This window comes from Thermobia domestica, chromosome 11, assembly GCF_964235325.1.
Source record: "Thermobia domestica chromosome 11, izTheDome1.hap1.1, whole genome shotgun sequence".
Lineage (NCBI taxonomy): Eukaryota > Metazoa > Arthropoda > Insecta > Zygentoma > Lepismatidae > Thermobia > Thermobia domestica.
This window is the reverse complement of record NC_137464.1, coordinates 57,899,421-58,476,136: the sequence shown is the minus strand read 5'-3', so window position 1 is coordinate 58,476,136 and position 576,716 is coordinate 57,899,421. Positions and strand designations below refer to the sequence as shown.

Here is a 576,716-nt window from a genome sequence, read left to right as displayed (position 1 = left end):
GGTTGGCTGGATTGTACTTTAGTATCACTTTCAGCAGCGAGGCTATATGAGACGTTGATTTAAAGCTTAAAGAGAGAATCGAACCATATGAGTACGCACTGGGAATCGAACCCGTCTCTCGTACACGAACTATATAGTATATTCTGAAATGACTTTTCTCATTTACATAATCCCAAGTTGCTACATACAAAGAAAAGCTTTATGCGTATGTCGCCACTATTGCCAGTAGTAAACTTTTCAGAGCACCCAGTTTATTCCAATAGATGTGCTGTCAACCCCACAGTTGATATCTGAATTAATACCATTCCTTTTCCTAATTACAATATTGATGGCCACATTGTTTCAAAATATATCTCACCGAAAAATGAATTTTCCGAAAATGAAAAATGAAAAATTTTATAGAAGACAAAAAGTGAATTAAATTTCCAAACAAGAAAAACGAAAAATTTAAAAATTTAATTTTCGAAAATCGAACATTTTTCTGGAAAAGACCATTCGTGAAAGACAGTGGATAGATATCTATGTAGTTCATTAAGTTAAACACACACCATTCAAAAGTGACCTAGTAAAACTTTTTTTTACATATACGGTGATCATAATTTCAAGAGTTAAAAACACTTTTTTTATAGTTATTTTCTGATTCAGTTCACAGTGAAATGGTAGTACGAAATGAAAATATGAAACAAAGTTGTGTTTATTGTATATTTGAAGACGTAATAAAAAGTATTCATTAATTAACGTTTTGCCTGACTCTATGGCCTATGGAATTCGGAGGTTCAATGCCGCATCCAGAAAAACTCGCCCTTGACGTCTGTTCTTAGCCAACTACATCCTGTTTCTACATTGTATTCCTATTTTTGAAGAGATCCATCTTAACATTGATCTCCCATCTGCGCCTAGGTCTTTCTATCTAACTAATTCTATGGCCTATGGAACCCGGAGGTGCAATGCCGCGTTGACAAAAGCTCTCCACTGGCATCTATCCTTAGCCAACTGGATCCAGTTTCTACTTTGTATTCCTATTTCTGAGAGATTCATTGTAATATTGTCCTCCCTTCTGCGCCCAGGTCTTCCTAATGGTCGTTTTCCGATTGGTCTTCCAGTTAAAACATTGAAAGCGTCCCTACTTTCTTCCATTGTTGCTGCATGACCTATCCACCTGAGCCTCCTAAACTTGATCTCCCTAACAGTGTTTGGTAAACGATAAACTATGCAGTTTCTCGTTATGAGGCTTGTGCTATTCCTCGTTCCTGTTCCTCTTGGATCCTAATACTCGTCCCAGGATTTTATTCTCAGACACTTTCAGTTTGCGTTTCTCCCTCTTAGTTAGCGACGATGCTTCACAACCATACAGCACAACAGCCATGATATCGTTTTATATATTCTAAGCTTCAAATTTCTCAACAGAATTCTCGACAACAAAATATTTTGGACTGAATAATAGTATTAATTAATATTTAGTAATTATATTAAATCAAAACTTGTTTTGTAGTGACAGGAAAGATCTACGCTTAAGTACTGTCGCGAGTTTATTAAATATTAAAATTGTTTTACTTAAGTTGAATGATCTAATCATATTTACATTTCTATTGCATTCAAGAAGTCAGATTTACTAATTCATCACAGCTATACTTCTTAAATTTTCACCATGTGAGTAAAACATACTTCATGGCCGTAGTAGTGAACCTTTTCCTCTCATCTGTCAACTATGAAGACGTAACCGTGAAGGGTATTTTGTGTTGGCTGAGCGACATTAAGGGATTCTTAAAATAGCATCAATTGTCCAAGATCTTAAAACATAAAAACAAACAAACAAAAAAAGACCAGCATTTTCTCCTCATGTTTGTTTGTTTCAAACTTATTTAGCACGAATGAATTAATACTGATATGAAGTATTTCATTAAATAATGAACTATTATCTACATCAGCATTTTAATTTATTTATTTATTTTTATCTATTTAACACTGTTTTTAGCTGCTTGCAATCTACCAACTTGGGTGGTTCTCTTAATAACATCAAAGACATACTGTATATTGAGGTAAAGAAAGAATTTTATCAATCAGTTCTGCGAAACTGAGAAATTTTAAAAATCGGTTCGAGCTAACCAGTGCGAGCCGACTGAATGACCCTATTGATTATAGATAGTATATATATGTACGTCGGGTACTCATATATCAACTAAATTTTATTTCAAATATCCGCACTGCTTAAAATTTAAGGTTTTGCCCTTCCATTTTTAACACTTAAAAATTCACACTAAATTTAGTAGAGAATACTCCTTGAGGTCCATTTTCCTCAACACGAATAAGTTATATGTCAATATCCAAGAAATGTTTTTATATACTGTATACTATAAGTTATCAAAATTATATTTATTAACAGATTCCAATAAATGAAGTGGACACTGAGGATAACCCATATGATTTTACTCGCTTCCCAGCCTTCCAGAAAACCAACCGCTATGGGGAAGATATATATCTTACAACTGTTTACACAGTTGATCCAAGTAAGTATCATTATTAGCACATTCTTCTGAAATAAATTGTCGTGTATATGAAAGACTTTTCGGTTTATATTCACCCGATTTAGCAGCACTGCTATCGCCTGTGCAAGTGGATTCTTAGTTTGCAAGTATCAGAGTATCATGGTGGTATTAGTAAAATGCTATCGAAAGTGAAAAGTTTTCGAAGCTCTACCTCATAGCTCTTTTCCAGGCATACGTTTTGCACAATCGAATAATGAAACAGCGTCGAGAAAATTTTAATCATCGGAGTGAATACAGTTGTAGTACGGATATAGTGACGATATAAAACCAAAAATTAGGTACATGCAGAAACATTCGCCAAGAAAAAAGGTTTCAATGTGAGGTAACCAGCCAAAACGTTACTTGGTGTGATTCGTGCAGTTCAACTGACCACGCCACATTGCTGGACGTACGACAAATTGCCTCAAAATGTACGAAAGTTATTTCGAGGCATGTCAAAATGGAAGATGGTTATCATATCGGATTAGATATACATTCAGACGCATGTTTGTAACATTCGGACAATTACGAACCGTGACATTGCTTGCAAGGGATGTACCGAGATTTACCGTCAGGCGCAGAAGTTTCTCGCTTAGAACCGCGATTGCTGCCGGATACAGTTACCAGTGGAATTTGGAGCTACATGAAAGTGAACAAAAACGTGCAGGTGAATGCTGTCTATTTCCAGGGATTCACCATGACTCCAATCTATCGGAAAGATATACATCGTTCATACATATGCAACAAGAACTAGGTGCGGAGTCACATTAACAAAATATCTACTCAAACTCTCGGTATCCATCATGGCATGGAATAGCAAACGAAAATCAGTGTTATTTTGTTTCCCAATATTCCTGTCAAAAATACTGACTCCAACTCAATGAATTTTCTCCTACTTGGCAGGGCATTTTTTAAGCTACCTTTTTGTATTCAAATGGATACCCAGGCCCAGCAGTTTGTGTACACAGTGCACTTCATAAATCTTTAAATTACTGGAAGAGTACTTGAACAATAAATTACTTGAATTGCTGTAAATTTAAAGCACTTTAGTTTTGCTTTAATATACTTTAATATGCTTTAATATACATACTTCAATATACTTTAGTTTTGTGACTACATGTTTTAGCTTGTATTCTGTGGATAGGTATAAAATTGGAGAGCTTCATTCTTGAAATTTCAGCTATTCCTCTTTTTTCTTTCGTTTCACGTACTCATTTGTTCACCTCTAGATGCTAGCACTTTCATTCTACTCTAATACAGAGAAAGTTACAGAATAGAATAGACCGACTAAAGAGGCAGAAAGGTTGAAGCCGACCTCTCACATCAGCAACGATCCAAATGACGTTTGGATTATACACCTTTTGAATAGTCTCTGAGAGAAAATAACAGAAGAAAACAACTTGCTATTTGGATATTTAATTTTTATTAAATGGAATTTTTACTTATCCTTAGTTTACAATACTGTTTTGGTTCTTTACAATTAAGACTCATTATTTCTGATAAAATATTGAGAATAGAACATTTACAACACTTTTGGGGAACAGTTTGCGTTGTGACGATAGCCACTTAGATCAAAATCGACAATATGTAGAGCAAGAAGGGGCAGCTGATTCAGTGCTGACGGTGATGGTTTTTTAGTGAAAATCTCTCATGCCAAATGATTAATGTAGCTACGTGAAGTCAAATCTAGGATCGTCGTCTATCTATAAGGTAGGCCCACGTGTTACAACATATTTGAGGCTAAGCTAACCTGCCTGTTGGAGAGGAGGTTATTGTCAAGTATTGAAGAGGAGGAAGTAGAGCGACAGAATTAGTTAGGTTTGCCATGTTTGTTTTGGTTTCTGCATATATGTTTTCTGGGGACAATTGAATATCGGGTTTCCTAGCATCTATTTCCGTTTTATTGAGAAGAGTCGATCACAGACAATTTTTCCTTTAAAGTCAGATTGTCTTTTATTCTTTACCATAACGTGATTGTTTCACACATCCTACCATCACACCGATCTACTATGCACTAATTGTTGATATTCATTTGATACGACGCATATTATGTTATAAACTTTGATAAAACAATTTTAATTTTTTGCTTAGATTGGGTCATTTTGAGTGCATACATAATTTTGAAGTTGTTATTTTAGAAGCCTGTTGAGGCTATTCCTGAGCTACGCTCTTGCATTCGTATTGGTTCGCTTTCCAGAAATTCCCAATTCTCGTTATCGCCGAATTCCAGTCTTCTCAAAGATTGTTCTCTTTAACCTAACCTGTTTTATCCTGACCAAACATTTCCTGGCAATCAAACATTTCGTGTCTCTTATGGACAATATCGGTAACTGATATTTGTTCACGCATTTTTTCTGACGCAATTAATAAATGGAACAAACTTGTAAGAAAGTACGGGAATGTCCATAAAGTACAAAGCGCTATTTTTAACAACTTTTTAAAACCCAATTTGTTGAACAGTTACCTTCAGTGGCGGATTTACGCCGGGGGAAGGGCTGAGCCCTCCAAAATTTTAGGATTTGTATAGAAAACGAATCAAATGTTACTCATGACCTTCAAGCCCCTCTCCTTAAAATTAAAAATTTCTAAACACAAAGTATTCCTAAAGAGAAGCCCGTACTAAAATATTTTTTCTAAATCTGTCGCTGGTTACCTTCGTGCCCGTCCCCTTTTTTCCCTTATACTCAGATGTTAGAATCTCTAATACTCAGATTATAATCACTATCAATTTTCCCGTTTTTTCTTCAGCGCGAGTTTTTCTTAAATATTGCCAGAAAATTTTCCTTTTCTCTGGTAATTTTACGATCGAGATGCTACAAAATGATTGAAAGTTTGTGACAGTTAAATTGTTTTAAAAAAAATCCCTTATGTCACAAAGCGTAACAAATTGTAAACCTTTCTCATGCTCTGTAGCGTTAGATAATTAATGGACTGGCCTAATAGTATCTAATACCGAAATCTGCAATATACCGCATGCATTCTATTTTCATAGGAAAAGTAGGGTTACATACAATGATCCTGTATTGATTGCGATATGTTGAATCGCAAATGAAACGGTTAGCAGAAGTCTGACAAATACGTCATTTCGAATGTCATTATTTCAAAAGTGTACATTATACAAAAATGCACTTTAAAAACTCTGACATGTGTGTCAAAGGCCCTTTTGTGCCTGGATACCCAGTAGCGATTTCTTAAAAAACGCACTGCTACTTGGACAAGTGAATTAACACCTTCAACTTTGCCTCACTATCGTATGGAAAACATACGGGAAGGAATACAACAGAATTCATACTCCTGAGCTCCAATGTATAATAATTACTGTAGTTTACTGTAATGGAAATTTCCATGTCGAGAGATAGTTTGCAACCTGGTGATCCAATAGAAAAAACGTTGATAGCAGCTTCTCACAGGGTCAGTCGCTTTGATAATTAATTGAACATTAACTGAACAACTTCTGAACTTAGGTCGAATTTATTGAGTGAGTGAGATACGTTATTTCCTAATGCCAACAATGTATGAGACATAGTATAGTGGTTAATGTGCAAGTCAATTCAAGTTTTATACGACGCAAGCGCCCTAACCGAGAATTAAGGCTGGTATTAAGCCAGTGATTCTCAACCGCTGTGTCGCCTCATACTGTTATTCTTGCTGTTCCGTAGGATGTCACATATTTTCTTAACATTTAGAAATCATGAACCATTTAATTAATTAAATTCAATTTTGATACAGTCGATCCTTCCAGCTGCAGCAGCAATGCTCAGTACTACATTGAGTGACTATTTTATAGAAGCTTATAGTTTTACACTATTACAATTTATTTTATTAATAAAATAGCAAACAAGTGGATAGTGATGTCATTAACATACATTAAAGTGTTTCATCAGTGAAGAAAGGTTGAGAAACAGTCTAATAACTATCAGACTGTACATATTAGCCATTTGGCCATAAAAGAAACATTTTAGTGACTATCACATTACCTCTTAATAATATTAGGAACAATGTCTTATGATACAGCTATTAGTTCTAAATTTTATGAAAACACCACTATTAACTTGAATGTTGTCACTTTTTTTTAGGCATTATTGCAAATGGCGGTAGAACTGCCGCTCAGTTTCAAGACGAAGGTACAGGCACTGGAGTTTACATTCAAAATGGAAATTCATCATCTATAATAAAAGCAGGTCCAGAAAATGATCCTTTATGGCTTCCGGAAAAGTGTGTTCCAATGATGGGTGAGTAATATTATATAACATTTGGAATTCAGGTTATTGGCGAGGATATTGGAACCGACAGACCACGAAACTGTGTTAAGTGCCAGAGGAGAGAATATAGTGCAGAAACAGTGCCTCCCATAGATTTCACATCCCAAACAAATTTTCTGTGAGAGATTCCTGCAAACTTTCTCAGTCTATAATGAATAGACTTTTAAAAAAAGCTAAGATTTTTCATTGCACTCCAAAGACTTTGTCCCCCGTTATGAGTGCCCTTGCTAGATGCGAAGTGTTAGCCTTACTCTTATGGATAAAAATTCGATTTTCATTTAGTGAAAACTCTTCATTTCAATATTACCAGGCCTAAATTTGATGGTCAATAACTCAAGAATTAATAGCATACATACCATAATATTTTTCGAACGTACTAAGTTGCACAAGACCTACCATCATCCCAAATTTGGTCAGGATCAGATTAGTATCGACGATAACTTACCATACATAATACATTTTCACTAAATTCAATCCCAACTTTGATGGTCAATAATTCAGAATTGACAGGACTACACATCATAAAATTGCATATTAATATTAAGTTCTTTCACCATGTCAAATTTGGTGAAGATAGGGTGATTTTCGTCGGTTACGTAGGATATCGGCATATTGAAAAATTGCTTTGATACGGTGATAGGGCAATCTAGCACTAGGGATTCGGTTTTCTTTCACAACTAATTCATTATAAAATTCCTGTTATATACAATATAACACAAAGTCATTATAAGTGTAGTTCGAAGATCAATACAATGTTCTATAAGTAGTTCGGATAAAAATAAGTGTCTCAAGGCCCAGGTAGCCAAGGAAAGGATTTCCGCAGTGTTCCAGGCACGACAAGCGGAAGGGGTTTAGAATTTCTCAGTATTCCAGGTAAGCAGGGAGAGGTTGGTGTCCCGCAGATCTCCAGGGAAACTCAGACGCTTTGGTTGGTTAGAACTCTCAGAGTTCCACGCAATCTAAGACAGCAGGAATGACCAGCCGAAACTGATGTCGATTAAGACTTTATACAGAGTGTTTTTACCTTCTCCTGGGCAGCGCTGGCGTTGGTGTTCCTCTTCTGTCACCTGATCTGATATTGAAGATGATGCCTGTCGTCTGCTTCTTGTAGTAATTGTAGTAGAAGGCAAGTTTACAAATATCGACCACGTGTAAGATACTAATATATATATATATATATATACAGGATGAGTCAAAAGTCCTTGGACACCTGCATAAGTTTGAAAATCCACGGGAAAAGTAAAAAGTGATGATGGGAACAGAGGTTTGATGAGGGACCGCAATTTTTGTAGTGGCTGCCATCTTTAAATTCGCCATTTTGGATTCAAGTCAATTTTTTAAATGGGAAGAGGGTGTATGACACACCAAATAACACTAGCTTGAGCTCAGGAGTTTAGTGGTGTAATTTGTTTTTTCTATCTTGTACAGTTTAGAAGTTATTAATGTTCAAAGGTGGGAAATTACGTTGATACTGACCCAGTTCTCTCTTTGTTCCAGGTGATCTCAAATGGGTCTGACACGTGAACAGAAGATTGAAATCATCCTTATATCATGGGAATGCAGCTACTGAACAATAGCAGCTGACTACAACAGACGGCACCCAGACAGGGAACCGGTATCGCACAGCACAGCTCACGTGATCACCAAATTCCGGGAGACGGACTCTGTTCAAGATAGGGCACGTTGTGGGCAACCAAAGATTGCCACCAATGAGGAAACTGCAACGGCGGTTGTTGCATCGTTTGTGAAAAGTCCTAAACGAAGTACCCGCCGTGTGTCCCTAGCATGTGCAATAAGCCAATCCTCCGTTGTCCGGATATTGCACGCCAATCAGTGGCATCCTTACAAGCTGCACATGCAACATAAACTGAACGAGGATGACCCTGATCGTCGGTTGGAGTTCTGCATGTGGGCTACTGAACAACACGAACTGGATGCTGCGTTTGCCAAGGGCATATTGTTCAGCGACGAGGTGTATTTCACTTTGAACGGGGAGGTTAATCGAAATAATTGTCGATACTGGTGTAACGCAATATCCGAACTGGGTGACCCGAATCGAGAACATAGTCCAGCGAAGGTGATGGTGTTGTGTGGTATATGGGACACCCGCATCATTGGGCCATTTTTCATTTACAACACCTTAACTGCACCACAGTATCTGATGCTGCTGCAGGACCTTGCGTTCCCTGCCACACTGAACGCTGACGGCATTTTCTCATCTTATTTTCAGCACGATGGAGCCCCTCCACACTATAGACTTGGTGTTCGTGAATGGTTGGATGAACAACTGCCAGGGAAGTGGATTAATCGCCGTGGTCCCGTGGAGTGGCCGCCCAGATTCCCTGACTTAACGCCTCTTGATTTTTATCTATGGGGACATCTTAAGCGGATAGTGTATGCTGAGACAATCCGTGATTTGAGACACCTGGAGGAACGCATCCAACAAGCCTGTGACCAAATTTCAGGAGACATTCTCCTCCGTGTGCAGTCAGAGTGCTTCTACTTCACTTGGAAGTTAGAAAATATGTAACACACAGTACCATTATGTTCGTCCGAATCTCTCATTTATGTTCTATATAGGAAAAATGTAGATTGTTAAATAGCAGGTAGTACATATGTTTATTGTTGCTTGATTTCTCTTATTAATATCACACATAATCCTAAAGGTGACGTATATTCTTCTTTCAAACATCAAGTGCCATTGACACTCAACATATTGCAATAATAATAATAATAATAATAATAATAATAATAATAATAATAATAATAATAATAATAATAATAATAATAATAATAATAATAATAATAATAATAAATCGAACATTCTCTGGAAAGTAGAAATTTCTCTGTAAAAAAATTGCTTTGTGAGAGTTTTCAAAAAATAGCATTGTTCACAACTTAATGACACCTTACATTTTATTTATTTATTTATTTGGTAATTATAGGTTCCCATTACTACTACAATGTGACAAGTCAACTGGATTGTAAAGATTTCCGGCCAATCTTCCTTCTCCACCAAAATAACCAAATAAGTGGATTTGGTTACCAAACAATTGGCAAGGTTACAACTAAGGCTAGAGCATGGTTTGAAGCTATTCCAGTGCCAATTGTTCCAATTTCCGTAAGTACCACTAAAGTATTAAATGTATATAATTAGAAGATCGTCTTCTAGTTAAAAAAATCCACAATAGAATTAGCGTTTACCGAAAAAAATATTAAATATGGGACATACATACTGATCCACATATCTAGTTAAGTTAAACAGAATGAATACAGGTGAGTGGAAAACATAACCCTTAATTTTCGAGAATTTAGAAGGTTTAATTGAATGGGTGAGTTGAAAAAGGAACATATTCCAAAAACCTCAACTTTCAAACACTGGGTGGAAACATGAACACATTCCAGAAATATCTTCGATTTTTCACACATACGTTCCCGTAGACTTCAGTAAAGAGGACCTAAAATTAATGAATGTGTTCCTTGTTCTTCTCAAGCGGTGTAGATACATATAAAATGAATGTAAACATCCCAGTTTAGCTTGCCTATTTTCTGGAATGTGTACCTTTTTCAACTCAGTCATTCAATTGAGGATGAAAATTACACTGAACAACCAGACCAACAACTGATTGGACAATCCAACAATCAAACAGAAAGCATTACCCACCGACCAATCACAGCCAGATTTTAGGCTGTGAACTGATTGGATAATCCATCACCCAATCAGAGCCCCCTTGTCCACTCCAGGTAGTAGGCCTATATTACACAATCCCTTTACATAATCAGTTCATACTGGCCCTGAAGATGGGAACAATGTCTGGTCTCGAAACGTTGGACAATAAACACTTCATCTGGTTGATATCCCGACAGCATATATTTGTATTTTTATGATATGTTTGTTTACTTGAAAGTTGATTCAGATTGAGAATCATGCCAATTATTGAAGTGAAACTAATCGATACTAATCTATAATCCCCATCAAGATCTTCATTATGGTATTAGCAAGACTGAGAGTACATAGCATTCTTAATGACAAATATATCACAAAATTATCATTAAATCTTAGAATTTTATTTTCTGCTTAACAAAAGTAATGTCCAAAGTTGATTCGTATATCAGTCGATCAAGCTGAATGAAGCAGCGATTTAGCAGAATGAAACAGGTTAAGATTTCCATGCAATGTTTTCGAAAAAGTCGAATAAACGTTTCTTTTTATGGCCCTAAAAGGTATGGTTTTCTTTGCCAATTAATTGGGGTTATTAATTCATGTACTGGATATATAAAAAGATACACTGTTAACTAACAATCTGTATCTATCATGGTTTCTGCTCTCCTAACGGAGACTCTCATACTCCACGCAATGACAGATATACTCTTGACAATTGTTACGTTACTTACTACTTGTAAAATTAAGATATTATCAATTCGTATCAGTGTCCCTTTAAAAAGTGCTGGGCACTGTAGCATAACTTTCCATATATAGTACAGTAACCAGATTTACAATTAAAAAAGGAAGAAGAAGAAGAAGAAGCACACAGCCAACTAGCACAACTTCACAGTCAGCTTAAGTACAATCATTATTTTGCCATTATTGATGTCTGTAAAGAAGAAGCCTTCAGCTTTTCAAAATAGCCAGTTCTTATTTATTTATGTTTATTATACGTAGTAATTTTAATTGTTAAATAATTTTTTAACCTTTAGCATAAGCTCGAGTTTAACATAAGAGGCATCGATTGTGATCTCCATCAGGATCCTGCCGCCTGTAGTCGAACAATTTGTCCATGTCGACCAGATGCCGCCGTCGGATTACTGGCGCCGGACACAGGCGTCTTTCCGCGCGATTTTCGACCGCGACGAATAATTGCCTTGCCGAGCAGCCAGCAAACAGCCGTAAAGGCGCAAAATGAACCGGCGTCACCGTCGAAAAGTGGCCGGCATAAGGAGTCGGCAGTGGGTCGGAAAGAGATCTTTCCGACTGTTTTGCCGACTCTGACGGTCGACAACAATCGGCAAAGAGTCGGCAAAGAGCATTTTATTTTACGATTTTGACCACTTGCCGCCTCGGCAAAACGTCGGCAACTGTGAACAAGTAGATCATTGTGACGGCGGCAATCCCTCTTTCCTGATAGGGATGTAGAATTACTATATTTTTGATGAGTTAATTTCTTGTAGGAGAGTTGTTTTTTTTTTCTTAAAATATTGTTGAAATTCCTACAAGATAATACTACAGGGTGGACCAAAAGTGTGGAAACACGCAAATAAAATCCAACCCGTTCAGAATTGGAATAAAAAGAAAAATGTGATGATGACAGACGAGAAGAAAATCTTTTTGAAACATATGGCACCATCGACCGCCATCTTGAAATGACGGGAACTTTTTTAAAATGGGAACTCTATCGTGTGATACATCAAAGACTAAAAATTTTCCAGCAATCCAGTGGTGAAATGTTTTTGACTCTACGACCAACCGTTGCAAAGTTTTAACCGATTTTCTTTTGTTTCAGGTGGCGTAACACGGAATAATGCTAATAAGAAATGAGCGTATAGAGATCGTGTTGATCTCAGAAGAGCGCAGCAGCGAACAGATCTCAGACGATTTTAACGCTCGTCATCCAGAACGGGAGTCCATTTCCCATAGTGCAGTTGTGGAAAGCTATAGCGAAATTTAAGGAAACCGGGTCGGTGGAAAACAAACCAAAGCAGGTAGTCGTCGCACAGCTACAGCTACGTACACACAAACGAAGGAACATCAACTGGTGTGTTGGCATCATTCACGAAAAGTCCCACCCGCAGTATCCGTCGTCTGGTGTATCCCGTACGTCTATTCTCCAAAAGGTATTTTTGCATAAATGGTATCCATACAAGATACAGCTATTCCAACATATAACCGAGAGCTGATCCAGACCGGGGTCGAATTCTGTGAGTGAGCCACACAACAAATCAGACAGAATTCTCGATTCGCATATGACGTGGTGTTCTCGGATGAGGCCAATTCTTTTGTGTTGTGCAAGGTGAACAAGCAAAATCACCGATATTGGTGTGATATAATCCACACTGATACGTCGATTCTCGGGTCATCAGACTCTCGGTGTGATAAAGTGATGGTGTAGTGCGGTGTGTGGAGTACCCATGGGGTGGACCCATTCTTTATCGAGGGCAATTTAAATGCAATTACCTACCGTAACATACTTGAAGAGGAGATCTTGCTGTGTGTCGCATTAGAATATCTCTCTTTCCGTTTGTTCTATCAACATGACGGGGCACCACTTTATTTCGGATTATGTGCTCGTGAGCACTTCGATGAATTCCCACAGAAATGGATAGGCTGGAGAGGACCTGCGGAATGGCTACCGCGTTCCACACACCTCACTCCATTGGATTTTTTCTGTGGGCCTACGTGAAACCTGTTGCGTATGATACCAAGATAAGGGACATTAACTAACTTCAACGCAGGATTATTAGCGCGTATGCCAGCATTCCTGAGGACATGCTGGGCAGGGTAATGGATGACTGGTAGCAGCGGATACATTTAACGATTGCTCATTAGAGACAGCACATTGAACAATTGCTGTAACATTGGTCAGTAGGCCACACGTTGCCTGCAGTGTTATCTCCATGTAAGTGCAAAAAATCGGTTAAAAATTTGCAATGGTTGGCCGTAGAGCCAAAAACAATTCATCACTGGATTCCTGGGGGGAAAAATCAGTCCTATTTAATGTATCACACGATAGAGTTCCAATTTTAAAATGTTCCGCTATTTCAAGACGGCAGATTTAAAAATGGCGACGGCCCTGCAATGTGTCTCAAAAGATTTTCCCCCATCGCCTGTTAGGAATATTATCACATTTTTCCTTTTCCCAAATTCTGAGCGGTTTGGATTTTATTTGGTGTTATACATTTTTGGACCACCCTGTATATAGTAAACTATGAGAAAGCAACCAAAAACAAGATGCTTTTCTTAAAAAAAAAAAAGATAGAGAGAAAGAAAGAAAGACATTTTCTGCTACGTTTGTTGATTTTTCGTTCTTCAAAAAGGGATAATTCCGTTAAAAACAGGACGCCTTGTTACTCTAATGTAAACTTCCTTTTCAGACGTATTTCCATATAAGGGATCTTAACACATAGGTTTCAAAGCATGTCTGCCTAGCCATTAAAAAACAAGAGTACAGCGTTCTTTTTATTTTATGTTAGGACTTCATTGTTCTTTCACAACAATTAAACAATGCGAAACATGGATCTTTAATTACAGGTGAGATATGAACGAAAATACAGACAATGAATCTAACGTGCTCTCCATCACCATAATATACAACCCTACCTCAGGTACCAGTCAACAGCTTCTAAAATGAGTTTCGTCGTGGCTAAGCAAGTAGTATAGGTGCCTTTGACGTTGGAGATCAGGGTTCAATACCGGGTGGGAGCTTATGAGGTTCGGATTCCATGTTAAGCTATAGGTCCACGTTTCATATAGCCTTTCTGCTAAAAGGGACGTTTAAAATGATTGAATGCTTAAAGATTTCTTAAGCGGCTGCAATCTGTGGAAATATAAATAAATGTTTAATGACAAGTAACATTAACATTATTACAGCATTAAAATACATAAAACATGCATTAGAGATTTTATGATGCATTTATTGACAAGAGATTCTCTATAAGTATGTTATACTACTAATATTCACTGTCATTAAAACATCAAAAACAGAATAGTTCATTGTACGAATGAGAATATTGAGTATACTTGTATACGAACTCAATCAGATTTTCATAAAAATAATTTTTGTCATCGTATTTCATTGCAGTAGTTTAAATCCAAGTACAACTTTACGAACATTCCTGTTGTCATCAATATGACGAAAGCAATAAGGCTTGTGACTTGAGAACGGTACAAGCGCCGTTCAGCTAATTATGGAAAGATGACAATTAAGAATACTTCAGGTCATGATATACGTACCAAAACCATGGATTGTTTAGCGCACGAGACAAGATTTGAGGCAGTCTCGTCTCGAAATTGTGCTGTAAAAGTGATGTCTTGACTCGAAAAATGTATTCTTCTCTATTGGAATAGCTGTGTCTCGACTCGAATTTTGTCAGGAAAATTCTGTCTCGACTCGTCTCGTGCGCATCCCTATTTAGCTAAATCGACGCTCCAGTATTGCCTACCAGTTTTCGATGAAGTAGACATTGCAACACGATAAAGAAAATTTAAAACTAAATTTCTAATAAATTTCTTGCTTAGCTCAACTTTATGCTTGGTCCGTTGGTTGGCCGCACGTATCATTATTTAAATATCTACCTTTCTAACATAAAAAAGTCAAACTGATAATGCATAGAAGACTTCAGATTACATTTATGTTTCCAAATGAAGCTGATTAAATTCTGTGATAAATAATCATAATTTTATTATTTTCTTCCAGTTAACTTTCTATGACTTCCCTACATGCCTTCCAACATGGGGCCAAGAGCATGGTGTCATATCTCTCCATGTTTACTTTCAAGATGATCCTTGGGCCATCACATGTCCCCTGCTGACATTGTAGAACTCATTATTTTATGAATAATAAATAAGTAGTACAGAGCAGTATTTTCTTTAAGTCACCACCGAACTACAAACTACGCAAATGGAATGGTGTATAATTTCTGTATTTGATACTTCTAACGAACACTATTATACAGGAGTACGTGTATAATATTACCACTACACAGTAAAAAATGGTTGTGTTAATTCAACTCAAATTTAACACAGAGCAGTGGTTCCAGCGTGACTACCACTATACGGTGTTAATTCAACACATACCCCGCGGTGTTGGCGTTTAACACAGGGGGTGTGTTACGGTTTTAACACACAATCGGTGTTGAGCGGTGTTAAATTCGGACCTGTGTTAGCATTTTCGATGTTGATTCGACCATGACAGGGTGTGTAGTGTGGGGAAAAGTGTTGAGTGTTACTTATGGCAGTGTTGCACCAACACGAAGAAAGTAACACAGTGTGTAGAGTGTAGTGTGTAAATTATTTAGTGTTAATATTACACCTTGTCAAGTATCAATATAACACAGTCCCTGTGTTATTTCAACACAATTTCCTTATAATTTCAACACACAATTTGTGTCATAATTTAAGGTCAAAGCCACATAAGTAACACCGTTTTTGTGTAATTCAACACTCCCTGTGTTAAAATTCAAGGTCAGACCACCAGAATAACACCGTTTTTGGTGTTAGTTCGACTCCACTTTTGTGTTTCTACGACACCTATTTTGACCTTGAAATAACGCAGTGTGCTGTGTTGATGTAATTATTTTTCTGTATTGGAAAAGCTTATGGTGTGCATTCTCACAATTACCAAAGATTCTAATCTTAAAATAAGAATAGTAAACTACAGAACACTTCCTTTAGAAAATCTTCATAAACTTTTTTGTTGTCCTCCCCAACATTAATTGTGAAGTATTTTTTGATAGTGCGAAACACAACCTTCAGCAACATGTTATTCAAGAATGATAAGAAACTCTTACCTATATCCAGTGGCGTATTTAGGGGGCTTCCGGGCATAAGTCCCCCGAAATCTTACTTACTATAGTAAAGTATATGAAATATCTTGTAGAATTTTCATATTTTCAGGCAAAGCCCCCCCCCCCGAAATTTAGCGAAGCCCCCCCCCCGAAACAAAATCGTAAATACGCCACTGACTATATCCTTACAGTATGTTTGCCTCTTAGTCGTGCTTCTACTTGTTTTCAGCCATTTTTGAAACACAGTCCTCAGTATTGACTGGTGAGCTCTAGTGCAGTGTAGAGTAGAAGTGACACAGTAATACGGCATTGTTTCTCACTGTTGACAATTTTCTTCAGAAACATTATGTAAAAGAATTGAGAACACATTGGCGGTTTGCATGTTGAAATTTTGCGAATACATGCATTTGTTTATGTATTTCTTTCTACTGTGTTTGTCTGCAGCTTCAGTACATAAGCCTTTATAATTAGATGCCTAACATACTTGGCAATCACGCAGAAAACAACACCGAAGATTCTACACTTGTGTTAATTTAACACACAGGCGTGTGTCATTTCAACTACCGGCATTTGACACCCAACTCCAAATGGAGAGTGAGTTGTTCTAACCACCTGCTTGTGTTATATTTTAACACAATCGTGTTAACACATAGGCATGTCGTTGAAATAACACAACGATTTTTTACGGTGCAGGTATTGGACAAAACCCGTTTGATTAGCATGAGTGCTATGTAAGATACGATTGAGAAAATAGTTTAACACATTGCCACAGTAGAAAACAAAATCACTTATAGTATCTTCGTGTTTTATTGCAGAAACGAAACAAAAACTTGCAAAACCAAAGCGATCCTTTGTAAGTAAGTGGGAAAAAAACATTGCCTTTTGCTAATCTTATTATTTAAACGAAAGCTATTCGTCATGAACAAACATAGGTTGCTATCAAAATAATGGAGACACTTTAGTGATATCCATTAGCGATGACTTGTAAGTTCAGCTACCATTTTATGAGGGACGAGGGTCAGCGGTATAAGGGCAGATACCGAGAGATGTAAAAATAGCCCAAAATGATCGAAATGTCAAATTCATAGTTTTCGCGGTTAGTTGAAATGAATGGTGATATTCCCACAGACGTTGACTTCCAAACACAGCCCGCATGCGAAAAAGAATGAGTATGTTCAGCTAGTATAAATAATATTTAATTTGTTTATATATAATACATATGCGTTTTCAAAAAGTCAGGAATTTTTACGTAGATTTTAAAAGGAAAACAGTAGAATCATATTATTAAAGTTGCAGTGCATTTCAAAGAAAGTAGAAAAATAATCCTCTATTTACATCAATACGGGTTAAATAAATAAATAAAGATGCCATAGGTATTCAAACGGAACTTACCTGATTAATACAACATTGGTTCACCTTTTGTCAGTAGTATAGTTTCTACTCATCATGGAATTGAGGTATATAAGGAAGAACAAGAACACGTTCTTCATGCACTGAAACATTCAATTGCGTCAGTGGTGATAAAACAGGAAAATATCCACTTGATTCGCTTCTCTCAACCTGACCGTGCATGTCTCTAGTTGACCGACATGACGCGAGAGAGGTAGCTCTCTATGGTTTCTATCATAGTATCTGTAAATTACTATTATGGTTCACCTGTATTGATTTACGATTTACTTTAAGGGAATAAATGAAGGCATCGATATGCGGTAAATGGACACCTCGTGCGTTAACGCCCCAACAGTAGCGAGTAGACAACTGCAGTTTCCTGCTCACCCATCACAGGCATGAGCCATTTTTGAACACAATGACGATAGGGGATGAAAAGTGGGCCATCTACCATAATATTATACCCAAGTTTCAGTGTGTACCTAAACGAGAGGACACAGGAACTATGCCAAAACATGACCTCCACCCTTAAGAAGTGATATCTATCGGAAGTGGTAAACACCATTTCGATTAGCATTTTTTTTTTTTTAACAGAGGTTGCTGCTTCACGCATTTGTAATTGGAATAGAATAGAGAAATTTAGAAATTGGACTAATTCAATATCTTTTTTAGGATTAAAGATGGCGACTATTTTCGAAAATTGCATCTCTAGACTGAAATATCGTTAATATTGTCTAAGTACATTATGTTTGGACTCGTTCACATGTTTTTTGACTCCTAGAACACAAATTTGTTGAATTAAGCACCAGATATCAATACAGACCAGGATAGTATAATTTTATTCTAAAATGACATACAATTTAATGCAAGATTAAAGATTGACGAGGGAGAAAAAGCAAAATCTTGACCTGTGGAATAATTACTAAATTATATTCCAGTGTTGTTTCTATGAAACTACTTATGATTTCTTCAGGGAATCTTTCAACTGTGTACCTTAGAACACTGCGTTAGAGAGGGAAAATAACGCATTCACTTTATTTACGCTAGTTTACTTTAGTAAGTCACAGCTGCATGTCTTTGTGTATAAATGTATTCAAAAATATTATGGTTATTATAAAAGTCCTGGAATAGCTACGTAATCTAATCGCATAACCTATATGAAGAAACATCAAATATGTGCCAACTAACTGTACACCGAAGAATCATAGAAAGTATTGTGTATCCTTCAAATTTAAAGCGTGGCGTTTTCACTCTTGGAGCATACGATGACAATTGATCGTTATCGAGTAGCTCCACCTTGAAGCGCTCTTCCCATGTTTTCCAGATGACAAGTTTTGAAGAACCTTTTATAGATGAGTATGACAACTTCGTTGATGGATGTAAATAAATGTGTGCATTCAATACTTGAACTCCCCGATAGCTGAACTCCTTCAAATAGAACCGATTGACAACAGGGTGCCTTCTCATCGGTCTACTCTTTTCATAATAGAAGGAGTAATTAGAATATAATAGATAATATAATCATTAAGATGAATACGGAGAATTAAACCTTTTGTGGGCATAATATGGAATATGTCAAAATATAACACTTTCTTCGTGTGCTACGTGCATGACATTGCTCAACTTAGTTAAATTGAATTCTACTTAAGTATTATGAGTGTTCTGCCACTGTGTTTGCTATAACTTAAGTTATATAATAAATTAGTTTTAAATTTTTACAAGAAGTAGAGAAAAATCACAAGAGTTAGCTTCTTGCTCTTCTTAAAATCATGCACTCTAGGCTGTTTCTCTACGTTCGACCATCTCGCAACGGCTTTGCATGCTATTATCGTGTTCTAGAGTACAGGATTGAGCTGTCATATTGAAACGAAATTTTATCTTCCACGTTTATGCCTTTTAGGCTAAAAGAGACAGATGACTGTTATTTAGTTTTTTTTCTTTGAATAGCACTTTACGTCTTTCCCAGAAGTGACACTATATTGGACATGGCCCTACAGCTCAACTGGGGATCCTGGGGAACTTCGAATCCATGTTTCCCGCACTACAAGTCCGTACGCTAACCATGTAGTCATAAGGGAACTTAATTAGTAAAGGTGAATCATCATTAATGAAGGGGTGGAATGACAATGTGGAAGGAAACAGGACGGTCCACAAGAAAACTCATGTTCATGATGTTATCTACCACAAACTAATACAGCCTGAGATCAAAACTAGGCCCTCTCGCGTCAGAAATAAGCGCGCTACTACTCAACAGCCATGCCCCTTTTTTGTCAGAATGAATAATCAAGATAAGAAAATATATTTTTTACTTTCTTTTCTTTTTCTTTTTCCTTTTTTTTTCTAATTGTCTCACATCCATAGTTTCTAGTGATGAGACAACCTTACAACAACTCCAGTACTAACTCTCAGTTCATTTGGTTGATGTGGAGTTTAACACCAAGATAAATGAGGCGTGGATCTTAAATTTAGTATAGAATCCGAATCACATGAGCAAGAACCGCAAAGCGAACATATATGTCTATCGCTTTCAATTCATGCACGCTATCCACATAGCCAGCGAAGAGCTCAGTACATACTTACGGTGTACGACAGAAGCTGCGTCATCATTTGACATATTTAAGGTTATCCCATGGATTGCCAAACAAGATTTAAGAAACGCAGCTGATGGTAAGTCATAAAAAAAAAATGCTTTGTAAAAACATGTTTCCCGCTTATCAGAACTTTCCAGTTATTCGGGGAAAGAAAATATGTATTCTATATCAGTTATGAAAAAGTTTTCTCAGTAGTACATGGCCAACATGCGTGCAGAATACGTGCAAAACACAATAAAAGGTTTTCGAAGAGTAGATAAGCAAACGTTAAATAACACTTTCTTTTATTATCATTGGTAATTCGAGGTTAGTACACAGCGGAAGAATCCACATGGTTCTAAAGTATTTATTGATTTTTAAACACAATTTATTTCTGTTATAAGAACGTAAAAATATAGAATGTTGTGGGTCGTTATAGTTAATACAGTGTTATTAATAACAGTGAATCTAATAGTATGTGGTATGTCCTTTTCTGTATTAAAATGTTGATTACTTTAACTAAGATATTAAAAGTCCGTAGTCAATTATGATTGTTTCATGCGAAAAGTTTAAGTATTGAAGGCAGAAACGGAATCGCCATTAGAATTTTGAAAACCAAAGCGAACACATACGTCCGCGATGATAATGAAACAATCCTTTCTTCCTGCCATTTTCAAAAATGAGTTTTAGGCGATAGTGCCTCATATATCCAGAAATACTGTAGTATATCATAGCATGCAGGTAAGGTGCAGTGGTTCTATGAAAAGGGTGGTGGTATATGGAAGTATACGGTGCATACTCACCTAATATTTTTACAGTCTAACTTCCATTCACTATAAATTTAAGGTATAAAAAATAGAATATGTGGGGCTCAAAAGCAAAAAGCGCTGAGTCCATAATAATAATAATAATAATAATAATAATAATAATAATAATAATAATAATAATAATAATAATAATAATAATAATAATAATAATAATAATAATAACAATTCAGGAGAGCAGAAAAACTAATAAACGGACTTAACTAAACTGTTATATAATAATTAAAGTACTACAAGTTGAGATTGCATGATTATAAAAATCAGTTTTTCAGTTATTGTTAAAAACATTTTGGATAAAGTGCATTTTGATGTGAACATACCGAAAATGATATATCTGAGACTCCATAAATGAAATACAAAAATACATTTGAGCATATTTTATTTACAATGGTACACACAAGAGTGTATGAGTAACGTAGAAGTGTAATTCTCTCCCTGTATGCGAATATTAAAGGGTTATGCGCTATAAAATGAACATACATAAAGGGGCCAATAGAGAATCAATGGTTTGTGCAAACATCATGTTTGTGCAAACACCATGTTCGCGCAAACACTCGGTCATACACGGTTGAACTGTTTGCACAAACTTCAGTTCAGTTTTGAGCTTGATCGCGTAAACATGTCCACTGAAGCAGTTTGTTTAGCGATAGTAATTACCTGTGCTTTGGAACCGGAAAGACCTTCGAAACCCAAAAGGAAGAAGAGGTGTAGGTGATAGAGTGATTCAAAAAACGGTTTAAGTTTAGTTATCAAAAATTTAATGGCCGAACCTGAGATAAGTTCGACTGTGGACAATAAAAAATATTTACGAATGGATACAACTACATTTGCTGAAATACTGGAAAATTGATTTTATTCCTCACTGACTCTCTATCCGCCTTCTGATTTATTTCCTTCATTTTATCCACCAATTTCTCGTATGCCGCATTTTTCAGATTCATGTTTTTATAATCTTCAGTCTTTACCTTCCACAGTTCAGGTACATTTCGATAAAGTTCAATAAATTCTCGCCAGAATTCGTGATTTCTATTCATTGACACCATAGCGCAAGAAATAAGCGTCTGTACGATAGACCTACTACTCGAAATTAAACCTCGTGTTTGCACAAACATGCCCATACATGGTCCACGTGATTGCGCAAATATCATGTTCATATAAAGAATTTTCGAACGAGTTCGATGTGAAAAAAGTTTGCACAAACGTTTGCGCAAACAGTTCATACAGCACTATACATGGTCAAACTGTTTGTGTGTATGGGCCCTGTAATATAAATTGAAAACATTGAACTTTTGCTATAAGAATACACATTCACATTAATATGCTCTCAATTTCGTGTTGTGTTCATACGATATTCACTTCCTCTTCCATGCAGTCGCATTCAGACACACTTTCGTTTTCAATACAACGTACAGGCTATGCATGCAGTGCGTCAATATAGAACTGCAGCACAGGTTCTCGTCTCCAGTGATCTCCGAATCGTTTCCTCAGAAGATTTGCAACGTCAGCTTTATTTGCATCTGATATTTTCCAGGGGTAATGCTGGGGCATCTAGTACGCTGGCAGTCTTCATCCCTCGTTTCAGTGATGACACATACTGTTTTGAAGGGTCGTCAAAATTGTATATTGGTTTCATTTTGAAAACAACCCTGGGACATAATTGGTGCAAAGCTTTCTTCAGGAACACACGTTTCATATCACTGATATATATATATATATATATATATATATATTTGTAAGGAATTGCCTAACGCTTTCATATCCCACAAATGCCAGTCGAAGCCTAAAGCTTTCACAGTCCCAATTTCGCGGTATATTACAGTGTAACTATCAGGATTCGAAATTTCGGAATGTTTTCGAAAAGATGTTTCTAACACTCCAAACAATCGATCGGCGGGGAGATAGAAATGACCTTGCACTGGAAAGTGCATAGTAATGTTCTTGAGAGAAGATCTTTGCAGCAATCTCAGATTAAGGTATGTACAACATGTGTTTTTCTTTTTATCCCCGGGCCGTCGGAAGAAATCGAATGGACTTTGCCGTCGAATGGAAGTCGAACCGTCAAAATATCGCCGTACACACGCCAAGTGATGTCAACAACGTTGCTAACCACAATGGACTAATTCATACTGATAACAGGCGAAACAATTTGTGACCTGATGTGACTATACTTGTTGCATTGTCAAATAGCGCGTTCTGTTCCGGACAATACTGTGGATATAGCGCCTTTGCGTCAAATGCAGGATTTCAAGGAGGTTTTACATAGGGCCTAGTGACATAGCAACTTTTGAACAGAATGGGTAGCACAGATCGCTTCAGCACTGGCGTTTTATAGAAAATCCACATACAAAAGCATTTCGTTCGCGGATGGACTTAGTGCGTTTTGATTCGGAACTCCTCATATATACGATTTGGCGTGGGAGACCCGGGTTCGATTCCCGGCGGGAACTCATTTGGTTCGGATTCCACGTTAATCAGTAGGTCCACGTCTCATATAGCCTCGCTGCTGAAAGGGACCCTAAACTTAAATCAACTCAACTCCTCATATATACGAAGGTTGATATACGCTAAATCTTTCAAAATGGTTGAGTGTAAGTAACGAAAAGTTCTAGTTTTACATATTAGTGGATGGTACAGATATTGGGAATGCGCTTTGAAAAGAGGAGGTGCAACTATTGTATGGCACCATACTAACTGGTCAAAGGGAGGGGGCGTTATATAATTTATAAATGTCTGTTGGTATTATATCTATAACCACACCTTTTTTTTTTTAAATTATAACATAAAGCAACTTTGAAGTCAACATACCTCAAGCAAAACTACTGTTTTAGTTTGATGTGTGATTACGCAGGATAGGCGCCCCGATCCGACATTATAGCTCTAACTTCAAGATTTTCCAATGTTATGCATGACTTGAAAAATTACCAGTAAAAGATTTAGAATAGACGCGAGTTATCTTGTATATTATTTCAGAAAAATAATGCAAATACAAGTGATATTTATTTATTTTTTTAATTTTCGTTATTAAATAGATACTTTTGGAGGGGGCGCTACAAAAGGGGAACTTGTATGGCTGCCCGGACGTACGGTCCACCTAGTATGCAATATATATGTATTCATATCAAAATATAAATGAATAATCCGGGGATAAATAAGTAAATAAACTGCATTTTTCACGAGGAACAATGATGCTCATATAAACAAAATATTTGTAGGCGATAAAGTATTACGATTCAGTGAACTAGTATGAAAATCCTGTTTTCTTTACTTAATTCAACTCAACATGGATGACGTAAGCTGGATTTCTTTAAAGAACGACTTGAAAGTATTAAATATCTTACCACTATTATATATATAGAAGGAACCATGATGAAGTATTCGGTAACCTATCTCCCTAACGATAATAGGTTCGATGATCGGTAAGGATGGAAACTCTTTTGATCTTCTCCTTCTAATATGTCTCAAGGTTTCACTCAGTCTTTGCAAAATAGATACCTTTTCAAGAGGCAAAGGTTGTATTAGTTGAGTTTTATGTATTTACTGAAGTGCTACTAAGGATAAATAAATGCAGTATACAAACCGTAAATTTAAAACAACCGACGGCTTGATGGAAGTTTTCGAAATTCTCACTCCTGAAGCTGAATAACTTATATTAATATTTGAAATTCTTCAAATTCAACAAATGTTCAATATCTGACTTTTCTTAAGATGAATGTATAAAATTCAGTGTAAGTAATTTTAATTAAAAATAAACGAATAGTACATGTTTTAGCCTATATGATATTCTGATTCGTGTTTTACGTGCAATCCAAAACGGAAAATTACAAAAATTTTGAAACTTGCTACTTTTAATTCAGAAACTGTCCAATGTGAGGATTTGCTTAACTTGGTAAAGTGAAATAATGTATATAAACTCTTCATTAAAATTAGTAAATACGTAGGAGCGTTTTAGAAAATTCCGCATCTAAAAGAAGAAATTAGAACAATTTTTAGAATATTAAAATTTTCGGTATTGTATATGTTAATCACACTTTATTTTTCCTGTGCGGACAAACAGGGACATCTGATAGTGTGTGAGTATTGGTTACTATAAACATAATATATTTAAATGAACTTTACAGACGTATTGAACAGCAACAAAACATAATAAACTCGATGGGAAAAGATGCTGTGAACCTATTTGATTTAAATAAGTTTACAAAATGGTGATTCTTAGAATTCTACATATCCTTTGTTTGTATATAATGTAAACTTTATTTGTTTTGTGTACAATTTCTATACAAAATGGAATAAGATTTGAATATCTAAAAGTCATCCTGTGATTATGCGGCAAATAGCCTACAAATGTAAGACAGGAATCTCGCCGGATATTCATTTTCCGGGACATGTGGACATATGAACATCCTGCTATCCTAAAGTTGGTGTTTCTGGAACATCTAAAGGATCTCTCTGTGATAGATAGGGAAAATGTTCGGAAAGATAATATTTGTACCGTAATAACATGCTTATTTCAAATGTCACATATAAAATCACGAGTATTGGCCCTATGGTTCAGATAATAAAAATCTGCCATTCACTTTGCACGAATTCAATGTAGGTAATGGTTTCTAATCGATGTATCACGACACATTATCCTGTTACGCACTCCCATAGGGTGTATCGCGCAATTTTAGAGTCAAAGAAAACCATGAAGTATTTAATAATAATTAGTTAAAATCAATTTTGAGACATATCGTATCAATCAATACCTTCAGCAGCAAGAATAATGCTCAGTACTACAGCAGAGGATTAATATTAGAATTTATGTTGTGAACCTGGGTTTTCTATTATCAAAATTGTGTAGGATGTAACTATTAGAGACTTTTAGGTAACCCAGATTACACCTGTTAGTATCTGAAACTAACAGTACATTTTAGCGCACTTGATGGGCAAGCGAGAGGTGTTGATGATTTTGGGGATGTCCATCACTGTTTGTTTAACGGTCAAACAGAATCGTGATAGAAATAAAAAAAGAAAAAGAAAACAAGTCATTGAATTAGTAGGTGTGCATTCATAATAAACTGAATTTAGTGAATATTGTGTTGTTTGTGTAGCATGTCTGAATGATATTATTTTGAATATGTGTTTCAGGCTTTAAATTGATGTAGATTGGTTGATAGGTACACTCATGTCCAAAATGATTTTCGCTTATCTATATCTGTCTTCTTGTAAGAATATAATTCGATAACGATTTGGCAGGGTGCTTTAAATTCTGATGCTATGTGCATAATCCGGAAATGTATACTTGTGGTAAATTTCGTAGGAAAAGAATTATAAATACGAAAATTAAATTGTGTAATAGAAAATGTTGCTAAATGGAAAAGAAAATTCGGTTTTCGTTTTATTGTTCTTATTTACTGCTCTTTTGACATGAAATTTGCTACATACATGTCTTTGCCGATTATACACATACTAACATTATAAGAAATACCGGGCGAATTCGTTATCAAATTATATTCCTACAACAACATATTTATAGATATGCGACAATAATTTTGAACATAAGTGTACATACTTTCACGGTCGTGTAGATCATCTGATGATGGAAACAACGCATTCAGCTTCAGCTTTCTCCAAAGTAAAATCTTGGACTTGTAATACATTGAAGATTACAGTATTCTACTAGTTCGTAAATCGAAGTTTCTCTATGTATTTCTGAAATAAGTAACTTTGTGATCTCTGATCCTCTCTCTTCCTCATTACATTTTCCACTCCTAATTCAAAAAGAAACCTGAAGATTATATACTACTGGAAAGTGCTGAATTGTTGTAATACAGTTTCCATAATCTGGTTGAAAATTTACACGTACTCTTAAGATCATTTGATGAAATCTTGATCAACCAAAAAACTCTCTGACATCATCCATTATGTCATCACACCAAAATGAAATATCTTTCAACATGCTGTCCGACGGTTGTGTTGTTGTTTACAAACAGATTGTACAATTGTAACCAGACGGTTACAGTCTATCTACCATCATATATTTTTTTTTTTAATCCTGGACTATATACCGATAACTTTTGGAACGCACTGCATAATATTAGAATGAGTAATTATCTTTTACTGTATGCATTTTCTCTAAACCACATATAAAATCTATCTTTCGATCTAACTAATAATATTTTGGCGATTATTAGGTTTGTAGGTTGATAGGAAATAATTTCTTTTTATTTATTCATTTCTTTATAACTCTTTCCCATATATGGGATTCTGATTTGTGCATTAATAAATATACATTATTATTTCCAGGTAGTTCACATTTTAGGAATTGAATAAAATCCCTCCAAATTTTTTACCAATTCCAAATCAGATAGGACCCTCAAGGCTCCTCTCAGCCCGATTAGATACCCATATCCTGACCACAACCAGTTTTATCCGGTTTTAACTATTTTTTATTCGATTTCGTATAACGTCGAGCGAAAATTCTGTGCCGTGATTCGTAATTGGACCAGACCTCAGTGTTTTGGCCTATCTCTACATCGCCTTTTTGCAAACACATTTTGAGGAGTGAACATGTCGCAGTTACGAGTTGTGAAAGTTTTGACGAGAATCGACTGAAATATATCAGAATAAGGTAATAATTATCCGAAATATGATATAGAAAATTACAATATGCCATAATAAGATAGAACAATTGAGAAAACAGCTTAAATAAGTACAGGAAGAATAGAAAAATATGAACGCTTATGCAGTCATCACCATGTTTAGGGAGATTAGCATCACAGGACAGGTGCTAAGTGAAAAGTGAAGTCGATTTCAATTTTGGTGAACAGTCAAGCAGAAATTTGGAGATTCGATTCCCCCTTAACATATTCCCTTACCTTTTACAGATCAGTAATTCTATAACCTGTCCATTAAATAGTTAGCCAATTAGTGTAGTATCTTTGTGTTTTATTTTAGGGCATGGCGGTATAGAGGTACATTATTTTCGTTCGTTTTAATCTAATTTCAAAACCTCAAGAGTAAATTTGTCGTAGGGAACTCCTGCCTACTTTGGCTTGCTTATTTTCTCACTTAAGTAAAATGGGTTCAAGAAAGAGATTGAAGGCCCCTTTCCATCCGAGGGGGAACTTCCTAATCCTCTTCTGGTTTAATTTAATTCAGTACAAAATGTAAAACTTTACAGTGCAAAGATTGAATAATTTTTCTGCTTCCCCGTCTTCCATTAGAGCCAGTGAAAGTAAGGTCAATTAACTGAATTTTCAATGCATATTCAGTACAAATGCTTAGGTATCTGTTTATGTTGATGTGTATGTAACATGTAATCATATGTGTACTTAGTGCATGTGATGTTTATTTAGTGAGAGTGGTATGTGTGAGTATATTTTTATTAGTGCTATGATGATAATTTGTTTTGTGATATACACATTTCATCTCTGCGTGTAAGATAGTATTAGCACGTGAGTTTATATAGTTCTATTTTATATCTAGTTGAATATTTACCCATATCTAGAAACTCGGTTTCTTCGTATGAAATGCTGAGAGTGATAATTCTATGATTATGCGCCTCCGTAATGTACTGAGGAACATTCTTTATCATAGCTAGTGTTCTTTCCTTTTGACCGGTAGTGGGCGTGGACGGATGTCCACCTAATGACTTTCTCATGCCTCTTTTCTTCTGAAATTACTAACAATTTCCGGAACAAATTACATGCTTTCAGTAAGAAACATTATTGCTTCAGCGTATGAGTTTTCGGATCCCACTAATAACCTTACTCATGACTTTTATTTTTGTAAACAAAAGCAATTCAGAGGTGAAAATTTGTAAATTGTGCTTTGTGGGCCCACAAATAATCGAATGTTTTATCGTGTTATGGAGTTTTTTTTCTGCAACCTGTATTATATGACTTAAAATTTATATAATTTTCGTTTAACAGTAGCTATTAGTTGTTTATGTCTAAACATATCTGCACACCCCGCGTTCAAGCCTGGTTGCTACCCTCCAGACCAAAGTCTCAAATCTTTAGTGGTTGATGAACATATAAAGATATGTTCTTGTGTCGTTACTCGTTTCGTTTGGTCGGGTATACTTTTGTATTTGATGTATGGAAATAATTTTGAAATATTGTGTGAACTGGGCACGTAGCGGCAAAATTGTTTAATATGGTTGAATATATTGAAATATGGATATTTTATGAATGTATGCATTACTATGATGAGACACAATTTAGTATTATAATACATCGTTTCAATGTGAGTGATGGGTTTCGTCGTTTACCCTAGTTAGCTTCAACCCGACAAGTGCATTTTGCTGCCGTATCTACGAAATGTTGATAGATGTAAATAAGAATGTTTGGAGTATACAACTGTTGTGAATAATTGTTGTTCTTTTATTATTTTTGTTATACTATGTTATATGTGTCTAATCCTTATGTACCAACATTAACTGCATGTTTGGTGTAGTAGGTAGGCAGGTTATCGTGAAGTGTGTCTGAACCTTTATACGTCCAACTATCATACTGTAAAACCTGAATTCTTCTAAACTATTTAACTCTCCATCTCTTTTGTGATCGCGGAATCTCCATACCATAATTACTTTTCTTGTGTGCAAACTGAAGCTAATAGTGAATACATTTAATGATAGCAGTGAATAACGTTTAATAATACAGTTACACAATCTTCAAAATATACTATTGGTGACATTTTCCTCGCTGCTTCATATCTTATTGCATATTAGATCGTTCTTCAACCCTAAATGGAATTATCATCCTCAGTGTTTATATAGATCAGTGACCGTCTGAATTAATCATTATTTCAGAATAAACTAAATAACGAACTAATCTTGGAAAAATAGAATTTTAACATGTGACAACGGTAATTTTGCGTACCCGGTATTTGACTATTTTGACTATTACGATATCTATATCTAAATACCTATGTATTATGGACAAGTAGTAATGTTAATTTTATGAAGTTAAGATACTGAACAAGTTCAATTTGGTGACACTCAAATCGTGTGTGGACACTGTGATCAGTGAAAGTGTGAACACGATCTAGATATGAGTAAATTAGCAGAATCTGCGAGATAATTAGACTCGTTTTGAGATTTCTGTTACTCACTAATCTATATATATATAATATTGAAAATCACTATGTTTGTGACTCTAAATCTCCTGAACCGCCCTACCGATGTCCATCAAATTTGTTAACATGGATGAGGTTCAAAGCTGGTCTGGATTTAGGCTATTCACTTTGATGGTAGAGCTGAGGGTTGGGGGAAGGGATGGGATATAAAAAATAAATAAAACTTAATAACTCCTAAACCACTTGATCGATCTTCATCAAATTTTCAACATAGATGAGGTTTAAGTCTGGTATCGTTTTTATGATTTAAATTTGACGTAGCAACATAGGGAGGAGAAGGAGGGAGAGATATATAAAAATCAATTTATATAAGACTGAAAGTGACTATTTTTGTAACTTAATAACTCTCGAACTATCCGACCGCTCTCATTCAAATTTTCAAGACACATGAGATTTAGAACATTTTTCTAATTTCATTTTAACGGTAGATCTTAGGGGTTTAGGAAGGGGAGGGGGACGTATAAGTAAAAACTAATAAAACCAATCACCAAACCAATCTCGCTCAAATTTTCAACATATATGAGGGTTGGGCCTCGGGTGTTTTTTATCGTTTCACTTTGATGAGCCAACGCATTGGATAGAATGGGGGAGATATATGTAAAAAAAAAATGACTGCCTTTGTGATTTCATCACTCTTGAACCACCCGACCGATCTCAATCAAATTCTCAACATACATGAGTTTAGGGGCAGGAATTACTTTAGGTTGTTTACTTTAACGATGCAACTTAGAGGAGGGGGAGGGGCAGAGAAATTTAAAAATGATTAAAAATGACCGATATTAGTGTTGAATCCATAGTTTTCGGGGTCGATGAGAGAAACAGCAGGGGCGTAAATAAGGGCCCCACAGACACCGCATTGCAGGGGGCCTCAAGCAATCGGGAGGCCCCAAATCGTGAAGAAGCACGTAGAGAAGGGGCCCCGCTCCACGCTGTCTGCGGGAGGGCTCCCAAGCCTTTAGTTACGCCACTGAGAAACAGTGACACTTCTGATGCTGTTTCAATTCAAGTTCAGCCCTGATAGTTGGGGAGGGGAAGGAACAGCGTAGGGGATGGGCATAAACCTTTAAAAATGATCGAAAATGACTAATATTAGTGTCGAATCCATAGATTTAGTAGTAACTGAGATTAACAGCGACAATTGTGATGCCGTGTGCCGCAGTACGGAGGAAGTGGAGGGGGAGCTATATATAATAATGATCGAAAATGACCAATATTAGTGTCTAATCCATGGTTTTCGGGATCAATCAGATGAACAGTAATATTTCCGATCCGGTTTAAATCCAAAATAAGCCCCGCTATTTGGGGAAGGGGAGAGAAAGATACATAAAAATGATCGAATATGGCCACTATCAGTGTCGAATTTATAGTTTCTGGGTCCCTTAAATGAACAGTGATACTTTCGATCCCGTTTGAATCCAAATTCAAACTCGCAACTTGGGAGAGGGAGGAAGAGATATTTAAAAAAAATCAACGAAAATGACCGATATTACTGCTGAATTCACATTTTGGGGGGTCGCTGAAATGAATGGTGACACTTCCGATGCAATGGCTCGCAGCATGGGTGAAGGGATATATATATATATATATATATATATATATATATATATATATATATATATATATATAAATGGTCAATTTGACCGATATTAGTGTTGAATCTATAGTTCTTGCGGTCGCCGAGATGAACAGTGACGCTTCTGATGCTGTTTAAATCCTTTTCCAGCCTCGACACTTGGGGGATGAGGAGTGACATACATTGAAATGATCGAAAATGAGCAATATCAGTGCGTATTTAAATTAGTTATTTCAACACAGCGAAGCGGGTAATTAATATATATGCTAGTAATAACTAAACCCTTTAGTAGGGGGAGCGGTGGCTCAGTGGTACAGAAATTTATCAAATTTCAGATACATACGTTAAGAAACTACAGTCAGTGATTGGATGGTTTATTTGGACAGGATGCTATTTTAGAAATGCAAAAGAAGTTATAAGGAATGATTATAACGTAGGAGGGTTAAAACTAATTAATATAGATCTTAAATGTAAAGCTTTACTTCTCATGCGTTCCTACACCTTGTTTCACCTTGATGAAACACATACAAGTCAATGGATACGTTGCTGGACCCCACAATTACTTGCCCCAATTCCACCAAATTATGATTACATAAAACACAGTCCAAAATACATGCAAAACATTATACTTGAATGGAGTTATATACCAACGGAAGTGCCTGGAACCTATCAGACTTCAAAAATGTTATATAAGTTTCTACTTCTGTATTGGACAGATCTACTACCAAACATGTATCAAGGGTAGTCACTAAAAATCCATGTAGACATTGGTCCCAAATATGGTCAAATTTGCATTGTACCTTTTTGACATCTCAGGTGAAAAGTTTTTGGTATATCATTATACATGATTTATTCCCGACAAACAAACTCCTATCCGAGATACAACGTTCCGAATCAAGTGCCTGTGGAAAATGTGGAGATGACGATACATTGATACATAGATTTACAACGTGTACTACCGCTAAGGATATTTGGATACAACTTGTAACGATGATAGCTTTAATATGTCGTACATCCCCCAATGCTATTTTGCCTGACAAGTACTTTCCGAAATCTAAAAATAACGCTGTAACATGGCTACGAGATAATAGCCAATACTCTTTGGTATATTGATAACTATAGATCTTTCCCCACAATGGAAGATTACATGGGTTTTTTGAGAACAAGATGGAAGACGTGCCAGTTTCTGGAGGAAAACAAAACGTTTGAAAACTTTCTTAAGATGGTATTGAACAAGTAGGATAACACTATCACTTTATTTATTCACTTTGATGATTAGATCTGTCTGTTTTCCATTGTAAACCTACTGTGTAATAACATGTATATAGGAAAGGAAAGTAAAGTGACTATTTAAAAAAAAGTGGTAGAGGTCCCTGGTGCTTGAGGTCCCTGGTGCTTGAGGTCCCTGGTTCGATCCCAGCTCGCGCCGTGTGGACTTTGTGGTGGACAAACATCGTGCTCATGAGTTTTCTCGGGGTTCTCCCGTTTCCTCCACTTTCTTTATTCCACTATTTCATTAATTTCTCATCATCACCGTCTCCTTTAGCCTAACCGGCATAATCTTGGGACGTAAAACTTAAAGATTTCATTTTTATAAACCCTTTAGTGGTCTTGACTTAATAGCTTCCTAATTATTTGTATAAACAGCCGCGAGAATTAGCCTCTCTTAATGTGAATATGATATATGAACATTCAGCTACCTTTAGTAGCTTAACATTATAACATTGCCATTTTGCATATGATTGACTTATGCTTAATAGAAATTCTGATGAGAAGTTTTAGAGAATGAAATATGTCTAAATAACTTATTCAAATTGTTACATTATATATTTGACTATATATTTCGATATTGTAACTAAACCACTTTGTAATTATATAAATGTATTTACTTTCCTTGTATTTTCTTTTGTTACTTTTCCAGTACTAAATGTAATGAAATTGAACGAAATGTAGTTAATTGATTTTCCTTTCTGAAGTAATAAGCAACCTAGCTTAAATGTTTCCATCTTGTTTGATATGGTATGAATATGTGAACAAGTGAATGATTATTTTAGTTGTTAGTAGAGAAACCTACTGCATAAGGTAAAATATTGGTGCTTATTCTACTGCATGGATATTTACAAAAATTGTGATTGTTACTAATGCATGACATGGGTCATAGGGAATGTAAATATTTCCATTTAATCAGTTATGTCTCTACGAGGCAAGCAAGAACAATGGAAAAGAACTATTGGTAGTATTGCCCAAGAAACGAAAAATGTGTCGTCTCATCTCGATTCTCGTCTCAAAAGAAGATAAGAAACACATTCTTAAAATTCGAGACGAGATGACAAACTTCTCCGCCCTTGTTTGCTGTACTAGTTTATCGAAGCTTTAGATCTCAAAGACTATTTCATTTAGTGTTACGTAATTCATGATAAAAATATATACAGAGTATTACAATATTTTGAGAACAGATTCTTCACACCAAAATAACAAAAAAGTTAATATGGACCTGCGGTCGGAAGTGCATAGTTTCATAGTTATAAGGTGACGAAAACATGAAAAAATGAACTTTAAGGGTCTATAGTTCCACTGATTGTAGGCAGGTCAAGACATCACTGAAAGACTAATATGTGAGTTATCCAATTAGCTATCTTTCATAACCTCCGGTACTTGCACAAACATCTTTAGAGAGGCTGTTTTGGAGTACTTGATCACTTTCCACCCACGTCTCTAAAAATTGGTGTTCAAATACCAGAGCATTCTTAAACATGGATATTTTTGTAGTTCACATACCAGTTTCTCAGTGATGTCTTGACCCGACTACGATATGTGCCATAGTAGTAGAGCTATGAACTTTTAAAGTTCGCTTGTTTCACGTTTTCGGCACCCATAACTCCGAAACAATCCATTTTTGAATACGGGTCTATATGAGCTTTTTTCTTATTTTGATGTCAGGAATCTGTTCCCAAAATGTTGTTAAACACTTTTGTAACACCCTGTATATATATAAATTGATAAATTGATTTACGAAAACTTTGAAGAGCTTTTATCAACATTTGAAGATACACAAGTCATTATACAATACACTCTAATAATAAATATGGTTTAAATGATTTTATACACCTCATCTCCTTCTTCGCGAATCTCTCGTCATGATGGAAGGATTTTGATAGCTTCTAGATGGGGTCAAGAAGAAAGTCAGGCATAAGTTTAAATTTAGAAAACGAGACGAGACGAGACGAGAAAACTCAAGAGAATCAAGATGAGGAGAATTCGTCAAAAAATTACGAGTCGGGGAGAAAGCCTTCTTCCTTGTCTCGCTTCGTTTCGCTAGCAAGACAATCTCTGGAATCACCTTCAAAAGAAACTTATCACTAGAGCCCGGAAATTGAGGAAAAATCCTCTTTTGTACGAGTGCCCGAAGACGAGGCTTAACATAATATGTGTTCATTTTCTGTCATTGTAGGCTAGAAAATAGTTGATTTTATTTGTCCTTTTTTGCGTTTTTCGGCGTTTTGTGTTTATTGGTCTTTTCTAAGCTTTTCACAAGTCTTAACATCTTTTTTTTTTTCACTTCATCTTTCGACAATAAATTTACTGGCCATTAACTCGAATCACCACCACATCATCTTTTCTTCAGTAAAGAAAATTCAAAAGATAAGACATTCTTGAATAAACGGACTGATAAGACCAGATCTGCAACACTCACAAGTCAGATAAAGAGGCGTAACAATGTCCTCGAGCAAGGGGGTTGAGAGTGCGGACGTTTTCTCATTTTACTTTGTACTTCAGTTTGTGGAAGAAGGACAGGCTGTTAACCTACCAGAAGCTTGCATTTCTTGAGAATTACATTCATTAAATTTGTAATTCTACCTAAACTGGGTCTTATTTTTACGTCCTTTTTTCCAGTTTTTAGGTCCTTTTTCAGATATTTTTATGACTTTTTATAGGTCCTTTTTAGGCAATTTTTAGGTCTTCAAGTTCCGAGTCCTATTAATCACTCTACCTCCTGCTATGCAGGCTTAGTGGTCTCATCTGACGTAGTTATGTTAGGGTAAGTTGGCTAGAACTTACATTGGGTAAAACACTAAGAGAGACTGGTAGGTGTCATGAATTCAAGTTGATCTATATTGAGTCACATGGCTCACTGTAAAGTCGATGTTCCACAGTAATCGTATTGGCTAGCAAGAAATTACATTTAGTTTCTTACATCAGAGGTCATTACGTTTTAGTTCAACTTACCCTCCAATCGTTTTCTGATTTTGGTTGAAGGGTGAACATATTTTGTCCCTGCAGGTAACGAATTCTGGATTCACGCATAATCATTAGAATAACAGGAATATTGTTGCAAATAGCCTCGGTACTGATGTCCCTATTAAACTTTAACAAATCAATTAATCATTAATAGGAATATTTATAAATAAAGGATAAATTCAATCCATATAACTAGATAAATGTCGGTATATGTACATTATCGTTGAACTCAGTTGTGTTAGCACAGATAGTTCAAGCATTGAAAACATTGACAAAATATGCTTCGCTGTGTGCGTGCCATGTGTATGTTTGTGTTTCTACATATGCTATGAGTCAGATTGCTCTTTGTTCTTTCTGGTTTATTTTTAGTTGTGCAATCCCACAGATATATCATAATAAAAAATGATGCAACTATTGTTCTCCCTGTCGATACTTGTTTGGATAGTTACGTATAATTGTTATTCTATGAAGATATACCAATACCAGTAGCAGCAGTTATTTGTTGACATTTCTGTACGGAACATATGCTCATGATTAGTCACAATCTGCCAAACACTCGAAAGCTAATGATGTAAGGCAAATACGAATTCTCAAAACGATCACAAAATCTTTAATGTAGTTTTATATAGTTTCTATTTTACGAACTATACAACAAAAGTAATAATCCTTAAGTTTACCCTATGGGCCCTTTAGGATATTTTAGTACTGCTGCTGGTCTCTTGGCTTTGATTTGTGTAATTTTACTTGTACTTCGAGATCCAGCAACTCCAGGTAAGTATTAATTCTTCCATATTTGCTTATTAGGTTATTTCTTTACACTTCATGAAGTGTTCTAGCTAATCATAATGTAAAGCAAAAACAATTAAGAAAATAAATCAGATGGTATCTGCAAATTATTGTTAAATAAACATGAAGATGTTTGAGGAGAAGCTAAGAAAATAATATAAAATTGAAGCACAAACCAGAAAAACCAGTGATGATTGGAATGGTGTGTACGTCAAATGTACGAGGAGCAGTCAAAAACTTCCCGAAATTCTGTTGTAGCTCTCTAATACCACAATATAAGTACGCACTTACTTAATCGCCCTCTAAGTTGGCATACTTGTTCCATCGCTTCTGCGATTGGTAGAAATGCCGACTAAGGTCTTTTTTGGTATCTTCCGAAGTTCAGCCGTCGAGTTAGTTTTGATCCCTTCTACGTTGGCGAAACGGAGAAGGCCCATTTTTACCTTTGGAAAGAGCCAAACATCCGATGGTGCTAAACTGCTTTTAAGGTTATCAACTCTCTGCATCAGATTTTCCTCAATTTGCACATGAACTTGATGTTTACTCGTTGCTCGATCTGTGCAATTGCCCCAAATGACCACCCACTCCTCCGTTCAGCTACACTACTACCTGTTAAGACGTGTTCGCACTTGTTAAATTCCGAATTAGGCAAACTAGAGACTGTATTGCCCAATATTCATTGTGACTGCATCAGAGATGCCAGAACTACAACAACATTCCGATAAATGTTTGGCTTCTCCTCGTATGTATAAAAAAGAAGAATGGCGAAAGAAGCAGTTAGAAAAACGAAGAGTCTAGTTTGTGGGTTCCTGAATAAAGAGTTACATTGTACTCTACTCGTATATAGAACAGAAATGTGGACATTCGCCAAAATCAATCAAAAGAGACTGGAGGGGTTCGAAATGTGTATGTGGAGAAGAATAAAGGAAGTTATTTGGGATGAACGGATAATTAATGGAGAACTATTAGAAACAATAGGGGAGAAAAGAACAATTTCAGATGAAATTTCAAAAAAAAAAAAGAAAAAGAAAAACAAACTGGTTGGAACATTGGTTGTTTGTTTTTTTATTTTATTTTTTATTTTTATTTTTATTTTATTTTATTCAACACAACAGGCTCTAGGCCCAGTTACAGTGTTGTTCCTTACAAATACATTTACCCTTAGTTATATATATATTTAAACAAGGTTACACATTTATATATTTTCATTATTACATATTTTTAAGGCTATTCTTGTATACTGTCTCCGACATTCCAAAAACATCTATAGAAGTTATCCTTTCAATTGCATTGAAGGAAGCACTCATTCTCCATATAGGAGACTTAGCGAGGATATTTGTTCTTGCCTTTCTGCAGTAAAATGTACTGCTATTTCCTACGCTGGTCTTACCTGATGGGACATGCATTTGAACCTTCGAAGTAAGACTGGGACAGTCAATTTTACCATGTAGTAATTTGTATAAAAATAAAAGATCTGTATGTTCTCTCCGTTGTTTCAACGTGTTCATATTGAAGTTTTGTACTATTTCTGAATATGACTCGTATTTTGGATACATACCAGTTTTTCTATAAGCAAGTAATCTCAAGAATTTTGATTGTATTCTTTCAATCATATCTATGTGTTTTTGTGCTTTTGGTGACCAAGACAGAGTCGCATATTCTAATTGCGATCTCACAAAACAAAAGTAGAGTTTCATTAACGTAGCATCGTTTTGAAACTCCTTACCTATTCTCATAACAAAGCCAAGATTTCTGTATGAATTATTAACAATTGTTTCAATATGATGAGTAAAACTTAATTTAGAATCAAATAGCACTCCTAGATCTTTAATTAAAGTAGGTGTCTCTAAAATAGTTCCTTCAATAGAATAGTCATATTTAATGCTGTTTTCTTTGCGGGTAAAGGAAAGAGTTTTGCATTTATTTATGTTCAACTTAAACTTGTTATTGTCACACCAGTTCCTTATATTACATAAGTCTATTTGTAGTTTTGCACAGTCTTCAAGCGAATTAATTTTGGAGAATATTTTAAGGTCGTCAGCGAATAGAAGAGTGTTAGAATAATGAATATAAGACGGTAGCTCATTTATCACTAATAGAAATAAGAGTGGACCAATATTTGAACCTTGAGGAACTCCTGATAAGGCTGTGAATTTTTTAGATACATATCATTTGTAAATGACGGCCTGTTGACGATTTTGCAGATAGGATGCGAAAAAACTTTTTGCTTGCATAGAGAAATTATAAATCGTTAGTTTTTGCAACAGTACATCATGGTCTACCAAATCAAAGGCTTTTGAAAAGTCAGTATAGATCACATCCACTTGACCCCCTCTATCCAATTCATTTGCAATAAAAACTGTAATAATGGCTAAATTAATAGATGTTGATCTATTCTTTAAGAAGCCATGCTGATATACTGACATGAGTGGTTTTACATGACACATTATCCTCTTAAATATTACTTGCTCAAAGACCTTGGCAAATGCTGATAAAATAGAAATAAGCCTAAAATTCTGTATATTCTACGCATCACAAGATTTAGGGATAGGACAAACTATGGCCTCTTTCCACTTGTCCGGAAACACGCTTGTTTTTAATGACATATTTATAATTGTATGTAGAGGATGCTTAAGAATGTCTATACAACCCTTAAGAATGTACGGTGGTATACCATCCGATCCGCACGATCTTTTGGGTTTCAACATTCTTATGGCTTCCTCAACATCCTCTAGAGCGATTTCATTTAAGAAAAAACATATCTAATGTTTCGTAAGCTGTCCCATCAGGCATGAATCCATTTGTATCATAATGCGCTCTGTCATTACTATAAACCGAATTAAAATAGCTAGCAAATTCCTCTGCAATATCATTATTGTTTCTCAGTTCCTTACCATTATATGTAAGGAACCCTGTAGAAAGATGCCTATTTTTACTTTTTATAAAATTCCAGAATTGACTAGGATCCCTCTCTACCATGTGTTCCCATTCAAAAATGAAAGATTTATACGCTACCGCTATTTCTGTTTTCAATTCTTTCCGGAGTTTACAAAATTCCCATTTGTGAAACAAAACATCACCCATACCGCTTCTCCATTTTTTATGGTGATACGACTTACATTTAATTTTTTTTAATAATATTGGACGTAAACCAACAGGGATAATTTTTGTTCAAAAATTTCTTAGAGGGAACACTTACATGTATCGCATTATAGTTGTGAAGATTAACTGAGGTTCGTGATGACGAAAAACTTCTTGGCTTCCTGCAAGTGACCTGCCAGTACTGGAAGGATACCTATGATGATGAGTATATGTTTCCTTTTAATCAGCTATGATCCAAGATTTTGTTATCGAGTTACCTTTTTTAATATATATATATATATATATATATATATATATATATATATATATATATATATATATATATATATATATATATATATATATATATATATATATGTTCGACAAATTTTCAGTGAAAAATGTCGTTTCTGAAACTAGGTTAGAGGACAGTTCTTTTTTTATCTTGGTGTCAAAAACCACTTCCCAAACGTTATAGCTGTTTAGAAACACCGTAAATATACAGGGTGGATTATTTATCATTAAATTATATTGTAACTTCTAAATTAATAATTAAAGAAACACTGAAATTTTGTACTATGCAAACATCGACATGAGGTCAGTGTTTGAAATACTGTCGGCAGTACAACCAGATTTGCAGTGTTGCCTACCCAATAAACTGTTTTATTTTTAGATGTGGTACTATCTCAGATTATTAAGTATTTCAAATCTACACGTGAATGGAACCATACAACATTTCATTTAGTCTTTAATGTTACAAACTATGGATGCTATACTGTCACAAATATCCAAATTTTCAATTCCTCTACAACAGTTATAATACAAGTGAGGGGGGCACGGAAATGCACATTAAAAATGCATTAGTGTTAAACGTAGTAATCATGATATGAGGAAGTGCCTTTAAATAGGAACAAAAATAAAATACTTTAGATAGGCATTGCATCCAATCACTTAGACGATTTCCAAAGACGTAAAGATCATAATGGTATTTATATCATTATAATGTATCAAACCGTTCCGGAGATATGAGAAAAACCTAAATAATAATTGCAATAGTGTTTAACTCTTTAGCTACGAAAGTCGACTTTAGTTGATCTGAGAAGTTTTGCCTTTCGACGTTAATACCCAACGTCTATTTTTGTTTATACTTGGCTGCGATAGTCCATTTCAGTCGCTTGTTGTATACAGAACATGTGCTAATGACAATGCTTTGCAGTATGCAAACGACAGAAAGAAAGCAAACAATATTTTACTGTCTAGACTGTCCTGAGAAATCAGTTCAGTGTGTTTCACCATGTTTCAAATAATAACACACTAAGAAATATTACTGAAAGCACTATGAATATTACTGATTGTAAGGTAATATTGTACACGTATACTTGTTGCCTGTGATACCACATAGTCATGTATAGATATTGTGTATTTCAAATATGACGTTTTAGCACTAATGTTACGCAATATTGTATAATTTTGCATTTTGTCAATTTCAAACATCCACAACATGTTATATTTTAATATGAAGGGATAAAAGTGAGAAGGAATGCGGGGGACAACGTCGACATCGAAAATACATGTACGACATCCCCCACTTCCTAAAAAAATTACAATGGGCAAAGGTAGGCAGGGGAAACGGCGTGACACCATGCCGCTACCTACCGTCCCCCTACCTTTTCAGATCCACTTTTACCCTTGGCTATATGTCATGTGTTATATAGTCATTTATTGGAAAATACAATGACTGAACTTGACATGTTCAGTCGTTTATACAATTTATGCATTTGTAATAGAGTCTTTAAAACAAAATTTCACGGAAATATGAAAATTTGCTTTTTTGCTGCTTAATTGCCCCTTTTCCAGGAACCACCCGAAAATGTAATTCCGCAGTGAAAATAATATCGGCTATCACAGAGGGGAGAAGGAGAAGCAATTACTCCCTCCTGTATTTTCAAGAGGGTGTTGGTTCTTCGAAATACATTAGAGAAACATATTAGATTAGCTTTCTTACCCAATGCATATTTAAAATCAAATTAATAAATTATGCAGCGTGCGTTAATGATGATTGATTAACACAATGTGTATGCAGGCTTGTGAATTTCGTTCGTGTCGGCCTTTTGCCCCACCCATCCCTCCCCTTAAAAAAATCTACGTACATTTCGTTTTGTGGAAATTTTAGAAAATGAATGTTGTTTTCTGTTGGTTGTATAACATTACAGCAATGATTTTTACTAGTTGTAATTGCGACCCTAATAAGTGCATGCTATCCAGCAGTATTGGAAACTTTACCAACATGTATTGAGGTAATTGATTTTGTGGGTTATTGAGTCAATTAAACTATTAGGGAGAACAACTGTTAAAGTTTGAAACTCGGCTATCCTTATTCTTAATTGTGAGATCCTTCATTTGCGTGACATAATTGTTTTAAGTTTACAACTATTTATGGTAAAAAACAGCTATTTTAATAATTTAATTTTTTTAAAAAAAATCTATATTCTCTTATAAATAAGTCTACTATGAAATATCTGAGATTAAGACTATCATACTACTATAATTCCGTATATGTAGTTATTCTGTTATAATTGAGCTTTCCACATTTCCAATAACAAGAATTATATTCAATTTCGCCGACAGTAGTCGTTTCACACAACGTTAATATCTCTAAAACGGATACCAATAGAAGATTCGTAGATACCAATTAAAAAAAACGAATGCTTTTCTTTTTTTTCTTTTCAGGGGGAAGGACCATTCATTAAAATCCAAAAATGAAAAGTTTAACAAATATTACAAAATTAAATAGAAGTTCATAAACTAGTGTTTTTATTTAAACGATTTGTTCTTAACTTTTTTTAAGTCATAGAAATGTATCACGTTTAATCTCTCTCTCTGTTCCCCGAAAAAGGTACTAGAATATACAAATAACAGAACACGTATAGTGCGGTAACCATTCGTAGAAGCTGCTTGTGTGTCTATCGTCTATTTTTATATTTATAACTATAATAAGTTATCTATAGTTTCAGTACCAATAGTATAAATGTATAAATTAGTATGTAGCTATTTAAACTAACGCTTGATTGATTAAAAACTTGTTTACTTTTACCGTGTTATTCCTTTTCATTTCAGAGTTCAAAAGAAATGGAATACGAGGTACGTATTTCTTGTAATTTCGCTAAGAGTAGTATGGAAGAATAAAACAATTGACTAAAAAGATGTTCAACATATTTTCAAAATGTCAGTGATAGAACTTGAATCTACCAAGGCATGGATATGTCAAATGTATATCGCATATGGCTATACACATATTAGTCTTGTAAGAAAGGACCCCTTGACACAAAGGAGCTCAAAATTGATTTGTCGTGGTTTCTAACCATTATTTGCCGGTGTTTATGTTTTACACGCTGTCCAAAATCCAGCTTCCTAGGCTGAGCCCAAGGTACCTAAAAAAAATCCATTCGTCACATGTAGTCTCCCATATACTCCATTACAAAATATTTTGATATTTTGCCCCTGTCTGCCATGATAATTACTTTATTTCGGAAACTATATTTTTCCATGATGTGTCAGCCCTATACCTTTCTATAGCACCAGACTTTTGCAATAATTCGACACTTCAATTTTGAGCTCCTTGTGTCAAGGGGTCCTTTTATTAATTTTGATATTAATTTAAAAAAAATAAATCTTTATGATAGAAAATAACCTCTTGTGCTGAAATCAGTGATGCTAACATCCAACGTTTTCACTAACACTAGCGGTCTTCAAATTGCTTTAAGCGGAGAAAATTGGTCTCCAGCAGTGTTGAATTCAGACATTTTCACCCCCGGGGGGGGTGAACTCCTCGGGGAGAAGGGTTGTTTTTCTATATTTTTGCAAGAAAGCAGCATATTTAACAATTCCATTCACATGCACATCTTACCTAATATTGAGACTAATTGCTGATAAATATTCAATGTGAGATTATAATTAAAAAAAACAACAATTGTTTAATTTTATCTAAAACATTAAATAAAGACCGGCAAAAATATTTTAGACTAAACTTTAACTGCTATTTACAGTAGATTTTTGTTATTATTTCCTATGTTCAATAGTTACTGTTTGTTACTAATGTAGAAGTTTTCAAAAAGGTTTAAATTAACGCAAATATTTTTTTGTCCTAAAACAAACATACATAGGAATATCTTAACAAAAAGTTATCATTCTTTCTCACACTTCTGATTCTAAATCAAGCATATTAGCCTTGGTTTCTTCATTGCATACACATCAATAGTTTAGTTTACGAAATCTTCAGTAGGACTGTCTTCAGTAGGATTTTCCACGACTTTGTGCCGTGTCGTGGAAAATCAGCACTTGGGGCGAGAGTATAGCCCCGTACGTGTGAGTGAGGTCGACAGACCAGCCGCGAAGGTGAGAAAATTTAAAAAAGTAAACCCTGCTTTTCCTTGATTTTGAGCACTTTTTATTACTTTTTTTCCTTTCATTTTATTTATGTGCACATGCCCACATGTGCATATGTGTTTCATTCCTCTCTTTTTTCTTTCCTTCTTTTCTTTTCTTTTTCCCTCCCGAATTCTTCGCCCCTTACTTCGGCGCCCGGGGCCGTTGCCCCTCCCCCATTGCACGGCACTGAGCAGGATCTTCGTCACCTTCAATAGCAATCTTTCACTTATATACTACTATTATATTGATAAATTCTATATAAATCTCTAACCCAGGAGAGATAACTGTTCCTCCCTGATCCCTCTGAATCTCACCCTTTAACTCACTTATTTTTAGTTAAAGAAAGGTGTGTTTACTTTAACAATCGTAAAACATATTTACGTCTGTTACTTCCGATGCAAGAAATGGAATTTAGGCGCTCTATTTCAAATAATGCAAGAACTGTACATTTTCAAGAACTGAAGGAAGTCTGCTGACATCAGAGATCATATGGAATGATCAAAGCCCTATCTTTCCTTTCCTATCTCAATCTGTGCTAGTGCTACCTACAGTACTAATATACAATATAGGGCGAGAGTATAGTACCTACTAAAATACAAACCTTTCTTCAACAGTTGACAATTTCATGTTCTGCCAAACTCGGTCATAGCGTTAAGAAATACAGGTTTTATTTACTATTTTGGTATTCTATCTTAGATGTTAATTGTTTAATATTTATATAGAATGGGTCTGTGTCATTTATATGTATATTGAGAGATCGGATTTCGTCTGCACGTGCACGGAAAGAAAAGCAAATAATTGGGTGAAGTAATTTCTACATTTTGTGACTGAAATTTTGGAATTTTCTTCGGGGGGGGGATGAATTTTCTTCGGGGGTAGATATTCCCCCCGGGCTACCCCTGAATTCATCCCTGGTCTCCAGTAGGTTTAGGATTATCAATCATTCTCCTTTACTCCGGCTTATCTTGTTTCAAAAACCCTAAATTGGTCTTTTAATTTAAGGAAAATGGGAAAATGTTATTTCAGTGGTTTGGAGTTAACTGCTTTCAATTCAATATATATATATGATATAGGAATTATTTCACAACATTGAAGTGGAATTTTTAAATTTAATATACAAGTTTGTGCTTTTAGATTAAAGGGGGCGGACGATTTATTAAAAGGGGATGATTTTGAAATTAAATGTTTGTGCTCTCTCACCGGGAATGGAATACGAGACCTTGTTAGTAAAGGAACACGGACTCACTAGATCAGCGGGGAGCGCAAATGATACTATTGTTGAAATTTTAAGGAAATACAAATGTTCAACAGTAAGCATGAAGAAAGAAAACAATATTTTCATAATTTATCCAGTTGTATGGATCATTGAACTCGTGGTAATTCAACTCCTTCGTGTTCTAAAAGCCCCATAATTTGATGTACTGGATTAAGTGTTTCTGTACCTAGATTTAAATCCTGGGCACACCCAACAAATTTTCCTGCGTAAAAGAGTGTAATCTGGCAGAATAGTATAATTTCCTTTTGTAACGAAATGTCACAAATATCATTTGATATTTGCACCAGTTAATACGAAGACGAAGTAAATAGAGTTTCTCATCTAGTGCTACTTACCAGTTATAAATACTATATGTATCAGTTTGTTTCTATGCATTTCCATATACTAAAATACGACGATTCGACGTATATTCTAATAATTAATTCGACAGAAACAAGGCACACTAGACCAGCTAGCATTTTCAACACCAAAATAGACCAGCCTCGTTTGGTCTACTATGGCACATCTATAGGAAAAACGGATAAATGAATATGGCAAACTATACTACATGTACCAGCTTCCGTATTATTCAAAGCCAAACTAGTTTACTTTGCCAGGACAAACTTTAGCATATTGCACGTACTTTGGCATAGTTAACTCAATGTCGGTAAAAATGGTAGGTGGTCTAGTCTGCCATGTTAGTATCTTGGCATATGTAACCATGATTGTTTGTTTCTTTACCATAGTAAGATTTTCACAGACATTCCGTCCCGAGCAACCAGAAGATGATGCATTTTATGTCATTCCACTTACAAGAGAGGAAGCAAAGTCATCTGGTGAATGGGTAATTCATGACTCTCCTATCGACAACGGAGATTATCTAGGGAATCCAGCAACACTGCCAAACGATAACAGATTTGCTGTACTTTATGATGATAATGGATACGTTTGTGGTTTACAAATAGGAGTAAGTATCATATAACGTGCCATAGGTTTTGGAACGTATGCGCTATGGTAACATTGTTGCAAGATTTCGCTAATGGCTTTATAAAATACTGCGCCGTCGTCAAGTTGAACAACCCAAACTTTGATTGCGTATATCTTTTGAACAAGAACGATAAAGACCTGAGACTTGAAACAATGTAAGCGTGTTTTATGTATTATTTTCGAGATCATGACCAGTGTTGGAATTTGTAACGTTTGTGTGTAGTACAGAAACAAAGTACCGAAAGTGTAAAATAAAAAAAAAATTAAAAAAAAAAACATTTAATTGGCTTGCATTAAATAGCCTTTTTGGATGGCAACACTGCATCAACTTTGAGAATTTTTCGTACCAATGGATAAATTCTGATGCATACTGCACATATGCACAGGGATTCACCCGCAGGAAATCAGTTTTCTGCAACTGAATATATTGATTGTCTTCATTTTGTACATTTTTCATTTTATACTTTTGGTATTTTCTTTCGTTACTACACAAACACGTTACTAATTCCAACATTGATCATGATCTCGAAAATATTTGCATAGAACACGCTTACATTTGTTTTAAATCTTAGGTCTTTATCGTTCTTAGTTCAAAAGATATACCGAGTCAAACTTTGGGTTGCACAACTGTAAGGACACACTGTATCGCTAGGGCTAAAAGAAATCACTGCTGCATAATGGACTGATAAAAATATTTTGAAAACATGCACATTTTATTACTATATATTTTAACAAGGATAAATAAGAAACAATTAATAACCAATATATACTGTATGTATACTATATAACACTTCATAAATTCCTAATTTGATTCCGAAATATGATTTAGTTTGTGTCTACTGAAAGTGGATTTCCTATACTTTCCCAACTTCTCATAATTTTAAGGATATAATTTTGGTATAGGTTGTTCCCAATAGATTAACATTAGCCTGAAGGGCCAAAAGAAATAAGAGTATTTGTGCCCAAATGCACATCGATATTCCACAAAGTTCAATTGAAATGGGTTGCTATCACTGTTAAACGGAAGCAAAAATAAAAATAATAATAATAAAAAGTAATAATAAAATAGGAACAAATACTAACTAAATCTCTAGAATACAGATTCTACATTTGTTCACAAATACTACAAACCCCTTTTCTCACTTGTCATGCTTTACATTATGTTACCACTGATTCAACGATTTTTAACACAGATTTCAGAAGACATTCAACTATGTAGTTATTAATGCAATTAATTTTCTTCAAATACACGACTTACAGCGCGAGAACACTTCATGTAACATAATATAGATGGCAGCACCACTTAGAAGTTGCATCAGCTGAAATGCAATTTTGTCATCACACACAACAGGCTTGCTGAACAAGATTTTTTTTTTCTTTTTGAGTATAATGTTACAGTTTCAAGATTTAAAACAGGTTGTTTATTCACCTTTTTTTAAATTTATTTATTTCGTTGAGAAGTAGTCAATCTGGAGTGCAGATAATTTAAATCTTTCCTTCCATAGCACAAAGTGGTTTCAGCTCTGTAACCCGTGCCTTTTTCTTTTTGAATATTACGTTACCTTACAAATTATGAGAAGGTTATGTATAGTTTGTTACTCTCTATTCAAACAGCCCTTAACATGTTGAGACAACCCAGAAACACAAACGGTGTGCTGGAGCATCCCCGTAGTTGTACCGGATATCGGATTACCATAAGTTATTTCTGTTTCATTTGTGAAACAATAATTGCATTTTGTGTAAATATCATAAATATACTGTAGTCGTTGTGTTCTTTTGTAGGCCTATGTGATAATGTAACTTTCGTAAATATAGATAGATATATAATTGCATTTTGTAATATTATGTTGGGTGCAGTGCTTTGGCATCCAAGATATGTATTAACGTCAACAATATTATCCTTGTGTATCCTAGAGTTAACCGTTACTTTAGAAAATCGAATAAATATTATCATTGACAATTCAGTAGTTGAGTAAGAAATCTGAAAGTTCAGGAGAAAAATAGATAATTTTCCTTAGTAGTACATATTGCTATTAACCCCTTTCTGCATGATTTTTTCTTTTAGCGAAAAAAAAATAGTATTAAAAATCCTCATATGGGAACTTGAAAAATGAATTAAAACTTAAATTTTAGATTTTTCACTTAATTCCGACAAGAAATAAGTAAGTGCCATAATGACACATTTACAACTCACAAAGAACATGCCAGATAGCACCAAAATATCTTATTCATAAACGTCTATATTTCACACAGCAGACAAAATAGTCATTTGGTGCCTTTGATAAATCACAAAAAAGCTAAAGTGAAAAAAGGGTATGTGCCATATATGACACGGCATGCGGTAAGGGGTTAAAGAGATGATGAGTAATGGAACGTCATAAGCACCAGGAAAACCTCACACTTCCAGCTCTTGTCAATAACAATGAGGAATGTTGCTCAGTGGTAGAGCGTTCACCTCTAGTGCTTGGGGTCCCGGATTCGATCCCAGCCCCCGCCAAGTGAACTTTGTGGTGGACAAACACCGTGTGCTTGGGTTTTCTCGGGGTTCTCCCGATTCCTCCCACATTCTTCATTCCACCATTTCATTCATCACTCATCATCACCGTCTCCTTTAGCCTAACCGGCATAATCGTGGGATGTAAAACTCAAAGATTTCATTTTCATTTTCCGCCACGTTCAATGTTGCCAGGCATTTCTTCTACAAGTCGAACAACATCCTCAATCCTTGAACATAATCCTTGAACATCCTCAAGCCCTGATGAGTCCTCGATTACACATTATACACCCAAAGCAAAACAAAAGTCCAGCTTATGGAAACACGCTAATCACCGCTTCTTAAAAATATTCAGACTTTCGGTTTCTCAGTGAAATTAATGTTAATTTTGCTTTTTTGATATTCTTGGAATAGTAGGCCTAATACTGCATTGTGTTTCAGGTAACCAAACTGTAAATGGAGATCATTATGCTAATCTTTCAAGTTATTTTTAAGTGGTTTTGAGGAGAAGAATGCGCAAAACGATGTAACTATTTTATGAAGAATGGTTGTTACTATGATAATAACACTAAGCCATATGTCATAAGGCAGGTTACGGAAGCTTTAGGCAAAAATGGTGAGCATCCGCTAGGCCATCATCCATACACTCCAGACCTTGAATCCTACAGTTTGTATATACTGTATATATATATTGTCGACTCTTAAGAAGGACTTACACATAAAGAAAGTAAGCACGAACTAGGAAGTGAAACCTGCCACTTCCACTACGTTCCACCGCCTCCCAGAAAATAGTCTGCAACATGTGTTTGAGAATTATATAGAGTATAAAGTACCGGTATGCTATTTCGAAAAGGTATCCATGCAAATCCTCCTGCTGGCCCGGACTCTAAATAATATTGTCAGTCCATGAACTTTCGGAACAATAGTTGTATAATAGAACTTAGTCATATTTCTATGATTTCACAATTAAATCATACCATACACACGGTTTTACAAGATTAAAACAGAACTTAGAATTTCTTAACTAGCTGATTTCGAGGGTAGTGTAGTATAACTAAAATTTAACATGTAATATTAAACTATATACTAATTAATGTTTCTAACAACAGATAGCAGTGAGTGAGGTGGACATTGAAGAGAACCCATACGAGTATGACCGCGTTCCAATATATCGGAAGGTCAACCGCTACGGAGAAGAAGTTTATCTCTCAACTGTATACACAGTAGATCCAAGTACGTCTCATTATTGTCATTACTATAATAATAATAATAATAATAATAATAATAATAATAATAATAATAATAATAATAATAATAATAATAATTTTGACACTGTAGTTATGAGTCCTGGTCTGTCAAATGGAGAATATTCAACATAATCATCTTTTTGATTGACAGTGTTAATATTTCTGGTATTTTTTTTTTATCCATTCAGCCTACTAAGTGTTATATTAGCCAGTATGTTTGAAGCTGGATGATGTGTGATAACAACATGAACCCTGTTGCCGTTGTGGTCTTTCTAGAGGATAAATGAACTAGATTTCTATTAAATTAATTCTCAATTGTCTCATAGGGAACGTCAATTGTCTTCTTACCAAAAATTGAACCTTGATTATTATCAGAAGCATTCGCACAATCACGTACCAAGTTGGTCAGGGTGGGAAGGTATATGCTTATTAAAATGAGTGTTCAAGAAATTCTTATAGTTTTCTACGTTACAAGCAAATAATAATAATAATAGGCTTATTAATAATAATAATGTTAGAATTGTAACAATTTCAGTATTTCCAGTCATTGTTTGTCCAAAAGGAGATGACAGTCTTTTCTCTTTTCTTTTACTTTTTGACTACTTCGTTATTTCTTCTCCTTATGACTTAACAACAATTCATTGGGTAGCGCAAAAAGGATTGGATCTACAGTACTAACAAGCAAGGACTTTCAAGTGTCACATTCCGATTTGCTTGAAATTCCTGGAGTGAATAAAGGAATCAAAAGTAGGACATATGTGTGTTTTTTTTCATATCGGCTAACGTGGGGGATGAAGGGGGTAAACACTCCCCTAAAGTGCGAACATAGGGCAATATGACATTTTAGCAAGGCCATAATTAGCAACGCACAACGAGAACTTGCTTGAAACTCCTGCAGCGAATAAAGGAACCAAAAGTAGGACATACGTGTTCTTTTATATCACCGGACGTGAAGAATGAAATGGTAAACACCCTCCTAAAGTGCGAACATAGGGCAATATTATACATTTTAGCAAGGCCATAACTTGCAACGCACAATGGGAATTTGCTTGAAACTCCTGCAGTGAATAAAGGAATCAAAAGTAGGAAATAAGTGTTTTTTTTATATCGACCAACGTGGGGGACGAAGGAATAGACACTCCCCTAAACTGTGAACATACCCAACACTACACCTGTTAAGACCATAACAAGTTAGTTTTAAAACAGCTATAAGTTTGGTCACTTTACGTGAAATAATATTGAGCGCGCACTTAAATGCTCACAATCATGTTTTTGAGGCCGTAAATTAAGCGAGATTATGCTCCTGACTTGCCTGGAGAGCCCGCCACTGCAGATCTACTCTACATATGTCATGCAGCGGTAAATGTGCACCGACGTTGGTTTCAAAGTTTTGAAGCACGGTGAGCAACACCTCACCCAACTGTCTTTGCGTGTTCCACCTCAAGAGACTCGCTTTTCCCACGGGTACGACTGTTTCCGAGACGTTACATTCAGGACATCATTTGGTTCCATGACATCCTTATCCAAATCCCTCCTTAGCTTCCACCTTGACCGATAAGAAAAAATTAGGATTCCTTTATTCACTGCAGGAGTTTCAAAAAAATTCCCATTGTTCGTTGCTAGTTATGGCTTTGCTAAAATGTGTCATTACCCTATGTTTGCAGTTTAGAGGGGTGTTTACCCGTTCATTCCTCACGTTGGCCGATATAATAAAACACTTGTGTTCTACTTTTGATTCTTTTATTCACTCCAGGAGTTTCAGTCAAATCAGAGTGTGACTTGAAAACCTTTGCTTGTAATTTTCTTTCTTTCTTTCTTTCTTTCTTTCTTTCTTTCTTTCTTTCTTTCTTTCTTTCTTTTTTTTCTTTTCTTTTCTTTTATTTTTTTGAAATTCAAGTGCTTTGTCAGAAATATTTAGTATATTGTGCTAATCGGGCTTGTGCAATACTTTCCTTTATCTTTTCATAAATATTCCACTTGTTTCTGTGTTTTGCATGCAGCCATGAGTTATATTCACTTAATCCTTTGACAGAGTTTGATATATACCAATTTGTTATGTCATGTTCACTTGACCTCTATTTATATATATATATATATATATATATATATATATATATATATATATATATATATATATATAGATAGATAGATAGATAGATAGATAGATAGATAGATATGCTATTAATATATAGTCATTCCTTAACTAAAACTTACTTTTCAAATTTTAAGGGACGCATGAAGCAAAGCAAGCAGTAAATTTTATCTGTGATGCGAATGCAAGTTCATGATATCACGTTTAAATTGCTCTTTCGGACTGATGCACATTCGTTTCTTTCCTTTTCATACAAGTGACCAATAAATCTTTCTAACGAAAGTCTAACTACATTTATTAGGTTCACAGTACATGAATACAGAATAGAAAATAACTCTTATTTGCTTCTACCAAACCTCCTAACCTATAAATAAAGCTCTAAATATCAGAAAGTTTTATCTTCCAGAAAGGGATCCTTTTCGAGGGAAATTTCACGAATTATCTCATTTTCTTCTTTTTTTTTGGGGGGGGGGAAGATGTCACACACTCTAGGATCTGGTTCAATTTAAAAATTTATTTCACTCTTAATTGAATAAATTATCATCCATTATACTCGGATGAATAGTGCTAAAGCAGTAGATACTTAACTGAAAGTCTAAATTTTCTATTAAAAATACCACTCGTCAAAAGATTAACAGAATTATGTATTCATTTTGTAATCAATTTTCAGAAGCTGTTCGCAACATATTATTTTGTGCTAATTATCCAATGTATTTTAAAAATTCTTTTGGTTTCCATGTAAGTTATTAGGGAAATTTACTTTTCATAACAACAATATTTATTTGCTGAGAAAATATTAATGTAGGGTGAACTCGAGTTCTTCCTCCCTAAAATTAGGTCAATTCCCTTTCCCTACTGTTAGTATATTCGCTGCGCGCCAGCGTTAGTACTAAGCACTAGGCTACAACGAAACACCAAAGTCAAAGACTGTAGTTTATTTTTGAATTTTCATATTTCCACAAAACACAATAATTAACAAAGATAGACATTATTTCTCAACCCATTTCTAGGATTAGAATTAGGAGTTATTATCTAGGCATTTTGTATCCACGGACTTTTAATCCCATCACATATGTGGTATAACGTCTCTCAGCGATCATAGTACCTGGGAAAGTGTGAAAGAACCAGCCCGACATCTTGCTGTTAGCTACGACCCCAACATTTGAATGGAGTAAATAATGAAGATTTCTAGGGAGAGATAGGAAAATATGATACTACGTTCTTGTGTCACTATCGAACTTTTTTCGATTTCACAATTATAAAAGCTAAAGTAGTATGTAGTAGTAATTATATTCTGATTTAATTAGTTTAAAAGAAATATTAATAATAAACAGTTTCTGTTCTGCAAAACATCATTCTGCTCTTCACAGCAAACTCAAAATGTCGTCATCCTATGCAATTTGAAAAACTAGAAAAACATGGAATTTTTTCAACCGCTTTTTAATAATTTGTAAAAGATTAGAAGCAACCTTTACTGCTTTAAGTGAGATTACAGAATTATATACTGTTTTAGTCAAAGCAAACTGTGACGAAATGAACACCTAAAATAAGAAGAACAAGTTGCATGTGTGAAATTAGATTATCTAATGTATTTTTTTTTCTCCTCATAGACACCTTTCAGAAATCTCCTGCCTTAAACAATTTAGAAAGTCAATTGGTCTTTGTTGATACTTCGTTTATTTTAGATATTTTAAAAGGAAAAGCACATTTCGTAACTTTGTTTCACTGAAAACGTAATATCAATAGAAAATAATTTCAATGGAAATATCGATATGGTAGTTTTGAAGTAAGCATATATGAAGTAAACACTTGAGCATGTCAACAGATCACAAGACAATATATATAGAAATGTTGCATGTAACACGTTAATTCATCATATTTAGTAGTAACCACGATAATATCCGTACGGATGAAAATGCACGAACTGTTGACATAATCATCAGATGCTTACTTTCGGGTGATCGTTGAAGAGAAAACATCTTAGACGTTGTTACAGATTTACACTTTGTATGACAGGTACATGAAGAAAGTAAATATCTTTAAATGTTCGTTTGTTTGTATTCTGTGGTCCACGGCATACATTATACCATTGAAAGAAACAGAAGCAAATTTTGCACTTTAGATTATTAAAAAAAATATATAAAGTTTTCTTTATATACATGAACCAACAAGTAAGTGTTAGGATTGGGGAAGAACTGACGGAAGAGAGTACAATTGGAAGGGGAGTTTGACAAGGATGCTGCCTATCGCCAATACTATTTAATGTCTATCTAGAAGACATAGTGAAAAAGAGTTTAAATGATGATGATGGCATTTTGGTAGGAGGTAGAATGATTAGATGCATAAGATTTGCAGACATGGCGCTTGTTGCAGAATCTGAAAAGAAAATCAATAAAATATTAGAAAAAATTAGAAAGAGCTTTGAAGAATATGGGATGAAAATAAATGTTAGAAAGACAAAAGCCATGGTGATTGGAACGAAGGGGTCTATGTCAAATATAAAAGTAGGAGGGGAGAAAACAGAACAAGTAAATAGTTTTCGATATCTGGGTAGTATTCTTAGTAATAACATGAAGTGCAAACGTGAAATAAAAACAAGGATAGGAATGGCGAAAGAAGCCTTTAGGAGGAAGAAAAGTCTGTTTTCTGGGACCTTGAAGAAAGAGTTGAGAAAAAGACTCATAAAATGCTTCGTGTGGAGTGTTGTACTGTATGGGGCGGAAACGTGGACATTACGTAAAGTTGATGAAAATCGACTGGAAACCTTCGAAATGTGGGTGTGGAGAAGAATGGAAAGAATTAGTTGGGTCGAGCGCAAAACGAATGAGAGAGTGTTAGAAATGGTGGGTGAGAAAAGAACACTTTTAGATATTATTAGGAAGAGGGAGAGAAACTGGTTGGGACATTGCCTAAGAAGAGATTGTATCATGAGGGACGTCCTAGAGGGTATGGTGTCGGGAAAGAGAGGGAGGGGGCGAAGGAGACTACAATTAATGGATGATATAGAAACAGGAAGATCATACGCGAAGACGAAGAAGTTAGCGGAGGACCGTGGAGTATGGAAGCTTCTCAGCTGCGGCAAGTGACCTGCCAATAAAGGCAGAATACCTATGATGATGATTATTATTTATTTATTTTCCTTTTATATTTCCAAAAGGAAATCGAAATTTGTAATTTACTTGTAAATGGTCTTACAAAGTCTGTTCAAAAGTTATAAATCAATTTTTGATAAGATAATTAGATATCATTGGGGCTGCAGTGGCTCAGTGGTAGAACGTTCACCTCTAGTGCATGGAGTCCCGGTTCAATTCCAGCTTGCCCCAAGTAAGCTTTGTGTTGGACAAACATTGTGTGTGTCGGTTTTCTCGGGTTTGTCCCGTTTCCTGCCACTTTCTACATTCCACCCTTTCATTAATTTCTTATCATCACCGTCTCATTTAGCCTAGTCGGTATAACCGTGTGATGTAAACTTAAAGACTTCGTTTTTTTTTTGTTTTTTTTTTAAGATTTCAATTAGATATTATTGCTGTCCCAAAATTCAGTAAAGTTAGCTTACCTGAATATAACTATTCTCGAAAATTTCAATAAAGATTATATTGGCATTCTAAGTTTTTCCTATTTTATTCGAAGATAATGAAGGTAGGTGGAGTAAGTTGTATTCGTTCGAACATTTTCCTTAAAAACTGCATTAACAACTCTATATATGTTATAACTCATTGTTGAAGTAAAACCCCTATAATATGTAATTATGTATAAGTAATTTTGCACAGAACGAAAAATAGAAAGAAAATAAATTAAATAGGAGAACAGAAAAAAAATAAGAAAAATTGTGTGTGTGTGTGAGAGAGAGGGAGAGAAATTGTAATCTATCTGACTAAGCTTCGTTAATATAATATTTAATCCCTTCTGTCCCTATGTGCACATTTGTGCACCTGATCGTTTCGTTAATCCTGCTCGATTAATTCCTGGCGTACACACGCGTGGACGTCTGAACACCACATAGATTCTTTTCCGGTAAGCTCAAGTGCCTTTCCACTGTCTTTCAATTGGTTTTAGATGGCAAGTGTTGGTGAAACACAGACTTTTGTAAGTTGGAAAAGCAAATATCATTTTCGCCCAAATATATTATTGCTACCATCAAGGTATTTTTGTTATAAACAATTAAAGTTTCAGAGACTTGTTGGCAATTATTAGCTTCGCTTTATCTCTGGAGAACAAAAAATAATGAGAGCTTATTTTTTAATGTCCGCAATTGTGTACACTGGTTTTATATTAAATAATTGTTTCTCTATATTATTTCGTATACTTTTCTAGGTTTGTTTTGCTACAAAATTGTACATTTTAGAAACGAAACACGATATAAATGCATTGAAAGAAGTTAAATATCTATTTTTAATGATAGCATTATTTCATTTTCATTATTATAAAGTATAGGAGAATTTGTAACTATAATAATTTCTACTATTTGTGGTAATCATTGATGTAACAAATATTGCAAGCATATAGTCAATGGTTTCGTTCTTTTCCTTCTTAGGAGAGCTAACCTCAGAAGATATTCTAGATTTGCTTTAGGATTGAGATATCGACGATCTAGATAACTATCCAGATTTTATGGATAATGGCTCCAGTAACTCTAGCAATGAAGATAGTGATGGCAGTGTTGCAACAGACGAAAATGGCAAGCAATAAATTGCTGTACTCTTTATCTTTTCTAAAGAACTGAATTACATACAGGAGGTTATTTGGCCAATCAGAGGCGGGTCCATTTAGTTGTAGTGCGACACGTTCAAATTTGAATTTTAACTACCTCAGAATTTTGTCCAATTTTTGTTCAACCATGAAAAACTTTTGGTACAATCCTAATAAACGACGGAGGACCATTTCAAAATGTGGCCACTTCAATTATCTATAATGCGACATCTTCTAAATAAACAAACTTGTGATTGGCCAAATAACTTTGTGTAGATAATTCAATTTTTTAGAATAGATAACTAGTGCAATTTATTGTTTACCATTTTCGTCTCTTGCGACACCGCCGTCGCTATCTTCACTGCTAGAGTTATTGGAGTCATCATCCTTAAAATCTGGATTATTATCTGAATCGTCGATATCTAAACTTTAAAACAAATTTAAAACATCTTCTGTGATTAGCTCTTCTAAGAATGAAAAGAACGAAAACATTGACTATATGTTTGTTTTTGAAAAGTAGAGATGAAAATTGCTTTTATGTGTTCCACAAAAATAAGAAAATGGATATTCAGAAACACAACAAACAATTTGATGTCACGTTATGTTCTCAAGAAAGGAAAAAAATGTAAAGAAAACTTTACTAAATAAAATAGTATAGTATTCCGTTCATGTTATTTTGAGTATATAAATGTAGCTGTTGTTTTATTGTGTCACAACAATGTAATAATATATCAGAAGAAAGGTGTAGTATAGCAAGAAACGGAATAAAATGTATCATAATTGTTCACAAATATTTATATATGCAATTGCTTGTTACGGAACCAATGGGCATAAACGTGGACATAGTATTTTCTTGTAAAGCAATAAACAAATTCAAATTCTGAAAAATAAATTGAAAACTATGATTCCAAATGATGCAGCATACAAACAATTTGAAAAATGGTTTTAAAAGGTTGGTAGTCTGGGACCGAATTATCTTGAAGCTGACAGTGAATCGCAGTTGAGTTTGAATGTTAGTGTGGTGTACTGGATTCTACCTTTCATTTTAATGCAAAATATAACAATTTAAAAATAATTGTATGCATTAGATCGATTTTACATTTTTCTCTTTATGTAGGTATTATTACCCGTGGCGGAAGAAGTGCAGCTGATTTTGAGGCACAAGGCGCTGGTACAGGATTATACATTCAGAACGGTACTACTTCCTCTATTGTAGAAGTAGATTATTCCTCCAGTGGTGATCCTTTATGGATTCCAGAAAAATGCATTACAATGATGGGTGAGTGGTCTTCATGAAATTTTGTACAAATATAATGTAAAAAGGAAAATATTAAGCAAGATAATAATAAAAATCATAATCTTTATTAACTTGCTGAGAACAGCTATAAGCAAAATACAGCAATTACAAGTGTTAATGGTATAATTCAATATTATTAACAATAGGAATAAACTTAAAAAGACAGAAAACACAATGCTAATTAGATATAAAATGATCACTTAAAGATTATCTGATTTTGGGCATCTTTGTTTACTACTGGTATACCGTGTCGTATCATACCGGCCCAATTCAACGTCTGCCCAATGAAAGAATGAGCTAAAACTGTGTTTGTACTGGTACAGAATTAAAAACGCCCTATCCATTTTAATGAAAAATATAAAAAAGTTATTTTTTTCTACCATATGTTCGTGAATTATCCAATTGCAGGAGTTTATCCAGGTGTCACCTACCACATTACATAAGCGTTGCAATATGGTATTGTGACTCTCCTGCACACCATGTGGATCCCAAAATGGAGGTACATGTGATATATATACGAATTACTGCTTCTTGTTCAGTAATTATTTTCTCAAACAACTTTGAGACTTCAATCCACTTTCAAATACTAATATTTTTCTAACCCTAGGGTTTCTGTAAACATTTTTTTGTCTCAAATTACATTTTATATTGTATTCTTTAAGGACTAATGTTGTCTCATTGCAAATTACAGACATTACCTTATTTTTAATACTAGGCTCAAACACAATATATTGATAAATCCCATTTTTCTTTAAATGTTCCGCACTCACTAGGCTTATCTATATTTGGTTCCTTTTTCAAATTTTTGCAAATCTACATAAATGCCACGTAACTTTAAATCAAAATAATCCTAATTAATACTATTACAAGCCGGAGTTCTGAACGAATAGAATGCACTTGTTCTATCTACTCACAAGGGAGGGTCACGAAGTGGCTATGCTGAGATCCGAACAAGACAATTGTGTTTGAATTTGACATGTTATAGCTAGACGAATCCCAAAGTTATGTGTCACCGGGCGGCATATCGTGAGTTACAACATATTTTGTAATGTAAAAACTACAAATTTGGCAGAATAGTTTGAACTGAGTAATTTGTTCGGAAACGGTTGGGTAAATGGAAAACTCAGCGAACACGTATTCCACCAAGTTCAAGGCCATTTTAGGATAACAAGTTCGCCCCACGGTCCCCCGCAGGATCCCAGACGGGATCAAACTCAAAATTTTCAAATGGTAAGGGGGGTTAAGTAGCACACAGTTTGAAAGCTGTTGTAAAATGAAAGAAAATGGGGCAAGTCTTGACTCTCTATGACAATCCTATACAAAATGGCGGTGGGTCAAAATGTAAACAAAAATTTAATTGGAAAGTCCATGGCCACCCCTATAAATCGGAAACTGTGAAACAAATGTGAAAACAAGAAAGGACATGTGGCATTATTTTCAAAGTACAACGATTTAAGTTAAAACGTATCATCCCAGGGCGCCTACAGGGTCCCAGATGGTGTGCAACTAAAATGTTTCAAATGACAAGGGGGATTAAGTAGCAAATCGTTTGAAAGCTCTGTCAAATGAAAGAAGATGAAGCAAGTTTCGACTTTTTACAATAATCCTGTGCAAAATGGAGGCTGGTCAAAATGTAAACACAAACTTAATTGAAAAGTCTGTCATTCATAACAGTACAAATCTAAATCTCTACTTTTCTCTATTATGTATTTAAAAATAACAGGAAGATTAAACAACAATTGAATTTCGATTTACTTTAACTATTATTTCATTCCGTAACAACACATACATGTTTTGTTCCTAATGCACGTTCGCTACGTTCTCTCGATATCATTTATGTGAATATAATGAATATAGGACGAACACACAACTCTGACTTCCTATTCATACTGTTAAACGAAAGTTGAATACCTTCGGGTATTTTTCTAACTTTATCATAAGTGTTTCATACATAAAGGACTTTCTGCACCAATCAGATTGGGGGCTTTATTGTAACGTATTGATGATGGTTGCATTTGTATGCCATTCGTTGGTTTGATCGCCATATTTCAAGCAAACAATATATATATATATATATATATATATATATATATATATATATATATATATATAAAGTTCATTTATAACATTGGCGAGCAGTACCGAACCATGTGTAAGTCATTTCAGTACGTCGAGCTACGTCAAACTTTGTTGGTTTGGTCACAATATTCCAAGAAACAGCATATTTATATAGAAACTCATTTATATTTTGTGTATATCTACTATTGACAATAAACGTAAATACCACATTTCTCTTCTCCAATACCAGCGGATTGAGCGGCATTTTGAACTCAAGATGTCGCGTTTTTGAAAATTTCGCATCTTTTCGTCACCTACTGATCAACATGCATGTCAAATTTGGTTTTCCTAGCTTCAGCAGATTGGTATGCCTATCCTTTCGACATAGGTTTTAAGCGGCTTTCTTGGATACCTTTTGACCAGCAGCCATTTTGTTCAGGTTTGTCGTAGAGAGTCTAGACTTGCTCTATCTTCTTTCATTTAACAACAGCTTTTAAACGATGTGCTACTTAACTCCCTTCGCCATTTGAAACTTTTCATTTGGACCCTGTCTGGAACCCTATGGAGACCGTGGGGCAAACTTTTCTACCTCAAAAGGTGTACCCTTGAAAATGGTGGGATATGTGTTCGCCGAATTTTCCATTTACTCAACCGTTTCCGAACAAATGACTCGGTTTAAACTATTCTGCCAGGTAACTTTTTGTAGCTTTTACATTACAAAATGTGTTGTAACTCACGATATTCCGCACGGTGCCACATGTAACTTTGGAATTCGTTTACTTATAACATATCAAATGGAAACACAATTGTTTCGTTCGCATCTCAGCAGAGCCACTTCGTGACCCCCCCCCCTCCTTGTCAGAATTAAGCACACTGTAGTTTCATTAAGAAATTATAGTCACAATACACACTAGTAGTATTATTTCGCTTTCCAGATCAAATTTGTAGCTCGGAACTCAACATTTGGAACTGTCCAATTTTCGATTGTCTCCTCTATTTATATTACACTTTCTCGATGCGTAGAACATAATCGAAAACCCTGGATATTACTCGATTTTTTTTTAGATAATCAATCACGCAGCACAACTTTTCCAGAATATGTTCTAATTCTGCTATTCGCTACAAGATGACGTTGTACACTTCAACTAACAAAGCATAAGACGTTTTGCTTAATTCCGCCGCTCTCCACAAAGTGTATTATAGGCTAGCTAGATCTTTGACCTTGGGACTTAGTAGAGAAGTCAATGTGGCCGTAGGCTAAAAAGTTTGTAGACCTCTGTCCCAGAGGTACAATTTTGTATTAACTAACGAACACTATGGCCTATGGAACCCGGAGATTCAATACCGTGTTCACAAAATCTCTCCATTGACTTCTATCCTTAGACAACTGTATCCAGTTTCTACTTTGTATTCCTATTTTTGCGAAATCCATCTTACCATTGTACTCCCATCTGTGCTTAGGTCTTCCTAATGATCATGTTCCAATTAGATTTCCAGTTAAAACTTTGAAAGTTTTCTTACTTTGTTTCATTCTGGCTACATGACCTGCCCACTTGAGCCTCCTAGATTTGATGACTTTAACAATGTTTGGTAAACAATATAAATTGTGTATTACTTGGAAAATTTCAAATAGCCCTTATAAGGAATTGATATTCATAATTTAAAAGTTTTGGATTGTACCAATGTGTATCCTCTATCCTGAGATCTTCCGTTTCACTCATTTGTTGTGTTGAAACCGTAATGACAAGGTTTGTTGTTGGGTTTCAAGAAACGACCATAGGATGAAACTTCAGACAACTACTGTATGAAGAAAACTTCCAAAAGGAAACTATGCAATCAACTTTCTACGTACAGAAATCGATTAAAGGGATTTAGTAATTTACATATTCCTTGGCTCGTTTCTTATTTGTTGTTAGCTTACATGTAAAAAAATGTAAAGTACTTAAGAATGTTAGAATTATACAGATTACATGTAAACAAACATTCTAACAGAAATAATTGTAGTGTCTCCTATGTTGTTTGTCAACGTTGGCAAGAGTCAAGAATTGGTATCAATTATGTTATTACTATTATTATTAGTAGTAGTAGTATTTAATCTCATTACTGTGTAATCAATGTCATCACATTTATTAACCAGATACATATATACGAGTACTTTTGTAAGAATTGTTGATAAGTTCTAAATTACATTACGGATCCATTATTTGGATCAGCTTATTACGAACACTTTTGAACACAATTGTTCGAAACTATTTTTTATTAAAATCTTATGTTTTTAAGTTAGGTTTAGGTTATTATTCTAAGACATCGGACTGGAAATAAAAGTTCCAATATACAGTACAAGGCTAATATCTTATTCTATTCAAGTGATAGATACATGGTTTAACTTCATGACTTGTAATAAACTTCTGTACGGATTAGAACTATATTCCACTTCACTACTCAATGATATTTAAGAACTGGTGCTGTTTAAATGATTAGAATTTTTCTTTATCTGCATTCATTTTATATCTAATTATCATTGTGTTTTCTGTCTTTTTAAGTTTATTCCTATTGTTAATAATATTGAATTATAACATTAACACTTGTAATTGCTGTATTTTGCTTATAGCTGTTCTCAGCAAGTTAATAAAGATTATGATTTTTATTATTATCATCGCTTGAAATTCTTAATCTATTTTCGCAGCGTGATCCCCAGAAAATTATTTTTTCTTTCTTTCTTTAGTTTGACAGTCAATATGATAAAAAAAGAGTATATCTAGTTTTACTTGAAAGTTTAAATAACTATTTGTTACAAACCTACTTTGGTTACGATTTCTCTAAATCTTAAGATTAATTACTGAAAAATATCTAAGCTACGCCACAATCGGGATTTTCTCCGCAAAGTAATAAAAGGTTAAAAATAATTTACTGAAAAAAAATTCACATAGGTATATGCGTCTATTTAATCTAGTTTTATAGCTGAATTTTATAGCTATAGTTTCTGAGTTAAGTGGGAATGCAATGTTTCCTTTTTACCACCGGCTAGGTGAGGCGTACGTACACCATTTGATGAAAATGAAACAAAACGGCCGTATGTGAAATTGCAAACTGAACTTTGCAAACAGAAAGATCACATCCTAGATTTTCGATTAAAAAAAAATATATTGGTAAAGCTAGTTCATCTTTGATGCAATGTCACTCACCGTAATACGCTTGTTTTCCCGTATATCAATTAATCAAATCTTGCACTGTTGTTCTCCGTGACTGCAAAGACAGAGCGTCCTGGGCGTCGCGGATCTTCAACACTTGTTATACCCTGCTTGAATTTATCTGTACACTCGTACACTTGTGTTAGACTCAAACAACTTTTACCATATTGCACTGCCCTCGATTTGTTTCAACTTTTCAGCTAACAGAAATCTAATTGCTCCGCTCAGTACCGGATCTAGAAAATTAGCCCCTCCTCTAGATTCAATTCCTTTTTATAATAAATACATTTTAGTGAAATATTCCTAGTGTTCTATTTGCTACGGAACAGAGATTCTATACGTACGTTTTACAAGAAATCCTTCCTCCTCGACTTCATCTCCGTAAACTCCCATATAAGATCTCTCTTCTCAATGGTTGAAGACTCTCATGGTTGATTGCTAACATTCCCATGTCGCTCATTCTTTTCTGTGTCATTGAACACCTTAAATAGCTCTTGATCTTCTTTAAGACTGAGAACGGCCTTTCAGCGGAAGCCACAATCACGGATCAAGTCAGGAATAAATAAATAAATAAATAAATAAATAAAAAAGAGTCAAAACTTCAGGATAGCTTGGAGCAATAGTATTAAACTCACATATAGTAATACCGCCAATTGAAGCCAAAGTAATACTGCCAGTGTTGATCTTTGAAATACGGTTTTTAAGTCCAGTGCGAAGGAAAATTAATTCCAATGGTATAGCGACAGGCCAATGTCTTGCTAGTACTTCTTTTGTAGTTTTTCAGCCTTGACTAACATTTTTGGTCTGAAAGGTTCACAACTACTATCGGGAATAAGATTGAAAATTCATCAACAGTTGTCTGTAACGATGTAAAATGGTTCCCTATTTCATTGTACATGATATCTAGAAGTCTATTGTAAACATTAACCCTGAAACAAGCATCTGTGTCCGAAAACCTATGATCTACCAGTTCATCGAAGGTTTTTTTTTTTTTTTTTTAACTTTGGGTTGCCTTTTTTCTACGAACACAGGGTTGACTTTTCACTTCGCAGCAACAGCGTAGTCTCTTATTTTATCTGATGGTATTCTTCGCTTTTTAGGGAGACCCTGGTTCGATTCCTCAAAACCAACTCAACTCTTCTCTCACTTTCTTAAATTCTTTCGGCTCTCTTCAAGAGTGCGTAAAGCTTTCTCAAGGTCTATTTGTTTAGTTTTGATAAGTTGTGATGCGACATTCAGTTGGGAAAACATTTTTGACAGCACCACAGTCAGAAACACAAAATGGAAGAAACAATTACTTTTGCCACTCATTCTGCTTCTGGTACCTCGTTAGCCTTCCTACTTGTCAGTGAAAGTTTTCGGAGAGTTTTTATTACACCAGCATACCTCAACTTGATAGCTACAATGGACTGATACCGTGAGGCCCATCTGATTTGATTGAGTTTTTCCAAAGTGACATCTGATTCTCCTGTCAATGATGACAGAATATCGCACCTATTTATACTTTGACCAGAAAATATATTCAAATCCTGGAGCATTTTGAAGTAACTGGCAACTTCTTTTACACCTTTGACGGCATCATTAATAACAAGGTTTAGAATATGTACCGCGCAATGAATATACGAGAAGTCAAAAATTAAAGGGACTTTTGAGAAAAGGTACATTTATTCTAATGACAGAAAACTGAAATATACATTATTTTGCTAATCTTCCTGCACTTCAACGCACTCTTACCGGCATTTCACGTTTCTCTGATTAAGTCGGAAAAAAATAAAGTTTTTCGGTTGCACCTGTAACCAATCTTGCACCGCATAAATGACTTCTGCATCGATTGCAAATCATCAGCCCTTGAGCGCTTCTTTCAATGGTCCAAACATTTGCAAATCGCTTGGAGCCAAGTGTGAACTGTAGTGTGGGTGTTCCAGCAAGTCGAATCCCAACTCCTTTATTGTTTTGACCTCCGTTTGGCAGAATGTGGCCGAGCGTTATCTTGATGCAGGATGGCATATTTTTGCAGTTTTTCATTATTCCAGTTTCGTATCTGATTGCAGGTTTCAGTTTAGTTAGCAACACATCACAATAGTTCTCACAGTTCACAGTTTCGTGCGAGAGTTTGCGAAAGTCCCTACTCCGCGTATATAGCTCGTTTCTCAATTTTTCGAAATCTCTTCTGAACACTTGAGCAAGCACCACTCATCACAACACCGCCATCATATCCCTGCCCTCTGCATTTCTTCACAGACAATCCCAATTTCTCCAAATGACTTAACACTAGAGTTGCAAGTCCGGATGCAGTTGGATTTCTTATATGTAAAAATCCTTTAAAAAAAAAAACACTTCTTCAATTTCGACTTATCTAGAAACTCCGTTTTGTAAGCTATCGTTTACTTCTGTAAAATTTACATAACGAATAATGAAATTCATGTGATCTTTCTTTGATAAATCTTGAGTCGTATTAATGATTAATGAGAAAAATGGCATTCTTTTATTTCTTTCAACAAGTTAGCTTCTAAGTTTGAAGACAGGCAATGGATGATTTGATTTTAAATATCGTGGCTGAGATACTTAATGTGTCCTTTGAAGTAAGAGACATCTCGTGCGTCGTAGTCAGTCCTCGTAGCTCATTACTTGGTTCAAGTAATTAAACTATTGTGAGAATATCATTCTTTTTGAAGTATTTTAAAAATTAGTATTTACAGGCAAGGTCCAGGGGACCCTTTAGGATCCTGGTCTTCCCCGCAATGCGGGGTCTTGCGGTTTATAGATCCAGGACTGACTCCGCTTCTTCAAGTTGGTACTCACCTCCAAGAATGCCGCCATCTTGTTCCACTGATTCTCAGCATACCGTTCGCTAAGCAGGTGTGTCAGATCTAACTGTTCTGGGACACCACCAAACAAAAGTATCGAAGGTTAATGTGTTTATTATACTTTTCCTACTATTTATTGAACGGATCTTGTATAAATGCTTGAAATTCAAGTTCTTTCTTTCATTCATAATACAAGAGAGTTCTTCAGTTTGATATTATTTATGACTTGTACTCATTACAGGCTGGCATTATTATTACAACATGTCAAAAGAATTGGACTGTAAAACATTGCATCCCATCTTTATTCTGCATCAAAACGAGATTTTAACTGGATTTGGTCTGCAGACTTTTGGAAGAGTTACTGCCAGAGGAAGAAGATGGTATGAAGATATCCCAATAGAGGCAATAGAGGCAAGTAAAAGTGAAACAAAATATATGGCTGAAAACTTCAGGTCTAGCTGAAAGACTTGTACAGAGGCTTTCCTCATATTTTTGTTAAGTAGATTTATTTATTGTACACTGTTAAAAGAACGCATAAAATCCAGTAACACTTCCAAAAACTTAATGGAGGAGGAACTGAAATTGTCACTTTGATAAATATGGAATGTTGTAAGCAATATATTCAGACTTATTGGAAATCTTCTAAGATGTTCTTGTCTTTGTGTGTGTGTGTGTCCCACTGTAAAGAAGGCAAAATATCTCAAGAACTACTTGAAAGACTACAATCAATTTTCATTAGGAAATAAAGGGTCAAAAGTTAGAAACAGAATTCCTTAATGGAGGTAATATTCTAGCATGAATGGTAGAACTCAATACCGGCATATTTGACTTTATCACAGCACATTCCTTCATGAAAGTGTTCATAAAAGATTTTAACTAAAAATAAATCAAATATCCAGACTTCCCTGAAAACATATAGGTTAACACGTCCCGCCATTGATATACACACACATACAGTTTGGGAAGTCGGCGCCGTTGATCCCAGTTCGTTATATCTAATATGTATCAAGTGGGGACAAAGGGAAGTGTTTAGGGTATTATCGAGGCAGATGGGCACTTACAGTATAAACAACAGGTGAGTTGACAAGTGGGATAAACACACGTGGAAGGGTAATTAAGTTCAGGCAGGTAGCCGATTGAACAGGCGTAGGCCCGAAAAAGAAAGATACAGGTGGCTTCCCAAACAGACACGAAGTATTAGACCTTTCTCTTTCGAGTATATATTTCAATGTTATGAAGATATTTCTTTCAGTTAGTATTTGATGAAGATAACGTTAAGTTGTCGAAACCGTAACATTGCATTTTAGTTTTAATAAATAAGTCGGTTAGAAAAGTTTTAGTTATTCTTGAGATAGCAATAAGCGTCTTTTCTTGGAATTGATTCAGCGCTCTAGGAATAGGTACCGTCTTCTCCCTTAACTCTCTATTCAAACAGGAAGTAGCAGAAACCAACTATTTTTGATTTTAACATTGATCGCTATAGTGTAAAAACGGTTATAGATAGCAAGAATCGGTTTTCTGCAATCAATAAAGTGCCCCAAGAATGTATTCATATCTAAGTTGTCTACTAAAATCGAAAATGGTGGTAATCTACTGCTACATTCGCTTTCAATTTAATTATCAATATATTACATTATGCAAGGCAAACTTCTTTATATGGCGTGCATATGACACAGCTACTTGTTTCTCACAACTCTCATTTTACGTGCATGAGTGACAAATGAAGCATTCCACCGAATAATGCTGTATAGCACATTTTAGTAAATTCGGTAAAAAAGAATAGGGGGAAACTGTACTATGCATGCGTATACAGCAATGTTCTGCTCAGAGTTTGCCAGCACACTAGTGCCTTGTCCTGTACAATGGAGAAATGTGTCTTCTAGTGTATGTCAGCCATATTCTGTGCACCATGACTTCACTAGTAACTTAGTCAATTCCAAAATGTGCTATACAGCGTTATTCGTTGGAATCCTTCAAATGTCCACATGAGAAGAAAAGATAAGGTGAAAAATGATGGTGTTAGTATTTTGTTATTTCCCTTCAAAAATAGTGTGTTCTCTTTGCCCAAAGATGGCAGTGGAATATTATTTTTGTAAACAGTCGTAGTTTCCAACTACCACTCCCAAACACAACCGTTAGAAAAGGGAGAAGGGGAGTGTGTCCTCACCGAAGGAACAGAAGTAAACAGAGTAGATTACAGTGCGCGAGTGGCTATGTGTAGTGGGTAAAATTAATATTTCAATATTGACATAAACAACCTAATTTAGCACTGAGTACATCACAATACAACTGTTTAACAAGCGCAATCAAGGTGTATGCTTGGACGGAATTAAATACAGAGAGTTCGAATACATTATGTGGGTATTAGATACATTCTTTTAGTGTTATAAGCAAAGAAACAAACAAACGAGCAAGTGAACAATAGATTCAAGTTATAGATTACATTTAGTGAACATTGTTGTTAATTGTTGAACCTACCAGTTCAAAATTTGAGTTTGTCCGTAAAGGTTCATAGTTTAGTGCGGGAAAAACATTGTTTAATTGCACGAGTATGGTGTTAAAATGTGCGTGAACATCTCAGGATTGCGATAGTGAAATCCGCGTCTCTAATAATTTTTCGGAAACTGATTTAACTCTTATTTGATGTTTTTTCTACTCGTAACATCGGTTCAAACACGTTACTTCCAACAATGATAGTGAATTAGTTGGATATCAATTTTTAAATTTAAAATTTATTTATGAATTGTTGAACAATTTCAAACATGAATGTTTGTTTACCTTACCAACCATTTGCTAAATATGTCGACCGGACACGATAGTAGTGCAATGTCCACAAACGTGGATGACTCTGTGTTGCTGAACGATAGTGATGATCCGAGCATTAACATTTTAAATACTGCCGGTGCATCTATTTATCATGATTCAGTGTGTTCCCATTGCAACAAACAGTTACTTAATGCAAGAGGTCTAGCAATCCACAACAGTAAGTGCCATCGTACTAGTACTAAAGCTAAACCTACATCGTCCACTCTCACTTCCATTTCCTCACCTTCTTCACATAGTTCTATCTTGCGCAACTGCAATGATAGTCCCAACGAGATGTCGATCGAAGACTGCAACACGCTCCTCGGAAAACTCAAATCCATTACTCCTATTCTACGTAGAGTACCTCGAGGAGCTAGACCGGCGATGGCTGACTCCCTCTGTCAAGTTCTACAGAATATTGTATCTTCTAATAGCCTGTAATCGTGGAAGGAGCTCTTCTTCTTCCCATAAGTAACTCTTTGTTCACCAACAAGAACTAACAAAGTGTCTAATATCACTACATGGGTGAAACAAAGAATCACTAGTTGGACTAATTCTCGCTGCGATGCCCTTCTTTATCGCCACCAACGACCCTCCAAACCTCGCCAATCAACAGATGCAATCACCTTCAACACGAAGAGTATAGAGAACAAACTTTCCGACGGCGATGTCCATGGAGCAGTCAGACTCCTCATATCTGATGACACTTTGGCGCTTCCGAATGCTACAGTGCTAGAAGCTTTACGCAACAAACATCCTACACACAGTCACACCTTTACACCTCCTGCACTCATCGAAAACGCTCCAGCCGTCCCTAGTGTTTCTGTCAAGGAAGTCCAGAGAGCTCTTCGATCCTTTCCTTCCGGCTCCGCAGGAGGTATAGACAGTTTACGGCCTTCCATCCTCAAGGATCTTCTGCTATACCAGAACATTGACTCTAGAGACCGTCTGTTGAACACTATCAGTGATTTTCTTCAAATAATCCTCACTGGAAACGTACCTAAAGAAATCAGGCCAATATTTTTCGGAGGGTCGCTTATAGCATTGAGGAAGAAATGTGGTGATATACACCCCATCGCTGTCGGTAACGTTTGGAGACGGTTATCAGCTAAAATAATATGTCAAAGAATTAGGGAACCGTTATCTAACTTTTTATCACCACACCAGTTGGGAGTGTGCATTCCACATGGCTCAGAGGTTGCAGCCCATGTAGCCCGACTATATTATTCTCATCCCCACAACCAAGAAAAAAATTTCTTGAAACTTGATTTCCGGAATGCATTCAACGAAATCAACAGAGACTCAATGCTTACAGCTGTAAAAACGCACTTCCCTTATATATACGCTTTCATACATCAGTGCTATTCACAGCCTAGTCACCTATTCTTTGGTGAAAACATCATCCTCTCCCAGCGAGGTGTTCAACAAGGCGACCCTCTAGGACCTGCTTTATTTGCGTTGACACTTCAATCTATTGTCAGCAACATCAATACTGAGTTAAACATTTGGTATCTCGACGATGGAACTATAGCTGGAGACAAGGAAGATGTCCTGGAAGCTTTGACAAAGATTCATAATCAATCTCGCGAGATTGGATTAAATCTCAATTTCAGCAAGTGTGAAGTTGGTTTCTTGGGATTCTCAAACGAACAGGCTAACACCCTGTACACCCTTCTCAACGAAGTCGCACCTGGAATTCAACTTATATCACCAGACAGAGCCTCCCTTTTAGGTACAGCACTAAACACTGACACTCGACGTATAGTATTACTAGACAAAATATCCAAATTAGATTTCTTTTTCACTCGCCTATCTAAGATTTCTGCACACTCAGCTGTCTATCTCTTACGGGCCTCATTAGCAATACCTAGACTGTTATATTTCCTTCGTAGTTCTCCATCCTGGCGCGAGACAGATCTTCTTAATCAATACGATAATTCCATCCAACTTGGCCAAGAATCTCTTCTCAACTGCTCTCTTACGGATAGGTCATGGCTACAGGCATCTCTCCCAGTGGATCACGGAGGTCTAAGTATTCGCCTATCCCTTGATTTGGCCACTCCATCTTTCCTTTCTTCCATTCATAGCTCTATGCCATTGATCACTTCTCTTCTTCGCCAGGATATTCATCAAGATTCTGAAGCTGAGATTAATGATTGTATCTCCCAGTGGAGATCGTGCGGCGGACTTGCTCTACCTGATTTTGATAAGAGAAGTTTACAATCTTCATGGGACGCTCCTCTTATAAACTCCAGATATTCTTCTCTTCTTCAATCCTCCACCAATCCTGAGGATAAGGCACGTCTTCTAGCTACTTCATCCCCTGAAGTAGGTGCCTGGGTACAGGCTATTCCATTTCCATCCCTAGGGCTGCATCTTCCAGACGAAAGTTATCCCTTGTGTGTTACGTTTGGGAGCAGATGTCTACGAACAACACCGGTGCCTTGCTTGCGGAAGTTTAGTGGATAAGAAAGGTATACATGGCCTCTCATGTCTCCACAGTGCTGGTAGATACTCTTGCCACTCAGATGTCAATGACCTCATCATGAGAGCCCTCATCTCTTCTGGAACGCCTTCTGTGAGAGCCAATGGGGTGTAGTCGTTCTGACGGCAAGAGACCTGATGGAATGTTTTTGGTGCCATGGAAACGAGGGAAGGCTTTAATATGGGATTTCACTTGTGCCGATACTCTAGCCCCCTCTAATATTCCTACTTCTTCCACAAAAGCTGGGATGACGGCAACTCGTAGAGAATCTGAAAAGAGACGAAAATATAACAACCTCCTGGACAAATACCACTTCATCACCATCACCATCGAAACTTGTGGGTCCTGGGGTCATGAAGGACTAAATTTTATTAAAGAAATTGGGCGCCGAATAACTCTCAAAACAGGCGACACTCGAGCTTCAGCCTTTCTTATACAGAGATTAAGTATGGCTGTGCAAAGAGGGAACGTAGCAGCGATGCTAGGAACGCTTCCACCGGGAAAGGCACTGGAAGAAATCTTCGTTCTGTAACCACTCTCCTCTCACTAAACTCACGCAATTTCTGCCTGAATATTATATTCCAAATAAAAAATATTATTATTTTAGAACTTTGGATTCTTATATCAACTCTACACTGATATTGTTGGAGAATATGAAGTAACCTGAAGTTTAACAAAGTCAAAATTTTCAGTAATAGCTTAAGTTGAATTTAGGCCTAAATGGATTTTGGTGCCGTGTCTGTCGTAGTTATTCAGACTAATGTTATGTAAAGATATAATAAGGCATATGTCGCAGATCACAGCAACATGATATGGTACAATCAGAACAAGTTAACTAGAAAACTTCCAATTCCTACATTGCATCTTACTCCCAAATAATGTTTGAATAGCAGGAATTATATAATGTAATAAGTACGTAATAAAATAAAATATATAGCAAGAAACAGAAAAAAATTAGTGAACTATATTATTCTACAATTAATATTCATATATTTGATTAATTGGTTTATATCTGTTACTCAACGTATGTAATAAATTATATTATTATTGAATGCGAATACGATCATTATTCAACTCGCGTATCCGTGGATGAACCTCATAGGAAATACAGTTCTGTTTATAAACTAGCAGTGGTCCTCCAACATAACAAACAGATGCCTAATAAAAATATAAACGCTGAACTCTCGAAGAATAACACAATACTCCATTACAATTTTTTAACTATAGCCATCACTTCTTTTTTCAGGCAACATTATATGAGTACCCAGATTGCATGCCGAAGTTTTACAAAGAAGTTGGTCTCATATCAGTCCATGTCTATTTCCAAGATGATCCATGGACCATCAAATGTCCTTCATAGTGAATTCAATGTTACGTTTCATAAAACGTGAAAAAGTTTCTTACCTGCAACTGCCAAAAAAATGTAATTCTCAACATATACAGTTATGGTGTTGTATATCTTCTAAATAAATAAATAAATAAGCAACAGAATTTCAGATACACGTTTTGTGCCCTTCTTTATGTTAATATGTCTGTCAAATACTTAAAAGACATGTCAGTGCTTTCGTTATTGATCACACTAGTTAACAAATTTAAACTTTTTGTTTGTTACATGAGAAAAATCACCTGATCTTAAAGGAACTTTTTGCACTGAATTCGAATATGCACTCGGTTTCTCTCCATCACGTACAGTTTTCCCGTAACAGAGGGATTTTCGGGAAATTCCCTCAAAAATTTCCCTTTTTCAGATATTTTATTCCCCTAGCTCCTGTCCCCTTACATATAGTAACATAGAAATTATACCTAAGTATACCTTGATTTATATTTAATAAACCCTAAAAGTTTCGTAAAAATCGCTTTGTTCTTTCTAGAGAAATAAATATATTTGTATGTATACTGTGTGCACTGTTTATTGCACCTGATAGTAATGCTTTCAGATCTCCTGAGTTGGGGTAAAAACGATTTGCTTTATTACTACAAACACAGACATAAAAATGAATATTTACAATAGTCAACAACACACTTGTATTGCTCTCTGTAAATACTTCCAACGTATATTTTTTTAAACGTACAGTATATGTATATCTTAATACATATATATACAATTCTCCAAGTTTTTTAGTTTTGTTCATGAAATGGTTATCAATATTTGTTATCAAATGTAACAGAATGCAAAAGAAAGAAAGAATGGAATACAGACTCATTGTTGACAACAATGAACTAATGCAGTCTGAATTTTCCACTACGGTATCGTTTCCCCCTCCCCCCGCGCATTTCTTTCTTTCTTGTGTTCTTGACACCTGGTGAGGGAGTTTTATACATTTTTATATTGACGTGTGGTTTAACACTACTTCACTTTCAAAGTTGTCTTTGCTGCTAAGAGTGCTTTCATGTTTGATCTTAACGGCATTATACCCAACTAAGACCAGAAGTTTAGTTTGTGATCAGTACAATGGCGTCAAGAGGACGGCGTTCGTGTGTTAACTCACCAAATAGTTTTTGTTATGTGTATGGCCAGTTTGTAGTTAAAGGACAGTGTAGATCCATTACGCCATCGGTGAAACTAGAATATTATAAATATTTCGGATGTCGTGTGGGAGATCAGGACAAAACTTGGGCACCCAACATAATTTGTGCGTCGTGCTACGTCACTTTACTTGCATGGGCCAAAGGGAAACGGAGGTTCATGAAATTTGCTGTACCAATGGTGTGGAGAGAACCCACCAACCATCTGGATGATTGTTATTTTTGTCTCACAGTAGTTAAGGGACATTCTAAAAAAAGCAAATACACAATAAGTTATCCCAACGTTAAATCCGCAATTAGACCTATTCCGCACGGGGATGAACTTCCACTTCCCGAGCCCCCTACCAACTGGGAAGAGATATGGCCAAAAGACTCTGATGATGATCATGACCTTGATGAACCATCGACATCAACATGTACATCCAAGGATCCAACGTTCATCCCTGACTGTGTTCGCGAGCCACATTTTATCCGGCAATGTGAACTTAATGACCTAGTCCGTGATTTGCACCTGACAAAACAAGAGGCGGAACTTCTGGGATCAAGGCTCCAGCAGTGGAACTTATTGGATGCAGAAACGAACATATCAGTGTACAGGAAAAGGCATGTTCAATTTTCAAGCTATTTCTCAATGCAAGATAATGTGTGCGTATGTACGGATATAAATGGGTTGATGGCGGAGCTAGGAATTCCTTACGTTCCAGAAGAATGGAGGTTATTTATCGACGCGTCAAAGGTCAGCCTTAAATCTGTCCTTTTACATAATGGAAATAAAAAAAACCTTCTATACCACTTGCGCACTCAGTGAAGATTAAGGAATCCTATGACACCACGTCAACTTTGCTAAATCTTATAAATTACAAGGACCATTGTTGGCAAATATGTTGTGATCTCAAGGTAGTTGGTATTTTATTAGGACTGCAGTGCGGTTACACGAAGTACCAATGTTTTTTATGTTTATGGGATAGCCGAGCTGATGACAAACATTATGAAGTGAAGGAATGGGAACCTAGAGTGAATTACGTACCTGGAGAATGCAACGTCAAATACGCTCCTTTGGTAGATCCTAATAAGATATTACTACCGCCACTTCATATCAAGTTAGGACTTATGAAAAACTTTGTCAAAGCCATGGACACATCTGGTGAAGGTTTCAAGTATTTGCGAGATAAGTTCCCTAACCTGAGTGATGCTAAGATTTCAGCGGGAGTGTTTATTGGTCCCCAAATTAGGAAATTAATGCTTGATGATAGCTTTGACAGCAAGTTAAACAGTGCTGAGCTAGCTGCTTGGACAGCATTTAAGTGTGTTGTGCGCAACTTTCTGGGCAATAACAAAGCTGAGAGTTACACAGAAATCGTACAGGACATGATACAGAAATACAAAGAGTTGGGTTGTAGGATGTCTTTAAAAATCCACTTTTTGCACTCCCACCTCAGCTTCTTTCCTGCTAACCTAGGTGCTCTCAGCGATGAACAGGGGGAAAGATTCCACCAAGATATAATGGCAATGGAGAAAAGGTACCAGGGACGATGGGATCCTTCAATGATGGGGGACTATTGTTGGGGTCTTGTTAGAGAATGCAACATTTCTTACAAAAGAAGCAAGTAGTGTACGTTTTTGTAACCCAATGGAAGTTTCATATATTGTGATAGTTTTGATTGTCTTTTCATGACCTTTTGGTACATTTGTATTATTGTTTATTGTAAATTGTCACACTTGTAAATTATATTGTATTATATTTTATATATGTGTTTGTGGTAATAAAGCAAAACGTTTTACCTCAACTTAAGAGATCTGAAAGCATTACTATAAGGTGCAATAAACAGTACACACAGTATACATACAAACATATTTATTTCTCTAGAAAGAATAAAGCGATTATTACGAAACTTGGAGGGTTTGTTAAATATGAATCAAAGTATACTTAGGTATAATTTCTATGTTAGTATATGCAAGGGGACAAGATCTTGGAGTGTAAAATAAACGAAAAGGGAAATTTTTGAGGGATTTTCCCGAAAATCCCTCTGTTACGGGAAAATCGTACGTGATGGAGAAAAACCGAGTGCATATTCGAATTCAGCGCAAAAAGTTCCTTTAAGAATAGGTATTTCCTTTTATGTAACAAAACCTTTGTTAACTAGTGTCATCCATAGATGTGGAAATTCCAGTTTCCCGTCAGTTTAGTGTATTTTTAAAAGATGTCTAGCAGGTAGAAGAATAAGACAGTTCTTAGGAAATATATGACAAATAAATCTTTAAACATTTGATTTTAATATAAATATTATTTTCATTGGTAATGTTGGGTATAACTGGTACACTTCTGGTCACAAAAACCTAGATTCCTTCTAGAGGCTAAGTCTGAAAAAATGACTCCAGATCCTTACAAATTACCTTTAGATCTGGATCATTTTTCTTGCACTTTTACCACTGTCAGGAGTTGAAATTGAACGATAATATGCATATGAAAATTTCGTAATAGATAAACAAAAAAGTTACAATAAATGAAACTACAGTAATTTTAATTACTAAGTTTGATACATTATTTATATTTGTAGTCTAAAATGATAAAGAAAGCGATCAAATTAGGTAAATTATCATAACTACAAACAGACTACAATGATTAACCATTTACTTCAATCGATTTGCTAATTCGAGTGTCCTCAAAACACACCTAAGTTCATTGGCCAGAACGCAGGATTAATTTATGAAAAACATATAAAAATTAGCAATGTAAAGCAAGAATATTTGAAAACATTCTGTTGTTTTCTGATATAGTATGTGACTCATCCGAGCCAATTCTCGTATAGAAGGCTGAGAGAAAATTCGTCTTTGATCATGAAAGGATTCGAGAATTCAAGAAACAAAGTAAAATCACATGGACACGTGAAATTTGGGAGAAACATAGGATTGACGTTAAAAATAAAATTCGAAAAAGAAGTTAAACATTTTCCTCTCCAGTGCACAAAATTTGAAGAGAAAAACAAACGTAAGTCGTGAAGGGGAATAAGGGAGTCGCTGTATATTAAATCTTCAATCAGGTAATATAGTAAATATGAAACAAAAATGAATGAATTTTGGAATTTTTGCTTTGTATATATTTTCGTGATTGGTTAATTAATATCGGACTTCGGAAGAGAAGCATCAAAATAATCTAATGGCCGTGTCTATAGCGACAACTCCCAGTCACGACTCATCTTCAGGTTTATTAGAAATAGGAAAGCAAAAGTGAGAAAGAAGAAGAAGGTAGGAGAAAAGAAGAAAGGAAGAAGGAACTAGAGATGAAGGATTACTGAATAATAACGGGAATATGGAAAAGAAACTTGAAAAGTTATTGAAAAGGTGATTCATATCCGAATTTTGTATTTGAGAATCAATTCTGAATTGATTCTGAAGACACATGCTCCTCATACTACCCTGACCTGGATCCAGACAACTGCACATGTGGGAGTTGCTCTGACCCAGCCCAAGTGACGAGAAGTTTTAATTTAATAGTTTGCCTGTTATTTCCAAATCTTAAATAATCTTTATCCAGTATCTGAATTTCCATAGTGGAGATCGAACACACGTCTGAATTAGCCAAGGAAAGAAAAGAATCAAAGTGATTTACATATATTTCACAAATAGAAGTTTTCGGAATTTTTTGAACACATTGTCGTTATTCAAGCTTATCCTGTTGTTTAGGCTTTCCTTTCAGAGCCGATTTAGAATAACTTAGATTTAGTTATCTTTCATGACCTCGGTCATGCACCAATACACATATAGTATTACATATATATTATAAACACTATCGGCGTAAATCAATATTAAAGCCTACCACTTAAAACTAAATTTGTCATTTATTCACACACACCCACATACATACAGGACAATGTATTGATATACTGTAAATAAATCAGTTGAAAAGAAACTATCATTTAACTACAGTTGGTCGACATTTATTACATCCATTAAGAATTTAAATACAAAGCAAATGTTTATGACATGCAATTGAAAACAAACATAAAAGTATAATTCCACATAGCATCTTGAATTACATCAATATGAACTTGATCTTGACAGAAAAATAAGAGAAATACAAATAAAAAAATAAATTTTGATAAAATAAAATGTACATTTGAATAAATCTAGTTACATTTTATAATATTTCATATAAAAGAAAAAAAACTTAAGATGGTGGATAAATGAGTCCATATCTCATATGAAAGGAAAAAACTAAACTTAAAAGATGATAAAAAACGAGTCTCTTCTCGTACTTTCAGACGACCTTTTATATCGCACGTTCGTAAGGTACCCTTTTGGTGTTCATGTACTTAAATTCACTTTATTTAGATGTACACACATGAGATCATATTTATATATCGTGAACAACACATATTCAGGCTGTAGACGTAATTGTTTATACATTTTTCCAATTTCTGGAATTAAGTGAACAAAGTTTTGTCACTAATTTCACGGCGACTACGTCACTCATCTTGGCATTCCATTTATTATCTCGTTCATTTATTAGCTTTAAATCACTATCACCTTGAATCATATTAGGTGCACACATTTATAGTTATATTCGCACAATGTATAGAAAAAGGAGAATTTTCTAGGTTCAAAGAGGTTTTGCTTTTATATCAAGACGACAATTGCTGAAGTGGAAAACTGTTCAGGTTTGAGGATTCGTATATGATGGATGAAATTGAAATGTAATTGCACAGGAGGACTTCAGGTTTATGGACTTGAGGGTAAATTTAATGATAAATTAGGGTTACGATGACCTGCTTTAATATCATGCTATATGCAGTTAGTATAATAACAGACAATGTTGATATTTAGATATGTTAATTGATCATATTATAAAGATTAAAGAGAATATCTAACATGCGGCGGTATACTTTAAATTCACATTTTATATTCGTCGAATATTTCGAAACTAAGGCAACAAACAACCATTCGGGGCAGGTACCAAGACCCTTTACACATATTTATCTACTCAATTCAGCGTTATACATTTTACTTGAATATCACATTTATATTCAACACGTATTTATATCTCAACACACATATACTCAATTATCATTTAACCTTTCAAATCAACGACCCCGATCAATAAAATTCCAAGGTTGCAACACTTCACATAAGAAAAATCCGACAATACAACTGATTAACTGCGCATAATAATGACACTTTATGTTCTCAAACATTTTTTTAAAAAAAGTGGACATTTAATGTACAAGGCATTTAATGTAAACACTGAAATTATATATATAAATGGCTAAAAATGTTAGTAATACTTATGGGCCCAAATATCTATACAACATTCACCTCTGTGGTTATTAGTGGAAGCAAAAGTAGAAATACTAATAGTAGCACGGAGAATTTGAAATGGATAACGATAAGGGAAACGAAAGCAAAAATTGAATCGTATACCGAACTATCGCTCGCTATTCCGGTGGGTCGAATTGTGATGGAAAACGGTCCTTTGATTTTTGACATCAACAAATACCTAAACGAATTGTGCCTCGCAACATCTCAGTCAGAAACTCAAGTTCAAATGATACATGTTAAATGGTTGATATTTGTCAAGTTCAAAACTTGGAGGGAAGGTTGAAAAATAAAAATAGTTCTTGAAGAAGAGAATAGCGAGATAGATAGAGAAGAGAAAAGAAAAAGCGGCGCCAAAGGAAAATACACTAGTACACAAAATACTACAAACATAAGTGGTCGAATTTAGGCATATGACCATCCACAGCCAAATATACTTTTAAGGGAGAAAGATAAAACTTACATATTGTCACATCACTTAAGATAACGATTAAAAATCTAGTATTTCCTGTAGATACGTAAGCCTGAGATTTGGCACAAATGTAAATTTTGCGATATTTAAGTAAAGGAGTTTTAAGTAAAGGAGAGAGTCCAAAAACTCGATATGTCTTCCACGATAGGGGAAAGTTAGGGTCAAAAATGAAAAATTACATATTGTTACGTCACTTCCGAAAACGATTCGAAACCTACAGGATACCTACTTCTTGCAAACATGCAAACTTTAGATTTAGCAGAAATGAAAGACATACGCTTCAAGCGCAGTAAAAATAAAATTCAAAAATTTCGATATTTCCTCTCCAGAGTGAGGGATTCAAAGCCAAGAAGAAAATTAAATACGTATTAAAGTCACATATAAATCACTTGTGAATATGTATACAATATTTCCTCTAAAAGAAGAATTTGAAATTCTACGGAAAAGTAAGTATTTGGTATAAGTAAACATAGAACTTATAAAATTATTAATTGTACTAGTTCAGAGAGAATAATGTGGGAGCAGGTACGTTAAAATTGCACTGAGTTGCTGTCACTGGTAAACACTGAAAACTTGTAAGATACTACTTATAAACGAGAAAATCTTGAACTTAACAGAGAAAAATAAGAATTCAATATTTATCACTATCATTATTTAATATACTTATCATCTGTCTAACTACTGCTTTAGATACGTGGTAAATAAGTGCAGATGTTTTTCAGAAAGTTGTATTATCCCACTAAAAGAATAAATTTGAAAAATAGAGCCAAGTTATCGTACATTCCCCACTTTGTTAGCCATGAAAAGGAATAGAGATCTAAAACCATGACAAGTTCTAATGAAACTTGGAAACCGGAATAAGAAATTTGCAACTTCAGTGCTGAGGAGAACTTGCTAAGCAAAAGCCTCTCGAGGCCAGACTGTATAGAGATTGTTTTCAGTACAAAGGTTGAAAATTTAATTTTCTGAATATCAATTTTTCATAGAAATTGACATTGTTTGAGAATACTTTCAATTCTGTGAAAGATAATATAAAGAATGGTATGGGCTACGGTGAATTTCGAACTGAATATGTAAATATGAAAGAAATCTCTGATGCATCTTTTCCCTTGTTTTTAACGAAAAATAATGAAATGAAATCCTTAAATTTTAAGTCCCACAGTTATGCCGGTGAGACTAAAGGAAACGGTGATGATGAAAAATGAATGAAATGGTGGAAAAAAGAAGGAGGGAGGAAACGGAAGAATCCTGAGAAAACCCACGCACACGGTGTTTGTTCACCATAAAGTTCACTTGGAACGAGCTGAGATCGACCCGAGGTCCCCATGCACCAGAGGTGAACGCTCTATCACTGAACCACCGCGACCCTTTTTTAATGAAGATTTTATTTTCCGTTTCATCTCTCAGTTTTCCGGAATTCATGACATGAGGCGCCTAGTATCAAGATCTGCCACTCCATTTCTCTTAGTTTCTAGTAATCTCGCAAAACGTGCAGTGAAGCTCCACAGACACGCATTCAAAGTCCCATATTTGAACTAGTTTTTTAGTACGAAGTATTAAGCTTTTAAACAAAATTCTGTTTCCATGGAATTCCTTTAGATCAAAGATATAACAAGATATAACTCAATTTCTGTCAAAAAAAAAAATGAATTGGCGGCTTTTTTGATAGTAGGCGCCTCAGATACACCATTCTTGGCAAAAATTTTGAACGGACGCTTCATCCCGTTAGCGTACGTATTTCCTAAAATCATTCTTTTATCCATTGCTTTTGTGACAAAGTTAGTATCAAGTAAAAATTAAACGCTTCTATCTATATCGATATATAGCCTGAAAGATGAGTGAATTACTACTACTCTTTTATAATAGCATAGATAGATTGTAATTCCGATCCCTTCTCTTCTATTGCAATCAAATATCAAGGAAACACGAGTCTCATTATTTTAAATGATAAGTCCAAATATCAAATTTATTCTCTAACCTCCAGTTTCCGAGTTGTGGACTCTTATTGCAATATTTATATTTCCCATCTTTATTTTTTCTTCCTATCTTTGTTTGTCCCGTTCTAGGTCAAATAAAAAATAAACGCTCAAACATGTATCTTAGATGAGAGGTCGAAGTTCCGAATTTTATGTATCTAACCTTCAGCGATTCCAAGATATGGATTTCTTATAACAATTGTAATTAGGTCAAATGTCGGAAAAACGCTGAAACACGTATTATTATTATTATTATTATTATTATTATTATTATTATTATTATTATTATTATTATTATTATTATTATTATTATTATTATTATAAGAAGCCCATATACCAAAATTTCATGTATCTAACCTACAGAGATTCCGAGATATGGATATATTAGTGTAATAATTGGCGGCCCTCTTCCTCCCTTTTGTTGTGAAATTTCCGAAAATCTTTTCTTACTCATGAACCCTATCTACTGAAAAAAAATCAAATTTGTTGCTTGAGCAGTTTGACCTGGGTGTTGATGAGCCAGTTATTCATAACTTCTTTTATACATGGTGGATTATTTATCTTGATACGCGCTTGTAACTTTCAAAGTAACAGACAAAAATCGGCGGAATTTTGTACCATACAACTATCGGCAAAGCATATTGTCTGTGATACTCCCTGATAACACAAAGTTAACAGTGTTGAGAATTTGATATCGAGTGGTATTTTTCTTCAAACAGCGCTACGTAATGTTATTGCATATTTCAAATCTACATCGAATCTACAAAAGAGTTACATATATAATTTCCAATAAACATAAAAACCATAATGCCATTTACAGCAATTTAGTATCTTAAACCACTCCGAAGATACAAAGAAAATAGTACAATCTGATATATTGCTTAGTTGTGGGAACTTTCTAGACCCTTTTTTTAATTCACTTTGTTTCTATAACATTGCAACAATTCTTAGTTTGGTAGGTGAAATTACGATAGATTCTCTAAATTACATAATTTTAGCTGTGATTCAAACTCTAAAAGTGCTTACTATATCTCTAGAACTCTTTGAGATATGAAATTACTGTAAACTTCACTGTGATCCTCTCATGTATTCAGACTCATTTATCAAATTCGGTAAAGTACTTATCTAAGCAGTTTTTCGAAATAAAGACTTTTGAAAACAGTCAAATTTTCAAGCCCTCGTAATTTTGTTTGTATTCATTCGAGATCTTAATATCATGATCAATATTATGTATTAGACATGAAACTACTGAGGAAAATCAGAAACTAATGTTACAAGGCCGATGTTTCTGAAGTTTCGTCTGTTATAGAGGAATGAGGAGGTTGCAGTAATTTTAATACATAGAGTTGGCAACTGTGCAGAGTTTCAGCTACCCGCCACCTATGGCGCTAGTTGAAGGTAACACAAATGGCGGAACATGTAGCCGCAGCTGAAATTCACCGACAGCTGGTAGAGATTTGGCGAGAAATTTCCCGAAAAACGGGAAATTCTTAGAATTGATGGGAATGTGGGAAATTCTGGTTGAAAATGGGAAATTTTGTCGATTTTTTTCTTTTCATGTCGTCTCTTTCTCACTCCTTATTTTCATCTCTTTGTATATACATGGAATAATACATGGATTGGAAGCTTCTTTGAAGGTCAAAAGAACAAGAACAGCAAGGGAGGTTTATAAACTGAACCAAATGGAACTGATTGTTAATAGTGCTAATATCCATTTTCTGCAAGAAGATAGAAGGGAAGGAGTGTTTATGGTCCTTCGCTTATTATATTTATGGCCAGTCATTCATTGAATGTTAGGGTAAAGTGAGGAGAAGGATGGAAGGATATAATAATACTTACTTGGAAGTAGCACACACACTCACACACACACAAATATGTATATTTATACCAAATAAATACAGTTAAAAGTAGAAGGATGGCCCTATCTCTTCTCGCAGGAAAGGATGTACTTCTGATTGATTGTTCAGAGTTATTTGATTTTAATTTGAAGTTATTAATATAATGATTAATGATTGATATTCTTTCTTGGCGGGAAATTTTGCAACCCATCGGGAAATTTTCAGGGCTTTGAGCGGGAAGTCTGTTATACTGAATCTGACAACACTGGGAGAGACTGCAATGTTTGCGCTGGTAGAGAAAAACGTCACCGGCGAGGAGCGAAGTGGCCGACCCAGCACAGCATCAACAGATTTGAAACACAGCTTGCATGTAGAAGCTAATTAGGATAACAGATGGATGACGTAATAGCATCTGATTAATGACAGAATTGGGAATGTCGTTCCGAAGCGTTCAGCTTCGCTTGTGACGAACAAGTGAAATACTTCGTGACAACGTGGTTGAACACGAAAGTACAGGATTTTTACCATTAGAGAATTTTCAAACTCATCCCACGATGACACAAGGGCCTTAACCGATATGGAAACTCTGTCGTAAAATAACCTAATGTATCTACTATCTGTTAACTGTGTTGGTTGTATGAGATACTATTTACACGTTTTTTCTACAGGCTTTGTAACCTTATTTTCTGATCACCCCTCGCACTATGGATGTGCATTGTCTCGTCTGCCTCATTTGCTTTTAGTACTGTTGTTGGAGTCACCAAAATTTGGTTGTTTATGATACTGTAGAGTCTTTAGTTTGCAATATTGAATGTTGAGTTGAGTTGAATTTCAGTTTAGCGTCGCTTTCAGCAGCGAGGCTATGTGAGACGTGGACCTACTAATTAACTTGGAATCGGAACCACATGAGCTCCCGCCGGGTATCAAACCCGCGTCTCCCGCGCCAAGGACGCGTATGCTAACCGCTTAGCCATGGAGGAGGAATGTATGTTGAGTGTGGTATCTACGTTTTATTTTAACATGTAGGTTTAAAATATGTGATAACCTCTAGTAATATCATTAAAATAAACTTTATGTTGGGTCGACAACATTGTTAACCTTGTTGTACCACAGAGTGTCACAAACAATGTCAAACAATGTCCCCTACTTACATTTGAATTATATAAAATTTCAGAGTTTTTTGACCATTAGTTTAAAGTTGCAAGTGTGTGTTCAGATAAACAGTCCACCCTGTATACAGATATTATTTGCTAATATGATACAATCTTCTTTGTCAGTCAAGTAGCAGTAATGGGTCGTAATCAGTAAATCAATTTTCATTCTGTCTCTCATACAAATTGGAAAGAAAATAATAAAAGTTAATGACATAGTCTTTCAGTTGACATTGTCTTGTAACGTTATTCGCAGTAGGAAGCTGTTTCTATCCCCACTCCATTCAGATACACACGCACACACACACAAACACAAATTCTCGTAAGTGAACTCACATGACTGTACATTAGACGGTAGGGAGAGAGGTCAATTACAACGGATGTTCACATCGCAGTACCATGTTATCCTTAATTCTGGTCAGTGTAGCAGTATTTCTTGCGATTCCAGATGGAACCAGTTGTGGTAAGTTTTGATTTATTATTAGTAATAGCATTAAATAAGAGTAAATGAATTGTTTGGGTGTCTGTATGTTGAAATACTTAACCAAGAAATATAATTTGTACAACTATTTATTGCACTTGGCCATATCTCGTTCAGGTTTTCAGTAAACCATGTCATGCAGTGGGTCAAACAAGACTTGAGATTATAGCTTGTGCGCTGTTACGTTTTCTTTCTAGGTCAAGGTTTCCACATAACACTGTTGTCAGATCAGAATTTCCCTTTTAGTGTAATAAGCCGTACTGTGCATTGTAGAAGTGAGCCATAATTTGTGTTTTCCTACATAATCGCCATTTCGGTCGATGCATTTTTGTAGCTGCTGTGACAGTTTTTATATGTCCATGTTATACCATCTGGCCAGGCCCGTAGCCAGCCCAAAAATGTAGGGGGGCCCGGCTGAAGTTAGGGGGGGTCCCGATCCAACCATATTATAGTTCATTTGCAAGCCTACCGTGAAAACTTTAGGGGGCCAGCAAAAATTTCGAGGGGAAGGCCGCCCTAGACTTCCCCTGGATATGGGCCTGCAGCTGGTTACATGTGTTTGAGGAGGCGTTGATCCTTATTTGTCACTTTGTCATCAAGCCCATTCCAGGCAAATGTTCTTTCAACTTTGGAAACTGGATTGCTCAACTTTCGTGACTGTCTTATCGAAAATTGACGATTTCCCTTTTCTTTCTTCGTCGTGAATTTCAATACGACGAGCTGCGAACTCCCTGCGCTACTTGCGGAAGTGAACAACTCGTCATACACTTCGTCAACTGCCGATGAGTTTCAATCAGTTCAACGCCTTTTGCGTTCAAAAACCCGAACAACTTCGTGTACTTCGCACTTCGTACTTCCCGCTTTTTTCTAGTAATCTCGCCAGGCAATAGTGCCACCTGGAAGCTCCATATAAATGGCGGCCAAGAAAAGACTTTGCACCCCAGTAGAGTGCACGCAGGCTTGTTTCAAAGTGGGGGAACCAAGAAACACAATAGCTTAACCAATTGCGATACCAACATACAACAATACATATTTACCTTCATATATATATATAACAACTGTCTCCTTCTATTGTCTCTGGTGCGAGGGCCCTCTGGTTCATTCACTGCCCAAGTAAGTTCGTGATGAGCAACATCGTGTCTGTGGGTTTTCCTGGGGTACTTCTATTTCCTCCCGCGTTTTCATTCCACCAATTCTTCCATCATCATTCATTTGCCTTAATTACCCGTCTCCGTTAGCCTCAAGGAATAATAGTAAGACGTTAAATTGTATTTCTTTTCTTTTATTGCCGTTTGGAGTCCATGGGAAAGTTAAAACCGGAAGTGGAAATTGTAGTAGATTTCTACCACTTCCGGCTGAAAAAGATGAGGAGAGTTGAAGAAGAAACTTATTCTTGCGGTACTGATCAGGAATGTGTGTGAACCGTGACAGTTAGATATTTATGAAAATTGGTACCCTGACTAATTATAGATCGCTAATGATCGTGCTGATAGTCACTCGGTGCAGAAATGCGTTGCTTACCCGCTACGTATAATATATATATACCAAGCAGTAACCGGGTGAGGCTGTGCCGAATTATTCCCCCCAGAAAAAGGCAGAAAATGAAAAAAGTTTTGCATGTAACCTGATACATACGGGAAGGGGCCACGTGACCAAGAACAGGTAATAATGTCACACAAGTAGTGTTGTCATCCCAACATAAACTTATAAGTGATCAAATAGAACGTATGCCATTTTATGACATTAAAACAATTGGCATAAAATGTGAAAGAAAATAATCAAAATATGGGTTACCATTGTTCCCAAATAAGGGAGATATGAGGTTCTAAAGTTGATAAATTATGGGGTCCGTACAAAGAAACGCACAAATATACAACAACAAGAAGACTGCGGAAGGAACATATGTACAGGAGTAAACCACAGCATGCACTGCATCCAGTGACTAACGGGCTTGATCGAGTCGTATCAACTGTACGGCTAGGGCGAGAAATGTACTTACTTTGCCATACTATATGAGGCTTCTCTGTTGTAGGTATTGGCGTATTATGTTAAAATATTTTGTACCTGCATATTACTGGTAATCTGAATGCACTGTGTTTTGTATTCATCGTTGTCTCACATGCTAATATTTCCTATACTCTCGACTGACACATATCAAGACATTAATTGTTACGAATTGATTCTGAAGTACTTTCTTGTCATTGATTTGTTACCTTTGTAACACAGCTTTTCCATATTCTTTTCAGGCTCTATACAGTCGTTTCTGTGCTTTCGAAGGAACGCATGATTTTATGCAGTGTTCCAACCACACGGCAGTTCGTTTTACAGCTCTCGGAAACGGTTCATGATATCGATACCACATATCGAGTCCTCGCGGGTGAATCGAGCAGTGCTAGAATCCCATCGCTTCCGGTAACGATAGAAGAGTAAAGTTGGCGACATAACCGATCTTTGCGGTACTGAATTCATACCAGATAACTGCTTCTTTCTATGTATTATCGTTTATTCTTCACTACGGCGATCAATGTCAAAACCGAAATCTTATATTTTATTAGAACCAGTTTGAAATGGAAAATGAGATAAAACTTTCAGTTTTACGCCCCATGATTATGCCGTGTAAGCTAAAGGAGACGACGATTATGTGAATAAATGAAATCATGGAATGAAGAAAGTGAGAGGAAATAGGAAGTCCATGTAAATGATTTTATTCACTACATAGATCCCTTGACACGAGCTGAGATTGAACCAATAATCCCATGCATCAGAGCTGAATGCTCCATCGCTGAGCCACCGCAGCCTTTCTTTCGGTTTGAAAAGAGGGTCGAAGGTCAAGATGCCAATTAGTCTTTGAATTCTGAATCCATATTAAAATTATAAAGGTAACCAAGAAAGTTATGTCTCTTTTTGTGGAGGTCTGTGTTCCATTGACCCTCACAGCGTGAGTTGAATGCGAATGGAGAAAAGGCGACGGCCAGTTCTTGGTGTGGATATATCCAACATACTACCTGATTTTGACAGTTCAGTTACACCGTGAACTTGCGTAAGGACAGAGTGAACATGGGACTTCCACAGAGCGTCATACGGACGTGTATGCTGTACAAGTTCAAACTGAGGTAAAACGCCGCTGAAGCGGGTCGGAAGATATGCCAGACCTTTGGTGAGGGTATCGTGACTACGTGGACAGTGCAACGCTAGTTTAACAAGTTTAAAGAACGGAGACGAAATACTCGAAGACGGAACACGTACCGGCAAACCAATACATGTACAAAATATATATAATGTGTGTGTGTGTTGTGTATTGATACTTTGTTTCTCAGTTACTACTGGCCAATCTGTATCAAATTTACTCGGCAAATAGCCCAGAATCCAAGGAATAAATTTAGCTATGTTTAGAGACAGGTTCAACTACGTAGCATTTTATTTCTCGGACTACTAGCTAAAGCTGAAGAAAATGTTATAGCAAGTAGTGCATCATATAACAAATGATGCTTGCAACATTTGATGGAGGACTTCGGCCACGGACAGGCTCAACTTGGCTCGGTTTAACTTTCATATGATAGCAGAATAAAATATATCGACAACAAAAGATGGAGAACGAACAACGTAATTTTAAATGTAATAACAAATTATTTTTACCAGCTATCTGGAAACCTACACATAGGAGTTTATCATCAAGCGTGTATTTTTGTTTAATTCGATATGATCTATTGGTTTGAGCAATGTTATATTTAAACAAAAATTAAAGTTTAGTAGTTAACCATAATTGTAAGCTATATCTCATTATTAGAGCAACCCACATTTTGCTTTATTTTTTATTTAATTATGCTTTATTTTTTCCAAATTATGTTTTATTATGCTTTATTGTTAATTTCAATCATTGTTTTACATTAATCGTGCATAATGTAGAATATTTACTCTACATTAAATAATCTAAATATCTTGATCTATTTATTAATATTTTATGAAGCAATTTCTTTCATATTAAATGAACTTTCTATTTGATGCACTGTAAAGAGATACGCTTTGCTCGAATCAGTTTTTTTCACTTGTGTGCACCTTAGAGGTGCATATATACAGAAAGGTGCATAAAAAGTACAGAAAGTGCTCAAGTTCGAGAGGTACATATAATAATATAGTGTGGAGTTTTTGTGTACTATTCGTTGTTGGTGGATTTTTTTTTTTTTGCTCCACACCAAAGGATTACACCGAAAAATTTACAGAAATAAAAATAAGCTTTTCAGTGTTGCATTGTTATGTTCTCAATGATTTTGCACTGTAAATATTTTTAAAAAAAATATATTAATATAGTACATGTTAAACTTGCAGTTAAATAGAATTTCCAAGATTATGCTATATGTTTTAAATTATGCTTTATGCTTGCTTTTTCTAAAATTATGCTTTTAAAATTAGTTTCTTTTGGACTCTTAGATAACCACAACCATGTTCAAGGTACCAACCATATGTGTAAATTGCTATTATGCTTTTTATGCTTTTGGGTTGCTCTACTCATTATATATAATGCATATTATTTCCTTGCTAGTATCACAATAAAGAACTTAATTAGAGCATACTTTAATTAGAGTATACTTAATATGAGTTTCATCTTAATACGTGGCAATTTCTAGATTTACGAGAAAAAATAAAATAAATTAATAAACCAGAAGTAGTTTCCTTTACATTCTCCAAACTGTTCATGAGAATTTACACTCTAACTCATATCATTTTGTTCAGGACAATGAGTTAAATCAATTGATTGAGTTGAATTGATTTTGAGTTTAACGTTCTGTTCAGGAGCGAGGCTATATCAGACGTCGACCTACTGATTAACGTGGAATCCAAATCACATAAGCTCCCGCTGGGAATCGAACCCGGGTCTCACACACCAAAGGCGCGTACACTAACCGCTTAGCCACGAAGGAGCACTTTTATCAATTGATATGTGTCTCATTTATAGTTTTTATTGTTAGAGATTAATTATTTTTGCGAATTTTATTTAGTTTATTTTCAAAATTAGTCCTCTTTTTCCGTTCACAGAACGATGTTACTTTGTGCAATATTTTCCACTCTCTATTTGTTTATATCCATGTAAAGGCAAGAATATGGTCTTAGCTTTTATGAGTAATGCTATTTTCTATGATATATTAGATCATTTCTAGACATAGAAGAAGAAATCCTGAGTAAATAAGTTACTCACTGATCAATACCCAAGTCAGAGTGCTTAAGCTAGAAACTTGAAATTTGACAGTGACGTAACTTACAACTAAAATTATTTTCTTTTTTCGAAATTCGATGAATAGAGGCGATGATACTTTGAGATCTCTCAATGTCTCAAAGGTTGAATAAATAGACCGGAATTTTTTAAAAAAAAAGGGTAGGCTTATAATTGTTATAATAGGATGGACATATCTCGAAATCCTTTAAGCTTAGAAACATAATATTTCGTATTTTCAATTTCTAATTAAAATAATTAAACATTATTTTTTATCATTTTTAAAAAAAATTCCTTTACAAGGTAAGAAAAACACGGGAAGAGGAAAAGGTTGAAGCTGCAATTGTTAAAATAAGATCACCATATATCAAAGTCTCTTAAGATTAGAGACATGAAATTTGGAATTAAGAATTTTCATTTAAAATAATTAAAGACAAGTTTAAGAGTGCGTCGGTGGGTCAGTGGGTCAAGTTTTCCAACTGGGTCAGTGGGTCGTGGGTCAACAGCATGTGACCCACTGTGACCCACCACCCACCGTGACCCAATGCGACCCACCACCCTCCATGACCCACTGCGACCCACGGACTCAGTATGATCTACCGACCCACTCTGCTCACTGCATTGTAGACAGTATCTTCTGAAGACCGGTAAATTTGTCTTCATTTTACTTTCAAGACCTTCATTTCCCTTCCTTTTCCATTTGTTTCTGTTTACTTACCTGAGGTGAGTATATTTGGATATTGATATTTTTAATTGTAATAATAGCAATAGGACTTATACTACTACTTGGCCTTCGAGACTTGTGAGTTTTTAGGGGAGCTAACTACTGGAAAAAATACATTTTTGAATAAGTGTAATATATAAATTATTATATAAAAAATTGAATGTAACTATGTGTGCCTGATCATCACGGTCAAATTGCAAAGTCAAATGAAATTACTTTTGGTAAATTGTTAGGCCTTAATCCAAACTGGGATGTTATATTGCTTTCATTATAATGCATAATATCCTAAGGAGGTAGTGAGGACCCAAATTGTTGCGAAAAAAAAATAGTATCTCGCACGCCGTTAAACTTACGGATCTGAAATTCAGTGTATTGAAAATAAACAGAATGTGTCCTAGCATTTTTTTAAATTCTCCTTTATGGGGGGGAGGCACTTTCTATATATGGAAAATTGGTAGTGAGTTGGTTTGTAAAAATGATCGATGTTATTTAAGAAAATAAATCAGGAACAAAAAATACAGTGCTTCACTTCATATATCCATTGCTTTCTACTATAATAATTGCTGAAGCTTATGCTTATTATATGGAGCGCTTACAGCACAGGACAATCAACCCATAAAGTTGTGAGAAAAATAGGCATAAAATTTGTACTGTAATCTTAATTACACGGAAATTTTAAGTTTGGATTCTACGCATAATTATATGGAAAATTTTACACTTTTTCCCCTTTACGTTGGTCTACTTACCTTGATTTGGAACTTTCAAATTTCATCATTTTTTCCACTGAAAAGTATCGATAATTCAACAAGGAAATATACTATGATAATTTAATTGAAATTCATCGTAATTTGGCAGATGGCAAACATCAGTGTGGTAATTGAAGGGGAAGAAGGAGGGAAATTCTATTTACCTCTGAACACTTTCCAGGAACCTCGTTCCCTTTCGCTTTCTAGACGGGGGAGGGAACTTGGTAATGGCATCAAACCTTCATGTGTAATTACAAAAATTAAATTTATAAACAAATAAGAAATCATCAGTTTATCAGGCTTTAATTGATAATTTATTCACAAGATTCCCTATCGAAGGCGTGGTAGATGAAGTTTCTGTTCTCCATGAGTCGACATTGCCAACTGTCATGGTCGATATGGAAAAGGTGTTGTATGGTGATAGAGAGATGATACTTCTTGCTGAGTATTTCAAAACTGACCAAGAAAAATCGTTATCAGACTTAAGTCTAACAAGCAGATTGTCGATGAGGAGATGCAGAAGTTTCTACGTCGGATAGAAGTATTATCAATTTGCACGACAGAATGCGAACCGGGATTTCCCCTTATGAATTTACAGATGACTGATATTAAAAATAGACTAACAAGGGAGAATTGATATCGAGTTACAACGTTGTGCATACATCAATCGAAAGCATTAATGATGCTGATTAAGAATCTGTAATAAAAAGTTTCCACATAAATGTATTGAAGGAGTTATGTCGATTTGTCACTTTTCACATTTTGCGAGATTTTGTTGTTTTGAAATTAATTAAGTAGGTAAAAACAAAACGATGAACTCAACTCACAGAGCTTGCTACCTTCTAAAGCTAATCATCTATGTGAAATGCATAGTGAGAAAGCATCATAAGCCACATTGCACGCATAATAAAGTCCCTGTGTGGTACTGCCATCTATGCGGTAAAGTGCGCAACAACTTCGATTCTCCCATGCCTAGCTTCGGACTGTAAACACACGCGAACAGTTGTCAGTGTGCTCTCGCTGAGGTAAGAAGGTGCTTGTTTTGATGTGTACTCAAATGTTGTTCATTTGTTACGTCAAGGTGCAAAATGCCGCAAATGAATATTGCCAACGTCTTGACAATTGTAACTGAACAAGTCAGCGACTATGTCCAGCGGAATCGGATCAAATCTGTTGAACAAACGTCAAGTGAAATTGACTTCGCATCCGCCATTAGTGACATGATTATTGAAGGCTGTGAAAAAGGCAATGTCATTTCAGAAACTTTGGTTTTGACAGACTTTCGCGTGATTGACGGTGATGCACCAGTGGCACATTTACATACATCACGAAGGAGCTGTTCGATTTTGGATGAAGACCGTGATTATGAACCATCGACATAAGCAGGTCGTCCGAAAAATTTAGACACTCGGAAATACACAGACGACGAGATGAGGATGGTTCTTGATTGTGTATGGACACCGCGAGGCAAATGCAGAAAAATCACTGCCATCCGTAAGAAAAACTCTTGGGCACCAGACTAGCCTGTCATTCGTGCGTGGAAAAGGCAATTCGCATCTGGTGGGAATAGAGAATTGACGACACGTTTGCCGATTTCAACGCAACTGCTGCGGCTGGGCATCCAATTCACGACGACGACATACATATCTGGGCGATGAAAAATGCAGCCAAACTTGATTTCGCTCATTCGTTCGAGGCTTCGTCTTGGTGGGTACAGCAGCTTAAAAAAAGCCCGTGGAATCACGAGTCGCGTGACGAAGCCCTGCTTCGAAGATCAGGAGCTTTTGAAAACGGAAGCTGACAAATTTGCGACCCGCATCAGCAACACAATCAATGAAAAACGCATCGCTGCCGCAAACGTTTTGAACGCCGATCAGAGTGGTGTTCAATATGAAATGACAGGAAATCGCACTCTGGCGTTCAAAGGGCAAGATAGAGTTGAAAAAGTTGTGCAGTCAACAAATGCTACAACCCACTCTTTCACTATGTTGCCAATAGTCGCGATGAGCGGAGTTGTTCATGACAAAGTGATGGTAACACTCCAAGAGTCTAGCGGAAAATTTGGGCCAAGGGTGTGGGAAACAATGATCAAACCCGAAAATCTAGTGCTTGATGTCTCGAAAAGTGGCATCATGACAAGTGACGGCCGCGACAAGTTTGTTAAAGACTTGCTGTCTGCAGCGATTTCACCGAACGCAGAAAATATCGTTCTACTTGACCATTGGGGTCCGTTTACAGACCACACGCGAATTGCCGCGTGTTTGCCAAATGGCGCAATGGTGAAGGTTGAGAATATGCCGAAAAATTGTACGCGATTCTGTCAGCCGTTAGACGTTTATGGGTTTGGTGTTTGGAAACATTATTTGAAGAAACTTGAACACTATGTGAAACTCGAACTTGACGGGTATAAAATATTTCAAAGAGACCAGCGCATTATATTTGCTTCGATTCTACACAATCAGATGAGTTAGCCAAGATACATTGGGTTGTATCAATATGCATTTATTAAAGCTGGTTATAAGACTGGTGAATATCCTGCTTTTGATTCGCCAAGCAAATTTGGTTTCAGGTTTGGTGTCGCCAACTCTAAGCATTGTGAGAAACTTGTGAGAATCCGTTGCTCTTGGTACAAAGACATTTTTTGCTTGAACCATTTTCTTGTTGATAACCCTGAGTATGTGCTGAAATATCATTACTGCACATCTATGTCAATTAATACATTTGATTCTGTTATGCTCCAAACGTTATGTTTTCTCAAATATGCGTAACGAAAACATTTCCAGACGATTTCTAGTGCGTGAATTAGTCGTTTGTATGAGTTTGGTAGCTATTGGAATTGAAATAATATGAAAAAGTGCGAAAACTGTGAAAAGTGCCAAATCGACATAACTCCTTCAATACATTTATGTGGAAACTTTTTATTACAGATTCTTAATCAACATCATTAGTGCTTTCGATTGATGTATGCACAACGTTCCAACTCGATATCAATTCTCCCTTCATTCCCTTGTAAGTGCTCAAACATTGTCTAACTTGTTGTTCATCAATGTTAATGTTCACCGGTAGACAAGCTCAAAGTAGACGAGCTAGTTATTGCTTGGCTGAAGGATGGACATCATTCCGCTGCGGATGATTTACAACGAAAAAGTTACCAACAGGAAATAAACCCGATTTCAGATTTGTTTTAAGGTGGCAAATTACGATTTATGGAAAATGTATACTTATATTACTAATGGCTTATTTGTGTTATTTAATTTTGTACCTAATTTTTAGTAAGTCTCTTCTTTGCTTTAAGTAAACTACTTTGAATAAATATTCATAGTAATTGCAATTATGCATATTTGTAACTTAAATTTAACGTTGTGTTTTAGTGATTACACAAATTACAATTATGAGCATACTTTATGGAGATGCTCTCACATAGGGTACCCGATCACCTTTATACACTATGAAAAACTGATTTTTCAAGTCTTTTGTGAGAAAAATACTGTGAACTGAGAAATCATAACCTTTTCCATATTGTACAGGGGTATTTTCCTGCGAATAGAAGTTTCTTTTGGAATGCGTTCAGAAATTAATATTTGCAAGAATACTCTCTTAGTACAAGTATACAGTATTTTAGGCACACACTAATTTCCCCTCACCTCGGACTGTTTCAATTTCCTCACTGAAAAACACTTTACCATATTATATCGTAAAGGTCAGATCCACCGTTATTGTAACAGAGTGGTGCTTGAGCGATTGACTAGAAATTCAAACTCCGATTAGTGACAATTTCACAGTCTTGTTTTATTACAAGTGTAAACTCTTTAGTCAGTACAGAAGAGGCCGTGGATCGTGTTCAGAGTTGATGACGATGGATTTTGGTGAGTCAGAGTAGGTCACAGTGGATGAGAAAGGTTCATGGGTGGTGGGTGGTGGGTCACGGTGGATCAGGTGGGTCAAGGTGGATGATGGTCAGAGTGGGTCATGGTGGGTGGTGGGTCACAGTGGGTCGTGGGTCAGAGTGGGTCACTGTGGGTGGTGGGTCAGTGGGTCGTGAGTCAAGTTTTCATTGACCCACGCCAACTCTGCTCCCTATAAGTACGAAACGGTTGTGATTGGGGTTTTTTCCCGACTATAGATTTTCGTGGTCACTAACACAAATCAATTGACCATAGTCAAGTTCCACATTTCGTGTAACACCAGAAAAAGGTCCCTTGTCAGTATATAAAAATGGCTTCTAGGTTGTCAGTCTCATCATTTCGAGAAAACATGAGAATCATTTGAAATGATTTTTTTTTTAACACGTTTAGCACATGAGCCGACATGGATGTTTGTCGTTTCACTTTGGTTCAAATGCGTATTCTAATGGGGAAAGGGGTTTAATGTGACCGAAAACTGGAAGTCAAATGGTTTCATACAGAGATCAGAAGTCTAGAAATTCAAGCTACAGTGGTCATATGTGAGTTGCTGCAGGGGTAAAATGGATTCGAAGGTAGGGAGGCGGTACTTAGCGGCATAAAGTCACGCCGTCCTCCTGCCTATCTTTGACCATTGTAATTTTTTGGGGAACTGAAGCGACGCCGTACAATTTTCTGGAGGAGGGTACGGCGTATCCCCGCGTTCCCCCGCACTTTTACCTCTGAGTTACTGGAAAAGCTGTCACTTCATACAGTTTCATCACGTCTTGTTTCACCAAAACAGTTCAACAAGAAATCGGAACTAAATGATCTACTTGGAATCGAATTTGGGTCTCTGATAAGAAAAGCGGATGGCGTAATCATATACACAACAAACAATTTTATACTACTGTCAAGATAGTTACATTGTCGGAGAGAAGTACAAGCTTGAAATTTAAGAGCAAAATAACTTTATTCGCTGTTATAATTAACACGAAAGTAGAGTTTTTGTGATCTTAAGCGGATTTTCGGGAATTAGAAACCATTATGCCAGATATTAGAGTTTATCTGCGATAACTTAGCTTTATCTGCCCATTTGCAGAGCTAAAACGACACATTTAAGAGAAAGGATATAATAATCCCACTGTTTATCACTTCAAGAGACTTCAAGATATTTACTAATTACTATATACCAAGGAAGTTAGTATATGCATTTTTGGCACGGAAGGCCCGGGTTCCAATTCCCGACGAAAGCTCATGTAATTCAGATACCACGTTAAGCTTGCAACGTGCTGTGCTGTTAATAAACTCCGTCATAGGCCGCTGGTTGATTACACCAGAACAAGTAATGAATATTAAGAGCCTAAACATTAGACCCCAAACGGAAAAAGATATTGCGAATTAATTCTTATATATACATACATATATATATATATAAAGCAAAAATACAATAACTAATTAAGAAAGACCCAAAGAACCTTAGTTCTACGAACTTACGACGCTAGTCTGGCAGAAATATTTCTATATTACCATTAATTATCAGGTAATCTATAACTCCGTCAATGAAAGATTTCACATAGGATTTTCAAAACAACGCCGATAACGTTTGGGAGGTGATTCCTGACACCAAAATAAGACAAAAGTATATATCAATCTGGGTGCGCAAATGCTTCCTTTCGGAGTTACAGGCTGCCGAAAACAAAAAAATGAAGTTTAAAGGTCCATAGCTTCTAAACTATGGGACTTATACAAGTTTCAGAATCCTGCGCTATTCACGCAACAATTTTTTAGATGGAGTTTGGCTACGAACATATAATTTGAAGTACTCACCAGCTATCTCTATAAAAATGGTTGCGTGAATACCGCAGGATTCTGAAACATGGATATTTAGATAGGCCACATGATAGTTCCTAAGTAAAGTCTTTACCTGATTACGGTAAGTCCCATAGTTTTCGAGCTATGGACCTTTAAAGTTCACTTTTTCATATTTTCGGCAATTTATAACTCCGAAAGGAAGCATTTGTGCAGCCAGCTTGATCTATACTTTTTTGTTTTATTTTGGTATCAGGAATCACCTCCCAAACGTTGTCGGTGTTGTTTTGAAACACCCTTTATATATATATTTAATATTTTATAACAATAAATTAGGAAAACTATGAGAAATGAGAACTTAGTCTGAACAAAAATCACAAAGTGTGTTGTGGGTTACTTCAATTAACCAATCAGGCAATGCAAAGTTAATATCAAAAACAGTTAAATGTACTATTTCTAAAAGCAAGAAAAATTTCCACGAATAATTTTACAATTCTTAACTGAAAGAACATTTTTATCCAAATAGACTTCTAATAATGCGTAAATCCAACATATATACAGTTTAACCTCGTTAATCCTAATATTTGTATGGTCGAGCAGTTCGGATTATCAAAGCGTTCGGATTACTAAAGAACGTTAAAAGAATCACTCGAAACAAGCTTAAAATAGGTACATAAATTTACTGACAGTAGTTATCACTGCCCATCATTTCTCTGTAGAAAAATGTAGCCTTTTCTGCGATAATGTCGCCAATTAGCATGTTATTTTTGGCTCTCTGCTGCACTATCCATGTGTAAAGTGCTTGTTCAACATCCACATTTTCAGCCGTTCTCAAAGTGTGCCGCTTCCCCGGACCGCATTTCGTACGAGAACAGTAAAAGATTATCTTCTCTCTCTTTCTTTTAATGACAAACGTTGTCGGTTTTGTTAAACCTCTTCATTGCCCAGTCCCTTAATAATCTTGTACTTGTCTTTTAAAGTTAGAGTAACATGTTTCCTTTTCGACGACTTCTTGGCAACGCATGCATGAGTGCGCAAATACAGTACGTACTCTACTACATACTGTACACTCTTTAAAATGGACTGACCTGACTAATCCCGATAGCTTTGTGTATATTTGTTTACGGTTGCATTGTTGTGACATGAAAATCTAAACGTACAGTACGTATGTACAAACGACGACTGAAGGCCGTTCGGAGTGCCTTGCGTGCGAATTAACGAGTTTTTACTGTATATATTTACACAACGTATATGAAATGCTGAGATACTACTCATACAATAGCAACTTCCATATTCGCCTAAAATAATAATTATACCAGACTGCATTCACCTCACTTACGGAAATTATACTGCACTTCTAAGTAATGGACACTTTTAATTACACAAAAAATGAATAACCACATTTCTTGAAAACACTAAATCTTCGATAACTGAAGACCAATATATACTTCACAATTCGAGTTACAATTATATATTATTTGAAATATCAACAGGAACGTAGAACTTCCAGATATATATGTTGCCCATTTTCACACTTTGTTTCGAATGGCTTCTCCGTCTGTAAGTCGCGCATTAGAACAACCAGGTTCAATTTTTTTCCAGAAGAAGTGCTATAATAAACCAGTGATTTTGGCGGTTACACTTCCCTCCTCCAGGTTACACTTCCTAAAATCTGACTTTTTAAAAATATAAAGTGGCAAAGTTACCACGCAAGATGCTGTAGATACACGTCACGTAGCCTCGCTGCTGAAAGAGACACTAAACCCCCAATCCAGCAAGCTTATCAACTTTGAACTTATCTATGATGCGCCCTATATTTTTTTCCTTTTTTAAGCATGTTAACCATCTACGCCATAATTGTGTTTTAACCCATTTATTTACATGACAAAGTCTTCTGTTTTTCTCTTTGAAATGAAATAGGAATTTAATGATTTGATTTTACTGATTTCGTCTGTAAAATCCCGTATTCCTTAATTTTCTATCTAGTATGTGTATACGCCTTTTTCTGCAGATTGCTCATTTGGAGATTTCAAGCTTTTTTGAAAATACTTCGGGAGGAGCTTAGGCCCCTTCAAACCGTTTTTCCGCAGAAAGGAAAAAATACTGGTCACTTTATTTTGTGTCTAGTATCTACCTGCAAAATTTCGTTGAAATCGGCATGCAACACTTTACGGATGTTCCATGTTAGTCAAAACTCATTATAAATGAAATTTCTAGTTTCACGTCCCATGATTATGTCATTTATTCTAAAGGAGATGGCTGATTAATGAAACTAAATATTATTTTAAAAATGGTAGATTGAGAATATAGGAGAACTCCGCGAAACTAACGAACACGAATATTGTCTACCGTCTGTTCGGTTTGTGTTGCCGAAAGAACTAGAGAACCCTCGTATCAGAGATAAGCATTCTACCACTGATCCATCGTGTAACTCTTGAAACTGCATTATTATTATTATTAATATTAATATTATTATTATTATTATTATTATTATTATTATTATTATTATTATTATTATTATTATTATTATTATTATTATTATTATTATTATTATATTATGAATGCTGCCGTTTGGCAGGTGCTGGGACTAATCATTTTTTTCTTTTGGTCAGGAAATATTTCTTCAGAGTTTCTCAATCTTCAGTTTCCTCTTTTAACTCCCAGTATTTTGTTCTATTTTTCGAATAATCAATCAAAAATTGTGTTTCTCTTCTTCCAATTCGTCGTTTTCCTTCCATCTTACCCTCTATAGCGGTTGGAAAAGTCAATTTCCTCGCAAACTGTGCCCAATCTAGTTAGCCTTTCTACGAAAGATGCTAGCTAAAAGTATTTTCTTCTCTCCTTTCCGTTTTGAAATATCTTTGTTACTCTCTCTGTCTATTTTGTCTCCTCCATCTTCCTTCAGCACCACATTTCGAAGCTCTCTAAATATCTCTTCTCTAATTTCTGTAAAGTCCAAGTTCTGAACCATTCAATTCAATACTCTATTAATAACACTTGACCTACTTCTTCCTTAGTCTACTATTAATTCTGCTAGTTAAGAGTGTTGTTATCTTGTTGAATTCTTCTTTGGCTACAATAATTCTTGATCTGATATCTATCATACAGTAAGCGTCCCTTGTCAAAATACTTCCAGGGTATTTGAAATGATCGATCTCTTCAATCTCTCTTTGTTCTATTCAGACCCTTAAGGGCGTGTTTCCACGGGATATTCTCATGACTTTCGCCTTTTCAATGTTGATTTCCATTACATATTGTTTCCCAGTGTCAGCTATTCTGTTCTACATTTCCTGTAGTCCTCCCTCGGGTCTATCTATAATAACCGTGTCATCTACATATCTCACCGTGCTGATGACCTGTACCCGAATTTTGAAATTTCCAACTTCCGTTAGTGCTTCGCTCATTAAGCATTAACTGTAAACTTTGAATAACAAACAGGATTTCATACCGCATCCTTATCTGTCTCCTCGCCCAATCTCCACTGTTGGTTTCTCTTTAGTTCAGGAGCAACTTTACTCTTTGTCATTTGTACATGTTGTGAATGACTCGACGGTCTCTCCAGTTGACATTGATTAAAAAAAAATTACCGCTGTATTTTTTTTAAATGTACCAATAATAAGTAAAGATAGAGTAAGTTCATGGTATTAGAAGTCGGAAATTCAATCTTCAAAATTTGAGTGTTAAAGCATAATTCGTGTTTTTGGCCATCTTTTGAAATTTTAGGCCCTTTGTGTGAACTGATGATAAAATATGGGATTTTATTAAATATTTTCCCCTTTATTTGTATGCGAATAAGGTATTTTCCCACAGTATTAGAATTTAATATTCGAATATTCACTTTTTTCGAGTCACTCTAAGCTTGGTGCACTGGTAACGTTGCTTTCTAATTCAACGTAGGGCGTCTTACTATTGTGGAGTCCAAACAGATAGGGCTATTGGAAAAAAATACCATTTTAGATTAAAAGTAATCTATTTCCAAGAACTTTTTCCTTTTTCGATTTTTCTTATCTTTTACTCACAGTGGAGTTGACCTATGCCCCCTGGAATGATTACAATCATAAGAACATAATTTTATACATCTGGTAGTAAGTACATACATTTCGAAATATTCCAATTATTTTTGTTGCTCTTTCGTAATGCCCTATGGTTTCGTGCAAGATAGTACACTATTCCAGAATAATAATTTGACGGGTTACGAAGGACACTATTCAAGATAAACAAAATTATGACGAATAAAAATGTTAAAACTGCAAGTTTTTATTTGCTTTGTCACTCACATTTTTGAATGGGAAAAGATTAAAATATAATTCAGGAAGAAGGAAAGAGAGAAAGAAAGGAAAAAGACATTGCAATGGTTCACTTACGTAAGAATACATGATTCATAGAGATAAATGAAGAAATCAGCTCTTGATTCAAGGTCGTGTTACGTAACAATATCTATTGTTATTTTAAATAATAAGAATAGAAACCCTATTTCATTTAAAACACACACACATACATACATACATACATACATACATACACACACACACACACATATATATATATATATATATATATATATTGCGTATATGCATAATGTTACGTTGTTTTCTAGCATTTATCATAAAAACAAGAATTGTCGAATCATATTCAATACATTACTTCCCAAAAGATCTATTGTTAACCTTATATTAGACGTCGGCAAATAATTATATTATTAAAACATAAGTGGATGTTCAAATATATACTTTAAAAAAAATACGTAGTCCCTGCTTAGCCAGATTGATAGCACGTTCACTTCGGTGTGCGAGGTCGCTAGTTCTATTACTTGTAGAAACACTAACATCTTTCGGTGTTGACGCGGTATCATGGTTCAATATTGGAGAGAAAAATAATAATTAATTTAGTTCGATAAACTAGATCAGAGCATTTCTTTAAGGCATACCACATAATGGTGATAAGAATTAGAAAAGTTAGAAACAGCACAGCGACCGGATTCCAGGGTTAAGCTGATATGACAGTAAATTCTTATTACGTACATACAACAATTTTGGATGCTAAAGACATTGAAAACCAAACTAGACTGCACGCATAGAAGTTGGAAGTTCAACTAGACTTGCTTCTATCTCAGTACTACGAATTTTGCTATGTTCTGAAGCACGATATAGCAAGTTTCTACTATACTGGGTTTGATCAGGTTTCTCTCTTCTTTGTACATTTATAATTCACTCAATTATTCCGTAATCATTTTTACAAATCGTTAAGTCTAAATTAATCTAAAGGGTCTAATTTCTGCATTTTAAGATTTTCTTTTCTTTAACCCCTTACCGCATGCCGTGCCATATATGGCACATAACCTTTTTTCACTTTAACTTTTTTGTGATTTATCAAAGGCATCAAATGACTGTTTTGTATGCTGTGTGAAATATTGACGTGTATGAATAAGAGATTTTGGTGTCATCTAGCACGTTCTTTGTGAGTTGTGTCATATATGGCACTTACTTATTTCTCGTCGGAATTAAGTGAAAAATCTAAAATTCAAGTTTTAATTAATTTTTCAAGTTGCCATATTAGGATTTTCCATGCTGATTATTTTGTTTCGCTAAAAGAAAAAAATCATGCAGAAAGGGATTAATGAGTTTGGTTTACCGAAACTCCTTTATATACAGTATTTGAGCTGACTGCCCGCGTATCAGTCCGTACGGGAGACAAGAAATCCCAGGAACTACTTATGAATTACTATTAAGCTTGACTAAGATATAGAGAGTCAAAAGTTACGTACCTTCTATGGATATATTCCAAAAGTTAGTTCTTCCAAGTTAGTTGGATATGTTCCAAACAATAGTTTTTTGGTATATTCAAAAGTCACAAGTTAGGAATCTTCTTTGGTACTTTCTTGGAGATATTCACCTCCAAGAAATGAACCATTTTCGTTTTCAACGTTGATCACTAGAAAGTAAAAAAGATAACAGATAGTGAGACGTGATTTTCTGTAATCAATTAATCATACCAAAAATATATTCCATCGTCACTCTAACTACCTCTGCTAAAACCGGAACTGGTAAAAATTCACTACCACTTTTGGTGTCATTATTGAGAAAATATCACGTCTTAGAAACCAAACTCTTTCACGTCATGTACACGTGGCTTTGCCTGTTGTTTTAATTCCTTCTTACGATTTCCAGTAAGTGTATAGAAGAATTGTTAGCTGTATTTACTGATATGAATCGAATTCTTGTAACGTATATCTATTAATTTTATTCACTTTTTTTTTTTAATTTCAGAGCCCCGATGGAATGATTTGAGAGGTAAGTATTAATATTTTTTTCCCCTCATATTACATAGAAAGAATATGGTGGTTATGGCGTATACGGCGTATCGAAACACTCAGGCGTGCTACACATCTCCAAGACTAACAAATTATCAGGATTATAATCTCTTTTACATGAAATATTTAGATGAAAATAGGCAGTGACGTACGGAAGAAGAAGGGGGTTTGGGTCTTATACCCTTCTGAATAAGTATATTGAAATATGTATACAAACACGATTGGATTTAGGAGGGGTGCACCGGTGTACGTGCACCCCACTTCGTTGTAAATATATACTATCAAAAATGAGAAGCTAACAGTAAAAATAGCAACACTTTCATAAGGATTCTGTAAGTTACAAGTATTTATCATATTCTAAGTGTCTATGATTAAAGAAATTCCTAACTTAAAGCAGCGAGCTAATTATATACTGAAAATTATACCGATACAAAGCAGGCGTGCCTCAGTTAGTAAAGCGTTTAAAAAGCGTTTAATTTAAAAAGTCGTGAGTTTGATTCCCGAGACCAGACACTGAGCAATTCCTCGTCCACACCACAGGTGTCCGTAGGCATTACAAAATTCAAATTTAATTCACATGTACTGGTAGTTATTGGTGCACTCACCCGTCATAAAATTCTGGATCCAGCCCTGTATACAAACATGTGAAATTATATGAACTTCGTAACTTTCGAACCCTCCTATGACAAACTTCTGCTTACACCACTTAGTAAGATCGTTTCTCAATACTTAGTTAGATTATTTATCGTGATATGTTTGTTTTGGAATTCTTTTCTACAAATATGCTGACTTCTAACAAGTTATTTGAAATGATGAATCAAATGTTATAGTATTTGGAAGCAACGAAGGTGTTTCAAAATTAAATATCTTACGTATTTCATTTTCAATATATCCTTTTAAAATTCAACTCCTGCAGAAGATCACAATCTTTGTTTCTTTTAAAATGCATCGTCTATCAACGATGATAATACCAGGAAAGATTTAAAATTTACTGATGTGACAAATTTAATAACAACCTACAAACAACAGAATTATTGGAAATTCACCAATAGAGATATGTTCATCATTACTATCAGATAGTCGACAACTTTTCAAAGATATGTAATGTTATAATTCTACGTCTTATTTAATAATAATAAACAGGATATGGAGTATTAATCTAGGCACTTATCCTTAGATCATTAATTTATTTCTGATAAATTAAGGATAAGCCTATCATCAAAACAATGGATATTCAATATCTACTTTCTTTTGTTTTATAAAACATTACCGTTGCAAACTTGTTATCACTAGAAAGAGGCAAAATATGAAATTTCATATTTTAAACCATGTCATGTAGGGCAATGAGAAGAATCGTAATGTTTAATGACAGATCGGATCAAAATAGGATGTTTCAAATTTTTATATTTCGCAATATTTTGACAATGTTCATATTTAGTAAAAATATTAATATTTATTCATGTTTTGTGTGTATCCTATGTCTAAATTGGATCTGTTATTTTGTTGAACCCAGTAACCCTACATCACCTTCAAGATTAAAAGCACTTATCCTCCTCATCCACAAGACTTTGTTCCTTTCTTACCAGATCAATAGTGGTGAAATGAAATCCATAACTCAGTTATGCTTACTGGTAGAGGAAACTCCCTCCCCTGGCGAGTGTAATTCTCCCAACATTACCAGTGTTGCTAGTGGTATTTGAAAGCAAGACCATAGTCGCTTTCGGTACCCGAAGGCGTTCTGACCGTTGCATGTCTTCTGCCCTTTGTGAAGTTTACCCGTTGTGGTTTTAGCTCTAATGATTCTCTACTCGTAGTGATTCCCATAAAACCATTAGTCAGAACATAAAGGTGGAGGAATTCGTGTCTCTATCTAAATCAGTTACAAAAATAGCAAAAGCAAACAAAATGAGATATTGTTTGAATTTACTTTTCTTAACCTTCAACTAAAACCAAGCGATACTCCATAATAATAATAATAATAATAATAATAATAATAATAATAATAATAATAATAATAATAATAATAATAATAATAATAATAATAATAATAATAATAATAATAATTTAGATTAAAAAGTAAATATTTTAGATATATTTGAGATTTGAGAAAAGTAACATTTTCTTATAATTTCTAATTTGTGATTTGTAATCTGTCAAATAAACGCCGAGCAGCATGTTAAAGGAAATAGAATCATTGCTTGTGTGGAGTATGATCGGAAATGTCTCATTTGCTTTATGTTCTACATTTCTTTTTTCTTTATTTCTTCTGTGATTGCGAAAATTCTATAATGATGCTTTTTACCATCTTTCAGAGAGTTTCATTTCGATGTCCATGATTTTTGCATTGATTTACGCATGATAAGTGTTCTATTGGTACTTTATATAATTTTAATTCATGTAAAATGTATGTACGTTTCAAGCCAGATCTGACAAAAAAAATTCCTAAATTTTCTCATACCCGTGCACAACTCTGACCTAAATGGGTGACCTTGTGTTAATTGCTCAAATTATGGTAATTCAAGTCAATACATTATTAGCAAAGAAGAATTAGGCATTAATTATTATTGAAAAGCTGAGAACAACATTTTTTAAATACGATGTTGTTAGTACTAAAACAGTAAACCATATCTAATTGTATCACAGAAAAACTATAGGGCCTTATTTAGAGTCGGTCTGACGTGTTATTAATGTTATACTAAAGAGTACGATTAACATATGTTTCCTGCAGTAGTCAGACCTTTAGTATGACGCTATACATACGTCAAAACAACTCTACATGATGCCCATAGTTAATTACCAAGGTTAGAGAATGCAATGCAACATAGTCACAACTTACATATTTATAAGTTACTCGAGTAATGTAACGTCAAACCATAATTATAGTTCCATTAATTATTAAATATTTAAATGCAGTAATGATTAATACTTTTTGTTAGAAAGTGTATTTATTCCATTCAATATAACTGATTTTGTGCCTTGAACAAAATCCCTTGAGCAGTTATTTAGGGAAAAGGCCACGACGACATTCTTCTTATGAGGAATAGCCATGAAATTCAGCAACAGAGAATTGCCACAACGGGGAATAGCCACAGAGCAGTTCCGACATTGCAAGGTACAGAATCTTAGAGTATTACCAAAACCCAACAGAATCCACGATCCATAAACCTCTTTTTTCCAGGTAGGAGCTACAACACAAGCCTTACCTATGTCAGATAAGGACTGAGACACTACCTACAGTACTAGAATCAATGAATCGTGAAGTCTATTCAGTTGGGAATGAGACGAATCTCTCCTGACTCGGGAGGATGTTTCTTCGTCTTTAGCTGACCTTATTTTATGAGAGAGGCAGACAATGAAAGCGTAGAATTAACTTGTTATCCCCAATATATTTAACTTTAAAATATCTACTTCACTATATCTAACAAGGAATGGAGTTATATGATGTTAACAGAAAATTGGAGGAACTGAAATATTGGCAGTTGAGCATTGCGAGACGTGTATCACTTTGTTTTATTCTAACTGTACATATGTTACTATATTTTTAATGTATATTAAGGTCAATTGCTTATCGTAAACTTTTATTATTGAAATTTGACCAAGTACCCACTTTTCGGGCGAAAAGAATAAGGCAAATGCGGGTTCTATATCAAAAAGTTTAAAGTTTAAAGCTTAGGCTTCAAGGGTACGTATTTCAAATAATCCCTTCTTATCTCTTGCTTCTGTAACAAAAGAAGTGTACTGTCAAATTTCGTGTTTATGCCTATAAATTGAGCGATGATGAAAGGTCACTTCTACTCTTTTATGCAAATGGTGTAAACTATAGTTAATGGTGTAAACTTACACCTGATATGTGTTTAAAAGGTAAATGAAACAGCGACATAATTGTTATATGATATATAATATCATGTAGTTCTTATTTTAGGAAGTACATAATTAAAATTTTACATTTTCTCATATCTTGAACTTCTAATTTTCATATATTCTTTTTTCATAATTTCTCTCTCTTTAGTTATCACTAACCTAAAATCCACTATTACTGCTACTACTGCTAGTGGTGCTAATAATAATAATAATAATAATAATAATAATAATAATAATAATAATAATAATAATAATAATAATAATAATAATAACTACGCAATTTTGTTATCATAAACTGAGACAAATAGCCATGATACTGACTTCCCCATTAATATACTCAATCAATCAATTTATTTATCGATCATAAACCTTAAAATTGAGCAAAGCAAACGTATCAGATCAATTTTTGTTCAATTTATTACGTACTTCAATAAGTTGCACAGGTGAGGTAAATACAGACCTTGTTTATAACAGTCCGTAGCAGAAATGCGAGTTACCAAAGAGAACCACGTACTACATAATCGACTAACTACACGTTATTGAATATCTCTTTTAAGGTCCAACTTCAAAGTCACTATTGCAGTCAGTGATTAGTAGAGGAACCCACCTATTTTTCATAATTATACTTTATCGTTTTGCAAATTATGTTACACTTAAATTTGTTTTTACATAAATAATCGAACGAAAATATTACATTCCGGTTCTAAATACTTTATTTTCTACTCATTTATTAATACTGTACTTTTTATAAATAACTGTTTTATCATACTAATAAACGGATATAAAAGTTTATTAATATCATTTTTATTGTGACAGTAAAATAAATGTGTAAAATAGTATAAAGCCACACATGTATACACTGCAATAATAACAAATCTAATCATCCATATTACTCTCAATTTCTTTTATGTGTACCACACGAAGAAATTGATTATTTTAAGTTTTAGGTAAGTCTGAAGATTTATCTTCTCTCAAGGACGATCCCAAGTCCGAACGAAATGAAATGAAATCTCACAACTATGCTATCTACAAAGAGATTCCAACATTGCTATCATTGCTAGAAGCATTTCTCGGAAGACTGCTTTGTTATATCTTCATGTTATCCTTTATGTTCAGGATGGTGTCAAATCATTTCTCTTTTAAAGTAGATTTTAGTGTAGGAAACGGGAAAATCTCAGATAAATATGAGGAATGTTGTGCGATTAGTGTATTGTTTCTAGCCAAGGAGTCTGATACCACTTTAGAAGTGTAACTCGGAGCATTATCATGGTGCCAACTCAATTTCCAGATAACTAATTGAACGGTTATTTACGAGGAGTTGCGTAATCTTATGACACAGCCGTGTAAACATCTTTATTAAGAGTTGTGGAACAAATGTGGAACATGTGGAACATGTGGCCATGTGGAACAAATTCGTGATACACCGGTCCGAGAATGTGAAAAATCAAAGTAAGTACCAGCTTCATCTGAGATTGGATTGGTCTGGTCCTTTTGTTTCTCGGGAATCCATGTGACTGTCATGAGGACGACATTACGTTGGTTACGATCTTGTACAAATTAACTCATGATTAATTTTCTGTAATGATACTGTCAAGAAGTTTGGAATCATTTCCATCTGTTTCCTCCTGATGGGACAGGAGTGTTCTATAACCTTGGGCACGAAATTCGCCGATTGGCACCATGTCCGTAGGTCTTCGTGTAAGATTTGGAGGCAGAAATCGTTGGAAAAGTTCATCTTTCCGGAATCTCACGGATAATCAATCAAACGATCTGAAAGGATTTGAATCATTGTGTCACAATTGCATTGACCTGAGCCATGTTCTCTTCACTCCAGCTCACTCACGTGTTCGACAACGAGGATTATGCTTCTCGGACATTCTTCCAGCTTGGAAATGAGCAAATCACTGAAAAGTCGTTACACGACTTATTGATGAATCTTTAAATGCTACTTGAAGCATTTCTTATGTCTCTGTATCCGTTCTGCAAAGTTAAATCAATATTACACGGAGATTCGTAGTTGATTTTGCTTAGATACATTCTGGTGAATGATATCGCTGTAGCATCATCATGAGATACTGCTACATGTACTTTCGATTATAATTCCTAGCTATAACTAATACTTTTCATAAAAGAAAAGAAAGAATATGGAAATTAAACAAACAACACTCGTATATCAGCTTGAACATATCTAAAACACTATATTTTCATTTATATCTGTACTGTAAATTTAATCATCAATTTAATTTTTCAGTAAAATATTCTGAATCAAGGAGCGGTGGATTTTTCCGCATCCCACGTACGAAGAATAATGTAAAGTCACTTGGTGAATGGACAGTTTACAACAGATCACTAGACAATGGAGATTATTTGGGAAATCCAGTCACTCTCCCCAATGATAACAGGTTTGCAGTTCTCTTCGATGATAAAGGATATGTTTGTGGAATTCAAATTGGGGTGAGTAACTTACCGCTTTTCTAACTATTTTTTTTAAATATCCAAATTTAATTGTTTTGTGGATTCATTCTACAAATCTCTGGTATTAAAACATGTTCATTATACATCTACAATTCATCACTCACGCATAAACGAAAGCAAGTAATATAGTATTGATGCTGTTTACCAACTGAGCTCATTCGTGGCTAAACGGTTAGCATACGCGCTTTCGGTGTAGGAGACCCGGGTTTGATTCCCGGCGGGAGTTCATGTGGTTTGGATTCCACTTAATCTGTAGGTCCACGTATCATATAGCCCCGATGCTGCGGGACGTTAAACTCAAAATCAACTCAACTCAACTGTTTACCAACTTTCCACCATGGGAATCATTCTACATTGATATACTTCAAGTGATTCCAGCACCGTCACCACCGGAAGACTGATTGAAATTGTAAAATTGAATCGATAATTATAGAAAGAATCTGAATCACATTTACAATGAAATTAGTTTATGAATATTTTCTAATTTGTTACGAGTAAACATAGTTTTCTGTATAGAAAAAAAAATAGGATCGAAGATTTTACAACATTGTAAACGCAGTGTTGAGTTATAAGTTGAACGTAGAGGGAGATAATATTGATAAGTTTTAAGTAGTTTTTTTTCTTTAATATCACTCCTGAACATAATCTTCCTCCACAAAAGAAATGAATGCTAGGCCCGTCGCAGTTCCATCTCCTGAACTCGCAAATGTAACCAGAATCTTTCCATCGGTCAAGGTTTCGTTGTGACATTCATTTTTTTAAATTTTCACTCTTATGCACAAAATGGACCGTATTTTCTTGAAATAGGCATGTATTTGGAGCAGCATAACTCAGCTGTTTATTAACGTAGAATGATTATTGAGATATCAGAACATTGTGCTGAGATAAGACGTTTATCTGGTATGAAGTTTGTTGTCGATGGTCCAATAGGAAGGTGGGGAGTCGTTGAATTTCGGTAAAATATTGTGAAAATTGTATATTTTTAATTGGCAATTCCCCAGCCCCTTGCCGCGCCTTAGCAACGGCGTCAAAATATGAAATTAGGCGCTTATGGGACCAGCGCCGTAACTTAGATTTTTTCTGGGAGAAAGCATTAATACGCGTATTTGGGTATTTTCTAATTCTTGTTTTTCTAATTCTTGGGCCCCCTCTTTTCATCTTTCTCTTACTCTTTATGGGTCCCCCGGAGCCTGTGGGCCGGTTCCATACATAACAAATTAATTAAGGGGACAATATTATCAAATCTCAAAGCCATACGAATAAATATTTTTTCTAAGGCTCTTAATACTAGACATTTTTTACTGAAATAGACCCAAAACTCATTTTTGTTTTATTTACCTTTGGTGTGCTGTTTTGTTTACGTAATGTAGTGAACCTGTTTGATCCTTCATTTATAATTTCTTGTTCGTATCGTATATGGAGTAAGAAAATTTTGTTTTAAAATGGGCCCTCTTGATTCGCAGGGGGCTTCCCTGGGGGGCAGTTGCCCCACTTGGCCCCCACAAGTTACGACCCTGTATGGGACACACATGTCATGCATGTCCCCTGCGAATTCTACATACCGAGAGTATCCTTGTTGCATTAAACTAATGGCCAAAACGTTGTTCATTATCGGTGTATGCTTGACAACATTGTAAATGTGAATCAAGTTAGACGTGTTTAGCAGGCAGCTTGTGTTGTTCGTGTACAGAACCAGTGAGTATTTTATTCTGTATAAATAAAGTATACTTTATTTTGTTTCTTGTGTTTCTCATAATGCCGAAAGAATGTTTGAATCATGCGGACCATTTCTGCTACATTTGTGGTTAACTAACCTTTAAATCTCATAGGTGAAATGTTACGCCACTTTTACAGAAGTGTTACGAGTTTTATTTAGGCTGTGAAGCTGGTGATTTGGATAAAGCATGTGCTCCGATTGTATGTTATGTGTTATATGTGAAGTTTCTCACAGAATGGATAAATAGCACACATCATATGCCTTCTTGTATTCTCATGATCTGGAGGGGACAAAAAAACATTCCAGTGATTGCTATTTTTAACAAACAATAAATGGAATCACATCTAAAAGTAACCATAACTAACTAACTCTATGGCCTATGGAACCCGGAGGTTCAATGCCGCGTTCACAAAAGCTCTCCACTGACTTCTATCCTTAGCTAACTGCATCCAGTTTCTACTTGGTATTCCTATCTCTGCGAGATCCATCTTAATATTGTCCTCCCATCTGCGCCTAGGTCTTCCTAATGGTCGTTTTCCGATTGGTCTTCCAATCAAGACTTTGAAAGCGTTTCAACTTTCTTCCATTCTAGCTACATGACCCGCCCACCTAAGCCTCCTAGACTTCACGACCCTAACAATGTTGGGTAAACCATATAAATTATATAGTTCCTCATTATGAACTTTCCGCCATTCCCCATTCCCGTTCCTCTTGGGTCCGAATATTCGTCTCAGGATCTTGTTCTCAAATACTTTCAGTCTATGTTCTTCCCTCAGAGTAAGTGACCATGTTTCGCAGCCATACAAAACAACAGGCATGATTATCGTTTTATATATTTTAAGCTTCAAAATCCTCGACAGAATTCGCGACGATAAGAGATTTTGAACCGAATAGTAACACGAATTCTCTGCTTTAAGTCGACATTTAATTTCTTCGTGAATATGATTTTCCTCTGTTAATATGGATCCTAGATATTTGAAACTATCCACTTTATCAAAAGTACTGTTTAATATTTTAACACATCCATAATTTGCTGTATTCCGGTCCCGACGCAATTCCATGTATTTAGTTTCATCTGCAGTTACTTCTAAACCCATGTCCCTGCAAGCGTTTAATAAGATCTCTGCATTTCTTTCTATTGTTCTCCTATCATCCCTTATTAAATTTACATCATCAGCATATGCCATAACCTGGTGAATACCGTTCAACTCTAGGCCCAGGTTGCTATCTTTGATTTTCCTTATCGCGTATTCCAGAACGAAGTTAAATAATAATGGCGACAACGCATCTCCTTGTTTCAGGCCATTTTCGACGTGAAAGCTCGTGGACAAAAATTTGCCTACCCGGACTTTACTTTGGGACTCATTTAAACATACCTTAATTAATCTAATTAGCTTTCTCGGTATTCCAAGTTCTGTAAGAACGTTGTATAATGTTTCTCTCCTAACCGAGTCGTACGCCTTTCTAAAATCAATAAATAGTTGATGTATCGGGGTATTGTATTCCCACTTTTTTTCGAGTATTTGGCGAATTGTAAATATTTGGTCAATAGTTGAACGATTCCGTCTAAATCCGCATTGATAATCTCCTATAATTTCATCTGCGTATGGGGCCAGTCTTGCTAATAGAATATTTGAAAGGATTTTATAGGATGTTGACAGAAGAGAAATGCCTCGATAATTATTACAGTCAGTGTTGTCGCCTTACTTGTGAATTGGAACAATGATTGATTCTTTCCACTCTTGTGGCAATTCTTACTTGTTCCAGATAAGGAGAATGAGTTTGTGTATCTTGTTCCACAATTTTTCGCTTCCAGCTAAGATTAACTCAGCCGGAATTTCATCTACACCCGGAGATTTGTGTTTCTTTAATTTCTTTATAGCAGTTTCTACTTCTATTCGCTTGGGTTCTGGAATATACGGTTCTGCGGTGTGTATCTCCTTTTCTCCAAGCACACTAGTTTTCGGTTGCGTGTTAAGCAAATCGTCAAAGAAGTCTTTCCATCTATTTAAGATGCTATCCGTGTCAGTGAGAACTGTACCGTCAGATTTCTTTAATATATAAGTCCGAGGTTGATAGCCTTTCTTAAATTCGTTGATTCCCTTATACATGTCCCGGATGTTTTTATTTTTACTATTATCTTCAAGTTCCTTAATTTTGGCTTTCAGAAAATTGCGTTTCTTTGTTCTAAAAGTTTTGGAAGTTTCCCGCCTGATATCTGCAAAATTTTGTGTAGTTATTTCATTCGGATTTTGTAGCGAACGTAATTTTGCCTGTTTTCTCTTCTCTGCTAGTTTTATGCATTCCTGGTCGAACCATGGTTTGTTCCTACGTATTTCCGTATGTCCCAATTTTTCTTTTGCTGAAATTTTAATGCTATCTCTAATTTCAATCCAGGTATCCTCAACACTAGTGCACTCCGAATCTTCTAAAGCCGAGAATCTATTCGAAACTTCAATCTGGTATTTCTCTCTTACCTGGTTCTCTTCTAATTTCTTTAAATTGAATCTCTCCGTTTTCGGACAATGAATATTACCTTTATTCAACGATAACCTCTCTCGTATTATCGCTGCTACCAGGTAGTGGTCAGTGTCACAATCAGCCCCTCTAAGCGACCGGACATCAATTATGCTAGATTGCCTTCTTCTATCTACTAAAACGTGATCAATTTGATTATGTGTTTTTCCGTCTGGTGATGTCCAAGTGTATTTATGAATGTCGCGATGTGGGAATTTTGTACTCTTCACGATTAGGTTTTTGGATGTTGCAAAATTCACGAGTCTAACACCGTTGTCATTACTTTCCTTATGCAGACTTTCGTTCCCTATAATCGGTTTAAAAATATTCTCTCGTCCTACCTTCGCATTGAAATCCCCTAGTAGAATTTTCATATGGTATCGCGGGAGTTGGTCAAATATCCGTTCCACTTCTTCGTAAAAACTGTCTTTTATATCGTCATCCTTATCTTGTTGGTGCATGTACATTTAAAACAATAATATCACAAGTAACCATAATATTCATATATCCAAATTTGCCATCATTATTATGCTAACAAGTATCATGTGCCAAAATGATCAGACTTCGTGACCTTAATTGATGACTGACTCCGATACAATCCATACTGCGGAAGAAAGGCAAGATAAAAGTGATCTTACATTCGATGCTTCTTCATCAAAATCCCACATACTAGACCTAACTCAAGAAAACCTCAATTAACTTGTTTGGGATTTACTTGTCTAAACAGCAAGTAGAACTTTTATTTTCGAGGGTCAAACGTTGGAATCTATTACAAAAAGATATAAGGATATGCGTATATATTAATAACAATACTGATTTGGAAAGACTATTTCTCAATAGAGAGTGATGTAGTGTTTTGTAATAATGTAACTGCAGTTCTCGAAGCCGAACTTTTAGGTTCGATGCTCAAACGTTAGAATTTACTACACAAAGATACAGGGATATGCATACATACTAGTCACAATACTGATTTTAAAAGATTATTTCTCAACAAGGAATGATGTAGTGTTTTGTAATAATGTTACTACAGTTCTCGAGACTTGGACTTGAATACAAGTCACATGAATGGATATTGTTCATAGACTCTTCGAAAATTAGTTTGAAGGCGGTATTTCTGCATAATGGTAATGAAATTCCTGTGGTCCATGCAGCTGACATTTGCGGGACCCTTTTAGTTGTGGTGCGACATCTTCAAATTTAAATTTTTACTAGCCCAGAATTGTGTAATATTTTTATACCTTCTTTAATAAAAAATAATAATTTTGTGCCATTCAAATAAACCAAAGAGGGACACTTCAAAATTTGGAAGGTTCATTTAGTTGTCCTCATATTCGAATTTTGATCTACTCAGAAGTTTGTACTATTAGAGAGTTCCGATAAATCTGGAAAATCAGGGCATGACAGGAAGCTTGATGTTTGTCAGAGAAAGTCAGAGAAATTATTGAAAAGTTCTATAATGTGAGGGAAATAATTTATAAGGTCTTTAATATCAGGTTACAAAGTAGTTGATCTCTAAAATATAGGCACCTTTGCAGTAATAAAGTTATTTGGTATTTAAAGATAATTCAACACAACAATATAGTTATAGACGCATTAAGTTATACAAAGGTGTGCTGCGCCATGATTTCTGGTAAAGTTAACTCTGAAATCAGTTGAGCTACAGCATCTTGAATCCCTTAATGTAGATATTTTTAACTGACTTCAATAAGGAGAAGGTTTACAATTTAATCCGTTTACATATATATATATATATATATATATATATACAACATGAGACAAATGTACCTTGTAAGTAAATAAACATGTATTATAAAGGTTATAACTATTAAATTATTAGAAATAAGTTGGGTGTGTGTTTGTACTGAAAACTACTCCAGAGCAATATGTCAGATGACCCCATTCCTATTAAAAATTTTGGACCTGAATGCAATATGTATGTCCTCAACATAGCCGCCTTGATGGCGCTATACAATAGAGATGCTGTAATATCTCCATTACCCTATCTAAAATATGATGGCATTTCTTTTAGTCGTTCCAAACTTACAAGGTACCTTTGTCTGATATTACATACTGAACATGCATGCAAAAAGTGGTAGCTTGAAGTACCGTTTAATATTATTTAATTAAGCTACTTTTTCTCGTGACTTACTTTGGTCAAATATGGAACAATTTTAGATGATGAGGCTCAAAACACTTAGAAGTCGTAAAAGAAGGACCTAATATATACAATCATTGTCAAAAGTCTGAATACACTACTGAGTTTGAGAATTTTACAAAAAGAAAATGCATGTACCCATACAAAAAACCCAGTTTGTTGGACTTTTTCTGTAAAACAAATATTGCTCATATGAAGAAATTACAACGTAAGTTCCCGCTTCCACTGAGACAAATTTATTAAGTATGTTTGCACTCATTGAAATAACAACCCTAGAATTGAAAAGAGTTTTACAACTTGTAGGCATTTGTTTCATTGATTTATTGGACGTTTAAAACTATGCGACTCCAATAGCTCTGAAGAACCCTCCACAGACCTTCAATATTATCTTGCTTCTATTTACGAACTGTCCTGTCAAGTTTATCTTAAAAGAGCTCGATGGGTAACAAATCTGCTGATTGTGACGTCCATTCTATATTTGTATGTGTTGTAAGTGTCCTCTTTGCATAAGAGATAAGTACTGTAAGAATATTTAGCATGGTAATTCTTCTGTAGTACAAAGTTGCTGCCGCAAATTCACGTTCTTGATGGAATTCCATGCCTCACTTAAACATTCTAAAACACGTTTTTGTCCATTACCCCATTAATTGGAATTACATTATCAACTTGGTAATCTGTAGATCATCCCCAAACAGCGACACTACCATCTCCGTGTCCTGCTGTAGGTATTACACAGTCAGGCTAAAAGCGCTTTTCGGCACAACAACGCACAATCTATCGTTGGAAGGCGAAAAATTGGAATTTAGATTCGTGGGTCCAGATTGCCCTCTTACTTGTTCATCGTTCCAATCTTTATTTTGTTTTATTTATTTATTTATTTATTTTGGCACAGGAGTACCTTTTGTAATGTTTCCTGCTAGAAGGAATGGTTTGTTTACTGGAACCCTACTCTAAGACCATAGATTTGGTGGTGTTGGGTGACCATCCTATTTAATACCGATTGGAAATGGCTCTTCCAAACTTCTATTGGTTCTTCCGGTTAACTTCTATTCCGTTTGCTTGGTTTTTCCAGCGAACTTGTCCTTAAGAGAAGTTGTTATTTCAGAACGATCAATGCGTTTTCATGTAATATTTATACCACATTGTGACTATCTTTCAAGAATCCGACACACTGCTTCACCCGATCACTGATTTTTCCCAGAAAAGCAGATGATATACCTGGCGGCGCGGAAGCAATTGTCGGCAGCGAAAGAGTTGACTCTTTTGGACATACTGTAACTATTATAACAGGCCTTGTTTCCATATTGTGAAACTGAAACAGAATAACACACTGAGCAAGGCTAAGTGATATGTTAAAAAAAAATCATGTAACAATTTCAACACAATAACTATATCTTCATGAGACTTCCACTCCTTCCAATCACAGAAGGAATTGAAGTTTGATGAAGACACAGTTATTATGTTGAGGCTGTTACGTGATTGTTTGTTTCTTTTTACATATTATCACATAGCCTTGCTCAGTGTGTTATTATCTTTTGGACATGTTCAAATACCGCACAATTGCTTTTATACCACCAAATATTTGGTATGGTTTATAAAATTATGTATGCATGTATTATTGTATTACAATAATAATTTCACGACTTTACAACAGTACAGCGTGCAATAGCAGTTTTGTCCCTCTTTTGGACTATGTAGATAGGGTCCGTCTCAATTAGTTCGTATAATCAGCGCTTTATGTATATTTGTGTTTGTTTTCCTCTTTGGAATCTAGTAGACCCCTACACACACACACACACACACACACACACATATATATATATATATATATATATATATATATATATATATATATATATTAAGCTCTTCACTTACCTTTATCAGCGTTGTGCTTAATGAATTAAAGCAGTCGTTTCTGCCTCAGACAATAAAATATCTTCTTTTATTTTGATCTTCCTTTCTTTCAGTCTCTCCCTCTCTCTTTCTCTGTCTGTTTCTAATTTTTGTCTTTATTGATCCTCACTAGCTTGGGGTGGGGGCTATGTTTACATTTTTATCAGCGTGGTACCTAAACTTTAGTCCAAACTGTTATTAATTTGTTTATTTTACTTTGATTTTGTATTATATATAATTGTTTTCCAGATCCCAGTAAAAGATATAGATATACCGAAAAATCCATACCGTTTCAACGATCATGATATTTACCAAAAAGTTAATCGTTTCGGAGAAGATACCTACATCGTCACACTCTATACAGTGGATCCTAGTAAGTATTGTAGTGTTAATGTAAATCAATATCGCAATGCGTTATTGAATATACATATTATTAATCAATTTTAAAGGAGTACTTAGTTGGAAAATTTCACTAAAATTTGCTACGTAGACTAATTTAGTTTTTCAAAAATAAGTTTAAAGTGTAAACATGTTTTCATAACTTAACTTCAAAATTAGAATATATATTCTGCTCTAATGCTGTATGTATGCTCTAATTAACAAGAAATATGTAATGTTAATCCTCCTTCTATTCTAGATGTAATTAAAGCTGGTGGCCGTTCTGAAAAGCAGTTTGCGTCCGAAGGTACCGGAACAGGACTTTACATTCAAAAGCGTAGTTCGAACAACATCGTGAAAGTAGAACTCCCTCCAAACGGAGATAGGAATTGGATTAAACAAAGATGTATTCCGAAAATGGGTAAGTTACTTTCTTAATTATGACCCAAATTTTCCTTTTATAACTTAAAGTTTTGGTATTGAGTGTGATGAATGAAACATGCTGCTTTGACCAGAGGAAAATTGTAAGTGGTAGTGCTTTATTGCATCTCAATATGAATGGACAGCTCTTGTCCCTTTCCAATTGACTTTTAGGACGCCTGAGATGGCTTACGAGCTAAAATAAAGTAAATGACACCTTTTCCATGAACCTACACTACTGAAGAGGGTGCCGCATCAGCTTCATTCACTCATACACAAGAATTGTGCAACAAAAAGCATTTGGTAACTGATATCACAACGGGGTAATCGTGTTACAAATGTTTACTTTTAAATATATCCTTTCCTTAAAGTCCATTACCCTTATATATTTCTATGTACCTTTAGATGGTGTATTCAGTCACAAATCAACTAAAACTGGATTACTATCCATTTTTCTCTTACATTCATCAGCAAATAGTATGTATGTTCGTATACCCGACATGAGTTCTTTTAGATTATAGGGTAGAGGATTTTATCTTTGTGCATGATACTCACTTCTTGACTTTACATCCCTGTTTCGAGAAAGCAATACTTTACTCACTCAGTAGTTTTGGCCTCCAACACCCTCCCATCCCGTTACGACCTAAATTCAAACTTCATTCTTGTATATATATCATGCACTTTTAATCGCTGTTTTAGTTATAACTGATATAAATGTTTCAAGATTTTTTTCTCGTCCTTTCCTAAAACTTCAATGGCACATTTTGCACGATGGGTCCATTTTAAGCACTCCTAGCGCCAAAAAAATGTTCTTTTCAAGTTAAAGAAAAGTGGATAAAAATTGGTTGACTAGTAGATAAGTTAAGAATGCATGTGTGTATTCTTGCTTGTGGCTCTATCCTCTACATATTTAAAACTGCTTTACTTGGATACCATACGAGAGCTTCGTTAATTATGAGGTTAATGTTTACAATAACTACTATATTACTTGCAATGAACGGTAATAATATATTTGTTCGAATAACCAATACTGCCTATATGCGTAGACATCCTTTAGTTCATATTTTGTTTATATTTTCAATGTAACGAATGGTAGCTTTTATAAACTATATTTAATGACTAAAGTAACGTAAATTGTCCTTTTTTGGTAATCGTGCTTTATCTTTTTTGCAACTTATACTTTAATTTGTTTTCAACAAAAAATGGTTTCCACAAATGATTTTAGTTATTTTATAAGTCACCCTTCCTTTCGTATCCATAAACTGAAATCAAATAGGCTTACTATTTATAATAAATAATATAATAAGTTGTTCTTCTGACAATAAAGAAAAACATTTAAGACATTATAAAGTTTTAAAAGTACACACTAACGCTATGCTTAAGAATGACAATGTAGTCATATATGTATCCCAGTCTCTTCATCTGCACTAAAAAGGTTGGATAATTGCAAGTTGAACGCGGGTCTCAAGATTGTCTTTTCTCAGGCACCACATTTTGGAATTTACACTTCAATTGAACGTAGAAAATCCTATCTCACCTGAAGTAGATGTTGTATTGTCTGATGCAAAGTGGGTACTGATCTTGAAACCGTAAAGAGATTTTAATTGTTATGCTTTTTCTCACAGAACAGTAGTTATATTTTTAATTTTCTAAGCTAGGAATTCCTTTGTATGTGTTTAAGAAAACGATTCTTTACTCTATGAAATGTTCAATGTTGAAATGCTTGGATTTACTTCGTTGCTAGAAATAAAATTGGAGTAATAAGTTCAATGCATGGCTACAATAATTATACTAACAATTAAATAGACAATTAATGTTCCAAGAAGTAAGCTTTACTTTATATACTTTGAATTTTATGCTTTATTTTTTAAAAATTATGTTTTTAGTTTTACCTAGGCCTTACATACATACGTACACACACACACACACACACACACACATATATATATATATATATATATATATATATATATATATATATATATATATATATATATATATATATATATATACAAAAATCGTGTTCAGGGTAACAATTAATCTTTACATTATTGCTATAGCATTTTTGCTTTCTGTGTTTGCTCTTTAAACAGCAGTAAATGAATGAAAACTATTCTTATATATATTCATTGTTTCCATGGATATAGGGCTATTACCATCCATCCATTTATTTTAATATGTATAAATCAATGTAAATAAATCAACACCATGTGAATTCTAGGTGGGTATCGTGAGATTCTAGATATAGCACTACGTTGGTAAACATTTCTTACTCATACATCTAGAAGACCATGACTCCAATGCCAAACCTACTCATTAGTTACAATAAGCAATCCAATTTAAATTCGATAGTGTTTCCATTCAACAGATCATTGACAAGTAATGTGTTCTACTAATAGATACTAACAACGAAAAGAAGTAATAGTGAAAAACCATAAATACCCAGAGTAAAGGAGAGGAAAGTACTCGAAAATAGATTTTTAAAATAAAACACTTTGGTACAAAAGTATGCGATCAAACGGATCAAATTAACGAGGAAAGTTAATAAGGAAACATTCACTGTATATGTGAATCACTGAGCATATGTAGTGCGGATAATCAGATAGCGGTTGTTAACTTAGGCCGAATACACGACCTGTCTACGACTTGCATGTTGAATGCATAAAATGTTTCTGAAAATTTCTGGAAGAAATATACTTCAAAACGTTAAAGTAGGCTAATAAAAAAAACTAAGTCCCAGTAATGTAGACAATAATTCTGATTATATTAGCTTTGCGTATTATACGACTCAAATCCAAGATTTATCAATTTAAGCTGCATTAAGAGTGACAATTGAAATTTAAACTGTAAAGGTTTTAACAAAGTTGGAAAGGTAGTAGGTTTTCCTTAGTTCAACAGTTTACCCAACTAGCTACATAAGGTATGTTTTGTATCAAAGTTTTTACATATCCTATTTATGTTTTAAAAAATTTAAAACGTAACTACATTACTATTAGAAATGTTTCTTTGAGCAGAATGACTTGTACCTTCTTCCAGTACATCACAGTTTCTGTAGATTCACATTGAAACTTCTTGACACTATTTTAAATATTCTATATTCTTACTTTTGAGGGTTTTGATAAATACGAGGAGGTTTTGATGGTGAATTTCAGAAGGATCATGAACATATAACTTAGTTCCTGAAATAATACCTGCGAATTATATATATATATATATAGTGAGATTTTAAAGCTGAAACTTAACCTAAATATATTCATATGTATTTCAAAGTTTATAAAATCATAATGTAATAACATGATCAAATTATTTAAGGTTGTTATTCGGCATGATTGATGTACAATGATGAAAGAAATTCATTCTCTTTGTGATTTCGCAGGAACTCATTATTATTATAACATGACGAAGAACCTTAGATGCGAAGATCTGCAACCAATATTTCTGTTATTTGATGACAATAAGTTGATAGGTTTTGGTTTTCAAACTTTTGGATCAGTTACTCCTCGAGGAAAGGATTGGTTTGAAGTTATCCCACAAGCAGGGATAAGTGTAAGTACAGTAAAACCAATATACACTAAGAGATTTTATGTTACCTTCGGTTAGCTTGTGTAGCATAAGTAAAGTCAAGTTGCCAGTTGTAAGTCTATTGTTTTGGAAATTGAATTTTAAAAAATCAGCAAAATGTCTCCGATAAAGGATACATTTCTTTCCTGAAAAACTAACAATTAATATGATTTGCGTATTTAAACAGTTTCTTTGAGGGAATTGAAAGTAAACAAAATAGTCGGATCGGACATAAAATTTAAAAGTTTTTCTATTATAGCATTAAAACAATAAACATTTTATATAAAATGTAACATTAGGAGCATAAATAATAAACATGTCCACTGTCATACGATGAATGTTTTAATCCGTTATTGTATGATATCTTCTAATTTCAGAAGAAATTTTCGTAAACTATTCGGACAATTTAATAGTAAAATAACCATGACTTCAAGCAAAGAATGCTCTACCATAGATCAATTAGGCTAACTGAATGATAGATATATAGTGTGTCTTATGCTATATTTTGTAGACTTATTTTCTTTTCTTGGAATTTATAACTAAAATAGTTAAGCTCCGTGCTAAGGTATCTCATTCTATAAATCTCAGCCTAAGTGAAATGGATACTAGGAGATGCCTGGCCGTAAAATGGGTCGAGCAAGTCTTGAACCCTTGATATGTTCCGAATCGAGAGCTGATCTTTATTTTTATACGGTGTTAACTTCTCTGTGTCAACCTACCTACGTGGTAATGATCTCTCCTTCTTCACATGTTTTGACCTGCCTCCCGTTCTTCAATCATTTCCGACCTACCTATATGGTAGTGGTCTCTCGTTCTTCACCCACTTCCGACCTACTCACATAGTAATGACTCCCCCCTTCTTCACGTACTTCCGACCTATCCACATGATAGAGACGTCTTCTTATGCACATATTTAAGATCTATTTACGTGGTAACGATTTCTCCTTCTTCACATGCTTCTGATCTGCTTATATGGTAGTGACTTCCTTTTCTCTACTTGTTAGCGATCTACTTGAATGATAGTGACTTCATCCTAATTCATATGCTACCAACCTATCTACCTGATAGTGACTTACCTTCTTCATATGCCTCCGATATACTTACCTGTTAGTGATTTCCCTTTCCCCACATGCGTTTAGTCTGCTTACATTGTAGTATTTTCTTCTTATCAACTTACCACCGACCTACTTAGATGGTATGTTTCTTACATCACTACGTCATAATGATTTTGAAATTCTCTATTAACTTCTAAATTATTTAACATACTCGGGTCGGAATTACTTCACCTTAAAGAGGATTGTTCGAGAATGTGAGTAAAGGGCACACAATTGAAATATCTTCCGTCCGTACGAGCAAGCGGTGATGTAAACCCGCTTTAATACTTTTTGTTTGTTTGTTTGAAAAAGTACTATTTTCTGGTTGTTCCATATAAATTTCATGAAGATTTAACTATTGTCTTCCAAGGTAGAGCATGAAACTTCTAAAGGGTGACAATGTTCATACCATAATTATGTACATGATTACGCATAGTTTCGATGTAGGTGCACCAATTTTGTTGATTTAGTTTTTATTTGAAAAAGCATGTTCTCGTGCTGCTTTCATATAAATTTCATTAGGATTTGATAATAGTCATTATAGATATACCATAAAACTCCCCAACGGTTGATAGTGTTAATATCGTAATTAACTTACTTCATTGTGTGCATGCTCACACATACCTACAATGACCATGAAACTTCTTAACAGCTAATAGCCTTAATACTGCGTGTATATTTACGTATAACTTCTTATTGTATAGACCGACTAATATATATATTTGGTCACTCATGTTTTCTCAGTTGACACATTTTATAGGAAGTTAGTGCCCTATCTTTAGTTTCGGAAGCTAAATACACTAATGAGGCTACGAAAAAGTAGAAAAATTAAACACACTTTTGGTAATGTAAACTATTGTCAAAAAGAATAAGCTAAAGTCACGGAAAACAGTTTTGTGGGAACCCTGTCTAGTAACTAACAAATTATTGGGATATATACGAACTGTAAATATACTTATAAAACTTTTGACGTTTTAGATATGTAAGGGAATGTAACAAAATTAATAATATATAATTAAACAAGTATTAGAAAAGAGCGTTCCATTAAAAATAATGAATGTAGAAATTAGGCTGTCGTACAGTATGCTTATTAAAAATAACTGAATATCACATAAACAGTTTAAGTGTTTAATAGTTAAATAATATTGCATAATTACTGTAGTTTAAGTCTGAAGCATTAAATCATATAATTACATATGGCGAGGATTTAACTTCGGACCTTCATTGTTTCGTATCTGACCTATTAACAAGAAGAAATTCAATGTACAAAATATCCTACGTTCAGATGTTCAATTACATATGATTTGTAGGAAACAGAATGTATTAAATTGCAAGAACTACACTTAAACCTTATTTATCACTAGTTGATATATATTCATTCTTCGCACGAGGGCTGTATTTGGAAGTCAACGTCTATGGGAGTATCACTATTCATTTCAGCGACCGCGAAAACTATAGATTTGACACTAATATCGGTCATTTTGAACTATTTTTACATGTCTCGGTATCCCTACCCCGCTGACCCCAGGCTCGCATACAATGGTAGCTGAATTTGCAAGTCATTGCTAATGGAAGTATTACCATTGATCTCAGCGACCGCCAAAAATATGGATTTGACACTAATATCGGTCATTTTGGATTACTTTTACATGTCTTGGTATCCCCCTCCCCGGTGATATCTGGTCCGCAGCAGAATAGGGTGATTTTGGAAGTTAATGCGATCAAAGTTTCACCATTGATCTCAACGACCGCAAAAACTATGAATTCTGCCATTTTCTACTACTTTTAGGTGTCGAGGTAAACGCCCCCCTGAGAAAATGGTTCGAATTTTTTAAAAAACGTTTCGTTTTGGTCTGGGGCCTGGACCAAGGTATCCGTGACCAAAATTTGGTAACGTTCGGTTAACTTGTCTGGTCCCCAGGAGCGTCCCGGTAAACGCCCCCCTGAGACTCCCCTTGTTCGAAATTTAAAAAAAAAAAGCTTCGTCTTGTTCTGGAGCCTGAACCAATTTACCCGTGACCCAAATTTGGTAACTCTCGGTCCACGGTCCCCAGGCCGCACATAGGAGACAGATCTACACACACACACACACACACACAAACTCTTTATTTTATTTATATTAGATTGGAGTATATTGTGAACTACCTAGTGGTTAGCGGTTAGCGTACGCACTTTTGGGCTGGAAAACTGGAGTAAGGTTCCCAGTGGAAGCTTATGTGGTTGGACCTAAGTTGAGCTGTAGGTCTACGTCTCATATAGCCTCGCTGCTGAAAGGGAAGCTAAACTAAAACAAATCAAATCAATGCAGTATTGTGTAATGACTAACCTATAACTAAACGTTAATAAATAATATTTCATTGTATTTACAATCAATTTATCATTCATAGCTTTTTGACGGTGAATCACGTACTAGTAAAACAGTGTTTGAAGGGCGAGCTAGCATTTCACCACGAGACGCTTGAAATTTCTTGTTTTATCTCCAATATGAAAATATACTTCTTGTCTAGAGTACAATGCTATCTGTGTTAGTTTTAAATATGAATTTAATAGTGTTGGTAGAACAACTGGAATAGCAGCTAGCATGTTATGTAGTACAGTAATATCTCATATGATCATAATTTTCCTTTCAAACTTATCGTAGTCTTGTAACCATTGTGTAACGAACAAGCTTTTCATTGGTAGTTAGATTGGCATGGGTCTTGTTTTTCAAGCCATGTTCATTACATTATATAGCTATTTCATTAGATGTAAAGAAATCACCACATGAAAGTTTGATTCTGTTGATTTTCGCAGCCTCTATTTTTGTGTATTGGTGAAGTATAGATCTCGCTATGAATAATAGAAGTTTGATATTTTCAGCATCGTATCTGTATGATACGTGAAATCTTAATGTGAAATTTAAACTGCATGAATTTTCACAGGTGATTGAATCATATAGTCAAATATCTGTTCATGTTCATATGGTAAGAATATATGTTTAGAAAATTTGTTTGTGATCACCTATCGTAGTCGATTTATTCAATTTATTTATGACACGTCATTACTACTTACAATAGCTCTCTTTTCTCTTCTAGTTAACTCTCAAGGAATATCCAACTTGCATAAAGTCTATAACGAAGAAGATTGGCCTTGTCTCTCTTCATGTGTATTTCAGAGAGGAACCTTGGAAGATAAGCTGTTCCGTGATGCAGCTATTAGGTCTCTGGTTCAATTATCATTTTGGTTAAACAGGGAGATATTGTATAGAATATACTACACACTACTATATATAAACACAATGCAAATGTGTTTAAATAATGTACTATAACGTCATCGACATTATTAATCCAAATAGTTCCAGCTCAATTCACAGAAGAAAGCAGAAATCCATGATAAACAATAACTTTACGTCCATTTATGTGGAATGAAACCAATTTATTTATCTCAGGTAAAAAAATATATACTATGTAAAATTACATGATTATACTCACAAAATGAGTTATATTGTAAAGTAAAATATACTATGTAACATCACGCAATTACATCTTCAAATCTAGTTATTATATTGTAAATACGTTATTTCCTTTATTACTTATACTTCTGAATATGTAAAATTCAAAAAGGTATCTCATATTGTAATCCAATATGCTATGTTTCAATTTCGCTTATAAAGCAAAAGTCAAGAATTTGCAATGAGATACGTTTCGAGCTCAAATATAGGAACTGTAGAAAAGTGCTCACAAAAATTGATAAAGCAATGACTTTAAAATGCGATAGTATCATTTAAGTTTCTTAGGTTGTTTTGTTTATATATTCGACGTCTGTTAAAATATTTAATAGGGTAACGTTTTACTTGAAGTACTTCAAAACTGAAATAAAGGTAAATGTAACTGATAAATGTATACATTTTGGTTAATTCAACTAGGGGTCATTAGTAAGAAGATTCTAATATGTAAAGATTCTTTATAGAAAATAAAAAGATAATTTAAAATTAGTTGGTTCCTCAATTCTATACACACTAATCCGTTTCCTCACCATAATATTCCATTGAAACATTGCTGTTATTTTGGGAAGTTTGTCTCAAAATTTGAGGGTAAAATTCTGCCACAGAGAGATATGTAGAGGTTAAAAATTTATACGAGGAATTCCTTGACGAGGAAATATTCATTTCTTTTCCATATCTCAAGTTTTAAGCTCTACACGTCTTTCTGGTTACGAGTTCCCTCTTATTGAAGAGTCCGTATTTTTACTTAAGTCCTTTCATTAAATTCCCCAGCTCACTTTTCCCGAATATTGAAGAAGTCGAAGGGTAATACTAGGATTTTCCTCCACATTTGTTTGGTAAATAACTAATACTAACATACACTACAGGTGTTTATTGCATGGCAGCAGCGCTGGTCCAAGAGTATTACTTTGTATTGTAATCATATTGAATGTTATTCAAGTGCTACCGAATACAAGTGTACGGTATTTTCCTCCTTTCTTGAAATAGCAGTCTTAGTGTCAGCCCTCAATGAACATTCTCCATATGTATCTATGTTCCAGCATAACTCTGGAACGTATAGAGTAATTTGAACCAAACTTGGTACTTATATGACTAACTGTAACAATCTGGATAAAATGCTGTGGGGGTAAGATATCTGCTGCAGTGTTTCTTCTAGACATGTTTTTTGGGGGTTACTGCCCCCGGAGCTCTGAGAGTGCCCCCCCCTGAAAAGACCAAAATAATATATCTATAATACAATAATAAATAGGATAGTACAAGCAGTGATCCACGGGAATACTAAGTGTGCCCCCCGGAATATTGTTTCTGAAAGAAACATTTATCTGCTGTACTGCACGGTAAGGGACGACATATGAATCGACCGACATTAGTGTCGTATCATAGTTAGGGGGCACAGTGGATCAGTTGTAGAGCTCTTTCTCTGGTGCACAGGGTTCGATCCACTGCCAAGTGAGTTTGTGATGGACACCATTATGTCCGTGGGTTTTCTCGTTGTTCTCTCGTTTCCTCCCACACTCAAATTCCACCAAATTCTTCTATCATCATTTATTTGCCTAATTCATTGTCTCCTTTAGCTTAAAGATATAATCCTGGGACCTTAATCTGAAATATTCCACTCTATTTCATATCCATAGCTTCCGGGGTCACTGAGATGAATAATGACACTCGGAATGGTGTTTAAGTCTAAATTCAGCCCATTTATGTAAGAGCTAAACAAATAAAATGACCTAGTCCGAGTCGAATCCATAGTCTTTGGGATTACCAAGCTGTTTCGGGGACGTATAAGCCCAACATTAGTTACACAGAACGAATAGATCTCTGTAGAACTTCTGGGAATTCGTAGAAACGAACAGAACTCTGAACAAGTGGGCACGTGTTCCAAGCCTTTTCAACATTTTGGGTTTTAAGGGAGAAAATATACTTAAAAAAACAAATATTTTGAAATCAATCTGTTGTTCGTTATCGCATCACGGAAAAATGGTTGAAATGAATATTGGAACATAGTTATACTTACCTCAATTTGAATTTTTGTCATATCAGTTCGAATAAGGGGCATTAGTGGAGCTCAATATTTATAGAAAAGTAGAATATCTTATGAAATTGCATTATTACACCTGTTTTTAAATGCGTATCCTAAGGGGCAAAGAGGTTTCAAGAAATTTTTCCAAACCTATTCTCTCCGTGAGAAGAACGGGCATGTCAGCTACAATCCACTTCTATAAACATATATACCGATATATTGGTGTGTGTAAACTCTAGTATAACTCAGGAGTGCCTTTAGCAATTTAAACCAAACTTGGAGCGCTGTAAGCTGCAATCTGAAAAAAGGACTGTGGAATAAGGCTCCCCTAGTAGTGCTAGTGAGTGTTTAAAAGAGAGTAAACATTAAAGTTTAAAGGTTGAAATTATATGACATAATGAATAGGTGAGAAAATTCCTGTAATAGATCAGTCAAGAGATCTCACTTGCACTATCAATCTAGTGCAAGTTTGTAAAACACACATTTTCGGTTCCAAACAACACGTTTGCTAAGTAAAGAAAGCATAAGGCGGTGTATGTTTCACTTCATTTTCATGTAAATAAGTTTCCTTCTCTCGCTTATTTTTTGATTTAGTAATTGATTTATTTGCTTCTTAAGGCTCTCTCTTTCAGAAATTTAAACAAAAATTAGAATTATGTCTTTCGTTGTAATACCGCGTTTATAAGACAATGCAAAACATAACTGTTGTAAGTTCTACATGCACTTCACGACTTGGGAACCCAGCGGAAACAAATGTACAACAAATACTGGCGGCAATATACGTCATCCTTAACTTGTCCATTCAACAGTGGTCTTGGCCTAATGTTTTCTATGGCTTATATTTCCACCAGATGAGGTACACTAATATTTGTTGCGTATGGCCACAGCATAGACAACTTCATCTTATTTTTATTCAAGAGGGTATCTGAAGAGAATAGAGGAATCAAAATGGGTTTCTAACATTACACTTTCATTGAAATGCGCATTAAATTCGGGAAGGTGAGCAATGGTTGGTGAAAGCAAAATAAAAAAAAAATAAATAAAAAGTTAGATCTGTCACCTTAGTGAATAATCCTGTGTTCTATTTGAAATTGAACATTTATACATAACGAATACCGTAAACGCGGGCTACTTGAGCCCTCCAGGTTAACTTGAGCCCAAAACGGAAAAATGTTGTTTAATTCTCTGTGGACTCTCAACATCAGTAGAACTACGTAGTTCAGTGCTTGGCTGGCAGGCAACAGTACTAGGCAGACCCGCGTGGGAGTCTAGGAAGGTTTGGAAGTCACTGCTAGTGGCAGGATTGGTTATGCAATCTATAACAAAGTTTGTTGTGGATTCCACGCTGCACACTTTCGTCTGGACAGATGTAAGGAATAGCCTAAAACTTTAGATAAGTGTATACATTTCATATTTAGTTTAGTATCAAAGCCAATTGAGGACTGTTCATGTCCTAAATAATTCATTAATTGAATAATTTGTGGTTAAGTGCAACTGGTACACATTATCTGCAAACGCGGGTTACTTGAGCCCATAGGTTCAAGTAATCTGTAACCATGTCTTGCTATTCAGTGCAAAAATTGGTTTGGGCTCAAGATGCCTATAACAAATATGTCACTATTTAAATGTGTATACTTTATGTTAATTATATTATACCAAGAGGAAAGAACTCCAAGTGCCACCTGAATAGAGTGTAAGTGTGACTGCTTTTGGCTTTACCAATAATACCAGTGCTTCTGTGGACAACACCAAACACCAGGAAAAACGCCATAAAAGGAGATCGTCTTCAAAAACAAACAAGACCATTCGAAAACGAAAGCAAACAGTGGAAGACACCACATCAGAAGATGATGCATTCAGCTTGAGATCAGGGGGTGACAGTGACATTAGCATCGACAATCCTGATGAGGAACATGTAGGACACTTAACTATGAATTGTGGCCAGACCGAAACCAAACCAATATCAACCTTGGCACCTGTAATGAAACATGACCTCGATAGAGGCAATTTTGTTCCGGTAAAATGGAATGGAAAGGAATATACAGAAATCGTTCTCGCTATCGAAGCAGGTGTTCGAGTCGACTGCATAGAACCTATACGAAAGGCTTGGAGGTGGCCCAAGACAAATGATGTGGTAATAAAAATAGAACCCCAAAAACAGATCAAAACAGGTTTGTTTACTTTAACTGGACTGTAAACACTGTTATATGCCTACTAATGTTTGTACAATATCTCACAAATTGTGTTCAATATTACTTTTTAAAATTGAACTGCTTAGAGGATAAAGGTGTTATGTTACATTTTTCGAAATGTTGCATTCTTGCTGTTCATGCACGTGTTATATGCTACTCATACTACCTAACACATTATTTGGTGAGTCCTTGTCCTAGTGCAGATACTTAGAAACGATGAAAGTGGTATGTTAACGTACCTAGTTGTGAAAGTCAATTTTCCCATCATATTCAATTTGTTACATACCACCTTTATCCTCCAAGCGCTTCAATTCATGTTTGTCATTGAAATCAACGTTTGGGTGTCTGTAGGTGTGCAGAAATTATGTTGATCTAATAACCATCAACCTATTTGCTCCCAAACTGCCTTCAAATGGTAGTATCTATTCGACTTACAGTTTGGGCTCATGTAACCAAACCGTAAGATTAACTTGAGCCCAGATAAAAAAAAACACAAATATAAAATATTTACTACTTCACAAACATTGCGAATTGTACGTTAACCTATCCATAATAAACAGTAGTTTCACAATATAAGGTCATTATGTTGAAGAAAAATCTATTGTGCACAATTTACACAAATTTAAGTGAGAAGTTTCAAAATCTGGGCTCAAGTAGCCCGCGTTTACGGTACATTTATAACTTTACCCCTTAACATGCTGTACCCAGGACCCATTGTTTGGTTGTCATTGGTACTGTAGTAGTCTCATGCAATTTGGACTCTATAAACTGGCACACGTCGCTGGTTAGTTCTTTCATGCCTCTTGGTGGATGTTTAGCACGAGTATCAAATAGTATGGTAATCCATCAATTTAATGGTGCTAATCAAAAGATACTGGTTAATTTCTACCTAAACATAATCTTAGCGCCACTTCAGATGAAATTGGGTTATTAAGTAGAATGTGTTTGATCGAAGCAAAGGAGAGTATATAAGTAGTTTTATTTCTGAAATTTACCTACAGATGACAGGGAAACTTGTTTGGTATGTATCATTACACTGAACCGTATGGAAATATGTTAATGTTTTCCAGTTTACTCGAAAATTTGAAAATATGACATACAATTGTGTTCGCCCGGGTAGCTCATATAGTCGGAGGAACATGAAGGTGTCTCTTTACGCTTTCTTGTGAGATTGCTTAATGAAAAAAAAAATAATTATAAAATTAAGAGGAATCGAATGTTGAAGGTTGTGTAAGATCAAATGCTGCATAAACATTCTAGAGGAAAGTATGTATATGAGAGCCTGTTGACTTACATAATTCAGCCGACATTGAGTATGTTTTATTATTGAATGTATACGAAAGTACAGTTTCTTTCATGGTGAAACTTCAAGGACATATCTGTTACTCCTGTACAAATTATTACTAGAAGATTGAAGGTTTAATAAAATACAAAATATAACATCGTTAACTTTTCTAATATAGCCAAACAAAATATCAGAGAGAGCTGTGTGAATTTTCTTCTACATGGGGGAAATTTCGTCCCGTTTAGGAGCGACAGAGTATCGAAAGCATGGGAACATGAACTTCAGAGGCCAACAGCTTAAAAACAATATATCGTAGAGAATGCGGTTAAAAACGTCACTTAGAGAGTCATACCTAGTCTATTGAAAAATGTATGTTTGAAAATGCAGCTACGTGTGGCACGGGATTAACAACCCTGTGACACTTCTTTCCTTTACAGCATGTCCGGGAATACCTTCGTTCCTTTGGGGAATCCCGTGCGCACGCATAACTACGTTTTCAAACATGCTTTTGTCAATAGAGTAGGTATGACTTTCTAAGTGACGTTTTTAACCACACTCTCCACGATGTATTGTTTTTAAGCTGTTGGCCTCTGAAGTTCATGTTCCCATGCTTTCGACACTCTGTCACTCCTAAACGGGACGAAATCTCCCCCATGTTCACTAGGACTTTTTTGCTTCTTTTTAGATGTACTATCATCCGTCCAAGTTTGTCTACGTAGTTACCGTTCACCCTGTATATTACCACAACTAATGTCAAGTTAAAATTCATCCCAAGTATCAAATTCAGCTCATCTCAGTTTGCTCAAAAACAGTAGATGCATCTCATTTCATTAAAACCATTAAGCTCATATTGAAGAGAAAATTTACAAGCAAATAAACAAGCATGGAATGTTTGATAATATGGTGCGGGAATATCGGTGAGTTTTCTGCAACTAATTTTGATTTTATGGTTAAAAAACGGTTTTAAATTACGTAATCTTTTGGATTGATTATAATTTTACGAACTAGAAGAATAAGTAATTAGGAAACGAATTTCTGTTTCTGTCGTCGTTCGACAACGATGTTGCGTGTGTGTGTGTGTGTTTTATCTCCTTCTGCTTTGAGTAGTAAACAATGTGTATGCGCCATCTTAAGGTGCGGAGGCTGACCCTCAAGACTCGTCAAAATAGATATTTCTGGTTTAGATATGGCATTTGCCCAGCGCGAAACAAATAATTTGTCCTTTGATTGGGACATATTTGTTGTGAATCTTCTGTCTTACACGTGAATGACTGGGCACACTTCATGTCTCAATGGATAGATTAGATCGGTTTGAGAAGCATTTAATTGAAGACTTGACCGGTTTTCACTAGTAAACACTAACTTGATTTCGACCATTTATCATTATGTATGTGGAAAATAACAACATATAACAACAGAAATAAGTCGATGATTTTGAACATCACTCGATGAACCATACAACGATACTTTTTTCTTTCTTTCTTTTCAGTTTGTTATTTTGCAGTAAAGCTACTTCTAAAATAAAGAAAATATATAGTTGTAGGAACTATGTACAATATAGGTTAAACTTTATTAATACCATTCCTATTATCTTGTCAGTGTCATCGTTATTTTATACGTATTTAAGAACAGAATAATACGATACAATTAAATTAAATATAGAACAATAATAATGATAATTATTATATGTTATCATCCATTACAGTCAAGTCACATACTTTGTGAATTCTTTATTAAGTTTGAATGCTGCTTCAATGAACTTCAGTAGTGTAATGTATTATGAAAAGTATAATTACTATATCTTTTTTTCTGATGCGTAATTGTGAACAACTATAAATTCAATGACTATTTATCATATTTATGTTTTGTAAATAATAATAATAATAATAATAATGAAACTACGGGTTAAAATAATGCTCATATGTTTCTTTCTTTATTTGCGTAGTTGCAACTATTGCATCCTATAACTGGATAAATATACTATTACCTGGTATTAGAGAATGCAAAAAGTTGTGTTTGTGATTATAACTTTCAGTTTATTAAAGTGTGGTCAGATCACCTTATTTCATTACCATTGCCGTAACCATGCCTGTTGTTCTATATGGTGGCGAAACATGGCCGCTTACTCTGAGGGAAGAACGTAGACTGAAGTGTTTGAGAACAAGATCTTGACACGCATATTCGAACCCAAGAGGAACGAGAATGGGGAATGGCGGAAACTTTATAACGAGGAACTACATAATTTAAACCATTTACCAAACATTGTTAGGATCATCAAATTTACGAAGCTCAGATGGGCAGGTCATGTAGCCAGAATGTAAGAAGATAGAAACGCTTTTCAAAGTTCTAACTGGAAGTTCAATTGGAAAACGACCATCAGGAAGACGTAGGTGCAGATGGGAGAACAATATTAAGATGGGTCTCGCAGAAATAGGAAATAGAAACTGGATTCAATTGGCTAAGAATAGAAATCAGTGGAGAGCTTTCGTGAACGTGGCATTGAACCTCCGAGTTCCATACGCCATAGAGTTAGTTAGTAAATTTTGTTTATATATTTTTACACCGGAGTTTGCTAATTTCCAGCTGCAGTATTTCCTATATAGGTTTACAATACAGGACCAACGTCATATACTCTTAGTAATACTGTTTCATCAAAGACTGACACATTAGGGTGATGATATAAATCTCAGCGTATTAGAGTGCATATTGATGGGGTACTGATGTCAGGGACTGATGCCAATGACAAAAATTTATCCCTCGTAGAAAAGAAACTTTTCGTCCCTTTCAGGGATACTTTTTTCTCTCCAGAGTCCTTTTTCTGAAAGGTCACGAAGGTAGAAATAAAGAACAACTTTTGTTTCGTATAACAAACTAAAAGGACTTTTAATATATTTTGTTAAAACAGTTTATGAAATATCCAGCTTCTCAGCCTATTCTTAGTCGTTCAAATTACACATAATCTATTTATGCGTAAATAGAGCACGCTAAAAAGACTCGGAGAAATGGAAAGGAGACCAAATGCGATCGTTACAATTTCTCGAAAAGCATTATAGTATGCTGTGTCAGTGCTATAACATTCACTAAAACTGGTGAAGATTAGTTTCACCTAAAAGTATCTCTACGTATATTTGTAACATGTATACTTGTAATATTATTACAATTATTATAATTATTATATACATATAATGGTAATGCTAATAATAATAACAGTAATACATTTAATTATACTTGATTATAGCATATACAGGACATGAAGTTACTTTTAATAGGCCAACTTTACTATGAGAGCAGATACGAAGAAATTTAAATTTAAAGACAGCAAAGTTGTTGGTAATGATAGATTTTCAACCTAAAAGTTTGGTATTTATCAAACTGTGGCTCTGCACTGGTAGTCATTCCAATGGTAATTGGAAAAGCAACGTTGTCAGCCATTGTGTTGCAATAACAGCATTAATTTACACAATAATTGAACGGAAAGCAAGCAAACAAATCTTCAAGGTTAAATTTCGTTAAAGTTGAAAATTGGTTGAAAACCAAAAAGTACTCATGCTTTCGTGAAACGATAGTGCTATTACTACGTATTACTGCAATTATTATCTTCTCTTGCCACATATTACTATTAAAGGTATTACTTCAACTAATAGTAATATTAAAAGCCTCGTACCCTTACTACGGGCTTTACTATCTCGTACTGGAATGCCACTAAGCAAGAAATAATACAGTGACGTCCACAGTATTTCTATGGAATCGAATCATTAGATGATCAGTAGAAAAGCTGTGTAGTTGCAGATAGCGACTAATATTATTTAAGGGCTTTGTAGTTTTAATTTTAATTTTTAATTTTTTTAATTATTTATTTATGTATTTGCCTATAAAATGTCTCATTTGAGGTGAAGATTTCGCTCAAACCGACCTAATATTTTTATGTAAAACTAACACGACAATATTTAATATGTTAATTTATCTATAGAATTCTATTAAATTAAGTACTTCCTACCTAAGCACTAATGAATAGTGGCTTTATTTATCAGTATTAAATGGTGTCCATTACCTTAAAAGATTAGGTACATTCTGGATTTTCGAGATTCCACGTTGATCTGTTTTCATAAAAATATATTGTTTTTACTTGAGTGTAAGAGCCCATTTTTCAAACTTTTTGACCTTTTTTTTTTTTTTTTTTTTGGAAAGCACTTATAATCGCCCTGTTGCTGTTTAATTGTCGATTTTTTTTTAAAAAAAAAAGTTGCTTTATTGTTGCTGTTTTTAAATTTATTTTTACGATAAACGTTCATAGCTTACAACAACAATACTTTTACATGAGAATCAGCGTACAAAAATTGAGTAATTAGTAACTACATTTACTGGTACCTATGTATTATACAACGACATGCGATGATCTACATGCTGCAGTATTATAAAAAAATAACCAACTACTCCATAACAATCATCGGAATGTTTCAATTTTCTAAGTCATCAGGTATTGTGAACCTGATGAGTGACATAGAGGTACTACCTAACTCTTTGGACACGAATATGAGTTCTTAAATCCGTATATTCATTCTCAATCAGTATACTAATCATCATGGGTATTACAGGGGTGTCCACAAAGGGGGGCTATGACGACGCAAACTGCGTCATTGTAATATTTGGGGGGGGGGGTAAAAATCTATATAAATATATTTGAGGGGGTGTAAAAATTAATCGAAAATATTTTTTCATGGAAGAATACCTACGGATAGACAGTTGAAGGGGGATGCGTTATGGACATGAGGGGGTGGGCACCACTGGGTATTATGTCATTATTATATCCTTGCCGCAATTGAGAAGTCATTTTCATCCTCCACGGACTTCCGCTAACCTCTTCGTTTTCACATACGATTTTTCTGTTTTGACATTGTCTATCAAATGTAGCGTCCTTCATCCTCTTCCTCTCCCTCCTACTACCATACCCCCCTAACACATTCCTCAGGACACAGTTCCTTCTCAACCAATGTTCCGAACAGTTTACCTTCCTCTTCTTAATAGTGTCTAAAATTGCTCTTTATTCAATCACCATTTCTAACACTCTTTCATTCATTTCCTGCTCAACCCACCTAATCCTCTCCATCCTTCCCCATACCCACATTTAAAAACTTCCAGTCGTCTTTATCACCTTTTGCGTAACGTTCATGTTCCTGTCTTCTGTAGTACAATACTTCACATGATGGATTTTATGATTCTTTTCTCAACTCTATTCAAGGTACCACAAAATAGTATTTTCTTCTTCCTAAAGGCTTCTTCCACCATTCCTATACTTGCTTTTATTTTTCGTTCGCATTTCATATAATCAGTAATAATACCACCCAGATATCGAAAACTAGTCACCTGTTCTATTGTCTTTTATTTCTATAGTTGACACTGACCGCTTAGTTTGAATCACCATGCAAGGTACAGCTCGCAGCAAAAAAACCTGCAACATGAGCATGTAAGTCTATTGCGAAACTGCGCCTAATAGTCCAGGGAACCAACATAACGTCTAAGTGGCATGAATCACACCAGGAGAAACCTTGGCGTCCTCCCCTGCACACTTATTTCGCTGCAAAAGACTTCATTGTTTCACAATAAACTTACACGCTAATGTTGCAGGTTTTTTGCTGCAGACTGTACAAGGAGGCTCAGTCGTAGAACACTTATCTCTTATGTGTGTGGTCCGTGGTTCGATCACCGTCAAAGTAAGTTTGTGGTGGACAAGATCGTACTCGTAGGTTTTCTCTGGATAGTCCAGTTTTCTTCCACATTCTCATTCCATTAATTATCCCATCATCTTTCATTTGCCTTAATCATTCGCCTCTCTTATCCTAAGTTTATAAACATAGAATCGTGCGTCATTAAACTGAAACATTTCATTTTATTTTCAATAATTTATGAACTCTGTGATTTCGATTTGTTGCCTGTTGACCGTCTTTGTAAAGTGAGAATTTTATGTTTCTTTTGAGGTCTTTATGTAGGTTAAATGAGTCAAATACAGCACCTCACTGAAAATCCATAATATGTTATTGTTCTTTTCTCACTGAACTAAGATGAGGAAGTAATATGGCGTAGAATATTGTATTGTGTCTAAAGATGATACAGATAGTAACGTTTGTTTGGATAACTAATCTAATGATATGATTTTCTTCAATTCACTCACTTTATTTTACTGTTTAAAAAAATCTCATAATCGATCTTTATGAGCTTTCATGATTTGTGCACAATACGACAATCAGAACAAACATGAAGTATATAAAGAACGTTATGTAAGTAAGCTGACAAATACGAGAAACTGAAGTAGATAATAATTGCCTATCTAGGTGTCTTTATATCAGGTAAGACGCTTTATATTTCATTCTAAAAAAATGGTAGACACTTTATACGACAAATAACAAAATATACATAGAACGTACGCAAAATCTGGAGAAACCCACAAACAACAACTCTTCTTTCATATAGCTACGGTAGTAGACTAAGTAATAACTTAAAATTTAAATAGGCTTTTACCTTCCAATGTATTGAGATAAACCATAGAAGTAGGTCTATTTTATGTAATGAAATTTAACTTATGTACAGTTTCATGAATCGCAAAGAAATTAGTAAAAGTGACTACCATTAAAGTAAGCAAGAACACGCACAATGGAAGCTGGACATCTGGTTCAGACATGCCACGTGTCTAGTAATATATATTAATTTGTTACGTAAAGTGCATACGTGTTTCAGCGGATATTTTAAATCAATTTGATAAAGGAATAATTTAAGAGCTTGACATACTAAAAATAACACAAAATTTACCATTTTTCTCTACTTGTTTCTCATAAGTGAAAGGATAATATGAAATGCAACTTACCACAATTATAGATAATATTACTCTATAGCAGAAAATATGATCCTGAAGAATTTTCAGTGTTACCATCCATAGAAATTACAGAGTTGCAAGAATAAGACTTCCCACAAATTCTAAGTTAAGGCAGCGACTAGAGGAACGAACTCAATTGCATTTGATTACGGATCATGTTGTTTTAGTATCTTGTCAACTACTTTTTAAATAAATTTATTATTTTAATCTTAATAACTGTATGCTAATCTGTTTCGCTTATTACAAACTAAATACAACTATTACTTAAAAGGTAGTTCACAGGATTCCAAGACAGCATGATACATAATCAAATACAGTTGAGTTCGTTCCTCTAGTCGCTGCCTTAACTTAGATTTATGGGGAAAAGGTTATTCTGGCAACACTGTAATTTCTATGGATGGCAAGACTGAAAATTCTTCTGATTTTTATTTTCTGTTGTAGAATAACGTTATACATGATTGTATAACGTTATATACATTTCATTATCTCCTTTCACTTATGAAAAACAAGCAAAAGAAAATGGTAAATTTTGTATTATTTTTAGTGTCAGGTTGTTAAGCATTGGTCAATTTCCACTAGTAAACATGAACTACATTTCGACCACTTATCGTCTTTTTAAACTAACAAAAAAGAACATATCACAACAGAAATTAGGTCAAAGACATTGACCTTCAGCTGACGAATGATATGTTGATATTTTACTTTGAAAGAAAACTACTTCAAAACTAAATAATAAATCTGAAAGAAACTCATGGAATATAAGTAAAATTTTATTAATTGAATCTATTATCTTGCCACCGTTGTAGTCACATTGTATGGACGTAAAATCAAGATAATAATATTTAACTTAATAATAGAAAATTAATAATAGTAAAAATTGAACGTTATCATGTTATACCAGATAGTCACATGCGTCATGAGTTCATAACTAAAATTAATTTTAACACTACCTCAATGAAATTACGTAGCGTAAAATTTCACAAGAAGTTTAATTATTAGATCTTTCTAGTAGCGACTATTTTTAAAACATCTGTTCATAGTCATTAAATGTTAAGTGGCTTTAAAGTGCATGGATATCATAAACGTAGGTTAAACTTTCGTTTATCTTATGTTACGCAAGCATTCTATTTGTATTTGATGCGTAATTATAAACAATTAGTCACTATTCATCACGTTTCTGTTTTGTGAAAATGAAGTATTATACATTGGTTGAAAGAATGTTTTTTCCTGGTTAATTTTTAGTGTTTCAGTTGGTTGGATAACTTCGGAAACAAATTATTACGTAGAGACCAGAAATGGTTATGGTTCAAGTCCTAGTTATAAATGATGAGATAGCTTAGAACAAATACTTTGATTTGACTCCAGTTTTCACTCTAGTGGGTACCTTTTAAGTTCTGACCCCACCAGCATCCATCCTAGAATAAAATGGCGATACGTCTGATTCGTTGAAGACCAATGTCTCCTTCCAATTAATTATGGTTGGAACGATTTGTTAGTAACTCAGTATTACTGCCTACAACAAGGCTCTACCGGTTGCTAACAATCTTCCAAAGATGGGCTATACCAACGAACTCCTCTAGCGATACGAAGAGAACGATGTCTCGAATGTGCGAAACAGAGTTTTATGATATACTTACTTTCCCCATATTGTCACCATGCGCACCAATACTACGTGGTTGGCTCAGTGGTAGTGCGTTCGTTTCTGGTGCATGGGGTACGTGGTTTGATCCCATCTCGCGCCAAGTGAACTTTGTGGTGGACAAACACCGTGTGCGTGGATTTTCTCGAAATTCTCCCGTTTCCTCCCACTTTCTTCGTTCCACTATTTCCTTCATTTCTCATCATCACCGTCTCCTTTAGCCTAGCCGGCATAACCGTGGGACGTAAAACTTAAAGATTTCAATATTATCTGTTACTATAGCCTGTCATTTGATAGCAGCTCGACAGAACCCAACCATGTCCGGGAGCTTCATGAAACCAGATAGGGGTTTTTGTCGCGGCTCTGCCTAACTCAAGTTACGACAAAGGTACAACATACCTTATGGGACTTATTGCACACACAATTTGCCCTAAATCTCTTCTCCCTGGTAGTAATAAGAGCAATGCACGCTAAACTCCAACAATCAAACTAAATAATAACAATAACAATACCTTAACATCAAATCCATTTTCAAAATGTTCCCTGTTACTCATATTAAAAATTGGATCTATTATCCTTATTTTCAGGTTATACTTTTGTAGGTAGGATTGACTTTTCTATTAACTAGTGGAGGTGCATTGTGTTAGATTTTATACAATTTCACTTATTAAAATTATGAGCATCACTGTGGGAACAAGAATGCAAAAGACTAATTAGTTATTATTCTCAAAATATTTTATAAATTCTCAAAAGTTAATTCTAAATTCTCGACACAAGTTAATCTGAAATTTCGTTGTTTGTAGATTAGATATTTTAGTACATTTGTTAGCCGAAAATAATCATATGTTATGTAACTCGATTCAATTTGAAAAACATTTTCTCCATTCTAACTCTTTAAAATCTATACCAACTTAAGATAAATTAAAAATATTTAATATATTGATAACCGAAGTTTTTTGAAACGTTCTCAGCTTTAAAAAAATATTATAATCATAATTACTCATGAAACATGTAAACAAAACAATGTCGTCATAAAATATCATCGGCAAACCGGATAAAAGATCATACTTTCCATTCTGAGAACACCTTTTGGAAGCGTAACCAAGTAATCATGTGAAGTTTCCACATAATCTAAATTGTTCTCACAGGAGATGGATTTGATAGAAGAGATAGCAGATAGACTGATGACAGTCTCTTGAAAATTTTTGACGGTACATTATTTTACTCAATTATGACAAACAATATTTTCACCTATTATCTTTTCCACTTTAGTAACATGAACTCTACCGATTCACATGCTCCTTGACTTCCTTTGACTCGTTTCAACCGGTCAGAATTTTAAGTGTCTTGATTGCTAACCATCTAGTACTAGTAGTCCATTTAAAACAGTAATCTTCTTTTGGCGCAGTGCAAGTTCCGTTCTTTCTTCAGGAGAGGTTCATACCAGTGATAGTGTGTATAATAGAGTGTCAATAGAACTTACTTTTAGCAACATCTTAAAGAATCAATAAACTTTTTGATAGGTAGGATCGTCAGCTTTTGAATTGCAAGAATCTTTCAGCTGTATATCCGGCACTTTACTTTTTATGTGCTTTTCCCAGGTATGAAGATATAAGTGGATAATTTCTGTACTAATTTCGAATTGTGATACAGCATCATACCTTTATCAATTGTTCGCTTCAGTAATGTCTACCTAGGTAGGAAAATACCTACGTAAGTATTGTCGGTTTGTTCTGAAGTTGAATTCGGTCGGTGCCACTTCAGAATTTTGTCGACGTATTAGCATTTTCTAAATGTTATGTAGTCCCTTGTGATTTCGTGGCCAGAATGTGCTATTGTTACCACAAAAGATTTGATTCGATATTCTGATGGAAGCTTATGTTTTTGGATTACACCTTATATAATCTCGTTGTTAAAGTGTGACATAGAATGCCAAACCAGCAAATCGATTATGAATTACCAAAATTCCAATTTAAAGATCTAAAACTAATGACAATGGGATCCTATTTGCTTATCACATATCGCCCAACTATTAATAAAAGTTGTATCTTAATCCATAAATCTTTTCAGGTTGTAATGTCAGGAAGTTTAATTTAGTTAGTAGCTCGGATAATCTTTCTAGAACGTCATTCTTGTAACCCCATTTTAGTATTTGGGTTCACATTCTGTTTAGATTTGAATACTCATCTCCATCGTTTCTGTTTTATGTAATGAATATTTTAAACCATATCTCACGTCTCTTCAAGGATTGTTCATGTAGATTCCTTTCTAATGCAATACCATTCATTATTAAATTTGGTTTTTATCCACTATAACAAGTTTTCCTACTCTCGCAGCCACAATATAATAAAGACCGAAATTATATAAATCAGCATAGTATTATTGTCCAGACATCCATCTATAAAGGTAATCAAGAAAGATCTGTCACTTTTTCACCCACCTCCTTCCAACATCGGTATGTCATCTAAGACTTACCTGGAAGATCGTAACTAGTCCCTATTAGCATCGACGATCTTCTGCCAATGTTCTGGAAGGCCATGGATTCCTTCGCGGTAGAACTTAGTGGGCCTTCAAGCGACGAAAGTATCAATTGCAATTTACACCTTTACTAGGGATTTGAACTGGCGTTCTCTAAGACGACTGACAAAGCAATGAAACAAGTAATAATCGGACGGTGCAATGTTCTGGGAGTATGGCGGATGCAATAGTGTTTTCCATCCAAAGTTTAGAATGGTCCTGGGGAATCCTAGCCACGTTGGGCTGAGCGTTGTTGTGTAACAAGAGAACCTGTTTACGATTCGGAAGTGCTGGCTCCAGAGTTTTGAGTTTGTTTTTGAACACGGCTCAACTGCTGACAGTACACAGCTGCATTGAAGCTCTGATCAGCTGGTAGCAGTTCCCAATGCATGATGCAGCGAGCAGTCCACCAAACACACAGGATGAACTTCTTGTGGTGCAGTGTTGGTTTTGGCTATTTTAACCGCTTCATGGGATGTTAACCAATGGTGACGGCGCCGTCAAGCTTCGTAGAGATTTTCTCATCACATTGTCAACATTCTGTCCAGAAATTGCTTCTTCTTCAGACGAGACAGCAAAGAAACTTAGGTGTCTGGCCGCGTTACCTCCTGGCGCGGAGTAAAATCATGTGGAACCCATTGACATAAATTGTAGTGCTTTCCAAGTGTCTGTAGGTGCTGCCGAATGGTTTCTCTTGAATTGTAGTCCCAGTTCCTCACAGGTCCGGCCACCATTTGCCTCAATTGCTGCCAGAAGATCTTCATTTCGTACATGTGTTTGTCTTCGGGCAAGCGATGCGTCTTCGTCTGTTTCGTCCCCGTCCTTAAACTTGTTAAACCACCGCTACACTGTCCGCATAATCACAAAACCTCGCCAAAAGCCTGGCATATCTTCTGTCCCTCTGCAGCGGCGTTTGACCTCAGTTTTAATTCGTACAACATACACGTTCTTTGGATGTCCCATATTCAATTTGACCTTACGCAAGTTCACACTGTAACTAAACTGCCACAACCAGGTAGTATGTTGGATATATCCACACCGACAACTGACCTTCACCTTATCTCCATTCGCATTCAACTCACGGTGTGAGGGTCAATTGAACACAGACCTCAAATAAAGCGACAGAACTTTCTTGGTTACCTTTATATAAGTGTACATGATTTTTCAAACCTATTCCTGTAAATAAAATATATTGCAAATTAATTCACAATGCTTGAGAATTAATAACTAAAACCCTTTGAAGTAGTAACTCCATGAAAATCGTGTTTCCTGATTATAAACTTTAAAAGAACCACGTAAGTTTCGAATAAAAGAGAGATTCGGCATTTTTTATGGACTTGGAAAATTCATTCCTGTTGTTAAGGTTTCTCAGAAGAGCATTGAAATTCGTCACGATTCTGTGAGTTTAATTCTAACTGTACTTCGCTTGTATGTATTGATATAGTTATTTAATGTCATCTCAAATTGTTAAAAGATAATTTCAATGAAGGAAAACTATTCAAGGTCATGTGAAGAATAACAACACACATTAATTCAATATGTATGTTATTCTAATTATCGTTTATCATATGTTTATTTCTTGTACAAACAGCTAATTTATAGGATTATTTATTACAGAGACTTATTTGATTTAAACAGAGCTCAAGAGACTAATTAATTAAAAAGTTATTATTCAGTTAATTGTTTTGCCCATGTTTACTTTGTATTCTATTAAAGTAGACACTATATCTATTAGAAACTTTGACCTCTTGGTACAGTTGTTTATCCTTGTGGTACTCTATTTAATCTTAATTATTATTACGTAGTACTTGTTTGTGAACTGATAAAGCTATTATCTATGATTTTACTAGATTCACTGTAATCAATGTTCAGCTTGGTGCATAAGAAGAATCATTCTATAATGAGACTGTGTGAATGCAAAGTCGATAAATCAAAAGGAATGTTGTGTTTCTTCATAGTGGTTGCACTTGTGGCTGATGTATGTTATGCATCAGTACATTTCTCGGAATGTTCTGGTAAGAACAATGATAATATAATTAAAAGATAATAATTTATCATAACAAAAATTAGCAAAATAACGTTTGTTATTATAAAAAATGTCTTTGTAGTAGAAATATTCCGATAATAATATTTTCTAATAATGTACCTGCTTTGGTGGCTTAATGTAACAAAAGCTCAGAATACATTATTTATTTTTCCTCTTTTTTTTCTTGAGAAAAATACATTTAACAAATTTATTTGGTCAATAGTACACTCTCTCTAAATTTTCATTAGTACATTCTAAATCACCATTTATTACGATAATAATACTAATACAATTATTGAAGTTACTTACCAGATATGTTATACATTTATGTTAATTAGATAATTTCATTTCAGACAGATCATATGTCGATACTGTAGATATAGATGGCTGTTCCGAAGAAGAAACGTGTATTTTACGATTAGGACAAAGGACGAATATTAGTATTACATTTAGACCTAGTAAGTAAATGTTAAATTATACAATTTTTAAGGATATTAGAAGTAAGAAAGCATTTAAAACATTTCCGTACTGTAAATTTAAGCGTTCATAATCTATTTTAAGGGTATTATGAATATCTAGTAACTGACATTGAGCATTTCCGTTAGTTCTTATTTTTTGTTCTGAACATAACTTACTTGGCATTTACATGAAGTGACGAATAACGAATTATATTTCGTATAATCTTTCACAAAAATAATTTAGTAACCATATGAATGTTCTAACATTTGCATGAATGGAAGTGCTGCCGTCTGTTGTGCGTTTATTCATTATGTTCCTCTTTGTTGCTGAGTCGGCTATACTTCGTTTCTCGTAACCACTTATAAATATTTATTATTTATCGTAAGTGGCATGTTCTTTTAGTAAGATAGAAACAAGTTTTTGTAAAAGTAGTTGTTTAACTGTGTATAACACAACTCTAATGATAAGTTATTTAAATGACTCTTAATCATATCGGATAGCTGATTCAGTGACTATCATTTCGTAAACAGTAAAAGTGATGGAGTTAAAATAACACGAAACATGTGAAAATTTAACAGAACAGGAGTAAAACAGAGTAATTGTGTGGTACTGACAAGAAATGTTTTACTATGTAGAAGCTAAAACTATGGGCACTAATGATAGACGTTTTTCACTTTTCAATCTACTTACATGGATTATATCTACCAGTAACCTTCTCAACAAAGTTTACTTTGTGTTTACAGAAAATTTACGAAGAAACATCTGCACTAGAGGCAGCAGCAAATAATATTGGACAATATGAAATCTCGGAGTATCATTGCATCATTGCATGGTAGACCTATAGCTTAAAGAGGAAGACATTTGTTAGTGAACATTAGAGTGTAAGAAGTATTGCAACATAGATCATATCCTTTATGACTAAAGATGCAGTAAAATGGAAAAAGAGCAAAGTTGTTGAAAATGAGTGGTTTCCAATTTTTAAATAGTGGAATTTTACTAATAGCACAAGTCATTAGGACTCCACATTAAAAAGACCTTTACGTTAAACTAAAACTTAGGTTTCCAGCTCACTAGTCTGATCGAACATAACGTAAGAGCATGCCGATATGATGCCGGGAACGTTCACATTGCTATGGGAGAGAACCGAAAATACCTCGAATCCGTTTCTCTGTGTGTTGTAGATATTGTGACAGCCTAAGGGTGCAGCCTGCTGAACTGACAATGCTGATTTTTTTTTCATTTAAGAGTCTTCATCCCGGCGAAATTAAAATACCGCTAATTTTACAGTAATTATGTGATATCTTCAAATAGATAAAAGATAATCGAAATGTGGAACAAGAGCGCCCTAGACAATATTATTTTACATGAGAAACCGTTATCACAACTCACTTATCTGCTTTCGATTTCATTTTGAAAATCGGCATTTATTTTCGCTTTTCTAAACACCTGAAAACGGAAAGCCACTAGGTTATTTGTGATAACGGTATCTCACGCAAAATAATATTGTCTAGGGCGCCCTTGTTCCATATTTCAATTATCTTTTATCTATTTGAAGATATCACATAATCACTGTAAAATTAGCGGTATTTTAATTTCGGCGGGGTGAAGACTCTTAACATACATATGACGTCTAACCAATGTAAAGCCCAAGCCGCTTGTGCGAGAGACAAAAGTTCGATTTCACATTGAAAACTACCATTTCTAGCAAGTTTTCTCTCTCCATTTCCTAGTATTTTTAAAAATTGCTGAGTTGGCCTACGGGATTTTGCTACACCCCTATCGCAAACTCCCCTGACTGCGAATATTTTTTGTTCAACGACGTCTTGATTTACAAATAATACATTGGAGGATTTATTGGGAAAAAATCCTCCATAGTGAAAAGTAGTGGCGGCGTAAGGCAAACTGGAACCCGGGGCCAGTGAAGTAGATCGAGGCCCCTTCTCCAACAATCATGATTTATACATTGCTATTTTTGACATTCATTTGCATAATCATTCTTTCTGTTTACTCCTCCCCCCACTTTTCCGTTGGTGTGGGCGTTTAAACCGTCTTAATCTGGAATATATTAAATAAATGGGGGTGATATTCAACATCTCTGTCTATTTTTTAATGCTCAGAACTGCCTTCAGACTGGTATCTAAATATAAAACCGGACCAGGGTTATCTTTGCATATATTTTTCTATTATTCATTTTTACACAAAGGACACAATAGAAAAAGGATTAGGAATACAAATGTAACGAAAACTACAACTGACGACAGAAATAACATAATCTAAAGAACAAACAAACGTAACAACAAAATCCAGAATTTATCTTACACCTACAGTATACCTTTCTAGTTTAAATGCGTATTATAATTAGTTGGAATAGTAGAAATAATGCTCCTAATAATGCATTTAGAAACAAATTTACGTGTAAAATGTAACAATAAGCTGATATTGAAAAAACTGCAAATAATATATATATTTTCTAGATTTTTCTTGTTCGGTTCTCGCCTTTATTGTTTCTTTTGTGCAATTTCTCATATGGTTAAGTTTATTCATGGTTTCTCACCTGTCTGAGTTTAAGCGACATGGGTTTCATTTGATTAGATTTTTGTCTTACAACTAGCCCCATTCACATTAATATTTGGTTTCTCTCCAGTGATTATACACGATACTTAAACACTTTACTTTAACGAATTATCAGTAAATAATAGCTAGAATAGATTTCTCTGTGCTTGTCTTTTTCACTTATTTTTTGCTAGGTTTCTCTCCAGTGATAATATACAAACTATTTAGTCCCACTGTTTTTACCAAAATATCAATGAATAGTTAAACACTAGAAAGTTTATCTCCTGCTTGTCTTCTTCACTATTGTTTCCAGATTTCACACTTGTTTTATGATTATATTATTTTGTATTTAATAATTCAGTAACGTTCATATTATATCACTTATAACTGTTTCCATTACCCCTTACTAACACACTTAGTATTAGAATATATTATAACAAAAAATCCTGAATATGATGAATAATTGAGGATATATCATAAGTTAAATATGTGAATACAAAATTCTACTACGGGTTGTACCATCCTACTTTTCATTACCACCTACCACCAGTCAATTGACAGATCTTGACGGCTTTTTATTATTCTTTTGGTACTTTTATATTTTTATTGTCTTAAGTTAACATGAAACTATTTTCGACGATAGTTCCACTACTTTATTATCCTGTGTTCCACCAGCATTCAGAATGCTACATTCCTTGCTTTGGTGGCTTCGAAAGTCTCAATTATATTATCAAGATCCAAAGTATTTGCTATTTCATTTTCGGTAGAAACAATGGCCAAATTCACGAGTCTTTCTTGACTCGTTGTGCAGCGCAAGTATGATTTTATCAGCTTCATTTTGCTGAAAGAAATTTCACATGATGCGACAGATGCGGGCAGTGTTATCAAAATCTGAAGAGCTGTTGCCAAACTTTCATAAGCTTCAAGCTCATTGATTATATATATATTTCAGTATGCCTTGTCGGGTAAAGTCAAGTTGTTCTTTAGCTTTTTGCGCACACCTTAGTGAATGGATTATATCCTTATAATCCTGAAATAATTCAATACCATCCAGGCCATTCAGGTAGAACAAAGCCAAATCAAAGCAACATGCTTTCAGTCTTTCATCTCTCTTACCATCTAGAGGTTGCACAAAGCTGGCAATAGAACACAGGAATCCAAATCTGTCGTTCAGGTCACGCATCTGAGTAAAACGGTCATACATTTGTTGTTACATATCATCTAAATTTCATTGATAGAGCGCTTCACTTCGACCTGATCAGTCAGAAATGCATCTTTGGCTTCTTCTCCAGGCATGCATCTCCTTTTCCTACTGCGTGTACGCACATATTCTCTGCAACTTCCTTCAGTTGCGGATATGATTTCCTCGGCCAGCTCAAGTCTCCAGATACCAATGGTGCCAACTAAGCTCTGTAACTGAATAAGAACCTGTTTGAAACTCATATTCTGAGATTGAAGGCATTTTTTGATTTGAACAATATATGGGAGAACTTCAGATCGGAAGTATGGTAATACAACGCACTGATATTCATTATATATATATATATATATATATATATATATATATATATATATATATATATATATATATATATATATATATATATAAATTATTATTGATCTTCTTATATTGCATGTATACAATCACAAGAATGGACATGCTATACGATTGTAATCAGCTATCTATATGATGGAATTGCGCAATAGTTTGCTCAACTTATCGAGAAACTGTGGGACACGTCACACAAATTACGCCCCGTAAAAAAATACTTCTATTTCCATCTAAATATACAAGGAAACAATGTAACATATAATTCACGTAAATTATTTTCCCTTTTGAATATTTTAACACTTTCTTCACTCTAAATTAGCAGGCTGAAGTGTAAATTTATACGCCAAAAGACAAGAGCAAAAACGGGGGAAACCAGCTAAGCAAAAAGATTTCGCTTGCTGAAAATTTTGTTAGCGTCTGCATCAAAGAGCTTTTAATTAGCAACAGAATGTTAGTACCCTAACAAAGTATAATGTACGTTGATCCCTTCTTTGTGTCCTTCCCTTGAACTGATAAATAAACAGTGATATTTTAGAAAACAGGCTAGCAGACGGGGCATCATTACTTGAATCATAAAAACTTTAGAATGTAAAAAACACAATATATTTCGATTTTTCTTTTATTATATTTTATCTACACTAAGACTTTTCCTTTAAATTTCTCTCAGGTTATTGAACAGAGTGAAACTTTTATTTTTCGCCTGCCCCCAAGAGAGTGAAACGTTTGTTTTATTATTTTTCACCTACATTCAGCCTTTTTCTTTACATTTTCTGGGGAGGGGGGGCAAGAGAGTGAAACTTTAACTTTAGTTTTCATCTATATTCAGCTTTTCCCTTTAATTTTCTTTGGAGATCTCCAAGATAATGAAACTTTTCTTTTATTTATTTTTAATCACATTCGGTTTTTCTTTAAAATTCTTTGTGGGTTCCCAAGAGAGTGAGGCCCTAAGCTATAGTTTGTTTAGCTTATATGGAAATCCGGCACTCATTAATTTTATTAGACATATATTTCTGTTGTTTCATCCGTTATTTGGTGTAATATTGATTGGCAATTAATTGCGTTTACTTTTAGGGAAGGTGGATTATAAACCTTGACGCCCTTGTACGGCTCATACTAACAAGGTTCTCTAGTAATTACTTTTTACCTATCGTCCGGGGACCCCATATAGCAGGGCCTGGGGCGGGGGCACTTCTCGACCCCCTTACGCTGCCACTGATGAAAAGAGTTCATTTATATTTGATTCTTTGGTCCCCTTATACTATAAATACATCATTTAGGATATGTTTTACCTTATTCTAATCTGAGCAGTTAAGAGAGCATAACCATCTAGGAACCCTAAAAAAACGTATTTTATTTTCTAAGAACATAAAAACTAGAATAGATGGTCACATGGATGTAATGCATAACATGTTATTCCAGACGCTATGTTGCCGGATATTCAGCTTAGTGGCACCTCAGGGAACCGTGATGGTTCACCAATGGTATGTGAGATCTCTGGTTCGATCCGAGCTCGCGCCAAGTGAACTTTGTGGTTGACAAACACCGTGTGCGTGAGTTTCCTCGGGGTTCTCCCTCGATTCCGGGCGTGAGCTCATGTGGTTAGGATTCCACGTTAATCAGTAGGTCCATGTCTCATATAGCTTAGCTGTCGAACGGGACGTTAAAATCAACACTGAACTCAACTCGGGGTTCTTCCGTTTCCCCCTACTTTCTTCATTCCACCATTTCATTCATTTCTCATCATCATCGACTCCTTTAGCCTAGCCGGAATAACCATGGGACGTAAAACTCTAAGATTTCATTTTCTGTAATGTGGTTTCGTATAGTGTTATACTTATGCTCTGACGACATTAATGAAAATTGTTGCAACGAAAATATGTACTTGTGTAACATAAACCTGGGTTTAGTGTGCCAAAGATGATGATACGTAGATCCTAATGTAGTTTGGACTAATACTTTCCAAAAATTCGGTACAAAAAGGTGTAATTTTATATGAACTAATATTGTTAACTGAAATGTGCAGGAAAACATTGTTCATAATACGTCGACTTATAACAATAAAATACAGGAATTTCTACACGTCACCTTAATTAATTAACTTTCTTTTGTTCTAAATTGTGCAGAAAGATCATTTGAGTGTTGGATGCCATTGATGATAGTCAATAAAGAGAAAATTTAAGGTGACATTGACAGAATTAAACGAAAGGCATTTATAAGATTAACAAAGGTAAAAAAAATCATTACTGTAGGTTGAATATTTAAGGACAAAAACAAACTTTCATGTTTCACTTTATGAAGGTCCAGAGTAATAAGTAAAGTGGCGATACAGTACAATTTGTCCGTGTGGAAAACCCCATGCTTTGTACCTAGGAGGTGGAATAGTCGAACTCTACTGATTTGCACTTTATTTCTCTTTCTGAGAAATTCACAATCTCCACTATTAGTTTTTGGATATAATCACTCTGCAACGGGATGCACATGTTACACCGGTATTGTAGCTTCATTTCTCCCTTAGAAAATCACGTTTCAGATGCAAATTGCTTCTACATTTTAAGTTTAATGTTTTTTCAAAATATGTTTGAGTATTGTTCAGTCTAATCCAGATGACTAATGTAATTAAATTCGCCATTTTCATTCCAGCTGTAAATGCGACAGAATTAAAGCCCTACGTATTGGTTGAGGTAGAAGACGCCCTAAATGAGCTTGTTACAGTCATACCAGAAGATGCTTGTGAATCTGTGAACTGTCCTTTATCAGAACAAGAAGTTACCACTTACAATGCAACATTCATAGTCAGTTCAAATACACCACCAGTAAGTAAAATATAACAAGCACAACATTTTAAGGTTTTATGTACTCACATTAACCGGGTTTGTAGTTAGGGCTTTTTTGAAATATAATTTTCAAACAAAAATATAAAACTTATTTCTATTCTCAAAATAAGAATTACGTTAGGCTGCAGATTTGGATAATGATACTAGGTGAATTTTCTATGTGTCTCAGGATGATACCCAGCTTTCTAAATTCACTCTGTCCTTCATCATGACCAATTTCGTAATTTTATAAGTATTCAATATGTCTTGTTCATATATACACTATATTAATTTGCAATCTAATATACATTTCACCTTAAGAAAATAAGACCTAGTGTTATTTGTTGCTGACAAAGGTGAAGACATTACTGCTAGCAACAGTGTCCAGTCTTTTCCCAATAAACTTCACTTTTAAAATATATTGAATTTTGAAGGTTTTTTTTTTAAATTGGAATTTAGCGCCCCTCTTAGTATCGATGGTATACGAGACCTAGACTTGCAGCTTAACTTGGGCTGAAAAGCAACTGAATCTCATACCGAGAATCGTACTCGGATCTCCCGGGCCCAAGACGCATACGCTAATCATATACATACTCAAAACGGAGCTCGAATTATGAAGTTGTCTTCCTGGAACTTCGAGGTATCGAGTTAGTAATTCTATTGACGGCGTTGCCCGGTTCAAGGCTCTCCTAGGGTACATAGTAGCAGAGTAAATATGGCATTCGGCTTTTCAAATTTTTGGAAAATGTATGTATCCTACACCGTTGTGTGTGCCAAAGCACTCTTTGGTATATGTCTGGAAGATAATCTTGGACATTATCGAAATTTGGGAGTTGTGCCTTAGCTCAGGGTATACATGCTAATTTTTGGCAATGACCTCTGACCTTCTAAATGAAAACTAATCTTGACCCGAGACTGAAACCACTGTTGTCAAAAATGTTTTACCTTCACCTTTCTAAACAATGAGAGAAGTACTTAGTAAAGGGTGTGTGTTATAGAACGTTCCAGCCAGAAAGATACTTTCCCCAATGTTTACCTACTTGTAGTGCCTGACAAAATATGTAAGGTAAGTCGTTTTTGGTGCAAGGTGTATATATAGAGATGTACTTAATCTTAGATAATTTTTAAAATTGTTAGCTATAAAATTCGAATATTAGTTTTCCCCTTGTTGGAATGGGAAAAAACTCATTTTAAATAACAAATCTATATGAAAATGGATAAGTTCATGCCATAATTAGCATTTTACAAGAAACTCCATTACATTATATTTAAGTTGGTATTTAGTTTCACATTTGAGTCATGTACACTTACTTATTGAAAGTAAGTAATTTACATCTTCGTTCTTTATTGTCTTGTAGCAGTAAAAAATGCTTATTGATATCTTGTGAGTCGCATACCAGAAGTTAATGTTAATCATGCTTAACTTTACTCTGCCAAAGTACACCAAAGTAATTAAAGTAGATTACACTTGTAAGCACCCATTTGCGCGTGTTTATTCAACGATTAGACTCTGTGCTGAAAGAAGTATTGCATTTCCAATGCGAAAAAGACTTTAACCGCACCGCACAATCATCAGGGAAGTTCTTATGTCCCAAGAAGTAATCGAGAAGCCGGAAGAGATTGGTAGTCGATGGGAGAGGCTTCCGGGGAATATGATAGATGGATAAAGATTTCATAGTGCAAATCATGAAAAGTTTGCAATGTGCTTTGTGCGAGTACATTGTCGAGCAACATGAAGACACCTTTTAAAATTTCTGAATGCTTGCGGGCAAAGTGGCAGTGTGTTTCATGCAGTAATGACCCTCAAAGATTGTCTTACCTTGATGTAGAAATACATGCTGGATTAACTCTACCTTAGATCAAAATACCATCATCAAGATCTTCTATGCATCTTCTATGCATCCCTACAATTCCAAATGAATTAGGAACGCACCACACCCACTACCCTTCTGTAGCTCCGCACAGTCGGTAGATTGAAAAACATGAGTTGTCCCCAAACAACAAGGATGACTGCGTAGAGCTGTGGAGTTCAGTAGATTTATAGAATAAACGGGAATATTTCTTGCACGGATTGCCATTTCTGTTGAGAAATGGACCTGCTAGGATAATCGTAAACGTTCAGAACACTGTTGGATCGAGATCTAAGTCTGGTTGTTGTGATGATTTAATGGAGAAACGATCGGTCATACCTTTCCCTGTCGACATGAAATCATCACTGTAAATAGCTATACTCAACTTCATTAAATACACCGCTTACTTGTCCATAAGCATCCAATAATCAGTAGGTATAGCGTTACCATGTTGCACCATAGTACATGCCCACATGTCGGTAAAAACGATGTAAAGACACAATGAGTTGCAATAGGATCCCATCCTCCCCGACCTATTTTTCTGACTATATCTATATCAGCGACCTATATATCTCTCCGTACGGTTGATGACTTATGGGCTTTTTCGCAAAACATACTCTAGGCTTCTTTCATCGCGAAATCTAATTGTTTACTGAGCATTAGCAAAAGTATATGGCTACTTCTGACTAATCAGATATTATAGTTTTCCCTTTTTGACATTTGAAAGTGATACATATAAATCCAGCATTTCAGTAGCACCAGGTCAATACCGGAAAGTTCTTTTAATCTTCGTTTATAAGCACAAAACGTAAAATAGTATTAGTTGTATATTTGTAAAGATACTCGTAACCATGAATATACTGTGTTTGTAAAATTTACTTACTACAAGCGAATAACTAACAATTTAATTTTATTTGTTTCTTTTATTACAGCTTTCAGGATACTTGTACTGGAAATTACAAAATGACCGCCATGGAGCTATCGTTTGTTTTAGAGTAACTGTCTTCCTTAGATCTCAAATTAATTAAAATATATCTTTGAAAGGCAAACTTGTTCGTATTTAACCTTGTATTAATTACAAGGCTCGTATTCATTTTGTATATTTTTGTAATATCAAAAGCCACATAGTAATTATAAATTTGAACAATTATACCAATATATATAATGTTCTGTATATATTATTATGTTCATTTATCAGGCCATTTTATGAATTAATTAAACATGTGATGCTTGGATAAAATTCCCTCTTACATTACTTTACCTGTTAAAAGTAACAATATTATTGCGATCCTAGTCATCTTAGAAAGAAGTTAATTGGTGAAACTGCTATACCATTATTGAGTTGCTGCTGTATCATTGCTAGGAACTGTAACATATGCAATAAGGATAAGAAACTTTTGAATACAGTTCAAATATACTATCCCTCAAACTGTGTCCTTACATTTTTGTGCACAAACTGATGTCTTTTATGTCATCACTAGTAAATACACCTATATACGTTATGAAATGAAACTTTACTTCTTATAAATGCTTTTAACCTTAATTCCGTATCTGATTAAAAGGTTAATCTAAATATCCCGTTAACGCTTTCTCATATATCATATATTTTTTTTTTAATTTACAAAATTAAACATTAATTTTTTCAATGAATAACATTATTGTAATGTATTGCCGTTTCTCTTGGAGTCATTTCCCTTATTTTTACTTGAAACTTACGAAAAGAATATTATAACGTTTTATCTTTGAGAATATATTAAAATATTTACTTTATTATTTAACATGATTAATTTCACAATACATATTTTTCCACTATTTTTATCCATTTCCACATGGCATAGTGTTTTTTAATCCCCACGGAAAAGCTAGTATAGGAAACACAATATAACCGTAAATAATGTATAAAAATAAAAAGCACTCTTGTTTAGTATAATCTCATTTGCTTACTTTCACATTTTTTTTCAAATACCACTCAGCACATACTTTACACATTACCCTTCTGCAATGCTGACAAACAGGCCTATCACAAACAGGTTCTTTGGTTCATTTCTATCTTAAATTTCATATCTCTTTCTGTAAATATCGAGTTTTTTATTAGTTCGTTTAACAATTTTATTAACCATATCGTCAGTAAATGCTTGTAATGGAGGACAAAACTCACCCAGCATTTTGGCCCTGCCCTTTAGCCCTAGATGTTTGACAACAATATTGTGACTCGGTGTTATAACAGTTCGTACAGGTTCTTTCGAGGACCACTTGAGGTTACTGAGTCCATAAAATGGCATTTGACTTTCCGGACTGTCCACTACGTTGTTGTCTACACAACCTAAGTCATTATATTTTTGCTCACTCCCAGTATCATGTTCCGAATTAAATTCTGAATGTTATCATCCTCTTCATCTCTATCACTTATTTTCTCTAGAAGAGGAATTATTAGGTTTTCTAGCTGTGGGTGGTCAACATTTAACTGTTCTCTAAAAGTGGAAGCCGTTGTAACACATACATAACACAACAGAAACAAAAAACTACTTCTAAACAAACGGCAGCGCTAAAGTGTCTTATTACTAGAAGGTGAACGCCAGTTATGATGTGGGGTCACTTCTGGCACCAGCACAAACAAAAGCTTTTTTCTTGAACAACGTACTGACTTTATCTTATAACCACTCCCTTCACATGTTGGCCTTGAACTGATTTCAAGGTACTGAGAGTACCAATATTTATAATCAGAGTATAATTTACGTATATTACCTTGAATATTTGATTTAGCCTAAAAACACCCCAAACCACAGTTTGGGGGATATGAAAATTCTTATTAATCTTTAACGTAGGTTAAACATTACACTGCAAGCACCTTCTGTACGTAGGATAACAATGAGCATACAAATTATTTTCTGGCAAATCGTCATTTTTATATTTGATACAATTACGGTAATAACATTATGTTGCAGTATACCTACATTATAACGTTAGGGTACTATGGGTAGGATGATGCGCCAAGCCATGATGTATTATTCAACTCATTGGCTGTAAGGCTATTTGTAATGTTTGTTTTACTTCATGTGCAATACTTTGGGAAGAACATAGTTATATTCATTGAACTTTCTGTCATTTAAATGTCTTTCAAACAGAAGATATACATTTATTCCTATTAAACTTTATTTCTTCTTACTTTGCACTGTTTAGTAGCAAATGAAGAAAATAACAAATTTGATTGTAAAATTTGATTCTAAACGTTATAAAGTTTTCGCTTACACGTTGTCATACTACACTCTTGACTGAACTTTCGACTCAACATATTATCGGACAAATTCATAACTTGTCTAAACGACCAGAACGCTGCATCTCCAAGTGATGGTTTTTGTAACAATTTTAAGTATTCTTGTCCATTATATGTGTAGTAGACAATCATAAGCTGTACAAATTTGCATTTATTTTTGTGTTCAAGTTGTTATGAATAATGATACACATTAATTTTCTTAAAACATTTTTGTGATCAGCAATAGGGTTCTGATCTGCATAATATTCATACATTTTTAAAGAGTCTATCATTTTTCTTCTTGTAATGTTAGCTATCGAAATAATGATAAAGTAAGATCTTTTCAATTAGAGTGGCAATACTAAGGAGCTCTATAAAATACAAAGACTGATAATCGAGGAAAACCACTACTGATTTGTTAATATTTAACATTTTACAGTGTAACGAAATGTATTAAAAAGTAATTCAGACCGTAACGGTGGATGTTATGCCTTGAATGCCTACTATTAAAATTCATTTTATATTAAGGTAAACTGATCAATGCAATAATTAATATTTTAATATTGTGCGCAGTATTTCATTATAAGGTACTAACATTTGTCCAATATTGTCATAAAAGTAAAATCAATAATAACATAGGAAGATTATTTTAATACTTAGAATTTGAAATATCTATCAATATTTGAACTTTCTATGTATGAACTAAAATGTTATTCTTAGATAATACTAAAGTTTGAGAACATGTGTTTAACAAGTATAATAGTAGTAAAAGTTATTACTATTTCGATAGTTATGTTTGTTTTTTCGAAGTATGATGGATAAGAATGTAAGGGAAAATTTACGAAATTCAATTAATAAACAACGCTAAAAAGAAATGTAAATCATTTGTATGTGTGTAAACAATTTCATAGAAATGTTAAATGAATTTACAAAATAAAGTAAGTAATTTGCTGTTTTGTTATTTTCTCTATATTAATAATAAAGCTTTTGCGGTAAACGCTATCTAAAAATGTTAAGCTTGTTCAACACCAATTTCCATTCACTTTGGTTTATCAATCTAATATTTTCTTTTTTTAAAAATTTAAAACCCCATGATTGACCTTTAAAGCCAAGGGAGCTAGTCAAGATAATAGTGAACAAAAAGATGGAATGAAGAAAGTGGTAGAAAAAGTTAAAAATTGAGTAACCAAACGCATACGGTGTTTGTCTAACACAAAGCATATTTGGTGCGAACTGGAATCGAATCAGTGACTCCACGCACCAGATGTGAGCACTTAATCACTGAGTCACTGCGGCTACTCTCAACCTACAGCTTTTGAAATGAACATAGGTTTCAGTGGTTTAATTTTTACTTATTTTTCTTCAGGCCTATTTAAATATTGTTTTCTATGTAAAATTTTGAATTTCTTGATATTGCTTCTTGTGAATTCTTTGGCATCGACTTTTCCATAACTTTTATTCCTAGTTATCTATTCCAGTAACAATCGGTTGTTTACAACTCAGCAATATTTCTAAACCTTATAGATTAAAAGTACTACATTACTTTTGTACTGTGGTAAGTAGCCAAGCATATACTTTATGAATAATTTACTCCTGAAGTAGAATTTAAAAACAAAACGTTTCAAGATTAGCAAATAATCTAGGAAAGAAGAGAAAAAAGGGAGAACACGCAATATATAACTTAGACCACACTAGAAACTATACACAAATTATTACAAAGGATTCATTTCATTTATTGAACACACTGTCACAAAACTTTGAAGATATATTGAACACCTCAAAAAGTTTTCTTGTGTTGCAGAGTCGTTTGTGATTTCTCCCACGAAAACGCAACAACTAGCATTTATTCAATATGGCTACAGGCGCAAAGAAAGTTTAGGTTGTGCTCGAGTTCCATTCTCATCAGTCTGTCCTAATAGTGCAGCTACTCTTCCCTTCAAAGTTCAATAAAGATTCACCAACCAACAAGTTCATTAGGCGATGATATGCACACTTCACAGCTTTAGAATGCCTCACATCCATCTCGATGTTCGTGAATTCCTAAACAGAAGATTGAAAAATCGATGGATCGGTCGTGATGGGAATTATGATCAACAATTTCTGTAATGGCCTCCACGCTCTCCGGATCTAACCCCATGCGATTTTTTGTGTGTGTGTGTGTGGTGTTATGTAAAATATACAGTGGTTACTCCTCTTCTACCAACAAACCTAACAGAAGTAAGAACTCGCATCAACAATGCTTTCTCTGCGCCTGTTGCAGCTTGAATAAATGCTCACTGCTTCGCTCTCATAGCAGAAATCAGAAACGAACCTTCAAGACAAAAAAAAGTTTGAGTTTCAAAGTTTTGCGACAATATGTCCAATAATAAAGATGCAGTGAATTTATGAAATAGGATCAATCATTTGTAATACCCTGTAGAAGATAAAGAGTTGCCATAGACACGAAATCTTCGGAGAAATATACTCGAACTTTATACGTACAAAATAAAATTCCAGTTTAATTTGCAACATACTCAAAATTTACAAAAGTAAACATATATGTGAATATACACGAAAGAGCAAAATTTACTTTAAAGTTTAATTTATGCTGATATGGAGAATAACGATGGCAAGTGAATTTACAGTGGTTGTGACAAGCTTCATATCGACACGTTTCAAAAACACACAAGATAGAGATTAAGACGAGAGTGGAGTAATACACTCAAACATCAGAGTTAATATATGACCAGAGAAATGATTATGAAATAACATACATTTCGACAGCAAAGATTAAAGTACATCTTCCATCAGCTAAAAAAATTTAAAATGGATTGAGAATAGAACCATTAATCTACATACAAATAAATAATGTCAGTGGCAGTCTATACATAGGGCGAACCTGCCAACCATCAGTGACCTCGCATTTTATAGTGACGCTTGATTTTTATAAAAATATTTATGAGATTCGATAAAATTCGCAAGTTTACAAAATCCGACAGTAGACCAAAAACGTAATAGTTCTGTAAGTAGCCCAGCAGAACACAAACATATGCACCATGAAACCAAAATATTTATATAATTTCTTCCATGTAAATGTTCAACGTATTAGTGAGCTTCTTATCCTTGTATACCTATACTATAGTTTCCCATATCTTGGAAACAAAATTTTTTTCTTTCTAAGTTATTAGAATGCTCAGAATGCTTTTATCTAACAGTCTATGTGCTTGCAATATAGTTACATTCTTTGTCCCTATATATATGTATATATACCTCTATGGCCTATGAAACCCGAAAGTTCAAAACCGTGTTCACAAAAGCTCTCCATTGACTTCTATCTTTAGCCAACTGAATCCAGTTTCTACTTTGTATTCCTATTTCTGTGAGATCCATCTTAATATTGTCCTCTCATCTGCTCCTACACCTAAGTCTCCCTAATGGTTGTTTTTCGATTGGTATTCCAGCTAATACTTTGAAAGAGTTTCTAGTTTCTTCCCACCTGAGCCTCCTAGAATTGGTGACATTAACCATGTTGGGTAAACCGTATAAAATATGTAGTTCCTCGTTATGAAGGTTCCTCCATTCCCCGTTCCCATTCTTCTTGGGTACGAATATTCGTCTGAGGACCTTGTTCTCAAATACTTTAAGCCTATGTTTTTCCCTCATAGTAAGCGAGCATGCTTCGCAACTTTACAGAACAACAGGGAGCATAATTATCGTTTTGTATAGTGTAAGCTTTAAATTCCTCGATAGAATTCGCGACAACAAGAATCTGAACTGAATAATAACACGAATTCCCGGCTTTTAGTCGACATTTAATTTCTTCATGAATATGGTTTTGGTCTGTTAATATTCATCCTAGATATTTGAAAGTATCCACTTTATCAATAGTATTATTTGATATTTTAATGCATCCATAATTTACCGTTTTACGATCCCGACGAACTTCCATGTATTTAGTTTTTTCTGCATTTACTTCTAAACCCATGTCCCTGCAAGCGTTTAATAGGACCTCTGCATTCCTTTCTAATATATATATATATATATATATATATATATATATATATATATATAGAGAGAGAGAGAGAGAGAGAGAGAGAGAGAGAGAGAGAGAGAGAGGGGGGGGGGGACATATTAAAGAAAAATTTGGATGCGATTTTGAAAAGCAATTTGAAATATATAAAAGATTAAAATAAAAACGTTACTTCACCATACTGAAAATGTTTAGGAAAAGTAATGTATATTCTTGGGTTGAATAACAATATTTATTGAATACATAAAAAAAACTTTAAAAAAAACATACTAAATTACAAAAAAAAAACAGTTTCAGACAGTTTTACATATGTATAGAGTGGTGTTGACTGTCCATTGCACCATATTAGAAACCAAAATTGTGATATATCACTGTTTTAAATAAACAAGTGAAAATGCGAGTAGTTTAACTCTCGCATTTATTTTCCAATATCTATAACTCCCTTTTCGTAAATTATTCCGAAGGGCATAACAATGTTGTGCTATATTCCTCCTGCAAAACATTATAAAATGTTTTCACATGCTTTTGGCACTTTTAAAAAACTACTTTGAACAGTGGTGTAAAGATAAAAAAAAAAGTTTTACAAATAATGTTTAAAATAACTTTCAACAGTGGTCAATAGAAATACCATAAGAGTGTTCAAAATGTGCCTAAACCTTATGTATGTCTAATAAATATACGTTCTGCTTCAGGAACGACTCTTGAACATAGTTAAGGCATTTTCCACATTACCGACACTCTTTGATCAACCGTGAATGTCATTTGTTCGCTCCTTTCTGACATTTTCGGACACCTGACCAGACATTCACAACACTTTTTATTTTCGGGAAGACTCATTTAAAAAATAACATTTACATGATGCAATTACACATGAAAAAATAAAATAATAAATGGTGAGCCATATGATGAAATCAGGAACCCTATGCACAACAGCCTCATATTAGCGACTAGCTACCATTTTTGAAAAAAAAAAGAAAGAATACCACCCGATCATTCCGCAATTTCTTGGGCACTCGAGTATTCTCCAATAGGGTTTTAACTCTTATCAAAGTCGACAGGGACACGAACACAAACATATCCAAGGCAGTTAAAAATTTCAACCATGTTCTTCAGAGGTACTCAAACCTTTAACGGATTGCGTTTCATAGTTCAAAACCAAACGCACGAGATCACTAGGCTAATTGGCACAGGTATCCATTGAGACTTGTGAAGGTTAGCGGAGTTATATATTACTACATAATCCTTTCATGCTGAAAGTGATCGCTCCCTCAATTCTTGAGTTCGAGGCTAAATGAACTGGAAAGTTATTCTCTCGAATTTCGACATCTTTTCAAAATGCATTACCATCTGTACACCCTTTATATGATCTTATCGCTTGGTCAAAATAAAGATATCGGCTTAATTTTCTTAGCCCCGGTGTGACTATCCTAACCGTAAGCTAAACTAGTCGAAAAAGCTAATCTGAACTAATTTGATCTTACCTAGACTTGTCTAACGTGTGCTTTATTAGTTAGCGGGAGTTAACGGAATTTGTACCGAATTTATCGTGAGTATATTTTCCAATTATGTCCCAGATGTCCCACTATTCCTGCAAAGGTGTAAGATCACTTGCTTCTAAAGTATCCAATAGGAAAAAATGTTCCAATATATATCCTACTGGAACAAAGGTTCGGGAATTATAAGAGCGAAACGAATACCCAATTGGTACTTAAAAGTACATCCACACCTCAACTTTTTAATTAAAATTTGTTTTCCGGTTTCGGAGGATTTAATGCGTGAATATGTAGACAGACTGCATACTAATTCCTGTATAATATTTTAAACCACTTGTGATAGGTGCTATAAACGTTAATCAACCAGTTAATCACTATTAAAATCACTATTAAATGATTTCTGTTGTGGGATGTGGGCTAGTAGCTTTTTTTCTTGGACTAGTAAAATTTTGTTGTTTATTTGCATCCGTATATCTATCTATCTATCTATCTATCTATCTATCTATATATATATATATATATATATATATATATATATATATATATATATATATATATATATATATATATATATAAAACAAATTCTAATTAAGCAAAATTGAACAACTCGCCATAATTTAAAATTAAAACCCAGAGGGATTTAAAATGTATATTTGGTGTTTCAAAACAACACCGTTTGAAAAAAATGAAATCTTTGCTTTACATCCCAAGGTTATGCCGGTTAGGCTAAAGGAGATGGTGATGATGAGAGATGAGTGGAATGGTGGAATGAAGAAAGTGAGAGGAAACGGTAGAACCCCGAGCACTGTGCTTGTTCACCACAAAATCCACACGGCGCGAGCTGGGACCGAACCAGGGACCCCAAGCACCGGCGGTGAACGCTCTACCACTCAGCCACCGCACCCCCTACAACACCGTTTGGGACGTAATTCCTGACACCTAGATAATTCAAAAAGTATACAACTTCCTGGCCAACCTGGGTGCACAAATCCTTCCTAGCCTGCCGAAAACATGAAAAAAAAAAATGAAATGTATAGGTGCATAGGTCCAAAACTATGGGACCTACTGTAGTCAGGTCAAGACTTCACTTACAAACTAATATGTGCATTACCCAAAAATACATGTTTCAGAATCCTAAGGTACTCAAGCAACAATTGTTATACAAGGAGTTTGGCTACGGGAATATAATTTGAAGTACTCATCAACTACCCCTATACAAATTGTTACGGAAGTAGCACAGGACTTTGAAACTTGGATATTTGGATAGGGGACATACTAGTTTCTAAGTAAAGTCTTTACCCAACTACGGTAGATTCCATAAGTTTGGAGCTATGAACCTTTATAGGGATGCACGCGAGACGCGAGAAGTCTCGTCTCGTCTCGCATTTGCGAGACGAGACACGAGACGCGAGTGAAAATTTTATGCGAGACGCTAGACGAGACTCGGTTAAGTCTCGCAACATTTATGAATTACATTTAATTGTATATTTAGTGATTTTACATTTATTGAGTTTTCTAAGTTGAGCGCTAATGCCTCCAGGAACAAAAAAGTGTTTGGGGTAATAGACATTTGATGAGATTTATTATTATTCAAGGTTGATTTTCAGAATTAAAGCCTTCATTAGTTTCTAAACATCATTAAAAAAGAAAAGCTTTGTAAATTGAAAGTTTATTACAGCATTGATTTAGGACTTTATTTTGCGACACAAACACATACACGCGGGCGCGCACGAATACATGAACTTCTGTTTTTGGTCTTAAAAGCGAATAAGACTCCCTATTGTTGCGAAATGTGATATTTCTGTTGTTTCTGTCTTTTTCACATTACTACTAGCGATTAAAGCCTCCTAGCCCTCTCCTTAAATGGGACCTGTCCGAAGAGTCCAATCCCTATCCTAAAATTGTCCCTAATTTCACCTCCGTTACAGTTATAGTAAAATTAACTTCATCATACAATTTGTCGTTAAAATAGGGTATATGATACATAATATAACCATATTTTAATTTGAAATAACCAAATTGAATCTGATATGGTCACCTCCAAGATGGAGATCGACGACCGTAATCTCATCTCAACCTTTCCGCTCTCCTAAAATTGATTCTATTTGGCTGTACATTCAATCCATATGCACTTTGTAACATATTCAATTCAGTCCATTCTTTGGCTTCATGTCGTATACTTATTATTTATAGACCGAGACTAAGGAAAACGGTGATCATTAGACAGGTGACATGTTTTAACAACTAAAGTGGGAGGGAACGGCAGGTTGCCAAGGAAACCCACGTACAGGGTGCCGAGTTTTGGTCACATACTCTATATAGAGAGCAAACATCTCTAACTTATTCCCAGATCTTCGCCTCCCTCAGCCGAGTTCTAAATCCTCCCAGGTCTTACTTCTCCTTTTCTTTCTTTCATTTATTTTCTTTTAGGTGGAATTTATCCTCATACATTTGCTCTCTATGTTCTATGCCCGATATTCACTTTTATTAGGTAGTCATTTTCTGCCATCGATTTTACGTAAATGTATTATATGTGTATTGTCTAAAAATTCGTTATCGGGGATTCTATCATTTAGAGGAATATATAAACTAGTAAGTGTCATTATTACGAAATATCATCTTTAGGTGATTTTAACCCATTTTGATTTATTACAATTTAACGTGAGGCGATTATACTCCGAGCCTAAGGAGGCGGTAATGATTGCAATGAAAGGAAAGTGGAATGTGAAAATTAGGAGTAGATGGGAGAATCGCGGGGAAAATACACGCATATGCTATTTTCCTAACACAAAGTCCATTCGTTGCGAGCTAAGATTAAAGCAGTGATCTCACGCACCAGAAGTGAGCGTTCTACCATTGAGCGTCCACGGCCCAGCAAAAATTTATTCTAACTCCACATTGCATTTACACCATAACAGCCAGCCGCCTCATCCTTTACTTCCTAATGGCTTGAATTAACATTTAACAGGTTCCTTTCACCCAACTTTGATGGCCTATAACTAAATCAAACATATACATAGAAAAATGTTTCTCCCGCGTACTAAGAAGGTCAGGGTCTACCATTATCTAATCTTGAAGAAGATCGAATGATATATCAGAAGATGTTTATCCGTTTTCTTTTTGAAAGTAAAACATTATTAAGTTCTAACCCCTTTTTCAGGGACCAGAATTCGAGGACAAAATGCTTGGAAAGGAAAAAAAATCACATGAATAATATGGACATGAAAGTCCATTGCTAACATTTGATGAAGATCGGATTAGTTCAACTAAGGACATTATTTTCCTTTCGGTAGAGATTCCATTTTTAAAAAAATAAATTGAATGGCGGAAAGAAGAGTCGATAATTTTGACTGTTTTATTATTATTATTGCATAGGTCGTCGATGATAAAATAAAGGGTCAAGTTTTACAAAGATGTCTTAGCTTTGGGTTTCAGCGGTTTACATGTACCAGTTAATATAAATCAAACTGTTCAGCAAGTTATCTAATATTGTCAAACACTTCTAGTTTCCAATGTATTTGGAGCAATTTCCTAGAGTACTCCATACTTAAACAATAATTTATTTTTTATAAATAATAAATAACTCTAACAATATATTCGTTTAATGCTATTACCAAAAACGAATGAAATATTAATAGTTGATTTAGCTCCCACCAAAATAAAGTTGCCTATAATGAATAATTTATAATGAATGTAAGTAATGTATTTAATCAGCTTTTAAATAGTTGTTTGATTTGATTTTCAGTTTAGTGTCCCTTCCAGCAACGAGACTATATGAAACGTGCACTTACAGTTTAACGTGGGATCCGAAAAACATAAGCACCAGCCGGGAATCGAATGCGGGTTTATGACACCAAATGCGCGTACGCTAATCGATTAGGAACAAGAGAGCTTAATACTTATAATTATTTAAACAGAGTTTGTAACATACACAACTTAATTTTACGTTATATGTATTTTAAATTGTGAGTGAAGATATGTCAAATCTTTAATTCTTACTACAATTTACCTGCAATCACTTACTTCATAAGGCTAAGAAAGAGGAAGGAATGTTTATTCAATGTTCTTGATAAAGCTATGATACGTACTTTAGTCGGACCACCCTAGTGACATCTTGTTTCGAATTCATATTCCATTTGATGTACTGGACGGATCCATTCCATTGCACATTTATCAGTGAACAGTTTTACATGTTATTACTATTTGCTATATCTTGTGTTCGTGTATAGTGAGAACTACATTTGCACTTTTTCTAGAAATAGTATTAAATATTGAGATTAGAAATCAGTGAGTCACTTAGTAACAATTCATTTAACTATAACTTCGCTAATTTCTATTTTATCAAAAATGTAATATCAATTATCAGGCACATACACATACAGGAAATCACACTTCATTAACGTAGAAGCATGATCTAGTGGCAACGTTTTTCTGAACTTTTGCTCATAACAGAAGAACTCAGCGACCAAGATTAACCATAAATGCATCAACAAATTGATTAATAAATATGTAAGAATGTTATAGTATCTGCAGTGATGAGTATCCACTGCCTGTCAATTCAAAAATTATGGTTCTTATCTCTTCTCTGTGGAAGTAAGTAAAAGAACTTGGAGGAATACTTAAGTAAGCAAACTTTATTAACACTGAGAGAGATTATATGCAGTGATGAGTATCCACTGCCTGTCAATTCAAAAATTATGGTTCTTATCTCTTCTCTGTGAAAGTAAGTAAAAGAACTTGGAGGAATACTTAAGTAAGCAAACTTTATTAACACTGAGAGAGATTATATGAAAATTTATAAATACAATAAAATTACATTGAAATAAAGTAAATTTAGTAATTACAAAATATTATACACGAGAGACTATACTTGGCTTAGATTCTTTTTTAACTAAGATTTTACAAAGAGAAAAAGGTCTTACATGAATGTTAGGTGTCCTCTCACCCACATGACTGAGTCTTTGGCTGCTTCCGTCCTCCAGCCAGCCTGGATATTTTCCTTATATTCCCCACTTTATCTCTCTTTAAACAATTAAGAGGCCTTGTTTGTTTGTTTATTTTGTCCCTTAGGCCAAGTTATTTGAACAAAACATTTTAATAGTTTTTCATCTTAGCACATATTAACTTATCTTATGCTTTTTTTTCTTACAAAATCTGTTTCCCAACACAAAATTGAACAGTGAGAATATGATATGTTGACAGCATTTTCTTTTCTTATTCAGAACAAACAGAAGTAGCATTTCATATTACTCGTTCAAGCGAGTACACACACTAATAGATAATTATTATTTATGTCTTCCCTTATTAGTTTCTCCTGTAATTTTGAGTAAATAAATGCTAGAGTACTTACTTGTGCTGCTAGAAGTTCCTCGTTCGATCCCAGCCCAAGTGAATTTGTAGCGTTTTTTGGGGGGAGGGTTTCTATTATTTCCTCTCGCATTAGTATATCACCAATTATTTCATGATCATCTCATTAATCAACCGTCTCTTTTAGCCTCAAGATCATAATTTTGGGACGTAAAACTAGGAACTTCATTTCATTTCATTGAGCAAGTAAAAGTAATGCATGACTTAGTCATACATCGCATGAACATCGGGGTGGAATTTTGTGAGTGATTGGGTTGAACCGTACTTCTCAGATACCATAGACTTCAGAAGGGGGATTTCGTGTATGACATGTTTCAAGAAAGATATATACGGTATATGTTTTTTTGCAATATTTCTATTTACAAGTTACTTTTTCGTGTAAGTTAGACATGCTATCATTTTAACACCAAAGTTCTGTGTTTATTCCAATAATTGAAGAGACATTTATATTCAATTGGAGATTACACGAACAATCCTTTAAGTTAGAATCTAGAAAATGTCAGCATTGTGTATTTCTCAATATAAATTTAATGTATTAAATCAGAATGTTATAGACTCTCCTTTCTGAACTACCCTTTTAGAAGTGAAATTTCTCACAACGCTGAAACACTTGTTCGTATAGTTTTAATGACGAATTAAATATTTCCTCACATATTAATATAGAATCGGGAATATGAAATTGTCCCCTTTGTATCTTCTGAATATGAAATAGAATATTTGAATATTAAAAATACATCTTTCCTCCGTTTAGAAGGGTGACTCTTGGGATACTATTAACCACAATTTCGGTTAAATTTTAATGAAAAGTTTATATTCCGAGTTCTAACTTCACATCTTAAGAGATTCGCAAGTACTCTAGTTTACGCTAAGCGTTGGAACCTCCTCTTTTCGCCATTAGAATATTATTTAAAAATATAATCCTTTGTTTCTGTGATAAAAGAGCAATTCTGTCCAAATACACGGTTTTAATTATGTGAGTAGTTGTTTCGCTTGAATGCTGATGAGTGACTCTTTTATATAATAGCATACGTAGATTAAAAACGATAATACGTTTATTTCTTACAAGCCTTTGATCTTATGATTGTGGTAAACTATGATCATTAGAATTGTTAAATGAAGTGCTTGTCAGTTGATAAGAATATTATCTAGGATTCAAAGATAAAATTTCAGTTACCAATACCCAAAATGAGTTTACAAATCGTGGAGGTAAAACTAATAAATCAAATATAATGTTTTGGTTTCTAGTAGTGATTACACTTTTAGCTAATGCGTGTTATGCAACACCGTTTTCAGAGTGTTCTGGTAAGGAAAAGAAACATAATAATTATTGTAACATAATTTATTATAATAATGCATTACTATAATAATGTGTAGACAAACAACTATCAAAAATATCTTATAAAGAAAGCTTGCAAATTGAAAATTCAAACTTGTCTTGATTATAAAATTTAGTATTATTTATGATTTATTTAATTGCTAATACACGAATACAAAGCACGCATTCAATCCATTATCAATAACAATATATGTAGATTTATTGAAGTTTCTTGTGCAGTTTTATTCAGTTGTTAATTATTGTAATTTAATTTCAGAGAGAGCCGAAGTCCAGAATGTAGAGGTCGACAACTGCACAGAGAGTTCATGCACAATAAGATTAGGAGAAAGCAAAAATATTAGTATTACATTTACGCCTAGTAAGTAAATATTATACTATTGATTTTTAATACTATTAGAAGCTAAACAGTACATATACACAGAAGTAGTTTCAGTAGAATTGAGTTATAGTCTTCAGAAAATTCCATCAGAGAATCTTTAAATAAATTCTCTACTTATAGTGCAATAATTGAGAATTTTGAAGTGTCAGTTAACTTGCTACAACTTTGCTTGAAAGAATAGAAAGAAAAACACTGTTGCGTGATATAAAGAACAACCATAAAACACGTGAGTTTCATTTCACAAGTTGTGAAACTGCGGTTGACTTCCAAACTGTGAGAATTCAATATTAAACTGATCACAAGGAGATGAAACCTTTGGAGTGAAATATCTCTACCACTGCCGGTCTTAGTAGAGTAATGCAGGTGAAGATGGAATATTTCTTGAGATGTTCAATCGATTTAGAAAAGCGTTGTGACTATTTATTATAGTTTTTGTTCTATTCGTACAAATTGGAAATGATTGGTTTCTACTACTTCTTGTCTAAATAGAATGTTAATGGAGAAAATAAAATTCAGTGTAACGTCCCACGTTATAACCGTTAGGCTAACGAAGACGGATGATTTAGACAACTGAATGGTGAAAGAAGAATTGGTAGATTGAAAATGTGGGAGGAAATGAAATTACCCTACTAAACCCACGGACATGATGTCCACCACAAACTTACTTGGCAGGAGATCGAACCAGGAACCCCACGCATCAGAAGTAAGCCCTCTACCACTGAGCCACAATGCTCCTAATGGAGAAGATCGAACCTAATCTTAAAAACTAAATCAATTCGAAAATAAACACAGCTTTTGATATATTTTGCCGTTCTTACTCTATAAAAATTATTATTAATGCAGGAAATAGCAGTAAATTTTAGCACTTCCGGTTTCAGTATAGTAATGGAAGTAGAGATGGTATGCTTTCTTGAAATGTTGAAGCTATTGGAAGATATCACTTGCCGTTATCTATTAAAGTTTTTGGTATATGGCAATCAATATTTAAACCGGAAATGCTGGAAAAATATTTCCTCTTCTGGTTTTAATAGAGTATCATGAGTGGACATGATATCTTGTCTTGATACGCTGAATCGAGTACAAATATCAGCTTGTCGCTATCCATTACCGATTTTCTTCTGTGAAGGCCAATATTGGATATTTATACCTCTTCTGATTTCAGTAGAGTGTTATAGGTGGAAATACTGTATTTTCTCAAAACTCTGGTTGAATTCAAGAAAAAATTGTCCCTGTCAGTTACCATTTTTATAATGTATCATCAACGCTCAAATCGAAAGGTCTAGTAAATTTTACTCATTCTGGTTTTAGTATAGTAATACCTGGGGAAATGATAGACCTTTCTCGAGATTCAAAATCGATCACATAAAATCGCTTCTCGATATATCTTACAGTTTTTGCTCTTTTGAAACTGGAAATATTAGTAAATTTCAACAACTTCCGCTTTTGGTAGAATATTCGGGTGGTTATGGTAAGTTTATTTAAGACGGTAAATTGATTTCAAAAAACGTTTGTGGGTTGTATATTGTCGATGAAGATCAACGTTGAAACTGCAAATTGTTTATTTCTGCCTTTCTTGGCTTTAATAGAGAGTTAATCTAAAAGATGTTATCTATTGTTAGGACGTTTAGTCGATTGCAAAAAAACGCATCTTGATGTCTCATACAGTTTTTGCTCTGGTGCCTGTCGACAGACTGACGAACGATAACGTTCTACGACTTCCGATACTTATGAATAGCATAGTTTGGAAGTTTAAAATTCTTAAAATAAATACGAAGAGAAGTTTTTGTAGCGTGAAATTTAGTCACAGAGTACATTCGTATCAGCATTCCTTAAAATACTGCGTTGTCTTCATCAGAATTACACCGAAAAGGACTAAATTTTTAAAACACCTTGTTTCATGAAACCTACTGAAAGAAACACACACACACACACACACACATAGATAGATAGATAGATAGATAGATAGATAGATAGATAGATAGATAGATAGATAGATAGATTGATTGATTGATTGATTGATTGATTGATTGATTGATTGATTGATTGATTGATTGATTGATTGATTGATTTAGATATATATGTAAGGTTGATCATTTAGCTTAATACATCCGCAACTTTTAACCTAATAAACAAAGAACTCGGAAATTGCGTACGATGTAAAAATCGACAAGGGAATATTCTTGAACATAATTTGTTATACCATTAGGATAACACTGTTGCAAACCCAACAAAGTTACACTTTCATATGGCACTACGTTATTACATATTTAATGTTTGTTATCAATCGAAAAGTTAAATATCACATTTATAATTCAGTGTTGCAAAGTTATTCTTTTCACAGACAGTCCTCATGCTATGTCTGCATTTTATAGTCAAATTTTGATATCCTCCATTACACATTGTTTTGATTGCATTTACAAGTAACACCACGATTTAAAGTGTATAGTCATAGACCTTCCTGTAAGGTGAGTCAAATTCAAGTTTGAACTGAAATATTGTTTTAGTTGTGATATAAGCATAAGTAAAAAATGCTTAAATATCGATATTGGATATTTCTTACGGTAGCCACTCTGGTAATGAGAATTAAAGTGAATGAATAAAATGAGTTACGAGATATATCTTTAATAGCAATTGTTAATCTTAATAACCAGTTGTTAACTAGTTCATATCAGAACCTATTCAATCCATTATCCTTTGACTTGTAGGAATACCTACAATTGGTATTAAAGCATAAACAAGAGCATAAAAGTTACTTGTATCACTGAACACATTGTGTTAATCTATTAAGTTAAAAATAGTGAACTCATTAATACACAGTGAAATTTACACCAATACAAGTGCATAAATACAATTCCATACAAGTGCATTAATACAGTATATACAGCATTGAGTATTACATTGTATATTCATAACACCACATTATACAATTCTCAAGCATCTGCATATAACCCCGCACTTTGCTGGAAGGCGGCTAAAGAGACTAAGTTAATTTAGGCTTAATGTCCGGAATGATGACTTGTATTTTTGCAGCTCAGAATACGACGGAATTAACTCCAGATGTGGTTGTTAACATTTACGGCGCATTCTTTGTTCCTGTCAAAGTGACACCAGAAGACGCTTGTGAATCTTTGAATCAGAGTTGTCCTATATTGGAAGGACAATCTGTGACCTACAACGCAGAATTCGTAATTGATGGTAACATTCTTCCAGTAAGTACAATATACTATCTAAAACATAAAATGTTATTTTTTTACAGTGTAAACGCAACACCCAAACTAATACCTTCGAATAATACACTGAAATTGGACAATAGGTTGAAATTCTCCTAAAGTTTATGTTTCAAATGATAACTTCAAGATTTGTATTCCAGTTATTACTCATTAAGAATGGACAGTTGAAACTCATATATATTTAAATTACCAGAATATCCAACAGGAAAATTTCGATTTGTCTTATTACTTTCACTCAAATAGTAAATGATAATAAGGATCAGTTTCTGCGTTATACAAGCATGAATAACACCTAATAACACCCAGAACAATTATACTTAGATTTCTAAATTTCATCATATCTTTATACGTTGGGGGTGACTAGTTCGAATAAGCAATGTTTCATCAAAACTACATGTTAGTGTACTTAAATATGCTCCTGTTGTGTATTCTATGAGATAAGAATAGCTTCCATCTTCTTAGATGGATCCATACATGGAGGATCAAACAGTTACATTTGACTGTATAGAAATTGAAATCAAAGTTCAACATCATCAGAATTTCTAGATGCATATGACCACAAACAATTTTAAGTTCTTTGCATGTTAAATTTCAGACATGTTAAGGGATGGTGTTAATACGATTTTGTACTTTGTGAGTACAAATTTTTAGAAGTTCGTATTTTTCTTCATTAGGAAATTGTGTTTTCCTTTTAAACTAAAGAAATATGATTCAAAATATAAATTGGTTAGGAACACTTCTCTACAACGTAAAGCGAATTCTAGTAATTTACGAACATTCCACTTCAAAATCAGATTTTTTGGTATATTTTAGTTTTGCATGTTTTTGTATATATTCATATATATTTGTATTTTTTATGTGGCATGCTTTTGTCACTTTAATCAAATACAAACCTGGCCTTGATAATAATAATCCCGACGGAATAAAAATGTCCATTTTCTACAACTCAAGCAGAAAGAATATCAGGAGAACTTCGCTCTCCAAATTAATATAGGGAAATGTACAGTACGAGCCTAACAATGATACAATTCTTCGTTATTGCACTTGGAGATTTGTTTTACTTACTTTCGAAATAGAACAGATGCTCTCAATCCAAACTTTCGTGATTAATGTAAACAAATAAATAAAATAATGTATGGTATCTCAGGGAAGCGTACTAGGGCCCCTGTTATTTGTCCTGTATATGGACGATCTCTACTCTCACCTATCAGTTAATCCTAGTGGCCTTTTGCTTTTTGCTGACGATTGCAAATTATATAGAGAAATATCATGTTTCCATGACACGATTGCCCTACAGGAAGACATAAATTATCTTGTAGACTGGTGTGAAATGTGGCAATTCAAACTTAACAGTAAGAAATGTGACGGTATTACAATTACTCTGAAAAAGTCTCCTGTTCCCTCCAAATACCATATTAACGATTCCCCTATAATACATTCTGCCAGTCATAATGATCTTGGTGTCATCTTTGATTCGGAACTCTCGTTCTCTGACCACATCTCCTCAATAGTTAAGAAATCAATGCGTATGCTGGGGCTTCTTTACCGATTCACTGAACTACGTACTGTGGCATCATTAACAACATTCTATAAAACTCTAATAGCATCCAAGATCGAATACTGCTCTCCCATATGGGCCATGGCCGCACCTACACATCTCTCTAGACTTGAGTCTGTTCTCAATTTCTTTATTGCAATAGTACGTTTTCGTGTTCCCGCACTTCGAATATTACATAAGGAGGAAATTTTGCGATATCTTAATATCCAGACGCCGGAAATACGCAGAAATAACTCTGATTTGAAGCTTCTTCATAAGATTGTACATGGAAACCTAAGAGCAGAAACCCTAATTCAACAACTATCCTTACATGTACCTTCCCGCAAAACCCGGAATACCCACCTATTCCATCTTGCACGCCCCAGGTTGACAATTATCCAGAGGTCTCTTTTTCATCGAGTACCCAACTATTATAATAATCTAACAAGTGAGGAGGACATTTTTTCGAGCTACCCGGTGTTTGAAAGAGCAATAAAACGCGTGCTGGCTAAGTAATATTACTTGTGCACTCTTTGTTAATACTATTGATGTTACTGTTGTTCTTTATTTTTTTAATTCTTTTTCTTTTTTTCTTTTTTTCCCGCTTGTTGACATTTCCCTGTGTAAAATGGCACAATTATGCTGTATCTGGGAACTTGTTCAACAAATATATATATATATATATATGTATGCACATCTAAGAGGGTGAAATACAAGATCTAGTCCTTACCCTATTACTATTTTCAAGTCCAACTAATACAATATGTAGGAAACATCTATCCTGGTGACTGGTTTTAGTTGTAATATTGGTAAATGTTTTGGAAAATTGTGTCTTAGTGCACTTTTCAGTCGCAAGATAAGGGAGGTATCCCGGTGTTCACTTCCTTTTGATATGTCTGTAGTTTAAAAATACAACAATAATAAATGTGTAGGAAATATGTAGATGTTGTTTAAATACTCACATTTCAGATATACAATAGTAGCGTAGATTCCACACATCTATTCGTACTTCCGAACCTGAAATCGAAAGAAAACCGAGACCACCCAATCCCACCTTTCCATTCTCTCTTAAATAAACGTCATAAAATTTATATTTATAAACTTTGATCATTCTCAGTTTCAAAACAGAGAAATTCTAAGACAATTGTTAGCTATGTATTTTTTATTGTTTAACGGATGTTCAAAGCTAAAAATTGGACATACTTATTAGCGTTTGCCTGTTAGCATAAATGGGTAACATAACATGATGATAAATAATATAAAACATTAAGTATATTGAGGGAAAGTGGGAAGAATGAAACTACTGTTCTGAATTATTTACTATTCCTTTCATCTTAAACTTCATAACCGAAAAACCATTAAGAAAATAGCAAGCACGAGCTTTCAGAATCATGTAAAACTTATTAAAAATCTCCCCATAAACTTTTGTATGTACATCGTAAGATTTGCTTCGTTTGTATTTAATAGATATTTGTAAATTCTAATTAATGTACAATATGAATTAATTACATAAATAAATGGACTAACAATATAATTTCATTTTGTTCTCTTCACAGGTTGGGGCAATAATAATTTGGAAGTTGGAAGATGAAAGTAATAATATTAATATTGTTTGTGTTCAGTTTATTGTTTCCTTAGCAAACTCTGAAATCAACTAAAATAAATATTACAAACGGTAAACACTTCATTTCAACTTAAATAAGATTTATTCATTGACTTTTATTTATTCTGAAAATACTTATCTTCTCATTAGCAAATTCAAAAAACTGTAACAGTGAATGAGGCATTGTAAGTTTTCGTTCAATATGCAGATTTGAAATGTGTAATAACTTGACGTAGTATCATTTGAAAAAAGAAAAGTATCTTAACGATGAGTTAGTAGCACAGATAGTCTTGTGATATCGCCGAGTATGTCAAACATTACCCTCTGTCAATATTTCGATCATGCAAAAATTCATCATTTATATATATATCTAAGGGTTTGTCGTTAATTCATAACGTCGTTAACGAAACAGAGGTCATTAATTCTTACCAGCCCTTTAACTTCATCTTAAAGAATTAGTAAGAGTGCCGACCTTGAGCCGATAGCAATGATTCTCGATAGTTGTCAACTTTTATAAGGCAGCGGTCTACAAACTAAATACAGATCAGTTCTAAGGGTATTAATATTTAAAATTTGTTCTACATTTATAGTCATTTGTGTTATGAGATTATAGGTCCAAAAAGGCCCATTACATAACATGCGGAAATTCTTCATCCCCTCTTTAGACCCCCTAAAAATTAAAAATATTCACTTTTGGCAATTTTCCTGGGGGTTTGTCCCGAAAAGCTACAATCATGCCAAATTTAATCATTGTAGATCTACACGAAATGCCCAATAATTTGGGCGTGTAAAAGATGATTCATATAAATAACACGGGAAAGATTTTTCAGTTCCCTATAAAACCACTCTAAAGTTATTTTTATTTTTTTATTTTTACTGATTTACTTAGGTAGTGCTAATGAAAACGTACAAGCATACCGAATTTCAAGTTTTTATTCCAATTCTAAGTATTTAAAACAGGAGATTATAGGTCCAAAAAAAGGTCCTTTAAATAACAAAGGGAAATTCTTCATCCCCTCTTAAGACCCCCTAAAAATTAAAAATATTCACTTTTGGCAATTTTTCTGTGGGTTACTTCAGGAAAGCTACAATCATGCCGAATTTAGTCATTGTAGCCTTACAGAAAGTTGTCCGAAATAATTTATGTCAGCTCATGTAGTTTTATATATATATATATATATATATATATATATATATATATATATATATATATATATATATATAGTATGGCGCTAAATTCCTTGTACAAAAGCAGAGGAGTGATTCCTGAGATCAAAACAAACAAAAAGGTTCCAATAAACATAAGGCAAAAAACCCCATCGTTTACGTGTTATAGGCAGCCGAAAACATGAAAAAATGAATTCTAAAGATCCATAGCTCCAAACCTCCCCGATAAACACCACCTTTACGAAGACACTTATGTATCGGGTGGGGAGGATTGTGTGAAATTTAGAGCTGTCTCGGTGGTAGTTCACTACCAGAAGGGCCACCCCTACCGAATTGGTCTAAATGAAGTAGCCAGACGAAGAGTGTTCTGGGAGAAGGCAGCAGTTCTCCAGTAGCCAAGTTGGCGGAAATCATAGTGATTGGTACGGCAACTTGGACATTAGTCCCAGGCGTGGTCAGAGTGACTTTAACGGCTGGGATACTGCGGGGTGGAAGGCAACGGGAACTACCACTCTATTTTCCCTAGTTTGCTGCCAGCAAAAAATAGAACATATGAACAATGGTCTTTCGCAGGTCAAAATGTAGTTCCGGAGGTAAAATATCCCCCCATTCGGATCTCCGGGAGGGGGATGGCTTGGGAAGGACTATTGGACGAGAAAATAATAATGAGGGGAAAACAGACAGAGAAAGAAAGACAGGGAAGAGCAAAAGGTTTACGATAGGGACATGGAACGTACGTCCTATGTTACAGGGAGGAAAATTAGAAAATCTTAAAGAAGAAACGAAACAAAATAATTTAGATTTGGTAGGCGTTTGTGAAGTTAGATGTGAAGATAATGGGGTATTGAACAGCGAAGGATATAGAATGTTTTACTCAGGTAATGAAAAGGGCGGTCATAATGGCGTAGGAATAATTCTTGGAAAGCGCTTAAAGGAGAAGGTAGTAAAAGTAGAATTTATTGATGATAGAGTTATGATGTTCGTTTGATCACGTTTGATCAAATTGATCAAGTTTTAGTAGATAGAAGAAGGCAATCTAGCATAATTGATGTCCGATCGTTTAGAGGGGCTGATCGTGACACTGACCACTACCTGGTAGCAGCGATAATACGAGAGAGGTTATCGTTGAATAAAGGTAATATTCATTGTCCGAAAACGGAGAGATTCAATTTAAAGAAATTAGATGAGAGCCAGGTAAGAGAGAAATGCCAGATTGAAGTTTCGAATAGATTCTCGGCCTTAGAAGATTCGGAGGGCACTAGTGTTGAGGATACCTGGATTGAAATTAGAGATAGCATTAAAATTTCAGCAAAAGAAAAATTGGGACACGCGGAAATACGTAGGAACAAACCATGGTTCGACCAGGAATGCATAAAACTAGCAGAGAAGAGAAAACAGGCAAAATTACGCTGGCTACAAAATCCGGATGAAATAACTACACAAAATTTCGCAGATATCAGGCGGGAAACTTCCAAAACTTTTAGAACAAAGAAACGCGATTTTCTGAAAGCTAAAATTAAGGAACTTGAAGATAATAGTAAAAATAAAAACATTCGGGACATGTATAAGGGAATCAACGAATTTAAGAAACTCTATCAACCTCGTGCTTATATATTAAAGAAATCTGACGGTACAGTTCTTACTGACACGGATAGCATCTTAAATAGATGGAAAGATGTCTTTGATGATTGCTTAACACGCAACCAAAAACTAGTGTGCGTGGAGAAAAGGTGATACACACCGCAGAACCGTATATTCCAGAACCCAACCGAATAGAAGTAGAAACCGCTATAAAGAAATTAAAGAAACACAAATCTCCGGGTGTAGATGAAATTCCGGCTGAGTTAATCTTAGCTGGAGGCGAAAAATTGTGGAACAAGGTACACAAACTCATTCTCCTTATCTGGGACAAGGAAGAATTGCCACAAGAGTGGAAAGAATCAATCATTGTTCCAATTCACAAGAAAGGCGACAAAACTGACTGTAATAATTATCGAGGCATTTCTCTTCTGTCAACATCCTATAAAATCCTTTCAAATATTCTGTTAGCAAGACTGACGGCATACGCAGATGAAATTATTGGAGATTATGAGTGCGGATTTAGACGAAATCGATCAACTATCGACCAAATATTTACCATTCGCCAAATACTCGAAAAAAAGTGGGAATACAATACCCCGGTACATCAACTATTTATTGATTTTAGAAAGCTGTACGACTCGGTTAGGAGAGAAACATTATACAACGTCCTTACATAACTTTGAATACCGAGGAAGCTAATTAGATTAATTAAGATATGTTTAAATGAATCCCAAAATAAAGTCCGGGTAGGAAAATTTTTGTCCACGAGCTTTCACGTCGAAAATGGCCTGAAACAAGGAGATGCGATGTCGCCATTATTATTTAACTTTGTTCTGGAATACGCTATAAGGAAAATCAAAGATAGCAACCAGGGCCTAGAGTTGAACGGTATTCACCAGGTTATGGCATATGCTGATGATGTAAATTTAATAGGGGATGATAGGAGAACAATAGAAATAAATGCAGAGATCTTATTAAACGCTTGCAGGGCCATGGGTTTAGAAGTAAATGCAGTGAAAACTAAATACATGGATGTGCGTCGGGACCGGAATCCAGCAAATTATGGATGCGTTAAAATATTAAATAATACTTTTGATAAAGTGGATAGTTTAAATATCTAGGATCAATACTAACAGAGGAAAATCATATTCACGAAGAAATTAAATGTCGACTAAAAGCAGGGAATTCGTGTTACTGTTCGGTTCAAACTCTCTTGTCGTCGCGAATTCTGTCGAGGAATTTGAAGCTTAAAATATACAAAACGATAATTATACCTGTTGTACTGTATGGCTGCGAAACATGGTCACTTACTCTGAGGGAAGAACATAGACTGAAAGTATTTGAGAACAAGATCCTGAGACGAATATTCGGACCCAAGAGGAACGGGAATGGGGAATGGCGGAAACTTCATAACGAGGAACTACATAATTTATATGGTTTACCCAACATTGTTAGGGTCTTTAAGTCTAGGAGGCTTAGGAGGGCGGGTCATGTAGCTAGGATGAAAGAAAGTAGAAACGCTTTTAAAGTCTTGACTGGAAGACCAATCAGAAAACGACCATTAGGAAGACCTAGGCGCAGATGGGAGGACAATATTAAGATGGATCTCGCAGAGATTGGAATACCAAGTAGAAACTGGATGCAGTTAGCTAAGGATAGAAGTCAGTGGAGAGCTTTTGTGAACGCGGCATTGAACCTCCGGGTTTCATAGGCCATAGAGTTAGTTAGTTAGTTAGTTAGAGTTATGATGTTAAGACTTAAAGAGAAAACGAAGGATCTAGTGGTGATACAGACATATGCATCGACGACTTCGCATGCAAATGAAGAAGTAGAGAAAAATTATGAGAAAATAGAAGAAATTATAGATAGGGAGAAGAAGGGTGCATTCATAATTCTAATGGGAGATTTCAATGCAGTTGTGGGAGAAAAACAGGAAGGTAGTATCGTAGGCAAATATGGTTTAGGCGAAAGAAATGAAAGGGAAGAGGGACTAGTAAATTTCTGTAGACAGAATTCACTAGTAATGGGGAACACTTGGTTCAATCAGCACAAGAGAAGAAGATATACATGGAAATCACCAATAGACGGCGGATGATATCAGATAGACTACGTTATGATTCAGGACAGGTATCGGAATAGCTCAAAGAACGCGAAGACCCTTCCCGGGGCTGATATTTTCTCTGATCATAATCTTGTGCTGGCCAAAGTAGATATTCAACTGAAAAATGTAGGCAGAAGAAAAGTAGGTAACAAAGTGTTGAATACTGAAAAGTTGAAAAACGAGGAAATAAGAAATCTTTTCGTTGAAAAATTCGAAGAAAAATGTTCAAACGAGGAAAGGATAGGCGCAGGTAGTAACACACAGTGGGAACATATTAAACGTTGCTTGCAGCAGGCTGCAGAAGAAGCAGTAGGTTACCGCGAACACAAAACTGCTAAAAAAAAACATGGGTTACAGAGCAGATGTTGCAGAAAATGAGGGAGAGGAAGATGTGGAAACAGGTTGATACAGAAGAGGGAAGAAAGATGTACAGAAAGTTAAATAATGAATTACGAAGAGAAACAGACAGAGCGAGGGAAGAGTTTTACAAAAGAAAATGCGAGGACATAGAAGAATGAGAAAGAGTTGGGAAATATGAGGAAATGTATAAGGAGGTGAAATCTATGGAATTTCGGAGGAAACAAGGGGATATTATGATGGCAGTAGAAAATAAGAATGGGAAGGTAGTCAGCGAGAGAAATGAGGTCATAGAAAGGTGTAAAGAATACGTTGAAGACTTATATGAGAGTAGGGATAGACCGTGTAGCCTTAATGTTGAAGTAGAAAATGAAGTAGGCGAGGATGATAAAGGATTTAGTATTTTTCGGGATGAGTTTGAAAAGGCTATATCAGATATTAGGAATGGAAAGGCAACCGGAATAGATAACATACCAATCGAATTCATTAAAAATATAGGAGACAAGGGAAAGAAAGAATTGTTGCGACTATGCAATGAAATATATGAATCAGGAGAATGGCCAAAAGACTCTGAAAACGATCATGATACCGATGGCAAAGAAATCGAACCCAAAGAGATGTGAGGATTATAGAACTATTAGTCTCATATCTCATGCAGCTAAAATTCTGCTCCGAATACTGAAGAGAAGGTTATATGAAAGAACAAATAAAGATGTTGAGAAGGAGCAAATCGGGTTCAGAAGAGGCAAGGGCACAAGAGATGCTATTGGATTATTAAGGGCGATCAGTGAAAGATTTATAGAAAAAGTGAAAGAGGTGTATGTTGTATTTATTGATCTAGAAAAGGCTTTTAACCGCGTGAATTAGGAATTGTTGTTGGAAGTTCTAACAAAGATAGGGTTGGAATGGAAAGATAGAAGATTCATAAGAAACTTATACATGAACCAACAAGTAAGTGTTAGGATAGGGGAAGAACTGACGGAAGAGAGTGCAATTGGAAGGGGAGTTCGACAAGGATGCTGCCTCTCCCCAACACTATTTAATGTCTATCTAGAAGAGATAGTGAAAAAGAGCCTACATGATGATGATGGCACCTCGGTAGGAGGTAGAATGATTAGATGCATAAGATTTGCAGACGATATGGCGCTTCTTGCAGAATCTGAAAAGAAAATCAATAAAATGTTAGAAAAAATGAGAAAGAGATTTGAAGAATATGCGATGAAAGTAAATGTTAGAAAGACAAAAGCCATGGTGATTGGAACGAAGGGGTCTGTGTCAAATATAAAAGTAGGAGGGGAGAAAATAGAACAAGTGAATAGTTTTCGATACCTGGGTAGTATTCTTAGTAATGATATGAAATGCGAACGTGAAATAAAAGCAAAGATAGGAATGGCGAAAGAAGCCTTTAGGAGGAAGAAAAGTCTGTTTTGTGGGACCTTGAATAAAGAGTTTAGAAAAAGACTCATAAAATGCTTCGTGTGGAGTGTTGTACTGTATGGGGCGGAAACGTGGACATTACGTAAAGGTGTCGAAAATCGACTGGAAGCCTTCAAAATGTGGGTGTGGAGAAGAATGGAAAGAATTAGTTGGGTAGAGCGGAAAACGAATAAGAGAGTTAGAAATGGTGGGTAAGAAAAGAACACTTTTAGATATTATTAGGAAGAGGAAGAGAAACTGGTTGGGACATTGTCTAAGAAGAGATTGTATCATGAGGGACGTCCTAGATGGTATGGTGGCGGGAAAGAGAGGGAGGAAGCGAAGGAGACTACAATTAATGGCTGATATTAAAACAGAAAGATCATACGCGAAGACGAAAAGGTTAGCGGAGAACCGTGGAGCATGGAAGCTTCTCAGCTGCGGCAAGTGACCTGCCAATAAAGGCAGAATACCTATGATGATGATGATGATGATAGCTCCAAAACTGTGGGACCTACTGTAGTCGGGTCAAGACTTCACTATCCAAAAATACATGTTTTATACTTCTAAGGTACTCACGCAAGAATTTTTATGGAGGTAGTTGGAGAGTACTGTGAATCATAGGCCCGTAGTCAAATTCCCTCTATAAAAAATGTTGTGGAAGCACCTCAGGATTCTGAAACACGCATTTTTGGATAGGGCACATACTAGTTCCTAAGTGAAGACAGGAATAAACTTCTGTAATAGTAATTGCCATGCTAAGTTCTGTGAATTTAAAATCTGGCTGTCGTAAGACTGAACTACAATTCGACGAATGATTGTTTGCAGAAATACGAGTTAATATCGCTGTATGTTTGAATGATCATGGGTGATTTTGTCCTTACTGAAAAAAATTAAATGCTTACATGGAAACAATAGAAGATACTTCTGTATGAGAAAGAGATCCACAAACGTAGAAAGATAAAATTTTCCTGGATTCTAAAACGAATTCAACACAAATGTTCTTGTTTTTCCAATTAGCATGAAAGAAAATACAACTGTAATGTAAACTTTGGTGGCATGTACGTACGTACGTCTTGTATCAAAGGGTTGTTTGAGCAATATTAACAAAATACTTCCCTTAGACTTGTTATGATGTTAGGAAATACTCATATATTAATTTCCCTGCTAATTTCTATGGCTTCTGCGGAACAAGATTGAAGCGAATCATTCACAAAATACATGAGGTATGTAAATAAGGCATGCATTGCTTTTATTTATTCAAAATTAAAGAAAAAATATGTAAAAGAAATAAATATTAATTAGGTATTCGTATCCTAATTTGCTTGGGTAAGGAAAAAGAAATGTCACTTTTGTTTGTTTCGAATGGAGAAGGCAAATACTGTCCACAATCACACTATACTGTCCAATATCACTTCTCATTGCACACTATGTTAAAGCTTGATAATCTTTACCGTTATCAGCAAAAGTTGCGAGTAACCTTGCCAGTTGATTATGCTTCCCGCCTGAATGTAGTGTGATATCTTGTGTGAACATGAAATTATTGATATAATGTTTGTGACAAAATAGAAATTAACAAAATTATCCTAAGTGTTGTTACTGTTTTTAATCACAATACTTACAAGGAAGGGTCACGCAGTGGCTCCGCTGAAATCCGAACGAGACAATTGTGTTTCCATTTGATATGTTATAACTAGATGAATTCCCAAGTTATACGTGCCACCGAGCGGAATATCGTGAGTTACAACATATTTTGTAATGTAAGAACTACAAAAAATTTACCTCGCATAATAGTTTGAACCGAGTCATTTCTTTGAAAACGGTTGAGTAAGTGGAAAACTCGGCCAACACGTTTCCCATCATTTTCAACGACAAACATTTTTGGGGTAAAAACTTTGTCCCAGGGTCCCCCGCAGGGTCCCAGACGGGGTCCAACTCAAAATTTTCAAATGGCAAGGGGGGTTAAGTGGCACATCATTTGAAAGCTGTTGTAAAATGAAAGAAAATGCAGCAAGTCTCGACTCTCAACAACAACCCTCTGCAAAATGGCGATGTGTCAAAGTGTAAACGAAAACTTAATTGAAAAGTCCATGGCCACCCCTATAAATCGGAAACGGTAAGACAAATGTGAAACAGGAAAGGATGTGTGGCATTATTTTCAAAGTACAACGATTATAGTGAAAACGTCTTGTCCCAGGGTCCCCACATGGTCCCAGGTGGGGTCCAACTAAAAAGTTTCAAATGGCAAGAGAGGTAGGACATCGTTTGAAAGCTGTTGTTAAGTGAAAGAAGACGGAACGCATCTCGACTTTCTACGACAACCCTGTCCAAAATTGCGGTGGGTCAAAATGTAAACAAAAGCTTAATTGAAAATCTATTGCCACCTTGAATCCAAGAGGGCCGCTTCAAACCTATATCGAAAGGATAAGCGTACCAAACTGCTGAAGCTACGAAAACAAATTTGGCATTAATGTTGATTAGTAAGTGACTAAAATATGCAAAATGTTCAAAAACGCAACATCCTGAGTTCAAAATGCCGCACTATGTATCGAACGCATATCCAGCTCACACCACTGGTGTTGGAGAAGCGAACGTTTATGGTTAATAGTAGATATCCACAAAATATCAAAGAGTATAATCTGTAATCCAATGTGGCTGCCAGCGTGAAAAATGAGTTTGTATATAAATATGTTATTTCTTGGAATACTGTGACCAAACCAACAAAGTTTGACGCAGCTCGATGTACTGAAACGACTTACACATGTTTGGATGACTTACACATGTTTGGTACTACTCGCCAATCTTGCAAATGTTTTTTTTTTTTTTTTTTTTTTTTTTTTGTATATTTGGTATTGCTTGAAGTATTGCGATCAAACCAGCGAATGACATACAAATGTAACCATCACGAATACGTTACAATAGAGCCTCCGACCTACTGGTGCAGCAAGTTCTTTCTGCATGAACTACGTATGACAAAATTATAAAAATACTCGAAGGTATTCAACTTTTGTTTAGCAGCATGAGTAGGAAATCAGAGTTGTGTGTTCATCGCATATTCGTTATATTCAAGTAAATAATGTCCAGAGAACCGTGAGGAACGTGCATTAAGAGCAAAATATATATGTGTTGTTACCGAATGAAATAATAGTTGTAGTGAATCGAAATTCAATTGTTCTTTAGTCTTCCTATTATTTCTAAATACATAATAGAGAAAAATAGAGATTTAGATTTCTACTATGAGTAACATAGGTTTGAAGCGGCCCTCTTAGATTCAAGGTGGCAATAGATTTTCAATTAAGCTTTTGTTTACATTTTGACCCACCGCAATTTTGGACAGGGTTGTCATAGAAAGTCGAGATGCGTTCCGTCTTCTTTCACTTAACAACAGCTTTCAAACGATGTCCTACCTCTCTTGCCATTTGAAACTTTTTAGTTGGACCCCACCTGGGACCATGTGGGGACCCTGGGACAAGACGTTTTCACTATAATCGTTGTACTTTGAAAATAATGCCACACATCCTTTCCTGTTTTCACATTTGTCTTACCGTTTCCGATTTATAGGGGTGTCCATGGACTTTTCAATTAAGTTTTCGTTTACACTTTGACACATCGCCATTTTGCAGAGGGTTGTTGTTGAGAGTCGAGACTTGCTGCATTTTCTTTCATTTTACAACAGCTTTCAAATGATGTGCCACTTAACCCCCCTTGCCATTTGAAAATTTTGAGTTGGACCCCGTCTGGGACCCTGCGGAGGACCCTGGGACAAAGTTTTTACCCCAAAAATGTTTGTCGTGGAAAATGATGGGATACGTGTTGGCCGAGTTTTCCACTTACTCAACCGTTTTCAAAGAAACGACTCGGTTCAAACTATTATGCGAGGTAAATTTTTTGTAGTTCTTACATTACAAAATATGTTGTAACTCACGATATTCCGCTCGGTGGCACGTATAACTTGGGAATTCATCTAGTTATAACATATAAAATGCAAACACAATTGTCTCGTTTGGATCTCAGCGGAGCCACTGCGTGACCCTTCCTTGTTAGTACTGTTCTTAGAAATCGTGATATACCAAGTCCTCACTAAGCACTTAAACATAATTAAGATTCAGGAAATAGCGACCACATGTTACCTATCCACTGATCACTTTTCAATGGAATGGAATGGATCCTAGTCCAGTTCCATTGACGTTCATTAGATAAAATGGAATACGTATGCATATTACAAATAAGATGTCACTCCGAATGATCCGATTAAAGTCCGTATCATAGCTTGATGGGAAACAATTGACTTTTTCTTCCTCTTAGTATTCTCAGCACTTATGTAGTGAGTGGTTGCAGGTAAATTATAGTGAAAATTAAAGGTTGGATACAAGTATCTAATCAACAATTAGAAATAAAAATAACGTTAACCCCTTGCATACCAGTGACCTCTATGGGGATGTCATGAAAACATATCCCTTATTAAGGGTCGTATTAATCCTGGAGATGATGAAATTTGTTAGTGGATGCAAGGTAAGACTTAGTTCTATTATTTATCATTAGATGGCAGCACCTTACTGACAGAAAAGACAAAAAAATGTGTTGTTTCAGTAGATAGCAGGCCTGAGGGAACATTCAATTACAATATACATGTGTTTGTTTTGACGATAAACAATGAGAAACTTCAAGACCTATTTCGAGATCAGAAAAAGAGAACCTTTGACTTTGATAGTCGGTCAGTGTTGCCAACCTGAAGCAGCATTAAATCCCTTCAGAGCATCAGAACTTCCCTTTTTCAGTCTAAATGTTCCACAATGCAAATCGATCTTTTTGTCAGTAATATGAATAGTCTTCTCACGTGCGCACAATATCTATGCCCTATATAATGGTATAGACCGTCTTTTAACAATAAATGGAACCGGTATTTACAGCACACACATAAGAAAATAATAGTTGGAACGCGAGGGGTTAAACACCAGGGTTGTTGCCCTTTCCCCTGGATTTTCGAAAGGTGTTCAGTTCTTGAAAGTATCTGTTCAAACATACTAATCTGCTCTCATATACTATATTATTTAATGTATTTTTATTAAATACTACACTACTATACTTTATTTTATGTAGTTAATAAGGATATGTGCGTAAATAACTGTTGTTTTATCGAAGTATTATATGTACGTGTACATCAAAGGATATGTACAGTCGCGACTATGCTTGTGTCGGTCTTTTGTCCCCATCAAAATCGACCATTTTTTCCCCTTGGAAAAAATGTTGCGGGCATCCAACATTTATATTATTATTGCTTACTTACCTTTATATTATTTGTTGAAAAATATTGAGTTTTAGACTGTCTATATTATTATAAGTTTTTCTTAGGAACCTCATAAGTAAATAACAATTTTATGAATTAACTAACTCTATGACCTATGGAACCTGGATTTTCAATGCCGCATTCACAAAAGCTCTCCATTGCCTTCTGTCCTTAGCCAAATGGACCCAGTTTCTACTTTGTATTCCTACTTCTACGAGATCCATCTTAACACTTTAGTGTAAAAACCGGTCTCTGAGACCAGCACCCCTACTTTCAGTATTAGGGTTGGTAACACTGATGCGCGCGAAAGAGCTGAAACTCGCAGTACCTTCCTGCCTCCTAGCGACCACTATCCGAAACATGTTTTCTGTCAGTTCGCTTTTGTGGTTTGTTTGCGTCGAGTGGATCTTTTAAAGTCTTCTGGTCTCACTGACCGGTCTTTACGTTTATGTTTTGGTGATACTGGTCAGTCATACCGGTCTTTATTGTAACTTTCTTATTTTTGTAAACCTCTTTTAGTATTTTAAAATAGTTTTCTGTTTATAAGAGTGATTGAGAAACTACAAACAATGGATAAAACATCAACCTTTAGAGGTCCGTGTAGAAGGTCTGGGAAGAGATCAAAAAGTGAAAACCGTGGAAAAGTAAGTGGAAGATCTACTGTTGTAAGCACAAGTGAAGCAGACTATATTCAGCGTATTCGAGATTTGTTTTTTCAAACAGACAATGACATATCCGACGATGATGACATTGTTGAAGAAAATGACTCAGATGTCGACCCAGATTACGTATTGCCTAGAAAACAGAAGTGGTGACGAAATGTTGCTTGAAGATGAACGAAAAGAAAATGAACAAAATTCTTGCCAACAACAGATTTTGAACTGAATGATGACATGAATTCCCTGCTTTTAGTCGGCACTTACTTTCTTCGTGAATAGGGTTTCCGTCTATTAGTGTTGATCCTAGATATTTGAAAGTATCCACTTTATCAAACGTATTATTTTATATACTAATACGTCTATAGTTTGCAATATACTCTATTACTATACAGACGAATTTCCATGTATTTAGTTTTCTCCGTATTTACTTGTATTTATAAATAAGAAAATACATAGGCCTAATTTAGATTATTTATGTATGTTAGCCACTTTATATAGTTTGAAATTACAGTACACTCTCGACCATCCAGTCTCTGTACTATCTGGCGTAGATAAAAGAAATTCCCTAATAAAATTAAAAATAATTGTTTTGAACGATCCACTCGACTTGTAATTCTTTCATAAAAATGAGGTTTCACTAAGGGGAAGGCTTCATCTATCAGACATTTTTTCACCAAGTAAAAAATTATAAGTTTTGACTCTTTTAGGCTTACCTTTTCACATATATGCATCAAAGAATTCGGCCTACCTTTTACGTTAGTTTTGTTTGAAAGTTGTGTATATAGGGTGCATATCATTTTATGTTTCCTGCAATTAGAGTTAATTAAGGCATTACAAATGTTATCTTAAAATGTGTACAATATTTTTATTCCTATGAACTTCCTTTTTCTGTAATTATTTTTTTTTACAATGTACATTAGCCTACACTACATAAGGAACACTTATAAAGCACTGACCTGTACTAAGAGGTCACACAATATGGTACCAAAACAAGTGTTTTAATGCTATGGATCGGGAAAGAAGTAAGTAATTATGTAAGTCCGGGCTAGCCTGCTTCTTTGATATCCAGCCTGCCCTTCGCCACATTAGGGCAGATAATCGGTAGTCTACTGTATATAAATATAACAAGTAGTAGAAATAAGTAATTATAGAACTGCGGGATATTCGGCTCCTTTCTTATCCGGGTTTCCCTTCCGCTACATAGGTCTGATAGTCGGGAGTCTACTGTATAGTCCAATGCATTTAGGCTTGAAACTGGACCAAAAAAAAAATAACAAAGCGAAACCACTTGGGTTAGGTTCAGTATGCTTTCCAGAATATATCTGGAAAATTCCCAGCTTATCCCACCTTGGGAAAATCCGCCATCTTGGATTCAATATGGCTACCAGACCGAAACATCGGCTTACATTTGAAAGACAATATCTACTCACGGAATTAAGCTAGAAACTTAGTTCTTGCGTCAGTTTCAAGATAATAGTATAGACTAACGAATTAAAGTTTGGATCGTTCTATGTATTGCATCAATATTGAAAAATGGCGGATATTACGTAAAAAATATGTTTTATTGTTATATAGTCAAAATCACTGTACGATTGTTAATTATCGTACACGTTAGCAATGCTAAACAGAGTCTGTAAACACAGCCCTTGGGCTTTATGCCCTCTCCCGGCAGTGAAGGGGTTAGAGATCTTTACGTAACATATTTATTATCATTATTATTTTTACTATGATAGTGTCAGTCATTGACCCATTTTTATTGGTCGAGCAAGGCGTTGAAAGGACGTGCAAGATTTTTTTGCAGCGCTGTAGTGTTTACCTTCGACCTTGACCCTCTGTTATCAGTCTTCAAGAGTATGAATCGCTGAGATCTAACTTGTTGAACTTTTGACGTGTTTCCCAAGGAATCTTCTCAGTCTCTCTCTCGCATGGTTTCCGTATATCTACATCCGTGAACCTGTTATATAATATTACGAGTATTTTTGCAATTTAGTAAAAGATGCCAGAAATAAACAGAGTGTAGTGGTGGTATAAAGTAAAAGGCCTCTAGCCAAATATAATGAAAAATAAAGAGAAAATATCTGAATATATTATCTGAAGTCTGATAATTTGTGTCATCACCAGATGTTTTTAATATTAATAATAGTCAGTACCTTTTTCTGAAGTAATAGGACGGTACGGAGAACCTGAACCTTACAGCTGAAATTTTAAACAATGCAATTTCTCTAACATTCTTTTAAAATTTAAAATAGATATGAAGTGCATTTTTCAAATCATAATCAATAGTTTGAAATACCCACTGGCGGTGGATTATGCCCATTACCCCAAACACTTGTTGTTTGGAAATTCTACGAAGTAAATTGACGTAAGCATTCTCGTAGCAAGTATATTACATGCGTTAGAGGATAGTCTTTGTCCATACTGTAACTAGCATCTTTACTGTACAATCTTGTTCAAAGAAACCTGTCCACCTAACTCTGTTTGAAAACACTGTATTTTAAACCATAGTTAGTTTAGATCAAACAAATGTTGATTTTTTAAATTAATTGAGACTTTTTGAAACCAAATCATTCAATTTTTTAATGTGAAATTGCAAAAATATGGCTTTTAAAACAAGGCGGCTGGTGGAGACTTTTTTGAACAAGACTCTACGTAGTACCATCGCTGTTAATAATACAAACATCTCTAGAATTGAGTTCGTCAAACAGCCAAAAAAGCTAAGCAAAAATTTAATTTGAAATAAAAAATATGCACAAGTAGCTCTTAAAAATTTACTTCATAATCTTTTACATCAAAAGATATAAAAATATATTTAACTTGTTCCACATTTTTACTGTCCTTTAGAATTATTTTAGTTGGCTTAAGGTACCGCTAAGGAAACAACGAACTGGACAAAAAAGACACTCACAACAATGGCTCTGTTTTGTGCGTTATTGTCGTCCGCGCGGAAAAACAACTCAGTTTCCAGGAAGCCACTGCACAACACTGCAGGACGCCATGAGCCAGGTCGGGTGAGTCCATTCTGCACGGGAGGGGGAATGAATGAAATCGGCCAAACGTAGGCTGAATAACCTCTGTGCACATGTTTCTAGGACATTTTAATTCTAATATTTCTTTAATATTTACTTACTAGGCGTAAAGGTGATAGTAATATCTCTTGTTTCTTCAAAATATACAGTGCAAAAACTTTCTCAGCAGAGGTTGACTTCTGCATTTTGGACCCTAGCCCCCCTCTGAAATGAAATTACGATAATTAATAGCTCAAAGACATTTCCATAAATAATTACAATAACTGTATTAATATTTTTAATAATAGCATAATTGAATCGCTGATTTGAGAAACGTCATAAGTCAATAATGTCAATAATACCATAAGTCCATAATTTGTGACGTTTCTCAACTCAACGACACTTGCAGCTCGATATTGCTTTTGATCCGCGAGTTTTTGCCCTTTGTCCACATTCGCCGTATTGACCAGTTATAGCATCATACGACTTGTAGCAATTCCAAACATACCTCATAATTCTGAAGTTTTTTTTTTTTTTTTTTTAAGAATATAGCTCTAAATATATTAGAAACTAGTGTTTGAGCATATTAAATAAATTAATCAACCTTTGCAAGATCTATAATGCAATTATATTGTATTAACTAGTAGCCACTACTTGTAAATCATCTAATATCACAAGTAAGATACTTCGTCTCGTCTTAACCTTGTTTAACACCGAAAACTTATAGAGAAATGGAATACAGAATAACTTTAACAGCAGAGGAAACAAGAACTCTAATGACAGAATAGCAAGCAAAATTACCCACTGTACTTTTTGTCTTTCATTTGATTTTTCTTAAAAAGGAACCAATATTACATGAAAATAACATTATTAGGTGAGTTAATCAGATCCTCTTCCAACTTAGTATATCTTGACCTTCTTAGTCAGTAACTAACTCTATGGCCTACGGAACTTGGAAGTTCAATGCTGTGTTCACAAAAACTCTCCATTGACTTCTGATCTTAGCCAACTCGATCCAGTTTCTACTTTGTATTCCTGTTTCTACGAGATCAATCTCAATGTTATCCTCTCATCTGCGCCTAGGCCTTCCTAATGGTCGTTTTCCGATTGGATTTCCAGTTGAAACTTTGAAAGTGTTTCTACTTTCTTCCATCCTGGCTACATGACCTACCCACCTAAGTCTCCTAGATTTGATGACCCTAACAAGATTTAATTAAACGGTATAAATTATGCAGTTCCTCTTATGAGTTTCTGTCATTCCCCATTCCTGTTTCTCTTGGGTCCAAATATTCATTTCAAAATCTTGTTCTCAAATATTTTCAGTCTACGTTTATTTCCCTTCATGGTAAGCGATCATGTTTCGCAACCATAAAGAATAACAGGCTTGCATATCGTTTATATATTTTAAGCTTCAAATTCCTCGACAGGATTCGCAACGACAAAAGATTTTGAACTGAATAGTAACACAAATTTCCTGCTTTCAGTCGAAATATTGGTCTCTTAATATTGATACTAGATATTAGGAAGTATATTTCTTAGTATTCTTGTGCATATTTTTATTTTTCGTATTCTGGGCTAAATATTTTAAATGTTTCAATTTAATCAAAATTTTGCAACAAAAAATTATTAACCATCCTCAGTTGAATTATCGTACCTGCTGAGAATTAGCATAATGTGGACATTGATATACTTAGTGCACGTATGAAATATATTCCTGTGTTATAGGATATCAAAGTTGGTGTTAGATGCTGTGCTTAGGTAAGTTATGCAATATTATTATTATTATTATTATTATTATTATTATTATTATTATTATTATTATTATTAATAATAATAATAATAATAATAATAATAATAATAATAATAATAATAATAATAATAATAATAATAATAATAATAATAATAATAATAATAATAATAATAGTTTCTCTAAAGTGTCAGATGGATTCGTTTGATCTTCATGGATTTTCACGTTCAAATTTCAAGATGTTACAACAGGGATTCGAGGTCGGGGCCTCGTGAGCCAATTCCGCGCGCTAGCCAGTAGATCAACGGTGTTTGAAGATGCTCGCTAGACGGCTGATATTAATGCTCTCTTATTTATCCTTTCTTGAAATTCTTTATTCAGCAACCCGCTAAATAAAGCTTCTTTTCTTCAAAAATCTTACTAAAGATACTGAAAAGCAACTTTTTATTGTTAAAATTTATCTGTATCAATATTTCTTAAGAGCTGTAGCAAAAATAGCTTGATGTGTCACATGTGTGACTATTATGTGTGTATATGTGTGAATCTGTGTTGAAATCATAACATTGACACCTGTTTACTCTGTAGAGAAAGTTCAAGGATGAAGCCACACGCGTTTCTTCTCTTCTGTCAAAGTATAGTATCTTTAGCTTTTGTATTTATTTCAGGAAGAACACCATATCAAGACTGTGGTAAGTTTTAAGACATGTTTTCGTACACTACCCACACGTTATTTGAACTCAAATGTGCAAATGATATTAATAGGAGGAAATTTAGCGTTAAATTTCTATTATTTCTACCTTCGCCATTAAATTCGTTAAATTCTGTCCCTACATTCTGTTTTCAGGTCATAAGAAAATGTAACTTGACAAAATGAAGAACAGTTTTCACTAATGTCATCACAATAATAATAATAATAATAATAATAATAATAATAATAATAATAATAATAATAATAATAATAATAATAATAATAATAATAATAATAATAATAATAATAAAGTATTGTCAATCCAATGTTGAAAATGAAATGAAATCTTTAAGTTCTCTCGGCTAGGCTAAAGGAGGCGGTGATGATGAGGAATGAAGGAAACGGTGGAATGAAGAAAGTGGAAGGAGACGGGAAAACCACGAGAAAACCCACGCACATGGTGATTTTTCCAACACAAAGTTCGTTTGGCGCGAGTTGGGATCGAATCAGGCACCCCTCACACTAGACATGAACGCTCTATCATTGACCCACCGCGGCCCTCAATATTCGATGTTGTATAGACTTTCTTACAGAAAGATTTGTCCGGTCATATGGGTAGCAAAAATCAAAATTTAAGGGTCTGTACTGGGACATTATTTTTCTAAAGAATGTGCCCTGAAAAGAGTGGCATGTAATTATAGTGTGTAAACTTAAAGAGAATCTAGAATAGTTTTTGGTTTGGATTGCCAAAGTGTATTATGACGTGCTATGATGAATAAACAATGTCACGTGTACGGGCGTCATGAATACTGTATTGTACGGGCGTCAAGTTTCTAAAGAGAGAAATTTGAGACGTGCTGATTTTGGAATTCGATTCCTGAAGTCTGATTTGCATATCCAACATTAACTAGAAAGAATAATTAATGCAATCACGGATTTGCCTAACATTGCATAAAAAAATGAATAACTGAGATTCAATTTAGAGGGGAATGGTGTTGAAAGGTGGTGACTCATCTGCCTATCCCACAAATAACAAAAAAATGAATGAGAGTTTGGAGAAGTTAAGTTGACGGGCTCGAACTTCAGATCTGCAAGTTTAAAGGTTACGAATAATTTCAAGTTTAGTGTTGATCGCAAGAGTCTTGGTCTTGCAGTTTTTGCATGAGTCTTGCATGCAAGGCCAAGACCAAGACCAAGACTAAGACCAGGAATCCCGACGCAAGACCAAGACCAAGACCATACCTGCAAGACCAAGACCAAGACCAAAAGTCTTACACAAGTACCGGCACTACTTGAATTTTTTTATATAATGTAAAAGGGAAGGAGATGGATTTCTTGGCTTCATTAAAAATGCAATCCGTGTTTATGCAATCCGTGTGAGTCGATCTACCCCTGTAGCTTATAGCAACTGTATGTTGTTTTCTGAATTGGCTGTTGGCGTTTTCTGTAGATATTACTCACTTTCAAGCCATACAGGTGTCATCTCACACCATGTGCTTCTTTTTGGTGGACAAACACCGTGTGCGTGGGTTTTCTCGGTATTTTTTCGTTTCCTCCAACTTTCTTCATTATACCATTTCAGTCATTACTCATCATCACTGTCTCTCTTAGCCTTGGTGCACAATCGTGGGACGTTAAGCTAGATACTTCATTTCATTTCAAAGCATATTAGTGGTGGTCTTCTTCAACACTAAAGAGAAATGTAGTATTAAACATCGGTAATTTCGTACACCATAGGTGTCGACTACATGGGTATGGCCTTAGTTCCGAGAGACAAGCATCCGTTGGAAATTTTCAATGTGTGCTCTTAAAAGTAATATCGAAATAACATTTTCATGACATTGACAAAAACTTAGTGCATGTAACCGCAAGTCTGATTTCATGGGCGGATGCTTATACATTGAATAATTGTTTATTAATATAACTTTTAGCCTCCTTAGGTATACGGCACATCGAGGATTGAACTATATAACATTATACTGCAACAATAAATGTATATTATAAAATTGAAAGTGACTATTTTTCTGACTCCTAATCTCTTGAATCAGCCAACCGATCTCGATCAAATTTTCCACATAGATGAGGTTTGAGCCTGGAAGTGTTTCACCATTTCACTTTGACAGTAAAATTTAGGGGAAGGAAAAGGGGAAGGGGTAAACGGCTCCTGAAATGGACGTGTTATCATCTGCATGATCTTCAAATACACTCTCAATAATTAGTCAAGTTTCTAGCCTCAGAAAGCCATTATCGCACTTCACATATCTTAACAACTGGTGTTTCATGGTTGAAAGAACTTTCTCTTTTTCCTGAAATCAGCCTTGCAACCTTCTGTCTTAAGATAAAAAATTTTAAATCTAAATATTTAACAGAATAAGGAGATATCACTAATAAATTTTATTTCGAGAGTACACTAAGTAATACGAAGTACATCGCACATAATCTTATTATTAACTTCCTAGTAATGATAGGAGACAAGACTTGAAACTTAAGGCTTTTATAAGATTCAGTAGTAGTAGTTAACTCTTGCGAGTGCCATCTTTCTGGACTATCTTCTCAAACGTGAATTAGTTTTATCAAAAACAGCTCAGGAGATTCTGCTTATATTTCATAAATAAATATTTAAATCCAATAACCCAAGAATAATGTGTAAAACAAATTCTTATATAAAAATATGCAGGAAAGGTAATTTCCTGTTAGGGCTGTTTTCTCTCTCTCTCTCTCTAATGCGGCATGCGATTTTATTGATACTTCCTTCAACTTGCAGAAATAACTCTATTTGGGATTGCAATACATCAAGTTTACGTGAGGTAAAAGGAGTAAATTCTACCCGATGTTGCACGTTTAAACATGCTCATATAAACTAATTTTCCAGTGAATCCTACCGAATAAATTATTCGATTTTATTAAAATATGTGTACAGTTATCTTCTTTATCGCATTCAAACAATCCTCACTTGTTGCGATTGAAAATAGTAGGGTAAACGGGAACAAACACCCCAGACTTTGGGATTTCCATATTTTAAATAATATAATAAGAAAATAATTTTCTGTGAAGACGTTTGCCAAAATTGCTAGATTTTGACATAATAAAGAGTATAGTTTGTTTATGGCTTAACAAACATCCCAATGCGTGTAGTTAAAATAGATCAAGACCCCCTTATTCTCCCGATATTCTGAAAGCAATTTCTGCGATAACTTTCGTGAAAAGTATTCGCTTTTGAACAACGTAATATATATATTGCTTGCGATTTAAATTAGTGAAGAATGGGGATAATCCTAGGTAGGTCATCCGTTGGCCCTTGAAAGTCGATTCAATGGTAACTTTCGTAAAAAGAAAAAAATGAAATATGTGCATTGTAATATATTATTTCTGATGCCTCAAATTTGCCACAATTTCCTTGAGTTGAGCCTTTTTTTCCTTTTTCCGCAGCGCGGCTATATGAGACTTGGAAGTACAGTTTAATGTCGAATCCTAACCACTATCATTCAATAATCTCCTGCCGGGAATCGAACCCGGGGCCTCGTCCACCTAAAGGGCGCGTGCTAGACATAGATCAGCTGGAAGGGCTTTCAATCTATAAACGTAGCCAGAACTTTTCGTATGGGTATGCACAAAGATAATTAATTCCTATTCTCCATCTTACTATAACGTTCATACATGCTCATTTGATCTAGCTTTAAGTGGATTTCGAAAACATAAAATGTTATTTTAAGGAATCACTCCGTCTCCTTTGGCCTAGCCGGCATAATGTGGGACGTTAAACTGAATGAATTATGACAAAGGGACGTATATTTCCCCTGCAATTTTTAACTTTTAAGTACGCCAATGTAGTGGTAATAATTTATACACTACCATTACACTGCCAGTCCTAAGCCTGGATAAAGTGTGAAGGGAAGCTGACTTTGCGGCTCGAGGTTGTAGCCTACTTAGTACAACCTACTAGTAGACAACATATAATCTATCGTGACATTTTATAAATATGGCATGTTATAAATTCATGTGGATATTCTAACCGGGTCTAGGAAAATTCGGTGTAGGAAATTTCGGTGTAGGAAAATTCGGTGTAAGAAAACTCGGCGTAGGAAAATTCGGTGTACAGATAATTCGGTGTACGGAAAACTCGGTGTGGGGAAATTTAGGTGTAAGGTAGATTCGGTGTAATACATATTGAATATTACCACTTACGATAATTTACGACACTTCACATTGTGAAAACGAAAACCATAAAATGTAACGAATAAAATGTTATTACCTATTTCAAGAAAAGCACATTTATTTTTTTGCCTTGAGTCCAATATCTCTTGCATGTCTTTTGCGGGATATTACTATAAACTACTTTCATCACAGAATGAAGCTGAGATTTTTTGTCAGAAATCAAACAATTACAACTATAAGTTCAGGGAATAGTTAAGGAACAACTAAAAACACCTTTCCTATAGTACATCATAGAATAGATACAAGGTGATTCTTTTAAAACTCACCGATTTCATTTGGGTCTAGAATTTCTAACAGAAGTCCGATTTTCATGCGGTTTGTGGCAAATGATTAAGGAATGTTGGGAGATTTATGGAAATATGTTTACTGGTTTAAATACATTTGGGGAAATATCGGCCACGCCTCTAGAAAAACAGCAAATATTCGCCACTGTACCGAATTGGAATTAGGTGAGGTGCGGTGTGGAGATATGTTTCTTTGTTAGATGGCAACCTAGCGACGGTCAATAAGAAACAGGAAACTGGGCCGTTGTATTGAGAATTATTCTGTGCTACTATATCAATATTATCAGGATACAGTTACAATAATGTACTTTTTGGAGCAACGTGTTTTTGTCGTTAAAAAGTTTTTGGAGAACGGGATCTATTGTTGCTACGCATAGGGCATTTACACGCAACTTTGCCTCACGTTCTGCCCCAGACAGGAACATAATATGGTCGTTAGTGAATAAATTGCAGGAAATAGGATCGCTTCTGAGTAAGACAGGGAAGCATCGTACCCCGCTGGCGGATGTTGTGGAAGATGTCAGTTCAACCGGCTATCCAACATGTGATTCATGTGTGTTGCCACTAACACTTAATTTGTATTCTCACTATTTGTATTCTCACTAACACTTAATTTGTATTCTTCAATTTCGCTTCAAATATCCAATATCTCATTCGTACTATAACGTACAATGGCGAATATTTGCTGTTTTTCTTGCGGCCTGCTCGATATTACCCCGGATGAATTTAAACGAGTAAACATAGTCCCATAAATCTCCCATTCTTCTTTGATGATTTGCAACAAACCGCATGAAAATTGGACTTCAGTTAGAAATTCTAGAGCCAAATGAAATCCGTGAGTTTTGAAAGAGTCACTCTGTATATACATATGTAAGATGCAAATAAATAAAATCGTTAGAACTGTTTTTTAAAAAAATCTTCAATTTTCAACTTTACTCCTCCAGTAACCTACCTCTATTTTTGGAAGTCAAAAATTCTAGAACAGCATAAAAGCTTGAGTTTCAAATTAAATGCTGGTTCATTGAATGCAGTGGCCTTTATGCTTTGTTAAATCATAAGGGCGGACATCGAAAAACTAATTTCTCGTCATGTACGAGTCATGAAATATTAAAATCCGTCGAAATCTAGAATTCAAATTATTTCACATTTTTTTAAATTTGTTATAGTAGACAGTAAAATTACGTTCTACACAAAGTTTGAACTTAAAGCTAATACGCTCATTTATCTTCAAAGTTGAGTTTTTAATAAATCCTACGGTCTACTACAACGAACCTTTCTTTACACCAAACATTCCCCACACCGAGTTTTCCGTACACCGAATTTTCTGTACACCGAATTTTCCTACACCGAGTTTTCTTACACCGAATTTTCCTACACCGAAATTTCCTACACCGAATTTTCCTGTTCCCATTCTAACCAGCAGTATTTTGCCTAGGATGTGCTAACAAACTGAATAATCTCTTGAAGAAACATCCAAATTTAAGGCGCCAACACCTGGAAATCCCCCAAAAAAGAGTTTTAAAATGTTAAATTACACTCAAATATTAATCTAGCAAAGAGTAGAAAATATTTTTCCTACTACTACTTCTATTATTATTATTATTATTATTATTATTATTATTATTATTATTATTATTATTATTATTATTATTATTATTATTGGCATCGCCGATTTTCTTCTGACACGGTTTCTTTTAGTTTAATGTTCCATGATTATGCTTTGAGACAGTGGCATAGAGAGGGAGGCTCACCCAGCTCGACCCCCCCCCCTCCCCTTAGTGCCGTAATATCGAATATGATTTTGTATTCATATTTGTGATTCCGATGTTTTGACTTTTTTTAAATATAACTTATCATCACAAAATGTATTTTAAAGTCAAGTTCAAAAGAATAACTTCTTCATTCTTGATTGATTTTAAACTCAGGGAAGTTGTGGCAAATTTGAGGCATCAGAAATAATATATTACAATGCACATATTTCATTTTTTTCTTTTTACGAAAGTTACCATTGAATCGACTTTCAAGGGCCAACGGATGACCTACCTAGGATCCCCATTCTTCACTAATTTAAATCGCAAGCAATATATATATTACGTTGTTCAAAAGCGAATACTTTTCACGAAAGTTATCGCAGAAATTGCTTTCAGAGTATCGGGAGAATAAGGGGGTCTTGATCTATTTAAACTACATGCATTGGGATGTTTGTTAAGCCATAAACAAACTATACTCTTTATTATGTCAAAATCTAGCAATTTTGGCGAACGTCTTCACAGAAAATTATTTTCTTATTATATTATTTAAAATATGGAAATCCCAAAGTCTGGGGTGTTTGTTCCCGTTTACTCTACTATTTTCAATCGCAACAAGTGAGGATTGTTTGAATGCGATAAAGAAGATAACTGTACACACATTTTAATAAAATCGAATAATTTATTCGGTAGGATTCACTGGAAAATTATTTTGTATGAGCATGTTTAAACGTGCAACATCGGGTAGAATTTACTCCTTTTACCTCACGTAAACTTGATGTATTGCAATCCCAAATAGAGTTATTTCTGCAAGTTGAAGGAAGTATCAATAAAATCGCATGCCGTATTAGAGAGAGAGAGAAAACAGCCCTAACAGGAAATTACCTTTCCTGCATATTTTTATATAAGAATTTGTTTTACACATTATTCTTGGGTTATTGGATTTAAATATTTATTTATGAAATATAAGCAGAATCTCCTGAGCTGTTTTTGATAAAACTAATTCACGTTTGAGAAGATAGTCCAGAAAGATGGCACTCGCAAGAGTTAACTACTACTACTGAATCTTATAAAAGCCTTAAGTTTCAAGTCTTGTCTCCTATCATTACTAGGAAGTTAATAATAAGATTATGTGCGATGTACTTCGTATTACTTAGTGTACTCTCGAAATAAAATTTATTAGTGATATCTCCTTATTCTGTTAAATATTTAGATTTAAAATTTTTTATCTTAAGACAGAAGGTTGCAAGGCTGATTTCAGGAAAAAGAGAAAGTTCTTTCAGCCATGAAACACCAGTTGTTAAGAGATGTGAAGTGCGATAATGGCTTTCTGAGGCTAGAAACCTGACTAATTATTGAGAGTGTATTTGAAGATCATGCAGATGATAACACGTCCCGTTCAGGAGCCGTTTACCCAGGGGAAGTTATAAAATAATAAATAAAACTTAATAACTCTTGAACCAAACGACCAATCTCGATTAAATTTTTAACATAGATGAGGTTCGAGCCTGGAATGTTATCTGTACGTTCTCTTTGATGCAGCAATGTAGGGGAGGATGAGATGTATAAAAATCAATAAAAATAAAAATAAAAATGACTAAGTTTGTGACTTAATAACTCTTAAATCGATCTCAATCAAATTTTAACATGTATGAGGTTTGGTCCTGGAAAGTTTTTTTTCGAGTTTGTTTCACTTTAGGGTAGAACCTAGGAGAGGAGGAAGGGAGGGGATATATATATATATATATATATATATATATGTATATATATATATATATATGTTAATAATAAGATAATAATAAGATATATGTGTGTGTGTGTGTGTGTGTGTGTGTGTGTGTGTGTGTGTGTGTGTGTGTGTGTGTTGTGTGTGTGTTTGTGTAAGAAATTAAAAATATAAGTGCTGTCTTTGTGACTCCATCACTCTTGAACCAGCCAATCGATCGCAATCAAATTTTCAACATAGATAAGGTTCTGACTGGGGGTGTTTTTTTACCAAATCAATTTGAAGGTAGGAGGTGGGGATGGAAAATGTACAAAAATAAATAAAATTTAATAACTCTTGAACCACCCGACCGAACTCGATCTCATTTTCAACATAGATGAGGATCGTATCTGAGGTGGTTTTTGTCATGTCACTTTGACGTGAGGGAAGGGGAAAGGGAAAGATATTTAAAAATGATCGATATTAAAATGGAGTCTATAGTTTTAGGGGTCGCTGAGATAAATAGTGACACATCCGATGCTATTTAAATTCAAGTTCATATAAAAACGATCGAAAATGACAAATATTATTGTCGAATCTATAGTTTTCCAGTTTGCTGAGTTGAATATTAACACTTCCGATACCGTTTACGACCAAATTCAGCCTTGTAACTTGGGGAGAGGGAGGTACAAAATAATGATCAAAAATGACCAAATATTAGTGTTGAATCCATAGTTTTCGGCATCGCTAAGGTGAACAGTGATACTTCCGATCCCGTTTAAATGTAAATTCAGCACCGCAACTTGGAGGAGGAACAAGATATATCAAGTTATCAAAAATTACCATTATCGATGTCGAACTCATGGTTTTCGAGGTCATTGAGATGAACAATGACACTTCCGATGCCGTGCTTCCAACATGGGGGTGAAGAAGATATGTAAGTTTATTGAAAATGACCGATATTAGTGCCGAATCCTTAGTTTTTGGGGTCTCTGAGACGAACAGTGACACTTCTGATGCCGTTTAAATTCAAATTCAGCCCCTCAACTTGGGGAGGAGGAGGAGAGAGAAATATAAAAATAATCGAAAATGACCGATATCAGAGAGCGCTTTACTAATAGTAAAAAGTTTGATGCCGTTATTTTGTATTTCCAATACAGGTCAAAAGTATTTATATAGATTAAATTTACACAAAAGACATAGACAGTTGAATCGTTTTCAGTTTTCACTTAAATTATTCTAAAATATTAAGAAGTTTGATTATAATAATTATTATTTTAATTTTCTCTCTCTTTTTTAGTCAATATTGCTAAATATATCATCATCTTCATTATAGCTATTCTGCCATTATTGGCAGGTTATATGTTGCAACTGAGAAGCTTCGACGTTCGGTGGTCCTCAGCTAGTCTTTTCGTCTTGACGTAGCAACTTTCTGTTTTAATACCTTCCTTCAACTAGTGTCCTTCGCTTTCTCCCTCTCTTCCCCTCCACAATACCCTCCAGCACGTGCCTCATAATACAGTTCCTCCTCAGCAAATATCCTAACCAGTTCCTCTTTCTGCTCTTAACAATATCAATAATTCTTTTTTTTTTTCCTACTGCTAATTATTTTAACACCTTCTCATTCGTTGTCCGTTCAACACAGCTAATTCTCTCCTTTTTTTCTCCATGCACATGTATTGAAAGCCTGCAATTTTTCATCACTTTCGCATAACATCAATGTTTCTGCCCCATAGAGTACATATTGGTATCAGTAAAACGAAATCTCAATATTTAATTGGAAGTTTGATTAATATAAGGATTAGCTAATCGTGGTTGAAAAGAAAAATCTGACGCCTTTAGAGTGTAAAAATTATTTTGCAATACATGGTATTTCAATAATCTGTGCCGTCTTGATTTTCTTTCGTGCGTCTCAGGGGTAGCCTCCACAGTTCGGGAACCAGTGGAGTGTTGGATCTGTTAAAATAAAAAATATAAACAGATTACGAAACGTTGTGGTTTATCTTATAAGTAGTGAAGCGTGGGCACATTTAAAAAAATGAAGGCCATCACTTATGTTGTACACTATCATCATACTTACACAAAGGTAAACTATATTACATTTAGAAACATACATTGTATTTCCGTTATTATTGGCGCATTGTAGAGTTGTTTTCCCTTATATCCAGAGTAAAATTTACCTATAAAAAACATAAGACTTCTTAAATGCAAGACTTGCAAGACTCTTGCAAGCAAGACCAAGACTAAGACCAAGATTGGGTGTGCAAGACCAACCAAGGGTTGCAGTGCAAGACCAAGACCAAGACTAAGACCAGGACCACCCCGGTCTTGGTCTTGGTCTTGCATTTGCTCATTACTATTCAAGTTAAAGGAAAAATAAAATTAATACCGAGATCTAAAAAGTATTATGAATTAAATTTAATCGATCCTGTTTTCCCCATAACGGTGTCTCCAAGGCGCTGGGAAAGCAGGTGCGTAATTAATTATTAAATGTATCCACCTATTATATTGTTGAATCTCACAAGCTGCAAAGGCTGAAAGAAAGATTTTTTGCTACTGGAGTTTTCCTTCAGGTTGACTACACTGACCTTCACTTTTTACACCAAAGTTATTGCATAAAGCGGAAATTATTTAAAAGCAGAAAAAAAATAAATCATATAAAATAAACTTGAAAGCTAAAAAGGTATGAGTTAATTCGAAAAGAGGTTTCTGATGGTCAAAGTAACGTACTTTGATTTAAAATAGAGTAACTTGACGTAACTTTTTTTTAAATTTTAGGCATGCAAATCTAGGTTAAAGAAACTTGTATATTTTAGAAATGATACCACAGAAATGCTTTTGTCCTAACGTTAATAGATTTTTTAAATAAATATAACGAGAACTAAGATTTTTTTTACAACAATTACATACAAAGGAGATGATATTAGTGAATCGAATTTGTCGAGAATGAATCAGATTTTTCTACTGTTTTGACAAAGTGATCTGGTTACTCTTAACACATTTTTTTAAACTGAAGAATGCAATGTTTAAGTTATTCAATTTTACAGAAAAATGGCAACAACCTTATACTGCTTAATGCATTGACAACATTCGAAATTTTATAATTACTGTTAAAGTTGCTTTACAAAAGATAATTTCTATCAAACCGAATATTAATCAGGAACCTGATTTGTTATATTATTGTTTGTTTTCCCCGTAGACTGAACAGTTATTATGTAAGCCACTTATAATTAACACCTTTCTAAACAAGAAAAGAAAATGAAATAGGTCAAATGATCGGATTGATGAATGAAAGAAATAATAGTTTTGTTTGCTTGCAAGACTTATGTATGAAATATGTTAAGTGAGAAGAGATAGACTATTTTGAGAAAAATTAATGCACTTGTCTTTAATGAGTTCTTGTGAGTATATGCAATTCTTAATATTAAAAGATTCAGGACTTCTTTTACACAAGCAATACACAACTTTATACACATACTATATAAAAAGGTAATGAAATGAAAATTATCACACAAAGCTATCTACACAAATATATTATACTCAAATATATAATGCACAAACAATAAACTACTACTATTGGCCAATTAATTAGAAATACTGTCGACATTTTTGATTTTCTAAATGATTCCTTTTACAAAAAAAAAAAAATGTTTCTCCATAGCTATGGATCCTATCTGTGCTCATTGCTCAGATATGTACCTCCGAAAATGATTTTTACTTGATTGTCGAAAATTCTTTACATTATTTACGGAATTCTTAATACGTCCTCTGATAAGAAGATATACACTTATTTGTCGCCAACTTGCTTTAAATAGTACGACTTTGAAAATTCCTTAGTAATAGTTACTTTTGATAATACTACTTGACGATTTACAATAAAACGATATTAACCTTGCTTGACGCTTTAGTACAAATTTCCTTAACACAACATACACAAAAATTAAAATTTGAATAACTAATATTTTTAAGCTAGATTACGATTTTATCAAGACAGAAATTATAATATATATGCAGACATCTTACACGCAGTCTATGTTCAAGAAAAATTACTCACACTTGATATTAATAAATATTCAGTTGGACATTAGTGATTGTGATTACACCTTCAAAGTTTTAATTTTAACAAATGACAATTTTAAATAAATGCACGATTAAATATTGGATATATAGAGCTATGCAGATTTCACCAGTAAAATAATCAAAACTTCCTTGTAATAATTCAAGAATTAAATTAATAATTCATAAACCAATAAATTAATTTTAGTTACGTAAAACAGTTATTAGGTTGGTTCTCTATATCCTTAAAAAAAATAGTGTTCTTAAAATCTACGGATAGTCCCGTGTTGACAAGCAATGTCCCGAAGTTTGTAATTTTAAAAAAATGGAGGTATGTAGAAGATCACGAATCCCGAAAATCTTGGCCTCTGTCTTTCCTCAATAAATAAAATAATAGAACTGTTCATCCTACCTTATGCAGACTTTCCTCCTCCACTTATATTTCCACACGTTTATGTAAAAAGTGCACTTTACTTTCCTGAGTGCCGCAGTGGTTCCTAGTGTCCATTTCCAAATCTTGCGGTAGCGTCTTCCGCCAGTTTCCTGGGTTCCAATCCCGGAGAAGAAGTCCTCGTCTGCTTGGAGCGCCTATCTCTTCTTACGGTATGGTATCTGTCTTGGTTGACGAGTCTCGAACTCGTGTCTATGTCCCTCTCGATTTCCGTGGTGTCGGGATGCGGCGATAGGTACCGGTAAACTTCCATCTCTTTATACAGTTGCGTGTAAATTGCCATTGAAAATAACACGGTTTCTATCAAGCACGACAGCACAACCCCTTTTGCATAATCCGTTTTTACTTAGTGCGTAATGCTAATGTTTTCAGATGCAAGCATCTGACAGTCACACAAAATCACAGATAACTAATAATAAAATGACCGTAGTAGCTCATAAGATATTAAAAAAAAATACTAGCGGAAAATTAATAGTCGACCGTAGTAGTGGAGAAAGTGTGGGCACTAAGCCGGCAGCTAATGAGGTGTTAGCCTGCCATTATTATCTTATTAAAAACACTTTTAAAAAATTGTGTCTATGCACGAATAGAAAGAATATGTATCAGTATAGTGTGGTGTCTTAGAGATGTTCTCTGTACGAACGACGATCTTGGAGTGTTTTTCTTCTGTTGACGCGTTCTTAGAAGTTTTCTTTAAAAAAAATAAACGTTTCTTTCTTCTCTTTGTCAAATTTGAATTTTTGGTTCTGATTCGCTGTCGTGGGTCCGTGACACCATTTTCCAAAAAATCGGTTGATGGCGTAGCTTGGCTTTCTAGTGTCGTTTCTTACTAGTACGTGATTTTGCTAAAGTTCATATGCACTCGCGAAGATGCAAGATAAAAATTTTTGGTTCCTGGTTGTCTGCTGCGTGCGTTTAACAAGATTCCGTTTCTTATGTACTATGCCACTCACTAACAATGCCGACATGACCTTCTTTATCTAACTTATAACATAAAATGTCCAAAATACGTTCCGTGAGTAGTATATAAAAGGAACCTGAAACAAATAAATGACAACGCGTTATACGAAGACACAAATCTCGTGCCGTGGTACTTAGTTTACTGTGCTCCCACTCTGGATCAAAAAGTAACACTTTTTAATAGTTTTGTGCAGCAATTATATAATAAGCATGCCACTTTGAGAAGGAAAAGAGTGCGTAGACCCCCCAATCCTTGGATTAACGATGATATACTCGCGCTCATGGCTCTTCGAGACTCTGCTCACAGACGTTACAGAGCGGCTTTAAAACAAAAATCAAATATCTCATTAATGCAGGAAGAATATAGAAAATTACGAAACCGTTGTAATCAAGAAGTTCGTAAGGCGAAAATCGAATTTGCTAGAAGTCTCCTGAGCCATACGACCCAACCACGAGAGCTATGGCAAAAACTGAAGTTCCTTGGTATTGGTGTCAAAGCCAAAATCGATAAACTTCCAGAACTTCATATAGACACCATAAATGAGCAGCTATGTTATACACCAGATATCACACCAGATAAAATCAATACTTTGAAGAATATTTAAAAAACGAGCCCTGTAAAAAATATATTTAACCTTCACCTCGTCACTGCTCCGGAAGTCATGAAGGCAATAAACTAAATCAAATCACCTGCTTCAGGAGCTGACGACTTGCCAATCATTCTTATTAAAAAAAATATTACCGTTCATTGTAGATGTCATTGTGCATATTTTTAATAGTTCCATCATAACCGGAGAATTTCCATCAATTTGGAAACTCTCTTACGTTCGCCCATTGCCTAAAACCAAAAATCCAACAAAAGCGGAAGATCTTCGCCCTATTAGTATACTCCCTGCACTCTCCAAAGCAATAGAGTATATGATACATGACCAATTAACTAAGTTCCTCGAAAAAAATAACATCTTAAATCCGTTTCAGTCAGGTTTCAGATCTCAGCATAGCACTTGCACTGCTCTAGTAAATATCACTGATGATATTCGTGCCGCTATGGATGAACGCCAAGTTACATTGTTATCCCTACTAGATTTTTCTAAAGCTTTCCAAACTATAGACCATGACATACTGATTGCCAAACTGTCTTCCTTCTACAACTTTTCCCAGTCAACTTTATCTTGGTTTAGCTCCTATTTATCAAATAGGAAACAAAAAGTTGTCACTAATAACATATGTTCCAATACGAAACTTGTTCCATGTGGAGTCCCGCAGGGCAGCGTCCTAGGACCTCTTCTGTTTTCCTTATACATCAACGATTTACCTGAGCACATCACCCATTGTAAATATCACTTATATGCAGATGATATACAATGCTATTTAACCACTAATCCCCTAAATTTAACCACCGCGATTGACCACTTAAACAGTGACATTGAAAGTATCCGCACATGGGCATGTAAAAATGGACTGCAAGTAAACCCAACCAAATCAGAATATATCATACTTGGTTCTCGTAAACTACTCTCCACAATCAATATTAAAAGCCTACCGAATGTTCTTGTAAACAATGTATCCATTCCTGTAAGCGATAGCGTCAATAGCCTAGGACTCCAGATCGACAAATTCCTAAATTGGACAGACCATATTAATAGAGTATGCAAGAAAGCTTACGGCTCCCTCCATTCTCTTCAGCGTTTAAAAAAACCTTCTTCCGGAATCCATTAAAGCGTCCCTGGTTCAGTCATTAGTAATCTCTCATTTAGATTATTGTGATGCAGCATATGTTGATTTAACCGAAGATCTGGCAAAACGTTTGCAGCGCATTCAGAATGCCTGCGTTCGATTCATATTTAATAAAAAGCGCTTCGACCACATCTCCCATTGTTATCAGAAACTAGGATGGTGCAATCTAAATACCCGCCGCCGCATTCATTCTCTAACACTTTTATATAAAATAATTAATAGTAAGAAACCTACTTATCTATCCTCTAAATTTAAATTTCTCGGCGATACTCACCCACTAAATACCCGTTCTAAAGGAAATACAACACTCGCCGTTCAAACGCACAAATCTAATTTCTTTTCCAAATCTTTCACACTATTTGTCACCAAAGCTTGAAATGACACCCCTGAAAGCATCAGAAACTCTGGTTCAGTGTTGACTTTTAAACGACGGCTTAAAGAATATCTTTCTAATGTAGGTCTTCAGTAAGAAAAAAAAAATGTTACACACGAAACTATCCCTGGCGTTACCATGCAGTCGTTATTTTTTCTTCTCTGCCTTTCTATTTCTTCTCATTTTCTTTTCTATTCCCTTCTGATACATGTGTATGAATGTATACATTATAGACAATCACTTAAGTAGGTGCATCATTTTATCTATAGATAGTGAATCATAGGAATATATTTTATGTTATATATAATTAAGATTGACGTATTTGTTTCTCCTTGTATAGTTTAACATGTCTTTAGCATGTCTCTTGTTTGTTTTAGTGTTTATTTTATATGTAATAAGTTTCATTTTCATTTTTCATGTTTTATTTTCTGTATTGTTATGTATGTCGGTAACTCTTCAACGTGCCTAACTGTATGTCATTTTTATTCTCGTCGTAAAAAAAATTTAAAAAAATTAAAAAAAAAGAGAGAGAGAGAGATCCGACTGTAAAGAAAAATGTAAATGGTTGAGTGGAAGAAAAGGTTATGCCTTAACTCCGCCATTTTAAATAAGAAATAAATAAATAAATAAATAAATAAATAAATAAATAAATAAATAAATAAATAAATAAATAAATAAAACAATGGCAGTCCATTTGCGATGAACCGAAAAAGTAAAATTTTACATCCATCTCCTTTTCTTTCTTTTTTTTTTCTATCTCAAGAAAAGAAAAATTTTTAATCAAAAAAGGAAAGAGAGCAGAAATGTTGTTGCAGCTTAACGCGAGATTCGAATAACTTGTGTCCCCACCGGGAATCGAATCCAGGACTCTTTGATTACGGCGAGTGCAACCACTCATCCACGGGGCACTCTGGATAAAAAGGCAGTAATGATTTCAGGGGATGAACTGCGGGATGTTTTTTTTCAAGTACTTCAGTTTTATTAGGTCTATTATTATTATTATTATTATTATTATTATTATTATTATTATTATTATTATTATTATTATTATTATTATTACTTAACCAAGCTACAGCCATTATCCCTATCTTTCAATAACTATTAACTTAACACACACCAACCACTTTTTGTTCATTGTTATGCATATTTTGATTAATATTATTAATAGTAAGAATATTATTATTATTAATAATATACAAGGTCAGTGGTAGCCTATGCCTTCAAACCAGTATACGCCACTGTGATGAAGAGAAGACCGTCATGTAACACCACCAGAAAGTATACAAACGTTGTAAAATGAAGAGAGCTACCACATCATAAAAGAAGAAGTAGAAAATGATTTATAGAGTTTGGGTCAAAATTATTTAACAGAAAGTTAGTGTCAGTTAGGAAAAGGATTACGATATGAAAGCATGGTTATTGTTTAAATCAGTTGTAATTTATTGCATTGGAATTTAAGGTGTAACGATAGTTTACTGTATTCTTGATTAGACAGAAACTATGATTATCTTCATATCAAATCTAATTGTCACGGACTCTTCAATCTCTTATCATATTATTTTATAAATGTTCGTTACACAATGACATAGCTTCAGTAGAATCATTGAGATATTGTAGTCACAATACTCATGTGCCCTTGTCTGATCATCACAATATGAGTCATAACTAGTATTCTTAGTTACCAATATTTCATAAGAAGAAAATACAATTCTTCTTCCACTAACCTTAACTACTTAAAGCCAAACAGAAAAGTCAATATTTTCCAACGATCACGAATTCTACAATTAAACCACATAACGGGAAAGTTTGCTCTTGAGACTATCTCGTTTTTAGGTGATTTTCATAGAAATGACTTCGGTGGTTTAAGTTCCTCCTTAACTGCTTGATTTCTTCCACCATTTTATTTTCTGGCCAGTTTTCGAAGCAAAGTTTTTGCATCATAAAGTATGAAACTAATCGGTCTGTATTCCTCACATCTCTTTGCATTCTACTTTTTTCTGAAAAATATTTGATCATTCTATCCTTCTTATAAATTCAATTGGCATACCAATTATCTACCTCAGCGTCATTTGATGTTTCATTTTGCTAAGACTCTTTTCTCTGTCTCATATCTGAACCATGTATATAATTGATAATCCTCATCTACTTCGTTTCAGCTTCAATACTTGACTACACGCTGGATCCATACTCTCATACAACTCCTCAACGTACCTTATCAGTTTACTTCATTTGTCCAAAAATTTAATTACTTCGCTAATGATCCATCCCCTTTCATTTTCCATTATCGTAATTCTTTTGCCTTGCTTCATTTGTCTTTCTTGATTTTATTATGTTATAAGATTATTTAAATTACTCCATTCTTTCCTATTAAATTCACGCTCAATTAGTATATTTCTTTGATTTATGTGTTATCCTTCTTAATCACTGTCTAGCTTCCAATACTTCTTTTTCCCAGTCCCCATACATCTTAGTTTTTACTGCTCACAATTTTCTTCCACTATATTACTCATCATTTTTCGTGTTATCCTAGACCTTTGCTATTACAACAGGACATTGTCCTCTTGATTCTCTGGTGAGGGGTAGGAGTGATAGAACATTGTAACAAGCCATTTTCGTAGGCTGAATAGATCTGTTTCTAGATAGATTGATTTCATGCTAATAAAGGAATTCTATTGTGTATTTATTAGTTTGTGTGAATGATAAATATATACCTATTATTGGTGAATGCTCGATGCATCTGCTCGTTTATTTGTTGCGATAAAGTCATATTTTTAGTTTAAGTTAATAACAAATGCTGGAGTGCTACAATATTCCAATTACTTTCTAACCCTCAGCATCTCCCTCAATACATCTAATACTACATAGCACAAATATTCTCCAGTAAATTGAGTGTTTTTTTCGACAGGTGGAGCAAATGATCTCTTACTAGTAAATTTTGGAGGCTGTAATACTTCACCATGTAATATAACAATTGGAAACAATACAGATCTAGAAGTTATGTTCGTAGCAAGTAAGTACAAAGATTTTTTTCCCATGTGATGAACAACTTTCTTTTCATATTAGAATAATAATATAAAAGATTCTTAGATTTAGTCATGGTATAGTATTTGTTAGTTGCCGTTATAATGTAAAACCACTAGTTTAATGTTTAAAACTAGTGAAATACGATTATTATTATCAAAATACGCTCAAGGGACAAGAATATCATTGTCGCTACTAAGCTGTTTAACTGTAACTAAGTTACAAGTTGTTACAAACAAAATGTTTAGCACTAGTGATAATGTACATTATTGAAGCGAACAACCTTCTCTCTCATTAATTCCAACCCCAAACTATAAAAGTAAATCTCTAATTTCCTCTAAACACTCACAATATTCTGAAAAACTATCACAGTGAATGTGTTTAATTAACACCCAGGAACATACAGTGTATACAATAGGAGAGAACGTACTTACCTCAATGTTGTTCCATCCAAATTGCAATCAATTGAGACGATTGGAAATTCTCAGAAAAGAAAACAGACCATATTCTATTGTACAAAATTGTATTTTTTTAAATAAAAAATATCGAATATTTTTTACTTAAATATTTGGAGGAGGTAGGCTAAGTAAGCCATGTTATTTGACTGACTTGAATTGCAAGAGTCTGAGCTATGTGAAAACCTCAATAAACACATACGTCATGTGTCAAAATCGAATAATATTTACGAAAATTATCACAGAACCCATTCTTCTAAACCTGAGGGAGGGGAAGGAGGTTCACTTTCTCGATTTCAACTGATTTTAAATCGAAGTAGTGGAAATAATTGAGAGGGCTCAAAAAGTATACAAAACACACCCTCGAAAATTTAATATTTTTTTTTACGAAAAATATATTGAATCGTATTTTTAAATCAGATGTGAGGATTAATCTTTACTAAGGGATGGGCGCCCGGGCTCACGAAAATGTATAATGTATATTTCCAGCACTGGGATTCGGGATGGCACCCTTTCGGTAAAAATACCGAACGTAATATAGCCACCAAGGAAATGCCCCCTAGAAAATTTTCTCCGGGCGCCCATGCATTAGGTGGGATAAATTATCCGTTCATTCTTGACTGATTTTAGTTCTAGGGACAGGGGATGAAAGAAAAGGGACAAATAAAATGTACAACATAGTGTAATAAATTTTAGAAAATTCATCGTGGAACTTTGAAAGAAATCGGGAAGATAGATATTAGCTAGGAGGTTAAATCCGCTACACTATTCTTTCCTGATTTTAACTCCTTGTACCTGTAGAGGGATTGTTAGGTCTCTAAGAAAATGCACGACATATTATGCCAAAATTACATATTCTTAACGAAAATTACCGTGGAACAATCTTTTTTTTAAGATTTAGATTTAGGACAGTAAATTCATCTTTTCGTTCATGACAGATTTTAACCCTAAGCTGTATGGATATTTCCAAAGCCATAAAGAAACTATACTATAAGTTTTGTCAGAATCGCAAAATTCTTACGTAGTTTTCATTAGAAAATTATTTTGCACGTAGTGTATAAACTTGTTACATGGGGTGAATTTTACCCTATTATATTTAATGAATTGCAAAAATAGGGTTATTACTGCAAGTATAAGGAAGACACATACCAAGTTTCATGAAAATCGGATGAGTTATACTTGAGTTATCGTGGAACAGATGAGTGGGTATATGGACAGACGGATGCCAATAGAGTTAAAGGTTAGAAGCTTCTAATGCAGATTAGTCTATACTTAAAAAAAAAGAAACTGATTTTTTACTGTGAAAATTTGGAAGTGGAATATATGGGAACTGTTAAAGAGAAATATTTGTGGATAAATAATTGAACCTTTCAGTTTCATACCATAGAGTTAATTAGTTAGCTTTGAATTATTAAATTTTAAAAGGGAAAAAGAAAATTAAAAACATATTTGTTAGCCTGAAACGTCTTAATAATAACATTAAGCATCAATAATGAAAAATATAGTTATTCGAATAAAAGACAATTGCATAATAAATTTATATTCTAATCTATATTAATAGAAAGACCAGCAAAGAAACTCCATGCAGAAGCGACCATGATCGTAGGCCACATCAACATACCCATCGATCAATTTAGTGGAGACGTGTGCAACAACTTAATAAATTCTTCTTGCCCTTTAAGGAAAGAGGGAGTTGTTGTGTACAGGACAGTAGTGCCTCCTACTAGAATACGACTACAGGTAGGTCATTTACAATACTACATCTCTTTCTCACTTAACGTATTTTAGACCAGTTTTTTTTTTTTTCAACGAACTTAAGAAGTTTGTTGCTGAATTCACTATGTCTCTGTGTGTGTGTGACTGTCTGTTATTTGCGAATTTTTCAATTTTGAGCTCTCCATTCGATAGAGCACCAGAAACTATCTGAGAAGGTGATGGAATTTTTGGCGTCACTCTTACTGTTCCCGAGATATTGGCCCAAAAAGCTCTGATTTCGGGAGATTTAAGAAGCCATATCTTGGGAACCATAAGTTATAGAGAAATGATATTTTGCGAATTTTTTTCAATTTTGAACCTTTCATTTTGAGCACTATAATGATTAATTTCAGGTTTTATAAACAATCGTTTTACATGTTGATTATCAAATTCACCACCTAAATCTGTTTGTATGTTAAACACGGCACTTATTTTCGTTTTTCAAATCTTGTTATTGCTTTTACAATTTCGAGTCTTTTGTTAGGTTTTAACGAAACACAATATGCAAATAGTGGAAAAAAATATCAATACAACATAATAAATATTTGTAATTATTATTATACTTTGCAATAGCTTGCATATGTGCTAAATCCATTTGTAATGTTTGCTGTCTTCGTAAGCAGCAAACATCGTAGAACGTTTAAACAGAACTCTTAAGCAAAACACGTGGAAAAATTTAGTACTCAAGGAAATTATAAATAGATATATTAGAAGAATTGTTTAATGAATATAATAATAAAGTACATAGAACAATTGATATAAAACCTGTAGAAGTTAATAAGAATATATATATATATATAAGTTTTTCTGGCAGCGCTCTTGGAACATTCTGAACTGGTTTAAATCTGTTATTCAGTATCTAAGATGATAGGCAACCAAAAAAAAAACTTTATTCTCCTCCTGTTTACTATCGTAAGGCGAAACAAAAGATACAGGCCACCAGTTTTAAATTTTCTTGCTCTCATTTGTTAATTTAAATCATGCCATTATGCAGTTATTGCTGACAAGTGAGACGTTTATTTATTAACTATGAATAAAATTACCTAAGTCATGTCTGAGAAGATATTTCGGGGAAAAAATAAAGTTTATCTCCAAAAGTAATCTATCCCGTGTTCCATGTAATGTAGGGCTGTTAATGAAACATTTAATTAAGAAAAATTAACAAAATTGCGTGAGCCGTTTCTGAGAAAGTTATCCGAGAAGAACTTACCCTTAAGACCACAGCTAATTGTTTTGAATTGTTTTGCACAGAACAAAACGACTTACGTTGTACTATAAGGGTTAGTAATGAAATATTGGTTCGGCCGTGATGGCTGAATGTTGGAACGTTCACCTATCGTGCATGGGGCCCTTAGTTCGATCCCACCTCGCGGCAAGTGATCTTTGTGATGGACAAACACCGTGCGCGTGGGTTTTCTCAGGGCTCTCCCGTTTCCTCGTTTCCTCCGATTTTCTTCATTGCACCGTTTTATTCATTTCTCATCATCACCGTCTCGTTTAGTCTAGCCGGCATAATTGTGAGATATAAAGCTTAAAAATGTCATTTCTTTCTTTCTTTCTTCCTTTCTTTTCTCTTTTCTTTTCTTTTCTTTTCTTTTTTTTTTTTTTTGAAATATTGATTGATGAAGTGTAAACAAAATAGTGGGAGCTGCTTATTTTTTAAAAAATGCGTTTTATTTTCATTTCTACCCTGCAGTAAACCACGTTTATATATGGGAGTAGAAAGAAAATTCGAAAGATTTCCTTCAAAAATGAAATGAAGTTTGCAGTATTGTGTCCCACGAATATGCTCTTTAGGCTAAAGGAGATGGGTGATTAATGAAACTGAACGGTTGGAAAAGAATTGATGGAATGAGAATGTAGGGGGAAAATAGGAGAACCTCTAGAAAACCCACGAACACGATATTGTCCACAAAACTTACATAGCCTGGGATCTGGATACCTAGCACCAGAGGTGAGTGCCCTGCTAAACCACCATGCTTCCAAAAATTTTGATAATTCTTATGACAAATCTTGTCGAGGTTCATTATCAGCAATTACAAGTGGTCAATGGTTTTGTCAGTTGATCCTTATGAAGAAATAAACTAACAAGTAAGTAGATCGATATATTCCTTTATACGGAAATCAAATTCTGGAATTATCAATATGTACCGAAAGCATGTCTGTTAACAAGTCAGCAGTTACAATAGTAATATTACTTGTAGCAGTATTGTAAAATAAATAAATAAATAAGTAAAATAACAAAACTCTGTCGTGGTTATATGGTTCGTGTACGCATCTCCAGATTTCGGTTCCCGCCGGGAGTTCATGTAGTTTGAATTCCACGTTAAACTGTAGATCCAATTCTCACATAGCCTCGCTGCTGAAACAGACGCTGAACTCCATCCAGACAAACAAACTAAGAAAAGAATCTATAGTATCAAATCCTTGAATGTACGTTCTATTAGCGAATAATGACATATATTTATGTTGTGATTACTATGGTAGTGAATAATGATAGGAGGTTTAGTAAAATCTGAATTAAGAAGAGATCTCAAGAAAACCCACGAACAAACTCAGGAAACGTGGAGTCGAACCAGGAACCTTCATTTTAATGAGAAACGTACGTAGAACTAATCGTGGATTGTGTGCCCCGAAAAAACAAACAAACAAACAAATCCCTCGTATTATGTAAACACGAGTACTGTGGTTACTAAGCATCCTGAAAAAAGGAAATAATATATATTTACGAGAAAAAGCTCAGGATTCCTTTTCTCAGCAAGAATAGGAAGTTGTTCCTCTTATACTCTCTTTCCAATGCCGCTCTCAGATTCACCAGTGTCTTTAAAAATGGGTTGAAGTATGAAGTAAAGGAGTTGATTTTGAGTTTAACGTCCCTTTCTTCAGCGAGGCTATATGAGACGTGACATACTGATTAACGTGTATTCCGAACCATGCGAGTTCCCGCCGGGAATCGAACCCGGGTTTCCTATGGCAAAGATACGTAAGCTAACGCTTAGCCACGAATGAGCTCTACGAAGAAAATGAGGCCGTGCTTGTAATTCTATCACTAGAATACTATAAATCCTAAAGTAAAGCAGCTTTGACCATTTATACAGTCGATATTACTATACGTATTACGTTACAATTATCGTTTTTCTCGTAAAATGATCATACCTTTTGCCTATAGATACAATATTAAGTTCTGTGTTCATTACTATATTAATATTTATAGTAATAATCGTAATCCAGAAGAAATTGACACTGACGCTTGCAGCTTTGTCATTTTATGCTTTACATGGAAAATTACAAGAGTTCAGTTCATTACCAATCAAGTAAAAGTTTCTCTGCAATTTTCGTTCAACAGTTCATGTACTAATTTGTGAAAGCTCATTCAGCAGTTAATATGACCATTTAGTAATACTAGGGTTGCCAACACTGAAAAAAAAAAAAAAAAAAACAGGATCCCTCCCAAATTTACTATGGTAAGGTCTAAGTGTGAAGTATCTCTACTGTTCGGCCCCATTCATGGGAAGCAAAAGCACTATCGTGAACAAAATACATTGGCATCTATATTCTGCATATCCTTAGTACGTTCACTAACAATCTTAATAGATACATTGTGCTATAAATGAGAAACTGAAATCGGCATTGATCATTTTATTGTATTTACCACTAACTGCCACTTCTTTAGAATTATCGAAACAGACGAACAAAACTATATTAATCTTTACGTGACAATTTTGGATTTGGAAAATTAAATTTATTTTCTAAACTTATACTTTAACTACAGGAAATTGCCTTTTTTACTCTCAATATATGTATAAAATTCCTCACAAGTAAATTTCAAATTTCCCCTGATACCATCTCTGTCATCTTCTTAAAATTATCTAAACAGATGAACAAAATATATTAATTGTTGATAATGGTGAAAACTGACAGTTTTCGATTTACAGAATGAAACTTACTTTTTAAATCTATACTTCGAACTAAATGAAATTGCTTTCAACTAGATACAAATTTGAATTAAAAAAAAACAGTTATAAAGGGGCTGGTAAGAAGTTTGTACTGGTCACCGGCTTTAATGAAAATAACAGCAATATTTCCGGCCAGGCTGGTGAAAATCCGGCCAGTTAGCAACCATAAGTAATACTCGTGTGTAAACAAGATTCCATATACATATTAAAAAAAAAAAAAAACGCAATATTAAATTGACTCTATATTTCGAAAAGTACAATCAAGAGTAATATAGAGTTTATTGAAACTATTGCCTATTATTTTTTTAAATTTAATTAATGGATTATCCACTCTTTTCAGAAGTTACCTTTATAATGTTAAGATGACAAAATCCATTCTCTTCTTTCTTTATGCAGTGAATAGCATTTCTTTAATTTTTTGCGTAGGCTGCGAGGACTCAGTGGTAGAGTGTTTACCTCTGAGGCATGGGGTCCTTGGTTCGATTCCAGCTCGCGCCAAGTGAACTTTGTGATGGACAAACACCGTGTGCGTGGGTTTTCTCGGAGTTCTCCCGTTTCCTTCCACTTTCTTCGTTCCACCATTTCATTCATTTCTCATCATGACCGTCTCCTTTAGCTTAGTCGGCATAACCATGAGGACATAAAACTTAAAAGATTTCGTTTCATTTTTTTCTTTAAATTTTCGTTTGTCTTACAAATTATTTTTTGCATTTCAACTCAGGAGGATTGTTAAATGGTCGTACTGTATATTTTCTTATTATTGTGCTTCAGTTATCGTGCATCCCACCATAGTCAAAATCATTGTACGATTGTAACAGAACCTCTAAACACAGTCGTTGGACATTTATGTCCTCTCCTGGCAGTGAAGGGGTTAGAGATCTTTACGTAACCTATTTATTATCATTGTTATTTTTACTGTGACAGTGTCAGTCATTGACCCATTTTTATTGGCCGAGCAAGGCGTTGAAAAAGGACGTGCAAGATTTTTTTGCAGCGCTGTAGTGTTTACCTTCGACCTTGACTCTCTGCTATCAGTCTTCAAATTATGTATCGCTGAGATCTAACTTGTTGAGCTTTGGACGTGTTTGCCAAGAACTCTTCTCACTCTCTCTCTCTCGCATGGTTTCCGTATATCTACATCCGTGAACCTGTTATATAATATTAGGAATATTTTTACAATGCTGTAAAAGGTGCCCGAAATAAATATAAAGACATCTAGCCAAACATCATGAAAAATAAAGAGATAATATCTGAAGTCTGATAATTTGCGTCATCACCAAATGTGTTTAAGAATAATAATAGTCAGTACCTTTTTCTGAAGTAAGAGAATGGTACGGAGAACCGGAACCTTACAGCTGAAATTTTAAACAATGCAATTTCTCTAACCATTCTTTTAAAATTTAAAATATAGACTCTATATGAAGTGCATTTTTCAATCATAATCAATAGTTTGAAATGTCCACTGGCGGTGGATTATGCTCCCTTGCCCCAAACATTACGTTGGTTCCCTAAAATCTGGAAAATTTTTACTTGGATCTTTACTTGAATATTTGACAATGAATAATCACATCCACTGGAATATGTCTCTCCCCCGTCCCAAAGTATACAGAAATCGGCGCAGCTAAAAACACCTCTAATTTCTTCCACTTAAGACTTTTATGCCTGTCTTCGCAGCCGCTAAATTGAATTTAAATAACCAAAATAAATAAATAAATAAAAATAAAAAAATAATTCCTAGTTTCCGTGAATACGTTCAGGAAAATAAAGTCTCCAATATGCTATTTCCTCCAACGCATTTTGACTACCATTGGAATGTCTTCCAACAAATGTCAAAGGTAATTTTCCGAGATGATTCTTATAGTAGCTTCATGTAAAATTAGATCACGCACCACCAAATTTGAGCTGTTTGTGATGTTTCGTCTGTTTGAGCTGTTAGGTGTTGCTTTACCAGTACTTTGAGCGAAAACAATGAAACACGTGCAAGGTATATTCGATTACGTAACAAGGAACGAGAAACACGTTAAACCATAAAGCATGTCTTCACAACACACGGAAAGAAGTGTTTTAATAATTATTTTGTTTCATAGTGTTAACCTCTACAATTGCTTATTTGCTTAATAGAATTAATACTTTTTAAAACCTTTTGAGCTAAAAATGTAAAACCAATAGTTAGGAATAATAATAATAATAATAATAATAATAATAATAATAATAATAATAATAATAATAATAATAATAAGAAGAAGAAGAAGAAGAAGAAGAAGAAGAATTGTTAGTTATTTTTTATTTTCCTTTCTTTTTATTTCTACAGTAACCTGAGCTCTTTTCCCTTCTTCAAACTTATCATTCTGATTGTCATGATTAAGTTGAATAATATTGCTTCAGTAACTCCTTAATGTTTTCAACAGTTTAAAACTTAATTTCCATCTAGCAGGGAAAAAAATGCGAATCCTTCCAAGAGGGGTAGAATAAATTTCGAAATGAAAATGAAATGAAATTTTTGAGTTTTACGTCCCACGGTTATGCCGGTTAGGCTAAAGGAGACGGTGATAATGAGAGATGAGTGAAATGGTGGAATGAAGAAAGTGGGAGGAAACGGGAGAACCCCGAGAAAACCCACGAGCACGGTGTTTTTCCACCACAAAGTTCACTTGGCGGGGGCTGGGATCGAACCCGGGACCCCAAGCACCAGAGGTGAACGCTCTACCACTGAGCCACCGCGAGAATAAATTTCGAGTTCATGATTTATTTTACATAAGGAGTCCGCTCCAGTCAAACTACTTGATATAGTGTCACAAAGATCAAAGTGGAAACGCTTTATATATTTTACTAGTATGTTCATAACAACTTCCAGTTCCTTGCCTGAGCAAATCAAATCATCAAATTGTCGTAGACGAACAAAATCCTAAAGGAGCATGGTCTGGGTCATCAAAGATTCTAATGATGGACTTCAAAATAATAGAACCGCTTGCTATACAGTTTAACTCTAGGCAATATAGAACCATTGCTATTTCGATGTCGTCATTCTTTGGTTGATACGAAAAACAAAAGTCCATGTCTAACGATAAGTTAATATTGTAGAAACTGCTGTAATATAATGAGTACAAGTTCCAATAATAATAATAATAATAATAATAATAATAATAATAATAATAATAATAATAATAATAATAATAATAATAATAATAAGCTGAGAGAGAAAATTGTTCAAATGCATCTTTGCATTTTCCAAATCATAATTTCTAAACTATTTGAACAAATTTCATCATATATGGCATGATTTAGAAGGTCACTGAGAGAAACTTCCCATGCCAAGAGCTTTTTTTGACTGACTAATGTTGTGGAATAATGGCCGAAAACTGTCAAAAATACTTCTTATTTGACTTATACAGTAAATAACTGTCGCATCTATCGTTTCTTTCCCACAAGAGAATATGACTTTCTTCCAGAATGTATTATTTCCAGAGAAGGGAGCAAAATTAAAAATGCGATGGGATTGCACTGAGACATTATTTGCTACTAGTGGACATGCCTCCACAAATCACATATAATTTGACAAATAATATGGCAAGAAGTCACATGAAATATATTCACTATATTTTTTTTTCTTTTTGAATATGAGGTATCTATCGTTGTGTATCAGTTGAATATTAAGAAAAAGTAATTAAAACGTACTTTCTTGAGCTTTAACATCGTTTCCGATTTTGTCGTTTTCGCTCTCAATCCAGATAGAGCCAAAACGTTCACCACCTTTATTTAGACTCTTGAGTTATGACTAGTAGAGTAGCTACGAAAACAAAATCTATGCAAAAGTTTAAATGCTTCAAATCGTTTCCCTTAAGCACCCTAACATTTTAATTAATCATTTTGAATAGTAACTTCACTTATAAGCACATTAAGTGAAAGTAACCTGCCATTTCCACACTATAACGTGGAATATTGTGTGGTCCTCATTTCATGTGCAAAGAGTCACTTATTCGACTGCAGGTCCAACATATGATACACATGTGACCATGTTTTTATTATTATTATTATTATTATTATTATTATTATTATTATTATTATTATTATTATTATTATTATTATTATTATTATTATTATTATTATTATTATTATTATTATTATTTCGGAGTTCTCTCATTTCATCCTATTATCAGCTACTATTTAATATGATCTCGTTCACTTCTTCTTTACCATCTGTCTTCGTAGCCCCTAATAAGGCTAGATTCCTTACCATTTGCGTAAACCTAAAACTATTAGTTTGTTTTCAATTTCAGATTATTGAAAATTATTACAGCAACCCAAAAGCATAAAAAGCATAACAGCAATTTAGACATATGGTTGGTACCTTGAACATAGTTGTAGTTGCATAAGGGTCCAGAAGAAACTAATTTTAGAAAATAGAGCATAAAGCATAATTTAGAATACATAGCACAATTCTTGGAAAATTATGTTTACTGCAAGTTTAACATACATTATTAATATCTTTTAAAACCAATTTTTGCAATGCAAAATCATTGACAACATAACAATGCAACAATGAAAAGTTTATTTTTTATTTCTATAAACTTTTCTTTGTAATCTTTTGATGTGGAGAAAAGAAAAAAGGAAAAGAAAAAGAAAACTTTCCGCCAACAATGAATAGTACACAAGAACTCAACACTATATTGTTATGTGTACCTCTTGAACTTGAGCACTTTCTGTATTTTGTGGTGGCATCTTTTACTTTCCCTTTCTGTATATATGCACCTGTAAGGCGCACATAAGTGATAAAAAAATGACTCGAATAAAGCATATTTCTTTACAGGGCATTAACTAGAAAGTTCATTAAATATGAAAGAAATCGGTTGCATAAAATATTAATAAATAGATCAAGAAATTTAGAATATTTAATGTATAGTAAATATTATACATTATACACGATTAAGAGCCTGCCTTACTAAAAATAATACAAAATTTACCATTTTTGTTTTGCATGTTTATTCATCGATGAAAGGAGATAATGAAATGCAAGTCACCACAGTCATAGATAATGCTATTCTATAACAGAAAATATGAATCTGAAGAATGTTCAGTGTTGCCATCCATAGAAATTACAGTGTTGCCAGAAAAACAATTTCCCTAAAATCCAAGTTAAGGCAGCGAGTAGAAGAACAAACTCAACTGCATTTCTTTACGTATCATATTGTTTTCGTTTCCTGTAAACTACTTTTTTAATAATAGTTGTATTTAGTTTGTAATAAACAAAATAGTTTTAACATACAGTTATTAAAACTAAATTATGTATTATTTTTAGTAAGGCAGGCTCTTAATGTAAAATAATGATTGAAATTAACAATAAAGCATAAAGAGCATAATTTGGAAAAAAATAAAACATAATTAAACAAAAAATAAAGCATAATGTGGGTTGCTCTAGATTTCAATAACTACTTCTATTGTTATTGTCAATACCACTACTACTACTACTACTACTACTACTACTACTACTACTACTACTACTACTACTAATAATAATAATAATAATAATAATAATAATAATAATAATAATAATAATAATAATAATAATAATCTATATTTTGCAGATTGATGGAATCTTGAAACTTCATGTCTTGAGTGAAAGAAGCGAACTGCTTCTTTGCTTAAAAGTTCCAGTGACCCTTGTGAAACCTGCGAATGTCAACAGATGAACAAAAGCAAAGACTATATTTAATTTTCATGATATATTTATATTTATATGTCGTACAATTTGGCTATATTTAAAAAAAATAAAGTAATATAAATTGGTCTCTAGTTATTTCATACAACTCTTACCTAAAACTGCTAAGATGCACCGTCTCCTTTAGCCTAACCGGCATAACCGTGGGACGTAAAGCTCAAAGATTTCATTTTCATTTTTGCTAAGATGCACTTACTGCGGGTAAAAACCACATTGAAATGTGTTCTGAATTCGTTAGTTTGAAAAGAGAGAGATTATTGAACTTTCATTTTTTCCTGGACGCAATTTTTTTTATTTTTTTATTTTTTATTTATTTATTTATTTATTTATTTTATTATTTTTTTTTTGTTAATTTTCTAAAGAAACAGCGTATGTGTTCCTTTCTGATCGAGTAGTTCAATTGAGTCTCTCTGGTCGCATGGTCTCGAATTCATTTCATGGTGGATATACTTGTCTTGAACCTGATATTTAGTTTAAGTGAATCAATGGTTAAGTAGCCGGTTAGACTCTGTGGTAAAAAAAAAAAAAAAAAAAAAAATATTGTCTTATTTCTTTTATCCGTTGTAGCTCAAGATCAGAAATTACCATTCTTCCCGGAAACCTGGCAGTAATATTCAGTGGACGAATTGGAAATACCTTTTTCATTACTACCAGTAAGCTGAAACCACAATAATAATAGTAAATTAATAGTGTGGATACTAATTAAATCATTAAAATGAATTCAATTCACTTAGTTCAGAGTATCAGTTATGAACAAGTGTGTACTTGGATGTAGTTGTTCCGCTTGAGCCTTCGTCTCATCTATCATCAAAAAGCAACACGTAAAAATGTGTACAAGCCCAAAGCATGCATTAAATATTACTTTTCTCATCCATACATGACAAAATGAAAGTTAGTTGTAGTGTGAAATCCATGGTTTTCAGGGAGCTCACTTGTAGCTAAACGGTTAGCGTGTGTGTCTTTGCAGTGGGAGACCCGGGTTCGATTCCCGGCAGCAGCTCATGTGGTTCGGATCCCACGGTAAGCTGTAGATCCACGTTTCATATAGCCTCGCTTCTGAAAGGGAGGCTAAGCTGACAATCAACTCAACCATAATTTTCAGGCTCGTTAACAGGAATAGTGACACTCGGAATGTCGTTCAAGACCAAATTCTGTCTTTATTGGCACAGAGTGAGGGGTGAGGAGAGGTTGGCATGTAAAAATAATCGAAAGCTAGTGTTTAATTCATAGACATTAGGGTTACAATTCAGATAACGGTTACGTACAAATTCATCATCCATCCTTATCTTAAGTTGGAGATAAGTATAAATTAGTGACGGAAAGAAAACCATTTTTTTTTTCGGTTTTCGAGTTTTAGAAAAAGCGAAATCGGTTTGTGAAAGTTTTAAAAGGAAACCGATATCGGTTAGAAAACCGACTTTTAAAGGTGCTTTTTGATTCTTCGTTCACTTGTATGCAAATGAGTACTACAAGAATAATAGAAAGGATACCGGCTTCGGCAAATATCATACTGGTTTTACTAAAATCCCAAAACTTATGAAAAAAAGCAAGAACGATTTCGGTAAAAACCGCACCGGCTTTGAGTAAACCGAAATACTGGTTTTCGGGTTCTCAGCTCTTCTAGATACGTTTTCGGGTTTTCGAGATACAATAATTGCAACGTAACACAGCGGCGATCTTCGCCCTGCATTATACTGCCATCTAGCAGATCTAAATGGTACTGACTCTCAAACACAAAACTTCTATATTTGATTCTAGTGTTATGTAACGCTTAACAAAACACATGATAAGAAAAGTTTTGTTTGATATGTGTTTATTGCAGAGGATGTGGTTTCAACTTTAGAGTTAGCAAACTTCAATAAAATATATGTTTTATAGTAAGCAATATTACTAAACATTGGAGCGTAGGGTGGTTGTGCCAGTCTTCGACCACCCCCTAGTTGCCGACCACTTTTCACTTTAAAACCATATATTAGGCTTATTTTCCGATAAAAAAGCATGCTTTTCCGTTATAATTGAATTGCAGCTTGTTCTGAACCAATCACAAAGATACTGTCAAAATATATTGCACATGCATTCGGTAATAGCCAATCAAATGTATGCCTACGGAAGACGCACTGAATTTTCGACAACTTTAATCTGTTGCAAATGGGAACGACAGCGCCCTGTTTTTCGTGCTTTTCCATAGTTTTATCTCACCAGGTAAGAAATGCACATATTATTCTGTTACATGGAACTGTAGAACACATTTTAGTAATTTAATTTTAGTGATAACTGTAAGGTATGAAGAATAAATCAATAAAATGTAGTGGTCGGACACTGACTCATGAAATATTCTTTGTTAACTAGTGTCAGCAGTGAGGTTATATGAGATGTGGCCTTACAATTTAGGGTAGAGTCAGAGGCGCCGTAATGCGCTCAATATTTTTTCAGCCCGGGACCAATTGCACAAAAGCGCATGCGCTAGTAACCAGACGACAAGGAAGAGTTGTTTTAAAAAAAAATGACAATGAAATCTTTGAGTTTTATGTTCCCTTCCCATCGTACGTGAAGACGAAGAGGTTAGCAGAAAACTGGAGCATGACAGCTTCTCAGTTATAGCAAGTGACTTGCCAATAATGGCAGAATACATACGATGATGATGACTTTAATTAAGGAAAATATTTATTCATAACTATTTGATAAATGCAGAGATCGAAATAGACTAGTTCACTCATGTATTGAAGAAAATGAGTGATATACAGTATTTTTCATATATATAGCAAGTCACTGTAGTTTGTTTAACATGGAAAATTCAAGAGCAAAATGGGAATTTCTGCCTCTCGAGATGAGATTTTGTAACGTTTCAGGTTACATCACCAGGGGCGCCTTTAGGACTTTTAATTTTGAGTTGGTCCGCTCCCTCGCTTATGGATTAATATGTCAGTAAGAAATTACTCTTACAGTAGTGGTTAATGCAATATACCGGTATTAATGATATACCATTAATATAAATAGAGGAAAATATATTTACTCTTTATTGTATCTCATACTATTGTATCATAAAATAAATGTAGTCTTTATTGTATTTTAAGCGCTTATATATTTTTCAAAATTTTTGGGTAGGCACCTACCCGCTAAAGCCGCCACTGGGCATCACAGATGCCAAGTATCATTTTAATTGGTTTAGTGGTTATTGCATCATGGTGTAACACACAAACTCACATTCGTTTTTATTATAAGTTACTAAATACATTACTTTAATCTTATTGTGAGTGTATTTATTATTATGTTGTGTATACCCTATCCATATTGATTAATTTCCTTTAAGAAAACACAAAGACTGAATAAATTAAACAAGAATAAAAGCTCTTGGTGTCTTAAGAGAATTATTTACTTTCCTCTCTCGAATGTGTTTTTGAGAATATTGAAAGTGAGTGTGGATGTTCCGAAACTGTCATGAAACACCGTTAGCTCCTGCTATGTTGTTGTTTTCCTTATCTTCTCTTAAAATCTGAAAACAAACCGTGATAGGCATACAGGTTCTACTTTGAAATTTGCTTTTAGTCAAACATAAGCTCTGTTAACGATCTTAACGGTATGATTTAGTCTAAAACAACATTAACATCTACTTCCACGTTGTATTCTTATTGACAGAACTATGCAAAGATTGACGTTTCAAAACTCTTTTGGCATTTTAGATGTAGATGGATTGAGATATCAAACAGACACAATGTTACTAACCAGATATTTTTAGTACATGTATATGTGTATTGTTTTGTATTAGTAGCGACAATAAGGTCTCATAGGCTCCAGAGAACTAAACAAATGAAAACTTACACTCCATCGAAGATATCCTTCAATAAAATTATTACTTGTTAAAGACACTCCATCATTGCCACAGCCCTTAGGCACAATAGTGACACTTAAAACTATGAGGAAATATTTTCATCCACATCATTTACATTTTTTGTTGTTGCGGAGACCCAATTGTCCGATTGCAATATTTCCTCTACCAATCTGCTTCTCTTTTTTAACACCCTTTCATTTGATATGTCGCAAGGTATATCTTCCCATTTCATGTTTTTAGTTGGGGGGCTGGGAGAGTGGAGGGAGGTTCTATCACATCACCAATAACATATTCATAAGTCTCGCTTCGCACCTACGTGTTTTCCATCAACAGCATGCTTATATCTTTTGTGGTTCACAAGTGATCGCACTGGCTAGTTTTCAAATGTACCGAATTATAAGGTAATTTCGTGTCACAATAGGCACACCTGCGAAATGTACTCTATGTGGCCGTAAACACGCATTAGTGAAATAGCAGCTTCCTACGAGAACGTTAACCCGTGCCTACTTGACGACAACGTCATGAAATGACGTTTCCACATTATAGTGAATTTAGAATGTCCAACCGTAATAACGGAGAATCCAAAAGAAACAGAGAAACAAAATTTTTCACGAAGCAATTACAGAAAAGAGAACATTTGCTCGTGCATTGACGAACATTACCGGATGAACAGTGTTGCCAACCCAAGAGAAAGTTATGTTTTCGCAAATTGAATATAATTACTGGAAGCAACAATGAAAATAAGGACGAAAGAGCTAACGTTCTCGTAGGGAGCCACTATTTCACTAATGCGCGTTTACGGCCACATAGAATACATTTCGCGGGCGTGCATACCGTAGCACGAAATTACCTTATATAGGGGACAGACTAATATATACAGTATATATATATATATACAGTGAAACTTGCTTAAACCGGAACTTGAATAAGACGGAAATCTGTCTATAGCGGACATTTTTCAAAGTCCCGGCAGCTCTTATGGGAATTCCTATACAAATAGTTTCTGTAAAACGGAATCTTCCCTAACGCGGAAACGGAAAGCAAAAATAGTCCCAGGGAACCTTTGAAGCTTGCATAAAACGGAATCTCTTTTTCGCAGTTTAAGGCTGCAACAGGTTACCTTTCATCTCTCTTGTGCTTGTCTTATTTGGAGGTAAAGAGATCAATATGGAATGCCACTTAATATAACAAGCAAACCCTCCTCCATTAGTTCTTGCCTTTAAATAATGCATCACAAAATACCGCTAGAGATTTGATCTCGCTTTCCTATGACGGTCTTTTGCTGTTCGGAAGCACTGAAGCAGATGATTGATAGATTATTGTTCATGTATCATTTTTTCTATCTGCATTTGCTTTCAATCCTCCACCTGTGAACTTCACCTGGTCTTAAAATAATGCTGGAGTCCACAAATCTCTATGTTGGTGGCTCTCCAAAATCTGAGAATCTTCATTTACAGCTGGTGCTTGTTCACAGTTCACTAAATTTGCCCCAAGCAAATGCATTTCGAGCATAATGACAGAAAGTTGTCATCAAAAACAGAATTAGAGGGGGAGTGGAGTGAGAGACAAGTACATTTCTACAGTGTTCTGAGTGTGTTCAGTATCATGTTTTTTCGTTCAGTATCGTTCAGTATCGTTAAACTCTTGTGTTAACAAAATGGACAACCGGATGACGGAACAGCTTACATTTCAAGTGATCAAGATGTAGCAACTTATTCTACGATTGAATCGTCTGCGGATCTCTTGCATGGACTTGAAACTGAAGAAGAAAAGCACGACGATGTCACCGAAGTTGAAGAAATCAGAGAACCTAAAATTGGTTCTTTAAGAGAAGCTCTTCATTATGTTGAAGACCTCATTGAATTTGCGGATGACTCAAATTATTCAGACCTTCTACAACCATTCTGTTCTGCCAGGGAAGTGTTACAAAAAAAGCCTTGTCACAAAGAACAAAACAACTTACCTTGAAAGAAATGTGGAAAAAATGTGAATAAGCATAGGGGGGGGGGAATGATGTTGGTAAACTGCAACTAAAAATAGTTTGTGTAACTTTCTAAACTGCATCTTGAGTTTCAGTAGATTTTCTTGCATTTATTTGAAGTGTTCACATCATTTGAAGTGTTTTAGTGCTGTGAGAATATGAAGTGTTGTGTGTCCTGAAAACTACAAAAATACAGAATATTTTGAGTGTGTGTGTGTGTACGCAGAGTATGAAAGACTGCATTTTGGAGTTCCAGAGCAAATATAAAGGTAAGCTATAAAACCATTTCCATCTCTCTTATTTTTGTAGCTATTTATTTTCAGATTTGTATAAAACGGAAATCTGTCTAAAACGGAAACAAAATTTGGACCCGTCGCTATCCGCTTTATACAAGTTTCACTGTATATATATATATATATATATATATATATATATATATATATATATATATATATATATATATATATATATATATAGGTAAAAGTGCGGGGGAACGCGAGGGACACCGTCCTCCTACCTCGAAAAAATATGTACGGCTTCCCCCAAGTTCCTAAAAAATTACAATGGCCAAAGATAGGCAGGGAGAACACTGTGGCATCATGCCCTACATACCGTTCTCCCACCGTTCCAGATCCACTTTTATCCCTATATATATATATATATATATATATATATATATATATATATATATATATAGTGTTGTAAAAAAACGTTTTTTTTTCTGTGAAGTTTTTTTTCAAATGTCTGTTTTTTTTTCTGGCAACTATTATTTATTGATTTATGTTGCAGATTATTGAAATAATCAACAGAACTTGAGTCGAAGCCCTCGTAACTTACAAATCATTTGTTTCTTTGTACCTATACGAGCAAAATTATGTGATTATTCCTTTCGGACCCAGGTCATTTTTGGCGTTTTCCTACATTTTCAGTTAGTGACTTATTGCTCAAAAACCATTCATTCGATAGATACGGTTAACACCTTGCTTTTTAGAAAATGGATGTGGCTATTTTTTGGTGTAAGTTACATTGCAGTCATGCCAACGAGTGGGAAATTACTGAGGGAAATGTAGGGGTGAAAATTTACAAAAAATTCTCTAACCGAATTTAATTTTTTTTTGTATCTAGCACCACTGCTGCTATATGGGTTCAAGTCACCTAAAAAATTTCTTTGGTATGTTGACAAGGTACAGTGAAATCCTGAACTCGCTGGCTTCCATTCAAAGAGGGAAAGAAAAAAATTCTCTGTCATCATACACATGAAATTTTGACACTTTTTACGCCTCAGAAGCAAAAATCAACAGATATGTCGGAGCTACAGCTTCTATAATTATCCCATTAAAACTTTTTATGGTGCGTTCTGTAGGGCAAAGAGGAAGCTTTCAGATAGTGGTACGTTTGTTTCAATGTAGCTAGCAAGAGGGTAATAATAGAGGGGAAAAGAGAAATTTTCCGAATTTTTCACCTAAAATCGGAATTGTTTTGGCTGGAAACACTGCCATCAGCCAGACGAAAACTATCTGAAAATAAGCCTTAGTACTCCAAGAATATATCCTACAAGTATCATGGCAATATCTAACAAAGTAAGCATAATTTTTAAAAAAATATCTCATTCTACCTCAGAAATTTACCATTTTCTTACCATTTCCAGAACATAGTTTATTATAAACCTCAATTGTACTTCCCCTAATTATTCTAGTGAAACTTTTTATGGTGCGCTATGTAGGCTAAGGACGAGGCTTCTTAGACACTGGTACGTTTGTTCGAAAGTAGCCAACAAGAGGGAAATAATAGAAAAAAGGAATTTTTTAAAAAAATTTGACCCTAAAATCTGGAATTAAAATTTTATGTAGCTGGCAACACTGCTATCAGACGCACACAAACTATCTTAAAATAAACTTTGGTATCCCTCTAATATATCCTGCAAGTATTGTGACGATATCTAATAAAGTAAGCATGTCAATAAAAATATCTCATTCTCCCTTAAAAAAAAATCACAAGTTATCTTTCCAATTAGAGAACAAAGTCTACTGTAAACCTCAGCTGTACTTCCCCTAATTATCCTATTTAAACTTTCTATAGTGCGTTGTGTAGGGCAAAGACGATACTTTCAGATACTGGTACGTTTGTTCCGATATAGCCAACAAAAGGGAAATAATAGACACAAAACACATAATTTTCCCAAAATTTCCCCCTAAAATCTGGAATTAAAAATTTTCTGTAGCTGGCAACATGCTACCAGACAGACACAAACTATCTTAAATTAAACATTGGCACACCACTAATATATCCTACAAGTATTATGGCGATATTTAAGGAACAAAGCTTCTAATTACCAAAATATATTACGGTAAACAGAAAAGTAGGGAAAAACTAGAGAAATCCAGGGTTAGAATCTAAATACGAATTTTTCGTGCGCCCCCTAATTACCCCATTGTAACGATCTGTACTTGCGTTTGGTAAGTAAGGACAAATGTTCGATTGGCGTAAGTTGACTTGCACTCGGACGTATAGGTACGGATTTATAAACAAAAATTTCAAATTTTTGCCGAAATTTAGGGAAATTTTAATTTCCCTAACTGGTAACACTGCACACAGGCCAGTCCAATTGATGTCAACAGTTAGGTATGCATCCAAGGTATCTACCGGGCAAGTCTTAAGGAGGTCTTTCTACAACGAAGGAAGCTACAGAAAATAAAAAGAAGTAAAGGAAATTCGAAATTAGAAAATTCCCGAATTTTTGACTGGGGTGAAATTTGAGAAGGAAATTTGACACCAGAAGAAAAATAAATTAATATGATAAACTATGGTCCAACCATATTTGGCAAGAATAATATCTCGATATCTTAATTAGTGTCCACACAGGAGTGGATTAAAAAAGTAACACACCCGTGTGTGCCACTTTGGCCAACTGGGCCACCGAGTGTACATTTGAGTACATTTTTTGACTACTAATCCGTGTTGTTGTTGTAGTTATAGTCTCGACTAATAATAATATCACTGTTGTAAACAATAACTTTATAAGGAAATTTTTTTTTCCTTTTTACATCTTAGTTCCAACACTGTTGGTGAGAAATGCAGGGTGTTTCAAAATGAATATCGGGATTTTAAGTTTTCGTAGTACTTATTACATTTTACGTACAATTATAAGCAATGCATCAAGTAAAGGAGCACCTCAAACAGTCTTTGCTACAAGTGTTCGATGTGAGATTCATTCGTCACACGACACACATCTAGTCGATAGGCGAGAAAGGCCCATAAACTTTCCGCCATATGGCACAAAACACATTCAATTTAGGAGAGTCTCGTTTCAACTGTACCATCTCCTGAGGATTTGCTGACCGCCAGGTATAAACATTATGAGTGTTCACATTAGCTCTTAGGTGAAATGTCGATTTATCACTGAAGACGACACGATCCAGAAAATCTTCATTGTTATGCAGCAATATTTCACTTGCAAAATTGGCACGTAAACCGTAATCTGTAGGCTTTAGACCTGTAACAACTGCAAACGATAAGGACATAGTTGCAAGCGTCTCCTTACTATGCTTCACACAGACGGTTGCACTGTAACTACAGATTCAGTCTTTATTAGAACAAAAAGCTTTCTACTCTCTAGTCTCCATCTTTGCTACTTGCTCTTTCTAACGACAGACAGAAGAAACAATGCATGTGCATGCGTGCGTACAAAACTGTTTGAGTTGCTCTTCCATTTGATATATTTATAATTGTAAGTTAATTGTAATATATACTACAAAGTTTCAAAACCATAATATTAATTTTGAAACACCCTGCATTACTTCAAATTGTGTCATCTTATATTCATATTTTGTATATACATATCATCAGAGCCGGCCCTAGTCAATTTGTCGCTCCGTGCAACGGCATAATTTGCCGCCTCCAGCATGAACAACGAAGGGGAGGGTAAGTGTAGTTGCACTCAGAAAGGCTTAAATACTTACTAAAAACGAAATCCCGTTGTGTCTGTTTTTTCTTTAAATATTAATCTATTATGTTAGTGAAAGATAAAGCAAACACACCTGCAGAAGAAAGATGGTAATCCTTTTTATAGAATTCAATATCGAGCTTCAATCTCAATGTATCAGTTTACAATTCCAGTGCAACTAGCTCTTTCATCTTTATTTCTTGATTTTTCTTCTACATCTGTTAACATTTAAAAAAAAAAAAAAAAACTTGTTTCTATCTTCAATGGTAAGGAACTTGTTTCTGATAAAAACATGACTAGTTGTCATATCAAAACTGTGATAACTTACTAAATGAAACAGATATTCGCTACTATTCGAGAATTGAATTCTTGCATTTGACAACAATCAAGCAATTTGTGCTCGGATTTATTTGACCATTTGCTTTAGCATTGTCCATGTGGCCTTAAACTAATGCAACCTAAACATAATTTATGAATGTAGTATTCAAAAAGAAGGTCAGCTTAGTAAATGTAACTACCATCATCGTGAAGTCTGTTTCCAACAAGAAATATCTAATTTAAGTAATATACTTATGACAGATTTTTCCGTACGTCCCAAACTTGCCGCTCCACGCAAATACACGTGTTGCATATATGGTAGAGCCGGCTCTGCACATCATATATATCTGGTCAACAAATTATTTATATATGAGATTTAGAAAAATACTATTAGGCAAATTAGTATTAGTTTTTACCTTTAGACAAGTTATTTGAATTTTATACTGTTCGTGACATTATTTTCGTATTTATTAAAGGCCTGCTTCACGAAAAAACAAAATTTCATTTCTACTTTTATTTCTTAGTTGATATTGATGAAAACAGCTAAAACCCGAATTGTTAGTAGGTATGGTATTCATGTAAATTGTAAAATATTTGCAGCGTATCAGTATCTAGCGTTTAATTTATGTTGCATTTTACGGTGATTACACCTACGTAAAAATATTTCATACTTAAATAGACGTAAGATGCATTACAAATGACTATTTGAAAAAAAACGAAATTTAGAAAAAAAACGAGAGGCAATGTATTTTTTCTAAAAAAAAACGTACATTTCTGAAAAAATACGAACGGTTTTTTTTCTATTTACAACACTATATATATATATATATATGCGAGTGTTGTAAAGAATGCTACTCTTCAGGTCAAAATAAAGTGAAAATGTCATATAATGGTATACTCTCTGGGGCCTCCTTCAGCCGCTATAGGGAATCAAATATTTCATTATGTGGCAACATCGTACATAAACTTGAAACTATTGCGCATTGCTCTACAAATTCTTCAAGTTACATCGATTGCTACGGCAATAAATGGTGCTAGTGTCAACATCTGTCGACTTTTAACTGCCATCTGGAAAGAACTGATGTAACTATTTGATGGAATGCTAGATCTACTCTATAGTTCTTTATCTGCGACACTGCCACACAGCGCAATTCGCTTATTCGGACGAAGACCCGGGAGGTATAAAATACTATATACTTTTCGCTTTAGTTTTACTTCTAGAATGGTACTTTGTAGTTCGTGGGCGTCATTTTTAGAACAGCCGATATATGTATACCAAAATCACGTTTATCTTGAAAGGGTATGAGATTGAGTGTTCGGACACCCTCTTGATGAAATTATGTGAACCCTACTGAACTGACCGTAAGTATAAATAAACATCATTCATGTTATAATGTGAATAAATGTGAATAAGGTAAGAGTTACTAACAGTTTTTATAAATGCAATTGCCAATCATATTGTTTAATACGTGAGGCCTAATGTATAGCAAAAGATAATAGAGAATATTTTTTGTTAGACTTTCTTTCTTTTACCCTTTCTACTTTATGTTTTGCGTCCTTATATAACTGAGCAGAAGTAAAAGTGAAGCGGAAGGCAGTCCCGTCACTTCCAGAAAATGTGTATGGCGTCCCACCACTTCCTAAAAATTACAATAGGCAAAGATAGTCACGGGGGACGACGTGACGTCATGCGTCCCCCTACCTTTTCACCCTCCACTGGTGATGGTCCATCTACTTTTACCTCTGTAACTGAGGTTATAAAGCATGTAACCCACGGTTAATGTGGGCTCCATTCGGATCACAACAGAGACTTGAATCCAGTGTAGTTGGCGGGTTATACATATAGCACATGTTTATAACACATATAACACATGTTTATAACACATATAACACATGTTCGTACGTACAGCACGATCCTTCACTGTGTCTGCCGTTCCACACTGTGCTATCTTCGCCTCCAAAGAAGTTGCATTGCAGGACCGCACCCAGCAAGAGAATAGGCGTCCTCGTTTAAAGGAGAATAAGCGTAAAACGAGAATAATTAATAAGAATATTTAGGATATTTTTTCTATGGAAACGTGTGATCTAAAAGAGCGCAGGAGGTATCATCACACAATTATTGACCCTAAAGGGGCGTTTACACTTAGTCGATTTGCGTTCGATTCAGTTGAATTGACGTCACTTTCAACTTAATCGACCGTGTAAACGGGACTTCAACTTAATCGCTTATTGATCGAAGGCGACTAATCGACTGGCAACTGAACTGTAAGACGTTCTATTTTCTGTGGTTGAAATAATTGAACACATCCATCGATCTGATTCGGCCTAGCTGCTTCGATTTATTGGCAAATGCAGCGAGTCGATTTAGTCGTGCGACTAAATCGACCAAGTGTAAACGCCCCATAACTAAAAAAAAATAATAATAGGTACGTCCCATCTGCATAGTTTGTTCATGTTCGACCCTAACCATAGGAACTAAATACAGTGAAACTTCTCCTAACGGACACCTACGTATAAAAAGCGGACACCTCTCAATAACGGCCACTTTTCAATTCCCAGGCAGAATATCATTCGTTACAACGGAAAAGTTTCTTCTGAATAGCAGACATTTCTTAATAACGGACACGGAGACTGAAAACTATTCATCAGAACCTACGTAGAATTTCCAAACAACGGACAGCCAGGAATAAAACTCTCTTATTTTCTGGAATTTCAAACAATAACGGGCAGGATTTCTAACATTATCACTTATTATTGTGCAAGGTATTGTATTTTCTTTGTATTTCTTTTATTATTTTTCTTGAGTGCATATTGTTTAGTAGCAATTTTCAGCAAAGTTTGAACAATGGAATGACGTCTCGTGCATTTTATCTTCATCTGGCTACAAGCGATCCATTTGCAAGACAAAGGTATCAAGTAGAGTACAGTATAAAGGAAGGACCTGTACTGAAATTTCTTTTTACTGTACTTAGAAAACTGCATTAGTGTACATTACGTATAAACAGCAAGATAATATTGCCTAAATTTGTGTGTACATTGCAGTAACTTTTCTTGTGTTGCAACCTAAGGTTTTTCCGAATAGCGGACACTTCCAAATAACGGACAGTTTTACGTTCCCCGTTACCGTCCGCTATATAGAAGTTTCACTGTACAAGATTCTAATTGGTTGCAGTTTGCGATTTTCCAAACCTCCTGGTGCATGTATTGTGTATTATATGAATAGAAGAAAATTGTCACTTTGTGTGTTGATAATTATGTTTGGATTGCATTTCGTAAGAACATGATACATATCTCTTTTTTTACTCGCTACTCTTAAAAAAATATGCATTTTGGTCACAAGAAAGTGGTTGAGGTGCGAAGTTGGACCACCCGAGTGTGACGTAATATCACGTGGTATTATAATGGGAGTAAAGGTGGAATAAAACGAGCACTATGGGGCTTCTAACTCCCTGAACTTTGCTCCCTGACGCTTACTCAGTTATGTTTCATAAAGTAAGTAAATCACATTTATGCGTTATATATTACGCACAAAGGGAAATTGAGTATTATTTTTACCTTTTTTAATGATAAAAATGTTATGAAAATTTAAAAATAATTTTAGAAAAACTTTCCTTGGGCCGGGTTTGAACCCACACCAAAAGCGATTTTCATAACTAGGCCGTTCGCATGCACGCTCAACCACAAGGACTAATGCTACGTAACGAGAAACAGATAACTTCAACCAATCAGAACCATGTATTTACCTCCTATGGCTAAGGTCGAGACTGATGAAAATATATGCACTGTTGCCACACTTGGTACAATTGTACCAAATTCAGCCCTTTTTGTCATTCGTCGGCCCGTTGGTACCACGCTGGCGTTTTCAGCCCCTTTTGTGAAAAATTTTGTACAATTCTACCCAATTCAGCATTATTTAACAAATACTTGTCACATGTTCAAAAGTGTCAGTAAGACTTTCTCTACATCTTTCTTTTGATGTCTTTTAGGGAAGCTTCTAGGTCCCTGGACCGGTTTTACATCCTTTTACAAATATCAGTTTACTTACCTTATATCCTTATTCGGTCGTGAAATGAGCGAGAATAAGGAGCAATAATTTATATTTAATATTTTATTATGACGTAGGCTACTGTTTACATTCGAACTCGAAGATGATTAATTTGTTCCTAGTTATATATATATATATATATATATATATATATATATATATATATATATATATATATATATATATATATATATATATATATATATATATATATATGGCCATAATACCGTTTTGGTTTATTGGTCACATTGAAATAGAGACGCGTTTGGTTTCGTTACAATACATACCGAAGATGATAACTGTTTTCCCTTTTAATTTGCGGCCTCTGTTATACTTCCTATGCGCAACAAAAGTTTCATCTACTTCCAAGGTTGTTCGGGTTCTTCCAATTTGGATGTTTTTTTTAAAAAAAGTATTATTAAAAAGACTACTTTCTTGATTTGCAGTCTTGGAAGAAGGGGGTGGGAGTGTTCTAGAACTTCACCTCTTTTAGTTTCTTGTTATTATAGAGCCATGTATTACACTGGTATAAAATAATGAATTCAGCCCTTTTTGTTTCAATTTGGTACTATTTTTCAGCCCACTCCAGAGATAGGACTGTGGCAACACTGAATATATGTGTCCCGCCTGTATAAGCTATGTTAACAGAATTTCTTTTATTTTTCCTTCTCTTGATAAACTGTACAAATTATAATGGTTAAATTTCTTAAATACCTGTTTATAATTTCTTAAATTCATTATCTTTATAAAATGCTTTGAAATTAGTAAGCCTTGTGTCTAGCGTAGAACCGAATCTTCAATTATTGTAGCTGATTTCATATTTATTCGACCTTTCCTCCTCTGCACATACTTTTTTGTCTACGCAATAGATTTTGTTCAACTGCTAGCAACAGATGGCAGAGATACATAAAAAAATATCAAGTATTGTATGAAGAAGAGACGCTGTACATTTAGAATATTTAGAGAAAAAATGGCAACTACAAGTGGATTTCTTCCTTGATTACATTTTGTATATTGTAACAGAGATTAATATGTCTACAAAGTGACGCTATTTATTTCAACTCTCGCTTTTAGTAAGTTCCCATCTCTAATTATTAACCGAAAGCTGTGCTTATCCATTAGAGATTTAGGTTACTCGACTAACCATTTTTGACAGTGTTGCAATGTATTGTGTTATTTTTGAACATGATGTCTCTGGCATGTTAAAATTGGGGTTTACAGACAGACCCACTTCCCCTTGCGATAAAAGATGAATATACGATAACTTTATAGAACGCACACTTTTTTTTTTTTTTTTTTGGCATTTTTGAATGTGCAAATAAATTGTAGATATGCATTAAATAACTATAAAACATACACACTGAGGTTTTAACAGTCATTTTCGCTAAAAATAAATCAAATAACGATTTGAGAATTGGCAAATGATAACCATGTTCCATTCTTTTAACTTAAATTACACTTATGAGAAGGTGTAAATGTTGTTGTTCAGAGTAGTGTTAATAATTTTTAAAAATTTTGAGAACAGTGACGCCGATTTGGAGCTCGAAACTGAAAAATACTTAATAAATGTATTATATATTTTGCTATTATTAGTAGTATTATACTTGTTTCCACAATCATCACGTGCGTAATGAATATACGACCATTTCAAAGACGAAAATCGTTAATTTTGTTTCCTGAGGTTGGTAACTCTGGAGACGACTAGAATGCTACCAGACTCCAACTAAATTTATGTCAAAATTATGAGTAAATGGGAATTTGCTTGAATTATGAGCTAATCTCATTCTTATACTACTTTTACTAATCTATATAGACGAAACATAACGTATTTCCGCCAGTACGGTAGTTGATATTTGTTTCCGCTGGATTCCAGTCATAAGCTGCATATGGAACTTACAATAATTATATTTTGAATTGTCTTATCTATAAATATTACAATGAAAGAAATGCAATGATTGTTTAAATTTCTCAAAGAGGAAACTTTAACTGCCAAATAGATCAAAGATAAGTAAGAGAGAGAACCTTAATTATATGAAAATAAAGTGTAACACACACCAACTTATGCCTTCTATGCATCCCAAACGTATTGTTTGGAGCCGCAAATGTGAATTTTATATTCTTGCATTCAGGTTTAGCGCAGATGTGATGAAATCACTTAACACAACCATTCACCATAATTTTCTTCCGTTACTGCCACAGATTTATATTTGCATAAAATATGGTTCTTCGGCAAGTCCTTCGTCTTGAAATAAGAATTATATTTCTAATACTATCCATTAATATAATCTTTCTCTACCTTCCTTGTTTTCCTTCTACCATAAATTATAGCCTACATGTCATTCGGAATATAATTTCTTCTCCATCAATGTCTTAATATCTTCTTAATCACTTCCATTTGTATTTTTTTTAACCTATTATTCCTAATGCGTCTCATTGGTACATTTCTCCAAGTTTTACGTAAAACTCAAAGTACAAATTTCGAGAACTCAAGTACTTTATATTGTTTTCTCATAATGCAACGTTTCTGCTACTTACAATGCAATACTCTTCATCCGAGCCCTTTCTGTAACTCTTTATTTAGTGACTCACATCATATGCTTCTCATCATAATTATTACAATCTTCTTAAAGATTTTACACAATTTTCCAAGGGTGCCGTTCCTGGGGGCCCGGGCCCCGCAAAGCTCATGTGGGCCCCCTATTGTATTTATGAATATACAATATTTGGCATAATTTGAATGCAATTTGTCTTAAAATCTTCATATATGTACTTTCTGCATCTGAATGGGCCCCACAAAATTTTCAGAGAAATCGGCGCCCTTGCAATTTTCCCTCTCGTTTCTATTTAAATTTCACGTTCCATAACTACCTAGGTTAATAGTACTACCTACTTATTACAATAAGCGTCTTTTCTACTACCTTCTTCAGACATCTATCACAGCCTTAATCATATACCCACTACTGCTTTAATCTTTCTCATGTTTATTTTCATCTCATTATTTTCAGAGGCAATCATAATGTTTTCTTTGGCATTACGTTAATTTTCTATTCAGATTCTGTGGTAACGACCTTTTCATTATTAGTTCTTGTACTTCCTATAATCAATATACTCCCTAACCAAACTCTTCTTCGCTGCTCTTCTAGATAATATTAGTAAACAATGTTACTGAAATATATATTATATATATATATATATATATATATTATATATATTATATATATTATATATATTATATATTATATAGTATCAAATACCTTTAACCATTTCATCATGCAACATATTTTGCAGTATTCCAACTTTAAATATTTGATTCATATATAAGTTTTTTTCGAACCTTTGATCTTTTATCCTAAGCTACTTTAGTACCTGTATTCGAGATTCGAGTCACTTGCTGGAATTTTATATTACGTGATATATATATATATATATATATATATATATATATATATATATATATATATATATATATATATATATATATATATATATATATATATATCTTGGGGGAAAAGTCAGAAAATACAGATTCATGTATTTTCATGTCTAGTTGTTAAGAACATTATACTTTTTATATTTGCTAATTTAATCTTGTATTTATATTTTATAGTCAACTCTCTTACTAATCAAAAGAATTATTTTTGCCTCTTAAATACCTAGTCAGATAGTTAGCAACATCGCTTTTTAGTAAGGGTTTCCAATCCTTATATAAACTCGAGTGAATTTTCGTTCGGGAGGAGTAGTTTTACCTTGACGCTCGAATACTATATTAGGTCTTGTAGATGAAGAGAGAGTGAAATAACTTCTTTTCGTTCTGAATTTTGCACATAGTGAGCGCAAATAATTAGTTAGGAATTAGGTCTCTTTCATTTAGTTTAGGGAAATAGATGTTTACGTCAAATAGTGTTTTCTTCCATATATACGTGGATATAGCACTGTAAGATATAGGATCTCCTTACTTTTACGTGCATTAGAGTTACCGAAATAGTTACCCGAAGCTATGTTCAGGCTAGAACGGAGTTTGTAATACAAAGAGAGTAAATAAGTTTTCTCTGGTTCTACTAGTGAGGAACATAGTAGTTTGTTTGAACTCGAACCCAATGTACTGGGTTCGATTCCCCAGAAGTAGTCTCATTTAGGAGACTACGGATAGCTTGTCGTATTGCAACATATCATCTATATAAGGGGTAAATTAGTTAATGTTAACCACACTTATTGAATCTAGATAAGGATTCTTGCTATAGAAGGACATAACTTTTACCTGACTTAACATATCCTTTTAAAATGTTTAGATAGATTTCCTTTAAAAGTGATTCTTCCGATATAAGGAAGACACTGAATACGGTTAGGCCTGGATTTTGATATACTGACATGTGAGTTAAAAATCCTTTACAACTTTAAGGATGATAGAAGGCGCCCTTAATTAGAGATAACTTTCAGTGAAAGGATCTAGCCCGGAACCAAGGGACCTAGTCGGCCGGTATTTTGAGTGACAAAAATAATTTAAGCTATTATTTATATATTTTTGAAAGTTTATAGTAAACTCATTATATAGTTTTCATAGTCTGGGTTCTGGCTGTCCCCCCCCCCACAGTTTTTATCTTCTAGATCCACCCTTATTAACCCTCCCATCTTCTTCAGGCCTTACTCATTTAGAGAATTTTAGAAATCGTAGGAAAAAAAAAACAAAAGTGTAGAGAATATCAGCAAATTTAGAGATGAGAGTGCCCTGTTGATACCTCGCAAGTAATATGCTCTAGAGCAACCATATGCAATAGCCGGCCACCGGACCAGTCTCGGCCCATTGAACTCTTTCTTTCGGCCCGCCTGACTCCTTGTTGAAAATATACCTCTTATATAATCTTAAACTGGATTGAAAATATTTCCTGGATAACTTATGTCGACCTTGGAAAATATACCTATCACCCGTGTCGGAACATCCAGATACTAACTAACATTGAAAGACTAAACGGCGTGACAAAGGTCTTGACATTTGAAGGCGGCGCTCCAAGTTCTCTGTAAATGCTACTAGCAAATGAGAAGCCAGCGGCATTGCCACGTTTATTTTGTGCATATCCACGTCTATCCCTTGCCACCTGATTGTTCTGTAGTTCGTCTGCTTAGCCAAGCCATTGCCATACCCCTTTACTACTTGGCAACGTCGCGTCAGAGCTTGCGTTTTATTCACTTAACTGAAATGCCAAGATGTTTGACACAGGCTATAGTTCAGAACATGAAGAGTAAAATTCCCCACTAAAATGATAAATAAATATTTTTTTTCTGTTTGTGTTTAGTAAGTAAATAGTTTGGTTACTGTTACAACAGTTTTTATGTTTCTGTGATGTTAGTGTACGTTAAATGAGTTTATCCATTAAATTTGACCATTCAACTGTTATGAAAATGTTATACGTTGTATAATACGGCCCTCGACGGAAGTAAGTCTTCTGTGATTGGCTCACCTCTTGTTCTAACTTGCATGTGGATTTAGATATTTATGTAGTTTATTAATATAATAAATAATTATTCTAGACATTACTTATCTGAGACGAGAAACCAGGGCGGCTTTAGGATTTTAATTTTGGGTAGGCCCGCTTCTTCGCTAATGGATACATATACACACTTGATTGCTTAATGGTAGTAGGAAATTTAGGAAATTACTTTTACAGTAGTGGTTAATACTATTTGTTAAATAACTATCTACCATTAATATAAATAGTGGAAAATATATTTACTGTTTATTGTATTTTTTAGCGTTTGTATATTTTTCAAAAATTTTGGGTAGGCCTGTGCCTACCCGCTAAAGCCGCCACTGCGAGAAACGTTACAATTCACGTCGCGCTTTCCAAATGCTCTTGCCTTTGGTGCGAGCGGTCCGAATTTCACTCACAGTGAGGACACTCAGTCAAAAAAGTTTAATAGCTCTTTCAAGGCAACTGTCCTCAGTGAAGTTCTTCCTGAGTTTTCCTCATTCACACCAGACAAATGCCAGGACGGTATCTGCTATACCAGACCCAGACCGCTTCCTTCCTTTCTCATTCCTTTTTTCCTTCCACCTTCCCCCAGGTAGTGTGCTCGCCGATGGACGTTATCCCTCATAGGTGACATGCTTAAGCCCATAGATGCCATTAAGGTCCAGAAACGTGTATAAATAAATAATCGTCACATTTTCGAGACGGAACGAGAAATTTCTCTAGTCTCGTGGATAATACTACATGTAGTTCATTCAAATCTTAGATCTCGAATGCTGTTTTAGTGTTACATAAGTCATAGTAAAATATTATAAATTGATAAAATGATTGTACAAACACAATGAAAAGCATTTATCAACGTTTAAAAATACCGACGACATTACACAATATACTTTAATAATAAATATAGTTTAAGTACTGTTGCATTACATTATTCAGAGATCTTATTAAATGCTTGCAGGGACATGGGTTTAGAAGTAAATGCAGAGAAAACTAAATACATGGAAGTGCGTCGGGACCGTAATACGGCAAATTGTGGAGGCGTTAAAATATTAAATAATAGTTTTGATAAAGTGGATAATTTCAAATATCTAGGATCAATATTAACAGAGGAAAATCATATTCACGAAGAAATTAAATGTCGACTAAAAGCAGGGAATTCGTGTTACTATTCGGTTCAAAATCTCTTGTCGTCGCGAATTCTGTCGAAGAATTTGAAGCTTAAAATATATAAAACGATAATCATGCCTGTTGTTCTGTATGGTTGCGAAACATGGTCACTTACTCTGAGGGAAGAACATAGACTGAAAGTATTTGAGAACAAGATCCTGAGAAGAATATTCGGACCCAAGAGGAACGGGAATGGGGAATGGCGGAAACTTCATAACGAGGAACTACATAGTTTATACGGTTTACCCAACATTGTTAGGGTCGTCAAGTCTAGGAGGCTTAGGTGGGCAGGCCATGTAGCTAGAATGGAAGAAAGTAGAAACGCTTTCAAAGTCTTGACTGGAAGACCCATAGGAAAACGACCATTAGGAAGACCTAGGCGCAGATGGGAGGATAATATTAAGATGGATCTCGCAGAGATAGGAATACAAAGTAGAAACTGGATGCAGTTAGCTAAGGATAGAAGTCAGTGGAGAGCTTTTGTGAACGCGGCACTGAACCTCCGGGTTCCATAGGTCATAGAGTTAGTTAGTTAGTTTGCATTACATTATTCGTCGATCTATTGTAACAAGGCTAGATTCTGATAATTTATAGATGGAATTAAGAAAAAAATCACTGCATAAGTTTATAAAACCAGATGAGAAAAATTTCGAGACGAGATGAGAAAAACTTTTTGCGATTTCTCGTCTCGTGTCGTCTTGCGGGCAACAATCCTTCCCATCAATACATATATACAAGAACCCCCGTTACTATATCTGAAAGCGACAGTCATCAAGTCCCACATGACTAATCTCGCTATTTTGTTACTGTGTATGGCATTGCTAACCAGCTTCCGTATCCCTTCATCCTTGCTTTTCGGACATTTCTTTTTGACTCTGTTATGGCTAAGCAGTTAGCGTGCACGCCCTTGGCGTGAGAGACCCGGTTTTGATACTCGGCGGAAGCTCATGTGATTTGGATCCCAAGTTAAGCTGTGAGTCCACGTCTCATATACCCTCGCTGCCCAATGGGACTCAAATCTAATAAGAAATTGGGTATTCCTTATTGGGAACACCCACTATAGCACATTATACCACCAATGTCATTTCCATCAACTGCTTCCTATTCTTCATCGCTAATTTTGGTACACAAAAATTGGGATTAGGACTATAGGTAAGTTATCTTCTCTTACATTTTAGCCACAAAATTGTTTTCTTTTCTCGGTGTGATTTCCCTCATGAGCCGCCACTAATTTTAGTAAAGATGCTTTAAAAAAAATAGTTTTAGTTTGGCATCCTACGCGTATGCGCTTGACACTAAAGAGGGCTGGCTGCTCATTAATGAAAGTGAACAGACGAATTACAGGAAATGGAAATTTTCCAACTAAACAACTCAGATTTAACCTTAGACATTTCAAATTCCTAATTAAAATTCAATATATGCAACTAGGTAGTAATAGATTAGTATGTAGTATAAAGACTTATTAGATAGTTGAGTAAGACGGAATACCATTCAAGTTGCCTAATAAAATACTGTATAAGCATAGTAAAACCGTAGGTTCGTTTTCGAATTTTTCTAGGTTAACATTATTCTGAGAGCTAATTTTACATTGACCGGGATTTTATTCCTGACATAAGAAAGCAACTATTATTGTTTGTAAATGAAAAGTAAATGAAAGCCAAAACATTTTCACCCTTGGCCCTCCAGCACTGAAGAAACGGTACTAATAGTATTACTCCTTGCGTCGTCGCTGTTTACGGTTCTTCTTCAAGAGAAATGAGTGTGTTGCTTTTAGCTGTGTTAACATGCCTTCTTACTGTGAAGATATCTAACGCCATAGATTGTGGTAAGTATTAATTTGTTATTATTGGCATCGAAATTCACTCTTGTCTTAATAGAATGACACTCTTTTTTTTTACCGACCTTGTTCTTATTATTTACAACGACAGAAGACGAGAAAGTATGGTGATCGTTAAAGTAAATCGAATTCAAGATTTCAGCTTAATTGTATGTTTCAATATCCCTAGGTAATCTCATTGCTGGTATAATGCCTTCGCGTGCTCGCTTTTCGAATACAAGATCTCTGGTGAGATTCCCGGTTTGAAAGTAACTGAACACATTACTGTTTTTCGGATTCCGCTTTAAAGTATAGTCAGGTCATATTTAATTACTTTAAGCCCTTGGGAGTAAGAAATTTTTTATGCGTTTTTTTTTCCTTTATTTGTCTGTATTCAGTTATGTGTAAAGTAAAAATAACACAACACAAAAAACTGACAAAAGACAAAACATTATTGACTAGTGCATTTCTAAGATCATTATTACAGTTGAGTCCCTAAAACTCGGTCACAGTCTGGCATGGCGAAAAATCCCGTTTAAGATCATTGCCAGGTATTTTTCTGAGGTCTGTCTTATCAGGTAAATCATTGTACAGTGTGTATTCTTTAATTTTCATTTTCATGTATAGTAAAGCCTCTATACCTTCATAAAGTACTACTTTTTCATTTGTTTAAAGCTAATTGAGAAGTTTATTTATTCTCTGTTGAATTCTGGGGGAAACACTCGTACTTTAAAAAAAATCCCGATAAATCGGCACTTTCACAAACTCGGCCACCTTTCGGTCCACTGTACCATTAAAATATAAATTCTACTGTACCATTAAAACTGTTAAACACCAGCCACCAGCGTACAGAACCAAATACTTAAGAAGTACAACGGAACCAAATGCTCCTATTTCATTGGTAGCAATTAAGAAATAGCCCAGTGATGCCAACCTGAAATGGTATAAAATCCTATCTGGAGAGACAAAAAATCCCATTTTGCATCTTTATTTCCCGCGTGCTATTATTATTATTATTCCTATTATTATTATTATTATTATTATTATTATTATTATTATTATTATTATTATTATTATTAATAATAATAATAATAATAATAAATATGAAAATGAAACTTATGTATGTCGCGTGCTACAGTTTTCAATCTCTATGTGAATTATGAATAAATTTCAACCTTCTACTTTTATACAACAGTTTGTGAATAACCATTTTCCTTAATCGAGAAGAAATATATTTTGCTATGTTGTCAGAAATGCAGCCCACGCCTTTGTATCATCATCTTATATTCAGGGACGTCATTTAGGGAGGGGGAAATTGCCCCTCCAAGAGTTTGAGGAATACATATACTTTAATTAATTGTCTACTAATATATTAGTACAAAACGTGAAAGTCTTATGTCGGTGGTGCTCTTGCTCACCCTCAAGCAAAGTCTGAAATGACGCCCTTGCTTATATTGAACCGAATGATCTAGAAAATTTTTGTTCATACATTTCGTATGGAACGTTTATAAATTGATAGTTTCTTGTTTGATATTTTACTTTTTTTGTTTCATTCATTCATTTTTTTTTCTCGAAATAACAGGGCACAAATTTCGTTTCTGGGTACTTGATTTTTTTAAGAATCACTTATGTTTAAATCACTTCTCACTAGCATAAACTTTGCCGATGACAAAGAAAAAAAAACTTCAGACCAGTGTTGCCATACTTGGTACAATTGTATTAAATTCAGCTCTTTTTGTCATTCATCGGCCCGTTGGTATCACGCTGGCATTTTCAGCCCCTTTTGTGAAAAGTTGGTACAATTCTACCAAATTCAGCACTATTTAACAAATACTTGTCATATTTTCAAATACTTATTACTTCTTTACAAATGTCAGTTTACTTACCTTATATTCTTGCAGTATATTATCCTCATTCGGTAGTGAAATAAGCGAAAATAAGGTGCAATAATTTATATTTTAATATTTTATTATAACGTGCTGTTTACAAATGAACTCAGAAATGATTTATTTCTTCCTCGTTTTATATATTTTTTTCATATATGGCCATAATACCGTTTTGGTTTATTGGTCACTGAAATAGAGGCGCGTTTGGTTTCCTTACAATACATACCGAAGATGATAACTGTTTTCCCTTTTAATTTGCAGCCTCTTTTTAACTTCCTACGTTCGAGAAAAGTTTCATCTACTTCCACGGTTGTTCGGGGTCCTCCTATTTGGATGTTTTTCAAAGGTAATTTTAAAAAAGATCACTTTCTTGATTTAGACTCTTGAAAGAGGGAAGGGGGTGTTCTAAAACTTTACCTCTTTTAGTTTCGTGTTATAGAGCCATGTATTACACTGGTATAAAATAATTTGAATTCAGCGCTTCTTGTTTCAATTTGGTACTATTTTCAGCCCGCTCCAGAGATAGGATTGTGGCATCAGTGCTTCAGACTAAAGTGGACAACATTGAGACACTTATTGATGATTCATTACGTCTACTTCCTGCGTGTAGAGAATTTCGTTGGAGTGAATAATACACATGGCGAAAAATCACATATTTATATGTGTCTCCAATTTCGACGAAAATTCCCTTTATCCCATTTCGAATAATTAACGCCAAAAAATCTCAGAAAATGGGACTTTCCCCATGAGCTGGCACTGCAATAGCCACGTACGTATCTGTTTCTCTTTAAAAATGTGCGTTACACAAACTATTTTACTTTGCTCTCATTTACATAAGCTACTTTTTCATTTATATATATATATATATACATATATATATATATATATATATATATATATATATATATATATATATATATATATATATATATATATAGTTCTGACTTTAAAGGTGTCATAGGTACATTGAAAATTATCAGTAATAAGATCGTTGAGAGCTAGTACTGGTTTAATTATTCAAGCAAGAGTACACATTACCCATTACTAGTTGAATGTATTGTAGAAAACCATTATTTCTGATTTTGTCTGCCGTCACACTCGTAACTAAGGTAACAATGGTTCTACAGAACATACGTATGCAACTTATACAAGTGGTCAACTCAAATAACAGCAGAATATACGTTTGAATATATTGGGTGGTATGAATAAAATGGAGTCTAGACTCTGCTCACTTGAGATGAGCATGCTCTATTCCTGAGCAAACTCTAAAAATTTCGTATGAATAAAAACTATCAATAGTTTTGAGAGCTTACTCTTGCAGAAGCCGAGCATGCTCATAGAGGTTGCTCCACTCCGCGCTGGAACGACGAAGCAAGCAGTCTGCAACTGCACTTATTTCTGCTATATTATTTTTAAAAGAATAGCATGTATTGTCATTTATTTTAAGAAGTGTCAACAGACATAAATGAAACAAAAAAAAAAAAAGAGAGAGAGAGATAGAGACATTTATTTCAAGAAATTTGTGTTGAACTTTTCTATAAAACCTCATAGATGCTATAAGATTTATAAGGATTACTAGGTCTGTAGTATAACATGAATATTTTATATCAAGTATTTGACAAACTACTACTGTAAATAAACTGTACTTTTCATGAAAGATCTTACATTTTAATGACCAACTATGATTCTGGCAATTTCATTTCTCCTTTGTTGCCCACGTTGTCTCACGCGCGGGATGCCCTCGTTATCCTCTTCCATGTCGTCATAGTCTTCAAACGCTCTCTCAACAATGTAAAACTCGCCGTCTTTCAGATATTTAGCCACATTATGAAGAACAAAACAAGCTAGAATCACTGAAGGCACTTTGTTGGTCGCCAATCGTATTTTATTTTCCAGTATAGGGAATCGCTGCTTGACTTGACCGAAGCATCTTTCTATTATAACTCGTTCTCCTTTGAAGCAGTTGTTGAATTCTCTTTCTCCTTCTGTAGCTGGATTTTGGAAAGGAGTCATAAGCCAAGGAGCAATGGCGTATCCAGAATCGCCCAGAAGCAAGGCTCCTGACCTGTTTTCTGTCATGACCACACGAACAGCTGAATTCATCCATATTCGGGAGTCGTGCACCGAACCTGGCCAGGAAGCATCAACGCTCGTGAATTCCTCGTCACAATTATAAGTGGCTTGAACATTCAAGGTGAAACGTCCTTTACGATTTATGTACGCCTCCGCGTGTACATGAGGTCGTTTAATTTCCACATGTGTGCAATCGATGACCCCGATGGCAAAGGGAAAATTGTATTTTTGGCGCCACTTATTCATTTCTGCCTGCTGTTCAGCAACAGTTGTTGGGAACTTTATCCACAGGGGAGCCTTTTCGATTATTTTGTCTAGAACATTTGCAAATGTCACGGACACCGTACTCTGAACCACACCTATATCCTCCCCTACCCCACTTTGAAACCCTGGATCACTCAAATATCTCCAAAAAAATTCGCATTCTCTGTTCGTTAGTAAGTGCCCCGCCTCTAGTTTCATTTGTTGTACCTAGGAAATAATCACTTAACCACTTCACGTTTTCTTGATCAAAGCGATACTGAGTTTTATAGTCCACTTCTCACGTGTTTCTGCGCTCCTTGTATATTTTACGTCGTTGTAAATTCATGAATGCAACCATTTTCACAACACATCTTCACTGCACGGCTTGAGTCAGCTAATGAGGTGACTCCAGATTTTTGGCGACAGTACTCCGAAGTGCGAGCACGAACTCGTTTTTATTCATATGAAATGTGAGCATGCTCGATAGTTTTCAGACCATGCTCCAGCACTGAGTAACCTCTCCCTGAGTATGCTCTCTTTGCTCCTCTTTATTCATACCAAAAGGAGTAAACTCCACAAATACTGGAGCATGCTCACCTTGCTCCACTTTATTCATAAGACCCATTGTAAAATCAATCAACATAGGGTATCTATCTCTCTAGATGGTCTTCATGTTTGTGAAACCTGGTTTTCCCATGAGCTATGCATTATTTCTTATTGTGTAAATTGGCCTCTTGTCTCTCTAGAAACTTGGCCACATTGAAGCACTTTTACTCTTCTGCTGCTAACATTAAATTTACCTTTCCATATTAGATGATCAACACTTGATAGCATGTGCCAGATCGTCTTCACTTCTTAGAATCCTTTTCGGCAAATATAGGCCTACTGCTTATGTTATGTTGGGGTGTTCAATACATATAGGGGACAAACGGCAGAACCTTTTTCAATAAACGTAAGTTCTGCAAGAAAAATTAGATAAATCCTACTTTTAAAACATTGGATTTAGGTTACTTAAACTTCCTTCAAAAAAAAATCTTACTTCACGCTTGACTTAACTTCATTTATAATATTTTTCAAGTTTGGATTTTTCTTTTGGGCTGCCGAAAAACTCAGCTTTTATCAACTGGGCAGAACACTATTTCTTGTGTCAGTCCATTCCAAATTCATATGTGAGAAAACTCTTTCCGCAAATGAATTTGACGGTGGGATGCTAAGGAGACGACCTTAAATAAATTTGGCAACTCCCAAGGAAGGGTCACGGAGTGGCTCCGCTGAGATCCGAACGAGACAATTGTGTTTGCATTTGATATGTTATAACTAGACGAATCCCAAAGTTATACGTGCCACCGGGCGGAATGTCGTGAGTTACATATTTTGTATAACTATTCTATCAGGCCTTGTTTCCATTTTGTACTAATACACAATAACACACTGAGCAAGGCTATGTGATGAGAGCCATAAGGAGTGGAAGTCTGATGAAGACACAGTTATTGTGTTGAAACTTTTTTTTTTTTTTTTTTTACATATCATCACATAGCCTTGCTCAGTGTGTTATTGTGTATTAGCATATTTTGTAATATAAAAGCTACAAAGCTGGCAGAATAGTTTGAACCGAGTCATTTGTTCGGAAACGGTTGAGTAAATGGAAAACTCGGACAATACGTATCCCATCATCTTTAAGGACACACTTTTTCGGATAAAAAAGTTTGCCTCAGGGTCCTCGCAGGGTCCCAGATAGGGTCCAACTCAAATTTTTAAAATGGAAAGGGAGTTTAAGTAGCACATCGTTTGAAAGCTGTTGTAAAATGAAAGAAAGTGCAGCAAGTCTCGACTCTCTGCGACAACCCTGTGCAAAATGGCGGAGGGTCAAAATGTAAACAAAAACTTAATTGAAAAGTCGATGGTCACCCCTATAAATCGGAAACGGTGAGACAAATGTGAAAATAGGAAAGGGAGTGTGGCATTATTTTCAAAGTACAATTTAAGTTAAAACGTCTTGTCAAGGGTTCACACAGGGTCCCAGGTGGGGTCCAACTAAAAAGTTTCAACTGGCAGGAGGGGTTAAGTAGCACGTCGTTTGCAAGATCTTGTTAAATGAAAGTAGATGGAGCAAGTCTCGACTTTCTACGACAACCCTGTGCAAAATTGCGGCAGGTCAAAATGTAAACAAAAGCTTAATTGAAAAACTATGGGCACCTTGAATGCAAGATGGCCGCTTAAAACCTATGACATTCATAACAATACAAATCTAAATCTCTATTTTTCTCTATTATGTATTTAGAAACAATAAGAAGACTAAAGAGCAGTTGAATTTCGATTCACATGAACTATTATTTCATTCCGTAACAAAACATATATGTTTTGTTCCTAATGCATGTTCGTCACGGTAGGGGAGACCGGGTATGGTTGTAACACGTTTTGGTTGTAACAAAGCGAGTAGTTTCTACGCTAATCACTAGATGTGGTTCATGTTCCAGTCAAAACACAAGCCCTTCATGCACGTTCAGTCACTGTTTTTGTGTGAGGTAACGCGTGTTCGTCTTGAAGTTGTCGCGGTTATGGTGTTTTTTGGGCAGGTAAGTACATTTTCTATGTCCCTGAAAATATGTAATATTGCAATATGTGTGCGAAACATTTAGATAATTTGAGTAAAATATTAAAAAGGATACTAATGAGTATTTGTTTACGTACGGAAACCAAACACAGAATCAACACAATTTTGCAAGTACTCTGTCAAAGATGGCTACCGCAGTATGAGGTTGGTTGTAACAAAAAAAATGGGTCTGGTTGTAACGCTGTTACAACCAGCCCCCACAGAGTAAAACAATGCATATGTAATTAAGTTTGTATTATTTACTTGAAAATTGTTTGCCTAAATAGTGATTCTGTTACATGTACATTGTTTTCCCTCTCTCTCTCTCTTTTTCTTTTAAAAGTATTTTGATTCTCTTATAAAAGTTATGTACCTACTTAACGACACACAACAGCCTATTGTTTGGTAGGTATCCGCTGTTATAAAGGATACTGGTTTTACCTTGCTATTGAAGCAGATGTAATTTTAATCTGTAATAGTGAAATATATGGTTCATCTTGTTATCTGACGAAGACAGTGATAACGCAATTTGCCTAGTTTGTTGTGCATTACTTTCCAAAAGTGCGCCAAGAGAGAAATGGATTCAATGTAATTTTTGTCATGGATGGCCTCAAGTTGTCTGTACCACCATGACGGTGAATACAAATGTCACAATCTATTTCCTATTGTAGGTAAAAGTAAAAGTAGACTAGGTAACTGAAAGTGTAAATTTAAGTGTCGAAGTGCATAGGGTACTAGAGTAGATGTAGATGTCGAAATGTAGATGTGAGGGTCTAGTACAATGTTTCATATTATGGTTATTATAACAAATGATCTGTTGACATTTTTAAGTTAAAAGAAATATGTCAAGGCTAGTTAGGGTTACATTTCTTTAGGTAAACCTGGTATGTAAAAGGCAAAGTAAACCTAAATATATCATACAATTCTGTTCATTCATCAAACTATTAGCTATTTTGTTGTATGTATACTGTAAACTGTAGACCTAGCTATTCATTTGCTGCTAAGATATATTTCTAATGTGAAGAGAGAGTTATATATATATATATATATATATATATATTTGTGTGTGTGTGTGTGTGTGTGTACATGTAAAAAGCACAGTACTTTCATTAGTCATCAGTTCTCTAACGTATTCTATATCACTCTCTGAACCTGTAACAGAGGAACATATTAAATATCGATCTTATAATCTAATTTTGTGTTAATATTGTAATATATGTAATAGCAATTGTATCCACTTACCAAAGATACAGCACGTTACAACGAACCTCAATCACTGTTACAACTAACCTCAACGTCGGGGTTGGTTGTAACATTTGGATAGTCTTTGTTTTTCCACTATATCTCAGCAAATACTTTACATTATCTGATAAGTCCTAGGTATTTTGAGAGAATAATGTCCAAACTTCCGATCACGTGCAAAAATTAGTATTTTTCTTCAATTGGAGTCTAGTTATGGATAAAAATGTAAAAAGTGTTACAACCATACCCGGTCTCCCCTACTCTCCATATCATTTACGTGGATATAACCAATATGCGATGAACACACAACTCTGACTTTCTATTCATCCTGCTAAACAAAAGTTGAATACCTTCGGGTATTTTTCTAATTTTGTCATACGTAGTTCATGCATAAAGGACTTGCTGTACCAGTAGGTTGGGGGCTCTATTGTAACGTATTCGTGATGGTTACATTTGTATGTCATTCGTTGGTTTGATCGCAATATTTCAAGCAATACCAAATATAGAAAAAAAATCATTTACAAGATTGGCGAGTAGACTAGTACCAAACCATATGTAAGTCATTTCGGTACATCGAACTGCGTCAAACTTTGTTGGTTTGGTCACAGTATTCCAAGATATAACATATTTATGTACAAACTCATTTTTCACGCTGGCAGCCATATTGGATTACTGATTATACTCTTTGATATATTGTGGATATCTACTATTAACCATAAACGTAAATATCACATTTCGCTTTTCCAACACCAGTTACATTTTTTTTTTTTTTTTTTTTACCCCAAAACGTTTGTTGTTGAAAATGATGGGATACGTGTTGGCCGAGTTTTCCACTTACATAACCGTTTCCGAACAAATGACTCGGTTCAAACTATTCTGCCAGGTAATTTTTTTGTAGTTCTTACATTACAAAATATGTTGTAACTCACGATATTCCGCCCGGTGGCACGTATAACTTTGGGATTCATCTAGTTATAACATATCATCTCGTTCGGATCTTACCGGAGCCACTCTGTGTCCCTTCTTTTTCAGAATTTTTTCTGAAATAACATTTGCTATTTACTGCCCACACTCATGAAGACTCATTAAAAACTGCGGGCTTTAAAATCGTTACTTGAGATAAATTTGTCATTTGGGCAAAATACGGGACTTATGCCGCCCCGTATCGAAGCTTCCCGGGACGAAGGACAAAATCATAAAATAAGGGATTGTCCCTTAAAATCTGGGACATTTGGGAAACCTGCTCATGTTGGGAGCATTTTCCTTCTGGAGAACTTGTAAGAAGGCTAGTAATTTATGTTGCAAAGTGTAAATAATAATAGCAGTTTTTGTTGCTTGCTTGTGTTGTTTATATTAGCAGGGACGACGCGAGAGGGAAGGAAAGGGATAAAGCACATTCCACAGACTAACCCTTTCCTCAAAGACAAGATGAGTTTTAATGTAAGACAAGTAATATAAGGCTATCCTTTTCGGAACAAAAAAGAAAGCTTCCCCCAAAATGTCTGTGTTTCCACTTGCCCGGCCCTCCCCAGAAATTAAGGCTGGTGTTGTCATTGCCCATTAACAAGGAGAATTTAGTTACTTGTAAAAATGAAATTAAAAATCAACTTTTGGTGTTTCGTTACTACGAGAGGTGTGACGGCAAGCAGGGGCGCAAATCTGTCTTCAACATTGGGGGGGGGGACAGGTAAGACCGTTCCCATATATTTTTAAGCGATTTTCAAAATATTTATGAATTTGAAAAACAATGCTATGGAGGATCAGGGGAGCAAAGTTGTCTTCAACATTGGGAGGAGAGCAGATTTTAGACTTATTCTGGAGGGGGAGACTCATATTACGGTAGGTGAATCTGATTTCTAAGGTAAACCTGTTGTATATTAAGTATATATCCGGCGATGTAGATGAAGTGGCAGTCGGACAGAAATAATCATTTCTCCCCAAAAAAAACACATTTCAAATCGGATTATTGGGGGGACAGCTCCCCAGTTCAAAGATTGAGGGTACATGTCCCCATCATCCCACCGCGATTTGCACCAGTGACGGCAAGGGCGTTTCGACTATTTCTTTCAATTGACGATCTTTAAAAAGTTTCGAGGACTTTACATTGGAAGATTTTCATCTTTGAAAATTGTCAATAATCTTAAATTCAGTTCAAATGTTATCGACAAGGGTGTCTTAACAGCATTATGAGTGCCCCTGTGTAAACCAGTTGCTGGGCCCCCTACGGAAACGACTCACATTAAGTTACCTTGATACAAACAGATTGACATGCTTGTTTGGGCCCAGGGTAAGTTTCCATCCTACCCACGGCCATGATTGATCGATTCATAATTTTGTAAGTTTGCAGAAATGCTGTAGAAAAAATACCTAAAGAATATAAGTATACTCTGGTCAATGAAACAAATCAAAATTTATTTATTTATTTCTTGCAGGCTCAACTAGTGTGGTTTATAATGTGAAAATACAGAATTGTGACACATTGCCCTGTGTCCTTCGACGAGGACAGGTACTCAGAGCTGAAGTTACATTTAGTCCATGTAAGTGTGCCTCTTCTTCTCAAAATATATATTGTTTTTTTTATTTAGAAGTATTAGATGCGATCCTGTTCGGAGAAATCAAACAACAATGAATCAAAATATCTTACTTAACAGTGTATCCTTTTTTCATATACTGTCCATAATTAATCAAATAAATACTCTATTCCAATAGAATGAAAATTATCACTAAGAAATCGGTTTCCTCAAAATCTACGCATCAGAATTCAGAGTAAAGTAATTCATTTTGTTCAGCTTATTATGATTTATTGATTGATACATTTATTTTTATTTTATTTTATTTTATTTATTTATTTATTTATTTATTTATTTATTTATTTATTTATTATTATTATTTTTTGGAACTTTAAGAGTTAATCATAATTTTCGGCTCCATCTCATTGTAACGGGTACTTTGGTCCAAGTCCGGTTGCGCCAAGTTTTGTAAAGGTTGGTTTTGGTCAAATTTATTAGATATGTAAATTTGACCTCGATTCCTGAATATGAGCATGTGATAATTATCATAATGATATGCATTATGCTAGGGTTCGCCAGATCTGAATAAATTAATATGTAAATTTGTATTTGCCTACCAAGGCTGGGCTTTTGATGGTTTGCTTCCGAAAAGTGCACCGGTGCGATAGTAAACTAAATCATGGAAAGCTGAAGTTAACGCCGCGGGGCTTGAACCTCAGGTCTCCAAGTCTAATGTTCAATTAGCGATTCACGAAACGTAGAGAAATTTAAAGGTAATACTTCTAATGATATACAGATCTCGAAGTCCTACTTTTCCCCCAAAACGGTATTACCAGGGCGCTAGGAAAAAGTAGTTGCGCAGCTAATTAGAATTTAAATAAAACAAAGTAAACATCTGTTTTACGCAACCTCCACAGAACGGTCACACGCTGCAAAGCTGAAAGAAAATTTTCTCGCTAATGCAGTTTTTATGGGACAGACTGTGCTGACTACCACTTGGAGAGGCAAGTGAATTTTTGAATAAAAATTCAATTGCTGAATGCTACAATAGATTTTTGATTTATTGAAATAAAAGATATAATGTAAATAGATCAAATCGAAATAATTCAAAATAACTCAAATTAATGATGACTGTGGTGGTCAGTTCAGAGATCTCCCAAATTACTGGTAATGTCAAGACAAAAAAATGCTTTTACCATGTCTAGCAGGGGTGAGGAATTTAAATCTACTCTGCTTAAATAACAAAAGTTACACAGAAATTTGGTAACAGCAATAAAATTTTAATTAATTAAAAATAAAGGTAGTTACTAGTGAATGGAATAACAATATAGAGTAGTCAACGATAAAAAAAAATTAAATAACAGAAGAAAAATCTTTTCAACAAGAATCAATACCATTGCTCGATTTTTGAAAATGTTATTATCAATACCTGAATTATGTTTATGGAATCAGAAGGATTCCACCTGAGATCGTTAAATAGAGAATTTAGTTTCTTATCTCAGCATACAATTATGTGATTTCCTGAATCATTTCATACTTCTGATTAACAGTTCCTTTTTTTTTAAATTTCCAATTAAGGCTAAAAAAATACAATTAATCTGAATTGCTATCATATATGCTTTTGAATAATTTCTAACAGTAAATGAGATTTTTAATTTCTCTGCTTATAATTAAACAGTGGCAAACAGAATGTTATTACTTAAATTGAAGTTTATTTATCACCTCCAGATATTATTATTAAAGAAGAATTAAGAAAAAATAGAATAGAAAAAAAATGAAAAGACTGTGGAGAAGTTATGATTGGATAATTTTGATTTACTTTAAAAGTCATGACTTGCTAGCGAATGGGAATGGAAACGTGAAATTATAGAAAAGATACAATAGGATAGAAGTGCACTTGTGGATCTTAATATTCGTATATATACATATATCATATAGCTAAATATTCATACATATAAACATTCAAATCATTATTCATTCTTATCTAAACAAATTACCAAAGAAAAATCAATGTTCATTACTATATAAACAAGCCATAAAATACACATATAATATTGATACAAATATATATCAATATTGGGATATCAATTGGACATTACTTTGAATTAGTGGACTTCTTGTCTTCAGTGATCAGAGTCCGTCTGCGTAACGTGTCGCTTAATTAAATACTTATCGAGGAATTATCCTAACTTTTGTATATATTATTTAATTTACCGACAGGCCGAAACTCTTGCTTTTACAAAAACCTTTACAGATGTGCAACTACAATTCGTTTCCGTTAACAAAGTGCCTATCCAAACAATTATCATCAAATAACTAATAACATTGAATTTATGTTTTATTCAAAGTGCAACTCTCAAATTTGCATTTCCACAGACATGAATATTATTCTAAATATTAGCACTCGGTAGGCTACAAATATGGTTCTTATTTTGACCCTTTCTTCAATAATTATGTAACAGAAAGTCTTAGTTTATGATGAAGAGTTAAGAACTCAAACGGTTATGCAATAAGATGTAATATTTCTTCAATAAAATAAAATAAATCGATAAAATAAAATGGATCACTGACATGCAACTGGATTTGTGATTATTGGATGAAAATTAAGGCACGTTAATTGTTCATTCCGTATGGGAACGGAGAATCAAACAACACTAACAGTCTCGACCCGATTGGGGAATGAAGCAAAGAAATCGACGGATGACATCTGCCAAAATAGTCCGGCCTTGAGTCATAATGGGGAAGAAATAAAATAACTATATTTCCTACCTTCTCACCGCAACTGGTCGCCATTTCTTTTTATGACTGCTTCTTACCAGGCACGTACTTTCTTCTTTGCGTCAAACTTGTTAAAAATGTAGCACTGGCACTTAGCTTCTCCTGCTTCTTTCCATCTGGGCCATGCTTCCGTCACAGTTCCATGGTTGGTCCTTGCTTCAGATCTCGACGTGTGCATCTCATGGGCTGTATACTCAACCGGTCGATCATTTGCCTCTTCACAGAGCATATGCTGGGGCTTCCATGGGATGTAAATGTTTGATTCTGTTCTACTATGGAGTTGGCTGACACTATCAACTAGTTCGATCACTGCCACTATCAACAAGTTCGATCACCGCCACTATCAACAGGTTCGATCACCGCCACTATCAACAAGTTCGATCACCGCCACTATCAACAAACCACTTCTGCTTTTGATAACACCTTTTTCTTAAAGTAAAATAATTCGAATAATATTTATCAATGTAGTCTACAGTGTTTGAACGATATTAATCAATAGGAAATGTTAGCTGGTAGGCCCCTCACAAAACACCACGACTGCGATGTACTAGCACATACTTTTTAATTAAGAATCACTTTTAAAAAATAATAAGTTCGTCGATATTTGTTAGTGTGTGTGTGTGTGCGTAGAGCGGCCGTGTGTAATGTTCGACGAATGTATTGCAACTGCCGTAGCTTCTTTCGTGTTGGGGCGCGTACCTATCTATAAACAAAAAGATCTTTCTTTTCTTTCAAAAAAATTTAAAATTCGCAACTTGGTTTGTTGTGGTGGCGGTTTTCGTTGTTCTCTTTAAAAAAAAAAGTTCGTTGTAACGTTTTAGGTTGAGTTTATGACATGCTTCCAAAGCCAAAAGGGTTTTTGAATGTTTCCAATGTCAAAAGGATGTTTTAGCAGTTTCTCGAAGAATTCCTGTTAATTGCTCAGCCTATGTGTGGGCCACGAGGACAGAAAGAAACGGGATCTATTGTGTAGAAAAGTTGTCCTTCCGTTACCTGCGATCGAAGCTGCTTGAATCGCAAAGTAAAGATGTTCATTAAAAAAAAAAGAAATTGTGTTCTGGCTAACTCAAATTTTAATATCGAGTTGATTGTACATAATTTACATATGTAATAATAATTGCTTCTAGGCGATTGTCACAACTACCCCCCTCCTAAGATGAAGCAAGTGCTGCAACTTCGTTGAAGTACGGTTTCATCCCAAGAGAACATGGGTGATGTGTTACATTAAATGCACAAAATTTAAAAGTCCAAAAATATGTTCCTAAAAATCCGAACCCTAAAATAAAAATTGTTTTAATTTTAAAAAGTACATTAAAATCCTGGCTCTAATATCGACTTTGAAGTATTTCAGTTTTCAAATAAAATTTTCTTAAAAATCCTAGCTCTAGTTATTCATGTGGTGATCATTTTCTATATAATGACTTGGTAGTCAGTGTGGTCCCTGGTTTCAAGTATGTGGTCATTTTGAGCTTTCTTATTGGACGTGAGGCATGGTTTACAATAATACTGTGATATTTAATTTGACCATCAGCTGCAAGGATTCCTTTTCCCAAAGTACTGGCTTCCCTAGGTGACACACCAATATCTTTTAATACACTCCTCAGCGTCCTGGACTACAGGGAAGGATAACATCAGAGTTCAGAGGATTTTCTGGAGGTAGAGCTCCTCCTTATGCGAGGGCAAGGCCATGGCTCGCACTTGAGATTTCATTATCCGGCTGTACTTTCACCTCTTCTATATAACATCGTAATATTATGTTCACCATATTCTGAGGGCAAAGTTTCATATCAACGTACTGAAACTTGCTAAGTTCTTGGTGGCTGCTCGCAGCTCAGAGCTTATCTACTTTCTGCTCGGCGCGTTCTTCGCATATATCATCACCAAGGTGAAGGGGTGCGTTGAGTCTCTTGCTCAAAACGCAAAACTCCCTTCAGAGCTCAAATCGGGAATTTCTCTCAACCGATGGCTCGCTATCTGTACATAACATATATACGTATGCATCTCTAGGCACTTTCACATGTATTTCAAAATTGTCTCTCTTAGGCCGGTTTCAATATAGAATGTCGCACTTTGGCGGATATCTTTGTCCATCTGTCCTCTTCATTCATATTTGCCTCACTTCGCAATATAGTCATTGGATTCAGGAATACGCTGGTTAATAACAATTTTTCTTTAGTATTATCGTGTCTATACTTCATCTTCTATTAAGGTGCCAGATTTATTCCAATGGAGCGTGCCATTCTAAAAGTTTCTAGTCTGCTGTTCCTGCAGTACATTCTGTATGCAGTTATTGGATTCTTTTTTTTTTTCATCGCTTCGAATTCAAGTTTTTCCGATGTGGAATCATGGTGGTACTTCGTTTTAATTTATTCCATGCCGTCATAATTCAAGATAGGTTGCTTTCTAGCATGCTCTCTCTCTGACCATCATCTCGCACCCTCGGCCACTAACTAAGTTCTAATATGCCAACATCATGGTGAACTGAATGGTAGCGAAGCTAATACCATTCAGGTTGTGTTCAGTGCTTTTAGGTCTGTCTAGTGAGTTGTAACATGGCAAACTTGTTCCTTCTGGCCAGTTGTCATCGGACATTTCTTGACATTTAGCTCTTTTGATCGTACCCATCCTTATACCATACAGTCTATTTTGACATTTCAGATATGCATAGTCTTTGATATTCTTGCCTTTATCATGTGGGTTTAACCAGGTTACACTGAAGTCGTCTTGCCAGTTTTCATCACTTTCTTCCTGGCTGAATACGGACTTTACCTGACGACTGTAGTAATTATTTGAGTTACCTGGATCCCAGTGATAACTTTGATGCTGGATTGACCCTTCCTTCGTGTGTTCGAATCTTCCCTTAGCATCAGCACTGGAAATGTCTTGCTCTCGGTATAAGGACGCTTCCTTGTGAAGTCTGTACTGGTAATTTCCTCTTCTGTATAAATAATTGCGTTCTCGTTCTTGACGTCCTTCATAGGAGTTCTGCACCTTGACGTACTTCTCGAGTCTTGGTTTGACTCTTATTTTCCCTGGAATTGTCCTTCCGCGCAGTTTATGCTTGACCTTGTGAGTCTCCAAGTTACTTGAACTAGTTGCAGGGTTGTCCATTGGAGAATGGGATTCCTCAATCTCCTGACTCGAATCCTGACGGGTTTGGTGATCTAATGCTTGCAGGTGTTGTGGCTTACTACTGGCTTCTGGCACTGTCTGTGCAGATGGAGAATCGATTTCGATAATTTCTTTCACCCGCTGCATGCTTTCTCTAATCTCTTTCGTCTGTTCTTCTATCTTTTTTGTCAAATTTTCCTCTAGCTTCTTAAATTGCTCCTGTATTTCCTTTCTGAACTTTCCTTGTTCTTTTGAATTCTTTTGCATCTGTTTCATTAGAACTTGTGCCCATGCTGGTGCGTCTGCAAGCGTTCCTGTATTCTTAATATTGTCTGTGGGATCCGTCTCTTGCTCGTGTCCATCTGCAAGACGAGTCGAACTTTCTTCGTCGGACGACATCATGCTTCTAGGTCTCTGTCGTAAGGTGGATGGACGCAACTGGGGCATCTGAAAATATACTTGTAAACCTAATATATTGGTTAAGTTATCTTCGCTTTTATAAGAAGTAACTATGCTTTCACACATGTAATATAGGAGAAATAATATAGGAGAAATGTAATTATTCACTTAATAAAAACAAATACTTCTAGAAAACGTTCTAGTTGCAGTTCGATACACACACACACTTGTATATTTATGAATTCATGAAATACGTGGCGCTTTGCTCGGAGCTTCCCTTTTAGCGCCAACACAACCTATTGATCCATCTCGTTCAATACTTAATATTAATTACCATAATATAACCATAAATTAAATATATAAATAGTTAATATTGAAATAAATGAATATACGTTTTTATTTTTACTTCTACTAACACATGACATTACTGATAAAATAAATAAAAATGCAAAATAAGGTAAATAAAACACTATAATAGAATACATATATACATATATATGAACGAAAGTGTAAGTGAATCAATAAATTTGAGTTATGTTTCTCATACATCCTGTTGCCTACCTGTTCTTACCTATTTTGATTTCATTAATTTTCTTCTTCTTTTTCTTTACTTCAATCCACACAAAACAGAATAATTATCACTTTTTTTTTTAGGTAAACAGAACAAATAAGCCTATATATATATACATGATTTCCTCTCATGATTCTTTCTCTTCCTTATGCTGATAACGTTTTTTTTTTTTTTTTTTATTAAGTCAATGAAACTTTCATATTATTTTCAAGTTGCTGCTGTTCCACTCAGAATTTCCATTATACTTTCTCCTGTAAAAGAACGTAAGGTGGAGGGGAAACGAACATTGATCGTTCTCTATTCGGTATGTGATAATAAATCGATTCTAATTAACGACGCTTCGAGTTTGTTCGATTTCGTTTCATGTTGTTCGGAGCCTATGTATAGTATTTTCGGGTCTCTGTTCGGGTAAGCCAAGTTTTGTAACGGGTACTTTGGTCCAAGTCCGGTTGCGCCAAGTTTTGTAAAGGTTGGTTTTGGTCAAATTTATTAGATATGTAAATTTGACCTCGATTCCTGAATATGAGCATGTGATAATTATCATAATGATATGCATTATGCTAGGGTTCGCCAGATCTGAATAAATTAATATGTAAATTTGTATTTGCCTACCAAGGCTGGGCTTTTGATGGTTTGCTTCCGAAAAGTGCACCGGTGCGATAGTAAACTAAATCATGGAAAGCTGAAGTTAACGCCGCGGGGCTTGAACCTCAGGTCTCCAAGTCTAATGTTCAATTAGCGATTCACGAAACGTAGAGAAATTTAAAGGTAATACTTCTAATGATATACAGATCTCGAAGTCCTACTTTTCCCCCAAAACGGTATTACCAGGGCGCTAGGAAAAAGTAGTTGCGCAGCTAATTAGAATTTAAATAAAACAAAGTAAACATCTGTTTTACGCAACCTCCACAGAACGGTCACACGCTGCAAAGCTGAAAGAAAATTTTCTCGCTAATGCAGTTTTTATGGGACAGACTGTGCTGACTACCACTTGGAGAGGCAAGTGAATTTTTGAATAAAAATTCAATTGCTGAATGCTACAATAGATTTTTGATTTATTGAAATAAAAGATATAATGTAAATAGATCAAATCGAAATAATTCAAAATAACTCAAATTAATGATGACTGTGGTGGTCAGTTCAGAGATCTCCCAAATTACTGGTAATGTCAAGACAAAAAAATGCTTTTACCATGTCTAGCAGGGGTGAGGAATTTAAATCTACTCTGCTTAAATAACAAAAGTTACACAGAAATTTGGTAACAGCAATAAAATTTTAATTAATTAAAAATAAAGGTAGTTACTAGTGAATGGAATAACAATATAGAGTAGTCAACGATAAAAAAAATTAAATAACAGAAGAAAAATCTTTTCAACAAGAATCAATACCATTGCTCGATTTTTGAAAATGTTATTATCAATACCTGAATTATGTTTATGGAATCAGAAGGATTCCACCTGAGATCGTTAAATAGAGAATTTAGTTTCTTATCTCAGCATACAATTATGTGATTTCCTGAATCATTTCATACTTCTGATTAACAGTTCCTTTTTTTTTAAATTTCCAATTAAGGCTAAAAAAATACAATTAATCTGAATTGCTATCATATATGCTTTTGAATAATTTCTAACAGTAAATGAGATTTTTAATTTCTCTGCTTATAATTAAACAGTGGCAAACAGAATGTTATTACTTAAATTGAAGTTTATTTATCACCTCCAGATATTATTATTAAAGAAGAATTAAGAAAAAAATAGAATAGAAAAAAATGAAAAGACTGTGGAGAAGTTATGATTGGATAATTTTGATTTACTTTAAAAGTCATGACTTGCTAGCGAATGGGAATGGAAACGTGAAATTATAGAAAAGATACAATAGGATAGAAGTGCACTTGTGGATCTTAATATTCGTATATATACATATATCATATAGCTAAATATTCATACATATAAACATTCAAATCATTATTCATTCTTATCTAAACAAATTACCAAAGAAAAATCAATGTTCATTACTATATAAACAAGCCATAAAATACACATATAATATTGATACAAATATATATCAATATTGGGATATTAATTGGACATTACTTTGAATTAGTGGACTTCTTGTCTTCAGTGATCAGAGTCCGTCTGCGTAACGTGTCGCTTAATTAAATACTTATCGAGGAATTATCCTAACTTTTGTATATATTATTTAATTTACCGACAGGCCGAAACTCTTGCTTTTACAAAAACCTTTACAGATGTGCAACTACAATTCGTTTCCGTTAACAAAGTGCCTATCCAAACAATTATCATCAAATAACTAATAACATTGAATTTATGTTTTATTCAAAGTGCAACTCTCAAATTTGCATTTCCACAGACATGAATATTATTCTAAATATTAGCACTCGGTAGGCTACAAATATGGTTCTTATTTTGACCCTTTCTTCAATAATTATGTAACAGAAAGTCTTAGTTTATGATGAAGAGTTAAGAACTCAAACGGTTATGCAATAAGATGTAATATTTCTTCAATAAAATAAAATAAATCGATAAAATAAAATGGATCACTGACATGCAACTGGATTTGTGATTATTGGATGAAAATTAAGGCACGTTAATTGTTCATTCCGTATGGGAACGGAGAATCAAACAACACTAACAGTCTCGACCCGATTGGGGAATGAAGCAAAGAAATCGACGGATGACATCTGCCAAAATAGTCCGGCCTTGAGTCATAATGGGGAAGAAATAAAATAACTATATTTCCTACCTTCTCACCGCAACTGGTCGCCATTTCTTTTTATGACTGCTTCTTACCAGGCACGTACTTTCTTCTTTGCGTCAAACTTGTTAAAAATGTAGCACTGGCACTTAGCTTCTCCTGCTTCTTTCCATCTGGGCCATGCTTCCGTCACAGTTCCATGGTTGGTCCTTGCTTCAGATCTCGACGTGTGCATCTCATGGGCTGTATACTCAACCGGTCGATCATTTGCCTCTTCACAGAGCATATGCTGGGGCTTCCATGGGATGTAAATGTTTGATTCTGTTCTACTATGGAGTTGGCTGACACTATCAACTAGTTCGATCACTGCCACTATCAACAAGTTCGATCACCGCCACTATCAACAGGTTCGATCACCGCCACTATCAACAAGTTCGATCACCGCCACTATCAACAAACCACTTCTGCTTTTGATAACACCTTTTTCTTAAAGTAAAATAATTCGAATAATATTTATCAATGTAGTCTACAGTGTTTGAACGATATTAATCAATAGGAAATGTTAGCTGGTAGGCCCCTCACAAAACACCACGACTGCGATGTACTAGCACATACTTTTTAATTAAGAATCACTTTTAAAAAATAATAAGTTCGTCGATATTTGTTAGTGTGTGTGTGTGTGCGTAGAGCGGCCGTGTGTAATGTTCGACGAATGTATTGCAACTGCCGTAGCTTCTTTCGTGTTGGGGCGCGTACCTATCTATAAACAAAAAGATCTTTCTTTTCTTTCAAAAAAATTTAAAATTCGCAACTTGGTTTGTTGTGGTGGCGGTTTTCGTTGTTCTCTTTTAAAAAAAAAAGTTCGTTGTAACGTTTTAGGTTGAGTTTATGACATGCTTCCAAAGCCAAAAGGGTTTTTGAATGTTTCCAATGTCAAAAGGATGTTTTAGCAGTTTCTCGAAGAATTCCTGTTAATTGCTCAGCCTGTGTGTGGGCCACGAGGACAGAAAGAAACGGGATCTATTGTGTAGAAAAGTTGTCCTTCCGTTACCTGCGATCGAAGCTGCTTGAATCGCAAAGTAAAGATGTTCATTAAAAAAAAAAAGAAATTGTGTTCTGGCTAACTCAAATTTTAATATCGAGTTGATTGTACATAATTTACATATGTAATAATAATTGCTTCTAGGCGATTGTCACATCATTAAGTAAATTATAACTAACGTCTTACATGTGTCATAATGAAAATGTTGACTAGTCTATACTGCATATCAGTTTTATCTTATAAGTAGCGTAGTTATCGTTTAGTATCCACTTTTATATTTTTTTCTAAATTTTCTCGAAAAACATGGATATGGTTCTACACTTACCATGCCATTTTCTTTAGTCCACTCAGATCAATCAATTGGTAAGTTTGTATGTTTCATCTTTAAATCGCTAAATAACATTTGCAGAATTTATGTATCTATTTCTTTAGCTAAAGGGAAAGTCTGAAATATAGTTAACCATATAAGCAATACAACGAGGTGTGTTCAAAACGAAACTTACCTTCCTAAATAGCCTAGACGTATTGGTATGGTGCATTATTCAAGTTTGGTTTTCCTCAGTTCAGGCCTCTTCTTGCGCACAACATCCCTCAAGAGTAATAAAATGTCCTGATACAACTGTTTGTTTACCATCTGATATAATATCTTTCCAATTAAACCACACAACCGACATTACATTGCTCTTTGACCAACTCTTGTGTGCTTCTTTTCGGCGTGTGTGTGTGGGGGGGGATGAAGAACCCTGAATGAATTGAAAAGAAATTAAAATGTAGGAAAATTTCACACACAAGCCTGATTCTTCAAGCTCCTTAATTCTCACTGTATCATTAATCTGACAAACAGCTTGTGCACGTGCTCACTTCTGCCGCTATAGCTCACCAACAGTCATAACGAAACGCGGCAAATTGCAAATTGTTGCCTAAACCTGCCAATAGGTGCGCTCAGTAGCCACAGCGCGCTTCCTCTGCCGGTTGGTGCGTTATTTCAGAAGTACGGTTTCTTTCCGAACTTACCTCGTATTTCATAAAATGCTCAAAATAAACATATATGTAATATTAACATGGCCTAAATTACAACTAGTATTGTGTTACGTTAGTTATACATGTCACTGTTGGGAAAATACAATCTGCTACTTTTATAGTAGGTCGGGGCCGCGGTGGCTCAGTGGTAGAGCGTTCACCTCTGGCATTTGAGGTCCCCGGTTCCATCCCAGCCTCCGCCAAGTGAACTTTGTGGCGGACAAACACCGTGTGGGTGCTTTTTCTCGGAGTTCTTCCATTTCCTCTCACTTTCTTCATTTCATTAATTTCTCATCATCACCGTCTCCTTTAGCTTAACCGGCATAACCGTGGGACGTAAAACTCAAAGATTTCATTTTCATTTTTTCATAGTGGGTCTATTATTTTAGATATACAGTACTCAAATGGATAAACCATCTATTCTAGCAGAATAAAAGATTGTGAAGTATCAGTGTAATTACAGTGATGTTACAGTGAGATGACTGAGAACTATTGATTTAATTTGTTAAGTTCTATCTCATTATTTTTACGATTATCCTCGACAGAATCATAAACTCTTTAAAGTTCAAAGGAATAAAAACTTTTTATTAAGATTGTACATTTCCAGGCAGCTTTTGTAATCACATATTTGTTAATAAACACGACTAGTTTCCTTCTTATCTTTCCGCGTTCCTTCCGCCCAGCTTGACATATCAAGTTCACTAAACGTCAGAATCATCATTTTGCAACCAAACAAAACCACGGAGGACATATCGACAGGGGGTATTCGCCACGAAGTTTAGGAAGGTGCAGGATCATCGGAGGCAAGCAGATCGCACCATTGGAGGACGACAGACTACGTGTCCCAAGAATACCATTCTGCCGGCTCATCGCCGCAGACACATTTTGAGTTTGACATCTCAGTAGTGGCATGAAGGTGTAGAAGAATATCATCGTAAAAGGCGCATCGTCAAGAGAGAGCTCAACGCCCCTATCAGTCCAGCAGGATTAAGATCCAGTTGTTGGCTGACTCGAGTACATCCAGACTCCTCTAGGGGAAACCATTCATCATCCAGATGACCAAGACGACACCAGTCTAATTGGATCTGTCAGGCTAGTGTTCTTCCTTTATTTCTTAATTATATCCTTTCTCTCCCTCACCTATTTCCCACAACTAGTCATTTTTCAAAATTAAAACATTTGAATTTCCTTTAAATTCAATCATATTTTTACAGTTAAGTACCATGTTGTGCATCAACTTCATCCCCATTTTGTTGCGTTCATTTAATAAGTATTTTGAGCTACGACTGATGGCACAGCAGCGGCACAAGATGTCAGAATTATCATTGGCAATGAACTTTTATAACCATAAAACCTTGTTTTTTTTCCTCCACTTTATCGAAAAACACGCATTCTCAAATAATTTATCTTCAATATCTTAAATTGTTCATTTTAATGTCGTCTATCAATTCAAGTACTGTATGTCTCGTCCTTGCATATTATCATAGTACATAAACAAAAATCAGCGTTTAGGAGTTAATTTTAATGTTATGCTGTATATCATTAGCTATATATAATATGCTGTCGAAGTATTTTGGTGTCATAATGAAAAAAAATTGATAATGGTTTACTTTGGTAACAGTTTCATTTTGGGATGCGCATGTGACGAGACGAGACAGAATTTCCCAGACAAAATTCGAGACGAGACGTAGCTTTTCCAATAGAGAAATACACACTTTTCGAGTCGAGACATCATTTTTACAGCACATTTTCGAGACGAGACAGCCTCAAATCTTGACTCGTGCCCATCTCGAGTTTCATCTTAGCAGAACGACGTAGTTATCGCACAGTATCAATCTTTCTTAGACTTAAAGAAACGTTAGTTTCGATGTTCTTTGAAAACTACACATAAGAATTTACACTGACTCATGTCATTTTGTTCAGCCCAATGGGATTTATGCATTGGTATACGTCTAATCTTTCTACTGTATTTTTTGTTTTGTGTTAATGTTTTTAGAATTTTCTGCCTGTATGAAATCGAAAACTATTTTATACTGAATATTTATTTGGGCTGATAATGATAAATATACGTATTTGTTATATACGACATCTGAAAGAAGTAGACTGCAGCCTGGAAATATACGCCAGAAAAACGTAAGTTCTTCAGAAAAATATTCTACAATAAGAGGAAAGGTTACGTTATCATTCGGCAGCAAACAACTCATGGTCAGACTGACACGGGAGGGTCCCACAAGTTGTCGCTAAAATCTGATTGCCAAATAGCACATTTGATAGAGCATCATGAGAAATGAACATTAGCAAAATTTAAGGTGCTATGGACCAGAAGGATAGGAGATAGGGGCTTCAAAATTTGAATATCCAAAAAAATATATATCATGGAATTATGTACGTTTAAAGTATATATCTTGAAAACCGTTAAAGCAATCAACACAAAAGTTGCACAATCTAATAAGAACAAAATACCCTATCGAAAACCGTAAACAGTGTTGCCATAGGTGAAGCAGTGTTGCCAACTCAGCATAAAATATTTTGTTTGAAATAGCACCATATACAAATGCGCACAGATTTAAAATGCACTATTATCACTAAACATAACAGTGAAGTGTAGTGGTACAGTGTTGCACACTATTGGAGTTACATGTGCTGAAAATGTACGATTGAGAAGTCTGATATGTGGCAACAAAACACTAGAAACAAGTGAGGATTTTGAATTATACTTCGGTGGCTCCGATGAATAAGCAGACAACTTGCGATAACAAAATGATACACGCGAGGAAAGAAACACGTGTTTTCTATTTCTGTAAACTGGTTCTTGATAATCTTATCAGTATTTGGAAGAGTAGGCCTAGTTTTTTGGTTTCTGTCTTCCGTGTTCAGTGACATATTCTTTTACTTCCTCTCCTACATACCATATGATTATGTTTGTACACTGTAATATTACCATATTCACATTGGAAATATAATTATTTTATTACTACCTCATTTCGTTTTTAGTCGGCCAGGATAGCCATGTGGTCTAAATGGCTAGACAATATATTAGGCATCGCGGGTTCCAATCCCGCCTCGGACATGTTTTTGTTGTACTTCTCACCTTACGTTTCATTGTAATGTCTCTTTCATATGGATTCGGATCCCACTTTACACTCCTATACTTAGGTATAGATTCGAAGCTGACACAGGACGTAAAAATGGCATCACTCAATTTCATTTTTCAAATGCATCAATATTTTGTGACAATGCTGACATTTTGCTATTTTATACTATCTGTGTTACGCATTTAAACTAAATTCATAGTATGAGACTCAGATTCCTTTATTACCATCTGTTGCTACATATCAAACTTTTCCATCGTACATTTTCAGCACATGTAGCTCCAATAGCGTGCAACACTGTAGCATTACACTTCACTCTTATGTTTAGTGATAATAGTGCATTTTAAATCTGTGCACATTTGCATATGATGCTATTTACAATAAAATGTTTTATGCTGAGTTGGCAACACTACTTCACCTATGGCAACACTGTTTACGGTTTTCGATATTGCATCTTGTTCTTATTATATTGTGGAACTTTTGTTTTGATTGCTTTAACGGTTTTCAAGATATTTACTTTAAACGTACATAATTCCATGATATAATTTTTTGTATATTCAAATTTTGAAGCCCCCTAGCTCCTATCCTTCTGGTCTATAGCACCTTAAATTTTGCTAATGTTCATTTCTCATGATGCTCTATCAGATGTGCTATTTGGCAATCAAATTTTAGCGACAACTTGTGGGACCCTCCCGTGTGAGAGCGTCAGTGTGTAGAAGTTTACGTAAAGACTTCTCGGTGGCAGCACATAGCAGACAAAATAGTCTGGTATTTCCCATTAGGAACGTATTACATATATGGTGCAGGCACGTAGCCAAGGGGTGGGTCCGGGGGGTCCGGACCCCCCCTTCGAGACCAGAAATAATAAAGTAACGAAGGACGAAACAAAAAGAAACAAGAAATAGGAAGAATCAGCGTTAAAAATAAAGATAGAAATATAAAGATAAAATAAAAAGATAAAAATAAAGCTAAAAATAAAAATAATTTTTTATTATCGCTTCCCTGTAGTATCAAACATGTTAGTTCAGAAACAGTTTTCTACTGCTCCTTTAACTTGTCATTTGGAACAGACAGTAGTTGACGGAATAATAAAACAAAAAAGTTATGTGGTAAGCAAGTCCTGTAAACATTTGATTCAATAGAGAAAGGAACGCAGATATAAAATATTTTACAAGACATTATTGGATACGTACTTTTTTTTTTTAAAATAGTTGAGTTCATAATGAAAGGAAAATTTTTATATTTGGATGAACAGAAGAAGGAACCTAGATATTGTAAACTATTTAAAAAAATATTTTTGTAAATATTTTTTTATTCAAGATTTCTTTATAGTTTGTTACTAAAATACTTACTAACATGCATGGGCGCCGATCCAGAGGGGGCCAAGGGCCCCCCCAAAAGTCATGTGGGCCCCTTGTTGTATTTATGAATATACAATATATTGGCATAATTTGAATGCAATTTGTCTTAAAATCCTCATATATGCCTTCTGCATCTGGATGAACCCTTCCAAATTTACAGAGAAATCGGCGCCCTTGCTAACATGTCCTAATTTTAAAGTCTTAACAAACCAATATATGTTGCTAGTAAAATAGTTTAAATTGATCAAGCCCCTGGTGTGATAACCACAATATTTCACATCAAACCCCCCCCCCCCTTCATCACGAAATCCTGACCAAACGAAGCAATATATGTTACCAGTAAAATAGTTTAAAATAATCGAACTCTGGTGTGATAACCGCAGTATTTCATGTCTCGGACCCCCCCTATTAAGAAAATCCTGGCTACGTGCCTGTATGGTGCACTTACCCTACTCCTCCAATTTCTTTTGCTGTGATACCATAAACTACTGTATAGATACTATACTTTAGAAATGATTTGTACTCAGGATTCCTCAGAATCCTCTTTCAAAAATTCCTCGAAATCGATAGCTATTGTTATCCTGGACATCAGCATTACTCCAACTGAAGTAATTCTTTCTATTTGAGCTCTTAATATAATACCTTTATATTTTCCTACTTCGTTCGTAAAACTTTAAAATAAATAAAGAAAACATGTACATATGATTCTTTTCCTTATATTGAATATTTCAGCTATGGAATATGGATGTTTATAAATCGAATGTTACCGTTTACTGTAACTTTTAAATAAAACTTCGAAATGTATAACGTTTCGACATGTAATTAACTTCGTCATCTCTTGAGCTTATTTCTAAATACAGAATTATTACATGAACTACTGCATTAACGTTTACCAATGTTTGAATTGCAACTAATAATGATAATGGTTCAAATGTAGTTCTTGTAAAGGATAAAGCTGAGATGTATCCTTGAATTTATCTCCTCAATATATAAATTTTAGAGGTATTTCGAAGAGTTACATGAACATACGAAGCATAAAATTTTGTGAATCCATACGTGAACTCGATATTTATTTAACAATCACCAGATACAGCTCAAAGATCATGGAAAGGTATCGGCCATGGCCTGTTTAGTAGGTACCATATCGGCATTGGCTTGGTAGGACTGAGGAAAACCCCAGTCAGGATGGTTGGCAGCGGGAATCGAACCCACGACCTCCCGAATGAGAAGCCAACGCTCTACCACTTGAGCAACTTCGCTCGGATGTCCTATAAGGCTACTAGTGTTACTTACGAGACGAGAAATTTCACCCAAGTCTGAGATCTTAAATACTGTTTCAGTGGTACAACGTTCATACTATGAAATCTATAAACTGATGTAAAATATTTGTACGAATATAATACAATGAAGAGAATATATCAACGTTTAAACATACGCAAGTTATTACACATTATATTTCAATAGTACAGTGGAGTCTCGTTAATTCGAACTTGGATAATTCGAAATATTGGATAATTCGAACAGAAGTCCATTCCCCTTGAAAACTGTATTGAAAAGAATAGTAAAAAATTGTGGATAAATCGAACTTTTGAACCTATGTTTTGGATAATTCGAAGTAAACATATTTGAAAATTCTTAATGTTGGACAGATGTAAACAGAGAAATACAGTTTTAACGTGTTTTCTGTTATCCAGATGCAGCCATAGGGAAGAGTAATACAAAAGATAAATAGAAAATCTATGTAATGATAAAGATGAAGGTGAGTTGGGGAAGCAGTAAAAATAGAGAACGTTGCCAATCTCATCTTGTTTCAGAATTGGTTGAAAATTTAAGATGAATTATTGATGAAGTTAACCAAATGTTATTGATATCGTATTTATTGACCGTACAAAAACAATCGAATTTAAGCAAATGAGGTTTACGACTTCTTAAAAGTGAGAAAAGAATATTCAAACTATTACTGGTATTTAATTGTTTGGGCTATTCAATGTATGTTGTAGTGTTGTACGTAAATATATTTTTTATTGTACACGTAGTTTGAATTATGTGGAGTCAATGTCGTTTGTTAGTTTTCGGTATTCGATCACGCAAATAATAAGCTGCTTTAACGGTAAAGTCTACATGTTTTTGATGCACAGTACTTTGGTTTGTTTGTTGTTATATATCTGAAAATGAATGTTGTTGGATAATTCGAATTTTGGATAATTCGAAGTTTTTTCGTGTCCCCTTGGACTTCGAATTAAAAAGAGTCCACTGTATTCTGGTTTGAATGTTCTTATATCACACCTTTCGTGAACCTGTTGTGACACGGAAAAATTCTGATAACTTTTAGACGAAATTAAGAAAAGAAATAGGGCCATAAATTTTGAATATAAATTCACAAAACGAGATGAGACAAAACATTTTGAGAACCGAGACGAGATGAAAATTATACAAAATTTACAAGACGAGATAAAGAAAACTTATTTCTCGTCTTCTCTTGTGGGCAATACTAAAGTCCATAGCCTATGGTTAGCATGGGCGCCAAAAGGTCGGATGACTCAGGTTCAATTTCTTCACATGGTTCAAATCAATTTAAACTAGAGGACCATTCGTCTCATACTAATCTGCATGCAGAAAAAGTACGTTATCAAAATATCATTATTATTATGCAAACGTACGGTGCACAAAGAAATCAGCTCTATTTTTTGGTCATTTTGGACAGTAATGATTTCAGAAAATTGTCTTCGCAAGGGAATTTTAATATACGAAAGGAGGTAGTACTGCAAACCTACAGATAATTCACATTGAGCACGATTGAAGATACGGCTCCATCAGGGGCGGATCCAAGACGGACTTCTTGGGGGGAGCGGTGGGTTGTAATATTGCTGCTTAGAGCTACTTTTAAGAGCTCCAAACTCTGAGATGTGTTTATATATATTTATACAATAAAATTTTTTTCTCTTCTGGGGGGGGGCAATTACCCCCTTCCCTGGATCCGCCCCTGCGGAGAATTTCGTAGCTCCGAAGAGAAAATCCCTCCCCTCCCCCTGGCCACTCTTTGAAATCATCATTGATTTTGAAAATATTTTATTTTTAAGATACCTATCTGAAACTCCTTTCTACGCTTAAAACATGAACGTGCAGACATTGTAATAAACTCTTATAGTATTAAAATATATATATATTTCCGTGTACTTGAGCGTACCGTACAAATTTTATGTCTTTTCTTCCCCTCACAACTTTCGTAAGTGAATTTGATTCTTTTGTGTTCTGAATGCCTCATACATATGTTACATAACATTTTGAAAAATATTTGACGAGAATATAATGCGTTTAAACTTCGTTTCAGCCTCTCTGGTGACTCAAATGACTCCCCAAGCAAAAGCTATAATCAGAAAAACCGAAATTCCAGTTCGTTCGTCTGAAATTGATGGTTGTAGGAATCTCATTTTTGGACGATGTCCTCTTCTTCCTGGTCAAATGGCGGTATATTCCACACAAGCGGAAATTAAGAGAAACTATCCCAAGGTAGGTTAAGCCATTTTACTTACTTTATGCCATCGCATTTTATAAAGTTTATCAGAATTGTAATAAAAACTTTTACATTTTTTTTTTTTTTACGATGCTGTTCTTCAAGATGCTAAGTATTTTGTCATTCCTGGAAGTTACTATTCAGAGGAGTTCAGATCAAATCATACATAATGGTTTGTGAAGCAAACTTCCCTTACAATCTGTTTTTATTCTGTGTCTTTGTTTTTTATTCACCCTCTGTGACTATGGACTTTACCCTCTATGACTGTGGTTTACAACCTTGTTTAGCTCGCGCTCTACATATTGCATACTTTCCAACCCATGTAAATCCTGACACAGTCCAACTCGTTAGTCATACGTCTTTTTGTCTGACTTAGCAATTTAAGATGCAGCATTGAATCTTCAAATCTTCACTAATAATAATAGTAATAATACTACTACTACTACTACTACTAATAATAATAATAATAATAATAATAATAATAATAATAAGAAGAAGAAGAAGAAGAAGAAGAAGAAGAACTGTTTTTACAATTTGTATTTATTTCCAGCAAAACTTCTGCATACCATTGTAGTGAAGTATTGTTTGTCTACCTGTTGTGTTCATAATGTAACTACAGTTACGGTCAGTAGTTATGAGATAATCAAAAAAATATATTGTCTTCCGTGAACGTCAGAAATAGTTATATAGCAAATAACCCTATGCGTTAGGTTCCTAAGTGATCTCCATTAGCATCTAGTACCTGTAGCTGTGTAATATTTTGGCAATTAAACTTGGGATCTTGGACGTAAAAGAATGCGCGAGTGCGTTCCGCAGGTCTTCCTCATTGTCAAGGGATTTCATACCAAGTGGTTGACCAGGGAATGACACAGGTATTAATTTGATGGTGCTATGTTTGATAGATGGCACAATGTTTTCCAGCCGAGTTACTGACTTGTTTCTTTGGTCGTCCTTGTCACGTGTGGTCTTCCACTGTTGATAACACTTTTGCGATTAACCATCGGTACAGTGCATGTTGCATCTGCTTCAATTCTTCCGAGCACAGGCTCACAGTGATTGCATGGCCTGGTGGTAGGAACTTGCAATGCACCATTTGGCGACTAGTGCAGCAGACCCAGAGCAAGATCTTGGTCTTGGATTCAGGAGTGGTCTTGACGCGAGTTACAAGTCGCGTGATGACAACCAAGGTCTGACATGCATGGGAATGTCATACTGGATCTACTTTTCGTTAGTCGTGATCAAACTCAACCAAATATGAATGTATTGTGGTGCTGAGACAGCATCGACAAAATGTTGTCACTGGTTTGCTTTGTAGACCGCTGAAAATTTGTGGGGAACCCATTGTCTCAACTTACGCAGGTTGGGGATCCGTTTGAGGAAATTCAGCACTGTAAAAATGCACAATTATGGTTTTGCCTAGATGGGGAAAGAAATAATGAATAATGTTCCCCGTGGATAATGATACCAACATCAACAACTTCTGGGCACCTTCTGAGGAGTTGGGAATGTGTGATTTTCGAAACCGCCCTATACATTGGTCACGCTCCACTATGGCCCTAACCGTTTAAGATTGTCATAGTCGATTCTTTATAATCAGAAGTGACAATACGATACAGGAAACCATCCCGGTACACGGTTATTCCCCACACTCAGAGAACTGCATACCCTCAGATAGTGATTCTTTTTGGCCGGTATCAATTCATAGGCACGTATGAACATAACTTCTTCACCTCCTTACGGTATGCGCGGATTCGTCAAACGATAGTGGTATATTGTACGAGTTACTCGTCTTCGATTGCACGAACACTTTTCAGAAGATTTACTTCAACGCGTCCCTTGAAATCACATCAATATATTGTTGGTCGGTGAACTTGAGTTTCATTTTTTGAACTTTATGTCTCCAACTCGAAATTTCAGAAACTAATGGTGTAGACTATGTTGCGTTTATTCGTCACTTATGTTTCCAAAGCAATGCTGTTCTGTTTTTCCGGCTGGATGTCTAGAATTCCCTATTTGAAACTATAAATGAAAGAGACTCACAATTGTATATTCTGTATGGTGCACCTTCTCACGATCCTGTTAAACAACACACTACCTCCTGGTTCACCGCGCAACACACCCTGTTTTTTAAATATATACTGAATTTGTGACTTGGTACCTATGATCAGAACTCATCCATGGATTGCGTTACAGAGAGTAAATATCCACCAGACGTAAAGTTCAACATTTCAGTCGCACGAACTTAATATTTTATTACTTGTTCTTTTAACTTTTTTCTAAATCTTTGTTTTAGATTTAACTCTTTGGTGACGTTTTAACTCTTTGGTGACGTTTTAAACATATTGTTATCTTGTTTTGTTGTATATTTCATGAAGGTCTTATTTGTTTTTCTCAATTTTGGTAGCCATGTTTTTGTAGTTTTTGTTTATTTTTTTAAGTTGATGAGTCTTTTATTAGGTGCATGGTGTTTGGTATTTATCAGTCTAAAACTTGTCAATATAGCGCTGTAATCAATAAAATGTAAACACATGTTAATAAACTTCTCGTAAATGGTAAATATAATGCTAAATTTCAATCTTGTAATTAATCCAACAAAAAATTACAATTAAATTAACCAGTTACAAATTTTGTTAATTTTTAAATTTAATCAATTACCTTTCTCTGGAATTGGTAATCCTTAGAAAAAATTCGTAATGATTTAAAAATAAGGCGATATTTTTTTTCTCAGAAACCCTGTTAAATAAATATTTCTGAGATTTATTATATTATGGATTCCCTGTTTATTTATTACCTATCAGTTTTGTTTGAGAATGTAACTTTTCATAATAGCAGAGTAATATTTTCCATGCTCTTAATTTTATCTATTAAATGTTACATGAACTTTCACAACGCAAAACCAGTCTTATTCTATAACAATGAAAAATGTCATTTTTGATTTTACTTTTAATTCAATCAATTATCAGCAAGAGTCTATTTCAGTTTACAAAATTTCAATTCGCCTAATATATTTTAATCGCATGGACTATCATTTTTCACTGATAGATATTGCCATAAAATTGAGAAGACATCCCTTGAGAACAAGGTCATATCGTAAAAAGAACAGCTGACACAAAAAGGACAAAATAAATTGTAAAATTTAGAAACAATGGATAACAATATAATATATATGTAAAATTTCTCTGAACAGTTGATATATTATTTTTATTAATCTATTGTTCGCTTATTTCTGTTACACTAGAGAAGAAATCAATTATTATTTTTAATTTTAACCGTTACTTTCTTCTGACATTGATTTTTAATTTAATCAATTATTTTTTTTCATTTTAACCGTTATTTTCTTCTAGCGTTAATTATTAATTTAATAAATTATTTTTCATATTCTTAATTTTAATATTAGATTATTAATTTTTTATTAACTTTTCCAACTAAGCTAAATTTGAGGTCTTCACATTTAAATTTCAACTATGTTTATTTTTCCAGATGACATTGGAAGTTCGATGGGAGCTGCTGGATCAAAACAAGAAAAAAATACTTTGTGCTCAAGTTCCAGTAAAAATAATTTAAGGAGTATTCAAGAAAAAATTTAAGCTTTGCACTTAAAATTTTTGTAAATAAATGTTGTATTATATTGTATTAAACAATAAATTGCATTTATAATATTCTCATATTTGTATTAAATATTCTAAAAATAAAAAAAAGTACTGCACAGTTTCTTCTCATACACTGTGTATGAAACTGTTTATATACCAAAAATACAGAATATTAGTCATCATTTTTTAAGAGGGTAATTTATTCATTAATCAGATATTTTGATACGTACATTCGATTATAATAAAAGATTTACAAAGTTTTGTTAATTTGTTTCGCCATTTCAGGCTTGAAGGACAGAGTATAAATATTAGGCTTGGCTTTCAAGTTTTCTCTATAATATTTACTTTCCAGCGTTGACCGGAGGAAAGAAAGTACATTGTGATCATGAAAAGAACTGAATTCAAGATTTGAACGGATTGATATGTTCTATACCAATACATGTCAAAAAATAAATTTTTGATCTTTTATCCGTCCGTTCATCTGTCCATTCGTTTTGATTTATATACACTCGTTCAGAGACCTACCGTTCAATGTATCCGGACTCAATTTAAAACTTAATGATTTTGTAAGATTATCCAGAAAGTTTTAAATTTTTCTTCTTACCCCCAACCATACTGAATGGTAAAAACATCAAAATTCACAATTTCCTAAGAAAATATTAAACTAATTTGTTTGTATTTCTTAAACTAATATTCCATAAATCCAGAAATTGAAATTTCATTTTGGGTGAGTTCTTTGCATAAGAACCATTATTTTCGGAAAAACTTGATTTGGTTATGTTCATTTTTAATAAATAATTACTTCAATTCTTATCTACAATATGGTATCTCCTTTGTCATAAAAAATGTCACAAGATATAGATTACTCTTTAGGGTAAGTTCTCTGCTATTATAATTTTATTCATATTTTGTAAGTAAATATTTCCGTAATAACTCTAGGATGATATGACTTAATTGAAGAGATGATAGCGAGAAAATTTACTGCAATGAGCCTTTTACCTCTCATTTGATGAAGGTTTAAAGAAGACATACTGTACGTTAAGCTTTAACGTTTTTACACTTTTAAATAGATAAAGCTTACGGTAAGTAGACGCAATAATTAAGACTTTCCATCAGAATATTTACAAACAAGATTTAAAGCCACAAAAATCAAACGTTTAAACTGTGTATTTTAAAATTTTCTCAAGTAAAGTTTGAAGGAGAAATACAGAATTTAATCCTTTATTTTGTGTCATTTTCTTTTAAGATTTGAAGGAGACAAAAGCCCAAAACTTTATCTTAATCCTACCTTAGATATAAAACTACATGAACTGACATAAATTAAAAAGGTACCTCTGGTTGACGTGGAAAGTTAAAATTTCGCATGATTTTAGCTTTTCGGGAGCTACCCACATGAAAATTGCCAAAAGTGAATATATTTAATTTTTAGGAAGTGTAAAGAGGATATGAAGAAATTCCCCATGCTATTTAAATGGACCATTTTTTTATTTATTTATTTATAAATTTTTATTTTATTTATTTATTTTTTGTATTTATAATCTCATGTTTTTAGTATTTGGAATTGGAATATAAATCTTGTAATTCGATATACGTGTATGTTTTCTACTGGGCTATTTAACGAAATTATTAAATATAAAAATTTCCTACTTTAGGGAGGTTTTATGGGCAATTAAAAACCTTTCCCATGTTATTTATATGGGACATTTTCTACACCCCAAAATTATTGGGCATTTCCAGCAGGTCTACAATGATTAAATTTGGCATAGTTGTAGCTTTTCTGGACTAACCCACAGAAAAATTTCCAAAAATGAATATTTTTAATTTTTAGTGGGTATAAAGGGGCGATGGAGGAATTCCCCGTGTTATTTTGATGGACCTTTTTTGGACCTATAATCTCATACCATATTTTAGATACTTGGAATTGGAATATAAACTTGAAATTTGGTATGCTTGTACGTTTTCGTTAGCGTTGCCCAAGTACATCACCAAAAATAAAAATTTCCAACTTTAGAATGGTTTTATGAAGAACGGAAAAAATTTCCCCATGTTATTTATTTGGGACATCTTCTACGCCTCAAAATGTTTAGGCACTTCCAACAGGATTAGAATGATGAAATTTGGCATTATTGTAGACTAATCCACAGGAACGTTTCCAAAAGTAAATATTTCTTGTTTTTAAGGGGTCTAAAGGAGGTAATGAAATTCCCATGTTATTTAAATGGGTATATTCTTGTGATAAAAAATTTTATCGTTTAGATAGTTGAAATAGGAAAAGAAAGTTGAAATTCCGTAGATTTGTGGGTTTAAGGGGCAGGAGTCCGTAGGCAAAGAAAACGCAGGTGTCTGGAGGCGGACCTTCCAGCTAACCGAAGGCTAGTCTTATAAGGCTATATAAAACTTAATGTATGATCATATGTATATGTATTTGTTTATCCTTTATGCATATCCTTACTACTGACTCTGCATACTTCTACGTAGCTGTAGACAAGAAACAGTATTCTATTTTGTATTTATTGCAAGCAGTTTAAGACTACCGGTTCTGAATTCTTCATGATTTTCTCTAACACATCTTCAAGGAATTGAAGTGGATATATTAAATACTATCTGAAACAGCTATTTCTTGTACTTTATTCGAGCAACGCAATGTACTTCATCAACTACTTAAATATAATTTGTAATTTATCCTCCCGGTTCACCCCGACTTCTCTAAAGATAATTAAAATCGAATCGTTAAACATTATAGATCTATAAAGATTTGTTACGAGAAATGCAGTCGAAAACATCAAGGCGGCAGTCAACCTCCCTTCAAGTGTTGCATATCATTTGAAGTGTCACGGATCCACAAGCATCGAAAACTCATTTTCTTAAAACATCCAAATCTTGAACTTAGGTCTGGTACACAAAACCTTCACGTAGCCCCAAAGAAAAAAGTCCAGGGGATCGAGTTGAGACCTCCCCTTCCAATTCAATTTTTCTCGAAATGGTTATCCAGAAATTCTATCAAGCAAGAGGAGCACCGTCTTGTGAGAACATGTATCCTTGTAGTATACGAAGTACAGCATAATTTTCCAACATTGCTGGGTACGTTGCTTCTGTAACTGTAGCATCTTCAAAGAAGATTGGGACTATGACAGAATTTTCATTCAATCCACACCACACTTTACTATTTGGTTTTTGCATTCATGTTCCAAAAACTGATGTGAATTTTCCTCACACAATATCCTGCAGTTATGCCTATGCACCTTACCTGACGTATCAAAGATAACATCGTCAGGAAAAACTATCCTTTTAAGGAAATCATTGTCCTCACCAACGTACGATAGCTTTTCAGCAGCTGACTTATACATGCAGACTTGTCATTAAACTGATGCTTTTGAACAAACTGTAGCTTGTAGGCTCTGAGACGTAACCTTTTATGCACGATATCACACACAGGACTCAAAGTTGTATACACTAGCTTTATCATTTTGCGTGATCTTCGCGGAAAGATTTCCCGAACAATCTCTAATTCTTCTTCATTTATGAGTTTTCTCCCCACTGCCTTTCTTTTTCAACACAGAGCTAGTTTCCAGCAATTGTTTCTGACATCTAACTATACAATGACGGTCTAGTGGTTCCTGTCCGTATCGTTGTCTAAATCTTCTCTGTGCGGTTACAGGGGATTTGAATTCTGCGAACCGAAATCAACATTCCACTTTTTGACGAACAGTAAAGGACGCCATTTTGCTCATGAGTAATGCGCATGCGTGAAGTCCTGTTGTGTTCAATTGTCTGCTAGACATAACAGTCTATTCTTTCCTCTTTCCGAAAACAAAACTGAAAGATTCTATAACTATTGGTTCTCGATTTATTCAAAGTTCTTATTAATATATTTTCATCCAAGTAGATTACTTGATTCATAAATATTATCAAAATATATTATCAGTAGACATCGGAATTTTAATGAAATACATATTTTGTTAGCTTATATGCATCTCTGTTAAACTTGGTAGTGGTTTCTAAAAACAACAATACAGCTCGCATTTGAAGTTTTATAGTGTATATAAACGCATATTTCAAAGGTTAATGTATATATATTAGTGCTTAAGAGCATATTCAACTTATTCTATAAGTTTTTTTATTTCAGATATATGCTTATAGCATGCAATAAATTCAGTTTTAGTTTGTATTTTCAATGCATTTAAATGTCGTGAATGACTTTTTACATGGGAGAGTGGAAGAATGTCTAGTTTATGGAGGACCAATAATGTTAGCAACCGATTAACAGAGCAAAGACACTTACGATTGCCAATAGGTTAAAAGAAATCTGATAATGGCAAAGACTCATTGTAATATTGTGTTGATACCAATTCAGAAACAAGAGACGCGACGAATGTTGCTCAGTGAATGATTAGCTCTTGTTAATGATGTTCAATCAGTTTTTAGTAAATTCGGGAACTCTGTGCAAAAGAAATTGACAGATGTCCTTGCCAGAAACTCCGCCTACGAAACAATTGAAGCCATATGGAAAAATACCTTAAAGAATTAGATTTCAACTTACCAGAAAGTACATATACTAAACTTGCTCCTCTCTATAAATATTGTCCAATAACATTGGTTGCTGTTGAGAGATCTTTTTTTCCTACAAATGCCACAAACTATCTTGTGATATACAGCAAAGCATTTACCTGAAGGGGTAATTCCTTAAAAGGAAAACTTTTTTTTCGTACAGTGAAAACGTAATAAATCACTGTATCATACAATATGAAGAGAAACTGGAGACAGTGTTCTCATATCACTGTGTTTAATTTAATCTCATAATTTGTGTGTTTTAAAAACTAGGAGAATATAAACTGTTACTATCATAAAAATAAATTCATAATCGTGGGAAATCCATGAAAAGTAAAGTACACTTTCGATGTTATATTTTAGCTACAAAACTTTGTTTCAACTTTGCTGCACCTTTGAGAGTGCTTCGTTTTATTGCATTGTTATTGCACATTAAGTGCATATTTTAATACATTTAGCAGCATATAGTAGCTTGCATATTTCATGAATTTAAGTTCATAAAAATCCGATGTCTAATTATCAGATAAAATATCAGACAAAACTTATTCAGTGTAAGGAATCTTAACTTTTCTACAATTGAAGAGTTAATTTTTAGTTTTATGGGACATATTTCTTTTCTTTTGTTTTCTTATTTCTTGTTTGTTTGTGCAATCTATAAGATATGATACCGAAGTTATCTTCTAAATTTTCGATTTTGTTACTTGAGCTCTTCTACCTATCAACTTTTCAATTTTTATTAAGCATTCGTTAAACATTTATAACAGCATGGTTATCACGAGAGATTGCTTCTTTCCATTATAGAGATCTGCAATTGACGCTACAAATCTTTTGAATCAGAAACTTTGTAGAAGCATAAATACAAGATAGAAGTTTCTGTAATGATTCATATCAATCTTATAAATAATTTCGAACGTAGCCGGTACGTAAGTTCCTTGAGTTAAAGGCACATGTTTAAAATTTAAGATACTTAAAACGTTATTTCTTAATTTAGCCCACATTGTAAAAATCTTTAAGTTTTACGTCCCACGGTTATGCCGGTTAGGCTAAAGGAGACGGTGATGATGAGAGATGAGTGAAATGGTGGAACGAAGAAAGTGAGAGGAAACGGGAAAACCCCGAGAAAACCCACGAGCACGGTGTTTGTCCACCACGAAGTTTACACGGCGCGAGCTGGGATTGAACCAGGGACCCCAAGCACCGGAGATGAACGCTCTACCACTGAGCCACCGCGCCTCCAGCCCACATTGTAGTTAGATAAACAACATAAATCATGTTAGAATAGAGAGGAAAGAAAAATCTTATATGGAATGCTTTATTTTGTATTTTATTGTTATTATTAGTTTGCAAACAGTTCAGAAAGTATTCATAGTTTTCGTACAGAGTAATAAGAAATTTAATGATCTCTAATATGCATTAAATTAAAGTTTTTTTTAAAAAAAATCGAAATTAAATAATTAAGAAAAAGTTATATAAGATAAAAGTCTAGAGTTATGGAACACCCTATGAGGAGAATATGAAATAGTAATTTGTATTTTTATGGTAATGGTTCCTATGGGTCCTATTTCAATTCAAATTATAGCTGACTATTAACAAAAAGCACAATCTGTCTTATAACCAAAATATTATTCATGAGCCCATATATCGCATTGAATAATATGCGTCACGTTTCACTCAAGTAATTTCAAAACCTTGATTCCCGTAAGAAACCCTTACTTCTCTAGTTTGGTATTAAGTGGTTGAAAATACTCTTTGGCACGGTGTCTTTCATATCACTGATATCGAGGACTTCTGAAGCCAATGGAGTAATTGAACATCAGTGAAGTGAAGTGGTTCATATACAATGGACTTCAGATACTCTGGACTAATTTGAAAGATCTCCTAACTTCTTCCTTGTTGTAAGTTCCGTTTTAAGTCTAATTGCAAAATTGCATCTACGTCGCATCGTATCAGTACTTCTTTGTCTCTTTCGACCAAGGACACATTTAATACATTTTTCCTCAGTCACCTACGTTTTGGGTGTGGAACGCAAACATTATTGGAATGTCAAGAGGCACTAAACAATAATAAAAATTCCAAAAATGCGTGTAAAAATCTTCATTTAGTCTTCATAAGTTTTTACTACCGTCTTTTTGTTGTACAGTAACAAATAACATTTGTGGACGAATTAAAGTCTGAATTAATGTGATTCGACTTAACGAAATCTGACTATGTAAATAGTATTCCTTCTCTTATTTCATATGAAAAACTGAAGTGAATGAAATATGAATAAAATAAACATGACAATACAATAGTGTCTGATTACGGGTTAACCAAAAATGCTCAAGTACAGAGTGGCTCAAGAATTTCTGTTACTTTTTTTCTTGATTACAATGATGGCTTGTAGTACAAAGTGCAGAGGATGCAGAAAGAAAGTGAATGACATACTTGTTATGGCTACAAATAAAGCCATTAGTGCAATTAGCATTTCGTGTCAGTCATTTGTGTCTGACTTTAAAGAACCCTCATGAGGAACGATAGGAGAAATACGGATTTAGCATAGCACATCTAATTAGATACTGAATATTGTTGGTTTTATACAAGAACATGCATAAAAGTATCTAAATTTATAGTCTAAAATACTGATAAATTAGGATGTAACCAGCATGGTTTCCTTAAAAAAAAAAAAAAAAGATACATAATATGACAGCAGTCAGAAAGGAGTATAACTTCTTGTTGATGTAATTTTAGCGATATAGTAATATAACAAATATTAGCTTATGAAATTATTCACTTCTAATTTCTATTCAAAAAAAAAAGCATCACAACAATTTATTGGCTAAAAGTAGCCAGCATTACCTGAGAAGATTCCAGAATGCCTTTGATAACAAGAAGTTGATTTGGTGAGACAAGATTCCAAATTCCTCCGGTAGCAATACTCGACCGAATTTTTCTATTCTTCAATAGCATTCACAGGTAAAACATAGCCATTCAAATTAGATGACGCTACAAGAGGTACAAGGCTGAAGAGATAGGAATTTGCAAACAGACCTCACGTGCGTGAAATAAAGAATTATTTTTAGTTTGAAGTTAGTGACAGCTTATGTAGGTTTCTGACAGGCTAGGGAGTTTCTCAAAGCGTTGATTACTCATGTTACGATTATGTTGTACAAGAGAGTTTTCTAATTGTACCTAAGAAAGGAATACACAGGCGGTAAATGTTCGACCAGTAGGATAGACATTTAACTTTGCTAGTTGATTGTAGACACTTCAAACTCCTTGCCTCTAATATAACACAAGTAGTTACTTGGTTCTACGTTTAAATAGTAGATTTTGTCATTTATACCCTGTGCTAGAAAAGGACGTTAATCTTCAACCAACCACCAACATGTACTCTTTCGTAAGATTTCTCCTTAATGATGGTAATTAAAATGGAGGTATGCAAGGCGATTATTTATTTATTTATTTATTTGTTGCGTGGTCCTCCCTGGCTAACGCTCCATAAGAAAGCCAGAAAGACCAGGATGCTTTTAAGTTGTTACAATCAAGATTTTCTTCATATACTTTAAGTCGATTTTATGGCTCTTACTTCGAATCCAGATTTCCCAACAAAGTAATTTTACGGTGTTAACGTAAATTGTGTCATTAACTTTACACAGAGTGAAGTTTTCTGAAAGTCCCGTTATTGAAATACGAGGACCATTGCAAAAGTCATGGCAAGTTTTTTTTTTTTTTTTTTGTCAAAAATGGTAACGAATAAAAAAATCTGAAATATGCAAATGAAAATTTAGTTCATATGTAAACATTTCATGTAGGGAGATGGGTGAACATACACGCTACCATAAAGATATAGCACGAGAAAAAAGACGAAAAAAATATTGTCGTTCCAAAAGTGTTTCTGTCAATTGCAACTGTATACAATAGTATATTACAAACTATGCGCATTCCATGGCATCAGGAGTCTCCCCAAGAATTCATAAGATGGTAGGGACTCTAAGATGTCATAGGTACGTGTTCTTGCCCTGTACTATTTTGTACTGTTGCAATTGACAGTAAAACACGTTTGAAACAACAATTTTTTGTCTCTTTTTCTCGTGCTATATCTTTATGATGGTATGTGTGTTCATCCATCTCAGTACATGTAATGTTTACATATGAACTAACATTCCATTCGCATATTTCAGAATTTTTTTTTTATTCGTTACCATTTTCAAGGAAAAGAATAGTTGCCATGAGTTTTGTAATGACCCTCGTATTATGTTTAAAATGTACGTACTATCTATTCCGGGCACAAATACATTATTATTTTATATATTTTTAATAAGTTATACTAGCCTAAAACAACAAATCGGAAAAAAAATTAGTCACAAATTCCCAATATTAGTCAAAATTAGTCCTTTCCATTTTCTCAAACAAATTCGGCATTGAGATAAAATTAAGTTGAAAAAAAAGTGATAACTTCAATCTCATGTTAAAATAGAATTATACAATTTACGGTAAAAAAAATTGATCTTCAGAATGAATTATTATGTAAAGTTAAAATATTTTAACTTGTGTCCCAAATTGCTTGTGCTGTACAATGCTTTTGGAAATTTTCCAAACTTATTAATTAAATCATGGTTTTGGAAAGCATTGCACATGAATCATCAAGTTTTTTGTTTCATATAGCGTTTCTACTTCTTTCTTAGTTTCTTTCTTTATCAAGTAATAATGTTTTTGATCACTTCTTCGCTATGATAGTAATTCGTTCGGGGAAGGACGCACAATTATAGGAACTTCAAAGCAAACCACAGGAACTCTTTCATCATCCACCAAAAGCCATTGAACCTTCAGACTCATCTGAAAATATAAGAAAATAATTTTCTTACTACATAATAATAATAATAATAATAATAATAATAATAATAATAATAATAATAATAATAATAATAATAATAATAATATTTTCAATATGTACACAGTAGCCTACTGGCATCTCTTTTCTGGAGTATTTTCTTTCCATTACAAATTTCTCTAGTATTTTTTTCATTTTTCTATATATGAAATCTTTTTTTTTCTTTCTTAATTTAAATTGAATTGGAGTCTCCAATAAGGATATTGTAGAAAGGTAATACGATTAATAGGAGACATCACCTGCTTATTTCTTTCACTTGGTTAAATTTTAATACTTGCTTTCTCAGCCAATCAGAACGCATAGAAAAACACGTTCGTGGTGTGTATCGGCACCTTACTTTCGATAATAATAATAATAATAATAATAATAATAATAATAATAATAATAATAATAATAATGCGAAGCTTTGTAAGCCTATACTTGGGCTAACGTAATCAATGCTGTAAACTTCATCAATATACGTAATTTACCAATATATATACGTAATATACGTAGACATTAAAAAGTTCGGCTATCAATAATCCAGTTCGTTTCGATTTCTTACATGGATTTTGAAGCGCATTTTAAAATTTTATTCGTTGGCCCCCCACTGTTTTCTGGACGCGACGTTTATGTTTTGATGACACTGTAGCGCTGAGAAACTATTTTATTTATTTAGTTTAAACTTCTCTAGAACTATTTCATTCAGTACAACTAAAACTTTAGTTTTTTTTTTTTTTTTTTTTTTTTTTTTACTTGGCAAACATTGGTATTCCATTTGCTTTTCATTTAACGTTTTAGTTTCTTCCTTTAAAGGATAGTAAAGGTACACATTATCCATTAAATACAGGGTGTCGCGGGAGAAAATCGCTTCCTTTTGGGAGGTGATGGAGAAAGTCATTCTAAACAAGAAAGTTCCTATGACCATACGTCTTATTCCCAACGATTTGAATGTTACAAATTGTTATCATTTTAAATTTTATGGCCTATGTTGTACAACAGAATTTATTTCTTATCTCGAGGTTAGTCTATAGAATCGGAACACACCACATTTAAATGATGATGAGTGATGAATAATTTGCCTTCCAAAGATCCATTGCCATACATTGCATAACGTTGGAAAGGACATTCCATCACCATACAAGTTCGTTAAATCTCACCTCTGTAGAACAACTACAGGATTAACAACAATAATTTCGTCCAGTATAAAGTTCAAATATAAAGTTTCAAAAATTGTTAAAACCTATTCATCTCACACAGTTGACAATAAAACACATGGTCATAGGCGTGTCGCCACGTTTGGCCTAATCCTCGTTTTACCTAACCAATTATCTGACACTTTTATCACAGATAAATGATAAGATTTGTGTCCGCCATTTTAGGCGAAAAAAGGATCCTCGTTTGGCCTAATCCTTGTTACGCCTAAACTGGCGGACAATAAGAAAAAATTGTGAAAATTCAACTAGAGGGAAATTATAAGAGAAAATTCCCTAGTATATGAAGAATTAGAAAATGCAAAATATATAGATTAATATTATATTAATTATTTTCGAGGAGTTAGGATCAGTGGTCATGTCACACCGCCTCTGGTTGTTCAGTAATGAGGATATACCGTCTCTGGTTTTTCAGTGATCAAGACAATATTTAAATATCCAGAATGTTGAGTCAAAATTATAATAAAACATACCGCCTCTGCTTATTTTCCGCTTCGAACACTGGTTAGGATTGCCAAAACTCCTTTATGTATTTACTATGACCATGTATATATACGACACGTTCTCTATCGATCCAAACGATTTATGGTATGGATTCCAAATCTTAAGAATAGATTTCATCTCAGCTTCATTGTTCTATTGAAGCCAGAATTAGTAAGAACTAGTACAACTTCCGGTTTCAATATTGATTCCTAAATATTAAAAATCGCAAGAGATAACGAGAAATCATATTTGATGAGAATTCAGCTTCCGATAAACAGGTTACATGTCTCACATTATCACTCTATTGCTGCCGGAAGTCATAAATATATTTCCGGTTTTAATATTGAATCTGCATAATTTGGAAATCTACAGTAATTTAACAATGTAAAAAGAAACTCACATATAAGAGATCAAGATATAAGTGTTTTTACAACTTTGTTTTCTGCACCGAACACAAGTAAACCTTAGTCCAGACGGCCACCCAACTGAATAAGGGGTTCAGACGGATAGTTAGTAGACAACGTTCATTTCACCGTATGGACTTAAGAAGTCGATAACCCACGAGGTTACCACTTGTTATTATAGGTCACTGCGGTTGTCTTACATTGGCAACAGAATGCCGTGACTGGACCATAAAAACGAATAGTATGGTGCGATGAGTCTCGATTTCAATCTCATCACGCCGATAGTGATCTATAAGTTGGTGGTGCCAACCCAACGAAATCATGTCAGGTTCGAACTGTACAAGATAAGGAAGACTCCATGTTGATTTAGAGTGGTTTTCTGTAAGCAATGTTTTGGACCTTTGGCACCTACTACTAGCCCGTATTGTATCGAAGTACGAAGATCTCCAGAGTCAACTATATTTATTTCTGTCATACGAGTGGAAATGGAGTGTACCAGCAGGACAATCACCCTCGTAACAGATCCCGGTTGGCTACCACCTGTTTGGAGGAACATTCACTTCTTCCTGTTGAAAGAACCACTGAGAACCCCGGATTTCAATATCATTGTACATCTCAGAGACTTATACTATGGACATTCCAGGTAGTATGTGAAACGAGTGGAAATTCAACTCAAAAGTTCTAATTTCAAAAGTAATAATAAGAATTGAAATATATTTTTCTTCTTTCTTCGTTAGTAACACATTGAGGTTTTTATATTGTGGAATTATCCAACGAGCAATTTGTCAGGGGAGCGATTTGTCACAAATAATTCATTTCGATCACAGTTGTCCATTGTTAAGTTATGAGCAAATTTAGGGATCTTCTGTCAGATCTAGATCGAAATATTTACAATTTTCATACATACGTTTCAAATTTCATTATAATTACAATAGAATCACAATAGGACCCCTTATAATGTATTAACAGTTTCAAGAAAACCATTGAAACTGGAATGAAATCCTCTGAAAAATCAGCAAAACCTACAATAAAATAACTTTTGCATCATAAGAAAAAAAACACAAACTATATTTCCTTTAACATACCGATTAGGCAGTACCATTTGACAATATCAGAATTTGGAAACAAACTGCAAACTAAAAGTTACTTTTGAACAGTACTCACCTTTAAACAAAATTAATAACAGATGTAACTTGTTTTTCTCTAAGCTCAAATATAGCCACTATACACTCTGTGAGGGCATTAATATTCTCAAAATGGAACGGAAAAGGTAACTGTACAATTGTAGAAACATTTTTCCGAAAGCAAATAGTCCTATTACAAATTAGTTATAGGACAACTAATTTGTATTTCTCACTAATTTGTATTTCTCAGTACTTCACATAGTAGGGAATATTTTTTTCGAAAAATTTCCCTCCAGTTTTATCGCCACGATTTTTTTTTTATAGTAAGCCATTTTAGGCAAAACGTAGATTAGGCCAAATGAGTATCATTATTTCGCCTAAAATGGCTGACATAAATCTAATCTTTTATCTGTCATAAAAGTGTCAGATAATTGGTTAGGCGAAACGAGGATTAGGCCAAACGATGCAAGATCGGTCATAGGAACTCTTTTCTTTTTTTTACTTACAAGTTCGAATAGTCTCCATTATCATATCTCATAAAGCCGCGATTTTCTCCCGGGGCATCCTGGATATACATCACATATAACTATTCAAAATACGGCATTTTCGAAAATCGCCCACACCTCAGTTCCGAAATTGCCGGATTATTGAATTTCAACTTGCAAAAGTAATACAGCATGTTAAAGGTACTAAGTGTGTTTTTTCTTTTTCTTTTTCTTCTTCTTTTTTGAATGTTACATTGTATTAAAAACAATATACTGTCTAGAAACTCATTTGGTACAATTATACTATGTTAAATAAAACAATGGCAAAAGATTCGTTGTCTCGAACACCTGTACTACTATTCTAACGGGTGAGGTATAATAGTTATGTACAGTATGTAGTCATATATATGATTGAGTTTCAATGGTTCAAATCTACTAGATAGATTTCAATGAACTGTTTCCAATGTTTTCAATGATTCTTGAGAATACTTTACAGCTATCTGTCTTTAAGTGCCCGAGATTTATCCTCTTAATGTTGCTTTGCACCGCAATATAATTATCACTTACAACTACTAGTGCTTTTAGTGGCTTATATTTATTTTTTTCTTTTGTTTAACGTCCCACGATTATGTTCTGAGGCTAAAGGGAAACGGTGATGATGAAACGAACAAAATGCTGTAGTAGAATAAACAAAATGGGAGAAGGAAACAGGAGAGCCACGATAAAAATCTAGACATAAAATATTTGTGTCAACCACATAAAATCTACTTGGCGTAAGCTAGGATCGGACCATTGACCCTACGCAATAGAGGTGAGAACTCTACCGTTGTGTCCAAGAACGCCCATCAGGGGGGGCAAGGTGGGACGCTCGCCCCCCCCCCCAAGAGAAAATCTTACATGGGAATATCGAAAGCCCAATAGAATTTTTACATTAGTTGTAGCAAAATTTGAAACTATATTTAAAACGTCGCTTATATTTGCCCCCCTTGGAAAGCACAACATGGACGCCCTTGGTTGTGTCGCCGCGGCTTCTGTTTATATTTGTGCATTTGTTCTTTATACCGGTATTTTATCTTCTTCAACTCACATTTTGGCACCATGGAGGTGACCAGTAAGTGTAATAGAATGTGAAAAATTAATTATTTTATACTCATTGTATTATTACTATGTATACTATATACTACTACTACTATTACTACTACTATTAATATTACTATTATTATTATTATTATTATTATTATTATTATTATTATTATTATTATTATTATTATTATTATTACTACTACTACTACTACTACTAATAATAATAATAATAATAATAATAATAAAGTGATGTAAATGAAACTGTGTGATAGCTAAAATTCATACGTACTGTAAAAAAAAAAGCTATACTTACTGCTGGATACTCTTCCAATATAGGGATACTTGCTTTGTAAGTTACTTTCTCTCCTTTTTTTACTGGACATTTCCCTAGGATAAGGCTTTTGCATGCATTTTGTTGAATTCCAATAAATGGCACCAACAAATTAGCAAATTTAGCTATTATTCTAGGAAATATTTGTTTAATTGATTTTTCTGAAATATAAGTAAAGATAAGCAAGTTAATGTTTAATTCTTAAGGAGTAGAAACAACAGAAACAATCATAATGATATAGTTGGAGCGAAGTGAGAGTAGGTCCATTCTTATCAAGTAAAGTAAAGAAAGAGATACCTATACACCTCCTGCTTTTTCCATATGAGACAAACTTGTTGGGACTACAAGGTGAGTGTAGGAAAATGCTAGCACACATAAAGTGGTCACATACCGGAGGTAATGCACTTATTACCAGGTTCGGTCGCCATTATTCCCTCAGATTAATCCCTTCCCGCTGGTCTGGTGGCTAGAATCTTGCTATTTCAAATGTGCTCTCGGAAAATATGTGAAACATACTTCGGTTCCACCCCCGCCACCCTCTTCCAAAGGAAACGTTCCGTTTGCTTTGGGGAAAGACGTGAATGACCCTGGCTGCGTTGCCAATTTGTCATTAACTCGTTTGATCTTGGCGAGTGAAGATCGTAAGCTAGTTAGAATGGCTAAACAAGACAGTGAACAGCAAAGCCCGTGAAATAATTCAATGTGCAGCCCTGGCCGCATACAACTATTGAAGGGTCTTAACAATTTATTCCTCCACTGTCGAAGGAGGTACCGGAAAACACACGTCGACAGTTGTGCCAACAAAGGCAGACTTGAGATAGAAAGACTCTAACCCATGCGCCGTTGATGCATATGATCATGGCTTCGATTCCTGATGGTAGAACACCCAAAAAATAATTTCATTATTATTGACGTTTAGTAATCCGTTTTCTTTTCTCTAAAGGGCATAATCCTGGAACGTTAAACTAAAAGAAATTCATTTTTTGTCTTTCAGGTTGACCCACGTACTCATTTTACAAAGACCATTGAAATTTGCAACCTTATAGCCCAGTGAAATAAGAGTAGAACGAAAATGAAAATGAAATGAAATCTTTGAGTTTTACGTCCCACGGTTATGCCGGTTAGGCTAAAGGAGACGGTGATGATGAGAGATGAGTGAAATGGTGGAATAAAGAAAGTGGGAGGAAACGTGAGAACCCCGAGAAAACCCACGAGCACGGTGTTTGACCACCACAAAGTTCACTTGGCGGGGGCTGGGATCTCAAGCACCAGAGGTGAACGCTCTACCACTGAGCCACCGCGCCCCCAAGAGTAGAACGAAGACGATTTCCCATCCCTATCAGGGATCTAATTCGGATTGCAGGGTTGGCAGGTATATGCCTTACCGACGACGCTACGGCAGCTTTTCTCTTGTAAATAGGTTGTGCATTCAACTCTTTCGCACTGTTCAATATATCCTGATCAAATAAGTAACACTTATGCCACTGGCAAAAAAAAAAAAAAAAGTCCACGCTTTGATACACTTCTAATTCCGCCTTTCATAAGTAGTTCGAGGAAAGGTTCCAATTGAAATATTTTAAACAGATTTACCCATGGAATCGCGAGAAAAGTTATTAAGGTCATTTCTTCTTGTGACTCCATGGACGAATATATCCGGAAATAGTTCCATTGCATTCAGCATTCAAAAATTGATACAGAAAGCACAATTAGAAATTTTTCCGATTGTAAGAACTTTTACTATTGGCATAAGTGGCATTTCTTTTAGTGAGCACTGATGAGAAAGATAGAGAATGGAGAAATTTTGAATCGCAACGGAAGAATAATCACCGGAAATCTTTTTTCTCCCATACAGTTTAATGGGGAAGTCGGCAAGGTAAACCACGTGAAACCGATGTCAAAAATTGAAAGGAATTTTCGAGACAAGAAATTCAAGAAATCCCATTTTTTTCTGTACACATAGATTTTTTTTTCTCAAGAGTGACCCCAATCATGAAGTGGTATCGCGTAATACGTTTCATGTGACCATAATCTGTCAAACGCAGTACAAGAATGAATCATAAGTCTTGCAACATTTTGCTACACAACATACCTGTATTTATTACAGTACAATGAAAGCTGATTAATATGCAATGTATAGTCCCCATGTTGGATGGTTTACAGGCACTTTCCTGTCACTTCCTCGACTCCACGTCGACACCACGTCTTGTTATTAGAGGCAAAGAAGTTAGTCACTACTATTTCCAACCCTTACTAGTTGATGAAACAGGTCATTTCTGGAAGTGTGCCATGTATAGAAAGAAGTGGTAATTTGAAGGGGCAAGATCAAGACTACATGCCGGTGTCGCTTCAGTTTGATGTCATCAAGTTCTTGCATGTTTCATTGCGGTTTTCGCGCCGAATGTGGTTTTGCATTATCCTGTTGCAGCAGGGCGCCCTTTCGGTTCATCCATGCAGAATATATTTCCGGTGTATGAATCATACTGCTCAGAATAAGAGTCAGTGTTTCCGTACCGTTGGATGGTACGACAGTTGAAGAAAGAACTCGGAGTGAATTACTCACTTGTAGTTCCACCACATTTTATACTCGTAATAGATATATTTGCCGACCGGTTCTAGAAATTGATCCTCGCTCAACCATTGTTTTTACATATTCGGACTTCGCAAAAACATACTTGCTAACGTATGTGACAATCCGTTTCAAGAGACATATATCACGCGGATTTTGCAGACGTTGATGGCACACATTCCTATGGCACACTAGGATCAATTTATATGACAAAAGGCAGCGGATCTTGATTGTTTCTCGAATTTGTGAATATAACACACTACAGTGGGCGGGAACATGCCGAGTTGATTTAATAATCGTCGAGTGCTAATGGATTAATTATCTCCAATGGCTTGTCGTATGACCTTAGAATTTGTTACTCTGGAGCGACTTTACCTTGGCTGATCTTCAACATTTTTACAACATGCACGAAATTTCTGGAATCAACGAGTTGCTGTACCGTGTTTCACTGCAGCTGCACCTTTCCCTTTTGCATGACAAAGGTTTTGGATTGCTGCCGCAGCGTTATGCCTGATTTCTAACCCAAAACTTACTTCGTACAGTAATAGTTTATGTATCAAATGTTGTTTACAGACATTGAGCATTCATCGTCACTGCCTTTAGAAACTGCCTAGGTGAATAGTCCGCTTCCCACACTATCCACTGGGCCAGTTTGTAATTGTACTTACGGTCGATCACGACGTATACACGCACCTGCTGTTTGTGTTATGCAAATATTGAAAGACTAATGGTTCATCCTTCTATCTAACATTGGTAAGTAATAGTTAAAATATTCAGTTCTTTATCTAGGATATTTTTCCTATTACAATATTGTTTCCAATCAGTGAACAGATCTTGGTTCATTACGACTTCCATTACGGATCGATATGAGAAAACTCGCGCTTCGCTCCATTTCGTGTCTTTGAAACATAGCTATTTATCAAGACTACGCTTCAGTAGCTCAAGTAAGACTGAATCACACATGGTAGATATATCTTGTAATAAATAATTATATTTTGAAACTATTGTACGCCTATCACTGCGATTAAATACAATTCACAATGATATGAGATTATGGGATATTTAATATAGAGTAAAGTGTGCTTCCATACACAATTCGAGACAAAGCAATGTGCAATAGCGATATTAGAAGTGGACGTAAATCTGAACATTTACTTGGTCTCAACACATGTAGGAGGAGGTAATGCAGTTAGCATCATAGGCACATTCTGGGAGGCCAACGTGCCTGGGCTCCCCAAAGTTTGCTAGGCCCCTTCATAAACTCTATATCTTTACTTGGATTTTTGCTTGGATAGCTGACAGTGAAACATACAATACATGAACGCCCCTAAAGAGATTATATAGAAATCGATCCCGCTGGTCACCATGTTTCTCTGGCCGCCTTCAAGCCCTCCACTTCCGTAGGTACCCACTTCACAGTAGCGGGAAGAACTCCTGATCCGCATTGATATGAAGGTGAAGTAGAAATAAATTTCGATCCTGGAGACCTAATTCAGGCTATCTGGTTTGTGGATAGACGCCTTACGCCACCGCTTTATTTTACTACCAATCAAGCATCCATTTTGGATGTATCTGGGAATTGATTCGGGCATCCTGATTGACTCTGTTTATGTATTCTTCATAGGCCATTCCATTTACGATTGGGGGTAGGGTGGATTGTCATTACTCTTGCAACTTCAATTTATTCTACTACTACTATCGTCTAACATTCATGTTCAGTCCCCATTTAAATGCTGACCAGGGGCTTCATTGGTTAGAACTTGCTAGAACAGGGTGGAAAATTTCAGGTAGCCATTGGCGACTAAAATTTTAGAACTGGCGACCAGTAGGAATAGTTTCTGCCTAAACTCATAGGGCTGCACAGTTTCTGTTTCGCACGAAAATAATTGTCACTGAGTGAGAGATAACACGAAATGTGAAGTCTTCACAACGGACATGGAATCTCTTTCTTTGTCAAATCAAAGGCCGTGGGGGGAGACCTCTCATAATTTGTACATGAGAGAGAATGGCGACCATCATTTTTGGATTGAGGAGTGTGTCTGACTTCGAAATTTTGCACCCTGTACTAGAACACACGCAGTCAGCTATTATATTGTGCTCTGTAGGAGCACATCAAAAATAAATCTACATATATTCGTCGAAGAAGACTCAATGAAGACATAGAATATGCTTCTAAGACATTTTTCAAAATGAATATCCACATACAAGGTTGCCATGAGCTCTGTATACACAGGATTGTCCCACATTTTATAATCTACGTGTTTTCTTATCTTGTAGAAGGTAGTACAGAAAGCACATTTGTCCTTTATTTGCTTACCAGCACTGGTAGTTCAAATTTTTAAACCATGCCAAAGAGGGTATTTTCACTATGCTTCATGCCTTCATGAAAGATCTGTAACATTACAATCTCTGATAGTGATGTGCCGACTGCGAATAAGCCTGGCTTCTGAACTTCTTTTTTAATTAGAAGTGAACCATGGTTCACTATGAAAGAACGATGTTAAATATCAATTCGTGAAAGAGCCGTATGAAGTTCATTGTTGGTTGGTTGGTTGGGTTTTAGTTGGGTACTCCTTTCAGCTTCTTGGTTGTATGAGACATAGACCGGTTTCAAGGCTCAATCCGAACCACTATACTGCATTTAACTTCAGAACTCTCTCACTGGGAATTGGACTATTGATCCCGTGCGCCAAAAGCATCACAATTACTCAAATTGGTTAAGTAATTAAATACAGTGAAACCTGTCTATGTTGGCCACCATCGGTTCATTTAAAAGTGGCCAACTTAGACAGGTGGCCAACTTACAGAAAATAAGTGTGATTGTTGTATTTTTAGAATAGCATTTTTAGTTACACTTGATTGTAAAATTTTAATAAGCAATGGTACTACTACAGTATGTTTAATATTTGTACTAGTCTGGTACACTGAATTATTTGTATTAAAATGGGAACATGCAGGTTCAAAACGAACCAGGCCAAGATAAGCAGGTGGCCAACTTAGAGAGGTGGTCAAGTTCACAAGTTTTACTGTATACTGATATACAGGGTGTCCGGAATGGGACTGACGGTTTTTAAAAGTGTATAGTTTTAATATAGTCAGAGTTACAGAAGAAAAAAACATGCATTTTAAAGGAGAACTCACATAGTTTATTTAGTCTTACTTACAAGTCATTCTAACTCTGTGTAACTCCACGTGAGCTCCATTTGTAACTCTTACCATATTTAGCCTGAACTCAATCTCTCTCCGCGTATTCTGTAACATCTGAGGTGTTACTGAAGCAATCGCATTGCTAATACGTTCTTCAGCTCATCAAGGTTATGCACCTTTTCACCAGAATACACAAGTTCTTTCGCATACCCCCACAGGAAGAAGTCCAGGGGGTAACATCAGAAGAGCGTGGAGGCACACGCATTGCGCCTTTTCGACTGCCGACACCTTTTCTGTTTATTGGCGATACTAGCGCCGTCACCGGTAGTTGTTCAAGTATGAAAATTTGCTGAACAAAACTGTTTGAGTTTTCCTTCAATATGATTTTTTTTTCTTTTATATCTCTGACCATATTAAAACTATACACTTTTAAAAACCGTCAGTCCCATTCCGGACACCCTGTACTTTAAAATACCAAAATAACTTATCTATTGCATGTAAGTTTAAAAACCTGCTTACATTTTATTTACTTACTTTTGTTTAACAATGTGCATCCTACATTTGGAATGGTGTACGGTGATGAGATTGGGAATTGTATCGTCTCTTTTAAAAAGAAATTCAAACGGTTATTCGAAATAATATAGGATTAGGTTGAAACTGGAAAGGAACACGCATTCTCCTACGCGTGTAAATATTGGGTAAAGTAACATCATATATGATGAAATACAACAACTAAGTAATTTTATGCCATTACATAATCCTAGCCCAGTGATGTTTACAAACGCTAACCATTAAATGGCATATTGGTGAAATTTAAGAAGTTTTTAAACATGCTTTATTCAATTTTAATCAATTTGAGAGTTATTTTATTAAAAATGCTTGTAAAATAATAAAAAAATAGGTTATGTTGTGGGTGGTTTAAATGAAGAGAGAACACGGGTAGATCTACTTTTTTTAAAAAAATGATTATTCCGTACTTGCAATGAAAGAAAAGTCCAGAGTAACTTCCGATCCTTGCATGATTTCACAAGGTGGCACAGCGCAGTTCACAACATTGAGCTCTATTGGTGGTGTAGTATTATCTGCAAAGAGAAAACAATTACTATACACTGCATTGAAATATTGTCATGAAAGACCTATTATGCAACTTATAATATGGCAATTTCCCAACAATTGTTTCGCTAATTTTCCTACTTTCAACATCACTGAGCACGCTAGAACGTGTAATATATTTCTGATGTGATTTTATGAGTCGTAGGATTATTAACTTCCGAACTATGGTGGTTAAGGATATTATATCTAATGGAACAACTATGTCCTTTAATCTGTCGAAATTTTTTCGTGGTAGACCTATTATGAAACCTATAATATGTCAATTTTCCAACAATTGTTTCGCTAATTTTCCTACTGTCACTATCAGTGAGCACAATAAAATCTCTACAGTATTTTATACGTGATTTTATGAGTCATAAGACTAAAGTATGACTATGATATGACTAAGGATATTAGATCTTATAGAACAATTAAATTCTTCAATTTATCGACAAATATGAGAGTAAAAACGATAAGAGATAGGAAGAAATGATTGATATTGATTTAACGTCCAAACCAAGCAGATTCCATCTCAGTCCTTTACCACTTCCAATTTCAATATTGGATCCCTTTACAGCCAAAACTGTAAGAGATAACAGGGTATATAAGGATTCAAAATCCAAACAATATATTTCATCTACGTCCTTATTGATCACTACCTTAATTTATTTTCTACCGTTTCTGGCTTCAGAATTTGATTCATTTACGGCAAAAGACGATAAGAGAGCAATAAATAGATACTGGATATAGATTTAACGTTCCAAAATTGGATTCCATCTCAACTATTTATCACTTTCGATTTAAATATTGAATCTCCTTACAGTTAGTGTATAAATGGTAAGAGAAAATGAGAATTATATACCTATGTATACGGATTTTGAGTTTCAAAGATAGATTCCATCTGTATCCTTTTATTGAAAGCAAAAGAGGTTTAGTGTTGAATATATATACAGTAAAAACAGAAAGCAATAGTGAAGAACAGTCTCTAATAATGTTTCATATCCAAACTTACATCCCTATTGAAACAAGCATTAGTAGGAATTACCATTTCAGGATTTAATATCTAATCTGTATAGAGGACAGTAGTCCAGTAGTTACCACCCGTGTGGAGCATTTTTTGGATATTGCAGTCTTTAATTCAACTATCTTCTCCACTGTAAATGTTTCATGTTTTTGTCCTTCCAGTTGAATACCGCGATGTTCATTTTTTTATTAGCCTTTTTCTTCTTGACAAAGGAATTCATTACTTCACTTCTTCAAGCAGCGAACCGTCATCGTCGGGAATTAGGTGAGACTGAGAGGGTAGGTTCATTCAACATTCAATTATTACCTGCTCGTTTGCAGGTTCTTTGCCTGCCCTCTGAGTTGTGAGTATCGCTGAAGACTAGTAGGTGATTGGTGGGAATTTTGTATCAAGATGATTAATGGACGTCTTCATCTGCCCCAACTGGACGTGTGCCATCGTAGCCTGTTTGTGGGTGAATCCAGTGTTTCATCTAATTTTTTTTGTATAAAAAGAATAGATACAAAAAATAAAGAAATAGATTATTTTTTTAATCCTCACAATTTTCTTCGTTCTTATTTGGTTTTGGTTGGTCAGAGATGTTTGTTTCTTCTGTTGATTCCGGTTTTAACTCGTTTCTCCTTTCTTTTACCGGGGCAGTGCTTTTATCAATGGGCATGGTGGTTCGGTGCACTTCATATTCTTCCTATCCATGTCGGTCCCAAGCTGATCCTATGGTGAAGGTGTGCCTACAGGATTACAAAGAGAATCTTAACTCTCTCACAACACCTTGTAATGTTGCGGCGACAACATTGTTTTCAATTTATTATGTTAACTTTTTTTTTAATGGTTAAACATCTAATTTTTCAGGGGCGAATTCCACTCGTGAAAAGATCCGAACAAAAGTAGGATGCTTCCATACAAAATATATAGTGAAAAATATAAAAGTTACAGCTTTAGTGGTTTGTTGTTTTGTAATTAAAAGAAAAAAGATATAAAATCAAATCAGTTAGTCTAACCGTCCGAACGGTTCCAGGATTTGTTCCCTTTTACGATCAATAAAGTAATGAATTACATAACGGTAATATAAAACTGATAATTGAGATACTGTTGGTGGAAATGAAAGCAGTCAGGGAAGTAAGTTGTTTAAATTTAAATCAGATTGCATTGGAATACTCTAATTGACAATAGAACCTGACTGTCCACTGAATGTCCCCGCGGAGTGGTTTCATATGGGGACATGATAAGTGCAACCGATAGTAAATCAATGCTAGCGGCCCTTTGAATCAAAAGTAAGAAATCAAGTGAGCTACTTCCAATGCAGTCACTGATTCTTACTTTCAATCTACTAACTCTTCCGCAATTCGTAAAGACTTGTTGTTAGCGACTCAAAGTAAGTATGCGATGGATACTGTCTGTGCTGTCTTGTGGCCAGTAGAGCAAGGGTGCGGAGTCATATGCAACGACCCATTTATACTGTGTTCGATGTAAGGGTGATCATTCTGCTTGATCCAGGAACTGTTTAGCCTTTCAGCTGGAGAAACCATACCAGAGGTCATAACTGTGGAGAAACTTCCCGTCGCCAATGCTAAGCTCGAGTAAAAGAATGCATTCCAACCATGTTTCCTGCTTTGTTGCAGCTATTTCTCGAAAATCTGTGATAACTAAAACATCTAACTTTTCTATCCAAATTGAGTTCTCTACAACTTAAAAGTACTGATCTCCCCCACAAAAAAAAAAAAAAAAACACAGTGGCGCTTTATAGTATATATGTCCAGTTATACGAACCAGATTCAAAAATTATTGCATCAAGGATCATTCCACGCTTAAGTAAAGAAAAATAGTTGGACCAAGTGCGTTCATCGTTGAACCTTGTTCGTTTAGTTGATAAACACAATTTATACTTAAACGGCCAATGTAGTGTTACGGGATATGAGCAGCGAGAGGACCACAGAGATACCAAAAATCACGGCGCAATCCACCATGTTCTGACACCACCTAACTGTCAGGATAGAAATGAGAGGCACCTAAGAGATGCGGGATAACAATACCAAATTTATAACAATAAAGCACACACTAAATGGAGGCGACTCCACCACTAGTCTTAGGCGACTAGAACCATGAGCAAAATTAGACAAGATAATGAATATAAATTTAGTGTTAAAATAATTTGAAAATAACCAATGCATTTTTCATTGAGAATTGGTAGCGATAAGGGCGTTAAGGAATAGATGGCAGAGCAAAGGAATAGCAACTAATTTTGAACAGTCTCACCCTAATTCAAAGTAGTTCCAATCTTCTGCCTCTTACTCATAGGTGATGTTTAGGCGCTGTCCTCGAAGTTCCAGTGACTTGCAGGTTGGGTTGTTCTGATTAAGTCCATGATGAAAACTTGTCCGACAATCAACCATGGCATTGAATGCCGGACCCCAAAGGCAGGGAGACTCCGATGTGTCTCGCGTCGTGATTGAGATCCAAAGACCAAGCTGGTGCTCTCTCAATTGCTTTTGACCTGACTGTCCCTCTGATGTCAGAATGAGATGATGGTGACACCACAGAGTTTCCTGAGCGTGGTCGATTACCCAAAACTAACATTGACCAAGTCCATGTTTTTACATGTCGTCGACTCAACACAAAGTTCTCAAACTTGCTTCTGAGACTGCTAACGTTGACAGGTAAATGAACCAAAAGGAGACTCACCTGAGTCAAAGTACTTACTTCTGTATTTATTACTTTCTTGTTGTAACATCGTGTCGTGGGTAAACGAACGAAACGGGCAATGTCTTGTAGTAGCGTGACTATGAGGGGCCAATGAGGTCGAACCAATTGAGAGAAGCAATTGATCTAACAAAGCAAATTAAAAGCGTCGCGTGTGAGACTGTTTGGTAGGCAAAAGGTAATAGGAAATTGCTACCAGTGTTTATTACAAATTACAAGTACAAAGACTTCCTCAATAACAGCAAAGCAATAGTTAATTAATCTTTCAATGTAAAGTCAGATGGCGACATTGGTGACACAACAGAATATTGGTGTTAATAACATCAGGCAGTGAACTCTTGAAGGCTGCTTGGCTTCCATGAATGACTGGTTGAATTTCCACATGAAATAAAGATGTCCTAGCTTGTCCTTACTTCATATCCCGTAACAGTGATCTCAACTTAGGAACTTATTGACGTGGCGAAGAGAGGATTAACAATATTCAACGAATGCTATACAACATAAAAATGGCGTGACAGCGACCCTGACAACTTTCCACCTCGTAACTCTACATTTCGAACTCTCAAAGTAATGACAATTACAGAAGTTCACTCGACGTTACTATATGCACTTCGTGACACTAGATGTGCAATGAAATAAACTATGGAATATATACGGCATTAGATCAAATGTAGATCGTTCACTTCCGCTTGCTTCTGATGTATATATAGTTCTGATATATATATATTAAATAACCAAAATAATAACTCGTATAGTCAAACTACTTTCCTCCTCTTAGAAATATCTTACAGTATATAAACAAAATAGTATATTTAAACCCTACTTACAGCAGTTAGAAAATGTCGTTCCAGAACCGCCATGAAAAAGGCCAAGTAAGAGAAACATAACAAAATAGCGCGAGTCCATCTTATTTCCCAGGAAACGTTTTCTTCCAGTTCGATACTATACCAGTGATGAATTGTTTCCTTGAGTTTTATTATGTTCATTGAAAACGCACACCGCAAATTCATGTTGCACTTGACAGGTATTCTTAGGTAGAGTTGGAGAAGTTAGTAAATGAGAATATGACTTATTTTAACTATTTTTTTATTGTATCTTTATGGTTCAGCCTCTACGAATACATAATTGTACCAGACTCTGAGTTTACATGAACAAAGAAAAGGATGAGGTAAGAGTCATGTAATGTACGGTGATTTTAATGGCAATTTTTAGTGACAATTTGAAGTCCACATTTCATTGCGGTGTAAATCCGTTATAAACACTTCGAGATTCAGAAGCTCACGTCAAAATCGTCATGCATTAATACTGTGACACTACCAAGAGCGTTCTAAACATATAAACAATTACATGTTGTTAAAGAAAAGAACTGAGTGCAATACAATGTGTTGGTGAATTGGAGTTATCACACACACACACACACACAGGGGCGGATCCAGGATATGATCAAGGGAGGGGCTGAACCATATTTTGCCGTTTTATCCAGTGTAAAGCAGAATTGAAGCCCATTTTATCCAGTGTATATCTGAGCGTCAAGGGGGGATATATATATATATATATATATATATATATATATATTCTGACGCATATTTCATACCTTGAAATTCTCACATTTATGCTCAATTCAGAAACTTAAGTTTTTCCATAGTATTTCGCCTTGTGAATATACAATTATTTTTTATATTCTTCTCTATATTTTGCAGACTATTGTATAGTTTCTTCCCGAGTTTGGTTAATATTATTTATGTATACATGTAAACAAAGCATATAGAAAAAATTGAAATGAAATCGTTGAGTTTTACGTCCCACGTTTATGCCGTGTGGGTTAAAGGACACGGTGATGAAGAGAATGAATGAAATGGCGGAAGAAGAAAGCGGGAGGAAACGGGTGAACCCCGTGAAAACCCCGTGTTTGTCCACTACAAGATCCAATTGGAGCGAGCTAGGATCGAACTAGGGACCCCAAGCATCAGAGGTGAACGCTCTACCACTCAGCCACCGCGACGCCATGGCATTATAAAGTAACAGTTTACAATGTTATATGGTTTCACTCTCTGCTCTGTTATTCAATAGCAGCGTTTGAAAACAGTGGCGTCATTTGAGACTTCACTTGAGGGAGACAAGATCACCACCGACATAGACTTTCACGTTTTGTACTACTATATTAGTAGACAATCTATTAAAGTATATGTAATCCGCAAACTCTTGAGGGGGAATTGCCTCCTCCTGCCCTCCCTAAATGACTTCCCTGTTTGAAAATGCTCCTCTAAAATATATCAGGAGCAAAAGGGTTGAATTCCAGCAATCCTTAGTGGTATCGTTTCCCAACCACCATGTCAGACACAATAGTGGATGTATATTTAATACTGTGACACTACCAAGAGCGTTCTAAATATTTAAACAATTACATGTTGTCAAAGAAAGGAAATGACTACAATAGAATATGTTGGTGAATTGGAGCTATCATACATATATGGACTATCATACATATATGGACACTGGAAATTCACATTTATGCTCACTTCAGAAACTTAAGATTTTCCATAGTATTTCACCTTGTGAATGTACAATTATTTTTTATATTCTTCTCTATATATTGCAGACTATTGTATAGTTTCTTCCCGAGTTTGGTTAACATTTTTTTAGTCAGTAGTAAAACTAGAATTTTTTAAAATAAATTATATTTTATTCAGAAAACCTATAAGCTTAAATTTTATATAATATATTTAATTTTTTTATTTATGCAGTTAATAATAATTAAAAATCAACTTTGAGAGCGTAGCAAAGTGTAGCGTAGTCGCTTACGCTATTGTCTTTGGTGGGAGCGGTCCCCGGTTTGATTCCCACTGAAGACGCTCGGCCGAAAAGTGTTAAAAGCTTTTTCAGTTCAGTCATCCTGAGTAAGGTTTTCCTGGGGTTTCCTCATTCACACCAGGCAAATTCCTCATTCACCTAACATACAGGTCCCAGGGTGATTTCTTCCTTCTGCAATACTTTCTTCCTTCCCTTTCCTCAGATAGTGTGATCACCGAGAGAGGTCATCCCTCAAACGTGATGGGCTATCCTAATATAATCCCTAATCCTAAGACTAATCCAGTGGCGGATCCAGGGGGCGATCGGGGCAAGAACAGAAAACTTTCCTATTTTATATATATAAATAAAACCCGTCCCAGAGTTTGAAGCTCTTAAAAGTAGCTCTAAGTAGCAGTACGACAACCCACCGCGCCTCCCAGAAGTCGATCCTGGATCCACCCCTGGCCTGATCCAACTTTTTTAGAGAGACTGTAACAGCCAACATCTGCAACGGCACAATCATTTTTTTCCTAAGCTAAGCTAAGTGTGTCCTGATATCGTGGGCATGTTTAGAAATGTGTTATCAGTCAACAAAGTTTGGGAAGTACTGCTTGGTGGGGCCATATTTTGTTTAATGGTTACAATAGTAACTGCAAGAATAGCGTTAACTAAACGGAATTGATTGTATAAAAAACAGAAGTCCTTATGAATAGTAAAGATATTTTGGCCAAATATTTAGTGCTAAATTCAGTAGAGCAAATCTAAATAAAAGAAAAAAGTTATCTTTACAATTTAACTTGATTAACATGCACCCTTTTTTGGAATTCGAGAAGCGAACCATTTTTTTCCTCGAATATGTTGTTGAAATTACAGAATGGATAATAAACTTATGTAATACTCAGAATAAATCCAAGATTCACACTATCTATAGGCTTAAAACTACCAAAAGAGGGTGCAATCCCAGTTTACGGAAACATAAATTTGTAATGTTTACAGAAGAATTATCATTAGATAAATTAAATCCTATTAATTTATTTCTAGAGAAATCATAAATGTTCCAACTGACTAGTTAGAAATTTATTTATTTAGTTACTCATCTTTGTGGGCACTTCCGATATCTATCTAGGAATACCTCATTCAAGATGGCTGGTTTTCGACCGAGTGTCCACACCGGGAGTTCATCCCGGGATCACTTGCATCAACGATAGTTAAGCGGAGGCAATGATTAGTTAAAAAAACTAAAGGAATACCAAGAACAGATTTTTAGAAAGTGGTCAAGGCAATATGTAACCAATCAATTTCAAGTTGATAAAGTTTAGTGGCTAGCGTGTGCTCCGTTGGAACGTATGGTCTCGGTTTCATTCCCGGAAGGATAGTAGCAAAAAGTTATTTTCCCAATAATTCAATATCATTAATCATTCATCCCCTTTGGCCTTAAGGGAATCGTGGAACGTCAATATAAGAAAAAAAATATGAAGTGGAGAGAGAATTAGTTGCTATAATCTTGTAATACGAAAACAAAAGTATATATAGTATATAGTATATATATCTGTCGGTCCACGAGCCAAAGTATTACCACTATTTTATATAATTGAAGTGGCATCATCATTGTAAAAACAAAATTATAATATTTATTTGATTTTAGAACATTTTAGACACTTCTGAAGTTGTATAGTTCTTCCTTACAAAATTAAGATATCAACAAGAATTCTTTGGTTTAAAACAAATTCACAGTTGGAAGCAGATATATTAAAAGTTACCTTTCTTGGTAATTTTTCTATATTTATCTCCTAATTTTGATTAGAGTTACAATGTTTCCTTTTAAAACAAATTATGGGATTCATTAAACCTATGTAGAACATTAGATGGGTATGGCATAACAAGCAGACGGCAACGAGTGAAGATAGTGTTTAGAAAGAGAAAAAGTAAAACAAGACAATATACAAATTTCCAGGAGATTTTATTTATTACTTTTTTTTATGAGGTTTTAAAACAGTGTCACACAAACCAAACTATTTCAACAAGGGAATTTAAGGTTAAGTCTCATCACATTTATGTTACAAAATAAATTAAGCATCTACTACAACAGCTGGTTCTTGGAAACAGACGATACGGGTGTCATCAGGGGCCAACAAAGTCCACTGGACGGTCAATTCGAGCTGGAAAGAAATAAGAAAAAAATATTACAGTACTTATTCAACATTAAAAAAATAACCCTAATTAAGAGTTGTGATTTCTCTATTGTATCTATGGAATTTCGAAAAAGCAATCTTGTAGTTTTTTTTTTTTTTTTTGGTAAGGTGTTGATATACACCTGGGCATGATTTTAATAAAGTTACTAAGTATATGATACTGAAATTAAACCAACTTATCTTTGCAAATTATTTGGATGTTTTCCTCACTCTCGACTGATTCAACTTATATATGATTCAGACTCATTTGCAACTTTTTTTTTTAAGTACATTATTATGTACTATCTGCCAAACAAGAAAATGTACACCTGTTAGCGATGCTTTCATCCCTGCACCGACTGTTGTGAAGAATATGACAATTAAATCATTCAAACCTATAGTTTGGTGGGGAGAGTCAATGAAAGCCTGAAGCACACACTTAATCTTAGAATGTACAACGTCCTTCCGGGAGGACGTGACGTCCCAAAAGTCCTACCATGTTTATCTATAAATTAGAGTACTTTGTATATTTCCAGCAGGACGGAAAGTGATCCTTGTAGAATGAACATGAACTCCAGTCTCCAGTTTTAGAGCAAAAAAGAATCATGTTGATACGATTGTTAGTTTAGTAATAGTGGTATGTTTTGTAAAGGTAATCGTGTATACGTTTACGCTCCCTATTTTGATCCACTAAACACCAATAATGTGTAAAGTAGAGCGAATTTCTGTAATAATTGGGAAGCACTAAACCTATTCTCATACCGTTTATTGTATATTTTACAATGAGTACTGCTGGAAGGATTCCGTCCTTCCGGAAGGACAAACTCACGTTGTTTCCAATGAGGAGGTGAGTCCTGCCGGCAGGACGGCGGCTCGTGTACAGACGTTTTTCCGGAAGACCCTTCCGGCTGGACAGAGTCTTGTACGTTCTATCATTAAGGGGAATAGAAGTTATAAGTCGAGTAATGCATAGTCGAGATAAGTGAAGACAATATAAAAGGAATGCGGAAAAGTCTACGAAACAAAGAACACCGTAGAAGATTAGAAATAGTGTCATAGATTAAAATTTCCTGTAAAGACATCAATTACAGATCCTTCAGGGCGAAGATAGCAGGGTCTAATGAATGAGACAAGGCTACTAAAAGGAAAAAGAACAGTTCGAATCCCTAGAAGGACTTTCTTATTCATTACTTTTGTGGTGCTTGGTAGGCATGCCGAACGTTATACGCTGAAGTATGATAGACATACTATTATTGTTGACAATCGAATTGTGATTATAAAAATTAAGGTTGTATGAATATGAATACGGTAATATGTAATTTAGTATAATATCTTGTTGTGTGATCGCTCAGAACATTTGGAATATATTACTCCAAATGTTGGCCTGATTATATTTTTCATGACTGATAAAAAGTGCATTGATCTTGACATAGTTACGTGTGCGGGCTTGGTGAGTATAGACCAGCGTTTCCCAACCTTTTTCAACTTGCGGCACACTACAGGTGTAACTTGAATTCTCGCGGCACACCCATATATATATATATATAATTACCGTGGTATTTTAATGTGATTACTAATTTCCTTCTTACAGAGAAGAAAGCTAGATCACTGATTTTCCCCCGTGCTAAATCATTATACTTATTTTTCATTCTAATTTTAAAATAGAAAACAATAGCAATGAAATATAGAACTCGGGTTTTTAAAAATCCACTTTCTCTTTCGAAAACTGTATCTAACCTCTAACTAAAAGGGAAGATCACTAAATAACGAACAAATAAACAAATCTCCTATACTTTTAAAACACAAATGTAGGTAATTTGTATGCATGCTTGCTTTGTTGAATTTATTGAATGATATGTTAAAATTTCAAGTTACGAAATAGTCTGCAACAATAAAGAAGTAATAATGGTCATGACAATGATAAATACGTTTTTCAACATTAAAAATGTACAGAAAAGTAACACAGTATGAAATTTAAAATTGTAGATTTATAGTAGAGGTTCATAGTAATGTGAAATATAAATATACATTTTCCCCTGTCTTGCAATTTGGTTCGTATAGAATTAATAATTTGTTTCGATTTTTTCGCGGCACACCAGCGGCCCATTCGCGGCACACCAGTGTGCCGCGGCACACCGGTTGGGAAACGCTGGTATAGACTGATGTTGCGAAGCTGCGTCGTGAATTCATCACGAAACAAAGAGCGAACATCAAGTTTTGTGTTCATCTAGGTAAGACTTCTACAGAAACTTATCAAGTTTTCAAAAATATATGGAGCCACTTGTTTCTCCGGTGCGCGTGTATTTGCATGGCACAGGCATTTCAGAGAGGGACATGAGTTAAAGGACTGAAAGAACATACGCATTAGTGAAGAAAGTGAGGACACTAATCATGGAATACCGAAATGCTACACTACGAATCCTTGCTGAGGAATTGGACGTGGATAAAGAAACTATGCAGCAAATAATATCCCACAATCTCAACAAGATAAAGTCTGTGTCCGTTTCGTGTCCCATTCTTTAATAAATGACCAACAAAGATCACAGCAAAACTGACTGCTACCGTCAATAAGGACTTTAACGTCCTCCTGAATACCGTTACCCGGGATAAGACATGGGTTTTTCAATGTGACCCGTCGACAAAAAGTCAGAGTGGAGAGTGGAAATCTTCTAACTATCCACAAGTCAAAAAACTGAGCCATCAAAATTCAAAATCAAGCTTTCGCTAATTTTTTAATGGTAGTAAGAGCATTATGCATAAGGAATTTGTGAATACAGGACAGACAATTAAGGCCTTATTTTTCCTGGAAGTATTGAAGCAGTTACTGCAACCTATTACACATGCGAAGCCTAAGTATCGGAGTGATGTACAGTGGCGACTGCTCAATACAATGCTCCAAGTCTCAAGATTGTGATTATGCAAGACTTTTATTCTCAAGAGGGAATCTGTGTGTATCCCTTCCTCCGTATTCACCAGATCTGGGCCCGTGAGATTATTTTCTATTTCGTAAACTGAAGTGTGCACGCATACTTCGATGACGTAGCGACCATCAAGAGGGCTATGACAAGGATTTTCATCAGCATTCCACGGAAGAACTTCCAACCAACCAGGCCAGGGCGCAACAATATATACAGGAGGGTCATAATTAGAATAATCAAAGGTAACAAACTTTCTATGTTCACTCTCTTTTTCTTCTACAGCTACAATCTAGATTTCAAATTGCCGCATTGTGTTGTTTAAAGTGAATTCAAATTACCAGCAGACACGAGGTAAATACACAGTACATAGATTACTATTCTTTGCTTGCTGATTGGCTAGGATAGAGATTTCCAGTTTTCCTATATACTTTTAACCAATACCCATAATATAACGTCTATGAGGGTTACTTTAGCAAAAATAAGAAATTATGTAGGCCTGAATGTCACGCGTCTAAAACGTTACCGCCTTTATAATGTGTTCGGCTGATAGAAATGATGCATGTATTTTAAATGTTTCGTGTATTTCAAGTTATTAAACTCCGGAACTCGTTCTTACTAACTGGTTGCGTAATGCACATATATAAGACGTCATATATTTAAAACTTGCATTGTTACACCACCTCCACATGACGCATCGTTCTAATTTAAAATTCCAGATCAATTTCTCTTCTTATGAAAGCTACTTAAAAAAAGAAAGACAGTTATACTTTCAATTTAAAACGAAGAAATGCGCTAGTTTGTAACAGTGATCTTTTACCCGGTCTCATTGAAGTGACAACACAGTAAAGACGTCTAAATGAACACAGACTTACTGCCTGAAACTTCTGTAAATGGTTATTTGGAGACGTTGTTGGCCACTTTTATTAAGAGAATGAAATGCGAAATACAAAAAAGTTTTGTTCAATTTAGAAATATACAAAAGAAAAGCAAGCTTACAACAGAATTGCACCTTCAACCTTCAAGTCACTAGACCAACGCAGTAGTCATTTACACTACAGAGGCAGACACACTATTCCTTTTTAGTTGTGCTAGATTAAGTGTGATAAAAGAATGAAATTATTTTGTTCCTCATTTTTTTTAAATAACTTTTGCAAGGAAAATTCAGATTTAAGACATTTAGTCTCGAGCGAGATAATTTTCAATTGTTTCAATTTTTTGCCAGGTCGTTTCCCCAGCTCACTAACATACAAGTGACAGGTCGTTTCGCCAGCTCACTCTTCCTTCCCTTTCCTCGGATAGTGTGATCGTTGAAGGATGTCATCACTCATACGAGACGGACTAACATGGTCATAGATGCCAGCATAGAAATATAATTCCTAATCCTAATCCTAATTTCTAAGTTCCTGACAGCTGAAAATTTTAGATCATCTTAATGTCTTGTGTCAATCGCACTTTCAGTGACCGTATCCGGAGCACGAGATTATGATTCAATTTTTACACCCAATGTGTCTACCTAGGTATTTAATGAAAATTGTAGCTACAAAGGAATACTTACTTTGTGTAAGGAATACTTTGGTAAGGAATACTTACCCCCTTTAATTAAAGAAGAAAAGAAATTACTGTTATTTCTTACTTATTAATGGTACAAAACTTGGGAAACAAATTTCAAAAATTGTAACTAGTTTCTTAGTTTTTTTTTTTTTAATATCTTAACTTCTGAATTTTCTTTTACGAAAAAAGCAACACTCACACTCTTTCGTTCTCACTTTCATCATAAGCACTATCTAGTATTAAGCCTTAAAGTCCCTTAACTCTACTATGTTACTGTAATAATAGTGCTTTCTTTATTTCAGTACCTCCCTCCAGATGCGCATTAAAATTGCAGGTAAAAATTCTATTGTATCTTATTCTAAAAATGTCCTTACCTTAGGATAAATCTTCAGCACAGGTAAAGTTTCTCTGTATGTCGCAATGTCACCAGCATAGAGCGGGCAGTCACCAGCTGTTAAAGACTGACAAGAGTCCTGTTGTACACCTGTGAAAGGGATTTCCAGGCCTGCATACTTAGCTATGATTTCCGGACGAAGTGAATCTACGTCTTCGCCTGAAAATGAAAGGAAATCGTTTATCTTGAATAAGACTAGTGCTGTTAATTGTGAGTTAAAACATATTCTGTTAGTAAATTAATAGACTTTGAAATAAATGTACTAAAAGATAATGAATAATGATCAATTCCATTTGCTGCAAAGAAGGAAGATAAACGATTGAAATGGCAAACGGGCACAATGTCGATGCATTAAAATATGATCATATACTAAAACTCTCCTTACAGAAAATGCCAAAATACACACATATATTTAATTAATTCCTAAATAATTATTTTGAGTAGCAATACTAAAACTAATAATACATAATACATGGATGCTCACGTGGATGTTCCCCAGATAATAATTAAACCGCAGCCCGCTTGACTCCGTCTCACAGTCCTCTTTATTCTTTGTATATTTTTCGAAAAACTCAAAAAGAGAGAGGATCTTATTTACACATACACACATATACCGCACAAGTGAGTGAATTTGAGCAGCAAGAAATATATTAAAGGGTTGAGTATGTGAAACTTCCGTTCATTATTATTACAGACTAGCAGAATACCCGTTCTTCTCACGGGAAGAATACGTTTCATTTCGGACACAAAGGTCACAAAACTGTCACCAATGAACTTATGGAGCCCCAAAACTATGAATTCGACATTAATTCCGGTAATTTTCAATTATCTTTACATGTCACCATCCCCCCCTTAGAGTACTAATGGGACTGAATTTCGATTTCGGAAGTGTCACTGTTCATCTGAGCGACCCCGAAAACTATGGATTCGATACTAATATCGGTCATTTTCAATAATTTTTATATATCTTCTCCCTCCTCGAAGATGTGGGGCCGAATTTTGATTTAAAGGGCATCGGAAGTGTCATTGTTCATTTCAGCGACCCCGAATATTCGACACTAATATCTGTCATTTTACCCTCTCCCCTTCCCTCAAGTTGCACCTTCAAAGTGAAATAATAAAAAAAATCCCGAACTTCATTTATGTTGAAAATTTTATCAAGGTCGGTAAAATTTCCAAAAAATTTGAACCCATTAATGAAAAAAATGTTTGGGAATATTAGCAAAAACCGGAAAATATAATTTAAAAATTATTTCTTCGTCTGACGCTAGTAATCTTACTTGCTGTAACATGTTTGCAGCATATATATACAATGCATTTTGCTAACAGGAAAAATACTTAAAGCAACGTGTTTTAATTTTACTTTTTAGTTTCCTAATTTCTGGGAAAATCTTCCCTCTTTATTATTTTTATGTTTTTCGAATAACTTAAAAAGAGAAATGATCTTATTTACACATATACACATATACCGCACAAGTGAGTAAATTTGAGCAGCGACAAATATATTAAAGGGTTGAATATGTGAAACTTCCGTTCGTTATTATTACAGACTAACCGAATAGCTTGCACGGGGAGAATACGTTTCATTTTGGACATAAAGGGCACCAAAACTGTCACCAATGAACTTATCGAGCCCCAAAACTATTAATTCGACACTAATATCGGTAATTTTCAATTACCTTTACCTTTTCCATTACTACCCGTCCCCTCTTAGGAGTACTAATGGGGCTGAATTTGTGGATTTATACGGCATCTTCTGTTCATTTCAGCGACCCCGAAAATTATGGATTCTACACTAATATCTGTCATTTTCCCCTCTCCCTTTCCCTAAAGTTGCACCTTCAAAGTGAAATGATAAAAATCACCCTGAACCTCATCTTTGTTGAAAATGTTATCGAGGTCGGTCTGATGATTCAGGAGTTATTAAGTTAGAAACATAGTCACTTTCATTTTGATTGTAATAGATAATCTGTCGCACTAGAAAACATTTGTTTGTTTACATACAGGATTTTGTACATGAAGTTTATATAACTATATATATTAAAATATTAAATAATAGTAATTATATGTTTTAGTGCATGAGTATTAGTGAAGTTTGCCTACTGCTCTTTCTCTTAAGAAGTGATTTGGTTAAAATTAACAAAACTTCAGTAGATCAAAGAGCATATTAAGAACTCAGTTTCATTCAAGAGACCTATTTGTTGCAACAGAAACACTTCATGTTGGTAGGCTTGAATGTAATTGTAAAAGTTCTGTAATTAATGCACATCCACGAATAAATGATATAATAGAAATACGTGCAGACTATTAATTTGCAACTAGCTGAACCTGCGCTCTCTACACAGCGCATCATTCACATATGAGCATGAATCTCATTGTTTCCTCATATCTGTACGTGTCCCTTTGCAGATACAAGTTAAGGACGCCTTCATAAAAATCGGCAAGGGGTATCATAAACGGGAATTTTTTTCGATTATTTTTTTTCAATATTTCGCACCGTTTGCAAGATTTGAGCCCACTTGTAGTTGGAATTTCTAATTCATATATGACCAGTGTTTCCTTTCTTTTTGCATACATTATGTAATAAGTAAATAAATTACACACACAATTAATTATGCCAGAGATATACGGAGTTCATTGTGAAAAAAAAAATCCCCAAACAATGAAGATTCATCTTAGACTGAAGAAATGGTTATCTTTCGTTTCCTTATAATTTGGCCATGAAACAAACCCCTGAGAAACTATACAACCCCTATATACAACTATGCGATGTTGGAATATATAACTTATAGAATATGATGCTTTACTTTTACAAAAATTTCAGTACTTCCACTGTACCTCTAAAATTTTAATAAAGAACTAATAGCCATGTTTTTTTTTTTAATATTCAATTAGAACTGGACAATTTACACAAAATTTGGAATCGACCAATGAAAACGGCACGTTTCTAGCACTTGTGGGTTCAAGATCTCATTGTCGAAAGGACTGGAGACAAACATATAAACTTTTCTGTGGGGACAAACATACACTAAATCTAGTATTTTAATATATAGATAATGATTGGAATAGTTTTATTTTCGAGTGCTATTTTTTAATATTGGCAATATTGAAATTTTTGAACTTACGCATTTGAATCAAAAAGATATGATTACTAGTAAAATTAACCTAATACAAATATTTTTATTTTTTCAATTTTTCCAATTTTTCAAGAAAGAAATCGAAAAAACTGTTTTTTACCAACATGTTTAAAATTTCCGGAAATTTTACAACACTAGTTCAGACACACTTGTACTTCGCCCAGCATTAAACTCTGATGTTGGTTCCGAAGCAGTTCGCTGCCTGTCCTGTTTTACCAGTCTGCCCAGCTTACGACGTCGGACAAATGTAATGAGGTGGTGGGCGCCCAACCCCTCGACGTTTGGACGTCGTTTCCCCTTAGTTTCACCACTTGTTGAAGACACTCACCACAACACTCCTCGAACACCTGACAAGTCCTGCAGTTTCCGAAATGCTTGTACCGTGTGTTTCTGAATGAGTACTTTCTTCAAAATAATATTAAAAGTTATAGAAAGATTTTCGAGACATTCGAGTCGAGTCAAGATTTTTAGGAGCTGTCTCGACTCGACTCGTGTCTCGACTGGAAAATTCGAGTCGAGAAATACATTTGTCTCGACTCGTCTCGAATTTTACAAAGTGTGTCTCGACTCGAATTCGAGTCGAGTCGAGTCGAGATTCGAGACATGTCTCGACTCGAGCGCATCCCTAACTGCTGTCTCTTTCCATTTTCTTGGACATTTTCAATTACACCTCCTCTCACGCTTCTCAGAAAATGTATTCTTTTGAAGCAGTTTTCTGTTCGGTTTCTTCTCCTTTACCAGTCCCAAATCTTCCTCTTCGGTTTTTTATTCGAACATATTCATTTTCTCCATCCCTATACAAACACATAATTCGAATGTTTCCAGTCGATCCTTGCAGCTTTTTCCCATCAAATAGTTTTGTTTTAAATGTCTAATGCATCTTTAGTAACTTTATTTTCAAACAATACGTGTTTTCGAGAAAAAGATCAACGAAGTCCCTATGAACCAAGTTATAACCATGAAAACAAGTTTGTAATTAGATTATTTATAATCAGTACGGAAAAAGATAAGCTACTACTTACTACGAATAATAATTGTCTAACTAAAATTAAAGGGTTTATTTCGCAAACTTACTGACTTCAAAGTCAAATTCGACTGTCATGTTGGTTCCTCTCACTAAGTCACAAGGTGGCGCATCACAATTCTCGACTCTTACCGCACTTGGTGATGGTACACCGTCTGTAAATAGTAATAATATTAAATGAAAACCACTAGAGAATAATCAACTAGAACTTAGACAAATTTTCATTATATTTTAAATTCTCTACACGATTATGCCGTTTCTCTGTCGTTGCAGGCATATGAATAAACCATACCACAAAACCATGAGACAAATCAGGCAGGGGCGGCTATTGGGGGGGCAAAAGGGGACCGTGACAACTTTATTTGAAGTGACCCCTTAATGTATATGGTTTCATTTGGAAATGTAAAGTTTTTGTATGTATTACTGGTTCATATAAAAAAATGGTGCCATATAATATTTGCTGTTGCGTGAGTTCGTATTGGTAATCTGTCTTCCCGTGGAGGTAAGAAAGCTACAGGAATTGCGTTTTAATTGCAATTAAAAGCAATTAGTATTGCAATTACGTATTTTTTAAATGTCGTAGCATATGCTTGTAGTATTTACTGTCTTTCATTTTCTAACCTAAGAGTGATAACATACATCTAACGACATGTATGAAATTAAAAATATAAGTTGTTCATTAATCCCCAGTTTCAATATAACTTCTACAAAGCAAGCATCATTATTCATTAAAATGATTAATATTATCCTTTCTACTTATTTGCTTCGCAATTTTGTTGTTACATAATCTGATCACACAATTTCCCAGGCAGAATTTTCAGATGTTCATGAGCAAGGAATCAAATCTCTTTTTACACTTTCGTTGTTTAAGAGTACAAAAGGCTAGTACCTACTTGCGTTGCTTTTGTCAATTACTTTAATAAAATATGAAATATAATATACGGTATTTTAACTGAAAAAGGTAGTATCCTATTAGTTATTCAACCTTCCGTCAAACAAAGTGTTAGAAACAACCAGGAAAACTAACAATTGATAAATATACAGATTATGTCTTACCTCCCAACTTTTTACGTCCAATCATTGAACCACTGAAATCAGGGTTACTGATTTTAAAAGTAAACTGTGGAAAACCATTTAAATATATATGGTATTGTAGTGACTATTTGTGTATTGTTTAGTTATATTTTATTTTTCCATCTAATATGATTGTTTTAGAATAAAATGGCCTTATTCTGAACTTAATTTCTTTCGAAACTGAATGAACCAAAACTGAAACACAATGATGAATCAAAATCAACCGAATGTTTTCTTAGGTTTTTTTTTTTTTTTTTAATCATGGTTTTCAGTTCTGTTTAGCTTCAATTTTTATCAAAGATATCCTGAGTTTTCTTCAGTAGTATGATATTTAATAGCTTGTAACAGAATTATTATACAAAATTTACATTCAGTTTAATCTTAATGAAAGTGAAAATCTGGGATTACGGAATAATAAGTATTTGAAACAGCTAACAAGTTGTTATCAACAGGCGCACTAATTTCTTAATGAAACTAGATTTAGCACTCTTTTTGGTTGTTATTAGAATTACTTTTTGTTTGTTAACAACACGTATTCATACACTTATTTTGTGTCAAAGTTCGATTTCTTTAAAAGGACTAGAATTACAGCACTATTATATGATAAGTAAAAGGCAATTACTGACGTATTGTATTGAAATTTAAAAAGAAAATGAACTTACCGCATTCAAGAAACTCTGTTGAAGACGCTGTCGCGACTACACAAGCGATTGCAAGTAATTTTCCAAACATAGTGAAATGAAATGTATTATTACGGTACTAATAGAATCGAAATTAAAGCTTAAACTCTGTTTCTCTAGATTACACTTTAGTAACAGTCCTTAAGTTCTGAACTAACTGAGAACTGAACCTGCTTCCTCTATATAAAATAATCCCTTATCATGAAGATGACATGTTTTCTTTGTTAGACAATGAATTACAGGTCGAAAACATTGATTATAATTGAACAGGTGTCCACTGCAACAGGTGTTCAAGATCCTTCTTTCTTTAAGAACTTTTACGCAATGAAGATAAAGTTATTTTATCTATCATTTTAAACCAAACCTATTGAAAGATACACGTTTTATTTGTCTTACAAGATTAAGCATTAGATTATATATTTTTATAAAAGAGCAATGATTTGTGGCAGACTTCTGAGGTTATCACATAAGAATTAAGGAAGCAAGTATTAAAAGAAAAGAAAAAAAAACTACATACAATTATGTAATGGTTCATAGTTGTAAGTGGCACTTAACAGGATTTTTATTAGAATGTTTCATACTATTATTAGTTTATTAATACTCTCTTTGAAGAAAGTTTTACACACTATCAACTTAATTTCGTTTACCTTCCAATTGAATGCGTAAGAAACACAAAGACAATAGTGTTTTGCAAAGACGTGTATATTAAGGAAAGTAGGCCACAGTAATTCAAGGAATGTAATGAAGCAATTTCTTCTACTTAGTACTTACTGGAAGCCATCATTTTAAATTCAGATCGTAGAACAATGCAGTACTACCGACATCACACTCTAGTTTGTAAATGGCTACCAAATGTAGTTACTCTTTTCCATACTGTTTCTGCTATGCTTTTATGGAAAGCAATATTTTTGAACACCTTTATACTTGAAATGTGTGGGGTTACGGTGGTTCAGTGGTAGAGCGTTCACCTCTTATGCATGGGGTCCTTGGTTCGATCCTAGCTTACGCCATATGAACTTTGTGGTGAGCATACATCGTGTGTGTGGGGTTTCTAGCGATTCTCTCGTTTCCTCCCACTTTCTTCATTCCATGATTTCACTCATTTCCCATCATCACCGTCTCCTTTAGTCTAGTCAACATAATCGTTGAACGTAAAACTTAAAGATTTCATTTCATTTTATTTGAAATGTTTAGTTACTTAAAGTATTAGTTTTGTATAAGACTAAGATATAAATTTAAAGTTACAACATTCTTTTCTAAAGCCACACATTCATTTATTTTGTATCATTTAGCCAAGTTCGTTAGGTAGCTAGAAAGGGGTAAAAATGTAACACCCTGATTTGGGGTGCAGTCAAACATTTCAATGTGTCCTTTTACAATATTAAAATTAGCCCTGCTATATGAAGAAAAATAAGTGATATGAGGTCGCATAAAAAAATGCTGTTACTGAAAAAAATGAAATCTTTGAGTTTTACGTCCCACGATTACGCCGGCTAGACTAAAGGCGACAGTCATGATGGGAAATGAATGAAATGGTAAAATTAAGAAAGTGGGAGGAAATGGGAGAACACCGAGGAAGCTCACATACACGGCGTTTGTCCATCATAAAGTTCACTTAAGACGCTGTTAATGTTTTACAGTTGATTTCACACATACAAGCGTTCGCTGAGCCACTTGAAATTGTGTCTTCTGTTCTACCTAATGACCCTCCAGCACTTTTTAGTACATTTTTGATCGTAGCTTTAAGCAGAACAGGAATTTTATGTTCTGTCTAATTTTCGCCGAAAGGAATATTTAGATTTCAGCGAAATCTAATAGTAATTATTTTCCCGACAATTGCAGTTGCTTTCAGCATTCCTTGATTTTCGTCTATTATTTCTGCGAACCTGAAATTAAGATAGCGATTATGAACCATCATTAATTTGCTACGGCTATATCTACTGACCCCCCTGAAACTCCACCGATGTCCCTTTGTTAATATGAAAAGCTCCAGTGCTTAATATTGTAGTTTACTGTATATGATAGGAAAAAATTTAACAGATATATGAAAACTCACTATAAATGTAAGTAAGGTATTGCATATGGAAAAAGTGCGTTAGATATAACAATACAGTTTAAAATTATTTCTTTCTAAACTTTAAAGCCTCCCATTCTACCTGTAATGTTTCCTCATCGGATTTTCTTTTATCTGCGAACATTAATTACACTAGTCAACAAGATTTTTGGCACAGAAATGAATATACCTGATCCTAATAGAACTGTTTACGTAAAATTCGAATCTGTAATCAGTTTTTCTCCATCACCCTCAGTTTCTCCGTGACAGAGGGATTTTCGGGAAATTTCCCCTCTAATTTCTTTTTTTTTTTTTTTACAATTTTTGTACCTGTAGCTCGGGTACCCTTAGGTATATAAACACAAATTATATTGTATGTTAGCTTGATTTATACTTAGTAAGCCTTCTAGTTTTAATAAGAATCGCATTATTTTTTCTAAAGAAATAAACATATTTAGACCTATATAAAAATATGCTATGTGTACTGTTCATTTTACCATATTCATTAGTGCAGATAAAATCACATAACTTCCACGAAAATTACAATATGAGCACGGTTTATACCTCATTGGATTTGAAATAAAACATATTTTTAATTATGTATACACCGTGTCACCATTTTTTGTATGAGGGAATTTCTAGAGGGATTTTGTGGGAAATTTCCACCAAAAAGTAGTTTATAAGATTTTTTTGTCTCAACTTGCTATTTCTATATAGTGATACAGAAACAGGAACTGCACTAAAACATAGTTTTATGTCTACTTAATAAATAATGTTAACTTCATGTGAATCGCATCATTCTGTCTTAGAGATACGAAGGCCATCCGGAAAGTAGTACCCGTTTGTGAAATAAAGACACAGTAGTACATATTAACAAATATACACATGAGCATACTTTACACTACTTTTCCACATAATCACCAAGCAAATTGAGGCATTTGTCATACCGTGTGACGAGATTTTTTATTCCAGCGACATAGTCCTCCGCCGCCAGCGTATTGAGATACGTAGTCACGCCTCGTTTAAGTTCTTCATCGCTGTCAAATCTTTTTCCCGCCAGAAAGTCTTTAGGCTTAGTAAAGAGATTAAAATTCGAAGGGGACAAGTCCGGGCTATACGGTAGATGGTCGAAGGTTTCCCACTTGAATTGCTGCAGAAGTTGTTATGTTTTCGCAGCTCCATGGGCCTGGCATTGTCATGAAAGAGAATGACGCCTGTAGACAACAGACCTCTCCGTCGATTTTGTATTGCCCGCCGTAATTTCTTTAATGTTTCACAATACGCATTAGCATTAATTGTCTCCACGGGCCATAAAATCAATGAGCAGTACACCTCGTCGATCTCAGAATATGGTTGCCGTGATTTTCCTGGTGGACAGAACTGTCTTGAATTTTTTTGGTTTGGTTGGTGAATAAGCGTGATGCCACTCCATGGACTGTCGTTTACTCTCAGGTGATGCATAACAAACCTATGTTTCATCCCCTGTAATGATGCGATTCAGGGAAGAGTCTTCTTCATCGGAATAACATCCCAGAAACGTCAGTGCTGCAGCCATACGCTTGGTTTTGTGCTCATCTGTGAGCATGCGAGAGACCCACCTTGCACAGATTTTTGAATAATGCAGATAGTCTTTGACAATTTCATGAACAACTGTTCGAGACACATTAGGAGAATGTTCACAGAATTCATCAATTGTAACGCGCCGATCGTTCCTCACGCATTCGTCTACTGACATCAGCAGTTCGTCTGTAATGACAGATGGTCTCCCTGAACGCTCCTCGTCGTGTCTACTCCCCCACCCCAGGTTGAAGTTGCGAAACCAGCGCCAAACAGACGACTCGTCCATCACATTGTCTCCATACACCTCCTTTAATTGGCAATGAATTTCACAAGGTCGAACGTTTCGTGCATTAAGAAATTTAATCACGGCCCTCACTCCACAACTTGCGGGGTTCTCAACTCGTTTAATCATTGTAAACGACCACAGGCACTGCTAGCGTCACGCAACCTCGCACAGAGCAGGCAGACAAGCCACTGACGCGGTCTGATCTTGCCCAGCGGCTCGCCGAGTCGTCAGCGCTTCATGCGGCGCAAACGGGTACCACTTTCCGGATGGCCCTCGTATAAACTATTGTGTCTATTTATAGGTAATAAAGAATATACTATGTAAGACTTTTATCAAACACAAAAACCTAACGTTGACGTATTATTGACGGCACATAGATGGATACTCAAATACAAGCACAAATACATGCATGCTTTCTGTGGAAAATAAGTCACTTTTTAATATTTTGATCTGGCAACAATGCAAAAAAATTGATGACTCACGTAGCCTGGTGACTGTTAGTAGCGTTGAGTGACGGTCCAAGCTGGACGTGTATTAGATGTGGTCGCTGTAAGTTGAAGTGTTTGTGCATTGTGGAGTTCGAATAGATTGTGTTGTGTGGTGATGCACTGAGTTAGATTACGTTTGTGCTGCTTCATGATTGATGGAGTGTAGATTCGTGTGTGTATGTGTGTGTGTGATACCTTACGGGATACAAGATGCCGAAGAAATGTGTAAATCACCCGGACAATTTCAGTTATGTATGTGGAGAGCTGACATTTAAATCGCAGCGTAGATGTTTTATTCCACTTGTGAGGAAGTGAGGAAGTGTTATCAGTTATATTTTGGTTGCTGTGTAGGAGACCAAGATAAGAATTGGGCTCCTCACTACATTTGTTGTACTTGCGTGAAACGTCTGGCTGGGTGGGAAAATGGTGAACGAAACATGAACTTCGCAGTACCGATGATCTGGAGGGAACCAAAAGATCATTCTTCAGACTGCTACTTTTGCACGACACAGATAAAAGGAATAACCAATAAACATAAGCACACAGTACAGTACCCTAATTTGCCATCAGCAATTAGGCCAGTTCCACACAGTGCAGAATTACCTGTACTAGTACCTCCTGCTCATCTTACGGTAAATGAGGATTACGTACTTGAGGCAACTACTGAAGTTCCAAATGAAGATGATCCTACTTATGTAGGAAGCACATCTACATTGGATCCCCATCTGATAACTCAGGGTGAACTAAATGATCTCGTACGGGATCTAAAACTCTCCAAGATACAGGCAGTACTTCTTGCTTCTAAACTTAAAGGCTGGAATCTGCTCTATCGTGATACTAAAGTGTGTATTTTTCGAAACCATCATACAGAGTTTCAAAACTACTATTCTCAAGAAAATGATTTAGTGTATTGTAATAATGTCTGTGCTATGATGGATACACTCGGACATGCACATATAAGTACAGAGTGTAGATTGTTTATTGACTCTTCCAAAACTAGTTTGAAGGCTGTCCTTTTGCACAATGGCAACAAATTTCCTTCAGTGCCTTTGGCTTATGCAACTAATATGAAGGAAACCTATGAAAACATCAAAATTGTGTTACAAAGATTTCAGTATGAGAAATACAAGTGGACCGTTTGCTGTAATTTAAAAGTAATTTCCTTGTTAATGGGTTTGCAGTTTGGTTATACGAAATATTGTTGTTTCCTCTGCGAATGGGACAGCAGGAACAAAGCGGAACATTACATCAAGAAGGAATGGCCAAAGCGTGTATTAACTCCTGGACAGAAGAATGTTGTTTATTCCTCACTGGTGAGCCTTGATAAGATAATTCTACCTCCTCTTCACATAAAGTTGGGGCTCTTCCAAAACTTTGTTAAGGCAATTGACAAAAGTAATGCAGGATTTTGTTACCCCAAGGAAAAATTTCCTCGGGTTAGTGACGCTAAAATCAAGGAAGGGATTTTTGTAGGCCCCCAAATAAGATGTTTGATTCGTAACCAAAAATTTGAGTACCTCTTAACTCCAGTTGAGAAAGCAGTTTGGTGTTCATTTAAATGTTTAGCAGAGAATTTTTAGGAAACCAGAAAGCCCCAAATTACCGTGAAATTATGAGTGATTTCCTGCAATCATTCAAAGAAATGGGTTGCATTATGTCCCTTAAAGTTCACTTTCTAGACTCCCATCTGGATTTCTTTCCTGAAAACCTTGGTGCTGTTAGTGATGAGCATGGGGAACGTTTTCATCAGGACATTTCCTCCATGGAGAAGAGATACCAGGGACAGTGGACTTCTAAAATGCTAACTGATTACTTTGGACACTCAAAAGAGATGTTCCAGAAGCCAAATACAGAAGAAAGTCGACAACTAAAACATTTTAGTTAAGGTAAGTAAGTGTTCATTTATTAAGAAGATACCACTCACTTCTTTGGTATTATTAATTAAGTAGACATAAAATTATGTTTTAGTGCAGTTCCTGTTTCTGTATCACTATATTCAAATAGCAAGTTAAGACAAAAAAATCTTATAAACTACTTTTTGGAGGGAATTTCCCACAAAATCCCTCTAGAAATTCCCTCATACAAAAAATGGTGACACGGTGTATACATCATTGAAAATATGTTTTATTTCAAATCCAATGAGGTATAAACCGTGCTTATATTGTAATTTTCGTGGAAGTTATATGTGATTTTATCTGCACTAATGAATATGTAAAATGAACAGTACACATAGCATATTTGTATATAGGTGTAAATATGTTTATTTCTCTAGAAAGAATAATGCGATTCTTATGAAACTTAGAAGGCTTACTAAGTATAAATCAAGCTAACATACAATATAATTTGTGTTTATATACCTAAGGGTACCCGAGCTACAGGTATGAAAATGGTAAAAAAAAAGGGGGGGGGGAAATGTGAGGGGAAATTTCCCGAAAATCCCTCTGTCACGGGAAAACTGAGGGTGATGGAGAAAAACTGATTACAGATTCGAATTCTACGTGAAAAGTCCTATTAGAATCAGGTATTTTCTTCCGTGTGCCAGAGAAAAAGTTTTTTTTTTTTTGGTCGACTAGTGTTATTTACTTTCATTTCTAATATTAGTTCATAAACGTACGATTACAAGTGCATGTCACTTAAGCACACACATATGTTTATTGAGAAAAATGTTAATAATAAAGAAAATAAATATAAATGTAACATAACCATCTATAAGATAATGCAAACTTTAAACATTAGTGTCAACCATGCTACAATGAAACATTAAGTAATATTCTATTTTATCTGGTTCGTAGGTAGTATATAGTGTTTCTTATAATTTCTACCTAGGAATACAGTACATACCTGTCATATAGTATATTTCCATTAATAAGATTGAGTCAATTAGGTAGGATTTGGAGCATATTTCATTTTTTTTCTTGCCATACCGGATAAGCAACGTACTGAAAGCAGATAACAGATTTTAGGCTTTCCGAAGTAATTCAACATATACTGAATACGATTTCCGGTCTTTTCTTTTAAATTATCTCATATGAGGTAATATAATAAACATACATATATTTTCTCCTATCAACTCTAAATAGGAAAAACATATATATTTTTAAATAAAGTGTAATAATAATACTCCATAGGTTCGGAGGTCCTAGAATATTGGGAGGGACCTGATCCTTCTGTTCATCTGACCTGTGTGTGTGTGTGTGTGTGTGTGTGTGTGTGTGTGTGTGTGTGTGTGTGTGTATTCATCGAGATCTTCGTAAAATTTCTCTGATTTTTATGAAACACTGAAATTTGTACAGTATGACAAACAAAAGCTATAATAATAATAATAATAATAATAATAATAATAATAATAATAATAATAATAATAATAATAATAATAATAATAATAATAATAATAATAATAATAATAATAAATAACTATCGCTCACTTTTACAATGCACTGCATCACTAATGGTGAAACATCCAAACTTCATAAAGTACCCAGAAAATGGCTACAGAGTTGGTCAGTCCTAAATGGCAGAAAAGTGCTGTCTTGAACGATTTGTCTATTATATCCGTAATAAGTTGCAATATTCGTAACAACTCAATCAGTATATTACAAATTTACTAGTTGTTGATCCTGTACGGGAATAGGAGATATGACAATGAACAAAACTGAATTTGATATTTCATCCAATTTATATGTTCCATAGTTGAAAATGTTATTTTTCATGTATGTCTGTCTGTTCGCCAGTTGTCTATTTTTTTATTTGTCCATAAACATACCTACGTAAGTGCCCAATTTTAAGGCATGCATGAGATTGTGTCAATTTTTTTGACTTTCAGCTCTTTCTCCAAGAAGAAGAGTAAAGTGAACATCAAAACTAGGTCCCGAAAACAACACCAGAAATTTTATTTACATTTTGGACATCAGTATTTCATATTGATAGTATACCTGATAGAAACCACTAATATTACAATTTGGTCATTTAATTTCAAATGTAGTAGATATCTCTAATATAGATTAACCAATAGTGTAGGTTTTTTAATGTGTATGTGATTTACAATTTCACATTACTGATAATTATTAAGGTAATATAAAAATTCCTTCATGAGTCTATAAATTTCCTCGATACTATTTTAGGCGAGATAGGATTAGGATTCTTATCTCGTTTAAAATGGTGGAAATTCTTATATTGAAGAAATCAGCAGCTAATAAGGCGTTAGACGAGATGGAATTAGGGAAGATGAAATTTAACCATCCGAAATGGAAAATTTATAAACGCCTGAATATTATTTGCCATAGAAATAATAACTACACAGATAAAACTAACGGCATGCGTTTATGAAATGTGTCGTAATAAACATATCCAAAGAATATGAAAATATGATTGGTAGAAAAGTGCTATTTCTTCAACATGGTCCGAATACAATAATTTTACCAAAAATGACTGGAAATGAATAATTGTGGGAGTACTAAGGAAATCAATATCATTAAATATATGGAAGAAATAGATTTGCCAAAGACTAGATTTTTATCCACATCCCATTTAACTTTATACCTTTGTTGTTTAATTAATATATGTTCATATCTTCATGTATTCTTACATCTTTTGCGAAACCACTTGGAAAGGAGTATAAATTTAGGTTTATAAAGTGCATAACACAAACGTTTAAAAAAAACGCTATGGCCTATGGAACCCGGAGGTTCACTGCCGCGTTCACAAAAGCTTTCCACTGACTTCTATCCTTAGCTACTTGCATCCAGTTCCTACTTTGTATTCCTATCTCTGCGAAATCCATCTTAATATTATCCTCCCATCTGCGCCTAGGTCTTCCTAATGGTCGTTTTCCTATGGGTCTTCCAGTCAAGACTTTGAAAGCGTTTCTACTTTCTTCCATTCTAGTAACACGAATCTCCTGCTTTTAGTCGACATTTAATTTCTTCGTGAATATGATTTTCCTCTGTTAATATTGATCCTAAATATTTTAAAGTATCCACTTTATCAAAAGTATTATTTAATATTTTAACGCCTCCACAATTTGCCGTATTACGGTCCCGACGCGCCTCCATATATTTCGTTTTCTCTGCATTTACTTCTAAACCCATGTCCCTGCAAAAATTTAATAAGATCTCTGCATTTATTTCTATTGTTCTCCTATCATTCCCTATTAAATTTACATCATCAGCATATGCCATAACCTGGTGAATACCGTTCATCTCTAGGCCCTGGTTGCTATCTTTGATTTTCCTTATGGCGTATTCCAGCACAAAGTTAAATAATAATGGCGACAACGCATCTCCTTGTTTCAGGCCATTTTCGACGTGAAAGCTCGTGGACAAAATTTTCCTACCCGGACTTGACTTTGGGATTCATTTAAACATATCTCAACTAATCTAATTAGCTTTCTCGGTATTCCAAGTTCTGTAAGAAGGTTGTATAAGGTATCTATCTTAACCGAGTCGTACGCCTTTCTAAAATCAATAAATAGTTGATGTACCGGGGTATTGTATTCCCACTTCTTTTCGAGTATTTGGCGAATGGTAAATACTTGCTTGATAGTTGATCGATTTCGTCTAAATCCGCACTGATAATCTCCAATAATTTCATCTGCGTATGGGGTCACTCTTGCTAATAGAATATTTGAAAGGATTTTATAGGATGTTGACAGAAGAGAAATGCCTCGATAATTATTACAGTCAGTTTTGTCGCCTTTCTTGTGAATTGGAACAATGATTGATTCTTTCCACTCTTATGGCAATTCTTCCTTGTTCCAGATAAGGAGAATGAGTTTGTGTATCTTGTTCCACAATTTTTCGCCTCCAGCTAAAATTAACTCAGCCGGAATTTCATCTACACCCGGAGATTTGTGTTTCTTTAATTTCTTTATAGCGGCTTCTACTTCTATTCGATTGGGTTCTGGAATATACGGTTCTGCGGTGTGTATCTCCTTTTCTCGAATCACATTAGTTTTTGGCTGCGTGTTCAGCAAATCGTCAAAGAAATCTTTCCATCTATTTAAGAAGCTATCCGTATCAGCGAGAACTGTTCCGTCACCTTTCTTTATTATATAAGCACGATGTTGATAGCCTTTCTTAAATTCGCTGATCCCCTTATACATGTCCCGAATACTTTTATTTTTACTATTATCTTCAAGTTCCTTAATTTTAGCTTTCAAAAGATCGCGTTTCATTGTTCTAAAAGTTTTGGAAGTTTCCCGCCTGATATCTGCGAAATTTTGAGTAGTTATTTCATTCGGATTTTGTAGCCAGAGTAATTTTGCCTGTTTTCTCTTCTCTGCTAGTTTAATGCATTCTTGGTCAAAGCATGGTTTGTTCCTACGTATTTCCGCGTGTCCCAATTTTCTTATTGCTGAACTTTTAATGCTATCTCTTAATTTCAATCCAAGTATCCTGAACACTAGTGCACTCCGAGTCTTCTAAAACCGAGAATCTATTCGAAACTTCAATCTGGTATTCCTCTCTTACCTGGCTCTCTCCTAATTTCTTTAAATTAAATCTCTCCGTTTTCGGACATTGAATATTACCTTTATTGAACGATAATCTCTCCCGTATTATCGCTACTACCAGGTAGTGATCAGTGTCACAATCAGCCCCTCTAAACGACCGGACGTCAATTATGCTAGATTGCCTTCTTCTATCTACTAAAGCGTGATCAATTTGATTATGTGTTTTTCCGTCTGGTGATGTCCAAGTGTATTTATGAGCGTCGCGATGTGGGAATTTTGTACTCTTCACGATTAGGTTTTTGGATGTTGCAAAGTTCACGAGTCTAACACCGTTGTCATTACTTTCCTTATGCAAACTTTCGTTCCCTATAATCGGTTTGAAAATATCCTCTCGTCCTACCTTCGCATTGAAATCACCTAATAGAATCTTCATATGGTATCGCGGGAGTTGGTCAAATATCCGTTCCACTTCTTCGTAAAAACTGTCTTTTATATAGTCACCCTTATCTTCAGTTGGAGCATGTACATTTAAAACAATAATATCACACCACCGTCCCTTGAGAGTAATAAAAGAAAGTCTATCAGTAACAAATTCAACCCGTTTAATTGCTGATAATATTCGTTTGTGAACGAAAAACCCTGTTCCTAACTGGTGATTTTTATTTCCTTCCCCGTAAAAGAACGTAAAATGTCCGGAATTCACAGATCCATTTCCTTCTCACCTAACTTCCTGAACTCCTACTAGGTGCATCCTGTATTTCTCTAACTCACTCGTTACAGATTTTAACGCGCCTGCCCTATAAAGACTTCTAATATTCCATGTTCCAAATCTCATGTCCATTTTCTTTTGCTGAGGTCGTGCCAAGTAATCAGTCCTTGTCCGAGGCTTTTGTGAATGTTTCTGAACAAGTACCTTTTTTTACAGGATGAGGGTGTTAGCCTTACCCAAACCCCCAAGCTGGAGGACCACTCCTAGTCGTCTGTCCGCGACTGCTTATTCAGTATATTCGCAGCTAACCTCTATATCTAGAGGCCTTCTCCTCGATCCGCAACCTGAGGACGCGCCATGCCGTGGTGACAGGAACCCATAACACAAACGTTTGCTTCTTCTAAACCGATAAACTAATCTTCTATTATAAGTGTTTTGCTTCCATTTCTAATAGTTGATTTTTCAAATATTCAATTTTTATTATGATCACAAAAATTCCAATTATGACTTTTTTTCCAATCCACTTGTGCAGGCTCTTTTATAGTTATACAATTAAGACAACTCAAGGATGAATTTTACTAATCTTCTTAGGATAAGAAATGAAATAATGAATTTCTTTGGGATATTTTCGACATCACACCACAAGCTATCAGGACTCGAAATGGTTTTAACTACAAAAATCTACTAAATCGTAATGGCACAGAAACTTAACCATTATGGCTATCCAACATCGTAAATAGATGTAATACTCACAGGTAGTTCAGCTTTGATAATCTCCAATCGATGTCTTTTCACTATGCGATCTTAATTCCCACTCTCTAGTCCACTCTCCGTACTCAACCAGCACAACCCCTTTCCGGGATTCAGATACTTCCTGGTTGTAGCGTAGAGCTTAGCTCAGGTCTCCTTATGAAATGCCTTACTTTGTTACTTCCGTATAGGAAAACTTCCTATAACTGTGGTGTGATGCCTACATTATCTGTTTTTATTTTCCTAAACAAATAGTTCGAATATCGCTTCCTTGTTTTACAATAAACAAAATAAATTTACAAAATACATGTTAGGATTTTGGGTATTTTACACAATTGTGTGCTTATTAAAGAAACAGACCATCTATTTTCTTCATTTAAAATAACTGGGATAGATTACGTACGGGGACGTACCATGGGGATGGATTCTGGGATCCACAAGCCCCCAGAAATCCCGACTTTTCTATGCGTATGTCCTTAATTTTGTGGCTCTTGCCCGTTATCACATTCATTATTATGTTTTATAGGCAAGTTTCCCCCTTGATGTAACATGCACAACTTATTATACTCGACGTTATAAAATGTATACGAGAGAGATCATAACCTGTAAATGAGTATAAAAATATCCAAGGTGGTTTAGTGGCTGGCAGCGCTCTTTGGTGCACTGGGCCCAATTTTTAGTTGCCATTGCGAGAGTATTTAACATTTGAACACATTACGGTGTCTCGGATTCTACCTTAAACTGCAGGTCTACGTCTCAAATAGTCTCGATACTGAAGAGGACGTAAAACTCCAATTTAACCAAGAAATCAGTTCACAGATCATCTGTTTGGTTCCATCAATAAAATCCACTGGGTGAATCCGTCAATTGTGATGAAAGAATTCGTCTTTTGATTTCGCCGAATTAAATTCTGCTCCTTTCCAATATTCGATCCTTTTATTACACTGAAGGACCTAATTATACTATTCATTCTCTTAGAAATAATTGTTCTTGAAATACACTTTCACTATTAGAATCTAACTTTTATCTCCTTTAATTCATTTCAATGTCCTTCTTTTTATCAAACTTATATAATTCTTAGTCTTATCTCCTGAAATTTGACCATCGAAACTTTCATCTGATGAATGTTACAATAATGTTAACGAATGGTGAGCTGTTGAATTATGTGTCCATTACTGTACCAAATTATGAGTTCTTCTTTTTACAACACATCAACAGCATAGTTTGCGCTCACCTTCTTGTTAGTAGTTGTTTATCGAAATTCTTCTACAACGTTAAATCTCATTTTCATCTCAACTTTTTGTACGAAAATTTATTTCTAAGCATGACATTTCTTTAATAGCAACTCTGAACATGTTTAGTTGCGAGGTTAGAAAAGAAATGGTTATCTTGATAATGTCTATATCCTGATGTTTTATCTTTAGTGATATCAGTCATCTAGTATTATTACGTCTGGAAAGAGTGTATCAATTAAGCGATAAGAAAGATAAATTTCCAAAATCAACAATAGAAAATGATAAATTGTTTTACACTGCTAATCTCTAGCGAAAAAAAATGACCCTTCATGACACAGCGATTAAACGTGTGTGTGCTTTCTGTCGACGTGGTCCTTGATTTGATCCCCGTAGAAATGATTTGAAATTTTTAATTTTTACGTCACACGATTATGCCGGCTAGGCTAAAGGAGACGGTGATGATGAGAAATGAATGAAAAATGGTGGAATGAAGAAAGTAAGTTGAAGCGGGAGAACTCCGAGAAAACCCACGCAAACGGTGTTTGTCCACCACAAGGTGCACTTGGCGAGAGCTGGAATCGAAGCAATGACTTCATGCACCAGAGATGAACGCTCTTCTACTCAATCCCCGTAGATGCTTAGCTTTGGATAAAGATTTGAATATGTTAAAATATCATTTTAGGCAGAAAGTCCCGTCTGTGTCGTATCACTTCAGTGATCAAAAAGGATATTAAACTACGTAGTATTAGTCGATGCAGTGGTGATCAGATCAGTGTGTGATAATCAGATCAAATTGGCGAAAGTTTTTCATTGATTTTTTATTATATCATTTCTATGATAGTTGTAAACTATACAACAATTGAAGAGTTCAATTTCAAAAGAGCCTAAGTCAAAAAAGTAAGCTTTTCAGGAAACGATTTTGAGTGTGTGTGTGTTTCCATCATTCTATTTCTGTGAAATGAAAGTAATCTTCATAAAGGAAAACTGTAATTACACGACCCGCTCGGGAGAGTAATGCTCCCGGAAATACGGTTTTTCGCGCGCTACTCTAGCCAGCTGTTTTACGCTTTATCCTAGCCAGTTGTTTTAAGTTGGTCACAAAATTTATATCATGGAGTACAAGGGGAACAAAACGAGCCCTGCGGGGCTTTTAACCCGTTCCTACTACTACTACTACTACTACTACTTATCTGCACAAAAGTAAATAAATCACTTTTTTGAGTATTATTTTCATATTATTTTAATTTAAAAAGTGTTATAAAAATATTTAAAAAGTTTTCCTTCGGACGTGTTTGAACTCATGCCAGAACAGATTTTCGTTACTAGCATATAGCGCTATGGCTGCGGAACATGGTCACTTACTGTGAGGGAAGAACATAGACTGAAAGTAATTGAGAACAAGATCCTGAGACGAATATTCGGACCCAAGAGGAACGGGAATGGGAAATGGCGGAAACTTCATAACGAGGAACTACATAATTTATATGGTTTACCCAACATTGTTAGGGTCGTCAAGTCTAGTAGGCTTAGGTGGGCGGGTCATGTAGCTAGAATGGAAGAAAGTAGAAACGCTTTCAAAGTCTTGACTGAAAGACCAATCAGAAAACGACCATTAGGAAGACCTAGGCGCAGATGAGAGGATAATATTAAGAGTCTTCATCCCGGTGAAATTAAAATACCGTTAATTTTACAGTAATTATGTGATATCTTCAAATAAATAAAAGATAATTAAAATGTGGAACAAGAGCGCCCTAGACAATATTATTTTGCATGAAGGGCCGTTATCACAAGTCACGTATTGGCTTTCCGTTTTCAGCTGTTTAGAAACGCGAAAATAAATGCCGATTTTCAAAATGGCTCGAAATCGAAAGCAGATAAATGAGTAGTGATAACGGTATCTGATGTAAAATAATATTATCTAGGGCGCTCTTGTTCCACATTTCGATTATCTATTATCTATTTCAAGATATCACATAATTACTGCAAAATTAGCGGTATTTTAATTTCGCCGGGGTGAAGACTCTTAAGATGGATCTCGCAGAGACAGGAATACAAAGTAGAAACTGGATCCAGTTGGCTAAGGATAGAAGTCAGTGGAGACCTTTTGTGAACACGGCATTGAACCTCCGGGTTCCATAGGCCATGGAGTTAGTTAGTTAGTTAGTTAGCATATAGCGCTAGCCCACTCGGCCACGAAGACTGACAGCAGCAACCGTTTGATTTCTACTATTTGAATGCAATGTGGCAAGAAATGGATAACGCCAACCAATCAGAACTGTGTTTTTCGTTCCTACTCCCGGGAGCATTACTCTCCTGAGCTAGTCCTATTTTTCGTAAGATAACGGTGAAATTATCTATAGCAAGAGTTTTATAAATGTTTTTAGACGTGAGTCAGAAAATAACTGTTGACTAAGGACATTTTGGAAAACAACGCTTTTTTTTTTTTTTTTTTTTTTTTTTGGCCTACAATTAATTTGATTTATGGAGTTTTGGCATGGAACCCAGTTCAGTATACGGAGGTACTAAAATGGAACTTAACAAAACTAGCATCTCAAAATTGACAAAAATTGACAGGCTCTTTTGGAACCCACTTTTTCAATTATAATTAACTAGAAATCATTTTCTAGTGAGGTAGATGCTTCGGTAAGTTGTGCTTCTTTGGATAAATATCATCAGAACAGTGCAAGAGTGCAAGAACTATATAATTTGGGTAACCTAGAGTCCCCTCTTCACGGTTTCACACTTGTATCTTTATGTATGTCAGCGTTACAGTCACAAGACATGAATAAAACTTCCCAGTAAATGGAGTCACTGAAATGGATTTGAAATAGATTTTCATTAACTGTATTCATTGTTCTGTGACAGCGCGATCGTGAATCCTTAATGAAAAAACAGGACTCTAATTAGCTTTAGCGTCACTAGATTTTAATTAATAATGGAGGTCACTGAACCGACATCTAGGCCTGTATCTACGGGGGTCTAAGGGAGGGGGCTAAATTTTTGCTGGTCCCCGAAAATTTTCACAGCAGGGTTTCAAATTAACTATAATATGGTGATGAACTATAATATGGTTGGATCGCCCCCTCCCCTCTAACTTCTACCGCACCCTCTACATTTTTGGGCTGGTTACCGGCCTGCCGACATCTGAAATCAGTTTCTCTCTGTCTTGCAATTAGATGCTAGGGTAAATTCTTAAAATGAACAAAGCTAACCAAACGGAAAAGACTTGCTGGTATCAGAATGATGATATTAAATGTTGACTCATAAATTATGGTAGTAAGACAACCATGTCTTACATTAAACCAAAACATTGAAGAGACCAATTGTATTTTTCCTCATTATTCATTTTCCAGATGGTGTCAGGAGGTTTTATTATCTGATAGAAAAACAAGTGTTTCCACTTCAAACTGATGGCCTCAAACTTAGAAGCTCAAAACTTGTTCTGAAGGGAACACCCATCATCATTCCATTATTCAAGTTCTGCGAAATTGTCATAATTCAAAGATATGATTTGTAGCCCAATATTCATTTCTTCAGCTTTGTATCGCTAACCTTGGGAAATTTATATTTTATATACATGACTGCAGAATATTTTTTTTTAATCAAGTACTTTTTCAAAATTCTTCATGAGGACCCCGATTTGATATGCAGAAGTAGTAAGTAAACTTGTTCGAGATTCATCAATGGACTGTGAGACAGATTTTTCTCCCATGAGTAAGAGTTAGGGCTTAGGCCTTGCTTCTTAACATAGCAAACCTTCCCATCTGTGCTGTTCCATTCACATCAGAAACAACAGAATTTGATGTATCCAAGTTGCAAACCAAGCAGTAAAGCTATGACCTTTAAATTACCGTAAACTGGGGTTACTTGGAAAGTTGTTTTTTCATATTACCCCTTTTTACTTATTGCAATTAATTTTTCTTCTTCTTGTGATGTTTCTAGAGCTTAGTCCATGTTAGCTTTTCCTGCAGTCATAACAAAATTTTACTGAGACTGAAGCCTCCCAGAAGCCAAAATGTACTGTTTCCAAGTAGCCCCAAAAGCGGGGCTACTTGGAAAATATATGTCTTTTCATAGTAGTAAGAGCTGTATGAAAGGTGGGACTATTTGAAAAGAACCCCTTGCAAGATCACACTCTTCTGAGAAGATTGATATGCAACATGCCTATGCTTTTTTCATAATAATGTGTTCCTAGGCTGTTTTAAATGAAAAAGATACCGTACTTTTTTGCACAACTTTTTAGTTAAACACAAAAACTTGTTGAACCAATCTAAACTAGCTACAGTGGTAAGCTTGTCTTCCTGAAGGCCTACAGAACCAGTAAAACATGTTTTTGCAATATGCTTTTATAAACAATAGTGTTTCAAACAATGCAAGGAAAATTTTGGCAAATACCAATACATGCATAAGCTCTTGGGACTTCTTTAAGACACTAAAACATGCCCTACATAATTTTATGAAATTTATGTATGTATCAGATCAGCAATTGCCTTACATTGGTTTACAAAATTACCTGGTACCATTTTTATAAGTTTATATTTACTTTAACTCTTTGCAAAAATATCACATGGTACTGTTATAATAATAATAATGTAACTCAGCACAATAAGGACAAAACTTAACATATTGGAATTCTTTGTTGCAGAGTCATGTGGAAAAACAACTTGTTCTCTGCGGTTGTAGGTAGGTTTAGGTAAAACTTCAATTATGTCATCCTTGTCTATTCCCTGATCAATATAATCATTTTTACTAGAAAAACGGAAGGAAATTTAAGAAAAATGGCCACAGATTGTCTCAGAAAGGAAATAGAAATGTAAAACGAATTCGTCTTATTAGGAAATTTCTCAAAGCAATTATATATAGCACAACCCGGAAAAATTACTTTTCATTGCGGAAACAGGGACAATTTACAGGAAATTCAAAAAACACACAAAAAAAAAGTATCAATTGCTGTGAGAATTTGTAGATCAGTCTATAAATAAGACACAGCACTTATGACCATCCATATTGTTTCTTTTAGGTGCCTACTTTTCATTGATCTGGAAGAAAACGACACATCTCTCATAGTTCTCTTATTGTTATCCCATATAACACAAAAAGTGTCAGTTTTCCAAATAGCCCCGGATTTCCCAAGTAACTTCAGTTTACGGTTCCACAGATATTCCAGTTATTGGAGTTTATCTAACAGCAATTTCATATTTTCATATGTATCTTTCATGTCAGATGCATAGGCCACAGGTATTGATGGTAATTCATTGCTATTATGCGCAAACACACCCTTCAATCAAATTTTCGAGGAGTCTATGAATAATCGCCATTCATGCGGATGGTATTCATGTTCATGAGCCTCCAGAATTGCACTATAATTATGCAAAACACTACACCATCCTCTGTCAAGAAATAGTCTTTGAAATCACTATCGTGACTACGATACATCCCACATAGCACAAGTACGTCCACGGGATGTCCGAAACTGAGCCCGCAATGGACGACGGGACATCCCGGGATTATCCAAATGTGCTCCCGGGACATCCACAGGATTTCCGCGGGAGATCCAGATGTCCGCTAATATCCCGGGACCACGAAGGTATGTCTATTGGTTTTCCCTCGGACCTCCTGTCCCATCTGGGACGTCCCGTGGACATCCTACATGGGAATCCTTCAGGACGTCCCATGCAGGACGTCCATGGGATGTCTTCTCATTGTCTAGATAATCTCGGGAACCGAATGGGATGATTGGGATCAAAATGGGACATCCCAGGGATGTAGTGTGCTATGTGGGATGTATGTTTTTGTATCTTCGTGTAACACGTAGATTCCAACTTTTGAGCCTCGAATCTTAAAGTTCGGCTTGTTGTTTAGACAACTGTAAATCTCGAACAAGAGCACTGAGATCTGCTTGACTTAGTAGATGGGTTCTGGTGAAAAGGCGTCGAATATATGATCACATCTATTTTCCTTTTCTTCCACAGTATGCACTATATCGGAGTCGGAGTCATCGGTCCAAAATCGGACAGTTTGGCACATGATACTCGTCATTATGTAATACAGACATCATTGCAGATAGCAAATTTGGATATGTAACAGTATGTTTACTTTCAGATGTGATTCCTTTAGTGTTTGTTAGTATAACAAAAATAGCAATCAATGAAATGGTATTTTGTTTCCCGTCAGTTGATGATAATTAAAAATGGCATATGCACCCTGTAAGAAGCTACACTCATGACGGACCCAATACTTTATCTAAATTACCACCTTTAGAGCCAAAGTAAAGGTCGTAATACTTTTTAATAAGTGGCTTAAAATTTTCCCCGTGAGATTTAAAGGTTAGTTTACTACATATGTAGCAGAAACTGTCCGTATGATCGAAAACTTAGACCTGAGTTGCATTATGCAAGTTTTCTCACAACACGAGAAACGAAATATAAAGCACTTCACTTATGCAGAAGTGAAATGAAATCTTTCGGTTCAACGTCCCATAATTATAAGCGTTACACTAAGGAAGACGGAAGATCGGGGCAAGAGAATGATGATGGAAAAATTGGTGGGATTGGGATTAGAGTGTGGGAGGAAGCAGGAGTATTCATGGACACGATCCTATCCACCACAAACTTATTGGAGCGGAGATCGAACCAGGGACCCCACGCACCAGAGCTTAGTGCTGTACCACTTAGCCACCGTGTTCTCGCATACAGATACAAAACATGACGGGATTACTGCACGATCGCCACTGGATATCTAACTTAGATTTACATTTACAGTGTTGTCAAGCCTACGCTAAAAATTTTTTTGTCATCAGTTCCCCCTTTTTCATCAGTTCTCGTCATCAGTTTTTGTCATCAGTTCTGTACTGTACAAGGGTGCAAACCGAATACCTATATGACATAGTATGTGTCCCTAAGCTGTCTAATTTTATACAATTGGTGGGCGTTGTTAAGGTATAGCAAGTGTGTTGGGGGAGAGAATTGCGCAATTGAAAATATACAATTTAGAGAATATTTTACCGAAATTCAATTACCCCCCTATACACACACACACACACTTAATTTAGGATCGATGACGACAAACTCCCTACCAAATGAAAGCTTCATTCATCCACAAAAATCTGACATATAAATCATGCTTCTACGCAGGCCCGTATCCAGGGGAAATCTAGGGGGGCCGGGCTCCTCCTAAATTTTTACCGGCCCCCTAAAATTTTCACGGTAGGCTTGCAAATGAACTATAATATGGTGTTAAACTATAATATGTTTGAAACACATGCATGTTTCAAGAAAATACAATCCATTTCGCGTATAAGGACGAGAAAAATGGCTATCACGACAAAATCTTGCCTCATGGAATGATCTGATTACATTTTTTACTGCAGGAAAACGAACTACATCAAGCTCAACATTTACTCCTTTTGTTTTAGAAAACATCATTTTCACCAATGTAATTAGCCCACCTCATGATATTTTCTAGCTACGCCACTGCGTCATAAAAAATTTTAACAATAAAGCTTTGTTGATTGATATTCAAAGAACTCTTTCCTCTGACTTTTTACACTTGCTATTCCTAATAGTGGGTATGATATTTTAGAATATCGATTTCAAACAGATGTGTGTGACGCAGTCCCAATAAATTGTATGCTGTACACGAGACCTGTGTCTGACAAATTTTACGGAACGCCTACGACGTCATGACACACCTACTTGCTTTTTCTCTATAAAGTAGGACTGTATGTAATATTGAGCATTGTTGCTATCGCTGTAGGCACAGTCTGTCTCAAAATTCATTTTAACTAATTACTAAATATTACATCATGATTTCTAAATATTAAACTTTCGCCACACACCTCTTGGGAACCACTGCTGTATACGATACATTTTCCTGTTACGAATGTGTCATACGAAGCCTTGCATAATAAATTAATGTCCTTGAGTTTGAGATATATTAATCAATAGCAAAGTACCTAACTAACGTGCAAATGCATCGCGAAGTCATGGACCGTGCGATGCCAGTTTAAAAAAAAAAAAAAAAAAAGGGAATCGGTGCTTTACACCAAGCTTGTAATGTCGCTTCGATTGTTCCGGAGATTATGTGATTTTGTTTCAGTTAAATTTACCTATGGGTAAAGCCTTTGAAACCTATATAAAGCCTTACAAACAGAAATAGATTTTTTTTTTTTTTTGTAACGACCGGAGATGCGATTAGAAAGCTTATTGACATTTGAGATACACGCCTTCACGCAAAAAAGGGGACAGAATTAAACGGCAAAAGTTTTCACTTAACGTATCTTTATTTTTTATTTTTTTTATTTATTTATTTTTTTTTTTTTACAAATTTTCTAATTAGTCCATGTTTCTATTCCTGCAAAGAAAACGCTGTCTGTAGTTAGTAACTTTTATTGTTTTAATAATTGTTTAACACACGAACAGCTAGTGATATAAAACCTGTTGACTCCGTTAGAAAAAAGTTGATCTTGCGTTTAGAAAAATATTAATTCTATATACTGTGATAGTGTCCTTTCCACATACTGGCTTAAAAATATATGGCAGCGGTGGGATTCGAACCCACGCCTCCGAAGAGACTGGTGCCTAAAACCAGCGCCTTAGACCGCTCGGCCACGCTACCTGCTGCAGACCATAGGTGTCCAAACTCGCGAGCCCGACGCTCGTGAGCTCGGCACTCACGCTCAACCGGGCTCGGGCTCAATAATTGAGCGCGAGCCCAAGTGAGCCCGAGCCCCAATGAAATAAGTGAGCGCGAGCCCGAGTGAGCCCGAGCCCCAATGAAATAAGTGAGCGCGAGCCCGAGTGAGCCCGAGCCCACTTGAGATTAGTGAGCGCGAGCCCGAGTGATCGCGAGCCCAGTTCAGAGAAGTGATCGCGAGCCCAGTTGGGAGAAGTGATCGCGAGCGCGAGTGAGTGCGAGCCCAGTCGAGAGAGATGAGCACGAGCGCGAGTGAGTGCGAGCCCAGTCCAGAGAGATGAGCGCGAGCCCGAGTGAGTGCGAGCTCAGTTGAGTGCGAGCCCGCGCTCACTTCACACTCACGTGGACTGATTTGCTTTAGAGTCAAAAAATAGGAAATTTATTCCATGTGCAGAATTGTAAAGGAAGAATCTTTAACTTTACAAAATGAAAAATCACATTCTTGAGGTCTGGACAGCTCAGACCGTCTGAGCTGTCATTTTATTGTCCAGAGAACTTCAAACACCTTTCGATAGAGAACCGACTTTTTCATGGCTATTATGAGAGGATGGTATTTGAGGCAGGTATTTGTTTTTGTTATTTTATTAACAACTTACATGACCCAAGCTTTGTGTGTGTGTGTGTGTGTGTGTGTGCGAGATCATAGAATAAGGAAACTACTTGACCTTGCGAAGTAGGAAATTTATTTACTAACAACTAATGAAGCTGTGCGTTCATAGAAAAGTCGAGCGAAATAATTATGTATTATTTAATTATAGCTTCTTTAAATCCCAATAAACAAGAGTAGCTCTTAAGAATGTTGATAACTTGCATCATAATGGTTATTCAGCCCATTAATTTATATGAGGAAACAAAGAATTTAAGCCAGTTAATTTTACTGACTACTTCTTCTTGAGATCTTTAAATGTATTCTATGCGAAATTTAACCACTGTATTATGTAATTTTAATATATATATAAATAAAAACTAAAACAATATAACATTGAATATTTTTAAAGCAAGGAACCCTTAAATAGGTCAGAAGAAGAAATTATTAAAATTGAATGAGTAAAATCTCGTCTATTTAAAAGAAAAATACTTCCTCATATAAGTCAATGGGCTATTAAAAAAAGAAAGATAACAATTCAACATAAAAAAAAATAAAATAATACACACACACACCTCCTTTCATTAAAGTCTTTTTTCGAAAGCTACCGTACCCTGAAACGATGGCGTGTCGGTTGTTACAACCAGAGTTAAAAGTGAAGGAAAACACGGGGTAGCTCATATCTCTTAATGGGCCTATTGCTCCCACTTCCAAAAATATCTATGGCGTCCCTCCACTTCCTAAAAAATATAGTGGACAAAGATAGACACAAGGGATGACATGACGTCATGCGTTCCTCAACCTTTTCAGATCAATTTTTACCCCTGGTTACAACTCGATTTTGATGTTGTTTGACTTTTATTAAAAACAGACTCCAAATTGAACTGAACCCGCTTGATATAGACCGAGCTCACAGAATGGGTAAGGGCAAAAATAGACCGATCATTGTTAAATTTGCATACTACAAAAGGAAAGAGGCCATGCTGAAAAATGCATATCGTGCCAAGGGGACACCTGTGCGTATAAGTCAGGATTTTTCCTATAGTGTTAGAGCCATTAGAAGAGAGCTCAATGAATACCGGGTTCAAGCCAAGGCACGCGGACAAAGGGTGCGAATGCAATTCGATAAGTTGTATATTGATGGGAAATCTTATACTATCGAGGACCTACGAAACACAGATGACAAAAATCTAAGTGATACAGTTGGTGTGTGTTCAGTGAGTGTGAACAATGGAGACGCTTCAAAAAATTTAGCAGTTGCAGGTGCTTCTTGTAGTGTGTGATCACCTGCAGAGCCTGTGGGGGTGAGTGATGAAGAGTTTCCAGCTTTGAGACAAACAATGAATGCAGCTCGAAGGGGCAGAGGTCAACCACGCCCTGGAGGAAGAAGCATCCCTTGACAAACAAGGGAGAATGACCTTCAACAAGGTAAGACTTCTCAAAGTGAGTGCAGTGATGTGTTATGTAATAATGACAGCAAGTGTGTTGTAGATAACGCAAAAAATGATAATTTTCTAATGTATTATATGAATGCGAGATCATTTAGGGACAAAGCATGTGAGTTTTCCAGCAACATTTCATTGAACAATTATGATATCGTAGCAATAACAGAGACCTGGTTGTCTTGTGATTATTTTGATTCAGAGTGTTTCGATAACAGATACCTAGTGTATCGTAAAGATAGGGACTATAATACAAGTGGTAAAGCAAGGGGGGGTGGGGTGTTGCTGGCAGTACAGAACCTAGAAGTGAGTCAAGTGACTATTACTGACCAGAACCCAGAAGGCATTCTAGTGAAAACTATGGTTAATTACAAACCGCTTTATATCTGTGTTGTGTATTTTGAACCAAACTCACATCTATCATTATACGAATATTTTTTTCATTTTATCGAAAGTAATTGTACGATAGGTAGCACTATTCTCCTTGTAGGTGATATGAATTTGCCTGAAATAACTGGAACAAACTTTGATTTTCTGCAGTCAACGAGTAAATCCCAAAGTCTCTATCATTTTATGTTATATCATGACATGGAATCACTCAATAATGTTACAAATAGCTTAGGGAGAACATTAGATTTAGTAATAAGTAATCTTTCCAATGTAACAGTAATAAGAGAACCACGCCCATTAATTAAAGAAGATAATTACCACCCATCTATTTGTATAAGCTTTCCGCATGTTAAATCATCTAGAATAAAAAAACAAAAGAAACATATTTGGTTTCAATTTTAAGAAAGGAAATTATGATAATCTCTATAATGAGTTAGCGAGAATAGATTGGCAATATCTAAACGAATATACGGATCCAAATAAAGCAGTAGAAGAATTCTATAAAGTAATTTATGACATATTTGAGAAGTGCATTCCCATGAAAAGGCCAACGCAAAAAAGATACCCTTGCTGGACTCAAACTGATGTTATGACGTAAATTTCATTCATAAACATCTTTATTGAGCTTTCATTAACTTCTAATTTTCTTTGGTGTTGTTTTAACAAAATACAGGCTATAATCAACGCATACTTTCAAATTTTCAGTTTTAATACTCTTAAACTTGGCCTAAATTAAGAAATATTCATATTTAATTTTAGCAGGACAATATCCTTTCAAATACATAATTAAAAGTAGTGGTTGCTCCTGAGGGAAGTCACAAAGTTAAAAAATTAAAGTTTTCTTGCTTCAAGGTAAGGGGAAAAAGTAATCTAATGGACTTAGAAGATGCAGACCCGAATGGGAACACTATTGTGGGACTCCCGGTTCCAGAAAAACAAGTAAAGAAATCTAATTAAGACTATATCATCCTGGTATTCATTGAGGTGTCATATCTCTTAATGGGCCTATTTTTTCATCGGAAGTTGGAAACGTAAAGAAATAAACTACTCCAGAATTAACTTTAGAAAATATTGCTTGTTTGTTAATACAAACTATTCACTCCCTGAAATTCTAGATAGAGGCCAACAGGCTATACGCTCCCTTGTTTATGTTCATGGATGTACATGTATTACAATATGTTATTGTATTTCACAAGCCAAGAGTAACAGAGCCATCTAACAGTCTAATGATCACTTGGCAGAGGGACCCGCGAGCAGAATGTATTAATTGCATGTATTACTTCCAGAATTTAGTCATAGGAGCCACGCTGGTTTCCACAGGGGAACATTATGCTGCTAAGACGGCACTGAATAGTAGATTACACTCTAGCGCGGGACCCAACTGGGAATAATCGGTCCAATCCGCTGAAGTCCGGCCCTGATTGTTGTATACAACAATTAATATAGTAGGGAAGTTTTCTTCTTTTAGTTTGAAGCAACAAAAAGTCTTTTAATTTTTATCGGTGTTACTTCTCTTACAAGCCCCCTCCGATTAAAAGTACATTTTAAAAAATTTAGAAAATATTTTTCTACTTTTCCTTTTCTCTATATATAAAAGTTATTGCTCTAGAGGTATACACTACCAACATTTCTCAAAAATCTCTAATTTTTAGTGCTTTGATTAGCACATCCCTGTAGGATAGGCCGGAACTCCTGCAAGTATTACTGGAGCCTATGAGACCATTGACATTTCAATACCCACTGAAGTACTATAATTTCGTTGTGTTACATTCAAACCGATATAAAGGGATCAGATAAAGTTCCCTTTTACCTTTTGGTTTGCTTTTAGCTTCCGCAGAGGTAGCTGTTTTATTATAAAATGGTTTTAACAAACACTTAGAGTCACTGATATCAGATCCTGTTACTTCCTTTACCAAACGTTTAGCAGATTTTCGGGAAACGTTTAGCTCTTGTTATTATAAGTTCTGTAATTTCACGAATGTTGAATACCTGTAATGTCTCCCTAAATTTCTACTTCTAATTTTACTTCTAAAGCTGTCTTCTCACAAAAATATAAATAAATAAAAAATTAAAACCTAAGAATCTTTGTGTTAGTTAAAAACAAGAGATATCTATGCGTAATGTGGGTGTTGGACATAAGCTCACCGGCAAAAAGCTCACCGACAGTCTCATATTACAGTGATGGACAAAAGCTCACCGATAGCAAACATAAGCTTCCTTGAAGGACTTGTAATAAAATTCACCGAATATTGAAATTCAGGTGTTAGTTACTTCCTAAGCAGAAAATGGAGCTACTATCTTATATGACTTATCTATCAGGTATTAAAAAAATAATAATAATAATAAGGACGTTGCGGAGTTGCGTTGTATTAAACGTGGGCAGACCTTGAGGAACTTGTAATAAAATGCCCTGGATATTAAAATCTAGCTTTTGACTACAATTACAAATAGGCCAAATAACTCGGTACAAAGTAGAGCTACTAATGTCGTATAGCAGTTATCAGATATCAGAATAAAATAGGGATGTTGCAAGTTTAATGTGTGAAGCATGGGCGACAGTAAGCCTAATTTTGGCCCTGGAAATTTTCGAACCAAATTTTTCTTATAAGCCTGACAATTCATCAACTGCATTAAAATAATTTCATGATAAGGCATGAGTACTTACATAATAGAATTGTCTTGCTAACAGGACTGGTGATTTTTTTTTTTTTTTTAAATTTTACGAAATCATCATACTCAGATAGGCTTTGCTTCTTAATGCTGCCGTCGTGCTTGCAGATAAACACTCAAACAAGTTTCTTTCGTATTTACTAACACTAAGCTTTTTTTTTTTTTTTTTTTTGTTCATAAGTTGTTTTGATCTTAGTAAATAAGAAAGAGATTCATTTAATGAGTATTGGTCTGCAAGTGTGATGACAGCCTTAAGACTTGAAGTCTGCAACACTCTTAATATTTTATTCTGATGTCTGATAACTCCTATATGACGTTAGTCATATAGCCTATTTTCTATTGAGGAACTAGGCCTACTAGTAGTCAAAGCCCAGATTTAAATATCTGGAGCATTTTATTTCAAGTTCCTCAAGGTCCGCCCACGTTTAATACATTAAACTCTGCAACATCTTTATTATTTTATTTTTATATCTGACAACTGATATATAGCATTAATAGCTCTATTTTCTACTGAATTAGGCCTACTGCTAGTCAAAGTCTAGATTTTAATACCTCTTTATACCCATCATATACCCGCGAGCCCAATTGAGGCAAGTGAGCGTGAGCCCGGGTGAGCGCAAGCCTAGTTGGGAGAAGTGATCGCGAGCGCGAGTGAGTGCGAGCCCGGGTGAGTGCAAGCCCAGTGGACAGAAGTGATCGCGAGCGCGAGTGAGTGCGAGCCCAGTCGAGAGACATGAGCGCGAGCCCGAGTGAGTGCGAGCTCAGTCGAGAGAGATGAGCGCGAGCCCGAGTGAGTGCGAGCCCAGATAAGATTAGTGAGTGCGAGCGCGAGTGAGCGCGAGCCCAGTTGGGAGAAGTGATCGCGAGCGCTAGTGATCGCGAGTCCAGTTGAGACTGGTGAGCGCGAGCGCGAGTGAGCGCGAGCCCAGTCCAGAGAGATGAGCGCGAGCCCGAGTGAGTGCGAGCCCAGCTGAGACAGGTGAGCGCGAGCGCGAGTGAGCACGAGCCCAGTCCAGAGAGATGAGCGCGAGCCCGAGTGAGTGCGAGCCCAGCTGAGACAGGTGAGCGCGAGCGCGAGTGAGTGCGAGCCCAGTCCAGAGAGATGAGCGCGAGCCCGAGTGAGTGCGAGCTCAGTTGAGAGAAGTGAGCGCGAGCCCGAGCGAGCCCAGTGGAAAATGGCCACCTTTGCTGCAGACTGGCGTTTGCCTTGAGTTAAGCTAATTTGCTTAGATAAGGATTTCTTTCTCTTTACTTGACTCAGTCTAAGTTGTTTCCTATGAGAACACGCAATGTTGATGCCATCCTTCGAGAGCGCGCAGAATAATTATAAGTTCAATAACCCTGAGATCTGCGAACCTTGAGAGCTACACAGTAAGATTCATTCTGTACGTATCTAATACGTTTAACACATTTCCTTATTATTATAAAATAAGATGATGGCAAAAGTGTTATCATAGATGATTGACGTGCAACCAGGGGCGTCCGCAGTATTTCTCGCACAAGAGGTCAAAGTTTGTATTTGTTATTCTTTACTTACGCCCAGCGACGACTCCATCTCTAATATCTTAGAGGGTAAGCGAAGGGGTAGAGATATTTTTGGGGTAGCTTTTCTTTAATATTTGTATAATGAAAACAGTAGTTTTATATGATGTGAACTACATTACAATACGTCGTGGGGGAAGACGTCACTGGGGCGCCCACCACCTTGTCCCCTCTAGCGTCTTTACTGCTTACATCAGTAATACAAACTTTTTGAGAAGAGGGCCAAAGAAAAAAGAAATATTATAGACGGGGAAATATGATTTATTGAAAAAAACAATTGTACATTTTACAAAATTCTTCTAAATACTAAGCTCTATTAATTAATGAAGTTTCTCATAGTCTGGTTAGAACTGGAATGCACTGATTCTTAGAAGTGAAGTTAAATACCATCTGTCAGTCTTTTTCTAATAAAACTATTTTCGAAGCAACTCTGTTCTCCTTTCCACTTGTCAAGTTAGAAATCATGTCATGGAGTGGATATAATATATCAAGACGCCACATTTGGCTCGCAGGCCGTAGTTTGCACATCACTGGCTTACATCATGGTTCTGATCTGTAACACCCTCTTCCCCTGGAATTGACCTTGGTTATTAAAATATGTTATCCTTGTACAGTACATACAGGGTAGGGTCAAGAGATAGCACTCCATACTGAACCAACTGTAATATTACTGTAATTACAATAAAGTTTTCGTAATATTTGTCATACGAGATGCTGCAAGTGGTCCCCGTTCCTTTCAATTTACTTCTGGTTGCGGAGGAGTTGGTTCGAATATACTGCAACAGTCTTTTCTTTAATGAAGCAACTTTAGCATTCCTAAGAGAGTCACTGACAGCTCATTCAGGTAGCAAGCCCAAAAATGTAGTGGGAGTCCGGTAGAAGTTAGGGGGGAGCCCGATCCAACGATATTATAATTTATCGCCATATTATACAGTGAAACCTCTACCAACGGACACCTCTATAAAGCGGACACCTCCCGTAACGGACATATTTTGTAATCCCCAAACACTGTAATAGGAAAAAACATATTGATAAACCTCTCTAAAGCGGACACTCTCTAGTACGGACACGGACAGTCTCTCCTGTCTTTTATAGGTATTATTTACCTCCGTATTACGGACACTTCCTCTAGAAACAAGTTGGAAAGTGCAGTAAAAATACATTTTTAGTAATTCATACATGTGTCATCAAGGAAGCATTGTGACATTTTGCCTCCTCAACTGGCTGCTCAGCAACCCAGACGAAGTCTCTGTTTAACAACACTCTCATGTCCTTTGTTTGCATCCACTACCACCCAAACTGTTATAGACAGAAAAGTGTTTGACAGTTACCCACAATTTGGGACGACACGTTATGGTACTGTTCCGCTAGAATCTGTAAGCAAGCAGAAGACAAGTTTAGTATTTTTGGCCCGCGGGTATACATATTGTCTGAAAAAAGACACTACTGGAATGCAATTAAGTCACAAATTAAAACAACATACCGAAAATGTAGTAAGTAGTAGCAAGTGTAAAGAGCAGAGAACTATATCATCTTATTTTCATGTTGTGCCTCGAACATAGAGTATTGGGTGGCGGAGGATAATTCAAGCATTTTTGTAATATTCGTAAATACATGATTCAGGCAAAAATATTTGTTTTCTAATTGCGTATTACCTTGTTTACTTCAATTATGTCATAAAATATTGAAACCTCTCTAAGGCGGACACTTCTCTATAGCGGACAATTTTTGATTCCCCATGGCTGTCCGCTTTAGAGAGGTTTCACTGTAGTTCATTTACAAGCCTACAGTGAAAATTTTAGGGGTATACTAAAAATTTAGGGGGAACGCCCCCCCCCAGCATCCCGTGGATACGGGCTTGTTCAGATGTTATGAAATGACTTTGTTGCCAATATATTTGTGTGTTCATTTGCGAGCAAGTGAAAAACCAAAAGAAGCAAATGAAGACAGAGATACTACATCATTTTTTTCGAGGATTTCTATGGCGGACATTTTGCATCAAGATGAAACTCAAAGGCTTAGAAATGGGCTATGGAGAAGAATGGGGTCCATTTTTTCGAGTGGAAAAGAACAGTTAAAGCTTTTTACACCATCAATGATGGTAAGTTGGCCTCGAATGTTCCTCCCGGCTGGAAATATTCTTGTTAAAATAAATTTCTTACAGCTTCAAGGGTAGGGCGGGGCTACCAAATAGACAAATGATGCACTGACCCTCTTCTTCTGCCTTTATCCTTTCTTGTAATCTTCCACATGGTAGCAAGCTATATTAGAATGTAGCAAATTATATTAGAGAGTACTAGGAAGTTGAATTAGAATAGTAACAATTTATATTAGAGTAGCAGCAAATAGTATTAGAGCGTATGAAATTATATTAGCGTAGTAGCAAGCTGAATTAGAGTAGTAGGAAGTAGAATTAGAAGACTACCGGTAGTTAGTTGTGTTATCGTAGTAGCAAAAGTTGTATTAGAGTAATTAAGTTTTTGCGGATACTTGGTTAGTTTAATTTTTGACAGGAGGAATAGCATCAAAATATCTTTTCTAATAACTGCTAGTTTTCAAGGACTTGAAATGAATATTTTGGCTTTGTGTTTCATCAAATTAATCTGTTTTACCTTTCCTATCATTCCTAAATAGGAGGAAATGAAATTCAGTAGCACAGCATCCCGTATGACGATTAATTTCTTTTACAAAATTTCTGGGTTTGGTTTTCCATTAGATGCAGATGAGCTTTGAATTCTACGTTTTAATTAAAAGGTTTATTTGGATAAGAGCTAGTATAAGAAATTTTAAATTTTCAGATGTTTTTATTTGCAATTTTGTCTAATCTTTTTTATATTTAGTTCCCTTATTTACTTTGTACGGATATAGGCTTATCTTTCCTCTATCTACACTTTGAACAGGAGGTTTGTTTGCATGTAAATACATATCCAAACATAATTATTATGCAATAAAGTGAATTTGAAAATTCTTCAGATCAATACTTTGTATGGGCTTGGTCCTTCAGTCGGTTATTAAATTCGCAGAAAAGGGTTCAAACTTGTTTTCCACGCTCATCGTTGTCATGTTTTGAAGAACAGAAAAATAATCCAAAGTGTGTGTTCCTGTTTCGCAGAATGATAGATTTTATTTTTCACATAGATTTGAGGAAGATCTATACTCCACCAGAAGTACGCCGATATTTGTATTACATGTTGAGAAATTGAACTCCATCGTAATATTGTTATCACATATACAAATTGTAACAAACACATTATTTCATAACTTATTGAGAAAGTCAAAATGTCTAGTATATCAGCACATGGTAAAGTAAAAGGGAATTACTAACTAACTAACTAACTAACTAACTAACTCTATGGCCTATGGAACCCGGAGGTTCAGTGCCGCGTTCACAAAAGATATCCACTGACTTCTATCCTTAGCTAATTGGATCCAGTTTCTACTTTGTAATCCTATCTCTGCGAGATCCATCTTAATATTATCCTCCCATCTGCACCTAGGTCTTCCTAATGGTCGTTTTCCTATGGGTCTACCAGTCAAGACTTTGAAAGCGTTTCTACTTTCTTCCATTCTAGCTACATGACCTGCCCACCTAAGCCTCCTAGACTTGACGACCCTAACAATGTTGGGTAAACCGTATAAACTATGTAGTTCCTCGTTATGAAGCTTCCGCCATTCCCCATTCTCGTTCCTCTTGGCTCCGAATATTCTTCTCAGGATCCTGTTCTCAAATACTTTCAGTCTATGTTCTTCCCTCAGAGTAAGCGACCATGTTTCGCAACCATACAGAACAATAGGCATGATTATCGTTTTATATATTTTAAGCTTCAAATTCCTAGACAGAATTCGCGACGACAAGAGATTTTGAACCGAATAGTAACACGAATTCCCTGCTTTTAGTCGACATTTAATTTCTTCGTGAATATGATTTTCCTCTGTTAATATTGATCCTAAATATTTGAAAGTATCCACTTTATCAAAAGTATTATTTAATATTTTAACGCCTCCACAATTTTCCGTATTACGGTCCCGACGCACTTCCATGTATTTAGTTTTCTCTGCATTTACTTCTAAACCCATGTTCCTGCAAGCGTTTAATAATATCTCTGCATTTATTTCTATTGTTCTCCTATCATCCCCTATTAAATTTACATCATCAGCATATGCCATAACCTGGTGAATGCCGTTCAACTCTAGGCCCTGGTTGCTATCTTTGATTTTCCTTATGGCGTATTCCAGCACAAAGTTAAATAATAATGGGGACAACGCATCTCCTTGTTTCAGGCCATTTTCGACGTGGAAGCTCGTGGACAAAAATTTTCCTAACCGGACTTTACTTTGGGATTCAATTAAACACATCTTAATTAATCTAATTAGCTTTCTCGGTATTCCAAGTTCTGTAAGAACGTTGTATAATGTTTCTCTCCTAACCGAGTCGTAAGCCTTTCTAAAATCAATAAATAGTTGATGTACCGGGGTATTGTATTCCCACTTCTTTTCGAGTATTTGGCGAATGGTAAATATTTGATCGATAGTTGATCGATTTCGTCTAAATCCGCACTGATAATCTCCAATAATTTCATCTGCGTATGGGGTCAATCTTGCTAACAGAATATTTGAAAGGATTTTATAGGATGTTGACAGAAGAGAAATGCCTCGATGATTATTACAGTCAGTTTTGTCGCCTTTCTTGTGAATTGGAACAATGATTGACTCTTTCCACTCTTGTGGCAATTCTTCCTTGTTCCAGATAAGGAGAATTAGTTTGTGTATCTTGTTCCACAATTTTTCGCCTCCAGCTAAAATTAACTCAGCCGGAATTTCATCTACACCCGGAGATTTGTGTTTCTTTAATTTCTTTATAGCGGCTTCCACTTCTATTCGATTGGGTTCTGGAATATACGGTTCTGCGGTGTGTATCTCCTTTTCTCCACGCACATTAGTTTTTGGTTGCGTGTTCAGCAAATCGTCAAAGAAATCTTTCCATCTATTTAAGAGGCTATCCGTATCAGTGAGAACTGTTCCGTCAGATTTCTTTAATATATAAGCACGAGGTTGATAGCCTTTCTTAAATTCGCTGATCCCCTTATACATGTCCCGAATATTTTTATTTTTACTATTATCTTCAAGTTCCTTAATTTTAGCTTTCAAAAAATCCCGTTTCTTTGTTCTAAAAGTTTTGGAAGTTTCATTACCTTTATTCAACGATAATCTCTCCTGTATTATCGCTGCTACCAGGTAGTGATCAGTGTCACAATCAGCCCCTCTAAACGACCGGACGTCAATTATGCTAGATTGCCTTCTTCTATCTACTAAAACGTGATCAATTTGATTATGTGTTTTTCCGCCTGGTGATGTCCAAGTGTATTTATGAACGTCGCGATGTGGGAATTTTGTACTCTTCACGATTAGGTTTTTGGATGTTGCAAAGTTCCCCGAGTCTAACACCGTTGTCATTACTTTCGTTCCCTATAATCGGTTTGAAAATATCCTCTCGTCCTACCTTCGCATTGAAACCCCCTAATAGAATCTTCATATGGTATCGCGGGAGTTGGTCAAATATCCGTTCCACTTCTTCGTAAAAACTATCTTTTATATCGTCACCCTTATCTTCAGTTGGAGCATGTACATTTAAAACAATAATATCACACCACCGTCCATTAAGAGTAATAAAAGAAAGTCTGTCAGTAACAAATTCAACCCGTTTAATTGCTGGTAATATTCGTTTGTGAACGAAAAACCCTGTTCCTAACTGGTGATTTTTATTTCCTTCCCCGTAAAAGAACGTAAAATTTCCGGAATTCTCAGATCCATTTCCTTCCCACCTAACTTCCTGAACTCTTATTAAGTCCATCCTGTATTTCTCTAACTCACTCGTTACAGATTTTAACGCGCCTGCCCTATAAAGACTTCTAATATTCCATGTTCCAAATCTCATGTCCATTTTCTTTTGCTGATGTCGTGCCAAGTTATCAGTCCTTGTCCGAGGCTTTTGTGAATGTTTCTGAACAAGTACCTTTTTTTTTTACAGGATGAGGGTGTTAGCCTTACCCAAACCCCCAAGCTGGAGGACCACTCCTAGTCGTCTGTCCGCAACTGCTTATTCAGTATATTCGCAGCTAACCTCTATATCTAGAGGCCTTCTCCTCGATCCGCAACCTGAGGACGCGCCATGCCGTGGTGACAGGAACCCACGTTACACGGAAAGGGAATTACTGTAAAATAAAATGAAAGAAAAGATAGTGATGGATGGAACGTTTAAAATTTGTCCTTGTCTATGTTCATAATTAGGGATACATTGCACAAGAAGTATTTTGGACATTTTTTCCACTCTTCTTCTGCTTATTGCAAAACAAAAGTCAGCCATTGTACACACGCATGCTTCAGCAAATCAAGAAAGAAGTTGAAGATGGTTGCTTTCAGTTTCGTGTGGAAGAATTTATGACTGACTTTGAACAAACGGCAATAAATGCTAAAAAAGAAACATTACACATTTGTTTGTTTCATTTTACCCAATCTATATAGAGAAAAGTAGCCTTACAAGAGAAAGGTTGGTGTTACATTACAAATCTGGTAATGATATGATGAAGTGGGTTAGAAGAGCAGATGCACTTTTTCTTGTTCCTCTTAAAGACATTCCTAGACGGATTTTCCTTGATTACTTGGTAGATACCTATGTTGACGAAATGAATGCAACGTTTTATCCGTAAATACAGAGATATTTGAAAGTTTACATTTTACTGGATTGTCATTTGACTCCTTACCTTTGTACTAATTATATTTTTTATTAATGTTTTAGGTCAATATGAAAGCAATTTGATAACAACCGCGAAATAAGCACAAATAGTGCTGAGGTTTAGTATTCCAAGTTTAATAGGAGGTCGACAAAAAGTCATCCCAACCTATACAGATTCATTGTACTTTTGAAGCAAGAACAGTCCGATAATACAGCTGTTGCTGGCAGGCTGTTGGAATCAGGCAATTTAACTTTGAGAAGAAAATTGTGGAGAAGTTTAGACAGTCGTACTCGGATTTATAAAAGTAGGTTTAGGTCTGGTGAGGTTGGTCTTATTCAGTACTTTAATTCAGTATCTTGTTGCATTCATTTTGATAGTTGAAATTATAATCCAAATAAGGACAAGGTGATATTAAAAGTCGCATTTGTTATAACAAAATACTTTGGATAGGTTAATAATTACCTGTACATTGGGCAGAAAGTGCTCATACATATGCACTATACTTCATAGAATGTTAATTTAATAATAACAGAAGAAGAATGTTTTTAAGATATGTAAGATATTATTATGGGATAGTAGTTGCTATGTACATGTTTATGGATACCGAGTCAGCAAGTTTGTGTGCTTGACAGTGTTAAGGAAAATATATTATAAAGTATATCAACTAATAAACCATTTTTAACACTGTTTATCGACGTTATCATTCTGATAGAAAAGGTGAGAATAAATAGTCTATAATTATTAAAGATTATTACCACTCGAGATTTGTATATCTTACTTAGCCGAACCAGGTTGACGACTACTCTTAGTAAGTCGTTATAAAAATTTTGGTGCCTTCACACCGGGAATTGTAAAAATTTTGGTTTACCTCACCCGGGATATACTGTAAATTCTCATCCCGAAGCATAGTAGGAGTGAATTTACTTTTGCAATTTAGTTAATGAATACAAATTTGACCGTATTGAGAAGTGGTAGAATAATTGTAAGAAAAATGGACAACGAAACAATGGAAAAGGAATCCCATAATAGTGACAATGGTGAACATAATGTAGCACCAGAAATGACATCATCAGAAGATCGAATCTTGCTAGTCTTACAGCAGCAATTGATGCAGATGTCTACTGAATTAAAGCAGACGATGAAGCATAACTCTGAAGAATCTAACAAGCAATATGAAGAATTAAAGCAGACGATGAAGCATAACTCTGAAGAATCTAACAAGCAATATGAAGAATTAAAGCAGACGATGAAGCATAACTCTGAAGAATCTAACAAGCAATATGAAGAATTAAGTAGACGAATGGAACAGAAGTTCGACGAATCTAACAAGCAATATGAAGAATTAAGTAGACGGATAGAACAGAAATCAGACGAAACGAAACAGACAATTGTCCAGGTGGTGAATGATATCTCCTCACAGTTTGAGGAAAAGTTAAAAAGAATATCCGAGGATTGTCAGGAGAAGCACAATCACCAAAGCCAAGAAATCAGTGATATAAAAAAGGATTTAGAAGTAACAGAATCTTCCGTTCAACAACAAAAGATCCAGGTCATCAGTAATGCTAACAATATACGTGCAAATACACAATTGTTAGTTACGTTACAGGAAGAAATTAGAATGTTACAGGTTAAGGACAACACTTACCACAATAACCTGTGTGATGATCGCTTTGAGTTTCCACACTCACCAGAGATGAACCCACCTTCGCCGGTATCTGATGAGGATATCATTTTAGAAGAAATTCATCCGAAGAGTACAGATGGACGAAACATAGGTGGTGCAACGACACATCACGTCATGAATAGGAACTGTCACCCAATGGGTACATGGAATGAAAAAAGGAAGGTAAAATTAAGTGTTAAGATGAGTGAAATACGAGCCATGAGTAAATTCAGTGGTAAGTGTAACGAGAATGCTACTTCTTTCTTAGAGAAATTCCAGGACGAGTGCAATATTATGTGTATAGATAGATCACAATATATGAAATTAATCCCTCATGTATTACTCCCACCTTGTTCATTATGGTTTAAAGCAGTACGTGATCACATCAATACATATGAGGAATTCAAAGCGGCATTGATCGCGAATTATGAAAATGACTTTTTGCTGGCAAATAGAGATGCCACCATCAGAAATCAACACTTCAATCCTCGATTGCATAAATCTGTTGTAGAGTTTGTTGTAAATACATACAACGAATTAAAGGTTGTTAATCCATTGCAATCGGAATCGAGAATAATAGCATCGATTCGAAATTTGCTTCCATTTAAGTTACAACAGATCTTATTTTCCACAGAGTGTATGAGTTTCAACCATTTATTGATGCTTGTCCAATGCTATGAAACTCAATACCATGCTATGAATCAACAAGCAGGAATGGGTAAAAATAAGAATAATTCAGATCATTTTGTGCCTGTTCGGAATTTAAATATCCGAAGTGTGAATAATACGGAACATAACCTAAGCCGAGTAAATTCTAGCAATCAAAATGAGCAAAATAGGCAAAGTTATGTAGGGAATCCGCCTAACCTAATTAATCGTAGCAATCCATATGTTAGATCATATAATCAAAATAGGTTTAAAAATAGACGGAATGTATGGCGAAATTCCAGGAATACAGCGAACTACGTGGATAGACGTAATGGGAGATCAAGAGATGGCACTTCGCATCAGGATCCAGGTATTGAAGTAATTTCTGTACAGAACAGTAATAGGGGACATAATAATGATTGTGCTGTACAATGTTCTTTATTGGAACCATACACCAGTATGAATTTAAACTAATTGCGGCTGATGTGGTAGGGGTTAAACCCATATCAGCTGTAGATTCTCATGAACATTTACCTAGAAATTTAAGTGATAATTCTTATGAATATTTATCTTCCAATCTACATGTTCATGTTAATGATGAAAATGATCTTTCACACGACGTCTCTGTAAATAATTATTCGGAAATAGCAATTAATAGATGTCAGTACCAATTTATACCTGTTGTAAATCATTGTTGGTTCGAAGATGATACTGTCAATGATGGTTTTAATATTGAAGAAAATTTTGTATTTTTAAAATCTTATAGTACAGCTAAAATACCTATTAAAGTCAATGGATTAAGTACTGAAGCTCTACTTGACACAGGAGCAAATGCCTCTTTATTATCGTATTCATTGTGGAAAGCAATTACTAGTAATTATTCGAATCCTAAACTACAAAAGGCTGAGAACCTTATCATAGTTGATTTTACCGGTAAACATAAAAAGAGAGTAGCTGGAATTACTCGTGTGACAATAACTATTCAAGATTTTGAAATATCAGTCCCTATTCTGGTAATAAAGGAACTTAACGAGAAATTAATTATGGGTTTAGATTTATTATCTCAATTACGTGTCATGCTTGATTTTAAAAACCAAACGTTGACTATACCGGGTATACCTCAGGAAATAGTTCAGAAACTGCTTCCTAAATTAGATAATCTTGCTTGTCAATATAATGATATTTCTCCTGTAGTGAATAATGTTTCTGTTAGTGCAGAAAGTGATAAATTAAATGATCAACGGATGGAAAACACACAAAATTTGGTGGATTTAAAGGACGATGTATTGTTTTCTGAACGTGTTAAATCACTCGAAAGCAGTCTTGATTTTATAGATAATACAGTAAAAGCTGACTTTAAGAATATCCTATATAAACATAACAAATTTTTGAAACGTAATTCTCAAGTAGAGTCTTTGCAAGAAGGAAAGTATCTAATCAAGGTCAATGACTTAGTTTTTGTTAAACAACATCCACAAAGTAATATGTTGTTAAAGAAGATTTACAAGTTTTGTGACATTTTCTCAGGTCCTTATTTATGTTTTAAGGAAATAAATCCTAAAGTTTTCGAATTGTTGAACGCTAAAATGGGTACGTCAATTGGACTTCGTAATATAGATGAGTTAAAGGTGTGGAAACCTACTCAGTATACAAAGGAAAAATGGATGCATCTAGTGAAAGAGTTAGTTGATTGATTAAACACATCAATTGTTTTCATTATATTAATTTTTGTTGAAACTTTATTGTAAAAATAAGTATTAACTAAATTAAAGATTTGTCATAAATGTGTATATATATATGAAATGTAATGAAGATATATACGAGATGCGATCAAAATATAAAGAACATATGTAATTTAAGAACACTATTGTAAACGGACCAGTGGTTCTTGAACATAAAAGCCAAACTCACTTATGACTTTTATATTCAGTCCATTTGTCGGGCGACATTTTTATATAACAAAATACTTTGGATAGGTTAATAATTACCTGTACCTTGGGCAGAAAGTGCTCATACATATGCACTATACTTCATAGAATGTTAATTTAATAATAACAGAAGAAGAATGTTTTTAAGATATGTAAGATATTATTATGGGATAGTAGTTGCTATGTATCCTCGTCGCCATAAGTGCCTTTACATCGCAGTGACGGGTATGTGACCGCGTAGTACTCCAAGGAAGGGATGGTTGTATAAGAATTTGTGATTAATTTTGAAGAGTTTTTATTTTGACTAGGGAATTAACATAGGTGAAGGGAGTAAAGACACAGATTTGAAACATCAGTGCACTGTTATTGAAGCATCAGTGCACGAAAAGATTCGTATTCTCAGTTTTTCTATTTATTGTTTTATATGTTAAGTTAAACACCACAATATGTATCACTGATATCGCAGATCGTATTATTTTTTAAAATCGTGTTTGTAACCTATTGTCAAAACATTCATCTCCAGACATGATGTAGAGAGAAGAGAAAGAGATACGTCATCTGTAATATATGTATATGTGATTCACTAAGTAACTGTAGAAATTAGTTAAGGGACACATAAGAGAGTGAAAAGAAGGTCTAGAAGTCTGAACTTTTTAGAGACGTCCTAGATAGTTGAAAAAATAGTTAAAAATTGCAAAGGGTATCATTTAATTTACCTTTCTTTTCTTATATTCTAGTATACTTTTTCTTTCACATCCAAACATCCCTATTCAGAATTATGAGATAAAGGTGAAGAGAGAAACATTTCCATATCAAGAATTATATAAGGAAAAAAGTCTTTTGACTTAGACTAGATTCGAACTCGCAACCTTTGAATCCATGGCTCAGCGCTCTACCGATTAAGCTAACAAGTTCTGTTGGAAATGCCTGATTTCTACAACTACCGGTTGCTGAATGGTGTGTATTAACCAAGTTTGCCGAGATAATTGCTTCATATAGGTATTGCAATATTAATAATAATAATAATAATAATAATAATAATAATAATAATAATAATAAAGCAGAAGAAGAACAGAATTTAAAAGTCGCATATGTTAAAAGTTTGACGTGCAGAGTAAGTCCTAATATGAGATTTTATTATTTATATATAATAAATGTAAGCGTGGTTTATTCGTGCGTGCTACTCAAACTGCGCAACTCACTACCTAGTCCCATAAGAGTAGGTACAGTATCCTTGAGTCCTCCAACCGTGAAGAATGTTTGGGTTTGAACCTATGCGTTCCTAAGAGGAAGGAAGAGATTGAAAGAAAGAAAAGTGGTTTAGAAATTATGCAAACGTAGAATATCTCACGAGGTGAGGTGATATAGAGTTCAGCGTGTCTTTCAGCTACTACTCTATACAAGACGTGCATCTACGACTTAACGTGGAACCCGAACCACACGACTCCTGACGGGAATCGAAATCCGTATCACCTCTAGTTCTATTATGGAAGACATAGGAACATGTAAAAATAATCGAAAATGAACGATATTAATGTTAAATCCATAGCTTTTGAGTACATGAATTATGTATGATACCCTCTATATCGTTCACATCAAAGTTTAGCATTATCGGCATTGAGGTTTAATGGGAGGGGTGAAAATTAAAAATTCCTAATTGAAAGATATGAGTATCTATTCAATAGCTTTCGGGGTCGCTGAAATGAATAATTACACACCCGATACTATTAAAGCCCAAAGCTTTACTCTTTCGTTAGCAAGGAAGTTTATTCATTTACTTAACTCAGGACACCTTAAAGTTAAGGATATGAAACTCGATGCATATATTTCTAATTCAAAATTATTAGATACGTATTGTAGCTTAGACTTCTAAGGAGGGGAAGGGACAATTTATGCAATGATTTCCTTCACATTCGAATAAAATGTTGCCCCATTATATTGCGAAAACTCATTTCGAGTAGTGTCATTGCTAATAGTTTTCCGTATTTGTTTATATCCCTACTCATTTATAACAGTATCTCACTTTTCCTGTGACGAGAGCATCACCTAAGCGAGCATTCAGTAAAGTAAATGCCATTAAAATCTATATTCATAGCACAGTGGTGCAAATAAAGTTGAGCTCTTTGGCAATCTTTAGCATGGGAAGCGAATAAAGCGACCACATTGGAAAAGTAGCTAATGAATTCCTTTCCGAAAAAGATCACCCGCCAGGCCCGTATCCACGGGGGGCAAGGGGGCCCGGGCCCCCCTAAACTTTGGTTGGCCCCCATAAAATTTCAAGGTAGGATTGCAAATAAACTATAATATGGTGATGAAGTATAATATGATTGGGTCGGGCCCCCCTAACTTCTACCGCCCCCCCTAAATTTTTGGGCTGGCTACGGGCCTGTCACCCGCACATTTATTTTACAGATTGTGGTTTATAGCTATACTTAAGTTCGTTGAACTTGCTCCAGTGGGGCGAAACACTGAAGCCATTCGTAACAAAGGGGGGAAGGGACATGTTAAATTAGTCAAATATGAACAACATTAGTATCGAAATCATAGTTTTCGTGGTCGCAGATTAATAGTGACGCTGTCGATGTTGCTTAAGTACAAGTTAAGCATTGGTTGGCATGGAGGTGACAGGCAATAAATAAATAAATAAATAAAATCGAAAACATCCTATATTTGTGTCGAATATATATTTTTCGGTATCTCTGACATAAATAATAATATTCCAGATGTGGTATATGACCAAGGTCGGCCCCATTCGCATGCGGTTTCAGAGGAGAGAACCGGTGAAGATTTCAGAACAGTTCCTTTTACTTAAGTTTCAGTACACTGAGAGTGAAGAGTAATAATACACAAATACCGTTGTCACATCCAGACCTATCAGGGAAAATTATGATTTCTGGGGAACTGTCGTTGCTCCAGGTGAGGTGATATAGAGTTCAGCGTGTCTTTCAGCTACTACTCTATACAAGACGTGCATCTACGACTTAACGTGGAACCCGAACCACACGACTCCTGACGGGAATCAAAACCCGTATCATCTCTAGTTCTATCATGGGAGACACAGGAACATGCCAAAATAATCGAAAATGAACGATATTAATTCCCATAGCTTTCGAGGTCCTAAAAATTCCTAATAGAAAGATATGATTGTCTATTCAATAGTTTTCGGGGTCGCTGAAGTGAATAATGACACTCCCGATACCATAAAAGCCCAAGGCTTTATTCTTTGTTAGCGGCAAGTTTATTCAGTTGCTCCTGCTGGAAATATGAGCTCCTTCGTGACTAAGCGGTTAGCGTACGCGCCTTTTTCGTGGGAGACCCGGGTTCGATTCCCGGCGGGAGCTCATGTGGTTCGGATTCCACGTTAATCAGTAGGTACACGTCTCATATAGCCTCGCTGCTGAACGGGACGTTAAACTAAAAATCAACTCAACTTCTGCTGGAAATGGATTCGTACTATTTCATTCCGATTCAAATACGTATTCTACTGGGAAGACTAATCTCAAATATATCTTTGATATATAAACCTATTCTTTCCGTGCAACGCCGGGTATTTCAATTAGTAAATAAATAATTTAAGAAACAATGAGCATATTTAATGGAAATAGACATATGCATTTTTGAATGTTGTATATGAATTGCTAATTCATACTTTATCTAGTAGAAAATGGTGCATCCAGGATATATTCTGAAGTAATAGGGAGAACTATTGGAGGTATATTTTATTTATCTGCTGCCGAATTTAGTGTGGAATAATTTCACACAATTTATTTCGGAACTATTGAGACGAGACTGAGCCCGCTATTTATCGATTGAAATGAGACTAATACTGTAAGTATTCTCGTATTGTCTCATTTTGATACCAGTCCTACTTCGGGGCTTGTTCTCTAGTAACTGGTTGCGTAGTGCACCTACATAAGACGTCGTATATTTAAATGTTTGAGAACTTACCCCACCTCCTGTTGACGGATCGTTGTATCTAAAACTACCAGACCGTTTATGTAATTTTGCGTTTAAATACAGGTCCTATCCTTATGTCAATTATTTTCTTGCAACAGAGAATGAAAAATGTAACAGTTATAATATTGATCGCGCATAATCCTGTATAATAAAAGGCACTTTATAGAGTGTCGAACTCCGCGGCATAAATACAGTAGTTACTGCCTTGGTAAGTTCATCACTGAATGCGTTTCCGTCCAACTCGTGCAATGACGTCACCTTTGACACGCGCTCGGGACAGGACCACAGGAGGAGTAAGGCTGTTGTCTGTCTGCTTACTTGCTTGCTACTGTGTATTATCTTTGGAACCTGATGTGAAATTACTGTTTTCTCTTTACTTTCAGCTGTCTTTGCTATTTCTAATTTAGATGTCTATTATATTAGTGGAATTTTATTCCGTCATGGAAATATATTTTATTTCTTTTTAAATGTAAATAAAAAAAAGTCTATTTGGACAAGTTTCCCCACAACTCTAGAGGTATTGTCTGTGGTGCGCTTTTCTTTTCTTTTCCTTAAGGGCCGCGGTGGGTCAGTGGTAGAGCGTTCACCTCTAGTGCTTGGGGTCCCGCGTTCGATCCCGCCACCTTCAAGTAAACTTTGTGGTGGACAAACACCGTGTGCGTAGGTTTCCTCGGGGTTCTCCCCTTTCCTCCCACTTTCTTCCTTTCATTCATTACTCATCATTACCGTCCCCTTTAGCCTAACCGGCATAACCGTCGGACGTAAAACTCAAAGATTTCATTTTCATTTTTCATTTTTTCCTTAAATTGTATCCCCAGTTGGCCTAATCCAGTTGCGTTTGTCAATCAGAATTTCTTCCCTGAACTTTTAATTTTCTAACTTCACCACTTTCTTCATTTGCTTGTAATATGTTCTTTTGGAGGAAGAACTTTTCAGTTGCTTGTTTAGTTAATTTATTTTTATGTATGTTCTAAATGGGATAAAATATTAAAACCTCCGGTTCACACTTGCTAACAAATTCATTTTTTTTAAGATGCCTGTTAATTTTCTAAAGATGTTCTTTCCTTTGCGAATAAATTCTCCATTACATTCTTCAAGAAAATATTCGTTAGCTATTTTGATTGTGTCTAGAAGTTCCTTTGATGAAAATGTTAGTTCTCCTTTTGAGATAAATTTTGTCCAGTTGCACTGTAGTCTCTGAAGAGGTTCTTTGACATAGAGCTGTGGATATTTGATTTTAAATTAGAAAGCTAGCTTCTCAGCTATAAATTCAAGATTTTGTTCTTCAAGATCGTGCGTATTAAATTAATACATTTGATCTTCAATTTCATTTTTATCTTCTGCTAAAATATGCGTCTACAGCTGTACTGTTTAGTGATGTCAGCCGGCTCGGTTACAATGAGCCATTGGCTTGGATCGTCTCGGCTCAGGTGAGCTATCGGCTCGGTTCGGCTTGACTTAGTTGAGCCATCGGCTTGGCTCTGTTCGGCCCAACTGAGTCGAGGGCTCGAGCCGGCTCGGTTGGGTGAACTGTTGGCTCGACTCGGTGGTGACAGCCTTGAGCCGAGCCACTCGAGCCGTTTACAATACTAGTTACAGGAAACTACGATCTCAACATTCAAACTCCGATTGCTCCTTGACTTTCATTCGGTTCGATTTCAATCTCCGAACTGCAAGTACCACTCAACCTCCAAACTCCAACAATAAATCATTCTCCGTCGACCTCAACCTCCGAGCTCAAATTACCAATGGAATTGATAGAGTGCTAACTTGGGTGAAAACTGTCTGATTCGAAGACCAAGACCGAGTATTTATATGCAAGACCGAGACCAAAATCAAGTGTGCAAAAACAAGTCCAAGTCCGCAAGATTCGGACAAGAATGAGACCCACTTGCGAAAGTCTTGCAGTCTTCCAAATTAAATACCTTTATAAATAAACGAAGAATACAGAGGTTTTATGTCTTAAATTCATCATTTTTTAAATTATGTTGTCTGTTTAAGCTATGGGGATAGACGGAGGGTTAGGAGAATGTAAGTTCTTTTTAAACAAGAATAAGTTATAATCGTAATAGTGCTCGCAGTGCTCGTTCTCGTTAAGTGCTCGGAGAAGGCTGCAGAGCCTTAACTTCACCACGTAAAAGAAGTCATAAATAAATAAATAAATAAATAAATAAATAATCTTTTGAAATACCCAACTGAGGAAAGAATGATGGGTTTCGTATTGCATTTCGTATGTAATTATAATGTGACAGAGTTTATCGGCCCAAAAATTACTAAGAATGAAACACAGTAGAAACTGGTTGTTGGTCCATTGGAAACAAACTTACATGCGGAGATCAACGCATTTTATCAAAACTCTAAAAGAGTGATACACCTGCGTTGCAAATCAGCAGTAACGTGTAGTTGTTAAAGACGCTTGTTTCGGAGCGCTTTTTCGTGCTTGTAGTAAACATAACAAATAACCTATTATTATTATTATTATTATTATTATTATTATTATTATTATTATTATTATTATTATTATTATTATTATTATTATTATGGAAACCAGCACCAAGACTGTGTGTTCCTTTCGCCCCCACTGGGAATCAAACCTGAGGACTTCTGCGTCAAACATAGGTGTGTTATACGTTCAACCATAGTGGGCTCACGTAACAAGTAAAAAATTGATGTAGAATATACGTATTTCTTCAAATTCATCTGGTTATTTTGTCATAACCTTTGTAATTATATAGTTAATACTTCATGCAGTTTATTAAGATAATTAGTTGTTTTACAATGAAATAAACCAGTGATTAAAGTTGCTAACTACTTGCTACGAAATGTTAAAACAAAAGCCTACTTTTCGAAGTTGGATTACGTGAAGACAAACAAAATGTTTGATATTTGAGTTTGTAGTAACTGATTCGTTAATCAATCTCTTAAATCAGTGGGCATTAGTTTGATCTCTGCTGTAAATATCATTCATTAAACTAATGAAATATTAGTACAAATATGTAAAAGTTCGAGTACGTCTAAAACTATTATTGTTAAGGTCGTGTAACAGCATCTATGTAGTTTTTTAAAGGCATCTTTTGTGTTTAGCTAGAGACTTGTTTTGTTTTATTACTTCCATTTATTTATCAATAACTGAAAAAAATATTTCTAAGCGAACTTGTATTTTTTCTTTGTTGTTAACCAGGACGATGTTGCGCCCAACCGGCTTGGTTCGGCTCGACTCAGGTGAGAAATCGGCTCGAGTCGGCTCGGTTCGGGTGAGCCATCAGTTCGGCCCAACTGAGTCGAGGGCTCGAGCCGGCTCCATTGGGTGAGTTGTTGGCTTGGCTCACTTTTCGGCTCGGCTCGGTAGTTACTGAGCCGTGATCCGATCCGCTCAAGCCGTTGACAACACTGGTACTGTTGTAAATAATTCATCATGCAGTGCCGAGTTTTTCAAGTATATATATATCTTCAATTAATGCAGATGTTACTGTGTCCTGCTGTGTAAATGGTTCTTCAATATTTTTACATAGAATGCTTTTCCATTATATATCCTCTTAGTCTGTACTTAAATCCTAGAGAATCCGGATGGTCATTGCTTGAACTCATTAGTTTTCTAGGTATCAGGACATTTGTGGTAAAACCAGAACACCAGTTTTTATGGGATATTTGCGGTACTGTTCAAAACTTTCCCTTAAACAGTAGGACATTTGCGATACACACCGTGGAACGTGCGCCGAAATCATCCGTTTCAGCCCCGTTAATCGAAATTAGAATGAATACATTAATAAAGAGGTTGGGTATGCAGATGCAACAGCCTAATATATGTGATTCATTCTGTTTGGCTGATTTTAGTAGGTTATGAATATATAAGAGGAGATCACGCGGGCTGCTTAATGGAAACTATCACAATAATCGAAACAAATAACAGCTGAAATACAAACGGAAAAGGACGAATTTTACTTCTTTCTGTTCCTTGCTTGATCTACATAAATAATTTTAGAAAGAATATGATTATTATTTTTTTAATGAAACATGTAACATTAGGGTGGTCCAAAATCAAATGAAATATTCAACTTGTTCAAAATAATAGTCCACAAGGCTTATTTTTTTCCTCTAGTCATAAGCTACTTACCTGCTTAATTTCAGCTCTATTGCTTAATATTTACAGGTCGCTCCATTTTAAATCTTTTTGTTTATGTAGTATTACCAATGAACTAACGCTAGAAGTTTTCTGAGGTATACGCTGGACCGTTTTCTAAAATATAGCGTATACCATTCTCCGTATATACTCGTTCATTCGTAAATTTAAGGTAAATATATGCTGCACTATAAAAATATTAGGTTGATAATGGGTATACGCTCCATTATATTCATGTATACTATATTATAGGCGTCAAGACTAGAATGTAATTTAACACAGTTGCTGTGCTAATAGCCGGATAGTCGGATAAGTTCGTAGCTTTCATCATGATCATTAGATGGTGTCATCATGTTATGGGGGTAGTCCTCTCTAGTGTATTAAAAATGAAATGAAATTTTTGAGTTTTACGTCCCACGCTTATGCCGGCTAGGCTAAAGGAGACGGTGATGTTGAGAAATGAATGAAATGTTGGAATGAAGAAAGTAGGAGGAAACGGGAGAACCCCGAGGAAATCAACGCACACGGTGTTTGTCCACTACAAAGTTCACTTGGCGGGAGCAGAATTTGAACCCGGGACCCCGTGAACGCCTACCACTGACACATCACGGCCCCTCTCTAGTATATTCAAATGTTTGTTTAGTCCGGCAGAAAGTCTATCAACTTCATCGTTCAAACGATTTCATAAACAGTGGTCATCAATAAATCAGGATGATTTACAAAGACAACTGACGACCTATTTGAGAGTCCAGTGATGCACAGATGCTATGCACGAAATCCATTGATGCACAAACATATCAGATGTTAAAATATTTACCAAGTGCTCCTTAAGCAAAGAAGCCTAGAGATGATTATAAGGAACTTTTGCGTTTATTTCTCATATTTCTTGGTGGATGCAACGACAATCAGTCATTTCGAGCTCGAAACCCAAAACATCACGCTAGATGGATGGGGAAAGGCATTTAAGCATTGAATTTTTTTTAAGTCTCAATTTGGGATGACTGCGCGAAAGTAAAATTATCACATGTTTAGCGCTGTTTGTCAGCCTTGTTTATGTAAAAAAGTGGAATGAAGCTCCCCTTGTCGACCAAACCTCTCTCAATGACTAATTTTATGTCACTTCTGTAAACTTACCCAGAGGACTGCATTTCTAGTAGTGCATGTGCAGCATTTTCAAGACATCTCTAGTTTTTGTCTACACTTTTATCAGGATTAGCATTTTTTTTTTTGGATGAAAGAGTATCAGAAGAAACAAAGGAAAAGATGGTCCAAAGCCTGCAGCGGCCAGCATTACCAAACATTCCACTACGACTTAAGTTGACAAAGAAACCCGAATAACTTAATTTGGAGGATCTAGTAACAGCGAGAACACTCAATATTTGATGTCCTAATGAAAAAAGGCAAAGAGAAGTCTCAATCTTTCCTCAAACAAACACTACAACGCTGGCGAGATAATGCTTTTTTTTTTTTCAAGAATTTTGTGAATTATCAAAATAAATGGCTGTGGTGAATAATGTAGCTGAAAGAGGTATCAGTCTCATCCAAAAGTATAATGAAGCCTTGACAAAAGACTAGGAACAGAAACAGTTTATTCTTCGATTGGTCGAAAACCATCTTAAAAATGTTTCCATTCTACTGAAGAAAGCGTTTTTTAAATTGAGGATACAAATAGTGACATTTTTCTAAAAGTTTTGGCAACAAATCAGGGGTAAAACTGAGGGGGAATGGGAGGACGCCGTTAGCCTCACTTCAAAAAATATACGTGGCATCTCCTACTTCCTAAAATATTACATTGGGCAAAAATAGGCACGCGGGACAGCGTGACCGAATGCGTCCCCATGCCTTTTCAGATCCACTTTTAATCCTACAATAACTAAAACAAGGCAAAAATGAAGCGACCTGTAAATGTGACTTAATTGCACAGAAATTTCGTTGGTTATTTGTATACATCACAAGGAATAAAATAAACCTTGTGGACAATCGGCTACTGTTCGTTTTATATTTTAGCCCTCCCTAATGTGACATATTAAAGGAGAGTGCTTAAGATTGAAATTATTGTATAACAAAAGCCTCAGCCATGAAAATATTCTAATATTATCTTCTATCTTTCTGATAAAGAAAATAAAGTTGATACCAGATATAAATAACAAAAAAACATATGAATTTAAATGTAAAATTTGAGTCCAAAATACCCACTTATAAACAACTACTGAATTTTAGAAACTAAATACATGTAAATTGAAGTTATGTGATTAACTTGGAGCTTCAAAAACCAACACCCAGAAACCGCCGTGTAAAGTTTAACTCATGCAAATTTTTTAATTGCATAACTAGCTTTCGGCTAGGCGGGGAGTCCGCCCCCAGACGCTTGCATTTGCTCTTTCTCCGGCCTCTCACCTCTCATATCCCTAAGATCTCTGATCTTAAGTGGTTTCGAGATATGACTATCTTATTGTAACAATTTCAACCCCCAACTTTGTCTTCCTGCTATTTTTCTTCTAACCGTAATATCAAAAAACGCTGAAATACATCTTTAATCAAGATGCTTCTACTCTGAAGGGATTTCGGAATATGGCCATTCTATTTTACCAATTACAATTTAAACCTTTTTTTCTAAGGAAAAATAAAAAAAAACGCAGAAACATGTCTTTAATTGTTTTACATGCAAAACCTAAACACCAATTTTCATTCCCGGCGGGAGCTCATGTATTTCGAATTCCACGTTAATCAGTAGGTTCACGTTTCATATAGCTTCGCTGCTGAATGGGACGTTAAACTCAAAATCAACTCAACCCAACCAATTTTCATGTCAATAACCTTAACGATTTTCGAGTTATGACCATCCAATTATAACAATTGTAACTTTACCCTATTTTCTTCCTTTCTAGGGCAAATATCATAAAAACGCTTACATACATATCTAATTATTTTAAATGAGAAGTCCATATACCAAATTTCATGTCGTTAACACTCAAAGATTCCAAGGTATGGGCATTTTAAGATAATAATTGCCACTCCTCTTTCTCCCTTTTCCCTTCAAATTTCCAAATATTCTTCTTTTAGTGGGACCTTACATTACAAATCATATGCCCTTTCTAAACTTCAAGTTTCTAGCTTAAGCAGTTTGGCCTAGGCGTTGATCAATCAGCCAGCCAGAACTTGTTATTTTATATAGAAAGATACATAATAAGCAAATTAATGACAGAAGTATTATTACAAAAGTAGTATAGCAAAGAACTCAAATACTGTGTTAAAATATGTAGATATTCATTCATTTGGTAAAATTCATAAAACTAAGGGCACAAGCTTAGCGTACGCGCGTTTGGCGTGGGAGACCCAGGTTCGATTCCCGGTGGGAGCTCATGTGATTCGGATTCCACGTTAATCAGTAGGTCTACGTCTCATATAGCCTCGCTGCTGAACGGGAAGTTAAACTCAAAATCAGCTCAGCTCTGCTAAGGGCATAAGCAGCGTGGACCTACGGCTTTTTGGGTCCAACCACAGATGACAAAATTACACCCCTATTGCTTTACAATTGCTGTAAATCTCCCTGCTTTTGAAATGAACGGAATTTGACGTTCTCTTCATCAACTTTTCTATTTCGTGTGTTCATTTTAAAGCCGTACACAGCGCATGAGGTCATTGCTAAAGTTTGCAAAGTCAATGTAAGAAATACAGATGAGTTCTATTTACACAATGTTTACAGTACAAAATATACAATAATATTCCACATAGAAAATTCATACACAACAATGTGTAAGAAATTCATCAAATGTTTAAAAACCAAAGAAAACGTACTTCAACACAAATGCAATTAAAACCTGACTCTGAGAGCACGACAATGTTATCTTGTTCGAAGGGTCAGTGATTTTGTGTCGAACAGGCTGAGCGTGGGCTTACTTTGGCAACATTGCTCTTGGTCAAGTGGCCTATTGCTTGTGCCTTTAGGTATTTGCCCTAAAGCTATATAGCGAGTTGTGTGCGTTCTGTGTTACTCCCTGCCTCTGGCTGTTTGCGAAAATATCATGTGCTTTTCATGCATTGGGATAAGGGACAAGACATCTTGCACCTTGGAAGAAAGTAACATATAAAATGATCGAAAACGACAACCGATGTTGAGTTCATAGTTTCGAGGTCGCTGAGATGGTTAGGCGTAAAGCTATCAGCTATTTTCTGTTAGTGATTTCTTCATATACGTCTACCAAGTTAACGAATCAGTGGTAGAGCGTTCACCTCTGGTGCTTGGGGTCGCGGGTTCGATCCCAGCCCCCGCAAAGTGAACTTTGTGGTGGACAAACACCGTGTGCGTGGGTTTTCTCGGGGTTCTCCCGTTTCTTCCCACTTTCTTCATTCCACCATTTCATTCATTACTCATCATCACCGTCTCATTTAGCCTAACCGGCATAACCGCGGGACGTAAAACTCAAAGATTTAATTTCATTTCATTTTCAAGTTAACGAACCTTGACTTATCTACGTACAGTGGTTGGTTAGTGTGTCCTCGATGGCTATTTTTACTTTTTCCATGAACATCCCATACCATACACAATTTTTTATGTTTTGAAAAAGCTTGATTCTTCGTTAAACAACAATGCTTCTTTTTTTTCTAATCATGTTTTTTAGTATTATCCTCTTCATTCTAACTAATTTAAATATTTTCAATAATTCAGAATTTAGACTAAAAATGTTACAATGATCAAGAATTGTATAAGAAGAGTAGCCTTCATTTCTAATCATTGTCATAACCGGAAGGGAAAACTTATAAAAAATTGAAATAACTTAGTAGACGTGGAAATTCGACAGAAATAATGAACATCAACTATTAGTTGACTCTTAGAAGTATAGTAGATATAGTTCTCAACCCAAGTAGAAGATGCACTCTTTGCTTCATGAAAATAATAAACATTTTCCAAAAATAATTACAGAAAAGTAATTTCATGACATTTACTGAGCGAACGTAGGTTACTGATTAGCGTTGACGCTTTATAATTGGGAGTCTCCAGGTTCAAATTTCGATACGAGGCATCCTGACTAGTGATTTTGCAGTACCACTGGGCGAATACCGGGATATTTTTAATACATAAGCTTTGGCAAATTTTCTTGAAAGCTTTGTTCTTATGTTGTTAATGTTTCAGTGTGAAATGGCATTTTGCTGCATGGAAAATATTTTTAGTAAACAAAATATAGTAGATGAATGGTTAGCATCAGGGACCCCTACTTGTATGACTTAGGTTCAAATCCCGACTCTGCTTATTGATTTTTCCTTTTAGCTATGCTCATATAGCTTTTGTTGCTCTCCAGAAGTTCAATTTTGAATTAAATGTAGTCGCAGCTTGTTTAAACTGAAATTATTTTCAAAACTTTTTGCTATTACATGTTTTTGTTTTACTTACGATGTTTGAACTTTTATATTAGATCTTAGACCTTAATGTAACTCATTTTCTTACGTCATATCATGATGAATGTTTTCACAACAACGATAGTCGGGCGGTAATACAGAATTCCATTGTTACTGCAGGGCCGGATCTTGAATCCTGCGAACTACGCGTTCGCAGGAAGCGCCAGGTGAACAGGGCGCCAAATTAGAAAAATGAATTTTGCTTTAAATGTAAATATTTATTTAAAAAATGTTATGATGAAAAAGGTTCCTCATATAGCTTCAAACAAATATGTACAGACTGAGATACAGATAAAATACACCAAAAGGACAATAAAGTCGAATCTTCGCGTGGTTGGCTGTAAAACACCCCTTTAGAAATGAAATGGACGCATCATCAATTGATGCCAATGCCACACTCACAAGAGATGCTAGTTTGAGGAAAATTTCCATGGCACAGGATAGATGTTTTAAAGAGAGAAAAGGGATATTTTACGACTATGAGATAAAATGAAGCTAAATTTAGCTTTCCAATAGATGTTGTATTAAGCACTATGACCGTAGAGCTAAAGACAGTGGTATTCTTTCCACAATCCCACCATATGCACAAAATACAAATATAAAAGACTCTTCATTCCTTTCTCAACAGTTAAGGGTTGAGAAAGATCACCGTAAATGAAATGCACATTATTAAAGTTGAAGCAAGCATGGGCGCCGAAAAGGGGACGAAGGGGCCAGGCCCCACCTGGCTTACGACAAGTATAATGTATATGTATAATTTCTTAAGATTTTCTTAATACAAATAAAAATACCAAACGTAATATAGTAACGAGGGAGATGACCACCCTAAAACATTCTTCGGGCCCCCCATGCAAGCAAGTAGGCTTTCTTGTCCATTCGTCCAGGGAGTGGAGCGAATACTAAGAAAAGACGGGCGGTACAAATGGATTTTTTTTAAATCATCGCTGTCCACTGCTTAATGCTCACTTTGTTAATATCTATTAGTCCATTTGTCATTCGTCAACATTTTCATTTCTGTCTTAAGTCGTTTCGTTTTTGTTTATATTTTTAATTTATAATGATGTGTGCTTTCACTTTTTAATAGTACTTTGTTTTTCATGTAATAATAATGACCAACGATATAAAACCAAGTGAGCATTTTATCGGAAAAGAAAGCTACAAAACGTGAAAGAAGATAAGAGGCAACCGAAGGCTCTAAAAAAGTTTCTTTCGAGTGCTGGACAAAATTAGACAAATATTGAGGTGGGGAGTTGTCAATATCAGTCACTGTTGACGAAGCATTTGCAGGTCGACATTCTTTTGAAGCTGACAAATTTATTTTAACCTGATTGCAGTAATTTAATTGTTGAATTAAAATGGAACGATACGGTCATTTCGGTTACGGGTCTGAATTAAATTTCATGTATTTCAAAATTTGTTTGAATACAATTAGTTTTCACGCGACATATAACTTGAAAGGATATAATCGAAAGCGACGAAAGGTCATTTGGATGACAAGTATTTTTTTTTTCAGTACTCTCACTTTCAATCCAGCAGCGTATACAGATGCTCGTTTTATTATGACAGATATCAATAATTATTAATCCATTCTCTGTTATTAAATTTAGATGGAGCGATATTTTAAGTTAGTAATAATTCTAATGCAAAGTAGAGTTTTGACTATTAGTTACTTGTGTTCAGGGATGTACCGACATAGGTGCTAGGGATGCGCACGAAACGAGTCGAGACAGGATTTTCCAGACAAAATTCGAGTCGAGACACGGCTCTTCCAATAGAGAAATATACATTTTTCGAGTCGAGCCATCACTTTCACAGCACATTTTCGAGACGAGACAGCCGCAAATCTTGTCTCGTGCGCTAGGTGCAGTGTTCCATTCAGAAAAATTCTTCCGGGGGGAGGGGGCACACTTAGTATTCAGAGGGCCACTGCTGATACTCTTCTATTTATTATTATATTATAGACGTATTATTTTGATCTCCTCCCGGGGGGGCAGTGGCTCCCTAAAAATATGTGTGGACGAAACACTGAACAGATAGTCTGAGAGTCTGGATCCCCCAATTAGCACAATTTCATTGGGCAAATACACAAAATTATTTGCATTTTATAAGCTATTCCGAAAAAATCTTCGGTCCCCAAGGAAAAATCTTGGGTGCATCATTGCTTGTATTTACATTGTGTTACTGCCTGATTTCGAACGTCTATGTTGGAAAGAAACATGAAAGAATTGAATTGTTCTATAGGCCTAAAGAGCCCTGAAAAGAATTTTTTTGCAGAGAAACCTAATTTTAAAGTTCTGCCACTGATCGGGGACAGATTACATATCAATTAAGACACACACTTTTGTCATTTGTCGTGTATTGAACTAGTTTAACTAAAATTAATAAAGAATTATTTGAAATCAAGTATATCTCAAGAACGATTAAATGGACTAGCTTTGATGGCCATTGAAAATTACATTCTGAATGAAATTGATATTGATGCAATAATAAGAGATTTTGCCAAACTGAAAGCCAGAAAAGTGTCTTTATAACATGAACTTTACAGTAACAAAGAAAACGAGAAATTAAGCTAATTACCATATTTGTATCACTAGAAAACAATATTTAAATATGCTTTTAATGAAGTGTAAGAGCATATCTGTTTGTCAAAATCAAACCTGTGATAATGTTAGACTTGAAGCTCATTAGTTTTATTCTATTTCGACTTTTATGTTTCAACTGTATTTGTCAAAATACATTTTAGGTATATATTTTAGTTGTTTCCTGTGCTTATTTAATAAAAAAAAGATATAAATTATTAACACTTAGACTTTGGTCATGATTCATCCACAGTTAATTAGGTTTAATTTCGCCATTTTCTTTAATACTCACAGGAAGACTGAATTATTATATATTGAAGAAATTTGTAATTGTAACAATTATCTGAAGAATTTTTGTCCATTACAGCATTCTATTTTTTTATTATCATATAGGCGGGGCGCCTAAATATTGTTGGCTTATACTTACGAAATGTCTACAACCGACCCTGTTACGGTTATATATATATATAGCGAGAGAGAGAGAGAGAGAGACAAAGTTTTGACTCAGAAAGTTCAGTTGAACGTACGATGCAACATGGGCTCCTGAAGGGATTTTAAACGAATTTACTATACGTATACATTACCATCTGGACAATTTACCCCTAAAAATGCTTTCGATCACTGAAATAAATTCCTGCCTACGCCCCTGTAAAGCAATAAGAATTTTAGGGACTAATCAGGGGATAATGCCTCCCTGGAGCAACGACAGTTCCCCAGAAATCATAATTACCTCTGATAGGTCCGGATGTGACAACGGTATTTGTGTATTACCACTCTTCACTCTCAGTGTACTGAAACTTAAGTAAAAGGAACTGTTCTGAAATCTTCACCGGTTCTCTCCTCTGAAACCGCATGCGAATGGGGCCGACCTTGGTCATATACCACATCTGGAATATTATTATTTATGTCAGAGATACCGAAAAATATATATTCGACATAAATATAGTTTGTTTTCGATTTTATTTATTTATTTATTTATTTATTTATTTATCGCCTGTCACCTCCATGCCAACCAAGGCTTAATTTGTACTTAAGCAACATCGACAGCGTCACTATTAATCTGCGACCACGAAAACTATGATTTCGATACTAATGTTGTTCATATTTGACTACTTTAACATGTCCCTTCCCCCCTTTGTTACGAATGGCTTCAGTGTTTCGCCCCACTGGAGCAAGTTCAACGAACTTAAGTATAGCTATAAACCACAATCTGTAAAATAAATGTGCGGGTGACAGGCCCGTAGCCAGCCCAAAAATTTAGGGAGGGCGGTAGAAGTTAGGGGGGCCCGACCCAATCATATTATACTTCATCACCATATTATAGTTTATTTGCAATCCTACCTTGAAATTTTATGGGGGCCAACCAAAGTTTAGGGGGGCCCGGGCCCCCTTGCCCCCCGTGGATACGGGCCTGGCGGGTGATCTTTTTCGGAAAGGAATTCATTAGCTACTTTTCCAATGTGGTGGCTTTATTCGCTTCCCATGCTAAAGATTGCCAAAGAGCTCAACTTTATTTGCACCACTGTGCTATGAATATAGATTTTAATGGCATTTACTTTACTAAATGCTCGCTTAGGTGATGCTCTCGTCACAGGAAAAGTGAGATACTGTTATAAATGAGTAGGGATATAAACAAATACGGAAAACTATTAGCAATGACACTACTCGAAATGAGTTTTCGCAATATAATGGGGCAATATTTTATTCGAATGTGAAGGAAATCATTGCATAAATTATTCCTTCCCCTCCTTAGAAGTCTAAGCTACAATACGTATCTAATAATTTTGAATTAGAAATATATGCATCGAGTTTCATATTCTTAACTTTAAGGTGTCCTGAGTTAAGTAAATGAATAAACTTCCTGCTAACGAAAGAAATGAAATCTGTAAGTTTTACGTCCCACGGTTATGCCGGTTAGGCTAAAGGAGACGGTGATAATGAGAGATGAGTGAAATGGTGGAATGAAGAAAGTGGGAGGAAACGGGAGTACCCCGAGAAAACCCACGAGCACGGTGTTTGTCCACCACAAAGTTCACTTGGCGGGGGCTGCTAACGAAAGAGTAAAGCTTTGGGCTTTAATAGTATCGGGTGTGTAATTATTCATTTCAGCGACCCCGAAAGCTATTGAATAGATACTCATATCTTTCAATTAGGAATTTTTAATTTTCACCCCTCCCATTACACCTCAATGCCGATAATGCTAAACTTTGATGTGAACAATATAGAGGGAATCATACATAATTCATGTACTCAAAAGCTATGGATTTAACATTAATATCGTTCATTTTCGATTATTTTTACATGTTCCTATGTCTTCCATAATAGAACTAGAGGTGATACGGATTTCGATTCCCGTCAGGAGTCGTGTGGTTCGGGTTCCACGTTAAGTCGTAGATGCACGTCTTGTATAGAGTAGTAGCTGAAAGACACGCTGAACTCTATATCACCTCACCTCGTGAGATATTCTACGTTTGCATAATTTCTAAACCACTTTTCTTTCTTTCAATCTCTTCCTTCCTCTTAGGAACGCATAGGTTCAAACCCAAACATTCTTCACGGTTGGAGAACGCAAGGATACTGTACCTACTCTTATGGGACTAGGTAGTGAGTTGCGCAGTTTGAGTAGCACGCACGAATAAACCACGCTTACATTTATTATATATAAATAATAAAATCTCATATTAGGACTTACTCTGCACGTCAAACTTTTAACATATGCGACTTTTAAATTCTGTTCTTCTTCTGCTTTATTATTATTATTATTATTATTATTATTATTATTATTATTATTATTATTATTATTATTATTATTATTATTATTATTGCAATACCTATATGAAGCAATTATCTCGGCAAACTTGGTTAATACACACCATTCAGCAACCGGTAGTTGTAGAAATCAGGCATTTCCAACAGAAGTTGTTAGCTCAATCGGTAGAGCGCTGAGCCATGGATTCAAAGGTTGCGAGTTCGAATCTAGTCTAAGTCAAAAGATTTTTTTCCTTATATAATTCTTGAAATGGAAATGTTTCTCTCTTCACCTTTATCTCATAATTCTGAATAGAGATGTTTGGATGTGAAAGAAAAAGTATACTAGAATATAAGAAAAGAGAATTAATTTATATGATACCTTTGGCAATTTTTAACTATATTTTCACCTATCTAGGACGTTTCTAAAAAGTTCAGACTTCTAGAGCTCCTTTTCGCTCTGTTATGTGTCCTTTAATTAATTTCTACAGTTACTTAGTGAATCACATATACATATATTACAGAAGTCGTATCTCTTTCTCTTCTCTCTACATCATGTCTGGAGATGAATGTTTTGACAATAGGTTACAAACACGATTTTAAAAAATAATACGATCTGCGATATCAGTGATACATATTGTGGTGTTTAACTTAACATATAAAACAATAAATAGAAAAACTGAGAATACGAATCTTTTCGTGCACTGATGCTTCAATAACAGTGAACTGATGCTTCAAATCTGTGTCTTTACTCCCTTCACCTATGTTAATTCCCTAGTCAAAATAAAAACTCTTCAAAATTAATCACAAATTCTTATACAACCATCCCTTCCTTGGAGTACTGCGCGGTCACATACCCGTCACTGCGATGTAAAGGCACTTATGGCGACGAGGATACATGTTTATGGATACCGAGTCAGCAAGTTTGTGTGCTTGACAGTGTTAAGGAAAATATATTATAAAGTATATCAACTAATAAACCATTTTTAACACTGTTTATCGACGTTATCATTCTGATAGAAAAGGTGAGAATAAATAGTCTATAATTATTAAAGATTATTACCACTCGAGATTTGTATATCTTACTTAGCCGAACCAGGTTGACGACTACTCTTAGTAAGTCGTTATATTGTTTACTAAATTTATTAAGGTGCTTCCCATTATTGTTCAATGCAAAGGATTTTATTATTATTATTATTTAAGTGTCTGTATGTTTGTAATTTGATCTTGTTTCAGTAAATCACAATTAGACTTGTGCGACAAGGCTCTATTGTGAGCCGCACCTTTTTAGATTCATGTTTTATTTTGCTTTCGCCAAACATTCCTAAGATTGAGGTTCTACCAAAACTCTTCATGCGAAACAGGAGGAATCGAGGTGTAATTTAGCCTCTAGGACATTTCTACAGAACATGTATGACAATGTTGCACACTGATAAGGCTTTGTGCGAAAGAGGAAATAACCGAAGGAATTGTATTATAAGGGACGTGCTAGAGGGTATGATGGCAGGAAAGAGAGGGATGTGCTAAGGAGACTATAATTAATGGACAATATCAAAGGTGAAAAATCGTACGTGAAGACGATGAGGTTAGCAGAAGACGATGGAACATGGAAGTTTCTCAGTTGCGGCACGTGATCTGCCAATAATGGCAGAATACTTTTGATGATGATCAATGATGATGATAGTTTGAAAATCTAATTGAATTTCCGCAATATAACGAAATTCATTTGTCTTTATGTGGAAATTGTTTGCATATACGCATTTTGATAAGTTTTGTAGTCTGGGTGGTTATTTTAAATTCTAACTGGAAAGTGATAAGATAAATAAATATTCTACAGATAACATTTTTATCAAATCATTTTTTTGCTAGAATGTGACGTCAAGCGAGTTTTCAACAGTCTGTAACCATGCATACAACCTAAAAAGAAATTTTGTGTATTATTTATCATGGCTACGAGCATAAATTCACGTAAAATGTTTGCAAATATTTGATAAAATACATATTGTGTTATTCTTAAATCAGTGAAGAAGAATTTACGTTCAAACATGAGGTAAGTACTTCTAACATACAGTATATAATGTTTAATTTTACTTTTCAATCTTAATAATATAAGAAAGATAAGTCAGGTTGAAAACGTTCATTCATATGGTTAATGTAGGCTTAAAAAAACAGTGTGCAAACTTCCAAACTATGTGAGTTCAATCCTTAAACTTGAAATGCACCTATAACTACAGTACTATTGCACTATTTGATACCTCTTACCACTTTTGCCCTACGAAAGTAAATTTCAACCACTTGCGATTCCTGTAGAGTAGTCCGGGTGGTGATGATGCGTTCTCTTTAGACGCTGAATCGATTGAAAAACACCGCTATTACCGTTTTTCTTTTATGGCGATCTATGTTGAAACCAGAAAGGGTTGGTTTCTATCACTTCCGTTTTGAGTAGCAGATTTACAGAGCAGACGTAACCTGGAAGTATTCTTGGGATACTGAATCGACGGCTGCTTACTGATATCGTTTACTGTGTTTTCCCTATGAAAATCAGCATTGAGACCGAAAATACTGGCAAATTTCATATACTTTCGGTTTCAATAAAGTTGCGGGTGGCGATTACATATTTAATTGAGACGCTAAATCAATTACAAATAACTGCTTGTCCCTATCTTTTACAGTTTTTGTTTTATGGCAATAAAAGTTAAAACAAACATATATGACTTCTACTACTTTCGATTTGAATAGAAGGCCAGTGAATTAGATGGAACCTATATTCTTGGGACGCTGAATCGATTATAAGAAATAACTTCTCAATTTCTTTTACAGTTTTTGCTCAATGGAAATAAGTACTAAAACCGGAAAAAATAGTAAATTTCAACCACGTCTTGTTTTGATAGAGGGTTGCTGGTGATAATGATATGTTCCCTTCAGACACTGAGTCGATTGCCGGAAACTGCGTGCTGCTAAATGTTACCGTTTTTGGTCTACGGTAATATCCTTTGAAACCAGAAATTATTTATTTCTACTACTTCCGGTTTGAATTGAGACTTGACGGAGGAGATTTAATCTATGCTTGGGATATTGAATCGATTTAAAAAACCACTTTTCGATATATTTTATCGCTTTAACTCTGATACCTATAGATAGACAGACAGACAAACGGTTAGACAGATGGACATAATCGTTCTATAAAACTTCCATAACTTATGCATCCCAGAACTATACTATGCATAGGTACCGAAATTAGACTTCAAAACTATGCTATGCATAAGTGTTGGATGTGTTATAGAAAGAAAGACCTGTTCGTCGACAGATATCAGAGCGAAAATGGTCAGCGATATCGAGAACTCGTTTTCTGTAATCGATCCAGCGTCCTAAGAATAGGTTCCGTTCTCTTTGTTAACCTGTTATTCCAAACAGAAATGGTTGGAATTAGCTATTTCCGGTTTCAATGTTTTTCGCTGTCTAACACACTACCGAAACCGAAAGTGGTTGAAATTTACTAGTACTGCCGGTTTGTGTCCCACGAATAGGTTTCTATGATAGGTTAACCCTGTATTCTAAATGGTCAATCGTTTCCGGTTTCCGCGTTTATGGCCAAAGAACTAAAACTGTAACAGATAGCGAAAGCTGTTTTCTGTAATCGGTTCAGCGTCTCAAGGGAATATATCATTACCACCTGCAACATACTATTGAGACCGGAAGTAACTGAAAGATTTAGTACTTCCGATATCAATACTGATTTCAAAAGAGCAATAACAGTAAATGTTTTCGAATAAACAGTTTCCTGTCATCGATTCAGCATCCCAAAAATAGGCTCCACCTCTTCCGTTAAAACTCTATTTAAGCTGAAACTGTAGAAATCTGCCATTTATGGTTTTAACATTCATTACTATAGAACAGGAATAGTAATAAACAGCAAGAAGCTCTTTTTCCAATCGATTCAACGTGCTACGAGAACATACTACAACAATCTACAACACTCAACGGAAATCGGAAGTATTCGAAATTTACTAGGGCTTCTGGTTTCAATACTAACTTTTACAGAGCAAAAAACGGCAAGGGATGTCGAAAAACTGTTTTTCACACAGATTTTGCGTTCTAAGAATGAGTTTTGTCTCGACTTCTATATACACTCATGTCCAAAATTATTGTCGCATGTCTATATATATGTTGTTATAGGAATATAATTTGATAAAGAATTCTCCCGGTATTTCTTATAATGTTGGTATGTGTATAATCAGCAAAGACATGTGTGTGACAAATTTCATGTCAAAAGAGCAGTAAATAAGTACAATAAAACGAAAATAAAACTTTCTTGTCCATTTAGCAACATTTTGTTTTACTCATTCTAATTTTTGTATTTATAATTCTTTTCCTATGAAATTTACAATAAATATACAATTCCCGATTATACACATAGTATCAGTATTAAAAGTACCCTGCAAAATCATTATCAAATTATATTCTTACAAGAAGACAGTTATAGATATGCGACAATCATTTTTGGCATGAGTGTACCTGCCGAAGATGGACGTGATGAAAATCCACGATTTTTCAGTTGCAGCACTAACTGCATAATGGATAAGACGGAAATAGTTAACGACAAGTAGTTTTTTTTTTTTAATTTATGGATCCAGTGCCACGAATATGTTTCACCTCCGATTTTATTCCTCTATCGCGACCGAAAATGGTACACACCTCTTCCGGTTTTAATATTAATCTCTATAAAGTAAAAACAATATGATATAATGAGTATTGTGGTTTCTTAATATGATCCAGCGTCCGAAGAGTTGATTCTGTCTTTTTTCTTATTTCTCTACTGTAACCAGCAGTAATGGATCATTACTTGAGTACTAAATTAGCATAGTCTTGGAAGTCTACCATAGTTTCGTGCTATGAAATGAAACTCATTTGTTTAAATTTGGCGGCAATTATATGCTACGTAAAACAATTAAAGTGATCTCTATTATTTAATGAAATGATCACTTTGTCCATATAAATTTATGATGTCGGTTATCACAGTAAATTACACAATAAATGTTTTATTTATGCGCAGAGAAATGATGACATTATGTTCAAAGTTAATATTTACTAATTGATTCACATTGGATTGTGAGAATTAATAATACTACATAACATGACATGACACCGTCCACACATGTCACATATGCTCGAGAGAAAAATTGATTGATGACCATTTTATAATCAAATGATTTTTTGTTTGTTTGTTGATACTTTGCATGTGATTACAGGGTCCCCAAATAATAATTTTAATATTTTGTCGTTTTCCCAAATCCGATGTCAACCATTTTTGTTTCACAATAGTACACGCTGTTTCTTGCGTTTGAATGAGTTTGCGTTAACTAATATTATTCAGACCAAGTGAACGCTAGTTTGATGAAATAAAAACTATTTTATTCAGCAAAGAACAGCCTATCCATTATATATTTAATGAACTTTGTGTAAAAGAAATAGTTCAAATCTACCTAAACAGTGACATCGAAATTGACAAATTTGCAATGTTCGAAGACATATTATCCCAAGAAGAAAGGGTATACTTAGTATAAATTGTTTGAGCCCATGATGCTACCTAAATATACCATAAAAAATATAACACTGAGAATTGCTTCCTTTACAGCTAATATTATTTCAAAAACGTAAAATTTCAAACCAAGTTTAGAATTTTATACACTGTAGGTATCTTCGTTAGAACAAAGTTTAAAAATCTGAAATTTTGACAGGTAAAACCTCTGTCATGTATTATATTGTTGTGCAGATATCATGTTTGAGATTTATCTACAAGTCAAGTTATAGGACGTTTAAAATCACACAATTAGCTGAAGACAACAAGATGAAAGGTGGACCAGCAAGTGCCAGCGTTTGACCGGGGCCACAAGTTAATTATCATATTTTGTTGTTGAGTTTAAATTTAGGTTGTTCTTGAAAATAGATAATTTTCAGTTTCAACTAAGTAGTATGTTAATGTTGTGACCCATGAGAACACAATAATAATGTCTTGCGTATTTCTAGATTCCTACTAATAGTACTCTAAACAAGTTTTAACAACGTAAGTGATATTTTTCATATCTCAACAGTTGCGTAGTAGGTGGGATCACAAGTTATTGATATTATATTTGCCTATTAATAATGTTATACAACATTGGCTAGATCAATCTACAAAAATTCACAATACCAAACTCATAGTGATAATTTAATACATATTTTTAAAACTCGATAACAACAAGAGGTCAGTTAATTGACAATATTTTAGGACATTTTAAGAGAACGTCAAATTTCTTCCTTTCTTGTAACTAACGTATTATTTTGCGACAACAAATGACAATTACGTTATAAAACGTAGTAATATAACTAACATGAATACCTTATAAACATACGTTATAAAAATTCCAGCTTTCCAGATAGATACTATATTCGCCATACTTTTTGTGCTTAGCAAATAGCATATAGTGATGGTGCATTAATTTGAAAAATCATTCAACATCACAGCAATACACCCTTAGACCAATCTGCAAACTGTGTGCAATTACTGGAACAAGGAATTCTCATTGTTTTGTTCCTATGTCAGAGAGGAACCTTGTTTTTCTTCATTTCTTCACAAAGCACGAAGTACGAAATTCTTTCCAGTATAAAAATTGTATATACAAAATACTTTTCGCAGAAGAGATTCTATCGCATGTGTCTATTGCATGGTCAGTAGTGGCTGACAGAAGTAAATGGTACTAGTGATCAACATGAAGATGTGCATGTAATATTGTTATCATCCTGCAGGAATAATGACTACTTTCGCGAAAGACGAGAAAGAGTAGACTTGGGTGGCCATGAACAATATACTAGGATATTAAGTCTCATAGGACGTGTAACAGCTACTGGCAGAACATATTTTATAACATTATTCCCAATTAAGTGAAGAAATATCTAAACTTTTTAATGAATACAGATCACAGTAGAACTACAATCAGGATCAAAGAGTGTCAAATAAGTTGTAAACTATAGAGTAATAATTTTATTTGAATAAAAAATTGTTTTTGTTAATTATATCCTTCATATAAATTGTGTTATAAAATAGTGACTAATAGACCTGGGTTGTTTATACAGTGTAACTTCTTTAATTCGAACCTAAAGGGATAATAATCAATTTTCTAATTATTCACCATTTTACATTATTCATGTTCATTTACCATTACACCATGTCAGCTAATTCATGTAACACAAATACGCTCAAATGTAGTACGACATATTAGTTTGGATCATATTATAATTTTTATTGATAAGAATAATATATTTTTTCTCGTTTTTATGTGATATATAACGTTCTGTAACTTGTCTTGTAGGCAAATATCAAATATAATATTTGTACAGTAGTATAATAAATGATAGTGGATGTATATATTAAAATTTCAGATTTGGAAACAGAAAGTATTGTCCGCATAGCACGTAAGGGCATTTACTACTCTTATACAAGTAAGAATTTAAAACAAAACTCAATTATATTCTATTCCATATTATATGATAATAATTTGGAAGCATGTTACAGTTGTTGATTATAGGTAAAGTTGAATGCTGAATCTAGGCATTAAATCCACCAGATTTGTTCGTCTTAGTTTCTAGAGGAAGGAGAAATCAGTCAAATTTTATGAGCATATACAATAGAAAATGACTTTCCTTGCCAAAGGACATTTACAGTCCAATCAAAACAGAATAGCAATTTTGATCCAATTTTGATATCGGATGAAGGTATCATATTTTAATTTTTAATTCCTCAAACAAAACATTTCCTTTATCATTGTTAATTTTATCTTTTTTATTTTATTTTCCCAACTATAAGCAATGAAGGCAAAATAGAAACAGTGAAACTAGTGCTGGTTGGAGATGGTGCTGTGGGGAAAACAAGTCTTTGTTACCGATTTGGATTCAATGATTACAATGACACCTATATCCCTACGGTAAGTCAATCAATGGTCATTCTTAAGATAAAACAAATTCTATGTATATCGTAAAGAATTTCGAGCAAAGCAATTTACAAATTTATTTTATTCTCTTTGGTAGACAAAGGGTTATAATTATTTCTTAAAATGTGTAAGTTACTGTTTTCATCACTTTAATATTGCATAAAATGTTTGGAAAAATATTAATGTTTGTGAAATATACCCGGAAACTTGTATAAATCTGGTTTGAAGAAACAGACTTGTTTAATATTTAAAACTGATTTCCACAATAATAAAATAAAGAGAAAAATTGTAATTATTTTGTAGGAACATGTAATAAAATAGAGCTATTTTCATTAGGATAGTATGTTTAATGTTTTTTTCCTCTTTTTTTAAAAAAATCCACAGATTATGGACACATATGAAATGGAAGTTCCTTTTGCTGGTCGGAATGTTTCTGTCAATATCAATGACACTGCTGGTAAAGTTACTTCCCATTTTTAATTTTTACTTTTTTTTTTCAAATAGTATGTGGGTCAATGTTAGGATATATTAAGACAATAATAGATACAATATAATACTAAATGGTTCATAGTTTTCTTATAGAGTGCATAACATTATAATAAAAACTATTGGAACAGAATAAAAACTATCCAACTGTATCAGATTGGCGACATTCATTTTAACGCCACAAACATTTGTTTCTCTCGATTTTCTCGTAAAGTACATATAAGAATTTACATTCAACTATAATATGTATCTTCCTTTTTTGTGATCTCTCAATTGATATATACGAGGTGTGTTCAAATAAAGACAGAACTTTTGAAATAACGCGTCAATCGGCACAGAGAGAGCGCTGCGGCTCCTGAGTGTATCTTGCGGTAACCAACTGCCATTTACCTAGTTTCGCTAAGACAGTTAGCCACCGAGCCGCTGAAGTGAGCACGTACACAAGCTGTTCGTCGGGTTACTGACAAAGTGACAATGAACACTCTTGAAAGGGAACTTGTATGTGTATGTGTCTGTGTATGTGTGAATTTGCTACAAACTTGGCAAAAATCTTACAGACATTTCAATTGTTTAACCAAACATACGAGGAGGATTTTATGAATCGACCTTAGTGCTATGAGTACTTAAAGCGTTTTGAAAATGGCAGAATGTAGGTCGGTAAGGATCCCAAGCCTGGGCGAAATCAATCAACAGATGACGTCTCGATCTTGAGAGAAGTCTTGATGTGATTCGCAGAAAAAAGTCGTTGAAATAACCGAGTGGGCATCAGCATAGGATCTTGACATCAAACTTTAACTAAAAAGCTTCAAATGTGTCGTGTCAATGTAAAATTCGTCCACAGTTGTCTGACCAAACGCCAGACTCCCTTTGTGGTCCATCCACCCAATTTTCCGAATCTAGCCCCAACAGACATTTTCCTGTTTCCCAAACTTAAACTCACTATTAAGGACATCGTTTTCAAACTATAGACCAGATTCTGGAGTATGCGACAAGAAACCTACGCGCCTCCTTAAAAAGTGCATTCCAGGATACTTCCAGAAATGGAAGAAAAGTTCGAAATAGAGTATTGTCCGATAGCGGGGAGTACTTTAAAGGGAACAGTGCTTAAAATGTTATAAAATTAGCAATACAAATTTTATAGTAAAAGTTCTGTCTTTTTTTGAACACACCTCGCATTTGTTATTATTGGATATTATTACAGTTGAACAGAATTAAAGTTTAACACATGATCATACTTTATGTTTATTTCATTTATCATACTATGTATTGCCATCATGCTAATGTCATAATGAAATGCTTGATTAGTGCGTGTATCAGAACTAGTTTTATCTTAATGGACGCCGTGAATATCAGAGAGCATACATACATTTGTAAGTTTACATAAAAGACTTGTATTTATCCATTTAATAGAAAATTGATTATCTTTTATAACGTTAACGAAAATACTTGTTTTTATTGATTTTCTCAAAAACTACTCACGAGGATTTACACTCGCCCACATTATTTTGTTCAGCTTAACAAACCACATATTTAGAAGTCATACAGGGGAGGACCAAGGGACGGGCAACCCAAGCAACTGCCGGGGGCGCCGCAATCAGAGGGGCGCCAAAACAAGCCTCAAAAAGTAAATTTTATAACGTGTTTTCTACTGACCTTTTTGTTTATATTCTTGTAAAGTAGCGTCAAATACATCGTCTTTTTCTGTTCCAGCATCAAAGAAGAGAGTTTCATAGTACTAGGGGAAAGGGGGGCTGTATCGGCAAATGGAGACATGGCATGTAGAAGAAAGAATGCAGCTACATATATCATGGATTTAAGTATTAATTCTTCTTTTTGAAAAGTGGGTTTAAAATATTAAAATCAAACTGTAATAAAATACTGTAATACCGTATTACTGTTTATAGTGTAATAAAATGTAAAATGTAAGCTAGGAGTAGGGGGGCGCGAAAAAGTCACTTTCCCTTGGTGAAAATTTTCCCTTGGTCCGTCCCTAAAGTCATAACCTCTAATTTGGCATTTCCCAGCTACATATATTTGCTTCTTAGAAGCTTACGTCATCATTAGCTTATCTCGAGAACCAAAATTTAGAAATAAAAACAGGTCTGCAATATAACTTAAAAAATTAGAATACAGTAGTTGGGGGGAAAATACACTGTAAAGTATATTACTTCTTTCTTTTATCCAAAACGGCTTATTTTTTGTGACTGATTATCAAAAGAAAGAAGTTTTACATACTACGGCCCGTCCCGTTACAGAAGATTCCTCCAAGTAATCCGGAAGCAGACCATAGGGTTGCCCGCAACTTGGCGTAGGGAAGAAGTTATTGTTATTCTGTTGTCTAGGGTTCACTAATAATATGATTGACTTGAGTGTTTTGTCCCAACCCTCCAGGTTTTGAGCCAGTGACGTCACCAAAATTACATACAAACTTACGTATGATCCATGTTTTTTGACATGCTTGGTAGTTTATTCACCTGTATTCGATATCACACAGCGTTTAAGATTTATGTATAGCAACGAATTCTAACGCTAGGTGGCAGTAATATCTTCATACTTTTTTCTAATGTATTTTTTTCCTTTTATATAAAAAGACAGCTTTGCCAGTGGCGGATCTAGAAGGTAAAAACTGGGTGGCAGACAGACCTCAGACTATCATAGGTACATCATGAGATTACTATAAACTTCCAAAAATATACAAATATTACCTTAAATTATTTTTGCCACCACAAAAACTAAGGGGCCCTAGACTCCCCGGCCCCAGGTAGATCCGCCACTGAGCATTGCCCCTCCAAATGTCAAGGAATAGAGTTCTAAATTTCTGAGAAGCTTCTGCCCTTAAAGAATCTTTAATTTCTATTATGTTCATTATTGAAATTGCTTCATTTTGTCATAGTATTTATAAAAAGTTAAATCAAGTGATTTTAATCTAATCTAATATAAATAAAATAAAGAGTTTGTATGTATGTTTGTCTGTCTATCTGTGTGCGGATTGGGGACCAGACGCGTGAACCGAGAGTTACCAAATTTTGGTCAGGGGTACCTTGGTCCAGGCCCCAGATCAAGACAAAGCTTTTTTTTTAAATTTCGAACCAGGGTGGTCTCAGGGGGGCGTTTAGCGGGACAGGCCTGGGGACCAGACAAATTGACTGAGAGTTACCAAATTTTGGTCACGTATACCTTGGTCCTGGCCCCAGACCAAGGCAAAGCGTTTTTGTCAAAATTGGAACCAGGGAGGGTCTCAGGGGGATCGTTTACCAGGACAAGTAAAAGTAGTAGAAAATGAACGATATTAGTGTCGAATTCATAGTTTTCGTGGTCGCTGAGATCAATGGGGAAACTCCAGTCAAATTAACTTCCAAATTCACCCTATTCGGTTTCGGGCCGAGAGTCACCGGGAGGGGGGGGGATACCGAGACATGTAAAAGTAATCCAAAATGATCGATATTAGTGTCGAATCCATAGCTTTCGCGGGCGCTGATATCAATGGTGACACTTCCATTAGCATTGACTTGCAAATTCAGCTACCATTGTGTGCGGCCCGATGGTCGGCGGGGAGGGGAGATACCAAGACATTTAAAATAGTCCAAAATGACCAATATTAGGGTCAAATACATAGTTTTCGCGGTCACTGAAATGAATTGTGATACTCCCACAGGCGTTCACTTATAAATATAGCCCCCATGCGAAAAGTTGCACACCCCTGGGTTAGACCTAACAAAAAAATCAACAAAAAGAGCGCGGAAGAATTCTATTCAAGTATTGTTAAAGAAACACACATTTAAAGTATAAAATATGTAACACTATGAGAACAAGAACATTTTTTGATGATTGTACTATGTAACGAACACAATTAAATAAAATACATTTGCAACATGGTTACCATCATTACTTTCTCTTCAATGGATTTCTGCAATCAACAGTCCCATTTACAGAACAAGAAACACTGAATCAATTGTTCACTCACTGAATCCTTTCTCATCACAGCAGGTCCTTAAATCTTCTCTCTTCCATATTTCTAATATAACAACATTTGTATCTATTACATTGCCCATAATCCATCTATTTTCTGTGGTATTTGTTGGAGTAGCAAACGAAGTAACTAAATATTTCTATTTAGACAATTCCACATATTCCATTATCGTGCGTTCTTCTTTTACTGGAAGAAGCTTCTCTTACTCTTTTAGTGCTAAAAAAAAGCAAAATAGACGCAGTATTCGACGCCGTTGAGGTGATGTTTATAAATAACAACAGCTTTCTTCTTTTTACAGGCCAAGAGGAATATGACAGGCTACGACCGTTAGTATATCCTTACACAGATGTATTTCTAGTATTATTTGCCTTGGACTCGTACCCAACATTTTGGAATGTAACTCATAAGGTAAATGCAATAGAATAGATTTTACCTATACCAATAATGCTATAGTTTAACTGTCAGTCTTTTTGCTTTTGAAACTGATAAATTAACATCGATTGTACTTTTGTTCTTTTACCTTCATTAGCTTTCAGGTATTTTAATGTAAATTGTACCTTATTTTTTGTTACCTCATTTTACCTCATTTACCTCATTTTTTAGTACAGTCCCAGATTGAGCGGAAACTCAAAATTGCTCTAAAAATATTTTGCTATTCGATAGGAAGTGTTTTATTAGTTTGTAAATATATCAATTAGAAGTTGTTATTAAGATTAAAGTATGTGCAAACTAGAATGTAGATGGATACAGGATTCTTATGATGGATTATATAGCTTATGATATTTGGAATTCTAATCATCTGTATTGATTGAGATTGAACATTGAGATCAGTTCAGGCAGGTCCGTATTTAGGTATATATTAGGTATAGGCACCACGAAAAACTTCAGCTCCTTGTAGCATTATTCATCGTTACATTCCCCAGTTCCAAATATTAAATAGTTAGTATTTATAAAGTTCATAAGATTAAAATGATTCACACACCACGATTATACACTTTAGAATGTATATATATATATTGTGCAATAAATACCAAATATTACGAATTAAAATGATGAACATCAAATTCATACAAGACGGTCTTACGTTATATTATATATTAGTTATTCTATCAACAATATAAACAGGTAGTCATAGCAACCAAAACAAAAAATATGTCGATGCAATAATAACTATTAAAATTAATTCTATATATATTTTCTTCTTCTTCTTTTCAGCAGCTTGTGCCCATTTAAACAGCACTTTTACCCCCAAATAGGAAAAATACTGAAAAGAACATACAAATACACATTATCGTTGTATATTTGGCTCCCGAACTATTGGAATTTTTAAATTGGTTACAATTGGAGAAAGAATCCTGGACCGTTGAACATTTCATATATATGGTTACCTTACTTTTTGAATAGCCTTTACATATTAAAATTGCATTCATGAGATATTATTTTTCTTATCTTAATAACATTCTCATTTTTATACACATTTTACCCCTTTTAAATCAATTTTATTTTAATTTTATAAAATTATTGATGAAAAGGACATATTCAAAATATAATAAGTTTGTTAATTATTTAGGTCCTAAATAGATTCTTTAACTCAATACCATTTATACTTGTTAACAATAAAGTTGGTGTAAGTTAAAATACAACATGACATATTTAATTTATTCGGGCATAACTAGTATAACTTTGAAAGACAACATTCATATTGTGACTGCATAGAATTCAGACGAAGTACGAATTACAAGAAAGTCATAACAATATTCAAAGTAAAACAAAACAAGAACTTATCGATATCATATTAAATAATAATACAATGAAGAAATTATTATACTCAGAATCAATCTAAAAACTCTACATTATCTATGTTAATCTTGGATAAAACTTCTGTAGGAACTAACGTTTTAACTAATTGTATCCATTTACCTTTGGTATGTTTTGACGGACGCCATAACTTCAGCTCGTCAACTGCCATTACCAAAAGAATCGATTAGGTTACATTGGATGGCACAATCTTGAGTAAAGTCCTGTATACTATTTACTTCACCAGTTCTTTGATTCCTGTTCTGAAAATTTCTGCCACCTATGTAATTACTACGAAATCTGGTAGTACGTGGAAAATTAGGTCGGTTGTTTACATTATTTCTAAAGATGTAGGATTATTATCTCTATTTCTTCTAAAATCAGATTCGATCGTATTACCATTACGAGGAATTCCAAAATTACCTCTTGCATTAGGATTACAATCTTCCTTAACATTGATATTTCGAACAGGAATATGATTAGCTTGATTTCTGATAGTATTACTTTGCAACATAGACTGATTTTCAAAATTTTGAACTATCATAATTAGATGATTAAAATTAATACATTGGGAAGAGATCAGTATTTGCTGCAACCTAAAAGGTAATAATATTTGTATCGATGCAATGACGCGTGATTCCTGCTGATATGGATTGATTAGTTTCAAATCGTTGTACGCTGAAATCACAAAATCTGTGAGACTTTTATCTACCTTAGGATCGTAACGTCTGTTCCTAATCTGAAAAATGAAATGAAATCTTTGAGTTTTATGTCCCACGGTTATGCCGGTTAGGCTAAAGGAGACGGTGATGATGAGTAATGAATGAAATGGTGGAATGAAAAAGAAAGTGGGAGGAAACGGGGAAACCCCGAGAAAAACTACGCACACGGTGTTGGTCCACCACAAAGTTCACTTGTAGGGGGCTGGAATCGAACCCAGGACCCCAAGCACCAGAGGTGAACGCTCTACCACTGAGCCACCGCGGCCCCTGTGTTCCTAATCTGAGCATCACGGTTTGCTAACATAAAATCATTCTCGTAATTTGCTATCAGAGCATTTTTAAAATCTGAATAGTTATGTAGACTACCCCTGACAGCTTTGAACCATACCGAGCAAGGCGGTAACAAAATATACGGCAAAATTTTGAGAAACAGACTTATTTACACCAATTAGTTCACACTCCTTTTCAATTTTTTCTAAGAATGTACTTGCTGGCATCTCCTCAGATCTATCACTAAATTTAGTCAGGGATTTTATTTCGCTAACTTTTAAACGGGTATTAGTATTAGAATATTTTAGACGTCTAGATTCTACGTATCCATTGTTCCTCCAATGCGGTCTTCTTTCTTCATTCTCGGCATTACAAGCGATGTAATCCCTTTCGGAATAACTTCGTGTGGTTTATTATCCTCTTCACATGGTCTAGGTTCTAGATTCAACTATCTTACGTTCCACATAAGCTACGTTGACGACAGGATCGGAATTACAATTTGCTGTACTAAGTTTTTCCCTGATAGTCTGCATCTCTTCTTGAAATTTCCTAATCTGGTTTGTATGGTCATTAACTTGCGTTTCTACCGCTTCAACGTTACTTCTCACAAACACAAAACTGTGGATAATTTGCTCTATCCTATTGTCGGTTAGTTCCAGTTTGGTGTTTATCAATTCCGACATTGTTCTACTCTGGCACTTGAATGCTGCGCTATTTGTTCCATTTTGATATCCAATTTTTGTATTACTTGTTCCATTTTGGAGTCCATATGCTGTCCTAGTTGTCGTATAAGGTCAATCACGGTCGTTGATATCTCAGTTACTGGTAAATTAGTATCTTCTAGGGTGCGAATTACCGGGGGATGAGGGGGATTTTCCCCCCAATCACATTTTGATCCCCCCAAAGAAGTCAGCTGAAGTATCCCCACCGGGGATGCTCGCTTTTTCCCCAATCTATGCTTGGTATAACCCCAAATTTCACTGATTTTTGTCGTTTCTTGTAAGTTTAATCTTCTAGCTGTATTTCGAAATGAGCGATGTAAACTATTCACTTTTGGTCATATCTAATTTCCCCATTATTTTCATCGTTGTTCAGTTGTTCTATATTATTATGACTACGGTTGTTACTAGCAATCATATCTTTATACCCTTCAGTTCGTCGTCATTCGTGAATTTGAATGTACTAATTGGGCATAACAAAGTCATATATATGGATTTATAAATGCTCTTAACGGTTGGCCAAGAAGAAGTAAATAAATAAATTCTTCCACCATACTTGGCGAAGGTCGGACATGTCATATTCATCCTATACAATTGTATCGATTATCATCCCGTTCCTATTTTTGTCGTATTTCATTTTCCAGTATATTCCTTGTTAGCGCATGGTCCTCATTTCCTAGTAGTTTGCGTGTATACAACTCAAACGTTGCGTTTAATTTGTGGTAATTAGCATAGTAATCACTGCCTTTTACAGTTTGTGGAAATGAACTTTTGAAACTGTACTCAAAACCTGAGATATATACAGGGTAATTTATTATGTAGCCAAAATTCATTGATGAAATCCTCACATCTAAACAATAATAAAAAAAAAGTCCATATGAACATAGGGCGAAAAACGCGTTGTTCCAAAGTTACGGGATGCCGAAATCGAGAACATTGTAACTTTGAATCTGCCTAGCTTGAAAACTATGAGATATGAACGACGATTAAAGACATATTAGAGGAACTAGTACGTTGTCTATCTAAATAACCATGTTTCAGAGTTGAGACGTATCGGCGCAACGGATTTTATAGAGGAAGCTGAGGTATACGTTCCGCTCTTCCTCCCCTCTCTCTAAAATCATATATGTTTAACCGCCTTTAATATCTCTCATAGTTTTAGAGCTATTCATCCTGGAAGTTACAATTTGCTCGATGCCGGCACCCCGTAACTTTGAAACAACGCGTTTTTCGCCCTATGTTCATATGGACTTTTTTTATTGTTTAAGTGTGAGGATTTCACCAGTGAATTTTGACTACACAATAAATGGGTACCCTGTATATATATTCTCTCGTGGCTATATGTACACGCTGCGGATGCATCCCCTAGCAGACATGTTAGTGAAAGTGAGTAAGCGCATAATTGAAGATTTGCTTCAGTACTTGCTAAAACGATTGGTTCTCCATGTCATTATCTGTCTGTATAAGCATTTCAACTGGAGCGGGCTTTTTGAAGTTAACCTTTCCATCTTTCTTTTCCAAATTTCCATCTTTTTCTTCGCTGTACAATTTGCTGTCCACACCAATAACGTTGTCTGGAAAACTTAAATGTAATGTTTATACTTTATTTGAATAACGTAGCACATAGTGAATTAACTCATCTGTAACCTAACAGTAAAGTAATTGTAAGTGTTGACTTCCTGAGCTCCGTCACGAAATCGATATTTAGAAAAGCATGAAGAGCGAAGCTTTAGCGGGGAGTAGAAGCACAAGCTCGAAATTTGAATTGAGAGTTTTTAAATATTTGCCCTTCGATTTGACCTTGATGCCAAAAATCAGGAACAGCAACAATCCATTGCTCGTATGATAGGCTAATACCTATTATTTAAAAAAAAAAAAAAAGTCCGGTTTAACTGTACTGATATGGTGGTTTTCATAATACTGAAGTAGGTTTTCTTTTGCAAGCTGTGTGTAATAACGCGAAGTGGAAGATTTCAATATGAATGGAAAAATTAACATGTGCTTGTGATCATGGCTATCGCTCGGGCCGAATTAAGTAAAGAAACCTTAGAGAGTTACGGGCACAAGAGTGAGTACATTTAAACACGTAAGGTTAGGTGTGGTGTGTCCATGTCTGAGAATATATACATACATAGTTATTGTCTAGATTTATTGAATTAATAAATCTCTTATTTATTACAGATGCCATATTTGCGTGTGCGCGTGGGGGGTAAGGTATTACTTACTCTCATTTTTAATTATTGCATCCTTAGACTTTACATCCTGTTGGCCTACTTTTATCCCCCCAATATAAATTATTTAATTCGCACACTGGTATTTTCAATTCCAGTATTGGTATCTTTATTACTATGAATATTCAGTTTGGTATTTCTGTATATTTTCCTTTTATTTCGTAATAAAATGTACTCCGTGGTGTTCAAATATATGAGACAGTTTACTGAAACTTCTAACTAATCTCAAAGCTCCCGTTTTGGCACCATCTATATGTAACATTATTCTTCGTTACATTCCCCAGTTCCAAATATTAAATAGTATTTATAAAGTTCATAAGATTAAAATAAGTCACACACCACGATTATACACATTGGAATATATATGACACATTAAATGAACATCAAATTCATACAAGATGGTCTTACGTTATATCTTAGTTACTCTATCAACAACATAAACAGGTAGTCATAGCAACCAGAACAAGAAAATATGTCGATGCAATAATAACTATTAAAATTAATTCTATGTATATTTTCTTCTTTTTTTCAGCAGCTTGTGCCCTTTTAAACAGCACTTTTACTCCTAAATAGCAAAAATTGTGAAAAGAACATACAAATTCACATTATCGTTGTACACTCCCCTTGAGACCAAGAAAATTTTGTGCCTCTTCCGTGTTATTTGTTCGTATTCAGTATGGGTCTAAACAATGCGGCCGCGGCCACTTACATTGAAGTCATCACCAATGAGTATAACCAAATATTAAGCAAATTCATAGATTACGCTAGCAGCCAATAAGCAACAGCCATATCTTCTTCTAGCGTCAATACCACCGTATCTAGAAAAATTGGTCACGCTGTGGTACCAATGATATTTTTAGTATAGATTTCCTTTAAATTTTATTCTCGTGGAAGGCCTTTTCTCTCTCCATACCAAACTTCAATGTCGATTTTTTAAATGTCCCCCTGGATCCAGTTCCTTGTGGCAGTTTGAGGTCTGAGTGCAGGGTAAACATATAAGAGAATAGTTTGTGTATTGCATAATAGGTGGATAATGTGTAGAGTTATTTGGGTCATTCGTATGGTACGCAACTTATTGCATGTACTTTTCACAATAAATAACGGCTAAATCAACTACTATTATTTCAACATTACATAGAGTAATGTACATAGAGTAATGTACAAGTACAGAACATATCATAAGTAGACACATCTACTTATAGAGTTTTCGCTTTATTGAACTGTACACACATGATACAAAAACAAAAGGACCTTTTTGATTTACTTTTAGCTTGAAGTAGTCTTAAATCGATTGGGCAGCCCACTTTTTCCTTTTTTTAAATTTTCACGCAAGCATTTGAGAAGTTCCTCATGGGAAGCGGTTTTTTTTAGGAGTTGTCTTATAGCACGATGTAGAATAACCAGACATATTCAATTGGGTTCACATAAGGGACTGATTAACCCGGAAGTTTTTGGATGTCATTTTGTGTCTGTCATGTTTCGGTGTTTTTGGCAATATTGCAATGTGCGCTAAATTCCATAAACAGTTATGTGTGGAAGCTAACCAGTGGAAATATTGGTAACAGACCCCTCTGCAAGATTTCAATGTTCCAGTGCTGCTAAGGGTGCCAGCACATTCAAGCAAACTCTGAACGTCCATTGCACCAAATGGCTTCCTATACCATCATTCTGTGACTACTTACCATGTTTGACGGTTGGTGATAAGGAGTCCAAGTGGAATTTTAGAGAAGCTTGTCTCCAGACCCATGTGTGTCCACCGGATCAAAATGAGGAAAATATGGACTCGTCATCAGAGAAAATAACCTGGCACCAGAAGTTAACATCGTGCCGCACTGTGTTTGTTGCCCGTTGTTTCCACTTATCTATATTTGCTGTGGTAAGCAATAGTTTTGCAGGTCTCTCATGGTAGTTTAGCTGATGGAGCTGTCTCGGAGCTGTAATCCGGCTCACTTTCAGGTGCTCTACTATGTCTGCAGCCTTGCATATGAAATTTTGATTCACATACCTCAACTGGCGTTTCGTTGGTCATGGTCAGCCAGAATGTGAATTTACACTTTTCTTTTGATGTCTTTTAAACTGGGTAATAACTCGATTGATAATGGACAATAGAATCTGAAGGCTTTTTGGAATTTATATTTGGGTTGCGCTGAGATCGCATTGTCTCATTATCTAACCAGCACGTTCGATTTCACCCAACTTTTTGCTCCTTTGTCTAGTAGCATCATTGTTTCTTCTGTAGAATCTGTACATTGTTCACACCTGGAACAACAAATATATTACTGTCATTAATGATCTTCACTTAGTAATAACATGAAGTGCGAACGTGAAATAAAAGCAAGGATAGGAATGGCGAAAGAAGCCTTTAGGAGGAAGAAAAGTCTGTTTTGTGGGACCTTGAATAAAGAGTTGAGAAAATGACTCATAAAATGTTTCGTGTGGAGTGTTGTACTGTATGGGGCGGAAACGTGGACATTACGTAAAGGTGATGAAAATCGACTGGAAGCCTTCGAAATGTGGGTGTGGAGAAGAATGGAAAAAAATAGTTGGGTCGAGCGGAAAACGAAAGAGAGAGTGTTAGAAATGGTGGGTGAGAAAAGAACACTTTTAGATATTATTAGGAAGAGAAAGAGAAACTGGTTGGGACATTGCCTAAGAAGAGATTGTATCATAAGGGAGGTCCTAGAGGGTATGGTGGCGGGAAAGAAAGGGAGGGGACGAAGGAGACTACAATTAATGGATGATATTAAAACAGAAAGATCATACGCGAAGACGAAAAGGTTAGCGAAGGACCGTGGAGCATGGAAGCTTCTCAGCTGCGGCAAGTGACCTGCCAATAAAGGCAGAATATCTATGATGATGATGAACGATCTTCAAATCAGTACATTTTATTACATTGTAAGATGACTATTTATTTATTATATATATCTGTAAGTCGGTAGTTACATGTGAAAATAAGCAAACGCTGTTTAGTAATAGGAAATTAACATTAGCAAAAGTGAAGAGATTTATCTTCTCATTTTCCTACAATCGCTAGAGAAGTTTAATTCTTGGATATAGCATACTGACAAATATTATTTCTTATGTTTACAGAACTACCTTAATCTTAAAGAGGCAATATTAGGTGCTTAGTATTGAACGATGCTTACATCATTCGTTAGTACTATTCCACCCTTATTGTTGCCAGAAATTAATTTTCAACTATGCCCAGATATTTGTACACATTCATAAATAATTGTATCCACGAACTGTTTCCATTGAAACCTTAGCAACTACTATTTTACAAAAGTTTCTAAATCTTTCAGGGTAGTTAAATTTATTAGATTAGTGTTAGCACCCCTTTTAAAATCAAGGCTACATATGACGTTGACGTATAGTTTAAGGTGGAATTCGTACTACCTTAAGAGTTAAATTTCAATTCTTTCTTAGAGGTAATCGACCTGTGCGATAGCTGCTAGATCGGCCAAAGAGGACTAAGGTTGTTAAGAAGGAAACAAAGTTCAAACGTAGTGTAAGCTTCGGTCAAAATATACAATAATTGTTCCACGTTTTATTTTCCGCAGTGGATTCCAGAAATCACACACTATTGTCGGAATGTTCCCTTTTTAATTATCGGAACAAAGAAAGATCTTCGAGAGTGGAACGACAGTGATGTTCTAGTCAAAAGGCACGAAGCAGAGCAATTAGTGAAGAAGACAAAGGCTAAAAAATATTTTGAATGCTCTGCAAAAACTCAGGTAAGAACTGTTCACATTTCAACAACTAATTTGTTATAGTTATGGGTTACTATTTATATGTGTGCTTCTTGTTAAGAAAAACATTATTCATCTCACAGACAAAAATACATACAATTTTGTTCAATGATACAAGCATGTCACTATTATCATAAATTTACTCCCTCAATCAGGGAGAGAAGGATGTCAGCTAAATATGTTGTTTTCTCAATTATTATGTTTGGAGAATTTTGTGGGTTATTCTGACAGCATATTCCATCAGCGGCGGTGGTAAAGATCCATCATGATGGCAAAGTTTGGACGATAGGTAAAGTTGTTAGTAGTCTCTCCACGATGAAAAAATGCTTTTCCGGAAAAGCAAGCAATTGCATTTCTTCTCCTTTTGTGGATAAATGTTTATTCTCTCCTTCTCTCAGCATTCAGCTCTTTCTCTCAGGATCTCAGCATTTCTTCTGTTCTACCTGTCAGCTCCTCTTTTCTTCTTTAAGTTCTTGAAAATGGTCGTATATTTACGATGTTATTTAAAGTAGTGTGAAAGTTAAATTCAATGCTTCGTTTGTTAGACTTGTATAATGGTGCAGCTGAATAGGATGTTTCTCCTTGGTGTTGTTGATAGCAATTTAGCATGTCAACGTAGATACCAGCTATAAGGAGGTTAAGTGAATATGTAATTCTTAAAAGAAATTATGTCACTGATGTCAGCCATATTTTCAGCTAGAAATGGCATCTTTCAGTAGGACAGTACTTCTTGTCACATAGCCAACGTTGTGCTCCAGTAGTTCGAGAAGCACAATGGTGAATTTCAGTTTCTACAATGTCCTCCGTACTACTCAGGTATCCAATTGATTTCCTTTGGATGTCATTGAATGTCAGGTCCGAGCTCATTGCCCCCTCCGTGGAAATTAGGAATTAAGTAACTTCCGTGGGCAGATGTGGTGCACCATGCTTCCACCTTCCTACCAAGATCTCATTGGTTCTATGCCAAACCGCACTGCTGCTACGCTGCGAGACAAATTTGGACATGCCAGATATTATGTAAGTGATCATAATGTTATCGCTGGTCAATGTAAATTAACCTAAAATTATCATTGATTATTTAGTTTCAAATACAGTGAAATCTCCCTTAACGGACACCTCCCAATAACGGACACCTCTATTATACGGATACATTGTTTGTCCCTGCAAAAATATATGTTCCCTTATGGAACAAAACTCTCTCTTTTACGGACCCTCTCAGATACGGACGCGGACAGTCCTTTTTTTTCCAGACCTTTCAATAACCTCTTCACAACGGACAGGAATTATTCTCGGTTCTGTGATACATTATTCCTCGCAAGAGTATCTATCATGAGTCTAGACCTGGTGAACCATCAAACAGAACAGTTTCAAACTGAATTTGAAATTATTCTTTTTTCTGCCCTCAATAAATTTCTTTCTGGTGGAAATCCTAGGAAACCTTCAATACGCGATAACACTCATGCAGAGTCAGTCCTATGGCCAAGAATTCTATGCGAACTATCTTCCCTTCCCTAACAAATTTAGTCCTTTTGCCTCTGGGCCTTGCATTTTTCCCGACAGATTCATAGGTAACAAAACATTGTTTTACAATAACATTTTCAACGAGCAATGTTTCTTCTATTACGTTTTTTGGACAAGCAACATTTTTCTTTTACTGATGATACTGGAACAAGTCTGGGTTGGAGTTTTCCCGGCTTCCTTTTTCACTGTCTCTAAGAGGATATTCTTAGTGACTGAGGCTGGGTCAATAACATATGCACTCCCATATGCCTTGTCATCCATTCCTCCAACGAAGATACCGCTTCAGTACACAAACGCACACACACACATGTTTTTTCCGCAACCGTACCGAGGATTCTCAGAGGACACTTGCTAATGACTTTTATTATCCTTGTAGAGGAGAAATTATGCCTTTTCTCGCTAAACAAAAGAGTTTAGGCGATTAGTTGGTTCCTAACGCATCTTTTGAGAAGGTTCTGAGAATTTGAATAAATGAGAAATGCTTACGTGCACTTAAGAAAATTAGCATACACACATTATCTTTTGCAGTACCGGTATACGAATATATTAACACATCCCCCAGCAATAATATTATTTAACAAAAATGAATTTCTCCTTCATCCCTCCCAGTAATTCAAATGCGTACTAAATAGAGTATTTTCATATTGAATTTTAGGCATGTACGCTCATACATAATGAATTCACTGTATATTACTGCATTCAATTACCGTTGTGAGAAATTAAATTTCTGAACCTCTCTGTAACGGACACCTCTCAATAACGGACAAAAATTCATGTCCCATTGGTGTCCGTTATTCAGAGGTTTCACTGTATATATTACAATCAATCTTTCGAGAGTTGCACTTATTCTTCTCTAATATACATATATTTTATTTGAATCAATGTTTTATGTGTGTAAACGTTTCCAAAATGTTCTTATCGTTTTGAACAAAACTTTTCGATTTTTAAATTTATTTTATTTTATTTATTTATTTGCAGGAAGGAGTACAAGAAGTATTTAGAGCAGCAATACTTACTGCGATTGCATACAAACAACCACCGAAGAAGAAATCCAGAGACTGTTGCATTCTTTAGATTAGGTGAGGTTTTAACTTCGTTGCAGTAGCATGTTTTCACGATTAAAAATGGGATTTCTTTCTTAGTCATATACTAATTGTTATATTTATGGGTTTCATATATGATAAAATTTTAATAGAAACTATGCAGACTCATTCACGGTATGATTTATTTCCCTAATTTTCAGTAATCGATGTATTGTACACAATGCTTTGTTGTTCGCTCAAATGTGTTGAAAGAGATTGGTTTGTATATGTTGGTGTTTCATACCACCAACATTTCAACGTTACTGTCTCTCACGAGCATACGCAGAATTTCATCAAGGTGAAGGTGGTTTAGGGCCCCAAAGTTATATATCTGCGCCTAATTTTCCCAATGGTCATTTTCCGATTAGATTTCCAATTAAAATGTTGAAAATGTTTCTACTTTCCTCCATTCTGGCTACATGACCTGCCCTCCTGAGCCTCTAATACTTAATGATCCTACCAATGTTAGGTAGAGGTATGAATTATGCGATTCCTACTTAAGAAGTTTCCACCATTTCCCCATTCCTGTCCCTCTTGAAATCGAATATTTATCTCAGGATTTTACTTCCAAATACTTTTAGCCTGCATTCTTCCTGAAAGTAAACGACCCTCTTTCGCAACCATAATTATCGTTTTATATATTTTAAACTTCAAAGAACTCGCGAAGACAAATCCTTCGAACTGGATAATAACACGATTTCTTTGTTTTCAGTCGACATTTGATTTCTTCATGGATGTGAGATTGGTTTGTTAATATTGATTCTAGATATTTGAACGTGTCCACTTTGAAAGTATAAAGGTAACGAAGAAAGTTATGTCGCTTTTTGTGGAGGTCTGTGTTAGATTGGCCCTCACACCGTGAATTGAATACGAATGGAGATAAGGCGAAGGTCAGTTGTTGGTGTGGATATATCCTGGTTGTGGCAGTTCAGTTACACCGTGAACTTGCGTAAGGACAGAGTGAACATGGGACGTCCTCAGAGCGCCATAAGGGTGTGTATGTTGTACGAGTTCAAACTGGGGTCAAACGCCGCTGTAGTGGGGCGGAAGATATGCCAGGCTTTTAGTGAGGGTATCGTGATTACATGGAGTGCAGTGGTGGTTTAACAAGTTTAAGGACAGTGACTAAACACTCGGAGACGCACCACGTGGCGGAAGACCAACACATGTAAAAAATGAAAATCTTCAGGTAACAATTAAAGCGAACAGTGGCCAGACATGTGATTAACTGGGACTACAATTCAGTGTGAGTGAAGAAACCATTCGGCAGCACCTCTATCAACTTGGGAAGCACTACAAGTTGGGTCGATGGGTTCCACATGATTTGACTCCGGGCCAGGAGGCAACGCCAGCAGACACCTATGTTTCTTTGCTGTCTCGTCTGGGTAAGGAGCCATTTCTGGACAGAATGTTGATAAGAAGTGGGTCCTGTACGAAGCTCCACGGCACCGTTATCATTGGTTAGCATCCCATGAACCGGTTCCAAAACAGCCGAAACCAGCACTGCACCAGAAGAAGATCTTCCTGTGTGTTTGGTGGACTATTCGCGGCATCGTGCATCGAGAACTGCTACCATCTGGTCAGAGCATCAATGCAAGTGTGTACTGTCAGCAGTTGAGCCGTGTTAAAAAAAAAAACAACTTAAAATTCAGCCAGCACTTCTGAATCACAAATGAGTCCTCCTGTTACAGGACAATGCTAAGCCCCACGTGGCTATGACCCGGGACGACTTTCTACGCCTTGGATGGGAAACACTATTGTATCTGCCATACTCCCCGGACATTACTCCGTTTGAGTATCACATATTTCACTCCTTGGGCAATCACATTAGAAGACTCCACTTCAAATCCGTAGTAGAGACGCAAACTGTACTTGATACCTTCTTCGCTTCACAGCTCATTAAGTTCTACCGCGATGGAATCCGTGGCCTTCCAGAACGTTGGCAGAAGGTCGTCGATACTGATGGGGACTATTTTTGATCTTCCAGGTAGCCTTACGTGACATATCGATGTTCGAAGGTGGTGATTGAAAAAGTGACAGAACTTTCTTGGTTACCTTTATATTACTTGGTATTTCAAAGTCTCTAATTTACAGTATTATGATCATGGCAAATTTAAATGTATTTGTTTTCCTTGCAATTAGTTCTACCCCACGTCCTTGAAATCGTTTAATATAACCTCTGCATTTCTTTTTATTGTCTTTGTATCTTCGAATAATATTATCAGCGTAGGCAATAACCTGGTGAGTGCCATTCAGCTCTAAACCTAGCTGCTATCTTTAATTTTCCTCATAGTGTACACCAGATTAAAATTGAATAATAATAGCGTCATCACGTGTGCTTCTTGTAGGTCGCTTTCGACGTGAAAGCTCATGGAAAGTACAGTATTTCCCTACTCAGACATTACTTTAGGTTTCATTTAAACACATCTTTATTAACCAAAATAGAGTTTTTGATATAGCCTACTACCATATTCAGTAAATATTGCTTCTCTTCTTACCAAGTCGTGGATATTTCTGAAATCTCTATATACAGAGAGTTTCAAAAGAACATCGATAGGGTTTGAGAGACGATTCCTGATATCGTGAAAAAAGTTAATGTGGATAAAGTGCTTTGCTTCACAGCTAAACTGGCCAAACGCGTGGATATATGTAGTTTTTCCAGTATCGGACCGAATTAGTTTCTACTAATTTTTCTGGTGTCCCATTTTCCCTTCCAACTCACTATAATCGTAACAAATTGAAATAATAAATAGAAAATATCAACTGACTTTATTGCTCTTATATTCTCACAATCCTGCCAAGGGCGCCGATTTCTCTGTAAATTTCGGAGGGCCCATTTAGATGCAGAAGGTATATATATATATATGAGGATTTTAAGACAAATTGCATTCAAATTATACAAAATATTGTATATTCATAAATACAATAGGGGGGCCCACATGAGCTTTGGGGGGCCCGGTCTCCCAGGATCGACGCCCTTGAACCCTGCAATGATTTGAAGCAAAATATTCCGTCTCCCTTCCCAAAACCCCTTTCAACCAATGACAACAGTGATTGTACAAAGGTACTGAGCAAAAGTAGTGACATATGATAAAATGTATTAAGTAGGCCCTAGTTACATCACAACGTTAAATACAATTATTTTACGAAGTCAGGTTTGATTTATTTATTTATTTAAGTTTTGAGATTATTAGAATGAATTGATTTTGACAAGATATTATTATTTTATGCTAATGAATAATTTCAAGAATATTGCTCAGGTTATAGCTCATAAAAGTATTAAACACTTAGGATTTGACCATATTTTATGCATTAATTCAAATATTATATAACACCGATAAACCTGTTTCAAATATATTTTGTATGTTAATATTGTATTTATCCTTTCCAGGTATAATGCTGAAGTTCTGACAGATACTCAGGTATTATCAGTTTCATGACCGGAAACAAGTCTTAACAAGAAAAGTTTAAAAAATACATCCAAATATAATAAACTTTTTTATTTTTAAAATAAAATCTTTTTCATTTCAATTTTTATATTTAATGTTAGAATTTTGTTTAAATTATTACGACCCGCTCGGGAGAGTGTTGCTCCCGGAAGTACTTTTTTTCACGCGCTACTCTAGCCAGTTATTTTACGCGCTATTCTAGCCAGTTGTTTTAAATTCACTAAATTTAGTCTATATAATGGGGGTCAAGGTGAAACAAAACGAGCCCGTGATTCCCGGCGGGAGCTCATGTAGTTCGGATTCCACGTTAATCAGTAGGTCCACGTCTCATATAGCCTCGCTGCTGAACGGGACGTAAAACTCAAATTCAACTCAACTCAACTCAAAACGAGCCCTGCGGGGCTTCTATTCCGTTCCTACTACTACTACTACTACTATCCTACTCCTATTCCTCCTCCTCCTCCTACTACTACTACTACTCCCCTCCTCCTACTACTACTACTACCCTCCTCCTCCTACTCATATTCCTCCTCCTCCTCCTCCTACTACTACTACTATTACTCCCCTCCTCCTCCTCCTCCTTCTCCTACTACTACTATTACATATCCGCCCAAAAGTAAATAAATCACTTTTTGAGTATTATTTTCATTTTATTTTTTAAAAAAATATAATTGTTATAAAAATTGAAAAAAACTTTCCTTGGGCCGGGTTTGAACCCACGCCAAAAGAGAATTTCGTTACTAGCACATTACGCTAGCACGCTCAGCCACGAGGGTCGACATTCGCAAGCGTTTAATTTCTGCTGTTTGATTGCTACATGACAAGAAATGGATAACGCCAGCCAATCAGAACTGTGTATTTCGTTCGTACTTCCGAGAGCATTATTCTTTCGAGCTAGTCCTAAATTATTAACTTTATTGGGAGTATGTTTAGCAGAAGAGGTCCAGAAGCACGTAAAAAACAAAATTTACAGGAGAAATGAATGATACATGTACTTAGACGTAACATAACGTAACCAAATCTAACCTAACCTAACCTAAACTAAAATAAGCTATCCTAAGCTAACCTAAACTAACCTAATATTAGTAGAAATAAGCTAAATTCTATAATTTTTTTGGAAAATTATGCTAGACCCCTACACTAATATAACATAAACTAAACTAAACTAAACTAACCTATCCTAAACTAACCGAATGTGAGCAGAAATTGCCAAAATTGTAACAGTTTTTAGAGATAAGAGCTGGACCCCTTCTGCTAAACGTACGCCCTTTATTGCCCATATGTACCTACCAGACAACATATAAAATGTGCTACAAAAAGTAATAGGTAAAGATAAGGTATAGACTGTCCTTGTTGGGAAAAGGTTGATGTGATTCATAAGTAAACTTTGACACTTACAGGATAAGACACTTTACACCGCTTTTACAACAGGGTTCCACATGAACATATTTTACAGAATGGGTGAACTTTGGAACAAGAGTAGAGCGGGAAATAAGTCCAGTTCTCGCTGGGGAACAAATTCTGGCTCTCGGAACATCCTGCTTTCAAATGTTTTACCTACTCTGCCACGGCGGTTATTAACGAAAATAAATACATGAAAGTGAAGTAAAAATTAATTACATGTGCTCATATGTATCTGGAGCTTGTATGGATAAGTTAGCTCGATATATTCACAGCGGGCTGATTTTGAATGAATTTAGAGAAAATATTCATATGATTCACCTACATTCTTACAAATTCTGCGCACAATTGTAAGTCAGACTACGGCCGCGTTGCATATCATTTAGTAGAACTACTAGCTATGTTTGGTCCGAAAAGGAATCATCTTTACTGTTTATAGTGCTACTTACACTGCCCGAGCTTTCGGCTCTCTGTACGATATACGTTAATATAGTGTTTAATTAAAATATTTAATTGTTTACATGTGGCTCCGCGTAGCGTATTCACTAATACTCTCGTCTTCGATGTGTGGGATCCCGGAGTCGATTCTCAGTGGAGACACTCTGCCGAAAAAAGTTTAAAGTTTTTCCAGGCTAGCCATCGTGAGTGAGGCATTTTCTGGGTTTTCCTCATTCACACCAGGTAAATGTCGGGATAGTACCTAACATAATTGTCCCAAGCCGCTTCCTTCCTTTCCTATTCCTTCCTTTATCACCAACTCTTACGGAGACAGTGTGTTCGCCACGGGACATCATCCCTCATACATGACGGGCTAGCATGTCCATAGATGTCGAAAGCCCAGAAACCTAATTTCTAATCCTAATTGCTTATATTTAACATTCTTTCTAACTTGATCATCAACCATCTCGAACTTCATACTGCATTTATGCTATTATTCAAGAATTTCGTATACAGGTTGTATTAATGTCAGGCAGGCAAGCAAGCGATGGCATATGTAGATTATTAGGATTTATTATTATTATTATTATTATTATTATTATTATTATTATTATTATTATTATTATTATTATTATTAGGATTTACACAGGGAGAGACAAAGAATAGCATAGTACCTTTCAACCACCCACATGTAAACGGCATAGCAACAACAATCTCGTGACGCTTTTTGTATGTTCAATTTTCCAAGAATACATAGTAGTTGAAACATATTTGTTCGCTGATTTGCTGAGCAGCTTACGTGCAAACTCATACGAGGTAGTTGTAACAAGTTAGACGTAACGCCGTAATGGCCTAACCAAAATAACCGTGTCTAGTGAGAGTAATAATCTGGCTGTTACTCCTGAGTCATTCGAAGAAGTAATGAACAGGACATTACCTTCATACATTAATATAATAAAATCTGCTTTAAGTCACTACTAACAGTCTCAACACACTTTCTTGAAAGTCCCACAATGTGTCTTTAAATTCTCTAAGTTGTCTCCTACCACAGATGAGTTAACAGCATTATAGCTAGTTGATCTGTCTACTTTCCACTTACGAAAACCAGCTATGCCTATTACTCTCGTTAACAAAAGAACACTTATCACTACTCGATTATAACCAGAAACCAACTATGTTGTTTATATGAATTTACAGCTACTTTATAGATGATACAAGGGAGAAACATACTTATTATAACATTTTAACTTAAACTGATTCAATTGCTTAGAAGCCTACGTACCTTACGATTCAAATAATTTGCTTAGGTAGCTTCTAATGTAGGTCCTACTAACTGTATTGTTTAAATATTCTCATAGCGAAAGCAGAAAGATACTCATCAGACATAACAAAGGATCCACGCATAGTATATGTGAAAACAAAATGAACTATGAAAGTAAATTTATCCAGGAACACAATGCAAAGTTTCTCCAACATAACTCATTCAACTTAGTAGAAATCAACGGTAACATTGTTGTAACTGATCATTGTGTATGTGCAGTACTATGTTTTAAAAATGAGAAATGGGTTAATTTGGTTTTCGAAAAAAAAAGCCATTTTCAATAATTAAAAACAATGTTTTAGATTAATTATAGAATGAAAGATTTCCCATTGATATAAAATTTTCCCAAAAGTTTCCATTGTGAAACTGATTTTAGAAAGAAGAGAAAGAAAAGTGTATTCCTAGGTAAAATTTCATTTCCCTTCACTGGTCCAAGTGAAGCAGGTTGAACGAAGCTAGTTTTAAACAAACCAGAAAACATTTAACGAAAACAAGTTTATTCTTGCAGACATACATTACATAATTGTACTTTACAGCTGAGTTTCACAAATGTTACTTTCCAAAATATTACTTATCGTCTCACAAAATGCCATTCTGTCTTGTAGTAAATTTTTCTTCATTATAAGTTCAGACGCAATTTCAAGGTATCGGAAATCTTGTTGCGTAACAGGCTCCCAGTTAATTGTCACTGTACCGGAAGGATCAGGAGTAGGAAATCTGTAACAAACAGAGTAATACTGAACTACATAATACTGAACTATTAATCTAGTACTAAGCTCTATAACACTGACCTGTTAATCCAGTACTGAGCTACATAATACTGAACTGTGAATCTAGTACTGAGCTATATAATATTGAACTGTGAATCTAATGCTGAGCTATATAATATTGAACTGTGAATCTAGTACTGAGCTATATAATATTGAACTATTAATCTAGTACTGAGCTACATAATACTGAATTATTAATCTAGTACTGAGCTACATAATGCTGATGCTGAGCTACATAATATTGAACTACTAATTTAGTACTGAGCTACGTAATACTGCATGTTATTTGTTTCTCCATAAATTAATTAGTAGAAATCGAAGAACCTCATTAAAGCTATGTTTTAGCTCAAACAATTAGTGAACACAATCTCTGTTATCTTCTGTAGTATGTTGTACTGAAGGTGAACAAGACCTTGTAATGATTTTTTTTTTTCATAACGTCAGGTTAGTAAAATCGGAATTATTAGTGAGCATGATCTCATCGGTTACTAGCGGGAAGACAACGTTCTAGTGTTTAATAAACATTGGTAGAGTCTTCAACGAGACGAGACGAGACAGAGCTTATCCAACAGAAAGAGATACACTTTCCGAGACGAGATATCCCTTTCACGACATCTTTCTGAGACGAGACTGCCTCAACGCTTGTCTCTTGGACAACCCTACATATTGGTAAAGTGGAAGCAACGCAAGTAACAAAAAACGAGCTCCATTTTGGAAAGCCATAAATAACAATAGTGTTATGAGCTGTTGCACTGACTACTACCATTCAGTTAATCGTCTGGGTATAGGTCTTCGTTCATTGTAGAGCTAGTACGTATACTACAAGTAACCACAACCATTTCTTTTAAATCCCAGCCAAGACGTTCTGTTTCTTCTTATGGTATTTAAGCCTGTTATTTTTCGTTGGAGTATTTATCGTTGATGTGTAACATTGAATTATGAGCTTCTTGATATTTGTTCAAAATTTTAAAGGAAAAAGAACAAAGTAAAATAAGACATGATCAGGGTCGCCCGCAAGATTTCTTCCAAAAAACCGACACACAAATACAGTTGCGAATGCACGCGCACACTTGGTTGCAAACGTAGTAACGTATTCATAATACATCCACGTAGAACAATAGTTATTTATGCGCATATCCTTGTTAATTACAGTAAGTAAACTAAACTTATATAGTATTTAATATAATAGAATATATGGGTAAGTAAATTAGTACGTCTCGACATGCATTTCCAAGAACTGAACTTCTTTCGAAAATCCGGGTGGGGGCAACAGCCCAGCTTGCCCGCTGCTCCGAGAGACCATAGACACGATATAGACTACAAGAAGAAAATAAAGTTCTATCATCTTACAATAGAGAAGTGTTGATAAATTCTAACTGGCTCCCATAGGCTTGAGTATCTGATACACTAACGCTATGGGATACAGTTTTATTCCCCAAAGAACTTAGGATTGTTAAGACACTTTGCAAACTGATTACCTCTTATATGTCGCAACTAATAATATTACATGTTATAAAACTTAGCGGGACAAGCTGAAGACGCCACTGAAGGGAAAGTCGACAAGAAATGTTGATACAAGAGGCCATTCTTCCTTCAGATCAACGAACTGATACACAATGCACTTCATAGAATGGATGAACTCGAGAATCACTATTGAACATTTTCTTTGTTTGCGTTCTGAGGCTGGAAAACCCTCGTACTTTACACACAGAACAGATTATTCACTCTAGTCTCCAGTATCAGATCAGTTTGAGTACAATCAAGATATTATCCATGGTAAGCGTTATGGGAGACATTATAATGATAAATGTATCTGCGAATTTGAAAGATTCATATAATGCTCTTTGTTCCATTCAATTAGTGGATGCTATTTTACGCAATATAAATGCATCTTTTACCATTTATACGAAAACTTTCCAATGAAGGACACTTCTTAACTCAATCTGGATTAACTGTATTACTAAATTTAACAAGCAAAGAACCATCTTAAGCACCAAACTCTATGGCATGAACGATATCGATGATTTAGATCTTGTTTAAATTGCTGTTTCATAGCAACATCAAAAATGTACTGGAATTCAATTTTCAAAATAATGTATATTTTGCTTTGTTTACTCGAGCAAACTTATAAAATTTGAAGTAATTTATATAAATATCAGAGCTAGGCCCCTATTAAAGTTTCTTCCACTAAACAATAATGTAATATTTTTTTATTAAAAAAAATAGAACTGATTTTGTATCTACAAGTTAACAATGTTATTTTATAGAAAATATAAAGTTTTATCCAACTTACAAACAAGAAAAAATAGGAAATTGAAAAAGAAAGAAAAGGGCAATAAAATAATGAGAATCTGATAGAAATAAAAATATATATGCACAAAGTAAGAAGAAAACATGTCTCACCGAAAGGGGAAGAAGGGTCAAATGGAAAAAAGGAGGGAAAACAAAATTTCAGGATTAACGGTGAGTCAGAGAGAAGGTTTGTGCTAGTAAAATACTAATAAACAAAACTTCCAAGTGTAGATTAGATCGATGGTTGGATGAAAGTTACAAAAACGAGTGGAAGCATAGGAGATGTGAGTATGAAAACGTAAAATGTGTGAAAGAAAACAATAGAAGCGTGGTAGCAAAGTTGGAAATATAAGAACAGTACTACTGAATATAGCTAAGAAAGAAAGAAGGGAAGTGGTTAATTTATCATATGTGTCAAGATATCATCTTATTTCAAATATAGTAGAAGATGTACTGGAAGGCAAGGGAGGTTCCTTTTGATTACCAGCATTAAAGAAATGCACATCTTATTTCAAAACGATGAGATAAGAAAATAACAAAATCACGTGAAAGTTTGTCAGTGTGCTTTCTTATTTTATTTTTAAATTTCAACGATTTCTAGTTTTAGGCCTGAGGAGATGATTAGAAAATGAAATGAAATATTTCACTTAACGCCCTACAATTATGCCTTTAGGCTGAGAGAGATGGATGAATAAGGGAAGTGAACGATGATGAAAATATCGGTTGAATGAGAATGTGGAAAAAAAACGGGTGTAACCCCGAGAAAATCCACAGATAAAATGTTGTCCATCACACACTTGGCCGGGGACCGAACCAGGGACCCCACGCACCAGAGGTAAGCACTCTGCTGCTGAACCGCAGAAGGAATTAGCTCGATCGGGAGGAAAACGAATCAGAGGGTCTTGGAAACAGTGGGGAAAGAGAACAATTTTAAATATTACTAAGTAGAGGAAGAAAACCTGGTTGAGAAATTGGTTAAAAAGGAACTGTATCGTGAGAGAGGTGCTAGAGGGAATGATGGCAGGAAAGAAGGGAAGGGAGCGAAGAAGACTACAATTGATGGATGATATCGAAACAGGAAAATCGTACGTGAAGGCGAAGAGGTTAGTGGAAGACCGTGGAGCATAGAAGCTTCTCAGTTGCAGCAAGTAACCTGCTAATAAAGGCAGAATATCTATAATGATATCCTGCATAAGAGGATAAGGACAACATGAATCTATTATTGTGTTGTGCAGCTAGAATAACACAAAATAAATTAACAAAAATACGACTTTCGATTAAATCATTGGAATAAAATATTAGGGATTATCAGTGGAAAGAAGCAAAAAAAAGGAACTAGGGAGGGATTAAGGGAATAAAGGAACAAAAGTTGCGAAAATGGGGAAAATGGTGCTGGAAATTTACCTATATACCTATTTGGAAGCAACATTTGACACCTGAAGTTCATTCTTGCTCTAAAAGAAAAATATGCGCACCAAAAAGTCCTATCCCTAATTATTACTTTTCAATCCTGTACTTTTGAAAACAAAGGAACGCTGAGCTTACGATTCGTCAGTTTATGTCTTAAACTTGCTGTTACGTTATCAAACTGAACGCCAAGAGAGAGAGAGAAATGAAGTTGCTTATCTTTAGTACAACTTACCCTTGCTTTGCAAAATTAGTCCAAAGTGAGAGAAACCGATTCGAAATAATTTGGTCCGAATCATTTAGTTCCCCTCGAATCTGCTTACTCATAAATAAATACATTAATTCATCAGCATGTGCTACACCTGCAAAGAAATGTAGAAAATATTAAGAGTGTAGAAAGTACTGTGCATGTAGTAGATTTACAAAGCTACTTCGTAAATGAAAAACTATTAAATTATAATGTTCAGAAAAATCTGATTGTTAACTTTACACATCTAATAATTCGTAGAGATTAATTTGTCTACCATAGAACTAGCTCTAATTACTATAAACTACGTGTATGTAAATACGAAATTCTGTTGTACTTAACATTTATTTCGAGTTCACCAACAAAAGGAAACGATACTTCAACTTATCTTCTGTCTAAACTAAGATCGAAAATTTAGAGAGTGAAGGTATTGTGGAGTGGAGTTTTTCTATTTCAAGTGTGGCCCTGCTGGTGCTGCTGTCAATGTGTTTTCCCCGTATCTCCCTCCAAAAAGGAATGCGGACAGGATTGCCACATTGAATTATTTCACCGGCTTTGCTGTGCACTGTCTTGTTGTTAGCCATTCTAAGTAGCTTACGATCTTCACTTGTCAAGACCATACGACTGAATGACAAACTGGCAACACGGCGGAGGTCATTCAGTTCTATCCCTATCCCCAAAGTAAAGGAAAGGCTTCCTCCGTAAGAGGGTGGCGGGAGTGGGGCAGAAGTATGTTTCACATATTTTCCGAGGGCACACTTGAAATAGAAAGATTCTAACAGTAAACAGTTCTCCGTAACTCTTTCCACCCTGACATACTTCTTTCTGCTAAATTTGGAACATTTTTGTAATTTCCTAAACTAGGATATCTAGTAAGCCTCAAAAACACAATTCTGAAAACATGTAGCAGCAGCATGTGTACACCAAGTGAAGGAATTTGGTTTGTACGTCGTGTATTTTTTTTCAATTAATATTAAAACCGGAAGTGCTAATATATTTCTACCATTTCCGATTTTTATAGAGAGATTAGAGTGGAGATGGAATACATTACTTAGATTCTTAATTGATTGCAGAATACTACTTCTTGCTCTGTATCCCCGTGTTTCTTCTACAGTTATCAAGGGTTGAAACCGGAAATGGTTGATTTCTCGGCATTTCCAGTTCCAATGGAGGATTAAGAAAGGAAATGATACCTATTCAAAGAACGCTAAATCTGTTCGGCAAAAACCCGCTTCTCGCTTTCTGTTATCGTTTTCGCTCTATATGTAGATCAATGTTGAAACCGGAAGTTGAAGTAGGTTTCTATCACTTTCGCCTTTAGTAGAGACTTAAGGATGGAGATTAAATATACAGGGTGACCCAAAAGTAGGTGTATATAGTCCCCTACTGACCAACTCATTGCTTTTTATATCATTTCTTATTGTTATCCATCAGGTAGACTTAGTTTCTTTATTATTTGTCCTTAATGTCTTTTTACTTTAACTTTTCAACTCAGAACAGCCAAAGCAAATAAACTTATAAGCTAAAATGTTATACTTGATCAGTGCAGGGGTGTATGCCTACATTTGGGCCACCTTGTATATCCTTGAGACGCTTAAAAGATTACAGGAAACCTCTTTTTGCTATCTATTACCGTTTTCACTTTATAGTGATAGACACTAAAACAGGAAATGGATTATTTCTACCACTTCCGGCTTGAGTTTTATCTCCATCAACTAACGAACTCAATTCTAAACTTTTGATCCCTACCTCGTGGCGAAAATTGATAATGATCCATCAAATATTTCTTGACATTTTTGGTCTCCCGGACGGACACACACACACTCACGGACAGACAAGATAATTATATATAAAGTACTTTTGTCAAGCCGAACTACTTTTTTAAGAAATTAAGCTTAACTTTAAAAAAAAATGACCTGCACAATTGTCTATATTCGAGTGACTGTAAATATTATTGATCTCAACCAGTTATACTACTGGTACCCGGACGCTTCAGCGCACTACCTGTACGAGTACGATGGAGTTCTTTCTATTGGAACACGATGGCAGTGTTACCAATTTGGTTGAGAAATCGTTAAATCTATGGCATTCGACTTCCAGAATATAGACCAAAAAAATATTTCCGATTAGCGACTTTTTTTTTAGTGATTTTCAAAATGACGATTTGGCGAGCTATTTACAAGTCTAGCGACTTTTGTGCCGTGAATAAATCAAGCATTATTAGGTGGTACCAGTCTTTATATGTTTTTTTTTCTTATTTTGCTTATTTGAATCAGCCCAAGAGTCAATGAGTTCGGCAAATACACAGCCTATATAGCCCGTCAAACCTCCAGAATCCGGCTTTGTTTATTGTCATGCTAGTTCTTGACCTATAACGAACGAAAAATAATTTTAACCTTCAATGTCATTTAGTTTGAGAGGTTCCGTTGAGATGCACAAATAATACAGTATTTCCGGTTATCTCTAAAAACTCGAGTAAACGGCGAAGCGAGTAAAAGTTTTTTCTTTGTAAACTTTTAATATTTGTGTTTTTTCTAAACATTTTTGATTTCATTGAAGTGATCATAAAGTAAAACATATATTGAACTAAAAAGAGATTATTGTCAAAGTATTGTGATCTAAATTACATGTAATAGAGAGAGAAAGAGAGAGAGAGAGAGAGAGAGAGAGAGAGAGATGGAATATCACGAATAATTTTAGTGACTTTTCACCCCGAATTGGAGTTATTTCACCACCCATTTAGCGACTTTTTAGTGTCAACTTTTGGCAACACTACGCGATGGTGTAACTGCTACCATTTTGCACGAAGGGATACAACTGTTATTGGCTAAAGATTTTCTCTTTCTCTGTTTAAAGTAATGTTATTAAGAAATAAAATAAAATAAATAAAAAGTAACAATTTTAACTTTATGTGAACTCAAGAAATATGAATAACTTATTGAACGTTTTTATACTGTACCTGTAACATTCTTCACTCCCATTGATTTGAGAATACTGTTCTGGCTTTGATATGTCAAATAATAGAAGTAAACAGGTCCTCCATTTGCCGCTAAGTGAAGTTTAGCTGCTCTTACAGAACCACTAACGAACTTCAATTCTGTGTCTAGCTGAAATTTTGAAGAAAGAAAAAAAACTGTAAATACATTTTTAATAATATTAATTTTACAAATACTACCGTAGTTGTTCCGCCCTAAGCCTTCGACTTGCTTTAGGCTAAAATCGTGTTTAATTAAACATTCTAAATATTTACATTTAACCCTTTCCTTTGCCCATCAACTACTTCCGTTTACATAAATATTAATGCTGAACTGAAACCTGAACTATGGTTAATAGTAGTATGCTCCGTGGGTTACCGCTAAAACTTGCTGAATACTGTACTCTTCTAAAGATAAACAGCAACAACTGTCGATAGTTTTATATACTGTTGTCATGTTGCTTAAGTTTCTAAATTATACTGTGCTTGACAGGGAATAAATATTTTGTAGATTTTGTACAACTCATTAGCCTACAACCTTATTTACCTTTCAAACGGTCTTGATAATTAGACATCGGATCTTTAGATAGAAACCTATTTTTTTCCCCTTACCTCAGAATGAAAAATAAAGCCGTATATGAAGGTTTTATGACAAATTATAGCACTAGCACCAAGTTTTATTTTGCCTAAAAATGCCTAATTGAACGTTAGATCCTATTTTTGTCTATTTTGCGCAAAGTAAACATGTGAAAATTTTCGAAAGGTTTAATCCTTTCCCCTCGAATTTGTTTTGACACAGCAAGCTGTACAGCTCGGATTTATTTTGAGATATACGCAGTATTTGAGTCGGCCAATACAAACACTCGCAGCCTCCATTTGGTTGCCTTCTGTGAGTTGTAGCACTTAAAAATTATTCTCCCTTTGAACCCCACTGTACTTTCATCAATGCTTACATTTTGTCCTGGCACAAAAAATTCCCTACACTTGTTGTCAAGATGTTCAAGATGAAAAGTAATCTTGTATGTTTGGTTTAGAATTTAGTGCCATATTTAGTATTGCACCCAAAAATGCCTTCAATTCAGGAACTGTCATGTCATGCCAAGTGGACCAAATGGATCTTTTTGTAGTGGCATTTGTATCTTAGACTTAGCATACCTGTTCGTTTCATTTGTAATTTCCTCAAGCAAAGTGTCACTAAAAAATAATTGGAAAAGTTCAATTTCTGTAGTTGGCCTTCCAACAAAATGTTTTTTTATACCCGGAATTTGCTGTAAACGGTATTTTTGGAAAATCTGCATCATTATTACCATAGGGAGTCCAATTGTTCCTTGTCAACACATCACCTGTCACTTCGTAATAATTTTCATTGGAATCGGAAGATTTATCACCACTACTTTCTTCACTCAAACTATCACTATCTAAATATTCCCTACCACTTTCACTGAAATCGGTATCTGAAGCTTCGAAAACACCTGGTATATCTTTGTCTCTCACAAACCCAACCATCTTTGGTCTTCGTTTACATTTGTATATCGCTTTTCATTTGTTGAAAACTGTCAGGAACAGCCGAGTAAGGAGTTGAATAGACGGCCAAAAAATGGCAGAAGTTGTCGACTAAATCATACAAACGGGGCTCTGTCGACATGCGAGTAATTAAAGCGTCAAAATTAGTGCGGGGTAGCCCGGACATACGAGCGGAAAGGATGGCTCTCGCCGCATTCGAGGGGAAAGGGTTAAACACGAGAAAACCACGAAAAAATTTAGTGGTGGATGCTTATAGCGTTACTGCTTCCAAAGAGTTGATGAAAGATTCTTCTATCCTTACTGATTTGGCATATATCCGATCGCACTACACATTGCTTGTTCGGGTTATTGTAAAATTAGAAGGCTAGGGAATACCACTTTCTAAGAATATTGAGCTTATTCAGGAATGAAGCAAAAAGTCGTGGAAGTGCCCGGTGAAGTTGGAGAGAAAATGAAGGTAAAACTTGAAAGTGTATTGGCAAAGAAAAGTTTGCCCCCATCATATAAGTTGATGTGGAACGTTCATTCTCTGCGTACAAGCTCATCCTCACTAACAAACGGCACCGTTTCATTATAGAAAACCTGGAAAAAGTGCTTGCTATCTACTGTGAGGCCAATTACGGCTTATGTGGTGCAGAAATGTGAAGGTGTTGTGTTTTGTACTGAAGATTTATCTAAAAACATAGTTTTATTAAAAATTCTTAATTTCAGCAATATTTAAGTATTTAGCAGGTTAAAATATAGCCTAAGGTAACATGACATGTGTGCCCGGTATCTTCTGCATCTTAAAGATACAAGGTTTCTAGAGCCGGATCCAGGATTGTCTGTTGGAGAGATGCACCAATAACTAACAAAACCAATCACACTGAAACTCTTCAGTGACATGTGACAATATTATTTACCCCTGAAACACTGATGCATAGAACGGATGAATATTTTAAATATTGTCGCAAGTGTTATACAGGAAAAAAATATTCTCTCCTCCTGGGTTCTGTTCTCTTCCTTACTTGAGAAATGTTTTATTGTTTTGCTTGGTGAATCCTTTTCCTTCAACCTTCAGAAAACCGATTTTAAACTATTGCTTTTGCAAAGCTCTGCTTCCTTTTAAGCCCCAAACTGAAACCTGATGGCAGGAAGTTTCGGAAAGTGTTGCTATTTTCACTGCTATATTCTCATTTTAGGCAGTGTATATTTACAACGAAGGGGGGAGGTGCACGTGCACCTTTGCAGCCCCCCTAAATCCAGTCCTAAAGATTTCTGTATCTTAAAAGTTCGTATTCAGATCGTAATGCGCCATTCCATTCAGAAATGAGTATCTTCTATAAGAACCTATTTTATTTTTTCCATTTTTAATACCTAACTTAGTATTTTTGGCATTTATTTTAGGCACCTAAAACACACTTTATTAGACCTAAAAATCCGATGTTTATTCAAAGCTAATAAACAGCAATGCATGTTCATATTCATCATGCTGTACTTTTAAGCTACTGCCATCTCGTGACAATTCTATAAACTAATTGAAGCCCTGTTATACATCTGGCTAGTATCAAATGGTGTCAGCTGGATTTCCCCTTCCACCTTTCTTACTAATTTAAAACATTTCTTTGACTATGTTGTCACGCTACATGCAGGCCCGTAGCCAGTCCACAAATATAGGGGGCCCTGGCTGAAGTTAGGGGGGGGGCGATCCAACCATATTATAGTTTATCACCATATTATAGTCCATTTGCAAGTCTACCGTGAAAAGTTTAGGGGGACCAGCAAAAATTTAGGGGGGACCTGCCCTCTCTAGATCCCCCTGGATACGGGCCTGGCTCCATGAATCTTGTAGCTGTCATAAAAATTAAAAAAAAAAAAAACTTGCAACCCTACTATATTTCTCCATGTAAACATAAACTTGAAAGGGACATAAAACTTTTTCCATCTTGCAAGGAGTTGAAACATGTGCAACTTTCTGGGACGTCTTGCTTACTACCTGCTATCGCCCTCCCGCTGACGTAAAGGAAAAAACAGTTTCGCCGCTTCCGAAACAACGGATTTTGTCGGACAGGGAGGGGAAGTGCGACAAAATACACGTTTTTAATGAGGAGGTTCACTGCTTCTCCACTAGAGTGCAGTGCTGCATGGGTGGAGGGTGGAGGTAGCTATCTTGCTTTCAGGAAGTTGTAACGTCTAAACAGTAAATAGAAAGATAGGGTTGCAAGTTTTTTTTTTTTTTTTTTTTTTTTTTTTTTTTTTTTTTTTTTAATGACAGCTACAAGATTCATGTAGCGTGACAATGTGCCTTTTCTTAACATTAGCGTCACTCGTGTATTTATATTCTCTTCTATATTTTCGATGCAATAAATACTTACCTCTATAAACCTATCAAAAGAGTCAGGTCCGAGAGGTTTATCTTCAAAATAAAACTTTTTAATTCTGCGAGAAACTTCTTTCGACCTCTCTGTATCCCTTTCGTAATGGAAGTGAATTGGAGCCAAACGTTCGAAATCTGCATCCAACTTTTTCAACAGCTCTGGATTAATTACGAACGCTGAAAAGATAAATAGTAATTGAAGCCAATGCTGATTGATTGTTATGGTTACTTTCCGATTGATTTCTTTTTATTATTAAATAATTCAAGGCTCTAGAGGTTTATTATTGCTGTGGCGTTGCAACCAACTTTCGTGTAAATTCAATAAATCTGATATGTTTAATATCCTTGTTTCCTAAATCCAAAGCAGCTTGTTCAACAGGGTGTCTACTAAAATTCCAAAATGAAATTTCGTGCCTTTTTCGTGACCTTTTCTTTCCCAAACCATAAAATTTAGTAACATTTTCAAGAGCGAATTTGGATGCGAATTGGGCCGAATTTTCATGGATGCGATAGAAGCGTGCTTTGCTTGCGATTTGGTAGCGTCTAAGTCAACCGTAGACATTTTTGGTGGTGAATTTTTGACGTTTTATAGAACAAAGTTTTCCAGTCTATACTTATATTTGTAGAGATCTAAGAAAATCGTGACCCAAAAGCTAAATACTTTTTCTTGACTTTCATGACCGTTTTCTAATTTCGCGACTTTTTTTTATGACTTTCGTGACCGATAGATATCTTGTTCAAAAATTAAATGTGAATTGTTACATTACTTTTTTGTCTGCAACAAGAACTATGATATTTGCTGTACGTTAAAATAAGAGCTGCAGTGTAGACACTTGAGTCATGTGCCCCTCAATTAAAGATTACTCCTTAAATGTAAATTGTAAAATTTTCCATTTTGAAAAAGGAAAGAAAAGCAAATTGGAATGAAGTGAAACGCGCTTGGATATTCAATGTAAGCACTTCACTACTCCCTTTTCGGTTTATTTATTATTATTATTATTATTATTATTATTATTATTATTATTATTATTATTATTATTATTATTATTATTATTATTATTATTATTTTAACGGGAATAATGCTTACATTGAAGAGAGCAAACGCTTACTCAATAAGTCTTAGTCGCTTCTTAGCATCACAAACTTCTAGTTTACAGACAAAATCTGCAAGGTGAAAACCAAGATGGCTACTGGATGATCCGTTTAGTTCTACACGGTGGCGTATTTAGGGCCCCCCCGAAATCTTACTTACTATAGTAAAGTATTTGAAATATCTTACAGAATTTTCACATTTTCAGACAAAGCCTCCCCCCCCGAAAGTTAGCAAAGCCCCTCCCGAAACAAAATCGTAAATACGCCACTGGTTCTACATCATATTTAAATCAATTCTTTACTTTAAAAAACTTCATATTTTTGACAAATTTTATTTTTCCTTAATTTTATATGATTTAAGTTTGAATAATCTAGTGCAAATATCAAGACGTTTTACTTCAATTCTATGATTGTATACGTATTACGTCCTATAAATAGGAAATTCAACAATGTCTGTCATTTTAGTGGAAGTAAATATCGCAACTAATGAAACCGTTTAATTATTTAGAAACAACTTTTACACAAAATGATTTTCATGGCATAATCTGGAATGGTCTATAGCTGCGACTTGAATTACGAAAATTTGATAAAGGCATTGAAAAAACAACAACAAAAACTGTAATTCCATCAGTTTAATTGTTAATTAGCTCTTCAAAGACAGGAAGTTTCAAAGATATCTTAACTTCAGGAGTTTTGCAAATCGATTAATTTTGACAAAACTGAATGCATCGCACCAACCAGGATCATTACTACCATCATCGACGAACGTACTCTAATATTCTTCGGATTTTCCAAACCTATTTTTCTCCCCACGAGTGTCATTTGTGATAATTCCTCACCCGCTGTTTCCAATATGCCTGTGGAAAACCCTAAAACTCGACTTCCTAGACCTCTATGATCGACTTTCATCGATATCTCGAAAATCGATATTGATATCAAATGAGGACTGAGATTTCATTGAGAACTTTCCTCTCTCATGCAGTGTTCGTAGTTTGAGGGAAATTTCCCTAATATAGGGAAATGTAGTAGGTAAATTTAGCAGAAAAGGAAAAAGAGAATTTTTCATAAAACGTTAAAAATCAAGGGAAATTCTTGCGCTGACTGATTAGACAATATAATCACATAACTTTTGCCAGGAATGGGACACTCAACAAACTAGGGATAAGAAAAGGGAAATTTCGTGTCAGTCGAGGGAAATTTTCTTAAGAGTCTTCATCCCGGCGAAATTAAAATACCGCTAATTTTACAGTAATTATGTGATATCTTCAAATAGATAAAAGATAATCGAAATATGGAACAAGAGCGCCCAAGACAATATTATTTTGCATAAGAAACCGTTATCACGACTCACTTATCTGCTTTCGATTTCGAGCCATTTTGAAAATCGGCATTTATTTTCGCGTTTCTAAACAGCTGAAAACGGAAAGCCACTAGGTGACTTGATAACAGTACCTCAGTACGTGATAACAGTACCTCACGCAAAATAATATTGTCTAGGGCGCTCTTGTTCCATATTTCAATTATCTTTTATCTATTTGAAGGTATCACATAATTACTGTAAAATTAGCGGTATTTTAATTTCGCCGGGATGAAGACTCTTAAGGAAATCTACGAACACTACTCTCATCTTAGAAGGGAGAAGAAGTGATGGGACAGAGCCCAACGCTTGTTTGTTCTGCTGCTTTTTTCTTCTAAAGTGCACTCATTCGTTGATCAATAGTTCTGGGCATTTTTAAAAACTGCAATATTCATGCATGGGAATCATAAAAATTGATTAATGAGCCTTTCCCCCGCTTAAGCTGCTAAAACTATGCTTTCAGTGTAGTACTATAGTATATATCAACTTCCTGTAATAAAATTAAGTTACCTGTGTACTTACGTAATGATGTGAAAAGTCCTTCATGAGAATTGACACCAATGATCCAAGGTACGTTATTAATTTTCTTCTGGCGAATGAGATTGACTGGATGTTGAGGGAGAAAAACGTCCTCGTTCGATGATGTTTTTGATTCTACAACAGGAGCAAATGGTACTATAGTTCGTAGAAACGGATTTTCCTATACCCATAACAAAAAAACAAAATAATTAGTTGATTGTAGTTAGGCATTATTCTATACATGAACACATTTAAGAGAATAATTTTCGTTACTCATTTTTTTTTTTTTTTTTTTTTACTACAAGAAAGATGCTTAGTTCTTACATGATCGTTTTCTGCTTTTTCTTAAGTCAAAGGTTGAGAACCAAGATAAATTATCTTTTGTGAAAATAAACCACAGATTACAATATCCATTTTGTGCTCGTGGGTTTTCTCGGGGTTCTCCCGTTTTCTCCCACTTTCTTCATTCCACCATTTCATTCATTTATCATAATCACCGTCTCCTTTAGCCTAACCGGCATAACCGTGGGACGTAAAACTCAAAGATTTCATTTCATTTTTTCTTTGGTCTTCATATATTGCATTGAAATGTTTGTGTGTCAATGTCTCTTTATCGCTTAAGGATCCTGGCAGTTAAAACCCATAGGAAGGTTATGGAAACGCGTTTCAAAAATCGTAAATATGAATAATTAGATTACTGTAACAAAATTTCCATTCAAATAAATGATTGGGTTTCATTTCATTGTATCATTTTGCTCAATCCCTCCATTGTTGTAGGGGTATGAAATAAACATTTTTTAAATTTTTTTTTACATAAGAACTATTTCTTACAATATTCCAAGTGAAATATTCGAAACCAAACATTGTGCATTCACTATATCATATGAACCTATTCTAATTATGCATCACTAGTTTAAAATAATTATTATTAGTTTGTGGTGGACAACATCGTGTCCGTGGGTTTTCTCGGGGTACTCCCGTTTCCTCCCACTTTATCATTCCACCAATTCTTCCATCATCATTCACTTGCTTTAATCATCGGCTCCCTTAAACTAAAAGGTATAAACTTGGGAACATTAAACTGAAATAAGTTTTTTATTTCATATCATTCCATTTCATTAATGTTGCCAATGTACTACAATAATTGAGTATATTATCGTGTGTGTGACTGGAAGACACCTTCCTGCTTTTGGCACACTTTGCACGCTGTGTACCGCAAATGTCCCTTGTGTAACAGTACTGCAAATGACCCAGAAGAAACTGATTGCATCGTTGTACCACAGATATCGATACAATACATCTTAAAATAATCTACTAAAAGCATTCTTCAGATTTTATAAAGCCGTTTTAAAGTTGGAACGCTTTCTTTAATAGTCGAACTTTCATCACTAGCAGTAATATGCATTAATAGGCCTCATCCCGGCGAAATTAAATATCGCTAATTTTATAGTAATTATGTGATATCTTCAAATAGATGAAAGATAATTGAAATGTGGAACAAGAGCGTTCTAGACAATATTATTTTGCGTCCGTTTTCGGTCGTTTACAAATGCGAAAATAAATGCCGATTTTCAAAATGGCTCGAAGTCGAAAGCAGATAAGTGAGTCGTGATAATGATATCTCATGTAAAATGATATTGTCTAGGGCGCTTTTGTTCCACATTTCGATTATCTTTTTATCTATTTGAAGATATCACATAATTACTGTAAAATTAGCGGTATTTTAATTTCGTCGGGATGAGGCCTCTTAATGCATATTGCTGCTAGTGATGAAAGTTCGACTATTAAAGAAAGCGTTAAAACTTTAAAACGGCTTTATAAAATCTCAAGAATGTTTTTAGTAGATTATTTGAAGATGTATTGTATCGATATCTGCGTTACAACGATGTAACCAGTTTCTTCTGGGTTATTTGCAGTACTGTTAGACAGGGGATACTTGTGCTACACAGCGTGCAAAGTGTGCCAAAAGCAGGAAGGTATCTACAGATAAGTCTTGGATTTCCTATAAATGTCTCAACTTCGTCGATGAGTTCAATAATAGTTTTAATATATGTTATATGTCGTACACTTTCATTATCATGTGACAACTTGAAACTAGTACCCTACTAATGGCAGTTATTCACTAACGGCAGTTTTAATATATGTTATATGTCGTACACTTTCATTATCATGTGACAACTTGAAACTAGTACCCCACTAATGGCAGTAATTCACTAACGGCAGTTTTTATATATGTTATATGTCGTACACTTTCATTATCATGTGACAACTTGAAACCAGTACCCCACTAATGGCAGTTATTCACTAACGGCAGTTTTTAATATATGTTATATGTCGTACACTTTCATTATCATGTGACAACTTGAAACCAGTACCACACTAATGGCAGTTATTCACTAACGGCAGTTTTTAATATATGTTATATGTCGTACACTTTCATTATCATGTGACAACTTGAAACCAGTACCCCACTAATGGCAGTTATTCACTAACGGCAGTTTTTAATATATGTTATATGTCGTACACTTTCACTATCATGTGACAACTTGAAACTAGTACCCCACTAATGGCAGTAATTCACTAACGGCAGTTTTAATATATGTTATATGTCGTACACTTTCATTATCATGTGACAACTTGAAACTAGTACCCCACTAATGGCAGTAATTCACTAACGGCAGTTTTAATATATGTTATATGTCGTACACTTTCATTATCATGTGACAACTTGAAACTAGTACCCCACTAATGGCAGTTATTCACTAACGGCAGTTTTTAATATATGTTATATGTCGTACACTTTCATTATCATGTGACAACTTGAAACTAGTACCCTACTAATGGCAGTTATTCACTAACGGCAGTTTTAATATATGTTATATGTCGTACACTTTCATTATCATGTGACAACTTGAAACTAGTAAACCACTAATGGCAGTTATTCAGTTAACTATATTTCTGATGCACATAATAATCACACACGTTAGGATGTTGGTTGTACGTAGAACGTTTTTCAAATTTAATGCAAAATGTCTGTTTCTTACCTTCAACTTTGGTAAAGCTTCAGAAAACTTGCTCGGTTCGACAGTCCGTAAGAACTGAATAAGTTCTGTGGAATTATCAGTCTTACAGCCAAGGGCTTCACCCAACTTAAATGCATTTCTTCTCGAATTAGGCATCATAGCCCAAGGACATAACGCTGTTCCACTCTGAGAAATTGCTCTATGGAATAGACCTGAAACCATAGTTTATGACGTTAGAGAAGATAGTAACAAGAGCGTCTGATATAAAATAAGCAATCTTCTAGTGCCTATTCTAGGGAATATTCTGTGGGTGGAAATGAATAATTAATTTTATACATTGTACGACTAAAATATGCTAAACTAATCTAGAGAAATTAGGGTAGTTGTAACTTAAATGGTTACACCTTTCAAGCCCGCAACTGGTTTCAATCGTTTCAATCGAATTTAGTTTATGTTGTTGGGCCTACCGTAGAGTTGTTCCACATTCTTTTCTTCAATCTTTTTTTTTTTTTAATTCTAAGCCCATACATAAATGATATTAATTTGATTGATTGATTACTGGGTGTTCTATAGGGACGTCAGCATTGAGGTTATTGTCCCCGTCAAGGACATTAATTTCTAAGCATAATTCTGTAACAGCCTACACTATGTCCTATGTAAATATGAATTAAATAGAAGCAACTTGACGGATCTCAATTTGCAGCTGCTAAAGCCCTGGAGCTGGACACTTTACTTCCCTTATACCTGATTATAATTGAAACAAAGGAAACAATATGTATATTCTTTTTATCGCATGCCAAAGTCTGAATTTCGATACCACAATTTGTAAAACAGCTTTCTTTGCAATCATAAGCATCTAGTTTTATTCTATTTGGAAAGAATTTTCTCGATCTCTCTCCCTAATAATACTGTTTGATATTTCATAGTAAGTCTAAATTAGCTTAAAAACTGTAGTACTTCAATACTCTGGTTTCTGAAAACATTAAACGTTTGAATCACCGCAATACAACGTGATCATTAAATTATGAACAAAATTTCCGGAAATGACGATCAGGATGATAAATTTGCTACCTACTAAACCAATTAGAGCATAGAAATAATATATTATTTCGTTAGCTAGTAAGTAACTCTTGTATTGGATAAGTGAAGTGCTGCTTTAGTTACCTATAACACAGCACCTTCTTAGCTAATGCCTATGCTGAAAATAATCGATTATTTCTTACATACGCTTAATCCGACAATGAAAGAGACACGCCTATAATTACATTCAACATAGCAGCTGCTCAGCTAGTAATCATGACAAAAGTACCTATTGCTACTTTCATGGAGAATAGTAAAGGCATTCATACATTATGGCTTTAATTACCTTTGGACATTGGTGAAAGTAGATGATAATGCACACACGTTCCACCAGAGCTCTCACCGAAGATGGTAACATTATCTGGATTGCCTCCAAAGACAGCGATGTTCTGTTTTACCCATTTGAGTGCCAGTACTTGGTCCTTTAAGCCATTATTTCCTGGGCATGCTTCGTCTTCGGTGCTTAGGAATCCTGAAAAGATTGTTTAACATCCATTCCAAAACTGAACATATATAAGGCGGAATCTACGTCATAAAGTACTTGGGAGGTTTTATTTAAGGATTTCTACTTGCAGTAAGGATCAAATTCCAGGACAACATACAAAGGGTATGAAACTTAAATTGAAATGGATGTGTAAAGTTTTTGAGACCCTGTACTGTAGAATAGTACACACTACACAGACTTCCCAAGAGATTTTGGAAGAGGCAGTGGACTTTAATGCATAGAAACAACAAAGTTACCACTTATTATTATTATTATTATTATTATTATTATTATTATTATTATTAGTAGTAGTAGTAGTAGTAGTAGTAGTAGTAGTAGTAGTAGTAGTAGTAGTAGTAGTAGTACAAATATTGTTAGTTATTCCTTAGTTCCAGTTATTCCTTAGACCTTAAAAGTTAGACTTCCAAGCTATGCCACACGCAACTGTCGGGAGTACTATACAGAGATTCTATAACTTGGAAACTACGTAATGTAGCTATTAACAAATACCTTTTGGTGTATTTGCAGAAAGGTTCAAAGTTTTGTTTCAGCTAGTTAACGTCATCGCCAAACCTCCAATTGTGCACCATTCACGTCCAAACACTCTTGCAGTCTTTTTGGGAAACCAAGAATTCCGTGTTGGCGGTGCTCGTCTGGAATGTTCAAAATCACATAAGTTATTTTGTTTTTGAGATCGTGCAGATTAGCTGGCTTCTGCGAATACACCTTGGTCTTCACGTGTCCCCACAGCCAGTAATCACAAGGCGACAAATCTGGTGATCTTGCAGGCCAAGGTGTGGGTTCTCTTCGGCCAATTAATATCTCCTTAAATTCTTCGTTAAGAAATTGTCGAACTTGAAGGGCATAGCGCGGCGGTGCCCCATCCTGTTGCATGTGGACCTCATTAAGGATGCCTAACCTAGTAAGTTCTGGCAAAAGTAATTGTAGCATGTTCAGATAATTGTTACGATTTACCGTCTCTTCCTCGAAGAAAAAAGGGCCGATGATGTGGTCCATTAAAACAGCACACCACACATTGACTTTGGGACTACTCCGCTTGTGCTCCTCGAATTCACGTGGATTTTCCACCCCCCAAATTCTGCAGTTGTGCCTGATCACTTTTCCCGACACATGAAATGTGGCTTCATCTGAAAACAGAAATCGAGACAAAAGATCACCATCTTCTTGTAAGCGGGTAAGCATTGACTCACAGAATTCTCATGTGACAGTCTTCTATCAGCTCGTGTACAAATTTTAACTTATAGGGCCGGGCCTTTAAATTCTTGCGTACGATCTTGTGTAACGTTGACTTCGGTATTCCCAGTTCCAATGACCTACGTTTAAGCGACTTCATTGGACTCCTGGCTACGCTGTCCTGCAACGTGTGAATCACATCGTCACTCGTTCCTGGTCTTCCACTGCGCGGTAAATCTGACACACTTCCCGTTTCTTTGAACTTCTCGTACCACCCCTTGATACTTGTTTCTGCAGGGGGTGTTTCCCATACGTTGTTTGGACCTTTCTCCGATTTTAATTCCGCAAACCACAAAACACATTGTGCCTTTTCTTTAATGGACGCCATCTAAGTCACGTGATCACCAGCGCAAACGTCATCGAGCATTGTGGCCAGAACATAACTTTAAACTTCCTTTCTTCCAACCCCAAAACTTTATACACTTAAACGTAACGGTTTCGAAGTTTTGGAGTTTTAGTTTCCCATTAGGACTTTATGGACTCCCTAACCGCTTTCTCCGTCGGACAAGTATCAGAGGAAAACAATAAGAGATATCAAGATGGGGTTTTCTGCAATTGATTCACTGTCTCATGAATAGTTCTATATTTTCATTAATCCTCTATTCAAACCGGAAGTGATTCCAATTATCCATTTCTGATTTTAATATTTATTGCCATAGAACAAAAATGGTATCAGAGGGCAAGTGGTTTTCAATAATTGATTCAGAGTCTCAAGAACGCATTCCTTCACAACTCGCAACACTCTACCAAACCCGGAAGTTGGTAAAAATTTACTACTACTTCCGGTTTCAATACTGATTTCCATAGAGTAAAAGCAATCAGAGATGTTGAGATACAATTTTCTGCAATAGATTCAATTTCCCAAAAGTAGGCTCTATCCTGTTTCCTTGGCCTTCTATTGAATCTAAAAGGGGTTTAAATTCATTATTTTCTGTTTTAACATTTATCGCTATAGAACAAAAATGGTCATAGATATCAACAAATGGTTTTCTACAATCAATTAGGAGTCTTAAGAGTACATATCATCACAACCTACAATATACTACCAAAAAAGGAAGTGGTTGAAATTAACAATTTCCGGTTTCAACCTTTATTACTAAAGAACAAAAAAAGTAAGGCATATCGAGTGATGTCTTTCTGATATAGATTCAGCTTCCGAGGAACAGTTTCTATCTATTGTAACTAGTAGCTATAGATATGCTACATCAAGTTTGTGCATTGAATTCCAATAGTTTGGAAGTCTAGCGTTGTTTGATACTGTGCAACTAAACTCATTTGTTATCCATCTTATCATTATTCACTTGCGTTTTCATCATCTTCAATCTGTAGAGTATAAATTAGGAACTTACTTTTAAAAGACAACATATCAAATTAGAGAAAGTTTGAGGAAGATATAAAAATGTATGGTTTTCAAACATTGTAACTAAATCATTAACATTTATATTATTATGAGAACCGACTACATTCTTTTTTTAAAAAAATAGTACAGTTTCGAGGAAAAATTGTGAAGTCTATCGAAAAGATTGTATTCATGAAGATTTTAATCATTGAAAGAAATCAATCACTATATTAGCCCTAATACTAATGTCAACGATAATACTTTACAATGGTAATGTAGCAATTATACAATAACAACAGAGTACAATGGAATAACCTTAATATCTGAACATCTTCGACATTTTCTTTCTTTCTACAAAATAATAATAATAATAATAATAATAATAATAATAATAATAATAATAATAATAATAATAATAATAATAATAATAATAATAGCCCAGTAAAAATAGACCTGAATGTAGAAATTTGGAAATGATGTTGAAAATTTCAGCTTTTTATTCCAAATTACCGGGTTAAACCCAATTTGAAGCTAATTTTATTGAACTATAAAAAATATTCATAAAAAAAACTACTCTTCAGCAACGTATGATAGGATTTTTGCAAGAATATTAAGTCAAATTGTTATTATTGTGTAGTAGGTCTCATTGTATGTACCTACTGCATGAGTTTCTTTGTTACAATTACAGTATAGTGATACTTTTTGTTCGCGGAGTGTGTGATTTTTTTTTCTTATGATAGTACTATGCGTACTTAGAATTTTTATACGTAAAGACAACCTATACTTTCCATTCTTTGACATCGTGATAGTATGTACATCAACTTACGCTAAATAATAATAATAATAATAATAATAATAATAATAATAATAATAATAATAATAATAATAATAATAATAATAACTTGTTTTAACTTACTACACCCCCATCGATTTCCTTACTTACAAAACTGTGTAAGAAAATTATGTATATTTTTCATCGTAATTTGTGAAGATACACTTAATGTTAACGGGCAATTTGTGGGAGAAAAAATCAGTCTTAAGATGGGTTGCCACGTTAGAAGAACTTGTAGCTGTCATAAAAAAAAAAAAAAAAACTTGAAACCCTACCATATTTCACCGTGTACACTTAGTCTTGAAAGGGTCATAAAACATTTTTTCCATCTTGCAAGGAGTCGAACAGTATCCAACTTTCTGGGACGTCTTGCTTGCTACCTGCTATCGCCCTCCCGCTGACATAAAGAAAAAACCAGTTTCGCCGCTTCCAAAACAACGGATTCTTTTGGACAGAGAGGGAGAGTGCGCCAAAATACACGTTTTTAATGAGGAGGTTAATTGTTTGTCCGCTAGACTGCAGTGCTGCATGGGTGGTGATACCTTTCTTGCTTACAAGAAGTTGTAAAATCTAAACAGTAGATAGAACGATCGGGTAGCAAGGTCTTTTTTATGAAAGCTACAAGATTCATGTAAAGTGGAAACGTGGCTTTAGACTTTTAAATATAATTTTAAACTTGAAAAGGTTGAATACGAATTATATTTACCTAAAGCTCCAACACGATAATTAATACTGACTAGCACAACTTCATGGTCCATAAAATATTCAGGACCGTAGGATGAAGAATTCCCAGAACCGTGCATGAAAGCACCTCCATGGAACCAAACCATGACAGCATCTTTCCTGGTTTTCGTTTCAGGACCCTACAACATAACATACACAATATTAATAAATACAAAGTATTTTTGTAATTCGCTCAAAGAAGTCAAAACGAGGTCACCTAATTCAAATACTGATATAGTAACAGAAAACTAGCGCAGAATACAGTATTTCTGAAATCAAGAATGTGCAGTAATTTATTTATTGTTTTTAAGTCAAGAGATTTCAGGTTTGAATTCTTCTAAAGCAGACAGTCATAAGCTATAAGCCCCCATCTCACGTAGCCCCGGTGCTGAACAGGTCGCTGAACTGGAAATCAATCGACCAACCAACAAAGTGAGCTTCTTTTAAAAGAAAAGAGCACGATATATATATATATATATATATATATATATATATATATATATATATATATATATATATAGATCTAGTATAAAACAATTGCAAATAATAGGTTGATCTGAATGAAATGTCCGCCTCAAGTGCGTCATTTCCAAAGACCAAAATTATAACAACTATTATTATAATTACTTGGTTTATCAAAATAGTCACCGAATGCAAACCCAATTCTGCCATTACTCAGCCAACCAACGATTAGCTTACGTGGTGAAAGAAGTCTGGAGTCTGCGAAAGAAGTACTCAAGCACAAATTGCACCGCCCTGCCAAGAAGTGATCGAGATGTCTGAAAAGATGGTAGTCGGTTAGATAAATATCAGAATAATACGGTGAAGGAAGAAGGATTCAATCTGCAATTCACGGAGATTCTCCAAGGTCCTTTGAGCGATATTTATGTGTTGATTATCGTGCTACATTAGAACACCGTGTCTTTTAATCAGTTATTGATGCTTGCGATGCGAAGTTGCGGTGCTTTTATGAAGTTCAGCACCGTGACGATCCGCAGTTATGGTTTCGGCTCGACAGTGAAAGACATGAGGATCAATCTCACCATAGATTATCATAGTACTATCATCATCTAGGGTTTTTGAAAACCTTCCTGGACTTGGATCAAGATTCAAACACTGTCCTGGCTATTCACGATTGTCATAAGAGATCCATTTTTAATTAAAGTGACAATCCGATTCATGAAATTTTTACCTGCGTTTCTTACACTCAGATAACTGTACACCTTCAGACGGCGATCTCTGTTGGCCGGTATCAACTCATGTCATCCATGACTCCAATTTTTTCAGGTTGCCTATTGCACGGTGATATTGTGTATGTCGAACTAGTCTGCACGTCCCGAACGCCTTTCCGAACATTCGCTTCCACGGTGTTGCAGGGGAGTACATCCGAATGTAGTTTCAGTCAGTGCCTAAGGGTTGCCGGAATGAAAATTGAGAAACCCATGGGGAACGGTGCATTTTCATACAATCCTTTTTAATAACGAACTGCTTCCTGACTGTCTTGGTGCTGCAGACTGTTTGCTGGACGTATGTAGAGTTTGTGACTAAACACACACCTTAGTCCACTCCTGTGTTGCGGTGTTTCCCACATGACGTCAAAGTGGACATTTTATTCGCAACGAAACTGATAATTTGCTATTATCACACTATGACTTAAATGTAATTTCAACGTGTTGATTACTTTGGCTTACTCCCTTGGCTTTAAGACCTTTCAAGCCCTAAAAATAGTAAAAAATAATCTATAAAGGTTTGTAAGAAATGAAAATCGTGGACCTGGAAAATGTTTAGGTGTCCAACATACAGAGACACATTTAACATTACTAATGTAAAAATAACTATGGCTCAATGCGGCCAATTTGCTGAGAAAATGTACTGCATATCTTGTCGGAAAATACTGATTGTGCAAAAATTAATTCGAGAGGTGCCCATGTGAACACGTTTTACTGTATGTTTTTTCTAGATTCTTTGTGATACAACCTTACTTGTTGCATGTATTATCTGTCAGGAAAGTAAATGTACACCTATTTTTCGATTCCAGCATTCCTGAGCTCCATCCGTGGAGAGTATGAGAATTAAATCAATCAAATGTTTTCTGAGGGGCAAAAAGAAAAGTTTAATCTGAATAAGACATTGCAGAGGAGCACAAGTTGTGAATACGAATAGTGCATAGTGTAAATAAAGGACGACAACGAAAGAGAAAGCCAGAAACAGCTGTTAAACTTAGAAAAAAGAGTAAAAATTGTCGAAGTGGGAATATAAAACACACAAAAAAAAGAAAACAAATACGCCGACAACTAAATGTTCACCACGCCATGATCTTGGTGTAGTGGTTAAGGTGCTGGCTTACAAATGAAAAGGACGCGAGTTCGAATCCCCGTCAATGACGTTTTTAAAAAAATTTGTTAATAATACATACAGCTCATGAGAGATGGTAAAAGAGGTCATATTTAGTCCTTCGTAGTAATTATTGTTGGTAATGTTTAGTACTGATAATACTTTTTGTCTTTGCGTATTGCTTTTATTCTCTTCTTAATTTTGAAAGAGAAGAATATCCCAACAAATGCCACCAAAGTTCCTCATATTTTGAATGTAAACGCCATTTTCAATTAGTAAAGAATAAAAATTGAACGTTCCGGTGTAGCTGCAAAAAGTAAAAAGAAAAACATGGAAGTGGAGTGTTCGAATCCATACTCATGGTTATTAAAAATACAATTTCTACATGCTTTACACCTCCCGACCACGTTTCTACGTTAGCAATTAAGAGGTTTGTGTTTAGGTCAGTTGATCAATACGTTTTGCAAAGGGGCCCGGTTTAGCTCTGACGCACCACAGGTGCGAGCAGGGAGCAAAACACCTTTTCTCTCTCCCTCTGTGTGTCTATTTATCTATCTGTCTGTATATATATATATATATATATATATATATATATATATATATAACGCTATTTGTGAATGCCGTAACCACCATAATTTTCAGCGGATTGAAACGAAACTTGGCACAAACATTAATTGATGAATTATCTTGATGAGTTCGTTAACCAGAATAATCAGATGAAAATGTTCAAAATGGCGGCCCTTCAAACTCTTAAAAACTTCCAAGGGAACCAAATTTCGCCCATAAATAGGTATTCATAAAGTTTGAATAAATTTTCCTCTTTTACTGAGATATTTGTGTGCAGGGATTTATTGAAATTTTGGACCCGATTAATCGCATAAAGAAGGTTCACGCCCTTTCGCTACGGTCAGGCTTTTTTTTTTTTTTTTTTTTGCAGGAGAGGGTTATTTTCGTATCGAAACAAGATGATTGTTAGTGATGATATGAAATTACACATTGAAAGTGAAGTAACTTGTGAAACGTGTTATTTGAAAGAATAATATAATAAACGTGCTTTCCCCTAACACAGAGAACTGGAAATAATGTATTTCGAGTTCGGGAGCGTGAATGGCGAGAAGTGTTATTTGATTTGCTTTTTACTAACACATTGCATTGCAAATAAAGGTAGGCAACATTAGTGGTAAATAAAATAATAATAACAACAATAATAATAATAATAATAATAATAATAATAATAATAATAATAATAATAATAATAATAATAGGTGTTGTTTGTGTCAAGGCAATATCTTCCTCAATTATTCTTCAAACGTAATAATTGTAACGCCATATCTCCCTTACAAACAAAATAATAGAGAACGGGAAATTGTAGTGATGGGAGCAACGTTGGACAGTATGCACTCACAGTAATCAGAAAAATAAGCGATTTCAATGCAAAATGAACGAAGAGTCATTGTCATGGGTAGTCATGGAACCACGGCAGAGCCCTCTTTAGGCAAAATGTCGATAACTTATATCGAGAGAACAGAAGGTGATAGTGAGATGGGACCAACGTTGGACACTGTGGACCCATAAGGCGCATCGAAAAAAAATAGTGGGGGGGCCAGCCAGCCGTACTTATTTCCACATAATAATATAAAATTATATTGTCGAAATACACACACGAGTTAGCTAGTAATATTTGATATTATTATTATTATTATTATTATCGACAGCGTCTTTTCATTACGTGTGCATGTTTGACATGAAGCCAAAGAGAAGATCCATCATTCGTAGAAAGAATAAGAATAGTCAGTTACTTTAACTGTGAACGACAGCGAAAAATACGAAAAGAGTGATTAGCTGTAGCGAAAAGAAACAATACTTTCTCTCAAATGGATAAAAAACCAAGCAGAGATAGATTCGAACTCGCATGGACGGCGTGAAAAGTCAGTGCTTTGTCCACTTTTTTTAACTGACTCACCGAACGTGTTTCAGTAACATACTTATTGCTAAATTTACTTGCTTCACTCGTTTAACTTGCTTTTTCCAATAACTTATAACGACAGAGACACGAACACAGAAACATAAGGAACAGTTAAAAATCATAGATGCTCTCCCGCCGGGAATCGAACCCGGGACACCAGACACCAAAGTCGCACGTGCTAGCCACTAGACCAGAGGGGAGGGCACTGCTCTCTCTCTGTGTGGTTACGGATTAGGACCACTGTATTGCCAGCTATCACTTCTGTGAGTTGTATACTATGATCACATGTTTCTTCTTTGCTGGAAGAGTTAAACCTACATTCTATGTAATACATGAGGTATTTAGACCTACATGCTCTTCATATAATTTAATAAAACGGTCATGCTGGGAATAAGAAAAAGAACATTCCTTCGACAAAACGGAAACTATTGGCATCAGAAATATTTATCTACGAGTCATGCGCAGTAGTATATTTCAGAATAGTTACTGTTTAGTTTAGTAAACGAAGAAAGGGGGTGTAAAAAAGCAAATATGTCGCGTCAACGAGATGGACCAGAGTTGACAGAGGCGGAAGCAGATGTGTAGTAAGACAACAACTTGGTTAAATTGATAATTGGTTCTTTATTCTGTAGTAGATCGTATCACAACTTTACGGGAGAGCAGAGAAAGACTTACTAACGCTGTCATATAGTAAGCTTTAGTAACACGATCATATAGACACAAATGGATGTAACTGTGAGTACTACAACTTGGATTTAACGAAAGCCGTTTAGATATTCAGTGGTTTGCAGGGTTGTATAAGACACAAAAAGATAAGACACAATACAATTCTTCATACCTCAGCTTCCAGTAACTAGATACATGCAATTTCTGGTTAGATACTGAAAATGCTGTCGGATTTTAATACATGACGTATTGCAGGATACAAAATGCTTTCCATTACTTGTTTGTTTGTAGATAGCTACTAGCTTAGTGTTCTGAAAGGTTGTGTATAAACTAGGGATAGCCAATTCCGGAATTATTACTTTCCGGACTCCCGAAGGTAAAACCGGACAAATTCCGGAATTCGGAAAATTCCCATTTTGGAATAATTCCGGAATTCGGAAAAATCCGGAATTTAGAAATTTCTGATTTCTTTAACATTTCGGAATTCGGAACAATCCGGATTTTTTCGAAATCCGGAGCTTTTCTCAATTCCGGAATTTTCTAAATTCCGGATTCTTCCCGAGTTCCGGAATTTTTCTGAATTAGGAAGTTTAACTGAATTCCATAATTTTCCGAAATCCGGAAAGTGAAAATTCCGCTTCCAAAAAATGAATTTATTTTGGTTAATATGAATCGTGGCGGAAATAAGTCTTTGACCAGGTAATGGCGACTGCTTTGAAAGAAATGGGGTGTATGAGAATTCAATCTGTCATATTTGTAGTTTCGTGTGGAGAAAAAACAAACTTGTGAACCAGCGGTTTAAGAACAACTCAAGTTATTAATGTAAACTTTTCCGACTTCATAAAAGAAATACGAAAGACATTTTGAATCGAAGAAATATAACATACAAGTTTGCAAGCGGAGACAAAGAAACCTAACGTAACCAGACTAAAAACGAATCTTTTACCGCGTAGTGATCGCGGTTCAGTGCTCAAGGTGCTTGTGCGAATGCACATTTTTTTGTGTGTGTGTGTACTTTAGGATTTTTGATGGCGATTGATCGGCGATAACATACGTTTTATTATATTCAGATATTTGAATACTCGGATGTTTCAATACTTGAACTATCAAATCTTCAGGAATAATAATATTAATAATAATAAACTAATAATTATTATTATTATCTCGTAGAAGATTAAAAGCTAGGAGCTAATTATCGCTCAGGTCATACCATTACAAGCAGAAACGTGACATTTGGAAAGAATATTTCAGTTTGGTTTAATGTTGCTCACGAGAAGAGGAGTTTCTCATCTCGTTTCTAAAACAAATAAAATAACATGAGAATTAACATTTTACATTCGAGACGGGTCAAGGCTAACTCAAAATTTTCGTCTCTCTTTGGAGATGAGAATCGAGACGAGACGAAAAGTATGGTAAATATTTCCCGTCTTGTCTCGATTCTCGAAATAGTGTATGTCCATTCTTTAAGTAACAATTGCTCTGTAGACTGAATTTCATAGGCTATTTCGTTACATTATATTTCAGAGCTCATTGAATAATGCTCTGTGTAGGTATTTTGTAGCAAAGCTTTTATATTTACTTCCGCATATCCTAAAAATTAGTTTATTATATGCCTTACTGTTGCGTGATATTCAGTTATATTTATTACAGTTATTTTCCTTAAAACATACAGTAGAATACTTTCTACATGAAACTTCAACGGAACGTAGTAGTTTAAAATGTTGATAGTAGCAGAGGTGTGTCTTGAAGGTACGGAACCCTTTCCCAGAAATCTCTACTTTTAAGTAAGTTTTGCCAAATTTCAACGGCAAGTTTAAAACTTTTATTATTATTATTATTATTATTATTATTATTATTATTATTATTATTATTATTATTATTATTATTATTATTATTATTATTATTATTATATCAACACCGTGTATAATCTTTAAAAGATATACGCTTTGTATCTGAATAGTAAAAGCCAATTGACTGTCGATCTCGGTCATCGAGAAGTCTTCAGGAGGGAAGGACATCGGTCACGTTCTGGGTTTGAGTTCCGAAGGGGCAAGTATTCGGGCTCGAGCCAAAAATTGTTAAAAGTTATAGGCTTCAGCCAAACATGTTCAAAACAGCTGGGACCGGGTTTAGGCTTCTCAACGGCTCGAGCGGCTCAGCTTACAGCTCATTCACTATCGAACCGAACAGAGAAGTGAGCCGAGCCAACAGCTCACCCAACCGAGCCAATTTGAGCCATCGGCTTAGTTCAGCTGAATCGAACCGTGCCGATGGACTAGTTTCAACTTAGCTGGCTTAAACCGGTTCACATGAGCCGAGTAGGGGACCCATCCCAACCGAGAAAGCTCGAGCCATCGGCTCAATTGAGCTGAGTCGATGGCTTGTTCTAACTGAGCCGGCTCGGGTCATTGGCTCATCCCAACCGAGCCGACTCGAGCTGTTCGCTCAGTTGATACGAGCCGAGCCGGTTGATATCACTACCCGAGTTGGCCTTCAGCTTGGGCTCAAGAATTCGACAGTGGAGGTCTCAGGCTTGATTTTAAGAACTAGAGTATATACTTATATTGGTGATTACGACATTTGAGGCTGTCTCATAAAAAAAAACTCTTGTCTTCTCGTTATCTAGACGAGACGAGATACACTAAAATTGCCCCACGAAATGCACTAAAATTACGAGACGAGACGCACCCCTGTCGTGAGCAACACTAAAAGTATTCCACATTACTGCTCACATTTCTCATGGCTTTCGCTTTCCAGTCTAATCAAGCCATTATTTCAAAACGAGTTAAAACGGACTGAACGAGCGAGCGAGCCATTATCAAAGTCGACTCAACTCGAAACTTGCCCTCGAAAACAGCTTGACCTTGATCGCTACGCGGTAAACGATTCGTCTTTAGTCTGGTTACGTTAGGTTTCTTTGTCTCCGCTTGCAAACTTGTATGTTATATTTCTTCGATTCAAAATGTCTTTCGAATTTCTTTTATGAAGTCGGAAAAGTTTACATTAATAACTTGAGTTGTTCTTAAACCGCTGGTTCACAAGTTTGTTTTTTCTCCACACGAAACTACAAATATGACAGATTGAATTCTCATACACCCCATTTCTTTCAAAGCAGTCGCCATTACCTGGTCAAAGACTTATTTCCGCCACGATTCATATTAACCAAAATAAATTCATTTTTTGGAAGCGGAATTTTCACTTTCCGGATTTCGGAAAATTATGGAATTCAGTTAAACTTCCTAATTCAGAAAAATTCCGGAACTCGGGAAGAATCCGGAATTTAGAAAATTCCGGAATTGAGAAAAGCTCCGGATTTCGAAAAAATCCGGAGTGTTCCGAATTCTGAAATGTTAAAGAAATCAGAAATTTCTAAATTCCGGATTTTTCCGAATTCCGGAATTATTCCAAAATGGGAATTTTCCGAATTCCGGAATTTGTCCGGTTTTACCTTCGGGAGTCCGGAAAGTAATAATTCCGGAATTGGCTATCCCTAGTTTATACACAACCTTTCAGAACACTAAGCTAGTAGCTGTCTACAAACAAACAAGTAATGGAAAGCATTTTGTATCCTGCAATACGTCATGTATTAAAATCCGACAGCATTTTCAGTATCTAACCAGAAATTGCATGTATCTAGTTACTGGAAGCTGAGGTATGAAGAATTGTATTGTGTCTTATCTTTTTGTGTCTTATACAACCCTGCAAACCACTGAATATCTAAACGGCTTTCGTTAAATCCAAGTTGTAGTACTCACAGTTACATCCATTTGTGTCTATATGATCGTGTTACTAAAGCTTACTATATGACAGCGTTAGTAAGTCTTTCTCTGCTCTCCCGTAAAGTTGTGTTACGATATACTACAGAATAAAGAACCAATTATCAATTTAACCAAGTTGTTGTCTTCCTACACATCTGCTTCCGCCTCTGTCAACTCTGGTCCATCTCGTTGACGCGACATATTTGCTTTTTTACACCCCTTTCTTCGTTTACTGAACTAAACAGTAACTATTCTGAAATATACTACTGCGCATGCCTCGTAGATAAATATTTCTGATGCCAATAGTTTCCGTTTTGTCGAAGGAATGTTCTTTTTCTTATTCCCAGCATGACCGTTTTATTAAATTATATGAAGAGCATGTAGGTCTAAATACCTCATGTATTACATAGAATGTAGGTTTAACTCTTCCAGCAAAGAAGAAACATGTGATCATAGTAAACAACTCACAGAAGTGATAGCTGGCAATACAGTGGTCCTAATTCGTAACCACACAGAGAGAGACAGCAGTGCCCTCCAATCTGGTCTAGTGGTTAGCACGTGCGACTTTGGTGTCTGGTGTCCCGGGTTCGATTCCCGGCGGGAGAGCATCTATGATTTTTAACTGTTCCTTATGTTTCTGTGTTCGTGTCTCTGTCGTTATAAGTTATTAGAAAAAGCAAGTTGAACGAGTGAAGCAAGTAAAATTATCAATAGGTAAGTTACTGAAACACGTTCGGTGAGTCAGTTAAAAAAAAGTGGACAAAGCACTGACTTTTCACGCCGTCCATGCGAGTTCGAATCTATCTCTGCTTGGTTTTTTATCCATTTGAGAGAAAGTATTGTTTCTTTTCGCTACAGCTAATCACTCTTTTCGTATTCTTCGCTGTCGTTCACAGTTAAAGTAACTGACTATTCTTATTCTTTCTACGAATGATGGATCTTCTCTTTGGCTTCATGTCAAACATGCACACGTAATAAAAAGACGCTGTCGATAATAATAATAATAATAATAATAATAATCATAATAATAATAATAATCATAATAATAATAGGTGTTGTTTGTGTCAAGACAATATCTTCCTCAATTCTTCTTCAAACGTAAAAATTGTAACGCCATATCTCCCTTACAAACAAAATATTAGCAATTTATATCGAGAGAACGGGAAATTGTAGAGTAATGGGAGCAACGTTGGACAGTATACACTCATAGTAATCAGAAAAATAAGCGATTTCAATGCAAAATGAACGAAGAGTCATTGTCATGGGTAGTCATGGAGCCACGGCAGAGCCCTCTTTAGGCAAAATGTCGATAACTTATATCGAGAGAACAGGAGGTGATAGTGAGATGGGACCAACGTTGGACACTGTGGACCCATAAGGCGCATCGAAAAAAATTAATGGGGGGGGGGTGCCAGCCAGCCTTACTTATTTCCACATAATAATATAAAATTATATTGTCGAAATACACACACGAGTTAGCTAGTAATATTTGATATTATTATTATTATTATTATTATTATTATTATTATCGGCAGCGTCTTTTTATTACGTGTGCATGTTTGTATATACATTACTCCTGTATCTCATAGTGTCTGATGAAACCAAGAGTTAGTTGGTGAAACTATAACAAGTATTTATTTTTTTAATGTAAATATATTGTTTTGCTCAGCAAATAATAATAATAATAATATTTTACTTACCACTAATGTTGCCTACCTTTATTTGCAATGCAATGTGTTAGTAAAAAGCAAATCAAATAACACTCCTCGCCATTCGCGCTCCCGAACTCGAAATACATTATTTCCAGTTCTCTGTGTTAGGGGAATGCACATTTATTATATTATTCTTTCAAATAACACGTTTCACAAGTTACTTCCTTTCAATGTGTAATTTCATATCATCACTAACAATCATCTTGTTCCTATACGAAAATAACTCCCTCCTGCAAAAAAAAAAAAAAAAAAGCCTCACCGTAGCGAAAGGGCGTGAACCTTCTTTATGCGATTAATCGGGTCCAATATTTCAGTAAGTCCCTGCACACAAATATCTCAGTAAAAGAGGAAAGTTATTCAAACTTTCTGAATACTTGTTTATGGGCGAAATTTGGTTCCCTTGGAAGTTTTTAAGAGTTTGAAGGGCCGCCATTTTGAACATTTTCATCTGATTATTCTGGTTAACGAACTCATCAAGATATTTCAACAATTAATGTTTGTGCCAAGATTCGTCTCAATCCGCTGAAAATTAGAGTGGTTATGTCATTGAAATAGTGTTATATATATATATATACAGATAGATAGATAAATAGACACACAGAGGGAGAGAGAAAAGGTGTTTTGCTCCCTGCTCGCACCTGTGGTGCGTCAGAGCTAAACCGGGCCCCTTTGCAAAACGTATTGACCAGACTAACCTAAACACAAACCTCTTAATTGCTAACGTAGAAACGTGGTCGGGAGGTGCAAAGCATGTAGAAATTGTATTTTTAATAACCATGAGTATGGATTCGAACACTCCACTTCCATGTTTTTCTTTTTACTTTTTGCAGCTACATCGGAACATTCAATTTTTATTCTTTACTAATTGAAAATGGCGTTTACATTCAAAATATGAGGAACTTTGGTGGCATTTGTTGGGATATTCTTCTCTTTCAAAATTAAGAAGAGAATAAAAGCAACACGCAAAGACAATAAGTATTATCAGTACTAAACATTACCAATAATAATTGCTACGAAAGACTAAATACGACCTCTTTTACCATCTCTCATGAGCTGTATGTATTATTAACAAAAATTTTAAAAAATGTCCTTGCTGGGGATTCGAACTGGCGATCTTTTCATTTGTAAGCCAGCACCTTAACCACTACACCAAGATCACGGCGTGGTGAACGTTTAGTTGTCGGCGTATTTGTTGTTTTTGTTTTTTATGTTCCCACTTTGACAATTTTTACTCTTTTTTCTAAGTTAAACAGCTGTTTCTGGCTTTCTCTTTCGTTGTCGTCCTTTATTTACACTATGCACTATTCGTATTCACAACTTGTCCTCCTCTGCAATGTCTTATTCAGATTAAACTTTTCTTTTTGCCCCTCAGTAAACATTTGATTGATTTAGTTCTCATACTCTCCACGGATGGAGCTCAGAAATGCCAGACTCGAAAAATAGGTGTACATTTACTTTCCTGACAGATAATGCAATTCTATTAGTAATTTAAAGGTCAATTATAGTAAAAAGATATCGGAATAAATACGTATACTATATGTGTGAATGGTCAACTAAATTCACTACCATTATTTTTTAAACAAATTCGTTTTTGCTTTCGCGAAGAGTATTTAAAAGAATAATGCCATATTGAATCTTTGTGGCTTTCATTTGTATATTGTTGGTCCGTCAGTTCTTTTACACCATAATAACATTAAAGAACACGTGACTTACTTGCGTTGTGTACACGTTGAGAAATAAGCAGTCTTCCTCTCCCTCAAATGTCCTTGTAAGAAAATTGAGCTGTGGACATACGGAACCATCTTTCTGCGCATCTCGGACTCCTTCCCAAGGTTCAGGAGGCTGAGGCGACTGTCAACAAAAAACAGAAATTTACCATTTACAACCGTTACCCTTCCACGTAAAAAAAATAAAAGTATAGTAATATATTAAATACTTAAAATATGCGAATTGAATCGGAGAAAGAAATGCATAAGAATACGTAGCCTATATTCTATCATTACGGTCCACTAAGTTTGAATACCGGACCAAAGCACTTATGGACTCTAACTTAATTATCTATTGATAATCAGAAATTAAAATAGTGTTCCATGTTTCCTCACGGAGTGACCAACAAACGTACCCTTATTGTGTGGTTTCCATCCTTGCGATGACATGAAATTATCTATGTGACCTATCTTCAGGCATTTGGTGCGGGCATTTGAATTAAGAATTAGCAGAGCCAATAATGACTGTGATGGAAATAGATATCCTCACCACACATCACCCAAACAAAAAGCATCTAAGGTCCTCTCGTAGGCCCAGTAGCTGATGCGTCTGTCTTTTAATGTACGAGGCCCTTGATTAGATTCCCAGTGGGAGAGCATCAAAGTATTATAGTGCTTCTGATACCAGTCGAACTGGAGTCTTGTCTTATATTATTTAGCTTCGCCGCTGAGAAAGGACTTAAATATAGGTAAATAAATTAAAGCGTTCTACGGCAGTAGCCTCTCGCCAACTCCAACAGCAGGGAATTTAGATTATAATTTTGTTGTCTCTCACGATTATGATATTCAATAGAAATGTTAACCGCAATTGAATAATAAATTGGTGGAATATTGATAATTGAAGAAAACGGCAGATCTCGGAGAAAATCTAAATGACATAATGTTATTCACTATAAGATAATATGGCATGGTATCGAACGAGTGACCTCTATACAAGATATTGGTGCTCTAGTACTAAGTAATAGGCCCAATTCTACTAACAACATTAAAGTTACATTACATTAGCATTATATAATATCAACATCTTATATAGAAAAGCTGAATGTTTGTCCTTTATAGAAATCCACAGTTATCTTTGCATACTTCAACATAATGATATGGTTAATTTGAAATGCACTACGAGCCAGAACAAAATATTTTTTATATAAACTTGAGAGTGGAGGCAACAATTCGCTGAATGTACACTTCTCCAAAACATAAATGCGGGCATGAATTTTCCTAAGTGCCTTAAAATTGTGATTTTGTCAATAACGCATTCGAAGTAATAAGAGGGGAAGTTACATGAAAAAAATAACAACGAGACTTCCGATCACAGTCAATAGTTCGCTGCTTGAAATACTCAGTTTCTCTTTTGTTATTTAATGTAGTGATATGATTAGAACCAAATAATACTTTGGCAGCAGAAAATTTGGTTGTAGGTGAAACACGCACGCTTTTCAATCACAAAAATCGTTAATAAAACAAGAGTTGTTAAGATGTTCGTTCTCTATCCATACAACAATGACAATGATTTCTAGTTGTTTCGATAGCTATGAATGTCAAGCCCTTTCTTTTCGTGGGAATTCAATACTTTTGAACTTGGTTTGAATCTCACTCGATACTTTTATTTATCAACGAACTTAAAAAGTGTGTCTGTCTGTTCGTCTGTCTGTTATTTGCGATTTTTTTCAATTTTGAACCCTGCGTTCGATAGAACATCAAAAAGTATCATAGAAAATGATTAAATTTTTCGCGTCACTTTTACCGCTCCCGAGATACTAGCCAAAAAATGGCCGTATTCCAGAGATTTAAGGAGCCATATCTCGGGAACCGTAAGTAATAGAGAGATCATATTGGTGTTGATCAATATCTAAAAGGATGGTAAATATTTTGGTACCAAAAAGTAACCGGTGGCCACTGTCCAACTGGCCACTGGTTTGGCAAATGGCCAGTGGCAATCAATTAATATCGGTGCGAAAATGTTTAACATTCTATTAGAGATTGATTAATACCAATACCATTTGTCTATGACTTACTGTTTTCGTGATATGGGCAAAAAAATAGTTTCGATTTCGGGAGATTTAAGGAGACAAATTTCTTGAATCGTATGTCGCAGAGAGATCACATTGGTGTTGATCAATACCTAAGAGGATGGAGAACATTTTGGTACCAAATAGTAACAGGTGACCACTGATTAACTTCTACTAGCCAACTGGCCACCGTTTCCCAGATATTGGCCAAAAAAGTTCGAATTTCTAGATATTTAAGCAGTCATATCTCGAGAACTGTAAGTCATAGAGAGATAATTATGCTAATTTTTGCGAGACAGAGAAGAAGGTGCGGATAAAAAGATTTACTTTTACATCTAGGAACAATCAGTTTTTCCTCCCGCTCCATTCTTTTCAAGTTCGTTCTGGCAATGCTCTTGGAACATTCTCAACTGGTTTTTATTTTGCAAATTTTCAGTCATTCTTGCCGTACAGTTTTATAGTATTGCACGCACGTGGTTGACAATCTTCTAACCAATCCAAAAATAAGAAATCGTACAGGCGTAAAACCTTTTCTATGTATCCCAATGTGATTCCTCCTAAGTGCAAATCACTCCTTATATCGATCTACTAGCTGAACCTGCGCTCTCTACACAGCGCATCATTCGCATATGAGCATAAATCTCCTTCTCATTCCTCACAACATATGAACATGTCCCTTTACAGACACAAGTGAAAGACGTCTTGATTTTAAAAAAATCGGCAAGGGGTATCATAAAGGGGAGATTTTTTTCGATTATTTTTTCTCAATACCTCGCACCGTTTGTAAGATTTGAGCCTACTTCCGGTTTGAGTTTCTAATTCATGTATGACCAATGTTTTCTTTCTTCTTGCATGCAGTAAGTAATAAGCAAATACATTACATATACAATTAATTATAATGTCAGTTATATATGGTGTTCATTGGGCAAAACACACAAAAAATAAAGATTTATCTTAAGACTCGAGAAATGGTTATCCTTCCTTTTTCACTATTATTTGGCCATGGAACAAACGCCTGAGACGTATACAACCCAAATATACAACATAGTGGTGTTGGAATGTATAACACATAGGGTATGATGTTTTTTTTTTTTTTAATTTCAACGCTTCCAGCGTACCCTTGAAAAATGTAACAAAGATATAATGGCCATTTTTTTAATATTCAATTAGAACTGGACAATCTACGCAAAATTTCAATCGATCCGTGAAAATGTGATCTTTCTAGAGCCTGTAGTTTCCGAGATCTCATTGTCGAAAGGAAGGCCACAAACATATAAACATAGTTTAAAAGAACTCGGAAGATGGAAGCACAACTCACATGCATTGATTTTAGAGAAGGCTTACTTTATGAAAAAGATATAGTTAACTAATTTAGACTATTTAAAGTACAAATACTTAAAATGTTTGTCTCTGTTAAACGTGAAATCACACATAACCGTAAATGAAAGATTTGATAGCTAAAGTTATAGGTTGGAGCTCAGGCGCTTTTAATTGCTATTGTAGCATTTTAATAGATAGATAAGATTTTCGTAAACTTAAAAGTAAATCTGGAATTCTAGTGTTCAGGAAATCACTGTTAGCCCTAATAACTCCTTTATCATTACTAGAACGTAGTTTATTATTATTATTATTATTAAAGTAGGAAACAGGAAAAAGTTTAAGGGTACTAAAATTGGTGAGACATTTGATTTCTTCTCTGTTTATTGTTACACCTATGAACTTTATGTTGTCCTTCTTTCTGTTGCATCAGAATGATTTTAGGCAGCTTTTCAAGGCGATCACTTAAACGCCTTAATAATTCTCAATAGGATACCCCAATCACATTATCACCATTTACTACAGAGTCTATGATAAGAATGCCCTTAGAGTTCCATAAAACATCGGTCATATCCTTACCGCGAATAATCTCACCTGATTAATTTGGTAGTGGAGATGAGGTGTGTTTTCTACTGTTTTCAAACCTGTTTTGTCTCATGTTCAAAGTGGTGGATGTAAGTAAATATCTTGAATTACGAATTGTACTAAAACTTGCTTGTATCCTCTTTAATAAAGATGTCCTCAAAAGCGAGCACTCGCTTACGTTTTCCTATAGAAAAGTTTGCCCGGGAACAAATCAAAATGATTTGGAGTCACACTTTGACACTATTTGATATATCTTAACTCCGGCCGAGGGCAATGTTTCAATTTTGAGGGAAGTAGGAAAGAAGATATCTTGAAAGAACACTGAACTCGCTGACGACAGTGTTGAGCATTCAAATTTGGGAACCGGTCTCGTCAATATTTTCCTCATGCTCTACCGTAGGATTTGTGTGTTCAGTGCTTCATCACAGAACGTTGTAACCTCTTATACGAAATGCTAATAGTTTATATAATACACCAGATGCCTTCGATTCTGCAATACCATGTAATGGATGACATCTATGTTTTCAGAGTCAATATTGCTAAAAGTGTACCGGAGCAAAGTTCATATTCAATATAACGTCTGACACTTTTGGAAATCTGCAACTCAATTTCTCACAGTACCATTAGAAGTTGCACGATTCTTGAACGATATATACATATCAAGATGGATTTTTGGGGTCATATCCTTCTTGTAATGGTTCTCAACAACAGCTCAATTTTTCGCCCGCTGTGCTTCGGTCATGCCTATTCATGGGGCCATTCTTTTGATTTGTGGGGCTTTAGGCAAAAGTAAATTGTAAGTTTAGTGATGGAAGTGAAAATTCTGTATCTATCATGAATAATTCTTTTTTGCTAGCTTGAACTGCCCACGTCAATTACAATGGTATTTCGCCAAATATTTAATACAAAGGTTCAGTAATAAAATAATAATAATAATAATAATAATAATAATAATAATAATAATAATAATAATAATAATAATAATAATAATAATAATAATAATAATAATAATAATAATAATAATAATAGCATCCACTCCATAACATTACAATATAGTACTTGGTATATGCTAAACGGCATTCGCTATCTTATACATTGCATGAGATCAATTCGAAATAAATCAAAATGGATATATAGACTCACTATCGTAGGAATATGTTATATTTCAACAATCTGCAAATTCTTATCTAGTACACATGCATTTTCTAACAAACTTTCGCGTTGTTAAAATTTAAATTGGATATGTATCATAGTTGTCTTTGACGTAGCGTATGCAGGCCCGTAGCCAGCCCAAAAATGTAGGGGAGCGGCTGAAGTTAGGGGGGAACAATCCAACCATATTATAGTTCATCACCATATTATAGTTCATTTGCAAGCCTACCGTGAAAATTTGAGGGGGGCTAGCAAAAATTTAGGGGAAGGGCCAGCCCCCCCTAGACTCCCCTGGATACGGGCCTGAGCGTGTTACCTCTTTGAATACGTTTTGCGATATTAATGGTAACACTTGTCATTAATATCGCCTTAGAAAATTAAAGCTCATCTGTAAATATTTCTATTTTCAAGAATGAATCAGAAAGAGTAAATTGTTATTTTTCTTAAATAGCCTATCTCATCCTATGGCGTCGGATTCATATAGCGCGGGGTCTGGAGCAAATGTTCCCTTTGATTTACCCACGGGGTGTAATTAGTCAAATTACAATGTTTCAGAAGCTGCAAAACACTATCCACAGATGCAAGATAAAAACCGGTAATTCAATATTTTTATTACTGCTGTTTGATTATTTCTTCCGGAATCGAACTAATTAACAACTTCTGACTTGCTACCTACTCAACAAATTTGGTGGTGATCTAACAAGTAATTTTAAAAAAATACGTCTTGTAGATGGACGAACACACGGACAGGGTAAATATATAACTGAGGTTTTGAAACCAATCTCGTTAACAAGATTTGTTTCTAATTGTAGTAATTTCGCCTAAAAAATAAAAATTGTTCCCTGTTCTTACCCTCATGAAGATTCGAAAATATTCTAGAGGGAGGAAAGGAAGTAAACCATGCCAGGAATGAAAAGCTTCTTCTTCAAGGGTCCATATATTTTTGTCAGGGTGAAATTCCTAGTATCCTTTCGTCAATATGCACACTGGGAAAAATAAACGCTTTAGCTTATTTTAGAAACAATTTAGTAGCATCTACTGTATGTATCCTTAAAAAAAAAGGAAAATGCTCAGATTATTCTTTTCCTTTGTGTTTGAGAAATCATCCGATACAAACGGCAATCAACGACTTTCTAAAGCATGGCTTCTGAAGAAAGAAAGAAAGAAAGAAAGAAAGAAAGAAACGAATTATAAAATCAGAAACTGTAAACTAAAACACCAGAAATTTTTGTTCTTTAAAAAAATAAATAATAAAAGCACCCAGTGGGATTCGAAACAGGTTCAAAATCCTTGAATCTCAAAAGAAAAAAAGAATTGAACACGCACGGTTAGAGAAACAACAAACTGTGGAACAACCTTCCAGTTGTATTGATAGCAAAGAAACTCCTTAAAATCATCCTTGTTTTCTCACGATTTTCTTTGCGTTAAAAAGCATGTGTCTTTTCTGTAATTAAATAAAGTTTTCTGTATTTGCTAAGGTACTATTTTGCTCTGAAACTAACATTATATTAAGTAATGGAAAAAAAACTGAATATTTCTAACAGCAAACAACATGTGTTGAGAAGCCTTCACTAATCTTTCTTTCTTATGACTTCCCCTTCTATAACCTGGAGTGTGTTGTTGCCAAACTCACAATTATAAGGGAATTAGAAAAATTCAGTCGAGCCTTCATATTTTGGAGAAGTGTACGTAAATTACACATTTTCTGAATCTATGTTCCATTCTTCATATTCTGCTTTTTCTTTTATGTGTCTTTGTCAAGTAGACCTGAACTACAAACATTTGACAGTAATTACGATTTTTTTTTTTTAAAGATCAAGTCGATACCAACGAACATACTTTGCAATATCAGGTTGGAAATTAAAAGGAAGTTAATATTTTCACCGTTAAAAGTCAAATCTAGATTTAGGTGTAGTGTGATATCAGGTATACTCTTCTTATTACGCATGGAGTTAAAACAAATTATAATAATAAAAGGAACAAATCACACATTTTTATTTATTTTTATAAAATGGCCTTGTGTCCATCTTAAACACAAATTAAACATAACTTTCTTACAAGGCTGTTCATATTCTTTATTATAAATTACAAGCACGTAGATGAAACAGGCCACGAAGTAAACTGGGAAGGAGCGAAAATATTAGAATATGAAGGGAGATATCTGGTTAGGAAGTGGAAAGAAGCGAAGAGGATAAAAGAAGTGTATGTTAAAGTTATGAACTTGAATAGTGGTTTGAGTATTAATGAAGAATGGGAAGACATTTTGAAAAGAGAAGAAAGAAGAAAGAAGAAAAGTAGAATATAAGGACAATATAGGGTTAAATTTTATTTATATGTTTTCAATATTCACGTAGCTAATTAGTAATCAATATTCAAGTAGAAAAGTTAGTATTCAATATTAGGTTGAAAATTTCTATATTTAGATAGTTAATTGGTATTTAATTTAGTTAATATATATTAAAAGAAATATAACGATTAGTTAACAATGTATTATTTCTGTTAAGAGTTTAAAATTGTCACAACAATGGGCATATATTTTGAATTTTAATGAAAAATGAAAAAATGATTCTTGATTGGTAGAGATAACAAATTATGTTATGTTATCTATGATTTCAGTTGGAGTAGTAGTCTTAAGAAGGAAGTGATATACTTCCGAAACTGTAACATTTCTCGTTAATTTATAATAAAGAATATAAACAGCCTTGTAAGAAAGTTATGTTACATTTTTATTCATGGGTCGAATACTGTCCGCGGACCGCCATTTGGCCATAAATAGTTGAAGGTAATTGTAGGGAAGAGAGCTATTTAGAATTTTACGTAGGTATGTCGGATACTGATGAAATTTAAGAATAGATGTAAAACGAAGACTTTGAGTTTAAAATCCTAGATTATGCCCTTTAAGGTAAGGGAGACGATAACTAAAGCAAGTGAATGATGATGGAAGAATTGGTGGAATAAGAAAGTAGGAGGAAACGGGAGTACCCAGAGAAAACCCATGGACATGATGTTGTCCACCACAAACTTACTTGGACGAGGATTGAACAAGGGACCCCACGCACCGAAGGTAAGCGCTCTACTACTGAACCATCGTGCACCCCCCCCCTTGCACTAGAATAAACTAATATAATATTTGGTGAAAACACACCAATTATTAGCAAAACGACGGACAGATACAAAAGTTTTTAGGAAAGCAATGCAGAAATTTTTAACAGTTACACATCTAATATATAAAAAAGAAAATGGTCTTGTGTGTGATCGAGTCACAAATGACTGAACCGATTGAAATGAATTTTTCGATATACTTATAAACTATTTCGAGCTGGTCTGTTAAGAAAGAGATACGAAAAATTGCCTATCTCACAAGCTGCCAAATTAGAAAGATGGAACTCGGTCTATAAATTCTTCATTAAAAATAAGGGGACATATGTCCCAACGTTTCTTTATTTTCGTTTTAAGGAGGGAAGGAAGAGGGTATTTTCTATATAAATAAAAAATGAAATTTAAAAATATTTGATGGACAATTCCTTCTAAACCGCTGTATCGAATTTTATTATTTTTAGTACGTAAGTAGGCCATGGTCTACCCAAGTATTTTATTACATTATCCGTATACGGTGAGAGGTGGGAGTGTTTTCGGGAGTTCGTATCAGTTGTAAAGAAATTTGTTGCCCCTAAGATTGAGGAAACACCTGCTAGACGAAGGGAGAAAATAGAAAGATCCAACATGCACAGTAGCTCTAGGAAAGAGATATACTATTAATCCAGGGAATGATATTAAAAAAATAAGATATCGAAAACGATCAATACTATTACCCAGTCCATAGTTTTCGAGATCGCTTGAGATAAATAATGAGAAACTATTTAAGTTCAAATTAATCTCCTATCATTCTGGAAGTAAGGAATGAGATAGGAAGAGTGTGATGTGTAAAAAATAATCCAAAAGCTGACATTACTGTCCAATCCAGGGGCGGCTCTACCATATGTGCAACACGTGCATTTGGAATGGGGCGACAAAATGTGTCATAACTATATTATTTGAAATAAATATTTCTTGTTGGAAACAAACTTCATGATAATGGTAGTTACATTTACTAAGCTCATCTATTTGAATATTACATTCATAAATCAGTTGAAGGGTAAGGGGGGAAATGAAGGAATGTCACAAAACTGCATTTTCGAAAAAACGAAGTTTTAATATTAAAAACCACGTACAAAATGAATAGGGTGAATCACATTTTTTGCCCCTTTCCTTGGACATTTCTACATCTACGCATGCATGGCATATACAGTCTAATAGTACCAAGAGTGATCAACAAATAGGGCAAAGCGCCCGTTAAAGCACACACTTGGACATTCCTTGTTTTTCCCCCTTACCCTTCAGTTTAGGTCGCATTAGCTTAAGGGTTAAAAGGAAATGGGCAAACAAATTCAGCATGAATTGCTTAATTGCTGTCAAATACAAGAACTCAATTCTCAACAGTAACGGTCACCTGTTCCATTTAGTTAGATATCACAGTTTGGATATGGAAACTAGTCTTGTCTTTGTCACAAATAAGTTTCTTATCATTGACGGTGGAAACAAGTTTTTCTTAATTTCTTGTAAGCAAATCAAGAAATAAAAATAAAAGAGAAATTGCAAAGTAATATATTGAGAATGGCGCTCAATATTGAATTCTATAGAAAGGATTACCATATTTCAGAAAAAACAAACACAACAAGATTGTATTTGTAGTGTTTAGGCCTTTCTGAGTGCGAGTACTCCTTTCTCTTCCCTTCCTTGTTGATGATTGGGTAGCATACTTTTAAGATTTGTTCTTTCCGGAGAAAGGGAGGGCAAATTGCCTAGGGCTGGCCCTGGTCTGATCAATATTTTTCGGGATTACAGATGATAATGACAGTCTAAATCCAAGTTCAACTCTATTAACATGGGGATTGAGAAGGAGTAAGGTGTGAGGATGAGAAGAGGTAACAGTACGGACTTAACATCATTACACTTTCATTGTAAGCGTATCATAAGGAGGAATAGAGCTGAAATACCTTCTACAAACCTATTCTTCTCTAAACATAAAATAACTTCTGAGTGACTGACTGATTGGCTGATTCATCAACACCAAAACCATTCCGCTTAAACTAGAAACTTTGAAATTAGGACCTGGCACAGGATTTGAGACGTATCACTAAATAAAAGGATTTTTGGGGGGAAATTCGATGAGGGAAGACAGAAATAGGAGTGCCAATTATTGTGTTAAAATGTACATATCTCGCAATCTCTAAAGGTTAGAGACATTGAGCCTTATGCAGAGTCGTTTTGACTTATGATTAGCATCATACTAGTGTGACTACTAAAGGAAATATATGTTAGTCGAACTCGTTAGTATTGCTCTAATCACACGTCAGAACGACTCTGCATAAGGCCTATTAAATTTAGTAGCTATATAAACTTCTCAATTAAAATAATTAGATACATGTTTTAAGTGTTTTTCATTTTATATTTGACCCAGAAGGGAAGAAAATGAAATGGAAAAGATAAAAAAGATTGAGATTACAGATATTATAATATTTTCATAACTTAACATTACAGACATAAAATTTAGTATTTTAATTTTTTTATTTAAAATAATTTAATAGGTGTTCCAGCGTTTTTCGATATTTGTCCTAGGAGAGAAGGAAAGATATGGGAAGACAGGGGACAGGGGGGTTCAATTATTATTAAATAAGATGTGTATCCCGTCTCATATAGCCTTGCTGCTGAAAGGGACGTTAAACTCGAACTCAACTCAATTCAAGATATTCATATCTCAGAACCCTTTGAGGTTAGAGAAATGGAATTTGGTGTTTGTGTCCTTCATATATGTTTAAACGTTTTTCGATATTTGTCCTAGAAGAGTTGAAAAGAACTGAGAAGAAAAATTGGTGGGGGTTGCAGTTATCATAATAAGTTAGACCCGAATTTCTATGACGTCATATTTTATATTCTGGTATGTTTTTATATGTTCGATAAATATATACATATTTCTGACCCTCGAGAACACGAAAATTGAATTTTATTGGTCATATAAGTGCATATATTTGAACTATATTTTAATTTTAGGTCATATTTGGGTTCGAAGTGATGTAAAAGTATAATTTTTGTGGTCATATGTTAGGCAAATTTTACTTATAGCTGGGAAATGTATTTGCCACTATTCGTAACGAGGTTATTTAGAACTTTTTTAAAAGAAATATTTGGCCGTGTGTAACAGAACTTTTGAAGGAACCAGTGTGAGGAAGTCCACGTTTTTACCTAGCATAACATCAATCACTTTAAAAAGAGAAATTGCCAACTCAGCTTCTGTCTCTCTCTCTCTTTCTCCTCTACTGCAACGATATCAGAAGTCCAATTTAACTTTTGTTGCATATCAATCGAAAATAGTCCTATCCTCAACCGCGGAAACCTTTAAATACAGCTGGTGGGAGCTCATGTGGTTCGGATTCCACGTTAATCAGTAGGTCCACGTCTCATATAGCCTCGCTGCTGAAAAGGGACGTTAAACTCAAAATCAACTCAACTCAACCTTTAAATACACGGGACCGGGATGTCCTGAGATCATCACAATACTTAATATAAGATTGACTCGTCTTTCTTTTTTTTTCCCATTTTACATTAAACGTACGGATGGGAGATTTTTTCGAGCATGAGGGATATTTGACAAAGATTGTAGGGATTTTTTTTCATAAAACTTGGCGTTACTGACTGTGAGTTTCAAGATGTCTAAAGTCAAGTGCTCTAGTAGTGTGTAGTGCTTTTAGTACTTGCGTCATTTCAACATTTTTATTTGGGGGGAGGGGAGGGCAGGAAACGCAGATATAAGTAAAGTTTTACATTTTTCATTAGAATATTAGTATTGATACTGAGGCGAGTAATTGATTCTTCTTCTGCAGCTCCACAGACGCCTTTGATTTTACTTCATTTAATATTAGGTCATCTTTTCCCATTTCCACGGCATAAATGTATGCATATTTACAAAGGTTTTAGGGATATAGTATACATGAAGCTGCATCAGTTCCCGAAGGAGCTGATACTTTTAGGGATTATTCATTGAGTATGTACGAACTTAGAAAGGGGGTAACAAAGCGACTTTTATATACTTATCGACTGATACGAAAATAAAAAAGAACGTACCGGTACCTGTACTTTATATCTGCATGTGTAGTGCCCTTGTACTTTATCTATGACTATGTGTGTGTGAGTGGGGAGGTATTTAACGCATATCGCATGTCTTGTGCACATGGATACTTCTTACTATTGCACTACGTAGAAAATTTATGGTATTTCATGTACAAGTGGTAATAGAACACAGAAGAAACGCAGATCAGCGGGTTCTCATGTATACTATTACCGGTTTTAGGCTATAGAAAATCGAGTCCTAATAATAAGAATTCATACCAAGGAATTCTTTAAGGTTAGAGACATAGGGACTTATGCAGAGTCGTTTTGACGCCTCACTAGTGTGATACTAAAGAGTTCGACTAACATATGTTTCCTGCAGTAGCCAGGCCTTTAGTATGATGCTAATTATACGTCAAAACGACTCTGCATAAGGCGGAATATATCACCGTTTTTAGGTAGATGTTTGATCTAGAGTGGAAGAAAAAAAGGGTAGACAAGCTTCCGAATTTATGATTTAACTGTTTCAACATTTAATGCATTACAGGGCGACACGGTGGCTTAGTGGTAACTAACTCTCTCTTGCTGGTGTACCAGATAGCGCGTGTATCTTTGATTTTTTTAACTGTCTTCGATGTTTTTGTGTTCGTGCCTTTCTCGAATCCTGTAGTCCTGAAAAGTAGGGAAACGAAAAAGTAGAATGTCAGGATTAAAAGAAACAGGAAAAAGATACAGAATTATCACTTCTAGTGCGAATGGTTCCTAGTTCAATCCCAGACAATGTGAGTTTGTGATGGGCAAAATTATGTGCGTGAGATTTTTCGAGATTCTCCCATTTCCTCCCACATTCCCATTTTACCAATTATTTTTCATATTCATTTACCTTCATTAATGATCTGTCTCTTTTATCCTACATGACAATTTCGTAGGACATAAAACCAGAAATTCCATTTCATTTGCATACATTACATGCCTTTCAGAAACGCGCGTTTTAACACGCCATTCCGTCTGCCACATACTACTATAGTATCGACCCTAGGTCTCTTTTAATATGTGAAACATATTGTGCATGAATTATGAATTCACTTACATAAATAAATAAATGACGATATCATATTTGACTTAGTGTGACTGTGTGAGATAAAACGTTCGCTTACCTTGAAACGAAGTTCACCAACAGGAGGTTTAGCGTACGGTATCCCGCGATATGAGTAGTATAACTGACCTTTGGGCGTGTGACATCTCGTGCCTTGCAATTTTCCTTCTCTCACAGTAACTACAGGACTATCTGGCATAGTGCAGGTTGACAAAAACAAACACTGTACACAATAAACCCCACAACACGCAAAAGAATTCTTAATTCCTGTTAATTGTTCAAACACACGAGAGCTGCTGTTAACTTTTGCTTTAGAGTTCTTATTACTGTTTTGTAGAATCATTGCGATAAGAGGCAAAGCCTTGGTTCTTCGGCCTTGAAAAGGCCGCAACCAAAAGGCCATATTTGTATATCGCAGCGAAATATGGAATGCGATGCACCGTTATTACAGCTGAAAAGATCTCTATGAACGTCGTCTTTGAAGATCAAAATTGTTTAAAAAATCAATCCTGTTTACATTTTTTATTGTTATCTGTCTCATCATTTTAAATGAGGTAATTTTCTAGAGGAAGTAAGGAAACATTTGTCTTAGTCCGTAACCTAGCTATTAAATTGAAGTATCTATTGATATTGCACATGCAATCAACATGATCGATTTCGCAATATGCACCTGCGTCAATGCAGGTGAGTAGAGAATAAGCTACTGTTAATCGAGGTGATAAACATGTATATTAAAGCTTTATAGTTCTCTTAATTTGCACAAGTCCTTGGCATACCAACAGTCTATAGGATCACTTTTCAAGCATTTATGTAACGAAAACTTACATGGAGAAAGGCAGTAGCGTAGCCAGGACGTGTGTTTGGGGGGGGAGGGGCAAGTGCTGTTATAGGTACATATAGAAAAAATACAAACAAAAATATATAAACATAAAAATATATAAAAAATTACAAACATCAAAGTACCAAAGTACATTGTCGGACCGCTTTGGGGGGGACCCGGCCCCTCTGGGCCCCCCCTTCCCTACGCCACTGGAGAAAGGTAAACAGTGATTCTGGTTTATGATTTCCCAAACTGTAGTACTCGTACTCATAGGCAGATTCAGGGGCGGGGGAGGGTCGTTTGCATCCCACCAAGCGGCGCGGCACAGACACCACTACTGCAAAAACCTGATGAGACAGAAAATTCAGAACCTTTCGCCGCCCCAATTCCAACCACCCCTTCCTCAGGAGTTCGTCCTGAATGTGTCACTGATCGTGTCATTTGCACTGACGCATGGGGCATGAGGGGGGCATGTCCCCTCCAATCTTGGAACTGGGGAGACTGTCCCTTCAATAATCCAATTTGAAACTTTTTTTTTTTTTTTTTTTTTTTAAAGAAATATAATGATTTGTGTCCGATTGTCACAAAGAAAGTCTCAAATCTGGACGCCTCCCAATCTTGAAGACAACTCTGCTCCCGTGATCCTCCTCAGCATTGTTTTTCAACTTCACAAATATTTTGAACATCACTTAAAAAATTATGGGAACGGTCTTACCCTCCCCCTCTCCAATGTTGAAGACAGATTTGCACCACTGCACTCTTGCAGTGGTACACACGACTTATGATGGTATTAATTACTATGGTACTCCAGTGGAAATGGAACCTTTGCATTCTAGTTAACACCATCTCGATATTCAACCTGGTGTGATCAATGAAACCATGTGAAGTATCAATGCAACTATTCAAGCTGTTGAACTTTACACCATTAAATTACCTCATTGTTAGACTTAGCGCAACTGAAAGACACGCTAACGTTAAAATCAAATCGAGATCAACCGCTTTAGCAATAGCTCGAGTTCGTTACGTTTTAGTACAGATTCACATAAGGAAATTCGATCGAAAAATGAAATGAAATCTTTCAGTTTTACGTCCCATGGTTATGCCTGCTAGGCTAAAGGAGACGGTGATGATGAGAAATGAATGAAATGATGGAATGAAGAGAATAGGAGGAAATGGAGACAAACACGAGAAAACCCATGCACACCGTGTTTGTCCACCACTTGGCGTGAACTGGTATCGAACAAGAGACACCATGAACCAGAGATGGACGCTCTACCACTGAGCCACCACGGCCCGAAATTCGATCGTGTAAATATTTTTGAATATGATCATGTGGCATCCAAACACCAAACTTCTTTACATAGCCGTCTTTCTCTAACTGATTTAAGGGGGCAGACTACTAAATATTTTTCAAAAGCTAACTATTTTTCTTTTGCTCGTTTTTCGTAAGTGGCAAGAGATGATGAAATGTAACTTACCACAATAATATATAATGTTATTCTATACCCGAAAATAAGAGACGGAAGAATAATCAGTGTTGCCATCCATACAAATTACAGTGTGTCCAAAATATGAATTACCCAAAAACCTTAATTAAGAAAGCGACTAGAAGAATGAACACAACGGTAATTGATGGCTTATCATGTTGTCTGGGTTCCTTGTTAACTACTTTTTAAATAATATTTGTATTTATTTTGTAACAACTTATTTATTTTCTCATAACTTACGTAGTTATTACAAAATAAATACAAATATTATTAAAAAAGTAGTTAACAAGGAACCCAGACAACATGATAAGCCATCAATTACCGTTGAGTTCATTTTTCTAGTCGCTGTCTTAACCAAGATTTTTGGGTAATTCATATTTTGGGCACACTGTAATTTTTATGGATGGCAACACTGATTATTCTTCCGACTAGTATTTTCGGGTATAAAATAACATTATATATTATTGTGGTAAGTTACATTTAATTATCTCTTGCCACTTACGCAAAACGGGCAAAAGAAAAACTGTTAGCTTTTGAAAAATATTTAGTAGTCTACCACCTTAATACTATTTGATGATGAATGTTTAGATCATTCTCGATGCCATTGACCACTTACATATTGGTTTTCTCTCCTTCTGCAAGAATATCATCCACTTTTGCTATGATTGGTCGTCCACTGTTAGGAGCAGAGTGGATATCGAAATTCTGAGAATGAAATCGAGTGAACCATCTTTTTGGTTGTTGATTTTGATAACGTATCTTTCCCATAAACAGCACAAATTATTTCTGTAGGAGACATCGATACTGGTGGGCCGAGTAATGTTTTGATTAATTCTTGTAGTATTGGACGATTTAAACCCAATGGTACCAAAAATTTTGAAATTCGAGCTCGAGAACACAAAGAAAATCGGTATTGAGTGTGGAGAGGAACTCAACACGCATTCGGAGTTGTTATTATTGATTATCAGATAATTTTGTTAGAGCTTTACGACAGCCAAAGACGTTTACACTCCTAACACACGCTTACACATATTCATATTTTTTGTAAACTTTTTTGTATTTTGTTTATTTTTGTAATTTCTTTATCACTATTCTTAATCGTATTCATACTATCAAATATATCTAAAAATAGAAGTCAGACCAGTGTGCTGTAATTGCAGAGGCGTATCTTGAATATTTTCTTTGAGAGGGGGCAAAAGACCTCCAAGAAACAGCATTTTAGAAAATCCACGCTACTGTCAATACCAATCTAAAGAAATATTACATCAAAAAACTATTTAACTTGTTTGAAAAAAATGGAACGTGTTACAGTTACTTTAAACATTTCAGAAAAGTAACTACTACTTCCTAGTACTTCCTCCTTTCTAAATAAAATAAAAAAAAAAAAAAAAAAAAGTTAGAGAGACTTGCTTGATTCTGACGCTTTCTTTGGGAGGAAGGAGGCAGGAAAGCTCATTATGGGACTTGCACAGTTCACACTTTTCAGTTTTGTTCAGAGAAGGCGCTAAAGGAACCGATTGGACTCTTCAAAAATGTCTTTATATGGTTGGGCCCCGTGTGGATTTCATCCACACACTTCACATTCAACACCAATTTTCTCTGTTTCCAAGATCAAATTTCAAGAAATTTTGCTTCGTCTTGTTTGTCTCATTGAGTATTACAAAAATCAGATCAAAACATCCCGGCAATTTCTTATGCGAATTTCTTTAGGGGCCTGCGCAACATTTGCGCGGGAAGTTCACCCATATCCATGGCACATAAGTTTACCTCTGATTTAAAGAATTTATAATGCTTTTTACCCAACTACTAGTTTCAACTATAAGCTGATAAATGGCGTTAGGTCTGCCCTGCTGCGACTCATAAATCCTTAGATTTGACGCACTAAAGCTATCTCGTGCGCTTAAGAATACTTTTTTGTTAGCTAGATTTGAGTTGAGTTAATTTTGAGTTTAACGTCCCGTTCAGCAGCGAGGCTATATGAGACGTGGACCTACTGATTAACGTGGAATCCGAACTACTTGAGCCCCGCCGGGAATCGAACTCGGGTCTCCCGCGCCAAAGACTTAGTTAGATTTGAGTTTAGTATATCATTCCCCAGCGAGGCTATATGAGACGTGGACCTACAGTTTAAAGTGGGATCCGAGCCATATGAGCTTCCGCAAGGAATTGAACCCGAGTCTCCCACCCCAAAGACGTGTATGCTATCCACATAGCCACGACGGAGTTCTCAATGCCTTTTAGACGACTCAATAAAAGCGAGATAATGTAGATTATATATACTATATGGCGAATATAGTGACTTTTGTTCACTGTTGAGCCGTTAAGTTGGTCGCAGGAAAAGAAATAAATGCAACGCACACATTGTCATCCTTTTCAGCTAAATTAAAAGTTCTAAAAAATGAAATGAATTCTTTAAGTTTTACGTCTCATGATTATGCCGACTAGGCTAAAGAAAAATTGAATCTTTCAGTTTTACATCCCACAGTTATGCCGGCTAGGCTAAAGGAGACGGTGATGATGAGAAATGAATGAAGTGGTGGAATGAAGAAAGTGGAAGGAAACGGGAGAACCCATGCACACGGTGTTTGTCAATCACAAAGTTCAAAATCGAGATCAGATCGAACCAAGGACTCCATGCACCAGAAGTGAACGCTCTACCACAACCTACCGCGGCTCCAAGTTAAAAGTTTTAAATGACCAACAATCCCATACCACGAAATACTATTGGCGAAATACAAAGCCTTCAGAATACAAGGAAGCATCGTAACAGAGGTAGTGCAGCCCACAAATTACCGGTAAAACAAACGTTGCGCAGCCGTCTGTTCTAACAGTTTGTTGCTGGCGAACTAACTCTTCGTACCTTCCGTCTACCGAGGTCACATAGTTCTAATCAGTAACTCAGATTTTCTGTTATTGCCAGACACATTGCTGCCTGCTTGCCGTTGTTGTGAGGTTACCTAAAACAATAATATTCACCAACGTCCAGTCTCGGACTGGGGTATAGGGCCCCGGCAGGAACCTTCCTTGGAAGGTTTCATCTTCCCTTCCCATGTAGGAGTCTCACAAAGTATACTAAGTTTCATCTTCTTATTTTTTTTTTTAATTCTGCTTATTGTAATGTGTATTGTGATAATAGGTCCCAGGGTGGGGGTCTGTTCTATTTCTTTATGGTGTTGCAATAACTTGTCAAACTACTAACAGAGGACCCCAGCAGGACTTTATAAAAGTCAGTCTCATTTGGGCATTCATGGGGCTCCAATACACATTTAGACAATATGATGCTGGGGCCCCATTCTTCATATTGTTGAAATATATTCTTACTAGGCCACAACCAAAGGGCCCCAAACTTGGCTTTATAACACCGAAGTCTGACAGGGATTTGGAGAGAGGTCCCCATCAGGGATTCATCCCCTCCTGCTCTGACCAGTCCGAGCCTGCCAACGTCATCAATAAACATGAAAATCAGGACATTTTTAAAGTCTCGACAAGACATGGGACATTTTCTCTGAAATTGATATAGTGGTATAACCCTAGCTTCGTTCCTATCATGGAAATTACTAAACTCGGTTTTCAGTACTAAACTTATTTTTAGTTACTCGGAATAAGGATAATTGTGCAGAAATCTCAGTCAAGGTAACCTAGTACTTGAAGACACTCAACTTATCCATATCAAACAGATAAAGAGTGGCATGAGATGGTAAGGAGAGTTCATTTTATCATCTTTATAATTAATGTTGATAAAGAAACAATGATACACAGAAATATATCACCAATATTTTAATTGATTCAGCTTTAATGTTCATCACGTTCACTGTTTGTACACGTGAAGAAAAGCATACCATTTACTTGAAACATTAGTCGCTTAAAGTCATAAATTAGGTTAAGCTATGAAAAATCCAAGAAATGAAAGCTATATCATGACGTACATTGTTGCTATTAATCTTCGTTTCATGTATTTTGAATTCTTAGGACGTTTATAGTTATAGCCTGAATTAGATAACTAGAGGGTGTCCCGGAGATAGGGACGGATATTAAAGTGCTATAAAACTAATATAAAATGCATTGGAAAAAAATTTAATAAGCACAATGAATACCTTCTTCCACTTATGTATACATACACATTAGGTAATTTTCTCCCATTTATGTATGAAAAATTGTATCCGGCATATGACCACCCAAGGTTCGTTCTCGTTTTCTGCTTGTCGAGCCAATACCCATTGAGCAATTCGATGTCTCTTTCCATGATCTGTAGGCTTCAACTCTTATGTAAGTTGAATCTTGTATGCATGCATTCTCAGATCTTTCGACAGGATTTCAGGCAGTGAACTTGGTGATAAATTCAATTGTTGAGCTCATCGGCGAACTGATTTCATGGGACTAACGGTCACACTGTCACGCACGACACCAATGTTTGCTTCTGTTCGAACATTACGCGGTCTTCCAGTTTGCTTAACATTTAACACTGACCCTGTGGTCCCAAACTTCAGGACCAACTTCCGAACTGATGATTCAGTAGGAGCAACATTGCGTTCAAGTGTCACACGCAAATCTCGAACGGTTCCCGTGGGACTTTCCTTGTTTTTGTAATAACTTTTAATCACTTGGATGCGTTGGTTTGTTGTCAAAGGCTCCATGCCGAAATAAACACCAACCAACAATGTTCACCACACAGGCTACTAATCGGAAGGATAGAGGATAACAAACATGGTAAAACCACGGCTGCCAACCGTCATATGACAAAATGGTGCGAAATTCAAATTCGTCCTTATTTCCCGGACACCCTCTAATTTAAAAATAGAATATCTCTATGATCAAGACATATATTACAATGTAAAATTTTCTTTTCTCTAAATATTATATAAACCACTAGCAGCGTTCACCCCGCTTCGCTGCGGTCACCCCGGAACGCAATAAACTTTGTTACTTAGATAATTTTTACTTTTTCGCTTTCAAGTGATATGATAAAAACCATAGTAGATTGCAGTAAATGTTAACATTATATCGCCTCTCATTTATGTTAACCCGCCCCGCTTCGCTGCGGTCACCCCGGAACGCAATAAACTTTGTTACTTAGATAAAAAAACCATAGTAGATTGCAGTAAATGTTAACATTATATCGCCTGTCATTTATGTTAACCCGCCGAGTGACACGGTCATGCGGGTTGCATATAAATACGTTTATTTTTACCTATGATGAACTAACAAAGGATTTGTACGTTATGGACACTTGAATGGTCAATTATCTCAAGACACTGGTAATTGAAAATTAAAGTGATATGATAAAAACCATCTAGGGTCCAAATCCTAATAACCCCCCAAAAATGAAAGAAATTGGTTCAGCCGTATTAGCGTGATGAGGGAACAAAGGATTTGTACGTTCTCTTTTATATATATAGATAAAATACTGTATAAACCATATTCTTGTCTTGTTCATTCAAACCTATTCATTTGTTTTTAAAAATCTACAATAGTTCCTACAATGGATGTCTATATTCATGTAATTGTCAAAAGTAAATAAATATAAGATACGGGTCAAAGATCAAAGTCAATTTTTAGGGAAGAGGTGTTCAGACACAGGATGAGGTATAACTTAGAATCGCTCTACTTTTGGCAGGTCAGAAGTCAAGGTCAAACTTTGGAAGGAGCAGACGTGGTTAGACGTACTCCTCTAATTTTGGGTCGACTTAAATTTATTCCCTCTAATTGTTTAGGAGTGGAGTGTTAATTTTTAGAAGTGATTCAAATGTATCTCTCTATTTCTTTGCAGTTTAATTGGGAAGAATACAACTGTATTCCAAGAAGTTTTTGTTTTAAAATTAACGTTATCTCACCACTGATTTTATGTGGTTTTCATAGGATAATGGGTCATTGTTCAAGGAACATGTTCTAACTCTAGAAGTTTTGGTCCTGGAAGAGAACCAAGAATAATAATTTTACTTTGTTTTTGAACAATAAAATATATTATTTGTCAGCTAATCTCTGTTTATGGAGAAGTAACACATATCATCTTTGGTGTGGATGGCGTTGCTTTTTTGAGTACGGGTATTGTAAATCTGTTACTATTTAGAATGCCAAGCATTCGAATTGGAACCTTGAACTGTAGCCCACAGCAGTATTGGGAGCACTATATGTAGCCGAGTCAGCAAAATTTTGTCGATCACGTGGTCTTAGGTCCCGTTCCCGAGGAACTCGCCCCTGAGTCACATGGTATGACGTTATGAGGTCACATGATCAGGGTAGTTCAAAATTAGTTCCTCACCCTTTTGTATGACCGAGATTTTTTTTAAAATTGCCTGCGAGGATGGGTCCTAAGACCATGTGACCTCATTACGTCATACCACCTGACCCAGGGGCGGGGCTAATTTTGAATTTCCCGTGAGGGAGGGGCCTAAGACAACGTGACCTCTATCAGGCAATCAGAATCGTCAAAATTTTGCTGACTCGGCTGTATATATGCTCCCAGTACTACTTCTATAGATCTGAGGGAAATAACCTATTATTTTTGAACGGGGATTATAGATGAAAACATGTTGTTGATCATGCTAAGAAATTTTGATCATAGTTTGGTAACAATAGAGATGTCTTGAAACTGTCCTTTTTATTTACCCCTATCATAACATCACAATTTGTATCTTGGTCGAAGCGTATAACTGGAAGGAGAAAAGACCACAAGTTGTAGCGTAGATAGAAACAGAAAAGATTTTACAAATGAATTACAATATATTGCTTCAAATTGCTTTTATTAATAGAATAAAGTCAAATCTTAACAGAAAAGTTACACTTCAGCCTCAAAAATGTTCTTCTCAATAAGACGAGTGAGGGACTCCATAAACTTCATTCGTTCGTGTAGAAGATCCTTCTTCATTGCCCATTGTTTGTCAATTTCAAGATAATTGAATTCTCTATTTGTTACTGATTCCCATATCAGTGGTATCACATTGGATGTTTCCGGTGTTGGATTCCTGCAATAAAAATGCATATGTATATACATGATCAGTAGATGAGGAACCTTCTGCTCGGGAAATATATAGTTGTTTTCTTACATTATATATGGACTTGGAAATTTATAAATCGTGACCTGGAAAATCTTCAAAAGTCAAGGCAATCGTGATCGTGCAATAGTGGGAGCTCTGGAAAATGTACACAAGTACAACAATACTGTTCCTGACAGCAGTATCAGACAAATACATACATGAATCAATGCAAGTCACATATTAACTGGATTACTGCTTAAGATCAACGTTGCATCCGTTGCTGCACCGAGGACTATCTGCAAGCGTTAGCTGTAATAACCATTTTAGTGACCGTTTTCGTTACCACAATCAGGAATGTTATTTTTTTAAAAAAAAACTATGGTTTATTGCGTACTGTTGGATATAGTTTTCAATGGCTTAATTCTGTATATACAGAGTGGCACAGAATAACGGGAATTTTTGAAATGCGTATTGGCAGCCGTGAGCAGGTGGCAGTACTGCGGGACAGTGACCTCTCATTAATGTTGCGCAGTACACGAGTCTGTCTTACGAAGCCCACAGCGTTCAATTCGTAAGTAAGCAGCTGCGGTTGAAATGACCAGGGAGAATGTTCGCAGAATTCTTCATTTAGATTTGAAATTTAATCCATACAAGCTGCAGATAGTGCATCAACTGAAGGAGAAGTATTACCAGTTGCGATTAGAATTCTGTCAATAAATGATAACAAACATAAACAATGACGATGAATTTCTAAGCAAGGGAATTTAGGATTTAGATTGCTGGGCTTTCGGCATCTAAGGAAATTTAGCCCTTCACGATTTGAGGGATGACGTCCCTCGGCGAGCACACAATCCGGGGAAAGGGAAGGAAGAGAAGATTGGGGAAGGAAGGAAGCGGCCTGGGACCTATAAGTTAGGTACCACCCCGGCATTTGCCTAGTGTGAATGAGGAAAACCCAGGAAAACCTCGTTCAGGGTGGCTGGCCTGAAAAAGCGTGTAACACTTTTTCGACCGAGTGACTCCACCGGGAATCGAACCCGGGACCGTTTGCACCGAAAGTAGTGGATGTCAGATGAGGCTCATTTTGAGGCTCATGAGGACGGCATCTAAAAGCTGTTATTTTTAAGAAATGATAAATTCCATGAATGTTTCTTAAATGGCAAATTATAAGGTTTCTATTACTATGAATAAAATGTTTTTCTTCCATCAGTCTTGGTTTTATTGGATTGTTAAAAAAAATCCCGTTTTTCTGTGTCACCCTGTATGAATGAGTGATAAAATGCCGGTAACAAACTGCAGAAGCGTGTCAAGTGTCATTAATACAAATGTATTGTATGTTCATGATGTTTCGAAAAAGTTATAGTATAGTGGCAACAGGTCAAGATTAATTTAAATGAACAACTTTCTTTTTTCTAAACAAAATTTTATCATAGCTCAACATCTTACCCATATTTGGCAAAATTAGTCCAAAGAGAAACAAGGCGATCTGAGGTTAATTGATCTGCTTCATTGAATTCGGCCGGAAGCAATTTGCTCTTGAAGAAATAAGTAAGATCGTCGCCATGAGATACACCTAAATTGAATAAAAAGGAAGGTAATAATAAATTATTCGTTTAGTTTGAAAAACAAAAGCAATAAGTCATTGAAATAATAAAGAAATAATAATAATAATAATAATAATATAATAATAATAATATAATAATAATAATAATAATAATAATAATAATAATAATAATAATAATAATAATAATAATAATAATAATAATAATAATAATAATAATAATATAATAATAATAATATAATAATAATAATAATTTCATTTTATGTTACATCTAAATAGGAATTTCCAATTTCACACTTGAAATCTGTCCTCACTGTTAAGTACAAACGAAAAGTAACATTATGGCTGCATATTTGAAATGTCACTAAGAAGTATGGTTTACCAAAAATTCCTTTCTTATATTTACTTTATCCTGTGTGTCTATCCAAGAGACACAAAATCTCAAGTACTATTTAACGGATCACCATCTGTCTATGTGTCCGTCTAAGAGACAAAATACCAAGAACTATTTAACGGATCATCATCAATTTTGACCACAAAGATCGAAAGCTAGAAATCGAGTTACATAGGAATGATTAATGCAGTTGATCCCAAGACATGGACAATCTAAAATCAGTTCCTCATGTATTCCTATTGGATAATTATGGATATCATCTTTGCTTGATACGCTACTCGCAGTGCTGTTGAAATTAAAGAGTTAATATAATGCTCAGGGTGCAAAATACAAATCTTTCCGTGCAATACAATGATGATAAAATAACTAAATGGCCTTCTTTACTCTACAAATCTAAAACAGAATTCAATATTTTCTAATCTTTTTTTTTTTTTAAATGATGTATCAAAGAAACTCAACTCTACTGACATTATGTTTTAAAATAAAAACAAAATTAGACACAAGATATATGTGCTGTTTTCGCAGCTTAGAACTTGGTTGAATCTGTGAAACAGCATGATATTAAGAATAACACTTTGATAGTTTTAACTTAAGTGTATTCATTTTTTTAAAGGTGAATCCTTTGAGCCTTTGAGCATTATCCAATAAAGTTTAGTTGAACTTTTATTTGCATACAGATGTAATATCTACTACTACTTATAGTATTTTGTAGTTATTTGGCTTCTTTAGAATGTGAGATGTTCTTATTTTTTAATAAATTCTTTTTTATTTCGAAGAATGTAACTCTTACAGTATCCAGATGCGTAAAAAAGCGTTGTTCTCAACTTTTATTTATAGATATAACTAAACTAGGTATAACTAAACTAGATAAACTAGGTATACTGTATATTTGGAGAAAATTTGTTTAAAATACATTATGAGTTGAAAGTTTTTCATATTGCGTGGGAAAGATAAAGTAAGAAACCAATATTTACCTTTTGCATTCGTGACCCCAAGAGCTTTCATCATACTGTGCTCTCCTTGGTATGACAAATAATAGAAAAAGACTGGAGTTGAACCCAGTGCAGCATGCAAATTGGCAGCTCTTACAGACCCATAGATAAAGTTGTAATCACTGTTCAGCTGTACAAAGTAAAATAAAGATCTCCATTATAGAAGACATTTTGCTAAACTAAGAAAACACTATTATTACGATTTGTTCAGTAATTCTACAGGGTGTCCAATATACAATGCAACCCGGAGTTTGGGATAGAAGAACTTTAGAACCTGAAGCGATACAAAAATAATGGTTATACCAAAATGAAGCATTGTTCATGTATATATTTTTAAAATAGGAAACAACGCTGAGCGAAGGAGAAGTGGTAGTTGGTCACGGTCAACTATACAGCAGAGGACCGCTACATTGGGAAACAAACAAGAAGGGACTGACGTCAAGTAGTGGGTACAATTGCAAACATATCCAAGAGAACTGCAAGTCACTCTATTAATTTCACTTCATAGTGGCACGTCGACTGCATGGGATTGTTCTCTTTGCCGTACATCCATCACGTTCTATTCCATCGTCACTCGCCCACGAACATTGGTGTCACAGTTCGCAGTTGTGTCAAGAAATTCAGGAATGGACTGAGGAGAGATGGAGTCATATTCTCTTCGCCTGGAGAGCAGATTCAGGCTAAGTAGTGATTTTGGACGTACACTCATCTAGTAAGAGGTAGAAACATCTAATGAACACTGGAACATTGTAAACATAATCATTTTAGTTGTCTGGTGCTCTTGTATGGAAATGGTGTATGACCATAAAGAGCTCCCAATTTTAGAACGCATATCATTCACCAGTTAACGTTATTGTAATGCTGTAGGGCCTACTTCTTCTCCACGTGCATCTTTTCAGAGGAGCAGTCGACCCTAAAGTCTTCTTTATGGATGATAATGCCCTACCTCATCGAACAGCGCAGATGGCGGAGATTTTGGAAAGAGAGTCTTTATAGTGCGAATGGATTAGCCTGCCTGTTCCCCTAACTTGAATCCCATCGTTTAAAATCAACGTTTGAAATCCAATGGGAAGACATTTTGCAGTACGTCCAGATTCACGAAGTACATTGTCAGCAGTTGTCAGCAGCGTTGGTGGAAAAGTGATACTTCATACTACAACTTATTATCGAATAATGTTTACAAATTTATCTGGAAAATTTTAGAAATATCGGAGGAAATATCAGCTCTTTTATTGATCTTAGATCCATCCAGAGGGAGGATCTGGAAGCCTCAAAGAAACCATTCGCCACATTGCACCAAATTTATCGTTTTGAATGAAATTATGGAATATATTTCTTAAAGAGGCGAAGGATAAATTCACCCTTCAATTACTGATAAATTTCAACTGCAAACTGTCAGGTTCCTGGAAAACTTCTGACGAACTGTACAATATGTTTTGTCGAAATCGGATATTTTCTTTTACTTAGATTACCCTGAAAAATTGTTCTGTATGCATACATTCAAACTTGCAACATAGGGTTGATTTTAGCACTGCTTGATTCCCTTATTCATTTGTAATATGCCATTACAGTCTAATGTGATGATGTTTTAATAGGAGGGTGCCCGAAATTTTTTGCACCGACTGTACTTGACGTTTAACAAAAAATTTCTGGCTGTTCATATAATTCGTAATTTTGTTTGTTATTCTATTTCAAATTAACATGGAAAGTTGTAAAATATTCATTAGGAATTATAGTTTTGGGAATCAATATCTTTATTTATATATTAAATTAGTTATAAGTCTTGTATATGGATATGTAAATGGATTATTACAATTCTTACGGTGTCAGTGCGATCTGAAAATATAGGTCCACCATTGGACGGAACTTTTCCAATAAATAACCAACCTAAAATTTGACAGAATTTTCAGGACCACCCTTCACCTCTCTTTTAGATACCTAGGTCCTTCTGAAATCTAGTTTAATCCAGATTTTACCAAAATTTATTCGCTTCAAAGCCCCACCGCCAAAAATGCTTTGTTTTGATTGGAGGATTCACCCACGCTATGATGTTAGAGCGCGATTATTCCCATTCCCTGCCTGAAATCTTGTTGAAGACAGAGGACCCTGATTTTCCCAGTTCAGAAAAGGAGAAATTAACTAGGAAAGCTGCATTAACGAGGTAATTTTAGTTTGATAATTGAATAAACACCATCCAGGAAGCTACGGAGCCATAATTTGTTAAATTTCATAGTAAAAAACCGGACTGTAGAGCAAAAATAGGAAGCATAACTCAGTGACGCCATGTTTTGCAGATATAATTAGTGGTGGACAGTTTCGACCAAGAAGTGCATCAGTTAGTTAGTTGTTTTTAAAGATCCACTAACAGTTTCGGAAGATTAGTGTTTTCTCCCTTAAAATACTTTTATCCTTAAAATTATTCCTTTTCGAGTTACGTAAGGCCTGCCCCACTGCCGTTTGTGTTCGTGTATGTAGTGAATGTGATTTCTTTTTGTACTTATCTAGTAGTAACATGGCGGTATTTAATTTCATTGTAGTTAGGATAGCGATTATAATGCACGTGTAAGGTTTCAAGAGGGCTCCTGTCTACTCCCACCTTGGGGTTACGGCTTCCAGCAGGGATGGGTTGAAAGCATAGTTGTCATCAGGTTCTTTTCCCTTCAGGAAAGGGGCCTATATATTTTCCAATAAATAGTATGGGTATTAACATAAACAGGTTGCATTAAGAATGTGATTTAGTGAATACAAGGGCCAATTGGCCCTGTTCCTTTCTTCCAATTTCCTTTCGTAAACCGATAGAGCCGATTTAAAATGGTAAAATCTGAATGTTGTTTGAGTATATTTATTAGTATAACATGTATTAATGTAGTGTGTAGTATGGATGTGGCATGTATGTGTTCGTAATGTAGTATTATTAGTCGTGATTGTAGTTAAGTGATGGAAGAGTGTGTGAAATAATGAAATATGGACAGTGTATCATTCGTATTCGATCAATAGATAAACGCAACATATCGATCTATAGTAATATCAGAAAATGAGAGTGTCATAGTATTAAAATTTCCGTGTACAAGGTCACATTCAGTGGTTCAAGGGTTGATCATATCGTCGCTAGCCCTCTAGTGTCAAAACTCAGTACTAACCGTCATTCTTATGTCGATGCTTTTAGTGATTTAGTTTCCATGGAATTGACCCTTCTTTTCGAAATAAAACCTAGTAAATATAATTCCCAGCCCATATGGATATACAGTTAGGTTAAGTGACCCAAAACTAATGTTTTCTGAAAATTACAACATTATACTTAGTCTAGAAATCGAAATATTTAAGTAAATAAACAATACGTAATTTCTTAACAGAAGTCGGGCGATATGATGCTAGTTCTTCGCTTTGAAATTATATTAAATGTTCATTTCTTTTCTTTTCTTTTTTTTTTTTTTTTTGTGGCTGCAGAATAATTTCATTGTTGTCAGAATTTCATAAACATTAAATATTATCGCAGATAATTCTATTTTTCAGTGAACATACGTATGATTTTTTTTTCTTTCTTAATAAAGCTACCAGGTATTACATAGTATTGTGTGTGTGGTGAAAGAGTCTTGAGTTCGAGTGAGGTTGTCGTGCAGTGATCGGAATATGAAATGTTTGTAGTGACTATAGATTTTAAAGTATTATGATGAAATGTGTATGTAGGCTGGGCGTAGATAGAGGAGACAGGGTGTTTGTAAAATATAGCGTCGTAGTAAATGGAAAAAGATGATGATATGAATATATGAATATTTATTCGAATAGGAATATGAATTATATGAATATTGTAGTAGATGAATATAGATGATAGGACACCCATATAGTTATATATATAGTAGCTCAGTGCATACTTCGCCACGTGTTGATATATATTCGTATACGTATTGAGTAGATACGTGTAGCTACAAACATCTCAGGTTCTGACCCCTGCACCGGAATATCACGCGGACAGGAGGGCGATATATAGTCGGACTATGGCAATACTCTGTAGTTTAATGTGTTATAGTAATGATCAACTATAATATCATCTGATAGCATGGGTAGCATCGTACAATCGCTGACTAGACATATTGAATAATAAATTATGGAAAGACAATAGTTATACAACGGGGCTGTAGTGAATTATATTTTTCGGTCGGTTTTAAAATAGAATATCCTGCTCCGTGAGATTTTTTTTCCAGGTTACCTACTCGGGCTAGCTTACAATGTTCATGGAGGCGACAGCTCTGATTGGGTTACAGAATCAAAACAATTAGTTATTGAAATTTATTTTTGCGTACCCGGATGTCGACCCCTAGTCCCCTTAAGTATTTTCATTTCTTTTCTTAGTTTAATTAGATGAGGGAAATTAACGACATCCCAGACTGTGGCATGTCTGCGCAGGCTAGCTATCGGTGATGTTTTGGTAATTGAAATCACCGATCCAAAATTCAGTTTATTTAATTTTTTTATTATTTTGGCAAATCATTAGTCAGGGATATCTTAGCTATTACTTTTACTCTAGTTTCATTACTGTCCTTGAACCTTCTTAGTTCTTCGGAGGGGTCGAATATTTTTCCTTAGAGATTTCAAAATTGGGGACGCAGTTACCTGGTCCCTTCCCCCTCTCCTTTTATCCTGCTGGTCTGGGCCGGATACGGGGCTCGGATTTCAATCTTACAAGCAAACTCTTGTGGGATTGGGATCTGATGGACACAGAACTTGCATCCTTGGCAGCAGGACCTCCCTCCTAGTTTACGTATTTAAGTAAACCACCCTCTTTCGGCATATGTGAATATTTTTGGCTATGAGTTGTTATATATTTAAATTCGATCACTCTTCTGTGTAGTGAGTAGTACTTTAATCTTTCTTCTTTCGTTGGCGCCGCTTTCTCTCTCTTGTCTCTTCCTTCTTACTTCGAGATTTTTTTTAAATTTTCAACCTTCCCCCCCAGATTTTGAACTTGTCACTTACGATTTATTTAACTTACAACTCTGATCTGAAATTACCAGCTGAGACGTTGCAAGACACAATTCATGGATAAAGTAGATAATGATTGGGTCCTCCATCACATTTTGACCTATTGCCAAAATGAATAACGACTTTATATTTGACGACACTTCAATTACGTTCTTTCACCGTCGTCCCTCTAAGTTTTTTTTTCATCGGTCACTTTCCTTCCGTTTTGGTTTTCGTTTATCTCGTAGTTAACCTGGGTCCAGAAATTGTATTTTGGTTTATCTATGTATATCTTTAGGAATGTTCTGTGTTACGTGCCTGCCTCACAAAGTTTTTTTTTTTACGATTCATGCACGAATTGACTATATGAAAGTTGAAATTTATAGATGCGCGGTATCAGGTAAAAAATCAATTCTTTTCTTCATATGTAATGTCAGAAGTCATTTGGTTTTTTTCTTGTACAATGTTTGCAACCTTTTCTGAAATTATAGTTGGGGTTATTACTTTAAATGTGTGCGCATTTATTAAATATAAATATATATATATACAGAGATAAATGAATACGTCGAAATGTACATGTGCTTAGTATGTGAATATGATGTTAACGTAAAAGTATGATATTAAATGTATTATATGGATATATGTAAGAGCGCTCGTGTCTGTCCCCCCAAACGTGTATTGGTTGCTATAGTTTACAAGTAAGTTTCCGACGAATATAATAATATAGATTTTGTCAAGAATACCACCGTGCACTCAAATAATTTTCCTTTTCCTCTGAATAGATGTAAATGATAACCTATGTAATTATTTAATGGCATGTATTAAGAAGTAACGGCAGGTCTAAATGTAACCCACATCTTAATGAATATTATCCCTGAGCTACCAACCTAAAACCATTGTGGAAAGTGTACCTTTAATCCCTCTCACCTGCATATGTACCCTATGACTTGACCAGTGTTTTTCCTTAATTTAAATCATTATACTCCTTACACCTGTGGAAGATCATCTCAAGTCCGAACTATATATATACATACACAGAAGTGATCCTGGACAAATGAAAGGTCTCATTACGTGTTCCAGTGTTAAACAAGTAACTTGAAATTATCCAATTAATAAATTTGTGAATGGACTAACTAAGAGGAGAAGCATCCTCTGGCGAAAGTGATTTTAAAATCCCTAGATGGGTATAAACGTTGTAGTATGCGAGTGCAGCTATAAACTGCTAATAGTCACAAACTAAATATAGTTGATGAATGGTTTTATAAACCAATAGTCATATATATATAGATATAGATATATATATATAAACACAAACTAAGTTAAATGGAGCGAAATGTTTTTGGACACTACGAGTAGTGCGTGATTTGTGATTTGAACGCTCAGAATTATTAATATTTTATTGCTCAATGTGAGGTAGAGACTCATAAGTTCTAGTACACCTAAAAGTTTTTTTTCCTTTTCTTTTCTCTTTGTCCATTTTTTTTTAAAAGTGAAATAAGTGTCTTCTTTGCGTATGTCGCAAATCATAATTTCGCTTTAGCATGCCTAAGATATAATATATGTCATTATTTTTTTTTCTTTCCATTTGTCAATATGATCAAATGTATAAAGACTTACTAAAGTATAACCCTATGTATTCTATTGATATATAACCAAGAACTTGTGCTTTTAATATTTTTTTTATAATTATTTCATTTTTTTCCCACTATGAATGTAATAAACTATTTGTATCTTTGTAGTTAGTTGGTTTCCTTCAAACATACATACACTGTCTTGAGTGAGTGAGCGAGTGAATGCATGATAGATTTAATTTAAGTAATTTTAGTGTTATCATTTGTCATATTAACATCTATAATATATGTGTCGTGTTTTAATATATGTGTTAAGGTAAATAACCTAGGTCATGAAGGACCGCTACTAACATTTTAAATCGGCTCTAGGAGTGAAAAAAAAATAGCAGGATGAGCCTAAATACGACATCTTTCTTCCAGGAAGTTGAAACTCTTATTGATACGATACATAAATTTATATTGAGTTTATAAGTTTGATTTTTTTTTTTTTTTTTGGCTAATTCATATGTGTGGTCGATCCTAGAGAACAGAGTTCAGTTGCTGGATGGTTATCAATCACCGGTTGGAATAACAGTACAAAGAATGATTTCGATTTTCTCATTTCCTGGTCTAGATCTGGGCAACCCCACGAACGTGGTGCCTGGAGCTAGGTCTGTGTGGTATGAGGGAACATGTGTCTATTCCGAAGCATTCCAAAATTGAGTAGTTGTTAATAACACTTAAAATGATTCATCTTTCAACGACTTTCCCGACTTCTTACTATCTTTCCGGAATTATCCAGTAATCGGTTTCTTATTAAAATACCCTATTTGTTTTCTTTCTTTTTCTCTTCCTTTTTCTACCTCCTTCTTTTACCCTTCTACTTTCTTCTCTTATTTTCTATTTCTGAATGATAGAAAACGGAGTCATGACTGAGAGTAGTCGCTATTGGCACGGTCAATAAGTTGTTTCGATCAGTTTTCTTCGGAAGTCCGATATGGGATAATTAACAATGAGATGAGTATGCATTGAGGGACGAACAATAATAAGAAAGTTTATTGAAATTTACTTTATTGGAAAATAATCAGGATTTCAATTAGTAGGTAATGTTTCGTAATCGCCTTCGTGAAAAAAATTAAATTTAGCGACTCCTCTACATTACATGCAGTACTTCTTCGTTTACCTTTTTTTTTTTTACGTTTTCTTTCACATTTTGGATTGAAACTGCAAACAGGTTATGTGGGAAGATTGGACATATCAAGTTGTATTAAAATCGGATTAGTTTCACGAAAATTATCGCGGAATAGGTAGATGAGCAGATGAACCGATGGACAGAGAAATGCCGATCAAGTCGAATAGTAGAAGGTCGCTAACGCTCGTTTCAACTGAAGACTTCCTTGTGATAGAGCTAAAGGGGGCTACGACCAACTAGACGATGCACGTTCAATTGCTTAGTGACTGTCAGTGCATCGACTCAGAACTGATATTTCATATTTTTTTAAAATTCAAAGAGCTAAGAAATTGAATGGTCCAATACAGAAATATCTGTGTCAGCACCAATTGATCAAATTGGGAACAATTTTTGAAAAGACGTGTAAGTTCCACCGTCACTGAGAAAAATGAATCCAACCTGCATATTGTTTTAACAATAAATCTCCAACAAGCTGAGTAATTGACATAACGTTCTTGGCACTATACAAGAGATTAAGCTTTCTTTACATCGGAGAAAACTGAATGTAAATTGGAAGAAGTGTTACAAAGTTTAGGCAAAAGAACGTGATATATACATATATATATATATATATATATATATATATATATATATATATATATATATATATATATATATATATATATATATTATAATTCCTGTTAGGGACTTCAAGAGATTGTAGGGGTGCTTAATAAACTACATTTAGAAGAGAGGAACTTACACTTCTGTTTCTTGCACAGAAAAAAACACGTTCGTCTGCTGAGAAAAGCATGCTACTGCCGATACGTGTACCACTGCTAAAGAAATACGTATATGAATGTTGATGATTTTTTTCCATTGCGTTCGAATACAATTGAATTGTTGAGTTCGAAAACCAGTCATCTCCACCAAAACTAATTTCAGAGGAGAGACAAACAAAACTAAATTAGTCAATATGCATCTGACAGATAGGGTTATTTTCATTTTTGGACCGTAGAATATGGCAGTTTCTACGGTTCAAGAAATGAAAACAACCCTGTATGTCAGATTCATAGCCTATTGACTAATTTTGTTTTGTTTGTCTCTCCTCTAAAATTAGTTTCGATGGAGATGATTGATTTTTGAACGAATCAATTACACAAGCAATCACCAACGTCGATGCACACAATATACCAGAGACGTATGTTCTGGTACACACACACGAGCATCCATGATGTTGATGGAATCCTCTGCGGCCAGAACCATGCGCAAACAGATCTTTCTCTCACTTAAGAAGGGACTTGTAAATTAGATTATTTATAAGTCTCGCTAGAAAATAAAACCCATTGACGATTAAGTTAGGAGAGTATGAAGGCCACGAAGTTCGTCAATTCGCCTGTCCATCTGGCCTCGAAACGCTGGTTGAGGTGGTAACGGACAGCACATACACCATTGTGTTAATCCAAATTTGTTCGCGAATCACTTTATTATAATACAACACACACATATATATACTGACTTCCGACAGTTAACAAGACGAATAATTATACAGAGTGCATAGTGCAGGAAGGAAGGGGTAGGCAAGATACAACATAAGGTAATCCATGTTGCATGACCTCAGTGCTCCTTCTTTTACAACGCGGGGTATATAGAGTAGCATATATAGTAGAGTATAGAGTTTTGCTTTTTAGGCTTGCTTTGTGTTTACTTTCTATCTAACAGGCAAAAGGTAGTTTTTCTTACATGGGTTCCTATTCTACATATCCTAAACTCACAGAGCGGGCCGCGGTGGCTCAGTGGTAGAGCGTTCACCTCTGGTGCTTGGGGTCTCGGGTTCAAACCCTGCTCCCGCCAAGTGAACTTTGTGGTGGACAAACACCGTGCGCGTGGGTTTTCTCGGGGTTCTCCCGTTTCCTCCCACTTTCTTCATTCATCTCTCATCATCACCGTCTCCTTTAGTCTAACCGGCATAACCGTGGGACAAAACTCAAAAAAAAAAACTCACAGAATCAACTACAAATCTTAGAAAACTATCACATTTTGTAAACATTTTTATATTACAATATATATTTTTCTATTTATTTCTGAAAAGACTATTTACGGACATAAAAAAGTCATAATTTCCGGTATTAAACTTACGTCTATAAATTTTTCAAGAAGTTCTGGACTGGGTGGTTTGTCCTCTAAGTAGAATTCTTTGATTTTGCGACTAATCTCCTTTGACTTTTCTGTCTTTCTTTCGTATCGAAAGTGAATAGGAGCTAAAGCTTCGAATTCAGCAACCATCTTTGTAAAACTATCAGGGTCTAACAGGAACTCTGGAAAAGGAAAAAAGAACAAATGATATTTGCAAAAGCCAATATATTTTCAGTAGTGTGACTTTAGATTAATTTGAAAGAACTTAATATAGAGAATACAACACTTTCTTTGTTACCGGCGCATTCAGTAAAAAATGTACTGACGGAATTATTTTTTTTTATTTTTTCGAGATATAGATACCACGAAACGCGTAAATCCTTTGAAATCTCGAATTTGACTTTCTTTGTTTTCTTTCTTTATGCTCTTTAATATTATTTTTTTAAATCAAGGACACTTCATTTCGTTCAAGTTCAAACTCATTTGGTCTGATTGACACTCGGTCGAAAAAGAGTAAAAAGCCTTTTCGCCAGCCATCCTGAATAGATTTCCCTGGATTTTCCTCATTCATACCAGGCAAATGCCGGGGTGGTACTTAACTTCTAGGTTCCAGACCCCTTTCCTTCCTTACTCAATTCTTTCTTCTTCCCCTTTCCCCGGATAGTGTGCTCGCAGAGGGACGTGACGAGCTAAATGGCCATTGATGCCGGAAGCCCAGAAATCTAAACCCTAAATTATTTGATTTGATTAAAACATAGCATGATTGTAGATTTTGACCTGGTATACAATTAGGTTCCCAAGTTATAAGCCTTCGAATTTGGTGATCACATTTTAGAAAAACAATATAGCATCAACCAAAATCATCCGATTTGGGGTGCGATAGACTTCAATCTAAACAAGCTTGGGAAATATGACGTGCACAGAGGGATGTAATGGAGCATATACAGGGGTATACGCCCATTAACCACCTAGTTCAGTTTATAGATGTGATGGAGGATATAAAGGTGGGTATATGTCGTATTTTTGAAAACGGTCTAGTGCAGGAAGTCGGAACTTTTCTTTGTTTTAAAGTCAATTTTACAAGAAGGCTGTACATCATAGTTTTGAATATACCTAACTTTGGTAGCTATATTACAGTACATAATTACATGAATAATGTTCACGAAAATGCATAATACTATAACATATTAAAAGAGAAAGAAAGAAAATTCCTAAATCATAAACTTTTTCAGAATTATATTTCTTGTATATTTCATATTCCTTACATAATTTAGTGGTTTTTATAACAAGCTCAGAATGCAGCACTTTACGACTCTAAGAAGTCCGAGGTTTCACACGTCTGGTCTAGCATAAACCTACCGAAAATTCTAACAATATATCGTTGCTTTTGGTTCCCGAGTTATAATGTGTGGGCTTAGTAAAATATTTGCAATATAATTTTAATAAAGATTTGTATTAAAAAATATATAAAGGACAACTGTTACGAGCAATTGATAAACTTATATAAGTTACAATCACAAAATTTACTTCATTCCAATTGTAACTTGAAAATTAAGATGGAAGCGAGAAAATTCAATAGTGGTCTGTTCCATTATTAGATTTAGCCAAGTTTACCAATAACATAATTGACAGAAAAAAACGACAGCTTTTTTCTTAAAGCATACAGTATACACTTCATTTGCAAAGTACGTATCTTACCTATTGAGTTGAAAATTCCTTCATGAGAGTTAACACCCACAATCCAAGGCACTTGATGAAATCCGCGAACTTTGATAATATCGATTGGAGGTTGCGGGAGAAACGGTTCGTCCTCGTCAGTTGATTTTAATTCCACAACAGGAGTGAAAGCCATGACAATTGGCAATGGAGACGAAGTTTCCTACAATTAAAAAGAAATATGTGCAGTAAATCTATAACTTTATAGAGCATCAGGCAGTATTTACTACTAGTATAACCCACGACCACGATCCACTGAAGACTTCAATTCTTCAATGAATGCAAAGCTACAAATTACGCAGTTGAAATATGTACTCAACCCTAACTTAATTATAAGTTGAGGAGAACCATACTCAGAAGCTCCTGGACTGCAAACTTGTGGAACACAGATTCTATTGATGAATTAAGCTTGTCCCTGACCGAACTCGCCCACCAAATATAGCAATCTTTATCCCTCAGACGATGGGCTACTTATCTAGCAAATTTTATTCAGATCCGGATAATTGTTACCACAAAATAAAGTGCGACATACAAGGTAAGTCGAGGCTTTCTTTAAAATGTTATTTATTCATTTAAAAAAAATTACAATGCATCTCCATTGAAAAGGTCAGTTCGTTCCAGAGAGTTATTTGTATTCCGAAATAAATTTTCCCATATAAAATAATGGAGATCCCGTTATTTACCTCTATTTTGAAAGTCTCTGGTCCCCGAATCGAATCTATATTATAAAACTGAAAGTGACTATATTTGTGACTCTTAATCTCTTGAACCGATCGACCGATCTCGATCAAATTTTGAACGTAAATGCGGTTCTGGCCTGGGAGTGATTTTAGCTATTTACTTTGACGGTACAACTTAGGGAAGAAGGAGGAGGGGAACAGAGAAATAAATAAATAAAACTTAATAATTCTTGAACCACCCGACCGATTTTGATCAAATTTTCAATGATATGAGGTTCGGGACTGGGATGACTTTTATAAATTCACTTTGACGGAGCAACATATGGGAGGGGGTGGAAGGGGAGATATAAAAAATCTGGGTCCACGCCTGCACTGAATCCTTATCAAAAACAGCTATTTGCTTTGTTTTTTTAAGTTTTTTCTCTTTAGAAATCAAAATTGAAACTAGAAGTTGCACTGGAAAAAAAAATACTTGGTCAGGAATACCAAATTTTGTTTGGGCAGGACAATTGGCCATTTTATTTGTTTAGTTTAACCAAAATTTGAGCATTTATATCAAATGTATTTGGTCATTAACACTATATATTTTTGTTGTTTAATTTTATAATGTTAACCAAATCTTCTTACTTGTTATTTGTAACCTATATCACAACAAATTGCTCTGTTATTTTCCCAAAGTAATCGCGACTATAATGAAGCTGAAGCTAGTTTTTAGACAGTTTTTCTTTCTCCTGTAAAATTAGTGAAATGTTACTTACGCGGTATTGAACCTCAGACGACGATATGTTTTTATTAGAAATTAGAGGCTTATTTACACCCTTAGATATTCACACTGAAAGTTAAAATATGAAAGTAATATTTGTTTACATAACGGAAATAACTTCTACGCTGTTTTCGACGCTCTTTTGTCTTTGTGTACACAATTATACCTTTAGAGTAATCTATGTAAGTGCGAAATAACTCATTAGAATTTAATATCTGTCTTCAGTACCATGATTCTATATGAGTATGAAAAAGAGGCTTACCTTAAATTTGGGAAGAACTTCAACAAACTTAGAAGCATCAACAGTCCTAAGAAATCGCAAAAGCTCTTCAGAATTGTCTGTTTTAAATCCAAGGAATTCCCCTAGTCTGAAAGCTGTGTGTCTTGATTGGTTTGTTAGGCCCCATGGACATAGAGCTGTGCCACTCTGGGAAATGGCACGATGGAAAAGTCCTGAAATAACATGTGAATATAAAAGTGAGACTTTAGTAAATCTTGTACAATTTCATGGCTTTCGGAAATGATCTTGTGTAGCAGTGGGCGCCAAACTTATGGAGCTTCTGAGTTATCGTTCCGTTTTTAAATCTTACTGTGTGCTACATTCCAAAAGAATTACCTAAAAGATTTCCAAAAGAAAAGAAATTTAAAAAAAAATCTTACATTTGTTTATTGCCTATAAACTTACATTACTAGGAAATATGAACTTAAACGATCCAAGTTAGCAAATGTATAATATACACACAGAAACAACGTGCATAGCCCCAAGCGTATACAATCTACTGTGAGACGAGACTGACAATGGCAGTTGCGTGGGAGAAACACGCAGTTGTTGTCGTCAGCGCCCCTTGTCATTAGCGTCAGCTCAGGGAAGAGACCAAGATTTGTCAACCGGAGCGTTAAGAGTCTTCATCCCGGCGAAATTAAAATACCGCTAATTTTACAGTAATTATGTGATATCTTCAAATAGATAAAAGATAATCGAAATATATAACAAGAGCGCCCTAGACAATATTATTTTGCGTGAGGTACCGTTATCACAAGTCACCTAGCGGCTTTCCGTTTTCAGCTGTTTAGAAACGCGCAAATAAATGCCGATTTTCAAAATGGCTCGAAATCGAAAGCAGATAAGTGAGTCGTGATAACGGTTTCTCATGTAAAATAATATTGTCTAGGGCGCTCTTGTTCCACATTTCGATTATCTTTTATCTATTTGAAGATATCACATAACTACTGTAAAATTAGCGGTATTTTAATTTCGCCGGGATGAAGACTCTTAACGCGGTCTACCAAAAATGTACCAAAAAATGACGATATGGCGATCACTTTACTAGAGCATTAAATACAGAAAGCTGAACAACCAAAGCTTAAATCCATATAGTTTAGGATAATTTCAGATTTCCCTCTGGAGGAGGAAAGTTTGAATTTCAATATACGATAGGTGAAACTAGTACGTCAAAACTATTCGTAACCCACGTGAAGCACAGTCAAAGATTTGCATCGAAAGAAATCTCCTAGCTCCAGGGAAGGAAGAATTTCCCATCCAGGTCTCCCTTGAGATCACCACTGATATCCCTATAGATAATTATACGAGTCAGATCGTTTGGGAGTCAAAAGCATTACCTTCGCTTTTGAAAGTGATTTTACTGTTCAAGATAAATATATTGTACGATTATTTAAATCATATATATGAACAGTATCAGATAATATGACACGGAGATCTTTCAGAGGAAACTGCCAAATTTACATGTAAAGTAATACTACAGTACTGTATATATTGTATATTTACTCATACACAAGACGAGAAATTAACCATTTTTCGAATGTTTGGAATTCAGTGATAAACAGAAGAAGGACACGCATTATATTCGTGCTAAGACTTCAAAATTTTATTTTGACTTTATAACACAAATAAAACAAGGAACTAATTTGACCAGTAGTTTAAAATACCTTTCGACATTGGTGAAAGCATGTGAAAGTGCACGCTTTTTGCTCCAGCGCTTTCACCAAATATAGTAATATTGTCTGGATCTCCTCCGAAAGAAGCAATGTTATCTTTTACCCATTTGAGAGCTAATACTTGGTCTTTCAGTCCATTATTACCAGGACATACTTCGTCCTCTGTGCTCAAGAATCCTGTAAAGAAGGAATGATATTTATTATGTTAAAATAAATGACATCAAAATTCATTAGATAAAACGAAGTTCTATATTTTAGGAGACACAATTTTAAAGAGCTACCCGTTACACATTAACCAATTACTATCTAGTTCTGCCGTCTTATGTAGCCAAGTTCATCTTGGAGCTCAGAGCCGCGCTGAGATTTTGTATTTTCTCTCCTTTATTTTTCACGCTCTGAGAAGTTGCCGGTTTGTTCGTAAATCCAATTGCATTGACGTAGGATTACACGTACAGCACAATGGTTGGCGATTGTATATTTTTCTTTTAATTTTGTGTTTTGTCTGTAATAGGTGGCACGTGGTTGGATGAAGGTCCGGATGAAAGGTCTGAAACAGTAGATAAGATTCATTAAATATATTGGATCACAGTATCACAACTATTTTTGTTTCTAAAATTACTTTATTTACAACTTTTCTTTGCTGGCATGATCTCAGGCTTAAAGTTCTGCAGCGTGTTCATTCTGGGGTACCACAGAGATTCAATCTCGGACCATTGCATTTTCTCTCGTTTATTCTACCTCGTTAACCTTAGCGTGTACTGCCTTCTTGCCAATGTCATAATGAAAGTCTTGAAGAGGATATATTTTAGTTTATTTCACTTTAATAGGTACCATGGTTCTCGTCTAGTAAAGTGTTTATATTAACAAAAAATTGTTTTTTCTTGAAAACTATCGGAAATCATCCTCAAGCACGCCATTTTTTTAACCCGACGAGATCCATCGATTGTTCGATGTCCCAACTTTAAACACTATTTATTATGAGATCACGAATTACCAAATGGTAGCACGCAGACCACCACTTGTGATCACAAGTTCTACTGAGTTCCAATACTCCAAACCTCAATTTCCAAAGGTGAATATATGGTTTTCCCTATTCATTCAACATCGTGAGACAATTGAAACCTAATTGTATTATCATAAACAATGAACTTTAACCATAGAAAACCAGAAAAAAACTGCAATATTAACCGTGTGATAATGTGATAACACGGTTACTGCTTACCACTCAATACAAAAGTCTGGCAAGCTATTGCATTTATTGCATCTATAATCCATGGAACTTCTAGCTTAAATGAATATTAGTAGTATTCATATAATTGCATCATTTCTCTTGTGTTTATGTAATCCAATTAAATAACTCATACATTAATAAATGTTTACCTAATACTCCTAGACGATAGTTCAAAGTCACCAGCACAACGTCATGTTGCATGAAATACTCAGGTCCATACATAGTGGAACTTCCCGATCCAAGCACAAATGCTCCTCCGTGAATCCAAACCAGAACAGCATCTTTCCTTTGATTTGCTGCTGGGCCCTTCAGAGAAAAAAGAAAGTACCAGTATAAATTGAAAAACATACTGAAGGCCTTCACTTATTATTTTTTGCCTGTATGTTCACTATTTTAAACTGAATTTATGTTACAAAACATTTCAACAATTCAGTGTTTGAAGACATAGTAGATGTTGATATTCGCGAATGAATATCGTTAGTATTTATTAATTTTTTGTAATATATATATTATTCGTCCGCTAATATAGTATAACAGATTTGAAAACTTTATTATCTCTGTCGTTATGAACGTTCTGAAAGAATATTCTCTTTTCAGTATCAGTAACATATTCTCTGCTTCCCGCTGAGAAATGACTCGTAGTCAAAATGACACGAATTAACAAAGAAGGTTGAAACATTGTATAGCCAAATTAAAGATTTCACATAGAAATCTTTAACATAAATTAAACATAACTTTCTTACAAGGCTGTCTGTATTCTTTATTATAAATTAACTAGCCTTGATAATAAAGAATACAGACAGCCTTGTAAGAAAGTTATGTTTAATTTATGTTTAAGATGGACACAAGGCCTTTTTATAAAAATATCTATGTTGGTCATTTTCCGAGTCTTCAGAGGAAAATTGATGAATGGAAAGATGACAAAAGAAAGGAAATTAAAATTGAAGAACAACTGAGATTCTTATATAAATGCTTAGAAGAAGGTGTAACTCCGAAAGGACTAGTGGTAAAGAAAAAAGGAGTAGAGTGCAAAACAGTGAGATATAGAAACTTGATTAGAAAGATACAAAAAGAACTCATATGGGATGTGATCAGGAGGAAGAAAATGGAAGTGAAGACTTTAAAAAGGCGTAATGAGAGAAACAAAAGCCAATTTGAAGAAAAACTAAGTATATTTGTCAGAGAGTGGACGATAGAAGGTCTCAGACGTTGGGAAGAAAGCTACAGGGAGAAAGAGAGGAAGAGCTTAAACGAAAAAGGAAGAAGAATAGGATGGAAGGAAGAGAAAAGAAAAGATTCCAAGAAGAAGGTAGTAGTTATTGGAGGAGCTGAGATTACGAAAGAAGAAGAGGAATTTTTAAGTCTAGGATACAAGTTTAAGGTGGTAAAATGTAAAACGGACATAGAAGAATTGGTTTATGGAGCAGAAGAAGCATTACAGGAGATAGAAGATAAAGAGAAGGTGAAAGAAGTAAGAAGAAAAATAGTGAAATTAGTGAAAAATGTATCAAAAAAGAAGAAAAGTAATCTACATGAAAATGAATTACAAGGCTTAAAGAGAATTAAGAACAGGAAAGATATAGTGGTAGAACAAGCGGATAAAGGAGGTGCAATAGTGGTTATGGAGAAAGGTTGGTATGAAGAGAAGCTTAAGCAGTTGAATGACAGTACATATGAGGAAATAGGAGAAGCAGGGAAAGAAGAAGAGAAGAATATAAGAAGACAGGTGATAGAAGAAAGTAAGAAGAAAGGATTATCAAAGTTTATTGATGAAGAAGGAAGGATACCGAAGATGAAAGGTTTTCCTAAAATTCATAAAAAGGAAGTAAAACTGAGACCGGTTTTAGACTGTAGGAGTAATTTCATGGAAGCATTGGAGAAAAAGATTAAAAAGATTGCAGAAGCTCTCAGAGGAATTCAGGATAGCAAGAGGGTAGTTAATTCAGCAGAAGTGAAAGAATTGATAAAAGGTTTAGGAACCAGAAAAGAAAGGACTGTTATGTTTAGTGTGGACGTTAAAAGTATGTTCCCCAGCCTCAAGAGAGAAGAAGTTCTAAGAGTAGTAGACAAGGTGATGAAGGACAGAAAAATTGAAAACTGGGATAAGGAGAAAATGAAAAAAGCTTTAAGGTTTGTGTGGGACAATAGTTTCTGCAAGATAAGTGATAAGATAGTGAAAATGAAAGATGGATTGAGTATTGGATCATGTATAAGCCCAGTAATAGCAGATCTGGTAATGAATGAATGGGAGAAAACAGTGATAGAAAAAGGTGGTGATAAATTAATATTGTTTTGTAGGTATGTGGATGATTGTTTTGGAGTATGGAAAGGAACCAGAAGGCAATTGGAGAAATTTATTGGAGAATTAAATGATGAAAGAAAAGGTATCATGTTAGAGACGGAAATAGAAAAAGAAGGTGTAATAAATTTCTTAGATATCAAAGTAAAGAGAACAAAGGAAGGAAATTTTATAACATTGTGGTTTCAAAAAGAATGTGCATCAGAAGTTTACTGCAATAAAAGAAGTGATGTCGATGAAGGAACAAAAATGAATTTCATTAGGAATATGGAAGAGAGGATCAAAATGATAAATACGAAGGAAGATCAAAAGGAGAAAGACATAGAAAGACTATGGGAACAATTGAAAGACAATGGTTACAATGAAAAGGATAAGAAAAAGAGCAGGAAGAGAAGGAAGAAAAGTGAGAAAGAAGAAGAGAAAGAAGAGGACAAGAAGAAAAGATGGCATGGTATTGAAAGTGCAGGGGTGATATCAGAGAAAATAAGAAGAATTCTTAAGAGAGAAGGTATTAAGACGTACAGGCAAGGAGGAATGAAGATAATAGATATCATCAAGAAAAAGAAGATGAGAAAGTCAGCGGAATTATGTAAGAAAGGAGTGATATATGAAGTACCGTGTGGGATGTGTGATAAGGTGTATATAGGAGAAATCAAGAAGAGAATGAAAGAACGTTTAAAACAGCATAAAGATGATGTAAGATTGAAGAGAGACACGAATGCCATTTACAAGCACGTAGAGGAAACAGGCCATGAAGTAAACTGGGAAGGAGCGAAAATATTGGAATATGAAGGGAGACAACTGGTTAGGAAGTGGAAAGAAGCGAAGAGGATAAAAGAAGTGTACGTTAAAGCTATGAACTTGAATAGTGGTTTGAGTATTAATGAAGAATGGGAGGACATTTTGAAAAGAGAAGAAAGAAGAAAGAAGAAAAGTAAAATATAAGGACAATATAGGGTTAAATTTTATTTATATGTTTTTCAATATTCACGTAGTTAATTAGTAATGAATATTCAGGTAGAAAATTTAGTATTCAATATTAGGTAGAAAATTTCTATATTTAGATAGTTAATTAGTATTTAATTTAGTTAATATATATTAAAAGAAATATAAAGATTAGGTAACAATGTATGATTTCTGTTAAGAGTTCAAAATTGTCACAACAATGGGCATATATTTTGAATTTTAATGAAAAAGATGATTTTTGATTGGTAGAGATAACAAATTATGTTATGTTATCTATGATTTCAGTTGAAATAGTAGTCTGAAGAAGGAAGTGATATACTTCCGAAACTGTTACATTTCTAGTTAATTTATAATAAAGAATACAGACAGCCTTGTAAGAAAGTTATGTTTAATTTATGTTTAAGATGGACACAAGGCCTTTTTATAAAAATATAGAAATCTTTGTTGTTGTTGTTTGATGGTATCTATGGGAAATTCTGGAAGTGACAAATACATTAATAGGAGTCATTGACACTAAGTAATACGATGAGTCAAAGAACAATTTCTTTTTCAAAGTTGATTGGTATTACCGTGCCAAAGTTGCCTCTTGCACCTCGACAGTTACTCTTTGAGATGGTGGGTTGGCTGTACATTCAATGCCTTCCAGCTAAAGCACAAGTTCTTAGATAAGCAACCTGAAAACTTACGAGATTCCGAAAACGTAATTTCAGCTATCTAAATGACAAAACCAACTAGAATATGATCCTAGACCCAAAGCATATTATCTTCCTAATGTTTTACTCTTTAGAATGTATTATTGTCATTTACAGTAAGCCAACCATATAATAGTGACTAAGCACAGGACTCATTATAAAAAATGATTTTCTTTACCTTCAAAACTCGACTCAAAGTTCCCTCAGTGTACCAACTATACTTTTTTTTTTATTTGCTCCGATTTTGTGTTTGTGAGGGTATTCAAGTTTATTATTTATGTCATAGTAGTATTTCCTTTCGAACCAATATCCCTTCACTCTCAACCTATCATGTTGCTCTTTTTAGCAAATTAGAGTCAAAGCATCTGTTCGCTATTACATATTTAATCGTTCTTTTCATAGATTGAGTGTAACATTGAATCTATGTTTTTCTTCTTCTTACATTTTTGAGTGATTCTTTCAGGTAATCCGTAAAACAGTTGATTCTATTAGTTCACTGCATTATATTGAAACTTGGCATGGTCAACTGACGAATAGTCTTCTAAGATTCGTAGCTGCACTTTGGTCAATACCAAAAGGATGTTTTTGCATAGGCAAAATACCCATTAGGTTGAAGAATAGATTAGGCAATCTTCCTAATTTTACTGGCAAAAATTTTGAAAGCCTTTCAAAGAGACTTCCCGATGTAGAGTAAATGATCATTTTACTGAGACATTTAATTACTCGTAGGTTCCAAGATGACACGACAATTTTGACGTTCAAAACACAAGGGAATTACCGAAGTTTTGAGTTAAGAGGTATATGTTCCAACTGAACAAAAGTAGAGTGAATGTACTATTTAACAATAATGCTGTATTTATTTCGAGTCGTTTCGTCGGGAAATATGAATAATGCTGATAAGGCTGAATAATAATCACTAGATAATATCTTGTTTGACAAATCTTACGACTAAAATTGATAAAGTGTTCACGAACAAAGATACAGCAGAGGCTCAGTTCTGGATTCCACATCAGTTGTAAAATATTTAATTATAATAGTGAGTATGGATATTGTAAGAGGGAAGGTTTAGTGTTTGTTTGAGTTTTTCTCTAATATCGTTCAACAAATTTTGATTATGTTTTTATATTTCAAAATACATTTTCTCCTGAATGGTTGCGAGTTAATCGTGACTATTGCGTTATATCTGTGGACATTCATTATACATTAATAATACTGCAAAGTTATTATTATTATTATTATTATTATTATTATTATTATTATTATTATTATTATTATTATTATTATTATTATTGTACGCTCATAGCCAGTGCCAGACTGGCCACGTTGGCTACTTGGCAATTGCCAAAGGCCCGTGGACCGAGGGGCCCGCAGGGATCACAAGGCACAGGACCTGTAGGCCTTGATCGAATTTAATGCTTTATTGAGTTTTTCTACCAACAAGGTTGCGGAAGCCTAAGGTCATCTTTCCGAAAGAAGTCTTCTCGGGCCCCCTTACTCATATCAACACGGCTCCATGAGCCAGTAAAACTTCGTACTTAGGAAAGGCCCCCTCCAGTTCGTAACGGCCCATTGCGCGTAAAAAAACTATCAAAGTAACTGAAGTATCTTCACGATTACGTTTGATTGCCCCAGTATTATTGTAACTTTTTTTGAGATCTGTTTTGTACTACATATTTATTCAATACAGAAAATATGATTTTGTCACTTATCATGTTTTGCAACTGGCATGTTAAGTTTATGTCTTAAGCCTTTAAGAACCTGCGCCAAGGACCCTCAACTTAGCCAGTCTGACATTGCTCATAACTTGCCGAGCATTGATTTGCGAGCAGACCAGCATCGGTAATCACTGAGGTGTATTTTTCCAAAGCTCAATTTTCGAAGATGAATACTTCACAGTACAATGCAATATTATTAAATTGTTTTTTCTCAACCGTCTGATATTAATAAAATAAATTTAGTATGTATGGGCTTCTTGCTTAATAAAATACGAGAATACTGTATAATTCACTGCACGAGTTCAATTGGCTTGTGTAATTTAGGATAAACGGGAGAAATATTTTAACCGCTGGATATACTGTACATAGATTACATTCCATAACCATTTGCGTGAATGTAACGTAAAATCTGCGTTTTAGTGTGCGATAATAGACATAGGAGTAATATTTGGTTTTTGCATGTTTTGCGTTGTATTAAGCTCTGTGATTTTTGCGAAGACTTGTACGGGATTAGACCCCAGATTCTAAACTTGAAGCTCGTACAGAAACAAAACTTTCTCTTTTATCTAACATAAAGATCCACTAGTTAACATTTCAACAAAAGAACAGATCAGTAATTCCTTGCTCCCGCTGGTATCAATCGCTAGTAGATAGCTTGTGATTGAGAGAACATTTGGCTCATTCACTATTCGTACCGGGCCACTAATAGGCCTATCTTTTGATACAGTACTGATAATAACAGCTTCTCTAGTTTGTAATTCCAATATACATAGGCGAATTTTTTTATACATATAAAGGAAAATTTGAACATCACAGTCACCTGCAAAAATTTAGGAAATTATCTCAAATGAATCAGGCTTTAAAAAAATAAAATTGAATCTGGTTTGCCCAGAAAGAGGCGAGAGACTTTCTTTTTGAACCTTAATACTTCCAGGTTATGGATACGTTAAAATATTAAATAATACTGTCGACAAAGTTGATACTTTCAAATATCTAAGATAAACATTAACAGACAAAAACTATTTCCACGAAGAAATTAAATTATGACTGAGCCCAAGCTCTATTATTATTAAGCCCAAACTGTTTTGTCTTAGCGAATTCTGTTGAAAAGTTTGAAGCATAAAATATGCAAAGCGATAATTATAGTTGTTGTGATATATGCCTGCAAAACGTGCCCGTTTACTTTGAGGTAAGAATATAGACTTAGAATTATTTGAAAATAAAATCTTGAAAAGGGATATTCGGTTCTAACAGAAATGGAAATTGCGGAAACTTCATAGCGAGGAATCGTATCATTTATATCGTTTTACATTGAGTCTAGAAAGCTCAGGTGGGCAGTTCATGTAACCAGAACGGAAGAAAGTAGGATCGCTTTCAAAATTGTAACTGGAAAGCCAATCGAAAAAAGGAGCATTATGAAGATCTAGGTGCAGATTTAGGGACAATATTAAGATGGATCTAATAGATATAGGAATCCTCGCTAGTATCACTTGTCTATCTGACGTTATTAGGTGTCTATATGCGAGATTGTTGTGCATAACGAATCCTTGAATAATTGCATTTAAAATATGGTTTAGTGTTTGGAGAGATGGGCAAACTTAAAAAATGTTAAATGTAAAGCATTAGAAACATTTAATGATGCACGATTTTATCATATAGTGTACTGAGGCCGAAAGATTCGGCGCAATAGCAAGTTATCTCTAGATCAAAATGAACTATTTAATGTAACGATATCTTTGTATTTTAAGTGTAATTCTAGATATCTTTTATTATACTTCTGGGCAATGTGTAATTTTAAAATATGCACTAACTAGTTAGAAGAAGAAGAAGATACGAAAAAGAGATAGAATCAAAAATTGATTCTAATATGTTAATTGGATGAGACATTGTTCTTACGTTGTCATGACGACGAATAATCAATAAATTATTGATCCAGAACCATCTTAAGGAAGGGATATGCACACAATCTTTTATTTAAAGTGTACTTATTTTAGTGATTATGTGCCATAAAATAAAGGTAATGTTCAAAAGGAAATCAACAGAATTGTTTTATGTGATTTCATAGCATTGCATATATAAAAAGAACGAACTGAGGGCCTGTCGTTATATAAAAATTTGGGGTTCTCTTCTCAGGATCATTTATCGTTATATTAATACTATTCACACTATTTGCTATACTAATACTGACCTGAGTTGTGTAAACATTCAAAAACAGACAATCTTCTTCCCCTTCAAATGTGCTTGTTATTAAGTTAAATTGTGGACTAATGGCACCTTCTTCCTGTGCATCTCGCACTCCTTCCCATGGATCGTACGGTTGCGGTGGCTGCAGGATAAAAAAAAATAAAACACAGTTACACTGCTTCATATTGTTCGTTTTTTAAAAAGAAATGTTATACAAATGTATTTCTTATAGCATTTTATAATATCATTTAGTACAACTTTCCTTTTCTGCCTATTTTATCAACAATTTTTTCTAGTTCCCACTAACGGAGAAATATACGGCTGTTTTGCTGGATAGATTGGGACACTCGCGCCTTAAACACAAACAAAAAATACATACCATCTTGACTTATCTTCTTTCTAGGTTTTTCTATATCTGCACGATTGCTGAAGGTGGATCCGCTATGCTGGAGTTTGCATGACTTACTTATGAGTCTTGTTAATATGTTGTATCCCCTGTCATCAGTGATCAATAAATCTGATCTATGCCAGGAACATACCGTATCCTGCATGAAGTTGCTTATCAGATGTGGATCTCTAGAATGTTCCTTAGGCTACTGCTAAATAAGGACATTACCATCAGGTATATTGCGGTCAGAAGCGGAATTGAGAACCAGGTGATCAAACTAGAAAGAGAGCTTGGGATATAAGGAAGGACGACACTTATGAAATTAGTAGATGTCCAGGATCTTGAAAAGAACTTTTTCTGAGGACTGGAATGTTTTGGAATTTCAGGTAAAGGAGTACATTATTTTAGAAAATTTGTGGATCTCAGTGTCTTCTTGATGGACGACGGATGAATGTTCGAAACCGGCATGTAGATGCCCTCTAGCTTCGGGCAAATACGTTCGGAGTAAAAGTGGTGTTAGCACGAGCGAAGATGGTTGACGAAGTTCTGTATAGGAAATGCCGTTACAGGAATAAATCTCTGAGACACGTTTCGGTGGAGTGCTTCGTACACAACCCAAAGTAATATACATGCATAACGAGATTGTCTATCTCACTGAGACCGAATATGAGAAGAAGGAATTTGGGATCGTTAAGGAGGATTCAATCATTATGAACGAGGATAAGTTCAGGCCAGATCTAGTAGTGGGAAAAACCTAAAGCAAAATATAGTGAATGTCACTCTAAGATTCGAAGTTAGAAGAGACCTTTACCAAGGACAACAAGTCCTGTCAGAAGCAGAGGAGCAATGGCACAAGTTACAGAAAAATATTGGCAGAGCTACCCATTGTAAAAAGATCAGTTACAAAGACGATGCCATGATAGGTCTGCGATCATCATTACAGATTGCTAACGCTCATCTGGACTATTGTCGTTGTATATCATACAAGTTAATGTTTATTTTTAATGTATCTTTATTTTACTCATTTAAGGAAGATCAATCAGTTACAAAGACATATGTAAACCTGAAAGGATTAACGAAACGTTCGAATTTCGTGCGAGACTTAAAGTTCATGTAGATTCTATATGAAACGAGTAAAAGAAAAAAATGTAAAATGTTTCCTGTAGTAGTATGTGGGGACATTTGCCAGAATCTTACAAGTTGAGAGAACATGCACATGTTTTTCAGTATCAACGAACTTAATTCTTTAACTAACGTCTACTTAAACTGTATGAGCTGTGCCAAATTGGAGTAAGCCTCTATTGCTATTAGTTACGACCAATGCTCTCTTCTCCTATATATAAGTGGATGCAGCATTAAATTTTTTATTATATAATAATATTGTATTAATCAAATTTTAATTTGTTTCATTAACCACTAACATTTAACTACGTATTAAAGAAAGTATCCGCTTGTTTTAATCAGTTACGAATATGTTTTCGAGTCCACCTACGCTCAAGTACATTAGTACGGGTAAATGTATGCACGGTAAAAAAAAAATCATAGGCAAATTTACAATCTGTTTGCCATTCCTCTATGTAAATCAATTTACACCTATAAAGTAAAATTACTAATATGAAATGGTGTAAAATTATATTTTTGTCACTAAAAATGTCAGGGGCGGATCCAGGATGGACTTCTGGGGGGGGAGGTCGGTTATAATACTGCTGTTTAGAGCTACTTTTAAGAACTCCAAACTCTGGGCTGGGTTTTATTTTTATATATAATGAGTTTTCCCTTCTGGGGGGGCGATCGCTTTGATCGTCCCCCTGAATCCGCCCCTGCAAAATATCGTATTTTCTTATTAATTTACTGTAAATTTGTAGAAAAACGAAGTAAATTTTGTAATTTAATCTAAGGGAATGTATATCAACTTACAAAACGAAGAGTAAATGATTTTACATTGATGTTTGGCAATTTAATTACAAAAAAATTGTTCAGTGTAGCAGAGAACGGAGGACAAAGGATTGGAGTCTGTTAGCATTGATAAAAAGTACTTTGAAGGTCAGTGACAAATATTCACTAAATTGCCACAGTTCCGTCGATTCATTGGAGTACTAGTTCCATTTTCAATACAGAGGATATAATATAAGAGGAGATGCGGTGCTTAATTAAATTCGAATCCGCATCGTTATTCAATTCTTGTAGACTTTCAAACTATGCTATGTATTTAAGTATAGAAAATCTTATAGAACGACAATTTCTGTCTATCTGTCGATAGGTAAGAGATATAAGAGAACCGGTTTTTGGAATCAATTTAGCTGCCAAGAATAGATTTCTTCTCATCCGTTAACCCTTTATTCACACTGGCAGTTATAATAAAAAAAAAAACCGTTTCGGATTTCAACTTTGACCGCCATAGAGCAAAAACGGTAATCGATAGCAACAAGAAGTTTTCTGGAACCGAATTAGCATTCAGGAAAAGAGACTATCTCCCCCAGTAACTCTCTACTAAAACCCAAAATGATAAAAAATTTACTAACACTTTTGCTCTCAATGTTGATCGCCATAGAGCAAAAACAATAATAAATAGTTACAATATGCTTTTTGCATTCGATGCAGCGTACCAAGAATAGATCTCACCTATACTTGTAGTGTAATTAGAGATGCAAGGGCTCGGAAAAAAACCGGTTTTTTGGGGAAAAAACTCGGTTTTTTCTGCTTCGCTTTTTTGCTTGGGAAAATTTGGGCTTTTTTGAAAATTCTGCTTTAAATTGATAAACCAGATTTTGTTTCGCTTCTCTACAACACAAAAAGTCATTTAATTAGTGGTTGATGCCGATAATAATGTAAAACCTCGAAAATAAACCATGAATTTCGAAAAGATATTTCAAACAGTTTTACTTCTCAACATATTTACATTATGAATTCCAAAGGATTAACCAATGTATATAATAAGATTTTTTTTAACCTCCTACATACAAAGTAAGCAGGGTTGGCAAGAGCCATGGTTGTTTTTGAAAATGCCAAAAACCCGTTTTTTGGGGGGAGTTTAAACTAGGCTTTTTTTGGTTTAAACCAGGTTTTTTTTGGGTTTAGATATTTTGCTTTATGTATTTATATTACATATTGACAGAAATAAGTTTGTTTCGCCTTGGTGTTATTATGCAACAACGGGGTTATGCTGGAAGAGGTCACATAAGCTTAAAGAAGTCCGGTCAGTAAATTTCTTAAATTGAGAAACTCCCGCCCTAGCCATCGGGAAAATCCTGTCATTACTGTAAATGTAAAACAATAACGGAAAAAATCCTGTTATTGCTTTGCATGTAAAATTTAAAGGTCAACGCCCTTTAAATTTTAATCAGTACGCTAAAACTGAGGTATTAAATTACAAATTTAGTGCGTACATATCATTGAAAGTACAATCCAAGCTAATGTTGGAAGCTACATAGGCAATCGATAAATTTTGTCAATTTATATCAGTATATTTAAGCAACCTTGGCTTCTTTATAAAACAACAGGCATTCAGGCATGCAGAAATATACAATTTAGTTTCGTTTCGTATGTTCAGGCTTAACATCCTTACGTAATACCGAGGTATCAAGGAGAAGACTTTCGCTTAAAGTTACATCCGAACCGCTACTTTGTTTACGCATGAAAGAAGGGTTGTGGTTCGACCGAGAATTGAACATGGGACACCTTGATTAAAAGGTGAAAAGGAAATAAAACTAATGCAGATGGTTTGATGTATGGAAACGTCACCATGAAGTTCACACGATTCGCATTTTTCGTACCTTTTATTTTTTTCGGTTTAAACCAGTTGTTTATTTTAAAAAAAGAAGAAAAACAGCTGGTGTAAACCAGCCAACCCTAAAAGTAAATACTTCTTTTAAAAAAATACTCAAATAAGTAGCAAAATTCTATGTAGTATTTTTACTTCAAAATATTCCATACCCTCTTTTTGGAACAAAATAAAATTAAAATAAAACAAGAAAAATACTTAGATTTATATGATACACTTAAAGGCTGCACACCTAGAGCTTTTGGTTTTGTATATTCTTGAAATTCTTACATTTTATATAAGCACCATCACGGTTTATTGAGTCCTCAAGTTTTCTGTATTTTTAACAAGAGGGATTGAACATAAAGGGTATGAGATAAGAACATGGTAACCCATAATTTTACTATTTTAAGAAATTAGAAATTTTCTGCTGCACAATCCATTTTGAAAGTCGGAAAGCTGATTTTTCACATAAGTCTATACATGAGAGATTAAACGAAGCGGTATGCGTTGCTGCCTATCTGATGCTGCGTAACTCAGCAATTGAAAATTTGTTAGTTACCATGTTCTTGGCTCACACCCTTCATATCATTATGGAACTCTCCCCACCATAATGATATGAATATATTTAAGTTAAGATAAATACAACTGCACAACAAACATGATTGACTGGAGCTTTTGCGCTTCTCTCGAGAAGTCCGGAATTCAACTCAGCATTCGACCATTCTGACAAAACTTTTCTTCATTCCATCTATGAAGTAGAAATAGTGCGTGTACTGTGAGTTGGCTGACTTCATTTCTTATTGTTTTTAAATCGTTATTATTACTAATTACCAGCAGTGACGGTTTTGCGAGGGTTAGGGGGGCGGTCTTTCGGACTGAAGCCTGTTCCCCAAAATTACGGAATGTCTAAAACCAACGAAATATCTATTAGTTATGCCTTTACTCATAAACTTTAAGCTGCCGTCAAATAAAAAGTACGAATGTTTAGAAAAACTGAACATTAGTAAGAAAAAAACCCTCCCAAAATTCTTTTCTAAATCCGCCACTGATTCTCAGTATAAAATGATCTTCAAGGTTGTATCCGGAAGATTATCGCTAAACATATAAACGAAACGAAATACAGTATTAGTTATGCCTGTACTCATAAACTTCAAGCTCCTCCCAAATAAAATTAGGAGATTTTAGAAAATGAAACAATCAGAGAAACCCGTCCCAAAGTACGTTTCTAAATCCGCTACTGATTATTTGTATAAATTAGTATTCAAGGTTGTATCCGGAAAATTATTGCTAAATCGTTGCACAGCTACAGTATAACAGAAATGTGGAAGTACGGTTAGACGGATATATTGAAAAACGTACCGGTACGCTTTGACGGATATATAGAAAAACGTAAGTTTAACTTCTGCGTTAGAAGCTAGAGTACTAAGCTCTTAGAAATGAAACAGACGACAAACTGAAATGATATCGAGATGAAAAAATATCGATAACTCAAAAGTTAAAATAAAGTTAAATAGCCCTTAAAATTGCCCTCAAATACTACATTCTTCATGTTAGCTTTAATTCGTAAAACATGTGCTCCATCCATCTTGATGTTGAATTTTAGAGCGAAATATGGCATTTAGGTCATGGAATTCTTATCTAAGTATAGAATATACTATAAGAAAGCTATTTAGATAGAAAAATCATGAAAATGAAAAAAGCCAAAATTTCCAAAATTCTCGTTTTTTTTTTTCAAAAAAGCCGGCTTTTTATGTGAAAAAATCCATCGATTCAAAAAAGCCGGTTTTTTTGCATCTCTAAGTGTAATGCTCTACTATAATCGGAAGTGGGAGAAATCTACGTACTAGCACTTCTGGGTTCAATAATGATTCCTCAAGAGCTGAAACGATAAGATAAGGAAACACGGTTGTCTGAAATCGACTTGGGATTCCAACAATAAATTTTATTTCCTTCATCAAACATTTATGCGAATCGGAAGCGATAAAAATGTTAATCGGTTCCGGTTCCAACGTTGATCACCATAGACCAAAAATGGTAATAGATAGCGACAACGCGATTTTTTTGTAGTCGATTCACAATGTCAAGAAACTATAGTATCTCCACGATATAGGCCTAAGTATACTAATGGAAGTGGTTAAAATTTTACTTGTACTTCCGGTAACGATATTGATCTCCACTGACCAAAAACTGTATGAAGTATCAAGAAACGGTTTTTCGGAATAGACTCAACGTCCAAATATTAGGTACCATCTCCTCCGTTAACGTTTTATTCAAACTGAAAGTGGTAGAAATAATTTCCTTCCGGTTTCAACTTTTATAGCCATAAAACAAAATACGTCAACAGATAGCTACTTTTTTTTTTTTTTTTTTTTAATCGATGCAGTGTCTTAAGGAAAAGCGCCATGTTCTCCTTAAGACTAGAAGTGATAGGAATTTCCTGTTTAACAGGTTTCATTTCTCATAATCTATTGCAGCCGGAAGTTATAAACATGTTTTAATATTGAATTTGCATAGTTTGGAAGTCTATCGTAGTTTCACAATTGTAAAATGAATCTCACTTTATTATTATTATTATTATTATTATTATTATTATTATTATTATTATTATTATTATTATTATTAAATTTACTATATGTGCTTGATTTTGATTTATCTATATCCAGAGGAATCGCCATAGTATTTTCGTTACGGAAGCATGGTATTTCAGCAAGGGAATTGCATGTCTCATGTAATATGGTACTCTTCAATAATGTTTTAAACACAAGAAATTTTATTCCAACTTGCCCTAATACAAAATTTCCAATTTCCATTGAAACATATTATTGCTTGAATTATCATCAGATAAAGTTGGTAAACATAATTTTTATATTATTTGTATTATTTTATTGTATTATTTATATTATATTTTACATTATTTTACGATATTATGGCTGAAGAAAGCAGTAAATTAAAAGTTAAATCAGTTTCCGAGAACTATTGGAAACGAGGATTTCAATAAAGCAATCCTGAGATGTTCACGCACGTTTTGACACCACACTCGTGAAATTAAACAATATTTTTCCCGCACTAAGCTGTGAATCTTTACGAACATCATTAAAATTAGAACTTGCAAATTAAACATTATTTTATATTATTATTTATTATTTGTTTTATTTTATTGTATTATTTAGGTTGTTTTTATATTATTTATAAAGTTGGTAAATCATATTTTCTAAATATGTTGTAGACTCGAAGTTCTATAGGCTCCTCCATGAAAACTATTCCTGAAAAAATAAAAAAATCTGAAGCCTGCTCCATGCGAGAGACGATCTCTAAATGTTCTATCTCTATAACAGTAATCTACCCACCTTCCTTTCCTTCTGTAACAAAAATACTACTTGAATTCATTTAGATCGTTCTTCATTGCTTTTTTCTGGTAATTTATTCCAGGAGATCCATTGTTAAAGCTATTCTAACTGTATAATGTCGATTTTAGCACATGTTGACAACATAGACCTTTACGTAATCGCCGTTCCGCTGTTTTTGTTCTTCTGAACAGCCAATTAATTTCAGGAACGGTTGTCGAAACGTGATTTTAATCATATATCTAACACTTATAACATTCTTGTGTGAACAATTGTGTATTTCCGTAAATACCTTACATGACGTCATAAAACTCAAACATCAATATTGGAAGAAAAGTCATGATGATTATGCAAACAAGAAAGTAACTATGATGTTTTATGAAATGCTTTTATAAACAAGGAAGAAAAAACAAGAATGTACAGTACGAGACATGTTCAAACAATAATGGACCTTATTTTTTTGCGCCTAAACAGATGAAGTAGAGGCGTAGTCCAAGGTGACCAGACGTCCCGTTTTAGCCGGGACAGTTCCTTATTTTCAACCGTTATCCCGTTTTTTCTGATTCTCAAACGAGATGCCTAAATGTCCCGTTTTTAAGCAAACATGACCCAGGTGTCCTGTAATTATTATTCCAAATATAAATGGTCAATGCTAGTTCTACACTCTTCCGTACCAACACGCATTGGGAAGGTTCAGAAGTGCCTAGAACTTCTGAATATTCAAATGAGCATTGAGTGTTCTGTGGTTCAAGTGGGAATTGAGTGGGAATTCTGAGTGTTGAAGTAGTTAAAAGTATTTTTGGGTAGTACTTAAGTTAGAAACGTTGTGTTATCATTCTTCCTTGTGTATTTTGTAAATTGAAAACACTACTGAGTCCCAAAATGCAATGTGGAAGTCAAATCCCCTTCCCTCGTCGCCGATTCGTATGCGTCCCGTTTTTGAAAGCAAAAGTTCTGGTCACCTTGGAGTAGTCCTTGGATAGAAATGTGTAAGAGACATCCATGCAGGGGCGGATCTAGAAGGTAAAAACGAAGGGGGGGCAGACAGAACCCAGACTATGGTAAGATGAGTTTACTATAAACTATATCATGAGTTTACTATAAATTTTCACAAATATATAAATATTAGCTTAAATTATTTTTGTCAGTCAAAAAAATGGGGGTCTAGGAAACAAGTCCCGGGCTAAATCCGTCACTGTACTAAAATGAATGTTTTTTTTTTTTTTTAAGCGATGCTCAAAATAATTGTGAAGTTGAAAAACAATGCTGTGGAGAATCAGGGAGCAGAGTTGTCTTCAACATTGGGAGGCGGACAGATTTGAGGCTTATTCTAGAAGGACATCGATTTCATCTCACTTTCCTTTGTGGCAATCGGACACAAATCATCACATTTTTTCCCCAGTTCCAAGATTGGAGGGACATGTTCCCCTCATCCCCCTCGGGATTTGCGCCAACGACTTGAAAAGTGCGTGTGCATCAAGACTTGCCAAAAGCTTCACAAAACCCAAGTCAGGAAAAAATTGCAAGATCTAACAGACGTCCGGTTACAATCCCATGAGCATATCACGGATCAAGGAGTTCCATAACAGATTGAAATGTGAAAGCACGTGAGCACTCAACAACCCGTAATGAGACAACCCGAAAGGAGCAAATGATGGCTTTGGTCATATAAAATCATTGTATCACGGACTGAGAATTCGCAACCGAGGTGGAGGCAGGGACGTAAGACGAGAAATGAAAAAAATAAGGAAGGATGAAAAAATGAAATGAGAAAAAGAAGGATCGCGTTAAAAATTTTTAAAAAATCAGGAAGGTTTTGGTTATTTTTTCTTAATACACAATAACACGCTGAGCAAGACTATGTGATAATATGTAAAAAACACTATCACGTAACAGTTTCAACACAATAACTGTGTCTTCATCAGACATTCAGAAAGAAGGAGTGGAAGTCTGACGAAGACAGTTACTGTGTTGAAACTGTTACGTGATTGTGTGTTTTGTTACATATTACCACATAGCCTTACTTAGTGTGTTATTGTGTATTAGTACAAAATGGAAACAAGGCCTGGTAGAATAGTTAGTTTTTCTTATGAGGAGATTTGTATTACTTGAAATACATGGTGGCGAGGTGATCGAGATATCCTGGAAGAGTCAGGGAATTTGAAATTTCTAGAAAATTTACAGAATTCTCAGAATTTCTAGAAGAGTTACGGAATTCTCAGAATTTCTGCTACTAATCAGGGGGATTTCAAGGGAGATTTCAAGCTTACGAAAGTATAGTAACGTGGACATTTTTTATCATAAATTTTCGTCATCGCATCTTTGCAATATCAAACCTGTTATTTCAAAAACAATTTTCTACTGCTCCTTTAACCTGTCATTGGAACAGACAGTAATTGGCGGAATAATAAAAACAAAAATTTATATGGAAAAAAGTTCTGTTAACATTTGATTCAACAGAGAAAGGAACGCTGATGTAAAATATTTTACAAGACATTATTGAGTTTGTACTTTTTATAATAGTGAATATGTACTTTTTATAATAGTTGAGGTCATAATGAAAGGAAAATTGTTGTATTTGAATGAACAGAGGAAGGATGTAAATATTGTAAAATCTTTTTCATCACGTTTTATTATTATTATTATTATTATTATTATTATTATTATTATTATTATTATTATTATTTTACTCGAGATTTCTCATAGTTTGTTATTAAAATACTTACTAACATATTCTCATTTTATTGTCCTAACAAACCAATGTATGTTGATAGTAAAGTAGTTTAGATTGCTCGAGCTCCTGGGCATTCAGAATTTCATGTCACGCCCCCCCCCCCCCCCCGTTACGAAATCCTGGCTGAACAAACCAATATATGTTCCGGTAAAATAGTTTAGAATGATCGAGCCCCTGTTGTGATCACAACAGTATCTCATGTCACGAACCCCCCTCCCCCTTCACGAAATCCTGGCTACATGCCTGGTGGAGGTAAGCATTGGATCAGTACCTTCAATTTTGACTGTGTCTCACCTTGAAGAGAGAGAGTCCGCGAAATTAGTGTGGACGCTGCTAACAATAGAGTAGCAGCAAGTCGATTGAAAATCATACGGAACATGCTCGATAACGCACAAAATGCCTCAACTTCCTTAATATGCTTCGCTATTGATTAAGGCTTTCTCGGCCAAATACAGTACTCCATTGGTTTGTTGGGCTTCCCACTCCCCCATGGGTCAATCCATCTGAAGTGGTCCAAAAATGGTGAAAATGGTTGCAAGACCATCTCCGAAAGTTATAGAAATTTGAGTGTGACGAACCGTGTGTATAGGAAGATGAATAATATCATTCACGTTTTCGTATTTGCACGTGTTTCTCTTTGTTGTCGGTGGAGTGCCAATTTTTTCATTTACAAGCGTTTACAAAAACTACAGTTTGCTCAGGACGTACGAATCAGACGAACACCAAACAAAAACGAATGTTTACAGGAGGAATTGAGATACACGGAGAACATAAACTTTTGAGTTTAAATAAATATGCAGGGTTGCAAACCAATATGTAAAATCACCAGAAAAACTACAGAAAATTATACTTTTAAAGAGGCTGTATTTTGGAATGGCATAAAGAGAAGCTTTATAAGTTTTGTGCTGAATACTATTGCATGTAAAGAGTCTGCAGAAATATTCACAGCTATGATACTACTGCCACCGTAGATTTATGGGGCTCCGAAATTGAAGTTTGTGATTTTGATGCCATTTTGGGGCGGGCATCTCAGGAGGTCAAAGTGCTAAAAATTGCTCCTTATACCACAAAGTAATTCTGTATGTGAATAAACTATTGCAAAAAAATCATGACTGATATTACATGGATAAAAAAAGTGAGGATATGGTAAAAATGATAAGAAAACACTTGCGTGACGACGGTCGTATCCCGGAAAAGTTTAAATGTTTGGATTATGTTTCATGTTAGATCTCAAAAACTATGCATGGTGCAGCAATTAGGCCCGCTTTTGTTTGTGTTTAGATGTGCAAAAGCTTGAGAATAGTGTTTGTTCCATCTTTCTAGCTCCATGATCATTGCCACGTCCATATGATAGGGAGTTTAGTTCCCCCTTGTACCCACGAAACCCATCGTCGAACTGGACCGCGGTATTAAGGCATTTAATGCATATGTAAAGTGGCATTGAAATTTAATCCCAGTTACGGAAGTTAATATGTTCCAAAGGTTGCGTTATATCTATCCTAACTATATATAAAATTACATGAACTGACATAAAATAAAGGGGTACTTGCGCTTGACGTGGAAAATTGAAAGTTAGCATGATTGTAGCTTTCAAGTACTAACCCACAGGAAAAATTGCCAAAAGTTAATATTTTTAATTTTTAGCGGGTCTAGGGGAGGGGAATAAGCAATTCTCTGTTATTTAATTGAGCCCTTTTTGGACTTATAATCTAATATTTTAGGTACTTGGAATTCGATATGCTTCTTCGTTTCCGTTAGCTTTACTTAAGTAAATCATCAAAAATAAAAAAACTTCAACCGTAGAGAGGTTTTATGGGGAACTGAAAAGTCTCCCCAATGTTATTTATATGGGACATCTTCTACACCTCAAAATGTTTAAGCACCTCCGGCAGGATTAGAATGATGTAATTTAGCATAATTGTAGACTTCCCGGGACTAACCAACAGGAAAATTACTAAAAGTGAATATTTTTAGTTTTTAAGGTGTGTATTGGGAGGATGAAGTAATTCCCATGTTATTTTAATGGATGTTTTCTTGTGATACAAAATATTATCTTTTAGATAGTTGAAATACGAGAAGAAACTTGAAATTTGGTAGAATTTAAAGTTTTAGAGGTTCGAGGCTGTAAGCCGAGCAAACGCGAGTATATGGGGGCGGAGTCCCCAGCTAGCCAAAGACTAGTCTATCCTATATAATTCAACTTTGTGAACATATTAACTTCCGTAATTGTGATTGGATTTCAATGATACTTTGCTGATACATTGAATGCCTTACTACTAGGGTCCAGTTTGACGATGGGTGTCGTGAAAACAAGGGGAGCTAACCCCCTTAACATATAGACGTGACAATGATCATGGAGCTAGAAAGATGAAACAAACGCCACTCGCAGCTTTTACACAACTAAACACAAACAAAAGCGGGTCTAATTGCTGCACCATTCATAGTTTTTGAGATCTAGCAGGAAACATATCCAAACATTTATTTTTTCCCGACTACAACCATCGTCACGCACGTGCTTTCTTCACATTTTTACCATGTCCTCACTCTTTATCCATGTAATATCAGTCATGATTTTTTTGGAATAGTTTATTCACATACAGAATTACTTTGTGGCATAAGTAGCAATTTTTTAGCACTTTGCCCTCCTGAGATATTATGTCCCAAAATGGCATCAAAATCACAAACTTCAACTTTCGGAGCCCCTTAAATCTATGGTGCCAGTAGTATCATAACTGTGGATATTTCTGCAGACTCTTTACATGCAATAATATTCAGCACAAACTAATGAAGCCTCTACTTTATGCCATTCCAAAATACAGCCTCTTTAAAAGTATAATTTTCTGTAGTTTTCCTGGTGATTTCATGTATTGGTTTGCAACGCTGAATATTTATTTAAACTCAAAAGTTCGTATTCTCCGTATACCTCATTCTCTCCTGTAAACATTCGTTTTTGTTTGGTGTTTGTCTGATTCGTACGTCTTGAGTAACTGTAATTTTCGTAAACGCTTGCAAATGCAAAAATTGGCACTGCACCGACAGGAAAGATGGCTGCCATTGAGGAACATACGACAACGTAAATGATGTTATTGACTTCATACACAAGGTTCATCACACTCAAACTTTATAATTTTCGGAGATGGTCGAGCAACCACCTCTGGACCACTTCGTATGGATCTTTCCAAAGTTGAAAATGCCATTCAATGGTGCAAGATTTAATACAAAATAAGACATTATGCGAAATACACGTTCAGACTCAACACCATTCCAAAAGAGTGAGCTCCAGAAAATTTTACAATAATGGGAGGACGTCTGGAATCAATGTATACATTCCCAAAGACTAGCTTGAAAGAGATTAGTCACTGTGTGCTGTCTGAGTTGAAATGCATTTTTGTCGAACAAAAAGTCTGAAATGAAATAAACATTTATTTTGACTGTCAGCATTACCAACATCTTGATACTCATAAGAAGCATAATTTCTCATGTGTCATTTTGGTTGTGAAAACGCTTCCTATGGTAAATAGCGCCCAAGATCAAATACTGCTCTCCCATATGGGCCATGGCAGCACCTACACATCTCTCCAGACTTGATTCTGTTCTTAATTTCTTCATCGCTCTAGTCCGTTTTCGTGCTCCTGCACTTCGAATATTATCTAAGAAGGAACTCTTGCGACATCTTAATATGCAGACTCCGGAAGTACGCAGAATTATCTCTGACCTGAAGTATCTACATAAAATAGTTAATGGAAACTTAAGATCGGAAATATTACTTAAGGAACTATCCTTACGTGTCCCTTCCCGCACCACCCGGATTACCCACCTATTCCATCTTGCCCGTCCTAGGTTGACTATCATACAGAGGTCTCCTTTTTATAGAATACCAAACTGCTATAATCAAGTAACAACTGATGTGGACATTTTTTCGAGCTACCCAGTGTTTGAAAGAGCAATTAAACGAGTTCTGACGGAATAGTTTTACTTTTACACTCTTTTTTCTATGTTGTTGTTACTGTTGTCTTTTTTTTTCTTTCTTTTGTTAGCATGTCCCTGTGTAAAATGCCAAAGTTTTGCTGTACCTGGGAATTTGTTCAATAAATAAATAAATTCTGTGGAAGAGCTTCTAATATATTATGTATATAAAACAGAGATGAATCCTTTCTTGTTTTATGCAATGGTGTGAAAATAAAGCAGTAAAGTTCGGTACATAGAGGTTATACCTTGGATGTCTTGAAATTAGATTAACTCTATATTAAGACTCTAGAGAACACCAATATGGCGTCTGGTGATTTCCGAATATCCTTCCCTCTTGTCACATGATGGTCACTACCCAAGTACTCATATTTTTCTATCATTAACTAGAATTTCTTGATAATTTGTTACTTCTCCTCCTTTAGAGTGATCTTCAGAACATCCATTATGTAATGTTATTACGTTGACGTTACAAGTAGTATGACGTCATTGTTAGAAGCATAGGTGTCAAAGTTAGAAATAAACTCTGCTAAAGACAGTAAATATGGTCACACGAATGTTACACGTATAGGATAACCGTTATCCATTAAGATGTTAACGAACTGACTCCATTAATTACCTCGGCCAGAATAATCGCTGTAACTACAACCGTCATACGTACTAGTGCGAAAAATAGAACTCAAAATTTTAGTTACATGTATGGGATATATATCACCATTGTTAACATAAAATCATTGTTCTAATGATCTATTCCAGTAAACAGAATAAAAAAATTAGTTTACGCTACATGTATACGATGTGATATATAGGAAATGTAGCTACTGCTAAAGTCACCGTTATCCGTTAAGACGTTAATGGAGTGACTCTATTAACGAACTCGGCTGAGATAAGTACACTAGCTCTATATTGCAAAAAAATAAACTTTAAAAAATTCCTTTCCATTCCAAACTTATCGTATGGAATAATTGACAGACTGATGAACAGACGTACTAAGAAAACGTAACCTAATAAGTGTTGCTGCGTGATTCTAATAAAGAACAATAGGTATAAATATAATCTGATAATTAATCGTATAAACTCTATATACATAAACAGATACACAACTTGCTTGAGCAGAATTTATAAAAAAAAGTATCCAATTATTACTAGCAATGAACTTCGTATCTTTCAGTATCATATGTACAGGGTGTTTCAAAATAACACCGAAAACGTTTCGGAGGTGATTTATAACACCAAGATGAAACAAAAAGTATAGACTAACCTGGGTGCACAAATATTCCTTGCGGAGCTATAAGCTGCCGAAAACATGAAAAAATGAAGTTTAAAGGTCCTTAGCTCCAAAGCTATGGGACAAACCATGATCGGGTCAAGAGTTAATTTAAGAACTAGTATGTGTGCCCTATCCAAATATCCATGTTTCAGAATCCTGTGGTACTTCCGCCACAATTTTTATAGAAGTATTTTGTGAGTACTTTAGATTATATGCCCATTGCCCAACTCCCTATATGAAAGTTGTTGCGTGAATACCTTTGAGTTTTTTTTTTCCTAGAATGTTATAGTGCACACGTATACTATGCCAAACTCAACTTTAAGCGTAGATCGGATATCCCGTTAATAATAAATCCCTTCGTCCATAATGCTAGTATTACATGAAAATATGAAACAAAAAGTTGACGAACTAACAATTAAAAATGAATTAACTAACAAAACTTACCTTAAATCTCAGTTCTCCAATGGGCGGTTTAGCATACGGGATTCCTTGATATGAATAAAATATTCTTCCGTCTGATAGCTGATTCACTTTTCCTCTTAACTTTCCCAGTCTTGTAGAAACTATAGGATTTTCTTCCATTTTTAAAAAATCAAAACAAACTTTCTTTAGAATAGATGTCAGAGAATGACAAGACAGAAGAACGTCATTACATAAGTGATCTTTGTGCAACTAGATACGATATGTATATTATCATTTTCTGAGATAAAAAAAAAAAATGTTAAGCTTGTTTGTTTGGCCTTGCAGAACACATTATGTCATCGAAAATATTCACCAGAGTTCAAGAGAAGAGAACAATAATATTTAATTTCTAAAATCAGTGACAATTAAAATTTAGGGGTAGGGCAGAACAGTGGCTCAGTGATAGAACCAGTATCTCTGGTGCATGAGATCTCGCGTTCGATTCCCGGTCAAATAAGTTTGTGGTGGACAACCTCGTGTTCGCGGGTTTTCTCAGAATACTCCCGTTTCGTCTCACCTCTTGTTCCATCAATTCTTCCATCATCATTCATTCGCCTCTCCCTTCGCGTAACGGAGGCATATTCATGGAAACGTTAAACGAAAAGATTTCATTTTAATTAAAATTTGGAAAGAGGGAAATATGACCCAAAAATATTTCAATAACACTTGTTAAACACACTGAAAAGTTTCCCCTTTCAGTCGACGAGTTGTAGCAGGGAAATTGGCCTTAGAATTTTCATTAACTTGTTATTCTTGTTGAAAAGTTAAACGTGCATTTTCTTTGATACATTGGTAGCTTGTTCAAATACCATTTTGCCAAAGGTATATACAAAGAAAGAGAATAACAAACGAAGATGTTTTGAAACGTGTAGGAGAGAAGATGACGCTTTTAGCCATCATTTTTCGTAGGAAGGCCAATTGGATTGGACACATCCTGCAAAGAAATTTTCTACTTCATACCGCCATAGAAGGAGAAATGGAAGGAAAGCGAGGAATAGGAAGAAGAACACAACTGAGCGATGATTTGAAAAAATAGGAAAAAAATATTGGAAGTTTAAAGAGGAAGCGGAAGGAAGATGTAGACCTATACAAAAAAATAAATAAATAAATAAAATAAAATAAAATAAAATAAACTATCTCGGAATAAAGTAATGATGAAGGAAATCAAAAAGAAAATGAAGAGGATGTTCTAATAAGTAGATTTAAAAAAAAATGATCGACAGCAGTGGCGTATTTAGGGGGGCTTCCGGGCTTAAGCCTCCCCGATATCTTTCTTACTATAGTAAAATATATGAAATATCTTGCAGAATTTTCACATTTTCAGGCAAAGCCCCCCCCCCGAAAAAGGAAAAGCCCCTTCCGAAACAAAATCGTAAATACGCCACTGATCGACAGTGACATTAGAGCGAAAATAATGGTGATAGGCAGACCGGCCTTGAGGAAGGTCATTGAGGAGGAAGCTCATATGAAACGAGAAAATGAAAAAAAAAAAAGCTGATATGTGAAGAAAACTCCGGAAGAGGAGTTCCGCTTTTGGAATAGTTAAAAAAAAAAAGTATTCGATGGTTCAACTCTGTTCATTTGAATGCTCACATAACCACGACGGTAACAGAGAAATATAAATGGTATCAGACACTCCACTCAGCATATACGTAGTTCATGTGGACCTGCAGGTTTCGTTACCCAATAGGGCTGTCAGGCCAGCAGACTGCCCAGGTTAAATCGCTCAATTCTTCAGTTGTCAGTGGCGATTTGAAATCGATTTATTTCCTTTTTTCTTCTATTTTCGGTATTTTATTTTAAGAGTCTTCATCCCGGCGAAATTAAAATACCGCTAATTTTACATTAATTATGTGATATCTTCAAATAGATAAAAGATAATCGAAATGTGGAACAAGAGCACCCTAGACAATATTATTTTACATGAGAAATCGTTATCACGACTCACTTATCTGCTTTCGATTTCGAGCCATTTTGAAAATCGGTATTTATTTTCGCGTTTCTAAACAGCTGAAAACATAAAGCCACTAGGTGACTTGTGATAACGGTACCTCACGCAAAATAATATTGTCTAGGGCGCTCTTGTTCCATATTTTGATTATCTTTTATCTATTTGAAGATATCATATAATTAATGTAAAATTAGCGTTATTTTAATTTCTCCGGGATGAAGACTTAATACTAGCTAAAATACCCATTCTTCATATGGGAAGAATAGGTTTATAAAAAAGTAATTGAATCCCTTGCCTTTTGACATATGTATACATTAAGATGAAAGTATAATGGTAAACACCCATAAGATCTCTCAGTGACCCAGAAAACTATGGATCGGACATTAACGTCAGTCGTTTTCGATTATTTTTTCATCTCACCCTTTCCACCACAACTGCAAGTCAACATGCTGATGGGGGCTGAACTTGGATTTCAACGGCATCGGAAGTGCCACTATTTATCTCAGTAACCCTGAAAACAATTCGCATTAATATTGGTCTTTTTAAAAATATTTTTACATGTCACCACTCGTCTGTCCGCCCCCTTGACGAATACCTCTCTATCTATCTATCTATCTAGACAGAGAGAGATCAGACAAGTGTTTGAACGCTAAGTTTGCAAGAACTCATTTTCTTGTGTGTTAAATACATAGGTTGGGTAAAAGATAGTGGTGACACTGTACTTACGTCAGACTTTCGTAGTTCCGTACAGGAAGACTACAAGACTTCCGTAGTTTATAAGAAAATGTGAGGCGATGAAGTTTGGCGAGTAGTAACGACTGTGGGTTATTCAGTCAGAAAAAAACAGTGCCTTAAAATAGAGGACTAAAGTAAAAGAGCCATATCAGTATGTTTCGGAAAGACGAACAACGCGCAAGGATCAAGATTAAAATAGCAAATGGGTGCAGTGCACTACTACGTCACAAGAGAGACTATCATCTTTGTCATATGGCAATTCCTGTGGAACATCGATAAAGATTGAAGCACTGATGGTGTACGAAGTGTGGCTGAAGGTAATGAAGATGGAAGGCGATTATATTAAAGGAGTATAACGAGTGTACTTCTGTGCATGAAGTCAGGTACGAATTATATATAACAAAGTTGCCATTACTTTTTAATTAGTGCTTGTAATTTGTAGCCATATTCATTAATCGAAATTCAATGACAATGTTGTCCATCACACATAGACCCTAAGACTAAGACTCGGACTAGCCATGCCTAGTGGAAATCAGGCATGTTTACTTTATTAGGCGCGCACTCAATCTGACTTAGGTTTAGGCTTGCTATCTAGTTATAGCGCTCACAGCCAAGCCGACCATTGAACTTTAAGTCTAACCAACATACGTACAATCCAAAGCTCCAGGGGTGATGATAGTGCATGCAAGGAAATTGAGCCTTCTGGCCACCCATACCTGTGGACCCGATATCAAAACACATGCGATCTATAACTCAAGCAAACTCCTCTGAACTCGAAGCCGATATAAATATTAAGATCCATCCTTTACAAACTCTGATTTGCATAGAATTAATGAAGAAATGTTCATTTAGGGTATTCAGAAAGGGTACAAGCTAATCAAGTTATATTACCAAAATTGTGAGAAAAGTACACTGAGAAAAAAAAATGTAGTGGTGTACTTAAAAAGCTCGGTTACATGCGTAATTCCTATAGTTTTTGGACTTAACGTACAGCAGACGTATAACTGAAAACGCATGTTTTATAATACTTTCCATATAAGTTCCATATGTACGCACTTTCCGGATGAAACAATATAAGCGGTCAGGATCTTACATACAAATGGACGTATATAACATATAGCTGAGGAATGTAACATAAGTATATGCATGTGATATGCGGAAAACTGTTAGATGTCAGACATCTTGCAACGGCATGGTGTAACATCTAAGGGCAGTGCGTATATAGCATGTGAATAACATATGCTCCATACTGATTTTTGTAGTAAGCAAGAGGATTCCGTATATTTTTACAATACACTGCTGTCCGGAGAACGGTTTTTCCTCAGTGTAGACATTCACAGAAACGCTTAATTATAGGGGAAAGTTTACACTATTTATCTTATAAGAGCCTATTTAGAATATTTGGACACGAGTCTAGGAGCTTCAAGGAGAGATTTTAAAGATCAAATATGTCCGAAAATGACCTAAAATGACCTAAAAGTTCTCCTACAACTAAATGGAAATCAATGAATCAGCCAATAGGCCCCCTATTTGCTCTGAAATAATGACAGCAGATTAGAATCAAATACATAAATATTTTGTTTTATTTGAATAGAGTTGATTCTCATTCCTTTACTTAAAAAGCACTCTGACAACAGAAATATCACTGTTTATTTTTAAAATTATTTGTCAGTTTTCGAGATAATCGTTTCGGAAAATAATCCTTCAATAGGTAATTCATCTCCGATTAAAAGATAACCTCTAACAACTGCTGCTGAAGACAGTAAAACAGACAAAACGTATATTTATGACATTTATAAATGGGACATGGACAAGGATGCCGGTTTCTCTGTAAATTTGGAGGGAGGGGGAATTCAGATGCAGAAAGCATCCTGTATGAGGATTTTAAAATAAATTGCATTCAAATTATGCCAAATATTGTAAATTTATAAATACAGTAAGGGGGCCCACATGAGCTTTGGGGGGCCGGGCCCCCTAGAGATCGGTGCCCTTGGATAGGCAAAGTCATTATTGCCCTTAAAGGTGTTAACGAATCGACCTCATTAACGAACCCGACAGAGATGATCGCTCTACTTATTTATTTCAACTAATAGACATGAAAAAAAATAGCAGTATCAAAAAGTCAGAAGAATTCAAAAACTCATTTTTTTCTTTTCTGGATCCGCGTAGCGTAGTCGCTAACGCTCTCATCTTCGGTTCGAGCGGTCCTGGGTTCGATTCCCGGTGGGGGCACTCGGTCGAAAAAGTGTAAACCGCTTTTTCAGGCCAGCCACCCTGAATGAGATTTTCCTGATTTTTCCTCATTCACACCAGGCGAATGCTGCGGTGGTACCTAACTTATAGGTCCCAGGCTGTTTCCTTCCTTCCCCCATCCTTTCTTTCTTCCCTTTTCCCTGATAGTGTGCTCGCCGAGAGAGAAACCAGGAAAACGTGATGGGCTAAATGGCCACAGATGTCGAGAGCCCAGAAATCTAAATCCTAATTTAATTTTTCTTTTCTCTTTTGTTAATAAGAAAAGGAAGTCCTGTTCCAGTTCAAGTAAACATAGATGTCTGAAATTGACGAAAGAAATTCCCTATGTTACTTTATTTGAAAAGACCAATGTATAAGTACTCGAAATATATCGGTATCTTACCTCTCACATATATCATAAAGTAGAAATACGAAATGCCAAGTGTGCTCTTCAACAAGTAATATTTTATAAGCAAGCCATGATAAAGTTGAATGTTGGATAAAAAGAGTGTACAAAGTGATCATGCGTAACCATAGAAGTGTCGTAAAATTTTCCCCATGTATAAGGCATATATTTTTATGCTTTATGAAGTATTTTTTTTTTCACTATTGTCAGTTATGCACATATCGATGACGCGCCTGCTCTGTACGGACATAACCTTGCGCAGTAGTGCAAACCTCCCTGCTGCACTTCTGTCCTGACTCGGTTAGATAGCGTTTGTGCTTTTTACTGGGTACCTTCACAGGTTTATTCATGTTTTTTCTTGTACTATCGTTTTTATGGAATATGCCCACACGCTGTATTTATACAGTGATACCTATTAATAACGACACCAATGGGATATGAATTTTTGTCAGTTACTGAGACGTGTCTGTTACAGAGAGGTTACAGAAATTTCTCACAATGGTAATTGTATGCAATACAGTAAATATATTATACAAGAGCGTAAATACGTAAAAGTGAATATAAAAATACTCTATTTAGTACGTATTTGAATTACTGGGAGGGATGAAGGAGAAATTCATTTCTGTTAAATAATATGATTCCTGGGGGATGTATTAATATATTCGTATACTACAAAAAATAATGCGTGTATGGTAATTTTCCTAAGTACCAAATTTCACAAAATTAAATCCCCACGTTAAGCGGGTTTGCATATCCAGGCTCCTAACTATGAAAACATTTACGCTCACTCCAACCTCAATCATTTCACGAATTCAACCTGTCTTACGTATGTTATTAGGACATAATATCGATTGTGATTTATTCTAAAAACACTTTTATACATTGCAAGAGCTTAACGTCCAAATATTTACTGAGAACTCATAGTCGTATCGGAATAAACAAAAGCGAGTATGGAACAGTAAACTGCTTTCACAAAAGGCAAAAGAAGATGTGCAAAGGCATACAAAACGGTCGAGTGGTTTGGGTCGATACACTATTAATTACATGTTTGTGTGTTCAAACCCGGGAGCAAGTTGTTTCTTTTTTAAGTGTCTTCCTATTTTCATCCGGAGGCTGGAAATATTTCTTTGAGTAACTCATTGAAAACTTCTTTTGTTTCAAATTCGATTAGAACGGAACATTAAATGAATTGCGAATCTTAAATCCATAGCTAAAAAAAATGAAGTATACTCACTACTCCTTTATCCTCTAATTTGTAACGAAAAACTATTTATAAACAGTGGTGACTTCAGAAAATTATCCTTGGGGGGAATTTCACTATGCGGGTGGAGGGCAAATATTGGTAGTCCACATTGAGCACGATCGAATATATGGTGCTGAAGGCGGAAATTTCTTAGCTCGAGAGGGGTCTCAAATTCTCCCTCAGATCACGTCCTGAAAGCATCATTGCTTAAAAGCTTTTTGTAACAAATATAATATTACACTTGTTTCTCGTTCTACATTTAGAATTGGTAAAATCATAACTTATAGAGGATTATAATAAAAGCATAAAAATTACAATACCAATCATGTATAAATTATCCTGTAAGTTACAAACTTTGGGTCAGATTAAAACTCAAAAATATTTGTTTTCGGATTGCACTTAGAAGTCCTCTCTATATAATCCTGATTGGAAAGCCATGTATAACTCTAATTAATTAATCAATATTTATACAAATATTTTTTTTATTTTACTATTTTTACTATTCAATATTATATACACTTCATTTCCAAAATCAAAATCTCGAAAATGTATATTGTACGAGTGCAGATTCGCAAATAAATGATTATTTATCCTATATATTGGTCTCTATTCGAAATTCTATTTAAATGAATTCGACAAGAACACAGACAGAAACATCGAGAACAGGTGAAAAAAAGAGAGAAAGAAGTGCTGCACCCGGCGGGGACTCGATCTTAGTTCAAATGGTGCTTTATAAGCCGAACGCCTTAGACCACTCGGCTATGATATCAAATAGTGATCGAAGCAAAGGCTTCGAGTAGCAGTTCTTATTACAGAATAACATTTTCTATTGCCTAAAATTTAAACCTAATTTACTTTGATATAATATATTTATTAATTTGTTTCATGAACGCGTTTTCGTTACTTTGATGAATGATGTATGTTGTTGATATAGATTCTATTACACGTTCTTTCGTAAATATTATAGAAAGTATCAGGTTATTTATAATCTTTCATGGAAATTGACTGGCGCATGCGCAGTACATAGACAGTTCAATTGGAAGGCGAGGAAGGAAACGCTAACACACTGTTAGAATGTTTCATCGCTGTGAAGTATAAAGAACAGCTAAAATGTATTTTACGCTTGTCATTGCGTAAAGAATCGCCAGGTTAATGTTTGTCCAAGTTCTCACTGATCAACTGGACTCATGAAAAATAATTAATATTGTCATTACTGCACAATATGAAGAATAAAGAACGTAAATTACACCACATTGTTCTCGAATTCGAACCTAGCTAAGGAAGGGACAATAAAGAAAATGTGAGTTATTCATTCGAATAGAGATAATTCAATGAAACTAGAAATTACACAATCAAAAGGAAAAACATCGTTAAAAAGACAATAATACTTTTATCCGAGATGTGAAATAAAGTTATTAATTAACTGAAATGAAAGTAATATTGGACATGATATAGAGTAAGAAAAAAAGTAAACGTATTCTTAGAAACGTTCAAAGTAAATTCACAAATACTTTTTGAAGATATACTACTCTTCCTTAACGTTTTAACGAACTAATAAGTAAACAAGCAAAGGAAAAGAATGAAGAACTAAAGTATTGCTCTTGAAAAAATATAATAAATAAATGAAACTTAAATAAATGTTTACACAAAAAATAACACACTAGTACTTCGTGTAATCACCTCCAGAGTCAATAACTTCTTGACGTCTGGAGGGGATACTAGATACAAGTCTCGAGCAATACGACGGTGTGTCACGAAAATGTTGCCACAGTTCCATAACATGATTTTGAAGAAACGTATGGTCTCTGTCTTCACGTCTCTCTTCCCATTCTTGCACGATGTAGGCCCACAGATGTTCAATTGGGTTCAAATCTGGGGATAGAGGGGGCCACTTAATACAAATTAACTCTAGATGTTCACTTCGCCACTCTCGTGTTTGCCGGGAAGTGTGAACAGCACTGTTGTCATGCATAAATATATATTCTTCCTGTTCGGGGAAGTTTCTTTCTAAGGACGGTAACAACGTATTTTCGAGGATATTAATGTAAACACTGCTGTTCATTCTCTCAGGCACCGCAACCAAATCTCCAGGACCAGCAGCCGTCATGTATCCCCAAAAGTGTGCTGATATTCGTCCTGAACAAGAAGTTCTGATAATATTTTGTTCAACATACCTGGTTCCGCGCGGTCTATACAATATAACTCTGCCTTGTTGGTTAGACTTGAAAACCTTCTCGTCGGTCCAGATGACTAAGTCCCAATATGACTGAGGTTGGGTTATGTTATTCTGTGCCCATTCCATTCGTCTAGCCTTGTGAGTTTCAGTCAGGAGAGTCTTCCTAGCGGGTCTTGAACAGTGTAGACCAGCCCCCCAATAATCTTCTTCTTATTGTTTCGTGAGAACAATTATATTCTCTGGCTTTGTCCAAGAGCATTGACGTGTGGCGTATAGGTCTGTTGATTACTTCTGTAACTAAAGCTTGATCTTGAGCTGCAGTTGTCACTTTTGGCCTTCCACTTCTTGACCGAGACCTGAACCATTCACCACCTTCTTCATGTCGCTGAACCCATTTCTTGACCGTTTTCTTGTCACATCCCAGATCTCTAGCAATCTGAGGCACAGTTTGTCCCATTTTTACTTGGCCTATGATTTCTCCTCTCAGAGCAACAGACAGTTCTCCACAACCTTTAGAGCGAGGCATTTTCAGAACCTGTTAGAAATTTGCGTTCTGGCGTGTATGACAAATGTCGGTAAAGTGCATCTTTCTGTTTCTACTTCGCATGCACCAGTCAATTTTCATGAAAGATCATAAATAATCCTGACAATTGTTGTAATATTTATGAACGAATACGTAATAGAACCTCTATTAACAACATCATTCGTCAAAGTAAAGAATACCGTAAACATAAAACAATTTCAACAGACTATTACATCAGGCCAAAATAGGCTTAAACTTCAGAGAATACAAAATAAATTTCATACTGTTACAAAAGATTGAACATGAAACACGCTTGTGTCACATTAGCCGAGTGGACGAAGGCATTCGGCTAGAGATTCTGAGGCACCATTCAAGAGTAGTTCGAATCTCACCACAGTACAATTTGGTTTTACCTCTTCTTCACGTTTCTGTTTATGATCCTGCCGGATTCTATTAAATATAATTTCGTAATACGCTAAAATATACGTAATATTTGAAATTCTTAACCTCCCATTTTTACATTTTTCAAGCTCAGTTGAGAAGAAAGAGGGAAAATAAAAGTACAAAGATTTACAATAATTACTTAGCATTTACTGTCATTGTAATTGTGGATATTTTATTTATGAAAATGTATAATGAAGTAAAAATATATTTAGTAGGTCACATGTCTCCATTCTTCGATTCTAACTTGAAAGTTACAGTTTAGGCGGTGACATATCAAAGACCAAGGGGGTTGAGGGGGTTGTAACCCCTCCCATTGAAACTTTTATATTCTATTGAAATAAAAAGTGTTTCAGTTTATAATCTTGAAAAAGCAACAATCACTGTGTGTGGAGGACGGTTTATTTATACTACGAATATCCAAATGTGTAGAAGATGTGACTGGATATTGTGCATAATCATTCAAGAAATATAACACAACGAAGGGATTTCGTAAAACCTTCACGCCACCCCAGGAGGAGGAAGTGCGTCCCGCCGTCCCTCGGTTGAGAACTACTGCTTGCGAGGGAAACATTCTAACAGTGTGTTAGCATTTCCTTCCTCGCCTTCCAATTGAACTGTCTGTGTACTGCGCATGCGCCAGTCAATTTCCATAAAAAGATCATAAATAGCCCTGATACTTTCTATAATATTTACGAAAGAATGTGTAATAGAATCTATATCAACAACATACATCATTCATCAAAATAACGAAAACGTGTTCATGAAGCAAATTAATAGATATATTATATCAAAGTAAATTAGGTTTAAATTTTAGGCAATAGAAAATGTTATTCTGTAATAAGAACTGCTACTCGAAGCCTTTGCTTCGATCACTATTTGATATCATAGCCGAGTGGTCTAAGGCGTTCGGCTTATAAAGCACCATTCGAACTAAGTTCGAGTCTCCGCCGGGTGCAGCACTTTTTTCTCTCTTTTTTTCACCTGTTCTCGATGTTTCTGTCTGTGTTCTTGTCGAATTCATTTAAATAGAATTTCGAATAGAGACCAGTATATAGGATAAATAATCATTTATTTGCGAATCTGCACTCGTACAATATACATTTTCGAGATTTTGATTTTGGAAATGAAGTGTATATAATATTGAATAGTAAAAATAGTAAAATAAAAAAAATATTTGTATAAATATTGATTAATTAATTAGAGTTATACATGGCTTTCCAATCAGGATTATATAGAGAGGACTTCTAAGTGCAATCCGAAAACAAATATTTTTGAGTTTTAATCTGACCCAAAGTTTGTAACTTACAGGATAATTTATACATGATTGGTATTGTAATTTTTATGCTTTTATTATAATCCTCTATAAGTTATGATTTTACCAATTCTAAAAGTAGAACGAGAAACAAGTGTAATATTATATTTGTTACAAAAAGCTTTTAAGCAATGATGCTTTCAGGACGTGATCTGAGGGAGAATTTAAGACCCCTCTCGAGCTAAGAAATTTCCGCCTTCAGGACCATATATTCGATCGTGCTCAATGTGGACTACCAATGTTTGCCCTCCACCCGCATATTGAAATTCCCCCCGAGGGTAATTTTCTGAAGTCACCACTGTTTATAAATAGTTTTTCGTTACAAATCAGAGGATAATGGAGTAGTGAGTATACTTTATTTTAAGATTCGCAATTCATATAATGTTCCGTTCTAATCGAATTTGAAACAAAAGAAGTTTTCAATGAGTTACTCAAAGAAATATTTTCAGCCTCCGGATGAAAATAGGAAGATACTTAAAGAAGAAACAACTTGCTTCCGGGTTTGAACACACAAACATGTGATTGATAGTGTATCGTAGTGCTCTCAAACGGGTCGGGTCAGGTCAACTCGGGTCGGGTTATCGGGTCGGGTCAGTCGGGTCAGCTCGGGTCGGGTTGTCGGGTCAGGCTACTCGGGTCGGGTTGTCGGGTCGGGTCAGTCGGGTCAGCTCGGGTCGGGTTGTCGGGTCGGGTTATTCGGGTCGGGTCAATCGGGTCAGCTCGGGTCGGGTTGTCGGGTCGGGTTATTCGGGTCGGGTTGTCGGGTCGGGTCAGGTCGGGTTGGGTTGTCGGGTCGGGTCAATCGGGTCGGGTTGTCGGGTCGGGTCACTCGGGTCGGGTTATCGGGTTGGGTTGTCGGGTCGGGTTATCGGATCGGGTTATCGGGTCGGGTTGTCGGATCGGGTTATCGGGTCGGGTTGTCGGGTCGGGTTATCGGGTCGGGTTAGTCGGGTCAGTTCACTTTGGTCAACTAAGTTTAGGTTGAGTTTAAACTCGGCTGGAGTCGAAAGCTAATGTTTTTCACTAGCTGCCTAATTAAAAATAGCAATTTTCAATTGATTTTATAGAAACCATAAATCTATTTTCAACACTTGCAGCTAGTGTTTTTATGATAAATGCTTATTTTTCTACTTGTGTGTACTTTAATTTTTAAATGTGGAAGATTGATTTTACCAATCGACTGTAGGCCCTAATATTAATATCTACGCCAATATGGAGTCTGGATTTAGAAGAAAACTAGAAGTTGTTTAAGCAACGCCAAAAGAGATATTGGATATGGACGACCAAGCCCAAGCAGGGCCGCGGTGGCTCAGTGGTAGAGAATTCATCTCTGGTGCATGGTGTCCAGTAGCGTAGCTAGAGGTTTTTTCAGGGGGGGCAATGAAGGGCCCAAGAGGATTTTGAGGGGGACATCTCCAATATATATATATATATATATATATATGTGTGTGTGTGTGTGTGTGTGTGTGTATTCAAGGTGAATGTTTCCATCTTTATTGTTCATGATTTTACTCTTTGGAAAACAGTGAAAATATAAGAATTTAGTACCTCAAACAACTAGGATTCATTAATGCAATTGATTTCTAATATAAGTAAATAGTTATTTAATCATGGCGTTTAAAATATGTGTAGCTGGTTGACTTAAGTGGAAGCAAATACACTTTTACAGGTAAAGAAAATAACTTATAGGTTCATGCCTCTACTTGAAGAAGATCTTTCTATTCGTGTGGGCAGCAGCAAACATATCCACAACTTGTTAAAGATCTAACGATTTAGGAATTTTCTTCTCAAAATAAAGTAACACTAAGTTTTTCAACCTATCATGAGTCATTGAATTGCTTATACAAGTCTTTAATCTTTTCAAAGAAGAGAATGACCTTTCACATGTAGCACTAGAAACTGATATAATCACAGAGATGATACCTAGCTTGTAGGTTTCTAGGAATGCGTTTTTGTAGACACAAAGAAGATCAACGAAATTCGTTAAGGAATCAGCTTTCGTTTTCTTCTCGTCTTCATACAACTTAATTGTTAGAGCAACCCACATTATGCTTCATTTCTTGTTTAATTATGCTTTTTTTTTTTTTTTTAAATTATGCTTTACTGTTAATTTCAATGATTATTTTACATTAATCGTGTATAATGTATATTTATTATACATTAAATATTCTAAATATCTTGATCTATTTATTGATATTTTTTGCAACTAGTTTCTCTCATATTTAATTAACTTTCTACTTAATTCATTGTAAAGAGATGTGCTTTGCTCGAATAAATTTTTTCTATCATTTGTGTGCGCCTTACAGGTACATATATACAGAAAGGGAAAGTAAAAGATGCCACCAAAAAGTACAGAAAGTGCTTAAGTTCAAAAAGTAAACATAACAATACAGTGACGACGCCAGAGGGGGCAAGGGGGGCGAGCGCCCCCCTAGTAGCTACTTCTGCCCCCCTGACTGCCACCTAGATTGCCCCCCCCCCCCCAGACTCGTACAATCTTTAAACATTCTTCACGTAGTATTTTATATCAGTATCATAACCAATCTCATTGACAAATTGTAGTCTACTTTCTATGAATTTACTATGTGGCAGATTAATCCTCAAGCTTTCTTCTTTGAGCGTCTGGGTATGCACGCATATTTCTGTTTTCTAATTTAGCCCCTTTTGAGGTAAATTTTAGTTATACTTCTTTCTTATGATTTTTAATAATTGTGCCTAGCGAACAATAGTAGATTTGGTCGACTTGTTTTCTTCTCATTGGATCAACTTCGATTGAAAACAAAAGAAAGGTAAAACCAGTTACGTAACTTGTTTGTATTTATCCAGGTTTGAAGTTTTCAGTTTCATATTTTGTTTTATTTAAAACTTCTTTTTTCTGAAACATTATTCTCGGCTTCCAATATTCAGAGGATGTGCTTATAACAGCTTAGTTTGCAACTACCAGGGCTTAATTTTTTGAAGGAGATAAAAAGAGTTGTGTTTTCCCTTCCTGCAAATGATAATAATAAAATTATGGAATGAAATTGATTCCCAATAAAATGTATTGTCAGAGTGCTGATCTTTAGTTAGTAATTGGTTTATACTAGTGCTCCTTTACCTATTTTGTTTCAAAGTACTGACGTGACGTCTACCATATTGACTAGGAACTCCTGAAAAATTCGTAGCCCAACCCAGAAGGAGTGCACGTGGATTGGTGAAGTTTTACTTCTTCTTCTCTTCCCCCGAGAGTCAATATACTACCTTGTACAGTGCTCCAGCTTTTGCAGAAAAGTTAAAAAAATCTAGATTTCCTCGCATCACTGTTCGTAGCACTACCCCTATCAGATCTAAAATGGCGTCTTTCAAGTGTTATTTAAGTTTGGGAAATAAGTACACGTAATAGTTAGACGGAGCTAAATCTGCGGAATAAGAATGATGATCTAGACATTGAAATCCTAGATTATGCAATGTCAGTTATGTTCGCAGGGGCTTGATGGACAGGTGTATTCTCCTGAAGGAACAGAATTCCTTTCTTTTCATTTTCCGCAGCGTTGAACTTTGAATTTTTCTTTCAGTTTTGTAAGTACTGTATAGATTCTGGATTAAATATCTGACCATTGAGGAGGTAGTCTAGCACTCCATATTTATACCAGAAGAATGTTCCAAACAGTTTCTCAACCTACTTCTGTGTCTTGAACTTCTTGGGGCGATGGAGAAATGAGTGCTACTACTCCATTGACTGTTGTTCCGATTCAGGATCATAGTGGTACAACCATATTTCATCTATGGTTACTATTCGTCAGCGAAATTGATCAGCATTACGGTCAAATTGGAAGAAGACTTCTCTTAATGCCGTTACCCTTTTATTCTCCTGACATATATTTTGGGAACCCATTATGCCGAGAACTTGCGCATACCCAACCCATTCTGAATTATGCTACCGACGAGTTCCAAAGAAATGCCCAGAATCTCTGACACAAGTTTTGCTGAGAAGGTAAAAACTGAGAAAGCGGGGTGCAGACCTCAGACTATAATAAATATATCGTGAGTTTACTATACACTTTAAAAACTATATAAATAATAGCTTAAATTATTTTTGTCACACAAAAACTGGGGTGGCCTAGGCCCTCCTGCCCCGGGCTATATCCACCACTGGCTGAAATGCTGCAATTTTCAAGAATAATGTCACAAATTGCATCCATGATTCCAGAAAGAGTCATTGCTTTTAATCATCCTGGATGTAAAGCATAATTTGTTGAGAAATTGTTACGTTTATACTAAGCCACTTACTTCTTCACCACCATATATAACGGAGGAGAGTCCCGTGGTGTTTCACTGATTTCCTAATTAATTTACTTCGGTGACTTTCATTGGTGGAACAAAAATGTAATAACAGTAAGGATCTGGATGTTCGTGAAATTATCTGTTTGGGCACACATAATCACTTCAGAGGCCTGAGAAACAATAAGAATTTCATTATTAATATGAAAATTTATAGTTGTACATACAGAGATATGTTTTTCTAAACTACGGTTTCATTTTTCTACCTAGTACCTACACTCCTTCTGGATTGGACTACGACATTTTCAGCAGCTCCTCGTAAATTCTCTCTCTGGCTATATATATATATATATATATATATATATATATATATATATATATATATATATATATATATATATATATATATATATATATATATATATATATTGAGAGAGAGAGAGAGAGATAGTAGCATATAGACGAATGTGTTACTTGTAGCATACGCGAAAGTAATTCAATTTATGTTTAGGCTTCAAAAGTTCATTGAAAAATATTTCATGTGCAGACGTTACTTATTTGTTAGTTACAAATTTTATTTGAAATAAGTTTAATTTATAATCATATAGATCTAACATAAAAACAGCAACGAAATACACAATGTAATGTAAAATAAGTCAAACGTAATAAATATGTCATTTTTGGTATGGCAAATAGCCGCCCCCCCGAAAATGTATCTGCCCCTCCTTTGCCCCCCTAAGAACTTAAAGCTGGCGTCATCACTGTAACAATATAGTATGGAGTTCTTGCATACTATTCATTGTTGGCAGAAAAATTTCTTCTTTTACTTTTTTCTTTCCTCCACATCAAAGGATTTCACCGAAAAGTTTACAGAAATGAAAATAAGCTTTTCATTGTTGCATTGTTTTGTTCTCAATGATTTTGCATTGTAAATATTGGCTTTAAAAAATATTAACACAGTATGTTAAACTTTCAGTTAAAGAGAATTTTCCAAGAATTGTGCTATATATTTTAAATTATGCTTTATGTTTTATTTTCTAAAATTATGCTTTTAAAACTAGTTTCCCAATGTGAGTGCATTTTGGCGTTCACCCAGTGTCGTGACCATAGTGCTCTCAAACGAGTCGGATCGGGTCAGTTCGGGTCGGGTTACGGGTCGGGTCGGGTCGGGTCAACTCGGGTCGGGTTGTCGGGTCGGGTCAGTAGGGTCACTTCGGGTCGGGTTGTCGGGTCAGGCTACTCGGGTCGGGTTGTCGGGTCGGGTTATTTGGGTCGGGTTATCGGGTCGGGTCAATCGGGTCAGCTCGGGTCGGGTTGTCGGGTCGGGTTATTCGGGTCGGGTTGTCGGGTCGGGTTATTCGGGTCGGGTTGTCGGGTCGGGTCAACCGGGTCAGTTCGGGTCGGGTTATCGGGTCAGGTCAATCAGATCGGATCACGGTTCGGGTCAGTCGGGTCGGGTCGGGTCATCGGGTCGGGTCAGTCAATTCGGGTCACGGGTCGGGTCGGTCGGTCTTCAACCCGACCCGACCCGACCCGTTGAGAGCACTAGTGTATCGACCCAAACCACTCGACCGTTTTGTATGCCTTTGCACGTCTTCTTTTGCCTTTTGTGAAAGCAGTTTACTGTTCCATACTCGCTTTTGTTTATTCCGATACGACTATGAGTTCTCAGTAAATATTTGGACGTTACAGCTCTTGCAATGTATAAAAGTGTTTTTAGAATAAATCACAATCGATATTATGTCCTAATAACATACGTAAGACAGGTTGAATTCGTGAAATGATTGAGGTTGGAGTGAGCGTAAATGTTTTCATAGTTAGGAGCCTGGATATGCAAACCCGCTTAACGTGGGGATTTAATTTTGTGAAATTTGGTACATGTCATCATCCTGTAAAAAAATTCATTAATTCATATACCGCCTATACTAAAAGTAAAAATAGCTTTATAAGATTATTATTAAATATTGAAAATGTGGAGAACAATGCTTTTTCCTCTACAAGGGTAATAAAACTCATTGGTAAGTGTCCTCTGAGAATCCTCAGTACGATTCGGAAGAAAGATGTGTATGCGTGCCTATGAGTGTGTGTTTGTGTGTGTGTGTGTATGTTTGTGCACTGGCGCAGTACCTTCGTTGGTGGAATGGAAGAAAAGGCAAGTTATTGAGAGTGCATATGTTTATTGATCCTGTCCCAATCACAAAGAATATCCTCTTAGAGAAAGTGAAAAAGGAAACTGGGAAAACCCCAACCCAGACTTGTTCCAGTATCATAAGTAAAAGAAAAATGTTGCTTTTGCAAAATAATAATAATAATAATAATAATAATAATAATAATAATAATAATAATAATAATAATAATAATAATAATAATAATAATAAGAAGAAGAAGAAGAAGAAGAAGAAGAAGAAGAGAGGAAACATTGTTTGTTGAAAATGTTATTGTAAAACAATGTTTTGTTTTGTTATCTATAAAATTGTCGGGGAAAGATTCAAGGCCCAAAGGAAAAAGGATTAAATTTGTTTGCGAAAGGAAGATCTTTCGCATAGAATTCTTGGCCATGAATATTATTGTTTATTGAAAGTTTTCTAGGATTTCCACAAGAAAGCAGTTTATTGCGGGTAGAAAAAAAATTTCAAGTTCAGCTTGAAGCTGTTCTGTTTGATGTTTATCAGGTCTAGACTCATGATATACTTGTGGGGAAAAAACTTTTTAGTCTCCTGTAATATATCGCAGAACCGAGAATAATTCCTGCATCTTATGAAGAAGTTATTGAATCGTTTGGGGGGGGGGGGGACTGTCTGAATCTGTATCTGAGAGTGTCCATAAAACGGAGGGTTTTGTTCCGTAAGAGAACATATATTTTGTCGGGACGTAAAACTCTGTCCGTATTATAGAAGTGTCCGTTGTGGGAGGTTTCACTGTACCCATAACGGGTAAGCCCATTTAAAGTGAATCTGTACCCAGCAATGCATTTTTTTTTTTCCTTCAGAAACTCATCTCTAAAGTTAGTAAAAGTGAAATTCCTAGTGAAAGAAGTGAATTTGTTATTAATATGATTTACCTACACTGGGACTGCACGAAAAAGGATTCCCTTTGTTAATTTGTAACTAAAACCTACGTTCGGCAACATATTGTAGGGTTAAACTAATGATGCAATAAGTCCATGGTTCTTTCTTTGTTTCTTTCTACACCTGGTGTGCTGATTATTTAAAGGCCCATGGAATAATAACCTGTAACCTGTGATAACTCCTGGTTCCTATTATGTATCACTTTCCATCAACGTAACAAAATTTATTTATGCTTTAGTTTGCGAATCGGCATAACAGTTCCATTTCTGCAATACGTTACGATCCATAAAATTTTCGAAGATTGGTAGACTCTGAGACTCTCGTTTGAAGAGTGCCGGAAATATCGGTGCAAAAATTAAAATCGTAGATGTATGATACAAACTGTGAGACAAAATCTATAGTAGATAGTAAACAAGCAGGACGTTTTTATATAGAGCCCCATTATTCCGATATATAGTATTTGGGCGAAAAGTAGCTAATATTAATTGCGCATTCGAAAAATTAAACTAACACTTGAAGAAAGAGAAGAAAAGTTATGAAAACTGTCTCACGGGATTGCAATGACTTTGACAATATTTTGTTGCAAAATTTTACTAGTATTTTGTCTACGTTAGTATTTCGTTTAAACCGTGTTATAATGGCAATAAAATGGGGTAAATTAATAGTGTACCTGCCAAAATCTAGAATTTTCTAAAACATCATTTTGTTCGTTGTATAGCTTAAAGAAAATCATTCATGATGCATATTTTGTGATGTGAGTTACAATAAAAAACAGAAACAACATGGAGTTAAAGGTATGCAGCTTTCTATATTTGTTTAGTTAAATATTTGCAAAACAAATACTGTATTCTATCACTATGAATAATTTTAACAGTCGTCAATGCACCAATAATTCTGATAAAGTAGACTTATTTACTTATATGTTTAGTTATGTCTAGTATGTTAATAATGTGGACTTTGATAATTGAAGACTTCAGGGCAAAAACTCATTAAGTCCAAAAAGTGAAAGTGTAAAGGAGATAGCTTCACAAGAGTTTCTCATCATCCGATTTTCCTCAAACTTGGCACTTCTATACTAGACCAAAAATAAATTCACACTTTTTTGTTTCTTCCGTAAAATAAGTTTAGGGGGGCAAAGGGCACCTTTTAAAAAATGGTCCCCTTGTTTAAAAGGGCCACTTTAAAGAAACGAAACTCTGGCGATGCAAAGATGACTTCAAAGTAGGAAATACGAGTTTTCAGGGGGCATTTCCCCCTTCGAAACGATCGCGCATAATTCTTATGGAAATTGGATTTCGGTGGAACTGTTTAAAACCGTGATATGTTATAGATATGGTGTTTCTGAGAAAAGGTCTCGATGACCGTTTGGCCACTACAGGGTCACTTTTTTTAAAACAGCCGAAGATAGTGATATTCTGAATTTCGGTAAAAAAAAAAAAATGACTGAAACCGTGATATGTTGTAGAGATTGTTATCCTGAGAAAAAGTCTTAATGGGCACAACCTGCATCACTGATCGTTTGACCACTACAGGGCCACTTAAGAAAAAAAGCTGAAGGTAATGGTATTCTGGATTTCGATGGAATTGCTTGAAACAGTGATATGTTGTAGATATTGTAAACCTTAAAAAAAATCTCAACAGGCGCAGCCATCAACTAATGACCGTTTGGCCACTACACGGCCATTTTTTTTTTTTTTTAAAAGAAGCTAACGTTGTTCTGGATTTCGGTGCAATTGTTTGAAACCGTGATATGTTGTTGTGATCCTGAGAAAAAGTCTCAATTTGCACGACCATAGCATCACTGACCTTTTGACCACTACACGACCATTTAAAGAAAAATAGCTGAAGGTAACGGTAATCTGGATTTCGGTGTAAATGACTTAAACTGTGAGTTATCGTAGGTGTCGTGAACTTGAGAAAATTTGTCTAGGGCTTTCTAGGGTTTTCATTTGTCCCGCAAGATGAACATCTGAATGTTGTCTATGTTTAAATGACATTGGTCGCTACTCTCCCCATCACTTTTCCGGGTTGTGGGATAGGGCTTTTCAGGGTTTCATACAATTCTACCAAAGTTCCAGAGTATCCTTACCTTCTGCTGTTTTAAAATATGTGGCCCCGTAGTTGCCAAATGGTCACTGATTGGTGGCTGTGCCTCTTGACACTTTTTCTCAGGATCAGAATATCTACAACATGTCATAGTTTCAAGTGATTCCACCGAAATCCAAAATACCGTTAATTTCTGTTTTTTTTTAAAGTGGCCCTGTAGTGGCCAAACGGTCATTGATTGGTAGCTGCGCCTTTTGAGGCTTTTTCCAGGATTACAATATCTACAACATATCACGGTTTCAGGTAATTCCATCGAAATCCAGAATACTGTTACCTTCAGCAATTTTATTATAAAAAAAAAAGTAGCCCTGTGGTGGCCAAACGGTCAGAGCTGGATGGTTGTGCAAATTCAGGCTGTTTCTCTGGATCACAAAATCTACAACATATCACGGTTGCAAGCAATTTCCCAGAAGTTCAGAATAACGTTACCTTCTGATTTTCTTAAAAGTGGCCGTGTAGTGGCCAAACGCTCAGTGATTGGTGGTTATGCCCTTTAAGACTTTTTCCCGAGATAACAATCTCTACAACATATCACGGTTTCAGTCATTTTTTTTTTTTTTTTTTTTTACCGAAATTCAGAATGTCGCTATATTCGGCTGCTTTCAAAAAAGTGAACCTGGAGTGGCCAAACTATAAGTATTGGTGGTTATGCACATTAAAACTTTTTCTCAGGATCACAATATGTACAACATACATATCACGGTTTCAGTCATTTTTTTTAACCGAAGTTCAGAATATTACTATTTTCGGCTGTTTTCGAAAATGTGGCCCTGTAGTGGCCAAACGGTCAGTGATTTGTCGTTGTGCCCATTGAAACTTACACCATATCTACAATATATCACAGTTTTAAGCAATACCACCGAAATCCAATTTCCGTAAGGATTGTGCGGGGTCTTTCGTCATTTCGAAGGGGATATTGCTCCTGCAACCCTTTTCTCGCAAAAACAACAAAACTCGTATTTCCTACTTTGAAATCATCTTTGCATCGCTAGAGTTTCGTTTCTTTAAAGTGGCCCTTTTAAACAAGGGGACCATTTTTTTTAAAAAAAAGGTGCCCTTTGCTCCCCTTAACTTATTTTACGGAAGAAACAAAAAAGTGTCAATTTATTTTTGGTCTAATATATAGGTGCCAAGTTTGAAGAAAATCGGATGAAGAGAAACTCTTGTGAGCTATCTCCTTTACACTTTCACATTTTGGACTTAACGGGTTTTTACCCCAAAGTCTTCAACTCCTTTGTCTTTTGAAAATTGAGTGGTCACTTTCATATCCGTTACAATGGTAAGATTATTAAGAACTATTTGTAACTTGCTATCAGTTACGAGTTTGAGCCTGAGCGAGCTGTTAAAATGCAACTAAATCTACTGATGTTGAAAGCTTATGACTTGAAACGAGTTAACTTCCAAAGTTGGTCGTCCGTATCTAGCAAACTTTTGAAAATTTACCTGGAAGAAATAGATTATTTGCTCGTTTGTGTGCTTGATAATATGTAAGGAGAAGGAAAGTTGTATTTATTTTTCTTTATAAGCAGTTTTAAACATGGAACTATTTGACAAGCGGAGGGATCAACTTCGCGCAAGGTTACCGCATGGTTGGATTGTGGGAACGTAACGAGCATTTGTATTCTGAACATGGCTCCAGGTGTACAGAGACGGGAAATTACACTCTATTAATTTTAGCAAAATCGGTTCAAACTTCCCTAAACCTAAGCTAACCCAACCCTACCCTACCCTACCCTATTTATTCTTACTTCCTCTACTCTATTATACTCTTTTAAAGCGGTCCTAAAAATTGACAACTTTTAAATTTTCTTAGTTGTTATTATACTTTTTGTCGAAAACGAGGACGGCTAACTTCGAAATAACGCCCTAGACCAGCGTTTCCCAACCTTTTTCGACTTGCGGCACACTACTTACGTAACTTGGATTCTCGCGGCACACTTATAAGTGTTATTATTTGTAAATATAAAATACCGTGGTATTTTTTCTGTGATTACTGATCTTCTTCTCACAGAGAAGAAAGCTCGAGCACCGGGTTTTTCCCTGTGGTAAATCATTATGCTTATTTTTCATTCTAATTTAAAAATAGAAAACAATTGCAATGAAATATTGGACTCAGGTTTTTCTAAATTACGCTTTCTTTTTCGAAAACTGTATCCAACCTTTTACTAAGAAGGAAGATCACTAAATAACGCACGAACAAACAAATCTCTTTTACTTTTAAAACACAAATGTAGGTAATTTGTCGAAAGGATTGAATGATATTTTAAATTTTCAAGTTATGGAATAGTCTGAACAATAAAGAAGCAATAATGGTCATAACAATAACAAATACTTTTTTCAATATTAGAAATGTACAGAAAAGTAACACGGTATGAAACTTAAAATTGTAAATTTCTAGTAGAGGCTCATAGTAATGTACAATACAAATATACATTTTTCCCTGCGTTTTGCAATTTGATTGCTATAGGATTAATCATTTTGTTTCGATTTCCTCGCGGCATACCAGCGGCCCATTTACGGTGCACCAGTGTGCCGCGGCACACCGGTTGGGAAACGCTGCCCTAGACATTGGTTGTTAAAAATTAAAAATATGCAAAAGAAAGGCACTTAAAAATCAAAATATAGACTATAAAATATGCGCTAAAACGTAACTCGAAATAATGAACATTCGCCACCTGAAAGGTAGCAGTAGGAAGTTTGTACAGCAGGCCACAGAAATTCTTGAGGCACAAGATCCGTGAGATATGCAACCAAACTAACGCCTGCCCGAAGATTAATTACGCCTGGTAGTATCTAGCACAGCAGCGTGAAGTTGTCCCCAACTGTGAAAAGCACAAATCGTAAAGAGAAAATGAATTGAAATCTTTAAGTTTAACGTCCCACGGTTATGCCGGTTAGGCTGAAGGAGACGGTGATGATGAGAGATGAGTGAAATGGTGGAATGAAGAAAGTGGGAGGAAACGAGAGAACCCCGAGAAAATCCACGAGCGCAGTGTTTGTCCACCACAAAGTTCACTTGGCGGGGGCTGTGATCGAACCCGGGACCCCAAGCAACAGAGGTGAGCGCTCTACCACTGAGCCACCGCGCCCCCCGAAATCGTAAAGAGAGTTTTCGTGCAGAAATGGAGCGAAACGCTGGCTGACGAAATGACAAAATGGAGTCTCTGGATACTTGTACTCACAGTACTTGTTTGTATGATACACGCGTAAAAATATACACAGCTACTTGAAAAAATATGCGGATATCAGAGGCGCTGATGAGAAGATAATAGTCGGGGGACTTAGTAAATCTTATAAATAACTCAAATGAGGATTATATAAACAAGTATACTTAGTTAAAATAAATATACATATCCGCGTATCAAATAATATACAGATAGATTATGCGGTATATATGGTAGGTTATTTTTTTAACAAACTCAAAGCGTTGCGCTGAGTTTTGAAACTATTAACAGTAATCCTACATGCAAATCAATTAAAAATATGGATGGATCATTTCCGGGGAAGAACCCAATGAAAATTTTGGGGGTCTAACAGGACCTGAGCTCCTAGGTTCCGGCACTACTGATTGATACGTAATTCTACTTCGAAAGAAGAAATTGTTGATTTCATTATTCGTTAAATGACTTTTGAAAATTCTAAATATTGTTATGCAGTAATTTATTTGTAAATATTAAAATTGCAAAATTCGATAAAACTTAAACGAGTTGGAGAATTTACCCGTACTAAGCGTATTTCTCCTTAGGTTGCAAATATAACTGAGGGTTCGTGATTTGTTTAATATTTGTGATATTTTACACATTGAGACACAAAGAAAAAAGGGGAGAATATAGTGTCAATAAACAACAATTTAAAAATGCACGAAATTAACGGTTAATATCAAATATAGAACCATTAATAGAATTAACTCTGTAACTCGTTTTCTCCATTCATTTTCCTTCCTTTATTTTTAGGATTACATCATCACTGAATTTTTCCGCTGGAGATTATCTTTCATTTCGCAGCATCCAACTGGAGCTCAGCCTTGTAAATGAAACATTTTAAAAAGTGTAAACGGAGAAGGCGGGAATCGAACACGGGTTACCGGGTTAGAAAACTACACAGCTAACCACTCACCTTAAGCGTTACTTACTCCTGCTTGCCTAAATAAAGAGCATTTTCTGCTCGCTCAAAACAGTAGCTTGTTAATAGTCAGATTGATTGGCAAAACACAGGAATATATAATTGAAAACTCGGAGGGCATTATATCACAGTATTCACTGAATTATCAACATTACAGATTTTTTAAAAACAAAATAAAAAACTCCTTTATTTTGAATCAAATACGGTGCGTGTATTATACTCGTAAACAAACTAAAGACAAATCAATTGCTGCCTAATAATCGTGGTTAACTGGTCAAGGCGTTCGACCAGTAATATGAAGGTAGTCGAATCGAATCGGATCCACGAACGGCTAGCACTATTTTTACTTTAGATTTTTTGATAGCTATTGATCGGCGATAACACACGTTTTATTTTTTTCTCATATTTTAATACTCAAATGTTTCAATACTTGAACTATCAAATCTTCAGGAATAATAATAATAATAATAATAATAATAATAATAATAATAATAATAATAATAATAATAATAATAATAATAATAATAATAATAATAAACTTATAATAACTGTTATTATCTTATAGAACATTAAAATTTAGGAGCTTATTATAACTCAGGGCATAACATTACAATCAAAAATGTAAAATTTGGCAAGATTATTTCGGTTTTGCTTAATGTTGCCCATGAGAAGAGGAATTTCTCTTCTCGTTTCTCAAACAAAAGAAACAAAATTGAGACGAGAGTTAACATTTTACATTCAAGACTGGACAAGGCTAACTCAAATTATCGTCTCGCTTTGGACATGGAAAGCGAAACGAGTCGAAAAGTATCGTAAACATTAATCGTTTTATCTCGATTCTCGAAATAGTGTATGTCCATTCTTTAAGTAACAATTGCTTTGTAAATTGAATCTTATACGCTATTTTGTTACTTTCTATTTCGGAGCTCATTCAATTTATTATGGTCTGTGTAGATACCTTTGTGGCAAAGATTAGATATTTACTTCTGCATATCCTAAAAGTTAGTTTATCATATGCCCTACAGTTCAGTGATATTAAGTTATTTTTTACAGTTATCTTCCTCAAAACGTACAGTAGAATAGTTTCTACATGAAACTTTAGTGCAACGCTTTGGTTTAAAATTTTGGTAGTTGCACAGGTGTGTCCTGGAGGTCCAGGCACCCTCCCGAAATCCTGAATTATCTGTTAGTTTTGCCTAATTTTAGGGCAACTTTAAAAATTTTAATACCATTATTATTATTATTATTATTATTATTATTATTATTATTATTATTATTATTATTATTATTATTATTATTATTATTATTACTGAAAATTTAAGACCTCAATATTACGTCCTATTGCAATCTAAATAAGCATACTGAAGTTGATAGGAAAAGAAAAAGAAAGGATAAGAGATACTTTCGAGAAATTAGTAAATGAAGTCTTTGAATTTTACGTTCCAAGGTTATGCCGGTTAGGCTAAACGGTCGACGGATTAGAGCAATTTGTTTCATAAACGAGTGTTTTTTGACTTTTTCTTACCTAAGCAGTCTTAGCGTAGTGGCGTGAGCATTCGTTTCGTAATTCCGGGTTCGATTCTGGCTGCAGTGAGTTGTTTTTATCAACTACAATATCCATACTTCTGATGTGTAATAAAATGAAAAATACTCAATTTCTTTCGGTCTTACAAGTTACAGTGGAGACTGCTTTCTTCACAGGGGAAATACTAGCAAAATGACGTCACATGTCTATCTACATCCTTGATTCGTATTATGTGAAAACGTAACGTGTTTAGCACACAATTCATGAATACGACCCCTAAGGGTCATGCTTAGGGCCTAGTATGAGTCATAAATGTGTCTGAAACGATAGTTTCCGAGCTATTATTCCGAACACCTTCCACTATTACTCCTACGGCTAGAAATAATAATATTTTCGTTCGCCATTTCCAACATGTTCTATATATCCATTCAACCAAAATTTGTAAATAGGAATTATTCTTTTTTATATTGGTATGTATATTTTGTTCAAATATCAATATAACGCATACATAATCCAAAGTCATTTATCCAAAGAAAGCGTGTTAATATGTATCGTGGTGAAGACAACTCCTACTTAATTTCTGTTTAGGCGTCCGAAGTTTCGATATTAATATTGACCAGGAGCTGACACCTTCTTTCTCCCCGCTTGTTTCCTTCCAGACACTAATCCCTCGACCGTCTCCTTTAGCCTAACCGGCATAACTGTGGGACGTAAAACTCAGAGACTTCATTTACTAATTCCTCGAAAGTATCTCTTATCCTTTCTTTTTCTTTTCCTATCAAGTTCAGTATGCTTATTTACATTGCAATAAGACGTAATATTGAGATCTTAAATTTTCAGTAATAATAATAATAATAATAATAATAATAATAATAATAATAATAATAATAATAATAATAATGATAATAATAATAATAATAATAATAATAATAATAATAATAATAATAATAATAATAATAATAATAAATGGTAATAAAAATTATAAAGTTGCCCTAAAATTAGGCAAAACTAACAGATAATTCAGGATTTCGGGAGGGTGCCTGGACCTCCAGGACACACCTGTGCAACTACCAAAATTTTAAATCAAAGCGTTGCACTAAAGTTTCATGTAGAAACTATTCTACTGTACGTTTTGAGGAAGATAACTGTAATAAAGTAACTTCCCTAACAGCACAAGATGTGCTAGGCACATGGCATTTACGTGTCCCAGCTACTTTTTAGGTCCCCGACAGTTGGTACATATGGTATTCATGTGCTAAGTATGTACTTCAACTACCTAAAGTTTTACGTGCTTGTTACACCTAATTGATATTTGCAACTATGTACCACAAATTTAGCATTTATATACCGGGCTCAGTTTTGCACTGTGATAGTCATTTGTTTCTATATCGTTACTTGGGACATATATCTTTCATGTTCGAGGTACTTTTTTTAGGTGCATACTTTTTCAGATATTTATGACACGTAATTGATATCTGCAGCGACGCACGAATGACAGTCAGCTGTTTGCATTTGCTCATGCGCAGTAACATGCAACGGTTTCTCGCGCTTTCTACTCCAATTTCTGTCCTTCTAGTCAGTGATGAAAATTTTCCGATTCATAAAAACATACTGCACTTATTCGTACATCGTTGTTTAGCCTGGAAAATTTTCTTCTATATTTTTCAGGAAAATTTTCCGTTCTAAACAAATTCTTAAAAAGTGAAAGATCGTTTAAAGAATCTGAAAATTTTCATGGACCAGACAATTTTCAGTACTATGTAGGAACAAGTGAAACAATTTTTCATGAATCGAAACATTTTCTGTCTTCTATGGAAAAATTGAAAAACTTTTTATGAGTCGAAAAACTTTCATTTTGAAGCAAAAAGTGAAACTTTTTGTAAATCGGAAAGTTTTATTGCTCTGTATAAACAAGTGAAAGGAATTTTCATGGATCGGAAAATTTTCATTGCGATGTACAAACAAGTGGAAAAACTTTCATAAGCCAGACAGTTTTGGATATTATGATGTTAGGTGGAATATTTTCCACTATATTTAGCTGCACATAAAGATATACAATTCACTTCCTGTAGAGGAAAATTAGATAGTAACAAATTATAATTTTCCAATTAGCTTTCGAACACTAGAAAATTTTCTAATATTTCAAGTTGGGAAGTAAAAATTTAGACAGTGTTTCTCTCTCTCTCTCTCTCTCGTGCGCGTGTGTGTGTTGTGTGTATGTGTATGTGTGTGTGTGAAGTGCGAACACATATCGAGTTCGTAGAGAACAAATATCCCATTCCAATATTTAAAATTTAACAAGAAATCGAAAACAAACCTTTGTGAATTTATCAATTATTTGAAAAACAGAAAATTGCACTATTCCTTCACATATAGGCCTGCCTATGCAATGAAATAACTACATAAAAGTTCCTTATGAAGATTATTTTGTAACATAAAATAAGAAGAAATGCTTTGATTTTACTGTGTTTAACAGTCGTAAATCATAATTTCAATATTGGAATTTTGTATAATCAACATCTTAGAGCAGATATTTGTGTTGGAAAACTACAATTATTATGTATTTTATAAAAATGTACTGGAAATAATGACGATTCGATAGAACAAGTACACATATATATATATATATAAAAAGAAATATGGTTTTAATTTTGTAAATTAAAATTAAATTACTTGCTGCTTTTAGAATGCAGCGCTAATAGTGCAGCTTTTTACGTTTCTTTTATTATTTTATTGGAAGAACAACTACACAAATCAGCTTCCTTATTAGTTATATTTTTCTGAATGAATATGAATAAATAAATGTTTATTTCCAGAGAATGGTCAGTATTTGTTTTCATGAGTTACTTAAACTCGAATTTTGGATAGTCAAAAAATTACAGTAGGCACTTTATATTATCTCTACTTATTTATAAATGTTGCAGTAAGTAAATCTAGAAAAGTAGTAAAACTATGAGAAAACTTCGTCTTACGCATATTAAACTGACGAAATATAATTTTGTGAGATCAAAGGTGGATTCTGAGGGAAGAACGAATTGAAGTTTTTGAAACATTTTTGAAGAAAGGAAGAACCGTTAGATTTTCACTTCATGGAAGTTTTTAAGACAATATTTATTACCAATAAATTTTACGGCTAACCAACGATGTACGAATAAGTGAAGTATGTCTTTATGAATCGGAAAATATTCATCACTTTTAATAAATTGAAATTTTAAATAATAGAATGGGATATTTGTAATCTACGAACTCGATGTATGTTCTCGAAGGGAGAGAGATACAGAGAGAGGGGGGGGAGAAAGAGAGCGAGAGAGTTGAATTAAGTTGATTTTGAGTTTTAGGTCCCTTTCAGCAGCGAGGCTATATGAGACGGGAAGAATTGATTAACGTGGAATCCGAACTACATGAGCTCCCCCCGGGAATCGAAGATTGTTTTCCATGCCAAAAGGGCACATGCTAACCGCTTAGCAACGAAGTAGCTCGCAGAGAGAGAGAGAGAGACTATGTAAATTTTTACTTCCCAACTTGAAATATTAGAAAAGTTTCCGGTTTCCGAAACTAATTGGAAAAATTATAATTTGTCGATGACTAACTTTCCTCTACAGAAATTTAATTTTCTAGCTCAATGTGCAGTTAAATATACTGGAAAATATTCCACCTAACATCACTATATCCAAATAATATCCAAAATTGTCCGGCTTACGAAAAGTTTTTTCCACTTGTTTCTACATCGTAATGAAAATTTCCCGATCTATGAATATTCCTTTCACTTGTTTCTACAGAGAAATAAAACTTTCCGATTCACAAAAAGTTGTTTTACTTTTTGCACCAAAATGATGAAAATTTTTCCGACCCATAAATAGTTCTTCAATTTTTCCGTAAAAGACAGAAACTATTTCTATTCATGAACAATTGTTTTGCTTGTTCCTACATAGTACTGAAAATTGTCTGGTCCATGAAAAGTTTTAGATTCTTTAAACGATCTTTCACTTTTTAACATTTCTATACATAAATTCAATCAATTTTGTGATTACTGAGGAATTGTTATTTTATTACTGATATTTGTTTAGAACGGAAAATTTTCCGGGAAAATGTAGCGGAACATTTTCCGAAATAGAAACTTTTTCACCTCACATCATTACTTCTAGTACACAATCACTTAGAAAAAACAAGCAACAAATGCATCAAATTTGGAAGATGAATTTAGAAGAAAAAATGACATAACTGATGAATAAAAATTAAGATGAATCTTTCATTCATATATGAACCGTTAATTATTTACGTAGTTAGGAATAAAGAATTGTATTTTTAGATGCTAATTGTCACAGATCATTTGAAAGTGAATATGGAAGAACCATCAAATAAAGTAAAGTGACGCGCGTCATTTCGTTATAAAATTACATAGGGAACGGATTTTATCTGATCCCAAACGGTTATCGTCGAATATGCAGGGTTACAAGAGCACTCTGACTAGCCAAGTTAAAAGACCCCAAGGATTTATCCCTCTACAAGCAACATTTTCTTCATCGCCTCCGTGGCCAAGTCAGAAGAGCACGTGCCTATTAATAATAGGGTTGGTGGCTCGCGCCCCACCCCGACGTTTACTTTTTTTTTACTCTTTTAAAGTGCTTTATAGACTCACCTTAATGTAAATAAATTACGATTGTAAATAAATTAATAAAGGCGATTTAGCATATTTTGGGGAATAATTTTCGCGTACGGTATGGGGAAGAACATACCTAGAACATACTAGGTAAGTTCCTCAGGTAGGCTACATGTCAGGCATGTGCCTAGGGCAGGATATAGACTGTGACTACCACTTGCTGGCCATGAGATTTCTCTCTCACAAGGACATAAGGCGCATACTGGGTACATTACCATGTACCTGAGGGAACATCATACCATATGCCTGCTATGTAATTGTGCTGTTAGGGTTAATATCACTGAACAGTAAGGCATATAATAAACTAACTTTTAGGATATGCAGAAGTAATTATAAAAGCTTTGCTACAAGAATATCTACCCAGAACATAATAAATTCAATGAGCTCCGAAATACAAAGTAACAAAATAGCGTATAAGATTCAGTTTACAAAGCAATTGCTACTTAAAGAATGGACATACACTATTTCGAGAATCGAGATAAAACGATTAATGTTTACGATACTTTTCGACTCGTCTCGCTTTCCATCTCCAAAGCGAGATGATAATTTGATTTAGCCTTGCCCCGTCTTGAATGTAAAATGTTAACTCTCGTCTCAATTGTGTTTGTTTTATTTCAGAAACGAGACGAGAAATCCCTCTTCTCCTGAGCCATACTAAACAAAACCGAAATATTCTTGCCAAATGTTACATTTCTGGTTGTAATGTTATGCCCTGAGCGATAATAAGCTCCTAACGTTTAATGTTCTATAAGACAATAATAATTGAAGGGCCAGGGGGAAGAACGCTTTCAGTCCAAAACAATCGATATCTCCAACACCAATTTTCTAATTTGCTGTAAAAATAAGTTTTTCCTTACATATATACAATATTTACCATGATATAAACTGAAAACTATTTTTCTAACAATGTAATTACAATGGTTATTTAACGAAATACTTGTTTTTTCCTCTCCTGAAAAATTTAATTAAATGGACTGAAAACGTTCTTTCCCCTGACCCTTCAATTATTATTAGTTTATTGTTATTACTATGATTATTCCTGAAGATTTGATAGTTCAAGTATTGAAACATTCGAATATTCAAATATCAGAAGAAAATAAAACGTGTGTTATCGCCGATCAATAGCCATAAAAAATTCTAAAGTAAAAAAAGTGCTAGCCATTCGTGGATCCGATTCGATTCGACTACCTTGAATTACTGGTCGAGCGCCTTGACCAGTTAACCACGATTATTAGGCAGCAATTGATTTGTCTTTAGTTTGTTTACGAGTATAATACAAGCTCCGTATTTGATTCAAAATAAAGGAGTTCTGTATTTTGTTTTTAAAAATCTGTAATGTTGATAATTCAGTGAACGCAATGATATATTGCCCTTCGAGTTCTCAATTACATATTCCTGTGGTTTGCCAATCAATCTGACTACTAACAAGCTACTGTTTTGAGCGAGCAGAAAAAGGCTCTTTATTTAGGCGAGCAGGAGGAAGTAACACTTTAGATGAGTGGTTAGCGGTGTAGTTTCCTAATCCGGTAACCCGTGTTCGATTCCCACCTTCTTCGTTTACACTTTTTAAAATGTTTCATTTACAAGACTGAGCTCCAGTTGGATGCTGCGAAATGAAAGATAATCTCCAGTGGAAAAATTCTGTGATTATGTAATCCTGAAAATAAAGGAAGGAAAATAAATGGAGAAAACGAGTTACAGAGTTAATTCTATCAAAGATTCTATATTTGATATTAACCGTTAATTTCGTGCATTTTTAAATTGTTGTTTATTGACACTATATTCTCCCCTTTTCTTTTTGTGTCTCAATGTGTAAATTCGCACAAATATTAAACAAATCACGAACCCTCAGTTATATTTGCAACCTAAGGAGAAATACGCTTAGTACGGGTAAGTTCTCCAACTCGTTTAAGTGTTATCGAATTTTTCATTTTTAATATTTGCAAATAAATTACTGCATAACAATGTTTAGTTAGCATTTTCAAAAGTCATTTAACGAATAATGAAATCAGACAAGTTCTTCTTTCGAAGTAACATTACGTATCAATCAATGGCACCGGAACCTAGGAGCTCAGGCCCTGTTAGATCCCCAAAATTTTCATTAAGGGCTGGGTTCTTCTCCTGAATGATTAATCCATACTTTAATTGATTTGCAGGTAGGACTACTGTTAATAGTTTTAAAAGTCAGCTCAAGGCTTTGTGTTTACTATAAAAAATAACCTACCATATATACAGCATAATCTATCCGTATATAATTTGATACGCATATATATATATATATATATATATATATATATATATATATATATATATATATATATATATATTAATTTGAAGTAAGTTAACTTGTTTATATAATCCCTCATTTGAGTTAATTATAAGATTATGTAAGTCCCCTGACTGTTATCTTCGCATTAGCGCCTCTGGTGTCCGTATATTTTTTCTGGTATTGTGCTGTTTACTGTGAGTACAAGTAGCCAAAGACTCCCTTTTGTCATTTCGTCAGCCAGCGTTTCTCTTCACTCCTGAACAAACAAACAAATAAACAAAAAAATAACTTTACGATTTTTTCTTTTAACAGGTTGGGCAACTTCATGCTGCTGTTCTAGCTACTCTACCAGGCGTAATTAATCTCGTAGCAGGCTTAGTTGGGTTGCCTAACTCACGGACTTTGTATCTCAAGAATTTCTGTGGCCCGCTGTACAATTGTCCACTTTAGAGATGCAAGGGCTCGAAAAAAAACCGGCTTTTTTGAAAAAAAAACTCGTTTTTTTCTGCTTCGCGTTTTTGCTTGGGAAATTTTGGGCTTTTTTGAAAATTTTGCTTTAAACTGATAAAGCAGACTTTGTTTCGGTTCTGTACAACAAAAAGAACTCATTTCAATAGTGACTGATGCAGATAATAATATGAAACCTCGAAAATAAACCATGAATTTCAAAAAGATTTTTTTAAAATTCTTAACATATTTACATTATGAATTCTAAAGGATTAACCAATATATATAATAATATTTTAACCTCTAATATACACTATATATAATTATGAATTCTAAAGGATTAACCAATATATATAATAATATTTTAACCTCTAATAAGTACTTTAAAAAATGATACACAAATAACTAGCAAAATTGTATGTAGTATTTTTACTTCAAAATATCACACACCCTCTTTTTGAAGCAAAGTAAAGAAAAAGATGAGAGAAATGTACACATCAAGAGCTTCGTTTCGGGTGGTTCTGTACTTTCTTGGAATTTTTCAGTTAAGTTTTAATTTTCATATACATTGTATGAATATTTCGAACAAATTTTTCACTGATTGATCACATACGTAATAATCTGTTACCACCTATCAGGTGCTTTGGATCTGCAAAATCGGTAAAGCTCCCAAATTCTGTAATGCACTTACTGTTAGTTAAGCTTGTTCAGAATCGGGAAGGTATCGAATTTTCTGTTCATGGATCATATACGTAATAGACGGTTCATCTGAGCGTATGGTTTCCTAAGCTGTAGAATGTATAACCACCATCACGATTTACCCAATGCTGAAGGTTTCTAAATTTTTAACAAGAAAATTCAACATATAGTTACGAAACTTTTTTTACAAAAAAGAAAAACTATGGAATACATTTAAAAAGAGTGGAAGAATCAATCACTGTTCCAATTCACAAGAAAGACGACAAAATTGATTGTAATAATTATCGAGGCATTTCTCTTAACATTCTATTAATAAGACTGACCCCATACGCAGATGAAATTATTGGAGATTATCAGTGTGAATTTAATCGAAATCTACCAGATATTTACCATTCGACAAATACTCGAAAAGAAATGGACATATATTACCCAGTACATCAACTGTTTGTTGATTTTAGAAAGGCTTACAACTCGGTAAGGAGGGAAACATTGAAAACATTTTTACAGAATTTGGAATACCGAAAAAGCTAGATTTATTAAGTGTTTAAATGAATTCCAGAGTAAAGTCCGAGTAGAAAAATGCGAGCTTCCAAGTCGAGATTGGCCTGAAACAAGGATATGCGTTATCGCCGTTATTATTCAGCTTTGTTCCGGAGTACGCTATAAGAAAAATCAAAGATAGGAACCAGGGCCTAGAGTTAAATGGTATTCACCAGGTTATGGTGTATGCTGATGGTGTAAATCTGGTAGAACGATAGAAAGAAATGCAGAGGCCTTATTAAACGCTTGCAGGGACATGAGTAAATGCAGAGAAATCTAAATAGAAGAAAGTTTCACAAGGATCGTAATACAGCAAATTATGAATGCGTTAAAATGTCAATTAATACTTTCGACACAGTGGATACTTTCAAATATCTTGGATCAGTATTACCAGACCAAAATCATACCCACAAAGAAATTAAATGTCGACTAAAATCAGGAAATTCTTGTTATTATTCAGTTCAAAATATTTTGTCGTCGCGATTTCTGTCAAGGAATTTAAAGCTTAAAATATATAAAATGATAATCATGCCTGTTATGCTTTATGGTTGTGAAACATGGTCGCTTACGCTGAGGGAAGAACGCAGACTGAAATTATTTGAGAATAAAATTCTGAGACGAATTTTTGGAACAAAAAGGAACGGGAATGGGGAATGGCGGAAACTTCATAAGGAGGAATTACATAATTTATACGGTTTACCAAACATCGTTAGAGTCATCAAGTCTAGGAGGCACAGGTAAGCAGGTCATGTAGCCAGAATGGAACAATGTAGGAGCGCTTTCAAAGTTTTAACTGGAAATCCAATCGGGAAACGTCCATTAGGAAAATCTAGGCCCAGATGAGAGGACAATATTAAGATGGATCTAGCAGAAATAGGAATAAAGAGTAGAAACTGGATTGAATTGGATAAGGATAGAAGTCAATGGAGAGCTTTTGTGGCCATAGATAAAGAGAGAGAGAGAGAGAGAGAGAGAGAGAATACATTTAAGTTAAACACAACTGCACAACAAACATGAGTGAGTGGTTAGCTTTCGCGCTTCTATCGTGAAGTCCGGGATTCAACCATTCGACCATTTTGACAAAAGTTTTTCTTAATTCCATCTGTGAACGTAGAGATAGTGCGTGTACTGTGAATCCTGTGCCGACTACCTTTCTAAGCGTTTTTAAATCTTTGTTATTATTAATTACCAGCAGTGATGGATTTGCGAAGAGGGGTAGGGTGGGGATGTCTTCCGGATTGAAGCCTCTACCCCGAAATTACGGAATTTCTCAAACAAACTAAATATTTGTTTTGCCTTTACTCATAAAGTTCAAGCTGTCCTCAATTAAAAAATTAGGAATTTTTAGAAAAACTAAGCATTAATAAGAAAAACCCCTCCGAAAATACTTTTCTAAATCCGCCACTGATTATCAGTATAAAATGGTCTTCAAGGTTGCATCTGGAAGATTATAGCTGAATATACAAACGAAACGAAATATTTGTTATGCCTGTACTCATAAACTTAAGCTCCTCTTAAATAAAAGTTAGAAATTTTTAGAAAAAAAAAACAAACATCATTCAGAAAAAAACTCTCCCAAATATTTTTTCTAAATCCGATACTGATTATTTCTATCAAATGGTATTCAAGGTTGTGTCTGGAAGATTATTGTTAAATCATTGCACAGCTACAGTATAACGGAAATGTGGAAGTACGCTCTGATGGGTATATTGAAAAACATAAGTTTAATTATGTGCTAGAAGCTAGAGTACTAAGCTCAAAGAAGTGAAACACGGATGACTAAAAAGAAATTATCTACGAGGAAAAAATGTCGATAATTCAGAAGTTAAAATCAAGTTAAATAGCTAAGTCAAGTTCTAAAATTGCCCTCAAATACTACGTGCTTTATGTTTACTTTAATTCATAAACCATGTGCTCCATCCATCATGATGGTGAATTCCAGAGCGAAATATGGCATTTAGGTCATGGAATCTTATTTAACTTTAGAGTATACTATAAGAAAGCTATTTAAACAGAAGAATCATGAAAATGAAAAAAGCCAAAATTTCCAAAATTCTCGTTTTTTTTTTCAAAAAAGCCGGCTTTTTATGTGCAAAATACCATCGATTCAAAAAAGCCGGCTTTTTTGCATCTCTAGTCCACTTGTCTTTGTATAATTTTAAGCTTCTATTAAGAACAATAATTCATTCACATTTCTCTCGCTTATATCCTTTCCATGTACGAGACGAAGTTTGTACTTGATCTAGGCATAATTTAGTTATATATATATATATTCAAACTATGCTGTGCCTAAGTAGCCTATTGGAAGTCTTATATAACGGCTGTCCCTCTTTCGACAAATATTATAGCATAAAAACATAAAGAGATATGTAGAAGCGGCTTTTTGAAATCGCTTCAGGTTCCAAAGAATATATTCCATGTTTTAGATTATTTATTCAAACCGGAATTCATTGAAATCATCAATTTCCTGTTTCAACGTTGATCGCCATAGAACGAAAATGGTAACAGATATCGGCAAATGTATTTTGTTTAAATCTATTCAGCGTCTCGATTAAGAAATCGCATCTCTCTATTAAGAGCGGAAACGGTAGAAATGTACTACTACGTGCGGTTTCTGTCCTCCTCGGTGGTCTAGTGGCTACGATGTATGCTTTTGGTGCCTATGGTGCCGTGTTCGATTCCTGGTGGGAGAGCAACAAATTAGGGTAATCTTTACAATGTTCGTTAGACTTGTTATCCTTACACAGATAGAAGAAAGTCTGCTCAATTATTTTTTTTTACAAAATGGCTTTCCAAACTTTCCTAACCCTAAGCTAATCCAACCCTACTCTACTATACGCTTCTAAAGTGGTAATACTTAACGTTGTACAGCCGGAACGTTTATTGTAAAGTTTAGTCACAATTTAATTTCAGAATCAGTTACGGTCACTAATCACCCGTCTTCTTGAATCTAAAGAACGGTACCGGTATAAGTTAACCGTAGCATGTTAAACTTTTTTTTTCATTTTTTACTTCCTGTTTCAATATAGGTCTCCAGAGAGCAAAGGCGTTAAGATATATTGACAATTGGTTTTCTACAATTGATTCAGCGTGCCAGCAATATGTTTTATCTACTCTTGTTAACCGGAAATGATAGAAATTAACAGTTCCAGGTTGATTGATATAGAATAAAAACGGTAGGACATAGTCCGAAGAGGTTTCCTGCAAGAATCCCTAGAGTATATTCCATCTTCAGTATATCTCAAACCGGATGTGATTAAAATTTACTGGCACTTTCAATTTCGGCATTAATTGTCGTAATGGAAAAACAGTAAGCTATAATGAGGAGGCATTTGAAATTTATTTATCATTTCAAGAACAGATCCTGTCACATTCGTTAATCCTCTATCTAAACTGGAAGGGGTAGAAATAGATATATTTCCGGTGTTAACATTGATCGCCATAAGGCGAAAATGGCAATAGATAACGAGAAACCTTTTTTTTTTTTATGGAATATGAAAATATCTTTCATTTGCGCCGATTCTCTTAATGCAAACGGAAGTTGTTCAAATCGATTACCACTTTCGACTTTAATATTAATCTTCATATAGGAAAACAATAAAAGATAGCAATAAATGACCTTTTAATACAATTTCAGTGTCCCATAGAACAAACTCCATCTCTGACCTTATTTCCTTATTACAACTGCTAGTTACAGTTTCACTACGTTTAATTTCAGCATTGAGTTTGCATAGTTTGGAAATCTTGAAACGAAACACATTTTTTTTAAAAATGGAACTTACAGTAAACCTTATTGAAGGAAGAGAACTGTGTAGTTATCCTAACGAACTCTTTGAATTTGAGAAAAATGCAATGAATACCAGTAATTCATATTTGGCGCTTAAGTAACAATATGGGAATTGTACAGCGAAGCAGGCAAAAATAAATTTTGCTGAAATTGAAGCAAAGACCTCCCAAATGAACTTCATCGTGTTCATTTTCATAATAAATGTTTAGTATAACGTCCCACGCTTATGCTCTTAAGGTTGAAAGAGAAGGATGACTAATAAAAATGAATGAATGTGAAATTTATTATTTTTTGTGCTTTCCGTTCGGGAATTGAACTCTGGACTACGTTCACAAAAGAAGCAGCGCGAGTCCAAATATATTTTTTTTCTAATTTTCATCCCAACGAGCAGTTTGGCTGAAGACCGTGGTTCATGGAAGCTTCTCAGTTAACAGCAAGAAACTTGTTAATAAAGGAGAACAGCTAGGTTGATAATGATTATGATAAATACTATGTACTATTTAAATTGTTTTACAAATATGTGACCAACCTAGCAAATTTTATTCTACTTCAAACGGATAAACATAAGACATTAAATTTAACTCGTTTTGTTGTGAAGTATTGTGTAATGTTCACTTATGTTAAAAACTGTATGTATGCACTGCTGTTTTCTGAAAATAGCAACACGAAGAAGGAAAGGCGAAAATGTGTCCGAATGAGAAAGGTACTGTGTGTACGGCAGTATATGACGCACGAACAACTTAATTTGAGTTGGATAACGCATGCGTGAATCCACCGGCGCTCTTGGTTTAAGTGCAAAGAGTAGAATTCCAAGTAGGAGATTTACGCAACATCCTAGTGATGGATAAATGCGAAACGTGTGAGCAAACGCCACTGTGCCTCGCCAACTTTATGTAAACAGACCAACTACATGGTTGGTCTCCGAGAGGACAACTTCTTGTATGCAGAATTTATGCAACAGTGATGCGTGTGTGAAAGAAATGGACAAAAGGAGAACTATACGCAGCACTGATCGAGCAGTAGATGGTGAAATGTGACCCTACCATGGGATGACATGTATTTTGTCCTCATGACAGTAACTGCTTGTAACACGTCGTCCACAGTATATTTATATCTACTTCGTATCGACAGTCCGATGGCCTCTGCTGAACATTACACTTGACGATTTTCATTCCTTTGAGTAGGCTTTTATAGATGTAAAACCAGAAGAAGAATACAATGAACTTATGAAAATCGTCACTGACGTGCTGAGTGGCATACGGTCATCTTTCAGGAAGAATTCCCCTTCATCCTATCCTACAGTGACGGTATTATATTCTATTGTAATGAGCAGTCTTCCAGCGGGAATTATCGAGCGTCCGAACGGGAAGTGTCATTGAATGGGACTCCATTGGGTGCAAAACGCGATGGCGGCTTATACTTATAAAGGGAACCTCACTAGTAATCGCTATATCGATGAAGTTATTGAGGTCGAAATCATAACGTTCCTCCTGGCAACTCCTGAAGTTTAATTTCAGCAAAACAATGCCTGGCCACAAATATCCTTGAATATGCTAACCTTCTTCCAGTATCAATGGGTATCGCTGCTTTCCTGATCTGCATTATCACATGACATGTACATCATTCAAACTGTGGTGAATATTGTGGTTGCCACCTTCTTCCTCGTACAAACAGCATAGATTGTTGTGGATAAGCAGCATACAAATTCGTATAACACATCCAAGGTCCATTTGATTTTGTGTTGAGACTCTAATTGCCAGAGCATAAAAAGATTCTAATTGCTTATCATACTGTTAATCAAGGTTAAAGGCAATGTGTAGTTTTGAAATTTTTACAGTTTTTTTACGTTTTAAAGTTAATTTGACTCATTCATAGCTCTGTGATTTTCGCAAGCAGTAGTGTACTTGCCTTTCGTTTCGATTTTATCTTACAAATCTTAAATTTCAGGCAACTGGAGATAACTTTAGCGCAGACGACCAGACAGCCTATTTGAATCAAAACGGAGAGGACCGAATAACACTGAACGAAAAAACTTGTGATGATATTACGAACATTCAGAATCCAAACGCTGAGTTGGAACAACAATATTCAGAAGAATGGGACCCAAGTGTGGTGGACTATCCAGTAAATCGTGTGAAGAAAAGTACTTGTAAAAAACATGTTACGTTTAAGTTAGACTCTCCTGAACGTGACAAAACACCTAACAAAAAGGACAAGGGGAAAGGAAAGAATTCCAAGTCTACTGATTCTTGGAAATCAATTAAGAATGCAAGACGAAGTGAAAAGGCACCAGAGTGCTTTATCTCTAGGCTCAAACGAAGAGACCCCGAAACTGGAGATAGTTCAGAATCTGTTTGCGCCGATAGAAAGATAGTGTCAGTGAACTTAGAACAATTTTCAGAAGTAGGACAAACTGGTGGTGATTCCGTCTCTCAAAGTAGCAAGAAGTGTATTAATAACAATGAATCTATACGGAACAGGTTTAAAGAAGTGAAAAGACCAGAAAGTAGTTTATCCAGTCCTTGCACAACTTTATCACAAGGTGATGCAACAGATAAACCATCGTCATATAAAATTCGTAATACAAAAAGCTATCCTGATCATGATAGCATAGGCCAATTTGAAAAAGGACAACAGTTCTCTACAAATAATATAAGACACGTCGTTCCGTGCCCATTTGAAGCTCAAGTTCCATCCTATTCAGATGTAAATAAATCTAATATTAAGCGGCATGGAAGAAAAGGTAAAAATTCTAAACAAAAGAGTTATACATTAAATCAGGAAACTCAGAAACATGGAATAACAACACAGACTTCTGAAATAAACTGTTATGATCCCAATAACCGAACTGTGGACTGGGCGGAGGAAGTAGAAATGTGTTTGGACTCTGAGCCATTTGAGGAGCAAAGAAAATGTTCAAACATGTGTGAGACTACACGCTCAGTATCGTTTACGTCTCTTTTGAATTTCTTTGTAACGGAACAAATGCGAGAAGAAGAACCAAAGAAAGCGCCTGCAATACGAATTCTTCGTGAACATCTTTATCGATGTCGTGTTATACCAACTTTTACTAAGACAAAGACGGAAGGACCAGTTCATAGCCCTCGCATCACGTACTCCTGTAATGTTCTTGGATTTGAAGGTGAGTTCATTTGGAATTAGCTTATAGGTAAGTAATTGAATTTTGAAATTTCCATTGTAAACTTTGACATATAGGGCCACACAATTTACTCGCTAATCATGATAATTTAAATGATATAGCATGAAGATACCATTAACAACTAGCCATGGACATGCTTAAAATCAGTGATGTTCAGCCAGTTCGCCCACATTGGTTGTTAAAAGGGCGTGGGTGGATAAGTATAGCAAAATGGTCCCAGATGAATCTTGGGATGACAACTGGGTGGTATAGGTAGGTACCCCCAAGATACATTAATCCCTCACATTTGAAACCTCAAATCTCATAGGTTCATGAAAAATGGCGCAAAATCGGTAAAGTGCAATCATTATTTCTCAAGAATGGCTCGATCGATATATTTCGTACTTGGATATATGTATATGGGCAAACAAGGGCTTTGTCTGAAATAATTAACAGCTCCCCCGACCATTCCCCCCCCCTCAAAAAATTCGATTCAATATTTTGAGCCCTTTGGATAAATGATGGTCTGTTAGCACAATTATGAAAAATAAATTTTAGATGTCGCTTTAACCCTACAATCACATATTTTTTTTTCAAAATTGTATCACGGGTAACATGGTCAAAATTAGCCAAAACCAACCATACCACACCAATAAGGGAGCAAATAAAAAAGAACAGCTATTGATGTAACTTTAGCATATTTGCTAAGTGAATGAATGAAAACTCACACCTGAAGTGCCACATTCACTGAGGCCCTATTTGATGCCTGTGGCGTCCCCATCCCCATTTTGAACCAAAGTGAAACTGTTGGTTTTGGTGTTAATTTCATATGAATCAATCAGCCTGAACATGAATTTGGGGTTAAAATTGTCATTAGACCCCCGTAAGTATCCCATTTGAAGGTGCCTGAAGTTTCAGTGTGAGTATTCATATAAAAAGTCAATGTTACCTATACCTACAGTGTCCAATCAAAGTGAAATAACCTCAGCTGGAAAGAGAATAACTATCAACAGCAACATAATGTAATGTAACATTTGTTGTAGTGTCTCCCATAGGTCCTGAGAGGAGGGATAGGGATAAGAAGCAGAATAGTGGAAAACTGCAACATTTGAATAAAAGGTACATTTCATCCAAGAAATAGAAGAAAATATAATGCAAACGGAAAGAAGTTACAAGTAAGAAGTACAAGTATTTCAAATGTGTGAAACAAATAAGGATGAAACGAACGTTGCAGTATGTACTTCAGTCCTTGTCGCTGTTTTCATTTATAACCACACAAATGTTGTCGTGATCGACTATTTTGCTCAATACTTGTGCTGGTTTTGAGATCATCGACAAATATCTTCCATAACTTAGGTAATAAATAACGGCTGCAACATGGGACCAAGAGCCAACTGTTCACAATCCATGCGCACAGTCGCAACAATACCGAATGACACCTTTGTAACCTTCTGTATTTGGTTTCAGATGAAGCATTTGTATGTCCTGCTTTGCATATATCTTGAATGCACTGTCGTTTTCAATATCTTGTCGTTATCTTTAACATTCTGCATATTAACATTACCTCTTTCATCCAACATTTCAGCCATACAACATATTGCCTGTTGATATTGGAAGGATCCACAAAATAATCCTTTCAAATATTTTTCGGTCATTCGAGGAAAATCCTCAAGATCCTGTGCAGAAATAGATGTACACGGAAGTTCTCTTGTTCGCAATTTCTTCTGTTCAACAAAGGCTCCAAAAGTGTTTTCGTTTCTTGAAGTTTTTGATGATTGCGGAGTGGTTTTCATCTGGTGCCATACGTATGGAGAATGTATTGTCTAGAGAACTAGCAATTCTATAATACGGGCCGATATTAGCTATCATTTCATTGTCAAATATTTCATCCAACAGACCATACTCTTCTTATAGCATTCCATGTATAGCTTCAACTGCCCAACGAATTCTTCTAACAAACCTGGTATCATTTGCTTCTGCAGTGGACAGTTGTGACTTTTTACCTTTAAATACAAGCGTAGGAACTTCATAACCTTTGTCCTCAATGTAAGTTTTACAGGGTCTATATTTTAATCCACTGACTACTAATTTACTAATATAAAACGTACAATTCTTATGTGGATGGGGAGTCTTGACCCCCCCAAGCAAAATCGCAACAGACGCTCCTGGCTGTCAGTATTCATTTTTTTGCGACAAATTCACACAATCACAAAGAATCATTGTTTCGTGCTTGTTTTAAAGTGACAAGGGTGTTCATTCCCAAATAAATTGTTAAATATTAACAGTTTCACTATATCTCAAACTACGGATGGGGGTGCCACAGGCCATCAAATGGGGTCTCACTGAATGTGGCATTTCAGGTGTGATTTCTCGTTCATTCACTTAGCAAATATGCTAAAGTTACATCAATATCTGTTCTTTTTGCATTTCCCCCCTTATTGGTATGGTATGGTTGATTTTGGCTAATTTTGACCATGGTGTACGCGTGATACAATTTTGAAAAAAAAAAATGTGATTGTAGGGTTAAAGCGACATCTAAAATTTATTGTTTCATAATTGTGCTCGCAGACCATCATTTTTAGTCAAAAGGAGGCTCAAAATATTGAATATTGATTTTTTTTTTTTAAGGAGAAGAAAATGGTCTGGTGGAGCTGTTAATTTTTTCAAAGCCCTTGTTTACTTATATACATACATCCAAGTTCGAACAAAATTGATCGAGCCGTTCTTGAGAAATAAATTAATCCCACTTTTACGATTTTGCGCCATTTCTCATGAACCAATGAGAGTTGAAATTTGAAACGTAAGGGGTTAATGTGTCTTGGGAGTACACTCATGTTCAAAATGATTGTCGCATATCTATAACTGTCTTATTGTAAGAATATAATTTGATAATGATTTTGCAGGGTACTTTTAATACTCATACTATGTGTATAATCGGGAAATGTATATTTCTGGTAAAATTCATAGGAAAAGAATTATAAATACGAAAATTAGAATGAGTAAAACAAAATGTTGCTAAATGGACAAGAAAGTTTTATTTTCGTTTTATTGTTCTTATTTACTGCTTTTTTGACATGAAATTTGCCACATATATGTCTTTGCCGATTATACACATACTAACATTATAAGAAATACCGGGCGAGTTCGTTATCAAATTATATTCCTACAACAACATATTTATAGACATGCGACAATAATTTTGGACATGAGTGTACCTACCTACCACCCACTTGGCGTCCCAAGATTCATCTGGGGCCATTTCACTATACTTATCCATCCATGCCCTTTCTGAGGATTCCGAAACCAGTTTTAAACTGCTTCTAGATCCATTATTTAGGGGGGGGGGAAGGAAATAAGCAATGAGACTTGACAACAATTTCTTCTTTGCCAACGTTTTAAATATTGAGACAGGAAGTACTGTACTGGTCTTTAGACTCTATATTCTTAAGCAAAAGAAACACTGACCAAAGCTTCGATACACATTGTATTATAACCTTAAAGTGTAACGGTTTCGGATATCTTCCTCAGACACTGTAGAACAAAATTGAGTTGATGTTGGGTTTAACGTCCCGTTCAGCAGCGAGCCTATATGGGACGTGGACCTACTGATTAACGTGGAATCCGAACCACATGAGCTCCCGCCGGGAATCGAACCCGGGTCTTCCACGCCAAAGGCGCGTACGCTAACCGCTTAGCCACAGAGGAGCTCTAGAGCAAAATTGAAGATACAGACATATATGTAGTCATTCTTATGAAAAAAGAATGGCTATCTGTATCTTCATTTATGTTCTACAGTGTCTGAGGAAGATATATGAAACCATTACACTTAAAGTTTATAATACAGTGTGTGTTGAAGCTTTGGTCAGTGTATCTTTTGTTATAATACCCAATCCAAAGCCATAGATAGTCTTATTATCAATATTTTTCTCTATGTTTAATTTAAATGAAAGTAAATTTCAAATAACCTGTCTTTGAAATTTTATGTTCAACAAATATAATAGTTCTTGAACAATTCACATATAATCAATGCCCATAGTAGAGACATAATGTGTGAGCCTTGTCGTCAAGAAGTACGAGAACCAATCTTCACTTAAATGATTACAAGTAATTCTCTCATTTAATTTTTTGTATAAAATAGTATTATATCAGCTATTATTCTACATGTATTATTTTTAAATATTTTGGCTTTATATTTACAGTTACTGGTGATGGTCGTAGTAATCAAGATGCTAAGAAAGAAGCTGGGAAGCAAATGTTGAAACTGCTGTTGCTGAATCAAATAGAAAATCAATTACCGTCCAGAATAAGACCCTTCAAACCCAAACAGTAAGTACCCAGATCCAGCCATGTTTGAAGGAATTTGAGCGGGAAGCTACCACATTTTGTTTTTATAATTAGCTCTTTTTTCTTTAGCTAGGTTAGGTTGCAGCCACAGTTTGTTTCAAGTTATCACTTGGCTCCAAAAAGTTCTCCAACTATGCTTTAGTAAATTCAAGTCCATCTACCAAATATAGGTTCCTAGCCAATTTTCCAATAATAATAATAATAATAATAATAATAATAATAATAATAATAATAATAATAATAATAATAATAACAGATTCAAAGATGGCCGTACATCTTTCACTGACGATCCCGGTCGTGATGGAATCCATTCCACACCAATCACTCCTAGGTACATTCGGCACGTTAAGTAGCTTATCATTGAGAGTCGTTACATAAGCTTTCGAGAAATTGCAAAGGTATTTCGGAGTTCCTTTCGTTAGGAATAATAAACAAAATAATTTATGACCGTTTGCTGCTCCGAAAAATAGGTGTTCACACTGGGTTTCAAAATAGTTTTCCGCTTTTGACAGGTTCGGAAGAGTTGAAGTCGCGCTGAATTGAATTTTGTTAGTCTGGACTTAGCGCCAAGTGATTTACACATGTTTGGTCCTCTAAAAGATTTTCTTGGAAGCTATCAATCTCCACTGCGATGACGAAGTGAAGTAAACTGTCCTATAGAGAGGTTCAAGGGATCTTTCTATGCGGAAGCACTCCATGCATTAGTTAAACGCTAAGATAAATGTATAATTAATACAGGGGTCATTCGGAAAATAAGTGCAGTTTCCAGTCCTTGGAATTTTTTGTTCTGTTTTTATTTATTTTGTTTTATTTACTTATTACAAAATATCCCGGATTGACTTGATCGCCCCTCGTATTTTTCAATAATACAACCAGTGTTTCTTCCAGACCTGTTTTTGGGGGGGCACTGACCCCCGGAGCAGACCAAAATAATACGTCTATAATATAATAATAAATATAATAGTATCTGTAGTGCCTCCCCGGAATACTAAGTGTGCCCCCCCCCGGAACATTGTTTCTGAAAGAAATACTGAATACAACTTCATCGAGAACACATTATTTTTCGAGATGTTTTCCGAATGATCTTGAAAATTGTATTATTTTATTAGTTACACATGCAAATCATTGTATTTAAAAACAAGAAAATTAGGAAACCCAAAAATGGATCAAAATATTGCGATCTTGACCAATAATTAGATTTTGTATCAGGGGCCACAAAATTTTTTAATGGCCTCTGTATCGAGTTTTCGTAATTTTTTGCGGAATAAGCACATCATACTGATTTAAGTGCTGGTTGGGTTTGGTTACACTATATGCAGTTCTCGAGATATAAAACGTACAAGATAATTTTTCTTGGAATATATTGGATCTTTTGGGCTAATTCAATCAGGGATCACCAAATTTTTGAACGGCCCCTAAATCGGGTTTTCGGGTTTTCTGCAGAATAAGCACATCATACTGACTTAACTGATACTTCGGGTTTGGTTACACTATAATGGCCTAAAAGAAAATAATTTCTGATTGAAATATATTGGATCTTTTGATCCAAAAAAGAATTAGAACCTGCCAAATTGTGTTTATAACTTTCACTCAATTATTCGTCGTCCTTCACTGACTCAATTCGTCGTTCTTCACTGACTTCCTATCCTCTCGAAATCGTTTGTGCCACTCAAAAACGTGTTCGGCTTAATGCTGCAACACCACAACTTTTCTGAATCATTTTTAGTGTGTCTGTTACAGATATATCAGTTTTACAGCAGAATTTATTCAACCTTCTCATCCATTTCACACTTTGACACAGACTAACAACAGGTATGTGAGTCACACATCTTGTCTAAACTACTGCAACTACACTTCAATTAACAATACTATGATGTTAAAATGTAATTTAAGAACAAATATTATATTAAAATTCAATGAATTGCTTATTATAAATCTTAACTGCTTATTAGAGTTGTTAAGAGCTTATTGTATTCATGTAAAATCATTAAATGTAAATTGGCTGTTTGTAATAAGTCCTAGATATTTGATAGATTACACACAATCCATTGCTTCTTTACTTAGAAAATACCTTGTATGTCGGACCAATAATCCATTTACCTGAGCAATAGATGTTGTGTGAAGTGAAAAGTATTTTTTTAATGTGAAACTATAACAGACAAAGAACAAAAATGATAGCAAACAGCCAGTGGCGTAGCAATAGGGTAGGCAGGGTAGGCATTGCGTACGGGCGCAATGCTTTCAGTATATTACGAGTTTTTAATAAAAAAAAAAAGAAAGCAAATTATATAAATGAAGCCCAAAGTTTTCACGGTTTTCATTTCCGAACATTTCAAGAATAAAAATTCCTGCTCACTTCGCTCGCAGTTTATTAAATTTACGTATCAAACTATCGGCATTACTGTAAACGCGTTGAGGTTATAACACTGTCCTATATTACATATACTGAATTTACTAACTGAAAATAAAATTTCCCTGCGCAACAGGCTTTCAACAATAATGACAAATTTTATGACCTATAAAATCTGGATTAAAATTAGTTAAAAAGAGTATAGCACAATTGCCACATACCGCGGCTACACGGAACCAAGCACAAGCACCAAGGGTCGGGCAAATCGGGCAACTGCCCGGGGCACCAAAGTCAGGGGCGCCCAAATGAGCACCAATCTACCCATCTGATTTTGTTCTTAAAAATCAGATTTTGAACTATGGCTCAAGCAGGCCACGATTCAGTAATAATAATTAAAATGATGGAAATCGCAGACTTTCCAATGAGTACTACACTTTTCCAAATAAGGCTGGTGTTCTAGAAAAACTATTGTTATGTTATTCTCCAACTTGGATGTGGTCTACTGTGAGCCTTGCTGGCTGTTTGCATATAGGCGGGGACGAAATTTTCGAGAAGAATGGATTAATGGCATAAATGCATGGAAGAAGTTGTATATATATATATATATATATATATATATATATATAGTAAGGCATGAAAGCTCAGAAACCCATATTCCGTCAGTAATGGCGAAATCTGCATAGGTCAAAAGTCAAACAATGATAAGCAAACTCGATTTGGAAACACACGAGAGAATTAATTAGTGACAGTAAGTATTAAAACGAGTGTTTGGTTGTTTTCATTTCCCTGTATTCTGGTAATGTAACACTTCGTGGACATCAAGAATTTGTGAAAGAATGCTACGACTCATGTAATTTCTTTTGAACTATCAATCTTATGGCAGAATTTGATGATGTTTTGAAAAGCCTTTTAGAAGACGACAGAAAGATCAAATACCTAAGCCAACAAATTCAGAATGAAAGAATCGATCTCACTGCAAACAAAATTAAGAAAAACATCTGCAATGAGATTCTAGAGGCTCCTTTTTTCAACATTATCCTGGATTAACGCAAGACATTACAAAAATCGAGCAAATAAGCACCATCATTCGTTATCTTCTAAACCTAGTGATCATTTCCCATAGTTCGAAGTTGTAGAAACCTCCCTTGGATTTTATAATATGGACGAACACTGTGCAGAAAATTATGAAGATTCAATACTAAAAATCCTGTTAGAAAATGAGATTAACATTAAGAAGTGCAGAGGACAAGGCTGCGATGGAGCAGCTGTAATGAGTGGTCGTATTTTTGGCATGCAAACGCGGATTCAAAAACGCACCAAGAATGCCATGTATGTTCACTGCGCAGCACATAATTTGAAACTCGTGTTATCAGATGCTGCCAAAGTTAACACAGAAGCTGTTAATTTCCTTGCCACTCTACAAAATATATGTAACTCCTTTGGTAGGAGCGGAAAATGCTGGAAGGTTTTACGAGATTGTATTCGCTAGGACACATCTCCGGAAAATGAAACAACACTGAAGAAACTCTCTGAAACACGCTGGAATTCAACTAATAATGCTGTGCTCGCATTAACATTGTAAGAAAGAGATATGCGGACGTTATGAAATTCTTAATGCCATGTGCCTTACTGGAACAGAAATAGAACGGACACAAGCAGCTGGTTACAAACGAAAAATGGAAAGGTTCGATTTCGCGGTAATGCTTGTGTTGTGGAAAAAAAAAAAACGCTGAGCCCTAGTACATGTATACCAATGCACGCTTTCCCCTCATACCTATTCTGTCTATGAATATAAAACTTAGTATACACATTTCTTATCCCCTATAGTATTTTTCGAGATACATTTAGATTGTATGCTTTTACCCCGGCACCCTCCCAATTTTCCCTGTTCAAATACATTATGGGTCCCAATAGATAGCACCTCTGGAAAGTTTGTTTCATGCTGAAGAGAATGAACTGTAAACCATGACTTTCTAATGAACAGTGTTGATGCAATAGCTATTTCACTGCGAGCAGGCCAGTGCCGTGGAAAATCAGCGCCCGGGGCGAGAGTATACGACGGCGCCCCCATACATATATTCCAAGTATTTTTTCCTTTCTTTTGCCCCTTTTTCTCCCGATTTTCGCCCCTCTTACTTCGGCGCCTGGGGCCGGCGCCCCGCTCCCCCCCCTCACGGCACGGCCCTGACTGCGAGTCTATGATTGTCTTTATATTAACAGGGTTAATGGCCCCAGGGACTTACTCCGTTGTTCTTGGCATCTAATTTTTTGTGCATGAACATATCTTTGTTATGATTATCGAATGGACTAGGTTTGATTCGGATGTTCGGATGACAGGTTCATGTTCTTTCCTTCAGAATATTGAGTAAAAAGAGCTCAGGAATTGGACATCTCTGATCTGATAAAAGAATTTGCTGAAGCAAAAGTGAAAAAGAAACACTTCTGGTTTTGTATAAAAATTTGTCGATTTTAAAAAACTGAAAATAGAAAAAAATGCTTATTAGCGGTTTCACACGGTTTATTTTTATTTTATAATTATGTAAAATCGTAACATACCATATATATTCATTTGAAATCCTTTTGGTAGTACTGGTTGATACATTACTGTTTATTTACATTATCATTGCAAAAAAAAAAAAAAAGTCCGGATTTTAAAATGTGTATATTTTTAATGAACAGGGCACAGCCCAGTTTACTTTTAAAAGGTATACCACAACGATACAAAAAGGAAAACGATCAATGCCCTCCCAGTGATAATTTTCGGTTTATGGCCGTGTCTGTGCGTACGCATAGGTTATAGATGGTCATGCATGGAGCCGATTCGATGGGTGAGAGGGCGCCACTGGGGATTTTGCCTAGGGGCGCCAAAGACCATTGTTCCGCCACTGCAAACAGCGAAAAACGTTGTTTGGGAATCGATTCAGCGTCTTAAAAAAATAGAAAGAAAGAAAGATAAAAGAAAATAATACCATCCTCACCAGTGACATATTTAGAGGGGCTATCGGCCTCAAGCCCCCCTCCCAAAATAAATTTGTTAGTTTTTCGCATCTCAAAGACACTAATAATCTTTCTTACTATTTCTAAGAATGTCATTGAGTTTCCATGTTATTATGCTCTTTCTTCAGAAATAATACGGTATTTGTGAAATTTTATTCCATGTAAGAACTGCGTTCTTTTTTTCTTTCTTTCGTCCATTCTACTACTGTTTTTTTTTTTTCCTTCGGTTCTCCTATCATACTTTCGACTTGTTACTTGTGATCAAGTCGACCGCCGTTAATAACTCCAAAACTAATAGGAGCTGATAAGCGAAACTGGTGTTCCACATCAACTTGCACTGTTAATGTTCCACACCAACTAAAACTGCAATCAGTATATTTCAGCTGCAACTTGTCTCAACATTTTCTTTCTGGTAAAAACGTACATAGATAAAACTGAATACTTTCATTTTTTTTTCTTTTTGCCATTTCTTTACCCACAAATCTTTACTGAAAATGGAAGTAGTTGAAATTTTCTATTATTTCTGGTTGCAATGAAGACGGAAGTGTCACTGTCTCAGCGATCCCGAAAACTATGGATTCAATACTAATATCGGTAATTTTAGATCATGTTTCTATATATATCTCCTCCCCTTCCTCCAAGTTACTGGGCTAAATTTGGATTTAAATGGCATCGGAAGTGTCACTGTTCATCTCAGCGACTCTAAAAGCTATGGATTCAGCACTAATATCGGTCATTTTCGATCATTGTTAAATATCTCACCCTTCGCTAAGTTGTACCGTCAAAGTGAAGTGGTAAAATCCATACCAGGCCCGATCTTATCTATGTTGAAAATTTGATCGAGATTGATCCCGTGGTTCAAGAGTTTATTACGTCACAAGCGTAGTCACTTTCATTTTTGTTTATTTTTATATATCTCCCCCCCCTACACACACACACACACACACACCTCAGATGCACCGTCAAAAAAAAAAAAATCCCAGGTCTGAACCTTATCTATGTGGCAAATTGGATCGAGATCGGTCGGGTGATTGAAGAGTTATTAAGTTTATTTTTATATATCCCTCTCTCCCTCCCCTGCGCTGTACCATCAAAGTGGAGTGATAAAAACCATAGCAGGCTCGAGTCTCATCTATGTTGAAAATTTGATCGAAATCGGTCGGGTGGTTCAAGTCACAAACATAGTTATTTTCATTTTTATATATAAATAGATAGATTGCTCTGGTCATATCTTATTTATTCATACTCAATATTAACATACGTAATAGTCACAATGTTAAATCAAATTTCACAATTATATTTTTCAGTCTTGCTCAGATAGAAATAACAAAGGAGGAAGTAAATGATTGTTGTGATTATGTCGGAAAGTTACAGCAGATATGTTTGCGAAGGAAAGTCCAAGTACCACAATATACTGAAGTCTCTATCGACGGTCCACCCCATCGAAGAGTGTTCACAATACAGTGCTCAGCCTTAAATCAGACTACGATTGGTAAGTTTTACTTCATTGAAAGTAAAATAATAATAATAATAATAATAATAATAATAATAATAATAATAATAATAATAATAATAATAATAATAATAATAATAATAAAAAGTTTTTACTTTCAAGTTAAACATAAGTGATACTCTCCGTCTAAAAGCAATCGCAAGTGGCTTGTTATGCAGAGTTTAGTATTGAACTAAAGTCCAGATTTTATCACATTATTTAATTTATGCTTGGTAAGTACTGCTTCTCAGTACTCAGAAGATAATTGATAAAATTTGAATACTTTATATCTTATCTTGGAAGTCTTTCTATGCTAACATTTATTTTTCTCATTGAGTGATCGCTGATATGACGATCATCCTTCGCTGAAAAACAATTGTTTTTAATACGTTTATATACTGAAGTACCAAAATATTTCTAAACCATATTTCAATTTCCTAGTATAACTTTTGATTTTCTTTACGAAGAAAATTAGACTGATGCTTTCTTAAAAATATTTCATTCTAAGGTTAAATTTCTTTTTCTTCATCTTCTACAGGCTTAACTACTATTTTCTTTCAGTATCTTACGAGGATGGTTCAGAAAGTAATGTCTCTAAGGTGATACCTTTATTTGTGTTTGGCCGATAGTACTGAAACAGGTATCAGTTTGCAATATCAGCTAGAAATGATGGCATCATTACAGGCAACACATTTGCACCAACACGAAACTAGGTTTTATCCTGCCGTGGCGAAAAATTGTGGTGGCTTCTGGCGACACCACTATCGAACTGCTGCTTCAAACTCACACAACTGTTGAGCCAGAACTGTAGCGTTGGTCCTTAAGGTGATTCTTAAGTTTCGGGAAGGGTCAAAAGTCGCAGGGCGCAAGATCCGGGCTATAGGCAGGATCAGACAGAATGTCAACAACACTTTGCCAACAGATGGGACAACTTTGAATTTTTTTGTCGGAGGAGAAGGTGTGTGGCGATACTCCATAGACTGACCCTTCGTTTCCCGGTCTTAATGGTGTATCCCCCACTCGTCACTGACGATCAATGTTCTTGGGTGCAAACATTCCGAGTCAGAAATTCTATGATAGCCCGTTGTTTCAACCGGACGTCACCACTGGATGCCATAGATTGTTCCATTACACTGGAGCGAGAAGAGATAGCAAGGTGAAACAAGTGGCATCCTATAGCTTAAACAGCAGTGCATTAATAATAAAAAGTTCAGAATGTTTGCAATATTATTGACCAAATAGTGGACATGGTAGCATTACTTTCTGAATCACCCTCATAAATATGCATTTATAAATAATTTTTGAAAAGAATAATTAGAAAAGGGGTCAATGAGCAAGTTAATCCTGGTGCCTCTGTTACCAACCGAATGTTTTACACTGAAGTTACCAGCAACATGTTGATTTTAGAAAATTACGATACACAACATACTCGCTAGAAGAACAGCAACATGATACTAAATTAGCCATTGTTGCTTTTGAGTACATACTGATGCCAGAAACAAATAGAATTAGTAATATTAAATTTAATGAAGCACATAATATAATTTGGATTAATAGGGAACGAACTTAAGGACCTTCCTTCTGCCACTCTTTCTGCACGATTGGGCTGGTGAAGCTTTCTACAGGGTGTCCAATATACAACGCAACCCGGAGTTTGGGATAGTAAAACTTTTGAACCTGAAGTGATACACGAATAATGGTTATACCAAAATGAAGCCTTGTTCATTCATATATTTTTAAACTAGAAAACAAAGATTGAAGTACACTAGGAACCACAGAGTGTTGCCAGATGTAACCGAAGGTGTAAATCAATTTTTTTTTCAAACCATGTAAATTGACTCATAACTCATACGTATGGATGTTCTGTTGTTAATTTTCAGTTTGTTTAATTGGAGTAGCTTGCAAAATATGGAGCAGAAAAAAGATTTTTTCATTTCCACCGATAACTAATCGGATGAGGCCTCTGTAAGGGTAAACTAGGGAAATCGTAGTTTTCATAAATTAACACTGTGAATTGGCAACTTTTCTGATGTTTTAGTGCATCAAAAGGTGTGTTAAGGATCTGTTTACATTATACAATTCCTGAAAACAATGAAAAACAAAGTTTGAAATTATCATGATAAAATTTTTACTTACATGCACCCGGCAACACTACTATTCATTTCTATGGGGCTATTTAAAGCAAGAGGTATACAAGAACAATTCTTGAACTATTCAAGACCTGGAAACGAACATTAGCAGTACCATTGAGAACACTAACATATTTAATCTTCGTAAAGTTGCTGCCAACCTGGTGAAACGTGTGAACCAGTGTTTGAATCAAAACACGGGACACTCCCAGCATCCGCTGTAAAGCTGGTAACTCATTTCTGATAGTAGCACTGTTGCCGGGTACATGTAAGTAAAAGTTTTATCATGATAATTTCTAAGTTTGTTTTTCATTGTTTTCAGGAATTGCATAATGTAGACAGATTCGTAAGACACATTTTGATACACTGAAACCAGCAATGTTGCCAATTCACAGTGTTATTTATGAAAATTACGATATCCTAGTTCCCCCCTTACAGAGGCCTCATCCGATTAGTTATCGGTGGAAATGAAAAATTCTTTTTTCTGCTCCATAGTTTTCAAGCTACTCCAATTAAACAAACTGAAAATTAACAACAGAACATTCATACGTATGAGTTATGAGTCAATTTACATGGTTTGCGAAAAAATTAATTTACACCTTCGGTTACATCTGGCAACACTGTGTGGTTCCTAGTGTACTTCAAACGTTGCTTCCTATTTTAAAAATATATGCATGAACAAGGCTTCATTTTGGTATAACCAATTATTCGTGTATCACTTCAGGTTCAAAAGTTCTACTATTCCAAACTCCGGGTTGCGTTGTATATTGGACACCCTGTACTTTGAATCCACTGTTGGCAGTGGTAGATCTAGCGGTTGGGCTGAGGGCTTACGTGCCCGCACGCTTCAGTTTTTTGAGTGGCAAAAGTTATTGAAGTTTTATTGATATATTTTTGAAAGTTTGAAAGTAAAACTTTTAAACATTAGATATTTCTAGTTTCTGTTAACGAAATGCGTAAACGGATTTAAAATTAAAATGATTTGCTTAAACTTATATCTATCTGAGTCTGGGTTCTGGTTGCCCCCAGCTTTTTATCTTCTAGATCCACTACTGCCTAATCTTTGAATTGATTAGGTTGGTTTTCCTAATTTTGAATAATTAATATAGAAGTTGAATATTAAAAGATCATATCAGTCTGAACAATTTAGCAATCTTGGCACATGAATTTATATGTTCACACGAGTACAGGGGGAAAAAGTCCTGCAGGAGTCTAAAACTCTTTAACTTGAAACTGATATGTTTTTGAATACAATTTTGGGTTGGAGGTGAGCAGGAGGAAATTTTAAAGTTTTGTTCTGGCCACACTACTCAATGCCGTTTACACTGGTAATCACTTCACTCAAAGACAGTGTTCATACAGAAGCAGGCATAGTACGTGCTGAGGTTTGCCGAGTTAAAAATTTCCCTTCGGCGAGGAGAAAGTTGCAAACAACATATAGGAAACCACAATCAATAGAAACAAAGTATCAAGAGATAGTATAAAAAGTTGAAGGCTGCAAGAATATGCTAGATTATCCACGCAGGGAAGGCCTAGTGCGAGTGATGATGTGATTCAAACTGAGCAAGAGAGCGTGAAGTCAGTGACGGCTCTTTAGAAAAATCACTTGGCTGAAAATTTTAATATTATCTCTATACAAAGATTATTAGTACATTAGGTAAACTCTCTTGACTTAGCTTGTAGCGATCAAAATTACATTTTTACGGATATGACTTCCCTCAAGCGCCGACACTGCGTAAAACGGAGCCCAATTAAATTGTTTAAACGAACTCCATGCCGTAAACGTCGCCAACACTTGCTGGTAAATGTCGATCGTCGATATAGTGACATGTCAAAAGATTGCCGCTAGTGTGCAACTGACAACAGGCTTTCATCGAGTTGAAACAGATATCTAGAGGCGGGTTGTTTAAGTTATCACCGCGTAGCAGCGAGGATTTCATTTTGGTCCGAGCTTCTTCAAATCATCGCGGAGAATCGCGAAGGGACCGACACGAACTATCGCCACTCATATGCATGTGGTTATTATTATATATTATTTTTTCCTGACGAATTGTTCCTAAAGTGAGCTCCGGAGATCAAGAGTAACCCATGTCTACACACCATGAAGTGAAAAATCTTGAGATGAGTGCGTACAGTTGTATGAATTTAGATGGCAACTGTCACCGATCATTAGAAAGTGAATATGGGAGAACTATGAAATAAAGTAAATAGACGCGCGTTATTTTTTTATACGATTACAGGGCGAACGCATTTTATCTGATCCCAAACGGTTATTGCCGAATATACATGTTTAAAAGAGCATTCTGACCAAATTAAAGATACCTCAATGATTTATCCTTCTACAAGCGAGGTTTCTTTCATCGCTTCCGTAGCGAAGTCGGAAGAACACGTGCCCAGTAATCATAAGGTTGATGGTTTGCGCTCACCCCGGGGAACATTTTTTTTAGTGTTTTTAGACTCACCTTAATGTAAACATATAACGCATATATGTGACTTAGCATATTTTGGGGGAGTAATTTTGTGGTTCATTGGCGTTTTGTCGCGTCTCTGCCGCTGGTGGTATAATTTACAAAGTGTGGCCACCGTGGATCGTCGCTACGGGGCCGCCAATTTTTGGCGACATGTCTCTAGTTGCCCATCGGTGGTCCACCGACGCTTACGGCATGGGGAAGATTCTTGGAACTGGTAATGCCGAGGTCAACGTTATAGAAGGTCGTGCGTAGTAAGAAGGTGAAGGTCCAACCTTACAAGTTAAAATTTGAACACCATCTGATAGAAGATTGCAATATGAGAACGGAATTCGTGTATCAAGGTGGTAACGACCTGTCTATAATTCTGTTTTCAGATGATGCCGTGTTTCTGAAACGTCGGCCGAATTTAGGGTTGAAAATTCGCATGAGTTTGAGGACTATACGTTTAATAGTCCCAAAACCAAAGTGTGGTGTGCGGTTTCAATGGACCACGTTATTAATACTTTTTTTTCCTTCGAGAAAAACACACAATAAATGACAATAGCTATCTGAACTTGTTAGAGACTTTTTTTTCAAACATTGAGAGTGTAGGCATCATCAATGACGTTAACTTGTTGCAACATGGAGCACAGACACATTTGGCACACATCTATTGAGGTTTGACAGTTCATAAACAAAAAATTTTAGAAGAGGCAGAATATCCGAAAATTACTCGCACTTTGGCCTTTATGATCACCAAACTAAAAACCTTGTGATAACTGCCTGTCATACAGAAATAACGTATGTGGCGTACGTAAAATCGTATGTTACATTTGTAAATCCTGTAGTTTTTGGACTTAACGAACAGCGAAAGTATAACTGAAAAGATGTATTTTATGCATACTTTTTGTATAAGTGTTCCGAATAAATGTACTTTCCGTACGAACCAAAGAAAGAACTGTATATACATTGTTAGGATCTTACATACAGATAAACGTATGTAACATATAGCTGACGTAGGTAATATACGTATATGTAGAATATGCAATGTATGGAAGACTGTTAGATGTCAGAAATCTTGCAACGGTATGATGTAACATATAAGGGTAGTTGTGTATGTAGCATATGGATAACTTCTGCTCCATACTGATTTCTGTAGTAAGCAAGAGGATTTCGTATATTTGTACAATATACCGCTGTCTAGATAAGGGATTTTTCTCAGTGCAGGACAGTAAAAATTGAGATATGTAAAATGTTAGTATTAATGAACTTATTTCAAGTTATTGTTTGCTGTAGGACTTCATAGACTTCCTTTATGACAATAAAAAGGAAGTAACTAACTGAAACTAACTGTTTGTGTTTGATACAGGCACGCCTTTCTACGACTCAAAGCGTGTAAATTGATTTCATTTTTATCTTGTAATAGCTAAAGTGAAAAAATTGCATTTTGAAAAAAAAAATATATTCTTTTATTTCCAAAATAGGAGTTGGAAGTCAGAAAAAGATAGCGAGAAGAAATGCGGCCAAAGCTATCATTGACTCGTTGATGCCGACACGACAACCTGACGAAGACGTCAGTTAGAAGTCAGTTTAGTATTCAGTGGGAATTTGATCCCAGCAGAATCAACGAATGTACTTATTCAAAGTGTGTGTGTACTTTTAGAATATTATTTCTTTTTTTGAGAAAAGTAGAAATTGTACTTCCTTGGAGGAACTTATTGGCATGCATTCATGATATTTTTAAAATTTTCTTTTAGTCAAGAATCTTTTTTGTACTAAAGAATAAACTGTCAAAGCTACAGTATATTAATTTAATTTAACAGTAACTCTATGCTTAAGATAAGACATACATTTTATGACATAAGTTTTGGAATGCCAAAGTTTGAAATAAGTCTCAACTTTAAAGAGTTTCTCTCATTGGTTTTGAAAGATCTTACAAAATTTAGGCAAAGTCCCTCACATCCTTACAAGATGTGCAGATTTTTCATAGCAATACAGAAAACAAACATGTTTGGTATTATCTACATTCTCTTTACTGACAAATACATCGTCAATATACGAGGGCTGTTTTTTTTTCAATTGTCGTTAAGCCGCGAAAGAAGAACAGCTGAGTTGACAAAAGGGGATAAAACAAAGCTATTTATTGGACATCTCCCCCTTCCCACGCGACAAATAAACTCTTCTGTACAGTTATTGTGGAGTTACGAACTTGTAAACATACCGAGTGCTTGTGTTTCATGAGAAGTGCAAAGGTTGTGTGTTGGGGGAAGTCATCTTATGTCAGAGTACCTGTGGGGGCCAGAAACCTTAATCCACCCCTGTCAGTAACCCGTCATCAATTGTGTTAAAACAGTTCCTTCCATACCAGTGTTGAATTCAGACATTTTCACCCGGGGGGGAATGTCAACTCCTCGGGGGGAGGGTTGTTTTTCTGTATTTTTGCAAGAAAGCAGCAGCATATTTAACAATTCCATTCACATACATATCTTACCTAATATTGAGACTAATTGCTGATAAATATTCAATGTGAAATTATAATTAAAAAAAAACAATCGTTTGATTTCATCTAAAGCATTAAATAAAGACTGGCAAAAATATTTCACACTAAACTTTAACTGCTATTTACAGTAGCTATTTTTGTTATTATTTCCTATATTCAGTAGTTACTGTTTGTTACTAATGTAGAAGTTTTTAAAAAGATTTAAATTAACTCAAATATTTTTTGTCCTAAAACACAAACACACAGAAATATCTTAACAAAAAGTTATCATTCTTTCTCACACTTCTGATTCTAAATCAAGCATATTAGCCTTAGTTTCTTCACTGCATACATATCAATAGTTTAGTTTACGAAATCTTCAGTAGGATTAGTGCCGTGTCGTGGAAAATCAGCGCTTGGCGCGAGAGTATACGACGGCACCCTCGTATATATGAGTGAGGTCGACAGACCAGCCGCGAAAGGCGAGAAAATTTTAAAAAGTAAACCATGCTTTTCCTTGATTTTGAGCACTTTTCATTACTTTTTTCCTTTCATTTTATATAATATGTGCACATGTGTTTTATTCCTTTGTTTTTCTTTCCTTCTTTTCTTTTCTTTTTCCCTCCCGAATTTTGCACCCCTTACATGGCACGGCTCTGAGCAGGATCTTCATCACCTTCAATAGCAATCTTTCACTTATATACTATTGATAAATTTTATATAAGTCTCTAATCCAGGAAGGATAACTATTCCTCCCTGATCCCTCTAAAGGACGCCCTCTGAATCTCTCCCTTTAACTGAATTATTTTTAATTAAAGAAAGGTGTGTTTACTTTAACAATCGTAAAACACGTTTACGTCTGTTACTTCCGATGCGAGAAATTGGATTTATGTGCCCTATTTCAAATAATGCAAGAACTGTACATTTTCAAGAACTGAAGTCTGTTGACATCAGAGATCATATGGAATGATCGAAAGATCTTCCCTATCTTTCCTTTCCTATCTCAACCTGTGGTAGTGCTACCTACTAATATACAATATAGGGCGAGAGTATAGTACCTACTAAAATACAAACTTTTCTTCAACACTTGACAATTTCATGTTCTGCCAAACTCGGTCATAGCGTTAAGAACTACAAGTTTTATTGGCTATTTGGTATTCTATCTTAGATGTTACATGTTTAATATTTATATAGAATGGGTCTGCGTCATTTATATGTATATTGAGAGATTGGATTTCGTGTGCACGTGCACGGAAAGAAAGCAAATAATTATGTGAAGTAATTTCTACATTTTCTGACTGAAAGTTTTTGAGTTTCTTCGGGGGGGAATGAATTTTCATCGGGGGGGAGATTTCCCCGCGGGCTACCCCCTGAATTCAACCCTGTTCCATACAGGACTGCTAATAATTTACTGTCTCTCTAATGAAACCATAATTACACAGTTCTCGTATAATGGATATCTCTAATTCTCACTTTCACCTTATTCGCTGCTTGGAATCTTAATTTCCACTGAACCACAAAAGAAAGAAACTGGCAACATTACACTTGCTCTACTGGTTTAGTGGCAGCGCCTAGCTACATCAGGGTACGTACCAAAGAACCTGGATTCGGGCCGAAGACACAAACACAGGCATGTATCACGCCGTTCCGCTCTCTTAGTTTTGGTGTAAGAATTTATCTTCATAATGTTGGCCAGTAGTAGCGATATCTTCTTTTCTTCTCCCTTTTAATTTCTACTGAACCTTCTTAATACTATCACATAGGCTAAAGAAAACAGGGTTGGGAGTTTTAAGGACAGTTTCAATACGGCAAGAAAAAGAAAGTACTCTCTGCCGTTCTACTGCTCGTCACGTAGTACAGGACTTTTCCTAACACACTATCACCAACATTTAAGCAATGCGTTCGTCGTCTGACTATACCCAACCCAGAGATTTGACTTGTTTCCAACTCCAAGTGTTTCCATTACTCTGATAACGCTCTGTAGATAACTCACTGTTCTTTTTCTAGTTCTTTCAAGTTTTTAACGCCAGCTGTCATATGTTTGGAATTGTGAATACAACGCAGTTCTAGGGACACGGTATCTTACTCATAGAGCGTTCACCTCTGGTGAATGTTATCCGTGCTTGGCTGGAGCCAGCTTGCACCAAGTAGGCCTTATGGTGAGCATGCGGGGTTCTTCGGACCTTTTTACGCATTCCAACATTTCATTCATTCTCATCATCACCGTCTCCTTCAGTTTACACGGCATAAACGTGGCACGTAAAACCGAAATAGTTCATTTTTATTTGTAAATCAGTTCTATTTGCTAACCATGAGTCGTCTACGGTTGAAGAATTACATGTGTCTTGAAAATAGCATATATCTACTTTGGATTCAGAAAAACCACAAAGAGCTTGATCTTGTTAGAATTCTTGCACAAGATATCGATCCGCGATGACTGGGAAATATTGAATGGAATTTTAAACAGTACAAAAAAGATGAAAGTGGATTACGTAGGATACGTTATGTAAATAAAAGGGCTAGGAGGCCAAGGAAAAGGGGTAAAGGTGCTGAAAAATTATCTCTACATCCAACTGGAAGCAGTATTTGAGCTCTTGGGTGTATCCTAAAAGCTCATTTTTTTGCTCTCAATGAAAACAGTGCGAAACTAAAATCCTAATCATTTTATGAACAAAGTTTATGCTCAAGTAACTTCTTAACCAGTTTATTTTTTGTAACTGACTTCCAATATTGCTCTTTTCTCTCCAGCTTTTGCTACCACACACATTGGTTTTTCCGCTTAAATTTCTTCTTATTTCATTTTGAACGCTTTCACACGTCGTTCTTTTGTCTGTCGTGGTAAACACCTTTCTATTCCGTATAATACAATCCTTGGTACAAAATAGAATCCATAATTTTATTTAAAGACACAGAAA

At 35.2% G+C, this 576,716-nt stretch overlaps 13 protein-coding genes and 1 non-coding gene across 16 annotated transcripts in view; 9 read left to right on the top strand and 5 right to left on the bottom strand.

Moving 5' to 3' along the window:
* The window catches only part of LOC145665139 (uncharacterized), a 15,846-nt gene extending 484 nt beyond the window's left edge, over positions 1-15,362 (top strand). Inside the window, exons 2-5 of the mRNA XM_081732419.1 lie at positions 2,384-2,507; positions 6,602-6,757; positions 9,733-9,908; positions 15,199-15,362. Coding sequence (XP_081588545.1) covers positions 2,384-2,507; positions 6,602-6,757; positions 9,733-9,908; positions 15,199-15,321 — 579 coding nt within the window. The 3' untranslated portion in view covers positions 15,322-15,362. The remainder of the gene's footprint in view (positions 1-2,383; positions 2,508-6,601; positions 6,758-9,732; positions 9,909-15,198) is intronic.
* A 21,118-nt stretch (positions 15,363-36,480) lies between these two features.
* LOC145664091 (uncharacterized) lies at positions 36,481-73,196 on the top strand. The gene is made up of 7 exons (XM_081730440.1): positions 36,481-36,774; positions 42,988-43,011; positions 46,300-46,520; positions 50,144-50,267; positions 58,180-58,341; positions 66,657-66,826; positions 72,952-73,196. Exons 1-7 carry the CDS (start codon positions 36,684-36,686, stop codon positions 73,063-73,065), a joined length of 906 nt encoding a protein of 301 aa, XP_081586566.1. The 5' UTR covers positions 36,481-36,683; the 3' UTR covers positions 73,066-73,196.
* A 12,077-nt stretch (positions 73,197-85,273) lies between these two features.
* On the top strand, positions 85,274-128,188 carry LOC145664089 (uncharacterized). The gene is made up of 7 exons (XM_081730437.1): positions 85,274-85,444; positions 104,101-104,124; positions 110,257-110,459; positions 119,012-119,135; positions 119,400-119,561; positions 122,937-123,106; positions 127,290-128,188. Exons 1-7 carry the CDS (start codon positions 85,381-85,383, stop codon positions 127,440-127,442), a joined length of 900 nt encoding a protein of 299 aa, XP_081586563.1. The 5' UTR covers positions 85,274-85,380; the 3' UTR covers positions 127,443-128,188.
* Positions 128,189-146,067: 17,879 nt separating this feature from the next.
* LOC145664090 (NPC intracellular cholesterol transporter 2-like) lies at positions 146,068-159,728 on the top strand. Its single transcript, XM_081730439.1, has 4 exons — positions 146,068-146,235; positions 146,600-146,704; positions 153,451-153,623; positions 156,406-159,728. The coding sequence occupies exons 1-4, from the start codon at positions 146,085-146,087 to the stop codon at positions 156,499-156,501; spliced, it is 525 nt and encodes a 174-aa protein (XP_081586565.1). The 5' UTR covers positions 146,068-146,084; the 3' UTR covers positions 156,502-159,728.
* An 11,068-nt stretch (positions 159,729-170,796) lies between these two features.
* Positions 170,797-177,751, top strand: LOC145663573 (ecdysteroid-regulated 16 kDa protein-like). The gene is made up of 4 exons (XM_081729684.1): positions 170,797-170,897; positions 171,188-171,289; positions 174,341-174,519; positions 177,634-177,751. Exons 1-4 carry the CDS (start codon positions 170,825-170,827, stop codon positions 177,733-177,735), a joined length of 456 nt encoding a protein of 151 aa, XP_081585810.1. The 5' UTR covers positions 170,797-170,824; the 3' UTR covers positions 177,736-177,751.
* A 12,407-nt stretch (positions 177,752-190,158) lies between these two features.
* Positions 190,159-226,149, top strand: LOC145665138 (NPC intracellular cholesterol transporter 2-like). The gene is made up of 6 exons (XM_081732417.1): positions 190,159-190,400; positions 194,979-195,011; positions 195,586-195,689; positions 214,123-214,227; positions 216,255-216,433; positions 225,987-226,149. The coding sequence occupies exons 1-6, from the start codon at positions 190,159-190,161 to the stop codon at positions 226,089-226,091; spliced, it is 768 nt and encodes a 255-aa protein (XP_081588543.1). The 3' UTR covers positions 226,092-226,149.
* A 22,389-nt stretch (positions 226,150-248,538) lies between these two features.
* Positions 248,539-282,586, top strand: LOC145664088 (NPC intracellular cholesterol transporter 2-like). The gene is made up of 4 exons (XM_081730436.1): positions 248,539-248,696; positions 259,157-259,261; positions 278,655-278,833; positions 282,318-282,586. Exons 1-4 carry the CDS (start codon positions 248,627-248,629, stop codon positions 282,399-282,401), a joined length of 438 nt encoding a protein of 145 aa, XP_081586562.1. The 5' UTR covers positions 248,539-248,626; the 3' UTR covers positions 282,402-282,586.
* An 8,937-nt stretch (positions 282,587-291,523) lies between these two features.
* On the bottom strand, positions 291,524-307,505 carry LOC145665137 (NPC intracellular cholesterol transporter 2-like). Its single transcript, XM_081732416.1, has 4 exons — positions 307,457-307,505; positions 303,639-303,743; positions 296,931-297,109; positions 291,524-291,790 (listed from the first exon to the last, which is right to left on the bottom strand). Exons 1-4 carry the CDS (start codon positions 307,503-307,505, stop codon positions 291,683-291,685), a joined length of 441 nt encoding a protein of 146 aa, XP_081588542.1. The 3' UTR covers positions 291,524-291,682.
* A 4,700-nt stretch (positions 307,506-312,205) lies between these two features.
* LOC145664087 (ecdysteroid-regulated 16 kDa protein-like) lies at positions 312,206-384,254 on the bottom strand. Of its 2 annotated transcripts, XM_081730435.1 has the most exons (5): positions 384,103-384,254; positions 330,442-330,539; positions 321,510-321,614; positions 317,279-317,457; positions 312,206-312,423 (listed from the first exon to the last, which is right to left on the bottom strand). In XM_081730435.1, the coding sequence occupies exons 2-5, from the start codon at positions 330,461-330,463 to the stop codon at positions 312,334-312,336; spliced, it is 396 nt and encodes a 131-aa protein (XP_081586561.1). In that variant the 5' UTR covers positions 330,464-330,539; positions 384,103-384,254; the 3' UTR covers positions 312,206-312,333. The 2 variants fall into 2 exon arrangements, with proteins under 2 accessions (XP_081586561.1, XP_081586560.1); XM_081730434.1 differs by lacking the exons at positions 330,442-330,539; positions 384,103-384,254 and adding an exon at positions 323,196-323,525.
* Positions 345,277-345,358, bottom strand: TRNAL-UAG (transfer RNA leucine (anticodon UAG)). Its single transcript has one exon. It is a non-coding gene; the product is annotated as a tRNA-Leu (tRNA).
* Positions 383,379-409,877, top strand: LOC145664085 (cdc42 homolog). Of its 2 annotated transcripts, XM_081730432.1 has the most exons (7): positions 383,705-383,890; positions 389,684-389,801; positions 390,192-390,264; positions 394,562-394,671; positions 403,563-403,736; positions 406,251-406,351; positions 409,746-409,877. In XM_081730432.1, the coding sequence occupies exons 1-6, from the start codon at positions 383,886-383,888 to the stop codon at positions 406,344-406,346; spliced, it is 576 nt and encodes a 191-aa protein (XP_081586558.1). In that variant the 5' UTR covers positions 383,705-383,885; the 3' UTR covers positions 406,347-406,351; positions 409,746-409,877. The 2 variants fall into 2 exon arrangements, with proteins under 2 accessions (XP_081586559.1, XP_081586558.1); XM_081730433.1 differs by lacking the exon at positions 403,563-403,736 and having other exon boundaries at positions 383,379-383,890.
* A 3,566-nt stretch (positions 409,878-413,443) lies between these two features.
* LOC145664083 (venom carboxylesterase-6-like) lies at positions 413,444-462,271 on the bottom strand. The gene is made up of 10 exons (XM_081730430.1): positions 461,805-462,271; positions 448,386-448,523; positions 436,220-436,376; positions 431,891-432,076; positions 430,546-430,736; positions 427,505-427,682; positions 424,532-424,710; positions 420,639-420,786; positions 417,668-417,794; positions 413,444-413,680 (listed from the first exon to the last, which is right to left on the bottom strand). The coding sequence occupies exons 1-10, from the start codon at positions 462,144-462,146 to the stop codon at positions 413,494-413,496; spliced, it is 1,833 nt and encodes a 610-aa protein (XP_081586556.1). The 5' UTR covers positions 462,147-462,271; the 3' UTR covers positions 413,444-413,493.
* An 8,502-nt stretch (positions 462,272-470,773) lies between these two features.
* LOC145664084 (juvenile hormone esterase-like) lies at positions 470,774-514,115 on the bottom strand. The gene is made up of 10 exons (XM_081730431.1): positions 513,899-514,115; positions 497,994-498,131; positions 490,283-490,439; positions 488,894-489,079; positions 487,209-487,399; positions 485,486-485,666; positions 483,791-483,969; positions 473,954-474,101; positions 472,471-472,597; positions 470,774-471,012 (listed from the first exon to the last, which is right to left on the bottom strand). The coding sequence occupies exons 1-10, from the start codon at positions 514,034-514,036 to the stop codon at positions 470,826-470,828; spliced, it is 1,632 nt and encodes a 543-aa protein (XP_081586557.1). The 5' UTR covers positions 514,037-514,115; the 3' UTR covers positions 470,774-470,825.
* An 18,661-nt stretch (positions 514,116-532,776) lies between these two features.
* Positions 532,777-573,121, top strand: LOC145664082 (uncharacterized). Its single transcript, XM_081730429.1, has 5 exons — positions 532,777-533,060; positions 554,369-555,563; positions 559,760-559,886; positions 566,559-566,743; positions 572,807-573,121. The coding sequence occupies exons 1-5, from the start codon at positions 533,049-533,051 to the stop codon at positions 572,902-572,904; spliced, it is 1,617 nt and encodes a 538-aa protein (XP_081586555.1). The 5' UTR covers positions 532,777-533,048; the 3' UTR covers positions 572,905-573,121.
* Positions 573,122-576,716: the final 3,595 nt, after the last annotated feature.

Bases quoted from the DNA above. Each gene is read 5' to 3' on its own strand.
- LOC145664091 (XM_081730440.1), top strand. From the start codon at position 36,684: ATGGGCCCTTTAGGATATTTTAGTACTGCTGCTGGTCTCTTGGCTTTG. The intron at 36,775-42,987 runs GTAAGTATTAAT...TTTTCATTTCAG, and splicing joins TCGAGATCCAGCAACTCCAG to AGTTCAAAAGAAATGGAATA. The intron at 46,521-50,143 runs GTAAGTATCATA...TTCTAACAACAG, and splicing joins TTTGTGGTTTACAAATAGGA to ATAGCAGTGAGTGAGGTGGA.
- LOC145664089 (XM_081730437.1), top strand. From the start codon at position 85,381: ATGTTATCCTTAATTCTGGTCAGTGTAGCAGTATTTCTTGCGATTCCA. The intron at 85,445-104,100 runs GTAAGTTTTGAT...TTTTAATTTCAG, and splicing joins TCCAGATGGAACCAGTTGTG to AGCCCCGATGGAATGATTTG. The intron at 110,460-119,011 runs GTGAGTAACTTA...ATTGTTTTCCAG, and splicing joins TTTGTGGAATTCAAATTGGG to ATCCCAGTAAAAGATATAGA.
- LOC145664090 (XM_081730439.1), top strand. From the start codon at position 146,085: ATGTTCAGCTTGGTGCATAAGAAGAATCATTCTATAATGAGACTGTGT. The intron at 146,236-146,599 runs GTAAGAACAATG...ATTTCATTTCAG, and splicing joins ACATTTCTCGGAATGTTCTG to ACAGATCATATGTCGATACT. The intron at 146,705-153,450 runs GTAAGTAAATGT...TTTTCATTCCAG, and splicing joins TAGTATTACATTTAGACCTA to CTGTAAATGCGACAGAATTA.
- LOC145663573 (XM_081729684.1), top strand. From the start codon at position 170,825: ATGTTTTGGTTTCTAGTAGTGATTACACTTTTAGCTAATGCGTGTTAT. The intron at 170,898-171,187 runs GTAAGGAAAAGA...ATTTAATTTCAG, and splicing joins ACCGTTTTCAGAGTGTTCTG to AGAGAGCCGAAGTCCAGAAT. The intron at 174,520-177,633 runs GTAAGTACAATA...TTCTCTTCACAG, and splicing joins TTGATGGTAACATTCTTCCA to GTTGGGGCAATAATAATTTG.
- LOC145665138 (XM_081732417.1), top strand. From the start codon at position 190,159: ATGGATAAAACATCAACCTTTAGAGGTCCGTGTAGAAGGTCTGGGAAG. The intron at 195,690-214,122 runs GTAAGTTTTAAG...TTTTTTCGACAG, and splicing joins AACACCATATCAAGACTGTG to GTGGAGCAAATGATCTCTTA. The intron at 214,228-216,254 runs GTAAGTACAAAG...CTATATTAATAG, and splicing joins AGAAGTTATGTTCGTAGCAA to AAAGACCAGCAAAGAAACTC.
- LOC145664088 (XM_081730436.1), top strand. From the start codon at position 248,627: ATGAGTGTGTTGCTTTTAGCTGTGTTAACATGCCTTCTTACTGTGAAG. The intron at 248,697-259,156 runs GTAAGTATTAAT...TATTTCTTGCAG, and splicing joins ATCTAACGCCATAGATTGTG to GCTCAACTAGTGTGGTTTAT. The intron at 278,834-282,317 runs GTAGGTTAAGCC...TTATTTTTCCAG, and splicing joins TTAAGAGAAACTATCCCAAG to ATGACATTGGAAGTTCGATG.
- LOC145665137 (XM_081732416.1), bottom strand. From the start codon at position 307,505: ATGTTACAACAAGAAAGTAATAAATACAGAAGTAAGTACTTTGACTCA. The intron at 303,744-307,456 runs GTGAGTCTCCTT...TTCTCTTTGCAG, and splicing joins AAGTAAGTACTTTGACTCAG to ATAATACTACACCACCAATA. The intron at 291,791-296,930 runs GTAAGTATAGCT...TTATATTTTCAG, and splicing joins TATTGGAAGAGTATCCAGCA to ATGAGTCTGAAGGTTCAATG.
- LOC145664087 (XM_081730434.1), bottom strand. From the start codon at position 323,265: ATGTTTGGAAAATTACTTGCAATCGCTTGTGTAGTCGCGACAGCGTCT. The intron at 317,458-321,509 runs GTAAGTTTGCGA...TTTCATTTTCAG, and splicing joins CGAATTTGACTTTGAAGTCA to GCGAAGACGTAGATTCACTT. The intron at 312,424-317,278 runs GTAAGGACATTT...ATTTCTTTCCAG, and splicing joins TGCTGAAGATTTATCCTAAG to CTCGAATTGACCGTCCAGTG.
- LOC145664085 (XM_081730432.1), top strand. The intron at 389,802-390,191 runs GTAAGTCAATCA...AAAAATCCACAG, and splicing joins ATGACACCTATATCCCTACG to ATTATGGACACATATGAAAT. The intron at 394,672-403,562 runs GTAAATGCAATA...TATTTTCCGCAG, and splicing joins TTTGGAATGTAACTCATAAG to TGGATTCCAGAAATCACACA.
- LOC145664083 (XM_081730430.1), bottom strand. From the start codon at position 462,146: ATGGCCTTTTGGTTGCGGCCTTTTCAAGGCCGAAGAACCAAGGCTTTG. The intron at 427,683-430,545 runs GTAAGAAACAGA...TTATGGGTATAG, and splicing joins AAGCTTTACCAAAGTTGAAG to GAAAATCCGTTTCTACGAAC. The intron at 417,795-420,638 runs GTACAGTATAAA...ATTTCTTTGCAG, and splicing joins GGGAGTGAAGAATGTTACAG to GTGTAGCACATGCTGATGAA.
- LOC145664084 (XM_081730431.1), bottom strand. From the start codon at position 514,036: ATGGAAGAAAATCCTATAGTTTCTACAAGACTGGGAAAGTTAAGAGGA. The intron at 472,598-473,953 runs GTAAATATTGGT...TATTCAATTTAG, and splicing joins TGGGGTCACGAATGCAAAAG to GTGTATCTCATGGCGACGAT. The intron at 471,013-472,470 runs GTAAGATGTTGA...TTTTTATTGCAG, and splicing joins ACTAATTTTGCCAAATATGG to GAATCCAACACCGGAAACAT.
- LOC145664082 (XM_081730429.1), top strand. The intron at 555,564-559,759 runs GTGAGTTCATTT...TTATATTTACAG, and splicing joins TAATGTTCTTGGATTTGAAG to TTACTGGTGATGGTCGTAGT. The intron at 566,744-572,806 runs GTAAGTTTTACT...TTTCCAAAATAG, and splicing joins CTTAAATCAGACTACGATTG to GAGTTGGAAGTCAGAAAAAG.